The 523548-nt window shown below is 44.6% G+C and overlaps 2 protein-coding genes across 2 annotated transcripts; both read right to left on the bottom strand.

The window, feature by feature from the left end:
* Positions 1 to 93974: 93974 nt before the first annotated feature.
* On the bottom strand, positions 93975 to 119738 carry PTN (pleiotrophin). The gene is made up of 4 exons (XM_056846061.1): positions 119630 to 119738; positions 118984 to 119157; positions 112907 to 113068; positions 93975 to 94126 (listed from the first exon to the last, which is right to left on the bottom strand). The coding sequence occupies exons 1-4, from the start codon at positions 119736 to 119738 to the stop codon at positions 94074 to 94076; spliced, it is 498 nt and encodes a 165-aa protein (XP_056702039.1). The 3' UTR covers positions 93975 to 94073.
* A 98149-nt stretch (positions 119739 to 217887) lies between these two features.
* DGKI (diacylglycerol kinase iota) lies at positions 217888 to 510216 on the bottom strand. The gene is made up of 34 exons (XM_056846063.1): positions 510020 to 510216; positions 381207 to 381315; positions 378165 to 378260; positions 374806 to 374880; positions 370614 to 370670; positions 369524 to 369589; positions 364112 to 364183; positions 361270 to 361386; positions 352128 to 352202; positions 348232 to 348327; positions 347966 to 348048; positions 344058 to 344118; positions 341452 to 341565; positions 339781 to 339918; positions 335775 to 335853; positions 329339 to 329394; positions 327862 to 327924; positions 326586 to 326659; positions 324719 to 324830; positions 320857 to 321056; positions 311040 to 311102; positions 300442 to 300542; positions 292722 to 292801; positions 290641 to 290685; positions 282625 to 282694; positions 281583 to 281623; positions 278748 to 278875; positions 275412 to 275537; positions 253743 to 253768; positions 231963 to 232000; positions 228124 to 228244; positions 222684 to 222720; positions 220045 to 220144; positions 217888 to 219100 (listed from the first exon to the last, which is right to left on the bottom strand). The coding sequence occupies exons 1-34, from the start codon at positions 510214 to 510216 to the stop codon at positions 218984 to 218986; spliced, it is 3033 nt and encodes a 1010-aa protein (XP_056702041.1). The 3' UTR covers positions 217888 to 218983.
* Between the last annotated feature and the right edge of the window lie 13332 nt (positions 510217 to 523548).

The following is a 523548-nucleotide window of genomic DNA, read 5'->3' as shown; positions in this document are numbered from 1 at the left end:
TCCCCACCCCACCCGGGACTGATTTTTCAACAAAAGAAAAGAAAAAAAGCTGGAATCTCCATTCATGGAATTCCAAACATCATGTATTGTTGAGCCCTTCACCTATCAATACTCAAGAATATTTTGAACTTAGGGAAGCAAAATCAAATAAGCTTCTGAAGCCTAATCTTTGCTGGGATAGTAAACCCGTGTCTGAGCAGGACTATTTCAGACCGCAGAAGGGGGGCTCACAGAGCTGAATGCTTCCTACACCAGTTTCCCTCCACAGAGAAAACAGGCAGGAAGGGTTAGACCCTTCTCCCTGGAGCCTGTTCTAACATTCTAGCTTTTGAAGTGTGTAGATGATTTTAACTATCGGGGGCATTCAGTCTGGTGAGCCCCCACATGCACTCTGCTCTGGCACCTTAGTGAGAAAGTAGTGACAAAGTTGCACTGGAGTAAGATTCGATTCATGCTTGGCAGGCCGGAGAAAACGAAACACAGAATTCCATACATGCTGGATGCATTCAGTGATTGGAGTCTGCATTAAAATAGGATGTATTCGTTTTGCAAACACTAAGCAATGCCTCAGATTTCTTACCCAGAGGCCATGCGATGCCCAAAAGATAATACCAAATCGTTAAAAGTGCAACCCTGAGCAGAGCTGCACCCTTCTACATCCATTGGTTTCGATGGGGCTTAGAAATTTGTAACTCTGTTTAAGATTGCACTATAAATGTCATAAAAAATAGACAGGGGAATTCATGGGGAACGTTGCACTGATGTCATTTGGTATGAATCAAAACTGGGTTAATTGTATCTGGGTGACTCCTCCAATTAATGGGCTTAAATTCATGCTCATTTGGACCATTGTCTTGCATCATGAGAGGGAGGGCACCTTGGCCTTCTTCTGGGCATGGAATATGGGTCACTGGGGGTGTGGGGGGGAGGTAGTTTGGAATTTCCTGCATTGTGCAGGGGGTTGGACTAGATGACCCTGGTGGTCCCTTCCAACTCTATGGGCGAAAACGCATCGTCGCTTTATCCTCCTTTAATCCCTGTTTCAGCCAGGATTCAGCCAGGATCGAACGCATGCGTTTCGCCTAATGTGTGTTCGATTCTGGCTAAAACAGGGATTAAAGGAGGATAAAGTGACCATGTGTTTTTGCCCTATGATTCTATGATCCTATAATGTCCTTAGAATTGCTACTGATCTCCTCCAATCATTTCCTGGGGATACAAGGATATCTGGGACCATAGACTGTTAGTCTGATTAAATGCAGAGGACCTTACTTCTGGGTAAACATGCTTAGGGGTGATGCAGTATAGAGCATAATCCATAGACCATTAGACACATTCAGAACATAAACACAGCTCTGATTCAGGGCAGCCGTTGTTCTGCTGCACCATTTTAGAGTTTGACTGCATATCGGAAAAAAGGCTGCGTGCAACATCATTTCTTGATATATGTAATGATAAAAAACAAGGAAGTATTCAACATGCCATCCCCCTCACCTGCAGTCTAAATTGGCACAGTCTACCAATACTTCAAGCAAATACTCTGATCATCAGTAGCTGCTCTTACTTCCTTTGGAATTAATAGAACTTAAGCATTTAACTGCATGCTTGGAGGGGGGTGTCTTCATTGATTTAAATGAAATTGAAGTATGCTTAACTTTGTCCAGATTGCAGGCCAGGGATTTGGCTCAGACACAATCTAGAAACAACTTGAAGGCTTATGCAATTCACAAATAGTTTCGAGATTTAAATTCCGCTCTTCAAACCCTCCTAATGTTAATTGGTATTCAGCTAAACGACTAACTCCCCTTTTTTCCCCTGTTGTATTACAGCAATCCTGTTGGCTTCAGTGGTATTACACGTCAGGCCTATTTGGTTTCATGTTTATTCATTCAGGTTCTCAGTGTCTAATTAAGGGCACAATTTTTATATACACTTAGTGGGAAGGAAGTCCCATTGAACTCAGTGGAGCTTGTATCCGAGGAAACTTGACGGGCTGTAAAGCTTCCTTCCAAACCACAGTAACTTTTTCTTCCTCCTTCCTCTGGCCAAAGAAAGCAAGCTATGAGATAAACTCATGAACACATTTTCAGTCCATATCTTATTTTATGATCAAACCCTCTTTTCCTTACAATCACCTTCCCTTCCCCTCCCCACCACAGACACCCTGTGAGGTAGGTGGGGCTGAGAGAGCTCTAACAGAGCTGTGACTAGCCCAAGGTCACCCAGCAGGCTTCATGTGTAGGAGTGGGGAAACCAACCCGGTTCACCAGATTAGCGTCCGCCACTCATGTGGAGGAGTGGGGAATCAAACCCAGTTCTCCAGATCAGAGGCTCCCATCCAAACCACCACTCTTAACCACTACACCACGCTGGCTCTCACCAAGAACTCCCTCCCTCTCATGCTGCCAGAGGGAGTGCTTGGTTTTTAAAAAGTAGCTTATGTTCTGTTTAGGTTTGCCAACTCAGGGATGGAAAATTCTCGGAGATTTGGGGATGGAGCCTGAGGAGTTTGGAGAGGGAGGGATCTCCATGGGATATAAATAATGCCATACAGTCCACCCTCCAAGGCAGCCATGTCCCCCCCAGGGGAACTGATCTCCACAGCCTTTATAGCCCATCAAGCCTGGAGACCAGCTGCAATTCCTGGAAATCTCCAGCCCCCATCTGGATGCTGGCAAACCTAGCTTTTGCAGGTGTGTGTGTGTGTGTGTGTGTGAAGTGCCTTCAAGTCGCAGCCGACTTATGGCGACCCCTTTTGGGGTTTTCAGGCAAGAGACTAACAGAGGTGGTTTGCCATTGCCTTCCTCTGCACAGCAACCCTGGTCTCCCATCCAAATACTAACCAGGGCTGACCCTGCTTAGCTTCTGAGATCTGACAAGATCAGGCTACCCTGGGCCATCCAGGTCAGGGCTTTGCAAGTGGAGAAACCCAAATTATCATTGCAAAGGTGGTTTTTCCAGGGCCACAGCCAAATTGATAAGGTAGGGACTTTAGTGGATAAGCATTTGATTGAACTATCCTTTGGGGTGGGGGGCTTAGTTTGTGAGCTACAACGCAGGAGAAAGTTTTCTCGTCAGGAGGACGAAACTGTCAATAGCTTCACCTCCACAAATAGAGAGGCACATTCATTTTATCTTGTACATTCCAACTGCCTGTGTGCACAATGAATGCACACATTATATAATTGTACAGTATTGCGCAAAATATGTCTAGGGATGATGGCTCTGCTCTCTTGTTTGACTGTTAATCTGAGCTTCAGAACGATGACTTTTATTTACCCCTTTATGACAACTAAGGATTCTAGCTCATCTCACGTAGCTTTTTGATTCAGAAAGCTTTTAATTCAGTTTGGAGGGGGGGTAGGAAATGGATTAGAGCGGAACTATAGAAATAAATCCCTCCTGGCTACTTAATTATTTCATCTTCCAAGCAAAGATTAAGTTATTGAGACTCTCCAGGGGATTGCTCAATTTCTCATGGTTTCCCTCGTTGTCTCAGACCTCTGTGACATTTTGCATTCACGTCAGGTCACCTTCCCTTTTGAAGTATGCTTCCACTGGATGTCAGTGTGTTTTTTAAAGAAATGGTGCCTTTGAGCTTTCCGTTTGTTGCCTGACTCCTGCCTACTTAACAGGATAACAAACCCAGTGATTTGTTCTAACTTGCCAATGCTTCTAGCTTGGCTTTGCAATGAAAGAGAGGACTTCACCATCAAAAGCAATAACAAGCCTCATCTCCTTTTCCAGAGTCATCAAAAAGAACTTGGCTTGATGTTTGGATTTTGAATGGGCTCCACGCAGACAAGGGAAAAAAATAGATGGTTAAGCCACCAATCATCTTATCTCACTTCCTCTGCTAGAACACCCAGGACGAATAGACCCAAACTTCTCACAAACAAGAACAGAAAGGCAGGTTATTCTTAGACAATGTTCACTGCTGATGGTGGGAAGGATACTCCATTGGTGCCTAATCTCAAGGGAGGAGGAAGATTCAAGCCCAGTAGCATCTTAAAAACCAAAAAGATTCCTTGGGTATAATCTTTTGAGAGTCAAAGTGACCTTCGTCAGACACAAGTATCTGACTTGTATCTGGACTCTTAATCTTAATCTTCATTAAAAACAGTCATAAACCAGCACAGCTCTTCACAATTTACCATGTATCTGGACTCTAATCTTGCTCTTCTACTGCAGAGTAACATGGCTACCCACATAAACTATTCCAGAATCCAGAAAATATATTGTATATGGTCGTTGGCCATCACAAATAGCTAAAACATAGTAATACAGCAAATAGTAATACATACAAATAGCTAAAACATAGTAATACAGCAACATAAATAAAACAAATCAGCGATTAAAATATTATAACCGTACCAAAACATACTACTAACCATTTTAAAATTAACTGAGAACTCCTTCAGAAAACATAGATCTTATTTCCTTTGCCGCTACGGCAAACAGAGAAACCCTATATATTACATAAGCATCTGCGAAAGACAGCAGAAATTTAATTTTGTTGAGTTTGAATTCCAAATAGATCATCTTGTGGATTATTGTACAAACACACAAAATAAAGGACTCTGAACTTGTAGGTTTCTTTTAACTGAACAAACGTTTACTTATTATAGGGAGGGTAAACATGGGATACATAATAAAAGCTGTCATGTCGCTTATGGTTTAGGAATACGTCCTCTTTCATAGCCAGTCTGTCTCAACCGCTTAAAACGGCAGTTTAACTGCAGCCCCTCAGAACGCAGCAGAATGTCGCATGACCAACTGATCAAATAACCCTGACTATGTGCCGTAGCACTGTTCCCTGAGATCGTTCAAATAAATAAATACATTTAACTAACATTCCTGATCCAGACAAAACTCGTCGTCCAATTCCCAACAATTTTTTTATAAATTTTTATAACGTAACACAAAAAACAAAAACAAACAAATACAATAAAAAGAAAATCAACATAAAAAATACAAAAGAGTATATACTTATTCATACATTTGTAGTTATATAATTATGAAAACCAAAAAGATACCCCTTCGACCCACCACCCACCTTAAAAAAGAGACCCATCACCCGACTTCCGAAGAAGTGTCTTAACAGTTTTGAAAATATCTATTAATAGTAAATTATGAAAATATTAAAACTAGTTTCTATAACTCACTAATTAAAGTAGTAAAATCCATTTTTGCCCGTTTATCCCAATACATGGCGGCCTTTGCCCAAGTTTTTTTATATTCTTCCATATCTTTTCCATGTAGGAATTCAGTTAGTTTGGCCATCCTCATATACATCCATAATTTCTCTCTCCAGTCACAATAATTCCCAACAAATTTTATCCTCATCAGAATATACCATGATGAACCAAAAATAGTCTCAGTAGATCATTCTCTGAATCGGGACTATTCATCGTAACATATTATCGGTAACAATACATAAGGGTTGAATGAATACTTCTGTCCATCGTTTACATGCTGTTAAGAAAGTCCTGCTACCTGCTTTTTGGACAAAGTCATAGTATTAAGGCTATCTGGAGGCAACAGTGGCCACATAAACAACTATCGGGACATAAGGCAGCTACTGTTATCATGCATAAGCAGAGGGAAAGGAAGCCCAACTAAGTATGGGGGGGGGGGAATCAGCCTGGCCTTCTCTTTATGTTAACAGCTGCTTGAGTTGCCAAAATCAGCAGCTAAAGATTTTCCCAGCATGGAGAGAGACCCATGATCACCTGCTAATGTCTGTGGATCAAAATTGCTGTTCAAGGCACAGCTTGGGGTAGGGGGAGTGATTCTAATGTCAGCCATCCTAGGGCTAGATTTCCTATGTAATTTTCTTAGCAAAAATTTATGCATTTCCCCCTTTTGAAGATGCAGGTATATGATGCACAGAGCGCGTGCGGGCACATTTCAGTTTCAGATGTGATACAGGAAGACAATAAAGTAGAAGCATGAGCGAGTCTTTCCCCTCCTGTCCATGACGGTGAAATTTCCAAATCCATCGGCATCACTCGCTACGACTCCTATTCTCAGCACAGCATTATCGTCAAAGGTTTTGGTGGAGTTACTGAAATGGAGATTATCCACCCCACATCAGTGGGCATCCAGTATGTGATCTTCTGTTACAGTACAAGCTACCCTTAGCCTTAGGGTTTATTTCACATAGTTTGGAACACACTATGATGGCAGGTCTGCACAATTGCTCCGAAGCTCATAGAATCATAGAATTGGAAGGAACCACCAGGGTCATTTAGTCCAACCCCCTGCACAATGCAGGAAATTCACAACTACCTCCCCCACACACGCCCCAGTGACCCCTACTCCATGCCCAGAAGATGGTCAAGGTGTCCTCCCTCTCATGATCTGCCTAAGGTCATAGAATCAGCATAGCTGACAGATGGCCATCTAGCCTCTGCTTAAAAACCTCCAGGGAAGGAGCACTTACCACCTCCTGAGGAAGCCTGTTCCACTGAGGAACTGCTCTAACAGTTAGAAAAGTCTTCCTAATGTCTAGATGGAAATTATTTTGATTTAATTTCAACCCATTGGTTCTGGTCTGACCTTCTGGAGCAACAGAAAACAACTCGGCACCATCCTCTATATGACAGCCCTTCAAGTACTTGAAGATGGTTATCATATCCCCTCTCAGTCTTCTCCTCTGCAGGCTAAACATACCCAGCTCCTTCAACCTTTCCTCATAGGACTTGATTACCAGACCCCTCACCATCTTTGTTGCCTTCCTCTGGACACGTTCCAGCGTGTCCAGATCCTTTTTAAATTGTAGTGCCCAAAATTGAACACAGTACTCTAGGTGAGGTCTAACCAGAGTAAAGCGATACCATCACTTCATGTTGACCTCTTGCACGTGTATAAGTATGATACAGGATTACCAGCTAATTAATTGGGTTTCATTTGTTTTGAAAGTGAGGTATATTGCTCAAAGGTTATTATACCTTGCACACTTGTTCCCCTTCATATTGTTTGAGGTGTCCCCTATTCCCACCAGGAATGGGTGACAGGTGCAGAAGCCCATGGGATGTCATCAGGGCCCTCTGGGCAGTCTCCCTTTACACATAGGGACAGCTGTCTGGAGGGGTTGCCTTTAGTCTTACTGTTGCACAAAAGTAGCACTCTGAATTCCCCCCTGGAAGGTATACATGAGTGTTTGTGCACATGCAAAGAAGGAGCTACTTTTTTAAGGGGAGCTTTTGCAGAACATCTTGCCCAGGGTCCTCCAAAACTTGGAACTGGTCCTGGGCTGCATCCACATGGTTGCAACCTTTATATGCCGCAGCAGCGCCATGAGATGAACCTGCAGAAGGAAAGCTACTTACATCTTTAAAGGGTACCTAAGTGAGCCCCGTGTCAATTTATTTAAGCAGCATGATGATTTCACTCCCTCCAAGTTGCATTTTAACATAGGCATAGCTAGGACAGAACATTAATATGGAGAAATGTCTCTCTCCATGAGAACTGCTGTGAGCAGACAATGCGTGTAATGAACTGGCAGAATGGGGAATCTTGAAATAACTTTTAAAAGGAAAGGCAAAACATATCCCTGCTGGGTGTTCCTAAGCCATTGCATCCACCTGAAAAGAGCTACAAGGACTAGAGAAACAAGCATAATTAGCCAATTGATGAATATCTACATTAGCCAGTAAGGCTAAGGCACAGTTCCTGTATCACTCATCTGGGAAATTTCTGGGTAGCCTGTTGCCTGGTTAGCTGTTTGCATGAAGGACCACTCATATGTCTCAGGCTGAGTACAACTGTGTCAAGAATATGATGGCTTTTGTGGCATGATGAATGGGAGTGTTGCTGGTAAATGGTTATCTATTCCAAACATACTAGGGACTCTCTTTTGAACATACAGCATGACTCCACATTCACACAATTTGACTTCCCAGGAACAACCACAATACTGGAATCACATGAGCTGGGCCTAACTTTACTGAAATGTAAATGTGCTGGTCATGAGCTTGAAGAGTGTGGGCACATCAAGTTCCCATCATCAGCTATGGAAAGAAACGCTCTTGGAGATAGCACATACCGACCATTTTTCCCCATAGCTGGCAATAAGTGATTTTCAGGTGCTCACCTAGGGTTGCCAGCTCTAGGTTGGGAAATACCTGGAGATTTTGAGGGTGGAGCCTGAGGAGGGATGGATTTGGAGGGGGGGACTTCAGTGCCATAGTGGCCAATTGCCAGAGTGGCCATTTTCTACAGGGGGACAGATCTCTGTCACCTGGAGATCAGTTGTAATAGCGGGAGATCTCCAGCCACCACCTGGAGGTTTGCAACCCTATATTCACCATCTTCAAGGTTGTGAACACAAGTGCAACAGAAAGATACAGTGCAATCCTGTGCATATTTACTCAGAAGTGCCATTTTACCCGGTGAGGCTTACTCCTAGGTAAATGTTTTTAGGATTGTAGCTTCAGGGATATAGCCATATGATCACAGGCAACCTTCTTTTATGAAACCCAATATTCTTTGCAAAGAGAGGTATTTTTCCATCTGTTTGAATGTATTCACTGTTTGAATCCAGGAAGATAGTATGGGGGAAAGGCCATTTTTTTCTCCAAGTCCAGCCCAAGGGACAGACCACAGAATTATGGCAGAGCTGTTTCCTGTTTGTCCTCCTGTCATATCTTCTCAGAAGATACAAAGTCTCTGGGTGTCCATGTCAGCTTTCTTGGTGCACCCCAAAGATGGCCATCCTGTACCAAACCACATACCAATAATAGTCCAATGGTCAGGGCAGTGAACAAGGGGTACTAATAAACATACCACCAAAAATGTCTACTTTAACTGCTGGTGCCATATTGAAGAGGCCAGGGTTAAGCCAGAGGTTAATTAATCCATCTGTAAATATCTATTGGAAGTGTGTTTCAACATGACCAAACCATCCCTTGGCTATGTACAGATATAATACAATACCTGTAATATTGTTGAACCTGAGTTACAATGTAAATAAAGCTACAATGAATGTCTGGTTATTCTTCAAATTGTATGTATGGGGAAGGGTGCAATCCTTCCTGGGATTTTTTTTTTAAATCCTGTTGTTCATTTGCAAAGACCAGAATTCTTGTCTTATGAATGAGAGAGTGTATTCCTTGTAAATGTGAGTGTGGGGAGCACATATGGTAAGATCATGAGATGAATGATTATCATACTCTGCGAGGCTTCCGGTGACTGGCTGCATTCTTGATAATGCTGTACATTGGATCTCATTTAAAAAAAAAGTGAGAAGCACAAATTTTATTGGTTGACTTCATAAAGCCAAACCACAGTAATATACATATATATAGTATAGATATATATTTATATAACCTGTATAGATATACATATTATTTACACAGTACTCATACCGAGAAAACGAACCATGATGGAGAGACACACCTCTGAGAAATTGTACATCATGTTGCCATTCATCCAGGGTGGATAAAAGTCAAAGTATACAGCAGCAGCAGCAACGTTACAATATATATATATATATACCGGTATTCAAAAGGAAAAAGGGGACCCGTAACCTGTTGTGGGCCAGGGCTCCCATGTAAGAGACCTCATGTAGGAATGAATGGAATATCTTGGAGACAACTAAAAACGACATGCAATATACGTGTATGTAATTCTGCTGAGCTGTATTCCTAGTCTGAGCATTGCATTAAGAAGCAAAGTATACTTCGACTAATAAAAATGTTTTTGTATGTGGTACTTATGCTGATTTGTCTGCCATATTATGGGAAAGCAAAGAAAGTGAGCTAGTTGTCGTCCATTAAATGGTGGGGCGCCAGTAGCGCTAACTCCCAGGCCAGCTGACCTAGAGGAAGCTAATTACCTAAGTTCCCCCGAATCTATAGCCTTGAATTTTGTGAGAATATCAATTATTTTCCAGAAGAATACTCAAGAGTCTTCACTACAAGGTCACAGCTGGATTAATTCCACCATGCAGGGACAACGTTTTAGAGACAAGATATCACCTGGCACAATGTGTTGTTTTTTTCAGTATTGACAGTAAGAGTCTTGAGTTCTTTTGGCAGCTTCTTGTAGAGACAGACATGTCAAAGTCACAGAAGTGGATGAGAGACACTGCAAGTTAGGAGTCCCCGGTCTTTTGAACCTGTGGGGACCTTTTGGAACTTTGAGAACCTCTAGGGGGTTGGGACCTCCACACAATGGAGGTCCCAACCAAGTGTCATCCTATAATGGAGGCAGCTATTTCTGAATTGGTGCTCCCTGAAGATACCACATTCCACATCACAGCGGGTACCAGCAGAGTAACTAACTTTACATGCTTCAAGGAAGACAGAAAGGATGCTCAGAAGTCCTTCCAAAGCTTGGGGGGAGGGGATATAATTCCTGAACACAAATGTTTAAGTAGCACTATTAATATTTATAGCGCTTGGCTCAGTAACATGAATGTTTTAAAAAATTCCCTGGTAGGACAAATTCCCTGGTAGGACAACCAGCCAAATTTAGAAAAGAACAAGAGTCCAGTAGCACCTTAAAGACTAACAAGAATATTTTCCGGCAAGGTATGAGCTTTCGTGAGCCACAGCTCACGAAAAGGAGCGCGTGGCTCACGAAAGCTCATACCCTGCCAGAAAATATTCTTGTTAGTCTTTAAGGTGCTACTGGACTCTTGCTCTTTTCTACTGCAGACAGACTAACACGGCTACCCACAGCCAAATTTAGTCAGCAGAGGACATGGGGAATCTGGGAAGGGAGGACAGGGGAGGTAAGAAAGATGAAAGTAACAAAAGAGGAAAAGGGAAAGTGCAATTATACATACGCAGGCTTAATTTCATTGTGGGATAAAATGCATGGTGTAAACCAATGGTTTTGCAGACAAGGTATGTTTTGAGAAATCATTTGATAGATGAGAGATAGGTGGACCCACACAGAGCAGGTGACATGGCTTAGGGGTGAGCATCTGCTTTGCATGCAGAAGGTCCCAGGTTCAATCCCTGGCATCTCCAGTTAAAAGGACTAGGTGATGTGAAAAATCTTTACCCGAGATTTGGAGAGGTGCTGCCAGTCAGAGTAGACTGTAGCGCTACAAGCCTTCCTCATGACAGATGTGATATTATTCACTGGCATTGGAGTCAAATATTATTTTCTCATGCCATCTTAAGCCCGATGGATAAAGCAATAGCGAAATAGGAATATACCAGAATCCTATTTTGGGCTTGGATCTTCATAAAATATTTAAAGGGAAATTTTCCTAAAAGAAAGGGCAATTCAGCCCCATTTTTTGTTATATTATACTTCTGACCAAGTCTCGGCTTGGAATTCTTCGGCTACATACAGCCTGCATCGATTTGCAACCACTCTGCCTGCGGAACCAATTTCATCTGTGGCTCTGCTCGCCGCTAGTGCCGCCCCAGTGAACGGATCGGGAGACCTTACCTGGCGGAATTTACATTTACCACTGTATATGTTCCACTGTATATGGTTTGATTTATATGACTGAATTATAAAAGTATTGTTGATGTCTCCAGTAGCCATCGGTGCTTGCTATTTTTCTTCAACTACCTGGCAGTTGGCAACTCTTCCCCATGTCCAGATGAGAACCTACTTGGCTGCCAGAGGAAATGACCTATGCAGATTTTTGTGTGTGGACTTGGCTAAGTTTCACCGAACAGGTTAGAAAGGGAACAGACTTGGACATTACCACACACACACACACACACACACACACACACACAAAGAAGTAGCAATGTTCCTAGTACACAGTCATTTAGTTTTTCCACAATTCTTTCAACGGCCTTTTCAGTGTTTCTATATAAAAAAAAGAGAGTAAAGGTCACAATAAATTGGGGAAAGCCGGGTCTTTGTCCAGAGCGTAAAAATAAAGTCAGTAATTGGGCTTTCAAGCACGATTCAAAAGACTCTAAAGGGTATATTTATTCGGATTGGATTAACAGCCCACTCCACAAGCCGCTTGCTTCAGCATTCCACAGGTGGGTCAACAAATTAGCTCACTTGAGGTTAAAATTGGCTTAACTGGAGAAATGCAAATCCCACATTCTGAGAAATGTGTCCATACTGTAACAATTTTAGCTCCTTTGGAAAGGTCTACAGATGTGACCCTTATTTGCCTTGGCTTTCCTTTGAAAGTTAGTGCCCGATGTAATGTTGCTTGATATATTCTGCCTTTACAAGCCTTGGATTGGGAGGTTCCTTTAAGGTGCACTACATACCCTTGTAGAATGGTTCCTACTAGCCTTCAGGTGGTGGCTGGAGATCTCCTGCTATTACAACTGATCTCCAGCCGATAGAGATCAATCACCTGGATAAAATGGTTGCTTTGGCAATTGGACTCTATGGCATTGAAGTCCCTCCCCTCCCCAAACCCCGCCCTCCTCGAGCTCTGCCCCAAAAATCTCCCACTGGTGGCGAAGAGGGACCTGGGAACCCTAGCCAATAGAGATTAGTTCACCTGGAGAAAATGGCAGCTTGGGCAATTGGACTCTATGGCATTGAAGTTCCTCCCCTTCCCAAACCCCGCCCTCCTCAGGCTCCGCCCCAAAAACCTCCCGCCACTGGTGAAGAGGGACCTGGCAATCCTAGTTCCTACCATAAACTGATTCACACTAGGAAAGTTTCATACTGGTTAGAGTGATGGACCGGGGAGACCTAGGTTCAAATCCGCACTGTTCTTTGAAGCTCACTGGTGACATTGGGCCAATCTCTCACTCTCTCTCAGTTTATCCTACCTCCCAGGGTTGTTGTGAGATACAGTAGAGGAAAGGAGACTTTACACTGCCCTGAGCTCCTTGAAGGAAGGGTAGGAAACAATGCAATTGACAAATAGAAAGAACTGGAAACTGAATTTATAGCTCATAGAAAGTACAGTTCTAGATGCTGGCCTTCCAGAGATTTCTGATATGACTTATAATAATTTAGAAAACTAGAAACCTCTTTAGAGAACTGTGACATTCTCGCTGCCACAGATGCACTATATTAGCAACAGTCCTTATAAGCAGATCTACTAGTAGGGTTACCAACCTCCAGGTGGTGGCTGGAGATCTCTGCCGTTACAACTGATCTCCAGGCAACAGACATCAGTTCCCCTGGAGAAAATGGTCATTTTGGAAGGTGGACTCTATGGCATTATACCCCATTGAAGTCCCTCCCCTCCCCAAACTCTACCTTCCCCAGTCTCCACCCCCAAAATCTCCAGGTATTTCCCAACCCGGGGCTGGCAACCCTATCTACTAGCCAGCAGTGGGTTTAAGGGCTGAGTAAAGATTTGAGCCTGTGTTGGCCCAATCCCAGTCTAACATTCTAACCACTACTCACCATTCCCTCTTGAAGTGGTAAAGTGATGTGACTCCTTCTAGCATTCAGGAAAAATACAGCTTTAAAAACTCCACGGCAGACTAGCAACAGGAAAAACAACAACACAGTATCCCCTTGTCCATGACCATCTTGATATTTCACCTGAGCAAGAGGGAGAAACCTGGCAAGTTCGTTGTCGCTCCTTGCTGGTCTAACCTGACCTGGAAAAGGCATTAGTAGTGCTGCTAATGCAGCCTGACATGCCTATCACATTAGCTCCTCTCCATCAGTCCACATTAGTATTCGTGCTCACTAATATGCTCTGGAAGTCACTTTCCAATCATATTACTGCTCATGAATACTAACCTGAAATGATATGAGCCATACAAAGGAGACTTCTAATCTGATTGGATTGGCTAATATGACAGAGCCCTTAAGGGGGAATCACCGGCAGCCTGGGGTGCGATACAGAGTTCCCCCTCCCTCCACCCTTCTGCGTTCTGCCTCCAAGCAACAAAGAATAATGGATATGGAAAGATTATTTCACATTAGACTTTCCCTGCTGTTCAAGACATCAGGGCTGTAGCAGACAAACTGATCAGCTTTCATTTCCTGTATAAAGCATAGAAGCTGCAGGTACTAGCTGGAGTTCTCCTGCTATTACAACTGATCTCCAGTCGATACAGATCAGTTCACCTGGAGAAAATGGCCACTTTGGCAATTGGACCCTATGGCATTGAAGTCCCTTTGGGAAGAATGGGGTAGAAATGTAATAAATAAATACTCATCAGGGCTTATCCCCAAGACCTGCTTTTCTAGGATTTGTGGCGTGATACTAAAGAAGAGGATACCTCTGAACATGGCCAGAAAGACCTTTGTTTGGCTCAATTGATTCTTGTCCCAGCCTTATTCTTTCTTGCCGTGTTTTATTCCATTATTGCACAAATTGGGCTAACTTGCAGAAAGCTGTAGAGAGGCCAAGGGTTGTGGCTCTCTGTGGAGTCACCACGTGTCCTGCTTTGCCAGCGTGGTGTAGTGGTTAAGAGAGGTGGTTTGGAGCAGGGGTTTGGAGCGGTGGAGTCTGATCGGTGGAGTCTGATCTGGAGTTTGATTCCCCACTCCTCCACATGAGTGGGGAAGGCTAATTTGGGGAACTGGATTTGTTTCCCCTCTCCTACACATGAAGCCAGCTGGGTGACCTTGGGCTAGTCACAGCTCTCTCAGCCCCACCTACCTCACAGGGTGTCTATTGTGGGGAGGGGAAGGGAAGGTGATTGTAAGCCAGTTTAATTCTCCCTTAAGTGGTAGAGAAAGTTGGCATATAAAAACCAACTCTTCTTCTCCTTCTCCTTCTTCTTCTCCCAAAACAAAACCAGTCAAAGATAGAAAAATGGGAGAAGGCACAGAGCCATGCCTTTGAGCAAAGGCGAATAGCCGAAACCCCAAAAAGCCAAATATCTATTCGGCTATTCGGCAATTGCCTATTCAGCTTTGTTCAGTTTCCCAGCCAAAATTAAACAGTATTTGGCCAAATTAAACACCCCAAAAGCTGAAACGGCTATTTTTGGCTATATTTTCGGTTTGGGTTTACTGATATGCACAGTCCTATTTGTCACAAAGTACACAAGAGGAAAGAACCGCAAATTCCAGTTTATGGATTTGTAAGAATCATATGTTGTCTGCATTTCTTGTACGCACTATACATTTCAAGTATAACTCCTTACATTACCATTTTTGGTAATCCTATGGGGCCTCTTCAGTTATGGTCTCCACACTCTATTCACCCCTGGGTTTCAGCACTGCAGCATAACAGGCTTCACTCCCTATGAAGAGATGGTATAAAAGACCTTCCACCTAGGACCACAAAGGGAGAGCTCCTTACTATTGTGGCCCCAGGGTTTTATTTATTTTTACTTACTTTTTACTTAGCAGGCTGCAGTCTCAAGATGGGGTTACAATAATTTTAAAATACCCCATAATGATATCATAATAATACCTAAGTGTAACACAGAGTGAAACAATTTTAGATGACCAGATATTTGAGGCAACACAAAGATACAGATTGGAAGCCCTCCTTTCGTCAGCTGAGGCAAGATAGGTTTAGAATAAACATTTAGAGGTAGTTTTCTAGGTTATATTTTTATCTTTCAGCATTAGCATAGTTTTTCAGCTCAGGTGAACCCAATGGAGGGGCGTCAGATCACTATGCAAAGACACTCTAATTCTAGGACAGATGTGGCTATATCCTCCCCCAAATCTGGACTGATCACCCACTCTCATCAATCATTTTGATCTGACATAGGATTGTTGTATCATATTCTGTTACTGAATATACATGGCTCAAAATTGCCGCTGACAACATCTGATGTCAGAATATGCCAGATCTTGTTTTGGACCTGTGTTAGTATCACAAGTGACAAATATCTCCAGAACAGAGAGGTTTGAGCAACCAATTTACAAATGAAAAAGGCACCTGCATATGAATATTAATACAATTGTCCATCTTTTAGTTGACAATGAGCTGATCCAGAGGGCCATTTTATTACTTAGTCTTTGTGTTTTTACCTGACTTTCAGCCAAAACGAGGATTCCTCAGTAGCTTACACTAATAAGAATACACTCCAGCTTGAACTGAGGGTTGTGGGAACAGTGTCTTTACAATTGGCCCTATAGGGAATTTTGTCAGGTCCTCAGAGGTCAGTGGGTGTCTGTAGTACAGGGCTGTCTCGCAGACAAGGCCCAGCCTTCACTCCCATTCCCTCTGTAAGGTTGTCTCTTCTGAGACCTGCTAAGGTTGCCTGTGCCCAGTGGGGAAGATTGGGTGGGATTCTGTTGAGTTCCTTTTCAAAGCAGTGGGAGGTAGGGGGCCTTAGCCAGCAGTGGCAACTTCAAGCCCACTGTGTTTACTACTGGTTGTGCTGAGCACTGCCACCGCCTAGCTCCTTACTGCTGGGCCATATGATAAAATGACCAAGAAAAACCCCAGGGTGAGAGGAGGAGAAAGACCAGCCAGTGTGGTATAGTGGTTAAGAGCAGTGGTTTGGAGCAATGGACTCTGATCTGGAGAACCAGGTTTGTTTCCCCACTCCTCCACATGAGTGGAGGGTGCTAATCTGGTGAACCGGGTTGGTTTTTCCCACTCCTACACATGAAGCCAGCTGGGTGACCTTGGGCTAGTCACAGCTCTCTTTGAGCTCTCTCAGCCCCACCTACTTCACAGGGTGTCGGTTGTGGGGAAGGGAGGGGAAAGTGATTGTAAGCTGCTTTGATTCTGCCTTAAGTGGTAGAGAAAGTTGGCATATAAAAACCAACTCTTCTCTTCTTCTAATACTCATAATGGAGTTAAGCTTTCCACACTCTTTCTATTGTACTCTATTTATTATTATTTTATTTACTTCATTTATATGCTGACATTCATATGCTGACATTCTTCCCTATGGAAACTCACAGTTACTTACATTGTTCTCCTGTCTTCCTTTTTATCCTCACAACAATCCTGTGAGGTAGGTTAGGCTAAGATTGTGGGACTGGCTCAAGGTCACCCATCAAGCTTCCATGGCAGAGTGGGGATTCAAACCTGGGCCTTCCACATTGGCTTTCATACTGAGCGTTACATTCTGGTGGAAGTGTTTGCAGGAACAAGTTCATAATCCTTGACCACTTCTCATCCCCCAAGAAAAGATCTGTATTCAATTTGTCAAAATTGCAATTCTCTCTCTCCCGCCCCGCCCCCCAATCGTGTTCATGAAATGTGATCTAATGAAATGGGTGACCTTGGGCTAGTCACAGCTCTCTTTGAGCTCTCTCAACCCCACCTATCTCACAAGTTGTCTGTTGTGGGTAGGGGAAGGGAAGGTGTAAGCCGGTTTGATTCTGCCTTAAGTGGTAGAGAAAGTTGGCATATAAAAGCCAACTCTTCTTCTTCTACCATTCTGGCCTTCTGAATGGGCTTTACATTGATTCTCAGCTGCTGCATAACGGGAAGAGATCCAGTGATGAAACTTGGGCAAAAAAGACACAACAATGGGGAGTAGTTCCAGTGCCTGACTTCAGTCTGCCTGCTGCAAAGATCCTCCATCCTTCAGTCTGCCTGCTGCAAAGGAGGAGAGCCTCCATCCATAGGCCAGTCTAGCTGCTGCCCCTGCTTCTGCTTTCTTCTATGAAGCCAATTTTGAAGACTGGCAGAGCCAGCCATCATGGTCTCTGTCACAGGGAACAAAAAGAATCTATCCGGAAGGTTAACTACATCTGAGCACTCCCCCCAAATACGACTGCAACTTCTTTGCCTGGGGCAAAGAGAAAGTGAACGCGGGTGCCTAAAGGCAGCATCAACGCAGAGCATCCCTCCATCTGCCCCATGCTTGTCCCAGGTAATTAAACCATATGCATTCTGGAATGTCGGTAATCATCACCCTATGGGAGCTTTCTTGGTCTGGTCCGTACAGTTATCTCACATGGCTGTTGTGAGGAGAAATGAGGAAGGGAGAATCTAGCATGCTACTCTGAGCTCCTCGCAAGAAGGGTGGAAGAGAAAATACAAACGGGAGACAGGCTCTCATGACTGACCTTATTTTTGTTGTTAATGGAAAGGAAATGCAGTCCAGTGACCAGAGAGACAGACCTCCTCCCCCAACTTTTCCTACACCGTGGATAATTTATAAACCTCTGTCATCCCCCTGCCCCAGTGAAATATTTCCTAAACTAAAAGGTACCAAATTATTTAATCTTTCCTCATAAGTAATATGCTCCACCCCTTCCAATAATTCTCTATAATACTATCATTTCCACTGTGAATACAGAGGCCATTCTCAGCAGCAATGCAGGTCCACGGGGGGTATTCCCCATGGTATCTGCTCACACCCACCATCCCGTCTTGCCATCAGAGTGCTTTTTGTTATTTTTTTTAAACTAGTCGATACTTTGCTATAACGTTATGATATATTATGATATATTTACCGTCAAGTCCCAGCTGACTTATGGCGACCCCATAGGGTTTTCAAGACAAGAGACATTGGGAGGTGGTTTGCCATCGCTTGCCTCCACATCACGACTTTGGTATTCCTTGGAGGTCTCCCATCCAAATACTAGCCATGGTCAGGGCTGATAGTGGGTGACTGGCCCAAGGTCACCCAGCAAGCTTCCATGGAGCGAGTGGGATTTGAACTAGTCCGACTCCTTAACCACTACACCATGCTGGCTCTCTCTGTAGTGATATATCTACTACCTATAGTGATCTGCCCTGACCTGGATAGCCCAGGCCAGCCCAATCTCATCAGATCTCAGTGCTGGCAGAGTAATTAACACAGCAAAGGTGCACAACCTGATTAAAGAGTGTGTGTGTTAAGTGCCGTCAAGTCACTTCCGACTCATGATGACCCTATGAATGAAAGTCCTCCAAAATGTCCTATCTTGGGCAGCCTTGCTCAGATCTTGCAAACTGAGGGCTGTGGCTTCCTTTATTGAGTCAATCCATCTCTTGCTGGTTCTTCCTCTTTTCCTGCTACCCTCAACTTTTCCTAGCATGACTGTCTTTTCCAGTGACTCTTGTCTTCTCATAATGTGACCAATATACGATAGCCTCGGTTTAGTCATTTTAGCTTCTAGGGTCAGTTCAGGCTTGATTTGATCTCTAACCCACTGATTTGGGGTTTTTTTTTTTTTTTTGGCAGTCCATGGTATCTGTAACACTCTCCTCCAACACCACATTTCAAAGGAATCTACTTTCTTCCTATCAGCTTTCTTCAATGTCCAGCTTTCACACCCATACATAGTAATAGGGAATACGATGGCATGAATTAACTTAATCTTGGTGGCCAGTGACACATCTTTACACTTCAGAATCTTTTCTAGCTCCTTCATGGCTGCCCTTCCCAGTCTCAATCTTCTTCTGATTTCTTGGCTGCAGTCTCCCTTTTGGTTGATGGTAGCCAAGGAACAGAAAGTGTAGATAACGATGTAGATAACGGTTTATTCAGGAACTAACATACTTGATAGAAAGAGCAGAGAGAGTGTGTGGTGTGTCCTAACTACATGACTGCCTGAGAGAGAGAGAGAGAGAGAGAGAGAGAGAGAGAGAGAGAGAGAGAGAGAGAGAGAGAGAGAGAGAGAGAGAGAGAGAGAGAGAGAGAGAGAGAGAGAGAGAGAGAGACGAGAGAGAGAGAGAGAGAGAGACCAAGAGTGGAACTTCTGAAAGAAGGAGGATATTGCCCTGGAGACAGACAAGGAAAGACACTTAACAGGAGAGAAGGTGCTGACCTCACTATTCTATCTAACTGCCCTCTTGCTGCCCCTTGCAGGGTCTTCTTCACTTCTTCTTTGTACACCAGACATTGCCTGTTCCAACACTCAGAAGGTAAGCACGGTCAGCCCTGGTCAGCATTTGGATGAGAGACCACCATAAGTCCAGGGTCACTATGCAGAGGCAGGCAATAGCAAACCACCTCTGAACATCTCTCACCTTGAAAACCCTCCGGGGTGGCCCTAAGTCAGCTGCGATTTAACGGCAAAAAATAGGGACATACCTACCTACCTAGCCAAAAAGCCCACCAGTAGTAGGGAGGGAGGAGAGTTGGCGGGTGTGAGACAGAGAAAAAAATGGTGCCAGATGCGAGATGGGCAGTTCAGACATCTGCACCTTCCCACCCAAACTATGAGAAAACCCATTTTGACTTTGCTGTTTCCTGAAACATTGGTGCAAAGCCGATTTGGGAAATATCAGGGCACCAGGGAAAGACATGGAAGCAGCATGCTGTGAACTAAGCATGCTGTGAACTACCCTCTCCCCTCAGTTTTAGAACCAGGGTTGAGCAGATCTTCCACATGGAGTCAGTCTGAGATGCACTCACCAAAGCCACACACTAGGGCTGCTGAAAAAAAATTCGGTAAAATTCGGATGTGGTAAAATTTGGCCCGTTTTTATTCAGGAAATGCCGAAGTCTGAAATCCCCCGATTCGGATCCGTAAAATTCGGCACGCAATTTGAAGTTCGGGAAAAAAATTGGCTGTTTAAAGCCATTAAAAACACAATCGTGCCTTTCACACACAGGAAAAAATTAAAGATAATTATAGAGAAAAGCCCCCAAATGAGTCTTACTGTGGATGTCTTCTTCTCTTCTAACAGGAGCAGGGACTGGGAGTTAGGACTCAGGAGTAATCCAATACGATTCTAGCAGACTCACACACATACTCTCTGCTACGGGAGGTTTTGCCTTGGATTTGCTGCTCTCTAGATGCACATTAAGGATTGCCTGCTCCCATTCATTCCAATGGGTGGATGGGGGACCCCATAACTCGGGATTAATTGCCTTATAGTCAGACGCCCGGGCCGGGGAAATGGTACGGCCCAACTGCCGAGGCAACCAGACCCCCAGGCCAGGGTAATGGTACGGCCCAACTGCCAAGGCAACCAGACCCCCGGGCCGGGGTAATGGTACGGCCCAACGCGAATGTGTTTTTAAAGGCTGCAATGGGCAGATGGGTGGGGGGACCCCTTCCGGGCCCCATAACTCAGGACCCCCTGCCCCAATCGTCACTGAACTAGGGGGTTCTTGCAAGAAGGGTCACCTCAAGCTATGCTGAAAGTTTTGGGCCTCTACCTCCAAAATTCCCCCCCCCCTGAGCCGCGGAAAGGTGCAAATGTGTTTTTAATGCCTTTATTCCAATTGGCGATTTTGGGGGGGACCCCTTTCGGGCCCCCTATCTCGGGACCCCCTGACCCAATCTTTGCAAAACTTGGAGGTTCTTACAAGAGGGATCCCCTCAAGCGACACTGAAATTTTGGGACCCGGAGCCGCAGAAAGGCGCGAATGTGTTTTTAATGGCTTTAAACGGCCGAATGCTGCTAGTTGCTTACTAACTGACGGTTATGCTGATGATTCGGAGCCCCTGAATTTGCTGAATTTATTCAGCAATCACCCCGAACTCGCCAAATTTGGCTCGTTGTTTTCCCGCCTTTTTTGAATTCTGTTCCATCCAAACTAGAAACCACCGAATCGGGGAAAATTCGGCTGTTTTTCGGTTCGGGATGAACCAAATCAACAGCCCTACCACACACAGTAGAGAGATTTCAGTATTCCCATCACAAGGAGCCATAAAAGGCATTTCTGCTGAAGCCCTAAAGCTTGGAGAAACAGGTAGCCATGAAACAATACATAATGCAGAGCAAATTGAGGGCCCTTGGGTAATCATGTCTTCCAAAGAGTTAATAAAAGCAATATTTGCTCTTTTGTTATCCCCCCTTTTCAAGAATCCATTCAGGAGCCTCCAGGTCTTGAGGGTGACAAGAGACTGTCACACAGCTATGCAGAGGATCCATCACTTCACACAAGAAAAACAATTGGTGTCACAACAGATTAACATAAACCCCCTTTCGGTTTCCAGAGCAAGGAATGTCTTGATTACCATAAGCCTTAGCCTCATTAAAATATCAGAAGACGTAGCACACTTCTGACATTTCCAGCTCTCTCCCCACCCTTCCACATCCCCACTGCCTTCAACTTGCTCATCATCATCAGAAGACATTGCCAAGGATGTGGGAGGACGGCTAATTTTAACCAGCAGCAGTTTCTCAAGGGTGAAGAGTTTCATCCCAGGACTTCGTTTCAAGGTAAGCAGCAAAAGACCATTTCTCCCAAATGGAACCTAATCTTCAAAGGAGATGCAGTTTGATATAGAGACAAAAATCCAGAGCTGTGCTAAAGATTGAAATTTGAATATCGTGATAAGTCCATACTTGAAGGCATTAAATTGTGGAGCTCCCTGCCCCAGAATGTGGTGATGGCTGCAAACTTGGAAGGATTTAAGAGGGGAGTGGACATGCTTGTGGAGGAGAGAGCTATTCATGGCTACTAGTAAAAATAGATACTAGTCATGATGCATACCTATTCTCTCCAGGATCAGAGGAGCATCCCTATTATATTAGGTGCTTTGGAACACAAACAGGAAAATGCTGCTGCAGTTGTCTTGTTTGTGGGCTTCCTAGAGGCACCTGGTTGGCCACTGTATGAACAGACTACTGGACTTGATGGAGCTTGGCCTGATCCAGCATGGCCTTTCTTATGTTCTTATGAATCCAGGCAAGTAGGGGAAATGAAAGAAGACATTTTCAAAGGTACACACCCAAGAGTCTTTGAGAAGTTTCTTGTATTTCCAGGACAAATAGGGAACAATCAGGGTAGCCCAATCTTGCAAGCGAAGCAGGGCTACCCATAGTTAATACTTGGATGTAAGACCACCAAGTAAGTTCTCAGGTTGCAACACAGAAGGTAGGTAGACGATGGCAAACCACCTCTGAATAAGGTTGCCAACTGCCAGGTAGTAGCAGGAGATCTGCTAATTCAACTGATCTCCAACCGATAGAGATCAGATCACGTGGAGAAAATGGCCGCTTTGGCAATTGAACTCCATGGCATTGAAGTCCCTCCCCTCCCCAAACCCCGCCCTCTTCAGGCTCCGCCCCCAAAATCTCCCACTGTTTGAGAAGAGGGACCTGGCAACTCTACTTCTGAACATCTCTTGCCTTGAAAACCCTACGGGGTCGCCATAAGTCAGCTGCGACTTGAGGGTATTAAAATTAGGATTCTCCATTCACCTTTTGCCTGTTTCTTTCCACCTCTTCTATTTAGCTAGGGTTTATACCAGGGGTGGGGAACGTCAGGGCTGGGGGCCATTTAAGGCCCGTGAAATCATTTGGTCTGGCCCTTTGTGGGTCCTGGCAGATCTCTAGCTCATAAGGATCTAAGATTGGTAATCCGCACCCTATCGTGGACAGGAATAGCCTCTATTCAAGGCAGATGTGTGTTTGTTTTGCTGAGAAAACCCTTGCAGAAGGGTCGTTAGCTATGGAGCTGCGAGGACTGCCCAAGAAACTGCGTTAACCCTTTCCCACCCGGGCCATGGTCGATTAATTTTTAAGTTGATAATTTTGTATGGCCCGCGAATGATGTTATAAATATCCAAATGTCCCTTGATGGAAAAAAGGTTCCCCACCCCTGGTTTATACAGTCCTTCCATTTTAGAATTGGAGGGACCAAGGCTCAGTGTTGATGCACATGCTTTGCCAGTGTGGTGTAATGGTTAAGAGCGGTGGCTTGGAGAGGTGGACTCTGATCTGGAGAACCGGGTTTGATTCCCCACTCCTCCACAAGAGCGGCGGAGGCTAATCTGGTGAACTGGATTTGTTTCTCCACTCCTCCACACAAAGCCAGCTGGGTGACCTTGGGCTAGTCACAGCTCTTAGAGCTCTCTCAGCTCCACCTGTTGTGAGGAGGGGAAGGGAAAGTGATGGTAAGCTGATTTGATTCTACCTTAAGTGGTAGAGAAAGTCGGCATATAAAAACCAACTCCTACTCCTACTCCTTCTTCTCCTGCTGATGGTCTTCAATCCCTGGTATCTCCCACTGAAATGGCACCAAGTGTAGGAAAAGCCCCCTGAGATCTAGAGATCTGCTGCAGTCAGGCAATACTAAGCAGAGGGATCGGTCCATATAGGCTAAATTTCCAACTTTTATTTCATGCATTTTTATCCCACCCTTTCCCCAGGGATCTCAGAATGATGTGCATGGTGGTTCTTCCTTCCTTCATTTTATCCAAAAAGAATCCTATGAGGCAGATGAAGTTGACAGAGAATGACTGTCAAGATTATCCAGTATCTTCCATGGTGAGTGGGGATTTGGACCTGGGTCACCACTGTTGTAGTCTACCACTACACCATACTGCATCACTAACGTTAAACAACAACAACAACAACACAATATTCTACTACTGGGGGTGGGGAGTGGGGTGATGTCAGAGTCCATTAGTTCATACAATCATCTCCCCCCCCCCCCAACAACAGGCACCTTGTGAGGTAGGTGGCGCTGAGACAGTTCAGAGAACTGTGACTAGCCCAAGGTCACCCAGCAGGCTTCATGTGTTGGAGTGGGGGAACTAACACGGTTCACCAGATTAGAGGCTGCCGTTCTTAACCACTACACCACGCTGGCGCTCATAGATCAATTTCCCCTGGAGAAGATGGCAGCCATAGAAGGAAGGCTGTATGGCACCAGATCCCTGCTCAGATCCCTCTTCTCCCTCAAAGCCACCCTCACTAAGCACCGTCCCCAAATCTCCAGGAATTTCCCAAGTTGGAGTTGGCAACCTTATTTATGTTTATAATATTGTTTGTTCCCCTGTTCTCTAAACAGTGATTTTATGTTACATTAGGAGGTTTTATTGTGTCTGGTTCCTGTTTTAATATGTTGTGAACCACCTTAAGGACCCTTTTTGGTCAAAGGGTGGCCTAAAAAGCATGCTAAATAAATAAATAAAACTGATTTCTATATCCAGAAAACAACTCCTTGAACTACTAGAAGTTAGGTTTCCTATTTAAAAAAAAAATGACAAAGGAAAATAAGTTTTTATTCTAGATGAAGCTGGGTTCTTGTTTTTTAAGAAAAAGAAACTGAAAGCATGAACAATTAGTTGATGTCGGTGAGACATCATTTCTTTAATCAATGCTTACTGACAAGCCACATCCTGAGAAATGTTCTGCATGCTCCCCATCATCTTTATTGTGAATTATCATCTCAAAAAGGACCAAAGACATGTCCCCTTAAGAATCCTTTGAGATTTTGGTTGTCTTTAAGCAGACAATGCGAGAACAAACAGTTGTCGTCAAATGATGGGAAAATCTGTTAATGTGAAGACAGAGCTCAGAGATTCTACAAGTGAACGCTGCTGAATTAATTTAATATGGATAGAGATTTATGCATATTCAGATCGGAGCTAACTGATAGGCTTTGACTAGCTTTACTTTGGTCCTCTCCATTAAGCAGTCATTAAGCCTTTAAAAGCTTAGTTTTCTATAATGAATCCTTTATTAATTGACTGGCAGAGTGTTTTAGCAGATTTCCCACCCACCCCCCAGCTGTTTTAGCTATGAGGGTATGTTATTATAATAATAATTAGCATTTTTGCAACTGTTTGTCTTTGGATTCTTACAACAGACTTGTAAGGTTAGTCAGTCTGTAGAAAAGATTATTAAAAGGGATGGGGAGGTAATTTTTATAAAACTATGCAGGAAGGAGGAAAGTGGGTAGATAATTTTTTTTATTCCCTTTCCCAAAATACTAGAACTTGGAGGCACTCCATGAAATCAAACCCATTAAAAAAAAAAAAAAAAACCCTGGGTTTTCTGGACTTTTAAAAAATTTCCAGGTTTGATAAACCTGAACCTAAAAAATACTGGGGGAAAATGGTGCACTGTAGGGTTGTGCAAATCATGAGCATTCACGGGAAATTGAATTTTCCCACGATTCTTGGGTACCATGCGGTGAAAAAGTTAGTTTTAAAATTCTCCAAGGAGAGCATTTTTCGAGGTAGGATCACCAAATTTGCAGTGTAGTATAATGAGACTCTCTTTGCATGAACCCCAGAGGTTGGTAAAGTTTGGGACAAGGGTCCGATTTTATGAGGTCTAGAAGGGTCACCCCCTCCTCCATAGAGAAGTATGGTAAAGTGACCCCTTTTGGAGCCCATAAGATTGGACCCCCTGACACAATCTTCACCAAACTTCGGTGTTCATGCAAGGAGAGTCCCTTGAAAGTATCCTGAAAACTTAGGAACTCTACCTCAAAACCCACAGCTCATTAAAAAATTTCCACAGGGAAAAGCCAAAAAAAAAAAGCCAAATACCTATTTGGCTGATTCAGCAATCCAACTTTGGTTTTATTCCCAGGTTTTGGTATTCGGTAAAACCAAAACCCGATTATTGCTGAAATGGGTATGTTTGGGTTTATTTTCAGTTCAGGTTTATTGATATGCACAACCCTAGTGCACAGCCCTACCCATATCCACACAAAAAAACAGTAATAAAGCAAAATGTCTTCCAGAAAACACTATCTTGCAAACTCTCCTGAACAGAGGAGTGAAAGTTAGGTCAGGATCTTCCCTGCCTGCAAAGTGTTGTGACAACTGAACCCTAGAATGGTTGTTCACAAATTACACCTATGGAAGGGCACAGAGAGAAAGAGCTTCCTTACTGAGGGAAGAAGTCCTTTCAGTATATGAGTTCCAGGCCAAGAAGGGCTTTAAATGTCAATACCAACACCTTAAAGTTAGCCTAGAAACAAATCATCAACCAACACAATCATTCCAGAATAGCTATAATAAGATGGAAAAATTATTCTAGTCAAAATATGTTCCACTGTATTCAGAACTAATGGAAATTTCTGTTTTTAAGTACATCCTCACATAAACATATTGGAATAATCTAGCCTTGGGGTTACAAAAGCATGGAGCAGTGAGGCTGGATCAGCTGATTCTAAGCGAGGGTCTAAATTTCAAGCTAGATGTCATTGTCACTCTTAGCAACAGTGCCAACTTGCTTATCCATGAGTAGAGCCTGGTCCAAAAGTATCCCTAAGCTCTTTACGCCACCTGCCAAAGAGAATAATCCCATTCAGTGCTGGCAGTGTAAATTTCATCCAACCTATCAGTTTGTGCAAGCAGCATTACCTCCGCCAGGGCTGGATTCAGACTTAGCTTGCTTCATCTTAGCAATTTCACCATGGTATCCAGGTGGAGACAGCTACATTACCAGGCTTATCTAAGGAAATCAGCATATTGATGACACCAAACCTCAAAACTATGTATTGAGTGAAATGTTAAGAGATATTTAAAACACACTGGAGAGGCCAGAACCCCAAGGCATCCCATATCCTTTCCTTTTATATGATTCTCCTTTCCTGGCACCCCATATCTGAGCCCCCAAGGAACCAATTCAGTCTCTCTAGTAACAACTGAACACATGAAGCTCCCTTATACTGAATCAGACCCTCAGTCCATCAAAGTCAGTATTGTCTGCTCAGACCAGCAGCAGCTCTCCAGGGTCTCAGGCAGAGGTCTTCACATCACCTACTTGCCTAGTCCCTTTAACCGGAGATGCCGGGGATTGAACCTGGGATCTTCTGCATGCCAAGCAGATGCTCTTCCACTGAGCCACAGCCCCTGCCTCCTCTCTGTGTTTGACTGGATACAGATTTATCTCACACTCCAAAATGATTTAACAAGATAGATTGGCACACAGTGTTAAAAGCTGAATTAGCATTGTTCTTATTCATCTGTAAATTATCTACATTATGCTGCATCTGTCCCAGATTTGGTACCGAAGCCAGACTGAAATGGGTCAAAGGCAGATGTGTCATCTAGGAAAGCCTGAAATTGCTCAGCTACCACCCATTTTATTACTCCTCCCCCCGCAAAAAAAATGGCATATGGTTACCATCTCCGGGTTAAGAAATACCTGGAAATTTTGGGGGGGGGGAGCCTGAAGAGGGTGGAGTTTGGGGAGGGGAGGGGCTTCAGTGGGGTATAATGCCATAGAGTCCACCTTCCAAAGTGGCCATTTTCTCCAGGGGAACTGAGCTCTTTCACTTAGAGATCAGTTGTAATAGCAGGAGATCTCCAGCTACCACCTGGACATTGGCTACCCTATAATAAAGATGGCTTCTTTACCTATGGTTTGCCTTCCTTCAAGAGGCCAGGAAAACTGTTAGAGAATAGTTTGTGAACCAAGTCAGAGGTTTCTCTCATCAACATTTCACCAGCCAAGAGAGACAAGGATTTAATGTACAGGCAGTGAGTGGCCTTTAAAACTCCAAGAACTCTCAGAAGGATCAACTTAAATCTTCCATAACAACCTGACCAGATGGTGCTTCTGATGCCTCTAATTCCTGATCTGCATTCATACAGAAGTCCAAGTTGGATCAACTTAGAAATATGTTATTCACAAGAATTTAGCAAAAAATGTCACAGCTGGTAGCCAAATGCCATTCCTCCAAAGGAGTCAACAGGCTCCGTATTACACTGAATAATTTGCCAATGAACATTGTGCTGATGCAGTCATAACAATAGGCTTGCCGACCTCCAGGTACTAGCTGGAGATCTCCCGCTATTACAACCTGTCTCCAGCTGACAGAGATCAGTTCCCCTGGAGAAAATGGTCACTTTGGCAATTGGACTCTATGCCATTGAAGTCCCAAAACCACACCTTTCTCAGGCTCTACCAAAAAACCTCCCGCCAGTGGTAAAGAGAGACCTTGTAACCCTATGTGGTGGCAGCTGCTGTCAAAGAAACATTTTGAAAAATCTGCACAGAAGCCTTGCTGGGAAAAAAAACCTATCTACCCTGCCTCACCCACTTCTTAAAAACACTTGGTGGGCACCAGAAAAGATGTTGGTGGGTGCCATGGCACCCATAGGCACCATGTTGGGGACCCCTGAGTTAGAAGGTTTTAAAGTCATGTTAAGACTACAGGTTTGAGGAGGGAATAAATTAAAATAAATACTTATGCACCTTTTAAATAAAATTTTTGAATATTACCTTTCCCTTTGAATGGGTTGCTGCCCACTTGAATCCTTAGATAGGCCAAAAATGTAGAAAAATGGATTCTACTTTGAATTCTACTAATTATCTCTTTGAGGAAGAGCAATTTCAGAGCAAGCACAGCTACAATCTTTCAAAGATTATACACTCTATGCATTCCTCTTGCCATATTACTACTATGCATATCATATATGTTTCTTGGACTAATGCAATTTCAAGCTACAGTAAAGTTGCTGGAGGAGGAAAACATCCAAAGACAAAGACGAATGATGTTGTGACACATCCCTTAATAACTGTATTAGATCCTGGAGCTGTTGTGGCATCTTATGATATCATGTGACATACACCAGTAATTACAGCAATTCTGATCAAACTTAATGAAATAAGGCTCTGAAATGAAGAAAAAAAGCAAAATACAGTTCTCAAATGAGAAAGTCGAAGGTATAATGAAGACCACTCTTCGAGAAGTTAAGGAATGCCAGACATTTAAAAAGGAGTGTTGATATGCTCAAATGAGGCCCTACAGCTGAGATGGGCATCTAGAATGGCTGGTACCAGCAGAAAATTAGAGATATAAGCAAGTTCCTTGGATGATATTAAGGTTTCCATGCAGCAGCAAAGAAGGAAGAGAATGGTCAAGCATGAGAGATTTACCTGAGATTTGTTGCTTGCTGGACCCATACCTTCCTGTTGGGAATCTATGCACCAGCAGTCTCCAAGCTCAAATAAAGTTCCCGCCCCTTTAAATGCTGCTTTGTAATTGGGTTACTTTGTAAAGCTTACTGTGAGCGAACCCTCCCAAAACCCAATTGTAAAAAAGCATTTTAGAACAAAACAAAAAACGGAGCAATCTGAAGGGGGTGGGGGAGAAAACCAAGCCTCAGTTTTAAAAAGACTTTCTTCTGCTCAGAAAGAGCTCCCAGGAAGCAGGAAGCATTTGAATCCCCACCTCTTAACATGCTGCTTTGTGATTGGCCATGAGAGAAACCCAGCTTGCATGTCCCACGCTTTGCGTTATGCACGGGGATTTCAAGTGGGCTGAGCTCAGGAGAGAGGGAAAAATCAGATTAATAGAGGGACGGGAAGTCCCCGGGACTTGTGAGGGCTGGCAGTGAGGTCATCTCTAATGGAGGGAATTGGCAATTGGACTCTATGGCATTGAAGTCCCTCCCCTCTCCAAACCCACCCTCCTCAGTCTCCGCCCCCAAAATCTCCAGGTATTTCCCAACCCAGAGCTGGCAACCCTAGATGTGGCTTTGTATTTATGGGAGGGGTGCAGAGGTGCCTGTTCATCTGCCCATGAAGAATGTGGCCATGTTTCCCTGAAGAAGTCCTGTGAGGCTCCCCTAAAGAAAGCCTGAATGTTGCCTTAATACCAGTTCATCTGCGATAAACAGAAATCTATTTCTGCTCAATGAGAGCCGCGGTCTGACTGAACAGCCGTGAGCAGCTCTGCTGCGAACACTGTCAAGAACAAGCGAGTCACAGAATTCATCCACTCACGAGGCCGGGCTGTAGATATGCCTTCTCCTAAAGCTGATGGTTATGGGATGGGGTCCAATAAAATGGGAGGGAGATTCACATCAGCTGAATATTGAGAGACCTGAATAAATGCTGAGTATCAGTAGGAGGATGGCCCACAAAAAACTGAGTCTGTTTTGAGAAAGACACTGATCATACATGTTGGAAGGAACGGACTGTGTGCTGTCGCTTAATGCTAGCACACGCTTTGGAGCTACAGAAGAGGTAGGGTTGCCAGCTCTGGGTTGGGAAATACCTGGAGATTTTGGGGGTGGAGCCTGAGGAGGGCAGGGTTTGGAGAGGGAGGGACTTCAGTGCCATAGAGTCCAATTGCCAAAGTTGCCATTTTCTCCAGGGGAACTGATCTCTATCACCTGGAGATCAGTTGTAATAGCAGGAGATCTCCAGCCACCACTTGGAGGTTGGAGCAACCCAAAACAGCACTATAACACTATAAAGCAAATAAGTGAATTTTATAAAGTGCAAAGTGAATAAATATATACAGCATATACAAAGGGAGTACAAACAGATACAAAATTTACAATAACAATCCAATAAGTATGACTTATCAAGAGGATGCCAAGGATCCTGATTCAACAGGTAAGTTCAAGTAATCAACCAATTAAGGTATCATTTGATATTAGAATTTTTTGAATCATTCAAATTCTTTTTAGGTTGCAGTTATTGGAACAAAGCCACAGGAAAAAGATGTCAGACGTGTTGTCTAGATCGGGACCACGTTTCGCATATGGCTTCTTCGGTGACCTGTATCTGTGTATCAAAAATGCATGTATTCAACTAATAAATCAACATTTATAATAGACATTAAAACATTATTTAATCAATAATAAAAAGACTATGCAAGCATAAATATTCTTACCAATAATAGATATAAGTATAAGTGCCTTAGTAGGTGTTGTCTCATAGGGACCGCAAAGATTTGTATCCAGGTCTCCAAAAGGACAGAATAGTCAAGGAAAGATAAGGATGGTATTTAAAAGTAAAAAGGATTTGGCTCTTAAATGATCGCAGCTGTAGCAGACAGGCTCAGAAAAAACTCAGAAAAAAAGGGTTCTTAAAGTGATGCTATCCTAAAAAACAGGAATAATCTAATTCATTGTTTAGACCATTGGGAGACAATGTTCCCATAAGGAAAATAAGTTTAGTCTCCATTTGGTGCAGTGTTTTTTGGATATTTTGCGAGTCATAGGGTCGACCACGGAATTGCCATAAAACACAAAAGGAGAAATCCCTATCTCCATGTCCTTTTTCCAAAAAATGGGCAGTGAGCGGGGCTTCTAAATTTCTGGAGCGAATTCTAGAAGAATGTTCAGAGATCCTGATCCTCACGGGACGTATGGTGCTGCCAATGTATTTTAAACCACATTTACATTCCACGCAATAAACAACATTTTTTGAAGCACAATTAAAGAAATATTTTAGAAAAAAAACGGAAACCAGTGGTAGTAGATGTGAGCTCTTTAACTGTAAGGCATAAATTACACACTGAGCACGTACCACAACGATGATGTCCTATTGCTGGCGGCAAAAGTAAAGAAGTGGAAAAAGAAGGCTGGGGAGAAATGTCAGTGTGGACCAGGAAGTCACGCATGGATCGTGGGCGGCGTAATCCGCATAGAGGTGGATTTTTACAGCCAGGTAAGGTTTCTACTAGGTGCCAATGTCTTTTGATTATGTTATTGATCAGATGAGCCTTGGAGCTATGTTGTAAGGACCAAGTAATGTTAGTAGAAGATGTAGGTGGTTTTGATCTTAAAAGTTCCTGTCTGTCTTTCAGATCTGCTCTGGTTTTGGCTGACTGTAAGACGTGGGGTGGATATCCTTTGGCTGACAATGCATTGTTTAAAGAAGCAGCTGTATAGTGATAGTCTGTTGAAAGAGTTGAATTCCGCTTTATTCTTAAAAAATGACTGTAAGGAAGGTTGTTAATTAAGTGTGGTGGATGAAAAGAAGAAAAATCAAGTCCTGCATGTTTAGTTAAGGGTTTGGTATAGGGTTTTACTGCCAGAGTAGACCCAGCAGTAACAAACACTTCCAAATCCAAAAATGGAATGGAAGTCTTACTGAACGTACCAGTAAAAGTAAGGTGAGTATGAAGAGTATTAACCCATTCTAAAAACTGTTTGTAGGCAGCCACTGACTTGAAATTAAAGAACAAATCATCAACAAAACGTTTATAGATAAGAATGTCATCTGAAAAGGGATTGTTTTGGAATATGAACTTTTTTTCGAAGTAAATCATAAAAATATTGGCTATTGAAGGAGCGCAAGCTGCGCCCATACTGACTCCATTAACTTGTAAGTAAAATTGATCTTTATACCTAAAGTAATTATGCTCAAATAATATATCCAAAAGTTGCAGCAAAAATTGGGTAGGCGGTGAGGGATCATTTCTAGAGTCTAAAAGATCTTGGATAATATTGCGCGCTTCATTGAGGGGTATATTCGTATACAAAGATATGACATCTAAGGTAGCAAAAATACTATCAGATGGAATAGATTTGTTTTCCAATTGAAAAATAAAATCTCGAGAATCTAGAAGAAACGAAGAAGTAGAAGAAGCATAAGGTTTTAAATAATAATCTAAGAACTGGGCAATAGGTTCTAGAAGTGATCCTGAGCCGGAAATAATAGGACAGCCAGGGGGAGGGCGAGTAGTTTTATGCACTTTGGGTAAAGTGTAAAATACAGGTGTTCTAGGAAATTTATTCTGTAGGAATTCAGCAGTTTGTGATGTGATATAGCCAGCTGCAAGACCTTCATAGACAGTTGTTCTAATAATTAATTCTATAGCTTTAACAGGGTTAGTAGAAATGGGACGATAGAAAGCAGAATTGGAAAGCTGTCGCAAATTTTCATTGTCATAATCACAGTAATTTAAAATAACAATAGATCTGCCCTTATCTGCCTCCTTTATGACAATGGATTTATCTTTATTTAATTGATCAACAATCATTTCTTGGGCCGGAGTGAAATTTATTGAAGTGGGAATGTGTCTCTTTTCCATCAAAGACACATCCCGAAGGACTAAATGTTGAAAGGTCTGAATGAGATGATTGGGGTTAGCAGGAATAAATGTGGAAGGACATCTCATTCAGACCTTTCAACATTTAGTCCTTCAGGATGTGTCTTTGATGGAAAAGAGACACATTCCCACTTCAATAAATTTCACTCCGGCCCAAGAAATGATTGTTGATCAATTAAATAAAGATAAATCCATTGTCATAAAGGAGGCAGATAAGGGCGGATCTATTGTTATTTTAAATTACTGTGATTATGACAATGAAAATTTGCGACAGCTTTCCAATTCTGCTTTCTATCGTCCCATTTCTACTAACCCTGTTAAAGCTATAGAATTAATTATTAGAACAACTGTCTATGAAGGTCTTGCAGCTGGCTATATCACATCACAAACTGCTGAATTCCTACAGAATAAATTTCCTAGAACACCTGTATTTTACACTTTACCCAAAGTGCATAAAACTACTCGCCCTCCCCCTGGCTGTCCTATTATTTCCGGCTCAGGATCACTTCTAGAACCTATTGCCCAGTTCTTAGATTATTATTTAAAACCTTATGCTTCTTCTACTTCTTCGTTTCTTCTAGATTCTCGAGATTTTATTTTTCAATTGGAAAACAAATCTATTCCATCTGATAGTATTTTTGCTACCTTAGATGTCATATCTTTGTATACGAATATACCCCTCAATGAAGCGCGCAATATTATCCAAGATCTTTTAGACTCTAGAAATGATCCCTCACCGCCTACCCAATTTTTGCTGCAACTTTTGGATATATTATTTGAGCATAATTACTTTAGGTATAAAGATCAATTTTACTTACAAGTTAATGGAGTCAGTATGGGCGCAGCTTGCGCTCCTTCAATAGCCAATATTTTTATGATTTACTTCGAAAAAAAGTTCATATTCCAAAACAATCCCTTTTCAGATGACATTCTTATCTATAAACGTTTTGTTGATGATTTGTTCTTTAATTTCAAGTCAGTGGCTGCCTACAAACAGTTTTTAGAATGGGTTAATACTCTTCATACTCACCTTACTTTTACTGGTACGTTCAGTAAGACTTCCATTCCATTTTTGGATTTGGAAGTGTTTGTTACTGCTGGGTCTACTCTGGCAGTAAAACCCTATACCAAACCCTTAACTAAACATGCAGGACTTGATTTTTCTTCTTTTCATCCACCACACTTAATTAACAACCTTCCTTACAGTCATTTTTTAAGAATAAAGCGGAATTCAACTCTTTCAACAGACTATCACTATACAGCTGCTTCTTTAAACAATGCATTGTCAGCCAAAGGATATCCACCCCACGTCTTACAGTCAGCCAAAACCAGAGCAGATCTGAAAGACAGACAGGAACTTTTAAGATCAAAACCACCTACATCTTCTACTAACATTACTTGGTCCTTACAACATAGCTCCAAGGCTCATCTGATCAATAACATAATCAAAAGACATTGGCACCTAGTAGAAACCTTACCTGGCTGTAAAAATCCACCTCTATGCGGATTACGCCGCCCACGATCCATGCGTGACTTCCTGGTCCACACTGACATTTCTCCCCAGCCTTCTTTTTCCACTTCTTTACTTTTGCCGCCAGCAATAGGACATCATCGTTGTGGTACGTGCTCAGTGTGTAATTTATGCCTTACAGTTAAAGAGCTCACATCTACTACCACTGGTTTCCGTTTTTTTCTAAAATATTTCTTTAATTGTGCTTCAAAAAATGTTGTTTATTGCGTGGAATGTAAATGTGGTTTAAAATACATTGGCAGCACCATACGTCCCGTGAGGATCAGGATCTCTGAACATTCTTCTAGAATTCGCTCCAGAAATTTAGAAGCCCCGCTCACTGCCCATTTTTTGGAAAAAGGACATGGAGATAGGGATTTCTCCTTTTGTGTTTTATGGCAATTCCGTGGTCGACCCTATGACTCGCAAAATATCCAAAAAACACTGCACCAAATGGAGACTAAACTTATTTTCCTTATGGGAACATTGTCTCCCAATGATCTAAACAATGAATTAGATTATTCCTGTTTTTTAGGATAGCATCACTTTAAGAACCCTTTTTTTCTGAGTTTTTTCTGAGCCTGTCTGCTACAGCTGCGATCATTTAAGAGCCAAATCCTTTTTACTTTTAAATACCATCCTTATCTTTCCTTGACTATTCTGTCCTTTTGGAGACCTGGATACAAATCTTTGCGGTCCCTATGAGACAACACCTACTAAGGCACTTATACTTATATCTATTATTGGTAAGAATATTTATGCTTGCATAGTCTTTTTATTATTGATTAAATAATGTTTTAATGTCTATTATAAATGTTGATTTATTAGTTGAATACATGCATTTTTGATACACAGATACAGGTCACCGAAGAAGCCATATGCGAAACGTGGTCCCGATCTAGACAACACGTCTGACATCTTTTTCCTGTGGCTTTGTTCCAATAACTGCAACCTAAAAAGAATTTGAATGATTCAAAAAATTCTAATATCAAATGATACCTTAATTGGTTGATTACTTGAACTTACCTGTTGAATCAGGATCCTTGGCATCCTCTTGATAAGTCATACTTATTGGATTGTTATTGTAAATTTTGTATCTGTTTGTACTCCCTTTGTATATGCTGTATATATTTATTCACTTTGCACTTTATAAAATTCACTTATTTGCTTTATAGTGTTATAGTGCTGTTTTGGGTTGCTCCAATTATCCTTACAGCACTGAGCCTTCTTTTCTTGTGGTTTACCACTTGGAGGTTGGCAACCCTAAGGGGAGAGCAGTTGAGAGTTAATATTGGGGTAGATAGGCTTGACTCAATAAAGGAAGCCACAGCCTTCAATTTGCAAGATCTGAGCAAGGCTGTCAAAGATAGGACATTTTGGAGGACTTTCATTCATAGGGTCGCCATGAGTCAGAAGCGACTTGACGACACTTAACACACAGAGATAGGCTGCTCCCTGACCTTTTCTTTGTCCACTTCTACTGTTGTCCCTTTGTTTCCCAGAATGCTACTCTTAGGAGTTCCTTCCTTCTGGTCCTCTCCTCCTCCTCTCTCTCCCTTTGTCTGCCATGAGGGCTGGATGTGTGTTCTACAATCTCCCTCTAGCCTAGCTTAGCTCGAAACCTTTACTCTGCCTTTCCTATCTAGTATGGAGTTCTCTTACAATAAAGTTCTTTTCTATTTCTTTTCTATGGAACAAGCCTGAGTATGAACTTATTCCTCAAGCAGCCAAACTATAGAAATCTGCAGTGCAGAGTCTCAGCTCTGCTTTCAATGCAGTCCCTGAAAGAAATGATTGGGTGAAATTGGGGAGGCATGAACTCAGACTAGAATATTTTATCACACCTCCTACACAGCTGACCTTTGCTAGGAGATGACAGGCACAGTCTTGAAGCGTAAAAGGGCTGCATTTCCCCACACGGGGGCCTTTCTGAAGAAGAAGACGAAGAAGAAGAGTTGGTTTTTATATGCAGACTTTCTCCACCACTTAAGGCAAAATCAAACCGGCTTACAATCACCTTCCCTTCCCCTCCTCACAACAGACACCCTGTGAGGTAGGTGAGGCTGAGAGAGCTCTAGCAGAGCTGTAACTTGCCCAAGGTCACCCAGCTGGTTTCATGTGGAGGAGCGGGGAAACAAATCCAGTTCACCAGATTAGCCTCCGCCACTCATGGGGAGGAGTGGGGAATCAAACCTGGTTCTCCAGATCAGACTCCATCGCTCCAAACAAGTGCCCTTAACCACTACACCACTCTGGCTCTACCACTATCCACTTCAATATCTTCTGCAGGAGTGCTGCTGCCTTATGTGGCAGGGCTGCCGAGAGCCACCGTGGACCCCCCATGACCCTGATCCAAAACAAAGATCACTTTGAACCAAGGATCGTTTGGGAATAACACTCCCAAAAGTGGTGGTTTACAAATGAGAACAGCAAACAATCAGAAGCCATTTTTTTTAGAACGTGAATCTTCAAAGCTAAAGGAGGTCCTGGTAAATGCTTACGGATGTGCATTCATTTTCAAGCCAGTGGGGAAAAAATGCACCCAAAATGTCCCATTCAAACAATTGTTAGGGAAACAACAATGAATGGGAATGGATGAATGGCAGTGGCTTCTTTCATTTCCCTGCATTTAACTTCTAATTGTCATGTGCTTTGCTTTTAATTGCTTCTAAAAGTAAGACCATTTCTCCTATCTGCCTGCAATTTGGCAGGGAGGATCCCGTGGGAGAGGGATGCTCCGTCCAAATTGGACAGAAAACAAAGATGTTGCCGCCTGCGACCGGCTTTGCCTTTAATTGCTTCTCAAACTAGGGCACTGCCTCCTATATGAAAGTTGTCAAGCAGGATCTCTTGGATGAAGAGCAAAATCCCCAAGACAGTCATCCAGATTGTATGGTGGGGGATGTTGCAGCCAGGAATTAATTTCTCATTGAACCCAGTGGAACTGAAAACTCACCTAAAACAAATGGATTTAACAACTAATTGAATGTAAATGCGTGGAATTTTGGGCATGGAAATGAATACAAAAATGAATAGAAATTAAACTGCACATTCCTAGACCGTGGCCCTTGTGAGGGCAAAAAGGTTATATCATTTTTGTTAAATACGTAAATAGTCAAAACAGAGCTTTGTACTTTGGTTCTTGTAGGTTATCTGGGCTGTGTAACCGTGGTCTTGGAGTTTTCTTTCCTGACGTTTCGCCAGCAGCTGTGGCAGGCATCTTCAGAGTAGTAACACTGAAGGACAGTGTCTCTCAGTGTCAAGTGTGTAGGAAGAGTCAGAGATGGGTTGAGTTTGAGCTGAGTCTATTTGAGCTTGAGCTTTGTACTATTTGGGTATTCCACTACTCTTGGTGGACAATCCAGCCTTTCGTGGTGTGTAGGGCTGGATCTTGGGGGAGGCTGAGAAGGCAAGCACCCCAGGTGCCAGGAGGGGACACCTGCACAGGCGTGGAGAAGAGGAGCACCACCACCACCACGCCACAGCACAGGCGTGGCTGCCCACCCGCAGCCTGGCCGGTGCACACGCCACTGCCAAGCATGTAGCTGCCTGCCGTTCCTCATCATCCACACCATGCCTACAGCTGCTGTGTGTGAGGCCAGAGGGCGGGTGATCATGTGGCGACATCATGGCAACTGCCCTTGGGGCCACCAGCACCTGGCTCCAGTGTGTGCGCACACACGCACATATTTGGCATGCATTTGGCACACACACCCCTCCCTCCCCCCTGCCATGGGTGCTCCTTGCACCTGCTCTGTGCCTTGTGTTGTGAGTAATTCACTGATGCTCCCCTTGGGTATCCTCAAAAAGGAGGAAACTTACTTGGGGGAGGGGGAGGTATGTCCACAATCAAAGGCACGATGGGCAACCTGATACTTATGGTGCTGTCCTGCATTGCCCCAAACTGTATGAATATCTGGAAAAGTAACTCAATGAACAGGCTTAGGCTGCTCAGAAGCAGCCAAATGGATCAATGTAAGAAAAGCCCTGCTGGATCAGACCAAGGCCCATCAAGTCCAGCAGTCTGTTCACACAGTGGCCAACCAGGTGCCTCTAGGAAGCCCCCAAATAAGACGACTGCAGCAGCACCATCCTGCCTGTGTTCCACCGCACCCAAAATAATAGGCATGCTCCTCTGATCCTGGAGAGAATAGTTATGCATCATGACTGGTATCCATTTTTATTAGTAGCCATGGATAGCCCTCTCCTCCATGAACATGTCCACTCCCCTCTTAAAGCCTTCCAAGTTGGCAGCCATCACCACATTTTGGGGCAGGGAGTTCCACAATTTAACTATGCGTTGTGTGAAAAAATACTTCCTTTCATCTGTTTTGAATCTCTCACCCTCCAGCTTCAGCAGATGACCCCGAGTTTTTCTCCCTGTCCCCTCTCTCCAAACCATGCATAATTTTATAGACCTCTATCATGTCTCCCCTCAGCCGCCTTCTTTCCAAGCTAAACGGCCCTAAGTGTTTTAACCGCTTCTCATGTAAAATCAGTTCCCTGCTTACAACCAGTGACAAGAACAAGAGCCAGACCAATGAGTGTTTGAGCATCCCTATTTGAACAAAGCTACCGAGTGAACATAAACGGATAGGATAAATATGAATATATGAAGCTGTTTTATACAAAGCATTGCCTACTATGTTGGTAGTGGCTCTCAAGATGAGAAGGATCTTTCTCAATTCTGCACCTGCGCTCCTTTTTTCAAAGTAGAGATGCCAGGGACTGAACCTGGGAACTTCTGCATGCAAAGCATATTGTCTGCTGTTGAACTATACGCCCTTCCCACTTCCAAATCCATTATTTTGACTGTATCTTTCAATGATTTCTAAAGGAACTGAAATAATAATAAAAAAAATAGTAACAATGTCCCAGGGCTTTAGTTCAGGTTTGGCTTTACAAAACATATACAGCCATTCTTTTCCAAGGCTAACTCTTGAAAAACAGAGGTGAGATAAAACACTGCAGGACTCAATATCTGGCCTTTTCCAAATGTCATGCTTGTCAGAAGCTCAGAGACATGGGTGAATTATCAATGAGAAACCCTGGAAGACCGCTGGCCCTGTGTAGTAACTATTGCTACTCTAGAGGTAAGATCCCTGTTTCTGATAAAGGAATATTAATAATTATAAGCACAAGTGTCAGAGTTAATGTGATCTATCAGTAGCACATAAGGATTCATCTACAGCCAATTATTTCTGATGTGAAGTCAGAAGCTTTCTGATGAAGATGTGCCCCCAAACACCCATTTGCAAATATTATAAGTGCTCTGAATTAGAACAATTATTTCCAACATTCAGGAGAGTAGGAGGTCTTGTGATCTGCCTTAATCAGGCTATGGGAAAGGCATTACTTGCATATAAAGGCATTGTGTGTGTGTGAAGTGCCTTCAAGTTGCAGCCGACTTATGGCGACCCCTTTTGGGGTTTTCATGGCAAGAGACTAACAGAGGTGGTTTGCCAGTGCCTTCCTCTGCACAGCAACCCTGGACTTCCTTGGTGGTCTCCCATCCAAATACTAACCAGGGCTGACCCCGCTTAGCTTCTGAGATCTGAGGAGATCAGGCTAGCCTGGGCAATCTAGGTCAGGGCATAAAGGTATTACTTGGATATAAAAACGCTCTGTACGTGACCCCTCCCTGCAAGGACTGAATGCACAGAGAGTAGGGTTGCCAGCTGTGGCTTGGGAAATTCCTGGAGATTTGGGGAGGGTGCCTGGGATTTGGGAAGGGAGGGAAGTTCAGTGGAGGTGTGACATCACTCTACAATTTCTCCGACACTCTATGATATGTCACAGAGTCTGCACTACAAAGCTGTCTTTGCCTCAAGGGAAACCGATCTCTGTAGTCTGGGAATAAGTTGCAGTTCCAGGAAAACTCCAGGTTCCACCTGGAAGTTGGCGACACTAATGGAGAAGGAAAGAGGGCATGAGCGCTCTGTCCCTGTCCCTCACCTTCTCATGATCACTGGATCCTGAACACAGCACCGACACATAGAGGCAATGTCTATCACGCATACACTCCTTCCACATGATTGGCAATGTTTGGCAAGCAGCATTGTGGGTAGAGGGCTCTGATAAAGCAGGGTGGAAGGAGGGGTTAGATGTTCAGCTTCAGGTTTACCCCATGACAGGAGTGCTGGTGCCACTGGAGAAAGGCTATGCTTAGACATGTCAGCGAGAGCCAGCGTGGTGTAGTGGTTAAGGTGTCAGACTAGGACCTGGGAAACCCAGGTTCAAATCCCCACGCACACCACGGAAGCTTGCTGAGTGACCTTAGGCCAGTATTTGGACAGGAGACATTCAAGGAATAGCAGATTCGAGACACGGAGGAAGGCAATGGCAAACCACCTCTGAATGTCTCTTGCCTTGAAAACCGTAGGGGCTCGCCATAAATCAGCTGTGACTTGATGGTAAAAAACAACAACACACACAGAAAAACATATCAGCAAGTAAGTAGGGCTGCATGAAATTGGCTGGCCCAATGGTTTTTGGTGCCCAAGGCCAGTTAGCCTGCTGCATCCCCCCTCACCAACCAGCACTCCACCTTCCAACTGGTTGGCCAGATGGCTCAGGTGTGCCAGCTGCCCTTGGTGCACTCTATGGTTGCCAACCTCCATGTGGTGGCTGGAGATCTCCCGCTGTTACAGCTGGTCTCCAGGTGACAGAGATCAGTTCCCATGGACAAAATGGCACACCCTTACCTGTGAATTCAAGGATGCCTGCTTGAGAATCCCAAAATGGAAAGAAAAACTCACTCATATGTCAGTTCTTGCTTCTCTGTGGCCACTGTGAAAGTCAACATTTGAATTGCCTGTCAAATGAGGATGCTGAAATTTGGGAACTGAGCACTACTTGACATTTTTGGGACTGGGATGCGCATGCACGTTTGACCGCCGACTGTCAGCTGGTCAGTGGGCAAAAGGGCAAATTGCCAGGGGTTTGCCCGCCACCACCAGGCACCTGGCAACCCTACCCATCCATGAAGAAGGATGATGCCATGAACCACACAAATAATGTGCCCTAAAATCAAACTGAAACTGTGAGCGATGCCCATTCCATTTAGCGCCCCTTGTGCTCACAATGATGATATGTTCACAATTTCAAAACAGCAGGATTTGAAGTATATTTACATCTCTGTGGTTGGAGGCATTGCTAACTCAGACTTACTGAATTACGCAGGCCAATGGGAATTGTAATTTTTCCTAACTTTGATTCAAGTTAGGAGGTAGGGTTGCCAGGTCCCTCTTTGCAACTGGGGGGAGGTGTTTGGGATGGAGCCTGAGGAGGGCGGGGTTTGGGGAGAGGAGGGACTTCAATGCCATAGAGTCCAATTGCCAAAGCGGCCATTTTCTCCAGGTGAACTTATCTCTATTGGCTTGAGATCAGTTGTAATAGCAGGAGATCTCCAGCTAGTAACTGGAGGTTGGCAACCATATTAGGAGGTTTTTCCTACCTTCTGATTCAACATACAATTCCCTTCAAGCCCTTCTTGGGGAATATTGGGGAAAGTGGTTTATAGGAAAGATAAGCCACAATCAGGGTCTTTTTGAGCCATCTCCCATGGATGCTTTCTCCCTCTTTTGTTTCAAAGGTAGCTTTAGGAATTGGAGGTGAAGAGAGCAGACATCTGTGTGCGCACTTTGATCAAGCTGCAGTCATTCTGCCCAAAACACATGCACTGTTAAGTGTACAATGGGAATGCTCATAAAATATTTGGGTTAAGCATGGGGTGTTTGCCTATCGCTGCTGAAGAAATTCATCCTCACTTGGCTCAGATGTTGGACACTTTTTCTTTCTTTATGGCAGCCAAGAGATCAGTTTGACAATGTAGCTCAGAGTGCTTTTCACAACCTTCTGTCTGATGAGCAACCTGTTAAGCCTGGCACTTGTCATTTTTTGTTTTGCTGTCAAGTCACAGCTGACTTATGGTGACCCCCCCCCCTGGGATTTTCAAGACAAGAGACTTTCAGAGGCAGCTTGCCATTGCCTGCCTCCTCATCGTGACCCTGGGCTTCCTTGGTGGTCTCCCATCCAAATACTAACCAGGGTCGACCCTGTTTAGCTTCCGATATCTGACGAGACTGGGCAAGCCTGGGCTATTCAGGTCAGGGGGACACTTGCTATGCATGCTATTATACCCTGCAACTAAGACTATTGAACTCAGAATATCTGATTGCTACTATCTGGAAGATGTACTGTGGAAACTATAGGGGGGTTAATTTTTTTTCTAGCACAAGTGACAGTCCAGTTTTCAGCTTATCCATCTTGAGAATTCCCATTTTCATGTAAAAAGAAAATATAAAGAGTGAGCCCTTATTTTTGTGGAGGTATGCTTGAAATGGAGTGACAATATGCACAAAGATTTCAGAAATAGATTCAGGAGAGAGAGAAAAGAAACACAATTCTCCTTGCACGCACGCACCCACACATATATATACATATCTAACATCTGCTATCAGATTTTGTTGTATTTGAAGATGATGTACATTTGCGCCCTTCCTCCCCCCACATATACCCCACTTAGATCATAGGTGGTCACTGCCCCCTAACAGTAGCTGACTAGATAAGAACGGGGCTAAAAGTGACTTCAAGATGACATTAGCGGATGCTCCCTAGCATCTATCTCTCTAATGTGTACTCTGCTGAGGAAAGAAGCTGTCCCCTTTGCTGAGATGCAAAATTATTTGAAAACCATCTGGCCGTTAATCACACTTTGAGTAGGCATGGTGCTTATTCTGTAAAGTAATAAAATAAAACCTAGGCTGTTCAATCCAACAAATGGAATCAAGCTTCCACCCCCTTTCTTATACTTGGTTTATTCTTGGGGGGGGGGGTGACAGGAAGTATTTACAGCTATTATTTCCTCCACGTGAAATTTACGGCCATCAATTACTATCTGGAAACCAGTGATTTTCAATGATCGCTAAGGGGAAAACACTTTCATATTGTTTGTTATTTAATGGGCACATTAGTCCTACATTAAAGAGAATGGAATGGCCCTCGGTTGATCAGATGCAAAGGGAGACAGGCTAGGGCTGTTGAAAAAAAAATTCGGTAAAATTCGGATTCGGCAAAATTCAGCCCGTTTTGATTCAGGAAGTGCTGAAGTCTGAACTCCCCCGATTTGGATACGTGGAATTTGGCACTAAGTTCAGAGTTCGGGGAAAAAATCGACCGAATAAAGCCATTAAAAACACATTCACACCTTTCCGCAGCTCCAGGGAGGCATTTTTGGAGGTAGAGGTCCCAAAATTTCAGTGTAGCTTGAGGGGACCCTTCTTGCCAGAACCCCCTTGAGGGGACTCTTCTTGCAAGAATCGTTTTGTGATGATTGGGGCAGGGGATCCCGAGTTATGGGGCCTGGAAGGGGTCCCCCCCATGATCAGCCCATTGGAATTAATAGAAATAAATAGACCGTTTAGACTCGGAGTTTGCAAAACCATGCAAAGCAATACGTGACGCGACCTTGGAAGTTTGCAAACCATGGAAAGGGACAGAGGCGTGCTAGCTATGCATAAGGAACAGGTGGGGGTGGAATTTCCCCTTTTGCATCGGCCTCGGGTGTCGGGACCGGGCAAATGCATTGTTTAAGTCACAATTTGAACACCAGTTTTGAGCGAGCATCAAAATAGACCTAACCGATCATATGAATGAAGGAAAACCTGAAGACACACAACTGAAGCCCCCCCCCCAAACCAGGGAGAGAGAGAGACTCGAGCGTGCACACACGCTCCCAGGCAGAATGGGCGAAACCCCCCCTCTCAAACCAGTACGGCTCGGCCCCAAACGGGGAAAAAACCAAGGAGGAGGAGGCGCGGTCTGGGTGCCGAGCGGAAAGAGACTCGCTAACCACCGCACAGACTCAACTTTACACTTTAAAACTTTAAAAGCAGAACACACTCCCACAGAGGCGAGCGGGCACACACCCCTCAGCAGAATGGGTGAAAGCCCCCTTTGGCTTTCCCACACACACACAGAAACTGCCCCTCCACACACAGATTCTGCTTTCCCCCCACACACACACACACAGGAGAAAAGGTAAAGAGAAAAATCCCCAAAATCAAACTGTGTGGATGTCTTCCAGCAGGAGAACGGAGGAGAAGTAAATCTTTAGGCACACACCCCTTGGCAGAATGGGCAAAAGCCTCCTTTAGCTTCCCCCACCCACCCACAGAAACTGTTCCCCCCCGCACACACACACACAGAGACTCTGCTTTCCCCCCACACACACACACAGGAAAAAAATTATAGAGAAAAGCCCCAAATGGGTCTTACTGTGGATGTCTTCTCAGGAGTAATCCAATACGATTCCATTTATGCACGGGAGGTTTTGCCTTGGATTTGCCGCTCTCTAGATGCACAGGATCGTAGTGGTTAGATGGGGGGAACCGCATAACTCGGGACCCCCTGCCCCAATCGTCACCAAATTTGGGGGGTTCTTGCAAGAAGGGCCCCCTGAAGCTACACTGAAATTTTGGGACCTCTACCTTCAAAAATGCCCCCTGGAGCTGTGGAAAGCTGCGAATGTGCATACGCACCCCCCCCCAAGGGGATCTCTCTCTCACACACACAGACACTCTCTCTTTCTCTCCCTGGGCCGCGCAGCAGCTGGGCTCACGCACTCAACCGTGACTGATTGGCCAGAGATAACCCAGCTTGGCCACCGATTGGCCGCGGGAGAATGCTGCTTACTAACTGATGGTTATGCTGCTGATTCGGAGCCCCCAATTTGCCGAATTTATTCGGCGATCTCCCCGAACTCGCCAAATTCGGCTCGTTGTTTACCCGCCTTTTTAAAAATTTGGTTACATCCAAACTGAAAATTGCTGAATCGGGGAAAATTCGGCTGTTTTTCAGTTCGGGACAAACCGAATCAACAGCCCTAAGACAGGCTCCTGTTCCTGTAATAGTTGTGCCCAAGAAGGAATTTCAACCTCTTTTCTTGCCACTGCATGACAACCGGCACCTACTAACATCTATATAATGTAAAGCTGCAAAAGCCTTTCCCGTCACATGAAGCTGCCTTCTGCTGAATCAAACCCTTGGTCCATCAAAATCAGTATTGTCTACTCAGACTGGCAGCGGCTCTCCAGGGTCTCAGGCAGAGGTCTTTCACATCACCTACATGCCTAATCCCTTTAACTGGAGATGCCGGGGATTGAACCTGGGACCTTCTGCATGCCAAGCAGATGCTCTACCACTGAGCTACAGCCCTTCTCCTAAGTGACTTTTTTCAATATGCAAATTGTGTTGTTGTCAAATGGATCCAGCTACATCATAAGCATTTTAAGACATTCCAAACGGCTAGCATGAACACACATGGAGGGAAGTGGCTCTGATCCAAAACTACAGACATTTATCTTTCTGGCTATCCTATTTTTTATCACACCCTCTCTCCAGAGAGCTCACTGTCTTCATTGTATTTCCACAACAACCCTGTGAGGGTGATCAGAGAGTGATTGGCCTAAGCTAAATTTTCAAGGATGAGTGAGCATCTGAACCTGGGTCTTCACAGTCCAACAATACCCTAAAAGGGTTGCCAGCACTTTCTTGGCAAATGCCGGGAGATTTTGAGGGTGGTGCCTGTGGAGGGTTGAGTTTAGGGAGGTTGTGACATCACTTCTGGGTGATGCTGTAGGAATTTCCCTTAATCTCTATAGTAAAGAAGACCATACAGTCATGGAGAAATTCCTAGAGCATCACCATGAAGGCCATTTACAGCCTTTTTTTCTACCCCTCTTCAATTTTTCAGGGGGATTGGGGCTAGGGTTGCCAGTTCTGGGTTGGGAAATACCTGGAGATTTGGGGGTGGAGCCTGATGGGGCGGGGTTTGGAGAGGGGAAGGACTTCTATGCCATAGAGTCTATCCCGCGCCCAGGCTAGCCCCGGGCGCGGGACTGCCCGGCGGCGCACTTACCGGGCAGGAGGAGGCGAACCCGGATGGGGAAAAGGGGGCAGGGCCGACGGTGCCACAGCCGCGGGAGCCCCGGGAGAACTGCCGGCCTGGCCGGGAGGGCTGGGGCTGGGTGACGTGGCAATGCCGCCCGGCATTGGCAGGGTTTGCGGGGCGATGCCTCCGCTGGCCCAGGCGCTGGGGCGAAGTCCCCTGGCAGAGGAGGAGCCGGGTGGGGAAGGGCCGGAGGGGCGAAGGGACGGGAGCGGGAGCGGCAGAGCACGAGCCGCCAATCAGCTGGAGCGGGGCCGCAGCCCTCCTGAGGGGGAGGGCGGAGGGACGGAGCTGCCAGGGGCTGATTGGTGGAGCCCCTGTCAGACAGGAGGGGAGATGGGAAAGGGGCGGAACCCCGGAGGGCCTGGCTGGCTATATGACGGGGAGGGGGTGGAAGGCCAGGGAGGAAGCGGTGCCAGGCGTCTCTGGAGCCGGTGTGGCTCAGAGGAGCAGGAACGGACAGTGGGCTGAAGAGGAGGAAAGGAAATCCTCTCAGGAGGCCCATTCTGAGGCCAAAGGAAGCCGTCTCCAAGTCAAGCCGGCCAGGCCGCGGGGCTAAGAGGCGGGGCCTGAGGGGACGGATCCTCACAGAGTCCAATTGCCAAAGCGGCCATTTTCTCTAGGTGAACTGATCTCTATTGGCTGAAGATCAGATGTAATAGCGGGAGATCTCCAGTCACCACTTGGAGGTTGGCAACCCTAACTGGGGCTGAGGGCATGAGTTTACCTGCCACAGGCAGGCAAATGGCAAGCCTACACCCTAATCATTATGTCACATTGGCTGTTACTGTGCTCCCATCTCAGTTCTTAAACTGTTTTTTTCCAGTCACATGGAGAGATTCCTATACACGTGCAATTTATATAAATGCATGTTCCATTGCTGTGCCAAGGCCTTGGTCAGACACTACTTTGCCATCATAATTTTATTCCCCTCCTCATTGAATGTTCATTCCACCCACAAAGCAATCAATGTGTTGCTTAAAAAAGATACCCTAGAAGCTTTTTACAAATTCTGTCTGTGTTTCTCTGTCTGTCTCTATGTTTGTGTGTGCATTAGAGTACCTAGTAAGAACCTACAATACGTGTCTGATTAAAATAGGCTCTGGTCCATGAAACCTTGTTAGTCTTTAAGATGACAAGAGACACCTGCTTATTTTAAATCAGCTATGTGTGGATGGGTAAATGAAAAAAGCTTTTGCTTGGAGCTGAAATGTTATTAAATTTGCTGCAAGGTGGAGGGCAGGTGAGCGGGCATTCGAGAAAAAAGGCAAAATTTGCTGGCAACGGGCCTAATTCTAATAAGTCGATGAGGTGGTAAACCTATTTTCCCCCCAACTGTATCACCTGTAGGTGGTGGCTGGAGGTTTCCTGGGATTGCAACTGATCTCCAGGCAACAGAGATCAGTTCACCTGAAGAAAATGGCTGCTTTGGAAGGTGGACTCTATGACATTATAACCCACTGAAGTCCTTCCCCTCCCCAAACCTCACCCCCTTAGGCTCCACTCCCAAATCTCCAGGTATTTCCTAACCTGGCATTCCTCCACAAGGAGGAGCCATCTTCTTAGCATTGTGTGACAATGGAATGTTAGGGTTGCCAACCCCCAGGTGGAGCCTGGAGATCTCCTGCAATTACAACTGATCTCCAGACTGCACAGATCAGTTTCCCTGGAGAAATGGCTGCTTTGGAAAGTGGACTGTGTGGCATTATACTCTGCTGAGGTCCCCCCCCTTCCTTAAATTCCACCCTTTCCAGGCTCCACCCACAAAATTTCCAGGAATTTCTTAACCCGGAGTTGGCAACCCTATGGAATATTGATGCACTCCACCTCCTCTGTGAATGGGGATTTCCATGTTTCCTGTTGCGCATTCTTGCTAAATTGTTTACGGTGTGTCTCTAAATGACTGTAGAATAACCCCTTGGCCTTTATATTTCTATGGATGGAAATGTGATTTCAGCAAAGTCACTAAATACCTTCATTCGGCAAACAACGACGTGCCTTTGAGAATGTTGGGGGGAAAGTAAAAAAAAAAGGAACATTAGAAGATCAGTTTTGTGCATGGCAGCCTGCCCTATGTTTGTGATATGATGACATGTTGGAAAACTGCTGTGACAGTTTGACAGGTTACCATGGAAACTGCCAGGCTTGAATGCATGGATGCACAAGTAAACTTCCCTGGTATCTATTATTGGTTCGGAGGAAGAAGAAAGACTTGCATTCAACGATAGCTACAGATTAGTTGAGCAAAGCGATGGACTTGGAAAACAAGATAAGACCAGTCCAGAATCAAAATATTAATGCTTTCTACTATGAGCAGGGTAATCTGGTCTCCCCCTCAGCCCCAACCCCTCAATATAATGGAAGGATTCCCCCATATCTCAATGAAGTAAGAAATCCTTTTCTGGAGGAGGGACTCATCTCTATAAGCAGGAGAATCACTATAAGTAATAGAGAAATCCACACTGGTCAAGGGTAAGTGACACTCGCTCAAAGACAATCACATTAGAGATATTGTGAGGCGTATTACCAAAAGAGCTACAGGCTGGATTCACAGTATGGTCCTTTCAGGTCAGGCTTATTATGCCCAATTTCTCCGGGCAATCTCTGTGTCATTTGGCATGACCGTGCATTGCTCGAGTGACATCCATAAACAGTGACATCAGCTTAGATCAACGGAGAGCAATTTGCTCAGCGGTATGCCAAAACCAGGAAGAGATTACATAGAAGGGAGACTTTATGGGGAACTATCATTTTCTCAAGGCTCACTTCCACAAGCTAAGGCAAACTTATACTTTCCCCCCAACAGAGCAAATAGCTCCGCAGGCCATTTCAGGTCAGGCAGACAAACCTTTCCTCCACATTGTGGCCCCAATATGGATCAGGGCTACAGCTGCCAACTCTGGAGTGAGAAAGTCCTAGATCTGATCTTAGAACTAATTTCTGTAGTCTGAAGATCATTTGCCATTGCAGGACATCTCTAGGCTCCACCTAGAGGTTAATAAAACAAGCAACCTGTGCTGTAATAGGATACCTTAGGAAATAGCACGAAGGCTCGATATAAATCACGGTACAGAAACAAACATATGCTGTGTGTTGAGAAAACAATCAATATTTACTGGGCATTGACTTCATGCCTAGAAATAAACCAAATGCAAAGTCCAGAAAAACACATGCATACAATATAACAACAAAATTACAGAATGTGGAATTGCAATTCATTAACAGCACAACAATTGTTCATAGGCACGAAGCCTCAAAGTAAGTTGTGAAAGCATCCGAACAGGGACCTTTCATGGTCCGCAGAGGCATATCCGTCGGGTGCAAGGAAGGCCTTGGAGAATTCAAGGTGAAAGGAATAAACAAAGAGGACAGTCATATTGCGTTTAACAAAAGCTTCATCAGCTCCTTTGAAATGTTTTTTTCAAGCATTCAAGGGCAAACTGCATTAAATGCTACTGGTTATTGCTTTATGGCTAATTGCGTCAACGTCAACCAAAGTACACCGGATCCCCCCGCAGGCAGGAACCACACAGGTGAGGCGACGCAACACTTTAGGAACCCAAGTCAACTTCAACCAAAGTACACTGGATCCCCCCACAGGCAGGAACCACACAGGTGAGGCAAGCCAAGACTTCGATAGGAAGCAAGCAAAGTTCACCAAAGTTCCTCAATCTGTTAACTCAGTCTCAAGGTCTCCCCCACAGCCAGCAAAGGAGTTCGCTTTCCCCCCGGGGCCCCTCTTACCTGCACCCCTGCCACACATTGTTCCCCTGGGCCAAACTCAGGCTACCTGTAATGCGGGGAAGTTTAACGGCCTAGCTAGCTTTCCTGGACTAGGATCAGTCCCTGACCTGACAACTTTTTATGTACCCTCCCCCAAAGACAACTACGGGATTTTCTCCCAAACAACACAAGAGGCCCTGACCTAACCTTTAGTAACTTCTGGTTTGTTTGGTTTAAAAAAAAAAAAAAAAACTAGCTGGTGAACCTGGTCTAGAGACCGGTCTAAGCTGAACCTGTCACACTGCCCTGGAGATGGATTTCTAAACCTTTTTAAAAGGGGGAAGTGATGCCTAGGAGATTTAGCCTATCTAAATCTGAGCTCCAACAATGGATCCATCAGGAACCAGGAGGAGGAGTTTTCTTTTCCCTGCAAGGTCACTCTTCCCTCACCGTTGAATTCTAAATCTACTGGCAGCCAGGAGGCTGCCCCAACAACTATTTGACCTTTTAAGCGATTTAAAAATCAAGATCCCTTGCCCTTTTAAAGAACTAGCTGAGCCTAGTTGGTTAGAAGCTCAGGACCTAGCTAGGGTTTAAATGTGAGGGGCCAGTGTAGGCCAAACACTCCCTAACAGATCTTATTAATGCAGGACTGTCAGCAAAGTCACCTCAACTCCAGTCCTCGCCCAACAACGCAAAACCTTGATGCAAGCCCCAAATAGGGTCAAACTGTGGATGTCTTCTCTTCCAGCAGGAAGGAGCAGGCAGACTCAGGGTAATCCAATTCGGTTCCAGCAGGAACAGCAGGCAAGTTCAGGATCGCATGGACCAGCAGCAGCAAGCACCACCAAAATGGAGGAACCGCTCATGGAAGCCAGTGAGTATTTATTCTTCTGGCCAATTCAAGATTAGAGAATTCCTTCTCTGATTGGCCAGAAGAAGACCCAGCTGTGGCCACCTATTGGCCACTGCAAGCTAACTTGCCTCGAGGAGAGCTCTTGAAAGGGGAGAGGAAACTGCCGAACCAGGAAACGCTGATTCGGAGTTTCCCCAAATCAAACTGATTCGTGTTCGGAGGTTTCCTGTCTTTTTGTGGTCCGGGTGTTCCAGGAGCAAAAAACAGCCAAACCAGTCAAAATTCGGCTGTCTTTTGCTTCGGGTACACCTGAATCAACAGCCCTAGTTATAATTCTGGATATTTGTGGAATAATTCCAGATATTTGAAGTCCAATTGGTTCCTTGAGAAAACACACAGGGTTTTCTGGGAAACGAAAGAGACACATAATCCCTAGACAGCCTGGCATGGGGGGTGGGAGGGGGAGGATATGAATGTCTCCTAACTGAGGTTGCCATGACATGGCTAAACCAAGGGAGGGGGGAACTAGTATGAAAGCACAGTCTATTTGTACTTATAGAATCCTGAAGAAGTAAGCACACATAGTAGAAACCACTTTCACATTGGTCCTTTCCAACTGAAATGCAAGTCTAGCTGATTTATAAACCTCTGCTGCCTATTAATGCTCTGAGTGCCACACATGGAAGCAAGAAACTGCAGAATCAGATTATTGGTCTATCCAACTCAATACACTCTACTTTGAACACATGAACACGTGAAGCTGCCTTATACAGTATCAAACCCTTGGTCTATCAAGGTCAACATTGCCTACTCAGACTGGCAGCAGCTCTCCAGGGTCCCAGGCAGAGGTCTTTCACATCACCTACTGCAAGGCCCTTTACTTTTTTTTTTTTTTGCTTCCTACTGTAGCTTTATTTTAAAAGACATGCACAAACAGGTGTTTACAATTTAAAACAGGATTCATTACAACTCGACTCCATCAGAAGTGGCTTCACGGAACAGGCACTTAAAGAGGCCTAGAGATACGCAACGTTCCCTCTGAAGTGGACATAAAGCGGCCAGGATTTAATATTTTGTTGAGTCCTGCAGAAATTTGAGTTCATTGTTGTTCCCAGAAAAAGAATTAGTAGGGTTGCCCACTAGGTTGGTATGCAAGGCCCTTTACCTGGAGATGCTGGGGATTGAAGCTGGGACCTTCTGTGTGTTAGGGAGATGCTCTGCCACTGAGCCATGGCCCCTCAGTAGACTGGCGGAGACCCTCGGGGTCTCAGGCTGAGGCCTTTGACATCATCTTCTATCTGATCCTTTTAACTGGAGCTGCTTGGAATTGAACCTGGGACCTCCTGCATGCAAAGCAGGTCCCAGAAACATTAGAATTCTAGAAAGATATGAACAATAATAACATGAAAAGGGGAAATGTGAGTGTTGTTTTCCTCTTTACTAGAGATGCTAACCCTGAATGAGCCACACACAGTCTCAGTCATACTTCGTCCCTGCAAATTCATCCAGTAGGCCCTGAACGGGTGGGTACATTGGTAGGGGTGCCAGCTCCAGGTTGGGAAATACCTGGAGATTTTGAGGGTGGAGCCTGAGGAGGGATTTCAATGCCTACAGTCCAATTTGCCAAAGTGGCCATTTTTCTCCCAGTCAGCTGATCTCTATCGACCGGAGATCAGTTGTAATAGCAGGAGGTCTCTGGCTGGTACCTGGAGGTTGGCAACCCTATACATTGGACATCTAGTATTGTGTAGTGGTTCCAGACTTCCAGTATCAAAGTAATATTGAGGACACACTGGTGTTTAGCCATGAATTCAGTGGTAGATCTCAGGTCTTTCTCTGTTTCTCAGCTTACGTCACAGGCTTGTCGTGAGGGGGGATATGAAAGAGAGGAGAACTGCCTTGAGCTGGATCAACATGTAATAGATAAGCAGTGCAAACCTATGCAGAGTTACTGCAGTCTAGACCCAATGATTTCATCAGGCGTAGTCTGGAGTAACTCTGCAGATGCATATTTGCCTTACTTTTTCTAAGGGGGGAGGGAAGTATACACGTTCAGGAAGCTCCAGAGAAGCTGTTGATAGGTAGTAGAAACAACCTGCGGCTTAGAATCCCTTGATATTAAAATAGAAGCCAGCTGTGAGAGATCCCCTCTCTCTGAGTTTGCTTCTCCAAATCAAATGTTCAGACGTTGGTAAAGAAACAAAGGATTTATTGAAGACATCAGGAGATGAGACAGGCACAGGTAGAAAGTTGCAAGTGAGGGGCTATTCGGGTTTACAGAATATATTGACTCCAGGGCACTGGGGCACTGGGGTTCACACTTATTGTTATGGGAAGTTACAAGCTTGGCATAATACAAAACATCAGACGAGTCCCAGGAAGTCTGGTGAAGCTATCACACTTCCAAGGCCGCATCGGCCTGAGGGAGTACTGACAGGAAGAGCAGCGGGGGGGAAGATACTTGGGGCAATCAGGCCTGGCGCCTGAGACCAGAAGGTGTGAACTGCTTTTACGAGTTCACTGATGACAAAGCAGGTGATGGGAAGCAGAGACACATAGACAGAGACCCTCACATTCTGCCCCCCTTAAGGCCCCCTCCAGGGTCCTCGAGAGGGCGAGGCTTATCGGGATAAGCGAGGTGGAATTCTCGGATCAAGCGAGGGGCCGCCATGTGGGGTGCGGCCACCCACTCGTCGTGAGCGGACCCAAGGTTTTTCCAATGAACAAAGTAAAACAGTTTCCCTTTCTTCCATTTGGAATCTAAAACCTTGGATATTTCCAAATGGGTATCCCCCCCTACCACGGTAGGAATCTCATGTGCGGGAGGGGGGTGGAACTGGGGAGCTGCCACATAAGGTTTGAGGAGGCTTATATGAAAGACTGGATGGACCCCCTTGAGGGTCTTTGGGAGTTCCAGTTCCACGGTAACCTCGTTGATTACTCTAGTAATGGGGAAAGGTCCCACATAACGGTCGCTCAGTTTTTTGCAGGGACGAAGAGAGCGGAGGTTTTTAGTGGACAGATAAACTTGCTCCCCCACCTTAAGTTCCCATCCCGGAGACCGGTGTTTGTCTGCCTGTTCCTTGTACTTGCTTTTTGCCCTCTCAAGATTTTTGAGCAGCCATGGCCAGGTAGATTTGACTACCTGAATCCACTCCTGAAGATCAGGGGTGGACTGGAGATCTGGCGTGACGGGGGCGGAACCAAAAGGACCGAATTCCGTCCCGTATATTACTTGGAAGGGACTAAAGCCGGTAGAGGAATGAGGCGCATTGTTGTACGCATATTCGGCAAATGGCAGCAGGTCGACCCAGTCGTCCTGGTGGAAATTAACATAGCAACGCAAATAACATTCTACCACCGCGTTTACTCGTTCAGTTTGACCATCCGTCTGGGGGTGATAGGCGGAAGAAAGGCCCTGTTCCTCCACCCCCATTAGCTTTAGGAAGGCTCGCCAAAATTTGGCAACAAACTGGACCCCCCGGTCGGAGAGGACCTTCCTCGGGATCGAGTGTAGCCTGAGGACGTGTGTGACGAACAGTTTAGCCAAGCCCTGGGCTGAAGGAAGACCTGCACATGGAACGAAATGGACCTGTTTGGAAAAGAGGTCCGTGATTACCCAGAGAACCGTCTTTCCCCGACTTGGAGGTAGGTCGGTGATAAAATCCATGGCGATGACTTCCCAGGGACGGGAGGGGTTCTCAAGCGGTTTGAGAAGCCCTGGGGGTTTTCCCATCCGTCTTTTAGCTGTGGCGCAAGTGGGGCAGCTGCGCACATACAGCTCTACATCGGATCTCATACCGGGCCACCAGAACTGCCTCCGTACCAGGTGAAGAGTTTTTATGAAACCAAAATGACCCGCCAACCTGGCACCATGTACAAGTCCCAATACCTCTTTACGAAGGGAGGATGGGACATATAGTTTTCCCCTTGCACCCACCAGGTGTTGGTTCGTTCCAAGCCAGTGGGGAGGAGATGGTGCTCCTCCTCCTGTAAGGAGGCGTCCCGGAGCCGCTGTTGGAAGGCTTCCGGGATACCTTTGAGCGTAGGGGGGGTCTCTGGTTGTTGGGCTTGGGACCGGGTAGTGACGGCTAAGCTTGGAACCTCCCCTCGCTGCTCGGGAGTGAACAGGGAGTCGACTGGGCGATCGAAATCGTTGCGATACTGGGGAAGTCGTGACAAAGCGTCGGCTAGGGCATTTTCTTTGCCAGGGACATGCTTGAGGGTGAACCGGAATTTTGCGAAGAATTGGGCCCACCGAATTTGTTTGGCGTTGAGCTTTCTAGCTCCCTTGAGAGCCTCGAGATTCTTGTGATCGGTACACACTTCGAACGGCAGTTCGGCACCTTCTAAAAAGTGCCTCCATATGGTGAGGGCATGTTTGACTGCCGCCGCCTCCTTCTCCCAAATAGCCCAGTTGATTTCGGACTGGGAAAACTTCTTGGAGAAGTAGGCGCATGGCCTCAACCGCCCCCCTTCATCCCTCTGCAATAGGGCCCCGCCCATGGCCACATCCGAGGCATCCACTTGCACCACAAAAGGCTTGGTGCAATCCGGGTGAGCCAAAACGGGTTCGGATGAAAAAAGCAGCTTTAAACGTTCAAAAGCTTGCTGGCACTGGGGGGACCATTGCAAACGGGCTGAGGGAAGCGCGGCGCTAGCCCCCTTGTCCTTGGTACGCAACAGGGCAGTGAGGGGAAGCGCAACTTGGGCAAAGTTAGGAATGAAGTTTCGGTAAAAGTTGGCGAATCCCAAAAACTGCTGAAGCTGGCGGCGGGTAGTGGGGGGTTCCCAATCCCGCACCGCCTGGACCTTTGCGGGGTCCATTTCTAACCCTTGGTGGGAAATCACGTACCCAAGAAAAGTAATGGAAGGTTGGTGGAACTCACATTTGGACACCTTAGCATACAGTTTGTGCTCCCGCAGCCGCTGGAGCACTTCTCGCACTAGGCGCACATGTTCTTCCATGGTTTCAGAGTAGATAAGGATGTCATCGAGAAATACCACCACCCCCCGAAACAGCAAATCATGTAACACCTCATTAATTAATTGCATAAACACACTGGGAGCCCCCGAAAGTCCGAAAGGCATGACTAGGTACTCAAACATTCCAAAACAGCTGGAAAAGGCTGTTTTGGACTCGTCTCCTTCTTTAATGCGAATGCGGTGGTACGCTTCCACTAAGTCCAGTTTGGTGAAGATTCGGCCCTCCTTTAATTGTGCTAGAAGGTCGGGAATAAGAGGGAGAGGGTAAGCGTTAGACTGGGTGACGGCGTTTAGCCTACGAAAGTCAATGCACAGTCTTAAATCTCCCGTCTTTTTCTTCACAAAGAAGGCTGGGGCCGAATAAGGAGCCTTGGAAGGGCGTATGAAACCCCTCGCCAAGTTGGCATCCAGATAGTCCCGTAACACCGCCTTTTCACTAGGGCTCATGGGGTAGATCTTCCCCTTAGACAGTTTGCCTTCCCCCACAATTTCGATGGCGCAGTCCGTCTCTCTGTGGGGGGGTAGTTCGTGCGAGTATTCAGTGGGCAGTTGAGGAGGAACGGTAGCTGGGGGGGGGAACCCTACCACTGCGGCGGCCGGAGACCGGACAACCCGTTCCTTGTCATGTAACCTACAGGGGTTTTCGGGAAACGAGAGCACCCGTTCAACCCAGTCGATGGATGGGTTGTGTCCCCGTAGCCAGTTCATCCCTAACACCACAGGGGTTACAATAGGGGCGATGGTAACATACAAGCGTTCCCAATGTTCCCCCACGGACATGATCACGGCTGCAGTTCTGTGGGTCACCGGGCCCCGTTTAAAATCACTCCCGTCCATTTGGGAAAAGCGGAGGGGTCCCGGAAGCCGCTTGCGCCGGACTCCCAGTTTCTTGGCAGTGTCCTCACTAATCATGGTGCGGGCACACCCCGAGTCAACCAAAGCGGGGAATTCTAAACAGGGACCCCCTTTTGGTAGGGATAGGTGAACACGCACATATACATTGTCCTCTTGGGCGCTTACCATCGGTGGAGCTCCTTGCACAACGACAGGGGCGGTCTGCTGCGGAGCCCCTTCTACAGCAGACCGACGGCGTTTTTTGCCGGCTGTTCCCACTCCTCCTCCTCGCTGGAAGAGGGGGAAGGAGTGGTGGCGGTCGGGGACCCGTCCGAATCAAAAGTAGTACTTGTAATCCGGGACCCCGTTGGGCCAGTAGAAGTGGAGACCCCGTCCTGGGGGCGCGCATGGAGAGCGGAGGGTGCGCCGGAACGTCGGCCCGGTGGTCCGCTCCTGCGGCGGGGCTGGTCCTCGGCAGCCGCCTTCTGTGGTTCGGTCGGGGCTTGGCGTGGGGGGTTGGGACGGCCCGAACGAGAGGGGCATTGCGACGCAAAGTGTCCCTTACCTCCGCAGGTCAGGCAGACACCGGTCTCAAAACGCTTGCGGCGTTCAGCGGCCGAGGGACCCCCGCTGCCCCCCAGTCGGAAGTCTCGGCCCCGGTCGCTCCGGGGTCTCGGGTCTCGTCCGACGCGCTGTTTGGACAAGGTCAGAAGTTGTTTGCGATTCTCGATGTCGGCAGCGTGGCGAACCCAACCTTCCACGTCCGGGGGGTTCCCTTGCATAAAGGCCCAATGTTGGAGGTCTGGGTTGAGGCCCTCCCTGAAACACTGTACCAAAGTGGCCTCACTCCAGTCCAGGATTCGGCTGGCCAGTGACTGGAACTCACTTGCATACTGCGCCACCGACTTGGTCCCTTGGCGCAGTTGCATCAGGGAGGCTTTAGCCCGCTCACCCAGAGTCGGGTCCTCAAAGCGGTTTCGGAGTGCTACCATAAACTCGTCCAGGGTTCGCAGCACCGGCGAGCGGAGTTCATACTGCAACACCATCCAGGCGGCCGCCTCCCCTTGCAGTAAGGAAGCCACGTACTGCACCCGGGACTCCTCGGAAGTGAAGGTTCGGCCTTGTTCTCGCATAAAAATGTCCACTTGGACCATGAAAAAGGTCAACTGGTCCCCTGAACCGTCATACGTGACTTTCAGGTCCCGACGGGACGGGAGGCTAGGAGGCGCGGGAGGGGCTGCCGGTGCCCCGTCCGGGAGGTTGCCGGCGGGCGGTTGCACTTTCAGTGCGTCAAGGGCCGCTGCCATCTCACCCATCACACGCTGCATGGTCTCCATCTGCTCCTGCATAGCTTGGCGATCCTCCTGCCACTGCTTGCGTTCTTCCTCCATCAGGGCCTCCTTGCGTGCCGGGTCCCCTTCGAGTCCCGTGCTGGGGAAGGCTAATCGGCGATCCTTCGCCGCGGTTCGGGAGAGAGACCAACCCTTGGGGGAGTCCAGCCAATTGTTGAAAAGTCCTCGGGGACGTCCGTCCCGGCCTTGGTCGGGGATGGGATCCCTAGGTTTCTTTGGCTTGGCACCCTCCTCCTTGGGGTCCGGTTTCTCCGGCACCACCGGTTCCTTCGGTGCCTCAGGGGTAGTAGGGGTGTTTTCCTCGTCGCCTTGCATTCTGTCCCAAAAGGTACAGCAGCAGTCCGAGAGGCAAGGACTTGCAACTTAATGTGAGAGATCCCCTCTCTCTGAGTTTGCTTCTCCAAATCAAATGTTCAGACGTTGGTAAAGAAACAAAGGATTTATTGAAGACATCAGGAGATGAGACAGGCACAGGTAGAAAGTTGCAAGTGAGGGGCTATTCGGGTTTACAGAATATATTGACTCCAGGGCACTGGGGCACTGGGGTTCACACTTATTGTTATGGGAAGTTACAAGCTTGGCATAATACAAAACATCAGACGAGTCCCAGGAAGTCTGGTGAAGCTATCACACTTCCAAGGCCGCATCGGCCTGAGGGAGTACTGACAGGAAGAGCAGCGGGGGGGAAGATACTTGGGGCAATCAGGCCTGGCGCCTGAGACCAGAAGGTGTGAACTGCTTTTACGAGTTCACTGATAACAAAGCAGGTGATGGGAAGCAGAGACACATAGACAGAGACCCTCACACCAGCATAACTACCAAAGCACAGGCATGGAATTCATAACAGAGATAACTCAGCTTCAAAAATTTGATATTTTGAAACTTCAGGCATCTATACTTGCTCGAATAAAAGGCTTAACAGTATCAACAGCCACGGGAGTAATGGGAAGGCTATGGTAGTTTTCATGGAACAGTAAAGTTGACTCTTAAATAAGGAAGAGATGAGAGAGAACCATTCCCCCCGCCCCCAGCTTAAACACTCCAAGGGTGCTTGCTTTGTCATCAGTGGCAAAGTGGATTGCAGTGGATGTTATGGTTGCCAACCTCCAGGTACTAAGCACTAAGAAAAGAAAAGAAAGAAATGAATGCTCCTAGCAATGTTCTAGGACCTCTCTTTTCATTGTGGCCAAATATTTGATTATGGACAATTTTTGTGCCTGTACCATAGATTGGTTGTATTCTTATATGCCTTTGTTGGCATAAAGAAGTTATTTGTTTGTTATTTGCAGTCGTTGCTGTCTTTTGGTTTGCTAACTATTTACAGCACGCTAACTTTGGTTTACCAAACCTCCAGGTACTAGCTGGAGATCTCCTGCTATTACAACTGATCTCCAGCCAGTAGAGGTCAGTTTGCCTGTAGAAAATTGCCACTATGGCATTGAAGTCCCTCCCCAAACCCAGCCCTCCTCAGGCTCTGCCCCAAAAACCTCCCGCAGGTGGCAAAGAGGGTCCTGGCAACCCTAGTGGGTGTTTTACCTCCCTGCCACTGCCTGTCCTTCCAGAGAAGTTAACACTCATTCCAAAGAATAATTACTTGGCATGTTTACATTCTGCTCCAAGTTTTGATCATTTGTTCTGTTTCTGAAAGGGGTTATGCCAAGACAGGTTGCCAGGTTGCAGCTGATCTTTTTCCTGCTCTAACATCTGAACTCCCAGATGTATTCACTCTTGGTTTCCTAAGCAGTGGGAAAGTAAAGCAATCCAATAACGGGCAGCCCTTTCCTAAATGGGGGTGGATCCGTGGCGGCTGGGAGCGCTGGAGCTGCGCTGCCTCCTCTGAGGCTTCCTGGCCATTGTGGAGGAAAAAAAGGGAATTTAAAAATAAAGATATAGAAAAGGGGGGAATTCCCCACTGAAAACATGCTGCTGCTCTAGGGAGTGTTCCAGGGCCAAAGGGCCTGTGGAAGGCAGCTCCACCCCCAAGAATAAGAACATAAGAAAAGCCCTGCTGGATCAGTCCAAGGCCCATCAAGTCCAGCAGTCTGTTCACACAGTGGCCAACCAGGTGCCTCTAGGAAGCCCCCAAACAAGACGACTGCAGCAGCACCATCCCTCCTGGTGCTGCCATTATCTTCCAGGATTTAGTTTCCAGACTAGCTGCACTGGCGGCGGGGGCTGGCTAAGCTCGGTTGCTCCCGGACGTTGGCATGTTTGCCTCCGTGCCAGTGCGTTTGCCACTTTATCCCATGATAAAGTGGCACCTATGCCGGTGCGAGGTCACGCCGGCTCCTTTGGAGATTCACGTCCCCTTCTTGGGATTCCAGTACTGTCTCTGAAAATGCAATAGCCTCTAAAGGAGGGAAAAGACAGGGACAGCACTTTTGCCTGTCTTTTTTCTCCTGTGGGGCTAACTGTAACTGATGGGCTGTTGAAATCATATGAGAAGCACAGGAGAAAAGGGTTAAACTCCCTTACCCCCAGAGGCCTTTCCCCGAGCTTCAAAGCAGCCATGTGAGGTAGCAAATTAGTTTCTAAAAAGTTGCCAACTATCCTAATTATGATTTCTACCCACCGTGCCTGTTCTGACCCTTAATTTAGAGATTAAAGCAAAGGCACTTTGCAAGATTGATTCTCTGTTGACACCAACTAAACCTTGTAATGTTTAAACTTCAAGATCAAGTAAAAGGGACCTCTGCTCCTTTGCCACTGTGGTTGTCTGAGATGTTCAAATATAAAAAATCTCTCAAGCAGACTGTACGACACCAGCATTTTTGCGAGTCAAGATAAATTCAGGTATCATATGGGTATCACCTCCAAATGAGCTGCAGGACTCTGAAAAGACGAGGCAGAAATTTTGATTTCACATCAATTGTGCATGTCAAATTGATGATTCTATATTTTTGTATTCTTGTGTTTCCTCACTCTGAAATTTCCTGTAGAGGGTGTGTGTGTATGTGTGTTGTTTGAGCATCAATAAATCACATTATGTCTCTATTATTCACATTGCTGATTTGCAGTGTATGCATAAACATGGCATAAACTGTATATAAATCCATACAGCATGCATTCACAATACCAATAAATCTACATAACCAAGAGTGAAAAGCAGATAATCAAAACTGTTGACAGACACATAAATGAATGCTTAAAGAAATTGAAATAGGAACCATTTGCATGTCCCTATAGATCTGTTTAGGAGCCCCGTGGTGCAGAGTGGTAAGCTGCAGTAATGCTGTCCAAAGCTTTGCTCACGACCTGAGTTCTTTTTTTATATATAATTTTTTTTATTGCTTTTATAATAAAACATACATAAAAATAATAATAATGATAATGATAATAATAAAATCATAATCCAATACAACAACAACAACAACAACAACAACAACAACAACAACAAAAACCTGAGTTCTAACCCGACAGAAGTTGGTTTCAGGTAGCCGGCTCAAGGTTGACTCAGCCTTCCATCCTTCCGAGGTCGGTCAAATGAGTACCCAGCTTGCTGGGGGTAAAGGGAAGATGACTGGGGAAGGCACTGGCAAACCACCCCGCAAACAAAGTCTGCAGTGCCTAGAAAATGTCGGGATGTGACATCACCCAATGGGTAAAGAATGGCCCGGTGCTTGCACAGGGGACCTTTACCTTTATAGATCTGTTTGGGGATGAAAGGAGGTATGGTACTGTCAAGAATAGCAAGTCTGGCATATCACTGTTTGACAGTTCAGGATCTAGATTGTGTAAACATCTAGATTGTGAAGCCCTGACAGAAGTCAATCAAGAACCAGTCTGAACAGGTTCTGGCCAAGTTGATGCAATAAGGAGAAATGAGTGCACAATGACTCAGCAGTTAGCTGATTGGGACCAAATCTTTTAGGATCTTAGGAAGATGGTGGACTGTTTGAACATAACCCCTTCACACCCCACCCCCAAGGAATCAAAACCTTACAGCTTCTTGTATCCCTAGTGACACGCAAAAGATTGGCTGGGTTTCCCATTGAAATTGATGGGAAATTAAAACAAAATGGCAAAACCAAACAAACAAAAAATAACACAATTAAAATGAATGGAAAGGGAAATGAAAGAGGTTTAAAAAACAAGAATGGCTGGCAAAAGGAAATGATTTCCCCCCATGTTCATCCCCCTTCATAATTATGAATTGACAGCTGAAATTCTCATTTTTAAAGCTTATCAAAACCATTGAGAGATGCCACACATGTAGGGTTGCCAGGTCCCTCTTCGCCATCGGCGGGAGGTTTTTGGGAAGGAGCCTAAGGAGGGTGGGGTTTGAGAGGGGAGGGACTTCAATGCCTTAGAGTCCAATTGCCAAAGCAGCCATTTTCTCCAGGTGAACTGATCTCTATCGGCTGGAGATCAGTTGTAATAGCAGGCTATCTTCTGCCACCACCTGGAGGTTGACAACCCTACACACATTATGAAACACTTGGATTCAAATCCCTGGTAAAACATTTTACAAAGTATGATGTCAAAAAAGTAACGCAAAAATTTCCCTTTGCAATTCGTGAATATTAAAATTGGATAATTTTCTAGAACTTGGGTATCTACAAATGCCCTCTTTGCCTCTAATTCCTTTCAGTTCTGTCAGAAAAAAAATTCAGTCTTTCCTGCACCATGTTGAATCAACGGGTTGTTAAATTAAAGCTAAAATGCAGCCAGACTCTTTTGAAATAGCTCTCTGCATTTTCCCTCCCATTAACCTCCAAATTGGGTAATTAATATTAATAATTGCAAAAAAGAATGAATATTGATTAGGTTGTTATGCTGACGACTGCTGAGAAGCCTTGCACGAAAAATGAAACGAGTCTGCAAAGATCCTACAAGCAAAAAAAAAAAAAAAAACCAAAAAAAAATACCTCAGCAGCAAACCAGCACAATATTAGCAAAACATTAATGGAGAAACAGAATTATAAATGTGTGAAATGCCCTGGGGCAATTTAGCAATGGCTTGTCAACACATAAGCATGATGACCTAGGTTGCTTTCTCCTATGGTGCTATTTGCAAGAATTGTAGGAAGGAGGAATGTAGGAAGGATCCAATTCTAGGACAAGGGCTGCCAATGGGGTTGCCAACCTCCAGGTTCTAGCTGGAGATCTCCTGCTATTGCAACTGATCTCCAGCCGACAGAGATCAGTTCACCTGGAGAAAAGGGTCACTTTGGCCACTGGACTCTATGGCATTGCTTTTTAATTTATACGTTTTCTATAGACCTATTTTTTCCTTACCCATTCTTGATAACAGGAGCCCCGCAGCGCAGAGTGGTAAGCTGCAGTACTGCAGTCAAAAGCTCTGGTCACAACCTGAGTTCGATCCTGACGGGAGTCAGTTTCAGGTAGCCGGCTCAAGGTTGACTCAGCCTTCCATCCTTCCGAGGTCGGTAAAATAAGGACCCAGCTTGCTGGAGGTAAACAAAGTCTGCCTAGGAAATGTCGGGATGTGACGTCACCCCATGGGTCAGAAATGACCCGGTGCTTGCACAGGGGACTACCTTTAACTTTTTTTATTCTTGATAACAGTGTTCCTGACTTGTCCTTTAAGTGAGTTTTTTTTTTAAATATTAGTGAGCACACACTATCAGTTGATTCCTAGGTAGGGTTTCCAGCTCCAAGTTGGGAAATACCTGGAGATTTTGGGGTTGGAGCCTGAGGATGGAGGGGTTCGGAGAGGGGAGGGTCTTCAATGCTGTAGAGTCCAATTGCCAAAGCAGCCATTTTCTAGAGGGGAACTAATCTCTGTCACCTGGAGATCAGATGTAATAGCAGGAGATTATTGAATCATAGAGTTGGAAGGGACCACCAGGGTCATCTAGTCCAACCCCCTGCACAATGCAGGAAATTCACAACTACCTCCCACACACACACCCAGTAACCCCTACTCCATGCCTAGAAGATGGCCAAGATGCCCTCTCTCTCATGAAATGCCTAAGGTCATAGAATCAGCACTGCTGACAGATGGCCATCTAGCCTCTGCTTAAAAACCTCCAGGGTAGGAGCACTTACCACCTCTCGAGGAAGTCTGTTCCACTGAGGAACCGCTCTAACTGTTGGAAAATTCTTCCTAATGTCTAGACAGAAACTCTTTTGATTTAATTACGACCCGTTGGTTCTGGTCCGACCTTTTGGGGCAACAGAAAACAACTCGGCACCATCCTCCATATGACAGCCCTTCAAGTACTTGAAGATGGTTATCAGATCCCCTCTCAGTCTTCTCCTCCTCAGGCTAAACATACCCAGCTCCTTCAACCTTTTCTCGTAGGACTTGGTCTCCAGATCCCTCACCATCTTTGTTGCCCTCCTCTGGTCACATTCCTTCTTAAATTGTGATGTCCCCAAACTGAACACAATACTCTAAGTGATGTCTAACCAGAGCAGAGTAGAGCGATACCATCACTTCACGTGATTTGGACACTATACTTCTGTTGATGATCTCCAGCCACCACCTGGAGGTTGGCAACCCTGTTCCTAGGAGGTCTTCCATGCAGGCTCTGACATTCATTTGTCTCCTTCTATCATTGCCAATGGATGAAGACATTTTGTTTTGTTTGGTGTTCATTACCTCACTAACGGTTATTGGCCCTTCTCCCTGGTGGTTGCTGTTATGAGTGTTTGCGTATTTATATGTTTTTATTGACTTGTTTAAATATTTGACAAACACTTACATTTTAAGCGCTATTTTTTATGTCTTGATATTTTAATGTTTTGATGTTCACCGCCTTGGAGACCCTAATTGGATGGAAAGTTCTGTTCTATTTTGGTCCTGGGTGCTGTGGAGTTATTACACAAACATCAACAACAAGGTGTAATAGCTGGTATAGGGCCTCAGGCACCAAAGCTTGTTGTGGGCATGGGGGTGTTACTAGATCATCCCAAAATTGTCACTGTTGAATGGTATGCCATTTCAATCCGATATCCTGGAAAATAAGCAAATTTATAATAAGTGTATTTGATCTTGAGTTCAGAATGTCAGCAAGCATTCACCTTTTGGACTTTGGTATATGGATACTCTCGGTATACAATCTTCAAAAGTCTCATATAAATCAGGGCTGAAATGCACTGGCATAACATCTGTTGCTGGTTTTTATCTCCTAATTTACTTTTCATGGGAGCAATTTGTTCAACCTCTTGGCTTTTTGATATATGAAAAAGCCCATGCTGTTCCCTGCAGTTTAATGAGAATTATGAACTCCTATAAAAAAAAAGGTTTTATTTCTTTGCAGGTGGGCACTTAAGCAGAGGCTACTTTTAACAAAGATGGTTATCAGATGGAGTCAGCAAAGGGAACACGCTGAAATGTTAACAAGGAAGGCCATGCTCTTCCCATTCTCTGGCTATGGATCAATGCAGTGCATCTTCTTGATGGAGTTACAGATCTTCAGCACACTAACATCCTCACATCCAAGCTATGCTCTTTCACACCAGAAGAGGGAAATGTTATTTGACAGCTGAACAAAGAACCTAAAAGATGCCCTGCTGGATCAGACCTGTGGTCCACCTCGTCCAACATCTAGGGTTGCCAGCTCTGAGTAGGGAAATACCTGGAGATTTTAGGGATGGAGCTTGAGGAGGGTGGGATTTGGGGAGGGGAGGCACTTCAATGGGGTATAATGCCATAGAGTTCACCTTTCAAAGCGGTCATTTTCTTCAGGTGAACTGATCTCTGTAGCCTGGAGATCAGTTGTAATAGAGGGAGATCTCCAGCCACCACCTGGAGGTTGGTTATGAAATATCACCAGTACTGCTAAGTTAGTTGCTAAGAAGAACCAGTACTAAGCCAATATATACTCAATAAAATTCAATGAGCAACAATTTGTGTATTTCAACAATTATTCGACAATACAAACATTGTAACAGTAATGTGAATGTGCAAACAAAAGCTTTTTCAACAACATAAGCAAAGACCACACAAAACAACAACACAAAACAACAGCAGTCCACAAGGAAGGACAGAGAGGTCCACTAGCAAGGGGCCTGTGAGCCTCAAACAATGAACAGTTTCAATTGGACCACAAATTGCAAATCCGCGTATCAAACGTTTGAAATATGCAAGAATGTGGCACAAAGTGCCCAGCGAAGCTCAGAGCAGAGCCCGGGAACGCCTTCCGGATGTATAGCGTTTTCACCAATATATATTGGCTTTCAAAATATTGTCAAAGGCTTTCTTGGTCAGAGTTCCTTGGTTCGTGTAGGTTACACAGCCCAGATAACCTAGAAGAACCAATACATTGGCTTCTTCAGCCAGCATTAAATCTCTTTGGCAGTCACAGTGGAACTCGCAAAATTCATGTAGCTAAAACCTGCTGGGCACTTTGTGTTCTTGCATATTTTGTGTTCTTGCATACTTTGTGTTCTTGCATATTGCAAACGTTTGATACGTGGATTTGCAATTTGTGGTCCAATTGAGACTGTTCATTGCTTGAGGCTCACAAGCCGCTTGCTAGCGGACCTCTCCGTCCTCTCTTGTGGACTGCTGTTGTTTTGTGTTGTTGTTTTGTGTGGTCTTTGTTAAGTCTGCGTGGGGAGGACACACGAGGTCGAGACGGAGTTCCAACGCTTTATTGTAGTACAGAGCAGAACTGAGAACTGTGAAAACCGGCCCCGCTTATATTCCCCCTGGCTGTGTGCGGCCACTCCCCCCTAATCCGTGATAGGGGGGAACAACCCCCTGGTCACCAATAGCGCGACCCGGCTTAGGGCCAATAGGGTGCGTTGGCTTGGGCCAATCTCACGATCAGGACTTAGGAGCCTTCACCTGGAACTCAAGCTCCTAGGTTTCCCCCTGCTTACTATCCTTACTATGTACATACATAACACCCCTCCCCCCTAAGTCCAAACACAACTAGCACACAAAGTCCTTGAGGTGGCTTGGTCGCATTCGTACCCGCTGCGACCTACGCAGCGCTGGAACCGGTGCTGGTGATATGGGAACAGCTGCTGGTGTGACGGTCAGCTTGGGTGCACTTGCGGCGGGGCAGGCGGCGCCTGGCAGGTCCTCGGAGAAGAAGGCTGGCAGACACTCGTCATCCCGTGCAATCTCCGCAGGTGCTCCTTGCTCTTCCCGGGGCGATGCAGGAGCCTGAAGTCGTAAGCATTCAGGAAGATCGACCAGCGGAGCATGCAGGGGGACAGGATCTGCTGAGTCTGCCGGTCTGGAATGAAGAGGCCCAGGAGTGGTTTGTGGTCGGAGACGATGTCGAAGGGCCGCCCGTAAATGAAGTCATGAAACTTTTTCACACTGGCCACGACAGCGAGGGCCTCTCGGTCAATCTGGGCGTAGTTGCGCTCCGCCGCAGAGAGAGACCGAGAGTAGAAGGCAATGGGCGCCTCCCGACTGTCCAGCATCCGGTGGTTGAGGACAGCTCCGACGCCATAGGGCGAGGCGTCACAGGTCAGAACCTCTGGTAGACACTCATCGAAGTGGACGAGCAGGCTTGAAGATGACAGCAGACCCTTCACGGCATCGAACGCTTGCTGCTGCGGTTTGCCCCAGGACCACAGGACGGACTTGTCCAGCAGGTGGTGCAGAGGCTCCGCTACCAACACCTTGTTGGGCAGGAAGGAGTGGTATAAGTTGAGGAGCCCTAGGAACGACTGGAGTTCCTGCTTGCAATGGGGCGGAGGGCCGCTGTGGATGACCTTGACCTTGTCAGGAGTGGGGTCGATACTAGGGCTGTCGATTCGGTTTGTCCCAAACTGAAAAACAGCTGAATAGCTGAATTTCCCCTGATCCGGCGGTTTTTCATTCGGGATGAACCAAACTCAAAAAAGGTGGGAAACGGGGGAGCCGAATTCGCCGACTTCGGGGTGTTCAGCGAATAAATTCGGCAGATTCGGGGTTCGCCCCCCCACGCGCCTTCACGGGGCTTCCATGAAGCCAGACGGGGGGCGCTTTAAACAGATCTGCGCCTCCCAGCTGGAAGGCGCAGATCTGTTCCTCCCTTCAGGGCTTCCCTGAAGGCATGCGGGGGCCCCTTTAAACAGATCTGTGCCTTCCAGCTGGTTTACCCCAGAAGGGACGTTATTGTGTATGCATGCTGCCGATGACAAGGGGGAACCTGGCAACCCTAGTGCTAGAGCATATGCTTGGCATCCAAAAGGTCCCAGGTTCAATCCCCTGCATCTCCAGTTAAATGGATCAGGTAGTAGGTGATGTTAAAGACTCTGAAACTCTATGGGGCAGCTGAAATCAGAGTAGACAATACTGACCTTGATAGATCAATGGTCTAGCTGCATGTGTATGTATAATTAACTTCCACTTCTCCAGAATCATGGCCCTATTGCAACTCTGTCTCCACATACCTTTGGATGCACTGCAGCAATCATTCACAACTGAATTAGCTTGTCAGTGCAGGAAAATCCAGTTGTATATGATGGGTTTAGCACAAGCATGAGGATAGAACAATATCCAATGATGTGTGGATTTAGCCACATGTCTGGGGATGCCAAGAGTCACAAAGTTTGGCCCTCGGGTGTCAAGCATAGTAATATTTAGGGGATGCCATAAATAATAATAATGTTGGATGAAGCTGCTCAGATCATCAAAATTAAAACATTTTTGGGATGTAGTGTTTCATTTGCTGGTATTTGTCCCCCCACATCTGACATTTGGAAGCAACATTCGTTACACCTAGTTCCATCTGGCATTTTCTAGTAATTCTTCCCAAAATCTGTTTTGAGCACCTCACAAAATAGAAGACATGAATCAGAACAGAGAACATGTTTTACGCTTTATGCACATGATTTAGGAATTGACAGCCTTGTTTATGAATTCATAGGGGGGTAAACAGAAAACAGAAGTACAGATTTTCTTGTTTCTATTGAGCATGGAATCAATGTTCTTACTTTGTCAGCCAATGAGTTTTCGAAGCCTCCAACCAGTTCAGTGCAAGAGACAATTTTTGTACTGGGTAGGGGAACGTTTGAAACAGAAGCATTTTGATATAAAATGTTTCTTCAGAGCTTTCAAAGCAATAAACAACCTTAATGCCTATTCACTGCCCGGTGATGGAAAATGTTGTCAGATCACATGGCAACCTGGTAGGGCTTTCAGGGCAAGAGATAGAGATTTTAAAGGCCGGATTTTAAAAAGGAGCTTTGAGCAAGCATGAACACCGACCCTGCATAAATGGCTAATAAGTTAGCTGCTTTCAAGGCTGATATGTGAGCAAATGTAGAGATTACAGGATATTCATACCTCTACTCCATCCTTCCTGAAGCATCTGTCGAATCTCAGTTGTTACGACCTGTCATAGTCTAAGGGAGTCTTGCATAGCTTTGTTTGAAATAAGCCAGGCATTGTTAAATCAAAAGGGATTCTTTTGAAACTCCTCCTCATCTGCTTTTTCAGACAAAGAATTTTATATGGAAAGACTTGGGAGGAGAAAACAGAAGGTCAGTCTGGGCAACAGGGCTTCTTGTCAACAAGACTGGAAATGTGTTTTTATTAGTGTGTCTAAATTCCCATCAATAATTTGTTCCTTCTCTTTCTTGGTCCCATACATGGACGTGATTGTTTGGTGCCTTGCCAGCATCCAAGGCCTGATTTAAACATGACCACATGAAGTTTTTCTACAATATTAGAGGAGCATGTCTATTATATGAGGTGCTTTGGAACACAGGCAGGATAATGCTTCTGTAGTCATCTTGTTTGTGGGCTTCCATGAGGCACCTGGTTGGCTGCTGTGTGAACATGATGTACCTTGGTCTGATCCAGCAAGGCTCTTCTCATGCTCAGTTTTTCACTGGACATTTTTTTTTCATTTGTAAAGTTTTATCATGTCCATTTTGCATGGTGAGTTGATAGCTTGCCAGCATAGGAATCCACCTCAAGAATGCCATGGTGATTTGCCATGACATTTTGATCCAGGGCATTTGGAACATTTTTACTATGCCCCTTGGGGGAGGAGACTTTTAGTGACATCATGTATCTACTTGGGCATTGTGTTCCGATTCCAAACCATCTGGAAGAACAGAACTTGTCTAGCCTTCTGTGTGTCTATGGTTATCCATCAAAGTACTAGCTTCAGATATAACTTGTACAACTTCCGTTAGAAAGTTAGAAATTTCTCAGGGGATAGGAAACCTTTGGAGCACTGAGAACCCATGATCTGTCAGATTCAATGCGAGTTCTCCGCCAGCAGTGTTCTAGATTTCTCCCAGCCCTTTTCTGATCACCCAGCTCCGTGGTAAACCAGGGGGCTGGATTTCATCTCAAGGGCAAAAGACGTGATCAAGGGGTGACCTTCTCGATAGCTTGATAGGAGCCAACGTGGGATAGTGGTTTTGACTGGTGGTTTTGAGTGGTGGATTCTAATCTGGTGAACCGGATGTGTTTCCCCACTCCTACACACGAAGCCAGCTGGGTGACCTTGGGCTAGTCACACACTCTCCGCCTCACCTACCTCACAGGGTGTCTGTTGTGGGGAGGAGAAAGGAAGGTGATTGTAAGCCGGTTTGATTCTTCCTTAAGTGGTAGAAAAAGTCGGCATATAAAAAACAACTCTGCCTCCTCCTCCTCCCTCTCCCCTCCCTCCCCTCCTCCTCCTCTTCCTCTTCTTCTTCCTCTTCTTCTTCCTCTTCTTCTTCTTCTTCCTTCAAATTCATGCTTCTACTGCGATCCTGGCTAGTATTTGGAAGGGAGACCTCCATGGAATACCAGGGTTGTGACAAGGAGGCAGGCAATGGCAAACCACCTCTGAACATCTCTTGCCTTGAAAAGCCTACCAAAACAAACAAACCTCTGACCTCAACAGAGCTCATGTTAGGTGGTGTTAGTTAGGTGGTGTTCCATTGCAGGAGCTCTGGTGTCCCAACAGAACAGCACCTTAAGCTCCAAGCCAACGCATGCTTTTTCTTCAGAACTATTGTTGCAGCCCCCTGCTCATTTATACAGATGTAATGGATTAATCAATCAGCCAATTAAATATGGCTCATCTTTAATCACGTGATTGCATAAGTGTATTGGAGCTGAAACATTCTGACACTCAGAGAAAACGCATATTTCATTTTAATATCCTCATTTTCTCCTCAGGTCTGGCCTCTACCTTTCCTGCAAGGAGCTGGGAGTTAGCGCTTTGCTCAGGGCTGACCAACAAGCGTCATGGCCACATTTGAACCCAAGTTCCTCACAGCAAAACTCAGTTCTGCTCTCTATTTCCTCATGAAGCACCGTGTGAGCATCCAGAAGCTCAGTGTCTATATTCATCCTTCCCTGAGCGTTCCAGATCTAACAGAGGGAGACATGAATGAGCTATGGAGAGGAAGGTGTCATTGCCTGTCCCCGCACAATGCCAGTCAAAGTGGCAAAATAGGCCGACTGACACTTGCCTTAATGGAAAGAGATAGCTGAACAATACTGAGCAGGCCAACTCTGTCAAGCTGCCATGTTTCACCTGCCTGTTGCTACTGGTTTTCTGAAAGGCTGATTCAAAAGGGGTCCGGAGGGCAGTTTCGTACAGAGATAAGGGGAGCCGCTGTGTCGAAGTTCCTTGTAATCTAAGATGCTGGATTCTCCCTCTTTCACAAGTCAATCTGCTCTCTTTTCGAGCAGACAATGAGGGGCTGATGTCAGGAGGAACTGGAGGAGAAGTTCTTTCACTTGTCCTTTTGTGAAGAGAGTTACTTTGGTGGAATAAAGTTAAGTAATGTATGTCTTTTATATATTTGCTAAACTTTTCTTGATTGAGGCAGATCGGTATCACTGCCAAGTGCGTCCAGAGGTGATCGATGGTCAAAGAGTCTACAGAATGGTCTTCAGCTGAAAGATAAGTGTGGAGACCTGACAAATGAGCAATCACAGTTTCAAAGCAGTAGTACTGAAGGAATGTGGTAGAGCTAGAAGAAGAGGAAGAAGAAGAATTGGATTTTATCGCCTCATTTTCTCTACCTTTTAAGGAGTCGCAAACCAGCTTATGGTCACCTTCCCTTCTTCTCCTCACAACAGACACCTTGTGAGGTAGGTGGGGCTGAGAGAGTTCGGAGAGAACTGTGACTAGCCCATGGTCACCCAGCAGGCTTCATGTGTATGAGTGGGGAAACCAGCCCTGTTCACCAGATTAGAGTCTGCCACTCATGTGGAGGAGTGGGGAATCAAACCTGGTTCTCCAGATTAGAGCCCACTGTTCCTAACCACTATACCATGCTGGCTGGAAGTCATTGTAAGCAAAGTTCCTAAATAACATTTGCAAAATTGTGCATGGGTTGGATATAACAAATTAAAGCCTTTTATGCATGGTCGCCTCGCTCTCCCCCTGCGTTTTCCCACGTTTTGTCCGCATTTTCAAATTTGAGATAAAACAGGTCCCTGAAAATGTGGGCAAAACATGGGGAAAAGCAGGGGGAGATCGAGGTGACCTCTGATGGTCAGAAACGGCATACATAATCACAACACAGACCCAAAGTCGTCAGAGGGGTGACAGCGAGGGAAACAGCCATGCAGAAAAGATCATAGAGACATTTTGCTCCCTATTCCCCAAATACTAGAACTCCAGGGCTCCCAAAGTTGATGGGCAAACAGGTACAGGGCAGACAGGGGGAGGGCCCATGGTTCAGCGGTACAGCATCTACGTGGCACGCAGAAGGTCTCAGGTTCAATTCCTGTCATTTCCAGTTAAAAAATGGCCAGATAGTAGGTGAAGTGAAAGACCTCTACCTGAGACCTTGAAGAGACACTGCCAGTCAGAGTAGACAGTACTGGCATTGATAGACAAATGGTCTGGCCCAGTCTAAGGCAGCTTCTTGTGCATGTGTATTTAAAAGGAAGCTTTTTTTTTTTTTTTACTCACTGTTGGAATTAAATTGTGCAATTCACTACCAGAGGATACAGTAAAGGCACAGATGGCTTTAAAAGGGAATATATACTCCATTATTGACTGTGTCATGTTTTAATTACCGTGTGTGTGTTAAGTGCCATCAAGTCACTTCCAACTCATGGCGACCCTAGGAATCAATGTCCTCCAAAACAATGTCCTCCTATCTTTAACAGCCTAACTCAGGTCTTGCAAACTGAGGGCCACACCTTCCTTTATAGAGTCGATCCATCTCTTGTTGGGTCTTCCTCTTTTCCTGCTGCCTTCAACTTTTCCTAGCATGGTTGTCTTTTCCAGTGACTCTGGTCTTCTCATAAAGTGACTAAAGTAGGACAGCCTCAGTTTAGCCATTTTAGCTTCTAGGGTCAATTCAGGCTTGATTTGATCTGTAACCCACTGATTTGTGTGTGGGGTTTTTTTTTTTTTTTTTGGCAGGTGGTTACTGTTATTTAATAACTGTGGTTTTACGGTTTAACATTTCATGTGGAATAATTATGTCTGCAACCAAACACACCACTAACTGGTTTTGCCTTCTGCTTTTCAGACTTAAGTCTAATTGAGATGCTGTGAGGCTCTGGCAGATCACATGGGGCGGAGAATGGCAGTTTCTGGGAAGTCCCGAGAAGCACATCACATTGATTTAAGCAACTGTATTATCTGTCAGGCCAAAAATGATCAAAAAAGCTACAACCCCAGATCAGAGAAAACAAATCTCGGAAGCAACAGAGAGGAGGAACGATGTTGTCACAAGAAGGCTGTGACAAGTGTCAACCAGCCCAGTACTGAATTTGTGTGCTCTGTCTTTAACCACTGCTATAACCACCTCTGTTAGTCTCTTGCCATGAAAACCCCAAAAGGGGTCGCCATAAGTCAGCTGCGACTTGACGGCACTTCACACACACACACACACACACACACACACACACACGCAATATAACATGGGGGGGGCTAGGGTTGCCAACTGTCAAGTGGGGCCTGGAAATCTCCTGCTATTACTACTGATCTCCAGTCAATAGAGATCAGTTACCCTGGAGAAAATGGCTGCTTTGGAGGGTGGAGGCATTGTGTTCTGCTGAGGTCCTTCCCCTCCCCAAACCCTGCCCTCCCCAGGCTCCACCCCCCCCAAATCTCCAGGTGTTTCCCAACCCACAATTGGCAACCCTGGGGGGGGGGGGAATCTAGAGAAGGCCACAATATGCTTGGAGGGAAAAGGTGGCATAAATTAAGACCTCTTCAAGTGCCTCTTGATGCATCTCCCAAAGTAAATATTGACAGAATCAAGTTTTACAGTACCATGTTTTACAGAATCATGTTTTACAGTGGGCTTATTGTTATTACGGAGGAACAAGGCGGCCCCAGCACTTCCCAACAAGTTTGCTTCTCCCATCAGGTTCTGAACCCCCCGACATTGGTCCCACCCTTTTCTTTCGATCCCTATGCTGAAGACAGGGAGCGAAGGCAGCATGGTATAGCCCGCTCTTGTCAGATCTCGGAAGCTAAGCAAGGTCAGTACTTGGAAGGGAGACCATCAAGGAAGACTCTGCAGAGGAAGGCAATGGCAAACCACTTCTGGTTCTTGCTTGCCTTGAAATCCCCTTGCTGGGGTCACCATCAGTCAAGGGAAGGGCACCGGCTCAGTGATAGAGCCTCTGCTTGGCATGCAGAAGGTCCCAGGTTCAATCCCCGGCATCTCCAGTTGTCTCTCCATAGAGAGAAGCTTGGGGAGTTTTTTTTCCCCCTGGACTAAGGGGAGAGCCTCTGGTTTAAGAGACCTCACTCCTGGCCCTGGGATTGACATACATACATATTGCAGGAAGCCTCTCTGTGCTCAGGGAATACCGGAACTTGCTGGAAAAATTCCAGTGCCTCTTACCAGGTTTATAATTGATTCTTCCACCTCATTAGTTAATCAATTTCAAAATTAAATAGGGACTGGCTTCAACAGGCTGAAATGTAGTGGAAACGGTAGTGGAAATGTAATTGGTTTGTATGTGATGATTCAGTAAACACTGAACTCATTAATGTTCCAGGGGTTCTCTTGGTTCTCTTGTTTAGATGTTCATACCTAAGCTACTGACTTCATGTTGATTAGCAAGTAAGGAAAAAAATAGTGGCAACTTGATCTGACTCAACTCAACATGTGTGCTAGCAACAGAGGGGAAAATGCCCTTGCTGTTTTGATTGTACAATATTCTGGAATATAACATCTCTTTCTGTTGTTGCCCCCCTTGCAAATATACGGTATTCATCAGTATATCGCCTGTGAATACAGAGGTGTCATTTACCTAGCGTGGCTAATGTACCTTGTAATGCATGTAATGTCTGTAAATAATGGCTTAAATTGTTGGGAATTGAGTACCGGTATACAGTTCTTGATAGGCAGTTTAAAAGGCAAGGAGGTTGGCTTGGAGTGGGGAAGTGTGTGTCTGGCATGGAGTGACTTTTGCCCTATTATTCATACAATACAGTGAATGCACATGCATTGCTTTGTATAAATGAGCCAAAGTGTGTTCACTTTGTAATTAAAACCAGGGCCAAGTAGCTGGATGAAGAAGAAGAAGAAGAAGAAGAAGAAGAAGAAGAAGAAGAAGAAGAAGAAGAAGAAGAAGAATTGTTTTTTATCTACTTTCTCTGCTTTATCTGCTTTTCTCTACCATAAAGTGTCTCAAAGCAGCTTACAATAGCCTTCCTTCCCTTCCCCACAACAGGCACCTTGTGAGGTAGGTGGGTCTAAGAGAGTTCTGAGAGAGCTGTGACTAGCCCAAGGTCACCCAACAGGTTTCATGTGGAGGAGTGGGGAATTGAACCCAGTTCACCTGCTTAGAGTTTGCCATTCTTAATTACTACACCACACAGGCTCTCAGTACATGTGCACATTAAAAAAATCAAGGGTACACTGATTGTACCGTACATGCATTCACTGTAACTTGTGAACAAAGCTTTTGATTTTATTTATTTAATCACTTTGTGGAGGCATTTTTTTCTCCTGCTCCTCAATTCCTCAGAGGTGGGAAATACAAGGCTGGGGTGGGTAAATCCCTGTCCCCAGTGGATAAATAGGAGGCCTAAGAAAGAGCTGTTGAATGCTGTTATACTTTGAATTTGGTGATGTTTCCTCACTTAATTGTATTTTTGACATAACCCCTTGGGAGCAAAGAAATTGCTTTAATTTAGTTTCACTTCCCATTCTGGTAGTTAGCAGTTTAACTTATCAGTTATATACTGGCAAGAGCCAAGAAAGTCCTTACTTAAGAGTTAATAAAATTTTCAATATTTTTTATAGTGGGACTTGTGGAATTATTTCTTCTGCCTCCTCTCTCAGCCCCAACCCTTTTAGAGAGTCCCTTTGCGCAGACTGAGACCGTGAACCGAATCCTCTTCCTCCACCCGTCAGTATTCCCCCCATCAACTCTGGCCTGGCTTTGTTTATATCCAGCTGGGGTAGGACAATGGGATGCCCTACACAGCAGTTAAAACTCCATCTGGAATACAATAGAGAGCAGACACTGGAGCACCGGCATAATGCACTGTCAGCAAACCACACCTGCTATGAGCAAAGGTTTCCGAACAGCCATCAAGGGTGTATACTGTGCCAATTTGTAGCCATTTACACCGACATGGGGATTTCATAATGAGGTCTCTTCTTCCCGTTCTGCTGCGCGCCACCATTTAAAAGCAATCACGCACCGGCATGCAGGGAGTTCCGTACACTGCTTTGTCAGATGGCAAATAAATTATTTGTGCCTATCCATTTTCATTATTCAGCTAGTGCCTTGACAAGAGCAGTCAATGTCCTTTGAGCCACTGCCGCAAACGGCTGCGGTTGGACCGGGCACTGGATTTGAGCAGGTGGAGCCAAAGCCTGGATTGGGCATTGTAACGGAGCCTGACCGTCCTAGCTAATCCGCCTGGAATAGATGTCGCAGCCACTGTCAGCAAGATGATGGAGGGATGCTTTGCATCGTTGCGACCAGCTGTGAGCATAATTAGAAGGCTTAACTTTCCAGGCATCTTGGCATGTAGCACTAGTACTAAATTTGCTTTAGGAGGCCCTGTTCCATTATGGAAATCGCTTTACAGGAGCCTGTAATAATAGATGCTTGCCTGCCCTGTTCTGGTTAAAATTTTTACACTCATTTTCAAATGTCTGTTGCTCTTGCTTCAGCAACCTCTCTACCTCCTCTGGTCATTCAGATATTGCACTCTGTATGTGTGTGTGTGTGTGTGTGTGTGTGTGCGTGTAGGGGGTAATATGAAGATTTCTCCGGTGCACAATTTGTATTGCAATTGGAACCTTTCAGTCCAACAATGAATGGGACCTTAGAATCTTTAAGGCTAGATCAGGAATTAAACCTTATAAAACTGGGCATGGTGTGATAGGGGAGGGGCTGTGGCTCAGTTTGTAGAGCATCTGCTTGACATGCAGAAGGTCCCAGGTTCAATCCTTGGCATCTCCAGTTAAAGGGACTTGGCAAGAAGGTGATGTGAAAGACCCCTGCCTGAGACCCTGGAGAGCTGCTGCTGGCCTGAGTAGACAATACTGACTTCGATGGACCAAGTGTCTGATTCAGTATAAGGCAGCTTAATGTGTTCACATGATAGCTACCATTGTGTTGCTTTATGTCATTACTCAAGGATGCCATTTTCTTTGTGGACTGTTGTAGCTGAGAATTCTGCTTAGGGAGAGGTGGAAACTCCAGAAGCGGGTATAATGCAACATCATGATGTTGCTCTGGCGGTGTTCCCAGAAGAGATGTCATGACACTGTGTGATGCTCTAGGAAATTTCCAAATCTCTATGGTGACTCTTCAGGCCTCCTCATTTTGTGTCAACGAGCAGCAGAGAGACCTTGGGGGAGGGAGGTTGCCCATCATAGCAGGTAATCGGGCCCTCCTAGCTCAACTGGTTTTGGGGCAAACCTATTCATGTGGAGGAGTGGGGGGGAAATAAAAACAGAAATGTTTGCTTCATTACTCATAAGAGCATATGCATGTGGTGGGGGTCATTGGGGTGTGTTGTCAGTTTCTAGTGGACTCTGAGAAATGATACTTTGACCAGGTCCACTTAGTCTAGCAAAGGCCAAAGATGAGAAGAGTGTTCCATGTTAGAAGGAATGTATCTGGGTGCTTAAGCGTTATGGGCAGGCCAGAACTTTCTTTTCATTGCAAAAACTTGTATTCTGATTTAGACCCATGTTTTAAAGTGGTGATCAAGAAATCAATAAAGAATATGAAATACATAGTCATTTTTAGACATATTACATTTTTCAATTTCCATGACTTCAAGGACATTCCAGTATACCAAAAAGCAGACACATGAATAATAAGCCAACAAAAATAGATAGGGACATCCCTTCCAAAGCCAGTAAGGTCAAGCAATGATTAGCAGACAGTGGAAATTCTGTGAGCAGAAAGACTAATTGGGACGATCTTCTTTAGCGGCTAACTATTCTAGTTGGATGATATTTCTGGGAAGTAAATATTTGCTGGGTTACTCTGTCCTCTCCTGTCCCTACTTCCCAATGTCAGGAATAATTCTGTTTGTATTTGGAGATTTTCCGACATTTATGAATGAGTGTTTTTCTGCTCAGGTCAGGTCTTCATTAGTATTTGTGACTGCATCTCATGTATGCTTGGGTGACGTTGGAGTTGGAGAGCAGGAACAGATGGCCCTTGGGTCTGGCCCTGAGCAGCAATTCAGTTGTTTCCCAAATATTTTAACAATTGACTCAACCTAAGAAAATGGCAGATGGTACCATGAGAAGTTGCCCTGTTTGAAATCAACATGCCCTGTAGTTTCACCGCATCACATAGTTATCATGAGCAATGGGCCTGCCTTGTTTCTACACTGAAAGACAGTAAGTAAGAGGCTTTCCACAGAGACCCAGAGTGGTGGAGTGGTTAAGAGCGGTGGACTCAAATCTGGACAACCAGGTTTGATTCCCCACCTCTCCACATAACGCCTGCTGGGTGACTTTGGGCCAGTCATAGTTCCCGTAGAACTCTCTCTGCCCAACCTACCTCACAAGGTGCCTATCATGGGGAGAGGAATGGAAGTTGGCTGTAAGCCGCTTTAAGACTCCTTAAGGTGGAGAAAAGCGGAATATAAAAATCTTCTTCTTCTTCTTCTTCTTCTTCTTCTTCTTCTTCTTCTTCTATGATTTGGACACTCCTCCAACTCACCAGTGTGTTTCCATGAGGTTTTCTACCTATATGGGCCAATGGTATATTCCCCAGATGTGTGTTCAGTGACAAGCAGCACCCACTATCTGTTGAATTATTTATCTTGGTTAATTCAGTCAGCTTTCTTATCCAGAGCTAGGCATCCAGCTTCTTATTGACAACCTAAACTGTCTTTTGCTTTTCAAAAATAGCTAGCAAGACAGGCTACATCTCATTACTAATGCCCAAGAGCCATCCAATCTTTTTTCCCCCATTCTCTTTCTTCTAGAGTTCATGATCTCCTCCACAATAAAACAGGAGCAGCATAGTAAAATTTTATTGTTGGGCTTACACAACTGTAAAAAAAATATGTTTGTTTTCTGAGACTACCCTGCCACATTTTGCATAGTAAAGTTAGGACTTGGGTTTAGAGGAGGGTCCAAAGAAATGTCAACTTGTTCTATGAGCCACAAGGGATTTAGAGTTGTTATTGTTCAACAGCAACCTTACGCATATGACAAAATGCTTTTAAAAATGAAGACTTTTTTAAAGCTCAATTTTTGAGACAGCAGAGAGGTCAGGCATTCACAGGGCGAATACAGAAAATTTCCCAGAGTGCAAGCTCACCGTGTCAGCCTAAGCAGTTCTTTGGATCCTTTCAAGCACACCTACACACCATGAGAATATAGTTGCAATTGACATTGCAACTAATACAAATTTTCCAGTGGTTCCAAAAGAATGGCACAGTTCTTAGAACACCACAATTTAAGAAATTAGCACCACAATTTAAGTAAGCTGTAGACAAGCTGGAACGGGTCCATAGGAGGGCAACAAAGATGGTGAGGGGTCTGGAGACCAAGTCCTATGAGGAAAGGTTGAAGGAGATGGGTATATTTAGCCTGAAGAGGAGACGACTGAAAGGTGATATGATAATCATCTTCAAGTACTTGAAGGGCTGTCATATAGAGGAGGGTGCCAAGTTGTTTTCTGTTGCCTTAGAAGGTCGGACCAGAAACAATGGGTTGAAATTAAATCAAAAGAGTTTCCATCTAGACATTAGGAAGAATTTTCTAACAGTTAGAGAGGTTCCTCAGTGGAACAGACTTCCTTGGGAGGTGGTAAGCTCTCCTTCCCTGGAGGTTTTTAAGAAGAGGTTAGATGGCCATCTGTCAGCAATGCTGATTCTATGACCTTAAGCAGATGATGAGAGGGAGGGCATCTTGGCCATCTTCTGGGCATGGATTAGGAGTCACTGTGTGTGGGGGGGGGGGGAGGTAGTTGTGAATTTCCTGCATTGTCCAGGGGGTTGGACTAGATGACCCTGGTTGTCCGCTCCAACTCTATGATTCTATTGAACGCCTTTGCGTCATAAAATCTTTGTCTAGAAATGGGGATGTTCAGTACCAGCCAAATGTTGATGTTTGACAAAGGTATTTGACAGCTCTTGGTATTTGCTATGCAATAATATTTGATATCCAGTATTTTCTTAGGGGAAGTGTGAGAAAGTAATAGCTGCAGGCAAACCTATTAAATAGGGCAATGCTAAATATTTGCCAGTTTCAGTTTTCAGGGCTGTGGCTCTGTCAGAGAACAAATGCTTCACATACAGAATGTCCCAGGTTACACTTCTAGGAATCTCCAGTTAATGGGCTGCAGGTACTGGGAAAGGCCTTTCTCTGCCTGTGATCCACTGCCAATCTGAGTACAGAATACTGAATGAGCCAGAACAATGGCCTGTTTCATTATTCAGCAGCCTCCTGTGATTATATGTATTGATTTTGACGGGGTGGAAATTACTTATGGATTTGGATTGTGCCATTTGTCTTACATTCAGCACCATAACCCCCACCCCCACCCTGCCCAAGCTGCTGCTACTTTGGAGCTATTTTTCCAAGTGTGTTTCTTCTTCCTGGATCGTAACATCTATACTCCCATCCAATCATGCATCGGTTAAGGAATGGAATGTCATCATAATGCTACAAAGCCACATAAATTTGGCTATGCAGTCCTGTCACTGTGGGCAAGTGCAAAGAAGCAAGTAAGGGCAATTAAAATGAAAAAGGAAACCTTTTCCCAAAGACTCCCCCCCAAATGTGAGTGCAGGTTTTACTGCTGCTTAAAATGTTTGCCCCCCCCCCCAAGGATTATCATATCATAATTATCATCAGCTATATATCGAATAGTGAAGTCTGGCTTCCATCCGCGGATATCTAAATCCATGGATTGGGGCCATGCTAACAAACTGGGGGGGGGGGGGCAGGCTTGCAGAAAAATCTGAAATGTTAAAAAATACATTGGGGGGGTTACATTCCCCCCAATTAAAAAAAAAGAGTTGTCTGTGCATGAGCAGATAATGCAGTTACTGTGATTCTGCAGCAGCCATTGGGAGCTGCAGTGGGCCTGGCAGTGGCTATGGAGGAGCCTAGGAGTCCGGTGGCAGTGGCGGCAGATGCCAGGAGCCACTCCGGGCCCAGACATGGTGGCAGTTGATTCCAGGAGCCACTCTGCCCCTAACAGAAATGATGGCAGATGCCAGGGGCTGCTCTGGGCCTAGCCATGGTGGAAGTGGACACTGGGAACTGTTCCGAGCCTGGCCGTGGAAGATGCTGGGAGCCGCTCTGGGCCCAGCTATGGCAGATGGTGGGAGCTGCTCTAGACTTGGAGCCATAGTTTTCCCAGGTAGAGGCTGCAGGGGGGGCGCAGAGCTTATGACAGGGAACTAGGGCTGCCAATCTCCAGGTAAATAGCTGGAGATCTCCTGCTATTCCAAGTGATCTCTAGCCGATAGAGACCAGTTCACTTGGAGAAAATGGCCACTTTGGGAACTGGACTCTATGGCATTGAAGTCCCTCCCCTCCTAAAACCCTGCCCTCCTCAGGTACTGCCCCAAAAACCTCTTGCCGGTGGTGAAGAGGGACCTGGCAACCCTACAGGGGACAGATAAAGGTAGGTTGGCTGTTGGGTGGTAAAGAGGGAGAAACTATGGGGCCTTAAAGGAAGGAAAAGAGGAAAGAGTGGAGAAGAGGGAAATTCACCTTGCCAGTCCTTGTGCATTCCCACTTGTGGTACCCTAATATTGATTTCATAAAAACCCAAGAGTTAACACCTAGCCTGATGAAGAGATCTGGAAAATACCCCCCCCCCCCAATCCACACTGTCTGTGTTATTTGGATTGGTCTTAATTAAAGGTATTGCAGGGCTTTTGTTGTAACATATTAAGCAGTCACCCAACTTGAACCGCAAGCTTGATTGAGATGTAGTGATGTGAGTGGAGATTCAGAGGTGTGGAAACTCAAAGAACAGAGAAAATATTTCCAAGGTATAATCATTACTATGGGTACATGATGGGGTGGGGGGAATTAATTGCAGCTTAATTATCAAGGCAAAGTGACTATTAAAAAAAGTATTTGATTCGTCCTTAAGAGTTTAAAAATTGACGTGATTAAGATAGTTCAGCAAGTGATTGCAGGGCAGTATAAGCCTCTGAGTGTTCAACCTGGGGTATATTTCAACCCTACGCTCATCCATATTCCTGCTTTGCCGCTGGCAGCTGTAGACTCAGATGACACCGCCCGCAGTGTCAGATTTGGTTCAGAATTAGGGTTGCCAACCTCCAGGTATTAGCTGGAGATCTCCTGCTATTACAACTGATCTCCAGCCGATAGAGATCAGTTCACCTGGAGAAAACGGCCACTTTGGCAATTGGACTCTATGGCATTGAAGTCCCTCCCATCCCCAAATCCCACCCTCCTCAGGCTCTGCCTCAAAAACGTCCCGCTGGTGGTGAAGAGGGACCTGGCAAGTGGCAACCCTATTCAGAGTAGAGTTGCCAACTTTAATCTGAGAAATTCCTGGAGATATGGGGGCAGTGTCTATGGAGCAGGGAATTCTGGGAGGGGATTTCACCTAGAATTTATGGTATACCATGAAGTCTGTCCTCTGAAGCTGCCTTTTTCTCCAGGGGAACTGACCTCTGTTGTCTGGGAATAATTGCAATTCCAGGAAAACCCCAGGGCCCACCAGGAGGCTGGCAACCCTAGGAGATTGCCCACTGTTGACTTTGCACTCTATCGACTATACCACAATTGCTTTGACCACACTGGAATGGCAAGAAAGATTTTACATCAAAAGCAGTGGTTTGCAGACATATTTGATTGCCAGTATCTCAGTTTTTAAGAAGCAGCACGGGGTGAAGGGGTGAAAGATTCCCAGTTTTTGGCAGCTTCCTCTGCATTTCTCTGGGAAAGTCATGGGAAGCACTGAGTGCCTGTGACAACAGGTTTCTAAAGCAACGGGCAGGGAGCAGAGTTGAAGTGTTTTATTTAAAGTGTACATTTATTTTCCTGATTGCTGAAGACAGTCTGGGGGCTTCTCAAGATGGTATCTCACCACGGAACGGCAAAGTCAAATTCCGCATTCCCTTTGATAAGCCTGGCTGACTGGCTTGCCTGTCGTGACATGTTTATGCAAGAGAATAATTGAAAAGGCAGTTTATTGCATAGTACAGGCTGTACGTTCCTATATATATATATATATATTTAATCTATCAATCTTTTTGGCGTTTTACAGTTCTTTTTCATTTGGCAGCAAAAAAGGCAGTCCCTAATTTTATGGCTTCTAGTTCATGAGGCAAGCTGGCAAAAGACGAGGGGCGGGGGAGAATTCTAGCCGCCTGCTCTTGGTAAAAAAGTATCCCTCTCTTCCTGATTCTTGGGATGCAGAGTTCAGTCTAAAAAGCAGTATAAACCTAGCAGTCCAAAGCACACCATGTAGTGGTTAAGAGTGATGGTTTGGAGCTGTGGACTCTGATCTGGAGAATTGGGTTTGATTCCCCACTCCTCCACATGAGTGGCGGACGCTAATCTGGTGAAGCGGATTTGTTTCCCCACTCCTGCACATGAAGCCAGCTGGGTGACCTTCGGCAAGTCACAGCTCTGTTAGAGCTCTCTCAGCCCCACCTGCCTCACAGAATGTCTGTTGTGGGGAGGGGAAGGGAAGGTGATTGTAAGCCGGTTTGATTCTCCCTTAAGTGGCAGAGAAAGTCGGCATATAAAAACCAACTCTTCTTCTTCAGTCAGAGAGTACCTAGATGCTTCTAAGATGGCCACCCTTTGGTCAATAAAGGGGCTTAGCTAAAGTGTAGAAAATGGCTCAGAGACTGCAGGAAAATGGCTCAAAAATGCAGGGTTGGTTTTCATATCTGTCGAATGAATGACTGAATACATAAAAACTGTGCAATGCAACGGGATCTTTGGTTACTAGTGCTCCCTAATCTCTGTCCAGTAACAGCATACAGCTCAGGTCCCAAATCGCAGAACAGTATATTTGTCACGGACACACAACATTTTAGTCCAGAACAAAATTGGCTGGCCTTTTTATTCCCCTGTCCATATGCCAAAATACTTGCTTATTGAGGAAGCTGTAATGATAAGATTGAGAATCGCATTGGCGGTGCCCAGGCCATGCACTAACCTGTGTACTGAAAATAAGGAGCCCGTGTGTTTTCTCTGCACTACTCCAGGCCCAAAGGCTGCAATGAATCAACACCGACAGCAGGAAACCCTGCTGAAAATAGCAGGAGAGGAGCAAAATGAGCTACTAGAAAATCAGAGCTTTGGGGTCTTTCTGAGACCTCCTGAACATGCCAGCTGAGATCGGGAAATAGCATAGTTAGCCTCTGGGGGAAAAGAAGGACTTCTAGCTATGGCATAATTCCATTCCCTTTTAAGATCCCCAGTCACAAAAATGTCAGTTTTTTCTATGTTCCACAGTTCAAAAAGACACAGGTGCAAAACTCTGGCCAATCTCAATAGATATAGTAGATAAATAGATAAGTGTGTGTGTGTGTGTGTGTGTGTGTGTGTGTGTGTGTGTGTGTGTGTGTGTGTGTGTGTAAAGTGTCATCAAATCGCAGCTGACTTTATGATGACCCAGTAGCATTTTCAAGGCAAGAGATGTTCAGAAGTAGTTTGCCATTGCCTGCCTCTGAGTGGACTGAGAGAGTCCTGAGAGAACTGTGCCTGGCCCAAGGTCACCCAGCAGGCTTCATGTGGAGGAGTAGGGAATCGAACCCGGTTCGCCAGATTAGAGTCCGCTGTTCTTAACCACTACGCCACGCTGGCTCTCATAAATAGATAAAAATATAAGGATGAATGCAGAGTTCTACGTCTAGGTAACAAAAATGAGAAACATACATAGTAGATGGGAGGGATACACTTCTGGGTAGCAGTGTGTGTGAACAAAATCTTGGAGTACGGGTGGACTGTATGCTGAATATGAGCAGTCAGTGTGATGCAGCAGCAAAAAAGCGCTAATGTGCTTTTGGGTTGTATCAATAGGGGCATAACATCCAAATCACAAGATGTCATAGACCCACTGTACACCACTTTGGTCAGTCCTGACCTGGAGTATTGTGTGTAGCTCTGTAGGCCTCACTTCAAAAACAATGTGGACAGAATGGAGCGGGTGAAGAAGAGCGACAAGGATGATCAGGGGTCTGGAGACCAAGCCCTATGAGGAAAGGAGTTGGGAATGTCCAGTCTGGAGAAGAGGAGGTTGAGGGGGGACATGATTACTCTCTTTAAGTATTTGAAAGGCTGTCACTTAGAGGAGGGCAGGGAGCTGTTCCTATTGGCAGAAGAGGTTAGGATTTACAACAATAGGCTTAAATTATGTGTAGAAAGGTATTAGATTTTTTTTTTTACAGTAAGCGTAGTTCAGCAGTGGAATCAGCTGCCTAGGGAGGTGGTGAGCTTCCCTTCACTGGCAGTCTTCAAGCAGCTTTGGACGAACACTTCTCAGGGATGCTTTGGCTGATCCTCATTGAGCAGGGGGTTGGCCTAGTTGGCCTGTATGACCCCTTCCAACTCTATGATTTTATGATTCTATGAACTGGGGATATAAATAACTTTGGCCAGGCACATCTTAGGTCTGGCTCCTGCTTTACTTCCTACACAGGGATCTAGTAATGGACCAAACACCCCTCTGTTTGAACCACATTTTGACTGCAAAGTCCCAGGAACCTTTTTCCTGAGCACCTCAAAGTAGAGTACTTTGAGTGCAATCCTAAACCTCAAAGTACTCCTAAAGAGAGTTACACCAGTCTAACCCCATTCATTTCAAAGGGCTTAGACTAGAACAACTCTTTTTAGGATTGCACTGTAAATGTTTTGCACGTGTACATTCTCACATTGCTTTCCCACAGATGTCCCTGCCCTGCTTTCCCCCCCTGAGCACTTAAATTTATTCCAAATTGTAAATCTTGTATTTTAAATCACACATGATTGATCACTTGCCAGTCCAGTTCATAATCTCCCCAAAAGTTGTGAGGAGCACAGTTGTGTGTTCAACAAACTGTTTGCCTACATTCTGTTGATAATAAAACAATGGTGCATGTGTTCTCATGTTGCTTTCCCACTGTTTCCTCCCTCTACAGCCACTGCCTCCCTATCTGACATTAACTCGGCAGCATTTGAACATCTCACAGTTAGTGACTTACAGATGAGATGTGTCTCCCAGTCTCCACATGGCTGCCTAACTCCATGTTCATTCATCGGAAAGGCAGGCAAACTGTCCAGATCTGGAACAGTTTGCACGTGTGTATTCTCACATTGCATCATCACAATGGGAGGCCTTTTTTGTATTTACATCCCATCCATTAAATTCTTGGTGTTGAAACTTGGACTGTCGTATCTCTGTATTCTTGGACCATTATTCCTGCATCACTCAGTGTTGGTTAATAGAAACTGTGAGTGATTTGTGCTTTAAAACATGTCACCCACTAGGAAGGAAATGAGTTGTTGGGGTGGGGGAGAGATTGCCTAACAATAAAATATTCTGTATTACTGAAGACCAAGTAGTAACAAGTATTTGTGAACTGCTTACTCTGGGAGTTAGGGTTACCGACTCCAGATTGGGATATTTCTAGAGCTTGGGCAGTAGAGCTGGGGGGGGGGGGAAGAGTATAATGCCATACTTGAAAAGGTGCAGGGGATTTGGAAGAAGGTTTACATAATTACCTATGGACTAAAAATCAGTAAAAAAAAAAGCAGTCATGCAATAAGAGATGAACTATTCAGAATCTGGTAATCTACCCAAAGAAGAACCAGTCCTCCAGAGCTACCATTTTCTCCCGGGGAACTGATCTCTGTAGTCTGGAGATCAGTTGCAGTTCCGGGAGATCTCCAGGCTCCACCTGAGGCTGACAGTGAGGCCTTAATATCATGGCCTGAAAGGGATGCCCCCTCCTTGACATCTAGTCTGATGAAGAGTTCTGGAGAACTCAAAACTTCCCACACTATTTTGTGAATTTGGTCCTTATAAAAGGTATCAGCTGGCTTTTTTTGACGTCAAAGGGTCATTAATTTGATCCACATACATATTAATGCATTCCTAACTAGGGTTGCCAGGTCCCCCCTCTCCTCCGGTGGGAGGCTATTCTGCTGATATTGGGAATGTGTGTGCATGTGCGTGCGCCAACACACGAACATCACTTCTGGTTTAGAACCAGAAGTGGTGCCTCGCAAGGGGCCTTATACCTCTTAGTTTGAGTGGTAAAGCGGCCCTTTACCACTCAAACAAAGAGTTTGAGTGATATAAGGCCCTCGCGAGGCGGCAATTCCGGTTGTAAACTGGAAGTGACGTGCGCGCAGTATGTACGTGCACATGCACGTTTGCCCGCCAACCCTCAGGTGGTCTGCGGGCAGAGGGGTAAATTGCCGGGGGTTTGCCCACGACCAGCGGGCACCTGGCAACCCTATTCCTAACAGCCCTTGCGGATATGTTTGGCGTGCTTTTCAAGGCCCCAGGTATGTTTTCCAAGAACACTGGATAGGAGAGGCCCCCTTAGAATGGCCACTTTGGAACACTCTAACACATTTCCTGAAACCTTCTCCAAAGAATCTTGTAGCAGAGCTGAGAAACAGTCCCACTCACCTTCTTTCATGCGAGGAAGCTCTACCATACAGAGCTCTCTTTTGTTTTGAAAGGCCAGCTCCCATCAATATTTCAGGAGAAGAAACCTGGCAGGTGTATGCAAGTAAATACAGGACAACACAGTTCTGTCACCATTACATTTTAGGAGGCAGCAACCATGTGATATCACATGGAAAGAAAGTAACAGGGGGGTGTCCATCTGCATTGTGCCCTCCTTTTAGCTTCTCAGGCATATCTAGCTGATCACTGTTGGAGACAGTATGCTTGGCTAGGTGGAGTTTCACCAAAAAAACAGTCCTGATCTCCTTAGGTTCTTGAGTTGGCTTGGCATGGAGAGAAGGAAATAGTTTCAAGAACAAACGACTGACCTTTGCCATGGCAGCAAGGGACGAAACAGAGAAATTGATTCATCTGATGAGCCGCAAGGTAGCTTTGGAGCTGGCAGTAGGGATGGGCAGCTTCCAGGTGGGCCCTGGGAATCTCCCAGAATTACAGCTCACCTCCAGACTGCACAAATCAGCTCCCTTGGGGAAGATGGATGCTTTGGAGGGTGGGGTCTATGGCATTGAGCCCCACCGAGGTTCCTGTCTTCCCCAGGTTCCATCCCCAAATCTCCAGGAGTTTCCCAGCCTGGATCTTGCAATCCTACCCTCCCTTCCCCTGCTGGTGGCTAGGGGGGACCTGGCCATCCTAGCTGGAAGGGTTGTATTCAAGGTCCGCACACTTAGGCCTGGGCACGACACAGAAGAGGCCAAAGCACTCATTTCGGGCTTTGCACTCACACCACATTATGTTAGAACTGGAACACTGCCTATGCAAAGTAGTTATACAGAGGGCTTCGTTCCTACGCCAGATGGTCAATGCCTGGGCAGTTATAGTGCATGTGAAGCATATCTACTTTGCATGGCTAGCAGCTACGGTTGCCAACCTCCAGGTGGTCGCTGGGGATCTCCTGCTATTACAACTGATCTCCAAGCAACAAAAGATCAGTCCACTTGGAGAAAGTGGCTGCTTTGGAAAGTGGCCTTTATGGCATTATACCCCACTGAAGTCCCTCCCCAAACCCAATCCTCCTCTGGCTCTACCCCCAAAATCTCCAGGTATTTCCCAACTCTGAGCTGGCAACCCTCGTAGCAGCCCAGTTTAAACAAGTGTGAATACAAAGTAGTCCATGTGAATTCCTTTACCTTGACAGTGTCACATTTATATTCATACATTTCAGCCATCTGTGTAAACTAGGAATGATAATGACCTACCTCACAGGAAGGTTTCCAACTCCAGGTAGGGAAATACCTAATGATTTGGGAGTGGTGCCTGGGGAGAACGTGATTTGGGGATGGGAGGGAGCTCAGCAAGGATTTGACACCATAGAATCCACCCTCCAAAGCAGCAATTTTCTCCAGTGGAAACTGATCTCTGTAATCTGGAGATTAGCTGTAATACCAAGGTACCTCGAGGCCCCACGTGGAGGCTGGCAGCCTTAAACTGGGCTGATGCGAAGGTGCTTACAATAAGCATTTTACAGATTTAAAAGTGTTGTATAAGATGATAAACAGCAGAATATGGACATAATAATCGCAGCAGTAGCATATATACACCTGGAAAAGCTGGCCCATTGTTGAATATGTAGGTGACATTTCTGGGAACCAATCCATGAGACCCAAAAGAGATATTTTCTCCTGCCCATGGGATCACCTTTTGAAAAAATAATGCATGTAACAAATTGAGCAGCATTCTCTGGGAATACAAGGGGAAATGTCCACGGTTTGTGTCTGCTGGGACTTCATTTGTATCTGCTAGGAGTTTGCTTGTTGGAGGGGTTTTTTTTTCCAATCTGAAAATGAATCAGGAAATCATAGTGACATTTTACACCAAGCAAAATAATTGGCACTGTCATTTTAAAATGTCACTTTGAAACTTTTACAACCATTTTTTTTAAAAAAGAAGCCAGCATTTGTATATTTAATTGATATTAATCTGCAACCTATCTATCCCATACTTTTTGGCATGAAAACCATAAAATAGTTCTATGTCAGGGGTGTCAAACTCAATTGTTAAGAGGGCCGGATATGACATAAAATGTCACTTGGTCGGGCCCAGTCGGCCCTCGCCAGCCCAGAAAGGGAGTGGGGAGGGTGGCTGCCTCGGCTGCCTCGCGGGCAGATAAGAGCTCTTAAGGGGCTGGATTCGGCCCCTGGGGCCTTATGTTTGACACCCCTGTTCTAGGTGCTTTGTCACTGAGCTATGATACTACATTTGTATGCTTTTCACTTTTATTGCACAAATCAGATAAATGCATCCCAAATTCATTGGGTGGATTGAAGGAATCTATTTTGTCATATATATTTTTTGTATCAGAAATCTGAAAGTTTGAGATAGTTTAATGCTGGGATTTCAAGACACCAGTCTGCAAATCCATTTTTGTGGGTTGCACTCCACCATTGTTGTTTGCCCGATCTTGCCCAGTTCCCCACCATACCATAGCCATCGTATCACATTGGTTTTGTCCATGAAGGCCCTGTGCTCCCCAGCATAGCCCTTTTAGTGGTCAAATGGGAATCCCTCATTCCTTTATCAGTGGTGGAAAAGCTGGTTAGATCCAACATTATGCCTCCTATATTTGGAATAACAATTTTTATACTAGAACCCTAAGTACGTATACTCAGAAGTAAATCCCACTGAGATCAATGAGAGTTACTCTCTTGTAAGTGTGCTTAGGTTTGCAGCCTAATAATTAGAAAAATAGTAACATGTGAATGTTAGGACCCAAGCTCCCCAAAGGGAGCTGTTCCTATTGGCAGCAGAGGATAGGACTTAATGGAGAAACACCAATAATGGAGAAACACCAATAATGGAAAAACATCACTCCTGATAACTGCTCAGGGTCAGCTGGAACTTAAGAACTATTCAAGCCCTTACTTTCAGCTGAATTAGGATCCACCCATGACACCCCGGATATTACAGGATTTAAACCCTGTGACACTGCTGGAGTGGAGTCTGACATGCCTAATCACTATGAACCTCTAAATGGGGTGACTGACATTAAAACTACTTCTATGAATCTCCCGTCAACAGAGACTTTTAAAGGAGACCTGACTGAGGCTATTGCTCATAATCCACCCTCTAACTCAACCTTTCCCCTTATAGATAGTAAGTTAGAAGATCTTGTCTCTTTGGCTCCAATCCAGTTATCCCCCTGCAATCTTTCTAAAAATTATAGGAATGGATGTGTCCTTAGTAATCCCAGCAATAACCCTGACCAATTTATTGAATTAGACTATCAGAATCCTCTGATCTTCCACCTGTTCAAGTTAGTTTCCTGGAATAAAGCTGGGTGGAGGAATAAAGAAAAGACTTGCAATAATGGGTTTAAATTTCAGGCGGAAAGGTACCGTCTGGATATGAGGGCAATTTTTTTTTTACAGTAAGAGTTGTTCAACAGAGGAATCAGCTACCTAGGGAGGTGGTGAGCTCCCCCTCCCTGGCAGTCTTTAAGCAGAGGCTGGACAAACACTTGCCAGGGATGCTCTAAGCTGATACTGCGTTAAACAGGGGGTTGGACTAGATGGCCTGTATGGCCCCTTCCAACTCTATGATTCTAAGTCTGCTTTTGGTATAAATGTACTAGGGTGATTGACTTCCCTATGGGAAAGCCCCTCTGAGTTCTTAGGATATGCCTCCAGTAGTATAAATCCATGTCAAACCATCACTGAATGCTCTATAACAGGGATGGGGAACGTCCGGCCCAGGGGCCATATGCGGCCCCCGAGGACATTTTCAGTGGCCCTCAGGAGCTCCAAGGCCCAGCAGCGGAGGCGCAGCACTGCGCGGCCCTCCCCGAGGGTGTTCCTGGGGCCGCGGCGCCCTTTGGACCTCCTCTCATCAACTGTTGGTCGGCGAGAGGAGGGGGAGGGATGCTTCCCCCAAGGCTGCCCCCTACAGTCATGGCATGCAGGAACACCGCGGCACACTAAGCCCCTCTCGCCGCCTGTCAAGCGGTGAGGGGTGGGGAGAGGCCAGTGGCTCCCGGCGGCAGAACATGTGCGCGGGAGCCGATCGGGCTTGGAGGGCCTTTTGTGGACTCGGGGTGGGGGGGTGGGAGGGCATGAAGGCTGGGGCCCTGTTGCACGGGGCTGCGTGTGCTGCCGTGTGTGTGTGTGAGGGGGGGGGAAGGCTTTTCTCTCTTCCTCTTTTTCTGTCACTCTCGTTTCTCCCCCTCTCTCCCTCGTCTCTTTCTTTGTCTGTCTCCTTCCGTCTTTTTCTCCCCCTCCATTTCTCTGTTTTCCTTCCTTCCTCCCTTCTTTCCCTGAGGGTCGGCTGCGGGCTGCACCCAACTGGCGCCTCGTTTGCTCGGGGCCCACCGCTGGCTGCCCTCCCTCCTGGGAGGGGGGAGCAGGGATGCCCTCCAGGCCTTCTCTGCATGGCTTCCCCTGTGGTTGCCAACCTCAAGGTGGTGGCTGGAGACCTGGCAACCCTAGCCTCTCCCCCCCCCCCGCTCCGGGAGATCTACACCTGGTTATGGCCCCCGAATGATGTTATAAATGAGAAAATGGCCCTTGGCAGGAAAAAGGTTCCCCACTCCTGCTCTATAAGGAATAGCCAACCCTTGAATCTACACCAGACTTCACATTTAGAATCATAGAGTTGGAAGGGACCACCAGGGTCATCTAGTCCAACCCCCCTTTAACTTCCCGCAAGCAGCACTGATCCACGTTGCTTTCAGGATGGTCCCCCGTGTTTGATGCCATGTCCTTATGGACGATGTCAGTTTTTATATCACATCCTTGATTCTACAGTTCATGGCGATAGAATGAGAAACCTTGAATGCAAATACATTTTCAGTGAGAACACTTCCAAGATGCTAGTTCCATAATGGCAAGGGTTAACATTATCTGAATACACATAAAAATGGTTTGTGAATTAGATCCTTAAATTGTTTTATTAAAAGGTGTAAATTACAACCAAAGTTAGTTATTTCAGTGCAGGTACAATCTGGAGATAGAGACCCACTCCTGCTATTACAAAACGTTATACACTTCTCCTCCCCCAAGTGGAAAAAAAATCAAATTGTTTTCCACAAAAGTGGCTAGTCCCACAGCACTTTGACAGCCAGTTTTGACATCATAGAACCTTTATTGTGCAGGTTTTGGGAGATCCACCAGGGTCATAAAACCTGTCCTTAATGTGTGGAGTAGGGTTGCCAACTCCAGGTTGGGAAATACCTGGAGATTTTGTGGGTGGAGCCTGAGGAGGGCGGGGTTTGGAGAGGGGAGGGACTTCAATGCCATAGAGTCCAATTGCCAAAGCGGCCATTTTCTCCAGGGGCACTGATCTCTATTGGCTGGAGAGCAGTTGTAACAGCAGCAGATCTCCAGCCACCACCTGGAGGTTGGCAACCCTAGTGTGGAGCCAGGCTTTAAGATTCAACTCAGAGAAAGGGAAAGGAAAAGTTCACACTGAATCTACGCTTTTCGATGTACGCAGTCATCATCATCTACTATATGACATTACTGCCCTTCATTGCAGATTTCTATAAATGCAGTTAAGATTACACCTTTAAAATACTAGTGTAAAAAAGAAAAAAAGAAAGAGGGCATATTTGTACGTTTTATTCCTTCCTATCGTACAATTAAGCTATAAATAACATCTGCATAATTGCCTAGGTGTCAATGAAACTTGTTAACCGATTACATTCGAGGAAGTCCCTTTCCCACGCAGCATGGAGCAGCTTCCCTATTCCAGTATCTTCTCTTGTTTCTTGCCTTCTTTTTTCTTTTTCTTGGATTCTGGGGAGACAATAATAATAACGCTTTCAAAACTGCCTCTAAAAGAGAGCTCGGGAGAAAAAGTAAAACTGTGACTTCCATACATCTGGTAGACAAGGCAGGAGGGTTGCCAACTATTGGCTGGGAAATTCCTGGAGGTTTGGGGGAGGAGCCAAGGAAGGCTGGAGTCTGGGGAGGAAGCTCCAGAAGGATGTGATGCCACAGTAGGGTTGCCAACTCCGGGCTGGGAAATACCTGGAGATTTCGGGGGTGGAGCCTGAGGAGGGCAGGGTTTGGAGAGGGGAGGGACTTCAATACCGTAGAGTCCAATTGCCAAAGTGGCCATTTTCTCCAGGGGAACTGATTTATGTCACCAGGCGATCGGTTGTAATAGCTGGAGATCTCCAGCCACCACCTGGAGGTTGATAACCTGACTTACCAGCCTTCTGCAAAGGCTTCTTGCTACTGCCAGTTTGGTGTAGTGGCTAAGAGCGGTGGTTTGGAGCGGTGGACTCTGATCTGGAGAATTGGGTTTGATTCCCCACTCCTACACACATGAAGCCTGATGGATAACCTTATGCTAGTCACAGTTCTCTCCAAACTCTCTCAGCCTCACCTACCTCACAAGGTGCCTATTGTGGGGGGAGGAAGGGAAGGTGATTGTAAGCCACTTTGAAGCAAAGTTAGAGTCCAGTTGCCAAAGTGGCCATTTTCTCCGGGGGAACTGATTTCTATCAGCGGGAGATCAGTTGTAATAGTGGGAGATCTCCAGCCACCACCTGGAGGTTGGCAATAAGTGTCATAAAAAGCTAAAAACTCACAGCACCTAACTAGAGAATGAATGGACTCCTAATGAAGTCTACTCAGAATCCTACTCAAGTTTATTAAATGGTGCTTACTCCCAGGCAAGTGTGCTTAGGATTGTACTATGAAGCAAGAAAAGATGAATTCTTTCCCTCTACTCCCATGCATACACGGAAAATCACTTTAAAGGTAGGGTTGCCAGGTCCCTCTTTGCCACCGGCGGGAGATTTTGGGGGTGGAGCATGAGGAGGTCAGGGTTTGGGGAGGGGAGGGACTTCAATGTCATAGAGTCCAATGGCCAAAGCGGCCATTTTTCTCCAGGTGATCTGCTCTCTATCAGCTGGAGATCAGTTGAATTAGCAGATCTCTTGCTACTACCTGGCAGTTGGCAACCCTACTTTAAGGGCAATGGATATGTTGATAATAGCTTTCTAAAAAAATGATTGTGGCTTGAAAGCTGGCAGGGGGAGGGGCAAAAAAGAACCAAATTGCAGTTCAGGCAGAGCTTTTCCTAGCTCTACCAGCCAACCCTACTTGGCATGCAAGCTATTGTCTCAGAGGCCTGGTTTGAAAGCATGAAAATAGCAGGCAGCTCCAGATGAATCCAGGTCACGGCTCGGTGGCAAGCTGGGAAAAGATTTCATACAGACATTGATAAACACACAGAAACCCTTCCGACCCTTCTGTTTTTATTCACTCTGGAATCTTTTATTATGTTTTTCAGAGAGCAAAAGTGATTGGGAAAGACAGCAGAAAGCTTTCTCTCCACCTCCTCCTCTCCAATGACTCTGTTTCCTTTCATGCTGACAACAGCACTGCTGAGAACATTTAAAAAAATACAGATAATGGAGTCTGAGCCTGTGTGGTGTAATGGTTGGAGTGCTGGACTAGAATCTGGGAGAGCCAGGTTCGAATCCCCATTCTGCCACAGAATCTAGCTGAATGACCTTGGGCCAGTCACTAACCCACCTATTGTCGTGAGGATAACATGAAGGAGGGGATAGGGGAGAATGATACTGTAAGTGTCTTTGGGTGCCCATCGGGAAGAAAAACAGAGTAGAATTAAAAATAAAGAGATGCAACGTTGCCAGGAATACATATCGCATGATTATCTCTGTACATTGTGATCGTGGACTGGGGTCACCAGCATTTTTCCTAGCGGAGCTTCTGTTACTTTTAACAGTGTGCAGCAAGTAGAAACTCAGCACTGTGTGTGTGTTAAGTGCCGTCAAGTTGCTTCCGACTCATGGCAACCCTATGAATCAGTGTCCTCCAAAATGTCCTAACTTTGATAGCCTTGCTCAGATCTTGCAAAATGAGGGTCGTGGTTTCCTTTATAGAGCCAATCCTTCTATTGTTGGGTCTTCCTCTTTTCCTGCTGCCTTCAACTTTTCCTAGCATGGTTGTCTTTTCCAGTGACTCTTGTCTTCTGATAATGTGACCAAAGTACGACAGCCTCAGTTTAGTCATTTTAGCCTCTAGGGACAGTTCAGGCTTGATTTGATCTATAACCCACTGATTTGTTTTTTTGGGCAGTCCATGGTATCCATAACATTCTCCTCCAACATCACATTTCAAAGGAATCTACTTGCTTCCTGTCAGCTTTCTTCATTGTCCAGCTTTCACACCCATACATAGTAATAGGGAATACGATGGCATGAATTAACTTGATCTTGGTTGCCAGTGACACATCTTTACACTTCAGAATCTTTTCTAGCTCCTTCATGGCTGCCCTTCCCAGTCTCCATCTCCTTCTGATTTCTTGGCTGCAGTCTCCCTTGGTAAAACTACAGTTCCCAATATCCCTTTAAGCAAAGCCAGAAGCTTTGACTTGGGCGAGCAAATTAGATTAGCAGCCCAGAAGTATTTCTGATTGTAAATATGACTGTTATTAAGAAAGCTGTTAAATGCCCAATTCCAGGGAACAATAAGTTAAGTATGGCGAGGACTAAACATTTTAATACTATGATCGATTCACAAACCAGAAATCTCCAGTCTGACGGAACTACCATCTGGCTTCTAACAAAACGTTTACTTAGAACAACATCCCACCGATTTACATTGAACTTGTGCTCAGGTATGACTGCTTAGCACCACCGTTTAGTAATTTGGTAGCAGTGCAAGCCAGTACTGAATAGCTGCAGGCAGCCTTTCTCTAAATATTCACCTTTACTTTTTTTTGTACACAACCCCTTACTATGGAAGCAGCAGGGGGAAAGCAATTATCCGAAGAGCCGGTGCCCAAGGATTGAAGCAATTTAAAGCCACAAAAGGGAAATCAAATAGAATAATTACCTTTTAAATGGGAGTCAAACCCAAACTACATGGCTATTTATTTTTCTACCCAGCAAGGAAGGGCTGGCATGGTTTTAATTCTTATCATGGTAAATTGCATCCTAAAAAGCAATGCGAATCATAGAAAACAGAGTTGACTCAGGGTTCTGATTCTGCTGATGCAACAGTATGCACGTAAAATTGAGAGCACTCATAAAAGAACAGAGAATGAAGGCTCCGCACAGCATTTGATTCATGGGCGTATTCAGGTGGTTTTTTAAAAAGCAACACCTCCTATTCGTAAGTCAGAGCTGCATTTGATCTTCAACAAATTAAACGGTCATTGCAACTCTGATCTGGACATCATAGCCCACGCTTGAACAACGTCGTTCCAAAAGTTAAGTGAATGATAATCAGATTGTCCCACACACTGATCAAGAAAAATCAGGCGCTGAGAGAAAGGTGGCAATGGAGTGTGCCCCATTATCATTCTTAATATGGGCCAAGGTCTCTTGGAACTGATTCTTGAGTTATGTCACTTTAGGTTTTAAATAGGCCTCGCATGACTGGATTCCCCTTTCTCCTCCATGAAAAAAACAACAACTCCCGGCACATAAAAAACTCACAGTAGCCTCCATCTCTTGGTGATCTGTTCCAACTATGGTTGCCAAGTCCCCTGGCCTTTGGCAGGGAATGGGGGGGAGGGGTAGAGTTGCCAGATCCAGGCTGGGAAATTCCTGGAGATTTGGGGATGGAGTCTGGGGAGGACAGGGACCTCAGTGGGGTACAATGCCATAGAGTCCACCCTCCAAAGCATCGATTTCCTCCAGAGGAACTGATTTATGTAGTCCCACCTAGAGGCTGGCATCCCCAATTCCAATGCTTGCCTCCAGGTTTTGGGGGGCTCTAAGCAAAATGACAGCCAGTGCCTCCACTTGGTTGCATGCACACACTTCCCTAAGGTTGTCAACCTCTGAGTGGGGCATGGAGATTTCCCAGAATTACATCTCCAGACAACAAAGAACAGTTCCCCTGGAGAAAACTGCTGCTTTGGAGGGTAGACTCTATGGCATAATACCATGCTGTGTGGTCCCTCCCCTCCACAAACCCTACCCCCTAATCTCCAGAAATTTCCCAATATGGAGTTGGCAACCCTACACTTCCAAGTGGATGAAAGGGCAGACCCCAATTCCTTTGTGCCAACTGGATCTAAGAGCCACATTCCACTACTGTGTCCTCAGCTCCTCTTCCTCCGGGAATTGCCCCAAAGGCCCCTGCCCTCTCTGAGACAAGCTCCTGTTTCCTACAGGGAGGGACCCTTGAGGAAGCCGACTATGATTCTTCTGGGCTCCTTTTAGGCTGGCCACCATTGCTAGAAGGGCTCGAAGGAGCGCAAAGGAGTGCACTGTGCCATGCTCCTTTTTCCAAGCACCATCAGCACTGAGAGATGGCTACAGCTAAGCAACAGACCAACAACTATTCCTAGCCAGCAATGCCACTCACTTATTCAGTCATGCATTCCTTGCTGTCTGCTACTCCTCCCTTAAGAGAGCAGCAGTGCCAGAAAGGATGATGGCTTCCTTCAGCTTCTCTGTTGACATTCCTGCTTTTGTTGTTTGGCAGAAGGAGGAAGAGGAGCTCCTCAGCACACCATGCATCCAAAATAGTGGAGAGCCCTTTGGGGGCCCAATTCTGTTATGTTCTCCATGGCCAACTGCCCAGAGGCAAGGGGCAGGCAGCCATGTCTATAGCCTGCTGCTGTGGTGAGAGGTTGAGAGGTTGGTACCTCCTGAGGTTCCAGGTGGCCTAGCAGGTACCCTTCCATGAGCAAACAGGAGACCTGACCTGAACAAAGGATCTGTGACCCTTTTATTGTTGCTCTGCATTTCTCCATGGGAAAAAAAACCCGCTCTATTATACACATTCTGACCTGGATAGCCCAGGGTAGCCTGTCAGATCTCAGGAGCTAAGCAGGATTGGCCCTGGTCCATATTTGGATGGGACACCACCAGGGAATCAGCTGCCTAGGGAGGTGGTGAGCTCCCCATTGCTGGCAGTCTTTAAGCAGAGGCTGGACAAGCACTTGTCAGGGATGCTCTAGGCTGATCCTGCAATAAGCAGGGGGTTGGACTAGATGGCCTGTATGGCCCCTTCCAACTATATGGTTCTATGATTCTGTGAAGTCCAGGGTCACTGCGCAGAGGCAGGCAATGGGAAACCACCTCTGAACATCTCGTTTTGAAAGCCCTATGGGGTCACCGTAATTGGGCTGTGAATTGATGGTGGGTAACGCACACACTAGCCTGATCTCGTCAGATCTCAGAAGCTAAGCAGGGTCAGCCCTGGTTAGTATTTGGATGGGGGACCACCAAGGAATACCAGGGTTGCTGTGCAGAGGAAGGCACTGGCAAACCACCTCTGTTAGTCTCTTGCCATGAAAACCCCAAAAGGGATTGCCATAAGTCAGCTGCGACTTGACGGCACTTCACACACACAACGCACACACACATAAATATAGTGAACAATTTAAGCAAATGTATTTAATCTACATTGTCCTAGTGCTTTTTTTCGCAACAAGGCTGACGCAGCCCTGAGTATTTGAGAGACTGACAATAAAGTTAAATGTTTGCTCGCCACAGTCCCAGTTGCATGGATTCCTTGTGTATAAAAACAATACAAAATATTGTTGCAAACATTCATCGCAGGAAGCAGAACTGACAACACAAAAAAACTGTTTCCTAAGGTTAGCGCAGGGTTTCTTTGAAATGAATTGTTCGTGATTTACCGAAATCTCTCTATTTTATAAAAGCCCAATATGAGTTTTTCTGTCACGCTTCTTGCATCTGCCCAGATCATACCTATGTTTTTCAACTAGCCAAGCCGCTCTACTTTTATCATTCCACAGGTGAGAGAATTGCCTCTTAAAAGTTAATGTTGACATGCTGAGGATGGAGTGGAGACAATAGGGAGGAAATGAAACAGAGAAAGAAAGAAAAAAAAGCTTTAAGAGAGGGGAAAGCAAAGACAGAACAGGGGGAAAGAAAAGGGGAGGGCCAGAAAGGAGAGAGAGAGAAAGAGAAAAATTTACCCACTTGGAATTTAATGAGAACAAACATTAGCTTATGCTGTGTCTTTTACCACAATAAGCATAATCGCTTCAGGCATTTTCACAGCTGACAAGCACTGCTGAATGCCAAAATAGGCCACTGAAACAATACACATATAAAAACATTAGGCTATTTGTCTGCATTGTTGAAGACCTAGTTCACCCAAACAGCACATATAGAATTTACTTGGCTGGACGTTGTCCATGTTTGTTGTACCCTATGTATGGTGCATGATTGTTTGTTGTTTAATACAAACTTGTATTGTTTGAAACTGTTTGTTTGCTAACTAATTTACAGCTTGCTACTTTGTGTGTGCCCATAGTACCTGGAGGTTGGCAACCCTAGCCCTGCTGGGTCAGACTGGCCCATCTACTCCAGCATCTCATTCCCCCTGCCCCCGCAAGAGCCAGCAGTTGCCCTGGGGGGGCCAGAGGCCAAGGACTTCCCCAATGCTGCAGAGAAGGTGAACCAACCGTTGTTTTTTGGACTGTATCACTTCAGACTGCCATGGGTAAGTGTGTATGTGTGCCTGATTCTTATTGACATGAAAAGAAAAACGGCTCTTTTGTCCAAATACAGGCCTTCTTATTAGCAGAACCCCCAACAATTATAGCTGCCCTTAAGATAGCATCACACGGTTGCCAATCTCCAGGTGGGGCCTGGCTAGCTCAGGGAATTACAATTGATCTCCAGGTTACAGAAATCAGCTCCCCTGGAGAAAAATGGCTGCTTTGGAGGGTGAAGACCCTGCTGAGGTTCCTTCCTTCCTTCCTTTTAACCTCACCTTCCCCAGTTTCCACCCCCAAATTTCCAGGAATTTCCCAACCTAAAGCCTTTGTGCCCCCCTCTTGCTAACACCTTTTTGCAGCTGTTTGCCTGCCTAATGTGAGAAAATCCCTCACTGTTCCCCCCTGTCTAGTTACCCTGAGCTCCATCTTATTCTTTTCCTTTCTTTAATGCTAATGCGTATTCTACCTGCATGGGAATCCACATAATGAACTATATTAAAGACTGAGGGGTCACAGAGAAGAGGAAACCAGGAGTACTTCAAAATGGAGAGAAATTTGGCACCTTAAATACGTTTGATCATTCTTTGTTTATGGTGGCGATGCTAATTGGATAAATGGAAGCAATTTAACTGGTCATCTGGTTTTCAAGAAATTCACCATTACATCATTACTTATCAGAAGAAGTGAGTTGTAGCTCATGAAAGCTCATACCCTGCCAGAAATTTTGTTAGTCTTTAAGGTGCTACTGGACTCTTGCTCAAAGAGCTGAACTTGTGGGTGTTTGGGCATCTTCAGTTATGACATTTTAGTTGTGACGTAAGGAACAAAGAAACGTTTAGGTTAAAAAAAACTGGAAGGAAAAACTTATTAATTGAACAAATCTCACAAAAGGAGGGAAAATCTGTAGATCGGATATGGCCGCGTGTCCTTCTTCAACAGATCTATTGATTAATCATAATTAAAATTTGACACCCCCCCCCAAAATTAAACATGGGAATTGACTCATCAACCAACAAAATCAATTAAAAGCCTACAGTTCTAACTCTTTTAATAAAAAGTTGTTTTAAAAAAAAGCCCTCTAAAATTAAGGATTTAGTCATTCTTTATAGGAAAGGTGGAAATAATGCTTCTGAATCAAAGCTCCCTGTATACCAAATGGCATCCAGCCCTACATACCTCAGAAATAGCTGCTTCTGTCGCATGGCCGCTACAGCGTTGGAACCATTGCTAGCTGTAAATCGTGCTAATAAATAATTCAGACAGAATCATGGATTCTTCCACTATTTGACTGCCGATAAGAGCCAGTCTGTCCTGGCAACTGCTCCTCAAAGCAGTCTTTCCACAGGTGGACAAGCCAGCTGGTTATAGCAGACTAGCTACAGACGCACTCTGGAAACAGGAATCTGTTTCTAGTAGGAGCTTTGTCCAGCAAAACACCAGTGAGACCTTGGGAGGCGAAGGCAATGGCTTCTGGAAGCTACCCAGGTCAGTGCTAGAAAGTCTGGCTCTTTCTAAAGCAACTGCTCTACAACACACCCATTGTGTGTTTCAAGCCAGAGAGAGGGACAAACGGGATGGGAGCATGGTGTAGTGGTTAAGAGCGGCGGTTTGGAGCGATGGAGGTTGATCTAGAGAAACAGGTCTGATTCCCCACTCCTTCACAAGTGGTGGAGGCTAATCTGGTGAACTGGATTTGTTTCCCCGCTCCTACACACAAAGCCAGCTGGATGACCTTGGGCAAGTTACAGCTCTGTTAGAGCTCTCTCAGCTCCACCTACCTCACAGGGTGTCTGTTGTGGGGAGGGGAAGGGAAGGTGCTTGTAAGCCGGTTTCAGTCTCCCTTAAGTGGTCGGCATATAAAAACCAACTCTTCCTCTACTTCTTCTTCTTCTTCTTCTACCATGCCACTCCGATACTGTCTACAGAAAAGAATCGCATGGGTCTGGTGGCCAACATGGATACTTCTCATAACAGTGTTGCCCATCCCCTAGGATTAGTTTTCTGCTTTTTTCACCCCCTGGCATCCTTGTACTGCTGTACACTGGGAAGAGGGAGTTTCTTGAACCTTGACAGTGTGGCAGTCCTGTTTGCAGCAGCAAGCTGGATGCAGCCTGAAGAAGAAAAAGGGCCATCCATCAAGTTTAAGTAACTATGAAGCAGGGCAGATGGAAGTTGTAAGCAGCATGTTCTGCTCAGTGGAACAAGTTGTCCATCTGAGCAATTGCTTTCCTGCGGTGCCCTATTCCTTTAGATTTGCTTGGAAAACCCTAGAAGACAACTAGCATGCCCAGGCCTGGTTGTATGGATGCTTTCACATCCCCTTTCATAGAAACTGGGATGAAATCTTGGGTACCAGCTAGAAGGAGCACCGTTATGCTGGTCTTTGGTTCATTTAAAAAAAATGTCCCATTTTGATTAGGAAATGTGCACTCTGAATATCTCCCACAGGCTGTGCCAAAGGCTTGGAACATGTGAGGTGGCCCCCTGGACGCATCCAGGGACATCCCTGAGAAGCAGTATGGTGTAATGGTTAGGGTGTCAGACTGGGAGATCCTGGTTCCACTCCCCATTTTGACATGAAGCTTGCTGGCCGAACGTTGGCTAGCGACACACACTTAGCCTCACCTACCTTACAGGGCTGTGGGGATAAAATGGGGGGCAGGATAACCATGGAGGCAACAACGGGAGAAGTATATATGAAATAAATCCATAGAAGTCCCAATTGCATCCAGTTAGGACAGCAGATGGTTAAAATCACCTGCTGCCCACGTGAAGCCTTCAAGCATGCGAGATGGCCTCCTAGACAAGCTTTGGCATGCTTTCAGACCCCTCGGGGAGGCAGGCTTATATGCTTCAAATCAAGCATGCCCTCTTGCCTTTTTGTGCATCCGTTCCAGTTAGTGATTCCACTCAGGGGAACTGGCAAATTTTCAACTAGGGCTGAGAGAATGTGTGGCAAAATGTTTTTTCTGCCAATTTTGGGTGGGATATTACATTACAGAACATTGCATCATTCCTTATAAGTAAAACCTAGTTACCAGGGATAGAACCGGAGATCTTGTGCATACAAGGCAGATGCTGTGCTAAGGCATCTTCCAGACTGCAGCCCTGATCTGTATTTTCACAGTCTCCAGGGCACCTCTGTTGATAACAGGGTGGTCATTCTACACTTCCAATTTTTATGTGGAACTTCCCCATGTGTGGGCTGTACTTTTAAAGACTGTGCAGTATTTTGTGAGGGCTTTTCTTTTTGCACTTGAGTGATGGGCAATTTAATGCCCCCACAGGCTTATGCAGTTACCATCCCCAAAACCCACCAGCGAATTGTACCTTGCCTATGTGTTTGCCTGTTTGATTGGTTAGCTAATTTCCCGCATGACACTGGTCATTCTGATTGGCTGTGGTGCCCTTCCTTCTCTTTTTGAATTATGGACAGAAGGTAAAAATATCCAGCATAGCTGTGATTATGGCCGATTGCAGGGCTAAGGGAATATTGTTTTGGAAGTTTATTGTTGAGGTTCTTTAAAGCACCCTTACACTGGTCCTGTTCTAACGCCAATAAAGAATTTTGCTGTGCTTATGCTCCATTCATTATTATGTGAGCTGATTTTATTCACAGGAAGTGTGTGTGTGATTAAGGGGAAAACCAGACCCTCTTTGGGCCAGCAGAGGCTGGGGTTGCAGTCTCAGCTCACCCTCCTTGAAAGGGATCCTTAGGCTGCTGGCTGCCTTTCCACCCTTCCCTTTTCCAGCCAGAAGGATCCTCCATTCTTGGAGTGCCAGGGCTTTTCATCACCCCTCCCCATTGCTTAGGGTTGCCAACCTCCAGGTACTAAACAGAAAGATTTGGCAACCGGCTAAGGAATTATTCAGTACGCAGCCACCAACACACTTATTTCTTTACTTTTTTTCACACTTATTTCTTTTACTTTTGAGAGGAAAAACCTTCAAGTATTCAATGATATACTTATTTTACAAGATAAACCATCATATGCACTTTTTATACAATATGTTAGAAAGCTGTTGTACTATTTATACAGGGAAATATATATACACAGATATATCACTGTTCATATAATTCATCTTATTCAGTAGAACAATGTCCCTTATGAAATTCTAACTATATATAAACCAAACTTGTCAAAACGTTCCAAAAGATAATTCCGTAGTGGGTGCGTGGATCCTGCGCACCACACCGAAAATGTACTTGCTTCCGAGTCAGCTGGTTTGATTAATCCAATCAGAGCATCGCTCCTTCCAAACCTGTGTTATGCAGCACCATGCCTTCTATGATGTGATTTTCTTTACAAAATTGACTCAGGTTGATGCCTTGATGCCCCAAATCCATGGACTAAGAGTCACATTCCAGGAGCTGCAAGGTTGCGGCCGGATATATGATATTAATATTCGGAGGAAGCCTACGAAACAAGATATAGCCGGAATCTTGTCATTTTCCATTACTGGGGCATTGGCCCAGATTTTGGCTGCGTACTGAATAATTCCTTAGCCGGTTGCCAAACCTCCAGGTACTAGCTGGAGATCTCTTGCTATTACAATTGATCTCCAGTCGATAGAGATCAGTTCACCTGGAGAAAATGTCCACTTTGGCCATTGGACTCTATGGTGTCAAACTCCCTCCCCTCCCCAAACCCCACCCTCCTCAGGCTCCACCCCCAAAATCTCCCAGTATTTCCCAACCTGGAGCTGGCAACACTACCATTGTTCCACCTTTTCATCTAAGCCGATCTACCACCAGCAAATTGAGATGTCAAGAGTTTCTTGGGCAAGCATATGCAGAGATGCTCTTTGATGGCTCTTGGGCAGTTGAGCTGGGTAAATATAATTTGCTTGTTCGGGAGTCTCGATTCTCCAGGAAGAAAAAAATAAAAGAATATCAGCCTAAGAAAGCAGGGTCCTAGAAAGCAAGGTTGGAAGGAAAGGCACTTGCTTAACCCACCTCTCCGCTCCCCTTCCCAATTCAAGATATGTATGTTCTCCCTGCACCCCACCCCAGCTAATGGAGCCACTTAAAGATGCTGCTAATTTCACTTTGGGATTTAAAAGAGAGAGAGAGATGTGCATGTGCTGCACGCTGTGATTTGCATTTTCTTTACTATATTGAAATGAAGAGAAAACTGCTGGGTGGTTTAGCTGCCCACAGCATACCTGGGGGTCATGCAGATATAAAAACAGAGAAAGACCAGAAGAAATAAAGGACTGGCTCCTGAACTGGCTCCTCTTCTAGACTATTAATTACATTGCAAAGGGAGGGGGGAATGCTGGCTTGCAATTTTTTTAAAAAAGAATTGCCACTCATCCCACCCTTTTGGGGCAGGATGGGCAGTGCCCCACAAAGCGGCCCAGACTTTTCAGACATCTAAAAAACAGGCATCATGTGGAATCATGGGAGAAACTAGTTTGAGAAAGAGCAGAACGGGGTGGGGGGCAAAGAAAAATTGGGACAGCACAGGTTTGTTAACAAAGCTGTATCAAACAAGGAAAAAATGAAAAAGGAACACTGAGGCTTCTGAAAGATGCCTAAGCCACAAATATGGTAGCAAACAGTGACACCTGGTGACAGAACACAGCACTGCAAACCACAGCATTCATTTTGCTATATCAAGAGAATAAGACACTACGAAGAGTGATACCCAGTGATTAACCTTTTCATTCTAAGACAAAATGTGACATAAAATAAAGAGATGCTTATAATATACCTGCCTTCTCCCCAGTTTAGACCTTGGAATTTTACGTGAGACTGGTCAATTGACCGTAATAAATATTATATATATTCTCCCCATTATCTTCAGTCCCATAGCACCAGGCAGACAGAGCTAGCACAAAGGCAGGGAGATCCAAGACCCATCAATCACCAAAGAGGAACTTAGCAGAAAGAGGAGAGATACAGACAATCACTGAAACTATTTTTACCCATCTAAGCTTTAATACTCTACAGGTACGTTTGATCACAACTCCTTTGCAAATACCTCCAGTCCCTTAATTTCAAAGGAACTGCAGTATGACTGCTTTTATCTAAAAGGGGACTAAAATTATCTGGAACACTAGTCTAGTGATATTAAAGCTCTGTGACTGGAACCATACCTACAGAATCCAAGGAACGTCTCCTAGATTTTTAAAAGTAGTGTTAACCCTCTTCACTTAATCATACAAATGTTTTTCCCCATCTTTATTTCATCTTGTTTGACTTGTAACATCATTTCCAATGCCTGACTGCCACTCACAAATTTGGCATATGAAGAGTAGAGTTGTGCGTATCAACATACCCGAACTGAAAATAAACCCGAAATTAGCTGTTTTGGCAATATTCGGGTTTTGGGTCAACCGAATACCACAACCTGGGAATCTGACCAAAGCTGAATATTCGATTCCTGGAAAAGCTGAATAGATATTAAACTTTTTCAGGTTTCGGCTATTTGCCTTTGTTCAGTTGCACAGCTCTGTGCTTTCTCCCATTTTTCTATCTTTGACTGGTTTTAAGTCCCCATAGTTGGGCCCTTTTGAGGTAGGAGTGTAATCACAGCCACCTTGATCTGACCAAAATATCCATTACCTTTCAGTACAGTGATCTGGATCAGGATCGTCTGGAGGCAGAAGAGTCATTTAAAAGATGGTGCTCACCCAATCCCGTCCAGAGGGATATACCCTCCAAGTAAAAAGCAACAGCTTCAACAGCTGCTGACCAGGCTTTGTTCTGAAGAAGACTGCTCACCCGCATGGATGAGCAATCTCCATCGCAAGAGCTGCCTTGGTCATGACTTCGGCTGGCACCGATATCAACCCCCTCCCCTTGAAAACCTGCTCTCAAACTGAAGATCACCCCGAGTAAAGACTTTGTTTTCCTGCACCATGACCATCTCTTGAAATCAGATTTTTGGTGACCATAATAAAAAAAAAAATTGTTCACAGGATGTCATTTGCCACCAAGAGAAATGATTTCTGTGCCTTATTTTTTTGCATTTAAGCGTTTTTCCTCAGTTTGGAAGCTAATTTGCATGGACATCATGCTATGCGCCCCAGATACGAAGGGAGCCCCAAGACTTTGAGGTGCTAGCCTGCCAATCATCTCCTTCCACCAGTCTTGGCAACGCTGAACTTCTGAACCTGAAAACTGGTGGACAGCTTGGCTCGCAAATGCCTAGAGGATGGGGGTGATCCTTTTGCGGGCTCATAAAATTGGACCCCCTGCCCCAACATTCACCAAACTTCAATGTCCATCTAGGAGAGTCCCTTGCAGCTATGTTGCAAATTCGGTGAGTCTACCTCCAAAAATACCCCCACAGGAGCTTTGAAAAAAATCCCCATAGACCCGAATTTTTCTGGTAAACCCAGAAATACCCCTTTACCGCTATGGGTACTCAGCTTATTCCGGGTTTACTGAAAAAATTGGACCAAATAAACCTGAACCCAAAATTTACTGATTTTTTTTTTTTTGCACAACCCTAATGAAGAGGTTTTACACGCAGTCCAGTACGGTCATCAGTCCAGTGCAAATGGCAGCAACTCTCCAAGGCCTCAGGTCAAGGAAGATCTTTCCCAACACCAGTTGCTTGAGATCCATTGACTGGTGAGGCCGAGGACTTAATCAGGGATTTTCCCGAAAGCAAATCATATGATCCACATCCTCTTCCCAAACATACAAAACTCCTTTTTTTTGCCATCAAGTCATATCTCACATATAGCAACCTCTAGTGGGGTTTTCAAGGCAAGAGACGTTCAGAGGTGGTTTGCCATTGCCTACCTCTGTGTCACAACAACCCTGGTATTCCTTGGAGGTCTCCCATCCAAATACTTGCCAGGGTTGATCCTGCTTAGCTTCTGAGATCTGACGAGATCAGGTTAGTCTGGGCTATCCAGGTCAGGGCATAAAACAACCACTTGTTGCTTTTCTGGAATACATCCAAACAGCACCAAAACATTCATATTATCTTCTATTCTTACTCCAAAGCTCTCTTGCTTTATATAACAATGCTACCACATCTGTATCATTTCCCCCCTTTGCTGGAGGGAACACCAGCCACTGCCATTCACCTGCTGTTTCTCATATTGTCAATAATGTCATATTTAATACTGGAGAACAGATTTTGTGATCATTGTTCTCTACACGCATCTAGTTACAGATCAGAGGGATTGTTAACCTCAAGCAGTTACCACTAAAGCTTACATGATGGACATTCTCCATTGACTCCTGCTTGCTGGCATGGACATCACAGTGACACTAATTGCTCATGTCATGCTGTCTTTATTACACTCTCTGTTGATGTACTCCCGAGTTATTCCTCGCCCATTTCATTAGCGCTGACATGACTGGGGTTCACTGATCAGGAACAGTGGTTTCCAAACCGTGCCCAAGGAAACCTGGAATTACTCAGAAGCTTATCAAGGTTCCATCAACCAGGAAATCAGTTATGTTAGAGGAGCTTCCTGACACCTTCGGCATAACTGTTGACCATCTCCTGCAATGTAAAGAGTTAGGTGCACTCTTAGTTCGCGTGAGGCCATGGCAATTGCCACTGGAACTAGAAAACTCTGCAACTAAAAATAGTGAATTTCAGAACCTGGACATTCAGAATATAAACTACGTCTATTCAGAACTCTTTCCCCCAGTATAATCCTGATCCAAACCTTCCAAATTTGGGTCTAGCTAGGGTTTGTCACCACCAGGTAATCAATAACTGCTAGTTTTCTCCCCCCTCCAAACAAACTTACCCTTACAAAGCAGTGAGTTAATCAGTTAAGATTGTCATCTCCAGCTTGGGAAATTTCTGGAGATTTGAAAGCAATGGCTGGGAAGGGCAGAGTTTAGGAAGCAGAGGGAGTTCAGCTGAGATGTGATGCCATAGAGTCTGGGAGTCCTCAGTGTGGCACCTGTCAGTGCTAGGGTGGCCAATCTCCAGGTGGTGGCTGGAGATCTCACACCATTATAACTAATCTCCAGGTAACAGAGATCAGTTCACCTGGAGAAAATGGCCGCTTTGGAAGGTGGACTCTATGGCTGTATACCCCATTGAAGTCCCTCCTTTCTCCAAACCCTGCCCTCCTCAGGCTCCACCCCCACAATCTCCAGATATTTCCCAACCTGAAGCTGGCAATCCTAGTTAGTGCCATGGCTACGGTTGTCAACTTTAGGATGGAAAATTACTGGAGATTTGGGGGTGGATCCTGTGTGGGGTGGGGTTTAGAGAGGAAGAGACCTTAGTAGGGTATAATGATATAGAATCCACTCTTCAAAGCAGCCATTTTCTCTAGGGGAACTTAACTCTGTACTCTGGAAATCAGTTGCAATTCCAGATCTTTACATCCTACCTGGAGGTTGGCAACACTAGCCATGCCAACTGCTAACACATTTCCTGGTGCCCACTGAGTGTTTTTAGAAAGTAGGTATCTCTGTCTCCAGCCGACAGAGATCAGTTCACCTGGAGAAAATGGCTGCTTTGGTGATTGGACTCTATGGCACTGAAGTCCCTCCCCTCCCCAAACCCCACCCTCCTCAGGCTCTGCCCCAAAAATATCCAGATATTTCCCAACCTGGAGCCAGCAACCCTATCTAGAGGGTTTCTGCCCCTTTTATTGCCTTCTAGTATTCTTCTCACTAACCAAACCAAGGAGAGACCCTAGTATTTGAATTGATTCTGCTGCTCTTTGGGTAACAGCAGCAATTCTGAACCAGTAAACAAGCAGCCATGCAGTGCACCTTTTATGATACATGCCAGAAACCTTGTCTTAGGCTCAGTGGCACATCACACAGCCTCCGCTCCCGCTGTCAATTTCCCGGCGCACCAGCACCTGCTGCAGCTGCAGAGTTCATTAAGAGACTTGATTAATCACAGCGAAAACATATTTATCTGGGAATGACACCAGTATGCCTTTGAAGGAGTACGTGGCTCTGTGCATGACAGTTTCATCATTCCTTTCAAATAAACATGTGCATGTGCGAATGGCACATTATCTTCCTTTCTGTTCTTTTGGGGAAAGGGGAAGGCAAGGGGATTGTAAGCCAGTTTGAGTCTCCCTTAAGTGGTAGAGAAAGTTGGCATATAAAAACCAACTCTTCTTCTTCTTCTTCTTCTTCTTCTTCTTCTTCTTCTTCTTCTTCTTCTTCTTCTTCTAGAATCCTACTGGAAGTTATCATTTCATGAGCACTTATTTGATGGTTTACTCACATTTTGGATATACTGCATGTGAGGAAGAATAAAAGCCTATCAATATACGCATATCTTTTAAAAAGGTAACTTCAACAAGAAAAAAGGATAAACCAGAACTCGGGAGATAACATTACTTTTACAAATATTTATAACACCAGCCCTTTTCAGACTAGGATTTTCAGGCAGTGCCTGGCAATCAGTGGGAGGATTGGGGGCCATGATGCCAGCTGTGGTGTTACATCTCTTCCAGTAAAAATCTGGAAGTGACATAGGGTTTCCAGTGATTTCTAGGGCAAATTCACCCACCTCCTCCTTTTGCAAACACAGCTCTGCTGATGGAAAAGCGAGAAAGGGGTGAGATGACCGCTTCCTCCTCCTCACTGCAGCCACCCAAACAAAATAACTATTATTGGAGGAATGTTTTACACCTTGCATTAGACCAAGAAAAGTAGATGATGCCTCAAGGAATCGTCTGAACTGAAGACACATCATACGGCTAGCTTGTTGAATGTAAGCAGATCCATATATAGTCAAGTGCCAGGGTGAGAAACCTGAAGCACTTCACCTTAAGTTCCATGGTGGAAAAAAGGGCAGGATATAAATGCACGTAATACACTTTTAAAAAAGTTACTCAGAGATGCTCTTGTACAAGTGGAAACATGGCAACTGGTATGAGGTGGAATCTAACAGCCAACCACCCCAACATAGGCAACAATATACACAGAATCCAATTTCCTACAAAGAGTGAGACCAAACCAGATAAACAACATGATCAAACTCAATAAACAAACTGCAGCCATGTTGCAAACTTCCACAGAGAAGGGGAACTTTTGCTCAAGGGACCACTTGCATTAATCAAAGAATATATGAAGAATAACATTTTGCAATGCATATATTCAGTCTTGGTCTACACATGCTCCATATGTATGTATTTGTTATAGTACGAAATTCCCTTATCATGTATTAATAATGTCTTTATTCATCGGACCTGACTGTCAAATGTTTTTCCATAGCTATTTCTCTTTGGTTTCTGATTAAGGCTTCTGCTAAAATAGAAATAGAGTGGTGCCCTGTTGAAGTTGTAGTCTGAAGTTATTACCCTACTCTTTAATGATTCCAGCTGAGATTGTGGGCAGATTCTGAATTCAAGATGAATCTTTCAAAGTCCAATATTTCCAATCTGATTGCAGCTAAAGTTCTCTGTGGAAATCTGCAACATTATCTCCCTTGATCTCAAATCAATTACATACATACATACATACATACATACATACATACATACATACATACATACAGAGAGAGAGAGAAAGAAAGAGAGAGAGAGAGAGAGAGAGAGAGAGAGAGAGAGAGAGAGAGAGAGAGAGAGAGAGAGAGAGAGAGAGAGAGAGAGAGAGAGAGAGAGAGAGAGTTGTATTGTTTTATATTTATGTATATCTGTGCATACAAAGTGCAAGTTCACACCGTTTTTATTGTATTGGTTGTTTTCCCATGGTCCTTTCTGGGGTTTTTCTTTTCATGATATATTTTGAGTCTATACTCCCTGCCCTCCATTTTGTTACTGGCCTAGTCCATACTTGCATTAGCTGCAGTAAAGTTGCTGCATTGTGTATCTGCAGAACATACCCTGGGATACGCAAGCATATTTACCTTTGATAATTAATTAACATGTCTAAAAGTCAGTTTATTAAACCAATCCATTGACAACCCTAAGACTAAATCTTTCTCCATAGACAGGCATAGCATAGGTTTGAAGATACCAGCATTTATCTAACCATGGAGGTCCAAAGAGTTAGGGAATCTCTAGGAATAAAACTGAGGTGCTCAGTAGACTGCAGCAGCAGAAGAAACAGAAAAGCTGCACTCTTCAAAGTCCATGGACAGTTGAAAGCTAAAAAAAAAATGGTTGGAGAGGTCCCATGACACTAGTTTCCAAAGGAATATTACCTTGAGGTTTGGGTTTGGTAAGCTTCCCACAGGGCTTGGAGATGGTGACTGTTTTCTGGCAGTCCGCATTGTGTAAAGCTCGTTTTAGGTTCCCAGTTCGAGTCTTCAAGGCGGTGTTCAGGTCACACTCTCCCCATGCCTGGAACTGGTATTTACACTCCGCTGCAATGCACAAAGGAACACGTACCATTTTATCAACACATGAGCAAAATAAAAAGTAAATGGTTCCTTGAACAGACTTTCACACGTGATCTCACAAACCTGAGAAGGACACTTTGGTGATTTTGCTGTCTCTGGTAGATTATTACTAATAATTGTGCTAACATGACAGTTTAATTAAGAAGAAGAAGAGTGTGGCTAGCCCAAGGTCACCCAGCTGGCTTAATGTGTAGGAGTGGGGAAACAAATCCAGTTCACCAGGTTAGCCTCCACCACTCACATGGAGGAGTGGGGAATCAAACCTAGTTCTCCAGATCAGAGTCCACCGCTCTAAACTACCACTCTTAACCACTACACCATGTAGTGTAAAGAACTGCAAATAAATAAAGGCAGGCAAGGCAAAGCAAGGGAAGGGAAGGGAAGTAGTGACATGAAAAGTTTGACGGCAGGTTCAAATCCCCACTCGCACCATGGAAGTTTGCTGGGTGACCTTGGGCCAGTCACACACTCTTAGCCCTGATCCTGGCTAATATTCTGATGGGAGACCTCCAAGGAATTATGCAGGGTAATGACTCCTAATGTCTCTTGCCTTGAAAACCCTATGGGGTTACCATAAGTCAGCTGTGACTTGATGGCAAAAAATAATGTTTACAATACTTTGAAATATTGTGCATGGTTACAAAGACCATTTACATCTGGCCTACAAACTTGGGCAAAATTCTTATTTTTGTTGGTTTGTTTTATCCCATGTTAATGCTGAATTTTATGCCATTTTACTATTAAATTCCATTTTACAGCACGTTATACAATCGCTGCAAAGTAGGTATCAAAACAGGAACATTTATATCAAATTTCATTAATATGGTTGGGGAAAGGGAAAACTGGAATTTTATCCTGAATGTGGAGAAATCATACAAGATACATTTTCGTACTGAACCAGTCTTGTTGCAAAATTCAATAATGTCCCTTATCCTCTTTCCCCCCTAAATGTCATCATTGACAATCTGGGTTCTTTTGCAGTGACTTTAAAGGTGTTCACAGCACATCTGTTCTGCCCAAGGTCCTTTCAGAACATAATCTGAAAACATCTATTTCAATAGTTATTAAAATATGCCTCGCCTACCTTTTGCAGTATGCTACTTTTTGCAGTATGGCTCAGTAAACTTTAATAACCTCAAAACACAGCAACTTCAAAGCAGCAACAGCAATAAAAATGTCAATGTAAAGCAAACAAATCAAAGCAGAAATAGCAGAGCAACTGGAGCCAAATCCAAAAGAAACAACAGCTTTCAAATGCCAAATACTTTCCAGGACAAAAACGCCTTCACTTGTTATGTAAAAACCAAGAAAGAAGGGGGTAAAGACACAAAAGTACTGAATCTGACCCTTGGGTCTTTTATGCATGGCTGTCACCCCTTGGAGGACTTCAGGTCCTTGTTTTGGTTATGCATGCCGTTTCTGACCGTCAGAGGTCGCCTCACTTTCCTCATGCATTCCCCCACATTTTCAAATTCCAGATAAAATAGGTCTCTGAAAACGCAGGCAAAATGTGGGGAAACACAGGAGGAGACCAAGGAGACCTCTGATGGTCAGAAATGGCATGCATAATCAACACAAAGACCCAAAGTCGTTGGATGGGTGACTGCGAGGGAAACAGCATGCATACAAGACCTTGGTCCATCAAGGTCATTGTTATCTAAAACTGGCAGCAGCTGTACAGTATGAGCTCTTTCACATTACCTACTATCTGATCCTTTTTAACTGGAGATGCTGGAAATCACCTGAGACCTTCTGTATGCCAAGCAGATGCCCCACCACTGAGCCTTAACCCTTCCCCTAAGAGACAAACAAAGTTTCTGAAGAAAGAATCCCATGGGTTTGATCCCACTGCTGCAAAAGGTCAGGTCACATTTAGCCACTTACAGATGACACAAAAACTAACAACAGAGTCTCAAGCTCCAGGAAGGTCCACATGGAAGACGGTACTCTTGATGTACCCTGGCTCCTGAAACTGATGGTGGTTGCTGAGGAGATTGGTTGTGTGTGCCAATATCCTATAAGATCAGGCAGGATGAGAACATCATAATAGGAAGTGTTGCTAAAGCAAGTATTGGTGAACAGAAAGAAGGCCAAAACCCCAGTGTAGTGTAGTGGTTAGAGTGTTGGACTAGGATCTGGAAGACCTAAGTTTTAATCCCTGCTCTACCACAGGCTTGCTGGAGGATCATGGACCAGTCATTCTCTCAGTCTAACATACCTCAAAAAGAAGAGGTAAAGAGACTCATGTATGCCACCTTGATCTCCTGAGATGACGGGTGGGAGAAAATGTGCCAGGGAATGCAGCTGCATGAAAAGTGGAAGAATCTTGGCACTGCTGGAGGTGAGAAACTGGTTTTAGACACTTCCTATTGAGCTTAGATCTGAGTTTTCTGCACAAACCAGGTGGTGACATTAGAAAGAAGAATACTCAGGCTCCAGGGGATGGAGGAATCCAATCACCACACCTAAAATGAGATGGAGAAAGCTATTGGTGGTTGAGGACTCTCTACAAAAGAACAGAGGCAGCCATCTGTTCACCAGGTGTGATGTTCCTTGGAGACCAGTATACAGATGGTCAGACACTCAGCAGTGAGATTGTTGAAACATTCATTTCTTCTTCCTCCATTAATATGACACTACAAAATAGGCATCATGGAGTCCAATCTTGTACGCAGACCTTTTCTGGATCCAGACTAGATATTTCTGTAGGTGTGAGGATTTCCAACCCCATAGCGCAATTTTACCATCTCTCCCCTTCTGCAACAGCCCAAATGCCCCCAAATCCTGTTTGTTGGAGGGAAGGGAACCCCAGGAGCAGCATTTTAGAAGCATTTAGGGCTTCCAAAGGGGAGAAATGAAAAAAAATCACACTCTGTCGATGGAAATCTTTTGAGCCCACAGAAATGGTAGTCTGGATCCAACCCATACCTTGTAGGTTTTCTCTAATTTCTTTTTTAAAACAACTTATCAAGTTGTGTTGCATTTTCTCCATTTCCTGTAGCCATTCATCGCATTACTCTGTTATGTGGTCGCTTAGCTTAAGCTTGTGCTGTCATAAGTTGAACTCATTATCTTTGCCATTCTCAAAGGGACAGGAGTGAACAGCTGTTGTTTTTCTTCTTCAAGGCAGCCTTTTAGATGTTTTATTAATCCACTTATAGCAATCCTAAGCAGAGTTGCTCCAGTCTAATTCAGTGGGATTGCTTTGTAAATTGCTGTGTAAACGTGCCCGGTTCCTTCATCCTTCACTTATGTGATATATACTCTGTAGACTTGACCATCTTTGTGGTTTCTTCTGACTCTTCTTCTATTCTCAATGTCTTTCTTGAAATACAATGCGCAACCACACACATTTTGTAGATGAGGCTGCATCAGTACCCACTAGAGGGGTACCACAAGCTTAGATAAACAGATTTTGTTGAATAGAGTCTGTACTAATACCACAGAATTGCTAGCAAAACCAGGACAGATTGCAGAAGTCACAGTTTCCAGAATAAGACTGACAGTTCATAAGGTCTGAAGTTTCAGTATTTTACAGTGAAATCCATCCTAAGCAGAGTTACTCCTTCCTGAGCCAATTGACAGAAGAAGAAGAAGAAGAAGAAGAAGAAGAAGAAGAAGAAGAAGAAGAAGAAGAAGAAGAAGAAGAAGAAGAAGTAGCAGCAGTAGCAGTAGTAGTAGTAGTCCCGCAATTTAACCTTGCATTTAGCGGAGAGTAAAATTTTGCCAGACATCCTACCCTGCCCAACCAAATATCCCATATGATTTTTCTCCATGTGTGAATCTGCTGAGGACCCTAATAAAAACCCTGCGCTAGTCAACTGAATTGTAATGATTAATTCTGAGTGTGAAACTGAATTATCAACCTACCTCCCCTCTCTGCATATGCCTATGTTTTGCTAGAGAACTACTTATTGTTAATACTGTATTTTCACCAGGCTTCCCCCCTCCCATCTCTGTTCTCTGTAAAAAAGAAAAGAAAACGTATGAACGTCATAAAGTTCACCTCAGAACAAAAGGTCTAATTTAATAAGATAGTGCTGTCAAATATGCCACAAAAGCAAGCTACAGACTGCTGCTTCTAATTTCTGTTTCACTTATTTTGTCTTTTAACAATCTCATCAGATTCACCCGCTTTTCTTTGAGATTTCTTTTTGTCTTTATGACTTTGATGAGCTCATTAACCCAGTCCACCTATCTTAGCCACCTTTAAAAACGCATTTGCTCTGATCATTTTTCAACTCCTGCAGAGATTAATAGAGCTTAAACAGGCATCTGGTTTTTCCAGTCCCACTACAAATATGTCTCCAAATGTATCGTCCATCTCTTTGATAATATGGCTACATTCCAACATCATAATAAGCTAGAAACCATAGGTTGATCAAACCCTGCTTAGTTGTGACATATAAATGCACCACCCTTTGAAGTTGCCTAGCTCCACAGAATACAGAACAGGAAAGATGTCCCCTTGCCAGTAGACAGGGGAGAGAAGCATAAAATTTTAAGTACAAAATAGAATTTATTACTCATAATATTTCTGGGTCCTTGGGCAAAGACTACCAAAATGAGAAATAGTTTACAGCAACTTTAATAAAAAGAGTGACGAAAATATCTTGTACAGCCAGGGTCACTCAAGGATTCTGGGCTAGGCCAGGGATAGTCCAAGTTAGCCCAATCTCGTCAGATCTCAGAAGCTAAGCAGGGTTGGCCCTGGTTAGTACTTGGATGGGAGACCACCAAGGAAGTCCAGGGTCACTACGCAGAGGCAGGCAATGGCAAGCCACCTCTGAAAGTAGGGTTGCAAACCTCCAGGTGGTAGCTAGAGATCTCCTGCCATTACAATTGATCTCCAGGTGACAGAAATTAATTCCCTTGGGGAAAATAGCTGCTTTGGAAGGTAGACTCTATGGTATTATATCCTACTGAAGCCCCTTCCCTCCACTAAACCCACCCTCCTCAGGCTCCAATCCCCAAAAATCTCCAGATATTTTCCTACCTGGAGCTGGCAACCCTATCTGTATGTTTCTTGCTTTGAAAAACAACCCCATGGGATCTCCATAAGTCAGCTGCAACTTGACAACAAAGACAAAAGGCCATGGTACCTACACCCCCTCATTCAGCGATGCAGAAAGATGGCACTCACCTTCTAAGCCCACAGTGCGATTCTAACAGCCCATTCCTGAACTGAGGTGTACGGGGACGGCGGGGAAGAGGCGCAGCGGCGATTCCCTAAACCGATTCCCATACGCCATTAAACAAAAAAAAAAAAGCCATTTTGTGGCTTTTATTTTTGTTTGTGTAACTGGGGCCTTTTGCCCCATAGGGAACAGCGAGGCTGCGCCTGCTGAAAAGCAGATGCAGCACTGCCTTTCCCAGCGCCGGCGGAAGTGGCTGAAAGGGGGTAAGAAGCCGCCTAACCAGTGGCTCCTCCCCCCGCCCCCCCGGAACGCCCCCCCTCTGCCGGCGCAGCCTCTCTACGCCATTGCTGGCGCCATGGAGAGGCTGCACTGACAGAGGGGCGAGGGGCGGTCCCACAACGCTCACCCACTGGCGGGACTGGCCTTGCCCCCCGCATAAGTACGTGTAATGGCGCGATTACACGTACTTACGCTGGCGGCGAGTTTACGCCGCCTCCTAAAGAGTTTTGGCCCAATTCTCAGGAATGGGCTGTTAGTAGAGTTGCACTCTTCTAACCCCATTGACATTAATAGATTTAGAAGGTTGTGTTTAGGATTGCACTATCAGTGTTAAAAGGAAATATGGAAGGAGAGGCTTGTTTTGGTAAAGTACAGATAACGTTTTTGGCCAAGCCAAGGAAACGGGGCTCCATTTCATATCGTTCTGAGCGAAAAGGTTATTCTAGTCCCAATGGGCATTACCTCCAAACTGCTTCTTCCAGTTGCAGGGGATCTTACACCTCTGGGTCTTCATCGTTTGTTTGCAATCAGCTCCACTGCGAGTTCCCTCGCGGGTCCCTAGCCCACAATCCCCACTAGTAGGAACACACACACTCCACTGCCATTCCCCACAGTCAGACTTCTTCACCTTCTTCTCTGGAAAGAACCACAAGGAACAAACAGAAGGAAAGAAAGGTTAGGGCATGCTTATGAAGAGAAGTTCATCTGTGTTCAGAACACAAAGATACGTAGGGTTGGGTCCTCCGGATCCCTTTTTTTGCCAGGGGAAGGCACTTCTGTCAGCAGGACAGAACTTTCTGCCTCCCTGCTTGCCACAGTGGCCCACTGATCTCCCCAAAATGCTGTTCCTTGGAGACAGGGGATCCCCAGGGGATAGGGTTGCCAACCTCCAGGTGGTGGCTGGAGAGCTCCTGCTATTACAGCTGATCTCCAGCCAATAGAGATCAGTTCACCTGGAGAAAATGGCTGCTTTGGCAATTGGACTCTATGACATTGAAGTCCCTCCCCAAACCCCACCCTCCTCAAGCTCTGCCCCAAAAACCTCCCGCCAGTGGCGAAGAGGGACCTGGCAACCCTAATACATATAATGTAATCGATAGCGTCTTACCTGGTTTTTCTTTTTTGCCAGCCTCAGTCGTGCTCACAGCTGCTAGCAGGACAATAAATGTGAAGAGGACAACTGTAAATATTTGACATTGTTCTTGCTGTTTCTGCATTCTGTGGATTAATAAGGAAAAAAGATCAGATTAGACATTAATATACAGACAAAATTCCCAAGTTGGCACAGGAAATAGACCTATGCATGGCACTATTAATACGCAAAGGGAACAAACATGTCATCAACAAATTGAGTTTAAGAAAAATCTCCCATATGTCAAGTTTTAAGGTACTAAGTAATATCATAATAATTCTAAAGCTTCAGAAAGTAGTCTCTGAGTTTGATATTTGCACTAAAATGAGTGTTTCCAATACAGCAAACCAAATTGCCATAAAAGGTAAACCTCATGTTTCACTGTCATTTGAAATCCTTTTGTTCTTCTATCTGACTCTTCCTGCCACCACCGTTTTCTTTTTTTCCCACTTTGCCCTCACTGTCTTTGGCCTTTTGTCCTCTGGTTGGCTATGCTCATAGCACCAATCAACAATCTAAGCAACATTCCTGAAGAGTTTAAAGACCATGTGAAGTACAGATTTGCATTACTAAGTTCAAGTGAATGTAAACCAGAAGAACTATGGGTGGAAACTAGAGATATTATCAAGGAAGAATGTGCAAAGACTATCCCAGTAGCCGCCCCCCCCCCAAAAAAAAGGCTTGATGGATGACTGAGGAAATTGCCAAAGATAGATGAGAAGCAAAAGTAAAAGGTGACAGAAACAGAATCAAAACTCTAAGTGCAGTGTTCCAGCGACTCACACGTAGAGACAAAGAGAACTATTATAATAACCAGGGTAAAGAAATAGAAGAGAACAACCAAAAAGGAAGAACAAGAGATCTGTTCCACAAGATCCAAGAAATCAAAGGGAAATTTAAAGCATGGTTAGGCATGCTGAACGATCAACATGGAAATGCTGAACAGGACAAAATAAAGAAAAGGTGGGAACTATACACTGAAGAACTATACTGGTAATAAACAGCAGTTTACAAAAAGAGCAATAACCTATAAGCACAATCAACAAAAAATGATCGTAGATGATAATAAATGGTACCAAAGGCACATGTATATATATTTGAATGCACAACCTAAATTGCTTAGAAATGAGCCTTCCATAAACAATTGGTTCTTCCACATTTTATTCTGCACTAACCACATTCACACAGAAATTCAAAGAGAAAAACAGAAGCTCAAAGTAGCGGCACCAAGAGGGGGGAATCAGTGTGAGTGCCGTTGCTGAAACCCACTGGTGTTGGGAAGAGGTTGCCAGTAGGGGTGTGCACCAATTTTTTTCGGGTTTGGGTTTAATAGACCCGGAATTTTTAAAAAAAATCCCAAAAAATCCAAATATGGATGTTTTGAAAATTCCAAGTTAATAAATGCAAACTTGAAAACTACGGCACAAAGCTCACTCTGAGCCCAGCTTTCATTCCTACATCCCTGCCACAGATGAATTCCATGAGGGGTTCAACTGCGGCAGTGAAGAAGCCCTGCCATTTTTTCGGTATAAAAACCCCTGACAAATACCAAAAAGGTATTTTTCAGGGGTGGTGGTGGTTTGGTTCGGCATATCGATATGCACACTCCTAGCTGCCAGCCCTGAGGTGCCTTCAGCACTTGCCTGAAGTCTGAGTTGCACAGGCCCACTACTGACTTGCACAATTATTGCAGGTAACTCTCAGGCCAGCATCAGAATGTCCTGTGTGATTGAAAAAGTTCTCCCACAGGTTGCCACTTACTATTCCAGTTTTATGACCATGTCTTCATTTCCATAGTGAGTGACTTATTTGTGATGTTTAGACAGCAGAAGCATATTGTGAGCAGGTGATGACATATATCATGTTGGAGGATGAGCAGGGGAATGAACCCCTGCTGAGGCTACTAGGCACCATTATCATAGAATCCAAGTGGATAGAAAGGGGGAAAGGGAGGGTCTGCCACAAGGATGAGTCAGCAATAGCAGAAGTTATCTTTTTGCTGAGCAAGGAGAGAACTGCAAGGAAGCCTCCCAAGCTGTGGATGCCTGCAGCCCCTTGTCAGAAATTACAGCTGCTACTGGCAGATGGAGGCTTTTATGTCATTTTGTCATTTAGAGACAAAAATGTGTAATGAAACTTGGGGGGAAAGTGTTAGACAAGTTTACAAGAGGCATGATTTCAGCGTCGTGTTCTTAAATGGGGAGTTTGTGATGGCATCTAAGCCATATAAATTCTATCATTGGGGACCCACATCCTGATTCATCTTGGAACAGGAGGCAGAGCCAGCCACAAAATGATTGCCACCACTTAAATTCAGTAACACGGTGCAGATCCTTATGCTGTGGTGGCAACTGCTGCCAAAGCAACATTTTTTAAAAAAAATCTGCACAGCAAATCAAATGGGCAAGCAGAAGTCTTGCTGGGCAAAAGCCCTACTTGGCCCTGCCACTTCCTAAAAACATTTGGTGGACACCAGAAAAGGTGCTGGCAGGCGCTATTGCACCCACAGGCACTACACTAGGGGGCCCTCTGATAGAGGTTTACAGAACCATGCATAGGGTGCAAGAAAGTAGACTGAGAATTTCTTTTGCTATTGAACATGCATTACAGTTGATAGGTAACAGATTTAGGAGAGACAATACTTCTTTATTAATAATGAAATTATGGAATTCCTTGCCAGAGGCTATAATGAGGGACACTAGTATAGATTACACCAGTGTGGTGCAGTGGTTAAGAGTGGTGGTTTGGAGCGGTGGACTCTGATCTGGAGAACCAAGTTTGATTCCCCACTACTCCACATGAGCAGTGGAGGCTAATCTGGTCCTACACATGAAATCAGCTGGGTGGCCTTGGGCTAATCACTGTTCTCTCAGCCCCACGTACCTCACAGGGTGTCTGTTGTGGGGAGGGGAAAGGAAGGTGATTGTAAGCTGGTTTGATTCTGCCTTAAGTGGTAGAGAAAGTAGGCATATAAAAAACACCTCTTCTTCTTCTTCTTCTTCTTCCTCTTCTTCTTCTTCTTCTTCTTCGGCTAGGTCTTTAACATATACATATATATATCTGCAGCCCTGACTTGGATAGCCCAGGCTAGCCTGATCTTGTCAGTTTCTCAGACGCTAAGCAGGGATGGCCTTGGTTAGTATTTGGATGGGAGACCACCGAATCCAGGGTCGCAATGCAGAGGCAAGCAATGGCAATCCACCCCTGCTAGACTCTTGTCTTGGAAACCCGACAGCAAAAAAAAGCTGCTTGCATACATGCTAAACTAAGCTACTATGGGTCCCCATTAGGGAGAAAGGGGGGTTATAAATGCTGTAAATAAAATAATAAAGGAAGAATCAGAATCCAGACCTCCTAGTGCATGTCCTATCATGGCTCATATATCATATGATGCTTTACACATGGTTTTCACACTGTTTCTGACAAGGCACTCTGACAATGTGGGACAATACATTGGTCATCTGGCAGCCCATGTTTATTGAGAAGAAAGCAGGAGGACAGTGTCTGTAATCCATCAAGAGAAGAAGCAATTCTCACCGTGAAAGGAGTGAAATGTGTTTGAAATTGTCATTTGGCACTTTTAAGTATCTCCTGCTGGCAAACATCCTGCTGAAAATCCATGCAATTGCTATTGATGTGCACAACTGGGAAAGGAAGCCCTTCTCTGGAGAGAGTAAACTGCTAACTGGCTTGGTATTTTCAGCATTAGGGGGAAAATTAACACTTAATAACTAAGTTCTTTATTGCAATAATGTTAACTACATGACTGTGAGAAGACCCTAAACAATCTAGACAGGCTGTTCTTAATCATTCAGACTTCATCTGAAGAAAAAGAAGAATAGGTTTTTATATGCTGATTTTCTCTATCTTTTAAGGAGAATCAAACCGGCCTTCAATCTCCTTCCCTTCCTCTCCCCACAACAGACACCTTGTGAGGTAGGTGAGGCTGAGAGAGTTCGGAGAGAACTGTAGCCCAAGACCACCCAGCTGGCTTCATATGTAGGAGCGGGGAATCAAACCCAGTTCTCCAGATTTGAGTCCACCACTCCTAACCATAGGGTTGCCAGGTCCCTCTTCGCCCCCGGCGGGAGGTTTTTGGGGTGGAGCCTGAGGAGGGTGGGGTTCGGGGAGGGGTTTAAATGCTATAGAGTCCAATTGCCAAAGCAGCCATTTTTTCCAAGTGAACTGATCTCTATCGGCTGGAGATCAGTTGTAATAGCAGGAGATCTCCAAGTGATATCTGGAGGGTGGCAACCATACCTAACCACTACACCACGCTGCACTCAATTATCTGGAGTCTGTGGGGGTTACCGCACTTGTATTCCCAGCAATGTATTAAGAGTTTGAAAATGTTATCAAAAATACTGTTCGCACTTTCTATGTTGGGAACCCTAGTTTGGCAATGGAACAATGATCTTGGGGGGGGGGGAGTGTGAGGGTGGGGGTGTTGAGAGCTCTCCCTAACTGGAACAGCTCTTCAAGCAGAGGATGGATAGACATCTGCTAGGGAATCCTCTCTGATTTCTACATTGACTAGATGGCCTCTAATGCCTCTTCCAGTTGTGAGATTTGAGACTGTGGTCATAAACTGTTCACACATGCATACACACCCCACTCTTGTCCAAGGCTTACATTTGCTGCCACTATGCTTTTCAAGGTGATGCAGGAGAAGGAATTTCAGCAGGGGCCTCTCTCCTCTCCTCTGCACAACAAGCTGTTCCCATGGCTAAAACCCCTTTTATTAAAAGGTACAAAACCACTCTCCTCCTCTGCATCGGCTTAAGGAATTACCCCACACATATGAACTCCACACAGCCAGATGTTACATATTACGAAATGTGCAAAAAGCGACAGTGCAATCCTAAATGGAGTAACACCATTTCAAGTCCATTGAAGTCAATGGCCTTAGAAAGGTATAAGTCTGCTTAGAGCTCAAGAAGATGTACAATTTGCCCCAAGCTAAGTGTTGGAAATGTTTAGACATGGAAGGAACTTTTTATCACCAATGGTGGGCTTGTTGCAAAAGGCAAAAATACTGACGATTGATATACACACAGAACTTTAGAAAATGCTTCGGAAACTTTTGACCTTGATCCTAAATACATGCTGTTAGGAATGTTTCCTTCACAATTAAATTCTAAGTATAAAGAGTTTTACCAGTATGCAATCTCTGCTACCAGAATTGTGTAGGCCAAACATTGGAAGTCCAGTACAACTCCAGATATCACAGAGTGGACTGATAAACTTCTTGACTTTGCCTTGATGGCCAGATTAACACAATTGGTGAATCAGAAGTGAACAGAAGAATTCGAGTTGAAATGGCAATCTCTTTATGACTATTATGCAAACAGTAAATAAAAATTCTTTAGAACAATAGATTATATTTGTAGCAAGAATATCTAATGATGTATTAAGTATAAGGTATGTTTCGCTTATTTGAAGGAATAATAAGATGTTCCAAGGACTATTTTTTGAATGAATATTGAATGACAATTAAGAGTATGACATGTTTAATGCCATTTGAAAGAGCTTTAAGACGATCTAGGTTATAGAGCAAGATCTGAAACTTTGATAAACTTGCAACTTTCTTTTGTTAACATTATTTTTGTAAGGCTCGGAAGAGACAATTTTGTGTCAAATGATCCCCTTCCCTACCTTCTTTTTCTTTTCTCTACCCTAAAAACTTCATAATATTTTTTTAAAGTCTGCTTAGAACTGTGTTGCAAGGACTAGGCTTTTTGTAAAGGGTGGCAAAAAGAGGAAGAGATTTGGCACAGGATTGATGACTCAGGCATCATGTCTGGCTCTCCGACTGAGGAGCAGGATTTCCAGTGCAGTGCAATCCTAAGAACAGGTTCCTCCTTCTAAGCCCATTGACTTCCATGGCCTTAGAAGGGTGTAACTCCACCTAGGATTGTACTGTTGGGGGTCTGTTGATGTGATGCAGGGACACCAGGGATAGTTATGTGAATTGACAGTTCCTAGGCCAGAATAGATTTCCCCAACTGAATTTAAAAGAATTATATGCGGTAAGAAAAAAAACTCTCAAATCAGAATCAGGACTGAGGACTATTGGCAAATGCTTTTTACAGAAGGTCTGGAGCCATCGGCATTCTGTCAACCTGTGTGGTGTAAGGATCCAGTCCACTTTCCCTTGCAATATGCTACGGAGGACAAACTCAGAAATGCAAGCTGTCCAATTCAATCCTTTCTGTGCCAGTTCAATGTTGGCAAGAAACAGTGTGTGTAATGGAAAAACCTTTGAAATCAAAGTGATTTCTTGACTTGGCACAGTGGTTGGAAGGGACCATGCAGGGATCAGTAGAGGGAGCTAGAGTTTGCAGACAAACTTGTTTTAGCCAGCTACAGAGACCTCATTTGGAAGTGAAATGCCTCTTTGTGCTGGTGGTGTTCCTGAATTGCTGTGAAAGGATTATGCCAATCTATTCTGAGTACTGTTAGCTGTCTCTCTGCTCAGTTAATAGTATAGATGAGGCATTTTTAGTTGGGTCTTTTTTTTTTTTTTGCACAAGGTCTTTTGAAACATATCCAATCTCAAGATGCTGTGTGCTCTTCCATGCATTCCAATGTTAGGTTAGGACCGTTAGGTTTTTCTTGCCACTACACCAACCTGCTTTTCAAACAGAACCCCTCAAGCTCTTAACTTGCTCTGCAAATGCCAACTCCGCTCCTTCCAAGACAAGCAGATTCAGTTCCTCTAGGATATCGGCCTTCCCAACCAGCATCACCTCTGTCACATCTGGATTCGGGTTCAGCTTGTTCTGCCTTAGCCACCTGATCACAGCCTCAAAGCATTGGTGCATCTATAGGTTAGGATAATGAGCATCATGCACATATTGATGGCACCCAGCAGCAAAGAGGGACTGCTGAAGAGAAAGGATTGATCAATGCAAGCTGATGGGTAGAATTAAGAGAGCAAACAGGTTCATACCAGATATGCAGGTCCCAGATTGTGAAAGGACTTAAATCTGAATTTAAATGTCTCTGTGTGCAAAGCTGGTTTAACATACTTCATTTTGCTTATTTACAGTGCAATCCTAAGGAGTTACTACAGCCAAAGCCCATTCATTTCAATGGGCTTAGACTGGAGTAACTCTCTTTAGGATTGCACTGAAAGTCGTAGAAGTCATTACAATGTACATACATAAGGGTTATCAAGTCAAAACCTACTTATGGTGACTCCGGCACGAAGCCTACGTATGGTGACCACAGCAAGGGGCTTTCAAGGCAAGTGAGAAGCAGAGGTGATTTGTCATTGCCTTCCTCTGCAGAACCTTCCTTGGTTGTCTCCCTTCCAAGTACTGACCCTGCCCAGCTTCCAAAATCTGATGAGATCGGGCTATACCCTGCTGCCTTCCCTCCCAGTCATTACAGGGTATGACAACATTCAGTGTATATTTCCCCCCATTATGAAAGTAATTTCAGTCATTCTTCGAACTACGTGTTGTTATGGAGAATGGGAACTTCATCCAACCTAGTACTAACAGGCCTATAAATTTTATACTACGCAATCTAAAGTTTGGTGCACAGTCTGCTTCATGTTTCTCAAAGAGGCGTTTCCTCCACCAACCTTCGCGTTGCTGTAAAGGTTCTCACAAACTTCACGCATGTTGCCTTTTCTAAACAAACAAACAAACAAACAAACAAACAAACAGGGAATGAATCAGCCCCTGTGGTACATTGGTTCCACTTTCATCATTGCCAAGGAGTGGCTGAAGCTATGAAATCAGACTTCAGAGTCCAATTCAAGGCAAGGCAGTCTTACTGTGCTGATAAGCTGTGTGGAGGACTGGACTGGCGCTGAGTGGCCTAAGGCCGCTCGCCTAATCCGTGATGGGAAAATCGTTCAGTACAGCACAACAACTGTATATTTATCCTTGTCTGTCTCCTTTGAACAGAGAAGTCAAGGAGAAGTCAGTTACTGCAACCGAGGCAGAGAATTCTCAAGCACTGACCCCCCATACACACACACACACCTTGCACATGCTCTCTGTATTTCACCATTTATTGGTCCTGTTTTACATCTGGCGCAGCAAACTGTAACTTGCGTTCATCTTCCTCACCAGGGATGGAAACCGCCATCCAACCAATTCTAAAAAAGGATCAAAGATGTCCTCTGCTCCAAAAAAGAAAAAAGAAAAAATAGGGGGGGAAAGAAAATGTCCTCGGCTCCGTCATGACTCAAGAGCTATCTCAATCCTTTGTTCCCCTTGGACACTGAGAATGAATTGGTCAGATCTTTTAATTGTGATGATGTCATTTGTGACTTTGCCAGAGCAGAAGCCGGGAGAAGAAAATAAAGGGGGTTTTTTTGGCGGGGGGGACAGAACTGAATGCTTTGTTTGAAGATTTTCTCTTTTGTTTGAATACATTTATTAATTTTATAAAATTTGTTTGATGACGTTATGATTTGTTTTTCAACAAATCCTACATATTAGGTCATTCCCTCCTTCTAGCCTTATTCCCTCATACCCTTGATATGGTTCTGCAATGCTCCTTCCCCAGCCCACAGAATATGGTTTGGAGTATTCAAAATATTCCATAGGATCCAATCTAGAGAGTTAACCACTGCCATCCCTAGGAGAAGAAGAAGAGTTGGTTTTTATAAGTTGATTTTCTCTACCTTTTAAGGAGAATCAAACCGGCTTACAATCACCTTCCCTTCCCCTCCCCACAACAGACATCCTGAGGTAGGTGGGGCTGATGGAGCTCTAAGAGAGCTGTGACTAGCCCAAGGTCACCAAGCTGGCTGCATGTGGAGGAGTGGGGAAACAAATCCAGTTCACCAGATTAGCGTCTGCCGCTCATGTGGAGGGGTGGGGAATCAAACCAGGTTCTCCAGATTCGAGTCCACCGCTCCAAACCACCACTCTTAACCACTACACCACGCTGGCTCATCAGCCCCTGAAATAGGAAGGGGGAAAGGGAAAATGGTTGCAGATATTATAATGTGTGGATGGGGAGGGGAGGTCCTTTGGAGGTGATCCCCATATCACAATCTAACTACTCTGATGTTCTCTCAGGTCCGTTCCTCATCATTTCGAAGCATAGACCGGGAAACAAAACCTCAGCACTGGCATGGCTGGCTGGCTCCTACATCTTCTATCCTTACTCCCTATCGAACCGATCAGTTCTTATCCTTGAGAAAGGATGACTCACTGTGAACAGAAAGGTTTCATCTACGTAGAATAAATAATCCCAACAATGACACACTGTCTTCCTTCATCCCTGTTTGGCCTAATTAGTTTGCACAGCTAATCAAACATTCCCCGACCCCTGTTAAATTCTTCTTTTTCTCTGTGCCTGCTCTGCGATGGATGGTGCTGGTGCTAATGCAAGACCAAATGAATGATTCAGCAGAGGACTGAAGCTAAAGCTTTTTAAAAGTGTTGTGGATCAATTGCTGTTTAAATATATAATCAATGGGAAACAAGTCTGTCACAGTTAAGTAACAAAGTTGGGAAAATGTTACGGTCTAAAAAGCAAGAAAATGCCCACCATAAGCAACAACAATACAGTTAGATCCTAAAATTCAATATGCCTTTTTCCCTACCGCTAATGTCTTAAAGTATCAAACTTCGACGGGTGTGGAAGGTAGGGTGGCCAGGTCTCCCAAGACCCCTGTTCCCCACCTCTGTTTGACAGGGTGGCAGGGGCAGGGGGGGAAGAAATACCGTGGTGATTTAGCATCGTGCCATAATGTCCCTTCTGGCAGGAACCAGACGTGACATCATTGCGCAGGTGTGATGCTCTAGGATTCACTCAAAACTCTATGGTTCAACCACAGATTTTTTGGTAAATACTAGAGTGGTTGTGCCAACTTAATGACATCCCTTCCAGATTGTGCTGGAAGTGACGTCAATGAGGTAGGTAACCCCCCCCCTTCCGCAATCTCCTGCTGGGTGCCAGCTCTGGGGGCCTAGGAAGAAAAGCTGTACCAGAAAAGCAGCAAAAAAGGAAAATGTCATATGACCCCCGGCCACTTTGCTTTCATCCCAAGGTGCTATTATCCTTAGAAAAAAGGACAATTAGGGTTTATGTTACAAGCATTTGTTTGAAAGACATAGCTCAGTTATAATCCTCAGTTCAGCAAAGTGTGTCCAAAGTATGTATCATGCCAGAATACTCTGACACTGGAAATCTGCCATGATTGGTATCTGGAACACTGCCAGGAAGTGTAAGGTGATGCAAACTTGAATAAAAAATGCTCCATTCAAGTACAGGCTAAAGGGGTCTGAACTTGCTAAGACTGAGAGGGGAAAAGATCTTGGGGTTGTAGGATTTAGATCAATGCAAGTGGCAATCCAGGGTGCTGCAGTGGTGCAAAATGCAAATACTATGTTCGGGATTATTAGGAAAGGAATTGAAAATAAAATGGCTGATATGATAATGTCCCTGTGTAGAAAATATTGGGGATTATGTATCCAGACATAATTTAATCAAACCATAAATGGAAAAAAAACAATTTTCTGTAAGATTGTTATTATAATACACGTGAATGAAAATGAAAATAAAAACAATCAGTAGTATGAGTTAATATTTGGCTCCCCTGATTTTTTGGCACCAGACTATCTGGGGCAATATTCATGGTGGTTAGAGAGGGTAGAAAGGGCGATTGCTTACCTAACATATACACATTCCGCAGCGTCACACTCATGAGATCATTGGGTTTAGAAGAGGGTAACTGGGCTTAGGATTTTCCTGTTAATTTTGTCAGGCAGGGCTGATACCAGAGCCAGTGTGGCTTAATGTTTCGACTGTCGAGACTAGTAGTGATAGATCATGATAGGTAGGCGTGTTAGTCTATCTGTAGCAGTAGAAAACAGCAAGAGTCCAGGTGCCTTAAAGACTAACAAAATTCTGGTAGGGTATGAGCTTTTGTCAGTCACAGCTCACAAAAGCTCATACCCTACCAGAAATTTTGTTAGTTTTTAAGGCGCATCTGGACTTTGGCTCTTTTCTAAGACTAGTAGTGAGGAGATACAAGCTCAAACCCCTATAGGTACTCTCTCATGACTCCCGCAGACTAACCTGCCTCACAGGATTGTCGTGAAACACAACAATATAGGCTGCCGTGAGCTCCTTGAAAGAAAGGTGGGATGAAAAATTCACCAAGTAAATAATTTACAAAATGAGTTTGTTTTTGTAAGGATAACATGGGAGGAGGGAACACGTAGAACATCCTGATCTCCTTGGAGGAAGAGAGGGATAAAAATGCAATAAATATATAATAAATACCAGGGTTGGTACTTGTACTGGGGCAGATCAGCAAGGCCAGTACAAACCAGCAGTAAATCCTTACAGTGCCTGCTAGAGCTCAGGTCACTACTGCTACTGTTGGCTTGGTGCCGCCTACCAGACCAGGGAGGGAAGGAGAACAGGCCGAAAATATTCCCTCCAATCTAGGGTTGCCAGGTCCCTCTTCACCACCGGTGGGAGGTTTGGGGGGCAAATCCTGAGGAGGGCGGGGTTTGGGGAGGAGAGGGACGTCAGTGCCATAGCATCCAATTGCCAAAGTGGCCATTTTCTCCAGGGGAACTGATCTCTATCAGCTGGAGATCAGTTGTAATAGCAGGAGATATCTAGCTAGTACCTGGAGGTTGGCAACCCTACTCCCATCTCTCTGGCAAACTGGAGACATCAGGAGAAGTGCCCTGGAGTGCAGGCAGTAGGAGGACAGAGACTCACAACCTATGACTGCCCAGCCCCCACAATAAAGGGGGCGGAAGGAAAGAGGGAAGGTGGAGCTAGTAAATAATGGCAATGAATAGAGTTGTTTTTTTAAAAAAAAAACTCAAATGGAAAGATAGCATGTGTCAGATCTCATCTGATTGGGCCTGTTTTCATTTAAGGATGCTTCACATGTTCATAGCATGTGTAACTGCACTGTCTTTGGATGGGGGGGGAATGGGACTTCATTGAATGCACACAAAAGATCCAGATAAAAGCAGGAAGGATTCAGAACAGTTTTAAAGGTGTGAGCAGAGCGCACAAGGCAGTTAAAGGTGCAGAAGAGGGAAAAGAAAATGAAAGGACCAGCAGTTAATAAGAGTTCAACTGTTGGAGCTTTGAAAGCGTGAGTCAGATAATGATGAAAAAAGAGGCCGCCTTGCAGAAGTGTGCGGTAGCAAGTTTCTTCTCCAGAGGAGCATGAGGGACTGGCATTACTGAGATGCAATGCTTCATTTCACCATCGATCTCTGGTGGGGACAAGGAAATAAAATGGCAGGAAAATAAGTATGAGGTAATCAGCAGGAGCCTTTTGAGATAGCCGACTTTATAAGTGGACTGGAAATTTTAAAAAGTATAAAGTTTCAGCCAGAGAAGAAGCTTCTTATTTTTATCCTTGTGTTTGCATCTAACTCTTTCTTAAGAGCATCAGGGTATACTGGATTATCCAGTTTTAATCCCTACTTTAGGTTAGACAGAGAGATAGTGAGTGACGTAAAGTGACCCAGAATGCTTTATGGTCGTGGAGGGATTTAAAGCTCCTCTTCCATTCCATTACAGCAGCTTTTGAAAAAGAGGTCACTGGGTCAAAAGGACAGTTTGCTTCACAATATATAGGTCTGCTTGCACGCACAAATGACTTGGACTTCCATTGCCTGTGTGCAACAGAGTCAGCGTGGTGCAGTGGTTAGGAACAGTGGACTCGAATCTGGAGAACCGGGTTTGATTCCCCACTCCTCCACATGAGTGGCAGACTCTAATCTGGTGAACTGGGTTGGTTTCCCCACTCTTCCACATGAAGCCTGCTGGGTGACCTTGGGCTAGTCACAGTTCTCTCCAAACTCTCTCAGCCCCACCTACCTCACAAGGTGTCTGTGATGAGGAGAGGAAGGGAAGGAGATGGTATGCCAGTTTGAGTCTACTTAAAAGGTAGAGAAAATGAAGTATAAAAACCAACTCTTCTTCTTCCATCTTCTTCGAGTGAGCCTGAGCAGCTGGATCATGATCACGGTTCCAAAGATCACATTGCAATAATACCCTCAAGATCAGGCTATGGTAGGGCATTAGTGGCTGTAATGTGAATCATGTGGCTACTACATGAGAAGAGAGTCTCCAAATCCCAGCTGCATCCATTTGTTGGACTTACCAAGAATTGACCTACCAAGACATTTCCACTCTCTTGCCCTGTCTGGTTTTATATGTATGCATTTATCCCATGTCAGAACTCCTACTGAATTAAAAAGCTAATAATTCAGAGCATCACACACATGTATCATTTGGTTTTCAGTTAAGGGCATCTCTCCTGCATTTAAATAAATATTTGTTTAGCTTTTCAGGCCTGGTAAATGAAATCTCTGACACTAGGATAAACTTCTTCCAAAGTGCAGAAGAAACCAGCACTAACAGGATAAAATCTCTTTTGTTGCCCACATTCAAGCCCCTGTATTTTGAAAGGAGACTTTTTAACTTTAACTTTTTACTTTAAAAGTCTGTTCCAAAGTTCCATGGACGCTCCACTGCACTCATGGAGCTATCAAGAAACAATGAAAATAGTACTCATGGGTCATTTATGCATAGGAGTTTTACCTGAGGTTTGTTGCTGACTGGACCCATTTTCAAGTTGGGAATCGCTGCACCAGCAGTCTCCAAACTCAAATCAAGCCCTGCTTTGTAATTGGCTTACTTCGCAGTGCTCACTGTGAGAGAAGATTTTTGCCCCCAAACCCAACTGCCGCATAAAAAAGCATTTTAAGAATAAAAAACAAAAAAAGGAGCAATCTGAAAGAAAGGAGAGGGGGGAACCCAAGCCATGGTTTTAAAAAGCCTTTCTTTTGCTCAGAAAGAGCTCCGAGAAAGCAGGAAGCATTTGAATCCCTGCCGCTTTACACACTGCTTTGTGATTGGCTGTGACAGAGACCCAGCTTTTGTTTCCCCTGCTTTGCCTTCTGCACAGAGATTTCAGCCAGGCTGAGCTCAGGGGAGAGGGAAGAGTCAGGTTAACAAAGGAATGGGAAGACCCGGACATTGCGAGGGCTGGCAGCGAGGTCCTTTCTAATGGATGGGAAACTCATGCAGAACTCCAAGGAACAACCGAGTCAGATATGGGGTGAACGTGAGTCCAAGTACCCAGGCATAAATGACTATTGTAACCTTAAGCAGTTCTCCATAGGAGAAAAAATAATGTTTGGGTAGAACTGTCCATGGTCCTGACTGAATGGGGAAGCCCTTGAATATAGAGGAACTGTATTTGATATTCTGTTTGATGCCTGTGCAAAAGGACTTTTTTCTCCCAATTTCCATATTCCCTTTCTTCTAAATCTTTTTAAAGCAAATAAATAACTTTGTTCTTTCTCTTTTAAGTCAGAAACTTGGGGAGAAGCATGTAGAGACATTTTTTCTGGGGGCGGGGAGCAAGCTCATAATTTTGAGGCTCTAAGAGTAGATGAGATGTTCAGAAAACCCTGGACATTTTTAAAGGAATGAGGGTCTCGTGTAGATCACTCACAGGTGAAAACTAATTTGTATTTCTGTGAAGGAGAAACACTTGCAAAATGCTCAGCGCTTCAAATAAATTTCAGAGGCAAGAGGTTCCAGGACTCATGCATGTCTGGAAATTGAGCACTCTAATTTGGAAGGCTTCTCTTTTAATTGCAAAGATGTGAGGGCTGATTGGGGCTATGCAGAGCTAATTAAAGGTAGAAAAGTGCACACCGTATAATCAGTGTCATCTTAGATGTGTCCACGGGATGCTTATTTCAAAGTGTCCAATCCAAATCTCCTTGTGTCTACCTGCATTGCGCATACAGAGAGATGGAGACTTACTGTACAGGGATGAGTGGGTTTCCCCCATTTACAGTTCCATAAGTTCACTGTACGTTGAGCTCTGCTTCTCCTTTACCTTTAGAGAGCCAGCGTGGTGTAGTGGTCAAGAGCGGTGGACTCTGATCTGGAGAACCGGGTTTGATTCCCCACTCCTCCACATGAGCAGCCAAAGCCAAAGCAACCACAAGCCACAAAGGTGGGACGCCTATCTACCATGGCTTCAGCACAGCTGCAAAGCCCAATGCTCATCAGGTGGCCAATGCTGAGGGCGAGACAAAAAAAGATCGGAGTCTTGACTCGTGAGTAGGACTGGGCAGTCGAGCAAGCTCCGTTAGCATGCAATTCGAAGAAGGCCTACTTTCATTATCACTCGCCTGTTCTCCTTGTCTGCCTGTCACATGCACATGAATAATAACACAGATTGTCTAATAATGGTGAACACATGTCCAAAACTGCAAAAAAAAAAAAAATCATCATCATCATCATGAACGATTTAGATGCCAGGTGGCGCTGCGCATTTAAGAGTAGTGTCGTTTCTCATTGCTGTGCCTATTCAGTACAAAATGCTATAGGGATGGACCCCGAGGCTATACAGGGAAGCCACTGTTCCTGTCACTTGCTTTAAGGGTTTTTCTTCTGGTAGGGGAAAGACCAGGGATCTTCATTTGTTTCCTTCAGACAAATTTCCTGCACCCGCCTGGCCAGGTTGCATTCAAATCTGTTACTGTCCACCAGGAAGTGATGTAGATGGTATACCACTCTTGCAGGGCAATCCTATGTAGAACAGCACCCTTCTAAGCCCATTGATTCAGAAAGGTGTCAGTCAGTATAGGAATGATAATGATAATAATAATCTTTTATTTATATCCCGCCCTCCCCTGGCCATGCTGGGCTCAGGGCGACTACCAACACAGTTAAATACACATACCATTTACTTAAAATATAAATAAACCAATCAAACATATTTAAAAACATAATAAAACATAATAAAAACCTTAGCACACTGTAATTCTAAGAATCTAACTTTGGCAGCCAGTTTCCTATGCAGGGAGCAATGATTGTATGGTCAGCCTAGTTGTTACAGCATCGTGCCCATGTTACAAATTTCACATCTCAGGGATAGACCCGGACATATGGGGGAAGGAAGGGTTTAGAATAGGATAATCGGCCCCAAAAATGGGGGAAAGGGAAAGGAGGGAGGTGGGAGGGAAGAAGGAAAGGGGAGGGAAGAGTGGGGGAAAGGGGGGAAGGGAAGGAGAGTAAAGGAAAAGAAGGGAAAGGGGGATGGAAGGATTGCTCTTTTAACAGCTCAGGGAGTGTATGATTCTCACCCTTCATCCTGTCATCCCCACTTAGATTTTGTGCCTTCTGCTTCCCCTATGCAGCCCTCCACAGAAGTATTGGGCTGGCGTTCCTATTCTAACTTGTATATGCCTCCGGGTTCTGTGTTTAGTTTTCTGCTTTGAGTCACCTCTTCCTACACTGTTTTATCTAATATCCCCCCCCCCCCCCGGAACCCCTCTGGGAATAACAACAGTAAACAAGTTAATAATGAACATTGTTCTATTACTTTTCCTATGCTACCACATCTTAAAAAATTATATGCAAATATAACCTGTAGGAAAGCAACGCACACAAGAAGTATAAAATTGCCATTAAAAACACTGTTGCGATTGTTGTTAGTAATTTAAACCTAACTGTTAACAGCAGCAAAATGCTTAACAATTGTCATTCTCGCAAAACTCGATCCAATTATTTTGATTGCTTTCAACAGGATTATATACTTATTATAACTTTCCTCTTCCCTCCTCCACCCAATTGGGGTGAGGTTCTTACGGCTCGCACTTCTCACCCAATGGGCCGTCTCACCCAAATTTCACAGAGCTATGCAAAAGGGTCCCTGTACTGTAAGAAATTAACCTGATCAACATTTGCACAGTGGGCATGAATCAGTGTGTGTGGGTGAGCATTGCCCTCCTTTCCAGGAAGCCTCGAGTGGCAAGTGGGTGGGCTTGTTTTTCTAAAAACAACAACAGTACACTGCTTTGTGCGTTTTTCATACTGTGTCCTCAGCACGAGGCCAGATTTGTCTGTTTCAGCAGTTCGGTGTGTATGTGTGCATGTGCGCGTGCCTGCAAACGTGATGGAAAGTTGTCTTAAAGGACATGATGTGCCTTGGCTTAACATTCCTGCCGCCTGCCTCTGAGCAAAAGCGTTGACCCCTGACCGCCCTGTTCTCTTTCAGCCTCACAAGAATACTATAATGTGGCTTGATCTGCTGGCACAACTCCAAAAAATTGCACGGAACTTATAGAAATCTAAAATTCCCCATCATCTGGCACAAAGCTTCAGTCAGAAAAAGGCAAAGATCAATTCGGCGCAAAGCAAGAAGAGGGAAGCAAGAATTTCGAGCAGTGCTGCTGCTTTATGCCCTTTCCAGACCTGAGACCCACCTTGCAGCACACGGCAGCAAGTCACATCTCAGTTACATGACAAGGAGGAGACACAGCGTCTGGCCTTGCCTGTGCTAAAGGGGAATTCTCTCTGCCGCTGAGTGCCCTTGCCTCACTGCCCCGTTGTTTCTCTCAGCACACACACAAAGAGAGGCCAAAGGTGTGCTGCCTTGGTCTCTACGGAAGTGACACGACTGGCCAAGGTGCGTGTTGGCAGCAGAGCCTTTTATCGAGCAGCACAAATGGCACCTCAGGATCCAGCAGGAGTAGTTCCATGACCTGCCTGAGGGTTCCAGCCCACAGGTTGAACCCCAAACCAAACTCACCCTACTCATTACTACTGTCATAATAAATCCATTAAAAGTTTAAAAGGCAACCCTCAGTATTCTGGTGCCTCGTTGATGCTGTTTCAGTTCAATGAGGGCCGGAAGAATGGGAGAAGGAGAGTGTCAGTGGATAATGTAACTGACAGGGATGTTGTCAACCCAGCGGAGTATATTGATCTTGCCACCAAAGAAGATTGGGCTGATTGGTTTCTGTGCGCAGCTTTTCCTCCAGTCATCACACTGTCTCAATGCAACAGTCTTTTTGCATTCAGTATGTTCAGTATGTTCTTCTGTAGCTTGCTGTTTCTTGTGAATGAGTTGTGCGAGAGAATGGGTGTCTTATGGCTCCTTTTTGCTAATGCCTCTGCTGCCACTTTATTGTGCTCCCTGACTCCTTGGGGTGCCAAATGCAAACCTCTGCTTCTGCTTGGCCATGCAACTTCCACCTGCCTTTCTCAAGGCACCAAACACTCCTGTTTTGCCCTGTTGCTATCTTCCTACGGGGTGCCGAATGCTTACTTTTAGTCTAGCATTCTGCATACCTTAGCCAGTTTCAAAATGTCCCCTCCTGCATGCTCTGGCCTTCTTTTTGCTGTCTCGGGTTGGTAAACACCTCCTTGTGCAAAAGAGAACCTTCACTGACGATACCATGGGATTGCATTTTACTATCTTTCTGAAATCTGGAAAGGAGGATACCTTGGTTCAGGACAGGGGTAACAGTGCTTGACAATTTCATGCCAGTTGGCTGGGGTGGAGGGAGGTAGCAATATGCTGTGGCTTTCAGCATTTGGGACTGTTCTCTCCTCTTTAGCTGAAATTTGGCAAGCAATATCTCAAGAGTGAGTGGTAGAATCCCAGATGACTTCATCCTTATTTGGTGGGAAACAGACAAACAAAAGAGACAAAAAACTGTGTTTCTTATTGATACCAGTGGAGAGGAATAATAAATTATGTGGAGGAGCGGGGAATCAAACCCGGTTCTCCAGATTAGTCCATCGCTCTTAACCACTACACTCCGCTGGCTCTCCAGAAGTGGACTACAGAGCAGAGGAAACCCACACAGCGGGAAATCCACTTGACCCTAATCATGATTTGATGCCTTGTTTTTGTGAGTCAATTCCACAGCATTTTCCTCAGCTCTGATCTGAATCTCCACCAGGATTTTCAAAGGCACAGTTCTGAATATTCCTCTTTTTTCCTTATTATTAGTTAAACCCATGTTTGCATAATCTATCATTTGAGCCATTGTCTTTACAATTATATACCCAATGAATATTCAGTTCACAGTTTCAAACTGATGAGTTCAGCATTTCCATCATAATGTGTGTGTGTGGGGGGGCTCCTCCCACTTCTTTGAACAGAGTTCATGAAGCCATTGAATCCTCTCCAGTCACTGGGAATTCTGCATCAACTACACAGATGAATTAGATTCAGGTCAACAGATACACGATGCACAATACAAAGTCAGTGAGAAACTCCCTTTGATGGGTATGGAGTCTTTAATATCTGCAGCTGTGCGCTGGCTTAGAGCAGCTTCATATTTTGCTTAGTTTGCAGGTAATGGACTAGAAAAATGTAGCTGCAAAGTTGTGGGGGGGGGGAGGAGAGGATTTGCTTGTAAAAATGCATCATGGACCAGATGTTGATCCTGTCTCCTGCGACATATAGCATGGAATTAGCAAAGGCGTGTACTGTAAGAGCTCAAAAAGTAACAGGAAATAAAGATAAGGCCAAGGCCAATGGTGCAAAATAGGTAAAAAAAAGACCTTTTTTTATTACTCAGAATAAAAATTCCCTACATGTTTCACCCAAGGGCTTCTTCAGGGAAATCTGTAGTTATTGCAGTAGTCCTTAAGAGCATAAAGTCTATAGCCACAGAATTTATGCTCATAAGGAGCATTTTTTAGGGAATTTTTATTCTGAGTAATACAAAATCTTTTTACTTATTTTACCTCGCTTCAAAAAGGATGTGGACAGAATGGAGCGGGTGCAGAGGAGAGCGACGAGGATGATCAGGGGCCTGGAGACCAAGCCCTACGAGGAAAGGCTGAGGGAATTGGGAACATTTAGTCCAGAGAAGAGGAGGTTGAGGGGGGACATGATTGCTCTCATTAAGTATTTGAAGGGCTGTCACTCAGAGGAGGGCAGGGAGCTGTTCCTGTTGGCAGCAGAGGCTAGGACTCACACTAATGGGTTTAAATTGCAGGCAGAAAGGTACCAGCTGGATATTGGGGGGGGGGAGAAATTACAGTAAAAATTGTTCTACAGTGGAATCAGCTACCTAGGGAGTTGGTGAGCTTCCCCTCACTGGCAGTCTTTAAGCAGCAGCTGGACAAACACTTGTCAGGGATGCTCTAGGCTGAGGCTGCATTAAGCAGGGGGTTGGACTAGATGGCCTGTATGTCCCCTTCACACTCTATGATTCTATAATTCTATTATTTTGAACCATTGGCCTTGGCCTTATTTTTATTTCCTGTAAGCGCTCAAGTCACAAACTTCTTCCAGGCAAATGGGGAGAAATTCTGTTCCTCTTGCCTTTGAACAGGGCTGAAAGTTCCCCTAGCCTGTAATAGCTGTGGTTGGGGGGTAGACTCAAGGGGAGCAGGGTGGGATCTGCTTTCTCATATCTAATTCCCATACTGTTCAACTAACACTGGAAAGGTGGGGGGAAGCGTGGAAAGGGGGAGGTCACATGGGGGAAATGGCCCTGTGCCCCTCTCAATCTCCTCCCAATTTCAAAAATATTCCTTAAGCAGCACTGCATGAGACTGTAAAAGAGCAAACGCCCTGCTGTTCAAATCACAATTTAATTGCACTTTAAAAAATGCTCACGTTTGATTAAATTGCAACTGTTTTGTGCTTGCACATCTTCATATTGCTTTCTTGTGAATGTCCCTATGCCCACCACCCATCTACTGAACACACCCAACAGGAGGACTATTTATTTATTTTTAAAATGTATACGCTGCCTCTCCAGACACCTGCTTGATGCAACTCACAACTCAAACAACCAAGACATTAGCATCAAGCCAAAGCAAAAAAACAGCATCAAACCAACTAAATACTGTGAAGAATACAATTTTTCTCTTGTATGTACAACAAGAATGAGACAATAGACATTGAAAAAAAGGATGGGCCAATGAGGAAAAAGCACGTGTATCTGGCGGGATGCCCCTGTCACCTTCTCATTGACAGCAGGATTTTCTCTGTGTTATTGAGCAATGACTTCCCGCACCACCTGGGGTCCTCTGTTGCTATACTTTCTTCGTACTTCTCTCCTTCTGGTGGTGGAAAGTGCCGTCAAGTCAAAGCTGCCTTATGGCTACCCAGTAGGGTTTTTAAGGCGAGAGACGTTTGGAGGTGGTTGGCCATTGCCTGCCTCTGTGACTGGCCCAAGATCACCCAGCAGGCTGCATGTGGAGGAGTGGGGAATTGAACCCGATTCTCCAGATTAGAGTATACTGTTCTTAACCAGTACACCATGCTGGCTCTCCTTCTATCTCAAGCTTTTCCTTATCTCTCACCATTATCTGTTGATATTTTTCTTATAGCCTACTGGCTTTGTTTGTCAGGTAGCCAAGGATGGGGAAGGGAAGCTTACAGGGGCCACCTCTATTATTATTTGATTCTTGCTACTTTGATGACCAATAAAAATATTAATTTAAATGCACGAGGGCATGCTGGGCCAAGATGAGTATCCACTGGATTTGCAGAATGCTGGGCGCACTGTGAGACTGCCACGGGCACTGACTGAATTCTAAGATTCAACCTGAGAACCTTGCAAAAAGCCCTAGAAATGACATGACCCAACCACAGGCAGCAAGAGCAGTGTCCCATTAGCTGTCCTTCCCTACAGATATTTGTGAAGTATGGTGTCAGTCAATGTGCCTCTCTTCAAAAATAAAATTGTCACAGTGCCATAGAGCCCAATTGCCATAGAGTCCAATTGCCAAAGTGGCCATTTTCTCCAGGTGAACTGATCTCTGTTCCTGGAGATCAGTTGTAATAGTAGGAGATCTCCAGCTAGTACCTGGAGGATGGCAACCCTCCTCAACTCTAGTGTGGTTTGTCTGGTTATTTTCCGTTGTATGAACTCTGGAACCTCTCTTGTTCACCCAAAGGAACTGAACCCTATTCTTGGTCTGATTTGTTCATTATGTTTCCTATCACTATGGCCCATAGTCTTGGCTCTCCTGAAAACACAACGTTATTGGAAAGCTATTTAAACGAAAGGCTTGCAACCTTTCACCTCTGCCCTCTATTAATCTTTCCACAGGCACTGCAAACCCTCATAATTTATCCTGGAAATTGCCTCCCTCCTCCTGACTCAAAAAGAAGGGGGGAAACCCACAAAGAAACTCAGGGCACCAGAAGGGAACGGTAAAGAAATGAAAGAGAAAATTAATTCATCCCAAACAAACGTGTTGCTGCAAATTACTTTTGTTGTTTCTTTTTCCCCATCCACCATGTGATTGTAATAACAGAGGCACAGAACTGGCTTTTACATCTCTTTCTGGGTAAGTAATTATTTTTCAAAGAACTGGACATCTGCAAAACAGCCTCTATTGCAGCACGTAACGAGCAGGAAGCAAATGCAAAAAAAATGTGTTCTCTGCTGTGCATCAGTAATGTTGGCCATCTCAAACTTCTCCGAGTTCCCAGTCTTATGCATAAAGTGGTAGACCAGCAGTAGGCAATCTTTTTTGGCCCAAGGGGTGGAAAAAATAGTGTCTACCCACAAAGATGTTCCCGGTAATCTAGGTTGATGGTGGCTGCACTTGGCCAGATATGCTTGGAGCAAGCTAGCACTGCCAGCATAGAATCATAGAGTTGCAAGTGATCACCAGGGTAACAATGCAGGAAATTCACAACTGCCTCCCCCACACACCCCCTGTGACCCCTACTCCATGTCCAGAAGATGGCCAAGATGGCCTCCCTCTCATGAACTGCCTAAGCTCATAGAATCAGCAGTGGTGACAGATGGCCAACCTCCAGGGAAGGAGCACTTACCACCTCCTGAGGAAGCCTGTTCCACTGAGGAACTGCTCTAACTGTTAGAAAAGCAGCAGGGTGGGATACCTGAATCCACCTCGGACTCAGCTGGTAGCTGGACAGGCATGGAAGGCATAAGCCATACCTGTTACCTTCTCCCACACTGCTGGCTCCAGCAGGGCTCCCAATGCATTCATTGCTTGGATGGAGACCTGGGCACCAGACAAATTGGTCTGCTGTACCATTGACAGCATGTTTGCTAAAGGTTGCCTACCACTGTGCTAGGCCTTGGGTGGCTAAGTTGGGTGCCACATAAGGCACAGGCAGAGGACTATGAATCTTTACCTGGTGATGGCTTTTACCCATGTCTGAATCATCAGTGCTCTTTCTGCCTTCCCCCTCCAAGAGTTTCTTCCTCAGGACAGAAAGGGGCTGCCCTTCCTTGGAATTGCTGGTAAGGTTGACCCCAAGTATGTTAGACATAAGAACATAAGAAAGGCCACGCTGGATCAGACCAAGGCCCATCAAGTCCAGCAATCTGTATACATAGTGGCCAACTAGGTGTTTCTAGGAAGCCCACAAGCAAGATGACAGCAGCAGCATCCTGCCTGTGTTCCACAGCACCTAATATAATAGACATGCTCCTCTGATCCTGGAGATAATAGGTATGCATCATGACTAGTATCCATTTTTACTAGTAGCCATGGATAGCCCTATCCTCCATGAACATGTCCAGTCCCCTCTTAAAGCCTTCCAAGTTGGCGGTCATCACCACCTCCTGGGACAGGAAGTCCCTCAAGTTAACTATGTGCTGTGTGAAGAAATACTTCCTTTTGTCTAGTTTTGAACCTCTCTCACCCTCCAGCAGATGACCCCGTGTTCTAGTATTATGAGAGAAGAAGAAAAGATTCCCCCTGTCCACTCTCTCCACACTATGCATAATTTTATAGACCTCTATATCATGTCACCCCTTAAAGGTAAAGGTCCCCTGTGCAAGCACCAGGTCATTCCTGACCCATGGGGTGAAGTCACATCCCAACGTTTCCTAGGCAGACTTTGTTTATGGGGTGGTTTGCCAGTGCCTTCCCCAGTCATCTTCCCTTTACCCCCAGCAAGCTGGGTACTCATTTTACCAAGCTCGGAAGGATGGATGGCTGAGTCAACCTTGAGCCGGCTACCTGAAACCAACTTCCATCCGGATTGAACTCAGGTCGTGAGCAGAGCTCAGACTGCAGTACTGCAGCTTATCACTCTGCCCTTACTCACCTTTTTATTATCTATTCTTGCACATATCTATCTATCTATCTATCTATCTATCTATCTATCTATCTATCTATCTATCTATCTAATCTACCTATCTGTAACATTATTATTCCACCCTTCTGCCAAGAAGATCAGGGCAGCATGCATAGTTCTCTACTGTTCAGTGTATCCTCACAATAACTTTGTGAAGTAGGGTAGAGAAGTTTGTGAAATAGGCCTAAAATCATTCCGCAAGCTTAATGGAGTGGGGCTGTGGCTCAGTAGTACAGCACTTGCTTTGCATGCAGAAGTTCCCAGGTTCAATCTCTGGCATCTCCAGTTAAAAGGATAAGGTACTAGGTGACATGAAAGACCTCTACCTGAGTCCCTGGAGAGCCACTGCCAATAAGAGGCAACAATACTAATCTACATAGGTTAGTGGTCGGTCTCGATACGAGGTTGCATCATGTGTCCATGGCAGAACAGGGATTCAAAGCTGTGTCTCTCCTAAAACTCTAACCTCTACACCATCCATTCTGAAATGGATTCTCACTCTGTAAATATACACAGTTGACTTTTAAGGAATGAGCTACTACTGTCTGACATTGATCAACAAGAGATCATTCATGTATGAACATTCCATGAACATCTGAATGGGGCAGGTGACATAAAAACATAAGAAAGCCATGCTGGATCAGACTAAGGCCCATCAAATCCAGCAGTCTGTTCACACAGTGGCCAACCAGGTGCCTCTAGGAAGCCCACAAAGAAGACAACTGCAACAGCGTTGTCTTGCCTGTGTTCCAAAGCACCTAATAGGCATGCTCATATGATCCTGGAGAGAATAGGTATGCATCATGACTAATATCCATTTTTACTAGTAGCCATGAATACCCCTCTCCTCCACGTGTATCCTACTCATCCTCCATTGGGCTTAGGACAGCATAAAATCTCCCCTTTCCCGTTTTCTCCTCACAACAGCCTTGTGAAGTAGGTTAGGCTGAGAAAGAGTGATTGGCCCAATGTCATCTAGTGAGCTCTATGGCTAAGTGGGTATATGACTTCAGGGCCTGGTGACCATGGACATTTATGGATGTCCATCCAGAATATTGAAAAGCTAACTCATAACTCATAATGCCTGGTGAGCTCAGTTGGTAGAGCATGAGACTCTTAATCTCAGGGTTGTGGGTATGAGCACCATGTTGGGCAGTACTTATTTTCCCTGACTTGGATAGCCCCAGGCTAACCTGATCTCATCAGATCTCAGAAGCTAAGCAGGGTTGGCCCTGGTTAGACTTTGATTGGGCTATCATAGTCCTGAGGGAACCAGGTGTTTTCAAATGAGATATAGGCTAATGTTATCTTTGGGGGTGGGAGGGGACTTGTGCTTGTAAATGTTGGGCAACCTCCAAGGACTACCTGGGTTGTGACATGGAGGCAGTGACAAACCACCTCCAAACGTCTCTTACCTTGAAAACCCTACAGGGTTGCCATAAATTTGCTGTGACTTGATAGCGCGTGCACGCGCACACACACACACACCCCTCATAAGACTTCCAAGAAGATAATTCTGGGAATAAAATATGTTTAAAAACTTATGTGGAACTATAGGGATGGCGGGTGAGGAGACTAGCAATATAAATCACATGGCTGTTATATATATTTTAAATGTCATCCCCTTGATGTGAACATCTTCCCCTTCCAATTATCCTTCCGTGTGTCACCTTGTCTAATCCCTGATGCTTTCCCTCCCTCTTTCCTCACCTGGCTCTTGGTATAAATAGACATTATTTTTGATTAAATTGTTAATGAGTCAATCAGTATCTTCTGCCGGCTTCAGGCCAGGAGTTCTCTCCTGATGCTTAAACAACCTTTATTTATGTATATACTGAAACAGTTAGAGCTTGGCAAAGCACATGAAGAAGCTATCATAGTCCTAAGGAAACCAGGTGTTTTCAAATGAGATATAGGCTAATGTTATCTTGTGGGGGGAGGGGACTTGTGCTTGTAAATGTTTTTCCCGATACTTGCATTAAACATTCAGCAATATGAGTAGATATGAGATTCAGGAATTATGCAAGGTGAAATCTGATCTTAATAAACAAAGTTAAGGAACTGTACATTTAGCATCTTGAAATACTGGTTATGTGTAGGGTTGCCAAGCAGTGCATGAATACTGGTGGGAGGACAGTGGGAAGGGGTATGGAGGTGCAAGATTCCAGCTGTGGCATCACGTCTGACAAAAAACAGGAATTGAAATAGGTAGCTCTAGGAATCACCAGAAACTTTGTGATTTTACCACAGAGTTTCTGGCAAGTCATAGAGCTACCCTATGGAATTGCTGGTTTCTTTGCCATATGTGATGTGATAGTGCAGCTGGAGTCACACGGGGAGGGTATTTTTCTCCTGCAGTGGGCAACAGGAGCAGGGTGTGGGGGATTCCCCACCCCGACTGGGGGCTTGGCAGTCCTAGTTACTTGAAGTTCAAATACTCCCACTCCTTTAGGTGTGTTTATCTGTTCCTTAATTTAGATATGATATTTATAGCCCACATTCCTCCTAGGGACCCAAAGTGGCTTACAACGTCATCATAAGTACATAAGAAAGGCCATGCTGGATCAGACCAAGGTCCACCAAGTTCAGCAGTCTGTTCACACAGTGGCCAACCAGGCGCCTCTAGGAAGCTCACAAACATGACTGCAGCAGCATTATCCTGCCTGTGTTCCACAGTACCTAAGATAATGGGCATGCTCCTCTGATACTGGAGAGAACAAGTATGCATCATGACTAGTATTCATTTTGACTAGTAGCCATGGATAGCCCTCTCCTCCATGAACATGTCCAGTCCCCTCTTAAAGCCTTCCAAGTTGGCCTCCATCACCACATCCTGGGGCAGGAAGTTCCACAATTTAATTCCACATATCTCCTCTCTATTTTATCCTCACAACCACCACCTGGTGAGTTCTCTAACGGTTCTGAGCCTAGACAACTCAACATCTGGTGCTGATGACCATCGTAGAAGATTTTAAAAACATGCAAGCACTCCCGGATTTTATATATAAAAAATCAGTGCTTTTAATAAACTTAGTAAAGAATATTGCTACCACTGGCTACAGAGCCAGTGAGGTATAGTGGTTGGTCAGACTGGGAGACCTAATTTCAAATTACTGCCATGAAGCTCACTAGGTGGAGCTGGTCCTCTCTCTCTCTCTCTCTCTCTCTCTCTCTCTCTCTCTCTCTCTCTCTCTCTCTCTCTCTCTCTCTCTCTCTCTCTCTGTGTGTGTGTGTGTGTGTGTGTGTGTGTGTGTGTCTGTCTGTCTGTCTGTCTGTCTGTCTGTCTCTGATCTCTCTCTTTCCTGCATTGTGCAGGGGGTTGGACTTGATGGCCCTGGTGGTCCCTTCCAACTCTATGATTCTATGATTCTCTCTCTTTCTCTGAAACTAACCTACCTCACAGGGTTATTGTAAGGATAACATGGAGGAGGGGAAAACTATATATGCTGCCCTGAGCTCCTAGTGGAAGAGTGGGATAAAAAGGTGGCAGACAGATAGTTCAGGGGGGCATTTTCCCCACTCAAATTACAAACATGCATCTGATTTTTCCAGTTATTCCATTATTGACTTTGCCGGAATCATTTAGCTTTGCAGGAGCTCTTTCTGCGGGCTGGACTACCCTTTTCCAATCTCGGTTCTCTCCCTCTTCAATAGAACAGCAGTACAATGAGAGCTTCCCCCTCTCTTGCCCCCTCAGTTGCCAGCACATAATTACATGCAAAAATCCAGTACTGTACTTCAATATGAAGTAGCTGGCATGGAAAGAAAGTATTCTGCTGGCAAAGGCTCTCCATTTGGGTCATGTCAACAAATCGTCACTGGCTGGGCTGCACAGACCTCCCATTCTTTCTGGCAGCCCGTCCGGGCCAACTCCAGATCAAAATCTGTCAGCGCTTTCCTTCCCAAGCTCCCTTCCTATTATTAACAGCACAGACTCCAACAATTAGATGTCCTGAGAATGTTCCTCAATTCAATTCAAACGTTTTGAAGGGGGGAAATATTCATATTTTGAGCCCCAAATCAGAAGGCAGAAATATTGCCTGCTGATTCTTAGTGGTCAGTAGACCACCAGTAGCCTGCGGAGCTCTTTCAAACAGTCACAAGAAATCATAGCAAAAAAGAAGAACATGTGGGCAGCTTTTCCCAGAGCTAACAGCAATGAATGCCAATTTTTTAAAAAAATTAACTCTTTCGCAAAGCTCTCCTGATCCTAGAGGATACAAAGAAACCAGACCTTACTTAGAGGTGGTAACCCTAAGCTACCAAGTGGAGACAAAAAATCAGGTGCCAAAACTGCATTCTGCAAATGTGAGGACCTACCATATTTGCAGGAAAAAGACTTTCTTCTTTTTTAAACAGCAATTTGGTGGTAACAATCCTCCCAAAAATCCTTCCTGATATATGTCAATATTATAAAAAGCAAACCAGATGGCATTTGGAATTGTCTCAGCAACCTAAAATGGTGCATGAAAGCCATGGTAGTAGCTTGGAAGATGGAGGTAGAGTCCAGGAGAAGGCAGTGGTGGTGACAACAACCACAGTTAGGAGAAGGGAAGCTGTGGGGTGGGAAGAGCTGGAACTAACTGGTGGGGAGGAGAACTGGAGCCAAGACCTTTACATTACAAATGTGGAGTGTCTCTGAATATGAGTATCTTGCCAACATGGGGCGTGAACAAGCATACCTGCACATTAGGGTTGTTAGCTCTGGGTTTGGAAATACCTGGAGATTTTGAGGATGGAGCCTGAGGAGGGTGGGAAGGGAGACTTCAGTGGGGTATAATGCCATAGAGTCCACCTTCCAAAGTGGCCATTTTCTCCAGGGGAACTGATCTCTGTTGCCTGGAGATCAGTTGTAATAGCAGGAGATTTCTAGCCACCACGTGGAAGCTGGTGACCCTACTACACATATCAGTTACTTGGTACTGATGTAGACCTCCAGAAATTACAACGGATCTCCAGACCACTAGTGCCCCAGGAGAAAATGGCTACTTTGGAGGGTGGACTCTGCATTATACGCCACTGAGGCCTTTCCCCTCCCCAAACCCCACTCTCCCCAGGCTCCCAGTTCTCCAGGAATTTCCCAACCTGGAGTTGGCACTCTGATATCATCTTGCCCTAACTATTAGCATTTATATAGTACTTCCAGATTTCACCACACTTCGCATCCATTGTCCTGTTGTAAGGGAGCACAGCCCTCACCTGGATGGCCCAGGCTAGCCAGATCTCGTCAGATCTCAGAAGCTAAGCAGGGTCAGCCCAAGTTAGTATTTGGATGGGAGACCACCAAGGAATACCAGGGTTGCTGTGCAGAGGCAGGCAATGGCAAACCATCTCCGAACGTCTCTTGCCTTGAAAACCCTAAGGGGTTGCCCTAAGTCAGCTGTGGTTTGAGTGTACTTTATAAACACACACACACTCAGGAGAACACATTATTATTATATCACCACATGACAGACTGGGGCTAAGGAGCTTGGCTAAGGCCACCTAGTGAGTTTACATCACAGGGAAATTATCCTAACCCCTGTGTTGCACTAGGTCACAAGCATTTGTTATCAAGAACTCCCTTCCTAGGTATGTGCTGTTGGCCCCAACTCCATCATGGCTCAAATGGCATCTTGGCAGCCCTTCTAGGAGTTAGCAATGCCTCACATTGGTCATGGCCTTCCTTAATCAGGCTATGCATTTCTGCCTCTCCAGAGACCTGTTCTACTGTCCCTCTGCATCATTTCAGCGTACAATAATGACTTGGGATGCTTGAACATGTGGCAATTTGGCTCATGTCCTGTTTGCCATTTGCAAACAGGGAAACAAGTTTTCATAGCAAATTGTTTGTCTGTTGGTCGGCTAGTGCATGGTTGTTCAGCCGACTGCTTCACCACATTCTTTCTAAACAGGGCTGCACAGTGCAGTTGGCTTTTGGCGCCTGCACATTCTCACATGGCGCAAGAGAGTTCTACCTTCCCCCCTTGTTGTATGGCTTCTAGGCAGGCAATGGTTTAAACAGAGAGTTAAACCCATCACAAATCCTACAGATCTATTATATAAGAACGCTGTTTTTAAAAAGAGCCTATGGTTCAGCGTTCATCTAAGCCATGATAAAAGGCTGCCAATCTGTTTGGAACAGGAGTGTTTTCATGCATGTGCCATGTTGAAAAGATCCAACGCACACCCGTTTGACAGGTGTTTGAGCCACTCGGTGCCATGGTCTCTGAAAAATTTCTCACTCTCCAGCTTTATGAGTGGTGTCAGCAGCACCTGCTGGGAGCAGCTGGGCTGTCTTAGAAGGGTTTTGTCAGAGGGGTGAAACTTTTGACATGCCCAAATGGCATGAAATGGTTTTATGCCAATGCTAAGTCGGAGACTGCCGATTACTGCCCGCAAGTCTCCTAGGCCCAGAGAACACGAATGACGTTTGTTGCCAATTTGCATGCTTCGGTTTGGCATATGCTGCCCACAATACCCCAAAGAAATCTCTCAAAACTGCCATTGAAGAAGGCAGATGGAAAACGTTTTGCCTTCTTGACAAATCAGGTTAATAAGTCGCAGCGGGTTTGTGTCGCTGTGTACCATGGACCACGTTGACAGAACAATCCCAGCTCCCAAGTTCCAAATCAGAAAAAAACTAAATGTGTTTCATCATAAATTAAGTATGCTTTTGTGTGTTAGCAATCACTGTTTCTGGTCGGGAGGGGAGCCCTTCTGATGCGGTTTGCTATGCCAACACAAAGCATCACAGCCCTCTGCTGGAACATGATAGATCTTATCAACAAAAAATGTGTTGTTGTTTTTTTCAAGTTTTAGGAGCGAGAACCAAAGTCAGCATAATTTTTCTCTGCTTCTATTGTTGTGAACCATATCCTGTGATGCTGAATGTCTATATCAGGGGTGGGGAACCTATTTTCTGCCAAGGGCCATTTGGATATTTTTAACATCATTCGCGGGCCACACAAAATTATCAACTTTAAAATTAGCCTGCTATATTAGGTCAAAAATTTAGCCAAGAGGCACGACTGGAGACGGCTCCAAGTGTCTGCCATGTTTCTCCATTGCTCGGGTGGGAAAGGGTTAACACAGTTTCTTGAGCGGTCCTAGCAGCTCCATAGCTAATGACTCTTCTGCAAGGGGGAAAGAAGGTTCCTTTTCTCAGCAAAACAAACATCCGCCTTGAACAGAGACTATTGCTGTCCGTGGGAGGGGGCGGATCACCAGTCTTAGATCCTTCTGAGCTAGAGATCTGCCAGGACCCACGAAGGGCCAGACAAAATGATTTCGCGGGCCTTATACGGCCCCCGGGCCTGACGTTCCCCACCCCTGGTCTATATGGAACACAGGCAGGGTAATGTTCCAGGAGATCTCCTGGCCCCACCTACGGGCTGGCCTCCATTACTAAATGGGGATTTGAATTCAGATTCAGATTTTAAAGCTTCGGCCATGATAAGATTTTCCAGTTTCATCGCTGTCCTCTTCCTAATCCATTCCTATTAGTTTTCGTTAAAGCTCCCAGTCTACCAAATGAAACTGTAATCGCTTTAGTTTTTAGACTGATGTGCTTTTCTACGTATGCACCCCTCCTGCCTGCTCACCCACCCACTGCTGTCACCATGAGAGCAGCTAAGTTCCAACTTGGGCATTATTATTGACTCCATTTCTAAAGATATTTCTCCTGAACATCATATGGAAACCTGAACATCATATTCGCTAGTCTCTCTTAAATCAAGGTGTTTTGTGATTCTCCATGGGAGACTGCCTCTGTCTAAAAATAAATGGTGTTATGATTCGTTTTCAGTCACATATTGATTTCAGTCACATATTGATTTAATTAAGTTCCACAATCATAACAAGCAATGTGATGCAATGGGGTCATTGTAATCCCCATATTATTAAAAGGGGACACTCCCTGTTCTAATCTTCTTCCCCTTCCTTTCTCAATGGCTTGATGGTACATAGAAACTACAGTCCATTCTCTAATGATGATGAATTGTAATAACTCCTCTTTTAACAAAATACACAAGCAAGGCTTCCATTACAGTTCTCCTATCCAAATACTAGCCAGGGCCAACACTGCTTAGCTTCTGAGATCTGAGAAGATCAGGCTAGCTTGGGGCTATCCAGGTCAGGACTGTGGCCACTGCTAGAATGCTGAAACAAAAATATACTGCAACATCATTCATTCTTTAGTGACTTTTAGAGAAGACTATTTCAATGCATTCTGCGCTGGGTTCCCATGTAAGCCTGTCCAAAAAAAAAAAAAAAAACACCCTACAAATGGTTCAAAATGCTGCTGCTCATTTGTTGCCAGATTTATGCATAGGGTTGCCAGGTCAATGTTTGCTACCAGTGGGAGGTTTTGGGGACAGATCCTGAGGAGGGCGGGGTTTGTGGAGGGGAGGGACTTCAATGCCATAGAGTCCAATTGCCAAAGCAACCATTTTCTCCAGGTGAACTGATCTCTATCGACTGGAGATCAGTTGTAATAGCAGGATATCTCCAGCTAGTACCTGGTGGTTGGCAACCCTATTTATGCAGAAGGAAGCAATTATGCTAGTTCTCTGAAAACTGCTTCCGTGCCTATATATTTTCAGGCACAATTCACAGTGCTGGTTTTTACTTTGAAAAGCTCTGAATGATTTTGGACCTTAGGAAGGGTCAGCTTCCACTGTGACTTCTCCCATTCCTTGAGACCCACAGATGAGACCTATCCTGAACCCCTTGGTGGAAAGGCAGCATAAAAATGCAATAGACTGCCAAAATGCTTGCATTCCTTCTCAGAGCAGAACACAACAGAGAGAAAACATGGGATTCTGTACTCTATTTTTGCCAATTACCCACCAAATTGGAAATAGACTGGGAGATGTGTTCAACCCTCCTGCCATGCAACTCCTTTATTTCCCCCAATGCTTTGATTTTTTTTATGGTATTTCAATTTTTATTGTATTTTATAATGCTATAAACCATCTCGGGGACTTTTTTTTTTTATAACTGAGAGGTGGTCTATAAATTAATTAAATAAAAATGCATTTCAGAGCCCCTGTTTGGAGGGGGGAATGGCTACGGGGATAAAGAAAAGTGACAAGGAAAAAAATTAAGCCAGGTCTTCTGCCTGCATCAGACATATTCCACCATATCGCACACTGGCAACAGACACAGGGCTGGTAATTCCATGTTTGCCGCTGATTGCGTGGAAATTATACTATGCCAGTAATTACCCGGTGGGTCCAAGCGGCAGTGGCAGCAGCAAATCCAACTCTTTTTAAGAGGCCTGCGGGGGTTTTTTAATGCTGGGAATCTAAACAAACAATTTTTCAGTCGAAAAATTCAGCCACGGCAAATTTAAAACGCACTTCAAGAGTTCGTTTCAGCACGCGGCAATCAAGAAACCCGAAGTGGCGTGGGCAGAAGAACTCTTTACCGACACTCAGTCATCAGCCGTCCCTGTCGATTGGAGATGCCTCCCTTTCACAAGCGGCGCAAAGCTGCTTCTCTGGAGTGTGAGTTAGAAGAAGAGGCAGGGAGTGCTCCAGCAGGTAATTAGCCCCGGCTGCTAATCACATCAGCCAGAGATGATGAGCAAATTAAAACTTCAGCCAAGCAGTTAGTCTAATGCTTTCCGCCGGAGTCCCACAGAAACAGAGCTGGTTGCTGTGAGTCTCTGATCTGTGAATCAGAGCAGTGGAAGCAGATCAGTGCTATAGTCCCAGAGGAATTCAAAAGCTGGCTGCAGATCTAGCCCGACAACATCTAATCTTTGAAAATGAATGGGGGGGGCATATTCTATCTGCTTGCCACAGGCTCAAGGGTGTGAAAAGTCAGAGCAGAGATTCGAACTCCAAGCTGCAATCATCACAAAAGCGTGCTTGCCATTCAAACTCTGAATAAGCAAAAGGTATGTGTGTGTGTCTGTGTGTGCGTGTGTTGCCAACCTCCAGGTGCTAGGCCGCTCAAGGGCTAGGCCAGGGATATTCCAAGTTTGCCTGATCTCGTCATCAGATCTCAGAAGCTAAGCAAGGTCGGCCCTGGTTAGTACTTGGATGGGAGCCCACCAAGGAAGTCCAGGGTCACTATGCAGAGGCAGGCAATGGCAAGCCACCTCGGAACGTAGGGATGCCAACCTCCAGACGGTAGTTATGACATTATACCCCACTGAAGTCCCTCCCCAAACCCTGCCCTCTCCAGGCTCCACCCCCAAAATCACCAGGTATTTCCTAACCCAGAGCTGGCAACCCTAGTAAAGTGCCATCAAGTTACAGCCAACTTCTGGTGATCCCAGCAAGGGGCTTTCAAGGTAAGTAAGAGGCAGAGGTTGTTTGCCATTGCCTTCCTCTGCAGAGCCTTTCTTGGAGGTCTCCCTTCCAAGCAGTGACCCTGCTTAGTTTCCAAGATATGATGAGATCAGGCTATCCCATGCAGCCCTCCAAAGAAGAGTACAGCAGTCTTGTATGTTTTCTTTGGTATCTGCAGGATTTGTAAACACACTGTGGATTTGGCTTAAACAATAAACTGAAAAGGGAGCTGGGGCTAACCAGGGCCCCAAATGGTTTTCTTTAAATCTTTCATTTTATTTACAGCACAATCCTAAGCAAAGTCACATTCTTCTACGACCATTGAAGGCAATGGGTTTAAAAGGGTGTAACTCTGTTTAAGATTGCACTGTTATTCACCTTTATCTAAAGTTACATTATATCCTGCCTGTCAATTCACAAGAAAACTTCCAAAGTGACTGACACAAAAAGCCATTTAGAAAAAAAATCAAAATTGCATTCCTAAGAAACGATCACAACAAGATAAAAACAAGTGAACGCTAGGTGAAGAAGTTTTGCATCTATTCAGCAGCCCCTTTTACGAACTTTCCAGTATAAGTCACTTTGTCATGAATAGGTAAAGCAGCCAATCAGAGTAGCATTTAGTCATGATCCAACAGTCACGTTGAAATGATAGGAACTCCTCCCCTCCCAAATAGGTCCTAACAGGGGGTGCATCTTCCACACTCTTGGTTCTGTGCCTTGAGATGCAATTAGAATTGTGAGAACCAGTATCAGGGCAGGGAAGCTGGAACTGGTGTGGTTGAATGGAAGTACCTGAAATCCCCCCCCCCAAAAAAAATTGCCTGCAGTTTTTATTAAATCAAAGACCAGATATGTGTCCTTGAACGATTAAGAAATCAGGGCATAAGTATCTTAGATTCCCTGTACACTCTTAGATTCCCTGTACACTCCCTTTACTAGGGTGCTGTCATTGTCTCCAATGCTTCTTCTGTGCCATCTTTTGTGATTTTCGCCACTACACAGGTGGAAGCTTTTATACATACCCAGACTAGGGTGGGAGCAATTGTGAAGGCAGCAGCAAAAATGCCAACCGAGGTATGTATATATGTAAAGGGTATGTTTTATCAATGGTCCAGCAAGTACAATGTTTTCTAATCACAAGGAAAAAAACACTACTGGTGAAGACACACAAAAAGTCCACCTAGTCTGTTATCTCCAAATGAAGCAGATTAACAGCCCATTCCTGAAAAGTCGGCGTGCGCAGCAGCGCCTCTTCCTAAGCCGATTCACGCACCCTGGGAAAAAGCCCCATTGAAAACAGTGAGGCTGCGCCTGCTCAAAAGCAGGCGCAGCACTGCTGTTCCCGGCACCGGCGTATCTGGCCAAGCCAAGATAGGAAGCCCCCTAACTAGCGGTTCCTCCCCCCGCCCGGCCCCTCCTGCGCTGGCACGGCTTCTCTATGCTGTGGCCGGCGCCATGGAGAGGCCGCACCAGCAGAGGGGGGTGGCGATTACACACACTTACACTGGCGGCGAGACCACGCCACCTCCTATGGATTTTCAGCCCATTTTTCAGGAATGGGCTGTTAGACAGATTCAAGGAGGACAGATCTATTAGTGGCTACTAGTCATGGTGACTAAAGGGAACTTCATGTTCAGAGGCAGTCAACCTCTGAATGCCAGTGCCAGGGGGCAATGTCAGGGGAAGGCATCAGCTTCTATGCCCTGTTGTTGGACCTCCAGAGGAACTGCTGGCCATGGTGTAAGACAGGAGGCTGGACTAGATGGACCTCTGGTCTGATCCAGCAGGGCTCTTCTTATGTTAAGAAGTTCTATGAAGTCTCCGGCAGGGGTCTTTCCCAACATTTCTACCTAAAGATGTTTTAACTGGAGATGAAGACACCATGGACCTTGTGTATGGAAACTATGTGCCCGCCCCCCAATAACTTATGGAACATTCCCAGAATACCGTGATGATGTTTGGAAATGTGCTTCCTCCTCTCCTGATATTGTTATGCTCCTCCTATCAAAACCTAGTCGGTGTGCCATCAGTTAAGAGTGGCATGTCAGATGATCACTTCACGTGGAGCTTTCTTGATCATAACCTCTGCCTTCTTGAATCAGCTACTAGTTGATGTTTGCATCACAGATGTTCAGAAGGGCAGTCAAAAGGATTTTCGTGTTGCTGTTCTTCTCCTAATGGGGTACTCCAGAGTTTGCTGTGGTAGAGTTTTTTCCTGGGCTCTGCCCAGTTAGTTACCTTGAAGGGTTGTGAAATTTGGCACCCAAATTGTAGTTTGAATGTGTATTATGTTGTTTTGGTTTTTATCCTGAGAGCTGCCTTGGACTACTGGGGAAAGGCAGGATATCAGTGTTTTAAAATAAATACTTTCAGTAATGTTCCTTTGAAATGCCATTATTTCCTGAATGTAGTCTCAAGGATGAGAAAAAAACTTTTTATTTGCCAGTGAGACAGGGGAAGGAGGCAACGGGCGAAGAGTGATGACTTGATTTAGTTTAACCTTGTGGCAAATTGAAGTTCATTGAAGGCCTCTGAAGATCTTCAGGGTACATGTTCTGTGTCAAAGAAGTGGGAATTCTGGACCTTGCTTCCAGATCTGTGATGCAGACAGTCCTATCATTTCCTCTCCCCCAACTATTTATGGATTCCTCTCCCCATCACAGTCTGGGCTGGTAAGTAGCTTTCTGCCAAAACAAGCCCTGATGATTAAGCTAACTACTTACCAAGGCTCAAGGCTTATACCTCCCCTATTTACAGTTCCAGAAATAACTCGGGGAAATAAAAGCAGATCTAAACCTCAAATAGGCAGAGAGATATTAGAAAAGAAGGGAATTTGCAGCACTGTCTCCTGACCACGGGGTGGATAAAAATAATTAAAATAAACAAACAAATAAATAATAAAACAAACAGATACTGTAAATTTTAATTTGGATTTTAAAAAGTTTCAGTAATAAGTTTCTCTTTTTAAAATAACCTAGTTTCAAAATAAATGCAAAAATATCAGCTCTCTTAAAAGAGAATGTGTGATTCTCTTCTGGACACACAAAGCTGCTTTCTAAAGTGTCAGGCCATTGGTTTATCAAAGTCAGTATTGTCTACTCTGACTGGCAGCTGTTCAGATAAAGAGGTCTTTAACATCACTTGATTCCTGGTCCTATTACCTGCAGATGTTGTGGATTGAACCTGGGATATTTTGTATACAAAGCTGATGCTTTACAACTAAGCAGCAGCCATTCCCTAGATTCAAGAACTTACAAAAAGATGTGTTTCCATGTTGCTCATAGGTTGTTGTGAGGATAAATGAGGGAAGAAGACCAAACACATCTCCCTGAGATCCTTGAAGAAAGGGTGGTATTAAAATCAAATAAATAAATACATCTCATGAGAACACTGATGGAGTGCCAGCCTGCAGGTGGGACCTGGGGACCCCCCAGAATTACAGCTCATCCCCAGACTACAGAGATCAGTTCCCCTGGAGAAAATGGATGCTTTGGAGGGTGGTATTGTACCTAGGATTGCCAGCCTTCAGGTAATAGCTGGAGATCTCCTTCTATTACAACGGATCTCCAGCCGATAGAGATCAGTTCACCCGGAGAAAATGGCCGCTTTGGCAATTGGAATCTATGGCATTGAAGTCCCTCCCCTCCCCAAACCCCACCCTCCTCAGGCTCCACCCCCAAAACCTCCTGCTGGTGACAAAGAGGGACCTGGCAACCCTAACTGTAACCCACTGAGGTCCCTGTCCTCTCCAGGCTCCACCCACAAATATCCAGGCATTTCCAAACATGGATCTGGAAACTACTCACCCCTCACCCCTTGCCAGTGGCCAGAGGGGACATGGTAACCCTAAACACTGATCTGCCACATAACTATTCCTTGCCCCTTTTCTGAGGTGCAGTTATGGTCCTATGAAAGGAGAAAACCCTTTACAAACAGCATCAGCTGTGTAGTTAAGGCTGCCATGACTTGTCTCCACTGAACAAATGGGGAAGCAGTTCTGTAACTGCCTCACCAAACATCCAGTCCTCAACGTTTTACTGCATGGGTTGCACATCACCACAAGTAACATTTTTTGCCAGACGTGGGCATACTGGCTGCCAGGAGGGCAGGCTTCATAAGAATCTATGTCAGCATCTCCCTGGCAAATAACAATATATATTAGTTTTCTCTACAACCACATCCTTACAGTTTTCTCTACAACCACATCAGACACATCTTTCCTGTGGTTACAGCCTTTGAACCTACTGTGCCCACACATTTGGACTCAGACAAAGAATTGATCAAAATAGTCTGTACTGCAAAAAAAAAAAAAAAAAAAGGACCCTTCTCTCTCGTAAATAATTTTATTTCTACTCCCAAGGAAAAGGCATGAACTTTTGTTGCAACGATGCTGCAAGGGCTTCTGGGAACATCCTAAGAACATCCAAGAAACATTTGGAACACTAATAATACCCCTTAAAAATAATGGAAATGTGTGTGTGTAAACTGCCGTCAAGTCACAGTGACATATGACCACCCCAGCAAGGGGCTTTCAAGGCAAGTGAGAAGCAGAGGTGGATTGCCATTGCCTTCTTCTGCAAAGTCTTTCTTGGTGGTCTTCCTTCCAAGTACTGACCCTGCTTAGTTTCCAAGATCTGACAAGATCAGGCTATACCACGCCACCTTCCCTCCATTAATGGAAATAGAGTTGTGCAATATTTAGTTGTCATTTGGCAACTAGTATTACAAAGGATCTAGCTTGTTGATATCTGCAGGGTCCAAAGTTCTGTCTTTCTGGGTCGGAGGGATTTTCCATTCTTCTTTAAGAAAAGTATACATAAGAACATAAGAAAAGCCCTGCTGGATCAGACCAAGGCCCATCAAGTCCAGCAGTCTTTTCACGCAGTGGCCAACCAGGTACCTCTAGGAAGCCCACAACAAGATGATTGCAGCAGCATCCTGCCTATGTTCCACAGCACCTAATATACGCATGCTCCTCTGATACTAGAGAGAATAGGTATTCATCATTAGTAGTATTCATTTTGACTAGTAGCAATGGACAGCCCTATCCTCTATTAACATGTCCACTCCCCTCTTAAAACCTTCCAAGTTGGCAGCCATCACCATACAAGTTTCCCAACTAAGTGTTTCCCACCCCCCCAAATCAAACATGGAGGTAGAGGATACATGTAGGGAAGAATTGGTGCCTGGGGTAGCAGTACTTAATCCTTTCATTGCCCACTAATTCTCAGCTACAAATGTAGACATGGGGGCAGTTTAAACATTGGCTATGGCATTGCCTACTTCCCTCTACATCACAGGGAATAAAAGCTGAACTGATATCTTCTGATGTACTGCTGGTCCTCCTAACCACTACACAGCAGCTCCTGCATTGGATCCAGCAATCTGTCAGAGGAAGGAATTGATGGTCACAGGTAGGGTTGTCACTTACTAGGGTTGCCAGGTCCCCACTTACCTTGTGTGGGAGCTTCTTATGGGCGGGGCGGGGTGGAGGGATTCCTGCACGCTCTCAATTCCACTTCCAGTTTCCTAGCCCTGCTGTGCTCACACTCTGAGGAGAGTGAGCACAGCAGGGCTAGGAGGAAGGCTCCAGCCTCCCTTTCCACGCTGTAAGCCAGATCGGGACTGATCGGGCTTGCAGTGTGGAAAAAAAGGCTGGAGCCTTCAAAGCCCAGATGTGTACACGCTCTGATAGAATATTTAGTACCCTTTCTTCAATATACAGTGAATGCTTAAGTGTCTAAACAATATTTCATCCAAACATCTTACATGTCACATGTTAAATGCACAGCAAGAGGACCACGTATATTGCGTTATTTAAATCATCTGCAACAAGCCTAGCTCTCTGTTGGAAATACCTGCCAGGCAGATCTTTCAAAACACAGCTGCATTCAGGAATAAGAGCAGTATTCCTAAATTAATTTTTATTTCTAGGAATCGAAACAATTACTGACTTCTCTATGGATGTTGCAACAGTCCGCTATAGTAATAGTCTTGACTCTTCCCTCCCTGATATTGTCCATACTGTAATATTCACAACTTTTCTGAAACTCTGATTGCCAAGGATATGAGCGTGAAGATTGATACACAGATTTGTACCAATACATACATTTCAAATGTTAGGAGATTTCTAGCACGCATGCTGTTCAGCCAGCATGGTGCAGTGGTTAAGAACGGTGGTTTGGAGTGGTGGACTCTGATCTGGAGAACCAGGTTTGATTCCCCACTCCTTCACATGAGCAGCAGAGGCTAATCTGGTGAACCGGGTTTGATTCTCCACTCCTAAACATGAAGGCTGCTGGGTGACCTTGGGCTAGTCACAGCTGTCTTAGAGCTCTCTCAGCCCCACCTACCTCACAGGGTGTGTGTTGTGTGGGGAAGGGAAGGTGATTGTAAGCCGGTTTGATTCTTCCTTAAGCGACAGAGAAAGTTGGCATATAAAAACCAACTCTTCTTCTTCTTCAGACGTCAACCAATTTTTTTTTTTAACATAGCAGTTGTGCATTCTAGAACTTTTAACTCGCGGCCTTCATGCTCAAAAACCTGAAATTTCTTCCAAATCTTTGAACTCATACTCATTTCTCTCTAGCCTACCCCCCAACATTTTATTGGAATTATTCCCTGCGAAAGCACTCTCCATAGCTCGCTTGGGGACTTGAGCAGGAGACTTTGCAGAAACATGGCACATGGCTACACAAACTAATCACCTCTCTATTAAGTCACCAAGTGTAATCCTGACAGGGATGGCAAAGGCTTAGGCCCCCTCTCCCTGATCTCTTTCCCCTTCTCCTCCTCCCTTCCTCTTCGCTTTGATTCCATCGACAGCCAGTTTCTTGGAGAGTTACTCTTGGCTGCATGGTGCCGCCTCCTAATGGAATCCAAAGCTTTAATTCAGAAAGTGGCCACTCTTGACCTCTGACCACCCTGCCACCCACTCTGCCGCCCCCTTTCTTTCGCCGTCGCCATGGAAATGATTAGCCGAGCAAAGAAAATGGGAGCAAGTGAAGTCTAAAGCTTTTCACAAAACCCTAGAAAGAAAGATGAATGAAACTCATTCATCACAGAGAGGGGGACCCAGCGAGAAATACCGCTGGAAAAGCAAGCCCCAACAGAGAGAGAGAGAGAGAGCATGGAAGAGACAGAGAGGAGAGAATGAGGGAGAGATAAAAGGTTACCTCATGCAGGAAGTTATGTGATTTGGAAAAGAAAAGCACAGAAGATAAGATGGGACATAGTCCAGTTTCCGAAACGAGTTTCAGCAAATATAGTTCAAGTCCCTGCAAAATTACAGAACATGTGTTTGTGTGTGTGTGTGTCTTGGTTTAATTTTGTTTTCATGTGATGTTGCAAGGCTTTCGTTTTGCCGATTTCTCAGTGCTGATCCTTCCGGTTTCTTTCTTTTTTGTGCGTCGCTATTGTGCCATTTCTACCAGTCTTACAATTTTGTAATACGCTACAATTTTGTAATACGCTACATTTTCTAACCGTCAGAGCGGTTCCTCAGTGGAACAGGCTTCCTCGGGAGGTGGTAAGCTCTCCTTCCCTGGAGGTTTTTAAGAAGAGGTTAGATGGCCATCTGTCAGCAATGCTGATTCTGTGACCTTAGGCAGATGATGAGAGGGAGGGCATCTTGGCCATCTTCTGGTCACTAGGGGTGTGGGGGGAGGTAGTTGTAAATTCCCTGCATTGTGCAGGGGGTTGGACTTGATGACCCTGGTGGTCCCTTCCAACTCTATGATTCTATGATTTTATGGCATTTGACTCAGTTTTGTGTCACATTTGCAATTGGCACCCCAAAAAAAAGCCATTCTTTTACAGTAGTATTTACATTCCATTAGTGTGGTCAAAAAGAAGACAAATGAGTTTTATTGTGAGTGGGAAGAACTCCTGTAAGAAATCAGGATTTTCAAGCTGTTCATGTGTGGTGTAGTAGTTAGGAGCAGCAGACTCTACTCTGGAGAACCAGGTTTGATTCCCCACTCCTCCACATGAAGCCTGCTGGGTGACCTTGGGCCAGTCACAGCTCTCTCAGAACTCTCTCAGCCCCACCTACCTCACAAGGTGCCTGTTGTGGAAAGGGGCAGGGAAGGAGATTGTAGGCTGGTTTGATTCTCCTTAAAAGGTAGAGAAAGTCAGCATATAAAAATCAACTCTTCTTCTTCTTGCAGTTCAGTGAGCAGTATGCATATGAGCAGTATGGACATCTTGCCGCTTTGTCTTCAACCGGAGCACCCCGCAAACCAATCATAGTCCACAAGCTGCAGTAGAGGAATATGCATCTGCAAATTTTTTGAGATCCATTTTAAAACAACTCCCAACATTGGTGAGCATTTTTGAGGGCGCTGCTCACCATCTGCAAACAGTTTCCAATTTGAACACAGAAGTGATTGCACACCACTGACAGCCACTAATTCTGTTTCCTCTCCCGGTAAAGCCTGCAGTCCTTCAGAAGTACCGAGACATCTTCCAGCATGTACATATTGGAATCTGACCTTGCTACAGATGTATCTTCTATTGATGTGTAGCCACAGGGATTGAGCTGCATTCTTGGCATCTTAAGTCTCTTTTTGGTCACATTGCAGATCCACAGGTAGAATTCAGTATGGTTAGAGGGGACCTTACATAGAACAGAACAGAACAGAACAGACTCATAGAGTCTAGTCCAACCCTCTGCACAATGCAGGGAAATCACAATTACTTCCCTCCCACGCCCCCAGTGACCCCTACTCCATTTAAGTCATGATGGCTAGCTGTGTTAGTCTGTCTGTAGCAGTAGAAAAGAACAAGAGTCCAGTAGCACCTTAAAGACTAACATCTGTGGCAGTCTTTAACATTTCTGTTAGTATTTAAGGTGCTACTGGACTCTTGCTCTTTTCTACAGCTACAGTGGAGATGTTGAGGATTGAACCCGGGATCTTCTGCATGCAAAGCAGATGCTCTATCACTGAGCTATGGACCCTCCCCATGGATAGGGTTGCCAGGTCCCTCTTCACCATCGGTGGGAGATTTTGGGGGCAGAGCCTGAGGAGGTTGGGATTTGAGGAGGGGAGGGACTTCAATGCCATGGAGTCCAATGGCCAAAGTGGCCACTTTCTCCAGGTGAACTGATCTCTATCGGCTGGTGATCAGTTGTAATATCAGGAGATCTTCTGCAATTACCTGGAGGTTGGCAACCCTACCCATCCCCTACCCATGGATGGGTGGGAGGGAATGATGGTGTGAAAGGGCCTGGTAGGGGGCAGAGGAGGGGAGGGGCACCCTGGGATCTCTCTGCCCAGGGCCCCCAAACCATGGAACAGGCCCTGATAACTATAACCAATACAGGATGGATAGTGCACAACACATAGGGCAAACAGCTGAAGCTTTTGGGCACTGATAAAGGTTCTTTCTCAGATTCTAAGCTCTATGTTCCCTGGAGACACTGTTAGCTACCCAAGTGGTCACCTCCCTCCCACTGACTGTAAATATGTATTAAGCTCCAACTGGGAATAAACATTTTTCAAAGTCTTCCCTTTTCCTCTGCCCTCAATGAAGATTTTGCTCCTGGTTTGATTTCATAAGTTCTTCATTTTAAGTCCCCCTTTTAGAGTTTCCTTATAAGCCAGTTAATTGGATTGTGCAGGACTTAACAGGCAGCTCCCCCCCCCCCAATACCTGATAGACTATCTTAAGCAGCTTTTAAGGAGAAGGCTGCAAATGGACACTGAATCAGTGCTGCCTTTCATCATCATGTGATTTTTTTAAAAGAAACCCTTAAAGTTTTTTTTCTGTACTAAAACCATCAAAGTAGGAGCAACATATCAAGTTCTTTTAGTGATGCCTTTTCTAGATTGGGGGTGGGGGGACAGGGTGGGACTTGGCCATTGGTTCTTTCCTGAGGAGGGTCACATCAAAAATATGCTATGAAGCAGAGAACTGCAATTAACTTCCATGTTATAATTAGCATAATTAGCATGCAGTTAATACCAACTATGGCCATCTTATACTTGTAATGTAGCACTCACCCAAAATCCAGATGTGGATTGTACGTGTGTTTCTAGGGTTCTTTTACACTCGAAAATATTAAAGTGAAAATATATTATTGTTCGCCAACTTATTGAAAATAGGTCTGTTTTTCCAAAATGACACCTGATAAGCCTTCTGACAAAAAAAAAAATTAAGATTCTGTTAAGGATGTAGGTATTTACCTCAATGGGAGTTTATTGTCAGGAGATAGCCTCCTGATTGCATGCTCTTTTGAATGAGATACCCATCAGAGCTTAGACAAGATGCCACCCATCTGTCCTGTAACATTGGTGCACTTTTATGGGTTCTGACATGCTGTTGAAACAGTGCAAATGACCTGCTCAAGGCTGGCTTGATCCTGTCAGATTTCAGAAGCTAAGTAAGGTCAGTCCTGGTTAGTACTTGGATGGGAGACCAATAAGGAGTTCACAGAGCAAACCACCTCTGTTCGACTCTTGCTTTGAAAACCCTACGGGGTTGCCATTAGTAGGCTACAACTTGATGGCACTTAAGGCTTAAAAATTGGGCCCCAAGGTGATCTGATCTAATTTCAGTGCTATTTGCCCTTCTGGCTCCCTGGAGCACTTCTACAATAACTACATATATTCCAAAGATCTACTTTTCATCAGTTTGTTCACATGAGGGCGCACTTATGAACACACATTAATCTGTCTTATACTGAGTGAAGCCATTGGTCTTTCCAGGACAGTGTTGCCTGCACTTATTGGCAACAGCTCCCCAGGGTCTCAGGTAGAGGTCTTTGATATCACCTGATCTGTTTTAACTAGAGATGATTAGGATGGAACCTGGGACCTTCTGCATGCTAACTGATGCTCTACCAGTCATGGCCCCACTGTGTTTGGGAAATCTATTCTTCTGGCACTAAGCTTTGATACCCACCTCCCTTTATTCTAAAAATTCACAATTCAATGTTTCGATTTAGAAGGCTCTGAAACAATGAACATGTTAGTAAATGTCAAAGAGTAAATATGATATTTTTTTAAAAATACAAAGCATGATGGATTCCAAAGAATATCACAATTCAGTTGTGAAGCTTGCACATACATCCCAGCGAGCAAACAGGGGCTCCCAGTATGAATAAATAGCAAAGTAACAGAACTTATACAGACCCAAAAAAAATCTCTCCTTATAAAAAGAAATTGGATATCCAGCCGAAGTGATCCTAATGGAAAGGAGCAACTTTGGCAGGTGAGATGTAAATTGGAGATTTAAGAAAGGCCTTGGAGCAAATTTGAAGAACGAGGAGGCAAATGCAGCATGACAAGTCATAAGGATTTCTTTAAGTACATCAGAAATAAGTTGCCTTGTAGGAGAATCGGTGGGCCTACCAGACTCCTATGCTTTGAAGGGGGCAATCAGAGAGGATAAAGAGATTGTCCAGAAGCTAACTGATTTCATTGCTTTGGCCTTCTCTATCGAGCAGGAAGAGAAAACTCATGACCTTCGGGATATACAGTTAGGAAAGTGCAGGAAGCCATGGCAGAGAGTTATCAAAGAGATGGTTACAGGGAAAGAGCTGGAGATACTGCATTTCAGCAAAGCAGAAAATATGCCAAACATGTACAAGTTAAATACAAGGGGGGAAATTGCTATGAAAACAAGGGCTGTAACTTTTATCAGTCATTCAATCAGCATATCAGTTAAAGCCCCAATTATTTAATTGGTAAGAGCCAATTTTAATTCGTTAAGAGCAAACGGTAAGTGCGAGAAGGACACACTTGGTTATGGTGCCTTACCATAAGGGAATCAAAAATACCAAAGGTTTCCTTGAAGTGTTCAGTTTAAGCAGAAGGTAATTAACAATGCAATCCTAAGAAGACTTACAACTTGCCAAGTCCATTAAAGTCAGGGGGGTTAGAAAGGTATAACTCTGCTTAGGGTTTCACTGTAATCAATTCAACATTTTTCATTCGGCTGGTTGACAGCCCTGAGAACAATGATTGAGAGGGTAACTGCGCTATAGCAACAAACTAGAGAGAGAATCCAGATGGCAAACCCAAGATGCAATTTCAACAGATCTAGGCATTATAAGAAACACACGGAGTTCCCAACCCTTTCCTCTCGTTACGCAAAGGGAAGGGCCAGGGAACCACTTCCAAGGGAGGGTAGGCAGGGGGGTGCTTAATGTTCCCCCCACCCACCCATTCACCCCTCAAAACATACCCTCCATGGCATTTTTAAAAAATTCAGGCTCTGACACTGTGACCAAATCCTGATGGGGGGAAAATCTAGGGGAGCCATTTGGAGGGGGCAACAATAATCAAGCACCCCTCCCTCTCACTTGCCAATTTGGCTCCTTCATATTCAGCAAATATGGCTTGGGAAACACATGCATGCCAAAGAAACTGACAGTTCCCCTTTACTGTGGTGGAATCTGTGAAAAGAGCTGGAATTACAGCTGGTAGAGCAGGAAAGGTCAACCCTGGGGCAGGGGGGGATTTGTTCCTCGAAGGAGGCAGAGCTAGTTGGATGAGAAGTATGACATGTCCAAATCTTCTCGGCTGTATTTGAACATGTCAGTTCTTTAAGGCTTGCGAAATATTCGAAGGAACGATTTCACACTAATACCACAAAGTGAAGCGGTGTGGAGAAGAGAAAGTCCTGTCAGCATGTTTGGGAAAGGGATGGGTTAAGCAAGGCCATAGTCATCCAACTGCATGGTGGATGAACTGAGAGAGAGATGAAGTTCCAAGGATGGGGAGGAGCTTGAAGCTAAAAGAGCCAGCGGCACTTGTGATGGACAGGAGGCTGTCTTGTCCCTAAAGGTGAAACAGCCAATCAGCTGTGAGTTCTCTGACATCCTTTTAGAGAGCAGTTTGACTGGAGGGGGGCAGTGAAGACTACAGCAAGTGATCGTTTCTGGTCTGCTTCAACAAGCACAGATGAAGCTGTTCCTTAGAAGAAGTGCAGTGCAGGGTTAGATCTACCTCAGGAAGAGGACCAAGTGACCATTTTAGGCCTATTTCTGGCGATCAGCAGACCAGTACTAGTTTAGTCTGGCCCTTGGGGAGAGGGCAGACTGGTGTGGTCAAAACCCCTACTGTGAGAAGGACTATCTTGGTGTGTAGGATGCAGAAGCCTGTCAGAAACATTTTGGTCAAGGAAACGGCACTGAATGATTAAAGGCTGAGGGCAAAACTACATGTTACAGCGACCATGGGTTCAACAGAATGCAGAAACAAGATCACCGACCACCACCCCACACCATGGGCCCAATTTTTAAATGGTCAAATTCTTCTGTGAAATGGCATTGGTGGTCATGGGTCAAACCCATGGCTGCCACATAACATGCAGTTTGGCCCTCAGCAACTATAATTCAGTGGTTGGTTAAGGCTTAAAGTCATAAGTTAGAGTGAACTTATATTTCAGCCTAAAGCTGTAACTAATGTATGGGTCCTCAGCCAGACTACTCGTTGACAGAATTTGAAAGCCTGGGCCTGCTGAAGTGTTATTTTAAACTTCTGAAACACAAATAAAGCATCTTTGCTGCTCTTTTTAACTCTTGTCTCAGAGTTCTTTGTGTCTGACTAAACGTGAACTCTCCATTTTACATAGGCTACCATATATTTTACCTGAGGGAAGAGATGTGGAGAAGGTTGACTGTATTTAAACAAGCCTGATTCCCAACATCTAAGGAGTCTGTGTACCCCTTGGTTTTTGTCACAGCACATTCTTCTGAAAAGCTGGTGTTTGACAACCAAAATTGCTATGTTAACCATGCAGCCAGAGAAACAAGGAACATAAGGTAGATTCTGCTTCTCCTCATTTTGATTCTAGCTGGTTTTAGGAGGGAGTCCAGGATGTCTTGTTGAAGTTTTCTTTTCATGCCAATGTTGGATGAGTTCCCCATACAACAGATCCTGATGCACACTGAGCAAGGGGATGCGTGCATATAGTTGTGTGCAAAGATTCTGACCACCTACCCATTAAAGTGAGGACTTGTGAGGAGCTGGGGATTAATGCTAATAAAGTCCAGAATGGGGGCCTCAAATTCAAAAGACGTGACAAACCCTAGGTTAAGCCATTCCAAACCAAAGAATGGCAGCAAGCTAAAGCAAATGAGGTGTCATTTACTAAGAAAAATAACAAATGGTGAATGATTAGCAAGAAGTGCTCATTCATATCTTTGGCCTTGCATTAAGTCAGCATATGTTACAGTTTGCAGAACAGCCAAGCAGTCATCTAATTTCTGTGGACAGCTTTTTCATAGGAGAGGTAATTAGCTCCATCTCCAATCCCAATAAACCTATACTTGGGTACAACATATTAGTTCAGGGTCCCTAACCATATTGATCCTATGGGTTCTTTTGGGATTTTCAGAAACCCAGTGGGCACCACCACAAAAATGTCTACCATGAGGGAGCAGGATCATCTCTCTGCTTTGAGGAACACATGAAGGTGCCTTATACTGAATCAGGCCCTTAGTTCATCAAAGTCAGCATTGTCTACTCAAACCGGCAGCGGCTCTCCAGGGTCTCAGGCAGAGGTTCTTCACATCACCTACTTGCCTAGTTCCTTTAACTGGAGATGCTGGGGATTGAACTTGGGACCTTCTGCATGCCAAGCAGATGCTCTACCACTGAGCCTCAGCCCCTCCCCTAGACTGTTCATTTTCAATTTCTAAAAGAAAGAGGGGCTGGAAGGTTGTAATGTCCGCCAAAATAAGAAAGACTTTGTCAGTGGTCAAACTGAGGGGACATGGATGTGATGAACCTGCCTGGGAGGAGCTCAATGCTTTGATAGACAGTCCACAGGTAAGGAGGGTCCAGAAACTCCTTGGTGTCATGTTCCAATCTTGACTCTCTGGGTTTTATCCCCAGGAAGCAAACAGGCACTAGAAAACGTGTTGGCGGGTGCCATGGAAACCACAGGAACCCCTTTGTGGATTGATAATTCAGCCAAACACCCAACTGCCGTGTGCACTGAATTGCCACATGACCAAGGCCTAATTTCAATCAAATATACCGTCCCAAAAAACTGTCCATTGGAAACACAAAACTGTTAAGTTGGCCAAGAGCAGCATTTTGCCACCTGTGAGTACCGACCCAAAAGTGGGTTGCACAGTTTGTGAGAGAGGTAAATTCAGTAAGCAAATTCAGTAAATCCAGACTTGTGGGCAGAGTTGCCAACCTCTAGGTGGGGCTTAGAGATCTCCCAGAATTACAACTGATCTCCAGACTACAGAGATCAGTTCCCCTAGCAAAAATGACTGCTTTGGAAGGTGGACTCTAGGGCATTATACCTCACTGAAGTCCCTCCTTTTCCGAGCTCCACCCTTCCCAGGCTCCATCCCCAAACCCCCAGGAATTTCCAACCCTGAGTTGACAACCCTACTTATGGGTCACCATACCTAAAAGGCTGGAAACTACTAGTGTAGAGCATTAGGTGCAGAATTATTAGTAGGTGCAGAATTATTAAGGTAATAAACAATGGAGTGCCACCACTGGCAACTGACATACAAAGGGAACAGAAATAGGTCATTTTTTAAAAGTCAATGTATATTGATGACTTTTGAATTTATTCCACTGAGATTAGTTTTACTTGACAGCTGAAATTGTGGTGCTGTAAACACCCACTCCATAGACATTTGTTATTTCCATTTGCGGAAAGAGCTACCCTAAGTTACAGGAATTAATCAACCAGTGGAAACATCATGGGACCATATTACTGACTCTCAAAAGCCTCTGGTGTTCTAGGCACACACTGCCCACAGTCTTTTTCACACTAATAATCTTTATATTTTTTCTGAGCTAAAAAACCAAAAGAAATCAAAACCCTAATATTAGTGCCCAGGCAGTAGAAATTGTGTGTCCTCAATAATTTAAGAAAATTGGGTAAATGTGTGTAATGTAATTTATTCTGGTCAGTTTATTTTTAAAAGCCTTTTAGTCCCACTTATTTGCATTAAAATGCTCAGTGCAATTTATGGGTGGGGGTGGGGATTTCTGGTCAGTAGCGGGGGAGAAGAAGTTAACAAAAGAAAGAAAGGAAAAATCTAACCCTGGAACCACCACAAATCTTAGTCAACAGAACCTTTTGACAGCTAAGATTTTTCTAGATGTTACCCCATATGCTTTTAATGTATCTTCTACCTAAAAAGGCTAGACACTTGTCTTTTTAAAAAAAGTGAATGTTAATTTTTCAGGAAACTGAATTCGCTTCAGATACCACATTCTTTCTTTTCTTGCAGCCCTGAAGAATGACATCATAACACAATCCTTCCCATGTTAGAGATGACACTGGAGACCTCTAAGCTCAAGCACACCCCTTGAGAGTTACTATAGGGTCCTCATGTTGCCAACAAAGAGGCACAAGGAGTTTGAGCTGGTGCTATAGGATGAACGAGCAATGGTGGGTAGAACAATGGACAAGCACACTTCCTCATAGTGGCCCTCCAGTTGCTTACTCAAACGAACTGGGCCCTGGGCCCTACATGGACTAGAATATTTAGGAATCAATGGAATTAGGAAGTCATCAGCAAGTGCTATTGTGATGGCTTGACATATATAGCTAAACAAAATTTCTACATATTCTGGCTAGGGGGGTTTCTCTGTGAGTATGGAAACTGTCACTAGTAAAAGAAAATGAGCTTTTATTTTCAAACTGGAACATTTATAAGGAAGCAACAAGCAGGAGGTAGACTGTGCCCATTTCAAGAAGGGGTGCTCAAATACCTGGTGGTTCAGCTCACACCAGCCATGATCAGGGGGGCAGGTTGTTGTTGTTTTTGATGGACTGTTCGTTGTCCAGTTCATTGCTGTGTAGTAGATGGTTTATCCTATTCCTAACATTGTAGTATAGCACAATCAGCGTTCCACACACATATGTTCTCACAGTGACATATGGAATTCTACTCCCACTCCCCATATAGTGAGCTATGATGCTTCTCACAAAACCATCACTACTATGGCTCAGGATTTATTCCCTTTTGTCACATTAGTAAATACAGTTTGAGCTGAATTACATAATTTAGCCTTATGGGGTTCCTTCACTGTCTACTCTTCAGCTCAGCATTATAGCACTTAATTCATAAAAAATGCAGTGCTCCTCATGGAACCTCTTTATTCATGGCAGTGAATAACACCTTGTGATATTCTCTCCCCCAGATTCCCCCCCTTCCACTACCAAGCATTTATTGCATGGGCAGTGGGGATTAAGTTTCTGAGCAATGTCAAAAATGCCCACAAAACTACCCATCCGGTTTGCATGTTAGTTTCTTTCTCTTTTATCAAACATCCGGTGTTATTCAAAACTGTTGCATCAATTTCACCGATGGGACTGAATCCCTGGTGATAATGTTGGCACTCCAGAGAAACACCTGTGTCTTCCACATATCTCTCACATTCTGCGCACAGCTCCTCAGAGTGCTGGTTCAGCTAATAAATATCATGCTTAGGCTGCAGTTCATGGCAGACAATTCTACATCCCCATGGATCCCAATGTGACAATTTCTGCTGATTCCAACTTCCAGCTGCAGAGCCTTCTCATGTCATTCCTCAGGGTCCCCTATCCCCCGGGAACAGCATTTCATGGAGATCAGTGGGCTGCAGTGAGAGGGGGGAGGCAGCAAAGTTCCATTCTGCCATTGGAAAAGATAGTCTGGATTCAACCCATAAATTGCAATAACGACTGTTATCCACCAACACATCTCCTTTTGTTGCTACCTCGGCTGTTCATCCTCACTGTTGCATGTACCAATGATGTAAAAGTAGGCAGGTATCTGCTCTAGGATTCTACATGTTGTGTAAGTGGAACAGAACTCCAGATCACAAGAAAGAAGGGTTCAACCCAATTTTATTAGTTACAAGAGACAAAAGAATACAAAGAATAGATTCCAACGTGTGGTACAATAATATCCCTTCCAGGGTAAACGTGAATGCAACACAGGTGCTCTAGTACATCCCTCAAACCATACAGTTTTTGGAGGAATATGCTAGTGCTTCTCCATCACTTCCAAGTATGATGGGGATGCTCTAGCACATTCCTCCAAAAACTCTACTATTACCATAGAGTTCCATAGAGTTTTTCCAGAAACTCTACTATTTCAATAGAGTTTTGGGGGGATGTGCTAGAGCATCCCACACATACTCTGCACACGCGTGAATTGCCACCACCACCACCAAAGCTCCTACCATTGGCAAAGGAGGACCTGGCAACCCTAAGAACATAACATAAGAAAGGCCCTGCTGGATCAGACCAAGGCCCATCAAGTCCAGCAGTCTGTTCACACAGTGGCCAACCAGGTGGTGCTGGAATGCCAACAACCCCCCAATTTCCCCAGCCATTTTCCCCCCACTGCCCAACTGGGCAGCAACTGGCAATGCCAGCACGAAGAAGGAAGTCTCCTGACAAAGCTGGAAATTGGCCCCACCTGCCCCTCATGGAGACTGGCAACCCTAGTTCCCTATAACATATAGCCTCTGACATATAGCAGATACCAACTCTACATTTATATACATCCAGACTTTCACACTTCCTATTCTTCTGTTTTCACAGCCCTCTGTAACACATGCTTAGAGAAAGCTCCTTTCCTGTCCTTTTTCTCTCATAAAACATATGCAAGTTCATTAAAGACATTTCAAATTTCTCCTCAGATGTAGTACCTAGTCTTGTGGAACCAAACCATCAGGAATCCTCCAATTGTTTCAATTATGTTTACTGGACAACTGACTCTCCAGAAAGGGAAATGCCAAGTGAGGTGGAGGGAAATGCAATGAAGAAAACCCATGAACCCTGGCTGAACATTTACACTCACTGCTCTGGTAGGGAAACACAGCAGCAGGATTTTTTTGTGACCCTGTCTTGGTCCCCATTGTCGGCTCAGCTGCACCCAGGCAAGCTGTTAATGGAAGTGAGAGAGACTCTCACACAAACAAGAACACTATTGTGACCTCTGGGAACACAGCAATCCAAACAAACAGTTCAGTCAAGTGACACGGGCCGCTGGGAGACAATCAGGGCATCTCACAGGCCTTCCCCCAGTAACAGCAAGGAATCTTAGCACTAAAGACGGGGAAATGCAGCTTGGCTTATTATTTCCACCCCCTCCTCTGACAATACAGAAGCAATGGCACCAGGTTTAATTCCTAGGACAACCATTGCAAAATGCACAAAATATGAATGCATACCTTAGAGTCAGTAAACGTAGCATTCACTTGAGAGAAGATCCCTGCTTGGAGGTAGGCATGTTCATTGCCAAAAGGTAAGCAAATGTTAACACTCCAATACCCCAAATGACGTTTACATGACAGCTTCTAGGATGGTTCTTCAACCCAGCTTTGTAATAAAGCAATGTAGCCTCCTCCCCCTCTCTGAAGAAATGAAAAGGCTGTTGAAATTCACAGACGTCTGAAATACGGTTGCCAACCTCCAGTTGATTTTTTTTTTTAATAAATTTTTTTATTTTCATAATAAACACAAAAAGAACCTCCAGTTGAAGCCTGGGGATCTCCCAGAATTACAACTTATCACCAGACTACAGCGATCAGTTCCCCTGGAGACAATGAATGCTTTGGAGGGTAGACTCTATGGCATTCTACCTTCCCGAGGTCCCTGCCCTGCCCAGGCTCCACCCCCAAATCTCCAGGAGTTTCTCAACCTGGAGTTGGCAACACTATTCACCCCATCCCCTGATGGTGGCTGGGGGAGAACCTGGCAACCTTAGTATGCCAAGTGCTTTAAACCCACCCAAATTTGAAAATGCTGAAAGAACAATACAGATGAAGGTGACACCAAGCAAGCAAAGTTATAAGCGGTTGATGGATTCTTTATAGACTGCCAGCTTTTAACCTACTAAGTGATGATCAAAATAAGGATATTGAGAGATCAGTGATGGGCATATTCTGTTGTATCTGATGATAGGTCCCCTCAGAGTTTAACGGAAGATAAAAACATTCTCAGAATCAATTTGAAAAAGCTATTGACCTGCTTTCCACCTAAATCCCTATTTACTGTAGACACACGCTCCTGACCCCGAGAGATACCGTTTGCTCAATCTGGCCTGCATAAAATAGCCACTGTGTTGCTGAGATATATACAGTTTAGCTAAGATAAAATGAAAGGTTTGCATTTGTCAGCGTTTTCTAGATACCAATCGGCAAATGTCAGTTAATTATCACTTTTGCAAATATTTGCATCCACTCTCACACTCCATGAGGGCAGCTGCATACAATATCCAATGAGCTTAGGAAATTATTTGAGTTACAAAAATACACAAATGTAGTGTTGGGTGTGAAGGTTAGACAGATTTATCATGACTTTTCCCCTTCAAACTGTACTCAAGTGGGGAAAGACAATCCTTTCCTACTTTCACTTCTTGCATAAAGCAATGCCACAGATTTTGGAGTTAGGAAATGGTTTCCTCTAGTTTGGAAATCTGAGCTTCATTGTGAGGCTCACACAGACATAGGGTTACGGACCTCCAGGTGGGACCTGAAATTCTACTGATCTCCAGAGATCAGTTTCCATGGAGGAAACAGCAGCTGTGTATGGCAGGGGTCTCCAGTGTGGTGCCCACCACCTTTTTCTGGTATCCACCAAGTGTTTCTAGGAAGTGGGTGGGGCCAGGTAGGATTTTTGCCCAGCAAGGCTTCTCATTGACTACTGGAGATTCGACTGGCTACGCAGACTTTTTAAAATGTTGCTTTGGCAGCGGCTGCCACCACAGCACAAGGATCTGCACTGTGTTACTGAAGTTAAGCTGTGGCAATCATTTTGTGGCTGGCTCCGCCTCCTGCAGCCGCCATTTTGTTGCGGCTCCCACCACGCTGTGTCAGAATTCCAAATGTGCCCACCGGCTCAAAAAGGTTGGGGACCCCTGCTGTATGGCATCACATCCCCTCTGAGCTTCCTCCCCTCCCCAAACTCGGCTGCACACACTAGGATTGCCAGCCCCTGGGAGTTTTGGGAAATGGGGCTAAGCACCACGCAGTTCGAATCCTCTTGTTTTACACTTCCTAAGTGTATGTTCACGTTTACTATTGTGGAGAGGGGGAGCGTGAGCCCTTTTTCTATACCCGCCCCCCAGCAAGCAGGGAAGGCAATCTACCGATCACTGGGGCAAATCTGGGCCTCTGCCGTTGTTTCTCCCCACCCCCAGGCACCATCTCTGCCACATACAAGAAAAGCCTTTGCCTCTTTTTCCTATTTGGTGGGATCATTAGCGAGCTGTTGTCTTGGAAGAGGCTCCTGTCAGGCATACATCTGCTGCATCACTGTTTTCCCACTTTCTGGGAACATAAAACTAGGCAAGGAACTGCCAAAATAAACACCGGAGTGGAAATTTTCCAACTGTTTCTCAATTGTGAATATCTGTTTGGATTTAAGAGCAGTTACAGTATATGTGATTGGACCTTGGTTAGTAAATTGCTGCAGATTCCTAATAGGCAATGGTGTGCCAAAGAGAACCTCTTTTAGGTTAAGGCACATCTGTGCTATGGTTGGAGGGAAGGACAGGTGGATACCTGGGCTTAGTTTCATACTGGCTTTCCACCAACAGCAGCCTGAATGGCTAACTTGAGCTTGTCAGGGCTTGGAAGCTAAGTGGCGTTGGCCATGGTTAATACTTGGATGGGAAACCACCAAGGAAGACGAGGGTTGCTATGCAGAGGAAGCCAATGTTCTTTTCTTGCCTTCAAAACCCCATGAGGGTTTGCTATAAGTCAGTTGCAACTTGATGGCACTTTATTATTATTGTTTTCACCAGTCTCTGCCTTTCCATTCTGCAGGTGGTACCGGCATGGGCTGGAGAGTCTTGATGGAATAGAAACATGATTTTGAGAGCTTTTTTAAAAAAAAGGTACCTCCTTTGTACCTTTTCCTACCTTTCTAGAGTTAATGTTGTTGTTGTATGAACTGTGGATATGCATGAGAGAAAGCCTGAATGATGACCCACATCTGCCTGTTTTGGCATCTCCTGTGAAGGGAATCTATCACAACACAGAAAATTGGGCTTTATAATGTAGAAGAAACCAAAGAACTAAAAAGAAACATCTAAAAAGCAGCTACATGTCTATGCACTGATCAGCAAATAAAGCGCACAGGAGAAGCACTGCCCCATAGAAATTTAAACCGTACCAAAAAGCAAAAGAAGAGTTGGTTTTTATATGCTGACTTTCTCTACCACTTAAGGAAGTATTAAACCAGCTTACAATCACCTTCCCTTCCCCTCCCCACGACACACACCCTGTGAGGTAGGCGGGCTGAGAGAGCTCTTAAGAGAGCTGTGACTAGCCCAAGGTCACCCAGCTGGCTTCATGTGTAGGAGTGGGGAAACCAACCCAATTCACCAGATTAGCCTCCACCGCTCATGTGGAGGAGTGGGGAATCAAACCCGGTTCTCCAAATTAGAGTCCACCGCTCCAAACCACCACTCTTAACCACCACACCACACTGGCTCTCAGAAGCTGTAAGGATTTATATTCATAAAATGGAATCAAATTTCACAAGCAATGCCTATAAGTACATTATGTGCATAATGTGTACATAATGTCTATAAGTACATTATGTGCATTACTCCAGAGACTCTTTTTTTCTCACAAATAATAACCCACTGCTATTACTGTGCATACACTGTCATCACATTTGAAATTAGGGATATGCACAGAAACTGTATCTGGGTTCAGCTCATTTTGTTTGCTAAGCATTTTGTTTGGATTCTTTAATGGCGTCATGTTTATGTTTTCAAGGTCATTTTTTTCCCAATTTGGTAATCATGTCCATTGGAAAGCTTGCCCACATGTAACTTCCCCCATCTCAACTGGGAAGAAAACCTCATCTGTCATACTCTACGGAACCCCCGCCTTCCAAATTTCAGCCATATAGGAGAAAGCTTTGCCATTGCAGAGGCTACGAAAGGCACGACACACAGAGACACATCCACACAACTGGAATTGAATTCTCAGAGATTGTAGCCCTCACCCGAAGGTTCCTCCCTGTCACCACAAATAGTGGAGGAGAAACCGCCCTATTTGACTGTCTATTAAAGTTATTCCTTACAGAGCAGGCATATGAAGATGACATCTTCACAAAAGATATTTGTCAAGCATACCCAGGTAGTTACCGTAACACATGCAGTGCAATCTCATTGCCAGTAACATTTGTTACAACAACCAGGTTTTCTGCTGGATCTACTGCAAATTACTATATTTTCTTGAAAGGTAAAACCAGGTTCTGAAATGAATCCTATCTATAAAATGTATTTTACTTCTACACTGATTAGCAACAAGTAGTACGATTATGAGCTGAAGTTTTATCATATTTTCCTATAGAAAGTTATCATCCTCCTATGGGTAAGATGCACGCATGGATACACTCTTCCACCGAGGAGATCAGGGTTCTCCTCTTCCCCATTTTGTCCTCACAACTGCAAAGGGTAGGTTAAGGCTGAAGGAGAGTGAAAGGCCCAGCAAACTTTGTGACTTGATGGGGATTTGAATCCAGGTCTCCTCAGTTCCCATGACTCTAACCACCACACCACAATATAAACAGGGAAGGGATATGGCTTTGCCAGAATGGCATGTTTTAATGCCTTCTTTATAATAAGCAGCAAAGCAGATTTAGGTCAAGCATCAAGAAAGCATTTTAAGCAACAAGAATTCAGCAATGGAGCTAATCTAAATATTCAGACAAATGATGTAGCACAGCCAGTACTCTATGCCATACCACTTAAATGATGGGGAGTATCATTTATTAATGCTCCCCCACATAAAAAAAATAATCCTGCATGTTTTTTAAAAAAAAACCAAGAAAAACTAGCACATCTATAAGTAGTCTATTCCAGCTCCTTTCTTCCTAACAGCTGTTCACAAGAAGAGACTTGTTCTATACTATGGAGTATTCAGTTGTGTACTACCTCTGGCATTGTTTTGTTTGAACTAGGAGGGGCTGGTCTGTATCTGCCCTCTTGGCGAGTTTGTATTTTAGTGCCATCTAATGTTAGGTTATGTTTATAGACTGGAGAATTATCGTTGTAAATTTTTAGATTTATTATGATTGTATATTGTCTTAATGTTGTAACTCCCCTTGAGCCTGGTTTTGCTGGGGAGGGCAAGTCAGAAACTGAAGGAATGAATGAATGAATGAATGAATGAATGAATGAATGAATGAATGAATGAATGAATGTGGTACAATTCTGTGAGAATGCCATGTCCTCCCCCACCCCCGACACCAAAATACCAGCCCAGCAATGTTGAGCATATTCTTTCTTGGTTGCTTTCAGTAAAAGGCAGTTCACTTGATTTCCACTAGTCACAATGAAATGAATGGACTTAAACTGGAGTAACTCTCTTTAGGAATGCATGTAATATGTTTGTGAGCTTCCTTGAGCCAAGTGGAAAGTAGGATATAAATACTTAAACAAACAAATAATATTTTAGTTGGATGAGATTGCCAACTGTTCCAATTTTGACTCTAGGATTCCAAGGCAATGACCATTCACAGACACACAACATGAGAAGCCACTTCCAGCCCAGTTCATCTCTGACCATGTGCTCAAAACCCTTCATGAATACAGAGCATCTTTGGGTGTTACAGACACATGTCAGCAACTGCCTGCCTGATAACACATGAACACATGAAGCTGCCTTATACTGAACCAGACCCTTGGTCCATCAAAGTCAGAATTGTCTAAGACCAGCAGCAGCTCTCCAGGGTCTCAGGCAGCGGTCTTTCACATCACCTACTTGCCTGCTCCCTTTAACTGGAGATGCCGGGGATTGAACCTGGAACCTTCTGCATAACCCTCACATTGGGTTGGTGGCCTTTGTGTGTAATACCTGAATAAGGATCCTGCACAGAAAATGGCTGCAGCTGCACATTCAACCTGTTAAACTTTCCTGTGTTGTTGACTGTGATATGGTAGCGTTACCAGGGACACTTTCCTATTACGTGAGCACTGAAACAGATGAGGTAGGAGATCACTGATGCAACCTTCTTGGCATTATTTTAACTTAAAGGCAACTCCTTAAAGGGAGGTGAAGACTCTGATTCTGACTAGACAAGCAGTCCTAAAGGAGGGGGTGTTAAAATTTCCTCTGCTATAAATGCAATCTAGATTTCCCTCCAAAATGACTATTAGCTCTGCAGAGGAAACGATACACAGGCACACAAATCTTGGCTGCATTTTTATCCCGTTCGGTGAAAGCGGATTTCCTCAATGCCACGTCTCCAGTTAGGCTTGACAGTCTCCCACTCAAGGTAGGGAATCCTCTGCCCTCAGGTGCCACTGCCCTTCACTGCTCCAAATAAGAGCAGGGCAATCTTTATTTTTAAATGAAAGTCTCCCATGCACCATTACATCACTTTCCAGTGATTCCTACAGCTACCCTCCATCACTTCTGGGTTTTCCTCAGAAATGATGTAATGGTGCGCACAATGCCACAGCCCTCCCCATGCCCCCACCCCCAATCCTCCCACTAGTTGCCAGGTTTAGCCAAGCAACCCTACCTCCAGTCACAGTGAGAACACCTACCGAGACTTTTGTTGTTTTTCTAAATGTTGGGAGATCCATTTCATTTTTTTAATGCCAGCCTAAATTAATCTCAGCAGCTTTGCCTGGGACCACAACTTGTACATGAGATGGTTGATAAACTGTGGAATATGCCTTAGAAGTAAATGGTGCAGCTAAGGGACAAAACAGAAGTGACAAAGATCATAGATCTCCATCCATCTCTGAAAAGCAGACACAGTTTGGATGGTGGTCATGCAGGAAGAGGGGACTGAAACCCTGCTTGGTTTCATTGATCAAAATTAGCCCCACAATGTTTTTAGTAGAGTTTTAAGGGTGGGGGGAGTTTAAAAAAATATCTTTTCCCTTTAAAACCCTGGTAACATCACTGGTGCAGAGTGGTAAGCTGCAGTACTTCAGTCCAAGCTCTGCTCATGACCTGAGTTCGATCCCAACGGAAGTTGGTTTCAGGTAGCCAGCTCAAGGTTCACTCAGCCTTCCATCCTCCCGAGGTCGGTAAAATGAGTACCCAGCTTGCTGGGGGTAAAGGGAAGATGACTGGGGAAGGCACTGGCAAACCACCCCGTAAACAAAGTCTGCCTAGTAAACGTCGGGATGTGACGTCACCCCATGGGTCAGGAATGACCCGGTGCTTGCACAGGGGACTACCTTTACCTTTTTCACATCACTGGATGGGAACTCTGTCTCTGGTTGCACATTTGGGGCGACAGAAAGAATAGACAAAGAATACAACTGGAATTTGCTTCCTCTTATGAAACCTGAATATTAGTAAACATCGTTCTCACAGTACAGCCAGTTACCACTTGCAGTTGTTGTTCTGTAAAGAAAAAATAATCTGAGGTATTAAAACCACCCCAGAAATATATTGATTACACCAGTCCCCAAAATGTACTGGGTTACACAAGTAACCTATGAAGCCCCCCTCAAATAAACTAAACAAAACCAAAACACCAGTCCAGGGCAGCCCTTTAAAGGAAAGATACAGCTCATCTTGAGAGCCAGTGGGGTGTAGTGGTTAAGAGCGGCGGTTTGGAGCGATGGAGTCTGATCTGGAGAACCGGGTTTGATTCCCCACCCCTCCACACGAACGGTGGAGGCTAATCTGGTGAACTGGATTTGTTTCCCCACTCCTACACACGAAGCCAGCTGGGTGACCTTGGGCAAGTTACAGCTCTGATAGAGCTCTCTCAGCCCCACCTACCTCACAGGGTGTCTGTTGTGGGGAGGAGAAGGAAAGGTGATAGTAAGCCGGTTTGAGTCTCCCTTAAGTGGTAGAGAAAGTCGGCATATAAAAACTAACTCTTCTTCTTCTTCAAAATAACCTGGAGAATATTTAATTCACCACAGAGAGATGTATTGTTGGGGTAGAAAAAGACCCCAGCTATGAACAGGACTAGCAATTATTCATATTAGATGTTTTCCACCTCATGTGAAAGTGTGTTTTCAGGATATGGGATTAGGTGTTGTGAAACACAATGTGTTCTGTCACCAAACACAAGCTGTATTTTTTCTTAGTGATAGATTGTGACTTAGGGTATGAATATACCCTAGAATACAATTTATGAAATTTATTTCCAAGTACATTAGCAGTGTTGAAATGCTAACAACAGAGCAAAACTTAATGTGGCTTTAAATCTCTCCCCTTCCCACTCCATGAGGATCTGAATTGGGGGCTGCACCCAAGTGAACTTTACTTTTCACAGACTGATGGAAATCCTCATTCGTCGTCACTTCTCTTTATGCCCTAAGAATGTAATTATTCCTCGCCTCACCCAACACTCCTTTAAAAAAAAAAAGTGTTTAACTAAACAAATCCAAAATACATGAATAACCATCTGTTACCCATTTAATCACTGCTACTTTTAAAGGAAGGATTCTACGGTAGCCAAGGAAGTCTGAGAGTTAACCTTATTATCAGCGAGTGGAGTTTGACCTTAATTACTTGGGATTGCGGTCAGAACCCTCTGCGGACTCCACCACGGCTTCTGAGCTGTGCCATTCTGGATTCAAACCGCTGGCCTTGTGTCTTGCTCGAGTGCATTCTGGGCCCACAGAACAATCCAGACAGAAACTCAATACTTTCCTCTCCAGTTTTCCTGCAACCTCAAAGCTTTTTAATATTTATCCATATTGATCCACCATAATTTCAACCTGCCTGTTATTACCAAATGGCTAAGTGGGCCCCTCTGCTGTTTCATCAAATCCACACTTAGCTGAGCTCATGGTACTTGTTCCATTATCCTATTAGCCTTCAGAAATAACCCCCTGGAGGCCCCACTGCCTTCTCTTCTCTCCTTCTGTATCTTAACTAGGGCTGCCAGGTCCCCACGGCGGGCAGAGGATCCCCCACTCCTGGCTCTCTTTTCCCACCACTGCTTCTGCAGCGAGCAAGAGAAAAATAATCTCAAAAAGCCATCAGGTGATAGTATGATGTCACTTCCAGGGAAAACCCAGAAGTGATGTCAGTCTGCTCTAGGAATCGCCAGGAACTCTTATGGTTGTAGCAGAAGCCTTCCAGAGATTCCTAGAGAGATGTTACATAATTTCCTGGTTTTCCTGGAAGTAATATCACACCATTGCCCATAGGCACCACCCCATGCCCCTCCCTTCCCCTGGACTCCTGCCAGTTGCCAGGCCATGCAACTGGCACCCCTAGACTTGACCCCAGGGGAGAAACCAGACTGCAGAACCAGCTGCAGGCAAGAGAAGGAGCAGAGGACATTTCGCCCATACACTCCCAAAGATGAGGGTCTCTGAAACCAGCTTCACTGGAGTGAAGGTAGGAAGGAAGCCTTTCTACATGCCAACACCTCAGCTTTTAGCTTTGGCCAAGTGGCAAAGCATCTGCTTGGCATGCAGGAAGCCCCAAGTTCAACCCCCATCACCCCCAGTTAAAAGGATCAGGTAGTAGGTGAGGTGAAAGAGACCATGGAGAGCCTGCTGCCAGAGAGAATAAAAATGCTGAGCTTGATAAACCAGTGGTCTGACTCAGTAGAAGGCAGCTTCTTGTGTTCATACTGAACACAAGACCATCTACATTTGGTCCGATCGTACCACGTTGCCTTGTGGCTTAAAAAAATAGCATAACTTCTGTTATCATGGTTCTCTAACTTGCATCATGCAGTGCCTAGAACTATCTCATACCAGTGTGAGAGGGCCACTGTGGTGCAGTGTCAGGCTATAATGGCATCAGAAGATCACCATTCTGGTACATCCTACCCCGGTCGTCTCCCAGGGCTTGTCAGCTGAGAGCTGGCAATCTTCAATGTTTTTAAAAACAAACCTTTGCCACAAAAGTCAGTTTCAGAGGGCTTGGAAATAGTCAGGGAAAATAAAACTTCCACTCTTCCATGCACTTTCCCATAGCTAATCATAGCCACTGATCTTGCAGTCTACTGCTCCAGGAGAGCAAACCCATTGCCTAGTACCCAGGCAGCCAAGCCAATGTTTGCATGCCGTGCTGGTAGTTTTGTTGCCTGTCACCACAAGACAGCAAGACTTTCATATCACAGTTGTGCATGACTAGGTGGGACAGCGTGTGGGTAGGGCCGCACATTCAAGCACACACCTCATTGAAAGGAATGAAGTGCAGATGAATGGCTCCCAGATGCACCTGCAAATGTTACCCAGCTCCACTGAGCCCCTTTCATTAGGGTGTACAATTTGGATTCTCACCTACCGTATATACTCGCGTATAAGCCGTGTTTTTCAGCCCCAAAAAAGGGCTGAAAAAGCCGGCCTCAGCTTATCCGCGGGTCAATACGGTAGAGGGGGGAGGGAGGGAGGAGGGAGGAGGGAACTTACCGCCGCCGCCGCCGCTGGGCCCGCGTCATTTCCTGCCGCCGGGAGCGGCCTCCTGCAGCTGCACGGAGGCTGCCCCGGCCCCCGCCTGGCCGCACCGCCGCTTCCTGGGGCCTGGGGCGGCCTCCTGCGGCTGCGCAGAGGCTGCCCCGGCCCCCGCCCGGCCGCGCCGCCGCTTCCTTGGGCCGGGAGCGGCCTCCTGCGGCTGCGCAGAGGCTGCTCCGGCCCCCGCCCGGCCGCGCCGCCGCTTCCTGGGGCCTGGGGCGGCCTCCTGCGGCTGCGCAGAGGCTGTCCCGCCCCCCGCCCGGCCGCACCGCCGCTTCCTTGGGCCGGGAGCGGCCTCCTGCGGCTGCACAGAGGCTGCCCCGCCCCCCGCCCGGCCGCACCGCCGCTTCCTGGGGCCGGGAGCGGCCTGGGGCGGCCTCCTGCAACTGCAGGGAGGCTGCCCTGGCCCCTGCCGGGTGCACCACCGCCGCCACCAGGCCCGCGCCGCTTGCTCCCGGGAGTCCGGTCAGGTAAGTCTGTGGGGGGGGAGGGGTTATAAGCCGACCCTCGGCTTATACGCGGGTGCCTAATTTTTCCCCATTTTTGGGGAGAAATGAGGCACCTTGGCTTATACGCGGGTCGGCTTATACACGGCTATATACGGTACTCTGTCCACATTCTACCTCTACCCCAACAGGTCAATTAAAGATTACTTGATTAGGTAGAAGACTGGCCCATTGGTCTTCAAAACAGGGTTGTACTTCCTCTTCCCCCAAAACCTGTCCGCCTGCAAACAAGGGTGCAAAAGCAGTAACAAAAATATTCACGAAAAGTTCCCTCCCATTTTATGGGGGGGGGGGAAATCACCAAAGTGCTACAAAAAAAAATTAGGGGGCTGTAATTTTCCTTCGCATACAAACAAATGGATATATGTTGTTGAATACAAAGAAAATATGGGGAGGATTGAACTCTGGCAAAAACCAAAAAGACCCCTTTCCCATTAGTTTGACCATTATTATAAAGCCCTTTTCGGACATTCTATGGTCAGAGAATGAATATGCAGGGAGGAGGGCAGAGCATATGCTCCGCCCAGAACCCATGCAAATTTATTGGGGCACAAAAATAGAGCCTATGTTTTCATGGCCGCCTCTGCTTTTCCCAGGGTTCCTGACCTGAGAGCTCTGTGCATTTGCACTCGTATGTGCATAAGTTTTATAATGCACTGCAATAAAAATATGTAGATTGGGGATGGGGTAGAGCTAACCATTGCAATCCCACTCTCCTCTTTCTTCCCAATTGACATTTATTCTCCATCCTTGGTGGTAGAAAGTGTTGTCAAGTCGCAGCCAACTTTTGGCAACCCTGTAGGGTTTTCAAGGCAAGAGATGAACAAAGGTGATTTGATATTGCTTGACTCTATGTAGCAACCCTGGACTTCCTTGGTGGTCTCCCATCCAAGCGCTAACCAAGGCTGACCCCATTTAGCTTCCCAGATCTGACAAGATCAGGCTAGTCTGAGCCATCCAGGTCAAGGCGAATCATCCAGATCAGGGTAAATCCTAACTGTTAGGGTTGCAGCCCAAATCTCTCAGGGAGCAGGCCTGGGAACAGCTGGCACTGCCACAGCTGTCCATGTAGACCTCCAGGCCCTCACCACAGCCCTCCAGTTACCCACTTCTGCTGCACTATCCAGAGGAGGATCTGGGACGGCTGAAGCCGCTAGCCTTTGTAGGTGACAGCTATCAGACTTGCCTGACATCATAACACCTGGCCGGAGAAAACCAAAGCAAGATGAGAAAATTTAAAATAAGAAAGGGCTAGAACCGAGTCCAGTAGTACCTTAGAGACCAACCAGATTGTCAGAGTTTCTGAGCATCAGATACAAGTATCTGACAAAGCGAGCTTTGCCTTTTGAAAGCTTATGTGTGTGTAAAGTGCTGTCAAGTCGCAGCCGACTTATGGTGACCCCTTTTGGGGTTTTCATAGCAAGAGACTAACAGAGGTGGTTTGCCAGGGCCTCCCTCTGCACAGCAACCCTGGACTTCCTTGGTGGTCTCCCATCCAAATACTAGCCAGGGCTGACCCTGCTTAGCTTCTGAGATCTGACGAGATCAGGCTAGCCTGGGCCATCCAGGTCAGGGCTTTGAAAGCTTATAACCCCCCCCCCCATTTTGTTGGTCTCTAAGGTGCTGCTGGACTCGAATCTAGCTCTTCTACTCCCTCAGAAACTAAAGTAAGAAAGTGTCTGCTTCACTTAGAAACATTATGGGTCCCTTTAATTAATCGGATAATGCAGTAATGGATATAATTTGTTCTATGTTATAAAATTTGTTCTATGTTCTGTCTAGACTTTAGGAAGAATTTTCTAACAGAGCAGTTCCTCAGTGGAACAGGCTTCCTCAGGATTTGGTGAGCTCTCCTTCCCTGGAGGTTTTTAAGCAGAGACTAGATGGCCATCAGTCAGCAATGCTGATTCTATTACCTTAGGCAGCTCATGAGAGGGAGGCCATCTTGGCCATCTTCTGGGCATGGAGTAGGGGTCACTTGGGGTGTAGGGGGTGGTAGTTGTGAATTTCCTGCAGTGTGCAGGGGGTTGGACTAGATGACCCTGGTGGTCCCTTCCAACTCTATGATTCGATGGGGAGGGAGAGATGAAGAGCAGAGGAAAATAACAGTGCATTCCTAAGGAGAGTTACTCTAGTCTAAGCCCGTTGAAATGAACGGGTTTAGAGTGGAGGAACTTAGAGTGGAAGAATAGGCTTAAAGTGGAGGAACTCTCCTTAGGAATGCACTGTTAGTTTGCTAACCTCCTTCTCACAGCACTTCTTGGTGGCCACTTTCTCTCTGCTTAAATAAAGCCTTTGCCCTCAGTCCTCCTCCCTGGCTCCTGCGGCCACGCTGGGCTTTGGGATCAGCTGCCTGCTCAGCTTGTTGCTTCTCCATCCATTATTCAAGCTTCTGATATTTGATCCTCAGGAAACCAATTCATTTTAATTACTAGGAGCACCACAGAGCAAACGGGCCATTCGATCGTTTCCATTTCTCCCTGGAACCGACTTCCTCAAAGATGTCAGCCAGGTGGAATATGGAAACGTGTGAAACCAACCCCACACTCAGTTTCCTGGGATGCAGTCCACTTGCAGCCATTTGGCAAAGTGATTGTGTAATCTGCATGGAGCTCTTTGAATTTACCAGGCATTAACCTGATACTGCACAATTCCAGTAGGGTTGCCAACCTCTAGGTGGGACCTGGAGGTCTCCTGGCATTACAACTGATCTCCAAACAACAGAGATCGGTTCCCCTGGGAAAAAATGGCTGCTTTGGAGGGTGGACAGTATGGCATTATATACCCTGCTGAGGTCCCTGCCCTTGCCAAACTACATCTTAAGAGTTGGCCACCCTTACGATAGACCAGTGATGGCGAACCTTTTAGAGACCGAGTGCCCAAACTGCAACCCAAAACCCACTTATTTATCGCAAAGTGCCAATACGGCAATTTAACCTGAATACTGAGGTTTCCTCCCAGCTCGGCAAGAGGGGGCCCCGCGGGGAATCCAGGGAAGGGGGGCTTTGAAGGGCTCTGTGCTGCCTGCAGGCAGCGCAGATGGGCGGCGGGGAGTCCAGGGAAGGGGGGGCGGCTTTGAAGGGCTCCACGCAGGCAGCGCGGAGCCCTTCAAAGCCCCTGCCACCCAGCTGAGTGGCGGGGAGTCCAGGGAAGGGGGCGGCGGCGCAGGCAGCGTGGAGCCCTTCAAAGCTGGGCAGCGGAGAGTCCAGGGAAGGGGGGGCTTTGAACGGCTCCACACTCCCTTCAAAGCCCCCGCCGCTCCCGCGCGTGCCCACAGAGAGGGCTCGGCGTGCCGGACTTGGCACGCATGCCATAGGTTCGCCAACACGGTGATAGACTGTTCACACTAACAACCTGGATAATGTAGAGGTCTTGGCTTGGATTGCAGATACATGGGTAGCTGCATCCACACATCATGGTCTATTATGCTGTCATTACGCTGTTCACCTCCTAGATTGTCTTGTCCACGCAGGAAAATCCAGTAGTGAAGGATGGCCATATTGATTTCATACATTTTTATTCCGCCCATATTCCACGGAGTGCAGGACAGCAAACAGTATTCTCCCCTCCTCCTATCTTCAGATACCTGAAGAAGTGAGCTGTGGCTCACGAAAGCTCATACCCTACCAGAAAATATTTTTGTTAGTCTTTAAGGTGCTACTGGACTCTTGCCCTTTTCTTCTTCTACCCACTTCATAGTTATGCTGTCCTTTCACAGTGGGTAGCCGTGTTAGTCTGTCTGCAGTAGTAGAAAAGGGCAAGAGTCCAGTAGCACCTTAAAGACTAACAAAAATATTTTCTGGAAGGGTATGAGCTTTCGTGCGCCACAGCTCACTTCTTCAGATACCTGAAGGGTATGAGCTTTCGTGCGCCACAGCTCACTTCTTCAGATACCTGAAGGGTATGAGCTTTCGTGCGCCACAGCTCACTTCTTCAGATACCTGAAGGGTATGAGCTTCCGTGAGCCACAGCTCACTTCTTCAGATACCTGAAGGGTATGAGCTTTCGTGAGCCACAGCTCACTTCTTCAGATACCTGAAGGGTATGAGCTTCCGTGAGCCACAGCTCACTTCTTCAGATACCTGAAGGGTATGAGCTTTCGTGAGCCACAGCTCACTTCTTCAGATACCTGAAGGGTATGAGCTTTCGTGAGTCACAGCTCACTTCTTCAGATACCTGAAGGGTATGAGCTTCCGTGAGCCACAGCTCACTTCTTCAGATACCTGAAGGGTATGAGCTTTCGTGAGCCACAGCTCACTTCTTCAGATACCTGAAGGGTATGAGCTTTCGTGAGCCACAGCTCACTTCTTCAGATACCTGAAGAAGTGAGCGGTGGCTCACGAAAGCTCATACCCTGCCAGAAAATATTTTTGTTAGTCTTTAAGGTGCTACTGGACTCTTGCTCTTTTCCACTACGCTGTCCTTCGTTCTGTCTGTAGACGACCCAAATCCCCCCTGGTTGTCTCAATCTCTCCCTCCCACACTCTCCAAGGATGTCGCGCTGGGGAAAGCCGCCCAGGGCCGGTCCAACCCGCGACTCCTGAAAGTCAACCAAAAGGAGAGTCTGGGGAAGACCCCCAGTCTCCAGACTCGGGCCGCAGCGCCATTCCCTGCGCGGCTGGGAAGCAAAAGCGCCCGACACGGGCTGGTACCCATGGCGGGGAGGGGGAAGCCCCACCCTCCTAGAGTGTGTGCGGGGGGGGGAGTCTGCATTCCTCAACGGGGAGGGAGGCAGGCTGCCCTCCAATCCCTCGCCCCTCCCGAAAAGCGCCGGTCAACGGGGGGGGGAGAGGAAATGCCCCCGCCCCGGATCCACGGCCAGAGGGAAAGCGCCAAGGACCAGCCCACTCCCCCCCCTTCGCCTCCCTTCCGCCCGGACTGGATCCAACCAACGCTCCCCGGGGGGGGGGGGGATCCCGCCGCCCCAGCATGTCCCCGTCCCCTCTCGACGCTTTGGAAATCGATTAGGCTCCACTTCCATACGGCAAGGCGGCGGACGTCAGACGCGCGCTCGGAGTCGCCGCGGGGTCCTTCTCCTCTCCCCCCCACCTTCCCCATCACCACTTTCCCTTTTTTTTATAATACTTTTTTTTTATTTTCTTCATTTAACATTATGAACAATATCCAATACTAGAAGTAATAGTAATAATAAAAAGGAAAAAACAAGTAGTGTCACGAATTTAACAATAAAATGACTTCCCCCTCTCCCTCTTCCATCTAAAAATCAATTGGATAAACTTTCGCTAACGGAACTAATCCCGATATTATTTTAATGAACCTGTTCTTCTCTTATCCAACATTGTTAAATCAAAACCAAATATAAACCCATATAAACCTATGGAAACAGCGGCGGGCTGGGCAAGGTGTCAGCTGGCCCGAGGGCAAGTGGTCCCTATGGGCCCCCTTCAACATTAGACAATAAGTTAAAAATGGGAATGACCTTTCAGCAGCTTGGAAATATAACAGAAGTCCCAATGCGGTTACTGTATGCAACTACGGGTTTAATTGTACTTTTTTCCCCACTTATGTATTTCTTTTCTTCTTCTTTTTTGAAAAATGTATTTATTCCTTCTAAAAAATTAAAGGATCGCCTTATAGTTGCCTCCGGGCAACCGATCTTTGTAGACCCAGCCCGCTACCGCATGGAAACCCTGATATGTTTTGACCTAGTTCAAATTGTTTGAAGCAATTAAGACACCAGAGTTAAAGATTCGACTTTAAGCTAATGATAAATGTTGGCTTATTATAATGAATTAGACTTTAAATACAAAGAGAGAAATAAGGATATTAAATGGATAGAGGAGGGGAGAGGGGAAGTCAATGATATAGATCTTTGTAGTGATAAGATAGAAAGGGTTTACATGATACATTCTGAATGGGATGATACAATTGAATGTGAACTAGTTTGAAAAAATAATAAAAACTTTTTTTAAAAAAAGAAAAAAAGAAACCCGGAGCGCTCCGATGCGCTCTCGGGAGCGCCGGCCCGACGTTGCATCTCTCTCCAACTTTGGCCGTGGAGGGGAAAGAGGGTGCCACGCCGCACCAGCCTGGACCCAACCGGGGGGGGGGGAGAGAAAAAGAGAGAGAGAGAGAGAGAGAGAGAGAGAGAGAGAGAGAGAGAGAGAGAGAGAGAGAGAGAGAGAGAGAGAGAGAGAGAGAGAGAGAGAGAGGCCATTTATTCATCGGAGTTTTGCCTTGGATTCGCCACTCTCTAGATGCCCATTTTCCCGATCTAAATTCTCAAAACTCTGCACGGGGGCCTTATTGTTAAGTTCTGAGAATCTGGATGGGGGAAAATGTGCGCCTAGACGCAGCGGTTCCCAACCTTTTTTTGACCAGGGACCACAAGGACTTTTTTGTTCGGTGCAGGGACCCCAAGGGTCGAAATAAAAATTCCGAGAATCTGAAAATAAACTTTAATCATAACTGTTAAACATGAAGCTTAGAATAATATTTGAATATATATATTTTTATAACAGAGAACTTTTAATTGAAAAATATTAATTTATTCTGGGTTTAGAACTTTGTTTCGCGGGCCTTAATTTAGCTCTCGCGGACCCCAGGTTGGGAACGAGTGGCAAACCCAAGGCAAAACCTCCCCTGGATAAACGGCCTAGGAGAGAACCCGTCCGACTTACTTGCAGCCGCGATGCAGCCTCCCGTCCCCGTCGCAAGCGGCTCCGGCTCCCCGCGGCGCGTCGCCTTCCTCCCCGCGCCTCCCGTCTCCTCCAGGCGGCGGGGCTCCGTTCGCACGGGCGGGGCCGGGCGCGCCTCTGGCTCGCTGGGAGCGCCTTCCTCCCCCCCTCCAGCCCCTCCTGCCCTCGCCTCCCGGGGTCCCTGGGCGCTCCGGCTCCTCTTCTCTTCGGATCTTCCCCGCCGGGGGTTTTATACTCAAGCGGGGAAGCTGATCCTCGGCTCCAGCGAGGAGGAGAGAGAAGGCGGGGAGGGAGGAGAGGAGCCAGCGCGCCCCGTCCCCGCGGGTGATCTGGCTGGGCAGCTTCTTCCAAGGGGATAATTCCCAGTGGGTCGCCGGGTCAGTCTGTCTGCAGTAGTAGAAAAGGGCAAGAGTCCAGGAGCACCTTAAAGACTAACAAACATATTTTCTGGCAGGGTAGGAGCTTTGGTGAGCCACAGCTCACTTCTTCAGAGACAGCTAGAATGTGAATCCATCTGTCTTTAATTCCCAGTGGGTCGCCGGGTCAGTCTGTCTGCAGTAGTAGAAAAGGGCAAGAGTCCAGGAGCACCTTAAAGACTAACAAACATATTTTCTGGCAGGGTAGGAGCTTTGGTGAGCCACAGCTCACTTCTTCAGATACAGCTAGAAAGTGAATCCATCTGTCTTTAATTCCCAGTGGGTAGCCGGGTCAGTCTGTCTGCAGTAGTAGAAAAGGGCAAGAGTCCAGGAGCACCTTAAAGACTAACAAACATATTTTCTGGCAGGGTAGGAGCTTTGGTGAGCCACAGCTCACTTCTTCAGATACAGCTAGAAAGTGAATCCATCTGTCTTTAATTCCCAGTGGGTAGCCGGGTCAGTCTGTCTGCAGTAGTAGAAAAGGGCAAGAGTCCAGGAGCACCTTAAAGACTAACAAACATATTTTCTGGCAGGGTAGGAGCTTTGGTGAGCCACAGCTCACTTCTTCAGAGACAGCTAGAATGTGAATCCATCTGTCTTTAATTCCCAGTGGGTAGCCGGGTTAGTCTGTCTGCAGTAGTAGAAAAGGGCAAGAGTCCAGGAGCACCTTAAAGACTAACAAGAATATTTTCTGGCAGGGTAGGAGCTTTCGTGAGCCACAGCTCACTTCTTCAGATACAGCTGGAATGTGAATCCATCTGTCTTTAATTCCCAGTGGGTCGCCGTGTTAGTCTGTCTGCAGTAGTAGAAAAGGGCAAGGGTCCAGGAGCACCTTAAAGACTAACAAACATATTTTCTGGCAGGGTAGGAGCTTTCGTGAGCCACAGCTCACTTCTTCTGGAGGTGGTATCTGAAGTGAGCTGTGGCTCACAAAAGCTCATACCCTGCCAGAAAATATTTTTTGTTAGTCTTTAAGGGTGCTACTGGACTCTTGCTCTTTTCTTCGAAGGAGAAGGGCAGAGGCGCGCCCAGCGAGACTGGAAGGGGGGGGCGAAATGGGAGAAGTTGTTTCTGCCGGGGAGGACGTGCAGAGGGGTTTCAGACGGCGCTATGGAAAAGTCACAGAAGGGCTTTTAGACTTTCTGGAAACTTCACCTGGCTGCAGCCATCTCGCTGGCACGTGGGAAACTCACATTTCATAGGATCGTCGAGTTGGAAGGGACCGCCAGGGTTATCTAGTCCAACCCCCTGCAGAATGCAAGAAATTCACAACTACCTCTCCCCCCACACACACCCCAGTGACCCCTACTCCATTTCCAGAAGGTGGCCAAGATGCCCTCCCTCTCATCATCTGCTTAAGGTCATAGAATCAGCATTGCTGACAGATGGCCATCTAGCCTCTTCTGGAAAACCTCCAGGGAAGGAGAGTTTAACACCTCCCGAGGAAGCCTGTTCCACTGAGGAGCTGCTCGAACTGTTAAAAAGTTCTTCCTAATGTTTAGACGGAAATTCATTTTATTTCAACCCATTGGTTCTGGTCCGACCTTTCCGTACCATCCTCCCTCTCATCATCTGCCTAAGGTCATAGAATCAGCATTGCTGACAGATGGCCATCTAGCCTCTGCTTAAAAACCTCCAGGGAAGGAGAGCTTACCACCTCCTGAGGAAGCCTGTTCCACTGAGGAACCGCTCGAACTGTTAGAGCAACAGGATGGTTGTGAATATCTCCTCCCTGCTCTTTTGATCCGAAAACCTCTTTCCATTTCACTTTTCCCTTTATTGTACAATGAATACATGAAGCTGCCTAATACTGAATCAGACCCTTGGTCTGTCAAAGTCAGTACTGTCTACTCCGACCAGCAGCGGCTCTCCAGGGTCTCAGGCAGAGGTCTTTTACATCACCTACTTGCCTTTTCCCTTTAACAGGCAATGCCGGGGATTGAACCTGGGACCTTCTGCATGCCAAGCAGATGCTCTACCATTGAGCCACAGCCCCTCCCCTAAATTGACCATTGGCATTTTATTTTTATAGAATTTTCTGGCTTCTTACTCTGAATTTTCCTGTACAATACATTTTCTGGCATTATTTCTGCACCAGTAAATCAACTTTCTACGTATCTTGTATGTGTTAGTGATGTACTGCTACATATAAATACCATACAAAATGCCCCATAAAATGCATTTTCCTGTAAAATGCATTCTCCAGCATTATTTCCACACTAATAAACTTTCTACATATCTTTTACGTGTTAGTGATGTACTGCTACATATAAATACCATACAAAATGTCTGTGTAAACTCTACACAATGCAAACCTATCAGAAACCAGGGCAAAATAAATATCTGAAACCAAGAAATGAAATGGGGAACATTTGTTTATCCCTCCTCACATGTCAACCTTCTGCCCCCTTGATTCTGTGGCCTTCAGTCTTCCAAAAGTTACTTACTTTGGGGTTGCCCCCTTCTTGAGTTCTGCTTCTGTGCATTAAACAGCAACCTGTTAAGCAAGAGAATTTTTTTCATTACTTTAGCTCCCTACTAAGAGGGAGCAGTTCACATTTGCCAGTATGTAGATAACTGCCCTTCATGTTCCTGGCCCCCAGTATGGAGCTTGCAAGATGGGCAGGTAGGAAACACCTCCAGCTTTTCCCTGAAGGAGAAACCCTGTCCCTTAAATCCTATTTTCATCTTCATGCATCCCAGCGTAGAGAACCAGCAAGGATAAAAAGTTGCATCTTCTAGTCTTCAAATTTTTAAAGGAAGAGGAGGAGGAGGAAGAAGAGGAGGAGGAGGAGGAAGAAAACATAGCCCTTTATGGACTTCTATTCCTATTCTCACTTTTTCTTTGGCCCTGCCTTTCTTTCACATGTTTATCCTACCTAGGGCTGCCAGTTGCCTAAGGGGGGATATCATGTCCCTTTAATGAAGGCTTAATGGAATTTATTTGTTTGTTTATACATGTATATCCCACCTATTGTCTTGGTTCAAGGAATGTAATTTACCTCCATGCCCACCACCAAAGCTTCCACTGTCCATTTCCACACATTAAGCCTCTGTTAAAGAGGCAGGACAATTTTCTACAGGCCTGTTGGCAATCCTAATCCTACCCTTCGTCTAAGGAGCTTACCACAACATGCAGAGTTCTCTCCTCACTACAAACCCATGACATAGGCCAGGCTGAGAAAGAACAAATGGTCTCATGGTCACCCAGCCAATCGAGGTTTGAACCCAGGGCCCCTAAAAGTCTAGGCCAATACTCGAAGTGTTACAGCCACACTAGCCCTTTTCTTCATTAAGGTTTATAACAAGCACTTCTTTCCCTCATTTCTCGATTTTCCTTTCAGCCCTGTTTCTTTCAGCTAACTTTCTGTTCATCAGCCGCTCACCTGTCTCAAATCGCATGTGATGTTTCCCCAGAAACAGCCACATTTGTGACCAGTTCTGTATGCTGAATGGCTACTGTTGTACACTGTTTAACGGGCCCTATTTTTGCAAATCCTTTTACTTCTGAAAAGTACCGGGGACTGAAATGCACCAATAAGATTGCCATAGTTATTATCAAGTATAACAGGTAAAAGACAGGTGCTCTTTAAAATACAACTTTTTTTCTCTATAATTTTATCTTGTACATATATATCCAAGATTAGCCCTTTCCATCTTTCAAGCAGTCTATTCTCTGTCCCACCCCAAAAAAAACTCACTGTAGTGGGGACAGCTGTGCTCATCTAGCACCTTTTTCTCTTACAGCTGCATGGCAGAGAAACATGAAGCAAAGCGGGATGTTCATCTTCTTGGCTGACTTTTCCCTGTGATTCATTTCCAGCAAACCCATTTGAACTTCACTTCTTGTTAGATGTGATCTGCTCATCTGTCAAAATATGCTACGTTACTTCCAGAGCGGAGTGTTCTCGGCCTTGGGAGTTGGCTGCCTAAGTGCTTTGTATTAATCTTAAGCAATCAGGTCCGGCCCATGTTTTCAAACGGCCTTGACATGTTCACTAGGGAGAATCCTGCGCAATCCAGTGAAACTCAGGTAGAAAAATCCAGTGATGTATGAAGTTGCAGAGTTTTAAGGCAACGGTGTGTAAAATGTGGTTTGGGACTTATCACAAGAACCCAATGGACTGACTCTATTTCTTAAGTATAGTCCCTATTTCTAGGTAAAGCATTGTCCCTTTGGAGAGAGAATAAAAAGTGCCTTTTTGAACTTCTCACAACGCATTCCTGAGTTGCTGGCATTTTGGGATGACGGGGAAGAGGCGCTGCCGCGCTGCCTCCTAACCCATTCCCTGCATGCCACTGTCACTGCTCGTGTTGTTAAGGGGTCTACACTCTTAGAATGTATCACTTACTAAGAAGTGAAGTTATCTTATTCAGCGAGACCTCACAGACAGGAGTCAATGATAATTCCTACTACTGTAGGCTTTCTATTGAAGTGTGCCAGAAAATTTATAAACAATGGACTTCCTTTAAATAACATTTATTTCTATATATATATATATATATATGAATATTTACACACTTTCAAAACATGTCATAAAATACATTATGATATATGTAAGAGGTTTCAAACAATCTTTATAAGCAATTTCTATGTTTCATAATATTTCTCTCTATGAGAGTTTAAACCTTTCAACTTGTATCTCTATTTCATTTAGTATACCACAGTTACAGAATCTTGAAAAACATGGTTAGTGTATAATCATTACAGAATCCCTATCAGAACATGATTAATATAATGGGAGGGAAGATATGATTAGTAAAAACATCTTAAAATCATTCCAGGTATCATAGCAATATTTCAGGACAAAAGACATGCTTTTATCTTGCCATGTCATCTGTAAATCATCTTAACTTCATGGGAACTGAATTTATGTTCAGGATATTTATATGTTTCAATATGTGTTATCTTTACCCAATGCTGTGTGTAGAGGATAGAATTCCATAAGCTTTGTATTTAATCTATTCTATGTTTATGGACTTCTGATCATTGTTGAGATCTGGAATGCTACATACATGCTGAAAGTATGCGTGTATTTTCACAGTCAGCAATGCAGAGCTTATGTGTTATGTATAATTCATTATGTGTAAGATTAAGGCTGTATTAATGTTCTATGGAAGACTCAGTTATTCTCTGGCTTTGCCAATTTCAGAGAATATGTTTACTTGGTTAAGAGTCTCCATAAATAAGCCTAATAGGTTCTGTATATGCTTTATGTAAGCACTGCATTATATGTGCCTTGTGCATTACCACAGAAAACAGAGATCTTCCTTTCTTTTCAGGAATATCTCTGGCCTCTTACCCTGGGAAAGTTCTGAAGCCCTTCTATTATTTAGAAAAGACTTCTGAACAGATCCAGGGAATTATCTATATAGGATCTATATAGAATATACAATCCTCATGCCTGCCAGCATTTGGAAAGCCAGGACAGGATCAGACAGATCTTCTTTGAGGTTCCATTAATCCTTGCTAGGATCATTTGAGGCTCAATATACCAAATATGGTGAAGATCCAATACACTTAGACTCCCATCTCCAAGGTAGAGTGCTAGGAGTTCTAAGGTCTCCATCTTTGTCATGGAGCAGCCTGCCAGAATTTCACTTCAGATTCCAGCCTTTATGAGAACTAGAATTGCTGAACTGAATTCCCTTTTAAAAGGGATTTCTAGCTTTAGGCAAGAAGACTGTAAATCTGTTCCATAGTATGCAAGAGTTGGCAAGAGAGTGAGGCCTGACAACCAGAGTTGTCCTCCTTCAATCTTCTTAGGTTTTACATCTTCCAAGATGGAGAGATCAAGGCCAGACAGCTGAAGCTGTCCTCCAGTTACTCTCTGCCTTCTGGCAGTTTGGTTCTGGCTTTTATTCTCTCAGACCAGCGGTCATCTGAGCTGAGAGACCAGAAGCTTCTGCCCTGGGTTGCTACTCTAATACCTATATCCCTGCAATTGGCCACACATGGTGGTGTGCCATTGTCACTTGGTCTGTGAAGAAAGAATTACCATGTTCTTGGCATGGAGTCATAAAGTTCACAAGTGCAAGGTTACCATCTGTTATACTGTTTGAAGACTAGGTCTGAATCATTAGATTAGCATTATTGGTAGCATTATTCCCTCCTCACACGGCAGCTATCAGAGAGGCTAAACTCCCAGGCAGAAATGACCTTCTTGTTAGTGTCAAGAAGAGGCGAAGCACCTCGGATAAGTGATGCTGATATTCTTCCAGACACAACCATCAAGCGGGCAACATTGCATATCATAACCTTGTAGTCTTGTAGTTTATTTATCTCAGAATACTGAGAATAGTCTTAGCCAGCAATTCAATAACATCGACCTTTATTCTATTTTCTTTACTACATCAACAATTCTGTTCAGAGAAATAAGTCTCTATAAACCTTTTTGTAAACCTTTACTTTTATGCTTTACTCATGAGATTCATAGGAAACCCACAGGTACAGGCTCCCTATCACTCAGGCCAGCAACACCACCATGATAAAAAAGCCTTTTAAAAGCCTTTTCATTTTCAATGGGGCTTTGTGAGGCTGCATCTGCTAAAAAGCAGGTGCAGCAACGGCATCCTGGCCACCGGCGTCCAGGGCCGAAAGGGCATAGGAAGCTGCCTAACGGCAGCTCCGCCCTCTGCAAGGTCCTGGGAATGCCTCCCGGGATGCTGGAATGCCTCCTGGGACACCACAGTGGGCGTCTATTCCGGGAAGACGCCGGCAGAAGGTCCTCCTGGCGTCTGACTCCCGGGGTGGTGCAGCCGCAGCAGCGGCCAAAGACCAGCATCCAGCCCTCTACACCAGTGTTGGGGCCACTAATGCTAGCGGAAGTGGCCCAGATGCTGGCACAGCACCTTCCTGGCCTCCTAAGGGCTTTCGCCCTGGAGGCTCAGGAATGCACTGTCAGTGTGTTCACATGCACACATGACTCATTGCCCCTAATAACCACCCATCTCTTCATGTGCTGAGTGTGTTTGAGTTGCAAGTTTTACAATAAATACATGCAGATCCATTGTGAGATTAAACACTGGTTAGAGTGTCAGGCCCAGGTTCGAATCCCCACTGTGCCATGGAAGCTTGCTGGGTGACCTTGGGCCAGGCACACACTCTCAGCCTAAGCTACCTCACAGGGTAGTTATCAGGATAAAATGAAAGATAAAACAATGTAAACTGTTTTGAGTCCCCACTGGGGATAAAGGCAGGGTACAAATCAAGTACATATATATTTTAAGGAAGCCCTGACTTCTTCAGAAGTCAGTAAATCACAAGCAGTTTAGATGAATACAGTGGTAATAGAAGAAAAGAGCCATTGGCAATATGTAACTCACGGGTGGGTTGTGTGCTTAGACATAAAGCTGTCATACACGCACAAGAATTTCAGGTGGGTAGTGTGTTAATCAGCAGTAGTGGAACAAAATTTGAGTCCAGTAGCACATGAAAGGCCAACAAAACTTTCAGGCGTATAAGATTTGTGAACACTTGAAGCTGCTTATATTGAATCAGACCCTTGGTCCATCAAAGTCAGTATTGTCTGCTCAGACTGGCAGCAGTTCTTCAGGTTCTCAGGCAGAGAGGTCTTTTTAACTGGAGATGTCGGGGATTGAACCTGGGGCCTTCTGCATACCAAGCAGATGCTCTACCACTAAGCCACAGCTCCTCCACAAAACTCACTTTGTCAGAGGTCTCCATCCTGATTCCAGCTGGTCTTCTGGAGACCAAGTCCTATGAGGAAAGGTTGAAGAAGCTGGGTATGTTTAGCCTGAAGAGGAGAAGACTGAGTGGGGATATGATAACCATCTTCAAGTACTTGAAGGGCTGTCATATAAAGGAGGGTCCCGAGTTGTTTTCTGTTGCCCCAGGAGGTCGGACCAGAACCAACGGGTTGAAATTAAATCAAAAGAGTTTCTGTCTAGACATTAGAAAGAATTTTTTAACAGTTAGAGCGGCTCCTCAGTGGAACAGGCTTCCTTGGGAGGTGGTAAGCTCTCCTTCCCTGGAGGTTTTTAAGAAGAGGCTAAATGGCCATCTGTCAGCAATGCTGATTCTATTATCTTAAGCAGATGATGAGAGGAAGGGCATCTTGGCCATCTTCTGGGAATGGAGTAGGGGCCACTGGGGGGGGGAGGTAGTTGGGAATTTCTTGCATTGTGCAGGGGGTTGGACTTGATGACCCTGGTGGTCCCTTCCAACTCTATGATTCTATGATTCTAAGACTGTGAATTATGATTCTAAGACTTCTCCTACCTTTTGACCTGTATATAGGGTCTGATGGATCTTCATTCATTAACAGGAATGGACAGTTCTCAAATCAACATGCAGAGTTCTCAAAATGTATTCAACAGATTAAAAAGATGAAGTGGGCTGTTGAGTCGCAACCAATGCATGGTGACCCTATTCCACCTCATTTGCAGAAGTCCACCACTGAACCTTTTCACAGCATGAAGATGAACATCACCACCAACTAAGGTCTGTAGACTGCAACACTATTGAAAGCAAAGCTACAGAAGCTGGTTGGGAAAGTTGGCAACTGGTTTTAAATCTGGGCACTGAACCCTGACCATTTTTTTCCAGCACTCCTCAAAGTGTCATAAATTCAGTATAACGTGTAGACATCAGCCAGTTTTAAATTCTAGAGTTAAGATGATTTGAGCAGAGCTCAAAGAGCTTTCCTTTGCCCACCACAGCAAATTGCCAAAGAACTGAGCAAAGAGTAAATCCACCACCTGGCAGTAGTCCACACTGAGCCAGTGGCATTTTCCACCTGAGAAAACAAAAAGGCACTGTACAAACTTTGCACAAATTACTCCTATTTTAATTCTTGCTAGGTGGAAAAGTCTCCTTCCTTTGCCCAACACCAAGTCATTCCTGTTGCTTTTGTCTCACTCAGTATGTAAGTTCTGGTCATTCAAATGCCATTGATCTCTCTTAAGAGTGGGAATCAAAAAAGAATAATTTTTGCGTACTTCTGAGTTTGTTTGAGAACATGGAACTAGGATTTGGTCGCTTAAAAATAAGTAAAGGTAATACAGACATAGGGCACTTTCCCACATGCCAAATAATGCACTTTCAATCCACTTTCAATGCACTTTAACGATCATTTGCAAGTGGGTTTTGCCATACCACATAGTAAGATCCAGCTGCAAAGTGCATTGAAAGTGGATTTTTTTTATTTTAAAAAATTTAATAAAAGGAGAAAAAAATTACAACATACTCACATATCCATACATACAGTATATCAAACCTTCCAAAAGGTGCCATATGTTAACTGCCATCTATATCAGCTAAGATAATAAAGAAGTCATACTTGGAGGATCACATTATATAAAACTCCTGAATCCCTGAATCCCTTAGTTGAAATATTGAAAGAGGATTGAAAGTGCATTATTTGGCATGTGTGAAAGTGCCCTTAGACTACGTCTGTATTCCACTACAAACAACTATTGGGATTCTTTATGCACTGGAAACATCTCCTGTCTATAAAGGACTTTCCTGTCCTCCCATTTCAGTACTGTAGCACAAAACTGGCAGTATTATCATACACACATACACACCCAAAGTATTCCATACCACAGAGTTTTGCGTGTCTTTTCTTTATGCAGGGATGGCATCTCCCACACTCCTCTCTACAATTTTGCCATGATTTCCCTAGGCTGCTGTATCAGCTGCCAGGTGAATCAATGAGCATTGCACATGGATGGCATATGGCTTGTGGGAAATCAGAAGCACTGAAGCATCTAAGCCCTGGAAAAGAAAAGAAGAAGAAGAAAACAGTTCAGAAGCCAAAGTGCTCATGAAGCCAAACCTCTTTAGGAAAGAGACTTACAGGTAGCGTTTCTCCATTTAAATTTTTGATCCCTGCCCTCAGGGTTTGCTTCAAGCTCTTCAGTTTCAGATGGATTATGTATAAAGAAGAGGTGGCTATGAGTTGTTGTTTTTTTAAAGAAAAGTTTTGATAAAAATTACAGAAGTCAAAGCCCTACTTTCAAATAGACTGAGAAAACAGTCTGCGAGTGAGACTGAAAGTGGGAATGGGATCTAAGGAGACCAAGGGTTGCTGGCAATCTCCACAGGGTCTACAGGCTACAAGTTCCTGAGACAGTTTGGTGAGTGCAAAGGGTTGAGACGTTCTTTTGAGGGCTGATTCAGATCCCAGAATAGCAATTCACCCCCAGCTCCATCAGTAACCTTCTGTACACTTCCAACTAACTAGGCTTCTGCGCTGAAGTAGATTTCTAGAAGTAACGATGAGAGTGAAAAGGCTTCTATATCCCTTAAAACCACAAGGCTGTCCCACATTTTCATTTACTCTCCTTTTACAAATAATTTCCTTTATTTAATCAGAAGTATGATATTATGGAATATATCCAACTTTGGGAGTTACAGAGACAAAAACCTCCCTTGTTTTAATATACGTTTCAATGGATTTATGAAGTATATTGTCATCTTTGTTCTGGTGTGTCAAGTAAACACATGAACACATGAAGCTGCCTTGTACTGAATCAAACCCTTGGTCTATCAAAGTCAGTATTGTCTACTCAGACTGGCAGCAGCTCTCCAGGGTCTCAGGTAGAGGTCTTTCACATCACCTGCTTAGTCCCTTTAACTGGCGGTGGCGGGGATTGAACCTGGGACCTTCTGCATGCCAAGCAGATGCTCTACAAACTGAGCCATGGCCCTCCCCAAGCGTACCCTATGTAGGATCAGAGAGGGGTTTTTCGTGTTCAATCCTTCTTCATTTGAAGTGTTAAGGGAAAGGACTGCCAATTCTGGCTTAGGAAATTCCACAAGATTTGGGGACCGTGCCCGAGAAGGGTAGAATTTGGGGAATCTGCTCGAAGGCTGCCATTTCCTCCGGGGGAACACATCTTTGTAGTCAGGAGAGCAATTGCAATTCTTGGAGAAATCTGAGCCCCTCCTGGACCCTTGTTAGAGGTCACCACCTCAGAGATAAAGCTACTAAGAGGGGAGAAATAGGAGGATGAAATCTAGGGAGGAGGGATGGTCACCTTGGCAGCCTATGGACCTGGGTGAACCATGCAGTTTGTTTTGATATGATGTTTAAATTGAGTCTGCATTTTTTTAATGTGTAGCGGAGATGATGCATGAGAGATGGGGAAAGCAGTGTGAGGACAGGTAGGTGTAAAACATTTGTGATCCTATTTTGAATGTTCAAAGAACTTTGAGGCTGCCGTTTTGCAATCAAATCGCCATCAAAATGTGTGTGTGTGTTAATAAACATCACTGGTCAAAAAACAGGTTATTTTGAATCGTTCCCAGAACCCAATTTTAACTGGATTTAAAAAACCCCAATGTAAAGTGGATTGCAATGGTAAGCTGCAGCATGAGGCGATCAGAGAGATCCCTGTAATATACATAATCACTGGTATGACAGCCACTGGGAGGGAAGGCAGCATGGTTTAGCCTGAACTCATCAAATCTTGGAAGCTAAGCAGGGTCAGCCCTGATTAGTATTTGGATGGGAGACCACCAAGGAATACCAGGGTTACTATGCAGGGGAAGGCAATGGCAAACCACCTCTGTTAGTTGGTTCTTGTAGGTTATCCGGGCTGTGTAACCGTGGTCTTGGTATTTTCTTTCCTGACATTTCGCCAGCAGCTGTGGCAGGCATCTTCAGAGAAGGACAGTGTCTCTCAGTGTCAAGTGTGTAGGAAGAGTAATATATAGTCAGAAAGGGGTTGGGTTTGAGCTGAATCATTGTCCTGCAAAAAGTATCAAAGGTAATGTGCTAATCATTGTCCTGTAAGTATCAAGATAATGTGCTAATGAGGGTGTGCTATGTTAATATGGAACCATTGTTAGCCTCTGTTAGTCTTTTGCCTTGAAACCCCATAAGGGGTCACCATAAGTCGGCTGCAACTTGTTGGCACTTTATACACATGGCAGCCACTTCTTAGCTTGTAATCCCAAGACACTGGTAAATGTATGGGAATTAAGCAACCACTCAAGCCAGGGCAATTGCATGGCGCACGGTGTAGTGGTTAAGAGCGGTGGACTCGGATCTGGAGAACCGGGTTTGATTCCCTATTCTTCCACATGAGCAGCAAATTCTAATCTGGTGAACCGGGCTCAATTCCCCACTCCTCCACATGAAACCAGCTGGGTGACTTTGGGCTAGTCACAGTTCTCTGAACTCTCTCAGCCCCACTTACCTCACAAAGTGTCTGTTGTGGGGAGAGGAAGGGAAGGAGATTGTAAACCGGTTTGATTCTCCTTAAAAGGTAGAGAAAGTTGGCATATAAAAACCAACTCTTCTTCCTCTTCTTTCCTACTTGAAATACATGCTACTTGGATCATTATTATCTAGTATATATCTTGGCCTTCCGTCAAGTAGCTCAGTCGCCTACGTTTCCTTTTTCCTCATTTTAAACTCACAAACAACCCTGTGATGTATGTTGAAACTATCCCAAGGTCACCTAGCAAGCTCACAGCAGAATGGAGTTGAACCTCAGTCCCCAAGAGCCTGGTCAGACTCAGACCACTACACCACAAGAGCTCTCGTAGCGAAACAGTTCCTATGTCACCGAGAGTACCTTCAAAGAGATGTATACTCTTGAGCATAAATAAAAGCATGTGTTTTGCTCTTCTGTGAAGATTAAAATAATCAAATACGGGCTCACCTTGCCAGGACAAGTTTTATCACTCCTAGAAAAAATGAACGGTTTTTGACCCAAAAATGAAACGTACATACCATTAGCAGGTCAGCCTGTTTTGGTCTTATTTCTTTGATCCCAACAGACTAGCACTATCGGCGTCTCTCATCAACAGCCTTAAGCTTTCGCGGACATGAGGCTGGGGGCCAGGTGGGGGAGAGAGTAACATAATTCCAGGAAATCACAAAGAAAGAGAGAGAGAATATGGGAGCACTTTAAAGATTCCCCCTCCCACCTTCTGTTCCACTGTAGTTTTTGAGCTATTGAGCTGCCAACCATCAGTAGTGAGTGCCTATAGCTGCCACCTCATCTGCCATGATCCGATTTCCATTAGTGGTACTGAATTATTTAGCTGGAGTATTGAACACGGGTCTTCGGCTGCTTCTCAGGCTACCTTTTATATCACGCCTGGCCATGTCAGGATATCTTCCTAGAAATTCAGTCACCCTGCAATTTGAGAAGTGTGTGTGCTGAAAGGGGAAATTATGGAAGTTTCAATGGATATATTCCTAGAAATTTAGTCACCCTGCAATTTGAGAAGTGTGTGTGCTGAAAGGGGGAATTATGGAAGTTTCAATGGATATCTTCCTAGAAATTTAGTCACCCTGCAATTTGAGAAGTGTGTGTGTTGAAATGGAAATTATGGAAGTTTCAATGGAACAGCATACACAGTCACATACATTTGCATATCCTAAGACAGGGGTAAAGTGCAGATGACTGGGGAAGGCAATGGCAAACCACTCCATAACATAGTAAACGTCGAGATGTGACACCACCCCATGGGTCAGGAATGACCTGGTGCTTGCACAGCAGACTACCTTTACCTTTACTTTTTAAGACAACAAAAATTGCAAAGTTGGAACCCCCATCCTGTTTTTCACTAGAACAATATTATGCACCAGAGAGACATGTGAGTAGGAAGGAGAGCCTAGAAGGGTCACCAGTCAATTATGAGGATTTTTGTCCTGATGTCTGGTACCCAGACCTCCCTTAACAGAATGAAATCTATCATATTTCCATCAGGAATGGTGTGAATTTTGTGTTAAACATATTAAACGATTGAACTTGTAATGTTCAATGTGTTGCTCAGACATGAGGCAATCATAAGGTTTGTTTAGGGTTGCCAGGTTGAGACTGGCAATCAGGGGAAGAGTAGAGGGAGACCTGGTAGGGTGGTGGTGTCTTGAGTGTGTTAATGTTACTTTTGGAGAAAACAAGGAAGAAGAAGAAGATTTGGTTTTTATATGCCGAGTTTCTCTACCACTTCAGGAAGAATCAAACCGGCTGACAATCACCTTCTTTTCCCCTCCCCACAACAGACACCCTGTGAGGTAGGTGGGGCTGAGAGAGTGTGACTAGCCCAGCTGGCTTCATGTGTAGGAGTGGGGAAACAAATCCAGTTTACCAGATTAGCCTCTGCCGCTCATGTAGAGGAGTGGGGAATCAAACCTGTTCTCTAGTTCAGAGTCCACTGCTCCAAACCATCGCTCTTAACCACTATATCTTGCTGACACAATATATTTTTCTGTTGAATTGTAGTTCATTTTAGAACTCCTGCTAAGGCTGACTTGGTATATGAATTTATCTGGCTTGTAAAACTTGGCTGCTTGATGAATCAAGCACCATTTCCCCCCCAGAGGACTTCTCAAGATCAGATGCTCTGTTTGAGCATACATGTTCAGTGTACAATTTAAGAGGCACCAGCTACCAGCTACTCTCGTAACCAGTCCATTTCACCAAGAACCATTTCACCATTTAGTTTGCTAAGTACCTTCTCTCTTGCTAATTCTTGAGATTGTTTCTTGCAAACTTTTCATGTTCCCTAATCCCCCTGTAATGCCAGAGTGGTGTAGTGGTTAAGATCGGTGGACTCTAATCTGGAGAAACGGGTTTGATTCCCCACTCCTCCACGTGAAGCCTGTTGGGTGACCTTGGGCTCAGAACTCTCTCAGCCCATGCAGAGGCAGGTAATGGTAAGCCACCCCCAAGCGTCCCTTGCCTTGCAAACCCTATGGGGTTGCCATAAGTCAGCTGTGACCTGATGGCAAAATCACACACACACTCAATCCAGATGTAAAAACCTCTTTTACGTGTGTGTGAGAGAGTGATTGGGGGAGTTGAATTTCCAAGCAGAAGCCTGCCAGACTATTACTACCCCCCTCCGTTATTCAGAAAACTTCTACAAATGTTGTCCAACAAACTCTCTCAGCCCCACCTACCTCACAGGGTGTGTGTTGTGGAGAGGTGAAGGGAAGGTGATTGTAAGCCGGTTTGATTTTCCTTAAGTGGTAGAGAAAGTTGGCATATAAAAACCAACTCTTCTTCATCATCTTCTTCATCTTCTTCAACAGCAGAAAGCTGGTTAGATCCCGTTCATACCAAATGACCCTGGGAATGAAGGGGGCATCCATACCTCTTTTCTTGCCCCATGTAACAAGTCTGTTCTTTGCTGCTGCGGGGAGACTCAGCAATGGCTGAACACATCAGTGTCCTCAAGAGCTCATCAGGGAGCCTAGAGGGCCTGTCACAACCTCTCCAGGAGTCGCCGATGAGCAGTCTGAGTCACCCAGCGCTTGGTCCCCGGGTTTGCGTCAAGTGATCTTTAACCCTACGATGAAATAAAACCTATCTGCATTAATTTTTCGGTACGGTGTTGTTTTCTATCTTCACCGTAAGCTGTCTGACCCTGATTGCCCCCAATTCTGAATTGCACCGCTGTCCCTCTCCCTCCCCACCATCCGCTCCCAGCCCATTTCTCACCAGCCCGGGCCACAGCGATACAACTTCTCAAGATGAAGGATCCATTAAGATGGCATCAATTATATATAAATTGCACTATTGTCAAACAGGAGCTGGCAGCAACGAGGACAAAAGATTTGTGGTTAGGGACTGCTGCTTGCTGCCTTCAAGCAAGTGCAATATTGAATAAAAGCTCCTGCTATTAATTCCATCTGATCATTTACTCTTTTCCCCCACTCAATGGCTCATTCTGTGCTTGCATATTATGGTTAGAAAATATGAGCTCTGTTGGTTTTGTGTAAAGGGGACTCAGCAACTCTCTGCTTCCCTTTTACACTGGCAGGGACAAATGAAAGGAATAAATGGCAAATAGGGTTTTTGCCAACATCTTGCAAACTCTTGAGCTCTGGAACAGGGTAGAGATGAATGGGGATGTGTTTTAGGGTTGCCAGGTCTCCCCTGGCCACTGGCAGGGGAAGGGGGGGGGAAGGTTGCCAGAACTAGGTTGGGAAACTCCTGGAGATTTGGGGAAGGAGTCTGGGAAGGACCTTTCTGGATGAAGCATGAGGAGGGTGGGGTTTGGGGAGGGGAGGGGTGGAGCCCAAGAAGGGTGGGGTTTGGGAAGGGGAGGGACTTCAATGCCATAGAGTCCAATTGCCAAAGCGGCCATTTTCCCCAGGTGAACTCATCTCTATCGGCTGGAGATCAGTTGTAATAGCAGGAAATTTCCAGCTAGTACCCTGCTGTTCCTTGGTGGTCTCCCATCCAAGAAGTAACCAGGGTTGACCCTGCTTAGCTTTCAAGCTCTGAAAAATTCCTGCTAATATATATATATATATATATAGCTGCAGCTGACATATGGCAACTCTTTATGAGATTTTCAAGGCAAGAGACATTCAGAGGTAGTTTGCCATTGCTCGCCTCTGCATAACTACGCTGGACTTCCTTGGTAGTCTCCCATCCAAATACTAACCAGGGCCAACCCTGCTTAGCTTCTGAGATCAGAGATCAGGCTAGCCTGGGGCTATCCAGGTCAGGGCTTATGCTACTATGGGCTGGGCTTATTCAGGCTGCTACTCACTAACGTAGTTGCTTTTAAATTATTTATTTAAGTATTTGTTTAATTAATATATACCACTCCTTTCTCCCCAATAGGGACACAAAGGGGCTTACATTATTCTCCTCTCCTCCATTTTATCCTCACAGAAACCCATACAAGGATGCAATAACCAAAATTGTGTCTGAATAATTCAAAGCAGCCAACTGTTTCCTTGTTTTCAGGTGCTGTCATTCTAATTAAAATCTTCTCTTTGCCAGCGCAGTGACCAAACTGACTTTGGTGTAAAAAGGAATAGGAAGGGGAAACACAGGGCAGAACAATACTTTTGTCACTCGGTTACAAAAATACTTCCTGTTTTCTCTTTGTCCCACCTTCGATGTGAACACAAGTTCTTAGTCGAAGCATCTCTTTGCCACTCTCTCACTGCTCTTCAAGGGGTCTGCCAGCTGGCAGGCTCTTGATGCCCAGCTTGGGGGCACCGTGCAGGGTGTCAGATGGCTTGAATGAGTCCTTTGTGATACCATTACAACTCTTGAACAGATGTGGAGTTGGGTGATACAGTACCTGCCAGGACTCTGGATGCCTATGAAATGTTAACTGAAGACAGAATTTGACGTTTATATTTTAACGATGTAATAGCGTGTCTAAAATAAATTCTCTTAATTCCCCTTTCCCCAATTCCTCCCTGAAAGTCAACAATCTGTTTCTCTCTTTTTAGGAATTTGAAGATTGTTTTGAATTAATTCCATTTTGATCAAAAAGAGAAATTTGGAGAGAAGAGGGGCAGGAAGGGAGGTTCTGCAGAATTTCAGGATTTCACTCTGTAGATGCTCAGAGGCAGGCAATGTCTTCCGAAACCTTCCTCGCCTCCTGCTGGAGTGCCACCCTGTGTGCATGGTCAAATAACCACCAGAGCCTCAAAAGGGTGCACTGATTTCTCTTCAAAGAGAAATGAAAGGAAAATCCCTCTTTTAAAAGGGAAAAGAAGAAAAAAGAGGAATTAATAGGTATAGCTTAAAAAAACTGAATTATGGAAAAAGGAATTATCCATCTCATAAACACTAATGTGTGACCTTTGCCTTGGGACTAGATAGTGTGTATTAAAAATACAATAGGCCAGGATTCAATTTCTAATAGTGTAGGTGATATTGGCCCTGACTTGACTAGCTCAGGGTAGCCTGATCTCGTCAGATCTCAGAAGCTAAGCAGGGTGAGCTCTGGTTACTACTTGGATGGGAGACCACCAAGGAAGTCAAGGGTTGATATGCAGAGGCAGACAATGGATAACTACTACTGTACGCCTCTTGCCCTGAAGACCCTACAGGGTCACCATAAGTCAGCTGCGACTTGACGGCACTTTACACACGCACACACAATTCAGAAGTGGTTTATGAGGCGAGAACCACCTTTCCTCTCTGTCCAAATTCTACAGTGTCTCAGAAAGGTCATCACTGCTTAATACACTCCACCACCAGTAAAAACCACACCAAAGTGAGTTCCCATCTGAGAACTGGTGTGGTGCAGGGATTCGGATGTTATACTAGGAGAAGGATACCCTCACTGAGCTATGAAGCTCACTAGGAGATCTTGGGCCATTCTTTCTCTCTCACCCACCCACACAGACTAACCTACTTCATACAGATTTTGTGAGGACAAAAAGAACAGGGGAAGTATGTACTCCACCCTAACCTCCTTGGAAGAAGGTAGGGGTAATAAACCTAAGAGAACCTAATAGGATAATAGATCATTCATCTGGTTCTTGGAGAAACAAAGTAGATTCAACATTTCTCTCTCTCTCCCTCTCTCTCCCTCTCTCTCTGCCCCCCCTCTTTCTCCCTCTCTCTCTCACATACACTCCAAAATTGCCCTCCCTGCTAGCAGCCCCATTTACAAAACTTATTCTGAATGACTGGCTGATGGTAGAAACTGACAGCATGGAAGCTCCCCAACAGAGGATGCATTAGACTTAAGGTCTGCAGGCAATTTACACTGCCACTGAGCCATGCTCCCCCAAATTGAGATGACGGCCTCATCCAGTGCTAGATTTGGCGGATTTCTCTCAAATAATCCCACTTGCCATTCTTCCTGCTACACAGCAGTGGCTCCAAAACTCATGAACCCCAGTCCATATGTGGTATGCTGCTTTGCCATCCAGAAGACCTTCCCCATTTATGGAAGGATACAGATCTGTATCCTAAAGCCTACTCATTCCTTCTATGTGCATTTCTGCTTCCTCCATTGGATTAAATGGGGAAGAAAAAGCCCTTATGAGCAGCAAATCCAATGTAGATATTGGAGCAAAGACTAATCTTTGTATGGGACCCTCTGCTGAATCCTTAGTATGCAACATAATTGCAATTTCAGCGCATACCACAAAATGAAATGCATGGCAATCTGGATTTGAAGCTAACTATGAGGGAAAGGCTTATAATTAATAGGACAGACGAACAATGCCTCTCTGCACTTTATTCGCCATCATGAGTAATAAAACCATGGGCCAAGCACATAAATCTGACCTCCATTATCGATCGGAGAAAATTTCCACCGAGTTAGTTGTCGTGACAGCCTAATACAATGTTATTGGTTCCCATATAAAATTGTCCCCTCGGTAACAAAATGATGATATTGACATTGATGTGTGCCTGCATTAGAAATTGCACCCATAATGTAATAGCTGTAATGACACCCAAGGAAGTAAATTAATTTCATCAAAAAATATTTTGTAATGGTGCTGAATTGTAAGTTTTGTATGGGACAGTAAAGGAAAGCAAATATGCCAGTTTGGGGTTTGCTAGGAAATTGGCTTCTATTTTTTCGGGGGGTGGGGAAATCTCAGGTTTGTCATTTAAATAGTAGATGCTGAATTTCAATATCCATACTGAACAGGATGATACTATATGAGTGGGTCTGTGGTGTACATAGAATAGCACAGTGCAGTCAGTGCAAGGGAAGTACTCAGTTGATTATTATGTTCTACAAGTGGGGTACAGGCAAGGACTCATGGGGGAGAGCCAGCATGGTGTATTGGTTAAGTGTGGTGGTTAGGTGCAGCGGATTCTAATCTGGTGAACCAGGATGGTTTCCATACTCCTACACATGAAGCCATCTGGGTGACCTTTGGCTAGCCATAGTTCTCTTAGAGCTCTCTCAGCCCCACCTACCTCACAGGGGTGAGGGTGGGGAAGGGGAGTGTTGTGGGGTAGGGGAAAGGAAGGTGATTGTAAGCCAGTTTGATTCTTCCATAAGTGGTAGAGAACGTCAGTATATAAAAACCAACTCTTCTTCATCATCATCTTCTTCTTCATGTCCCCATTCTCTCTCTGCCTCTTGCTTTCCCTCTTTGTCTCCCTTGGCAGTGCCCCACCACGTTCCATCTCTCCCGCCCACCAAGGAAAGTCCCTTTTTCTTTTCTGCCTCCTGGAAGCCTCTACTCCTTCATCCTTCGTGCACTCACCTTTTTCTGTTTGCTGTTTCCAGCTTCCCTTTTTTACCTTTTTTCTTCTTCCCTCCAGATTTACTTTCCCTGCCCCCTTTTAACATTTCTTAGTCTTCCTCCCTCACCCCCACACACCACATGTTGACACTAACTGAGCCTTGGAATCCTCAGCAATGTTAGATGTGAGTTTCATACCTGTGGCTCAATGGGGCCATGGATCAGTGGTAGAGCATCTGCTTGGAATGCAGAAGGTCCCAGGTTCAATCTGCCAGTCTGAGAAGACAATACTGGCCTTGAGGGACCAATGATCTGATTCAGTATAACGAAGCTTCATGTGTTCACAAAATGTCTACCAAGATCTTATAACATAGTCTTACAAGATTTTTTTTTTACAGAAGCAGACATTGCTTTTAAAAGCCCTGATGTGTTTTTTTTTCCCATTTCATGTTTTTCTAAAAAAAAAAACCCATTTCTGTCCCTGGCCTCAATGTATGGCATTACTTTTTTTTGATCCACACTGTATGGCCTGGTTCAGAATGGCATTTAATGATCTGGAAAAATATCCCTGGTGTTTTTCCACAAGCCATATTTTCAGTAAGTGGGTTGTGACCCTCTTTTTGTGAGAGGTTCCAAAGGCTAGCCAGGACTAATTCCTTTTATAGCTAACCACTTTTGAGCCTCAACCACATGGAAAGAGATGAACTACTCACAGATTAGGCATGCTTTCAAATCTGGGATCTTTGTTTCATCATGAAAATCCTTGTCTCAAGTTTGTTTCTTCCTTACGTGAATCAAACCTGCGATTCTACCTCCTCATTCTACTGCATGTGTGAACCAGGCCTACATCAATATAAAATGTTTGTTACCTTTGCATCGCTTTCCCCATTCAGATCATGAAGCCTTCCTTCACTGTCAACAAGAACATTCTTTATAATTTCCTCTTCAGAAAATAATACCCCCAGTATTATTATACCCCAGTTCATTTTCAAATGGTGTCAGGCCACAGAAATTGATTGCAGTGTTGTTGTATTCAGAAGTAAAATTTGAGTTCATTGTTCTGTTGTTTATATCCTATTTATTGTCTTTTGAGACCAATAGCCTTCAAAAATTCACACTGACAATGGCATCAAAAAATGGATGAATTTGCGGTGATGGCCAGACTGACCCGTTTGATAGAAGAGAAGACCACTGAAGACTTCCAAAAAAAAAAAAAAAAGGGAATGCTATTTCGAATATGTTAAATAGAAAAGATAGATTGTTAGAGATAAAGATTAGTTTATAAAACGTACTATATAGGATAGAAGGAACTTATTTAAAAAAAACATTGACTATAAGAATAATGTATAGGATATTTGAAATGAAGAGACCAACTCCCCGAAGGAGTACAAACTGTGTGAATGTGTGTATATGTAATTTGTGTGTTTTCTTTCTGAAAATGTTAATAAAATATATTTTTTTAAAAAAGTGAATAAAAAGAGTAATGCTAAAAAAAAAAAAAAATCACACTGACCTTGGTTTCCAGGCGCTGAGCTGACACCTTTTGAAATGTATAACCTGAACATTATAATCATGCACCTATTGAATTATTAAGGTCCACTTTGAACAAAGAGCACTTTGGTCTTAAGGGGTTTTCCTTTTCATTCTGGAAATATTACCTATGACCTATTTTTTTAATTCAAAAAGCTTATTTGAAATTCCTCTGTTCAATATATACATACATACATATAGGGGCTGCGAGAGCCAGCGTGGTGTAGTGGTTAAGAGCAGCAGACTCTAATCTGGAGAACTAGGTTTGATTCCCAACTGTTCTACATGAAGCCTGCTAGGTGTCCTTGGACTAGTCACAGTTCTCTCAGAACTCTCTCAGCCTCACCTACCTCACAAGGTGTCTGTTGTGGGGAGGGGAAGGGAAGGTGATTGTAAGCTGCTCTGAGACTCCTTGAAGGTAGAGAAAAGCGGGGTATAAAAGCCAACTCCCCATCTTCTTTATTGTTTCCTCCATACACTGGATTCCTCCCGTTTTCTTATTAGCGAGGAACTTGACTGCATGCCTCCGGTTTTAAAACATGTGACATAAGATTTTGAGCACTGGACGTATACGATTTCCCCAATTGTATTAATTGGTGGGAAGAGCCCGTTAAACAAGGCTCCTGCTGTTCACTCTGTGACCAGTGCAGCACCAAGAATTTTTTTGTAAGCACTCACCTGCCCGAGGTCAGTAAAATGAGTACCCAGCTTGCTGGGGGTAAAGGGAAGACGACTGGGGAAGGCACTGGCAAACCACCCCATAAACAAAGTCTGCCTAGTAAACGTCGGGATGTGACGTCACCCCATGGTGCTTGCACAGGGGACCTTTACCTTTACTTTTTTTGTTAGCAATATATCTCTATATTTCTATTAGAAACCACAGGAGCGTTCATTGCCCTTCCCACATGCTTGTAGCAATTGGTACCTTTTTCTTTTTCTGCCCTGTTTTTTGTTTTTTTGCCATGGCCATTTGCTTTCCTGCACTTTCATCAGGCAGAGGAGTGCCCATTGCCCTTTCCAGCCACTCCGGTCACTCTTTGCCATTTTATGCTTGGCTTTCTTTAAAAAAACAAACAAAACTTTTGACACTATATGGCTGATCTCTGCTGCCCTTTTCTCTCCCTCCCCCCTTTTCTTAATAACAAAAGCATAATAAAATCCATATATTTTTTTTAAAATGGTAAAAGGCCAGAGAGTGAGGGGGATACCCCCAATGTTGAAGTGGTTACATAAAAATAGCGTGAAAAACATGGATGGAAATTACGTGCACAGAAAATACATAAATTTCTTCTCAGGCCTCATGACCAGTACTCAGTAGAGGATAGAATGGGCAGCTAAAAAATTAATTTCTACCATTAAGCACTGCAAGGACAATCAAATAATTCAAATATCTTAAACATAGACCGCCCCCACCCCACCCTGCATTTGGCTGCGGTGGCGTGAAAGAGAGCCAGTCTTTTTGCATCTTCTGGCCTGACGTGGGAAGAGGGCAGGCCAGGAAAAGAGCTTAATAGCGCCGGGGTGGTACTGGTCATGAGGCCTGAGAAGTTTATGTATATTCTGTGCACATATCTTAAACATAAGAGTGCTTGGTTTCAGGCTAAACATATGCTCCTTCAACCTTTCCTCTTAAAACAGGTCTGCGGAAAACTATGGTGTAGTGCTTATGAGCAATGGACTCTAATCTGGAGAAATGGGTTGGTTTCCCCACTCCTCCACATGAAGCCAGCTGGGTGACCGTGGACTATTCACAGTTCTCTTCGAGATCTCTCAGCCTCACCTACCTAACAAGGTGTCTATTGTGGGGAGAGGAAGGGAAGGAGATTGATTTTAAGCCGGTTTGATTCTCCTTAAAAGATAGCGAAAATGAGCATATAAAAACTATATTCTTCTTCTTCCTCATCAAACAGAACAGCAATTTTGCTGGTATTCTCTCATTACTTAAAAACATACAGGGTTAGTGGTTTTCAAATCACAGTCATCTTCAACACTGAAATAATTTAAAAGTTCATTTTTTTTCCCAAAAAGAGAATCAAATTTATTGTGATGCATTGAGAACATGAAATATTATTTTCCCTCTTTGAGTTTAGAGTGGGACAACCATTTCAGGAGTTACAACCTAGACTTAGCCACATTTCATGTCATCCAGTTCCTGACCAGGCTAGATTTTTGGATGGCTACCTGCCAAAGCTGGCCACTCCAAGGAGCACGTTCCTCTTATGTGTGTTCTCCAACAAACATACCAGCTTCTGTTAAAAACAAACAAAACCAAGCAAACCAAAGCAGCAATATTGCTAAAAGCAATGATCATTTTTAATATATTGAATTAGAGTGGATTTCCAGCCCCACATGAGAACACAGAACACTGCTCAGGACCAGTACTGGATGGCTCCAGATGTTGAGTCTTTTCCACAATTCACAATTGTTTCTGCAGTTGCAAAGGGCCAGTTCTCATTAGACTTGTTGGGACTGGGGTATACTTACCCAAGCACAAAATACATGTCATGAATGAAAGGGTAGGGTTGCCAGGTCCCTCTTCGCCACTGGCAGGAGATTTTGGGGGTGGAGCCTGAGGAGGGCGGGTTTGGGGAGGGGAGAGACTTCAATGCCATAGAGTCCAATTGCCAGAGCAGACATTTTCTCCAAGTGAACTGATCTGTCGGCTGGAGATCAGTTGTAATAGCAGGAGATCTCCCACTACCACCTGGAGGTCGACAACCCTAAGGGCAGTAAGCAGACCATTTTTTAAATATTGTTGTTCAAGCTCATGGTGAGAGCTGATTGGCCTGCTCTGGAGAAGCATGTGTTAAGTCCCAGCTCTGAGTTGGGAAATACCAGGAGATTTTTTGGGTGGAGTCTGAGGAGGGCGGGGTTTGGGAAGGGAAGGGACTTCAATGCCACAGAGTCTAATTTGCCAAAGCAGCCGTTTTCTCCAGGTGAACTGATCTCTATCGGCTGGAGATCAGTTGTAACAGCAGGAGATCTCCAGCTAATACCTAGAGGTTGGCAACCCTAGAAAAGGGCTAAGTGGGTGGGTTGGTTATTTTGGGGCCACGTTTGAACAACGTGCCAGAGAAGAGTCTGATCTTTTGCTCTCAGTCAGCAAAGACAGTTCTGCATGTGCCCTTTATTTTATGGCAAAGGCATACATGCCAAAGCACACAAAAGTCATGCACACAAACACACACACAATGAAATCAGAATCAGCCCTGAGTGATGGTAACCAGGGCCTACTTAAGAATAGAGATAGCTCCTTTTACTAGCCAAGTCTGCTGTTGGAAACCAATAAGCAAATCATGTAAGCATTCCACCAAAGGCCAGGGTGGCCACTGTGCCATCTGAGTCTTAGCAAGGTTGATTGGCTTGTCAAATAGTGCACTTGCTATGAGCGAACATCACTGAAACAACATCAGCACAAACACACAGAGCATCCTGCCACATGGCTAGCGGGTAAGTGAACTGACATTAAGCTGTCCGAAGCCATTTAATGTTTTGACTTTGGCTGGGAAGATGTCACATGGCTGCCTCGCTGAAAATAGCAGCTCTGTGACTCATTTTCTCTCCCCGGTAGCATCTAGCAAGCATTGTGTGATGTGATGTCCTCAGATTGGGAGTTTCCTTTCCCCTGCAGATAACTGTGCAAAAATAAAGGCTTGATGCACGCAAGGTAGAAGCAAAACTGAAATGACAATATTCAAAGTGGACCAGCAATCTTGATGAATTCACTAGCATGCCTATTGACAACTCAACGATGGGACATCACGTGACACATTGGAGCTTTCTATTTGTCGACGGGGAGAGACGATGCAGATCTGTGATGGCGCTGCTGCCATTTGGCACTAGCCCTGCAGCTCCCGATAATTCTGCCAGACGGTGGAAATTGCAAAACTTGCTTCAACTGTGGCATCTGCGGTCACTATCACACACTTGAGCATTCAGACAAACAAAGTCTACTTATTCCTTCCACTCCGGGCCATTGCATGCCTCATGAAAACTCTACAAAGAAGGCACCTTCCTATACATGGGAATTCATGTGTGTAACACACATCTTGTGTGTGTAACATGTAAATTCATGTGTGTAACACACCATGTATTGACAATAGCACGCACACTCTGGTTGTTTCCTTCTCCACCTGATCCGATGCCGAGTTACACACATCCAGGCTCCTGCTTAGGTATGCAAATGATTGCAGTCTGAATATAGTTGCTGTCTCTACACATGAAGCTGCCTTATACTGAATCAGACCCTTGGTCCATCAAAGTCAGTATTGTCTACTCAGACTGGCAGTGGCTCTCCAGGGTCTCAGGCAGAGGTGTAGCACATCACCAACTTGCCTAGCCCCGTTAACTGGAGATGTCAGGGGATTGAACCTGAGACCTTCTACATGCCAAGCAGATGCTCTACCACTGAGCCACGGCCCCTCCCACACTGGAAAGCCTGGCAAATCATGGAATCTGGTTCAGAACCATGGAAAGAGAAACCTGCCTGTGAAACCCCCATACAATGATCTATACATGGGTTGCATAGAGCTATTGTCTGTGCAGCATTGGTGTACATTGTTAAAAGAACCATCAACGATTAGGGATCAAATTGCTGTCACTGTACATGGAATATTTTGTTCCAATGTGTAAAGCTTTCTTATGCTTGATAAACTGAGAAAGGTCCCTCTATAATATTATCTCTTTCTTGCAATCCCACTCAAAAGATGACTCCCACCAAAGAGTAGGGATACGTAGTTGTGTCAACGTAGAGTCAGGGTTAACTAACCAATAATGTAATCCTAAACAGAGTTACCCCTTTGTAAGTCCGTTGGCTTCAACCTCTTTCAGTATACTGCAGGAGTAATTCCCAGAGCTGTCTGCCGTCTGTGATGGAAGTCAGGATGGCATTGGCACCTTTAAGTATCTCCTTGTAGAGAGGATCAGAAAACTCCATGTAGCACAACTAATCTGGGGTTTATCACAAGGTTTTATGGATAATAGGCATTTGCCTGAATGTGTCAACCCAGAAAATGCCCCAGTGTGTCACTGGGAGAATGTGTGATACTGGGGTACAAGACCTTCATGGAGTGCAAGACATTTTGTCCAACAAATACTGCATGGATACATAGTAAGTTGTCATCTTCACCTTCGCCTTGTAGATAACTGCAACTATGTTGGAGCATTAATAACATGACACCATACATTGTTGTAGGGTTTCTGGGACTTGGTATTTTGATTAGGGTTGGCCAGAGAACATGAGATGTACATTTCCTTTTCAGAGTCAAATATGGAAACCCTCAATACGACATGCTTTGTGTACAAATATGGATGACCAGGTTTATTGTTGTCATTATTATTATTATTATTGTGGTGATCTCCTGGTGACAGGAAAGATAAAATAAGGACACTATACCAGGGCTCACCACAAGTAAGCAAATGAAAGTTTTCGTTTCAGAGGAAGCAGTGGGCAAACAGCAACTGTATATCCCTTGTCCCATAATTATTAGGATAACCTCCATTTCTCTGCAAACAACAGTTTTCTTCTAACCATTAGTTGACATTGTCCCATGAAAAGAAATTTAATTTAAAAAATGATTTTAACATAGTATTTGTTTGTAGCAAACCTGGACCTGAAAGATACTTTCAGTTTCTTCAAGAGGCCATTAAAGTACAGGGGAAGAGCTAAGGGCTACGTTTGCTAACCAAATACACAACTCTGTGGATAATTCTTATTCTGATCTCCATCACCCTAAATTTTTTATTCTGATTGGCAGCAAAATATGGCTAATTTCAGACAAGATGCAGGGCTAAACATAGCCAGCCTGTCATGATCAACAGAGGTAATGAAAAATCCATATTAGACTAGCCACCACATTGAATACGAGGAGCAGAAATTCTCAGGTGAATTCCACACATCCAGAGGTTGTGACCGGATTTTGCCAAAAGCAAAATTTCAAAGTGAATTATGGAAGTTTGTCCTCAGACAAAACATTTGAGGAACTTTCCTGGAAGCCAAAGGAATTTGACCAGCTCACTTTCCTCACGGAGGTTTTGTACATCCCAACATCTGACCAGTTTTCTCTTTGGTCCACCATCACATAGTAACTTTACCCCTTTCAGATTCATAATAAATCTCTTCCCCTTCTTCATGATTTATTCTGCCACAGTCCTGGTGCATATGAGAGTCAGACAGAAGAGGAAATATGTTCAAAGCAAGTGGCAGCTCTCTGGCAATGCAACCTCTAAGGGAATATAAAGGGGAAACTCGTTATTTAAAAAGTACAGTTTTGCCATGGGCACCCATAGCTCTCTTCAAAGCATTGCCTATCCCCTGCTGAGCAGCCATGAAGATTTAGTGCAGAGATAAACAAACATCACTTGACTGATGGGCAACTGTGAAAAGTGAGGGAGAAGGAATGTCGGGCAAACATAAGGGAGCACAAGAGTTCCGTGGCCAAGAGAAGGAAGAAGGGGATGTTTGGCTGGGCTTTATGAATGTTCGGGTTGTTTTGTTTCTTCCCCTGCACCTTCTAGGTTTTGTCTTCAAACCAATTATGCAGAGGAACAAGGGAGACATTCATGCTACTTGCTGAGAGCAATACGAGTAAATTTCCTAGATCCGTGGATTCCACAGACCTTTGAGTCTCCTCCTTTATCCCTACAGGCTAATGTCTGGAATCACGAGAGTTTCGTGGCAAGTCCCAGTAGCCCTTAGAAACTGGTGGCATCTCTTCAGGTATTTTTTCGCGAGAGACGCGCCGTCGATTCCATGGGTTTCTTCCTCGCGTGGTACCTGAGCGGTTCAGGTGCAGCCGCATTTTCCTAAGGTTTCTCTCCCCCACCAAACTGTAGAAATCACACTGCCGTCTCGAGGTCCTCGTGGGGAACTCCTGGGAAATTCTGTCGATTTTCCAGGTACGATGCTAGATCTGGATCCCCAGCCTGCTGGGCCCTGTCTCGCGGTGTCTTACCCTACAGAGATAAGACAAAGAGAGAAACTCTTTGGACTGTATTTCTGAAATGTCTATTTTGCAGGCTTGTCTTGTATATCAGAAGGATTTTTGGTTACCCTGTGTCTCTGTGCAGTTTGTGGAAGAGAATCGCTGCACCCTTTTACGTGACTCGGGAAACCGAACTTTGGTTCCAACCCAATATTATTTAAGGAAGGTACAAGTAGGAATCTGTTTCTAAACTAAAAACAGCTATTCTTATTAAGGTTGTGTGTTTGAAGCTGCCCTGACCTGGATGGCTCAGGCTAGCCTGATCATGTCAGATCTCAGAAGCTAAGCAGAGTCAGCCCTGGTTTGTATTTGGATGGGGGACCACCAAGGAAAACCAGGGTTGCTATGCAGAGGAAGGCAATGGCAAACTACCTCTGGTAGTCTCTTGCCTTGAAAACCCATAAGGGGTCACCATAAGTCGGCTGCGACTTGACACCATTTTACAAACACACATACAGAACAAGTATGGGGGCGTGCAGAAGGGTGCTGAGCAACACTCAAACAATGTAAATATTCCACAAAGCATGTATTTTTCTGGTCATTTACTTGGTCGCATTAAACTCATTACTTTTCAAGCAAATACTAATGTTAGAAAATGTTCAATATGCCCCTGTTGAAAACTCCCTTGTTTCTGTAATTCAGGCCGCCACGCATATCTGCACAGCAGTGGTTGGCCCAGTTTGCAAAAGTTACACAAGTCTTATTTAATTCAAGACTTCCTCGCATCTTAAGCATCCTACAAATGTCTCCTCAGATCAAGTGGGGATGACATCCAGATGAACATAGATTGCACAGGGTTGGTGGGGGGCGGGAATTCAAGCACTTCCAAGATTCCCTTTGCCATAACATTGGCCGAGATGAATGCGTACTGAATTCACTCCTGTATCGTTTGATGGGTTTGTTTGATGTGGTTACCTTGGAATCCGTGTTCCTCAACGATGCACCGGCCTCCACCAAGAGCTGGCAGATACCACGATGGCGCTGGCAGGCTGCCTTGTGCAGTGCCGTCTCCCCCCTGTGCGCACAACAGAGAAAACTATCAACAAGAACAGTCTCATGCCAATGAATTACTTATGCCAGGGCACGACCATTTTAGGACTGCTAACACAGATGCATTTTCCTTATTTTGCCCTTGGATTTCCCAGTAGGTCAACATCTGGTACCAGCGATTTGAAAGGTTCCTTTTAAAAAAACTTATTATTAGCACGCTTAGAGCCACACACAGCATATTAAGTTCTCGTCCAGACTCAAGTTCTGTTTTAAACCAGCTACGAGATTATTATTTTTTGCTCCCCATCTGAATGAATCTCATTGCTGGGTATTCAGTTGTGAGTCTCCCCTTCTCCCGCCTCCCATGTTACTTCCTGTTCAATCTGGACAATAAGATGCTTTGGCTTCTGCAAGCCAGCTAAGTTTTGTTTTGTTTTTAAGTTTGCGTTATGAAATTAACATTGACCACATGCAGTTCTCTGGATTCTGGGCCTGAGTGACTCCTAGTCAGGACAGTCCTTTTAAGTCATCCTTGAAGACGTGCATTCTGTCAAAATCTCCGCATTATGGTTGCAAATAAATGAATTTCAAGCTTGACCCTTCTGTTGGATCTTTGATTCTAGTCCAAGGGAAAGGATTCAGCAGGACTGCTGCAATGCAAGTTGGCATTCTCAGCAAGATCTCCAACAAACAGATTCCCCTCCCCCACTCCCATGACTAGTGCTACAGCCTTTAGAGGGACAGAGGAGGGAAGAAACTGTGCTTCTCCTGAATGAAAGTTGAAAGATGCTGGCGTAGGCTCAGGGCAACCCAAGAATTGCATTAACTCCAATCTATTGGCTAATTCTGCATTGTATGGAGTGGTTAGAGTTCCAGCACTCTTTCCTCATTCCCTCCCCTCATCACTCTAACCCATTCCAAGTCCCACACTATATTGGGAAGTGCCTGGCAAAACAGTCTTTTATAATTGGTATATTTGCTGGGAGGGTTTATTCCTTTCTTTTTTCTGCTAAGTCCAAGAAGCAATCTAAAAGGAACCAGCAGCTACCCATTAATCAGCCTAACTACTATTGGTTGAGCAGGAAAGATGGTAACAGAACAGGATTCTTGGCTTCTCGAGCAGGCTTGATGTGCTTGAAATGGGGCTGAATATATTAGCCAGCTGTGTGCTGATTTATTTATCGCATTACATCTTTCCTTCCTTTCATTAAGGAACTCAAAGCAGCCTACAAGGCTTTCCGAACTGGTCTACCATTGAGATGCTGATCAGATCCAGACTGGCGTAGTTTCAGCAAGGAGGCTGCACCATGTATCTTCCAACCCATTTCCTGGGTATTCTGTGTGTTGGAATTCTTTAATATATGAGCAGATGAACACACATGAACACATGAAGCTGCCTTATACGGAATCAGACCCTTGGTCCATCAAAGTCAGTATTGTCTACTCAGACCGGCAGCAGCTCTCCAGGGTCTCAGGCAGAGGTCTTTCACATCACCTACTTGCGTAGTTCCTTTAACTGGTGATGCCCGGGATTGAACCTGGGACCTTCTGCATGCCAAGCAGATGCTCTGAGCCACAGCCCTTCCCCTATCAGGAAGTTCATTTCAGCTGACTGATATGAACAGGTTCTGGATAGAGTATTCAAAATCTGACTTGGGAATAGATGGAGTCCATTACTGAAAGTTTGGCAACCATGACACCTGCCTGTACATAATGGCCAAGACCAAAAATAGTTTCCCAAGACTGGCAGGATTTCAAATATACAAATTCATAATTCACAATAGCAGACTCAGATAAACTATTCAATGTAGAATTAATTAGCTTAATTAAAAACACTCTCGGCACCTTGTTCTAGTCACCTTGGGGGAAATAAGGGTGGACCTGGACTGGGGAGGAAAGTTCTGGAGAATTGCAGTGGGGGGAAGATTACTAATACAAACAAGACATTGTGGTATAGTGGTTAGAGCAGGGGTGTCAAACTCAATTGTTACAAGGGCCAAATATGACATAAATGTCACTTGGTCGGGCTGGGCCATGCCTCACTAGCCCAGATTGGGACTGGGGGGAATGGCTGACTTGGTTGACTTGCGGGATGGATAAGAGCTCTCAAGTGGCTGCATCTGGGCCTTGGGCCTTATGTTTGATACCCCTGGGTTAATCAGATGAATGCTTGTGGGGGGAAAGCCATGATTCTAATCCTTACCTGCAATAACTACTACGGATTAAAATCAACATTTCTTCCATAAGCATTCTTCAAAAGGATGGGAAACATAGTCCCTTCTGTGCTTGCTCTTTCTACAGTTTAACAGCCAGGACTGTGAATGCAAGCGGGTGACGCTAGAGAAAACTAATCTGCATTCAGTTGGCATCACTATCTGGGTTTGATTTGCTGTTTAGAAAAGAAAGGAGGTTTGGTTCTCTTTTGAAGTTCAACAGAACCCATTGAGAGGCTGCCATTTTTTTTTTCATTTGTTTGATGCTGAATTGAATACTGATGCACATAACCGGAAGCAAGCTAGAAGAAAACCAATAAAAGAAATGGAAGCCAATGGGCTGGGACTTACGTTTCACTATCTGCCATATCCAGTAACTCTGAAGGACCTGTCAAAGGAAGCAAGATAGGTTACACAGTGTTCCTCCTGCTCAGCAACCCGTGGTGGAATCAAGGGTGGCAACGTGGTGGAGACTGGAAGTCCCATATATGGTGAGTCAGCACTAGGTGCAAAATTCTGGGTAAGAATACATGCACTGATTGCTCCCCTACATTTGGTGAAAACTTCGGTTGAGGGCATGAGTGTGCCTTCCCACTCCACTTACCTGATGTGCCTCTGACACTATGAGGTATTCAGGAGATGACACAACATTTATATAGGGCCTACGCATATGTAATTTGATATGTGTAGACCGATTTCATGTAGCTAATATCACAGATTTTTAAAAAACCAAGAAATTGACCACGTAATCTGAGCCGATACATGCTGGACTGTACATGCATAGGATCTATTCGAGCATTATGCCATCACGTGAATGCATGGATATATGAAAGGTAGGGTAAAATGTACTAGGTGAGCAAGCAGGTGAGAGCCAGCGTGATATAGTGGTTAAGAGCGGTGGTTTGGAGCAGTGTACTCTGATCTGGAGAACCAGGTTTGATTCCCCACTCCTCCACATGAGCGGCAGAGGATCATCTGGTGAACTGGATTTGCTTTCCCAGTCCTACACACGAAGCCAGCTGGGTGACCTTGGGCCAGTCATAGTTCTCTCCGAACTCTCTCAGCCCTACCTACCTCACAGGGTGTCTGTTGTGGGGAGGGGAAAGGAAGGCGATTGTAAGCTGGTTTGAGTCTTCCTTAAGTGGTAGAGAAAGTAAGCATATAAAAACCAACTCTTCTTCTTCTTGTCTGAGCCCCCCTCCCCACACTTCACAGAAGGGAGCTGTTGATGGATCTATTGTCTGATCCAGCACTGCACAGAGTGTGGGAGCAGGGGCTAAAGGGTCAGAATAGGACTCCGCCACCCCAAGTATCCACGTACCCCACTCAGCCATGAAAATCACTGGTTGACCAAGCCAGCTAACCTCTCTCAGCCTAAAGTGTCTCACAGGGCTGTTGTGAGGAGAAAATGGAGGAGGGGAAAACAACATACAGCCACCTTCAGCTCTTTGAAAGAAGGGCAGAATAAAAACGTGACAGACGAGCCGAGAGTTAAGGTACAGATAATGAGAAATATATATTGAATGGATGAATAGAAGGATGGAAATACATACAGACAGATAGAAGTATGTGATGGATGAATGGAGAGAGAGAGAGAGACATACATACATACACACATACACACACATACATACATACACACACACATACATACATACATATGAAGAGAGAGATTATACTGATATGCTTGCAAGACTCCCCCCCACCCCGAGTTGCCACTAAATTTTGCACAGGTGAAAACTGTGGTTACTTTGGAGGGCCTAATCTTTGGAAATTCCAAAAGAAGTTAGAAGAATTTTATAGTGCAATCCTAAACATGGATTCTGAGCCCATTTACTGCATCGCATTTAGAAAGGCGTAAACTAGATTCCACTGTTAATGTTTTAACAGTTCCCAAGGGAAGATCTGAATTGAACTAAAATGTACCGTACGTGAGGGCCTTTTCATGCAGAATATATGTAGGGATTTGGGCAATCAAAAATTAATCACCATGCTCAGTAAAATTTCTTACAGAGGTGACTCTCCTGTTTTGAGTTTCCTTCACAATTTCCTTTTTTTTTAAAGGGTGTAGATACACGGTTTTGCTCTCCTCTTTTTTAAGGAACATGAGATGGTTTCCTGCGAATTCAAGGAATGGCATTCCGTGCAGTACCATGACCTTTGATGTTTCCTTGGGGGGGTGCAAAGAGACAGCCTTGATTTGAAGCCATGCCCTTTCTTACTCAGAAACATGCTTCTCCGGCATCATCTCATGCTCCCACTCCCTTCCAATTCCCCACCCTCCTCTTTTATCTCAGTCTCCCTGGCGCTGCCAGCCGACCATTCCAAATCCCCCTCTGGCACAGGACAAAAAGCCACCCAGATGTGGGAAAGGATGGCATTGGGCAACCTCATGGCACTGCTATCCTGCCACAGCGGGGAGCTGGCTGTTTCGCCCAGGGACGAGAAGAAAAAGAAAGAAAGGGGGAACCGAGAAAGAGAGCGCAACATAACCCAATAGAAATCCGGGAGGGAAATGCATGAGTGAGATTTCTATCAAGGAAAACAGTGGGGAAGAAAAAATAAATAAACAAGAGAGAGAGAGAAATGTGCAAGAAGGTGGAGATATAAATAAAAGGCTGAGGGAAATAAATGGAGAATGGTGGGGGGATTCTAGGTTGAAAAGAGCCAAAAATACAAAAAACATTGGGCAGGATCCCCTGTGGGAACCTTAATGTCTCTCCTTTATGTCTCCAACAACCAGTTTGTCTCAAATTATTAACTCTTTCCCCTCTCCATTGCATGTAGCCATATCAAACATCCTATCTGGTGGTTCTACAAGGTAGCCAAGTTGCTTAAGTCTACAAGACATTGAGAGGGAGGGAGGGAGAGAGGGAGGGAGGGAGTTTGAAGTCAGACTGCGGATTTTGCACAAAGCTTGCAAGGAGATACAGGAGAAATGAAAAGGATCACATTTCCAAACAATACTGCACCTTCTCATTTAGGAGTGCTTTTGGGCATACATATATTTTTCTGAGGCTACCTTGGTTCTGAAAAAAGACTTACAAAGAAAATATCCTTATAACAAGGGGTGGAAACGTTACTTATTAAAGCACATAATTACTGCAATATATCGAAAGGTTACTTTGGAGAATGTTGGCAGCATCCAAATGCAATAAACGGATTAATCTTTAAGCCTATTATTTATTTATTTAATTCATTTGCACACACGCGCACACACACCACCTTTCTTCCATTTGGCAACCCGAAGTGGCTTATCTCATTTTACTCTCTTCCATTCTATCCTCACAAGAACCCTGTGAGGTAGGTTAGGCTGAAAGAGTATGACTGGCTTCCATGGCACAAGAGAGCTTCCATGGCACAAGTGGGGATTTGAACCCTGGTCACCCAGATACTAGTCTGACACTCTTAACCACTATACCACGCTCTTGGTAGTCAGATTATAACAGCACATTCCTGAGAGGAATGCGTGCGCCGGCTTAGCCTCCTAAAGAGGTTTCGGCACCGCCCGGCGCCAAAAACCCTTGCAACCCTAAAAGGTGGCATATCTCAGCCCCCCCAAAAAAGGGAGTGTTCCCGAGTCGAAACGGCTTAGGAGGCCACCTAACGGTGCCCCCGTCCCCCAGCCAGCGCCGGAACACACGGGAATGCCTCCCGAGATGCCATTACGCCCCGGGAATGCCTCCCGAGATGCCATAATGCCTCCCAGGATGCCATTGCAGCTGTTGCTGGCAGCTGGACGCTGGCAGCAGGCTCTGGTGGCGTCCGGGCTTCACAAAGCAGCAGCTGGAGACTGGCATCCAGGCCTGTACGCTGGCGCTGGAGCCACCAACGCCAGCGTGCGCCTCCCGGATGCCGGCGCTGTGGGCCCTTGCGCCGCCATGGGCCGTCGCTGGCCTCCAAAGGGGGAGCTCAGGAATGGGCTGCTCAGGAATGGGCTGTTAATCAATTAATGTTCCTGTAATAAATTGAAAGCCCTGGCTCTTTCATAAGATCTACCAAAAACACATCAACTAAGTCACAATGACTAGCAACATTGCTGAGGTTCATACCAGAGATCTCATAATGGCAAACGCAAGGGATCGCCCTGTTCCCAAGTTTGACTGCAGCTAAGCACACAACTCTAGTGACATTCAGGCTCAGTTCTTAATGCTCATTCCAACTCCAGTACTCATTCCTAGAATGTTCCCTTGTTAGGTGTCTACTGCTGAGGAGGGCTTGTGACAGTGACGGAGTCCTCATCTGTAGGACCAGGCCTGGTTTTACCCTGAAGCACATCTCTTGTTCAACCAGCACCCTGTAGGGCTGTCACTGTCATCCAGCTTCCTAGCTTGTGGGCCACCAGACCACCTCCTCAGCAGTTGCCTCTGCTATGCAGGTGCCACCACCTCCTCACAATGAAGGTGGACAAGGCCTGTGCTCACAAAGAAGGTGGTCCAGGCGCAGGAAGCAGTTGCTGGAAAGGCAGGAGTGGCTGCTCCTGCACTCCTCCCTGGATCGCCCTCTTTGTAAGGAGGAGGCGGCAGCCATGAGGAGGGGGGTTCTGGTGCAGAGGCAGAAGCCACTACGACCACCTCGCTTTGTTCTGAGAAGGAGCTGGCCACTGTGCTCCTGAGCTCATGCCTGAACTGTCCTCTTTATGAGGAGGCAGTGGAGGTGGCTGGCTCTTTTTCTGCAAGAGGGAGGCAGCCCAGGCATAAAGGCAGCCGCTGCTGCCTCCTCTTCACAAAGAGATGGATGGTGAGCTTAAGAATCTTCTCCTCCAGTTAATTTCATTCCTAAGAAAAACTCTGTGTGTGTGTGTGTGTGTTAAGTGCCATCAATTCGCTTCCGACTCATGGCGACCCTATGAATCAATGTCCTCCAAAACGTCCAATCTTTAACAGCCTTGCTCAGATCTTGCCAATTGAGGGCAGTGGCTTGCTTTATAGCATCAATCCATCTCTTGTTGGGTCTTTTCCTGTTGCCTTCAACTTTTCCTAAGTACTTTTTTTAAAACAGCTACATGAAACTCATATGTCAATATGGACCCATGTCCCCATGTACAAAACAATAAATGCTTGGATCCCACTGAGCATGTGTTTTATCAGAAAAAAAGCAAAGGAATCTGACTGCTTTGTCTTGCCACTCTTGCTGCAGCCCCAAATCCCCTGAAATGCTACTCATGGGGGACAGGAACAGCATGAGTGGGGACTTGGCACCCCCCCCCCAATTCTGTCAACAGCAATCCTCCAAGGGAACCAACATGTTCCTTCATCCATGAACTCCCCAGAATAATCAAACTTCGCTTCACCATGATGTCCACATGCAGACACCTCAGTGAATCAGAGGTTGCTTATTTCACATAAACCAGGATTCCAGACTGGGATCAAATTGAGGTTGTGGGGAGAGGCTGTGGCTCAGTGGTAGAGCATCTGCTTGGCATTCAGAAGGTTCCAGGTTCAATCCCTGGTGTCTCCAGTTAAAGGTGATGTGAAAGACCTCTACCTGAGACCCTAGAGAGCCGCTGCCGGTCTGAGTAGATAATACTGGCTTTGACGGACCAAGGGTCTGATTCAGTGTAAGGCAGCATCATGTGTGAGGTTTGGAAGACAGTCTTGTAAACAAGCTCCAATTCACCAAAGCATCTGCATCTGGCTTTCCCAGTGAACTGGAGCTTCAGAGCGACAAGCTCTTTGACAACCCAATTGGGATTTATTTCCCCCCCCCCTACTGTCCCATCTAACCCGACTAGTTGATCAGAGACAATAATGGCGTCTGAATCTGTAAAGGTTTCTGCCCACTCACTCACCATGCTCCAGGATGTATTTCACAATCTCTCCATGACCAGTCTTGGCTGCGTGGTGAAGCAAGGAACAATGGTCAGGGCCTTGGATTAACAGATTAGCTCCCTTTTGACAGCATTCTATAAACTGGAACATAAATGCAGAGAGAAAAGACAGAACACTGTGAATTCATTGCTTCCTTTCCCACAAGTGGCTAAGAAAAGAAATGATACAGGCAGATAAATACCAAAGACTTTTTCCTAATTCATTATATGAATTATATGAATATAATGAAAGATCCTGGGAGCACAGGATTAAACACTGGAACCTTGGTTTTGGGGTCAAGGGAATAAACACTGGTGTTGGCAGAGTCACTGACACAGTAAAGGTGCACAATGTGATTAAAGTGTAGATGAAGCTTTATTCAGGAACTAACATACTTGATAATGAAGAGGAGGAGAGCGAGATATAGTGTCATATTACATGACTAGCTGAGAGAAATAGCGCATTCCTGAATTTTAAGGGTGAAAGCACTTAGGAGGACAGGAAGGAGCTGTGCCGGCATTCGGGGCCCCCGCGCCGGCACCCGGGCTACTTATGATGGTGTTAGTGGCCCCAGTGCCGGCGTGGAGGCCGGGATGCCAGGCGCTGCTGCAGCAACACTGCCCCAGTACGCCAGCGGGGCCTTCCCACTGGTGTAAAGGCCCACGCCAGCTTTCCAGGGGGCATTCAGAGGGGAGGAGCTGCTGTTAGGCAGCCTCCTGTCCCCATTCACCCTGGGTATGCCAGCGGTGAGAAGATGGGGCAAAAAAACCCATTTAAAATGTTAAAAGCCTTTAAAAGGCTTTTTTTGTTGTTGTTGGCACCAGGGAAATGGGTTAGGAGGCGCTGCAGTAGTGTCTGCCGTCCCCAAACTCTGAAATCTCTGGAATGCACTTAGAGAGCAAGAGACTTCTGAGAAGGAGGATGTTGCCCTAAGAATAGCAGTCTGGAGACAGACAAGGAAAGACATTTAACAAGAGAGAAGGTGCTGACCTCACTATCCTATCTAACTGTCCTCTTGCTGCCCCCATAAGGTCTTCTTCTTTGTGCAGCAGGCAACCGGGATCCAACTGGAACCCAAAAAGGACTGAGGACCAATTTGCACAACTCAGTTGGTATCTTGAGAACATGGGCTAAGGAAACCTGCTGGCAATGCAACGGTGGTATTCTTGCTTCCCTACAGCTTAAACACACTTGTATACATGTTAGAGCAGATCTACCAAAAGTAGACCATGGCACAAATATTAGGAATTAGGGTATGAATCTGCACAGCTGAATGTTGTCTACATGAACATCTCAGATGGCTCACTTGCCAGGATGAAAAGCTGTAGCCTAACCTAGGGTTGCCAACTTCCAGGTACTAGCTGAAGATCTCCTGCTATTACACCGGATCTCCAGCCAATAGAGATCAGCTCACCTGGAGAAAATGGCCGCTTTGGCAATTGGACTCTATGGCATTGAAGTCCCTCCCCTCCCCCAAACCCTGCCCTCCTCAGGCTCTGCCCCAAAAACCTCCCACTGGTGGCAAAGAGGGACCCGCCAACCATAGCCTAACCTCCTCCTTCATGTAGTCATTTTGTGGGCAGCATCTTACTCAGTGGAACATACAAATATGTGCTCCCCGTCTCCACTATCACTAGCATTCTGAAACACCCAAGACCTGTCCCGGAAGTATTATTTTTCTGTACAGGTTCATTGACTTATAGATTATAGCAAAAGGACTCCAGAAAATTGGGTGTTTTAGCATGTTCAGTTCTGACTGTATAGCCCAGATTGTATAGTTCTTTAAAAAAAATAATGTGATGATCGTGCTTTATGTTAGCTAGCTGATATTGCGCCCTGATCCATAATGCGGAAAATTGGTGTCTTACTGGAGGAAAGGTATCATAGCTTTAGTAAACAGAATAGATAACTGCTCAGAAACCCAGGGCGGCGTGGGACATTTTTAAAGAATGATCATTGCAAGGATCCACTTTCATTCTTGACTACTGTTACCTTGGGGCCAAGTGTCTTGGAGGTGGATGTCAAATGCAAACAGCTGGAGTAATAGAGCTGTCACCATTATAAATGGCCAAAAAAAGGCCTTAGCTAGATAACACTGCAGCCATTTATCAAAAAAAGCACAGGTATGTGTTCACAAATCACCAGGCCGGTCACCCCAGTCCTGCTAGAGGTCATTAGCACATGGAGACAGATTTAAGTGCATAGATCTAAAGCTGGAAGTGGAATCAGACTTGAATCCCCCGTTCTGATGGCCATTATGATGTACTTAAGGGATGGGCTGGTAAATGAACATTGTGATGGCATTGGAACATAGGCTAAATTAAACTAGCGAGGGAAATGGGGAACTTGCCATAGGGGCCCCAATTTAACCTGCAGCCCTGGGTTATTGCCTGCAACAGTGTTCTACCAAGGACTGGGTTGGATCCTAGGGATCTGTTCTGTTAATGGTGGTGCTTTCTTCCGGTGCAAGATACCTTCCCCTGATGCAAGAGGTTCTTCCACTAGAAAGTCTTTTGCATTAGGGAAAGGTTTCGTGTATGGGAGGAAGGCACTGCCATAAGTGGAGCAGATGCATGGGGCCCAACCCCAAATATTCTCCATAATGCCACCTAACTTTCCTTGAGGAACTCTTAACATAATATGTGACCCAGGCTGACTGTGGAGGAATCAACAGCTGACTGTTACCCAGAAGCAATTCCTGTGTATGCGGCTGTTAAATGCATTGCTACAATTGTGGAAATTGCTAGCAGGAAGCCAGGGGCAGCACAGGTGATAAGACACATTCTTTACAAAAATAATCTCTGTGGACAGCTGGGGTACGCAGAGGATATTTTGAATGCCTGAACATGCCTTACTTTACAACTATCCAAAACTGAAAATTACTGATGAGAAGAGCTCTGGGTAGAATAAAAAACGGCTATAACTATTAACAACAAATATATCCAAATCAGTCAACCAATTATGCCACTGATTCCATGCCCAGAAACATGTAACCTTTCATTGTGGCTTTTTACTGCTGAAAAACCAGAGATGCAGTTGCGGACATCAGCTTCATTTTTTAAAAAAAATGAAAAATGCCCTCCCATTTCCCCACTGACAACTAAGAGACTGATACAGGAGGACCTGGAGTTCCCAGACCTGCTTAATATCTGAACTGCATTCCCAGCAAAACTGACATTGCAATGAAACAGAAAGGGAAGCAGAAAGTAATGTACTATTAGATTGGTCATAAATCATATCATGAAATGATAGGCCATGGAAGCTTTTACTGAACACCTCTGTACTGACTGATTTGAAGTTGTAGTATTGCTAACACTACTGTCTTGGGGTAGCTGTGATTGCTTCACATTTAGCCATGAGTAAATTCTTCAGCTATATCTTGGTCTACCTCGAGCATGACAGGAGAGAATACTGTAACAGGACTTGCAGACATAGTGTGGTACAAGTAGGGTTGCCAGGCCCCTCTTCACCACCGGTGGGAGGTTTTGGGGGCGGAGCCTGAAGAGGGCGGGGTTTGGGGAGGGGAGGGACTTCAATGCCATAGAGTCCGATTGCCAAAGCGGCCATTTTCTCCAGGGGAACTGATCTCTATTGGCTCTCTTCTATTGGAACTCTTCACTAATTTCAATGTCACTGGACTGCGGCACTCCTTATTTTGCCGTGTGCTTTTGTGTTCTGCAGGTGATGCTAGGTGGATTATGGCGATCTTCTTTATCTCAGCATAAGTAACCTTTTGGGTCTGAAGAAAAATAACAAAGTGCCCTTACACAAAACTACACAGTGATAATAAATAGAAGACGTGAGACTTTCTTCTACTTACTTTTAGAAAATCACCAGCTGTTACTGACTGTAAAAGTGCTGCAAAGGACAAAAAAAGGGAAATTACTATTAATGGTGTTGATTTGCACCAATGCGCTCATGCTATTTGACTGTGTTAAAATAAAACCCAAATCAGGTTCTTCTGCAAGGGGTTGGTGTTTCACATATATGATTTTTCAACCCTAATGTTAGCCTGACAAGATCCAGGCATTTCCAGCTTTGACAGCATTTTTGCATCTGAGGCTTAAAACGGGTTGTGCTTAAAGCTATTGATAAATCAAATATAAAACAAACATTGACTAGAAGAGACATCCAGGTTTCTCGCACAATCTATTTTGCATTTGAAAGTTTCACGCAGATCACAGATTTTGTGAAAGAAGCTAAAAGCTGCTTTTTTCTTTGCTTCATTTTTGAAAACTATTTCAGACACCCCCATTGGGTTTTTCAAACAGGAACACACATGCACACACAAAGAACAAGTGAAACAATAGTGTGTTTTTTTCTTGGATGAATTCGTGGTTGGCCATGGGAAAAATCTGAACCTCTAAGCATGCCAAGACGGATGCCATCCATGGGTTATGAATTGTGAGGTCTTGCTGGTAGGAGGGGAAATCTGGCAGAAACATCCAATCAGGATATATAAAAGGGAAAGAAAAAACTTCAGTCATCCTCAGTATTACTGACTGTGTAGGATCTAAGGAGCTAGAAAAGATTTTGAAGTGTAAGAATGTGTCACTGGCCACCAAGACTAGATTAATTCATGCCATCGTATTCCCTATTACTATGTATGGGTGTGAAAGCTGGACAGTGAAGAAAGCGGATAGGAAGAAAATAGATTCCTTTGAAATGTGGTGTTGGAGGAGAGTGTTACGGATACCGTGGACTGCCAAAAAAACAAATCAGTGGGTTATACGGTAGATCAAATCAAGGCTGAACTGACCCTAGAAGCTAAAATGACTAAACTGAGGCTATCGTATTTTGGTCACGTCATGAGACGACAAGAGTCATTGGAAAAGACAGTCATGCTAGGAAAAGTTGAAGGCAGCAGGAAAAGAGGAAGACCCAACAAGAGATGGATTGACTCAATCAAGGAAGCCACAGCCTTCAGTTTGCAAGATCTGAGCAAGGCTGTCAAAGATAGGACATTTTGGAGGACTTTCATTCATAGGGTCGCCATGAGTCGGAAGTGACTTGACGGCACTTAACACACACACACACACACACACAATGGAGAGGACACGTGTACTGACATTTGTTGATTTTGCCCATTTTCAGGATGGCAAAAGAGACAGCACTGAATTCTCTTATAGCGCTCCTATGAATAAATATCATAAAGTATCCATAATACTTGCGCCAGTCTTTCATAGAAGTAATTCATGACCGATGGAGCAAACGCTGAAATAAATGTTAAACTAGCATTTTCAAATGTGATCATACCTTTCAGGCAGTTCAGTGCTGTAGGTGGTGAGATTCCCTCTGCACCCTGCCTCATATCACCCAGACCCAAGACAAACATCAATATTAACAGCCTAAGAATCTATGTGTATCATCCTTCCATTTCATACCTCATATGTATATCTCATCCTTTGTCCAAGACTTTGGGGATGCATATACGGTCCCCCATTTTATTCTCCCAACAACCTCATGAGACAAGTTACATGGAGAAATAGTGATGAGCCCGAAGTTATATCCCTTCATAGAATCATAAAGTTGGAAGGGACCACCAAGGTCATCTAGTCCAACCCCCTGCACAATGCAGGAAATTAACAACTACCTCCCACCCACATCCCCATGACCCCAACCCCCCCACCACCACCATGCAGGATCCCACAATCAAAGCACTCCCGACAGATGGCCATCTAGCCTCTGCTTAAAGACCTCCAAAGACAGGGCTTTCAGATCTGCCCTGCCAGCCTTCTCCGGACCCTGGTTTTCCCGACACTTTTGAAAAGCCCCAACGTTTTGAAAAGTCACTTCCTTTCCTTTCACCTCTATAAAGAGGGATACTGAATTTATAGCCACACACCTGTGGTACCTGGTCCAGTTCCCTGGGCCCCAAGGGTGATCAGGACCTCTGGAATGTTTTCCCTTTTCTTATCCTCTTTTGGAGCTCTGATGTGGCCAACCATTACCCTCTATACCAGCGCCTACATGCTTTATTGCTCAGTCATTTCATTGCTGCTTTTTGAGATCTTTCAAGATTACCACTACTACCACCACCACCACCCCCAGTTGCTGGCCTACCAAGTAACCGAGTACCAAGTAATAGAGATAGAAATGGGAAGGAAACACAAGCAGAAATGGGAAGGAAAAAGCGAGGAGAAACAATATGTTGATAACCATAGGGTAGAACTACACATTACTCTCAAATGTACATAACTAAAGCCCAACACCATTTTTATTAAAGCAGCTTCAAGAGGGATTGATTTGAAGTGGGGGATGGTGTGCTTAATGCTTCCCTCATCTATAAGTTTCTCATGGCAGTGTCTCTTCCCATCAGCCTTTTTCCCCCTTGCCCGAATTTCAGACATGTTTGTGTGTGCACTGTTAAGTTGCTTCCCACTTGTGGCAACCCTATGAATTAATGTTCTGCAAAAGTCCTTTTGTTGAGGGACTTGCTCAGATCTTACAAACTGAGGGCCGTGGCTTCCTTGATTGAGTCAATCCATTTCATGTTAGGTCTTCCTCAGGGGTGTACATATCAATTTACTGGTTTTTTTTTTTTTTAAAAACCAAAATATATTTTCAGTATTTTTAGAGTTGTTTTTTTTACCAATATGAAATTTGGTGGCAATAAAGGGAGCCGAAAAAAGTGGATCCTGAATAACGCTGATTTTTTTTTTTACATTATTCGCCATTTCCCCCCTCCCTTCCCCATCTTCCCCCCTCGTCTTCCCCTCTTGCTTTCCTGCTTCTGACACCAATCCAGCCTGCACCACTTCTGGATTGCTTTCAGATCTGCCCTGCCAGCCTTCTCCGGACCCTGGTTTTCCCGATTTTTTGAAAAGCCAAAAAATATCCCCCCAAATTGCTGCACAGCCCTAGTCTTCCTCTTGTCCTGCTGCCTTCAACTTCTCCTAGCATTATTGTATTCCAGTCACTCTTGTCTTTTCATAATGTATGTTTGGTCATGGTAGCTTCTAGGGAGAGTTCAGTCTTGAATTCCAGACACATTTGCACTCCAGTAAATATATGTTAAACCATGTGGGGAGGGGGAGCAGAGGATACACAATGGGCAAAGGAAGGCTAAAACATCCTCTTTCCTTCTCACCTCCCGTCTGTGCTCCAAACCTTTCCCTCCCAAAGATGCTTTTTTTTGTCTTTGTTTTTTCACATATTGGCATGTAACGCAATAACTCCACCCTCAGAGATGGTTGCCTCAACTGCCCAGAAGCCGACCAGCACCGTACAGACTAACAACTTTTATTTCAGTGTAAGTTTTCACGCATCAGAGCTCGCTTCTTCTGATGCTTGAAGTGTACAGCCATTGGGCCTGGTTTTATACCCAGCGGAATAAAAGAATAGGTGCCAGCAGCGCTGCGCAGAATTTTCTTTGAGCTGTGTGGGAGCTGGAAGGCTCCATGGAGTGAATTTCGCCCTCAAGGACCTCATTACCACTCAAGGAATAAAACCACAAATGTGTTAAGATTATTACAGGAAGAACTACAAGACAAAGGAATGGAAGCAAGCAGAGAAACTAACTCGTGTTTCTCACTCATCGCGCAGAAGTATATGAGATATGGATCTTTTCCTCGCAAGGGGCTTTTGTGGAAAAAGCTCCAGGACATTTTCTCATTTCGAGCTTGCATAGCACAGAAAATGTAAAATCCAAAGTATAACCAACAGAGTCATCAGTCTTCAGATACCTGCAGTGGCACTCTTAAGGCAAGTTTTGTGTCAATATATTTACCAGTTCTGAGAAACACCCAGCAATTATTTTAATCGAGACACATGCTGGGGTTTCTTTTTTTAAGGATAAAGAAAAGAACGTGCCCATGACCAAAATAGAGGAGAGAACATGTTTTTCTCAGAGAGTCAGGCTCATTCTGTACCGTCATCAGCTTCAGCCCAACAACTTTTCCAAATCGGTTAGCACAAACTGGATTTGACCTCTCCTTCAAAAGCTGTTTCTGGTTTGCAGTGCACGCAACCTTATATTTCCCTCTTCTCTTTCTCAAAATGCTGACAAGATTCACTTCATATTCAACAGAGACGGCTAAAACAGAGGAGAGGCTACACAGCCCAACCTCTATTGAGATCAAGCAGTAAATATCTTTATCCATGTTTATGATTTTGAACATTATGTTTACTGCGTATACTTATGATTTTATAAAAAATCTACACCTGAAATCCACAAAAAACGTACAATGGATATAATGCCAGATATGGGCTTGAGATCCAATTTCCTCAAACGAAGTTCATGAAACGACATAGGAATATCACACATTTCATCTCACCTGCCCAAGGGCTTATTTGGAGGGGGTGGTAAAGGTAAAGGTCCCCTGTACAAGCACCGGGTCATTCCTGACCCATGGGGTGACGTCACATCTTGACGTTTCCAAGGCAGACTTTGTTTGCGGGGTGGTTTGCCAGTGCCTTCCCCAGTCACCTTCCCTTTACCCCCAGCAAGCTGGGTACTCATTTCACCGACCTCGGAAGGATGGAAGGCTGAGTCAACCTTGAGCCGGCTACCTGAAACCAACTTCCATCGGGATTGAACTCAGGTCGTGAGCAGAGCTTTTGACTGCAGTACTGCAGCTTAACACTCTGTGCCACGGGGCTCCTGGAGGGGGTGGACAGATAGGGAAATGAACTGCATGATGCCACCATATGGAACTAAAGGGTATGGATCCTGCAGACTATCCTTTAATGGTCAACTCTTTTGACCTAAGGTCTCAAGTCAGAAAGATAACACAGACTATGTTTACCAACCTCCAGATGGGGAGAGGCTGTGGCTCAGAGGTAGAGCATGTGCTTGGCATACAGAAGGTCCCAGGTTCAATCTCTGGCATTTCCAGTGAAAGGGATTAGGTAGGTAGGTGATGTAAAAGACCCCTGCCTGAAACCCTGGAGAGCCGCTGCTGGTCTGAGTAGACAATACTGACTTTGATGGACCAAGGGTCTGATTCAGTATAAGGAAGCTTCATGTGTTCACGTGTCACCTGGAGCTCTCCGGGAATTAAAACTGATCTCCAGACTACAGAGATAATTTCCCTGAGAGAAAATGGCTACTTTGCAGGGTGGACTCTATGGCATTATACCTTGCTGAGGGTCTCCCCTCCCCATACCCCACCATTGCCAGGCTCCACCCCCAAATCTCCAGTAATTTCCCAACCTGGAGGTTGGGTTCTAGCGCAGACCCATTCTGGCAGCAGTGGTGCTTTCCACTGTGGTGCAAATGGAAATTATCCCTAATGCAAGAGGCTCTTCCACCAGTGGAAGAACCTCTTGCATCAGAGGAAGCCTACTTGCACTGGCAGGATTGCCAGTTGCCACCACAGGCTCTCAGACAAAGATTACCTACAGGCTCCCCCAGATTACCAAAACCCAACCCAAACACTGTGTGAAAACAAGCCTCAGGAACCCCCAGAGTGACCAGGGCCCTGGGATTTTGTCCCCATATTTGCAGCCTCCCCGGCAGTCTTGTGATCTGCAGGGAAGCACCCCCACTAGTGAAACATTGTATTAGAGTAACAAAGCGACTCAGCATGCATGTAGGCTATACCTCCATCTTCTGTAGATTCAGACTGTGTCTATATGTGACGTCTTCTTTTTGTCTATACTAGAAGCAGCTCTCTGACTCCTCCTTTTCTTTCTGGCCATTTATGCTTGGTAATTAGCAGCACATTCCAGGCAGATAGATAGATAGATAGATAGATAGATAGATAGATAGATAGATAGATAGATAGATAGATAGATAGATAGATAGATAGATAGATAGATAGATAGATAGATAGATAGATAGATAGATAGATAGATAGATAGATAGACAGACAGACAGACAGACAGACAGACAGACAGACAGACAGACAGAGTTTTTCCTGCTGAACCATCATTCAGGAAATGGCTGCAAAGCCGGGGCATACTTGCTTTGCATTTCTTAAGAGCCCCTTTAACACGACCTTTTGTGTTTGCTCCACCCCCACCTTGAAGAATCCCCTCAAGGAAGCATGCAAAATTACAGCCGCACATTAGATATGCAAACGGCAGTTGCAAATGGAAAGAAAGAAGGAGCAGGCGAGTGTGTGTGTGTGTGGGTGGAATTTCTCCTTTTGCATTGGGACCGTGAATAGGCATTTTAAAGGTCACATTTAAAAAAGAGCTTTGAGCGAGCATCAAAATTGACCCTGCAAAAATGGCCTCTGTGTCTTTGTTCTCTCTCTTCCTAGTACTTGCAAGTGCCTCTGCAACTGTATCCTCTGCAAGCAAGCCAGGATCACACCAAAGATCTCATCCTTCCCTACAAGAGCAGCTGTAATAGTTGGACGCTTGTAATAGGGAATAGTCTTCGTTCGAATGCCCTGAACTGGATGGCCAAGGCAAGCCTGATCCCATCAGATCTCAAAAGCTAGGGAGTGTCAGCACTGGATAGTATTTGGATGGGAGATCTCCAAGGAAGTCCAGGGTGGCTCTGCAGAGGCAGGCAATGGCAAACCACCTCTGAATGTCTCTTGCCTTTAACCCCCCTATGGGCTGGCTATAAGTCAGCTGCAACTTGACAGCACTTTACACACTCACACTTGATTAGGATGAAGAAGAAGAAGAAGAGTTGGTTTTTATATGCCAACTTTCTCTACCACTTAAGGGAGACTCAAACTGGCTTACAATCACCTTCCCTTTCCCTCCCCAGAGCAGACTCCCTGTGAGGTGGGTGGGACTGAGAGAGTGTGACTTGCCCAAGGTCACCCAGCTGGCTTCGTGTGGAGGAGTGGGGAAACATATCCATTTCACCAGATTAACCTCAGCCGCTCATGTGGAGGAGTGGGGAATCAAACCCGGTTCTCCAGATCAGACTCCACCGCTCCAAACCATTGCTCTTAACCACTGCACCACTCTGGATCCCAGGATAGGCTTCTGCTTCTTCTTCAACTTCTGAAATAATGTGAATGTGAACAAGTTTCAATAAAAGTACGTTCTTTTTTCAATAGCAATTTACTGGCTTGAAGAGAATGTTTTACCACGTGATTCTCCGCTTTCCTAACTGTGCAGCTTTGCTACATTAACCAATTACAAATATCTCCAGTACTTTAAGAGGTTCCCCAGGCTGCTGCAACCTGCCTGAACCATTTTCTAATGTGTTCTTGTAGCCAGGGCCTTCATTTGTCCACACTACACTTTGATCTCGTTGGTTGTGGTGAGCCATGTGATTTTGTTTACTGGTGTCTGCAAAGTCATTGCCTTGGATGTCGGGACATCATCGACAATAGCACACGGGTTGCCCATCCAACCGGATGAAACAGCAGGGTCAGCAAAAGAAGGACAGGCCAAAGAAGAAAACCAAGAGAACAGCATCAAAACCGCACAAACGTTTGCAACAGAGCTAAAAACGGCTGAAGCAGAAAGGTGCCTTTTGACCCTCATGGAAACAAACACAGAATGAGACAAGTCGTTTGGCTTGGCTCAGCTCTCAGGGAAAAAAAAAAGAAAAGAAAACCCTCGCTGGCACTATCAATGTACAATTATGGGTGAAAGAAGGCTTTTAAAAATGTATTTATTCAGAGGGAGACAAGTGTTGCTGCCGCACAATACAGAACATGAATTATGCACACTTTTTATCATGCCATAAAGTATCTTCGGGCCTTGAGGATGTCGCAAAGCATTATTCCGTTCAAACACACATGGAAACCGAGTCATTATTGCCTTGACTTTTCTTAAGATGAGCATCCGTGGGGAGAAATAGAAATGCTTTATCGCCCTTTGATTGGGTAAGTGGATTTGCTCGTTGATGAAAGGGGGAGGAAAGCTGCAAGACTGACAGAAGTGCAGACTTCTACCCATATAGCTAACTGGCAAAGAACCCAACTGGCAACGCCGTACATTTCCGTAGGCTGGCTAGAACATCAATAGCCTTCCTTTCTCCTGTTGGTAGGAGCCAGAGGATGAAAGTGGCAGGTTGCTTTCTATGCATCTTTAAACCTTTGTGCTCTTGCCTGGGGCTGCCGGCAGACAAATAAATAAATAAATTTTAAAAGCCTGTCAGTTAGGTAAACCTTGCACAATCGGAGCTGTTAAGGAACCGAATCTCTCTTTCATAAATGTTGGGACCCCGGCAACAGATGTCAGACAGAAATAATAAATTCCGTTCACCGTGGATTACAACAAGCCAGTGCCCCAGAGTTATTTGGGGGGGTGGCGGGGAGACCCTTTACACTGCATAGCTCGGAAGAACTGCTTTCACAGTTACTTGTCTGTTGCATAAAAGGCTGGTTATTCCATTGTCCCTTCCCTTCTTCATTTCTCACTGTTATCTGATCCCCCAGTGAAAGCCGCTCATAACTGCAAGTAATGTAATTTCATGCAGGGTAGCAGCCTACCTTGCATCTATTATTTATTTGCTTCATTTATACCCTGTCTTTCTCCACAGCCAAAGCAGTTTACATCATTCTTCTCTCGTCCAGTTTAACCTCCCAACAACCCTCAGGTAAGTTCGGCTGTAAATGTGTAACTGGCCCGAGGTCACCCAGTGAGCTTCCGTGGCTCTCCTGGATCCTAATCCAAAACTCTTAAACCTACATCACACTGGCTTCTGTGGGGTGGCTGTTGTTGAGCAGTAGCAAGCCATCAGGCCTGGGTGAGATGGGGGGAGTAGCAAGTTGTCTGGTGGTTGCTGCCAGGCCTTGCCCTACTGAGTTGTCCTCCCAAGGCCAAAATAGCCCTGGAAAGGTCCCTCCCCCTCCCTCTGCCTTTTACTGACATCAATCAAAGGTGTTGTGGTTGCCAGGTTGGCGATCAACAAATTGAAATCATTAAAGATTTTCTATTCCTTGGCTCCACCATCAACCAAAAGGGAGACTGCAACCAAGAAATCAAAATGAGACTGAGACTGGGAAGGGCATCCATGAAGGAGTTAGAGGAGATCCTTAAGCGGAAGGATGTGTCGCTGGCAACCAAGAGCAAGATAATAAATACTATTAGGGTTGCCAGGTCCCCCCTGGCCACAAGCAGGGGATGGGGAGTAGGGTTGCCAGATTCAGGTTGGGAAACTCCTGGAGATTTGGGGATGGAGCCTGGGGAGGTCAGGGACCTCAGTGGGGTATAATGCCATACAGTCCACTCTCCAACTGATCTCTGTAGTCTGGAGCTGAGCTGCAATTCCAGGGAATCTCCAGGTCCCACCTGGAGGCTGGCATTCCTATATATTATAGTATTCCCCATTAGGGGTGTATACCACATTTTTTTGGTAATTTTCAGGTTCAGGTTTAACAGACCCAGAAATGTTCAAAAAATTCAGAAAAAGCTAAACACTTATTTTAGCTTTCCCCAGAAAATCAAAAATTTTCTGGTTAATAAACCCGAACCTGAAAAATACGTGGCGCAGAACTGAAGGCTGCGCTAGCCAAAGCTCCCTTCATCAGATACCCCAAAAATCTTATTGGTCTCAAAGGTGCTAATGGACTTGAATCTAGCTCTCCCATTAGTAGAGATTGTTGGGGTCCAACCCCAAAACAGAACAAATAAAATACATGCTTTGCAACCTCTAGTTAACAGCCATGGTTTGAAGGCAATGCAGTAAATAAAATTCCTGTTGTGAGAAACAGTAATGTCTTTAGCCATCCTGACAGCTTCCATCCTCATGAATAAGGTTTTACACTTTATTCCTGTAGGCTTTTTTAATGACCGTAGATAGAACGAAAGGAAAGCTGATGTTTTGACCTGTGTGAACATTAGCAACAGAGAGCAGGTCATCCAAGCTCATTTCAATTACGGTTCTGCTTTTACTATCTTTCCACCATGTTTTCTTGCTGCTTTTAGTTGAAGTGATTTGATTACATTTTTTTACTGATTTTTGATACTGTAATTGTGCTGCTTTTATTATGACAGCTATTATCTGTTGTTGTAAGCTGCCTTTAATGTAAAAAGGCAGTATGTAAATGAACATCTAAGGAGAGAGCTTTGACTATTGAAAGCTTCTACCCGGGAAATTGTGTTGTTCTTTAAAGTGCTACAAGACTTCAATCTTGCCTTAAATACATAAAACTACTAGATCTCTAGGAGCTTTAGAGTGCCATAAGAGTGGAAGAAAGACCGGCTTCAAATCATCTATGAAGCACACTGAATGCCTTTCAGCCTACCCTAAGTAGGGTTGCCAACCTCCAGGGACTAGCTGGAGATCTCCTGCTTTTACAACTGATCATCAGCAGATAGAGATCAGCTCACCTGGAGAAAATGGTGGCTTTGGCAATTGGACTCTATGGCATTGAAGTCCCTCCCCTCCCCAAACCCCACCCTCCTCAGGCTCTGCCCCAAAAACCTCTCGGGGAGGGTGGGGTTTGGGGAGGAGAGGGACTTCAATGCCATAGAGTCCAATTGCCAAAGAGGCCTTTTTCTCCAGGGGAACTGATCTCTATCGGCTGGAGATCAGTTGTAACAGCAGGAAATCTCCAGCTAGTACCTGGAGGTTGGCAACCCTAGCTGAGAGAGTTTGCGAGAACTGTGACTGAGCTGGGACTTGCCCAAGGTCACCCAGCAGGCTTCATGTGGAGGAGTGGGGAATTGAACGGAGGAGAAACACAAAAATCTCCCTGCCCAGTTTACTCCAGTAGTGTAAAGGGGAAAGAGAGGGACTAATTTCCCATTATGTTGCTTAGGCATATGTCAAAAAAGGGTGCACAAACCCATGGCTCATAAAGGTACAGTGATCAGGATCAGCTTCAGTTCCTTCTCAGAGTGTATCCACAGGGGCAAATTTATACAAAAAGACCCTCTGTACGAGGGAGGTGGTGTCAGTTTCACTGTTGGAACTGCCAGAGGGCTGGCCCGCTGACTCCTCCAATATATTCTATAAGAGAGCAATTTCCAAAGAAATGCTCAGCCCAGAACAAGTTTATGTCACTTTTGGAAATGACTGAAAAGGAAGAAAACATTTGTGATCGTGCCAAAAAAAAAGCAGGTAGGGGAGATAAATGGAGGAGGAGGGAGAGATTTGGCTGGCTGTCTCATGCACTTCATTAAAACAGCATTACATTGGCAGGGGGAGAAGAGTAATTGAATAAAGGCCCATTTAAAAGCAAAAGCAGAATGAGAAGCAAAGCAAACCAAGCCTGGATAGACAAATGCCTTCACTTCTAATGACCATAGCCACTTAACTATTCAGAAAGCATCCCGCTGGATACTGAGGCTCCTCCCTTCCCCTTTGTCTGAAGGGCTTTTTGACCTCTGCAGTTCTACTGTGCACGCTCAATGAAGGTGCCTTTTATGGGACTGCTCACTGTAGCAGCTAGACATGCCAATGGAAACAAGAGAGGCCCTGAATGGCCATACCACAACTTGGAACCTAGTTGGCGTGTCTACTGGCTGACAGGTGACAAGGCAGGTGACTTTTAGATATCTTCATGTAGAGACATTTTGACAGCATCTAATCTGACAACATTGCTCACTGCCAGGTGAGGAGAATTCAACAACACTTAATTCAGGTGACAAATGTTCTGTGTTCATACCGATGCCGTCCAATCAATGAGGCATTTTTTTTTTCTCATTTACTCCACAAACCTGACACTCATTTGTCTCTAATATTTATACAAATGCCTTAACAATCTGTTGTGGACTGTTAATCTCCTTGTCAAGGTCAAGTGTGCTGTCCTCTTAATTTATGGAAATAGATTCCTACAGAGTCTGATTCTCAAGAATATCAGGGGGTGCACACATGGACCAGAACCAGTCTTCAAGATCAAAATAAGCTCATCCCCTTGGAGATGTCTCTCCAGTGTTTGGATTCTGACCAAGAGGTGAGCTGAAGAACAAGGCGGTGAAGCCATCACTGAGCAATTTCTTGGCAAGACGAGTGTGAGAATATTCTGACATGGTCTCAGGAAAACGTTGAGGTCACAGCCCATGTCAGATGAACCTGGTCTTGTTAGATCTATATTTTTCAGACCATTGAGGTTCAGGGAACCCTTTCTAGTTAATTAAGAACATAAGAACATAAAAAAGGCCCTGCTGGATCAGACCAAGGCCCATCAAGTCCTGCAGTCTGTTCACACAGTGGCCAACCAGGTGCTTCTAGGAAGCCACAAACAAATTCATACACTGCCTTCTGACTCACAGAGTCACCCAAAACCATTTCAGGAAATCCAGTATACACACACTCACTCACACACACACACACACACACACATGCTCAAATTACCATGATATAAAGTGAAATGAGTGAACATCAGAGGAATCACCTCATTTTAAAACCACTTCGTTTAAAGCCCTTCCTTTCCAGAATTTTTTTTAAACCACTTTTGACCACCACTGGAAGGCCCTATAACAGTACAAGAAGAGTTGGTTTTAATATGCCAATTTTCTTTACCTTTAAGGGGAATCAACCCAGTTTACAATCTCCTTCCCTTTCTCTCCCCATGACCTTGTGAGGTAGGTGAGGCTGAGAGAGCTCTAAGAGAATGGTGACTAGCCCAAGGTCACCCAGGTGGCTTCATGTGGAGGAGTGTGGAATCAAACCCAGTTCTCCAGATTAGAGTCCACAGCTCCAAACCACTACACCATGCTGACTCTCACCACACTGGTATTAATCTCACCTCCTTGGGGACAGGAATTCCACAGCCTAGGGCCCATTCATGAGTCCAGCTAGACCTCCAATATTGTCTTTGCCCAATGGAAGGCCTTACCCATTGAGCTTGAGTGGATTGACATGAGTGCAGCCCTACCAATACATTTACTGAACTCCATACTAACAGGTTTCAAAAAGGCTCAAAGTAGTTCCCAGTAATTACTTTTTTAAAACAATCCCACCCTCTGGTAACTTCATCCGTTTCATCAGCACCTCAGGTGTTCACCCACCCTTGAATGTCTTAATGTTAGCTCACAATGTGAAGTATAAGAGACTCCTATGGATATTTCAGATTTGGTTCAGTATTAACAGCAAATCAAACAGATGCATGCCAATACATCCTGCTCCAAGCAAAATAACCTCGGAGCCCTTCTAATCCTCCACTGGGCTGAGGAAATAAGAAAGAAGATGAAAGATCAGGCCCGCATCCCAAGCAATCTCCCCCGCAAGGGTAGCTGGTCTTGAATGTTCTTTCCAAAGAGAATATATGAGCTGTTTCTTCTCTAAGTGGTTAATTAATCAAAATAAATACTTGTAGTCAGGACTTTCTCCTGCTGTGCTCTCTGCTTTCTTTGGAGAACACATTTGGAGACATATTCATTTCTTGCTATGTGAACAGATTCCACATCACCCAGAGGCCTACAGGCTTTCATTAGGAGATGCATGAAAGCAGTGATTGCTTTTTAAACCAATGATTGTTACAAGGAGGTTGTAGGGATACCAAGAAAAGAACCCAATATTTGCCTACTACTACAACAGGATGATACTATGAACCAAGTTGAAGTGGTTTGTTTTTGTGAAGTACATTTCTAGTACATTTTTATCCTCCCCCCTACTTTCTCCAAGGATCTCAAGGCAGTGTGAGTAGTTCTCCTTGTCAAAGAGCTCCCCAACCTGTCTCCACCAGTTGGAGGCTGCTTTGGTTTGGTCAAAAGTTTTCCAAAAGACAAAACCTTGAACTCCAGGCTTTCGCCCCAAGCCCAAGGAGTAGCTGCCACCAGCCCTTTCAAAAGGTTGAGCTCCAGGGGGAAGATAAGGGCAATCCTCTCCCAACTCACTCCAAAATTGAGTGTAACGCTTACCCTGCAAGGTAGAGACCTGCCAGGGAAAGATTACACTCCCAAAATGTCTTAGGTTTTTGGTAGGTGGTTTTTACACTCACACAAAGGCACTTAGAATTTAGGCTTGGAATCCCAAAATCACAGACACAAGCCATTTAAAGGCTAACAATTTATTTATAAAATTCAAGCTGGTTTACAGGAAAGAAAAAGTCATGAAGTGTTAAGCAAGAAAACAATAAACTATTTAGCATAACTAGCTAATACATTCAAAAGCCTTTTTGGTTCAAAAGGATTGGCAAAGGTTTCTTGCATCAGGTTTATAGTTACCAACTTCCAAAGATGCTTCCAGCATTCAAGAGTTTCAAAAGGTTGTCCAAAGGTTTCTCCAAGCAGGTCAGCTTGACCAGAGTTTCCCCCTCAAGGGCCAAAATCAAATGGGTTGTGATGCAGCCAGCACAGCTCTCCTGCTGTACCCCAAAGCGTGCATAGTTTTCTCAAGGGTTGGTTTGTCCTTATATTCGTTTTCTCAGTGGCATGAGCTCATAGAAGCCAATTGAGAAAACGCAAGCACTTAGCTGTTAATTAATCGCTTGGTCAGAATTGCTGACTCATTCAGAGATGTGTTCAGGTGAGGAAGCCTGCAGAACTACCTGCACCTGGACATTGTCATGATGGCTGACCATTTAATTACCATGGCAATGCACGGCCTTGCATTCCAAAAAGGGGAAAGGTTAACTAGCACCAGCTGGGGCTTACTCCCTCCACAGAAGCAGTTTTCTGTGGAAAACTTATTTTTCTGGTCTAAAATCCCAATAACACAAATTTCATAGGCCTCCCAGGCCTGAACCAAAAAATCATGCAATCCAAGAAATTGAGAGACCTCAACTTCTTGACACTCCTCTTCTCCACTATCACTATGACAACCTTGTGGTTGACAGAACTGACTAGTCCAAGGTTACTGAATGGGAATTTGAACTCAGGTCTGCCTCATTCTCATCCAATGCTCTTAACAACTACACAAAACTGGGGGACAGTAGTAAAAGGACACTACAATTCACCAAGCCAAATTCTTCCAATACTTCATATTTATTTGATTATTTTTAAATCCCACCCATCCTCCAAGGAGTTTAAGTAAGGTAAAGGTAAAGGTCCCCTGTGCAAACATTACAAAATGTTTTATAGATGGTATGTTACACCAGTATTGTTAAGTAAAATGAAAAAAAAAAAGATTCGGCTTTATGTTGGAAATGTGGATCCGAAAGAGGAACTTTTATGCATGCCTGGTGGATCTGTAAGAAAATTAATTTTTTTTTGAGAATGGGGATAAATGAAACTAATAATTTGATCAATATTAAGATAAAAAGAGATCCTGTTTTTTGTTTATTGGGAATACCTGGTGATAATATGAATAGAGTGATAAGAGTTATATGCCAATATAGTTTTGCAGCTGCAAGGATTATAATAGCTAAATCCTGGAAGCAAGTAAATAAACCTGTAATTAAAGACTGGAGAGAGAAACTATGGATGTATATGCGGATGGCCAAATTAACTGATTCACTACATGGGAAGGCTGACAATATGGGGAGAATGTACTGCGATCTTATGTCGTTGCAGAAGGGACATTGCAGCAGAACAAGTTGTGTTTGATGCCATATTAATACGCTTTCCAAATCCAATCCTGCCATTCAAGCGCTCAGCAAAGCACTCCACAGCACAGCTTCCTTTTTCCAATTTGTGTAAGTCAAGCACATAGCATCATATAGGACTTACTTCTGTAGTCAGAACCGATAGCTATGACTTGCATTCAGGCTGCGGCTTGTCAAAGCCACTGACAACGAGACAGGAGATAAACCTATTGCTTAGACTACCATTCCCACGGGATCCTTGCTGACAAAGAACAAGTGTCAAATTCTCTATTTAGGCAGGGGCTCCCCTATGGGATGTCTGATACTATGAACTGTTGAATGAAGAGTCGCACACCCAGAGGGAATCAGTGTCAGAACAGGAAAGGCAATTGGTTCCTGTACCTCGTTGGAGCCACCTTCATAAAACTCTATAATTTTGGGAGGGAATGAATCAGGGTCAGGAGCATCACTATGACGGTTGAATGGCAATTCACTGCCATTCCTCCTTAAAGACAAACACTGCTCCCCAATGCTGATGTTGTTAATTCTCTAATCCCACAAGTTCAATCAATCAAGTTTTATTTTGATACAATATCAGCTCTGAATAAAAATCAAAGTTAGGTTAAAGTAATAAAATAAAATAATAAAAGTTGATGATTCTGCGAGGGATGATTTGAAGAAGAGAAGGAAAGATCTTCTATGGGGAAAGATTTTCAGTTAGCCATTTATGAATCCCACTAGACCGGAGGCAGAATTTGGCTACTTGAATGGTTAACTCCCGAGAGGAGTCTGCTAAGAGAAGGGAAACTTTAGCTTCTTCCAATCTCCCAGGAAAGGATGACAATATGGGGAGAACGTACTGCGATCTTATGTCGTTGCAGAAGGGACATTGCAGCAGAACAAGTTGTGTTTGATACCATATTAATACGCCACACATCTTTGTTCTAGGCCAGGATTTTACTTTCTCCACTCCTGATGATTGAAGATCGGCTCCCCAAACTAGTCCAGAGTTCCAGTTGTCTGACAGGCCATTATATGATTTTTTAATTATTTAAAACATTTATACCATGCGTTTCCTAGAGCTGAAGGCAGTTTCCACCAACATACTTTAAAAATACATTAAATGGCAGTTTCCTAGAATTCAAAACGATACAGGGTTAGCCATTACCAAACAGGCTCTGTCTCTGATGAGGCAATCGCTCTGCAGAGTTATTCTAGTCTAAGCCCACTGATTTATGACCAGCAGAAGATCTTATGCTGGAGAAACCCTGCACAGGATTGCAGTGCAAGTTTTTTTTTTTTAAGGCCTTTTTAAATAGGACTTACAGACCCTCCTAAAGGCCAGCAAAGATGGGACCTGGGCGCATGTTCTCTGGAAAGTTGTTCTATATCTGTGGGGCAATGCAAGCAAAAAGCCCCACTTTTCAGGCAAAAGACCACAAAGAAGGAAAACAAAATGCTGGGCTAGATGAACCTCTTATCACAAGGGCAGTTCTCAGAACATTAACTCTGAGCATGATGACTCCCGTTGCTCTATAAAGGCACCAGAATACAGAAATCTCTGGGTTTGCTCTTGCATATAATAATTCTCCTCTGCAGGAATACATTTCTCAACCAGCTATTTCACCGTCATTAAACAGAAGCTTTTAATGTCCTTGGTATGATAGGAGAAGAGTGCTTGTGGCTTTGAATCTCCATTTCAAAGTAAGCTCGTAAATGCTTTTATAGTACTGGAATGGTTAGAGATATTGATCAAGCTGTAGAGCTGGTCCCTGGTCACAGAGGCACAGGTGGTAAATGGAACTTGAGAGGGGTTTGTGCAAAGGAAGAAAAGAGCAACAGCAGACAGGAAGGGGAGATGGTAGATGCAGATATTGGAGATGAAAGTCAGGAGGATCCATAAGGAAGTTGTTCATATGCTGCCTGACACTCAATTAATAGATAAATGATGGAGTAATAAGATATTTAAGGGAAACGGTAAGCTCATCTAATCAATCACTGCCCACTGACAAGGAGCATAATACTAGTACCCAGGACACCCTATTAAAATGTAATGTTTCCTCTGAAGTATGGGAATCAGAGGTAGCAATGTCAAGTTTTCACAAGGATCAAATGCAATAAACATATCACTCAACTGTGGTAGGACAGGAGGGAACATCACGGGCTTTCTCGATATTGTGAGATGACATTTCAAAGGCTTGAAGGTGAATTTTGTTTTCACAGCCACTGAGGCTGAGTCTACCAGGTGCTTCTTTGGTGCGAGTCCCACAGAAATGAGCACATAGCTGTCCATACAGTGTCACTTTCCATTTGCCTTCATAATACTGAGCCTTGGGTGTAATACCACAAACAGGTGGGCCACAGCTCAGGATCTTTATGCATCTAAGGTCCCTCGGTTCAGTCCCTTGAAGTTTCCTTTGCTCCAGCTTAAAAGGGAAAGCGGGGAGAGATGGCAGCATGGTATAGCCTGATCTTGTCACATCTCAGAAGGTAAGCAGGGTCAGCTCTGGTTAGTATTTGGATGGGAGACCACTAAGGAAGACCATGGTCATTATGCAGAAAAAGGCATGGGCAAACCACCTCTGTTAGTCTGTAGCTCTGAACACCCCATAAGGGTTCACCATGAGTTGGCTGTGATTTGACGGCACTTTACACACCCCTAAAAGGGAAAGCATCCAAAGTCCTACAAGCTCCAGACAAAAAAAGCCATGTGGAAGCACAGGGAGCATGCTGTATTCCACTTGGGTGGAAATCCCCATGTGGAAACAGCCTTGGTTAAAGGATCCAAAGTAGTGGAAATGAGAAAGTCTTCTGGCTATAATCCTAGAGCAGTGGTTCCTAAAGGGGGCAGTGGGATTACCTGGGGGCACTAAGAAGCAAGAGGGCAGCAGGGGGCGCTAGAGGTGGGCCCCTTGAACTGCATTGTTCACTAATTTACAATAGATCAAACTATGGCTCCATGCTGGCAAATTTGGTGGAAACTATCAGAATTTTTTCCCAGAATTTGAAGAGCTGGTACCACTGGATCAAGTTCATCAGTTTTGTTGAATAAATTTCAACTAAAAAGTTTTAATTTGATTTTGAATAAATGTGCAATTAATTGTTACTGTTTTGAAATTTTATTGTTATTATCTTCTTTAGTGAGTCATGCAAACCCCTATTTTGAATAATGCTTTTTATAGGATAGGGTAGGGGGGCGCTGGGGTTGAGTATGTGGAACCAAGGGGGCGGTGGCCCGAAAAGTTTGGGAACCACTGTCCTAGAGCATGGCTATCTGAGCAGAATAGATTGTAGTGACCTACACCAATATACCTTTTTATATCTATGATGCTGTATTCCCAAGGCTCAAACGGAGATGATTTGGCCTCCCATTTTATATGAAAGTAAATATCACCCAGGTGATATGAAGGTAAATGGCCCAGGCTAGCCTGATCTCGTCAGATCTCAGAAGCTAAGCAGGGTCAGCCCTGGTTAGTGTTTGGATGGGAGACCACCAAGGAATACCAGGGTTGCTGGGCAAACCAGGGAATACCAGGGAAGGCACTGGCAAACCACCTCTGTTAGTCTCTTGCCATGAAAACCCCAAAAAAGGGGTCGCCATAAGTCGGCTGTGACTTGACGGCACTTTACACACACACACAAATATCACCTAATTTCCTCAGTTAATGCACTCATGGTGGTCTCTGTAGACACAGAAATCCCTCTTTTCCTCATGCAGTTACCCCCACCCCCTGGGAATCCTTGGGTGGGGCAAGGTATAAACATATATGCATCCCACCACACACTTCTGAGTCTACTGACTTTCTTGAATATAAGAAGCCGCCTTTATCAGCCAGACGATAGTGACTCTATCACCCGCAGTACTACTGTAGGGTCTCAGGCAGAGAGAGGGCTTTCCCAAACATCGGCTAGCTGTAGCTGGAGGTGCTGAAGATTGAACATGGAACCTTCCACATGCAAAGTGTGTGTACTATTACTGAGCCGCAGCCTCTTTCCACCATCACATAGCATTTAGTTCACCCTTTCCTTTCCCAGTGTAAGCAAGTTAAGGCACAGTACTGGTGTGGTATAGAGGCTAAGACTGTCAACTGAGAAGCGTCTGATTCAACTCTTGCTTGGCTAAAAACAACTACAATTTACTTCATAAAAGTTATGCTCCCAAACTCGGAATAAATCTCACTATGAGTGCTGATTTATTTACACAGACACACTATTAATGGGAGCAATTAAAATTCAATACACTCCTTTTAATGATTTCATAAAGCTGGAACAACAATATATAGATGGTAGTCCGTGAGAACTGCCCCTTTGCAATTTTAATTATTTCCATTAATCGTGTGTGTCACATTATTGTTGATTCATATCATATCTTTGCCATGGATTCATAAAGCAATCTCAGGCACAAGCCCCTTGCTACAGGGACATATGGAAGCAATCCTCCTCCCCAAATTCATAACTTTCATTAAAAAAAAAAACCATAAGTATCTAGTCATTTTTGTTGTGGAGATATAAAGGATAATGGACAGTTTTGTCCAGATTGCCTGGGAAGGAATGTGAGTCAGGGTGCTCTGGAGCAAAGCCAGTTAATCTCTTCTGGATCAAATTCATTCTTATCTGCTCTGTCCCTTGACCTTTTCTCTCCAGGCCATTTGATCCTTTCTTTTTTTGTTTCTCTCTTCTTTAACATCCACAGTGAGGAGAAGAGCAAGGAGGAGGAAAAAAATTATGAAGTGCGATTTATGCTACTTTTGGAATATACCATATCATAAGTTCCCACCCCATGACATCACTGGATCCCATCCATGATATCATCAGGCCCAGCCTAATGAGTCTCAGGATTTGGAATGGTCAACCTACCATCCCATCCACCTTCATTTTACTTATACCTCCTCCTAGGGTTGCTGACCTCCAGGTACTAGCTGGAGTTCTTGCCATTACAACTGATCTCTAGTCGATAGAGATCAGTTCACCTGGAGAAAATGTCTGCTTTGGAAATTGGACTCTATGGCATTGAAGTCCTTCCCCTCCCCAAACCCCGCCCTCCTCAGGCTCTGCCCCAAAAACCTCTCACCGGTGATGAAGAGGGACCTGGCAGCCCTACCTCCTCCCCATAACATTTCTGACTTTGGACTTAGGCAGGCCACTGGTTTTCTAGCCTCTTCTCCTCTACCACCTCTAGTCTACAATTTGTGGATCACAAGGGTGGATTGGGATAGGGAAAATGGTCTTGGGAAAGCGCCCACCTCCCAGCCCACCCTGGCCCCACCCCCTCCAAAGGAGAGAGGGAGGGAGAGGCAGCCTTTCCAACCAGCAAGTGAACTCTTTCCAAGACCTGAGCAGGCCTCAGGTGTGCTAGGTGCTGCCTTCCCCAGGCCACAAGGGCCTTGGGCATGCCTGGTGCCATCTTCCTTGGGATGCGTAAGCCTCGGGCATGCTGACTCCCCCCAGCCATAGGGACCTCAGGAGTGCTGGAAGTCAGCTCCCCCAGGGTGCATGCTAAGGTTGCCAACATCTAGGTGGCACCTGGAGATCTTCCACTATTGATATCCTGACAATCAAGATCAGTTACCCTGGAGAAAATGCCTGCTAAGGAGAGTGGACTCCATGGCATTATACCCAGCTAAGGTCCCTCCTGAGGCTCCTCCCCCAAAATATCCAGGTATTTCCCAACCTAGAGCTGGCAACCCAAATGCATGGCCCTTGAGTGGGCTGGGCACCAACTCCCCTTGGCCAGATGGGCCTCCAGCAATCCAGTGACAGCCTCCCCTGGGTCATGTGGGCCTTTAAGAGCAGGTGTCACCTCCTTCGGGCTGTGCAGGCCATGTGCCACCTACCACATGCAGGCTCTTTTCACCAGGTGAGAGACCATCAGCCCACCAGGAGGAGTCCCAGCGGCTATTATGGCCAATTTGCCCCCGTGGAACATAATTCTTCTGTAGCTTACAGGGAGTTACACAAGTGACAAGAATATGCATGAAACACTTCAAACATTTTTAAAAGCTCTATGCATTCTAAATATTATGATTCAGAACTCCTCCCACTATGTAAGGGTTCTGGATAATGGAGAACACCAATGATATCCCATCCATTTTGCAGATCAAAACTCAATCTTATTATTGGGTGCAGTTGTAAAAGGACTACGTTATAGGCTGGGCTGAATAGGACAAATATCTACTTGAAATCACACAGGAATAAGGCATGATTGCATCAGGAGCTGATTCTTTCCCACATTCAAAAAGAAAATTCTTCAAACGTAGGTTTACAAGTTGCCCTAGACTTCCATTTTTGTTTCAACATCAAAAACAATAAACTTGGATTCTTACCTTGATCTTCTGAAGAAACTGGAGACCTGGAAATAAATAACATGGGTCAATTAATCTTTTTGTAAGATGAAAAGCAACACAGTTCAATGAAGCTGCAGGGATTTCTGCAAGTACGTTGAATACAGGAGAATTCAAATTAAGCCAAACATTCCCACAAATTATATCACAGGCTATAACTGGTGCTGAGCTTCCATTCTAGCTTCTTCTTCATCTCTTAAATCTTTGTGATAGATCGATTCTTCTGGAACAACCATTGTGTCTCTAGAACACTGGGGGAAATGACTAATTCCCAAACATCACAACGGTTTCTGTACAATAACTGAAATCAGTATCAGGCACTGAAAAAATGGTGAAAGAAACAACCAACAGCTGCAGTTGTGAAGGTTACCCATGGGCTGCGATGATAAACAAACAAACAAAAAGTGGTTGGGGTACAAACTGAAGTACAACAGAGATACCTTCAGTAGGTGACAAAAAAAGTATTCTTAAAATAACCAAGATGGGAGAAATAAGAGTTAATTTCTCAGCTCACTTTCTTGCCATACAAATCAATATAGGTTCCACAACTCTTAATTGCCCCCACTCAACTTTTGGTCAACGCAGGTCTCTCAAAAACTAAAATATCTCTATAGCATGGTTATGATTACAGAAGAAAATAAATAGACCTGGCTTGTCTCATTGAAACCTAATTCACTGAGGCAAATGAACATTTTTGGCTTAGTTCATTTCATCTGGGTATTCAGTGCTTCATCAGGCTTGAACTGAATGATGGTGTTGTGTTTGTGAGTATAATCCCTTTCCTTTATGAAATATTTGGGGTTGCCATCCTCCAAGTGGTGGCTGGAGATCTCCTAGGATTACAACTGATCTCCAGGTGACAGAGACCAGTTCACCTGGAGAAAATGGCTGCTTTGGAAGGTGGACTCTATGGCATTATACCCCACTGAAGTCCCTCCCCTCCCCAAACCCCCCTCTCTTTAGGTTCCACCCCCAAAATCTCCAGGTATTTCCCATCCCAGAGCTGGCAACCCTAGAAATCTTGGCAATCAAGATGGCCATTCTTCCTTAATGCAGACCACTTGCATTAACAGTGTTGCCTCATAACCTTTGACTGATCTGACATTATAAATGCAAAGTATAATAGCCCCAATGACAATACTGTCCCAATTACATCCCAAAAATGCCATAAAATTCTCATATTTTAAAAGCAAAGATATGATATTCTTTTCTAAAGCAATATGCCAAACAGTATTCTTGCCAAATCAGGTCAATATTAGCTTCTAGGATTGGATTTCCTTTTTCCCCTTTTGTGCATCATCAGTTGAAAGATGTAGAGAGACCAACACAGAGTGCCTAACTAACAGGCATTATTGAAAGGTATTGTAGTGTCACTTCTCCATCCCTTTATGTAGTCTTCCCCCAGTTTCTCTCTCATGCTGTACCTCAAGCTGACTTCTGCTACCGCAGAATCTAGTCTGCTGCCTCCTCATCTTTGGAGGCAACTAGGCATTAGGTTGCTGCTGCCCAGACCTCTTCCTCCTTCCATATACTCTCTGGGCTTTCCCCCATGTTATTTCCTTGCAAGTGTGCCGCAGGTGTTTTGCTCCTTCTAGTGGTTGCTTGGATATTTCATCGCCACATCTCCAGCTTATTTACGAACACAATTACAGTGATGAAATATCAAAGCGACCACTAGAGGGAGAAAAATATGTGTGGGAAAAACCAGTATGGAAATCTAACACAATACCAGTTTTCACAGAATGGAGCAGTAAACTCCGACTTTGCATTAATGGCTAGACTAACTCATTTGCTAAAAATGAACTCAGTGGATGAATTCATGACAAAATGGGAAACTTTATATGATTATTACTCACATGCCATGAATACTTATTAAAAATAAGGAGGGTAAAGAATTATTTTAGAAACTAGTTAGCGAGGGATAATAACAATGGTTATATGTTAAGGCGACAGATGTGACTTGACGATAGTTTTGACTGTGCAATGTTTGGATGTAGAAACAGATTTGATCCTTTTCCCTTTATTCCCCTTCTTATTTTCTGTATCCTTTTATAAAAACAATAAAATGTTTTTTTTTTTTTAAAAAAAACCACCCAGTAGAGGCACACAAGCAACGGAAATAAGATGTGCGGAAAAGCCCTCAGTCTCAGCACAATCCAAAAAAGTCAATTTCTATCTTACCTCAAGCTCTAATTTGGAATAAGAAAACATATGAATTACTTTGCCATATCAGGCCAAAGCTACATTTGCAGGCAAATGTTGATCTTCCCCAGCATTTCTTTTCTCCACAAGCTTTCCCATATCCAAGCCCAACACACACTCTACCCCATCCATCACACAGCCACTTATGGCTACTAGCTGCTGATCGACCTGTCTTCCCTGAATTTGTCTAATCTTTTCTTTCAAGACATCTAAGTTGCCATTACAACAATCGTCTAAAAATGACCGCCATTAGGTTCATTGAGTGTTGAATGAAGATAAAATACACAGGAGTGCTCAAAAGACCTGCATGGCTCCCAGTCTGAAATTCGGCAACTCGAAAAACACACATCTGCCTCATCTATGGGTCTTTCCCCACCCCCAGTCAATGCAGCAACATTAGTGTCTAACTTTTACATAATACAGGAGAACTTACAGAATCACTGGGGCAAGTGAGAGATACCCTGTAAGCACAAGAACTCAGAAACGGAGAGCCATGCTGAGACACTACTTCAGCTAATCACTTCCTCTGTCACTCATAAGCCATGTTTTGGAAAAGAGTTTACCAACTCTCGCCAGTTCAGTTTCTTTTGCTTTGCCCCCTGAGAGAATCAGAGGAAAGGGGAAGCATGTTATGAGTTATTAACCCTGCTTGCTTATAAGAACAATGTATCTATGGGCGTCCTACTGTTTAGCATCCCTTGTAGCTGTACAATGGCAGAAGAGATGGCAAACCACTGGCCCTTGCAATTACTGAAATTAAAAAAAGAAACGGCATGCAATTATGCACTCTGCAGTCCCGAACAAGCATTTCCTTTAGCACCTTTTAATATGTCTCTATAGCATTACTATCACAGCAAGACAGGTAGAGATAATCAGCTCTGCATCTGAAAAGATGAAGAGAAGGGGGGGGGGAGAATGCCATGATAAGTAACACCAAGAAAATAATGAAGTGTACATTCTTGCTCATACAATGTGCCCCTGTCAGAGCCTAGTGTAGAGATGCTATGAATTTTGCTGTGAACATGTTTGATTATCAGATTTGCCATGCTCAAAAACAGCAATCAGATGTTCGCCAGTCACTCAATCTGTTTGGTTCATGCCACACAGCCATGAATGCCTGACAAAGTGGTTTGCATCGGGTTTCCCCATAACTAGACATGTGCAAAGATGCTGCTGATTCAATCTGACCGTCAGCCATTAGCATCACTACGGACTACTTAGACAAACACCGAAGGGTAAGATTTGATTGAAACACAGCATTTATTGAAGACTGATTTATATGTCTTGTGAATAATCTAATTGTCTATTTAAACAACTGCCTGCTGAACGAAGCAGTTAAGCAGCAAGGGAGGGGGTAGAAGAACTCAATCAGGCTGTGCAAGAATGTACATGCAAGAAAAGCCAATTGAGCTGTACTATATGATTAGTCAAGGATACAGCAAAACAACCTGCTGAACACCCACAAGCAGATCCCCGAACTGTCGAACTGAACACTGAAAAATCAGGTATCTTTTCGAAGGCTTTCACGGTCAGAGTTGATTGGTTCTTGTAGGTTATCCGGGCTGTGTAACCGTGGTCTTGGTATTTTCTTTCCTGACGTTTCGCCAGCAGCTGTGGAAGGCATCTTCAGAGGAGTAACACTGAGAGACACTGTCCTTCAGTGTTACTCCTCTGAAGATGTCTGCCACAGCTGCTGGCGAAACGTCAGGAAAGAAAATACCAAGACCACAGTTACACAGCCCGGATAACCTACAAGAACCAATCAGGTATCTGTTTGCAACCGGCGAACGTGATGCAAACCAAACTGGAGGCTGTTCAAGCTTCTCTACTCTAGTTGACTCTAAACCTGGTGAACCTGGTCCTGTTCAGGGTCCCAATGGTAAGGAGCTTGAACAGGAACTTGGAACTTGATGTGCAGCAAACAGAAAATGCCACTCTAGATTGGCAAGAGAAAAACAGAAAGTCACGCTCCTAGTACTTGCACTAGGCCTGGCCAATACAGAGGTTTCATACTGATTACCCATCAAAGAAGTCCATTTTCCTTTCTGTATACACAAAGGGCTCTGAGACCTAAGCATACAAACAACCCCCCATAGTTCAGCCAGTGTGGTGGCGGTTAAGAGCGGTGGACTCTAATCTGGAGAACCGGGTTCGATTCCCCACTCCTCCACATGAGCGGTGGACTCTAATCTTGTGAACTGGGTTGGTTTCCCCACCTCTACACATGAAGCCAGCTGGGTGACCTTGGGCCAGTCACGGTTCTCTCTGAACTCCCTCAGCCCCACCTGCCTCACAAGATGCCTGTTGCAGGAAGAAAAAGGGAAGGAGATTGTAAGCTGGTTTGATTCTCCTTAAGTGGTAGACAAAATGAGCATATAAAAACAACTCTTCTTCTTCTTCTTCTTTAGGCTAGGCTCCACCTCAGACACTGAATGAGCATCTGACAGAATTCACAACAACTAGGTTAGAACTTAAGGCTCTGTTTTCCTAAAGGTCCTCAACTGAAGGTCATTTCTGACCAAGGTAGTTTTAGTATTAGAATAACATCTCCTCCCAGTCAGACATTTCCAGATGTTTTCAAGAACATCTTCTCAGTCTGCTGGAGGCTTGAGGGCCGAGAGAGAAGGCAGTGCAGGAATGTATTTGCACAGAAGGGATTAGCAATGCAGAACATGGTGGATGAGATGTGAAGACTCATGGAAATTCAACCAGCCTCCTCCAGGCACATTCTAATTCCAGAAATTCCAGCAACTAGGTACATTATTCATAAAGACAAAAGCCTCTAGAGAAATGTCAAGCTGATGTAAAGCAGCTATTTTTACCAATAACTATGTAACTAAAACCCTCTGCTATCCAAACTGTTTTAAAATGAGCCTTTGTGAATTATTGTAAATCCATGGGGTAATATTGCTCTCCTCTTCTTTGTTACACAAGTCGGTATAATCACTAATGTACTCTGAAAGGATTTCTGCTAGTTAACCCGCCAAGGAAAAGAGGAAGACTTGCATTGCCATCCTAAGCAGTTATACCCTTCTAAGCCTACTGACTTCAGTAGAATTGGAAGGGTTCAAATCTGCTCAGGATGGCACTGTAATTTTTTGAGGGTGGGGGGAACCCCTCTGTGCAACTTCATCTTAGTGCCAAATGAGACCTCACAGCATCCATGTGTCAGTCCCATTGACATCGCCATTTTAGAGGTGTACTTGGGGCATATAAAATGCAACAATCGGGAAAATGGTATGAAGGGAAATGCTTATGCCTCTCCCTGCACACCACAGTCCCAGGCCTGCATGAAACAGGCCTGCATGCACGAGGTAAGCACATAATTCCAGAACATCTGTCTGTAAACACGTGAACTGGCTCTTAGCCATAGCACCACGGGATGTTCCCCACAACAGCTGGAAAAGTGGAAGAATCATAGTACTAAAATGAAGGCCAAGATCAAAGAAAATTTGATTAAACTCTCATATTTTGCAGGGCAATACCATTTTTATTATTTATTTATTACAGCATTTATATCCCCCCTTTCCTTGTGGTTCAAGGCAGCTTACGATATTAGTTTAAAAAATTAATTGAAAAACACTTTCTGTTAAAAAAATATATACCAAAACCCAAATCTCTCTCCCCCACACACACACACAAAGGTTGCCTGCCATTCAAACCCCCTCAAAAGCCCTGGCAAACAGGCATGCCTTGCAGTGCCTCCTTAAAATCTCCAAGAAGGGCCCCCCTCACCTCTTCCAAGAGCCCATTCCACAGAGCTGGAGCTACAACCGAAAAGGACCGGGCTCCAGTCAATGCCAGATGGGCATTGGTTGTGAGAAATTTATTTGCATGTGGCCACAGGCCTTCACAAAACATCATCCACAAAGTAATACAATATTTAAAAAAAGACATGTACAAGAAAATAAAATCTAGTCGGGTTAACATGGATACGAAGCACCAAAAACAACATCATTTGTGGGATTCTGCTCTAGAGCTAACTATCTTAGCTCTTATTTTCCTTGCTGCCAGAGCAAACAATGATGTTCTAAGAGAAATATACTCATTGGAGTCAGACAGCAAGAATATGATTTTCTCCTTTTCTGAGTGGAGGACCAGATGGGCATTGGTGGGATAGCCAATAGACAGTGGGATAGCCAATGGACGGCAGTCTGATGACCTTAGTTAGAGTTCAGGGACATATGGAAGGAGACGATCCTTCAAATAGGTGGATCTTAGGTTGTAAAGGTCATAACCAGCACCTTGAACTTGGAGACAGACTGGCAACCAAGGTAGCTGTTTCAAAATGGGCAACGTATGTCCCCAGCAGCTAGCCCCTGACAACAGCCAGGCTGCTGCATTCTGGACTGGCTGTAGCTTCCAGGTGATCTTCAAGGGCAGCTCCATGTAGAGCACATTGCAGCAATCCATCCATGAGGTTAGAGAAGCATGGATCAGTATGGCCAGATTGGTGGCTGAGTAGGTAACAAAAGAGTCGGCAAATCAGAGGCAGCTGGTAGAAGGCACTCCTGGCCACCGTGCCAACCTGTTTTTCAAACAATAAGACAGGATCCACGAACACCCCCACCCAAGCTCTTGTATTGCTATGGAAAAGCCAATGTCACTCCATCAAGGGCAAGTGGGTTCAGCCCCTTTAGAGTATCAATCCTTCTGACCAGCATTACCTCTGTTTTGTCTGGATTCAGCTCCAGCTGGATTCAGCTCTATATATATATGAGAAAGAGAATAGTTGAGAGACCAGAATTTTGTAGAACTCCACAGTCAGACAGAAAAGAGTGAAACCACTGAAAGGCTACACCCTTAATATAGACTCCATATTCAAGCCAATGTATAAGAATAACGTGGTCAACTGTGCCAAAGGATACTAAGGGGTCCAACAGTATCAACAGGGAAGACTGTCCCCGTCCAACTTTAAATGAAGATCGTCTACCAGTGCAGCTAAAGCAACCAAACCCACATCTGAAACCAGACTGAAATGTGTCAAGGGCACATGTGTCATCCAGGAAACCCTGGAGCTGCTCTGCCACCACACACACTAACACCTTCTCTAGAAATAGTAAATTGGAGACTGGCCTGTAATTGGCAACCTCATCCCTAGCCAATGAAGGTTTGAGGTCTAATAACTGCCTCCTTCAAAGGCCTAGAGAGATCCCTCTCAACCAGAGAGGAATTGATAACGTTTCACTAATGGTTCTAATAACTTTTCCCAGCAAGATTTTAAAAGCCAGGATGGGCATGGGTTCAGAGTACAAGTGGTGGTCCTTACACTCCAAAGGACCCTGTAAGCATCCTTTTATTTGCCATCAAGTCACATCTGACTTATGGTGACCCTGTAGGGTTTTCAAGGCAAGAGACTTTCAGAGGTGGTTTGCCACTGCCTGCCTCTTCGTCACAACCCTGATATTCTTTGGAGGTCTCCCATCCAAATACTAGCCAGGGTCAGGGCTGAGAGTATGTGACAGGCCCAAGATCACCCAGCAAGCTTCCATGGCACGAGTTGAGATTCGAACCTGGGTTTCCCAGCTCCTAGTCTGACACCTTAACCACTACACAATGCTGTCTCTCATCAGCATCCATAGGCAGGATTAATCTGAAACTATCCACAACAAAAGGACTAGCAGGCACTTCTGACACCTCCGGTACCGGAACTGCATTTAGCTTGGCCTCCAAGTCAGAATGGATGGGAGAGATTCTGTCAGCAAAGAATGTTGCAAAAAAACATCACAGTTGGGGGCCAAATTATTATCATCAGCAGGGTCAGACTTAGGTTTTATCACATCATGAATTACTTTAAACAATTGAGCTGGATGAGATTCTGCTGACACAGCAGTGGCAGGGAAGAAAGTCTTCTTTGCTGCCATCACTGCCTCCTCATAGGCCTGTAAATGGGGCTCTACAACATGCGGTGTCTGATTCATCCCATGTATTCCACCAATGTTGCTCTAGTTGTCTTCCAGTCCATTTCATGTTGCCTAAAGGTAAAGGTAGTCCCCTGTGCAAGCACCGGGTCATTACTGACCCATGGGGTGATGTCCCATCACAACATTTACTAGGCAGACTATGTTTCTGGAGTAGTTTGCCATTGCCTTCCCCAGTTGTCTACACTTTACCCCCAGCAAGCTGGATACTTGTTTTACTGACCTCAGAAGGATGGAAAGCTGAATCAACCATGAGCTGTCTACCTGAAACCAACTTCTGTTGGGATCGAACTCAGGCTGTGAGCAGAGCTTTGACCGCAGTACTGCAGCTCACCATTCTGCACCACGGGGCTCATGTTGACTAGCTTCCTGGTAAACCAAGGAGCTTGTGGGGCCTCACAGAGAATGGGAAAGGACACCAAGGAGCAGCTCCATTTACGGCCCCAGCCAGCCCTTCATTCCATGTAGCTACAAGGGCCTACACGGAGTCACAGGGGAGGCTCTCAAAATCCCCCAGAGCCACCTGAAAACCAACAGGATCCATTAATCTCCGAGGGTGAACCATCCAAATAAGTTCATTGTAGGGAAGAGTCAGCAAGCTCACCCATGCCTTCAGGAGATAGTGATCTGACCACAACAAGGGCTGAAACTCCAACCCCCTATTCAGATCACTGGCAAGGGGCTCAGTGCAGAGATGAAGGTCCAGAGTGACGTCCTTTTTCTTGTGCTGGGCCCATTACAATTTGAAACAGACCCATCGTTGTCATGGTGGCCATGAAGTTCTGAGCTTGACCCGACAAGGCATCCTCAGCATGTGTGTTGAAATCCCCAAGAACAATCACCTTGGGGGGTCCTCAACACCAACACCACCTCTGACAGCACAGCCAGAGACCCTGCTGGTAAACTAGGCGGGCGGTTCACCAGCAGGATTCCTAATCTGTTTGTTGTGCCCAACACAAGGTACATACAATCAAGGCCAGCCTCTGTCTGCAGTGGGTACCTGATGATTTAATACAAGTGACAAACCTTTTTAAAGATGATTTTTTTAAAAAAAATACAGTGCATATCTAGTATTCCACAAGGGTAAAGCGCACCCTTGGGAGTAAGACATGATGGGTACAGAAATGGGTAGAGGAATGCAATGCACCTACAGACTTTTTAAAAATGACCTGGGCCATTCCTCACATTGGTTCAGTATTTTATTTTATCCACTTTCTGAATATTGTCCAGGGGTTATGTCTCCACTGGGGGGGAAAACAAAACTGAGAAGTCACATCATGGTAACTTGACTTAAATGATACTGTTCATACAGCCAATTCAGCTCTGAACTGTGTCACACTAAGATTAAAACTAAAAGAAAGGAAATACATATATTTATTTAGTTATCTATTATGTGTGTGTGTTAAGTGCTGTCAAGTCACTTACGACTTATGGCAACCCTATGAATTAAAGTCCTCCAAAATGTCCAATCTTTGACAGCCTTGCTCAGATCTTGCAAACTGAGGGCTGTGGCTTCCTTTATTGACTCAGTCCATCTCTTGTTTGGTCTTCCTCTTTTCCTGCTGCCCTCAACTTTTCCTAGCATGACTGTCTTTTCCAGAGACTCTTGTTATCTCAAAATACAATAGCCTCAGTTTAGTCATTTTAGCTTCTAGGGTCTTCCAGTCCACTTCATGTTGCCTAAAGGTAAAGGTAGTCCCCTGTGCAAGCACCGGGTCATTACTGACCCATGGGGTGATGTCACATCACGACATTTAATAGGCAGACTATGTTTCCGGAGTAGTTTGCCAATAATTTATCTATTATATTTATATGGATAAACAATACAGAATTAAGAAATTTTAATCTTAATTGACTGGGGAAACAACTTGGCAACACAGTTTTATTGTGGCAAAAAATGTTTCTGTTTCAAAATGCTATAGCACTGAATAGCTTATGCCCCAATAAATCAGCTGGACTTCAAGGTGTCACAAGACTCCTTTCTGTCTGTGCCATAATAGACTAGCCTCCTCCGAGTTGTTCCAGGGTTTCAAAAGCTTGACCATATCTTCCCTTCAGTTGAGCCTGTAAAATAGTAGCAATACTATCCAGCAAACAACAGCACCTCCCAAAAAAGATGGCACTCCGCAAACCATATATAAAATCCCATTCTGTAAAGAAAGTCCAGCTATATATTTGCTTGCCAGTTTCCAAATGCCATCCTGAGATTGCTGGTACAATCTGGATGCAGCAATTCGGGCTGTGCAATTTTAGCTCTTTATTAAATGCTTTGATTTGGTCTTTCCTGGCATTTCCCTAACTCCCCTCTGCTTCAGACTCAATCTGTACACATAACTACTGTAACAGACTGGTTTGCTGTAGAGTGCAACGTCGAAAACCTCAGAAGTATACTGTAGAATTGAAATGGCCCATTAAAAAGAAAGGGCAGTGGTTCCGGTGCATTTCTCCCTCTGCTTCTTGGGCCATTCCTCACATTGGTTCAGTATTTCCTTTTGTTTTATTTTAGCTCAAGCTATCTTCTTAGGTTTAGTTTTTCTACCCAAATTTTGCTCCAAGTTAGAGAGGTTACACAAGGTGCCAGCCTTGAAGTTCTGGCGCCACCTAGAGGGGTTCTTATGAAACTCAGCAAAAAGAAATGGGTGAAAAAGATGCAAGACTGAAATGGAACAGAATTAAGTGCAAGCAAGCAAACCACACAGTGATTTGGGTTCTGCTCCAGGAGAAATGCAAATATATTTACATTAGCCGCAGCCTCAATATCTTTTGGAAGAACCATAAAACTGATTAAATTACCACTCACTTTATTCATAAATCAGAGTCTAACGCAGGGGTATCAAACTCAATTGTTATGAGGGCCAGACATGGCATAAATGTCACTCGGTTGGGCTGGGCCATGCCTTGCCAGCCCAGATTGAGGGCAGGGGTGGCTGCCTCGGCTGGCTCGCATGCCGGATAAGATCTCTCAAGGGGCTGATCCCGCCTGCGGGCCTTATTTTTGACACCCCTGGTCTAATGGTAAAAGTTTCCCTGAACTTTACCACTTCAGGCTTACGGGCTTTTTGTTTCTCATGGGAAAAATGTTCACAGTGTCAGTAATAGCACATATACCTGTAAGCGATATTTGTTGTTGATCTGAGTGAGGACACACATGTTGCCGTTACATCAGGGCCGGATTTAGGTTTGATGAAGCCCTAAGCTGTTGAAGGTAATGGGGCCCTTTATATGTCCAGCTGTCTTTTGTCAACAACAACAACCAGTCCAGAATGTAGGCACCCTATATATAGAAATGAGCAAACCAGTGATATTTTATGGAGCAGGCTAGCAGGCAGGGCCCATTACTTACATCATAGGAGCCTACACAACACAAAACACTGTTGCTGTAGGTAGGTTTTATTTTATTTGTTTTTATCTTATTTTTGGAAATGTACATCATTTTTTTTTCCTTTAACTTTTTTGGGGGGGGCAAGAGAGTGGGGCACTAAGCTATAGCTTGTTTAGCTTATACATAAATCCGGCACTGCGTTACATGCACGACAAGTGTTGTACTTATTCTATCTAGAAAATCTCTTTTTTTTGTGAGAATACACATCAGGTAGGATTAGAACAGAGGTTTTAGAATGTGGGGGGACGAGAAAGGTGAACCAGGCTTCAAAGAGGAAGAAGGCCAACAGGATGGCAGAAAAAGGTACAGGCATGCACAGAGCCCGGACAAGAAATCTGGATAGTTGAAGATTATTCTGCCTACCTCTTAATTTACCAACACAGAGGGCAAGATCCAGACCTGGGGTGAGAGTATGCATGTATCACTCATTTTATTTGCCTTTGCTTGGATGTTGTTAGTCAATTATTGCTCAACTGTATGCTTTTTCTTTTTGGGACCAATGATAAGTAAGGTTGTTTTCTTTTTTCTGAAATTGGTCTCTGTACCAACTCAGTTCAAATGTAACCAATGTACAAAGAAAATGTAGAGAGATGCCTACCTGCGTTTGCACAATTAGTTAAAGTAAGAATTCCAAGGTTTCTTCCCCACATGGTTTTAGTAGAAGGATTATGATCACTTTGGTCTAGATTACCAGTCACCAGACAAATATACCCAACCTGTTGGTGGAAGTTAAAAGGAGTATTATATGTGTTGGGGCTGAGGTGAAATTAGGGTTACCAGCCCAGAACTGCCCACCAGCAGGAGGTTTAGGGAGTGGGGACATCCAAATAGGCATAACTCTAACATCAGTTTGGCTATGAACCTGGAAGTGATGCCACAGGGGCTGCTTAGCTATATTTGTTCCAGGACTGTTATAGCATGTCAATCTGCTTGTGCCTCTGAGAAGGAGGAGGAGGAGGAGGAGGAGGAGGAGAAGGAGAAGGAGAAGGAGAAGGAGAAGGAGAAGGAGAAGGAGAAGAAGGAGGAGGAGGAGGAGTTGGTTCTTATATGACCACTTTCTCTACCACTTAAGGAAGAATCAAACTAGCTTACAATCACCTTCCCTTCCCCACAATAGAAACCCTGTGAGGTAGGTGAGGCTGACAGAGCTCTAAGAGAACCATGACTAGCCCAAGGTCACCCAGCTGGCATCAATGTGTAGGAGTGGGAAACCAACCTGATTCATCAGATTAGCACCCGCCGCTCATGTGGAGGAGTGGGGAATCAAACCCGATTTTCCAGATTAGAGTCCACCACTCCAAACCTCTGCTCTTAACCACTACACCATGCTGGCTCTCGGGAGGGGAGGGACCTCAGCAGGCTGTAATGTAGGGTTGCCAACCTCCAGGTACTAGCTGGAGATCTCCTGCTATTACAACTGATCTCCAGTCAATAGAGGTCAGTTCACCTGGAGAAAATGACCGCTCTGGCAACTGGACTCTATGGCATTGAAGACCCTCCTCTCCCCAAACCCCACCCTCTTCAGGATCCACCCCAACAATCTCCTGCCAGTAACGAAGAGGGACCTGGCAACCCTACTGTAATGCCATAGAGTCCACTTTCCAAAGCAGCCATTTTCTCTGTGGGAACTGAAATCAGTTGTAATAGTGGGAGATATCCAAGTGCCACATGTAGGTTGGCAAACTTATGGCTGGAGGAGCAGGAGTGGGGCATGCACACTCCTGAAGACACAGGGATATAGTAGCTGAGGGAGAGGAGCTCATACTCTAGATGATGCTGGATAACTGGTGTTGGATAATAAAGCTTTTGCTGTACTATGTACTATGATACTAGCAATGGTGGAACAGCCTCTGAGTGGATGTCTCTGTTCAACAGTACTACATTTAAAAATTTGTACTGAAAAGGCCTCACCATAAAAATCTCAAATACTGAGTGATTCAGTTTGGATACTGAGAAACGGGAGCCCAGAGGAAAGAAGCCAACCCAAAATCCAGTATAAAAAAATGACAGAGAGAAAGAGAAAGGCCGCAATTTTCCCATTGTTAAACCAGGCCCTGAGACATCAAAAACAAATCCTAAAAACTAAAGGGAGACAGGTGGCAAAGTGAAGATAACAAATTTCCTCCAGCTGATACTATCTCAACTCTCAAAGAGTATGTTGGAGAAGCCGCTCAAGATTGGTAGACATACTTTCTTTACTGATGAGAACACTGCGCAGGGGCAAAATAGTTACTGAGCATTTTGCTTAGGAATTGAGATTCACAAAGAGACCTTACAGCCCTTACACTGTGCAACCTATATTGTTCAGGTGATTAGTTGAGTACTAAAGGAACTGAGTCTTGAGTCTTTTCTAGTATCAGTGTACACACACACACACCGCTCTAAATCTGAAAGGATCCAGCTATGGACCATTAACAACCCCTTGTTTAACAATTTCCACTACAAAGAATGAAATTCAGGCAACTCACTAGCAGCACATTCTTACCTACATTCTTCTGCCTTGAATCTAGAAGTTGCCTCTTGCCCTGTTTGCTATTCGAATGGAAGACCATAAGAACATAAGAAAGGCCATTCTGGATCAGACCAAGGTCCATCAAGTCCAGCAGTCTGTTCACACAGTGGCCAACCAGGTGCCTCTAGGAAGCCACTAACAAGACGATTGCAGCCACAAACAAGACGACCATCACACAAACCACAACGTTCAGTGTCTTATTACTTCTTTCTCTCCTTTCATGTGGCACAACTCTGTTCTTTGTCAGCCCTTACAGCTCAGAGGAAATGATGAGATAAATGAAAAGGAAAGAGGAGGGTGACAGACTGATTCTGAGCAAACGTAATCTAAATAAAACAGTTCCCTTGGTTAGAGAGGAGGGGAGAAAACGGATACCACTGTGTGCAGAAGGGAGATGAATACCACCATATCTACCATGCCAACAGTGGGTTTGTCTCTAAAATGCTAGAATTCTTGCAGAAGGTATTTGACTTTCAAAACTTTTCTTTACTCGCTGGCAATATGTGGAGAGCATCTAAACTGGAGCAAAACATTCCTTTGCCAAGGCAAGTGGTGAACATAGCCAATCGAAATTCCATTCTGCTCCTCAGAATAAATCCCAAAGAGAAGTTGGAGGCTGGGTTGTACAGATCTCATGTTAGAAACGATGGGGAGGGATGAATACAAACCAGAGACAAGGGAGGAAGGTGGGGCTAGGTAACAGCTGTCTTGTTTGGGAGATGCCAATTTGTAATCTCTAGGCATGTGGGTGCATTTTGTGTGTCCCTGCCAGAGCAATTTGTCAGCAGGGTGAATTTTCTCAACTGTGTGTCAGGTGCAGAGATGCTACGAAAACCTAATTAAGAGCCTTAGGGAATCAGAATTATAAAAGAAATATTCATTCAGCAGGAAGGAGGGGGAGGATCCAGCATTTAATAGCATACTGTATTTCATTACACGTGGATAAGGCCAGAAATGTTCCTTATTAGAAGCATCTGCTTTTATTTAGCCCTTTGCAATCCTGTCCCTAAACAACTGGGGAAGGCCTAATTCAGGGACAACTACATTTGCATAGGACTTGTTTATGCAAACAGAACTGTGCTTCATCTCATGTTTCATTTTGCTTTTTACAGCAGAATGAAAAGGGACAAAGCTGCAGAAGCCCATTTCAAGCCAGGGCAAAGCCATTAAGCATACTCTTCTCACAGAAAGGCCTTTTCTAGTTGCATTAGTGGGAAATGTGCACATCACCTGTAATCTGCTCCCAAGTAGAAATTTGTACTCAGGTCTCCCTGGTGGTCCAACACTCTAACCATGACACCACACTAGCTCTGGATGCCATTTCCCCTGCACTGCGGATGGTTGGTCCAAGAAAACAAGAGAACCCGTGGAGCCAGTCTTGTGCTTCCACCCGCTATAAAGTTATGGTTGCCAGGTGCCCGCTGGTGGCAGGCAAACCCCCGGTAAAGTGCCCCTCCGCCCGCTGACCAGCTGAGGGTCAGCGAGCCATCGTGCACCAGCGGGAACCTCCCCTCACCCTCCCCAGGGCAAGCGGGTCGTTCGCTGCATTCACGCACGCCAGGGGGAACCCTCCCCTTGCCCTCCCCGGGGTGAGTGGGACGCCGGTTTGCAGCCACGTGCGCCAGTGGGAACCCCCCCTCGCCCTCCCCGGGGCGAGCGGGACGCCCACTGCAACCGTGCGCAGCAGGCGGAACTTCCAGTTTCCCGGGGATAGGGTTGCCAACCTCCAGGTACCAGCTGGAGATCTCCTGCTATTACAACTGACCTCCAGCCCACAGTTTTGAAGTTTTAATTGGGATTTTACTGTTTTTAATTAAGAATTTATGGTTAATTTTATTATTGATTGTTATTGATGTATTTAAATGTTGTTACCCACTCTGAGCCTGGCCTTGGCCGGGGAGGGAGGGCTACAAATGTAATGCCTGTAATCATTATTATTATTTGAATGTATGCTTTTATGTTCAGTCTGCATATTTGCACTTATAGAAATGCTAAGCCCAGAATATAAGGGCTGGTTTAGAACACTATGTATTCATATGCACATACATGGAGGCTTTGGGAAGGTGGCACCCGGGAGCCATGGGCCAGTAAATCAGACTGTCTGTGCTTGGTACAGCCTTCCACTAACACACAGCTCAAAGTTACCTTCTGCTTAAGGAATGTGTTTTGTACTTCCAAGCTCACAAGACCTAGCATCTGCTTAGAGACAGCTTCGACCAATCTCTATACACTATTATACAATGAAAGTAAAGTAAGCACCCAATGTGTAGTTAGTCCACGTAATTGGAACATCCCTAACCAGAAGTTATAATTGGGGTGGCAATCCTTTGTTTAGGGTGGGCGAGCTGTCCTGCGCCTTAGGGCAGCCCTCACCCGGTATGTATTATTAAGCTTAATTAACAAACTGCCTTGAAATATCAGCCTCTTCCTGTGTTATGGCCATTGGGACTTAATACTATAACGCAGGCTCTTCACAAATCACAATAAATAAATACATACATAAATAAAGGTGTGCTGTACTTTTCCTCAGTGCTGGATGTAAGCTACCCACGCTGCTCTTAGTGTGAAGGCTGGAACTTGCCAGAACTTGGACCTGGAAACCTACCATCCGTAAAGTGAGAGCCAACTCCCTGGAGTTCCCTGACCGATTCTCCCAGTGTGACTTCTGACCTTAAAATGCAGCTGTATGGGATTCCAGCATTTCCCCATATTTTTAATCCTCTGATATATTTTTATATGGAAGTGGCTAACAAATCACTGAAATAAAAGAATGCAAATAGTGAGTTACAAAACAAGGGACGGATGTGCCTGAGGTTCGTTCATGTTAAGCCAGAGAGCTGCTTAAGATTGCTGGAATTGGCAATGTCTAGTGTGCAAAGGGATGAGAAGAAGACCCTGCAGGGGCAGGCAAGTGGGCAGCTAGACAGGATAGTAAGGTTAGGGATCTTTTCATCCTTTTATGTGCCACCTCTTTTCGGTCCTCAGACCTGATACTCTTAGGGCAATTTCCTCCTTGGAAACACTTCTCTCTCTGCGCTCAGCTAGTTAGGTAGCTATAGGCCAGTGATGGCGAACCTTTTAGAGACCGAGTGCCCAAACTGCAACCCAAAACCCACTTATTTATCGCCGAGTGCCAATGCGGCAATTTAACCTGAATACTGAGGTTTTAGTTTAGAACAGGGGTGGGGAACCTTTTTTCTGCCAAGGGCCATTTGCATATTTATAACATCGTTCAGGGGCCATACCGGGCGTAGATCTCCTGGTGTGTGTGTGTGGGGGGAAGCTAGGGTTGCCAGGTCCTCTTCACCACTGGCGGGAGGTTTTGGGGGTGAAGCTTGAGGAGGGCGGGGTTTGGGGAGGAAGACTGCACAGCCATAGAGCCCAATGGCCAAAGTGGCCATTTTCTCCAGGGGAACTGATCTCTATTGGCTGGAGATCAGTTGTAATAGCAGGAGATCTCCAGCCACCACCTGGAGGTTGGCAACCTTAGGGGAGGCTATGCAGAGAAGGCTTGGAGGGTGCCTCTGCTCCCCCAGGTCTTCCCCCTCCTCCCAGGTGGGAGGGCAGCCAGCGGTGGGCCCAGGCAACCAAGGTGCCAGGGGGGTGCCAGCTTGCAGCCTGCGGTCGATCTGCAGGGAAGGAAAGAAGGAAGGAAGGAAAGAAAGAAGTTAAGAAGGAAGTAAGGACAGAAAGAAGGAAGGAAGGAAGGACAGAAAGAAGGAAAGGAGGAAGGAAGGGAAGAAAGAAGGACAGAAAGAAGGAAGGAAGGAAGGACAGAAAGAAGTAAGGAAAGAAGGAAGGAAGGAAAGAATGAAGGACAGAAAGAAGGAAGAAAGGAAGCATGGAAAGAAGGAAAGAAGGAGAGAGAGAGAGAGAGAGAGAGAGAGAGAGAGAGAGAGAGAGAGAGAGAGAGAGAGAGAGAGAGAGAAAGAAAGAAAGAAAGAAAGAAAGAAAGAAAGAAAGAAAGAAAGAAAGAAAGAAAGAAAGAAAGAAAGAAAGAAAGAAAGAAAGAAAGAAAGAAAAGGAGAGAGAAAAAGAGGGGGGAAAGAGACAGAAAAAGAGGAGAGAAAGAATAGGAGAGTGACAGAAAAAGGAAGAAAAGAGAGAAAAGCCTTCACACACACACACACAGCCGGCTCCCTGCAACCGGGCTTCAGCCTTCCCACCTCTCCCCGCCCCCCAAGTCCACAAAAGTCCTCCACCTGATCGGCTCCCACGCTGCACGTTCCTGCATGCTGCGGCTTCAGAGAGGGCCGTGCTGCGCTGCGTTTCTCTGGCAGCTGTAGCTGAGCCCAGGCTGGGCCAGGAGCCTTCTTACTCCTCCTCCCAGAGGCTCCGGGGGCTGCTTGGGCGCAAGTCCCGCCGGCCGCCACCGCAGCACGCCCCCCCCCACTGCACGGACCGCTCCCGCTCCCCGGCGCCGCTTCGCAGGCCGCTTGGCTGGGCTGCGTGCTGGGCAGAACAGGGGCGGCGGCGGCAGCTCCTCTTGGCCGAGCGGGGGAGGCGCCGCAGGTGGCGGCCCGGCCTTCGGGGGCCTTTTTCAGCGGGCGGGCTGGCAGGCGGGCCCTGAGGGCGACCGCTCCCGGCTCGCCCGCTGTCCCCGCCCCCGTTCTGAAGCGCCTCCCAGTCTGACCTCGGGCGTGAGGAGCCAATCCAGAGTAGCTACGGACCGCCCGTGGCGCGGGGCCAGGCAAAGCTGTGCCTCGACCCCTCGCCTCCAGCCGGGGAAGGGAAGGGAAAGGAAGGCTGCTTCCCCGGGGGCTGAGTGGAGGTGGCCGGGCGCGTGCCGGCCGAGAGGGCTACGCGTGCCAGAGGCTGTCTCGGTCTCTATGCTTTACTATTTATTATGTAGTTCCTTTAATAAACATAATCAGAAAATTGAACTCTGCTGCATGACTCCCAGTCTGCCAACATTTGGTTATGGGCCCAGACCCCCATACACACACTCAGCCAAAGGGATCTGTGAATAAAGTCCACCATAAACACGACATGTCAGTTGCCAAATGCATTTCAAACCATTCTGTAAACCCCTTTTCTTCGGAGACAGAGCCACATATGGCCTCTGGCTAGAATTTTAGATTTGTCACTCTGACATGCCGGATGGCCCCCAGCTAGATGATTCAGCTCCAATGATGAGCTCAGCTCACATGATCTAAGAAAGGTCAAGGCAGCCCAGTGAGCACGTCAAAGACAAGTTCCCGAAGACCACCAAGAGTTCTGTGAGAAATGGCGCTATCAACTCAGCTGCGGTAATGTGCCCTTTGAGCTCTATAGCTAGGATTGCCAACCTCCAGGTACTAGCTGGAGATCTCCTGCTATTACAACTGCTCTCCAGCCGAAAGAAATCTGTTCCCCTGGAGAAAATGGCCGCTTTGGCAATTGGACTCTATGGCATTGAAGTCCCTCCCCTCCCTAAACCCCATCCACTTCAAGATCAGCCTCAAAAACCTCCCGCCGGTTGCAAAGAGGGACCTGGCAACCCTAATGCATTTTACCAGGGCCTCGAGCTCAAAGGGGGCCTCCAATTTGTTAACTGTTTTGGCATTTGATACGCTTTGCAATTTCTCACTCTTTTTGCATGCTGTATTTAGCTTTCATGTGTCATCATTTTTTATTTTGTTATGGCTGTGGTAACACCCACAGTGGTAAATATATATATATTTTTATTCTGCCCTTCCAAGGAATTCAGGGTAGCACCCATGGTTACCTCATCCCTCATTTTATCCTTGCAACCTCCCTGTCAGGTAGGGTGGGCTGAGAGAGTGATTCACCCAGGGTTATCCAGTGAGGTTCATAGCTGAGTGGGGATTTGAGCTTGGGTGTCCTTGGTCCTAGTGTGACATACTAACCACTATATCACACAGGCTCATGATATTAAAATATGACAATAAACTTAATAAATGGCATGTATGAATCACAATAATAGCAAAAAAGATCATAATAAGCTAAGTGCTTGACAATTTACCATCCTTTAATGGTACCCAAAATCTGCCTCCCAACAAGAGTTGCTTCACACTGCCTAATATTAGGGTCATCCTGGATGTTACAATGCTTTTGTTCTTTCCTAAAGGACAGAACCAAGAGCTGAACCAAGATGAAGTTGAAAACGAGATAACTGAAAGATCATCAAAATGGAGTTGTGAAATTATGGAGAAACCCTACAGATTGCACTAAAGCAGAAAGACCAATTTATACAAATACAAAACTTCAACTTTCATAGATTCTCTCTCTCTATTTTTAATTTATATTTTCCTATTTGCTGGGGGGTGGGGGGAATCCTTCTTAAAGTATCTCAGAGCAATACAGCAGAAAACCAAGTCATGCACCCACCTAGAACCACCTAAAGTTACAACAGGGAAGCATCAGTGCTCAGTGGATCCCATCATACTAGTAACATAACACATTATTTGAACGCATTCTAAGACAATTCATATGATCTCTCTGCCCCACATTTTCTGATGGGGAAGGATCATACAAACATTTCATATCGGAAGCTACATCACAGGCTATATCTTGGAGGCATGGTGGAAATGCACTTTCCTCTTCACCACACACACACACACACACAAAACAGCCCCTTGGGATGCAAGCATGAATTGGGCCAGTGATTTACTAGCTTTACTCGTGTTTCATGTAACTTTATCACTGTGAATTAAATATTGCATTCATTTGGGGAACTGTTTCCACTGCAACATTTACATTAATACAATACATTACATGTATCTTCTCCCATGTGTTCCTGCCCGGAAATTCAGATCACAGGAAGAGGCCCTCTTGATTGTCCCACCAGTCAAAGAAGCTCATCTGCTGGGCACATGAGAGAGGGCCTTTTCGGTGGCAGCCCCACAATTATGGAACAACCTGCCCAGGGAGGTGTGCCTAGTCACCTCACTTTTGATCTTTAGGAGGCAGCTGAAGACTGTTTTATTTAAGACTGCATGTGATTGAAAGCAGTCCTAAACTGTGATTTTAAATTTTGGTTTTATGTACTTTTATGCATATTTTTATTTATACCGTAAGCTGCTTTCAGCTCTGTAAGGAAAAAAAGAGGCAGCGAACAAATGTTTTAAATAAAAATAAATAAATAAATAAATAAATAAATGTTGTTTTTAAAAGGTTTGGCAGACCCAATGGTGTCATGAAGGGCATTCAAAGAAGAGAGCTACACCCTATAAAAAAGTATGAGATGCTGCAATGAAAAGAGCCAAGAGTGCAGGTCAACAGGTAAAAGGTAAAGGTCCCCTGTGCAAGCACCAGGTCATTCCTTACCCATGGGGTGACGTCACATCCTGATGTTTCCTAGGCAGATTTTGTTTACGGGGTGGTTTGCCATTGCCTTCCCCAGTCATCTTCCCTTTACCCCCAGCAAGCTGGGTACTCATTTTACCAACCTCGTAAGGATGGAAGGCTGAGTCAACCTTGAGCCAGCTAACTGAAACCAACTTCCATCAGGATCGAACTCAGGTCATGAGCAGAGCTTTTGACTGCAGTACTGCAGCTTACCACTCTGTACCACAGGGCTCCTAGGTCAACAGGAGATTGTATCAAAATGCATTGTAAAAAAAGCAGGTAAAAATTGCCTTTGGTGATGGTAGCAACGCAGCACCAAGCAGATAAATGCAGAGTGCTCTTACTGCAGCATGTGCGTCTGGCTGGCCTCCTTTTGTTTTTCAGGTACCTCGTAGTGTGGGGACATCTTCCCTAGACCGCTGTCACTCAGCATGCGCTTTCGGACGGCAGGGTTCCACCGATCTGATATTCTGTGGGGGGAATCCAGAAGAAAAATACTGTTATGCCCATATCAGCATCTTTTGAACTTTTATGTTCTGTGTATTATTCACAGCTCTTCTTTTCGATTTTATCTACCAAATTCATATCCCGCCTTTCTGCCCTTACAAAGGCCACCAAGGTGGCTAACAAATTAAAATGTAAATAAAAAATCACATTTTAAAACCAACCCCCTCCTCATGCACAAAAACCCACATATCATTAAAGCAAGTAAAATCAGAGGTAACATTCAATAAATGACATAAAAGAGCAATTAAAACATTGGTCAGAAAGGAGGGATCACTGAGGAAATGCAAAATGAAACAAAAAAAAGTCTTCACATTCTGGCGGAAGACAGCAACAGAAAGGGGCAGAAGAATCTCTCTGGGGAGAGTTCCAGAGTTTTGGTGTCATGACCAAGAAAGCCCTCTCCTGGGCTGACACCCACCTAATCTCAGAAGGTGGGGCACCCGAAGCAAGGCCTCCAAAGATGACCATAATGCTCAGGTGGGTTCATAAAGTAGGCAGTCCTTCAGGCTTTGAAGGTCTTGTACTCTCACATGCACCTTGATCATTATTTTCCTACACTGATCTTACAAACTTGTATGCCAAGCGCTCAGTGGGGGCAAGGGATTCCCTACCCACAGGTCCTACCATTGCATGGAACAGCAGTGGGAGAATTTTTTTAAAAATGCAGCCTCATGGTACTTATCTGAAGTTCTTCCCGAAAGTGACAAACACTAGCTCTAGGAGCCACTGGAAACTTGTGACATGTCACAAGTTATGAAAGAAAAAGAAAAGTATTTCTATTTCTGAAATAATATAAATATAATGGCCTTATAGCACCCTTGATCCCTGAGCTTCATAAAGTACACCCATTCTTAAGCGCTTAAGCCATGCACACAACTATAATTCATAGATTCATAGAGTTGGAAGGGACCACCAGGGTTGTCAAGTCCAACCCCCTGCACAATACAGGAAATTCACAACTACCTCCCCACAACAACCCCAGTGACCCCTACTCCATGACCCCTACTCCATGCCCTCTCATCATCTGCTTAAAATCATAGAATCAGCATTGCTGTCAGATGGCCATCTAACCTCTTCTTAAAAACCTCCAGGGAAGGAGAGCTTACCAGCTCCCAAGGAAGCCTGTTCCACTGAGGAGCCGCTCTGTTAGGAAATTCTTCCTAATGTCTAGACGGAAACTCTTTTGATTTAATTTCAACCCGTTGGTTCTGGTATGACCTTCTGGGGCAACAGAAAACAACTCGGCACCCTCCTGTATAAGACAGCCCCTCAAGTACTTGAATTGTCTGAGTGCTTTGGAAAAAAATATGCCTATCAGAATAATTCCACACTACTTTAACCTTGCAGTGTAGGAGCACCCTTGCTTAGTTTGAATCCAAAGATGGAAAAAATCCACGTACTCAGTAGCCAAAGTGAGGCTCGTGACTTGTATTTGGGTTGCTGTGAAAAGCAGGGAGCCATTTCTCCAAGCAGGACATGCTCACCTGTCCAATCCTCCCCCCAATTTGGTACCTAAATTTTGCAAACAAACAAAAAAGTAATGTTCGTCTGGTCTAAATATATGACTAACTAAAAACCCTGTAAGACTTGGAAGCAGCATACCTGAAGGACCACCTGCTTCCACATGAGCTTATCCAACCACTCTGGTATGTTCAGAGGCCCTACTTTGGATGTCCCAGGCATCTGAAGCTAGACAGGGTAGGGTTGCCAACTTTGTCATGCTTCATATAAGAACCATGTCCCTTTAAGAACTTGCTGTCTCTTTAAGAACTTGCTGTTGTGTCACACTGGCTGAGACTTAAGCTGCCTTGCTGTGGAGTTTATTCATTACACCTTGTATCCTGTGAGGGAACGTCATATTGTAAACTTGTCTGAGCAACTATATGAATTGGATATCCTATTATTGGCATCATTAATGTGAAAAGACATAGGTGGTTGCTATTTGTATCCTGCAAAAGGATTAAGAATTGTATGAAGAAAGATTGAAGCTATATCAGCTTATATTGAAAAATAACCAACATAGATTATTGTAAGTAAAAAACCATTTTATTTATTTGTTAACATTGATAAGAATTGTAGATTATTGATGTTATGATGTATCACTTTTCACATATTGTTCAGAAACGGGACTGAGGAAGAATTCAAAGAATTGAAACGATCGTATCCCAGTTTACTTTTCTGCTCATTGAAGACTTCAACCTCGGAGTGAATTGTAACTGTACTTGTATATTGCCATTATTTGGCATTTCAATTGGCTGAATGCAACTTGTTATTGTGAATACAGATTTGTTATAATGTGCTATCAGTAGCATTTTTCAGCTATTATCTGTACTTTCTTTCTAACCTCGGGTATAGGTACAGAGGTGTTTATTTGGATTGCTTAACTTCCAGGTACTAGCTGGAAATCTCCTGCTATTACAACTGATCTCCAGCCGATAGAGATCAGCTCACCTGGAGAAAATGGTCGCTTTGGCAATTGGACTCTATGGCATTGAAGTCCCTCCCCTCCCCAAACCCCGCCCTCCTCAGGCTCCACCCCAAAAACCTCCCACCGGTGGTGAATAGGGACCTGGCAACTCTAAGACAGGGGCAACCCAAGAAAGGGTCTTCTCAATCGTGGCACAAAAACTTTGGTACTCCCTCTCCAGGGAAACGGGTTCATCTCCCTCTGTTGTGGTCTTCCACCAGCAAGTGAAGACTTTTTTGTTTTGTTTGGCATTCCTTCACTTAGTAGCCTACCCCCCTATTTATGCATTTTATGAGTTTATATTTTATCTAACAATTTTAAATAATTTAAATGCTTTGTAATGTTCAAAATGTTTTAATGTTTGCTACGTTGGGGACCCTGAGTTGAGTGGAACAGCAGCATATAAATGTTTAAAATAAATAAATAATAAACCAACTAGCAATACGATACAAGCGACCACTATCTGAGTAGCTCAGCAATATCATTAAAATGGCAGGTATCCCAATCTGAGGCAAGAAGGGCAGCTGTATATCATGGAGTGATCAAGAGCAGGATTTTAAACCAGAGTAATCACTTTTTCATGCCCTCTCCACAACTGGAAATACAGGAAGCTGCCATCTTGTGACGCTCCCAGTGCATGCCGGGTGGGGGGGGGGATTGAGAGATTTAAAATCCCAGATGTTATCAAAGGTTAAAGGATACTTACCCAGAGGCCTGCTCTACTACCAGATCAGGCATTCCTGGAGGTGTCCCGGCAGACTGCGTTGCTACCAGCTCTGGGTCCAGGATAAAAATCTCGTCCTGCGAAATTTCTGTCACGAAATGTAAATGTTCCTACAAGCAATAGCAGTAAAGTGAACAATCATTCAATCGTTTTTTTTCCATAATGCAACTGAATTCAAATTCAAAATGTGAAGGCAGCGTGAGCCACTTCCGGGCTCCATGTGTGACTTGGAGGTGGCCCGGCCAAGGCCAGAATGCCACCCTGCACCAGACACCGCCTCCAGGCTCCATGTAGGACTCAGAAGTGGCCACCACTGTCCTGGACTCGAAGTAAGCAAGGGAAGGGAGAGGGGGATATGGGCGAGGGGTAAAATTCAGATTCAGGTCTAATGTGCCCACATTTTTTCAGAAATCCTGGATATTCCCAATATGGGGGTTCAGGAATACCTGTGATCACTGAAAAATTTCAGGTCCATTAGATCTAAATCTGAATTTCACTTTCTTCTTTTTTCCTTCAAACTAAAGTCAATGCATTTACCTGGGCTGAATATAGACCTTGCATTCATGGCCCATTACCAATGCTGATTTCTCCACACCCATCTCTCCCCTGGACATCACAGACTTTTCTGCATATCACACCTAATCCCATCAAGCCTGCTATTCACATTTACATACTGTTCCTCTACTTAAAGACCGATGGATTCACATTCTAGCTGTATCAGAAGAAGTGAGCTGTGGCTCACGAAAGCTCATACCCTACCAGAAAATATTTTTGTTAGTCTTTAAGGTGCTACTGGACTCTTGCCCTTTTTGACTTCTTTTTTCCTTGTTTTTGTGCACCCTACTGCGAATCTATCACTATGACTTTGGAAGGAAGTTCTTCTGAATTCAGTGGAACTAGCTTCCAAGGAAATAAGCAGAGGGTTGAACTAAGTTCTGTAAAACAGAATCAGACAAATTAGACAAAGCTGTGGGCTGCTATTATATTTCAAAGCACCTCCCACTGCCCGCAAGGCCCCACGCTGCTGCTATATGGCAACTCACCTTGAGTCAGCCATTTTGCAGAATGGGTCAAGGGATGCTTTTTTGTGGAAACCAAGAGTCATATATGGCCATACAAAGTTTTTTTAATGCCCCCAAAGGTGATAAACATACATTTAGTTAGTGACTTGTGGCTTCAATGACATAGAATGTCATTCAATATACTAGCCCTAAGAGAATTGCTTGCATTTTTACAAAATTATCAGTGAACATCCACTCAACATGGCTGAAGTCCTACATTTCTCACAAACACTGCCAGCATGATGTGCTTTGTGAATATTTTGTGCAGGTCTAGAACATTATCATAATTTCCCAGAGTTATATTATCTCACATACAGAGGATTAGGATTTTAAAAGGGTTATAAACAGGAAGAGGAGATAAACTCTATGATTTTTTTTAAATGCAGCTGTTCCTAGTGCTGAAAGATAAGTAATAAGGGAAAAGGAAGTTGAACTATTAGACAACATACTGGTCTTAGCCTGAAGGGCACACCAGATCCTCCTTGCTATAAATGTTCTTTGACTTTGGTTGGTTGCCCTGTGGCAATGTAAAGAAGAACTTTTAAAATTTAAATCATTCTCTTCTATAAGTAAAAATAAATAAAAATCAAACTTATGATGGGGATAGTACTTGGGAGCAGTATGGTTTTTGTATTTGAAGATCCATTATTTAACCAATGGCTGCCAAGCCTCCTCAAAGTTCCTATGAAGACAGGACAGTTTATTGGTTCTTGTAGGTTATCCGGGTTGTGTAACCGTGGTCTTGGAATTGGAAGGAAAGAAAATTCCAAGACCACGGTTACACAACCCGGATAACCTACAAGAACCAATGAACTCTGACCGTGAAAGCCTTCGACAATATACAGGACAGTTTATCCCATTGGTCCCATCTTGTCCAATGCTGTCTACCATGACTGTAAGTAACTTTTCAGACCTCAAGCAAGGAAAGGTATTTCCCACTACCTGCTTTTTTTAACTGGAGGAGCACATGATGGAACCTGGGACTTTCTGCATGCAATTCATATTCCCTGTGTGTGTGTGTGTGTGTGTGTGTGTGTGTGTGTGTGTGTGTGTGTGTGTTAAGTGGCGTCAAGTCGCTTCCGACTCATGGCAACCCTATGAATCAATGTCCTCCAAAATGTCCTATCTTTGACAGCCTTGCTCAGATCTTGCAAACTGAAGGCTGTGGCTTCCTTTATTGAGTCAATCCATCTCTTGTTGGGTCTTCCTCTTTTCCTGCTGCCCTCAACTTTTCCTAGCATGACTGTCTTTTCCAGTGACTCTTGTCGTCTCATGACGTGACCAAATTACGATAGCCTCAGTTTTGTCATTTTAGCTTCTAGGGTCAGTTCAGGCTCGATTCGATCTATAACCCACTGATTTGTTTTTTTGGCAGTCCACGGAATCCATAACACTCTCATATTCCCTACCACTGAGCTATTGGCCCTACATTTGCCTTGAGGACCCCAATTGGGCAGATAAAATGTTTTAAATCAATAAATAAATTCTAACTCTTTACACATGTATAGATGGTGAATTGAGTCATATATACCACATCCTACAATTTCAATGCAGCCTTTCATGAGACATCTGCAGAAAATCTGAATGATATAGGGGGCAGCAGGATCCACAAAGGGTAGCCTGAAGGTAATCAGATAGCAGGAAGCGCCAATTTGGCAGATGCCTGAGCATCTTCAGCATAATGGTTAATCCAACCTTGCACAACTAACATAATCTTTTTAAAGGACTGCAACACACACAAGAAATTGAGATGTACCTGAGATCTGTCGATGCGGTAAAAGCGATCAGCAGAAGTTGCTAAAAGTATAGACAATGGAAATATATTAAGGTTCGACTAAAAAAAAGTTGCAAATGCCTCTATATTTTTCACTTATTAATTTAGCAGCAGACCTAGAAGTAAAATTATTTTTAAGCATATTTTTTTTCCTTTCTCTCTCCCTAGAGCTGGTAAAAGATACAGACAGATAAAGCCTATTGAGAACCTGAGGCAGTTGCTATTTCTGGGAAGTCGTAGCCCAATTTTGTCTATTATGTAAATATGAAAAGGAGTTTGCTGAATATTGGCACCATGTTGTATAAAATTTCATTAAGACTTGGAATGTAATCATCAGCTCGTTTACTAGCAATCAAGTATGGAATGTTCCTGTCTCACATTAACAGCTTTTGAAGATGCAAGATGCGCCCCCCCTTGCCCCTTGCCTTTTCTTAAAACACTATTAAGGGTCATCTCATAAGGCAGGCCCTGCATGCAGCCAGCCTAGAAACAATGCAAATGCATTTACTGTACACATCACCAACAATTTATTGTCCTGACAAGAGCTCATAAAGGAAGAAACATTTGTGTGTGGGTGTATGTTTCTTCCTTTATGAATATCCATCTCAGTTATGCTTAAAACACTTCTCTAGATGCATAGTTCAGTCTTTCTCCTGCAAAGACAATGGAAGCCTCCTTTTAAAAAGAGGGATCGTTTCGGATTTCTCAGCCTTGTGATTTTGATTTTGCTTCTTTCTTGCACAGATCAGACCCACAATACTTTTTAAAAGAACCATATTCTGTTCTGTTGCACAGAATTCTCCCCATTAAATGTATACATTTTTCAACTTTATTTGGACATTAATAAACTGGCATTTTGCATATAACTGACATTCCTTATACATATAAATATTTCCAAATTATGAATGTAGTCCTTGTACGTATATACAGTACAAAGAGATCTATAGTATCACCAGTGCAAAGAGGCAAATCAAAACCGCTGGCAAAATATAAGTGAAACAAAATAGGGAATATTCACACTTACCATCTAGGAAGCACCATCTAGGGGAAAGTCTTTGTACAGATAGGACTCGTGGGAAAGACGTTTCCTGATCCTGGATAGGATAGAACAATGGTACTCACTCTGAGGATCATGGAGTGACACATTCACAATTCCCATCTACCAAAAAAAGCCACATGACTATTGTGTGCCCTGCAAACACTCCAACCACACCCAAATGATAATGTGTTACGCTTTCAATTACCAGAATACCTCTGAGCTTCTAGAGTTATCTTTCCCTAATACTGGGAGGTTTTTGTTTTACAAAAAACAAGCTAGTGTTCAACAGTGGCGTGTTCCATTCCACCAGCGTATTCAGCTGCATATGATGACCCAGCCTCAAACATAAAACCCTTACATCTGGACAACCGTGACATAATCATCATGGGCAAGTTGTGTTGTGTTAAAAACAGTTTTATCTTGGGCCCATAGTAATGATGAAATTATTCCAGTTTCTAAAGAAATTGTCCACTTTTCTGGAACCTGGGGCAGGAGCCATGGGGGAAAGTACTCCGAAGACAGAAACCTAAGATACTCTTGAAAATAATCTGCAAGATTTTGTTGGCGCTGTTCTATTCTGCAAAGCCTAAATCGCTTTCAGACATAATGCATTCAGGGCCACAATGTTAGGTTTCTAAAGCATACTGAAGTCAACGAAAGTCTGTGAACTGGACTCTTATGTTAGATCCTTGGCAAGAGTTTTTGTCTTTTTTTCCCTCCAGGTTTCAGATGCAGACAAGTGATTGTGCTTATCTTTAGTGTCTGTTGATTTTCTTTTGCTCTGGCAATTTGCATTCCTCATAAAAAGTATACAGAAAAGATATCTCTTAATTATCATTTCTATTTTGCCACCACAGATGGACTTAGGCTCCAACCTCACATTATTTGAGATCTCCTGTTGAATGTTAACAACCAACCACAGAGGGGGTTGATTTGATTTAGGCCCATAGCACCTGGACAAGGGAATTCACCATTTCCCACATGCCATTGCCCCAATAGGAATTATCACACCCCAAAACTACTACTCACCCCAGTACCTACTATGTCCCTGGTTTTTCCATCTCAGCTAACAGCAACTCAGATGGACACTGCCATCACAGGAAATATCACAGGAGAAAAGGTAGAAAACCCGATTCTTCAGCACCATGATCCCACCTCAAATTGCCTACAGAATCATAGAATCATACAGTTGGAAGGAACCACCAGGGTCATCTAGTCCAACCCCCTGCACAATGCAGGAAATTCACAACTACCCCCCACACACAACCCAGTGACCCCTACTCCATGCCAGGAAGATGGCCAAGATGCTCTCCCACTCATCAGCTGCTTAAGGTCATAGAATCAGCATGGCTGACAGATGGTCATCTAACCTCTTCTTAAAAACCTTCAGGGAAGGAGAGCTTACCACCTCCTGAGGAAGCCTGTTCCACTGAGGAACCACTCTAATGGTTAGAAAATTCTTCCTAATGTCTAGACGGAAACTCTTTTGATTTAATTTCAACCCGTTGGTTCTGGTCCAACATTCTGGGGCAACAGAAAACAACTCGGCACCATCCTCTATATGACAGCACTTCAAGTACTTAAAGATGGTTATCATATCTCCTCTCAGTCCTCTCCTCTTCAAGCTAAACATCCCCAGCTCCTAACCTTTCCTCATATGACTTGGTCTCCAGACCCCACACCATCTTTGTTGCCCTCCAATGGACACGTTCCAGCTTGTCTACATCCTTCTTAAATTACGGTGCCCAAAACTGAACACAGTACTTTAGGTGAGGTCTAACCAGAGCAGAGTAAAGCAATACCATAACTTCATATGATCTGGACACTATGCTTCTGCTCGACTCTCCACAGATGCTTTTGAACGTTAAGTCAGGACAGATCTCTCATAGAATGTTTAGCTGCAGCTTTGTTTCCTGTTTGAGTTTTAATGTACTTTATGTACCTTTCCATCTCTTCCAGCAACTAGGACAATATCTAGCTTTTTGTTAACATTGCCTCGTTACAAACCTAAATCCTTAATCGCTATCAGGAACGAGCTTTGGTCCCGACAGGGCAAGCAAGTTCACATCTCCATCACTCCACGGCTGCAACACCCATGGTGATGATGGCTTGCATGTGTGAATCAGCCACTGGAGGTCAGATACCAGAGAAGGAGCTTTCATATAACATTTTTTTAAAAGGTAAAGGTAGTCCCCTGTGCAAACACTGGGTCATTCCTGACCCATGGGGTGACGTCACATCCTGACATTTCCTAGGCAGACTTTGTTCACGGGGTGGTTTGCCAGTGCCTTCTCCAGTCGTCTTCCCTTTACCCCCAGCAAGCTGGGTACTCATTTTACCAACCTTAGAAGGATGGAAGGCTGAGTCAACCTTGAGCCGGCTACCTGAAATTGACTCCCATCGGGATCGAACTCAGGTCGCAAGCAGAGTTTTTGACTGCAGTACTGCAGCTTACCACTCTGTGGCACAGGGCTTGTATAACATACATCAACTCAAAAACAATATTTTTTTAGTGCTGGCATCCCACACATGCAGCTGTGAATGAGTGAGATGACGCATGCTGGAAAGCAGCCAGCCTTATACATTCATTTGGTGAAGCTGCTGTCTTTCCAGGTAGTTTCAAGGAAATGAATTGGGGATGGAGAATCAATGTTTTCCTCATAATCTACAACGTTCTTGCCAAGCTCAGGCATATAAGGGACACTTGTGAATGGTTAGCATCTTTAAAAAAAATAGAGGTTTTAACCTAGTTACAGCAAACATAATCTTAAATCACTTTTACAAGTTACTCCTTTCTCACTTCAAAACCTATCATGTTCTATCTAAAAAGAGATCCTCCATCAGGACTTTTAAGCATAATAAGGGAGATTGGAAATATCAGATGATTTGGGGAGGAGGCGTCAAGTCACAGCCGACTTGGGGCAACCCCATAGGGTTTTCAAGGCAAGAGACATTCAGAGGTGGTTTGCCATTGCCTGCCTTTGCATCTCATCGGCATCGGGACTGACTTTGTGGTCTCCCATCCAAACACTAACCAGGTCTGACCCTGCTTAGCTTCTGAAGATCTGACAAGATTGGGCTAGCCTGGGCTATCCAGGTCAGATGATTAGGTGAATAGGGCTAAGCAAAGCCAAGAGGGGAAGAGCTTGGACAACTACCATTTGGTAGTTGGACAACTATCATACTTTTTCCTCATTCCTCATTCCAATAACAAGTTCTTATTCTTTAAATGGTAGCTATCACATCGTAAATGAAAAAACTTGCAAGAACATCTCAATCAGAAAAACCAGTGTCCATGGCTTCATCCTGACTACAACCCTGTGCTTCCGAGATCTACAACCCTGTGCATTTGCATGCATGAAGCCATTCTCAGAATGGATTAGAGTTACTGACAAATTGCCTCTGGCTGCACAATGAAATCAATGAGCAAGCGAGACAGTCAAACATTTGTCCAATATATATTCACTGGTCTTTGATTTGCACCAAAGACTATACTACACATTTCCTTCCCATAGACTGAAAATCTATCTAGATATGCTAGAGAACAATAGATGACTGCTTAGCTAGATTACGCTCGCCACACTGCCCAGGGCCAATTATTAGGTGTAAGTTGCCTCTGGGCATTGCTGAACGTCTGACGGCCAGCGCTCTCACCTCATGTCATCCTCAAGCCCCTCCTTCCTCCTTGACTTGCTTTGAGCTTTGGGAACCAGCTCCACCAAAGGTGTCCCAGGCATATGTCCTGTTTCCCTGCTTGCAGTGAAGGCTCTGTGTATCTGGGGGAAGGGTCCTACCAGTCATGGAGGCTGTTGCTACAGCACTGACAATGGAGGGGGGTTGTTGTTGCTGCATATTAGATTAGCCAACAACCTCCATTCCCCAGGAGAGCCAAATAACCAAAACCGGTACCGTAATTCAATGGCAGAATGAAACAACCCACATACAGTTTATTATGGGTGCAGACACAGCTTTCGAAGAGTTGGTTTTTATACCCCGCTTTTCTCTACGTTTAAGGAGTCATGGGGCGAAAACGCATGGTCACTTTATCCTCCTTTAATCCCTGTTATGCCCTGACCTGGATGGCCCAGGCTAGCCTGATCGCGTCAGATCTCAGGCTAAGCAGGGTCGGCCCTGGTTACTATTTGGATGGGAGACCACCAAGGAATACCAGGGTTGCTGTCCAGAGGAAGGCACTGGCAAACCACCTCTGTTAGTCTCTTGCCATGAAAACCCCAAAAAGGGGTCGCCAAAAGTCGGCTGCGACTTGAAGGCACTTTACACACACACAATCCCTGTTAAAGCCAGGATCGAAAGCACATTAGGTGAAATGCATGCATTTGATCCTGGCTGAATCCTGGCTGAAACAGGGATTAAAGGAGGATAAAGCGACCATGCATTTTCGCCCATGGCTTATAATCGCCTTCCCTTCCTCTCCCCACAACAGACACCTTGTGAGGTGGGTGGGGCTGAGAGAATTCTGAGAGAACTGTGACTAGACCAAGATCACCCAGCAGGCTTCATGTGGAGGAGTGGGGAATCAAACCCAGTTCACCAGATTAGAGTCCACCGCTGTTAACTACTACACCATGCTGGCTCTCATGTTATGTTATAAAAGAACAACAGAATGAGAAATCGATAAGACACTTGTTGACTTTGCTTACAGCAAAGTTGCATCAAACAGAACGGGGCAAGGACGGGTTAACTTTGGCAAGCATACTTTCCAAGTTGGAATATAGTTCTTCTCTCTCACTAACTTTTCTTGAGGGCAGCCTGACGCTGCAGCTGAACTAGAGGGAGGTGGAGCTATCATTCACCATGAGGATGGATATCTATGCATTAAACATACCAGATCAGCAAACGTCAGGGAAAAGGAGACAAACACAATTGGTCACTGGCAACAAATTTCTCATTTGCAATTGGGCTGCAGGGGTGGTTTTCTGCTGACTCTCTAACATTCCAAACTCCAGAGGAAGCCCAAGAGGGAAATGTATTTTGTTTATAACTCCTAAAAGTGCCCCAGACACCTTATTAGCGAGAAATCAAGAGAGTTCTATTAACTAAATGGCTTGAGTGTTGCTGTCATCCTGCTCTTTCTCCCTTTCCATAATTTATACTGGGTAGATAACAAGATAATGGCGTTTATGGAAGAGCCCCCAAATTAACCTTAGCGAGTCACTCTGCTGTAGTGACTTCTGGAGAATATATAAGTCCAAGAAAACCAATAAACTGCAGAAGAGGAGAACAATCAAAACAAACCATCATCAATTATTGATGATAAGTGAAAGACTTCAAGCTGCCTGCCTTAGAGAAGCAGTTAGGAATTTCATTTACAGACGCAGCCAACAAACCACGAGTCAGCTGAAGGTACAACAAAAGGAGCGAGAGAGGAAGAGAAAAAGAAAATACGGTATCTATTTTAGGTTATGCTTCCCAACCATGTGTCAAAGCATAAGTGTCAAAGCAAGAGACACAGCCTGAGACATTTGCTATACAATACTGGTTGCAACCAAGAACCTCAAGGAACTAATTGTGATGAAGACCTAGACCTCAAAAACAACAGATTTATTATTTGATTTATTAAAATATTTATTGATGCCCACTCCCTACATAATAGGCCCAAGGCAGATGGCAAAAGTATGCTCAAATGCATTCATAATAAATATGAATCGACATCCTTATCAATATAACAGCAATACATAGCCACATCTAGTACAAGCAGCAGGAAAGTCAGTAAAATGCCCTCTGGAGTGGTACTGCTGGATCCCGTGATCTGCATAGGGTGGGCAAATTGCTCCTCGCCACCAGTGGGAGCTTTGTGGGGTTGTGGCTGGCGGCCGTGATTGGGGCGAGCGTGACCCACGTGACGTGGACACTCTAGCAATCGCCTCCGAAATTCAATGCAGGTCATGCACATCCCGATCGTGCCTCCCCTCCACTGAACCTTTTCTGCCTGCCGACCAGCTGAGGGGCGATGGGCAGCCCGCTGGATTGGCAGGCTTTCCCCCTCCCCAACCAGGCAGTTGGAAAGCCTAGATCTGCACCGCTGATGGAAGAGGCATCAAGGGAGATTTTTCTGGGAGGAAGGGGAAGGGGAAAATCTGCATTTGTTATCACCTTCAGAGGACAGATTGCTGGATCCAATCTACTATGCTATATGCAGATAAGGAAGGACAGTTCTTACTCTTAATAGTAGCCAGGCCCAAAGAGCTGGCAGTGACTACTGAAAATGCTCTAGAGAGGGCCACTATAGATTGTATCTCTCTGTGGAAGGAACAGAGAGAAACAGTGGCTGGGGCGGGAGCAGCTGGTGCACAGGATCACACACAGAGAGGCAGCCTATGTTGAGTTTCCTGTCTGTACCATTTCAGACTGCAGGTGGTGAGCTGCATGCCTGAATGCACCCCACAGAGGAAAAATCTCTACGCAGTGAAAACTAGCATATCGTGGAGAGAGGATGAGATTAGAACTCTTCTACTTGCTGCTAAATTTTCTGAATAGAGAGACTTTTTATATAAAGGAGCATTCAACCATGTAAATTCCCACCTATAGCCTGCAATGGTACTCTACAATCAGGTTTACCACAATGCTATTTGTGAGAAACAGGACAGAGTATCATTTAAAACAATGGGACTTGATTTACAGTGCAATCCTATGGAGTTACTCTAGTCTACGCCCACTGCAATGAATGGGCTTCTACTGGAGTAACTCTCCATAGGATTGTCCTGTTGGTCAGGTATAGCGTGAAGCCTTGTATTCAACAGAGATCAATAAAATTTGACCTACACTGGATCAGGACCCGCATTTTTATAGCTTACTTGATGAAGTGACATTTCATGGAGAGATGCAACTTTTAATGAGGGTTCTTGCAATAATTGGAAATTGTGGAAGTGAGTGTCCCATATACTATTCTAACACATTTCTATGGAACAAGAATATTGGGCATGGTGATACATTTCTATGGAGATGCTCAACATACTCCCCATGAAAACTATTCCCTGTTCTAAAACTATTTTACGGAACAAGAATATTGGGCAAGGTGATACATTTCTATGGAGATGCTCAACATACTCCCCTTGAAAAATTTTAAACAGAAAGGTATCAGTCTTGAAAGAAAGGCAAGGACTCCCATCAGCGTTCCATTTCTAATTAGAATCTCAATTTCCAGTTTTCTGTAGAGTACGTGTGTGGCAGCGGAAAATTATATGGAAGGTTCAGGTCAGTAATAACAGGAGAATACCTCTTAAGGAAAAACAGGAGAAAATATGCAGCTCCATGTACCACAATTATAATGATTAAGTGCCTGCTGGAGAGCTAATGTTTAAAACTAGTCATCCAAACTGGAAATGCAGACTGGAGCATCTGCAAGAGATCTGTACATTAAACTGGAAATACTACATGAAATGCAATCCTAGAAGCCCTTGACCCTCTTCCAATAAACTGCCTCATTGTAGTCTCATAGCCCTGAATGAAATCAAAGACCCAGATCTGGCTCCCATCTGCATATTATCAACTTCTCATCTGCACAGACCTGCCCTGTATTAAATTTCTGCCATGCGAAGGTGTAATGCCCAATTGTGACAAAGGATGAAACTGATGAAAATGGCTTACAGCCCATTCCTCAAACAACGGCGTGCAGCGGCACCTCTCCCCAAGCCGATTCGTGCACGCTGGGGGAACGAAAAAAGCCGTTTCAATGGCCGATTTGGCCATTGGACTTTATGCCATTAAGTCCCTCCCCTCCCCAAACCCCACCCTCCTCAGGCTCCACCCCAAAAACCTCTTGCCAGTGGCAAAGAGGGATCTGGCAACCCTAACATGTGTACATGTAAAGGTTCTGATCAGATTTTTATTGAATACGCAGAGGTTGGGAGCAAGAGAAGTGGGCACAATCCCAGTTTTATCTTCAGTCATTGAGAAATGTAGTCCAAAAAAGTAACAAAATACTTTTGCTTAAAGACTGCCCAGAATTCTTCTTGTAAAAAAGGGGAGGGAGATCCTTACCTGGTAGTGAACTCGCTGTGTAGATGAAGTTACTGATTGCAAATCCTAATGGGAGAAATCCAAAACAAAACAGTGGTAAAGCCAAGGCCAGTTTCAGCCTGCATCCTAAGCAAAAAAGTAATATAACATTATTACTCGTATACATCACAAAATAGTGATCCCAAAGTGATCCCAACAATGTTGTGACAAATCCCAGGCAAAGTTTCTGTTAATACCAAAGATTGACTCTGTTGCACAGACATTGCTGGCAATTTAATGTAAATGTGGCCTAATATTTTACAACTGCTCCTTCTGATACTGTTGTCTGAACACAGAGAACAACAATGTAATAGTGGAACCTAGTTTAGGGCTCAAACAGATGAGATCACACATCTTGGTCTGCTCATAAAGTTAGGGTTGCCAGACCCACACTTTGGTGCCCCGCCCCCTGGCACTGTTCAACCAGCCAGCGAGGGAACTTGCCAGCATGTCACCAACGACTACAGGGACACTCTGGTATTTGGACAAACCTCTATGGTAAAAATGGTGACATGATGACATCACTTCTGGTGCACTTCTCCCACCCCGCTAGCTGTCAGGAGGTACCTGGCAACCCTACACAAAGTGCAAATTGCAGGCTTGCATGGCCTCATGTTGATGGTGGGAAAAGTGGCATATAAGTATTATAATAAACAATTTAAAAATGCTGCAAGGAAGGGAGAGGGAGTTTAACCCCTCAACCTCCATTCAGTTTTGCTATTTGAAAGTGGCCTTCTTGCTTTCTTACTAGCATTTTAAAGGAAAATGTTTACATTTTAAAAGAACACATCTTTTCTTCTATGAACATGTCAAGAAGAAGAAGAGGAAGAGAAAGAGGAGTTGGTTTTTATATGCCGACGTTCTCTGCCTTTTTAAAGGAGAATCAAACTGGCTTTCAATCACTTTCCCTTCCCCTCCCCACAACAGACACCCTGTGAGGTAGGTGAGGCTGAGAGAGCTCTAAGAGAGTTGTGACTAGCCCAAGGTCACCCAGCTGGCTTCACATGTAGGAGTGGGAAAACAAATCCAGTTCACCAGATTAGCCTCCGCCACTCATGTGGAAGAGTGGGGAATCAAACCCAGTTCTCCAGATCAGAGTCTGCCACTCTAAACCAGCGCTCTTAACCACTACACCACCGCTGGTATAGGTCTGTGTCAGGGACAAGGAACGTGACACCAATTCCTGTTTATGCAAATTCACTCACCTTGACTATGCTGCCTGAACAAATCTTGAGACTCAAGACTACCTGGTGGTCATATCTTTTATCCAGGAACTAATTCCCCCTAATCCCAGATGTATGGGAAGCTGGAGATGGCTGTTATTATTTGTCTGAGAGTGAAATGCTCTCTACACAAGCTCAGAGGCACTCTCACCTTAGTCACTTATTCTCTTATTTCAGAACTGAGCCTTGAAATGGGGGGAAAATGCTTTTCTGGATCCAAAGTAAGTATGAGGTAGGAAGTTTGGTACTTCTTTTCCTTCTCTTAGAGGCTAGTTTATAACGGTGACACTTAGTAGCCCCTATGCAGCTAGCCAGTCTTCAGGCCACCGTAACCACACTGGTTTGGTATGTTTGCTTCTGTCCTCTGCTAGTGCTACACTGTGTTTCCCATTATGTACATGGGTAAGGCTGCAGGTAAATGATGTGTACAGGATCCTGCCTTGGAGCAGTGGGTAAGAAGATAACTTCATCAGTGCCAGCCCATTCAAAAAATGTCAGCTTTATGAAGGGTAGGGTAATCTGTGTCTGTGGTCAATGACTTCTTACTACTAGCTCTGGAAATGCTCAGCTGATTCTCACCCAAGAAGGTATCAGCTGAAAACCAGTAGACTGCAGGCCATGCTTCTGTGGTTTCATTTACCAAATTTTGGTCACACACCTTGCAATTCAATCCCTTAAATGTCTCTTAGCGTTCAAAGCATCAAGAGAACTAATCTGAGACAAAGTAATGCCACAAACTGCCATCAACTTATCAAGGACAAATGATCCTTGGGTTTATCCCGGGGTTGTTGGGAAGAAAAGCTAATTTGCTAATAATCTACTTTACTTGTAGTAACTTACCTCTTGCAGACGATCCACATACATACGACAAGTCTCCAAGTCACAGTCTCCTCGTACAACGATAATTCCCAGAGGAATGGCTAGAGGAGGAAAAACAAATATTCATGTTAACAATAAGACCATTTAAATTATATATCATTCCAGATCCTTGTAGGACTTAACAGAGCAATCCTCAAGGGGGAAGGGGAATTCCCTTGGGAGCCAGTGTGACTCCTGCGCCAGCGTTAGTGCCACTTGTACTTAGGGTTGCCAACTCCAGGTTGGGTAATACCTGGAGATTTTGGGGGTGGAGCCTGAGGAGGGTGGAGTTTGGGGAGGGGAGGGACTTCAATGCCAGAGAGTCCAATCGCCAAACCCCAACCTCCTCAGGCTCTGCCCAAAAAACCTCCTGCCGGTGGCAAAGAGGGATCTGGCAACCCTACCCAGAAGTGACACCAGTCCTCTGTAGGACTATACATAGCACTCCTGTCCACATCTCCCAGATGCTTCTGGCTGTGGCAGACGGTGGCCTGGCAAACCTACTCAGCCATGATGTTCACTGGGTGACCTTGGGCCTGTCACTCTCCTTCAGTCTAATCTACCTCAGTCTAATCCTACTAGTTTTTCTGCTGGCCCAGGAGAGAAGATGGATGATGTTGCTTTATTAATCTATCTCAGTACAGCCTGTCCTGCATGGCTTTCTGTCTACAAAGGTCCCATGATAGTTGGCATAAGCTATTCAGGGCTCAAAAGTGGCTCCTTCTCTCCCCCTGTACCAATAGAAAAGCTAATAGCACCCAACACATAGTTATTGTGAGGGGGGAAATGGAGTGAGGGAATGTACACTGACTGCCTGGAGTCCCTTGGATGAAGGATAAGATAAACATGCCATAGACACACAGAAAGATAAATAGAAAAGTGATACCCCACTTCAAATTCCACTTTTCTTATGTGCCTAACAGAACTTTGAGGAGATTGTCATTTTTGCTGCTACATTATGTTTTCTACATTATAAGAAAAGCTGTTACAGGCTAAAACCAATGAAATTGTGATTTGCTACTTGGTGAGAATAAAATTTGCACACTCTTGATCATGATTTTGCTGGGCCCAAAACAAAACGAAAACACTTCCAACCTTCAAGAACCTTGATAAATATCTTTTAAGAGCCTTCTATTTCTAGTTTTGTTGCTTCCTCATTAGCTGCTGCTTAGAGGCTGGTTTCTATCTTTTTACAACAATAACCAGTACATCACAACAGATAAAATATGTGCCTCTAAAAGACCCAACCTGCTAAGTGAATGTATGGCTAGCTTATAAATTCTTGTGCTATTCTCTTGTGTCTTTTCTATGCCATTCTTTAGGGAAAACTATTTTCATGGGAAACCCAACTGATCCGCTGAAACAGTAAATGATAAATTGCTTAGCTGATTAGCTAATAAATGATTAGCTAATAACTCCTTTGAAAAGCAGTTGTTTGGGATTTTAGGGATAACTACATGCTTACGATAAGGGCTCATGCAACCACATAGTAGCCAGATATTTGTATGCATAAAAGCTGCAGATACTACAAACTATCAGCTTCCTGAAGGCTTGCAAGAGACCCACAGTAAATTTGCCAGCAGCTACGCTATGGTAAACGAACATTTGTTAGCCATCCCAAGAGTTCCAAGTGTTAGGAGATTCTTTTGTTATGCTGAACGATGACAAGAGAAAGGGGGAGAAGGATGGACAGAAGGGTGAGAGAGGATGGAGAAGACTCTCTGTGGTTCTTCATGGGACATCCCCTTGTAATATGCAATCAACCTAGAATTTCCTTTCCCTAGATTTAACAGCCACTGGCTATCCATCAACCACTTCACTCCTTAAAAAGGGGAAATGAAATTTAACTTTTCCTTGACATTATAAAGAGAAAAGTTGCCACATCTCTCACGCAACTGACTGATCTATTAGACAGAATTGCTTATTTTACATAACCAATTCTACTTCCAAGATACAAGTTTTCAAAGACTGCAGATTTTTTTGTCTAAAGACTGCTGTGAGGACGTATGGCACAGCAAATGGGAATGGATTGTATACTTATTATTGTATACTTTACTTCAAATGTTTATAATGTTGAAATGTTGTAATGTTTGTTTCAATGTGCCTTGGGGACCCTATTTGTGTAGAAAAGATGCACACAGATAATTTAAACAATAATAATTGTTTTAAAAACCTAGCTGAATGGGTTTGAAAGTAATTTATAATCTAACATTTTCAAGGTTTTGCTTATACCATTCTTCCCCCCAAAAATGTATATTTTGGTGCAATGCTTTCACATGTGATAAAAAGTCAAAACCAATCCCCTGTGGAAAAACATTATATCAGAAGACAGTTTACATTCAAAATATGAACTTTATGAATCTATCTTTTGGAAATGATTTGGTTACACTGAGGCCTGCCTCAGTGGAAAAAATTGGGATTAGATTACCTTTCAAGTGCTATCCACAATCATATTGGATGATTTTAAGTGTATACCTGTATTGCTTGCAAGAATCGTGAGACGTTATCTCATCAGAATACAAGATTTGCCAAGGAAGGAAGGAAGGAAGGAAGGAAGGAAGGAAGGAAGGAAGGAAGGAAGGAAGGAAGGAAGGAAGGAAGGAAGGAAGGAAGGAAGGAAGGAGAGGAGAGGAGAGGAGAGGAGAGGAGAGGAGAGGAGAGGAGAGGAGAGGAGAGGAGAGGAGAGGAGAGGAGAGGAGAGGAGAGGAAGGAAGGATCAGGTGAACTTCGCTGTTGCCCTCAAAGGACAAAACAGAACCATTTAATTGCTCAGAAGGATTTCCAAACTGTGATGTCTACTGCCACTAGTGTCAAGACTAATCTTCTCTGAGCAGCATTAAGATGAGCTGTTACATACAGGAGGGAAAAATTCAATTTTAGATGAGGCCACCGATAGAATCAAATTGGTATTGCAAGCAAACAAGGAGAAGAAACTTCATTTACTCTGAATGAGGGTGATCCAGGTTATTACATTGGTGTCAGAGCATTTCATGCTCCATCATGAAAACATGTCTCAGGCAAAGATCTTAATAGCTTTCCTGAAGTGCTCTCAAAGGGAGAATAAAACGGTTCATTCTTTCCACTGTCTGATTGTTGTCATTTATTGTTTATTGAGGTGGGGAGATCGAAAGGGGAACATTAAGGAGTTGCTCACATTTAGAGACTGATGCAAAGCCTGTTGTGCTCAACTAAGATCCATGCTAATTCACATTGTGTTTAGATCTAGTCTGCCTTGAAATGGGAGAGTTAGATTTAAGACTAGAATTGCCAGCTCTGGGTTGGGAAACACCTGGAGATTTTGGGGGTGGAGTCTGAGAAGGGTGGGGTTTGGAGAGGGGAGGGACTTCAATGCCACAGAGTCCAATTGCCAAAGCGACCATTTTCTCCAGAGGATCTGATCTCTATTACCTGGAGATCAGTTGTAAAAGTGGGAGATCTCCAGCCACCACCTGGAGGCTGGCAATCCTATTTACGACCCATTCACATGACAAGAAGCTGCTGGAGAGCAGCTAGGCAAATCCAATGTGCACTGCATGAATGGCCAAACTGCAGCACAAATATCATCCAATATACCACCCCCACCCCCAATTTCTTATCAGTGGTTCTATAATTGCCTCAGGCTATTAGGAGGCACACATCTTTTAAGTAAACCTTCAGACATAACACACACACACACAAACACACACACACATATATATACACACTTTCTCCCCACAAATCCCAGCTGTCGTCTTCCTAAGGAATGCTCTGCGAACCTGTGATGAAGCCTTTAATTTTCTGGATGAAAATATGTGGCAAGGGATGACAAAAGACGTGTTAGAACTCGTATCCTTACCAAGGCCATCACAATACAACTCTGGGGAAGAGTGCCGGGGAGCAGTGAAAAGGTGTGCTCAGGTGGCGGGGAGAAGACTGACGAAACAGAATAACCATATTTCTACAGGAAGATAAGCAAACCAATTAGAAGATCTGCCACCCAGTAATTACTAGGGAATCCCGTATTATAAAGAGGAAGCCAGCGCTTTGTTACATAACAAACAGCCAGCCTTGTAATTGAATATGAATAATGAGCCAGTTGCAGGAACAAGACTCTATTAAACTGTTATCGCAAGCAGCCACATTCTGCATTGATTAATGACTCAGTATGTGTCACTAAGGAAAGGGACTTCATTTTTAGGTGTTGTCATCCACCGCGATGCCAGAACAGCTGACCTCTTCCTTTGACTTCAACACCATGAATGTGACAATTAATTATCATGGTACTGCCTCTGGTAATGATATATTGTTTTTCTCCCTGGGCTTAGAAGGATTTTAGGCTTATAGGATCTCATCCAATGTGAAATTAATAGGAGTCTTCTCAGTGGTGATAATCAGGCATGGAGCTGGGAGAAGGAGGGCCCGAGGCAGGGGGGGAGAGGGAGGGAAGGGTGTGCCACGCATGCGTGTACATCAGGGGTGGGGAAAGTCACGCCGGGGGCCATTTAAGGCCCGCTAAATTATTTGGTCTGGCCCTTTGTGGGTCCGGGCAGATCTCTAGCTCAGAAGGATCTAAGACTGGTGATCTGCCCCCACCCGCAAACAGGAATAGCCTCTATTCAAGGCAGATGTGAGTTTGTTTTGCCGAGAAAAGGAACTTTTCCCCCCTTGCAGAAGAGTCGTTAGCCATGGAGCTGCTAGGACCACCCAAGAAACTGTGTTAACCCTTTCCCACTCAGGCCATGGAGAAATGTATTCCCTCTGTACTACAAGAGGGCTGGGGGCGGAAGTGGTGACAATGGTGGGGTTAAAGGGAGCAGGGCCAGAATACGCACCGGGGGTGGGGTTCTTAGCCAGTGTGTCCTCATTTTATCCCTGCAGGCAGAGGTAGCAGGAGAATCCAGCCCCTACCATGTGGAGCAGGAACAACTCCAGCATGCGGCTGGATGGCTACGCCCGGCTGGTGCAACAGACCATCCTGTGCCACCAGGTGGACAAGTGCGCCACCGGTTGGATGCCTGGCTGCTTGCCTGTGCAGGGGGGGGGGTTCATCTGGGGCAGCTGCCTGCTTGGGGCTTGGTTGGCTAATTTTTAAGTTGATAATTTTGTATGGCCCGCAAATGATGTTATAAATATCCAAATGGCCCTTGGAGGAAAAAAGGTTCCCCAGCCCTGGTGTACATGCTGGAGCCAGGTGCTGGTAGCCCCAGGGTGGAGAGAAATGAGCCAGGCAGGGCGTGCAGCGGCTGCCCCACAGAAAGAAAGAGAGGGAGAGCAGCGGCTGGTACGAGCTGAGGGCAGGTGGGTGGGTGGTGTGCGCACCAGCCAGGCCGTGGGCAGGCAGCTGCGCCCATGCTCCAGTGCAGCAGTGCTCCTTCTCCTCATGCCCGTACTGGCCATGCCTGTGCTGGCGCCCTCCCTCTCCTTGCACCTGGGGCAAGTGCCTCCACCAGATCCCCCCCAAGATCTGGTCCTGGTGATAATGGTGTCTGCCTTGGGCCTTGAAAGTGTGGTCTGAAGGCACCTGACACAACAGCCTTACTGAAATGAAGCTCTTCTGTGTCTGATTAAGGTTGGATGAGAGATAAGAACTGCATATATACCCTCTGGAGTTCCATAATGGAAGAAAGACGGGTCGTAAATGTAATAAATAATAAAAACGTACTTCATGCACATATTATTTGCTGGAGGTAGGACATATTTCTTATCCTGTCCACCTACAGACACCAGCCAGGGAAGGACATGATGGGCAGTATCCTACCTTAGGCTGGACCTCCATTGGAGGAAGCTGGAGGAAGGCTCCTTAGGCCAGAGGCTTCTAACTCTGTTTGGCAGAGTGCTAGGTCATTATCTGCATTCAGAAGCCATAAACAAGCCTTACGTGAGAATAATATTATTTCACATGGGCTTCCTCTGCCCCTTATGAGCGGCACCAAAACTGCAAACCGGGGAGTCTTCAATAAACCACAATTTGTTGTGAGAGCTCTACCTGGTACTTTAACAAGCCGTTATTTGACTTACAAACCCAAGATTCCCAATTAAGTTTTAACCCTTGATTAGAGCCTTGGTTTGTAAGCCAGAAGCAATCCATTTGTTAATTTTCCAGACATCACTAATAGCTGCTAAAATTGGTCAGATCTGGCAACAAATCGTGATTTATCAGAAATTTGCAATTTGGCTGCTTCATATGAAGGGCAGGAGTGAAGATGCAAGCCTCGGGACTTCATTGTTGCTGCACACAATGGCTTGCTTATGGCATCTGAATGCAGATAACTGGACTAATATCCCTTGGGCACCGCCAGCCTCCTGCACGAGGAACACAGAGTCCCGCTGATTCTGAAAACACAAGCTGAGCTATTGGCTAACATGGCTATTATGCACCACTAGGCAACATGGCCTTTTGATGCTTTGTTTGTTGACATGTTAACAAAACCATGTCAGAGCAATCATGTCAGAACTGCTGGATTCACTGATGACAAACAATAAACTTTGAAAAAGAAGGAAAAAAGGATATGCGGGGATCCATTTGCTTATTTTTAATGTTAGATGCAGATTTAATGCTTGTGGAAATATCAAGACTGGGTTCATCATTATGCTAGCTAGGCTTTGGAGAAAAGCTTCAGCCAAACCAGAGCTTCTCCAGGATGCAATCGTGGTGTATCCCCATTCAGCACTCAGGTCATTGAAGCACATTACAGTTTGAAATTCCCTGCAGCTCATGCAACGGTCTGTTTCGCTTCTGCTTGATATCACCCCTTCAACGCAAAGAAATCTCTACTACCAACGTAATGCCGCTGTTTGCTCTACATTTCACCTGTTTTCTGGCTCAGTGTTGAATAGGAAGAAAACCAATTAACTGCATGCATAAAGGACCCATTGATTCAGGCTATCCCTGAATGATTCTGGACATTTCCTTATATTTCTATACATTGATGTTTGTACTTCCACTAAAAAGGCATCAAGGCTAGCATTACCAGCAGCAGTTCTGGTGGACAGCAAAGAAAGCCGGAGTCACACATTTTAAACTGCTTCTGGCTCCAAAAGCAGAACATGCCTCTTTCCACATGGTGGCAGGTAGCATCTTATGCTGAGATGTGGCTTCAGTGCCTTGGTAGGCTTACCAATTTCCCACTGGGAGAAGGGTATCCCCTGCCTCCCGGCTCCCATTTCCCACAGCTGCTACAATGGTCTGTGGGAGGGGAAAAAATTAAATTGCCATTGGACAATGGCATGATATCAGTCAATCAATCAATAAGTTTAATACGGTCCAAGACCAGCAAATGTGACATCAGTCCATTCTAGGAATCACTGGAAACTCCATAGCTTTACCATAGAGTTTCCAGCAATGCCTAGAGAGATATGATGTCACTTCTGGGCTTTCCAAGAACTGATGTCATGTCAGCGCTCAGCAACACACACACACCCAATTCCCGCACACACACTCTTTCAGGTTGCCATATCCTGGCTGGCAACTCTATTGTATGAACTCAGGGGGAGGGGTTGCTACAAATAAAAACTCACTTCCTGCTCCTCCCCACCAAATCTCCCAACCCGAGCAACAGGGAATTAATTTACTTGCCTCCATGGAAGAATAAAACCAGGCCTTGCTGGCAACTAAAAATAGTGGTTAGTTATCAAGCTCAGCTAAAACCTGTGGATTTCTGGAGATATACATTGTATGAATATACATTAAAAGCAGTTATACCAAATATCCATTTTAACTTACAAGCTTCCCGGAGCTTTTCCTTGTCATAATGCAGGCCCTCGTAATCTTGTAAACTAATTCTGTTCACTCTGATCCGCAGGCGTTCTGGAACAGAGTGGGGACTGCAAGGAAAGATAAGAGATCTATCAGGAAAGAATGCAGGGTCAAAGAAGAGGAACCCAAAGGAGAGATTTTGTCACCCAGAATTAGCAGGAATGAGAGACAGGATGGCGCGAAGCCTGAGCAAAATCGAACCAAAGTCCCAACGGCTCTGAACTGCCACTCTCAAAAGACAAGCTTTATGCAAACCAATGGCTCGCCTTTCGATTCCACTGAATTGGATGACCTTGAATATCAGATGGGTCAAAACACCCATTTCTCTATTATAAAGTCTGGAATCTTTTGCTTCCATTATGAACTATGATTATGACGACCCACCAATTGGATTATTATGATCTGTCTCTGGTGCCCAAAAATCCAAGATGCCCTGAGCCCCACTTTAACTTATTTCTGTGTTACTAACTTATTCCTTCTTTGGTTAAAACAAAACCTCATTCAACTCCCTGATTGTCTGGTCCACACATTAAAGTCTAGTTGTGAATGACTGCTGTAAACACAACAGCACAGTATCAACAGATCAGCAGATGCAGTCTTAGAATTCAATTCATCATTCAATGATCAGTTTAATGATGAAGAGTCAGTTACCAAGAAAAAGGAACCCAGAAGACAATATCTAACTTGGGCATATCTACACATAAAATGGTTTAACAGTAATTACCTCTCCCAGTGTACTTTGAGAACTACAGTTCTATGAGGAAACCATGGGAAGGCAACAAAATTTTGTACACATAAACATATGCTAGGACAAGCCAGTGCAGGGGGCTCCACCCCCTGCTCACAGCCAAACAAATGTGTACAAGAGGTAGCGTTGCCAGCCTCCAGGTGGTGGCTGGAGATCTCCCACAATTACAAATGATCTGTCATGCCCCCACCCCTGTGGCTGAGTCCGAGGCCTCGGATGCAGAGCTGGAACAGTTGGCCATCCCTCCTGGGAATGCAGCTGAAGAGCCTTCTGAGCCAGATGCTGGATTAAAGGGGCCATCAGAGGCTTCTACGTCTAACCAGGCTAAGGAATTCCAGCCCCCCTTGGAGGCCAAATTGACAGAGTCAGCCAAAGGCTCAGAAGAAGAATCCTCCCCCATGGTTCACTGAAGACAGAAACTCTGAGCTCTACAGAGTGAAAGAAGACGGTCCGCACGGCTGCAGGGAGGGAGAAGCATTCCAGCTGTAGAGTATGACAGTGAGTGATGACAGGACCAACCTCTCTCTGATAGCTGGCCAGATTTAAGGAGCAGCGAAAATCAGCCTCGGCATGGAAGCAACTTACTGAATTCCGGTTTCAGCCCAGCTCCCAAGTGGAGCCAACCTGCTTGTCCATAAGCCATTCTGCTTCCTCCCACTCACCCTCTGTATGTGTTGGCTTCCCCCTGACTATGTCATGTCTTAGCATCCTCACCAAATTACACTTCTCAGGATTCCTTGAGGAAGTCATACAGCCAAACCATCTTTATATAAAACCAATACAATGATGTCTACAGGCATGCACACACACAAAAAAAAAGCACACCGTTTTTGACTCTGAGAGATAAGTTCAGTTTCGGATCTGGTTTCTCTCCGACTCAGTTTTTCAAATGTTTTTATATTACATGTTTGTTCCACTCTTTTTCCAAGTAGCTCAGGGAATACATGATTTTCCCCACCCCGTCCCACTTGATTGGTTAGGCTGAGAGAAAGTGACTGGCTCAAGATCATAAAGGAAGTGTCATGGTTGAGTTTCATCCCAGGTCTCCAGTGCTCAGTTCAACTCTAAACAATATACCATACAGACCTGTCAATGACAAATATACCTCCTCTACAGCACCGTGACTTCCTTGCAGGTTTGGCCCTTCTCTCTTTGTTTCTGATAGACTGACCACTTTTTTGGGGAAACAGTGCTCTAGGAAGAGAGGAGAGGGCACTTCATGATGTTGAAAATTCCTGGCCAATTCGTGTTCTGCACAGGTCTTTTTGGCTTCAAGCTATTCTCCTCCTACACAGATCAGTTCTCAGAAGATAACTGTACATTTGAAAGGAGTCAGTGAATAGGCTTTCCAGAGTGAAATGGCTCCTGATTGTATGTATATAGACTACACACAAACACACACACATAAGATTGCCAGGTCCCTCTTTGCCACCGGCGGGAGGTTTTTGATGTGGAGCCTGAGGATGGTGGGATTTGGGGAAAGGAGGGACTTCAATGCCTTAGGGTCCAATTGCCAAAGCAGCCATTTTCTCCCGGTGACCTGATCTCAATTGGCTGGAGACCAGTTGTAATAGTGGGAGATCTCCAGCTACTACCTGGAGGTTGGCAACCCTACACACACATATACTGTCTCAATATGGGAAATGTATACATCCCACAACTCAGGCTTAATACAGTGTTCAAGTGCCTTCTCTTATAGAATCCAAAATGGCTCAAAAGGAGGTTGAAGAAACAACTCTAAACTGCATTCTACAGCCAAGCTCAGCAAAAGAGCACAGCAGTTTCAAAAAGTGAACTTTCTCCATTGTAATGCTATTATGCTTTAGCTTTACAAAAAAAAAAATCTCTGCTGACCCAACAAGCCATATTGTCATTGACCTTCTTGCAATAAAATCTACTGAGAAGGCAATTAGCACAAATTTAAGGGAGTTTCTTTTATACTTTTGCTGCCTGCTGTAAACAGGTATGACATCGCTGGACCGCTTTTATTTTTAAAAAATAGAGAGCTTGCAAATGAACCTGCATTTAAAGCAGCACCTTAAGGAAGGCAGAAGTGACAAGGAGTAATGAACTCTGCAATTACAGGTTAAGTCTGTAGGGGGGAAAGAATAATTCTTCAGTTCAATGCCAAGTTTTTCCTTAGCAAGAATACAAAACATTTCCGAAACAGAGAAAAAATGTATAAATAGGTAGTTATCTCAGGGGGAATAATTACAGGTTTTGCAATATGCTAGATGTACAATAATATTTAATAATGAAATAGCAGCTGTGTTGTCCAGGTGCCCTCAATTGCTCCAATCTGTCTGCATTCAAGGTAAGCTGTCATGATTTATCTGAGAGGAAGCCTCACTCGAACATCCACCTCAACTTCAGAGGACAGCTGTCTACCTTAACTGGCATTTAGACAGCTCATCTAACCAAATATATCTACTTGATTTTTTTTTGTAGGTGGAGACTAAGAACACAAGCAGGTGGAAGAGAAGACGGCAAATGAATTAAAGCAATTTGATTTGGCCTTTTGTTCACACACAATTTCCTTTGGTCTTTCAAAAAGTGGTGGAGTGAGAAATGGAGATCATCATGATGATATTCTATTATTGCCTTTGACATTTCCAAATAAAATAAGGGTATAAAATTAAGTACTGGCAAGGCTATACACACACATACTTGTGAGAATCTATTGCTGTTGCTTTAGGTATTTGTTAGTGTGACTTCCATGTGGTCTGTTTTGTATTCTTGTGCTGATTTTGCATCCTCCTTGGGAATTTTGATGGAAAAGTGGTAAGTTGGTATTATATAAAAAATACCATCTTGGACAAAGAGCAGATAACAAAGTTCTAGTTTAACTGGGCAATCCAAAACAGAGTTATATCCTTCTAAACCCCACTGGCTACTTTAGATTGAACTGTAAGAATATGAGCCTTTAACTGACTAGACTGTACTTGCAGTCAAGAAATATAGGCCAGCACCCTCAAGAGTGAGAAACTAAAAGACTGACAGTTGTGAAATCAAAGAGGCACACAACAAGAAGCAACAGCATCCCCCAGTGTTGCCCAAATATTATCAACCTTCCTTTCCAAAGCTCCTTGTTGCTGCTACCTGAGCATGCGGGGATGAAGCCAACAGAAACGAATGTCAGATTATCTGACAGGTATGAATGCTGCCTAGTCCAGTTCAAGAATCAGCTGTTACTGTTCCCCAAGAAAAGGGCCAAATGGATCTCACAGATCTTCCCAACCACAAGCTTACTAACAACTTGCATCTAGGGGAAAGATGATGATGAAGAAGATGAAGAAGAGTTGGTTTTTATATGTTGACTTTCTCTACCACTTAAGGGAGAATCAAACCAGCTTACAATCACCTTCCCTTCCCCTCCCCACAACAGACACCCTGTGAAGTAGGTGGGGCTGAGAGAGCTGTGACTAGCCCAAGGTCACCCAGCTGGCTTCATGTGTAGGAGTGGGGAAACAAATCCAGTTCACCAGATTAGCTTCCACCACTCATGTGGAGAAGTAGGGAATCAAACCCGGTTCTCCAGATCAGAGTCCAACGCTTCAAACCACTGCTCTTAATCACTACACCACACTGGCTCTCAAGATGACTGAAATAATATTGAACAAACCACCCTGACAGCGTGTAGCATCCAAAGATTTACTCGAAGCATATGAATCTGCCCTAAACTGGCCTTGGCTCCTTCCAACTCAGTCATGTCTGCTCTAACAGGCAGGCAGTCAAGGGTCTGAGGCACAGAAAGCCTTCCCCATCAACTGCAACCTGCAATTCCTAAACAGAGATGCCAGGGATTGAATCTGGGACCGCCTTCATGCAATGGATGTGCTCTATCACTGGGCCCCAGGCCTCTCCACAGAACTCTGTGTGTGTGTGTAAAGTGCCATCAAGTCGCAGCCGACTTATGGCGACCCCTTTTTGGGGTTTTCATGGCAAGAGACTAACAGAGGTGGTTTGCCAGTGCCTTCCTCTGCACAGCAACCCTGGTATTCCTTGGTGGTCTCCCATCCAAATACTAACCAGGGCCGACCCTGCTTAGCTTCTGAGATCTGACGAGATCAGGCTAGCCTGGGCCATCCAGGTCAGGGCCCACAGAACTCTAGGAATCATTTTATTACTGTGATGGAAATTCCTGGGCTCATTTGCACTTTATTGGTAACAAAAGATTGTAAAACACTGGTGCCCGGTTACTTCTTGAAAGATTACTTAATTAAAAAAAAGATTTTGCAGTTAGTAGTCATAGATTATTTCTGTTGGCCACTGTAACATCATTTTGGGTCCATTTAATTACCTGCAAATATTTTGGCTTGGATTGTACTCATTTGAAAAAAAATATTTTCTTGCTTTAGAAGAAAAAGAGTTGGTTATTATACCCCTCTACCGAAAGGAGACTCAAAGCGGCTTACAAACGCCTTCCCTTCCCCCACACACACCACAGGCACCTTGTGAGATAGGTGGGGCTGAAAGAGTTCTGAGAGAACTGTGACTGGCCCAAGATCACCCAGCAGGCTTCATGTGGAGGAGTGGGGAATCGAACCTGATTCACCAGATTAGAGTCCCCTGCTCTTAACCACTATACCACGCTGGCTCTTTATATGTTCAAATAAATAAAGATTTGCATAACACACACACACATATGTCTATAAAGTAATATTCTATACAGTCCTTGGGTATTTCATGGGCAATATCACTGGGTTAGTGTTTGCTTTAGACGTATTTCATTTTTTTCCCCTGGCACTGTGACATCTGCTATGCAATTGGTCATCAGGTCCAAATTGTGAATCTTCCAATACGAAAGCGGGCTTTGATGACAAGCTAGAGTACAAGCGCAGAACAAAAAAACTTTCCCTCGGACCACGGAGTGTCCAAGTGCCACCCCCATTTAGCCTCCCTCACGGTGCCAGCTGAATCACGTACCATCAGCTATGTAATTGTACGAGTGTTTCTGTGCCCTTTCTTTCCCACATGGGAAAGCTACAACAGTGATTTGTGTGCGGCAGTACTAATCATCCGGAATACGGCTGGAGTTCCAGATTGTACGCCAAGAACCACGGCAAACAGTTGAATTTTCAAAACGGCAGAATGATGGGTTTTCAGCTGCTGCGGCTCTTTCCATCAGTGCCTTTCGAGCAGCGTGAGCCCCAGAGGTATGTGCTCAAGCAGTCAGCATCAGAAACTGCTGGACAGAATGAAACTTGATGGGCACGAGAAATGCTGAGAACTCTAAAAAGGGCCTCCCCACCAAGCACATTTATCAGCTGACTCCCCAAGCTCACCCTCCACACTAGTTGAGATACTACTAACTGTTGTCCAAATAGTTCCACTCTCTTCCCCGAGTTTCGTCAATAGCTTTAACCTTTCAAGACCAAAATCAACGTCTCTGGAAGTTCCATACACAACACTCCAAAGTATATTTTCGTTTTAAATAACAGGACAATGGGGAAAGATGAGGAGGGCTAACCTCCTCTCTCCCCCCCCCCATGAGTTTTCCTGACCAGAAAGGGCTCCATGGAGCTCCAATTTGCCCCACTGGGACAAACATACAGGCATTCTTTATGCTGTCTGTATGTTTTCCCTGGGGAACAAGGAGAGCTCTGTAGGGAAAAACTGGGGGTTGATAGAATTATACCCTCCCTGCCTCTAGGCTGTGGTCCTACGCAAAATCCTACAAATTATGATTAATAGTAATCATAAAAAGAAAGCTGTGTTTGATAGGTCCTCATCCTTCTAAAATCAGATCTTTGTAGCCTTTCTCTGTCTTCTTCCATTGCTTTACACCCAATTAATTGTTACTGTTTTTAAATTTTATTGTTATTATCTTCTTTAGTGAGTCATGCAAACCCTTAGTTTGAATAATGCTTTTTATAGGGTAGGGTAGGGGGCACTGGGGTTGAGTTTGTGGAACCAAGGGGCGGTGGCCTGAAAAGTTTGGGAACCACTGCTCTAATTCCCTGCCAAACAAGGAGACAAGAGAATCCAGGATAGAGGCTGAACCGGGAGCACCCATCTGACATTCAAGCAACTTTTCTACCACAGCACCAGGTTGAGTCAGAGGGAAGACAACTTTTCATTACCCACCCTTACTCTCATTCCAATTATTTGCAAGTCCTGTGAACCTCGACTTATCCTTCCTGTGTCTGAATGAAAACAGAAGAATTCAGTTCCATATCTCTGACATTTAAAAAATAAATAGCAGCCTCCATTCTACCATCCAAATAATAACACAGTAATATGATTCAGTGAGAGACCTGTCTCCTTTTAAAAAAAAAAAAAAATCCCCCAAAATTAAACGTTCAAAAATACAAAACTCCCCTGGGGCATGTTTGCACTGACAGATTAATGAATTACCTATCTCCTGAAAAAGAAATAAACATGCAGAACTAATTAAATGCGCCTGACTTTTAGAACAATGGGGAGAAGTAAAACAGCAACCACAAAAGAAAAATAACCTTGCTACTGAGATTTCAGCGTGAGAAATTAAGCAGTGATACATTAAAAACGAGGCTTGATTTGATGACATTTTAGACATTCAACACGTAAAGAGATGCCATCACGGGAAGCCAGAGCCATATTTTCCTCTCTATATCAAACCAGTTCCCAAACCAAATTCTTGAGTGACCATGGGAGCAATCCTAGAGTCCACTCAGAAGTTCCATTTTATTCAGAGGGGCTTACTCCCAGAGAAGTGTTCTTAGTTGTGCTTCTCTACAAACAGAACCCAGGGTGTGGCTACGTGATGAAGGAGTAAGATTATGTAAATTGGAGCAGCTTTGATTCGCTTTGGCTGAGGTTGCCAGGGGCACTATTCACTCCTACTGGTGCCCCAAATATATCCCATTACTTTTTCTGACAGAATGGAATGGTTACCCATGACTCATGCGAGGAAAAATAAATTGCTTTCCTTGGGGGCACTGCTGGAGTGAGAACAAAGCTTTCCCTCCACCCTAACAGTGGGCAACCCATTGTTTACTGACAGAGACCCCACAATTAGAGATGGGTAGTTAACTAGAGGCCATCTCCCTCATGAGTCCTTTATCCCCCATGACACCTGCCTGTCCTTATCACTGGCCTTTTGCTAATTTCTGATAACCAAATTGTTCCAAACTGGCTTACAATCACCTTCCCTTCCCCTCCCCACAACAGACAATCTGTGAGGCAGGTGGGGTTGATAGAGCTCTAAAAGAGCTGTGACTAGCCCAAGGTCACCCAGCTGGCTTCATGTGTAGGAGTGGGGAAACAAACCCAGTTCACCAGATTAGCATCCGCCACTCGTGTGGAGGACTGGGGAATCAAACCCGGTTCTCCAGATCAGACTCCACCACTCCACACCACCGCTCTAAACCACTACACCATGCTGGCTCTCTAGGATGTTTAGACGTGGATCCCAAAAAGCACAGCAAGTTTATATGTGCATCCCATTTCAAAAAAATTGAGAACAGCTCTGTGGAATAGCTGTGCTTGCCTAAAGCATGGCCTGCTCTGTCTTAGCACTTAAAAGTGTGGAATGGCTTTCAAAGGGAACCCTCCTAAGAATTAATGTTGTAGCTATGGTTACCATCTCTGGGTTGGCAAATTCCCAGGAATGAAGCCTGGGAAGGGGAGGGTTTCGGGAGGGGAGTGACCTCAACAGGTATAATACCACAGAGTCCATCCTCCAAAGAAGCAATTTTCTCCAGGGATCTGATCTCTGTAGTGTGAAGATCAGTTGTAATTCTGATAGATCTCCAGGTCCCACCAGCAAGTTGGCAACCCTAGTTGTAACTTGTACCATGAAGGGCCAAACTAGAGGCAACATAATTTATGTATAACAGTCTGCTGAAAATTACAAGTGGGGTACCGACAAGGACTAGCCACACATTACTCAGCAGACAGTTACTCAGTTACTCAAACCCTAGCCATAAATTACGTAGAATGTAAACAGAAAAAATCCTGTATCTGATCACTGATTTATAAGAAAATAATGAAAATCCTGAGCTAGCATGGAAAGTCTGATGACTACAGAAAGGAACTTTATGTGGAGGTGGCAATGATGAATAAGGTAATTTTTATGACAGTCAATTGTTAATAAATATCAGCATGCAAACATTCTCTCTCTAGGGTATATAAAATGCATAAATTTAATGCCAGGCCGACCCCAAATCTTCAATATAATATTGGGAAAAGTTACACCTGTTAAGCATATAGAACTCTGCCAACAACTTGCAGCTTTTGCTATTCCTCACTGCCAAGATTATTTCTGTAAAATTACTTTGGCCTAGTATATGTGAAGGTTATCTGCTGGGCTTTATATTGCATAGAAACTCTTCTTCTGCCAGATTTCATTCCAACAAGATTTTGGAAACAACACACATTGCCAAGCCAGAGAAGAACATTTGAATCTCAAAGCAACTAACATCCCATATCCAATTTCCTTCGTGCCCCTTGGGTTTGTGCTTTAATTTATCAGACGTGCTAATTGTCAGTCATAATGCAGCTGCCTGATTAATCTATTCTTTTCAGATCTGAAGATACAGAATATCTTTGACTAACAAATTAGCTAAGGTCTCTTTGCAAAGATTGCCACATATTCCATGCCTTGACCTGACATCTAAAATTAACTGGAATATTGAAAATATTAGAGAAAACAGGTGGAGGTCAAGTTCTGAGAATCAAGTCCAGGAAGAGCCTTACTATGAATCAGCATGAAGCTCTCACTTATGGTATGCTAGCCAATTTCAAGGGAATAGACGGGTACTAGTTTCCTGCTTCTAATACCCATACATTTCCTCCCAAAAGACTGAGTTTTAGTTCACAGTCAGATAGCATCATTCTGGCATTTAGATTCATGCACAAAATATTTCAAGGTCACAGTTGATCTGTCCTGGTTGGTAGTATTAAATGGCTCGAGTTTAGGCTACCTGACAATGAGCCATTAACGTTCTGAAAAAAAGCTTTCCATCACTGTGATAGCAACTGTTTTGATTGAGAATAAAGAATTATCAGGCAGAGGGGCAACATGGGATAGAAGCTGTGTGTGTATAAAGCGCCGTCAAGTCACAGCTGACTTATGTCAACCCAGTGGGGTTTTCAAGGCAAGAGACTAACAGAGGTGGTTTGCCATTGCCTGCCTTTGGTATTCCTTGGTGGTTTCCCATCCAAGTACTAGCCAGGACTGACCCTGCTCAGCTTCTGAGATCTGACGAGATCAGGCTAGCCTGGGCCATCCAGGTCAGGGGGGACAGAAGTTACCACATGATGATTATAATCACATGGAAGAAGCGGCTTACACTCACATGAGTGAAGACACTAGAAGCCATGCCACAGAGGCTTGTTATTTTACTGCCCAAGCAGTTAAAGTGTGCTCTGTCAGGTAGCAAGTTGTGTTCTGAAAAACTAGTAACATCCAAATTGCAGCAGGCTGTCCACAGCCAAGGTAGTGTAGTTGTCTGAGTGTCATGCTAGGACTAGAAACACTTGGGTTCAAATCCCCAGTCAACCACATAGCTCAGGGGGCGACTTTGGACCAATCCCTGTCACAGCCTAAACTACATTATAGAGCGGTTGTCACACTGAGCAAGTCGGAGAAAGATTGGGATTAAAATGCGCTGGATAAATTCTACCAGGCTGAATATTTTTAATTTAAAAACCCCCAATAACTTTAATGCCCCATGACCTCTGCCCATTAAAAATCAAGAAATTGGTTATTCCATTGCCAGGCATGCTAGATCTCAGGATGAAGGATGGCTGAAGAATTAGCACATGCAGGGTAAGAGGGTGGGGAACTAAGGCAAACGGAGGGCATGAAAAAGAAGTGACCAATGTTACTCACATGGTGAAGGAATCGGGGGGAGCTGAGACTCTCCTCAGGTCAGCCGAATGCACTTTAGGGGTACTATAGGCACCAGGAAATGAGCAGCCAGGAGAGGGTCAGCACAACAGCGTAGACAGACAAGGAAAAAGTCCAGACAGAGAGAGAGAGAGGAGGGGGAAAGACATACAACAACATTTAAACAGAAACAAAAAGAAGGCATCACACAAATGCTAAATGGAGATGGAGCCTACGCTCCAGGGCTGAATGCTCATCAACGGAAAAAACTAATGAAAGAGATCAGCATGCACAGCGAAGGAAAATGGTCTCTCGTTCAGTGACATGGTGGTGGAACTCTGATAATAAAGCAGGAAGAGGCCAGTGGCAAAACTGGTATATTAGATGGGCTTCGGAAGTTGCCTGGAAGTTGACCCTAGGGGCAGAACCTGGAAAGTGAGGACTCCACAGAGAAAGAAAGGCTGTAAGTCTTCAAATTAGAACTACAAGCAACTAGCTCCACATTAACAAAGCAGTCTACCACTGCACACTTCCTCTGTCTCCCTTGCAAGCCCATTCAAGCATCTTCCCTGCTTTCTCTACCTGTTTCTTCCACACCTAGCCAGCACGGTGTAATGGCTAATGGTGGGCTGGAGCGATGGACTCTAATTTGGAGGACCAGGTTTGATTCCCCACTGCTCCACATGAGCGGCGTATGCTAATCTGGTGAACAGGGGTTGGTTTCCCCACTCTTCCACATGAAGCCAGCTGGGTGATCTTGGGCTCATCACAGCTCTCTTAGAGCTCTCTCAGCCCCACCTATCTCACAGGGTGTCTGTTGTGGGGAGGGGAAAGGAAAGGAGATTGTAAGCCGGTTTGTTTCTCTTCCTTAAGTAAGAGAAAGTCGGCATATAAAAACCAACTCCTCCTCCTCTTCCTCTTCTTCTTGTCAACTATGTGGATATTTACAGCTAAGCACATAAGGCTACTGGCTGACCATGAATAGTTTCCTGCAAATGGAATGTCCACCAAGGAACAACCTCAAAAATGCACAACCCAGATAGAGTTTAAAAGGATGATGCTCCCATCTTAAAGAAAGCAGCCAATGCTAATTTTAACCATAGCTGCAAAAGGCTGGCCCTGCCAGATGCCCCACCAATACGCAGCTGTGTCCAAAAAGGGTACAGGCCACAGGGAAGCCTCTGAGATCCTTTGGGTCCACTGGGTGCGAGGAGGAGGAGAGCTACAATCACCTTCCCTTTCCCCCACCAGCAGACAGCTTGTGAGGTAGGTGAGGCTGAGAGAGTTCAGAAAGAACTGTGACTAGCCCAAGGTCACCCAGCAGGCTTCATGTGGAGGAGTGAGGAATCAAACTTGATTCACCAGATTAGTGTCTGCCACTCTTAACTACTACACCATGCTGGCTCTAGAATCTTTAGAAAGGCTCAAGTCATTTTTAAAAATCTTTTCAGAACCATTTTGGGGTCCCAGCATTTCATACCTGGCCTCTGAAATGCACTTGACAAGAACACCCCTTGCCATTTCACTGATTGTTCCCTGCTAACCCCAAATTCAGGACCATTACTACTTGCAGTGCCATTGTAATACCCTGCAACGCCAGTATAACACAAAGGATACCCTACAGATGCAGCAACTTAATCCTTTTATGCAAAAAATACTCTTAGAAGTGGACTGGTAATCTCAAAGCAAGAATCACAAAGCATATTAAACGTATGTAAATTATATGAAAAACCAGTAAAAAAAAATTTTTTTAAAGAATCACAAAGCAGCCTTGAAGAAGTATAACGTAGCTTCTAGAAACACTAGAGATCCTTAACATCTTGGAAAGTTATTTTATGTTTTGTTTGGTTTTACATTTGACCTCTCTGTTATGATGCCTTCCTGAGGTGCCCTTTTGGGCTCCCTAGAGCTCCCCATCATCATTTCCCCAAATAAGGTATTTTGAGTCCAAAGTTGAGCCCAGAAAGTGATTTGAAAGTACTTGATGGAAGTTCAGTCTGAAAGCAAGTACGTCTGCCCCAGCTAGTAGCTGGATGGGAGATCTTGGGGTTCTCCAGATGGAATTCCTTGGACAAGCATAACCAGGCTTTTTAATATTACTATTTCATATATTTTATGTTTTTATATTTCAGTTTTAAAACTTCAACTTATTATACAGAAGATCTTTCAATATGAATCGAAAGCAAATTCACATCCGCACAAGGTGGGTTCCAATGTTCCCCACAGCCTACAATACGGAGAATGTTGGTCTTGTGTTCAGAATTGGATCCAGTAGAAAACCGGAGGCTGATTTTATAGTGCTTTTTCTCCTCAAAGTGACATTCAGATTACATATCAGAGCTGGTTCTCCAAGTTGCCAGCGCTGCAGTATTGTCACTACCAAGCCAATTTTCGCCTCTTTCATATATCATCAGTTTTTCTATTAGGGATTCTGGAACTAGCGTTTAGCTGGCGACTCCGTTAATGACGCATGAGGCACGCTGAGCTGTAGTTCGTTTTTCTAAAGCAAAATTGACTCCCCCAGATTCACTTTCAGTAAAACTTTGCCATCACATCTAACAGGCATGACTCAGAAGACAAATGGACGAAAGATAAGAGCCATAAACAAACACAGCATCTCTTGGACCATATCTTGATCTTCTATGCCCCTCCCCCTTATCTGGATATAAACCCTATTGGTAATCCACCCTGGTGCCACTTAACCATCCCCAAGAGCTGTTATCTTCCTTGTTGGTCCTGCATCATTTTTATGTATATACTAGTAAACAGAGTTTGCCTTTTGCAAGAATAGATAGGATACTGGCAAGAAAAGATATACAAATCTCCACATCCTCAACCTAAAGATTTAATAACGTGAAGAGGTTAGGACCTTAGCACAAGTAGTTTCACCGCTCTTCAGCACATGGCCACGTGCTTGGTTGGATCCAGACTAAATTGCCAATTTCCGCCAATCCCCCTCCCACACACACGCCTCCTACTGCAGACCCCCTTCATGTCATTCATCTGAGTCGGCGAGCTGCAGTGAGACGAGAGAGGCAAGAAACATCCATTCTGCCATTGAACTACTTAGGTTTGATCAACCCCATTGTACACAAACCTGATAGCTGTGCATGTGCCAGGATTCCATCTAGGGCCTGCCCAACATAGTAGGTTGCATAGATCAGTAACATTTCAGAGGTTCTAGGCTACTCAGGGAATACCTCGCATGTCTAGACCCTTGAGACACCAGTGGGATCCGAGATGCAGTCACAATTACTGTCAGCAACTGGACCTCTCCCGCTAAAGGGTGCCATGAAGGCAGGGGGACAAAAGCTGGCAAAGAGCAAGAAACTGCTCCACACAAAATGGAAGCGTCTCAGAGAAGTTTGGGAGCCATTTTGTGTGCATACCATAGGCAGGAAGGTGGTTGGCAGCTATGCTGTTTCCCATGGTCCAAGGTATGACTGGCTGGACAATGTGGTCAGCTAATCTCCATTGCCTCATCCTAAAATGATTTAATTAGAACTCCAAGCCAACTATTAACTACCTCAACTGCACCCATGCTGGACAATCAATCAGTATTCATGAGACTAGCCCGGGCATTCTTTTGCATCCTGACAACTCCTGTCTTCTTCTTTCGGACCCCGGAAAGCAATCAATTCTTTGTCTCTGGCAGGTTTCCACTGCCAGCTACCTCATACTGCCTCTGGACTCATTTTGGGGTATAAATACTAGTTCTTTGGCCATTCATGGTGTTTGTGTGTCCTGGATCTGAGCTTTTGTGTGGGTTCATATCTTTTTCGCTCCTGGAAATACTGGCCATTTCCTTACTGAGCCACTGCTTTCCCTGGATCACTTCTCTTCTGGAATGGTAAATATTGCCTATCCCTAAAGCTATCCATCCAATTTTCCACCCTTCTTTTCTTCGCTCTTGGGTGAATTGTGAGTGTTTGCCCATTGGTTCAAAGATGTATTCTTTATGATTTGATTCTTTAATAAAAACTGCTTTAATCGAACAACTGCCCGTTCATTTAAGAGTTTTCCCCGGGATTAATCCTGGTATACATAGATTACAGATCCCACTTACCCACCTCTCACTAAGCCTTGTCTCCTCAGCTAATTCCCCCAATTAAAAGTGGAGACTGCCTAATTTGGGTAACATTACTGTTCCTGTCTTTGCCCATTTGCAAGCCCTTTTCCTTTGCAGCAAATTCATTTATTTTATTGTATTGCATTTCTACCCCACTCTCATGGAGGAAGTAGTTATATTTTTTATGAAAGGTTATAAAAATATGAAATTATTATCCTATCTTTCCTCCAAAGTGGGTGTCCTACCTGTCCCCGCTTGCTTTTCACAGCCTTTTGGAGCATGTTAGACTAAGGAACAATAGCCACCTGCAGTACTTAGAATATCCATGTGCCAAATTTCTGCTTTCTCTGGGTTTGATCCCATCAAAAAAATTTGCATACCAAAGAAGGGCAATCCCCCCTCCCACTGCGGCAGCCTTCAACCTCCCTCATCACGTTGCCCCGGGAATCCCTTGGGGTCCCCTATCCCCCAGTAGCAGCATTTCATGGGGCATTTTGGGCTGCTTCAGAATGGATGGAATTTATATGGGATTGAATCCTATGTCTTTTGGAACTGCCTTCATAAATTATATCCCCCCCCCAATCCATATGTAAGTCAGTGAGGTCAAGAGTTGTCACACAGAAGCCCCTGCAAAGAGCAAACGCAGCTCCCTGCAAGTGGGTGCTGCCCATTTTTTGCAAAGGGATGCTTTGTTCAGGATCTTCTTTGAAGTCCCCAATTCTGGAACAACAAAGCTTCTCTATCACCTGGAAGACTCTTGCAACAGGTTTAATATATATAAAAACAGCAGAAAGTTTGCAGGTTCACTGTACACACACACATACAAACAAACACTCTCTCTCTCACACACACACATATATATGTAATGTGGACATGGTTTGCCAATTTTAACATATCCTGCAAATATTATTCCACATTTTTAAAAGTTCGAATATATTTGCTTTAGCCATGTTTGAATGCCTTTTGCATTAATATCCTATCAAGATTTTGGCAGATGGACTTAAGAGGAATGTTTGCAGAAGTAAAACATTTTAAGCAAATATTGGAGATGACAGAAAATTATTTTCAAATTCATATGAGTTATGGACACTGACTATCGTGACTTTCATCTCACATCCTGTGCCACAGAGATACACCACAGTCTGGTCCATTAATCATTTAAGCAGCAATGCTTGGATTTAGTTATGGACTGAATTGACTCATATCAAAACATTTGGTTTTTTACTGATTTGGGATTAGTCCCTTGATGCAGTCAGCACATAAGAAGCAAGTACCCATATTAAAAGGTATCTCCACAGCCCTCTAGCCAATATTATTGGCTAGCGTGGTGTAGTAGTTAAGAGGGTTGGTTTGGAGTGGTGGACTCTAATCTGGAGAACTGGGTTGGTTTCCCCACTCCTACACATGAAGCCAGCTGGGTGACCTTGGGCTAGTCACAGCTCTCTTGGAGCTCTCTCGGCCCCACCTACCTCACGGGGTGTCTGTTGTGGGGAAGGGAAGGAAGGTGATAGTAAGCTGGTTTGATTCTTCTTTAAGAGAAAGTCAGCCTAAAAAAACTAACTCCTACTCCTCCTTTTTCTTCAACTGGACAAGCCAAATGCCCCTCTACAATCGGGACACTTGTTTATTCAGGATAGATTAAACTATTTGCCCCACTTAAGGAGGACCACATCCGGATGCCAGTCTCCTATTTGAATATTGTATAATACACAAACTTCACTAGGAAATCCAAAGGCAAGGTATTATCTGTACATTGGTTGCAAGCATGGTCCAACCACTGGGAGGACTGTCAGCTAGCCTAGAGAAGGAGTTCCTGAAGACTAAGCTTAGAACAAAGCTCCTTCTCTGCTTTGCAAAAGAAGCTCATGGCAACAGTTGGCCAGACCTGAAGGGCAAATGGAACCACATACTGGCTAAGGAAAGCCTGGGTGTTTACCAGTCCTCCTGACCCTGTACCTGCTATCACAGCCATGGAAAACACTTTCATTTGAATGAGGGCGGCCAATAATAAACCCTACTTTGAAATGGCCCCACCCACTTTCCGAGAAATTCAGAGGAAGTAGTGGTGGGCACTACATTGGGAGACCCTGAAGCAGATATTAAGAGTGAAGACCGGAGTGCGTAGAAGAAGGGTGAGCAGATATATCTATACAGATATAAAGGAGGCAGGCAATCATGGGAGAACTCACTGAGATGACCAGAATCCTCTCCTGTTTCAGCACAGCATGGTGAATATTGAAGAGATTGGTAAGATACTCTAAACCTAGGTTTCCAACTGAAGCCTTATTTTCCTCTCATCCTCCCTCCTAGTTGTTTGGTGATTTCATAGAAGAGGTTTGAGAAGAGGCAAGGGAGATAGTTTTGGAAACCTGCAGCAAGGGGGTATTCCAACAGTGCATTCCTAAGGACAGTTACTCCAGTCTAAACCCACTGAAATGAATGGGCTTAGACTGGAGTAACTCTCCTTAGGAATTCACTGCACGAATAGCAATAGTCTTTCTTTCTCCAGGACACACACAGACACATTCTGCAGGAAGTTATCTGCATGGGCTATGTAGTGGCCTTTAGTTTTTGGACATAAAATATATATTAAAAAACTATTGAATAGATGAACAGTGACTGCAGCTATGTCGTGGTACAGGCGAGGAGCGAGGGCTGTAAGCGTAGTCTGGGGAACAGTCCAAGGTCATTCACAGTGAAGGCAGAGTCCGAGATATCAATACAGGCAAGGGAAGTCCAAAGCGTTAGTCAGAGCCAGTCCAAGAAGTCAGGATACCAGGAATCCAATGGATAGCAGGGAAACAAGGCAGGTACTCAAGGAGGTTGGTGACAAGTTGCTTGCACAACAGCCAAGCCTAACTGATGGCTTAAATCCCTTCCCCTGCTGCTGTAGCAGCCAGCTGATGCTGATGAGGCTGAGTTCACAGGTGGTGCTTCAGCCCTGCTCTTCCTCATCACTGCTACTGGGGAGGTTCCTCTGTAAAGCCTTCAGCCTAGCACTTTGCCATCTCTGCTGCATTGCCAGACGGACCTGTTTTCTCCTCTGCTCCAGTGGCCCTGGCGAGGCCTCTGGAGACTTCATGTTGCAAGGTGTCAGGTCCAACTGGAGTCCTTGAGCTGGCTGGCTGCAGACATGGTGAGTCATCCCCTGACCTTCGCTGATCCTCCACTCCGGCAGGCTGTAGGCCCTGTGGTTGTTCCTGTGGGACTTCTGCCTGAGGATGTCCCTCTTCGTCAGAGGAGGTCTCTGCAGGCTGACTCATGACAAGCTACGACTGAACCAGTAATTATATGTTCATATTTCAGTGAGCCAAACTATGCAATATTGTCCTCTTAAGACAGGTTCATATTTCTCAGCCCATAATTCAAATCAGGCCCCAGCCACGTAGAGACAGGAAAAAATGTAACTAGATTACAATATTGTTACAAATCTCAGCAACTGTGATTTAGGGGCAGAATGGGGTTGATGTGAAGAAACTGTTAAACATGAGCTCTTGGCCTCTAGAATTCTGCCTTTGATGACAAGAATCTTTATGCTGGGTTTGTTAAGGAAATGATTTCTTTTACTGGATTTGGCAGACATGAAGAGCAAGTCTTATCTTGTATAGCGGATTATGATTTGAAGTAAATTGTAGACGCGCCTATAGGTTTAGGCTGGTTAGACAAGCTCAGTTCTAACTGGTCATTGGAAAAATTATAAGGAATGATGAGTAATAAAGGTAAAGGTAGTCCCCTGTGCAAGCACCGGGTCATTCCTGACCCATGGGGTGACGTCACATTCCGACGTTTACTAGGCAGACTGTGTTTATGGGGAGGTTTGTCAGTGCCTTCCCCAGTCATCTTTCCTTTACCCCTAGCCAGCTGGGTACTTATTTTACCGACCTCGGAAGGATGGAAGGCTGAGTCAACCTTTAGCCATCTACCTGAAACCAACTTCCATCAGGATTGAACTCAAATGATGATTTGCAGTAAATTGTAGAAGGGGCTATAGGTTTAGGCTGGTTATACAAGCTTAGTTCTAACTGGTCATTGGAAACATTATAAGGAATGATGAGCAATACTGAACCCTATTATCTGAGGCTGGTCGAGATGATACATAGTTCCATGTGAGGTAAAGAGTGGGGGGGAAGAATGTCTCATCTCCAGGATAACAGTCCCACCTCCAACATCAGTAGGTGTGGGAACATAACATGCAACAGAATCCAATGCACATATGCTCCATATGTACTGTTGAAATTCTAGATTAAATGGGAGGATTTTAACTGTGTGCATGGCCCAGGCTAGCCTGATCTCATCGGATCTCAGAAGCTAAGCAGAGTCAGCCCTGGTTAGTATTTGTATGGGAGACCACCAAGGAATACCAGGGTTGCTGTGCAGAGGAAGGCACTGGCAAACCACCTCTGTTAGTCTCTTGCCATGAAAACCCCAAAAGGGGTTGCCATACGTCGGCTGTGACTTGAAGGCACATTACACACACACAGAGTCTATACATGTCAAATGTGGCCCCATCTGAATATTATACCACAATGCTGAAGTCAGAGGTGGAATCAGCACTCCAGGTGAGCACTGGTAAGGTGCACCCTCTTGTGCTGAATCACTTGTTCATGTATTCACTTGTGGATGTATTCACACACAAGCATTCCCACCCCTTGTAATAGTGCAAAAAACAATCTTGCCTCACCCAAGTCACTCTTTTAATCTTTGCCCCCCTCATCTACAATACACAGAAAATAATATTGAGCTACCTTAGATGGTTGCTGCAAGGATCATTGAGATAATGGATGTGAATTCCTTTGAAGACTCTCATGAGCTATATAAACACTGTGCTAACATTTCTAATAGTCAGACTGATAGTAATCTGAATGAAGGATAAATGTCGTTTGCAAAATGAATGCCAATGGAGACCAGAAAGACAAAGCTCCAAGGACGATGGGAGAGGAAATATTGCCAAACATCCAGGGAATATTCACACACCCAGTGGATAAAGAATTGGTTAGGGGTATTTCAGCTCTAGCTCCGTATGTTCTGCCATCTATTTGCATTAGAGTTGGATCAATCATAGGCTGACTGTGCTAGAGAGTGGTGGTCCTACATCAGTATGATTATCTGGCAAAGCCTTTGTGTGGACAGTATGTTAGTCTGCATTCAAATTCATCCCTCCTCCAGATAAGAACACGTTAGATGCTTCATAAACAAATAAGGTTGCCAGCCCCTGCCCCCAGCCTGTGGCAAGGCAAGGGATAGGGCTGCCAGATCCAGGTTGAGAAACTCCTGGAGATTTGGGGGTGGAGCCTGGGGAGGACAGGGACCTCAGGGGGGTACCATGCCATAGAGCCCATCCTGAAAAGGATCTATTGTCTCCAGGGAACTGATCTCTGTAGTCTGGAGATGAGCTGTAATTTTGGGGGATCCCCAGGTCCAATCTGGAGTCTGGCATCATTATAAACAAATGGCACTGGTTCTTAGCTGTTCCTAAAATGTAAACAATTGGCAGACTACACACTGTTAGGAAAAGAACAACAAATGTTTCATGGACTAGTGGCTGGGCTCCTGCAAACTGCCTTTGCTTGCTTAGCACAAAGACTAGTGTGGGCTAGGAGGAGACAGTATGGTATATGGGCTAGAGAAGTATGGAATGACTTTATACTGTTCAGGGTCTCCCTCCCCTCATCTTTGCTGTGCTCAGATCCTATGACCGCCTCACCCGCACAACACATCCCCTGTCTCTAGAAAAGCATGCAGCTAACTCACTCATTGAGCAAAGGCATAGACGTCCTCCTCTTGCTCTTCTGGACCATATTGGCCTGATTCCTCAAAGAGATGCGGATGAGTGAGGGAGCCAGCCGGCAAGGCTCTCCATCCACTTGCATGGGGATGGACTTGTATGTCAATAGTGTCACCTCCCGGCACTGATGCAACCTTTCTCCGTGGCCTCCCACCTGAAGAGCAGCCTTAGGAGAGACACAAACAAGGAGAAAAGGAGAGGAAAATATGATATACGGTTGGGCATGGTTCATTTTGCACTGTGTGATTTCATAGTTGCCTTGAACCATGTGGCCCAGGCTAGCCTAATCTCATCAGATCTCAGAAGCTAAGCAAGGTCAGCCCTGGTTAGTACTTGGAAGGGAGACCGCCAAGGAAGTCCAGGGTCACTATGCAGAGGCAGACATTGGCAAACCACCTCTGTTCTTTTCTTGCCTTGAAAACCCTAGGGGAATCCCTATAAGTCATTGGCGACTTGAAGGAACTTCACCACCAATTTTGCTGTTAAAGCAGGAAGACATGAAAGGCAATAATTACATTTTTATGTCTCAACACCGACCAACTTTTCAAAGCAGATGAATGTGAGACCAACACATTTTTATCCATTCTATTTATTCTATTTTTGCTGAGCTCCGGTAGCACCTAAAGAGGAAACTTATTATTATTTTAAATGGCACCAGAAAAATTGGGGGGGGAGGAATATAGCCTAGTGAAGATTAATAGTCAAAGTGCCAGTTCTCAGTTATTTAGATGGGATGTTATGGCAAATACTGGACACTAAGGAAATTCACTAGACACAGACGGAACTCGGTAGCATGGGAAAATATGTAAGGAAGCTATGGAATTTTCCTCTTCTTAATTTTCAAGGCACTTGACAGTGCTTTTGATATTGAATGTCCTATCCAAAGGAAAAGATGCCCCATCTCTGGAGTTTTCCAGCTCACTATTTATATTAATTTACTTTATAGAATCATAGAGTTGGAAGGGACCACCAGGGTCATCTAGTCCAACCCCCTGCACAATGCAGGAAATTCACAACTACCTCCCCCAACACCCCCAGTGACCCCTACTCCATGCCCAGAAGAAGGCCAACATGCCCTCCCTCTCATGATCTGCTTAAGGTCATAGAATCAGCATTGCTGACAGATGGCCACCTAACCTCTTCTTAAAAAACTCCAGGGAAGGAGTGCTTACCACCTCCCAAGGAAGTCTGTTCCACTGAGGAACCGCTCTAACGGTTAGAAAAATCTTCCTAGTGTCTAGACGGAAACTCTTTTGATTTAATTTCAACCCGTTGGTTCTGATCTGACCTTCTGGGGCAACAGAAAACAACTCGGCACCATCCTCCATATGACAGCCCTTCAAGTACTTGAAGATGGTTATCATATCCCCTCTCAGTCTTCTCCTCTCCAGGCTAAACATACCCAGTTCCTTCAACCTTTCCTCATAGGACTTGGTCTCCAGACCCCTCACCATCTTTGTTGCCCTCCTCTGGACATTCCAGCTTGTCTACATCTTTCTTAAATTGCGGTGCCCAGAACTGAACACAGTACTCTAGGTGAGGTCTAACCAGAGCAGAATAAAGTGATGCCATCACTTCATGTCATCTGGACACTATACTTCTGTTGATACAGCCCAAGATCGCATTTGCCTTTTTAGCTACCGCATCATACTGCTGACTCATGTTCAGTGTTTGGTCTACTAAGACCCCAAGATCCTTTTCGCACACACTACTGCTGAGACAAGTCTCCCCATCCTATAATTATTTTTTATTTGCTACCTGCTTCTTCAGGAATCTAGAAGGCAGGTACAGGAAACTAGGCAGTGTGATATAGTAGTTAGAGTATCAGATTAGGATCTGGGAGATCCAAATTCAGATCCCTACTCTGCCATGAATGTCTGGATCACCTTAGGCCAGTCACACACTCTTAGTCTAAGCTACCTCACAGGGTTTTTTGTGAGGATCAAATGGAGAAGAGGAAAATGGTATAAGCTCCCTTGGGTCCCCATTGGGGAGAAAGGCAGGGTATTTATTTATTTAAAACATTTATTAGCCACATTTGTACCTTGTGGAACTCAAGGCGGATTAAATATAAATAAAACAACAATTATAAAAATGCATAAAGACCCCAATTTAAAATCTCCCATTAGGACTGCCAATAAATAAAAACTAAATTAGTCAAATACAGTCCTAAATAAAATTGTTTTCAACTGCCTTCTGAAGATCGAAAGTGAGGGAGCCAGGCGCGCTCCCTGGGGAGGTTTGTTCCATAATTTTGGGGCTGCCACCAAAAAGGCCCTCTCTTGTGTGCCCACCAGATGAGCTACAATTGGTGGCACAATCAGGAGGGCCTCTCCCTGTGATCTTAATTCCCAGGCAGGAACATACAGCAGAAGATGGTCCTTCAGATATCCTGGTCCCAAGCCATGTAGGGCTTTATAGGACAAAACCAGCACCTTGAACTGTGCTGAGGAGCGGATCGGTAGTCAGTGTAATTGCTGTAATATTGGGGTCAGCATTTTGCACTAGCTGCAGCTTCTGAACTCTCTTCAAGGGTAGCCCTAAGGAGAGTGTATTGCAGTAGTCTAGTCTAGATGTAACTAAGGCTTAGATCACTGTGGCTATATCTGACTGACCCAGGAACGGACACAGCTGATGCACCAGCCGAAGCTGGGCAAAAGCATTTCAAGACACCATAGCTACCTGATTTTCTAAGGTGACTGCTGTGTCAAGCAGCATTCCCAAGCTGCAAACCTGGCTTTTCAAGGGGAGTATATACCCCTCCAACAAGACAGGAGAGATCTCAAGTCCCTAGTCTGCCTTTCTACTAACCCCAGAGAGGGGTATAAATGAAGCAAATAAATAAATAAATTCAGCCAAGGGCCCAGTCTAATGCAATAGTCTTTAGCTGGAACTAAAAGAACAATAAACTCAGTACCAGGTGAAATTCTGGAAAGGCAGCATTCCACAAAGAGGGCGCCACCTACCTGAGTACCCCCTTCTCTGGTTGCCACCTTCTTCAGCTCTATAGGTGCACACAGAGAACGGGATGAGAAGCAAATTAGCAGGCGAGATTGTATGGGAATAAGGGGGTCCTTCAGGTACCTTGCTTTGGGGCTGTTTAGAGTTTTATGGGTGAGAATGAGGAAAGAAGGTAAGAACTAATACTTCAAACTATAACTGGAAGGAAATCAGCAGCTATTAAGAAATTTACAGTACAGGAGGATATGATCCCTATTACCCACCCTTGACAATAGTCCACCCACCATGTTTTGTAAGTATCAACCGGAGCTCCCAAACGGTCTTCAAGGGCAGCCCCATCTTGTGATAGGAAAACTAACACAGCCAGGTCACATGGTACTTAGATGCCATTAATATTCTACTGAATTATACAAGTTCATAAATTAGCATTTTCAAGATTCACTGTCGGACCTATTGGAGGGATTAAAAGCAATTAGTGGTGGATACAATGCCTATGGTACAATAGCTCTGGGAAGGGTAGCTATCCTCGGGGTGCTGCCGTTCCTTGGAGCTTCCTTCTTCTTCCCTCATCAAAACAAAATTCCGAAAGTAAAGAGAATGGGGAATGAAAGAGAAGAAATGTAGAATGAGCACAGAAAAAAACTGAGAAATTAAAAGCTCCTTGTGAGGTGTGGAAAGAGATGGAAGCCACTGCCTCCACAAAATGGCACCTTGACAAATCCAATAAGCAAAGTTAATATCGCATACTCAACTGCTGTTGGCAGTCGCTATTGTGTGTGTGTCTATCTGTCTGGAAATTAGATCTGACTAGGAGGCAGAAAGATTGACAGAGTTTGGTGGCAGGAAGCAATATGCAAACACACTCACCAAGGATGCCATGGTGAATCCAATGACCTCAATGTAACCATCATCATGCCGCTGAGGTTCAAATTCTCTGTGGTCTCCTGGATTCCCCCAGGGCATCGTGCCAGCACAATACCTATAAGAGAAGGTTGAAGACAATGGACTTGAATGATCATTGAGCATATGGCCCCATTTGGTCTTTAGCAGTAAACATCAAGTATCACTCTACAAATGTTTTCAGATAGTTCTGAAACTACCTTCTCCCTTCCTGGGAAAATAGCTACTAGGGTTGTGCAAAAAAAAATTTTTAATCAGTAAACTTCAGGTTCGGGTTTATTGGGCCTGATTTTTTTTTGGTAAACATGAAATAAGCTAAATACCCTTACTGGTAAATATTGGTATTCGGCTTATTTTTGGGTTTCCCGAAAACTTCAGGTCCATTATAGTTGATGGGGATTTTTTTCAAAGCTCCTGGGGGGGGGGGCATTTTGCAGTGTGGCTGCAAGGGACTCTCCTTCAATGGTCACCAGAGTTTGATTAAATTTGGGCAGGAAGTCCAATTTTATGGGCATGCAAAAGGGTTGCCCCCATCCTGCAGGCATTTGCGAGCAGAGCTGTCCATCGGTTTTCAGGTTGCGCCTAGAGTACTGATCACTAGGGTGGCCAGGTCCCTCTTCACCACCGACGGGAGGTTTTTGGGGTGCAGCATGAAGAGGGCAGGGTTTGGGGAGGGGAGGAACTTCAATGCCATAGAGTCCAATTGCCAAAGCAGCCATTTTCTCCAAGTGAACTGATCTCTATCAGCTGGAGATCAGTTGTAATAGCAGGAGATCTCCTGCTAGTACCTGGAGGTTGGCAACCCTATTAAGAAGAGAAATGCAAGATTTTCTTTAATTCCTTCCAATTAGGGTTACCAATCTCCAGGTGGTAGCTGGAGAGCTTCCACTATTATAACTGACCTCCAGCTGTCGGAGGTCAGTTCCCCTGAAGAAAATGGCTGCTTTGGAAGGTGGACTCTATGGCATTATATTCCATTGAAGTCCCTCCCCTCCCCAAACTGCACCCCCCTCAGGCTCCACTCCCAAAATCTCCAGGTATTTCCCAACCTGGCGCTGGCAACCCTACTTCCAGTACACTATCTCAGCTCAGCTTAAAGACTGTGCAAATGCACCTCACCATTCCCAGTCAAGTAAAGAAGGCTGTGACCTCTCCATCAAATTGATGGCTAGTATTCCACTACTAAAGCAACAGGACAGTCAAATTACTTTTCCAAAATAAAACAGAAGCCTGGTGGAACCAAGACACATTTATAACCAAAAGTTTCACAAGCAGGGATGAGGTGCAGTCATAGCAGAAAGGGACCTATTATAAATCCTGCTTGTAAACTATTCAAGTGTGAGTCCCTGTGAAAGGGAAGGGAATGGATGTGGTTGTTGCTTATGATGAATGGTGAGAGAGGTTCTAGCCTCCCCTGGATGCTAGATACATAACAATCCAATCAAAACTGTAATAATCTTTCTGCAAAGATTATGCATTCCATATGCATCTGAAAAAGTGAGGTCTGCTGGAATAAATGCTGTCAGTATTTAAGATGCTACTGGACTTCTGTTTTATTTTGCTGCCCTTGACTTACATGGCATAGAATGACCTCTCCAAAATCTATTTCTTTTACAAGCATTGACCAACCCAAAGAGGTTAATGCATACTGGGAACCTATATAGGCCTCTTCCCTTCCTTTCCTCGGCCCACCTGTCCCAAAATAAGAACAAGCAGAAGTGGAACTAGGTGTACCATTTTGTCTTTTATTGGCAGAGTATGGTGGTGATAATTCTTGGGTATTTACTTTCTATCTCTAGGTTTGAGAACTCTTCGAGTAGAACAAAGTCCTTACCTGGGTATGTTTAAAAACACTATACACTGGAACTTCAGCTCCTGAATCTTTGGGGTCAAGTCTGTGCCATCACACTGCCAACAACAAAGACAACCACAGAAACATAAGACAAATAATAAAATAAACCAGAGGAGTCAATTATTTCAAAGAGGCCTTGGACAGAATCAGAAATGACAAACAAGAAGTGATATAAAGGTCATGTCTCACAAAATGCCCAGAGGAAACATACAGAAATGACCTGATGTTGCCCCATGTGGCGGAAGTAGCAAATTAAAGCTTGTTGTGTCCATTGGAGAACATCAGGCGAAGAGTTTAAGTTCCACCACTCACTGTGTATTTAATAGACTTGTCCAGACATTTTCCCCATTGTTTGCAAGCTTCTCTGGGAGCCCCTGGCCAGCATAGGCACTGCCCAATCCTCAGGGCCCTGGCCGGTGGGTTATCATGCACAGTCACATGCCTCTGCCTTCTTGGCTTGCCTCCATCTCTTCTTAGGTCCGTCCAGGAATAGCTTGTTGGATTCTCCTTCAGCCATCTCAACCCAGTTAAGCTCTTGCCCTCTTTTGCATCCTCCTCACCATGCCCTATTATGCTTTACCTCTCATCTGGTCCCTACCTAGGGTTGCCAACCTCCAGATGGTGGCTGGAGATCTCCTGCTATTACAACTGATCTCAGGGTGACAGAGATCACTTCCCCTGGAGAAAGTGGCTGCATTGGCAATTGGACCCCATGGCAAGTCTCTCTCCTCTCCAAACCCTCCCCTCCTCAGGCTCCACCCCCAAAATCTCCTAATATTTCCCAACCTGGAGCTGGCAACTTTAATCCCTACCAACCCCTTAATGTGATATTTTAAAGGGAAAGCCTGCCCACACCAACCACATAGAGCCAACTCTCCTCCTCCACTCTGCCTAGGTGTCTGGAAGGAGGATTCAGGGTCCCCACTGGCTCTGGGCCCAGACTCCCTACCTGAAGGGATGCCACAACCTGGATCCCCACCCCAAGTGGCCAAACATGAGGTCACCCAAAAGCAACAGCATCAAACCCAATATTTGTTTCTCTCGTCTTCTCCCACCAAGAACAAGTATTCAGGAAAAGTGCCATGAAATGGCCTGAATGTGGCATTGCACTAAGCAAACAGGTAGGCAGTCATGGTTGTGATATAAAGTGATTACATCCACATGGAGAATATTAATAAAAGGAAAGCCTTTTGTGTGTATTAAGGCCATTTTCCATTACTGCAGAATGTGCAAACATAGTCCCATTTCCTATACTTACCACAACTTTCACATGTTTGGATAAATCTCTAGAGCTTCTTTGAAGGAAGTCTGAAAATGCTGCCTAAATTATACAGAGGGTGAAAAAAGAAATGATATATAATACTACCATCATCTGAATTTTCTCTCTTCTCCATAAATTGTTTCAATCAGAATTCACAGCCTGTGTTCCTCTCATTTTAATAAGATTAAACCACCCTCTATTGTCTTTGCATTAGTCCAAATGTTTTCTGTTACAATTAACAGGAAAAAAAAATGTGTGAAGTCTCTACTGCTAGTTTTAAGTCAGCAAAAGGATCCTAGTTGTCAAAGAACCCTTAAATTTAAAACAATGAAGATAAGCATTTGGGAGACAAGTCCAAAATACTCCATAAGGATGATCAGTAAGCTGCCATCTGGGGAAAGCAGACAAATGGCTTCTGGTGCAATTGGTTTGTTTTGGGAATTTGGCTTGACTAGTCAGCAGATTGGTTCCATAAAGGAGATCTTTGGGCTCAAGACACATGTGGTTCAATCCATAATGATAGGTTCAATCCAATCTTTAACAGTAGCAAAAAGTAGAATGTTGTAGACAGCATTGCAGTGTTATGACGGGAGAAACTATCCTGGCAAAATTTGTCCCTTCCATGCAAGCATAAACACCTGCTCCTTATTTTATAGGACAAACTTCGCTCAAAGACAATGACATAAATATACAGAAACAGAGGTTCTATTCTATGAACAAATCCCAGAAAAGAAAATATTGGTTGCACCCTAAAGCACATATGATAAAGTCATGGCTGAAATGACAAATCAGGCAAATACATATGTGTCACTGAGCAACTTTGGGTGGATGAGATGTCAAGATTCTTCAGCTGATGGGGATGTTTTTGGACTCATCAGTGGGTCACGGAGATGTGCATGGTACTGTGTGCTTTTTGGCACAGGAGAGGCCATGGCTTTGTGGTAGAGCCCCTGCTTGACATGCAAAAGGTCCCAGGTTCAATCCCCAGCTTCTCCACTTAAATGGATCTGGTAGTAGGTGAAGGGAAAGAGCTTCACCTGGGACCCCAGAGAGCTGCTGCCAGTTGGAGTAGACAATACTTATCTTGATAGACCAAGATGTTGACTCAGTATAAGGCAGCTTCTTGGGTTCATGTGTATGAAGGGCCAAATGAGACATGCACTGGATGTTCCATGTCCAGAACTCCAGATGTGGAGGGACAATTAATTAAAACAACAACAACAACAACAACTGGGAGTCCCTGCACAGGCTTTTTTTCCCTATCACATCTACTCAAATCAAACTACTTCAGCCATTTAGGTCTACTACCCCCTCCACACCCGGGGCTTAGCCTTACATACCAGCAGGACTACTGAATAAGAAACAATACATTTCTAGCAGTGATGGGCAAAGGAACAGCATGGCAATCTTCAGGAGTTAAAGCAGTAAAGAAAGTGAGCAAAAATCAAATCCAAGAAAACCTCTTGGAACTCACCCCAGCATAAAACATTTTATTACGAAAGCGGCTATTGAACTTCTCCGGATTGGCTTCTGCAATAAAGAAGCAAAAAATAAATAAGACAGAGCACACAAAGTCAATTTTCTAAGTCAATTAAACAGTACATTGCTCTTGCTGGTTTGGTTGCTGCCTTTTCCTCCTGGCAGGCAAAGAGCCATTGCTGGCTACTGACATGAGAGGAGGAACGAAATAGCAGAATCTTTCTTTTCTGCGCTATGCAGATGAGGATGCCAACAAGAACTGATGAACAGACCTAAATATGCCACCAGTTTCTCATCAAATGAGTTCAGCTGCCACGGCTCACTTTTTCACATAGAGGAAGAGTTGGTTTTTATATGCCTACTTTCTCTACCACTTAAGGGAGACTCAAACCAGCTTACAATCACCTTCCCTTCCCCTCCCCACAACAGACACCCTGTGAGGTAGGTGGGGCTGAGAGAGTGTGATTAGCCCAAGGTCACCCAGCTGGCATCGTGTGTAGGAGTGGGGAAACAAATCCAGTTCACAAGATTAGCCTCCGCCACTCATGTGGAGGAGTGGGGAATCAAACCCGGTTCTCCAGATCAGACTCCGCTGCTCCAAACCACCGCTCTTAACCACTATACCGTACTGGCTCTCCAGCGTAGACCCTGTTTGCTTGGTTGTAACCTGAATTGGCCTTGCCTCGGAACCAACAGGTGTTCATTAATTTGGATGAACACCAAATCATTGTGAAGCATCTTTCCATGCTCCATCTTGTGATAAGAATACTAACAAAGCCAGATCACACGGTACTTAGATACCATGCGGAATTAGAACAATAACTTTTTAATTGCATGTCCCTACTGTGAGGTGCCAAGTTATGCAAGACATTATTGATAATCAAGCCAGCCAAAGAACTGTTTCTGGAAATGTGTCTCCAGCCTTTGGAACGTCCCACCCTATTATTATTAGGAGCAAGCAGGGAAATGGTTTGGGCAGGCAGAGAATCATACAGGGACCTGGGAGTCCGCTGGAGCCAAGTCAATGGAGTTAAATCAGTGGGTTCAGGCTGGAGTTACTCTGCATAAGACTGCAGGCTGGAGTTACTCTGCATAAGATTGCACTAATCCGGAAGGAATAGGTTCTCTATAAAGACACCACCCTTAAAATATCTTATGTCTCAGGGAAGTGGCGTGACCCATCATTTTGTTTCAATTGCACGGCACTGGAATCTGGCCTTTCACTTTAAAGACTGACACCCAGTTGTCCAGGTATCCTCACGTGAACTTTACAAAATGAAAGCTGATATTCTCAGCATGCTAAAACCCAGATGTACACATCTAACTTTCTGTCAATTATGTTCTTATCCCCCCCTTCCTCCAAGGAGCTCAGGATAGCATACACAGTCCTTCCTTCTTCCATTTTATCCTCATAACAACCCTGTAAAGTAGGTTAGGCTGAGAGAGAGAGTAGGGTTGCCAGGTCCCTCTTTGCTACCAGTGGGAGGTTTTTGGGGTGGAACCTGAGGAGGGCAGGGTTTGGGGAGGGGAGGGATTTCTATGCCATAGAGTCCAATTGCCAAAACAGCCATTTTCTCCAGGTGAACTGATCTCTATCGGCAGGAGATCAGTTGTAATAGCAGGAGATCTCCAGCTAGTACCTGGAGGTTGGCAACCCTAAAAGAGAGTGACTGGACTCTGACCACCCAGGGCAGGGTTGCCAGTTTCCAGGTGAGCCCTCGAGTCCTCCCAGGATTACAAATGATCTTCCAACTACAGAGATCAGTTCCCCTGCAGGAAATGGCAGCTTCAGAGGGCAAACTCTATGGGATACCATGGATTCTAGAGGAAATCCCTTTTCCATATTACCCCTCCTCAGACACCATCCCCAAATCTCCAGGAATTTCCCATGCCAAAATTGGCAGCCCTACCAGCGAGCTTCATAGCAAAGCGGCCATGTGATGTGCATCTCCGAACAACATAAGCAACCCAAACCTTACCGCTTTGGATCTCAGAAAAATAACTTATCACTGAACTCCCCAGACGCCATTCACAACGATGACACCAAAGCAAACTTTCAGAGTTGTCTTTGTTTCTGTGACACATTTTCTCTTCCCTTCAAAACTGGAGCCGGAGGCAGATGGTGATGAAAACCATTCTGCCCAAATTACCCACTTGCAGACACCCAGCTTGCTTTTGCCAAAGCATTTCCCTTTTTCTCTAATGTGTCTGATCCAACTGGCACCTCTCAAATAATGCCCATTCATTCTTTATAGAGCACCATGACTTCATTATTAAGTAATGCTCCTCCTAAGTGAGCAAGCAACCCAGGACAGCATCCATACTGCATAGTCACAGGGACATTTGGAATGCACGCTGGCCCATGTTTGGGAAGAAATGAATGTGCTGCTGTCATCACTTCATTCGTTTGCCCTTCTGCGGCCCTTCATTATTATTCTTACAGCTTGCAGCCATCTTAAACATGATAAAATATGCATTAGCTCTTTCCATCAGGCATTCAGATCTTTATTTAGCCTGGCGCTATGATGCTTACAACAAAACACAACGCCGACAATTCTTTTCACATGGTTTTATGAGAGTATAAAAAGGAGGACAAGTAAGGTTCTTGTTCAAAATTCATGGTGGTAAAGCAGCCAGATGCCAGATAAGGCAAGTTAAGCCACAGCTGGGGTAGCATCAGGGTTGTGTCCAAGCATACAACAAAGATGGTGAGGGGTCTGGAGACCAAGTCCTATCAGGAAAGGTTGAAGGAGCTGGGTATGTTTAGCCTGGAGAGGAGAAGACTGAGAGGGGATATGATAACCATCTTCAAGTACTTGAAGGGCTGTCATATGGAGGAGGGTGCCGAGTTGTTTTCTGTTGCCCCAGAAAGTCGGACCAGAACCAATGGGTTGAAATTAAATCAAAAGAGTTTCCGTCTAGACATTAGGAAGAATTTTCTAACAGTTAGAGCGGTTCCTCAGTGGAACAGGCTTCCTCAGGAGGTGGTAAGCTCTCCTTCCCTGGAGTTTTTTAAGAAGAGGCTAGATGACCATCTATCAGCAATGCTGATTCTATGACCTTAGGCAGATCATGAGAGAGATGGCATCTTGGCCATCTTCTGGGCATGGGGTGTGGGTCACTGGGGGTGTGGGGGGGTGAAGGTAGTTGTGAATTTCCTGCATTTTGCAGGGGTTGGACTTGATGACCCTGGTGGTCCCTTCCAACTCTATGATTCTATGAATCATACCTTGTAATAATTGCCAGGCTATAAAATCCTCCTGCGAAATGCCAGATCCATCACAGGAAAAACAGCAGCCATCCAGGATTTAATCCTGGATAAGAAGGCTGACCAGGCATGTATCACTGGTCATTTATGCATGGCTGTTTCACTCGCAGTCACCCCTCTGATGACTTTGGGTCTTTGTTTTGACTATGCATGCTGTTTCCGACCATCAGAGGTCACCTTGCTCTCCCCCTGCTTTTCCCCACATTTTGCTCACGTATTCAGAGACCTGTTTTATGTCGGATTTGAAAATGCAGGCAAAACATGGGGAAATGCAGGGGGAGAGCGAGGCGACCTCTGATGGTCGGAAACAGCATGCATAATCAAAACCAAGACCCGAAGTCGTCGCAGGGGTGATGGCAGGTGAAACAGCCATATATAAAAGACCACTGAGTCACGGCTAACAGAGGGGGGAGGGGTTAACTTCTCTCAACTGTGCCCTCCAGGTTACCCATTGATACATCAGCATAGGTCTTGCAGGTGGGGAGGCAGTGTTGCTGTAGTCTAAAAGGATTCTATCCCCCTAGCACCATGCCCTATCAAGGGCACTTCAGGTTGTGAAGTTGTGTATCTAATGTTGGCTCGGGAGACAGGATTGGGATTCTGTTAGTGTGCCACCCACCCCGCTGCCTAACAATCTCCCTACCTTAACTCCCAGGGGTGGTGTTGAGGACTCCTAGGCTGGTTGTCCTGAGGGTCTTCAGCATCCATGCTGACTGCCTTGTCAGGAGCAGTTGGTTCAGGATTTCATGGCCTCCAAAACAACCATGGGCCTGTCTCAGGTAATAATTGGTCCTACACATTGTGAGGTCACACTCTTGGTTTGGTATCTTGTTCTGGGCAGGAAACTCCTATCTAGGGTGAGTATTACAAGGCTTTGTAGTGACTAGAAGGTTTATCTACTTGGTAGCCTTTCCAAAAGGTCTAGGTGTCTGCACGTGGCAATGTAAACCCAAACAAAAGTTCATAAAATACTTATTTAGAATTATACAAAACATATAATAAGCATTCAAAACCTGAGAAAATGGGAAGTAGGAACTGGTTTTAACAAACCACTTTGTGGTTTGAATCTAGGCAGTCCCAGTATGTAAGTTATTAGGGTTCTAAGGAGTTTCTAAGCAGCCAAGTGATCCTGCCATGGTCCCAGTGGTAAAAAAACTCAAGAGTTCCTCTATAGATTTTATAGTTGGGAAAGAAAGGGAGGGAGGGAGGGGGGAAGGAAGGAAGACAAAAAGAAAACTCTTTTCCATAGTTCATTCAAAAATGGGGAAAGTTCTACTTGGTCCCAATAGGTGACCATTTAGCCTATCTTCATAGAATCATAGAGTTGGAAGGGACCACCAGGGTCATCTGGTCCAACCCCCTGCACAATGCAGGAAATTCACAACTACCTCCCACACACACACACACACACCAGTGACCCCTACATGCCCAGAAGATGGCACAAAAACCAAACCCCTCCAGGATCCCTGGCCAATCTGTCCTGGAAAAAAATTGCTTCCTGACCCTTAAGTGGCGATCAGCACTACCCCTGCAAGAAAGATCCCAGAGAGCCAAACACTGATGCAAACCTTCCTGCCCTCCCTCTCGTGATCTGCCTAAGGTCATGAAATAAGCATTGTTGACATATGGCCATCTAGCCTCTGCCTAAAAACCTCCAGGGAAGGAGAGCCGACCACCTCCCGAGGAAGCCTGTTCCACTGAGGAACTACTTTAACTGTTAGAAAATTATTCCTAATGTTTAGCCAGAAACTCTTTTGATTTAATTTCAACCTGTTGGTTCTGGTCCAAGCTTCTGGAGCAACAGAAAATAACTCAGCACCATCCTCTATATGACAGCCCTTCAAATACTTGAAGACGGTTATCATATCACCTCTCAGTCTTCTCCTCTCCAGGCTAAATATACCCAGCTCCTTCAACCTTTCCTCATAGGACTTGGTCTCCAGACCGCTCACCATCTTTGTTGCCCTCCTCTGGACATGTTCCAGCTTGTCTACATCCTTCTCAAACTGTTGTGCCCCAAACTGAACACTATACTCTAGGTGCAGTCGAACCAGAGCAGAGTAAAACAATACCATCACTTCGCATGATCTGGACACCATACTTCTGTTGATACAGCCCAAGATAGCATTTGCCTTTTTAGCTACGGCATCACACTGCTGACTCATGTTCAGTGTTTGGTCTACTAAGATCCTTTTAGCACACACTACTGCTAAGACAAGTCTCCCCCATCCTATAATTATGCATTTGATTAATCTTGTGATACTGGGAGCCAAAAGAGGTGGCTGCACCAGCTTAATTTTCAAGCTAGGGCCTCCCTCCCATACTCTTTCCTGCAGAAGGCAGAGCTGCACCATGGCCCAGCTCCTTTTGTCTGGGCTATTTGCCAAGCTGCCCCCACCTACCCAATTTGCTTTGAAGGGTAATAGAAGAAGTTTCTGGCAGGGGTCCAGTACAAAAATTTAGCAGATGGTTTATTTCCCCCATAATTTCATCTCCATGTTCACTTGATAAACATCTGCCTTTCAAGTAGCTTTTGTGTGCAGGAGTCTTTCCCAAATACCCTTTTGAGGGACATTCTAGGAAAATGCAGTTAACGCTCTTCTCGGATAACATTCACATTAATAAATAATCCAGAAGCAGGGGCATGCATTCCTTTCTAAAAAGAAATCCATACATCTCCTTTCGAGCTTTAGCACTTCTCTTAGGTTCTTAGGAAACTGAAACACGGGCCATCCCATCCACATATCATAACATAAAGAAACAAACCCACCCAGAGAAACCATCCCTTCCTGGCATTTTGCTACTCTCTCCCCTACCATTACCTCTCCTCAGGCTCCTTTCCTGCTACATTTAATCATGCTGTTTCCTCATTTTTTTCTCCCTATTTCTCATCCATCCTTTCTCCCCAAACTCTTAGAAGTATTCTGCTTACTTCTGCCTCCGTTTTCTCTTTTCCCCGGGCCTCTTTTGGCCCCTCACAATCTGGCTTCAACCTTCTGTAATCTGCCAAGACCGCCTCACCAAAATCACCAATGACCTGACCACTGCCATATGACAGATGGGAACCATCTTGGGAGCAGATTTGCACAACCCCACCTTAAGTTTACCAAGCCATTTACCTGTTCCTGTGCTCAGAAAGGATATAAAACATTTGTGCTCTCACCTCGAGATTCATGGAATTCTAGAGTGACGTGGGCATCAAATCCAAGGCTGAAGTAATTATTGAAAACACTGAGGGGAAGCTAGAATGACAAGAGCAGAGGAAAAATTAAGCATGACATGAGAAACAATGGAGGGAGACTTTACAACAAGAGGAGTAGAGACAGGCAGAAGAAGGCATCAACAGGTCAGGAATAGAAATCAAAGTTTAGGAGCCTACTGTAATGCCCACCCTTCAGCTTTACAAGAGGGCAGATATTACAAACCTGCTGAACAGAGAATATGTCCATGTAGTTCAGATGTGATCGAATCAATTGGTCATGTTCCCTTACACTGCATGTTTTATTGTGACATCCGAGGAGAGCTGATCCAACCTCTATTAATAAAGCTACCTGGTCGCTCAGAGGAATTTTATGTTAGGTATCTCCTCTCCGATAAAGATCCAAAAATCACTAAACTTGTTGCAAAATTTGGTTTGATGGCAACCATAGATGACATGCTGTGGTGACAGCAACAGACGAAGGATGAATACTAATACTGATTTCAGACTGACCTCAGATTTTAGAATGCCAATTTAATGTTATTTAATGTAATTTAACTATATATTGTCTTCTGACTTTATTTATCATATTTGTTTTTATCACTGTTATGCTGGTCTATGACCATAACAAAGAAAAGATGAAGTTGGACCAATCAATAGATGCTCTGTATCTGAATAAGGTGGGAGGAGACAATGGAGAATTTATAGAAGGAATTTGCACTATGTAGGATATGTTTCTCAAAAGAGTCGGGATTCTTGAGTGGATCCATCTCTTGCTTTGAAAGAAGCACATAAAAACAAGCAGGCCTCCAGGAGTCTGCTGATTTTATTACTTCCGCTCACTCTGTAGATTCTTTAGTTTCTGCCTTCGGCTCATCTCTCTCAACTGATCTGCCCAGTTCTCCCAACAATTCAGTATCACAGCCCACACGGAACTACTGTAAAATGTAAAAACCTTTACATTCTAAACGGCTGCCCCCGCAATATTAAGCAGGCACTTAGAAGTCGCAGATAGAGAATTGCTGGCAAAAGACGGGGGGGGGGGGGGATCTTGCTGGGGGAGGGGGAATGAAAGCAAAAATTAAGGGGAAGTCTGTTTGAAGTGCTGTAAACCTAAGAGGCTGGATTCCAACAGTGCCATCCTACGCAGAGTACTCTTCTAAGTCAACTGATGTTAATGGCCTTAAAAGGGTGTAACTCTGCACAAGATGGTACTGTAAGTACCACCAGCAGAATGAAGCTAATGGAATAGAACTTCTCCATCTTCCCCTTCCCACTGCAGCCAATCTTCAGTAACCATGTGGGATGCAAAGTGAGGGTCTGTATTAGAAGAAGGCCATTAGCAGAAATTGCCTTCCCTCCTCAACCAATAGTTGTTATACTGCCTTAATCTCTGTTACAGAACTGAAATAGCCTCTTAAGATCCCATCCACCATAATTTTGTGATTTCCTATAAAGCTGCTCTCCTTAATAGGTCAAAGTAATCATTTTTGCCAATTAATGAGAGCCAGCGTGGTGTGATGATTAAGAGCCGCAGACTCTAATCTGGAGAACCGGGATCAACTCGCCACTCCTCCACATGAAGCCTACTGGGTGACCTTGGGCCAGTCAGTTCTCTCAAGACTTTGGGCACTTTGACACAGCCCAAATAATGCACTTTCAATCCACTTTCAGTGCACCTTAATGATCGTTTGTAAGTGGATTTTGCCAGTTCTCACAGTAAAATCCACCTTCAAAGTGGATTGAAAGTGCATTATTTGGGCTGTGTGAAAGTGCCCTCTCTTAGCCCATGCAGAGGCAGGCAACAGAAAACCACCTCCGAATGCCTCTTGCCTTGAAAACTCTTTGGGGTTGCCACAAGTCAGCTGTGACTTGATGGCACACACACACACACACTAACACTTTGGATCTCAGTATGGCATTCAGGACAAAAAAAAAATCAAGCTATGTTCTTCTTCCATAACACCTCACTATCACATTGATGTTTCCAGAAGCAGCAAGAATAAGAATCATCTGATGATGATCCATGAGGCAGAACTGAACTCTACTTCCCACCCTTCCAGTAGATAAATAGGAAAGCCAGAATTTAGTGACACAGGGAATTCTGTCAATGGACTTCCCAACACATTTTCTTTCAATAATAAGCATTCAGGGGCCTGGTTTGGATTGAAACCATGGTGGATTTGCTGATCTCTACCACCACCACCATCTGCCATCATGAGCTGTTTTTCTCACCTGAAAGGGCCTTGAGCAGTTGCTATTTGCACTGTTTGAGCAAGCATAAAGTCAAAGAATCATATAGTTGGAAGGGGCCATACAGGCCATCTAGTCCAGCCCCCTGCTTAATGAAGGATCAGCCTAGAGTATCCCTGAGAAGCATTTGTCCAGCCTCTGCTTAAAGACTGCCAGTGAGGGGGAGCTCACCATCTCCATAGGTAGCCGATTCCACTGTTGAGCAACTCGTACTGTGTACATTTCCCCCCAGTACCTTTCTGCCCGCAATTTATACCCATCATTGTGAGTCCTGTCCTCTGTTGCCAACAGGAACAGCCCTTCAAATACTTAAAGAGAGCAATTATGTCCCCCCTCAACCTCCTCTTCTCCAGAATGAACATTCCCAAGTCCCTCAGTCTCAATACCTATATCATATTTCCCAGTGGAGTAATCAGTAGCTCTTTTGGGGCCATTTCAGGTCAGAAAAATGGCACAGTTAAAAGGCTTAAACTTGCCTTCTCAGCAAGCTACGGCCTTCATGTAACTCAAGACTCTGCACACCTGCTATGTAAAGAAAAGAAAATCTGGGAGCTCTCTTCACAGAACTTCAAATTCCATGTCTGGCTTGACCCTAAGAAATTCAAAATACAGTGATGATTCAGGAGCTCCATTGGGAGTTCACAGCCGTCTTTACTCTTCTTGCAGAAAGTGGACTATAAATGCCATAAATAAATGCAGCTATTTTTATCATCCCATAGCAGAAATTAATTTCCAGTTAATTTCACATCATTCTGTCTCCTAGCCTGAGAAAGTTTTCCCCCCCTATCAAAATCAAACGCTAAATGCAGGAGGTCTGTAATATTGGGGGGGGGGGGACCTACTATAAAGAGAAAAGGAAAGTCAAACACTACATTATTCTATTTGTGGACATCAGAAAGAGCCATGAATAGACAGGATGCTGCTGCGTATTTTCTGGGAAGCTCATGCTGATACTAATGGGACTTACGCACATACACAAAAAGCTAGAAATTTCATCAGAACCATAGAAAACAGAACAGACTTGATTAACGCAATGCCAGACTGATCATTTACCATGCTGCAGTTTCCATGACTTGCCACGTTCCATAAAAGTTATTCCAGTATCTCACCATTTTCAATCATGGTTATGAACATCATCATTACAGGGAACTTTTTCTTCTCTAAGTTGTTTAATTCTTGTCAGTTTCCTCCAGTTCTCATTATTATTATTTTTAAAGCCTGTTCAGAGCTTTTGATTTTTACTTCTTCTAGATAGCCTTGCAATACTAATGGATAGATTTTGTTTCATGTTGATATGGGGAACTGAAATTCTTGCATTCCCAGAAACAGTAAATAGCAAATGTTTTAAGCAAGTAAATACAATTAATCAATTAATTATAATACAAAGCTAAGTGACCAGTTGCATAGCAGAAGCTGGTAAAAAAATAAATGGGCAAAGGCATTTTCTAGTAGGAAATGTTCCTCTATTTTGAATGAGTCACTGATTTTTTTTTCCCTTTGGGAAGGTCTGTGGCTCAGTGGTAGCTCCTATAGAACACCCATTTTTCATGGAGAAGTCCAAGATTCAATCTCCAGTTAAAATGATCTCACACAGCAGGTATTGGGAAAACTTTTTCTGCCTGAGATCCTGGACAGCTGTTGCCAGTCTGAGTAAATTGATCCAAATGAGCCAATATTCTGGCTCAGCATTACACAGTTTCATACATTGGTCACTGACCTTCCGTGCTCCATCCTCTAGTTCATCTTGGGGTAGATCAGGGTTTCTCTCCACCTGTAGGTTCCACCGGTCAAGTTGGACAATGGTCCCATCTTCTACATGGCAAAGAATTTTTGAGACAGGCTCATCGGTATATCCCTAAAAGTAGGACAGGTTTATAGAGACAGGTATAAACATCTGACATTTCTTTTACAAGATGATGCATTGCAGAGAGCCTGGAGAGAGTATCAATGCAATTCAGAGATCGATTGCAGTCCCCATTGTTCCAATGAGATTTCTAGATATGTACAGAGGGTTTGCAAGAAACTCAGACAAATGCATTCATAAATGTATACTGAATGTTCCTAAATACACATTTATCCATACAATAGAGATGATAGTTCTTAGGGTCTAGTTCTTAGGGTCAAACTAAATGTGAAATAAATAATGAAAAGAACCCCTGAGAGGCTGCAACAGGGAGTCATTGCTCTTTGTCTACTTCCAGTTTGAACGTATGTCAGAAAAGTGGCATATAAATGTTTTAAATAAATAAATACTAATTGAGCTAAAGCGACTTTCTTACTCTAAGCAACAAGAAGGGAGGGGAAATTTTAGCAAATAAATGGCAAGAGGGGAAAGGCTTAATTGCTTTTTCTTCTGTTGTTCTTTCACTCCTGTACACATCCTTCCAAGGATGCTTTTCAAGATAGGAAAAGGGAGATGTATATCAGTGGATGTGCTGATTCTATGAGCCATTCTCTGAGCTGGACCTAGGGTTGCCAGATCTGGGTTGGGAAATACCTGGAGATTTTGGGAGTGGAGCCTGAGGAGGGCAGGGTTTGGAGAGGAGAGGGACTTCAATGCCATAGAGTCCAATGGCCAAAGCAGCCATTTTCTCAAGGGGAACTGATTTCTATCACCTGGAGATCAGTTGTAATAGCAGGAGGTTGGCACCACCTGGAGGTTGGCAACCCTAGCTGGACCACATCAGGCAACAGATGGTGGCTCATGCGACCACATGTTTCTCTATACCAAAGTTTCTCAACTTGGTGCCCATGGGTGTCATGCTGTGCACTGACATTGTTTGTGATGCCCAACTATTTTTAGAAAGTGGGCAGGATACAGGTAGGGCTTCTGCCCACAGGGATGCTGACTGGCTGTACAGATGTTTTCTTTAAGTTGCTTTGGCAAAAACTGCCCCCACAGCCCAAAGACCTTATCTTCAATCATATAGCAAAGCCGTGTGTATGCAAGACAATACTTTTTAAACAATATATGCATTTTAAAAGGCATCCTGACGAAGAGAGATTCTGCTTGAAATGTTGAAAAGTTACTATTAGAGTTATGTAGGACACAGCTTCTTGACAATTTATGGTTGACTCCGCCTCTTGCAGTAGCCATTTTGGGCAGCCGTTTTGGCTCTGCCTCTCTCAGTAGCCCACCACCCTATGTCAGAATTCCAAATGTGTCCACAGGACCAAAAATGTTGGGGACCTCTGCTCCATACAAAATTTTGTCTACACAGAAAACTAGCTGTTAGGGAGCAAGTTTCTAGTCCAGCCTTCCCTGACATGTTTGTCTTCTAGCATGGCATATAGGGAAAAGCACTGAGTCTCGGGAATCCTCACCCTCAGTCTGAACAGTGAGTGACACCTAGCAGGGCTCACAAGTCACTCTGCAATTTCTGCTTACCCCTCCCCAGTTGAGAGTGCGGGCCAGGTCATTCCCAGTGCCAAGAGGAAGCACACCAACAGGAGGCTGGGGATTCAGTTGCAACTCATCCAGGATAGAAAGGATCCAGCCCACCTAAACAGCAAAGATAGGGAAAGAATCATATAGTCCTCATAGACAGAAGAGGCTGCTTAACGCTGTAACTCTATGCAGAGTCACTCCAGTCTAAACCAATTGAAATCAATGGACTTAGATGGGAACAACTCTGCACCGAATGACACTGTAAAGATCCTGCCCATGTTCTAGGTTGCACATTTTTATTCCAGCTGATGCATGACTTGTAGAAAGGTCTGGTGATGTGTGGACCATGTTCTCTGAAGCTGCAGAACCTGACAGCACAAAGGCCCAAGCACTGGAAGAAACTGCCACCATTCGTGGAAAGGGTCCATAGAATCTAACTCACTGATTGCATGAAACTCAAAAAAATATGGCAGTGGAAATAATCACAAAAGCTAAAAGCTAAACAGATTGCATGAATATATGTGTTTTACTCTTCTTTGTTTTTTTCTTGACTAAAAACATAAGGGAGAGTGAACACACAACTAAACCCTGGACAAAACATTCTATTATAGAAGAAGGAGAAGGAGGAGAAGGAGAAGGAGAGGAAGAGGGAGTTGGTTTTTAAATGCCAATGTTGTCTACCTTTTAAGGAGAATCAAACTGGCTTACAATCTCCTTCCCTTCCTCTCCCTACAACAGACACCCTTTGAGGAAGGTGAGGCTGAGAGAGCTCTAAGACAGCTGTGACTAGCCCAAGGTCACCCAGCAGGCTTCATGTGTAGGAGTGGGGAATCAAACCTGGTTCTCCAGATTAGAGTCCACTGCTCTTAACCACTAAAATGGCTCATCATACTTCTCCAAACTTATCGTTATCCAGTACTACTTAGTTAGGCTGAGATGGCATTACTGAATTACTGGTAAGGCAATATAGCCTACGATGGAGAAGATCTAGAGAAGATAGCACTTCTCTTATCCCCAGAATAAAATAAAAAGTTAACATCAAGCAGGAAAATCTCCATTTGTGTGTTTCCTTTCAGTACCTCAAAGTTGTATCTAGTCTCATTGAATATGCACCTAATTCATCTGAGCAAGATTTTCATTTCAAGTTTTAATGGCTTTTGAAACAACGAGACATTAATTTGTTTCATACATAACCTCCAGAAAGACAACAGTCATGTGTTGCTCATATTAATGAGAATGTGCTGCCCCCATTAGCTCAACATGTGAAACTTAACAAGAAAGAAGGAGGAAACAAGGCACCAGAACCCCAGATACTTTTCTATTTAGGAAATCTAATCCTGCAGAAAAATCTATGAGAAGAATATGAAAGTTTAAAAAAAGACGGCATCTAAAAGGCTGGTTTGCAAATCCATGTGTATCTATAACTCCAGTATTGTACATTTTATTATACACTATGACCCACTTGAAATATGCATGGCTAATATTTGATGATTGTATTGAGTTGAATGCTTGGTGTTCAATGACTATCATAGTTCTAACTCTACAGACAGGCTATTGTATTGTTTTGACTTTATACTTCAAGCAACATCTTACACTTAATGCCAAAGTGAATGAAATAACTGCCAAGTATTTTCTTTACTGAAAAGATAATTAAGTTCTCTTTAGGTAAAGAGGCATAATTGTCCATTTGTTGTTCTTTGTGTTTTCTGTGGAAAGGTACCATTTCATAGCCTTTAATAGCACAGAGTGGTAAACTGCAGTACTGCAGTGAAAAGCTCTGCTCACGACCTGAGTTTGATCCCGATGGGAGTCAATTTCAGGTAGCCGGCTCAAGGTTGACCCATCCTTCCATCCTTCCGAGGTCGGTGAAATGAGTACCCAGCTTGCTGGGGGTAAAGGGAAGATGACTGGGGAAGGCACTGGTAAACCACCCCGTAAACAAAGTCTGCCTAGGAAACGTCAGGATGTGACGTCACCCCATGGGTCAGGAATGACCCGGTGCTTGCACAGGGGACCTTTACCTTTTAATATCTATAGCACAATGCAGACTACACTAGGATTTTACATCATGTCCTGAAGCTTCTTCCTTTTCCTATTTTTATTTGCAACTTCCAGCCTGGTGAAGAGTTTTGTAGAACCCAAGAAAGTGTACACTGTTATGTATCATTTGGTTAGTCCTTATGAAATGTATTAGATGGATTGTGTTCTGGGTTTTTGGATTTTTGGACCATCAGCAAAATGCATTTGTTTTCAATGGAGTGAGTTCACACATTTACTTATTGGTCATAATCTGGCCAGAAATCAAGTGCAGAGAAATCAAGCAAGATACATGCATGATGAACTGGTCTTTAATGACTTCCAATAGACTGAGTAAACCAAGTCCATTTGAAAAGCAATGTAGAGCCCCAAAGCTCTATCTGTGATATTGTGTCTTTGAGGTCTCACTGACACATGCACACATCAAGTAATGCTGCAGTCATCACAGGATGAACATGTGTGTGTGGATTTATTTCTAAGATACATACAGAGAACACCGCTCCGTTGAACACAATTACACGACTTAAGCAATTCTACTGGAAGATTACATACATGCATAAAGGACTTACTGTTCCATCCCCTCCACAGGCCAGGATTCGCAAATTTGGCATTTTTCGATACAATTCAAGCCTATCAAAATTGAGTATTAAAAAGTTTATGTGATAATACAGGTAAGATTGTTTTAAAGAAACAATAACTGACAGATTTCTCATAAAGTGTATGAAATGGCCAATCTCATCTTGACACCATGAAAGGTAAACCGTGGTGGGTCCTTGTAGTAGACAACTCTAGGTAGCTTTGTAGGTCACTTATCAGAGGCAAAAGATGGAGAGAATTTGCTATTTCATTGTGGTGGTACTAGGTTTTGCTTCTGATAAAAATTCACAAGGTAAAGAACAGCTATAAGAATTAACAGACACAGACAAGTTTTGCATTCTTGGGATTATTCTTTTCTCCAGACAATGGTTCATCAGAAGTTTGTTTTACCACACACCTGATCATTCATGAGTAGTTGAGCCTCTACATTAAAGCCAAGTCTATAAAAATTCCCAGATCCTTAGTTAGGGAACACACAGATAAAAACACAGCTGTGACATCAAAACCCAAAAAGAAAGGTAACATGTGAGATCTCCTCCATACAAACAACTTTTGAGAGCGCAGGAGTGAAACTGTAGACAAAAGGTTATACCAGATCATGACTAAAATGTGCTAAGGCTTCCAAATAGAATTGCTTTGAGGGTACAATTCAGCCCACAAGCCAACAGTTGACCACCCTAGCTCCAAAGAGGCAAGGAAGGGTGTGCCAAGCTGGCAAGGAACCACACATGAGGGAAGGTCAAGAGTCCAGATGACCCCTGAGGCCTGATGGTTGTGGTGGATAGATTAGTTAGGTATGAGACCAGGATAGGGTTGCCAGGTCCCTCTTTGCCACCGGCAGGAGGTTTTTGGGACGGAGCCTGAGGAGGGCGGGGTTTGGGGAGGGGAGGGACTTCAATGCCATAGAGCCCAATTGCCAAAGCAGCCATTTTCTCCAGGTGAACTGATTTCTCTTGACTGGAGATCAGTTGTAATAGCAGGAGATATCCAGCTACTGCCTGGAGGTTGGTAACCCTAGCCCAGGATTAAGTACAGAAAGATACAGGTATAAGACTCTAGATGGCTTAACCCATGCAATAAAGGAGCCAAGATGGGACTGAAGGAAAGGGATGAAGGAAGCTGCATCAGGGGTCACAGTTCAAAGGGCCCAGCATGACAGCTGGTGGACCTAATACACTAAATTCCATTGTCTGGTATGGATGAAGAAAGGACACCATTTTTCTCAGGATATCAAAATTAAAGTATGAAAGCTTTATACCTCTGAAGATAAACAGAGACAGTCCAAAAAAACAACAACAACCATTGTTGTATACAATAAATAATTCCAGATGGATAGCCATGTTAGCCTGTAACAGCAACAGAAAGCAGAAGTCCAGTGGCACCATAAAACTAACAAAATTTATTCCATCATCAGCTTTCACGAGTCTTAGCTTACTCCATCACATGCATGAAGGATGTACACTTTATGCATCTGAGGAAGTGAGCTCTGACTCATAGAAGGTGATGCTGGGATAAATTCTGTTGGTCTTCAAGATGCCACCGGACTTTTGCTTTATATTGTACATAAAGTGGTTTTAGAATCAGAGTCGGAAGGGGCCATACAGGCCATCTAGTCCAACCCCCTGCTTAATGCAGGATCAGCCTAGAGCATCCCTGACAAGTGTTTGTCCAGCCTCTGCTTAAAGACTGCCAGTGAGGGGGAGCTCACCACTTCCCTCCTTCCTTTAAACCATGTACGCACTGTTGACTGGTGGGAGCAAGTTAGAAAGAAGGACATTCCTCCGTCTCAAAACTTAGAGTAGTTATTAGACATGGCTGGTGGAACATTTATCTCAGAAATAACAAATTACAGATTCAGACTGAGCTATTCTGCCCCAAAAAAATCCTTTGTGGCCTTATGAAACCCGGCATGGTGTCTATCAGCAATCATCTTGCCTTATTATGTCAGTGCTATTTGTCACATTCTTTCATGCATACTAAAATTAAAAACAACGAAATAGTCCACAATGGTATCTGATAACATGTATAAAAAGAGATCTAGTTACTATCCAAGAGCACCCTCTAGCGGAGTTGGAAAAATGCTTTGAATTTACCAAGATGCAAAAAGTTCTACAACAGAACCACAACATTGGGTAGTTTCCTCTCTTCAAAACGCTTTGATTCATAATTCATTGGCACTGAATTTATTCCGCATGTTCAAAGATAAAGCATCTGTGTTGTTTTTTTCTCATGGCATTAGTTGCTAGCGTGGCTCGTGGTAAACATGTTCTCATTCGGCAGTTAAAATGGAGAGGCTCAGCGCTCTCTTCTTTTCTTAAAGCAAAGTTCAGTTGAAATCTGATTTTCCAGGCCCAGTCACAGAATGGGGATTTAGAGATTAATGTCAAAGCAGACTAACTCCACGTTTAGGGGGCAAAATGACCTATGGTGGTCCCCTAGTAGTTGTTTTACGAGGTGTGATTCATATATATACAGTGGCCAGCTCCAGTTTGAGAAACTCCTGGAGATTCGGCAGCTGAGTATTGGGAGGGCAGAGTTTGGAGAGAGAACCAGAGGGATGTTATGTCATAAAGCCTGCCCTCTGAAACTGCCATTTCCTTCTTCATTAGTGGTAACTTAGCAACAAATCCCATCTTTGTCAGTTTGTCAGTGTGGTGTACTGGCTAAGAGCAGTAGACTCTAATCTGGAGAACTGGGTTTGATTCCCCACTCTTCCACATGAGCAGCGGACTCTAATCTGGTGAACTGGGTTGGTTTCCTCACTCCTATACATGAAGCCTGCTGGATGACCTTGGGCTAGTCACACTTTCTGAACTCTCGCAGCCCCACCTATCTCACAGGGTGTCTATTGTGAGGAGGGGAAGGGAAGGTAATTGTAAGCCAGTTTGATTCTTCCTTAAGTGGTCGAGAAAGTCAGCATATAAAAACCAACTCTTCTTCGTCGTCATGGCTGAGGATCAGGTAAGGTTGCCAACCTCCAGGTACGGCTTAGTGATCTCCAGGATTTACAACTGATCTCCAGGCCCTGAAGCCATGGGTGGAAGAGCAGGCTGTCAACAGGGCTACTGAATCAGACCCTTGGTCCATTAAAGTCAGCATTGTCTACTCAGACCGGCAGCAGCTCTCCAGGATCTCAGGCAGAGGTCTTTCACATTATTTACTTGCCTAGTCCCTCTAACTGGAGATGCCGGGGATTGAACCTGGGACCTTCTGCATGCCAAGCAGATGCTCTACCACTGAGCCACAGCCCCTCCCCAATTATGTATGTATATTCTTGTCTATGTTGCACTAAAAGAGCACTTCCTGATGGAAACCAAAAGCATACTTCCTATTGAATGTATAGTGAATCCAGTAAAAGCCATACACATTTCTAGACACTAATACTGCTGTTTCTAAAATTATTTCAGTGTTTAATGGCTCCCAGATGGGACCCTGTATTGCATTTCCGGCAAAACCTGGCAGCAACCACAGACTTATTTTTAAAATTAAATTTTCTGATACAAATTTACAACCTAAAACCGTGAAAGAAGTAATCAGTACAGATAAAATCCTTCATATAAATCTAACACAGTAATAAAATAACATGAGTCCAATCATGTCAAATGAAACAAACTTTTGCTTCAATTATCGGTCGATGGCCATGTTTTCCCGGTTTAAAAATCCCTTTAGTCTCTATAGAATACAAAACACATTATCTAGCAGTGGATTATGAGGCACAACAGAAGTCATAGAGAAGACCAAAGTCAAGAACACCTTATGAATCAAGTAAATACTGTGATAAAAGACGGCTTCAAATATTATGTTTTCTCCATATTTAAGAATGGAGAAAATTCAAATATTATGTTTTCTCCATATTTAAGCTATATATCTCTGAACTTACGCATCTCTTGGTCCTTCCTGAGAGAGATCAAAGACCTGGCGTGGATTCAAGTACCACATGAACATCTGGAGAACCTTAGTACCCTGTAAAAGAGAGGGAAATGTAAATTAGATCTTACATACGTCTTTGCTGTGGAATGAAGACAGAAGTCACAGAGAATGAGCTTTATTGCTTGCTGCTCTACAACCACAGCATATTTCCAGTTGAAACTTCCCCTTAGTACAGGTTACCCTGACTGAAGGTAGCCTTCTGTGTCCCATGCTCACCTGGTTTCCTCCACTTTTGGGATTCACGAATACAAGTAAGGGCTTCATGAGTGGGGAAGAGATGGGTTTTAGCACAAATGGCCGGCCTTTGTTTTCCTAAAGGGAAAAAATCATAGAAGAGACTTCAATTTCAAACAGCTCTACAAAACCAGCAACCAAAAATACCCCAACCGTTCTTGTTATAAGATGTTCAAGGGATCCTGTGATAATTGCTCCAAAAGCTTTGTTTGCCCAAAGATTTTTTAAAAAACTGTGCAGAAAAATTCAGCAGCTCATTCTAATGTTGATGAAAACATCAAAACATTAAGTAATAGGTCTCCCACAAAACATATAGTTTAACCTTGTGCTTCTGCCTGTATGTGTGTTGGGGGGGGCATAAAGCTGCCAAGCCCCCAATGGGGGCAGGGGATCCCAAGCTCCCATTGCCCACCACCACTCCAAGTGGCAGCAGGGGGAAAAAATGGCGGGTAGCTCCAGAAATTGCCAAGACCTGTATTGTTTTACCATAGAGTTTCCTGTGATTCCTAGAGGTACCTGCTGTCACTTCTCAGTTTTCTCTGGAAGTGACATCATCACGCCAGCAACGCTAGCCCCCACCATGTCCACACTCCAACCCTCTTGCTGGTTGCAAGGCACCCTGTGTGGCACAGGGATGATGGAGAGCTGAGAAAGGGGTTTGTGGCATTGTGTGAGGGAGATAAGCTGTTGTGTGTGAAAGAATTTGTAGATACAGTTAAGCTATTTTTTATTGTCTCAGAAAACGTTGTCAATATTTATATATTTCCCTATCCAGACCTTTTTTTTAAAAAAAAGACAATTTCCCACAAGAAACTACACATGCATTACATCTTATACAAAACATGTCAAATATGATCAAAAAGTTATTTATACGCAGGCTATAATTGTATCAGCTCCATTGTAAACCAAAGGATAACATGACTCTTACTTCAAGGGCAGAAGGAGTCACAATGCATCCAGTTCTCCTTACCTAATTACTAATTAAGGACACATCTTTCTAAGTGCCTACGAGTGAGGTACAAACAATTGCCAAGGTAAATGCAGGAATATCACTGAATAAGTGCAACTGGATCAGTAGGGTTGCCAACTGCCAGGTAGTAGCAGGAGATCTCCTGCTAATTCAACTGATCTCCAGCCAATAGAGATCAGATCACCTGGAGAAAAATGGCTGCTTTGGCAATTGAACTCTATGGCATTGAAGTCCCTCCCCTCCCCAAACCCCGCCCTCATCAGGCTCCGCCCCCCAAAAAGAGGGATCTGCCAACCCTAAGGATCAGGGTAGATGGGTGAACAAGGGCGAGATTGGGTGAGCAAGGACATGGGGGGGGGGGGTTGGCTGTTGGCAATAGTGTGATAACACTCCCAGGGAAAACCCAGAAATGAGCTCATGTCTCTCTAGGAATCACCAGAATTCCTAGAGAGGGCTGACATCACTTCAGGTTTTTCCTGGAAATGCTGTCACACCATCAGCCTGATGTCCATTTAAAAGAAAAATTATCCTGCCACTGCTCAGAGTCCCCAGCAAGAAAAAGGGGCTGGGAACAAGGAATCCCCCAACCCCATAGAGGATCCTATGTTGTAGGGTTGGATTTTCCCAGTGCTTAAAATGGCTTCTACAGCCACTTCAGGTGACTGAAAATAGAGCCGAATTTGTGTGTGTACCTAGCTTTGCAAACAGTTCAAAATGCATAGGGTTGCTAGGTCCCTCTTCGCTACCAGCGGGAGGTTTTTGGGGTGGAGTCTAGGGTTGCCAACCTCCAGGTACTCAGTATAGGAATAGCTATGAGCAATGCCAACAATATTCTGGCTATGTATTCACAGTACGTGGTAATATACCCACCAATAACATATATTCCCAATAAGCATATGTATTTATTTCTTTTCCATGTAAAATTTCCCCAAAGCACAAGTTCACAACAATTCCTATGTAAGGTAAGTATGGAGTAAAGTCAATTGAAATGTCTTTAAAGATGTACTTCTTTTCTTTGCAGCAGTTGATTAATTGCAGGAGAAGACGATCGTTTCAAGGCACACAGCCCAATTCTTCCTCAGTTCTTCAAAATTATATTGCGTGCAATTATTCATCATCATCCATAGTCTCAGGTTTCAACAGAATACCCCATTTATGAATAAAATATACTATACTTCCCCAGCAGAGGTAAGTAGAAGGATACCATCCATTACAGGTAAGGCTCCTAGTGGCATTATCATAATGGGGTATTCGGTTGGGGTATTCGGTTGAAACCTGAGACTATGGATGATGATGAATAATTGCACGCAATATAATTTTGAAGAACTGAGGAAGAATTGGGCTGTGTGCCTTGAAACGATCGTCTTCTCCTGCAATTAATCAACTGCTGCAAAGAAAAGAAGTACATCTTTAAAGACATTTCAATTGACTTTACTCCATACTTACCTTACATAGGAATTGTTGTGAACTTGTGCTTTGGGGAAATTTTACATGGAAAAGAAATAAATACATATGCTTGTTGGGAATATATGTTATTGGTGGGTATATTACCACGTACTGTGAATACATAGCCAGAATATTGTTGGCATTGCTCATAGCTATTCCTATACTGAATTTCTCATCTTATGATAAGTGTATAGAGGTGTCTGATTTGGTTTTCAACCTCCAGGTACTAGCTGGAGATCTCCTGCTATTACAACTGATCTCCAGTTGATAGAGATCCGTTCCCCTGGAGAAAATGGCCACTTTGGCCATTGGACTCCATGGCACTGAAGTCCCTCCCCTCCCCAAACCCTGCCCTCCTCAGGCTCCGCCCAAAAAACCTCCCACTGGTGGCGAACAGGGACCTGGCAACCCTAGTGGAGCATGACGAGGGCAGGGTTTGGGGAAGGAGTCCAATGCCATAGAGTCCAATTGCCACAGAGGTAATTTTCACCAGGTGAAATGATCTTTATCAGCTCGAGATCAGTTGTAATAGCAGGAGATCTCCAGTTAGTACCTGGAAGTTGGCAACCCTAAAAGGCCGCAAACCCATTAGAATGATATAATCTACGCACTTCAGACCCCTTCTTTCATAAACTCGTGAGATTGGATGTATGTGATGTGACCGTGGGAGAATTACGTGTGAAATTGTGCTTGGGCCTGGTACATGCGGCAGGGTCAAACCTCTGCTCTTCCCATAAGGAGGATAGATTATAGTCTGTGTAGTGCTGTAGATTAAGCAAACAATTTTGTTTATGTGGTTTATTTACTATATTTCTACAGCACATTCCCACACTGCTCAGAGCCATTGACAATAAACCAAGTTATATCTCCCCCTCTTTCCCCATTAGTCCCATTTGCTGAGTGTTGGCATTTGATCTTATTAAACCAGTGAAGGACAGCAAATGGGGACTGTCAGTGACATCTTTCTCAACTTCCAAAAGACATCAAGATGAGGGAGGATTTGGTGAACTGTTTGCAAAGCTAGGTACACACACACACAAAAATTCAGCTCTATTTTCAGTCACCTGTCAAGACTTTTTTGCTTCCCTACTTCCCCTCCACTGGGAACCCTAAAGCTAATCAAATGACCCCATTCTTTCCCTACTTCTTTGACTTGTCAACAAAAACAAGACCTGAACCATTTGTCACCTTCCATCTTACTCTGCACCATAAAGAGGTTAAATAAAAACAACAACACTTCTTAGGGAATCTTGGGAAATTATATGGAGGATCCTCAGCACTCTTTCCCACCAGCAATCCCAAGAGTTTTTTTTTGTGAGCTATCATCACAATGAAAAAGTGGAGGAAATGTCTAACTATAATACACATAGGCCTACAGGAAAGCCCTAACTACTTGTGTTTCTTGACTTCATGAATCTCTTGAGATCAACATTTCAAAGCTCATGCATTAAAAAAAGCTTACCTCATTGCCTCTCTTGCTCGCTTTCCTTTTAAAAGATGTCCTTTTCTTCCGCCTGGTTGAATTTTTCAGTGAATTCTGTGTTGTTTTTTAAAGAGGGAAGGAAGAAGAATGAAAAAAAGGGTAAGAAAAGAACAGCCTCCAAAGAGAAGTCATCCCTAGAGGCAACACTTCTCTGACAGTACCTTTGGAGAATGATACATCAGCCGGCACACATGCGCAGAGTTGAAAAGACATGCGTCTCATGCTTTACACTTTCACACCACCAGCTATGGAGAAAGCCACACACTGAGACCAGACTGGTACTTTCAGAACTGGAGACTTTCCAACGCTGTGCAGGAGAAGGAAACCAGATGCTCCCATAGACTCACATAACAGCACATTTTGTACCTGCCAACCCTCCCAAATCCGGTAGGAGACACCCGTTATCCTTCCGGGGCTCCAGTCTCCTGCCCAATCAGGTTCGTCTCCTGATGTGGAGACCACCTATATAAAAAGGTTAAGGAGAACAAGATAAAGCAAGCTATGCCTTCTGGGGCTTTTTTTTTTAAGTCCAAGATGTAGAGATGCTAATGGCATGACCTCAAAACCATGCATGTTATTATATAGATTTTCTAGGCTGTTTTACACACTACATTTTTCAAGTGGACACCTAAAAATGTAACATGTGGATGTGATTAAGGTGTTTGCAGACACTGAGTCAAATACACACACTCATTAGAGAGCCAGAACTGGATGCAGCTCAAGATGGCCCTGGATGAGACATCGGAAGTCTATTATCAGATGAGCCATCTCTTTAAATTGCCACTGCTACAAGTACATACACAAACTCTAGTGGGACCACAGTGCTGGATCATGGGGGATTATCTCCTTCTGCATGCCATGTTCCCAGTGTAAACCTCCCCATATCAAAGCTGTAGCTTGGGGGGGGGGATTTACCTAGGGGGGAAAGGAACTGAGCATCCTGCCCCCTAGTGGTGTCATCCTAATCCTTAAACAGAAATGTAAAGGATTAGACCCTGTGACCATCTTCTGTTAAGTCTTCCTTCAACAGGGAAAGACTTCATCCAACGACGAATGACTTTTTCTGATGGAAAAAGGCTTCCTCTGGTGGATGAACATCTTTCTTGAGTGAAACCAGACTTGGTGGAAGGGAGTGGTAGGATTGGATCCAGCTAGGTTTTCCACTGAATTTCACCCAATTCCCCTCTCTTCTAAGCCCCCACCCTGCTTGGCTTTTGTATGTGCAGGTTCCATGATCCATTGCAAAGACTTTTTGGGGGTCTCTTTCCATTTTCATCAGCTGAATAGCTGGTTGGATCCAACCCATGGATCCAAATAGATGGATCTGTGGTTGGGTTGTCCATCTGTAGTTGGGTTGTCAAGCCCAACTGCTAGTTTGGCTCCCCACTGTCAACCCATGTTTTCTTGCTGTGCAGCATGCAAACTGGACTTTAAAAGCTGGCTATGTGGATGTGTGTGTATTTTTTAAAAAAACCAAAAAAACCAAGAAGCAACGAGATTTTAAACAAACTGAACCTTCAAAAGCAGAGTTTGGTATGCTGTGAATCAAGTTTTATTTCCTCACTAAATGCCAGCATCACTTAGAATGCATTTTCTGCCGACAGAACACATCATATTTATTAAGCAACTTAGTAGCAGCAGGCCAAACTAGGAAGGATGGATAAGAGGGAGTCATAGGGTTGTTGGTTCCCCCAGGCAAATTGTGAAGTTTGCTCCCCCAGCCAGTCACATTCAATAGAGAGAAAAATGAGAATGGACCTTTATGCGTTTGGCATTCAAATGAACAATGTAAAAATAAACATAGAAATGCATTTCTGTCTGACTTGGTGCCCATAAAAGTTTGGTGCCCTAAGCGACCGCCTAGCTTACCTGCATGGTCAGGCAAGACCCAGATGTCAATGGACACAAGCTACGAGTGCCCCAACAAGCTATTGCAAGCATTATCTTAAAGTCAGACTTAACACTGTTGTTGCAGCATAGCAGAAATGTAATTGTGCCACAGGTAGTAGATGGCCCTCATGGTAGAAATACTCAGAAATACTTTACAACTCTACTTCAGCATGAGGCAATGGCGCAAGTAACACGTACTGAAAATGTTCATTTTAAAAATTCGAATGTCCCAAATGGGTGTTACTGTAGTCACAAAACTCTTTTTATTTGTTTTGGTGTAAAACGTTTTGTAATAAAAAAAAATATAAAACTAAGGGTCTGATTAGATGCTACTCTCTAAATCCTGGAATCCGAGCCCACGCCCTGATTGCCTCACCTCTTCTCTATCAAAAGTATTCTCCTGGGTTTGTAGGCCCAACAAGTGTTCTAAATATCTCGGAAAGTAATAGTTTGTAAGATATCCGAGATAAGAAAGATTAAGACATTTCGGGGGAAAGCTGTGCTTTTCTGGGTCAGACAGACCTTGCCAGCAGCATTGAAGCTTTCAAAGTCAGGCTGACAACGCCACTTCAGATTTCAATTTTCTCACGGGATCTTTCCTCAAAGCTGTAACATGTGGAGACTTGACCCGGTAGGGCATGCGAAGTCATCATCCATTCAGTGAATTACCTGGTCCCTGTCGCAAACTGTAGTGAATCTTTTTCACCCTGTATGTCTTGTCATTAAATATCCAGTTTTGGATTCCCTCTTGTTACCAGTGAGGAGACCGAAGGACAGGAGAGACTAACATATAAGTGCAGTTTCTTTTTTTTTAGACCGACTAAGCTAAAAATATTAAGATAGCTGACAAAAATTCACACCAATCAGGCCAATGCTAGATCACCTGCCAATAGGGTTGCCCGATCCCTCTCCACCACCGGCAGGAGGTTTTTGGGGCAGAGCCTGAGGAGGGCGGGGTTTTGGGAGGGGAGGGACTTCAATGCCATAGAGTCCAATTGCTAGGACAGCCATTTTCTCCAGGTGAATTGATCTCTATCGGCTGGAGATCAGTTGTAATAGCAGATATCCAGCTAGTACCTAGAAGCTGGCAACCCTACCAGCCAAGACATGGAAGAAGGGCTGTTATTGGCCAAAGACATTCAATCCATCCAATCCCACCAGGAAATGGGAGATTGCAGATGTTACAAGGAAGCTATGGGGCAATCTCCCATTTTGTGGTTGGAGAGACAATGGGGTAGATCCAACCATCCTCCAGGTAGCTTTCCTCCAGCCTAAGGAGCCTTCCTCCAACTTCAGTGGCTCTTCCTCCACTTACTACTGGAGGAAGGCTCCAAAGCTGAGCCAAAAGGAAAGGTGGAGCATAAATATTTTAAGTATTTAATAAACAAACAAACTTTGCTCACTGGAGTGGTAGGATGGGGTAAGATCCACCCTGCTTAGGTGTTGCCAGCTCTAGGTTGGGAAATACTTGGAGATTTTAAGGGTGGAGCCTGGGGAGGATGGGGTTTGGGGAGGAGAGAGTCCTCAGTAGGGTATAATGCCATAGACTCCACTCTCCAAAGCAGCCATTTTCTCCAGGGGAACTGATCTTGGATCGCAGCACTGCAGTTTACCACTCTGCGCCACGGGGATCCTCATAGCAGATATACAAGAGTCAAATTCATAATTTTCCACCTGAAAAAAAGGAAACCCCACCACCGCTTGAAGAGGCTCAGTTCCCCAACTCCTCTGCTCAATGCTGACCCCCCCACCATCCTAAGTATTTCATCTGCTGAAATTTGTTCCAGGCAGAGAAACACCGGGAGGGCAGGGAATGGAGGCTGTTTTGAAAAACACTCCATTATCAAACTCCATTTCCTGACGTTGGCCGGCCTCACGCTGGTTTGCCTCGAGGAAAGTTGGGGCCATTTCAGCGGCGTGCCTACCTGCGAATGAGCCTGCCAGCCTGCCATTACGGCTACTGAAAAGGATTTAATGGAGTGAATGCGGCGGTGGGCTGCAAGCCACATTAGAAAGATCAGAGGGCTCGACAAGGACCCTGAGGCTTTGTGCTCACAACCTCTCATTTTTTTTAACAATGATCGGTAAGCGGAACCTGCAATTTGGCCAGAAATGCAGGTGTTCCCAAGAACAGCATGTAATCTGAGACACAGAAGGAGAAGATGAAGATTAGCTTTCCCAGCATGCAAAATATTTTGCACCCGGCTCTGCAATTAAAGTCCAGACTCAACTCCTTCAGGCCTGCTGCCTTTCTTTCACTGCCACTACAGGAAAAGGGTTGGCCTTGCTCACTTCTGCATTCCCAACATTTAAAACACACACAAAAACCCTGACGATGAAGCAGGGAAAGGAAACTGAGCAGCAGAGTGGAGAGTAGGGTTGCCAACCTCCAGGTACTAGCTGGAGATCTCCTGCTATTACAACTGATCTCCAGCTGATAGAGATCAGTTCACCTGGAGAAAATGGCCATTTTGGCAATTGGTAGGGTTGCCAGGTCCCTCTTTGCCACCGGTGGGAGATTTTGGGGATGGAGCCTGAGGAGGATGGAGTTTGGGGAGGGGAGGGACTTCAATGCCATAGAGTCCAATTGCCAAAGCAGCCATTTTCTCCAGGAGAACTGATTTCTATCGGTTGGAGATCAGCTGTAATAGCAGGAGATCTCCAGCTAGTATCTGGAGGTTGGTAACCCTAGCAGTTAGACTCTATGGCATTGAAGTCCCTCCCCTCCCCAAACCCCACCCTCCTCAGGCTCCATCCCAAAAACCTCCTGCCAGTGGCAAAGAGGGACCTGGCAAACTATCTGGGACTTAATATGTGCTCAGTGCCCCCAGAATGTGTCCAAGGCTGAGATTAGGGAAGTGTACGATAGTTCTAGAGGCTCCCAGAATGCCTTTCTCTTGAATAACCCTAACACAGCCCCTCAAACATGCATGCAGGATTAAGATGTAGGGCTTCCAGCAGAGATGACATGGCTTGGACCTAGGGCTGCCAGCTCTGGGCTGGAAAATACCAGGAGATTTTTGGAGTGGGACCTGAGAAAGGTGGAATTCGGGAGGGGAGAGACTTCAATGGGGTATAATGTCATAGAGTCCACCTTCCAAAGTGGCCATTTTCTCCAAGTTAACTGATCTCTGTTGCCTGGAGATCAGTTGTAACAATGGGAGATCTCCAGCCACCACTTGGAGGTTGGCCACCCTACTTGGATATCACAGTGTCTCTTTTCAGAAATGCACAGCATCCATGGATAGACAAGAGGTGCCCAACAGGTGGTAAAAGTGGAAGGCTCTTCACTGCATGGTGCAAATCAGGCCACTGGATATGGAATAACAGGATACAGCCCAACTCTCACCTGAACCAGCAATTGGAATGGGAAGGTCTTGCCTCTCCAGGGTTCATTTAAGACAGGGACAAAAGCTAATTCACGGGCCAATCTCATAATAACAGGATATATGATGCCAACCATTTGCTCCTTTGGTCTTCACCAAAAAAAGACCAGGATAAAGAAGTGACTTCTGAGTCCAAACCCATTCTCTCCCTATTTAGACAAGACAGGGAAAGGGGTGAGAAGAAACACTAGCAGTGGACACATTCTACCAGTGGTTGGGGATCACAGCCAGTATTCAGTTGCCTTCATTCAGAACTCAAGACAAGCAGCACAAGGATGTAGCTTCTGATAATGACCTCTTTAAGAAAACAATGTGCCAATTAAAGAAGAAGAAGAGTTGGTTTTTATATGCCGACTTTCTCTACCACTTAAGGAAGAATCAAACTGGCTTACAATCACCTTCCCTTCTCCTCCCCACACAGACACCCTGTGAGGTACAGTAGGTGGGGCCGAGAGAGCTCTAAGAGAGCTGTGACTAGCTCAAGGTCACCCAGCTGGCTTCATGTGTAGGAGTGGGGAAACCAACAATTTTCACCAGATTAGAATCCACTGCTCATGTGGATGAGTGGGATTTCAAACCTGGTTCTCCAGATTAGAGTCCACCGCTCCAAACCACTACTCTTAACCACTATACCACGCTGGCTCTTATGAACCATGAATGTGGTAGGCAAGTCCCACTGGGCTGGAGGGACTGTGAGGAGGATGGAGAGAATTCAAGGTCTCACTACACAGTATGGGGAAGCATGACTGCTAACCAACCACACCCTCTCCACCACTTTCTCCAGTGATGATTGGTGAACAAGAAACATGACGCCATCGTGTTCCGCGTTCTCCTTTCCCCTCCTGCAGCAGGCAGTGCAGGGCAAGGAAATGTCAGACATGATGACATCACTTTACTAGCAAAAGTGATGGTGAAAATCTTATGCTTTGGAGGAGTCAGAAAATGGAACTATAATGCGCGACCAACAATGCAAAGACTTTAATTCTATGCAGTGTCGTCTCCACAGCCATCAATGACAGAGCCTGCTAGAGCTAAGTTTGTAAAGGTCAAGGGATGGTTGGTTCACTTGTTTATTACTTATCTGTTTAGGAAATGTATATGCCACCTTTGCAGAGCCCTGCTCTTATGGGGAGGGGCTGTGGCTCAGTGGTAGAGCATCTGCTTGGCATGCAGAAGGTCTCAGGTTCAATCCCCGGCATCTCCAGTTAAAAAGACTTGGCAGGTAGGTGATGTGAAAGACAGTCTGAGTAGACAATACTGACTCTGATGGACCAAGGGTCTGATTCAGTATAAGGCAGCTTCAGGTGTTCCAAAGGTGCAATTTTAGGCAGGGCTGCAGCCTTCTAACAGGGGAATCCTATGCAGAGTCACTCCAGTCTAAGCCCATTGAGATGAATGGGCTTCGACTGGAGTAACTCTCCTTAGGATTGCACTGTAAGTCCACTCTAGTGAATGAATTTTGACAGGTGCAACTCTGCATGAGATTGTATCTACCAAATCTACCAAAGTTCTAGGGCAACTGCTTATAACTTGAATGATCATTTAAATTGACTACTCTGAATAACAAACTCTCCTCATTCAAAAAAATCAAAGGACTATGGACTGAACAAGAAAGATGAAACATGGCCAACGGTCCCACCCCCACCCACCCTCCTTTTTCAGATTTAAAGATCATGAAAATATTTCTTTGAATAAATATGAATGAATATATGCAAAAGAGATCCGTACTCCAAAGTACCTAAAGAGACTGTCAGGGTGGCTTTCCTAAATGTTCATCTGAAACTTACCAGTGGTCAGATCCCCCTCGCTTCCCAGAGAGTGCTCAGCACTTAAAGAGTACATGCTTTAAGAAGTACCATTCCAAATGTGCTTTGCTCCTCCAACCACAGACAACATATTGGAAATAGTCAGTAATGTCAACATCTCACCTTTATCTTAGATGCTTAAAAGGGAGGCAGGGACTTCTCAACATGCGAAACTGACTATCAATGTATATACATGGCTGTCATACATTCTGCCAGAGGCAGAAGTGTGGTCAAATTCTACTTACCACTTGGCACCATAAAGATACAGACAACCGGCTTACTAAGTGACCACGCTGCCACTGTAGTAAATGACCACTTGAGAATCATTATCTACACATCTACCCTTTGGCTACTGAGTATGCAAAAATGTCATTGCTGAGTGCCCCTAAACTACATTCCAAGAAATAATTATATCAAATCTGGCATACAGGAAGACCACATATTCATTCTATTATTTTCTGAGTTTCTACTTGAGAAGCCGCTGCAAATACCCGACCTCCCAAAATTCATGGACTGATAAACAGATGACCACACAAGTAGGTTTCATAGGGTTCAGGTCAAGAACTAAGGACCTCTTGGATCATGAGACCTCTGTGATCATGACTGGTAGAAGACTCTCAAAGATGGAATCACCGTCCAAGCATGCCTCCGGACTGGCCAAGCCCAGTTTAAATGAAAGTTTCTTGTATGAACCCAAAAGGCACAGGAAAAATGGGGCTGCCGGCTCTTAAAACAAAAAGGCTCCTAATTCTGTGAGGGGAAAAAAGCATCATGTAAGGATGCAAGAAAAAAAGCCCCACAACTTGCTGAAATCTCTAGGCTACAAAAAGAAACTGGAACATTCATTGAGTCTGCATTTTAAAAGAATTGTTACAAAATTTAGTAACTTTAAAACAGATATAAAAATCAACACGAGAACATTGTAAAGAGAAAAAGAAGAAATGGTGGCTATTGAAAGGATTTAAAATATTTTTGTGCCCACCTTTCTCCTGATCCACTCAAGCTTTTCAAATTTTACAGGTTGCTTAATGGACTCTTTAATCTATTCCTGAGCAAATATTGTGGAAATAGGATTCATCTTCATATCAATTATTGGCATCCCTGCCTATCCTCGGGTTGCCAGAACACAACTCTGAGGCTTCCTGTCTACATCTTCAAAAATTGCAAGACAGTTGGAAAGGATGCAATTGTTCCATCGCCTACTCCTCTACTGGTCCCTTTGCCCACCCTCCTGCCTTACCTCCTTGGGGGCAAAATGAGGTTCCCTTTTTGTTCCAGTAAGTAGAGGCTCAGTAGAAAAGACCTTTCTCTACTGCTCAGAATATTCAACATATACACAGGATCTCAAGGTTGTAATCTGGCAACTTTAAACACTTCTCTCAATTACTATTCACCTTTCAGAATTCCATGGTTGCTTTTGAACAACACTTGAAGTCCAACCTTCAGGCTCTCCAAAATCCCAACAGTACCATAAAATAATAAATTGTGGAACTCCCTGCCCCAGGATGTGGGGATGGCTGCCAACTTGGAAAGCTTTAAGAGGGGACTCGATATGTTCATGGAGGAGAGGAGTATTCATGGCTACTAGTAAAAATGGATACTAGTCATGATGCATACCTATTCTCTCTAGCATCAGAGGAGCATGCCTATTATATTAGGTGCTGTGGAACACAGGCGGGACAGTGCTGCTGCAGTTATCTTGTTTTGTGGGCTTCCTAGAGGCACCTGGTTGGCCACTGTGTGAACAGACTGCTGGACTTGATAGACCTTGGTCTGATCCAGCAGGGCCTTTCTTATATTCTTAATACTTACAAAGGATAAACATGAAATGCACCATTCATTTCAGCTTAAAATATCTTTATCTCGCAATCTTAACTAAATGTTCCCAAGGCAGCTACAACAATTTTTAGTGCAGTTGGGGGTGGGGTTGTGAAAAAAGAGGGAAGTGAAGCATACCTTCCTGAAGGATTCTCAGGAATTTAAGCCAAGCTTTCTCTGAGCCGACCAACAGTGTCAAAACAGACATTGGCATGCAGTTACCTGAGGTTTCTTCACCTTAATGATCCAAGTAGGAGGTACGATTACAGCCGCATGAGCCCCTAGAGAACATGGCTCCTCAATGTGCTGCAGCATGAAGCAGGTGACCTTATTGTGAAACTTGAGGAAAGAAAAAATAGAGGCATTAGTGAGGGAGCACAGAAGGAACATGTACAGATGTGAGGGGAAAATCCCCAAACCATGCAACATGAACACATAAATCTGCCTTATACTCAGACCATTGGTTTATCAAAGTCTGTATTGTCTACTGGCAGCAGCTCTCCAGGGTCTCAGGAAGGGAACTTTCAAAACAGGTAGAGGTCTTTTAGACGTCTTTCACTAGGGGACAGTAAAAAATATATACCTTGGCCCCGCTTTCCCTTCCTGTGCGTGTGTGTAAAGTGCAATCAAGTCTCAGCCAACTTATGGTGACCCCTTAATGGGGTTTTCAAGGCAAGAGACTAACAGAGGTGGTTTGCCTGAACCTTCCTCTGCACAGCAACCCTGATATTCCCTGGCGGCCTGCCATCCAAATTCTAACCAAGGCAGACCCTGCTTAGCTTCTGAAATCTGATGAGATCAGAATACCATTTTGCCTTCCTCCGTCTTTCCTTTCCTATACCTATGCAAACACAGCAACTGAGAAACATCATCTGTTTCTTTCTCTCAGTCTTGCCCTGAAATATTATGAGTTGTTAGTTTGCTGTATTACAAACCTAATTTCTCACCCTTGTTTTGCAGTGACCAATTATCATAAGCAAATACATTGATGCTACACATTTCAGCAGGGGCCTGGAGGAGACAACTGAAGTCAATGGAGGCCACTGTTTTAATGAGCTCCCAACAGCTCTAGACAGACACATCTCCAGAGATGCTTGGACCACCAGTTGCCTATGTCTCTCTGTATTAAAAGCAGGACTTGAGATAAAGCTGGTTCCTTACCATTTTATTTGTATGTCTTTTAACTCCACTTCTCTTACAGAGAATCAGTATGGTAGCTTAGAATAAATATATCATGCCAAAAATGCAAATAAGGAGCATCTGCTGTGAATGAATGCTTTTAAAGCCTTATTCTTCTCCTGGCAGATCAATATATATTCTCCTTGCTGATACTCTGCTGCCAGTTTTTGCATGCTATTTTGGAAACTATTCTGTTTTTTTTAATCAACCTTAAAATGGAGATTTCAAACCAAAAGGGGGGAAAAAACCGTTTTGTTAGAATTAAAGGTTCATGAAAAGGAAGGTGATATTTCTCTTGCCTGAGTATGCTTGGCAAAAAGTGACTGACTCCTAAGTAAAAGAGTTCACAACCCCCTCTCCTCCTCACACAAAAAGAACTGAAATCCTGGATTACGTCCTCTCTTAAATCTCAGACAGATGAGGCAAAGGACACACCTCTTGTTTCTTCCACAAAATGAGAATTGCAGGCTCCCTTGGCCTCAATCAGTCATATAAGGAAAGGAACAAGGATTTAAACCCTTCAGCCACCACCTGGTTTTGCTCCCTGCTTTGTTATAATTTATTTTAGCATTTAACTTAGCATATTAAAGCAAGCAATGCTTGTCGAAGGCTTTCACGGTCAGAGTTCATTGGTTCTTGTAGGTTATCCGGGCTGTGTAACCGTGGTCTTTGAATTTTCTTTCCTGACGTTTCACCAGCAACTGTGGCAGGCATCTTCAGAGTAGTAACACTGAAGGACAGTGTCTCTCAGTGTCAAGTGTGTAGGAAGAGTAATATATAGTCAGAAAGGGGTTGGGTTTGAGCTGAGTACTGTCCTGCAAAAGTAATGTGCTAATCATTGTCCTGTAAGTATCAAGATAATGTGCTAATGAGGGTGTGGTATGTTAATATGGAACCATTGTATCCTGAAGTGATCTGTTAATGTGTGTAATCCAAAGCTAATCTGCATGGTTATTGTTGAATGTTGTCTTTGTTAGTCCGGAGGTTTTCAGAACAACTATTTTGTCAGATTGCACAGAGAAGCCATTGAAATTCATAAACATCAGCACAGCTTTAACAGAAAAGAGGAGAGTTTAGGAATGAATAAGGCTTGGCTTCCTGTTCTGAAAACCTCCAGACTAACAAAGACAACATTCAACAATAGCCATGCAGATTAGCTTTGGATTACACACATTAACAGATCACTTCAGGATACAATGGTTCCATATTAACATACCACACCCTCATTAGCACATTATCTTGATACTTACAGGACAATGATTAGCACATTATTTTTGCAGGACAGTACTCAGCTCAAACCCAACCCCTTTCTAAATATATATTACTCTTCCTACACACTTGACACTGAGAGAGACTGTCCTTCAGTGTTAATCCTCTGAAGATGCCTGCCACAGTTGCTGGCGAAACGTCAGGAAAGAAAATTCAAAGACCACGGTTACACAGCCCGGATAACCTACAAGAACCAACAAGCATTGCTTGTTTGTAAAAAGCTTGATGGTACGTCTTTTCTCCTTTAAAATGCTAATAGAACGCCAGGGGGCAGTTTCAAATACAGAAACTGAATGGAGATTTGAAGGATTACCACCACCACCACCACCCCATACCTTCCCTGTATTGCTCTGAGGCAAATTGAGGCTGCGCCAACTTCCACTTCACATTTTATGGATGGAGTAAGATGTATCATCTTCATTTTATCAGTTGACCCCCTCCCTCAGCCAGTTTCTCAGCATTTAAGAGAACAAGATCGTTGGGGAGAGGAGCAGACAAGGTAGATAGTTCACACAGGATACAGGATATTACCTTGTGGAACTAAAGGCAAACAACCCAAGCCATGGATAAAATAATCACGAGCATTTGCCAACTCCCTCTGGTAAAAGTCACTTACCGCTTGCTTGCACCACGAACAGCTGATGGCCACAATCTCTTTACTGTGAAAGGAGAATTTCTGCTGAAACCCCTGTGATGACAAGAAGAGTTGGGAGAGAAGAGGTTAATCTGAGTTTTGGCTAATCTGCCCATTAACAACCACAAAAGCAAAAAAAATAAAAAATCTCCCTTCCATGTCTATTGCATCCCTCCAATGTGAAATAGACTAGTTCATGTCAACTACATCTTATGGGATTGACTGCATATTTTTTGCAGCAGGTTAGACAATGAGGAAATCTGACAGGATGAAAGTAGATGCCTTTGAAGTGTGGTGTTGGAAGAGTGTGTTAAGAATACTGTGGACCGCCCAAAGCAAACAAACAAATAATTGGGTTCTAGATCAAATCATGCCTGAACTCTCCCTAGAAGCTAGAATGACTAAACTGAGGCTACCGTACTTATGAGAAGACAAGAGTCACTGGAAAAGACAATAATGCTAGGAAAAATTGAAGGCAGCAGGAAAAGAGGAAGACCCAATATGAGATGAATTGACTCGATCAAGGAAGCCGTGGCCCTCAGCTTGCAAGACCTGAGCAAGGCTGTTAACGACAGGGCACTTTGGATTCGTAGGGTTGCCATGAGTCAGAAGAGACTTGGCATTTAACATACACGCACTGGTTACTGTGGCCACTGCCTCTGAACTGCACATCAATTGGGTGCATTTTGCAGGGCCAGATCTTGGGGGGATCTTGCCCCAGGCACAATTTGTAATGTCTTAATTTTTTCTGTAAACTGCCTTCAGCCTAAAGGAAAGGTGTGGCATAAATGTTTCAATCAATCAATCCACCACACTTCTGTTATACAGGCTGTTAGGATGAGTCAATACACTCAGCATTAGAAACCTGAGATCCTCTGCACATGTGCGTATGTCTATGTGTGAGCAGCAAGTGATAGAGAAAATGTGCAGCCTAGTGCAGGGATGAACAAAATCTGTAAATAGGAACCATTAGCGCATATGATGATACGTCATTGTTAGTTTAAAGCACGGTAGGTTTGCCAAGTCCTCCCTGGCCACTGGTATGGATGAAGGAGTAGGATTACCAGATCCAGGCTGGGAAACTCCTGGAGATTTAGGAGGCTGAAGTTGGTTCCTTATTCCCAGTTTGTTCCCTATTCCCAGTTCCTTATTCATATTTCCTAGTTCCTGAATGATTTTGAGGACAATTCACAAGCTCTGCACCCCAAAATATGGATTGGACCACCACATATCATACACCCCCACATTCAGGGGACTGTGCTCTTCGAGATGGTGCATGCTGGGTCCTGGTCCAAAGTCTGGTTCTTGTGCCAGTGGCTCCCAAGTGGGGTGACCCAGGACAGATGCACATACAGATACTGCACCCCAAAATAGTCCTCAGCCTTTCCTCAGCCTTTCTTCATAGGTCTCCTCTATCTTCCTCCCACATTTGCCCATGTGGCTACTATGTAGTCCAAACATGAGCATGGTTGATGTGTTCCAGGAATCAGCAGCAGCAACTCACCTTGGCCTGCTGGCTACATGTGTTTTTTTTTTTGTTTGTTTGTTTGTTTGTTTATGGGAAGGAAGTCAAGTATTGCCCCTTCCCTGGAAACGTGCAGCCACTGTCAGCAAGACTCACTGGCCTTTGGTGTGACATACAAAATCTTTTTCGACAATTCCATTTGCAAGACAAACAAACCCACAGAATGGTAAATACATCTCGAACACATAAGGCAAGTTTGGAAAGCTCCCACCCTTCTAATGTTTTGTAGAATGTGTCAAACAAAATGGTTCAGGAGGGCATTTTCATAAAGGAAATAGGGGTGCAGTCAAACACGATTCTGCAAGGAAGTCGCTCTCTCATTTAGGTAATAAGATGTTTAATCGACTGTGACGTTTTAGGCACCTTTTCCCCATCTCCCTTTAGCCTGCATCATTTACTGGATGGATTATACTGCCTGGACTTCAGCATTCTCTAACTGCAAATCCAGTTTATTGGATCATTGTTCTCTAATTGTTCAATCCAGTTTCTATTTCATTGTTCTTTCATTTGTGTAATCTGGTTTTATTGTGTGGTTCATTGTAGGCATTATAGTGTCTTTTGCATTGCCTTGAGTCTCAGTAAGAAAGGTGGCTGAGAAATTAAGTAAGTACATACATACATACATACATACATACATACATACATACATACATACATACATACATACAGCAGCCTTCTTCTGGTAAGATTCACACGCTTATCCAGTAATATTCACTATGTTTTCCAAAATCTCAGCCAGGCCATTTAAATTTGCCTGAAGTGAAAGTAATAATTATTCAAACTAGGATTTTTATGTATGCAAAGCATATACTCTGTCATCATCCTACGGACTCTGCCAGTCCTCCCCAATTTGTAATTAGCAAATTCCTGTAGGGGACATTTTTAAAGGAGCTGGGTTTGGGGTGGCGGCAGCGGGGGAGGGGATTCAGCGAAGGGCCAAATTTCACGAACTGCATAAATGATATAATTGGTACATCTTTAAAGATAAGAGGGCTTTTAAAAAAGAAGAAGAACAGGAGAAATGGTAAAATTATCTAGCTTCGTAAGTAAAGTAATAATTCAAAACAGGCAGAGAGGATTGGATGACGCAAGAGGGAAAGATGCCGCTTGGAGATAATTGGACTCTTATTCTCTTCTCTCCTCGCAAATTGATTTTTCAATTTGCTAAATCCGAGAACTAGGACAACAATGAATATTAAAGGTGAACTGAATGCTTAAGCCATTCTCGCAGAGTCCCCGATTAATAACATTTGTGTGACGATAGTGCGGCTCAATTGCTATCAAGGGTGGAAGTTTCAGTACAGCTTCCGGATCTGAATCTGGAGAGCACTCACGTAATCTTGTCTCATTGTGAGGAACGGGAGGGCAAGCAGCACACTCGCATCCCACAACGCCAGCGTCGGAGTCTATCCCACCACTTAATGTAGAACAGGGCACATGGAGGCAGGGGGAATAGGTCTGGCTCCATGGTTAAGGGCTCAGATATATCTATGGCAGGGCTGAGACTTGGCGGTCTCTAGTGCCTCTAGTGCCTCAGCCTCACCTGTCGTTTGTTGGGGAGCTGATGCCTGTTTGGATGCTGAGACTACTTAAGCAAACCTTCTTGGAATCCAAGGCATAGTTCTGAATTAGGAGATCAAGAAGTTTCTGAAACAGAATTTAAACCGAAGAGGTTGAGCTAGAAGATGCTAAACTTAGGTAAAGGTAAAGGTCCCCTGTGCAAGCACAGGGCCATTCTTGACCCATGGGGTGATGTCACATCCCGACGTTTATGAGGCAGACTTTGTTTAAGGGGTGGTTTGCCAGTGCCTTCCCCAGTCATCTTCCCATTACCCCCAGCGAGCAAATATATACATTTTAATATGGTGCACAGTAAAGTTAAAAACATAAGGCCTGTAACATAGGCAAATCTTTCCCAGTCAATAAATACATACAAACTCATACACTTTTGATGTAAAACCTTGCGATGACCAAAGTAGGACCCAATAAGGACCAAATCTTTCCCAGTCAATAAATACATACAAACTCATACACTTTTGATGTAAAACCTTGCGATGACCAAATAAGGACCCAATAAGGACCTAAAAAAGGCCTTCCTCAGTGGTCAGACATAGAATTGTAATCTAGTACACATCCCAATAATATCATAGTATCATACTGTACAGTGGAAAAATATATCAAAGCACTTCTAGTATAATGCAAGATTTTACATCAAAAGTATATGAGTTTGTATGTATTTATTGACTTTGAAAGGTTTACCTATGCTATAGGCCTTATGTTTTTAACTTTACTGTGCACCTTATTAAAATTTATATATTTGTAATTTTAGCATCTTCTAGCTCAACCTCTTCGGTTTGGATTCAGCAATTTGGTTGAGTTTCATTTGGTCCCCCCCTTTTTTGTGTGTGTGAAACTGAGCCTTCTGTGTAGGTCATCAATGTTTTCTCTTTCTCTAGTTCTCCATCCCAACTCGTTCTACAGAACCTTACCTGACTTGACTTGCTCCTGTGTCTGTATGGACCCCTCTAGAGGGGAGGGGCATTTGAATCCACCAGCCACTCACAACATGGAAACTCAGAAATGTACTTTATGCCCTGGATCCCACTTCTTTATGCACTGGATCCTACTGAACATTTCAGCTGACAGAGGGGGTTGGGCGGTTTTTGAGGATCCCCCCCTTCTCATGCTGATCCTGGGGATCCAAGGTCCTCCAACAGCAGTATTTTGGGGGACGTTTTGGAACGCAGTTGGAGGATGAAGTGAGGAAGTGGTGCTGCACTTATGGAAATCCTTCTGTCATTGGAAATAGTTGGCAAGATCCAAGCTTGTGTTTGACATGGGATTTACAGGCCTGGGCTCATGGTTACTTTCATCTGAGCAACATTAGCCTCCCTGTCCTGTCCTGTTCTATCACTTCTCTTCCTTTTCACACAGCACCTTCTCCCACCTTCATCTGTCTCTGCCTCCCCCACCATCCCTCTTCGCATCATCTCTTCTGTCCCTGCCTCCAATCTCCCTCTATTGAAACGTCCCTTCCAGCCTTGCTCTCTCTCATCCCCAATGCTCCCTACTCTCTTCCCATCCTCCCTTCCAGATCCCCCCCCATCTTCCTGTCATAGCTCAGCTGAGGCCATGTGGTCCTGAGTGGCTACCTCATAGTCAGTCTTGTGCAAGTACATGCCTTGCAGCTGGCACAGTTGGTGACGGCAGTGGCATGCCTGCTGCTGAAGACCATCAGGCTTCCCACCCAGCCATCCCAGCAGGTTCTTGCCTTGCCAGGTTGTTTAGGGGCCACCACGCCCCTTCTCCATCTCCCCCTTCAGCTCCCCAGAAAGCCCATGTAGGGCTGGGATAAAACCCCTCAAAGGGAGAGCTGCTACAGTTAGCTTGCCTCAACTGGAGATCTAGGATTGTGTCCAACAAACTGGAGTTCCAGGGGCATCATCCCATTCAAAACTGCTGCATGTGTTCCAGGAGTCCAGTTTATGTGAAACTAGCTCTAACCCTTGGCTCTGGATGTAAAGCCCCCGGACACCCAGTGCCAGCGGCCCCAAAGACCACCACTGGAATCTTGAGTTCTAGTTTCTGCCCATCCTGTTCTGGCAGAATCTGGCTAGAGCATCTTAGCACACTGGAGCTTTGCTTTAAGCTGCCACCACTTTTAATAATACACAGTTTCACAGCAAAAGGACAAAATGTTCAAGTGTCCATCGTAGAATAGTAGTTTAGTAGATAGCAGGAGGGAAAGCAGCTAACCGAAGAGGAGCTACAAGTAGCGTCTGTTGGTCATGACTGTTTCTCAGGATGACAAGATAATCTACTGGAGAGCTGAACGGGTAAATGCTTCACCATGCAGGCATCTGCCTTACCTTTCCACACTGTTTACACTTCCCCTCCTGCCGCCGCCTGTGCACCCAGTGATGTCGAACAAAATTCTGTAGAGGGAGGGGGCAGCACAAGGAAGGAATTCAATTAACCGAATGACGCAGACCCGTGTTTAACGCAGAATTTGCATCCCAACTCCCACAGCTTGTGGAAGAATCCCACTAAAAGCACTGAAAGGCCATCCAAAGGAAAGAACACAAAACGGCAACAGTTTTGAAGCTAGCCAGTCAGTCTTCATTACGGCCCAGAAGCAGGAAAAACACTATTATAAAATTGACTTGTATAAAATTATCTTGTTTCTAACAAAGGGAGCTTTGAATCTCCAAAAGCTTGAAAATCTTGTTCGTCTCTAAGGTGCTATTGAACTCCAATCTAGCAGTTCTACTGCAGACCAACACGGCTACCCCCTGAAATTATTATAAAATTTAATCACCTACGTAAAATCTCAGCATACATCATTCATCTTAATGTATCTAACAGCTTAAGGGGTAGAAGCTGAGTAAATCATACACAGGACATTAACTTGGCCCATATTTTCATTGTAGAGAACAGAAACTCAGGCACAGATACAGTAGTTCTTTGGTCCACCCCCCCACACACCCCAGTTTTGAAGCACATTCAAGACATAAGAGTTTCATAAATGGAAAATAAAATATGGTTGGAGATTTGGGGTGGGGGGCAATTCTAGTGTTGCTGCTGAACTTGGAATATCCCTCAGTTCCATTTCTTAGCATTTATCTGTATCAGATCACTGGGGCTGACAAACATTGATAGTTCAGGTCATACCCAATACCCATCAGCGCAGGTCTTTACAGCCAGATATTCCTTGCCTCTGCTCCACTCTGCGATAAAGACATGGCTTGCAGAAGGCTTATATTCCTTGACTGAGGGAGGCGAGGGTCTCCAACTGAGATGGGTTTCTGTTGACTCAGGATCTATATAAAAGTTCAGCCACAGAACCTTCTCACAAAAGCTTATGCCCTGGAAAATTCTGTTGGTCTTTAGGATGCTACTGGACTCGAATTTTGTTCTACTACTACGGACTAACATGGCGACCCACCTTATACCACTTACCTCTCTTGGAGATCTAGAACTGCCTTCTCGGAAAGTTGGCTTACACCGGAAGTTAATCTGCCACATGGGAAGCAAACAAACAAGAGTAAAAACAGAGGTCACGCAGCAATAACTGCAGAACTGTCAGCAAAATGAAATAGGTCACCCCTTCTAATTCCACAGAAGCACTTGTCTAACACTGCAGTTTATGCATACCACAGAAACTTTCAAACTTTGCTATCATCATGTACCATACTAAAAATAGTGCTTTAGAAAGTTAGAATTAGATACGGAAGTGTATGTGGAAGCCACAGGTGATTTACTAGTTGGTATGTCACCATAATTTGTTTGTTGTGCCTATTAATAACTATATGCTCTGAGTAGCTTCAGGTGTGCATCTACATTGTCAGGCATGCATGGTGCCAGGAACATAAATGCCTATGCAAAACACATACTTCTGGTGAATTTCATTAACATAATGTAGGTACTGCTTTGTTTTTCTAGGACAGACTAACCTGGTTCCCTATCTGGTGGTGGAAAGTCCCCGTCAAGTCGTAGCCGACTTATGGCAACCCTCCCTAGGGTTTTCAAGGTAAGAGACTAACAGAGGTGGTTTGCCACTGCCTTCCTCTGTGTAGTGACCCTGGTCTTCCTTGGTGGTCTCCCATCCAAGTATTAACCATGACCAACCAAGCTTAGCTTCTGAGATCTGGCAAGATTAGGCTAACTTGGGCCATCCAGGTAAATGAGGCTAGCAATCTACCTATGTGTAATTACCATCATACATTTCATGTTAACTGTCTGACATTAAGAAGCCTAGAATCTCATTTTCTTCTGTTTTTAAATGGCAGTCTGAACTGGGAGAATAAGTATTCTAGACCCCTATATAGCCTAGAGCCGTGTTGGTGAACCTATGGCACGTGTGCCGCAAGCGGCACGCCGAGCCCTCTCTGTGGGCACGCGAGGAGCCCTCGCGTTTGCCTAGGGCTGTGCTGTGTTGCCGTGGTGCAGTGCTCCTTCTCCCCAAGCCCATGCTCCCCAAGCCTGTGCTGGCGCCCTCCCTCTTCTTGCACCGGGGCAAGCCCCTCCCACTCTCTCAGCTGAGCTGCAGCCACAGCTCAGCTGTTTGTCGGGTGCCCCGCCCATCTTCAGTTTGGACGGGGAGGCTGTGGCCGAGCACCTTGCCACACACCCCTCCTCTCAGCTTGGACGGGGAGCTCAGCTGTTTGTCGGGGGCCCCGCCCATCTTCAGTTTGGGGGCCCCGCCCGTCTTCAGTTTCTTCCATTCTGCTTTCCTAGGTAGGTATTACCACATTGATTGCTCTGCCTTTTTTCTTTTTATCACTGCTTACTCTGTCAGCTACTCATCATCCCTTACCATCCAACTGACTCTCTTCACCCAATTCCAACTGCCTTTTCAAACATCAACGTTGTTGTTTTTTTCCCCTTACAGAATGTTAAGCCCTGTGCTGACTCACCTATATATCTAATTCTGAACTTGGTCCCAGGGTGCAGCTGTTTTAAAAAGGCCCTTTACAGAGACAACAAGGTACTAACTTCTCAGCTGAACCCTCCCCTCCACACCAGGTACAATTATCTCCTAGCAAGGAAAGAAGACAGAAAAAGATTTGTCTACCAGGAACAATAGCCACCCAGTTGGGGAGGACATTTTTAATTGGGAAAATAAAGAAAGTTAATATCCTCCCAGCCCAGTGTGGTCTGTCCCTATGGCTGCATTTTAGGGTGAAAAAACCATGTGAAGATCTAGTAATGGATCTTCAACCTAATGTGTGGTTTGGCCTTTAGTCCTCTTGGTTTCAGTCTGAGAGCTAAATAGAAGAAAATACTTTTCTCCCCTTGAAATCTATGGAATTCAGAAGTACTTGAGGAGCTGGGGGTGGGGGACATGGTTCAACAGTAGAACACCTGCTTTGCAGTGAGTAGACAGTACTGACCTTGATAGACAAAGGTCCATGAAGCTTCAGGTGTCCTATGTGGCTGGTACTACAGTGGCTTTGTTCTCAGAGGTGGGCCATATCTTTGACCCTCCTGTCATGCCAGGATGTATCTCTGTCTGTCTACTAGCTTCCCCCAAGCCTCATTTCTAGAAGAAATTTCCAACTCTATGATTCTATGAACATAGAGGTCTTCCTTGCCCTTAGCCAGCCCAGCTTTAAGCCTGTTATTTATGCAAATTCCCCCAAGAAGGGAATATCAATCAAAATATGTGAATGTATGAGTTGTTTTTTCTAAACTAAAACCTCAGTATTCAGGTTAAATTGCAGTATTGGCACTTGGCGATAAATAAGTGGGTTGTGGGTTGCAGTTTGGGCACTTGGTCTCTAAAAGGTTCTCCATCACTGGCCTAGAGGATTCATCTCATCCTTCCCCATTCAATGCCTTTAATCTGCCTCAATGGCTACTGTTAAGCGTTTGACCCTTCTGTAGATCTTGCCAAGATTGGAAAGCTATCTAAATTGTAATCACATTGTTTAAAATTCATTCTAGGCCCTGGGCATAATGCCACACAATGGATTAGCTGATGCCAGAAGATAAAGTTTAGGGCGGATTTAAATGGTGGATTGACCTTGTGCTTTCCTTTATAAACTAAGTAGCCTGGCTCTATCTGGAGTCTTTTCTTTCTGTATGCATGGGCCACTACATGCCATCAGTAGGTGGAAAACATCATTATTGTTGCGGGGGTGGGGAGGAAATCACCAGCTTACTTGTGCCATTATAACCCAGTGCTCTGCAAAAATGTTATGTGGCTTCCCACACATGCACACACATACAACAATCTTAAAAGGAACAAATTAATTTTGGTGACCACTGTGATATTTAAAACTATCCAGAGGAATGACAAAAGTTTTGCCATGGAAGAAATACTGAATTACTGAAGAGTTAATTGCAGTTGTGCAAAATGAGGGGGTTATATTATTATAAATAATAATATATTTTATAAATATAATGGTTTTATATTATTGTGGCTTTATATTATTGTGGCTTTTACCACTTTATTATAAGACACATGCACTTCTCATGCAAAAGTGCAAACAACTAGATTAATGCAAACAAACAAACAGAGACAAGCACCTTTCTTCTTCTTTTAGGGCTATGACCCAAATAAAGGTATCTTATTTACCTAATCATATGAGTTTAACCCACTTTACTGGTAAGGTTGCCAGCTCCGGGTTGGGAAATAACTGGAGATTTTGGGGGTGGAGCCTGAGGAGGGCGGGGTTTGGGGAGGGGAGGGACTTCAATGCCATAGAGTCCAATTTCCAAAGCTGCCATTTTCTCCAGCTGAACTGATCTCTATTGGCTGGATATCAGTTGTAATAGCAGGAGACCTCCAGCTAGTACCTGGAGGTTGGCAACCCTATTTACTGGGCCCAAAAAGCAGTTGAAGAGGAGGGAGTAGATATGGATAGGGCTGGAGTGCTGGGGATAAGAGTACCACTTTCCCCCCCTTCTGTAACATTTCCCTGATCAAAATGCTCCCCACAACTCTTTTAATCCCCAAGAAGAAGAATACAAGTGTCCATCTTTTTTTTCCAACTTATTGGGGCAGCCATTGCCAAAAGGGAAACAGTGTGGGGTGGGCCCCATAATAACTGTGCAGAATGAAAAAACACGTCTAGAGTTCCAAGTCATAGGTCTCCAGGGTCCTTAAGCACAAGACGGGTTTCCTACATGCTTTTCGTATTCACTCCTTAGATTTCTTACTCAGAGGAAGGGAGAGAAAACACAGCATGATCAACCACCCCACTCCATAGATAACCTTGAACTTTCTCAACATTTCCCTCAGGAATGTTTTGAGCAATATAAAGAATTTCACATTATTTCACCAACACCCAAAAAGATAGCAAAAGTGTGTTCCAGCACCACAAAGGCCAACAAATGTATCACCGCAGACAAAATCCTACATTGTGAAATGCAAATACTCTGCTCTTGCCTGTGACAAAGATCATGCCATAATAAATGCACTTTCTTAAAGCCTTTGTTACCTTTTCTGCAATAGAATTTGAGAATTAATCCCTACAAAGAGAGATTGCACCGCTTCTGGAGGGTCACCCATGATGGAAATAGGAGGCATTGGCCTTAGAGGTTTAATAAAAAGATTTGTATAGGTCTAATACAACAACTATACAAAAATACAATTATTTAAGTTTGTCCTTTAGCACAAATGTTCCAGCAGGTGGAGCCATCTTACCTTTTCTAATTGTTCCATGCAGGCATTGTGGACTACAATCTTACACGCAGCACATTTTCGCCGAACGGCTGACTTCTGCAACATGAAAAACAGCCAGACTATATATATATATATATATATACTTCTCAGAGCTGACAAAGACAATTTCGTAAGGTCTTAGGGAGAAATACTAAGATCTACTCAGAAGTCCCATATTATTCAATAGACTTTACTCCCAAAAAGTGCCATGAGGATTGCTGTCATAGGGTTTTTTTTTTCTCTTAAGGAAAAGTTGCCTCTTCACTTCTAATCCTATATACATTTCCCCCCCTGTATCTCAATGGCAAAATTCAGCTGAACCACTGTTTCCAGTAGGGATGTATAAGTATACCCCGTTTGTTTCTTTTTGTTTGCACCGCAAGCTTTGTGTGTTTGTTTTCACCCATTTTCATTGCCAGTATTCCTAACTTGTTTCTTTGTCTTCCTGCAAAACATTAAATACCATTCGCACACTAATGACTGAAAACAAGCAACAAATGTTGCATTGTTAACCAAACAAAAACCAGCACAAGGAAACAGAGAATGGCAGGAAAATCCTTGGGTTTGAGTTCCCCAAGCGAGAACCAAGATCATAATGGGGATGGGCAAGATGAAATGTTGGGGTTGTGGAATTCAAGTTGCAACCCTTGGTAACCAGGGCAGTGGCTTTGGAGTTGTCATTTTTCGACATTTTTTTTCTAGAGGGAACAGCCAATAAATTAAAAATAGAGTCAAAGTAAGCTTTCATACAGAATTTCAAGACTCAAATTCATCCTTGTTTAAAATTAGAACCTTTTGAAATTTCATTCTTAAAACTGGATTTAGAAGCAGAGCAATTGTTTTGGCTGATGGATTAAGGTGATAATTTTAGGTAACAGCTTGAGGGTTGCAATGAGTTGGAGTCAGCGAAACCTGGAACAGAATGAGTTCCTGGAACAGATCTGTCCCTCTTCACCTCCTGCAAACTTGCTCCCGAGGATTGGAGGACTCTTGGCCACAGAGAGGGAGGCAGAACAGGGGCAACAGTCCAAGGGTAATCAGCAGAAATCAGCCCTTCCCTCTTGCACAAGTTCTTCCAATAACAGAGCAAGAAGGGGGAATGTGGCTCAGTGGTAGAGCATTGACTGGGCATGCAGAAGGTCCCAGGTACAAGCACTGGCAGCTCTGGTTAAAAGGATCAGGTTGATCTGGAAGACTTTAACTTGAGACCCTCGAGATCCACTGTCAGTCAGAGTAGAGACAGGGTTGCCAGGTCCCTCTTAGCCACCGGCGAGAGGTTTTGGGGGCAAAGCCTGAGGAGGGTGAGGTTTGAGGAGGGGAGGGACTTCAATTCCATAGGATCCAATTGCCAAAGTGGCCATTTTCTCCAGGTGAACTAATCTCTATTGGCTGGAGATCTCCAGCTAGTACCTGGAGGTTGGCAACCCTACATAGAGACAATACTGACCTTGACGGGGCCAATGGTCTGATTCAGTGTAAGGCATCTTCACAAGTGTTCATGTGTGAATGGGGGTGGTGGTTTCTGCTGATTCTCCCTTCTTGCTCTAGCCACCTAGGAGATAATGCACACTGTTCTCAAGCCCTAGCCCTAATCTGGAGGAGGAGCAGGGGGCTGCAGAAGGAAGGAGGATCCATCCCATGACCCCATCCTGTTCCTTGCCTATAAGATCAACACCAATACTTTGCACCTTTTTTTTCTCCAAAATCTATGAATAGGAATCATCCTTAATTGAGGGCTTTTTTGCATTCTCATTTTTCTTTCTTTCCAAGTTCCTGTTTCGTCAGTGTTTTTTAAAAGTTCTGCATGTGTTTTGCTCCCTCTACTGGTCGATTCGATATAGCAGAAGATTAAAGCTAGCTTATTTCCCTGCTGATTTAAGCAGCAGTTTTTTGCTCTTGATAAAATCAGGTGTGATATCTAGGGTTGCCAGCGACAGGTTAGGAAATACCTGGAGATTTTGGGGGTGGAACCTAAGGAGGGCAGGATTTGGGAAGGAGAGGGACTTCAATGCCATAGAGTCCAATTGCCAAAGCGGCCATTTTCTCCAGGTCAACTGATCTTGATCGGCTGGAGATCAGTTGTAATAGCAGGAGATCTCCAGCTAGTACCTGGAGGTTAGCAACCCTAGTGATATCGAATAGACCACTAGAGGAGCAAAATACATGCGGAACTTTTTTAAAACACCAATGAAACAGGAACTTGAAGATGAAAAAAAAGAGAATGTGGGAAAGCCCTTTTGTATCCCGAAGGGAACGGCTGAACCTGTCTGTACAACTATGTTTTTGAAATGATGTATCCTGAATTGGAACCTTATTACTTATATTCTACATAGTATGGAATATTTTTTATAAAAGGGCAAGAGTCCAGTAGCACCTTAAAGACTAACAAAAATATTTTCTGGTAGGGTATGAGCTTTCATGAGCCACAGCTCACTTCTTCAGATACAGCTAGAAGTGAGCTGTGGCTCACGAAAGCTCATACCCTACCAGAAAATATTTTTGTTAGTCTTTAAGGTGCTACTGGACTCTTGCCCTTTTCTACTACTGCAGACAGACTAACACGGCTACCCACTGTGGAATATTTTTGTAATTGATATGACTTCAGCTAAACGGGGCTGAAGAAGAATAGAAACAATCATCTCCCTTGTTACTTTGTTATGAAGATTTCCCTTGCAACTTGGTTATGAAGATTTCCTCCCAATCACACGTCCTTGAACTTGTGATACTAGTACCCCTGGTGGACTATTCATGGAGTATTGTATATAGTTTCTTGTCTTTGTTATTGTTTGTCATTTAATGCACCCAATACACCTTGTTATACACCAGCTGTGTTTAATTGGTTATACTAGCCTCTCCTGTACTCAGTACCTGGAGGTTGGCAACCCTAGTGATATCGAATGGACCACTAGAGGGAGCAAAATACATGCGGAACTTTTTAAAAACACCAATGAAACAGGAACTTGAAGGTGGAAAAAAAGAAAATGTGGGAAAGCCCTTGGACTGTCACAAAGACGCGACTTGCTGAACTTTTGATTTATGCAAGCAAATATGACTCAAATTCATTTCATCTCTATTACAAACCAAAAAACCTGATTCCCCCACCTCTGGTACAGCCATCCATCATTCCTTAGGCAAGATCAGAAACTGAAATTTTGCAAACCTATTGCACTTGCAAGTAGCTGTGCAGTGGCAGTACCAAAGACATCAGTCACAAAAGGAAATAGTCACAAGTGGAAGGGGGAAAGAAGGGGAGAAGTGCTAATTCCAAGCATCCAGGATAGATATGGCTACCCATACGTTTTCCCAAATAGATAAGGATATTAGGAAAATGCAACACTCACCGAGAATTTAACTTGACAACTCTCCTCCCCCAAGTAACACAGATCCCCAGAAACGTTGGTCTCCAGCCAGAGGTGCTCGCCATTCACTGCATTTTCCTGAGAAAGAGCAACAGTGGCCATTTCAATAAATTGGCTGATGGGGATCAGACTTCTCGTCATTTTTCTTCCTAAATTCAACCAAGCTTTAAGCCTGTATAGCAGCTAAGCCCAAGCTCACCAGAGCTGCAAGGCTAAACTGGGTCAGCCACAGTTAGTTCTTGGATGGGAGACCACTAAGGAATTCCAGGGTTGCAGAAAAAGAAGGCAATGGCAAATGCCCCGTGTTCATCTCTGGCCTGAAAACCCCACAAAAGATCATCATGAGTCGGCTGCAACTTGATGGCATGCAGTTATTATTCTGTAACAGGCATTTGCACGTGTTCATCCTTCTTGTCTCTTTCTCCTTTACTTTATTTGTTTTTTTCTGAAGTTGATTTTGGATTGTCATTTCTTTTGAGGGCAGGGATCTATCATTTTTACCAATATACTTCTGTAAGATACCCAGGTACACTGATGCTGCTGTGTGTGTAAAGTGCCATCAGGTGGCAGCCAACTGATGTAGGCTTTTCAACGCAAGAGGCGTTCAGAAGGGGTTTGCCATTTCCAGCCTCTGTGTAGCAACCCTGGACTTCCTTGGTCTCCCATCCAAGTACTAACTAACTGACCCTGCTTAGCTTCTGAGATCTGATGAGATCGGGCTTACCTGTCCCATCTAGGCACACATGTATAAATTAATCAGTCAGCTAGAAAACCTGGAAGAAAACATAAAGCATAGGTTTAGTGCCTCTTCATGCGTTCCACTGGCTCCATCAAGGCTCCACTGACAGAAACAAAGGTCCCAGTTCTCTCTACTAATGAGTCTTTAAACATTTATATGTGGGTTAAAAATGGCAGAAAGACAGGTCTCTATCAATTTGTAAAGCTCATACAGAAGCTTGGGACCCAAAATGGGGAGTATCTCATGGTTGTTTTCTTTTCTATCGCATTTTAATCCCACTCTTTGGTAACTAATTATATGAAAATAACACTGGGGAACATGTTTATGCAAACCATCCCATCTTAGCGGACCCAAAAAATGGAACAAAAAACATGACATACCATAACTTTATAAAATTATGAATGCGAAGTCTAATTGCTTAGGTCAGCTTTGTTTGCCAAGTGCCTCATATGGTGTTCATGCAACATACATTATGGGAGCTGCTTATGAACAAAAGTAGTTAAAACTTCAGTTTTTGCATCTTGTGGCAGGTGGCACATCCAGCCACCCTTTCTGTGTGCATCTTTGTAAAGGGGCTTCTTTATTCGTTGAGGGGAAAGGTGTGCCAGCATTGCATCACCCAAGCCCTTTCCAGGAACACCTGGGATTTCTTGGAATACTCGTGGACATCCCAACGTAACGCGGAACCAAAACCAGTTCCAGAAGACTTTCTCTACCACTTAAGGGAGAATCAAACCGGCTTACAATCACCTTCCCTTCCCCTCCCTGTGAGGTAGGTGGGGCTGAGAGAGTGTGACTAGCCCAAGGTTACCCAGCTGGCTTCGTGTGTAGGAGTGGGGAAACAAATCCAGTTCACCAGATTAGCCTCAGCTGCTCATGTTGAGGAGTGGGGAATCAAACCCGGTTCTCCAGATCAGAGTCCACTGCTCCAAACCACCGCTCTTAACCACTACACCACACTGGCTCTCTTCCATCCCACTGTAAGGTTGGCTTAACCAGAAAAAGAAAAGAAGTGATGCACTAAGCAAAAGGATAAGAAGCAGAAATCCAGAACTGTAACATGATGGAAACTGCGTTGACCATTCCTGACACTTTGGCTCCTGTGCTGAAAAAGCCACAAAACAAGATAGCTCCTTTCCAGCCAGATGGTGTCTGACAGCAGGATGCTTACCGATCGCCTACACAGTCAACATTTTTATCATTCAAAATATCCCAGACAGTTCATTCGAAATATCCCTGACAGTTTAAACGTGCTGAAGCATAAAACAGTGTTCCTCTAGTCATGGAAGTTGTTCAAGAAAGAAATGAATCAGACGCAAGTAGAAGATCACAGCTCTATTGCTGTTGAGGGAACTTAACATTGAACAAAGCAAGATTATGTCATTTCTTCCTTTGAAAGGTTATTTACACAAAAACAATCTGAAGACCATAACCAACATATTCCAACATATCTAAGATAGGAAATGGTTAAAATAAGGGGTGTATGGTAAGAAATTTAAAACCTTCTTACTTCTACACTTTTTGAGAAGCCAGGTTTTCGGTTGCCCTTATGAATTACACAGCCTTTCTCATGAGGAAAAACTAAAAGCATGCACGGCCAGTAGCCCATGATGTTAATACTTCTGAGTCCATTACAGCATCCTCAGCTACTCTGAATGGCCTCAAAAGTGCTCTTTTTAATCAGCCTATTGTACCTCACTCCCCTATTTCCTGTCACAGGATCACCACGACCCAGGAAGCAGACGCGAAATGGGATAAAATACCGGAACCCCATTGTTGGTGGCCTCTATGGACATTTCTATTGTGTTGTGTTATGTACCACAAATATTGAAAAGCCACTTTATTGTGAAAAAATTGTAAATTGTGATACTTGTTAACAACTGTACAGCGGCAAGGTGCTCCCTTGCTAGCTGGCTACACATTGTATTTTAAAAGTGTCAAGGACCTGGATAAAGGTTGCACTATTCTGAAATAAGCTTAACAGCTTTTTTAATGCCTTAAGTGCTCAATTGTTTGATTTCACAACCTCCAGGTGGTGGCTGGGGATCTCCCACTATTACCACTGATTTCCAGGGGACAGAGATCAGTTCACCTGGAGAAAATGGTCACTTTGGAAGGTGGACTCTATGGCATTACACCCTATTGAAGTCCCTCCTCTCCCCAAAGCCCACCCTCCTTAGGCTCCACCCCCAAAATCTCCAGGTATTTCCCAACCCAGAGCTGGCAACCCTACACATTAGGGATATCGCAGTACTGAATACCCAGGGTTATAGAGAAATACCTACACTCCATTCCAGTGCCATTCTTGGCTCCTTCGTTGGCCCATTAGAGATGGCAATGTTGAGGTTTTGAACAGGAGCCAAATGTTGAAGACCAGACCTGGAGATTGCTTTCCTGAAAGAGAAGAAAAATATAAAATGGCTGAAAATCTTTATCCTTCTATTAATTAATCCAAATATTAACAAAGACTGAGGAGAGTAGATAACCTGAGGGGAGGCAGTTATGCCTCTTAAATCACATTCATTGGATCTGCAATGCACTTCGTTCAGATTTCAATACCGTGCACGTTCACCTAAGAGTAAACCTTACTGCAGTTAATGGAAATTATTTCTAAGCAAACATGCACCTGGATCAAGCTGTGTAGGGCAGGGTTGTCGAACTCATTTGTGAGGAGGGCCGAATATAACATAAATGTCTAGGTTGGGCCGACAATGCATAACAAATAAATAAATAATTACCATAAAATGTAATGTCAGGTACTGGAGATACAAACTTTATAGAAGACACAGGCAAAATCAATTAATGATGTTGGGTGTTGTTGTTTTTTACTTAAAACACAAGCAAGTTTACAACAACTTTTTTACAGCATTTTCTTTTATTTAACAGTCTTATTGTTATTGTTTTAAGTATGTTTGTATTTTAAGTAAAAAATTAAGTAAAAAATAATATCATTAATTGGCTTTGCCTGTTCTCTGGAGAACAGCCCTCCGGGGGCTGGATCCAAACCACTGGCCGCATGTTTGATACCCCTGGTGTAGGGTATTCAGTATATTACATAGCCATGATTCTGTAAGGGAGGCTATCGGAAATTATGATCTCTACATCTTGTCCTATGGATTATCATTGGCTAATTTAGCATGTTATCCTAGGACATATCTACACAACAAAATGGTTTCACAGTGGTTCCTTTTCTCTAGGGAACTCTAGGAATGGTGGCTCTGAGTGGTAGAAACAGGCATCTTTAACAAAAGGATTCTCAGCACCTTCCCCAAACTACAAGGATTCTTAGGTGAGAGCCATATTTAAACTGGTGTAAAACTGATCACCTTTTGTCGTGAAAATATGTTCTCATTGTTTTCTTCCATCAGGAAGGATCTGTCTCCATTTATTTATATTTATACCATGCTTTTCTCCTCCAGTGGGGACTCAAAGTAGTATACCACAGCGTTCTTCCCTCCTCTGTTTTCTCTCCACAATCTCCACAGTCTGGAGTAGGTTAGGCTGAGGAAAATGTGACTGGCTAAGGTCACACAGCAAGCTTCCATAGCAGAGTGGGAATTTGAATGTGGGTATCTCAGATCCTAGTCCGCTACCCACTACACCATGCCGCCACCCCCTTCCCACAACACACACACACACACCTGCTCGTTCTACAGGGCTGAACAGAAAACGTGTCACTATGCTTCCTGACTGGAGTTCGCATGTTCCTCTCTCCACCTTTACTGCTGATCCTTAGTCTTGCCCTGGCGTAACTCATGAGATGTAGACATTTCAATAGGTGAGGCTCTATACTTTTAACAGCTACTTTTATTGGCCCTGTTTCTATGTCTTTAAAATTTGCATGCCACCCAGATATTTATGAGTGAACCCTTTCTTGCTATGATTCTCTGTTATGGGGATCTGCGGTGGAAAAAAACTTTGCCAACTAAATTTCTTTTCCTGGCTACTGTTAGAAACACCAGAGCAAGGGCAGTTAGTTGGCAACCGTAACTACAGCACATAACTACCGGCAAAGCTTTTCACTTATTGATTTCTGCTTTGTGCGGCTGATAAAGTCACACAGCTTCTCCATCTATAAAAGAAAAGAAAACCTGGTTGGGTGTAACCCAAGAGCCTTAGTTGGTTGGCTCAAAAGACTGTAGAGAGAAACGAACAGACACCCATTTGGATCTGTGGCCCAAGAGCAACTGGCACCTATTTTTCCCTGGCAAGAGGGCAGTTCAAAAGTTGTTGTTTTTTCTAGTCGGTGTGAAAAGCCAACGTTGTGTCACAGTATTTGGACTGTACTGAAAAGGTGAAAAGCAATGTTTGTGTACAACAGCTTCCAGAAGGCCTCTAAGCCAAAGGCCATGTAATGTGGCCTCATACTTGAAAGCCCATGTTTGTGCAGTCCTAGGAGGGTTATCAAGGACCAAATATGCCTTCGTAAGTGCCTGAGCCAGCATGGTGTAGTGGTTAAGAGGGGTGGTTTGGAGCAGTGGACTCTGATCTGGAGACCCGGGTTTGATTCTCCACTCCTCCACATGAGCGGCGGAGGCTAATCTGGTGAACTGGATTTGTTTCCCCACTCCTACACACGAAGCCAGCTGGGTGACCTTGGGCTAGTCACAGCTCTCTCAGCCCCACCTACCTCACAGGGTGTCTGTTGTGGGGAGGGGAAGGGAAGGTGATTGTAAGCCAGTTTGAGTCTCCCTTAAGTGGAAGAGGAAGTCTGCATATAAAAACCAACTCTTCTTTTTCTTATTTCTTTAGTTTTCACTAATAATGCATTTTTGGCTGTATTTTGTAAAAAAAAAAAAAAAAAGTCAGCTGAAGAGTGCAAGCTAATGAGTTGGAGTCTACGGGTTCCATTCCCATTCACCAGTTGTGCAGCAAAGTTGTTCAACTGACATTTTAATTGAAATTATAAAACGACAAAGATGTAAGAAGCATCTTATAAGGACCCTTCCTTAAGGATGGATGTCCCTTGCCTGTAATGCCTCCAAGGGAGGGGCCACAAAGGACCTGTGTAGTGGACAGAGTGTTGTTGAACTTGGTCAGAAGAAACTTGGGTCCATATCTCTGCTCTGCCAGGAATTCAGGGCCAAAGTTGACAAGACAGGGACATCCTTGTCTATTTCTTCATCTGTCCTCCTGCTCATGTGAAGGCAAGCAGGAGCTGGGAGGTACAACACCTACAGAAAATGGAGCACCCAGATGAGAGGAGCTAAACCCTGCCTTCACCTAGCTATTCTTTACTGCTTTAAGCATTTTTTTTCCAGCCAAGCTCACTTTGATATCACAGCTTGACTTGGAGGAAAAACACTTCAAGGACCATGCTAAGGACAGAATCATAGAGTTGGAAGGGACCTCCGGGCTCATCTAGTCCAGCCCCCTGCACAATGCAGGAAATTCACAACTGCCCCCCACACCCCCAGCAACCCCTATTCCATACCCAAAAGATGGCCAAAAAAAAAAAAAAACATCCTCCAGGATCCCTGGCCAATCTGACCTGGAGGAAAATTGCTTCTTGACCCCAAAGTTTAGGAAGGTGAGGTAAACTTGGGGGGGGCGAGGTATAAAGGAAATCTCCATCCCATTTTCCCACATGAATGGCAATTGAATGTGCCTGTCCTGTCTAGTTTGGCTCTCAAAGAGGATCCTTGGGCATGTCGCTGTCTCTCACCTTTACACACTTCACAGCTGCAGTGAGGGTAAGTAGGTGACCAATATCACTCTAAGCTCCTTGGAGCTAGAAGGCTGGGAGAGAAATGTGACAAATATCTGTGGCAGTGCATTTACTCTGTTTGCATAAAGCAGGGGTATCAAACATAAGGCCCAAGGGCCGGATCCGGCCCATTGAGAGCTCTTATCCAGCCCGCGAGCTGGCTGAGGAAGCCACCCACTCCAGTCCCAATCTGGGCTGGCGAGGCATGGCCTGGCCCGACCAAGTGACATTTATGTCATATCCGGCCCTCGTAACAAATGAGTTCGACACCCCTGGCATAGAGTATCCTGTTCAATTCATGGCATCTCTAGCAAAAAGATCCAAAGTAGCAGAACCTGGAGAAGTCTCTTACAGAGTAAACTCAGCAGTGGACAAATGGACCAAGGATCCCACACCATAAAAGACAGATCCCGCCCTAGCTTTTCTTGAAAGCTCCCATGAAAAGCACAACCTCCTTGTGTTTCTTGCTAATTGTGAAAGGTATCTGTTATGCTAATGACTGAAATTTGGTAGTTTTGGTCATAAACTAGTAATTCTTTGCATTTTAGAAGACCCTGAGGCACAGGTAAGAACATTCTAACATTTACCAGTAAACCACATTCACACAAGAAACACTCAAATATCATTTTCTGATCCTTCTTCTTCTTCTTTTTTAACCAGTCATTTACCATACCAGGGCTATGACACAAACATGTTTGACATTTCCCTCTATATCTCCTAAAACGTTAATATCAGAAATGTTTGTGCCACATAACATTTAGAGCCTTAGCATGGTAAATGTCCTTTACTGGCAGATGATGGAAATGAGAATGACATTTGGAAATTTCAGCTGGCAGTGTAGTTTATTGGCAAATGTCAGAACTTTCTGACATTTCCCTTTGGGCCTCTTAAAAATCTTAAGAATCACCAGTATATGTCAACAGTCACCAAGTTTTGACTCCTATAACAACACACACACGCATATATAAAGCAGACCTTTAACTTTTATGTTCAGCAATAGGTTTTGACTCCGCTGGCATCCTATCTCATCCTGAACATGAGCTTGTTGCAGAAATGCTTCTGCTGGAGCAAGAGGAATCGATGTGACTTCCTGCAAATGCCATAAATACTGTTGGATAAAGCATCACCCAGAGGCACTTCCAACATAGCTAGAAGGAGTGCCAAACAATCCCCATGCCAGTAACTTCAGCCTCAGCTTCTAATAGCTCATGTGGAAGCTCAGCATGCTCTTATTGTAATCCCATGGCTGCTGCTTGGCCCTACATCCATTTAGATATCCTGTTCCATGTAGGTATGAGAAACATCCAAAGTGGAAGCTGTCTTATAGCCATTGTCCTATCTAAGTCTGTACTGTTTGTGCTAAGTGGTGGCTGCTCTCTAGGGTCTCAGAAGCCTTTCCCATCACCAGCTGATGGAGATCTTCTAACTAGAAATGGCAAGAACTAAATCTGGAACCTTCTGCCTGCAGTATATGTAGGGTTAACAATAAGCAATATAATCCCAAACATTCAAACACACAATGATTTCATCGTGAATGTATAATAGAAGGCATGTCAACATGAACTAACGTCCAAGAGCTAGTACTGGAAAATACAAAGTGAGATCAAATAGTCCAAATTCTGCTTGGAGCAGGGAAATGGGTATATCACAGTCCCAACAAAACAATAATATAATGAATATTGTTGCATGATATGTAGACTGATGAAGTCATTCGTCCAAACAGCAGATATCCGGTTCTCCATCTCTTCTATCAACATTACTGTTTATTCATTATATAGAGTCCAGTTGCCAAAGCGGCCATTTTCTCCAGGTGAACTGATCTCTGTCGGCTGGAGATCAGTTGTAATGACAGGAGATTTCCAGGTAGTACCTGGAGGTTGGCAACTCTAAGTATTTGTGCTTTACTTTTGAACTATCACCCCTCCCCAAACCATGTGTCTGTGCAAGAGAGACAGGGAAAGAGAGAAAAAATGTTGTATATCAGTATCAATCTCTACTTGTAAATGCAGCTGGGGTACTTCTAAGCTGTTTCCACAGTTGAATTAATAATTATGGCTTGATAGAACTATCCTAATCACTTGTTTAAATGTTTCCGTAGGCCTAACTATATTAAACAAATATTTCATTGTCTGGTAACAATGCTGCCGTGCTGTTAATAGTGAATATTGTTGAATATTCATTTTGGCTGCAAGCAACTGAAAATCAATTTAAAAATTAAGAAACCTTCTCAGACTGCACTCCCCAAAGGAGGGCAGTCAGAGACAATTCAGATCTGAAGTTGTTGCAATATGCAGAAATACCTGTCCATGTGAAGGGTGTACAGCATGAAGCAAAACATGAAGGCAAAGCAAAACAAACAAACAAAACATGCAGCAGCTTCTGTGAGCAAGGATATCCTACTTGCATAGGGGTGAGTTCTATGAATCAGCTCCTAGGGAGGTTTTAGGGATGCCAGCCTCCAGGTGGGATATGGAGATCCCCTGGAATTACAGCTCATCTCCAGATTACAGAGATCAGTTCCCCTGGAGAAAATGGATGCTTTGGAGGTGGACTCTGTGGCATTGTACCCCACTGAGGTCCCTGTCCTCCCCAGGCTCCATCCCCAAATCTCCAGGAGTTGCCCAACATGGATCTGGCAATCCTGCCCCGCATCACCCACCGGTGGCCAGGGGGGACTTAGCAACCTTTGGAGGTTGAAAGGAATATCTGAAGCTGATCCCTTGGGGTAGATATGCACTCCTCTAGCCCCTAATTGTTTACAACATCTAATGCCAATCATATGAATAAAACAAGTGGTACTTGTTTCAGCAAGAGGAGCAAACTGCTTGCCAACTGCAACCCAACATATGAACCGGTGTCTGTTTTCAAGGTGTTCTGTTGTAACCAATTATGCACTACCTATTTGCAGCTCACATAAACCATATGCTCAAGTCAGACCAAGCCAAAGACCAGCAGATCCAATAATAAGAACCAACACATAAGTTTAGGAATAAGTTCCCCACTTTCCTGTGCCCTTGACTGTTAGGGTGAATTCACACATGCCTCAAATTTCCCATGAATGCTTTCCTCGAAAAGGGGAAATACAGGTGAATGAACATCAGATGTAACCATGGGTAATTTATTTTTCAAATTACAGTTTATTAATCAATAATGTGCCATCAGCTTGCAACTGACTCATGGGTGACCCCCTTCCATGGGGTATTCCAGGCATGAGAGTAGAAGTGATTTGCCATTGCCTTCCTCCACATAGGAACACCAGGCTGCTAGTTATTACATTTATGTCATTATTGTGTTGTTCAGGCTGCTACTTTATTACACTTACGTAAACGAGATGACATGTTGATGCATCCCAGTTGACTGGTAATATTGGAAGGAAGGAATCCCACACACTTGCCATGATTAGGATGGATTTAGTACCACCCGTACAAGCATCAGTGGTCAGAACTGGGAGGAAATGCAGGCAAATCCACACCTACACGTTCCATATAATTCCATTTTTGTAACATTACTGGAGCAATATGGAAGCCAGTTCAGAAGATGCAATTCACTACTCTGGCAATAGTACAATGCAGATGCTACTCAAATCTTCTGGGCAGGGAAACGTTCACTGCTGCATGATCCGTAGGGTGCATAGCACCACATAGAAGAAGAGTTGGTTTTTATATGCCTACTTTCTCTACCACTTAAGGGAGAATCAAACTGGCTTACAATCACCTTCTCTTCCCCTCCCCACAAAAAACACCCTGTGAGGTAGGTGGGGCTGAGAGAGCTCTAACAGAGCTGTAACTTGCCCAAGGTCACCCAGCTGGCTTCGTGTGCAGGAGTGGGGAAACAAATCCAGTTCACCAGATTAGCCTACGCCCCTCATGTGGAGGAGTGGGGAATCAAACCTGGTTCTCCAGATCAGAGTCCACCACTCCAAACCACTGCTCTTAACCACTACACCACGCTGGCTCTCACAAAGGCACACTGACTGTAACTGATTGGTGTAAGTGTTCAAGAAAATTAATTAGATTGGCTTTCAAAGATTCCAAAGCTAATTATATGTGTTCCTACTTACGAAATCTGTGATGCTGGCAGCAGTCACAAGGGACTGAATATCAGGAAGAAAATAATGAATAATAAATGGGTACAAACATGGTAAACTTTACAAGCAGTATCTTCCACAAAAATCATAATCAAGTTTTAAAAAAACTGAGCCGGCTGTGTTATTTGCTACAACTCATTCAAAACAATGAAATCCTGGAATAGATTTCATTGGCATCAAATTGTCCACCAAGGTCTAATAATAAGCTATCAGTGAACCATCATCCAACTTATAAAGTAAATATGTCTGATGAATGGCCACAGATGGTCCAATGTCAGACAGCAGATCCAATTTCAGGTCAGGATTAGAAGAAGGTAAACCTCTTGTAACAAAACCTTATGCTTGGCCCCAGCCACCTGAAAGGTGATCCAGTGATGGAGAACTTTCCAAGAGGGTGTTCGGCTACACATTTAAAAAGACGATATTTCCTAGATCTGCCAGGCAAAGATTTATGGTTTTGAATTTGATAAGTCAACAATGCTCAGCTACGGTGAGGACTCTTTATAAACCAGTTTCAGCGGCTAGACCTCTAGGTGATACGTGGGTTGCCAACAACAGAAAGATCTCTCAGTGCAAAAGCTGTGATATAAAAGAATATGTATTTATTTTTTTATGCTTCAGTGTACTTTTCTGTTTAAAACTCTTTGATTGCTTATACTCAGGTTAGAAAGCAGCTCATGGGTTTGCCATAAGAGCAGCTATTTAGAAAAGCCCTTGGGCAAAACACACATGCACACCCACACGCACACGCAACAGAAGTAGTTTTCATGTTGGGAGATCTTATGTTCAACTAAGTCAGTGGATAGGGAAGCCAACCTCCAGGTGGTGGCTGGAGATCTCCCACTATTACAACTGATCTCCAGGCAACAGAGATCAGTTCGCCTAGAGAAAATGGCCCCTTTGGAAGGTAGACTCTATGGTATTATGCCCATTGAAGTCCCTCCCCTTCCAAAACTCTGCCCTCCTCAGGCCCCACCCCAAAAATCTCCAGGGATTTCCCAACCTGGTGCTGGCAACCCTATCAATGGAGCAGCCATGCATGCATCGGTCATGATATTAGGTGCCATGGAACACAGGCAGGATGCTGCTGCAGTCGTCTTGTTTGGGGGCTTCCTAGAGGCACCTGGTTGGCCACTGTGTGAACAGACTGCTGGATTTGATGGACCTTGGTCTGATCCAGCAGGGCTTTTCTTATGTTCTTATGATGGAAGTTTAGCTTATGCTGAGCAGGCAGCTCCTCAAATCTCACCTGATGCCTTCATCACAAATTGCTATATGCTACAAAAACCAACTCAGCAAACAATTTCTGTATGCGCTTTGTACGACTCATGCCAGATGCTTTCGGCCATAAAGTATATGCACTGGCCATTTGGGAGTTCTGATCCAAAGCTGTTAATGTTCCCAATCCAATCAACTTTAGAATTCCTACCCTCTTTATATGAGAGGCCTCCCTTCCAGGTTTTGAGATCATCTCCTGGAGAGACGTTGTCCTCTGACTTATGCCTGAAGACCTATGCCATTTTTCTGGGCTTGGGAAACAGCTGAGCTTTTCCTATTGCGTCTCAGTTTTATGGAGTGCTCTTGGCAAGGGATGCTCGGAGCCTAAACCCTATTCAATACAACGGCATTTTAGAAGCCTTGTGAAAGCATTCCTCTTCATAAAAGCAATCAGTACCCCTTTCTGCCTTACAATTCAGGCTGTTGACCTGTTTATAAAGGATTTTAAAATCTATTTTCATATGGTCGTTCGCATTCTACATGAGCCGTTGCCTCAGGAAATGTGTGCAATATACAGAGGCGGCTATGGCAGTCAGACACAGTCACTGAAGTCTAAAATGTGAAACTGCTAAAGCTTTAGGGGATGGGAAATGACAAGAGGGTGAATGCTGGTAAGACTGATAGAATACTCAGAAGGGAAGGAAGGGGAAAGGAAGAAGGAAAAGCTATCCAAAAGGAAAAAAATAAGGACAGTCAGGTGAAACCACTTAGGATGGCTATTAAAAATCACTACTATGCAGGCATGCTAAGAACTTTAATTTGAACACATTTGCCAAGTGAGCATACCTTCTTCTTAGGGTTGCCAGGTCCCTCTTCACCACCAGTGTGAGGTTTTTAGGGTGGAGTCTGAGAAAGGCAGGGCTTGGGGAAGGGAGGGACTTCAATGCCATAGAGTCCAATTGCCAAAGCGGCCATTTTCTCCTGGGGAACTGATCTCTATTGGCTGGAGACCAGTTGTAATAGCGGGAGATCTCCAGCTAGTACCTGGAGGTTGGCAACCCTACTTCTTCTGCAGCTGTGCCTTACCCACAAGCCAAGCCTTGCTTTTCCTCATCTTGCCCTGATTGCTCACAGCCTTACTCAAGCACTAAGCCAGGCAGCATAGTGTCTACACAGTAAGTAAGGTAAAGCGAGGCATTGAGTCACAACCGGCTAATGGCAATCCCATTAAGCTCTAGCTCATGGGGTTTTCCAGGCATTTGAGTCATTTGAGTAACTAACAAAACCAAGAGGTTCGGCTTACATCATTTTCACTGATCATTTGCTTTTAGGGTTGAAGAGTAACATGGATTACATTGAATGACTTCTCCTTCCAATGGTTCTCCCATTACAGCCATGAATAGCAAGGCAACCACAATGCAAAAGCAATCATCTGACAAATAAGACCAAATAGAAAATGGCTGCAGAATAATATGCAGGATTAGGATTGCCAGGTCCCTCTTCGCAACCGGCGGGAGATTTTTGGGGCGGAGCCTGAGGAGGGTGGGGTTTGGGGAGGGGAGGGACTTCAATGCCATAGAGTCCAATTGCCAAAGCAGCCATTTCTCCAGGTGAACTGATCTATATCGGCTGGAGATCAGTTGTAATAGCAGGAGATCTCCAGCTACTAACTACCAGGAGGTTGGCAACCCTATGCAGGATGCTATTCTGATATTTATATGGACTAAAGGAAATAGCCTGTAGCTCTCTCGTATGTAGTGACCCATTACATAAGGTGGGAAATGCTAATACCGTGTCTGCCATCTGCATTGAAGGAAACCATTATTATTTTTAAAAAAAGAAAAGGCATAGCTGGTCCATGCTTGAGACTAAAACTGAACAGCAGGATACCTTTAGCAATTGTGCTTTTCTCCCCCTCTCTTGCAAAATCAAGCACAGGTTATTATTAGATCAAAGTATACAGTTAATTTGAGAGGCTAAACGGGTAACCTAACCATTGTGTTGTTGTTGTTTTCCCCCTTACCCCTTTCCAACACTCTGACTTGTAGAAATCTTCAAACTCCTTGGAGTGCAGAGCTATGTCTGAACCTCCAAGAATTATAAAAGGGCAATTAGTCAACAGCACTGAACTCATTAAAATATCCCCCAGGACATTAATAATACCTATTTGGGAAAAAGAAAGACGGCACGCTGCTTAAATATTGTATATATTCAGTAGATTAATACCTTTTTTGCTCATCATTTGTTGTTCATTTATGATCTAGCCGGGCTTATTTGCCAGCTTTATTGCCCCCAAACATTTTTCTTTTGGGTTAATGCTCACAAATGAGACATCCTAAGAGAATCTAGCAATTTTTAAATGCTAGCTTCCAGGATGGAATGCTAGCTCAGTTTCAGTCAGTGAATGGATTCCCATAATCGCCAATGAATTTGATCTGTTTTTGTTTTCCAGGTCTACCCAAAGCCCCCTATCTAAAAAAGATCCCCACTAGGGTTGCCAACCTCCAGGTACTAGCTGGAGATCTCCTGCTAATACAACTGATCTCCAGCCGACGCTTTACCAAAGCTGTCCATATTTAATTGCAAGCTTATAAGCTTCTTTTCCCATAAGGGTTATTGGCACACGGATACATTTGAAGCTTGAAAAAAGAATATGAAATGGGGACTTTACCGGAAGCCCATTTTTACCTTTGGGATATTGTAACTGTGAATATTGATTGGTTTTTGTCTTTTGCTCCTTGAGCACGTATTTATTCTTATCATTGAGGTTGTTCTTTTGAATAGACCTAATTGCATTCCAGTTTGAGTCTGTGCTTTTATTGTTAGCTGTACAAGTGCATTATTTTGATTCCTAACCTCCAGGTACTAGCTGGAGATCTCCTGCTAATACAACTGATCTCCAGCCGATAGAGATCAGTTCACCTGGAGAAAATGGCCACTTTGGCAATTGGACTCTATGGCATTGAAGTCCCTCCCCTCCCCAAACCCTGCCCTCCTCAGATTCCACCCCTAAAACCTCCTGCCGGTTGTCAAGAGGGACCTGGCAACCTTAATACCCACACCCTTTGAGTGGCCAGAGGTAGTCCCGGTTTGTGGAACAGCATGAAGGTTTCTCTAGTTTTAGGCTGTTGTCGCAAATAAGGCCTAAAATTGAGCATCAGCCCCAAAACAGATAGCATATCCCCAAACTGATGCAGTGGGCTTTTATTCACAAAAGCTTGTACCACGATAAATCAGTTTGTCTTTAAGATACTACAATACTCTTTTTTTTGTTTTGATGTAATTCAAAACAATCTGTCCATGGCTACACATGCAAGAGTTTGCGGCTCAACAATGAGTAGTGAAGTATAATCAAATGAAATGTGCAATTTCGGTTCGTCGATCGACCTCGTCAGTTTTGAGAAATAAACACCCATTTCGGCATATGTTGTCTCCCTTTAGGATCAGGTTGACTGATTTAACTGTGAAAGTGGATAAGATGGATTTGGTTTTTTGCAGAAAGCATCTCAGTTATTCCCATTATTTTTCAATCTTCTAAACGAAAAATAAAAAAAAAACAGAGAGTACTTTTATTTAAAACAGTTTTGTTTTTTTTTGGCACCGTTTGTCTGACTACTTTTTTTCCCCATTTCATTTCTTTTCCTTCTGTGTTTCTTTCTTAAGGATAAAGCGAGTGAGGCATGCAATCGTTTCGGCATCTGGGACAAAGTAAAAAGAATTAGGGGGGGGGAAATGCAAACCCTTTAATTAAAGATGTTTCACTACCTACATTTTAGACAACAACACTCTCAATACCGCCTCGCTTTGCTCTTAAAAAAAAAGTACACCATAGCCCAAGACCATCAGGTTAATTTCTCCACAGACACCATTAACATAGCTGCATTGAAATTATGTTCCACTGTCTCTGTCAAAAATTAATATAAATGAAAGCTTCCCTGAATTTTTTTTTTTACCTTAGTCATACTGCTTCATCTATTTTCACATTAAAAACTTCTAACCTTAACCTTTCTCTAATGGAGCATTGTATCCTCTGTTCCATCTCCTTCAGCTCAACTGTTGTCAGTTTTCCTCAACCTACCTCCCTTAGTTCTTGTAGGTTATCCGGGCTGTGTAACCGTGGTCTTGGAATTTTCTTTCCTGACGTTTCGCCAGCAACTGTGGCAGGCATCTTCAGAGTAGTAACACTGAGAGACACTGTCCTTCAGTGTTACTACTACTCTGAAGATGCCTGCCACAGTTGCTGGCGAAACGTCAGGAAAGAAAATTCCAAGACCACGGTTACACAGCCCGGATAACCTACAAGAACCAATGAACTCTGACCGTGAAAGCCTTCGACACTACCTCCCTTAATTTTTCTTTTGATTAAAGTGTAAGTTTTGGGACAGAAACTTTAGCCCATGGGTGATGATCCAACCAGTTTTTCTACTACTGAAAAAAGAAATGAAGGATTTCTCCCTCCTCCAAAACACTAGAATTCAGAGGCATCCAATGAATGCCTCCAAGGGGAAGGCCTCCAAGTGGCACCTGGAGATCTCTTGCTATTACAATTGATGTCCAGGTGACCAAGATTAGTTCCCCTGGAGAAAATGGCGGCTTTAGAGGGTGGGTTCGATGGCATTATGCCCTGCTTAGGTTTCTTCCCTTACCCAAACCCTGCCCTCCCCAGGCTGTACCCCCCAAAAATCTCCAGATATTTCCCAGAGCAGAGCTGGTAACCCTAAATGAAGCTGATGGACAGTACATACAGGGTAGATAAAAGGAAATACTTCTTTACACAGTAGGTGAGTAAAACATGGAATTCACTGTCAGAGGATGTAGTGATGGCCACAGACCTGGACAGCTTTAAAAGGGGGTTAGACAGATTCATGGAGGATGAGTAGGGTTGCCATCCTCCTGGTACTAGCTGGAGATTTCCTGCTATTACAACTGATCTCCAGCCAATAGAGATCAGTTCACCTGGAGAAAATTGAAGCTTTGGCAATTGGACTCTATGGCATTGAAGTCCCTCCCCTCCACACACCCTGCCCTCCTCAGGCTCTACCCCAAAAATCTCCAGGTATTTCCCAGCTCAGAGCTGGCAACCCTAAGGATAGGTCTATTAGTGTCTACTAGGAACCTCCACATTCAGAGGCAGTAAACCTCTGAATATCAACACCAGGAGATAACATCAGGAAAAGGCCTTGAACTCTATGCCCTGGTGTTGGACCTCCAGAGGAACTGGCTGGCTCTGTGTTAGACAGGATGCTGGACTAGATGGACTGCTGGTGAGATCCAGCAGGATTCTTCTTATGTTCTTATGCCTTAAAAAAGCTATTCTCACTGAGCCTCAGCTGTCACCCAAATCTGATACATTGGGATAATTATACTGGCTCACTTTTCAGGGATTTTCAGGGGTTGTAGGGATTTTTATCATAAGTCTATGGAGCACTTTAAAAATGCTAAAGAAATGCTATTATTATTAGCACTAATCTGTCTACAAACTCTGCCAATACTTGATACATATTATCATCATCACAAAACCCCACTGATGAAGTGATTTTCTTCTTTATTATTTCCCCTGTGTTATGAATTATGATTAACAGTTAGGTTCCTCCAAGGTAGGATATATTTAAATGAAGTTGTTGTATTTTAAGTCTACAGGTGTCACTGCATGGTTCATTCATTTGATCCAAATAGTCCACCCTCCAAAATGGTCATTTTCTTCAAGAAAATTTCTCCAGGGAACTGATCAATGTAGCCCAGAGATCAGTTGTAATCTCAGGAGATCTCCAGGCCTCACCAGGAGGTTGGCAATCCTGGGAAACAGGGTGATTGACTACCAAAGGACATCTAGAGAGTCCATGGCAAAGATCAGCTGCCAACTTCCTCATTCATAGCTCAGTCATAGCTACTAAACTACACCAGCACCATACTGCAATATAATAACATTTAATTCATAGACACTTAATTCATTTTTTCCTTGTGATATATAAAGGTGGTTATTATTATCTTTATAGAATTCCAGACTAGGACCTGGGAGATCTGGATTCAAACCATTACTCAGCCACAAGTCACTGGGTGATAGGATTGCCAGGTGCCTCTTCGTCACGGGTGGGAGATATTTGGAGTGGAGCCTGAGGAGGATGGGGCTTGGAGAGGGGAGGGAGTTCAATGCCATAGAGCCCAATGGCCAAAGTGGCCGTTTTCTCCAGGTGATCTCTAGAGGCTGGAGATCAGTTGTAATAACAGGAGATCTCCACCTTACTAGGTGACCTTGTGCTAATCAGACTCTCTCAGCCATACCTAGCTCACAGGGCGGTTGTGAAGGCAAAATAGCAGGAGAACCCTGTAGCTTCCCTGAGCTCCTTGCAAGAAGGATAGATATCACTCATGTGTAGGGTCACCAGCTCCTGGTTTGGAAATACCTGGAGATTTTGGAGGTGGAAGGTGGGGTCTGAGGAGGGAAGGAACTTCAATGGGGTATAACGCCATAGACTCCATCTTTCAAAGCGGCCCTTTTCTCCAGGTGAACTGTCCTCTGTTGTCTGGAGATCGTTTGTAATAGTGGGAGATCTCCAGCCACCACCCAGAGGTTCACAACCCTACTCTTACACCCTGCTCTTCTTTCAAGCTGCCCTGTGTAATGTGCATAAGGTTACCACGTTTTTTTCTTCACAACACTCTTGCATGGTAGGTTACAGTAACAGGTAATGAGTGGGTCAAAGTTTGCCAGCTTTACGGTTGAACAGGAATTTGCACTCCTGCATTCCAAGTCCAACACTTTGTCCAGTACATCATACCACTCCTCCTTAGCTCATATCTTTTTTTACCTCTAAATGTAATTTCTGTCCATAAGTGGGTATTTTTCCACCCAGCAAAGGTAGCCTATCATTATACACCAGCATTGCAAAAGTGCTTTCAAAAGGAGGATAGATGTCATGTGTATTGCTCTGCTTATTGTTTTGTGTGAATGATACAAATCTGTATACATGTGTGTCAGAAACAATTAAATTCTTTGAGGTTTTCGCCGGCAAAAGTTCCCCTATCTAATACCTATCCATATTATTGAAATATTATATTCTTGTCAGGGCACATTGCCATGACAACCGCAACCTCTTTTACAGTGACGCAGTAGCATTAGGGGCTGTGAGCCCTGAAGAGACGTTAATAAGAATTACTACAAATGTTTTTATCCCCCCAAATGGTATTACTGTATAGGCTGTGAGGCAATGCCTTATGCACACACAGGCCAATAGACTCTCTAGTAGGGTTGCCAACTGCCAGGTAGTATCTATGAAAAAGTAGGTGTACTGATCTATACTTGTGCCACCCTAAGGAGAAAAACTCAGTTATATCACTTAAAGTGATATTAGTGGCTGTGTACTGAGTTTTTCTCCTTAGGGTTGCACAACTGCCAGGTAGTAGCAGGAGATCTCCTGCTAATTCAACTGATCTCCAGCCGATAGAGAGATCAGATCACCTGGAGAAAAATGGCCACTTTGGCCATTGAACTCTATGGCATTGAAGTCCCTCCCCTCCCCAAACCCCACCCTCCTCAGGCTCCGCCCCCAAAATCTCCCGCCGGTCGAGAAGAGGGACCTGGCAACCCTACTCTCTAGCCCAAGCCAGAACCAGATTTACAGATAAAATTAGGGCTTCACAATAAGAGGGGCCTCTGGCTGTCCATTCTTGAGCCTTTGGTGAATGGGGATGGCGCGGCCGAGGTGCTGCTGCAGCACCTACAAAGCCGTTCCCCGGCCGCTGAAAGGCTTTGTATTTTTTAAATGGGGCATTTTGCCCCATTGAAAACAGCAAGGCTGTACCAGCAAAAAGGTGGCGTGGGCCAAAAGGGGACAGGGTGCTGCCTCCTGGCAGCTCCGCCTCCTGGCACGCCCCAGGAATGCCTCCCAGGACGCCGGCATAGGGCTTTGCACCGGTGGGATGCCGGCGGAAGGCCCAGCCAGAGTTCCTGAGCGGAGCTGCTGTGGCAGCGCTGGGAGAATGGCGTCGGGGTCCTCCCACCGGCATCCATGTCCCTCTGGATGCCGTAAGTCCCTCCCCAAACCCCTCCCTCCTTAGGCTCCACCCCAAAAATCTCCTGCCGGTGTCGAAGAAGGACCTGGCAACCCTATGGGGCTGAGAGAGTTCAAAGAGAACTGTACCTGGCCCAAGGTCACCCAGCAGGCTTCATGTGGAGGAGTGGGGAAACAAACCCGGTTCACCAGATTAGAGTCCACCACTCCTAACCACTACACCACCCTGGCCAGAACTGTGTCATTCATTTCAATATTTTGCGTACAATTTCATGGCAATTCTTCCATAGTCAAAAGGGATAGTTCCCAATTCCAAGCAGTGATACGAAAGGGGTTGCATTTGCGCATGAATAGTACACATAAACGGCGTCCTTGCCATTTTCAGTCCCTCAAATTTCACCCAGCCAAGGAGTCAACCCACTTTTAAAATTCAGCATACAAGTAAACAAGAAGTTCAGAGAAGGGACTGGAATTTTGGAAGCTATCAAGAATCCTGAGCATAAGACAGCGCCTGTGGGATATAAGTGCATACACACACACATACACATACATACAGAGCTGACAGTTTTCGCATTTCTGTTGCTTTGTATACTATAAAACGTATTGTTGGAGATAAAATAAAAGGTGTTATTAGATGATTTATCATTCGTACTTCGCACATGCAAAATGATTGTTCCTAAAGAAAGAACCTTCATAAAAGAGCAAGAAAGATAAGTGGAACAGCGAACCGGATTGTCACTGCACAGGGATCCCATGAATACAACTGGAGATTGCTGCTCTGAACAAAAACCTCTTCTCTTTCTGCATCCAAAGAATTATCTTGGTTTCCTTAACATCTTCATTGTCAGAACCTACAGTTCCTTCTCCCTGATTATACCCTTTCAAGGATTTTAATAAATCTCTCTCGGAGGGGTTGCATCTAACTTGAGGGAGCTGGGCCTCATTTCTGTTGCCTTCAAAGAGACTTAAATAAGATTAGGTTTATGTAGATCTGGGCTAGGGTTGCCAAGTCCCTCTTCACCACCAGCGGGAGGTTTTTGGGGCAGAGCCTGAGGAGAGCAGGTAGGGTTGCCAGGTCCCTCTTCTCAACCAGTGGGAGATTTTGGGGGCGGAGACTGAAGAGGGCGGGGTTTGGGGAGGGGAGGGACTTCAATGCCATAGAGTCCAATTGCCGAAGGGGCCATTTTCTCCAGGTGAACTGATCTCTATCGGCTGGAGATCAGTTGTAGTAGTGGGAGATCTCCAGCTAGTACCTGGAGGTTGGCAACCCTACTCAACTCTGACAGTCAGTGTGGTTTGTTTCCCCCACTAACCACCATACAAGTGAAGGAAATTGCTCAGTGCTCTTTGGTCAGTAGCCCTACTACAATCTCACAAACAGAAAACTTCAAGAGGCTGCAGTTTTTCCTCTACATCGTCATATACCACGTCACCCAGTTTAAGAAATCTTACCCAACGAGTCCACTGATTACTGCTGCTTACATAGGGTTGCCAACCGCCAGGTACTAGCTGGAGATCTCCTGGTCTTACAACCAATCTCCAGCCGACAGAGATCAGTTCACCTGGAGAAAACGGCCGCTTTGGCCATTGGACTCTATGGCATTGAAGTCCCTCCCCTCCCCAAACCCTGGCCTCCTCAGGCTCCACTCCAAAAACCTCCCGCCGGTGGCAAAGACGGACCTGGCAAGCCTATGCATACATGTTCATATTAATTTAATTATATGTTGTTCACAGTACAGGCCAGCATAGAAGAAGCTTGTCTTTCTTCATGAAAGAAAAGGAGGGAATCCTCTTCTTAGAATCATAGAGCTGGAAGGGACCACCAGGGTCATCTAGTCCAACCCCCTGCCCAATGCAGGAATTTCACAACTACCTCCCCCACACACACCCAGTGACCCCTACTCCATGCCCAGAAGATGGCCTCCCTCTCATGAAGGGTGTGAGCTACCCATATATTTGTATTCAAAATAATACTTTAATCTAATGGATTAATCAACTAAAACCATAAGATATTTATTGGGGAATAAATCCTATGGAACTCAATAAGTCTGATTTCTGAGTTAACAGACATACAATGAATATCAGGCCATAGGCATTGCCTCTTACTGCTGAGCACGTTTTTTTTTTAAACAAAACAAAAAACGATTTTCCCCCATTGTTTGTTTGCCGTTTTAAGATTAGTGTAACAAAGTACCAAATGGTACAAGTTAAATAAAGGACATCTAAGCTTCTAAAGCTGTTTTAATGGAGTTTCCATGGAAATAAGGACTTAACTTCTTAACAGAAATGACTTTAATGATTAGGTGCTTGGAGTTGCACAAAAAAAGAGACAGAAAGGGGGGAAAGGACATAAATTACAAGTTATTTGATGATATATCATTTAGGACAAGCCCTATGTACTTCGAGAATAAATAAAATACACATGATGCGGCCGTGAACTTTAGCGGACAGATCCTGCTGAGTCAAAACAGAGGAGAATTGCAGACTTATTTTTATCTACAGAAAACTAAGTTTGCTAACTCTAGAATTTTTTTTAGAAAAGAAATGCCGCTATCACCAAAGGAAGGAGAAGAGGAGAAAAGAAGAAAGGGCACATTTAGCTAAAAATTTACAGTGTCACTTACTTCCCACTTCCCTGGCAATGATTTTTCTTTGTTCCCTTGCAATACCTGGACAGGGGCAATACAGAGCTTTGTTTTCTTGTATATGATTGCAATGGAGACATGATATCTTTGTAATATTTGCTTTACATCAATATCCAAGCACTCATCCCTTTGTGGAAATTTAGGCATAAGGTTGCCAACTCCGGGTTGAGAAATACCTGGAGATGTTAGGGGTGGAGCCTTAGGAGGGCGGGGTTTGGAGAGAGGAGGGGCTTCAGTGCCATAGAGTCCATTTGCCAAAGCAGCCACTTTTCTCCAGGGGAACTGTTACTGTCGCCTAGAGATCAGTTGTAATAGCAGGAGATCTCCAGCCACCACCTGGAGGTTAACAAATAATAGGAGTGTACTAAATAGAAAGATTTGGCAACCGGCTAAGGAATTATTCAGTACGCAGCCACCAATACACTTAATTCTTTACTTCTAAGAGAAAACCTGCACGTGTCCAAATATGTACTACTTTACAAGATAAACCATCGTATGTACTTTTTATACAATATGTTAGAAAGCTGTTATATTCTTTATACAGGGAAATACATATGCACAAATATATCACTGTACTTATAATCTCAGTGGAACAATGTCCCGTATAAAATTATAACTATATATAAATCAAACTTGTCAAGACGTCCCGACGTCCCGTTGTGGGTGCTTGGATCCTGCGCACCACACAAAAAATGCACTTGCTTCCGAATCAGCTGGTTTGATTAATCCAATCAGAGCATCACTCCTTCTAAGCCTGTGTTATGCAGCTCGTGCCTTCAATGATGTATATTTCTTTGTAAGATTGATTCCGGCTATATCTTGTTTTGTAGGCTTCCTCAGAATATTAATTTCATTTATCCGGCTGCAATCTTGCAGCTCCTGGAATGTGACTCTTAGTCCAATGGAATCTTGTCATTTTCCAATTTTGGGACGTTGGCCCTGATTTTGGGCATCAAGGCATTAGCCTGAATCAATCTTACAAAGAAATATACATCATTGAAGGCACGAGTTGCATAACACAGGCTTGGAAGGAGCGATGTTCTGATTGGATTAATCAAACCAGCTGATTTGGAAGCAAGTGCATTTTTTGTGTGGTGCGCAGGATCCACGCACCCACAATGGGACATCGGGACCACCTGGAGGTTGGCAACCCTATTTAGGCAGGACTATCAGTTGAGTAATTTATTAAGAACATAAGAAAAGTCATGCTGGATCAGACCAAGGTCCATCAAGTCCAGCAATCTGTTCACACAGTGGCCAGCCAGGTGCCTCTAGGAAGCCCCCAAACAAGACGACTGTAGCAGCACCATCCTGCCTGTGTTCCACAGCACTTAATATATTCGGCATGTTCCTCTGATCCTGGAGAGAATAGGGATGCATCATGACTAGTATCCATTTTAACTAGTATTATTTAATTACTTCTTTATACCCCACCACCACCACCTTTCTCCCCAGTGGGGACTAAAAGCAGCAGCTTACATTTATCTCCTTTCCTCCATTTTATCCTCACAACCACCAAGTGAGCAGGTCTAGGCCAAGAGTGTGTGTCTGGCGCATGGTCACCCAGCCCAGCAAACGTCTGTAGCGAGGAGGGATTTGAAGCTGGGTCTCCCTGTTCCTAGTCCAACACTAACCACGATACTACATTGACTAATTGAGCCTAATCATATAATCGTGGTTGTCTGGGTGAAAATATTTAACAGTTAACAATACAACCCCCTCCCCAAATCTGTTTTAACTTGTGCTCTGCCTAGGGTTGCCAACCTCCAGGTAGTGGCTGGAGATCTCCTGGGATTACAACTGATCTCCAGGCAGCAGAGATCAGTTCACATGGCTGAAGAAAATGGCCGCTTTGGAAGGTGTACTCTATGGCATTATACCCCATTGGAGTCCCTCCCCTTCCCCAACTCTGCCCTCCTTGGCTCCACCCCCAAAATCTCCAGGTATTTCCCAGCCCAGAGCTGGCAACCCTAGCTCCGCCTTTAACTTTCAAATGTGTATCTTCAAGGCATCACACCTGACCGAAGGTTCCTCAGCAAGAGTTTTGTCCTAAAATTGAATTATTTAACCCAAACTCTAAATTTTAGCTCCCAGGTCAGGGCTTGTTGTTTGCACTTACAGCCATGATAAAGCAAGAAAAGATGTATGTTTAAACACCATCCTCCACCCAGGAAGAGAAACCACTGAATTCTAAAGAAGCTTTTACTATCAGCTTATAAGGATGGCTGCCTGCCAGCCCATCAGTGGATCTAGTGAGACAATGTTAAAGGAAATGGAAGCTCAAAGTCTCATGGTGAGCACCTTTCAAACAGAGTAATAATCGCTGAGTGCATGAACTTTGCTACTGGAGGGAAATCCACCAAAGCACAGGACCTATTTTCTCAGGAAGAGTACTAGGGCTGCCAGGTCCCTCTTCACCATTGGCAGGAGGTTTTTGGGGCGGAGCCTGAGGAGGGTGGGGTTTGGGGAGGGGAAGAGCTTCAGTGCCATAGAGTCCAATTGCCAAAGCAGCCATTTTCTCCAGGTGAACTGATCTCTATTGGCGGGAGATCAGTTGTAATAGCAGGAGATCTCCAGATAGTACCTGGAGATTGACAACCCTAAAGAGTACAGGGTCCTGGCCCTCCCTCAACAATGGAGCTTCTTTGACACATCTGGGACCATATTTTATTGGGCAAAGCAACGGTGCCCACATAACTTTGTTAATGTATATACCATTTTCATATATTTTTTTTAAATCAGTGGTTTGGATCCTGTAAACCAGTACAGATCTTTTCTGCCCTTAGTCCAGCAAAGATTATGCTGAGGAAACCGTGGGAGTTATGTAGAAGAAATACCATGGGGCATGGGGGGAGCTGCATTGTGGAAGAGAAGTGGCAAGATTGCCTCAGGCTCCCACTTGTGATGGAGGCTCTGATGGCAGAAAAGAGAGATTCCTTTTCCTCATAGCAACCCCTCTGCCCCATGATGCTTAGTCCACATCCAACATCACATGTCAAAGGTGGCTGTGGAGGTACAGGAAAGGATGCTTATCCATGAGCTCCTTCTGTTCAGGATCCATAGGAAATAAACTAATATTTTTAGAATGATGAGTTGAATTAGAATAAATGTAGATGAAGAAGAGTTGGTTTTTATACCCTGCTTTTCTCTACCTTTAAGGAGTTTCAAAGCGGCTTACAATCGCCTTCCCTTCCTCTCCTCACAACAAATACCTTGTGAGGTTAAGTGGGGCTGAGAGAGTTCTGGGAGAACTGTGACTAACCCAAGGCCACCCAGCAGGCTTCATGCGTAGAAGTGGGGAAACAAACCCAGTTCACCAGATTAGAGTCCACCACTCATGTGGAGGGGCGGGGAAATCAATCCCAGTTCTCCAGATTAGATTCTGCCACTCTTAACCACTACACCACCACGATGTCCATGTTTATGACATCTATGTGAGTAAATATACACAACTGGTTGTGGGGAAATGAAATATAGATGTTGTAATTAACACTACAATAGTCCTTTGATAGAAACTCCTTTTGTTGCCAGACCTCATGGAACCAGTTCTTATTTCACTTAACTTTCTGTGCTACCAGCCTCTTCATTTGCTTAATTGAAATGCTCTAATGTCTATTTTCCTCTGCCAAATGAAAACATTAAAGTGATAATTTCAGCCATCAAAAGAAACAGCCTGCGTTTCGCTGTGATGTGAGGACAACCAAGTATGGGATGTATGCAGTGCTAGCTATACATTACACCCTATGGCCAGCAATTAAGCTTTGTACTTCAATTTTTAAACGTTTGCAGTGATGCTCAAAAACTTTAACCCTGTGCATGTCAGTACCTCCACACCACTGACTAGTCATAGGCTGGAAGCTATAACCTAGGGAGGAGCAGAGCTCACTGGAAGAGCATCCACTTTGCATGCGAGAAGGTCCCAGGTTCCATCCCCAGCATTGCCAGTTAATAGGATCTGGTAGCAAGTGAATGGAAAGCCCTCTCTGCCTGAGATCGCGGAGAGCTTCTGCCACTGTGAATAGACTACACTGACCTGGATAGGCCAATGGTTTGACAATATAAAGGCAGCTTCATGTGTATGTATAAAATCAAAGGAGATCGGGAGATACTTTAGTTGCTGATACTTAAAGGGTATGATCCAGCAACAGTTAAGCCACACTGGTTTCAATGGGAGAGCTTCACAAGTGCTTAACTTGGGATCGATCATGTTCAATGTGCTTAAACATGATTACATCTAGCTTCTAAATCTTGTAACCCTCTCTGAATCTCTGGGGATAGAGGAGGTTTAAAAAGTCAAATAAATCTCAGAACAGAAAGAGTTTTACATCATATGCAAAAATTATGGCTGTATGGTACTCAACAGCTTGGGGAATTAAGAAAGAATTCAAAAATTAGGAAAGCTCTGTTGCTGTGAGGGGCAAAAAACAACATAACAGATTGCAAAGCAGATAGTAATGAGATCCCAAGCCAATTGGGTATTACATAGCCAGAATAACAGCATCACAACACTATGAAATCATCACACAGACAATGTGATTTGGCTACAGGGTTGCAAACTCAGGCTTGGTAAATTCCTGGAGATTTGAGGGCAGTTAAAGCTGGAGATCTCCTGCTATTACAACTGACCTCCAGCCAATAGAGATCAGTTCACCTGGAGAAAATGGCCGCTTTGACCATTGGACTCTATGGCATTGAAGCTCCACCCCAAAAACCTCCCACCGATGGCAAAGAGGGACCTGACAACCCTATGTTCAAACAAATTTGATATGTGTGTGTGTATACATACACAGAGAGACAGACAGACAAACATAGAGCTGCAGTTTTTGTATCCTTTCCCATCTGAGCACATACGGTATACCTTAACTCTGAGAAGTAAGAAAAAAAAGAAGGCTCATTATTTGGGTTTAGAGATAGTCTCCGTACAATCATCATATTAATGATTATCAGCAGATTTGGATAATGAGATAACAAGATTGAATTTTTCAATAGTGTATTATCACCATGGCCTGGCCTGAAGGGCCCAGGCTAGCCTGATCTTGTCAGATCTCAGAAACTCAGCAGGGTTGGCCCTGGTTAGTACTTAGATGGGAGACCACCAAGGAGTGCCAGGGCTGCTATGCAGAGGCAGGCAATGACAAAGCACCTCTGAACACCTCTTGCCTTGAAAACCCTACTTGGGTTGGCATAAGTCAGCTGTGACTTTTTGGCATTTTACACACACACACATTATCACCATACCTGCAGTATATAATTAACTGCAGAAAATCAGTCACATTTCAATCTAGAAACATAGCACTAAAAATATCTTCCACCGTATATACAGGAACGGTCATCACCCAGTGCTGTAGATGATTTACATACAAATCATCATGCTAGGTCTTAGAAAGCATTTTGAATGAGCAAAGCTTTGCCTTCAAAAGCATTTCACTCATTGCAAAGGAGAAAATATTTCATAGGAGATTGTTTCCTTACTGTTCCTCACTGGTCTCCTCCACCCAAGTCACTACCTGCCAAACAGCTCTCGAGACAACCAACAGTAACATGTGGGAGAGTGATGGTCATCAGAAAAAAAAATGGAAGGGGAACCTGGGTTTTTGACAAGAACAGTTGGTTTTTATATGCCGACTTTTTCTACCACTTAAGGGAGACTTAAACCGGTTTACAATCACCTTCCCCTCCCTTCCCCACAACAGACACCATGTGAGGTAGGTGGGGCTGAGAGAGCTCTAACAGAGCTGTAACTTGCCCAAGGTCACCCAGCTGGCTTCGTGTGTAGGAGTGGGGAAATAAATCCAGCTCACCAGATTAGCCTCCACCGCTCATGTGGAGGAGCAGGGAATCAAACCGGTTCTCCAGATCAGACTCTACTGCTCCAAACCACTGCTCTTAACCACCACACCACGCTGGCTGGGAGCTGTTTTTTAGACTTTCACATTTCTTCTTAGAATGCATCCATAGTCTGGAGCATTGGAAAATTTCATTAATCACCAAACTGGCATCTGTTTATTGCTTGTCTCTCTCATTTAAATGTATGGAGATGCCGTACACCAACTCAGACCAAACCGGACTGCACTATCTACTCTGAACAGTAGTGCTTCTCTAGAACCTCAAGAAGAGAAAGCTCTTCCCAACACCTGTGAATCTAGGATCCTTTTAAATGGCAGTCCCAGAGCTTGAATTTGGAACTCATGCATGCATAGCAGGTGTTCAGCCACTAAGCCACAGTCCCTTCCCAAACTTTAATTCGAATAAGAGTTATGAGCTTTGTTTCTTGTGGAAGCACTTGTTTGACATTAGCTTGGTAGAGACAAGCTCTGCTCACAACCTGAGTTCAATCCCGACGGGAGTCTAGGTAGCTGGCTCAAGATTGGATCAGCCTTTTTTAATCCTTCCAAAGTTGGTAAAATGAGTGCCCAGCTTGCTGAGGGTAATGTGGAGACAACTAGGGAAGGCAATGGCAAACCACCCAGTAAACATAGTCTGCCTAGTAAATGTCATGCTGTGACCCCATGGATCAGTAATGACCTGATGCTTGCACAGGATCAGTAATGACCTGATGCTTTTGCCAAGAAGTCAAAAGCTATGCTACAATTTATTTTCCGATAATGAGTACATTTATATTCACTTATAGTAGAATAGGTAGGATCCTGCATTCTCTACGTAATCCCATTTTCAAGGGACAAATATTCCACGTCTGAAGACATCACACCTGAGTTTCAGTATGGTGTAGTAGTTAAGAGCAGTAGACTCTAATCTGGAGAACCAGGTTTGATTCCCCACTCCTCCACATGAAGTCTGCTGGGTGACCTTGGGATAGTCACAGTTTTCCTCGAACTCTCTCAGCCCCACCTACCTCACAAGGTGTTTGTTGTGGGGAAGGGAAGGTGATTGTAAGCCACTTTGAGACTCCTTAAAGATTGAGAAAAGCAAGGTATAAAAACCAACTCATCTTCTCCTTCTCCTCCTCAGACTTCATTCCGGGGGGGGGGGGGGAATCTCAGCCTACATTTTCCCACAGGGACAGAACATACATCTCAGATAAAATGTCACTCCAAAACTAATATTATGCATAGTGAGGATGTGTGGAGTCAGAGTCATATTCTATATTTTGATCTTCCTTTCAGAGTAGTACTTATCTGTTTAGTATGAAAGCTATCTGGAAAAGATCTCTTTTAAAGATAATTGCAGTCTTCACACAAAGCACTTCAAGCTACCTTTATACTGATCTGGAACACTGGTCCATCCCACCCATTACCATATACTTTGACCAATAATAGTTCTCCAAGGTCTCCAATAGAGCTCTTTCCCAATCCTGGTATCTGAAAAATGTCAGGGAATAAATATGGAACCATCTATATGTAAAACATGCCATCTGTATTGATCTATGGGCCTTCCCAAACATTTGGCTATACTTACAGAAAAGGTTGCCAACCCTGGGTTTGGAAATACTTGGAGATTTGAGGGTGGAGCCTGTGAGACTGGAGTTTAGGGAGGGGAAGGACGTTGGTAGAAACACAGAACATAGAGTTGGAAGGTATCTCCAAGGTCATCTAGTCCAATCCCCTCTACAACACAGGAAATTTACAACTACCTCCCCCTCCCACCCCGAGTGACCCCTGGCTTATGATCAGAGGAAGGCAAAAAAAAAACCCAACAACCAGGATCCCTGGCCAATCTGGCCTGGAGGAAAATTCCTTCCTGACCCCAAAGTGGCAATCAGCAGTACCCTGGGCATGTCAGAAAGGGACACAAGAGCCAAGCACTGACTCATCCCTTCCTGCCCTCCTCCTCATGAACTGCCTTCATCCACAGAATCGGCATTACTGTCAGAAGGTTATCTAGCCTCTGCTTAAAAACCTCCAAAGAAGAAGGTAGGGTATAGTGCCATACAGTCCACCTTCCAAAGCAGCCATTTTCTCCAGGAGAAGTGGAATAAATGTTATAAATAACTAAAGAGATAAGAAATCAACATAGTCTGCAGATCCGTTAATATTCACCAGGGCCCACCCTACTTACCAGCTTCTGAGATCTGACGAGATCAGGCTAGCCTGGGGCTATCCAGGTCAGGGCCCATCAGCTGTACTGATGGCCATATCTTTTGTGAATATTTCAAAATAAATGTACCTCCCTAGTTTAACAGTAAAGCAGGCAGCTCAAAAGCTTCTCCCTGAGTTACTCTTTCTGTGGGTTTAAATTATCCTGCCCCAAAGCCAACACACATTTAAATATTTTAGGGTAATGACTAAACCATGCTTAATCCCTCAAAATAGGAGATAGATAGAAATGGCAAATCTTATACCTCCATTAAACTTTCCAAATGGCAAATTTCTCATTTAGCAATTTGATATTAATTGACCAATTTTAAATATGACATGAATGTTAAGTAATGCTTGAAATAGTTTTAGTCTCTATAAATGTGAAGGAAAGTTTGGGGGAATAGCTGCATTTACTAAAGAATGCATTGTAAAGAATGCATTGTAAAGAAATGTAAATGCATTGTAAAGAATGTAAATGCATTGTAAAGAAAAGCCATGAATGCAAGGTCTTTATTCAGCCCAGGCAAATGCATTGTAAAGACAATGCATTTACCTGGGTTGAATAAAGACCTTGCATTCATGGCTCATTACCAATGCTGATTTCTCCAAACCCATCTCTCCCCTGGACATCACAGACTCTTCTGCAGACCACACCTAATCCCATCACGCCTGCTATTCACATTTACATACTGTTAACATTTACATACTAATGCTTGTCTGAATTCACTCTCCTCTACTTAAAGACAGATGGATTCACATTCTAGCTGTATCTGAAGAAGTGAGCTGTGGCTCACGAAAGCTCATACCCTGCCAGAAAATATTCTTGTTAGTCTTTAAGGTGCTACTGGACTCTTGCTCTTTTCTACTAATGTCTATCCTGTAAAACAAGTACATTCACAACATCTGGCAAACACACATGAACAAATGAAGCTGCCTACCATTGAATCAGATCACTGATCTATCAGAAGGAGGAGAAGGAGTTGGTTTTTATACCTCGCTTTTCTCTACTGTAAGGAGTCTCAAAGCAGCTTCCAATCACCTTCCTTTCCTCTCCCCATAACAGACACATTGTGAGGTAGGTGGGGCTGTAGGGTTGCCAACTTCCAAGTACTAGCTGGTAATCTCCTGTTATTACAACTGATCTCCAGCCAATAGAGATCATTGGTTCTTGTAGGTTATCCGGGCTGTGTAACCGTGGTCTTGGAATTTTCTTTCCTGACGTTTCGCCAGCAACTGTGGCAGGCATCTTCAGAGTAGTAACACTGAAGGACAGTGTCTCTCAGTGTCAAGTGTGTAGGAAAATATGGTCAGAAAGGGGTTGGGTTTGAGCTGAGTCATTGTCCTGCAAAAGTAATGTGCTAATCATTGCCTGTGTCAAGATAATGTGCTAATGACGGTGTGGTATGTTAATATGGAACCATTGTATCCTGAAGTGATCTGTTAATGTGTGAAGTCCAAAGCTAATCTGCATGGCTATTGTTGACTATAGTCTTTGTTAGTCTGGAGGTTTTTAGGACAGGAAGCCAAGCCTTATTCATTCTTAAACTCTCTTCTTTTCTGTTAAAGTTGTGCTGATGTTTATGAATTTCAATGGCTTCTCTGTGCAATCTGACAAAATAGTTGGTAGAATTGTCCAGTCTTTCAGTGTCTTCGAATAAGACCCTGTGTCCTGTTTGTGTCAGTCCATGTTCAGCCACTGCTGATTTCTCAGGTTGGCCAAGTCTGCAGTATCTTTCATGTTCTTTTATCCTTGTTTGTATGCTGCGTTTTGTGGTCCCGATGTAAACTTCTCCACAGCTGCAAGGTATATGATATACTCCTGCAGAGGTGAGGGGGTCTCTTTTGTCTTTTGCTGATCGTAGCATTTGTCATTAGGACATTATCTTGATACTTACAGGACAATGATTAGCACATTATTTTTGCAGGACAATGACTCAGCTCAAACCCAACCCCTTTCTGACTATATCTTCCTACACACTTGACACTGAGAGACACTGTCCTTCAGTGTTACTACTCTGAAGATGCCTGCCACAGTTGCTGGTGAAACGTCAGGAAAGAAAATTCCAAGACCACGGTTACACAGCCCAGATAACCTACAAGAACCAATGAACTCTGACCGTGAAAGCCTTCGACAATATTTCAATAGAGATCAGTTCCCATGGAGAAAATGGCCACTTTGGCAGTTGGACTCTGTGGCATTGAAGTCCCTCCCCTCCCCAAACCACACCCTCTTCCGGCTCCGCCCAAAAAACATCCTGACGGTGGTGAAGAGGGACCTGACAATTCTATGTGGCTGAGAGTTCAAAGAAAACATTAACTGGCCTGAGGTCACCCAAGAGACTTCCTGTGGAGGAGTGGGGAAACCAACCCAGTTCACCAGATTAGAATCTGCCATTCTTAATCACTACACCCCTGTGGCTCTCAAAAGCATCTGCTTGGTATGCAGAAGGTCGCAGTTTCAATCCCTGGCCTCTCCAGTTAAAAGGATCAGGTGATATGTAAGACCTCTTTCTGAGACTTAGGAAAGCTGTTGCCAGACTACGTAGACAATGCTGACTTTGATGGACCAATGGCCTGATTCAGTAGAAGGCAGCTTCATGTGTTCATGTGTGTAGTTCATGTGTGCCTGGAGGTCAATTGTAGTGGGAGATCTCCTGCCACCACCTGGAGGTTGGCAACCCTAGGGTGGTAACAGCTGTAGGATTTGGTACCTTGAAATCCTTGCCCAAGGACAGCCTGGCATCAGGCATCTGTGACTGGAATGGGATCACAAGAGTTACCCAGATATGCCCTAACTTCTCTGTCATTGCTTCTCCAATAGCACAATAGTTACGCAGAGATGCCATCAGAACTCCCTTTATTGTTCTCTGAATTATTTAAGACTACGCTTTTGTCTGAAGGATCTCATTCCTCACACCGTATAAATAGTTGATAAGCAATTAATAGATGGTCTTAATAAAAGTTGAACCAATTGTAATACATGGCTCAGAGCCCTGCAGACAAACTGCTATCGTAGATTATTGCCACGGGTAAGTACTTTCTTTGCATGTGTTTGGAACTGCAAGGAGTGACATATTATTTTAGTTTTAAGCTGAAATAGACAATATTCATTATTGATTCAAAAGGGATCTTAGTCCAGTGGTAAAGTACACGCATTGATTGCTAACTGGCCCAGGATAAAAGCTGCCCTCTCCACTTAAAACGATCTCAGGCAGCAGAGCTGCAAGATGTGCCTTTGCTTGAAATCATGGAGAGTCACTCACAGGCAGAGCAGACAAGAGAAAGGCTCGAAGGACTGACGATCTGGCCCAGTGGAAGGCAACGTCATCATTCTCCCATACCACTGGCATGGAGGGTACCTGCAGCATAGCTTCTTCTTACCCACAACGGTAACGTTGGAAGTTCCTAACCATAGCAGAGGAGCTCAACCTTTAGCTCCACCCACACCAGCACTGTACCATTTCCAGAAGCAACAATACCAGCATGGTGTGGTGGTTAGAAGTGGTGGACTCTTACCTGGAGAACCGGGTTTGATTCCCCACTCCTCCACATGAGCGGTAGACACTAATCTGGTAAACTGGGTTGGTTTCCCCACTCCTACACATGAAGCTAGCTGGGTGACCTTGGGCTAGTCACAGTTCTCTTAGAGCTCTCTCAGCCCCACCTACCTCACAGGGTGTCTGTTGTGGGGAAGGGAAGGTGATTGTAAGCAGGTTTGATTCTTCCTTGAGTGGTAGAGAAACCCGGCATATAAAAGCCAACTCTTCTTCTTCTTCATGAGCAGCAGCTGCAGCACCTCCTCTACAGACCATCAGTGCCTTCTCTGGCAAGGATCAGGGGTTGGTCTTAGTGATCCAGGGGCCCTTGGCAAAAATCCAGAATAAAGGGGCAGAATCACCACTGTCCTACCCCCTACCCCTTGCCACCAAGAGTGAGGTGGGCAGGAGTCACTAATGCCTTTGGATGCTGCCTGCATGAGCCTTGGATGGGAAGGGGTGGCAGCTCCAGGTTGGAAAATGCCAGGAGAGTTTGGGGGTGGAGCCTGATGAAGGCGGGGTTTGGGGAGGGACTTCAATGTCATACAGCCCAATTGCCAAAGGGGCCATTTTCTCCAGGTGAACTGATTGCTATCGGCTGGAAATCAGTTGTAATAGCAGGAGATCTCCAGCAACCCTATGGATGGGGTGGGCGCAAGTGGTTATTTCTGGTGCGCCAGCTGCCTGAATCGCCAACGGGGTGGACGTAGGGTTGCCAACCACCAGGTACTAGCTGGAGATCTCCTGCTATTACAACTGATCTCCACCCAATAGTGATCTGTTCACCTGGAGAAAATGGCCATTCTGGCAATTGGACTCCATGGCATTGAAGTCTTTCCCCTCCTCAAACTCCGCCCACCCAACCTCCCACCAATGGCAAAGAGGGACCTGGCAACCTTAAGTGGATGCAAGCAGCCGCTGCCACAAAGCATAGAGTCTGGGGCCCATTGAGCCCCCTGCTGTCCATTGGTTAATACAGCTCCAGGACCACCAGTTATTGTTTTATGCCAAAAATGTTACCCTCTTTTTTCTCTACCCTTTATACTTTGAAAAATTGTATATATAAAAAAATGTTATCTCTTCATATGCTGCTTTTCTTCCCAAAGAGACATGAAGCCATGCACAGAACATGCTGAAAGACAATGAAACAACAAAAATAGAAAAAAAGAAGCAGATCCTGGACTGTTACTGTTTGACAAGGGTGCTAACATGGGCCCCAGGCCATCAGCCCTGGGCGAAGATTTGGCTCCTGCCCTTTGGCACTTGTCCAAGGGCTTGCCCCAGGCTTTAAGAAACTCCAAGAAGGTAATTTTCACCCAAGCAGAACTTTGTTGCTATTTGTTTGCTGCCAACAAGATCTTCTTCACTACACCGCCATCATATGTAAAGTGGGCCACAATGGGTTAGGTGTCTGTCTAAACCTATGAAGCATGAATAAGACAAAAGGCTGACTCCAGAATTAATCTTCCAGTCATGCTAGGCACCTCTGTCAGTCAATTAGAATGTTTAGGCCTCCTTTCCACCACCCCTACACTGCAGCCCACCGATCAAATTGGGGGTCTGCAGCAGGAAAAGGAATTTGGTGACATAACCATACCCCTTCAGATAGCAGAAAATTTAGACTGAGTCCAACCCAAATTTTAAGGTATGTTTTAATATAGATGTTTTAATATAGATTTTAATTAATGTTTTTTCTATTGTGTTGTGAGCCGCCCTGAGCCCGGCTTGCCAGGAATGAGGGCGGGATATAAATGTAAATAATAAATAAGCAAACCCAAGTGCATGTTTGCAAATGCATATATTAGATCTGTACATTTCTCAGGGAGCTGTGAATGGATGAGCTCTCTTGTTCAGTTGGTGGAAAACCTGTGTTTACATCCATGAACTATAGTCTTAAAATATAAAACTGGCAACAGCAGAGCTAGTATACCTGAGAGGCAGCAGAAGTATGGCTGTAGCTGAACTGGAAGATCAATGGATCTTAAAGCATGAGGAGACCACAACCTTCCTCTCTCCTTCACCAGATCCTCTACTAGGCTAGAAACAAGAGGAGAACCATCGCTTCTTGGCCTTTTGGCTGCAAGCATTCTCTAATAATAAAGAGGAGAACCAATCTGCATTTTGCATTTATTATTTATGTACCACTTTGCTCCCTGTGGTGCAGAGTGGTGACGAGTGGAGCCCTGTAGTGCAGAGTGGTAAGCTGCAGTACTGCAGTCCAAGCTGTGCTCAAGACCTGAGTTCGATCCCGACGGAAGTCAGTTTCAGGTAGCCAGCTCAAGGTTGACTCAGCCTTCCATCCTTCCGAGGTTGGTAAAATGAGTACCCATCTTGCTGGGGGTAAAGGGAAGATGACTGGGGAAGGCACTGGCAAACCACCCCGTAAACAAAGTCTGCCTAGGAAACATCTGGATGTGACATCACCCCATGGGTAAGGAATGACCCGGTGCTTGCACAGGGGACCTTTACCTTTTACCTTGCTCCCAGCTGGGACTCAAAGCAGCTTAGAACATTGTTCACCCCTCCTCCATTTTCTCACAGAATCACTGTGAGGTAGGTTAGGTTGAGAGTTTGTGACAGGCCCTGTGTCAACCAGCAAACTTCTGTGGTAGAAGTGGAGATTCAAACCCAGGTCTCCAGGGGCCTAGTCTTCCACTCCTTCCACTCTTTCCATTATGTACCCATAATACACCTTACTTCCTTCCCAACCACTGCAATGTACTGTGTCATCCTAAGCAGGTCTATTCAGGATCCTACTTAGGTCTATTAAATGGTGATTACGCCCAAGAGTAACTGCACTGATGGGCTCCTAAACAAATACTAAATATCTCCTATTGTCTGCAAAAGAAAAAATATACCTGTGCAGAGGCAAAAAAAAACAAAAAAAAAACTGCTGTCTTCCACATCTGAATCATCTCAACTTTCTTCCTTTTTTTGTACACTTTTTTTTTTTTTTTAGTCTGCACTGGTTTTGAAGTTCAGCTTGAAAACGTGAGGGCAATGTCTAGTGAAATCTCAAAAGGCAGACAGGGACTGAAGTGATTCCCAAAGGACAGAGAGAGATGGAGCTACAGAGACCTGCAGAGTTCCTTGATCTTTCCCAAGGCAAAAAAAAACCTTCATGGTGCAGAGACTGAGTCAAGAAAATGTACATGGAAAACCTTTGCAAAAGCCACCCCAAATCCCCAACATATTAATCAATACCCCCATCCTTCAAGTGCTCTTGCCATTCAATGAACTCCCCAGGAACAAATCTTTCCAAAGCTAAATAAATCTCTGTAAGAACCTCACTCACAAAATCAGGGATAGTTCTTACAAGCAGAAGCTTTGCTGTGAAGATTTTACTGTGCTATGGCTACTGCTGCAACCTAATTAAAGAAATCTTAACTGGATATCATAAGAGTTATAATTAAATGTACTTGTGCATGAATACACATATGTTCTGCTGCAAAAAAACACCCCACTATTGGTCCTTTATTAAAAAGGTAAAGGTCCCCTGTGCAAGCACCGGGTCATTCCTGACCCATGGGGTAACGTCACATCCCAACGTTTACTAGGCAGGCTTTGTTTTATAGGGTGGTTTGCCAGTGCCTTCCCAATTCATCTTCCCTTTACCCCCAGCAAGCTGGGTACTCATTATACCAACCTCGGAAGAATGGAAGGCTGAGTCAACCTTGAGCCGGCTACCTGAAACCGACTTCCATCGGGATCTAACTCAGGTCGTGAGCAGAGCTTGGACTGCAGTACTGCAGCTTAACACTCTGCACCACGGGGCTCCAGGTCCTTTATTAGGCGATACATATCACCACAGCCACAATCTTAGAAGAGGGGCTCTCTGCTATGTCAGAGAGAAGGAAGAATGCCTCTTCCCTAAGATGACACATTCCACCCAAGTTTTTGTAAGCACTTACACTTAAAATAATTAACAATGTAAAAAACTCTGCTGTCCAGCTAATTGTGGTGCACATATTAAATAGATGGCTGTTAATAGATAAGAACATAAGAAAAGCCATGCTGGATCAAACCAAGGCCCATCAAGCCCACAAACAAGATGACTGCAGCAGCATTGTCCTGCCAGTGTTCCACAGCACCTAAGATAATAGGCATGCTCCTCTGATCCTGGAGATTCGACCAATAGATCCAACGACTAAACATTTTAAAACATTTTTAGCCTAGTGACGCCCCCAGTTATGATCTGAACTCTGATTAGGAAAGGATGTCATGGCATTCTTAACCATGGCCAGTCCAATGGGTCTATGCTTGAAGAAAACAAGGCCTGAGAGATTCTGGGGCCCAAGAGATCAGAAATACCTAGGGTTGCCAGCTTCCAGGTGATGGCTGGAGATCCCCTGCTATTACAACTGATCTCCAGGCAGAGATCAGTTCACCTAGAGAAAATGGCTGCTTTGGAAGGTGGACTCCATGGCATTATACCCCATAGAAGTCTCTCCCCTCTCCAAACCCTGCCCTCCTCAGGCTCCACCCCCAAAATCTCCATGTATCTCCCAACCCAGAGCTGGCAACCCTAGAAATACCATATGGGGATGGCCAAATGGTAGACTCCAGTTGTAGAAGATTTTCCATCTGATAGGAACCCAAGAATGACTAATCTAGTACACCCAAGCATTCATTCTGTCTCAGCCATGAAGCCACCTCAATAATTTCCCAGTATCCCACCTGTTGTCCATAGCATGAGGTACTAACAGGGTAAGCAAGTGTATTCAGAGTGGTAAATTAATTGTATACCCTTCTTAAGAGTCATCTCATGAAAAAGACGAAAAAGAGTTGGTTTTTATACGCCGCTTTTCTCTATCATAAAGAAGTCTCAAAACAGTTTACAATCACCTTCCCTTCCCCCTCCCCACAACAGGCACCTTGTGAGGTATTAAAGGCTGAAGAGTTCTGAGAGAACTGTGACTAGGCCAAAGTCACCCAGCAGGCTTCATGTGGAGGAGTGGGGAATCAAACTCAGTTCTCCAGATTAGAGTCCACCACTTAACCACTACACCTTGCTGGAAGGAGAAAGAGCGAAGGATTCCAGAATATTCTCATTCAACCTAGGCTCTTAACCTAACTATATTCGCTGGCTGTTTTCATTTTTTTTAATTGCCATCTTTGGGAGTTGCCCAAGTCACTTATATTCCTTGGGTGGATTTTGCATACTGAAGGAGGAAAGGAGCTATTTTCCTTCTTACGCAAACAGCTTGCAGATATTAAGAAGTCACTAAGGGTCAGTGCAGAGCTGAATATTTTTTTTTTTAAGCAGCTGACCTGAAGCGCCTCTTTAATGAAGCCATCTGGGATGCAGAGAGTGTGCTGAGGCACGCATACAGAGGTCAAGTGGTGCCGTTTTGAAGGAAAGCAAATGTTTTCTGACCAAATTTAGGGGCTACAAGGGAACCAGCATGGTGCGTTCACCTCAACCTGGGAATATGTATGTTCAAATTACTGTTTGCCATTAAATTCACCATGGAAACCTTGAGCCATTGAGGAGGAGGAGGAGGAGGAGGAGGAGGAGGAGAAGGAGAAGGAGGAGAAGAAGAAGAAGAAGAAGAAGAAGAAGAAGAAGAGGAGGAGGAGGAGGAGGAGGAGGAGTTGGTTTTTATATGCTAACTTTCTCTACCTTTTACGGAGAATCAAACCGGTTTACAATCTCCTTCCCTTCCTCTCCCCACATTAGATACCTTGTGAGGTAGGTAGGACTGAGAGAGTTCAGAGGGTTGGACTTGATGACCCTGGTGATCCCTTCCAGCTCTATGATTCTATGTTTCAGAGAGAACTGTGACTAGCCCAAGGTCACCCAGCTGGCTTCATGTGTAGGAGTGGGGAATCGCAGTACACCAGATATGAGTTTGCCGCTCATGTGGAGGAGTGGGGAATCAAACCCGGTTCTCCAGATTAGAATCCACCGCTCTTAACCATTACACCACGCTGGCTCTCATACTTGCCTCATAGGGTTGTTGTGGGAGAAAAATGGGGGAAGGCAGGACCACATATGCTACTCTTAACTCTTTGGAGGAAGGATGAAAAATGTACTAAATAAATAAAAAAAACATTTTTAATGTATAAACAAAAGGCATGCATTAGAGGAGGAGGAGAAGAGTTGGTTTTTATATGCCTACTTTCTCTATCACTTAAGGGAGAATCAAACTGGCTTACAATCACCACAACAGACACCCTGTGAGGTAGGTGGGGCTGAGAGAGCTCTAAGAGAACTGTGACTAGCCCAAGGTCACCAAGCTGGCTTCATGTGGAGGAGTGAGGAAACAAATCCAGTTCACCAGATTAGCCTCCGCCGCTCATGTGGAGGAGTGGGGAATCAAACCCGGTACTCCAGATCAGAGTCCACTGCTCCAAACCACCACTCTTAACCACTACACCACGCTGGCTCTCAACACCACGCTAGTTCCAAACATCTTTTTTAACAAAAGAAAGAAAAGCAGTTTGGGTAGAAGTTTTGGTGAGAAGGTGATATGAGATGAATACTAATCACGCATCCCTGTTTTTTTTTAAATTCAGGTCAACATGCACTTTAAATTTGAATGGGAAGAGCCAAAAGGAAGGGAGAAAAGGGTGAGAACAACTTTCTACTGTGGCTCTACTCAAAATTCCCCTTAAAAATCCTTTCCTTTCTTTTTGTTGTGTGCATTTTGAGCCTACCATATATCTAGTGTCTTAAATAGGAACAAAATGTGTATGTGTATCTTGATCTTGAGGAAAGCACTGCAAGAGACACCAAGCGTGGCCAGTAGATTTATGCTTTGCCTTTGGGGAGAGGAAAATGCACAAAGATCTGCACACATCCTAACGTAAAACAACCTCAGAGCCTCTGGGGTGTACCCCTTACCAGAGCCCATTCAGTCATGAAGCCAGGATTCAGTGTACATACCTGGTTGCCAACAGGCCTGGAGATAGATATCCTTTCTCTTTAACAGAAGTTTAATGTGAAGTAATTGAACCTTTCATGGCATGGAGGTAGATAATATCACCAGAAATATAACTTTGCATATTACCTAGTTCCCCATCCTGATGGCAGGCCGCCACCAAGTGATGGTGTGTTGGCCCTGTTGTCTGCCTGCCTGCCAGCCATGGACGTCTGACCCATCCTCCCCATCAGCTGGGTCAGCCTAAGGTAGGGTTGCCAGATCCCTCTTCGCCACCGGCGGGAGGTTTTTGGGGAGGAGCCTGAGGAGGGCGGGGTTTGGGGAGGGGAGGGACTTCAATGCCATAGAGTCCAATTGCCAAAGCGGCCATTTTCTCCAGGTGAACTGATCTCTATCGGCTGGAGATCAGTTGTAATAGCAGGAGATCTCCAGCTAGTACCTGGTGGTTGGCAACCCTAGCCTGAGGGTTCTGCCCATTCCATTGGCTGCTGGTGTAGGCAGGACCAGCCAAGGTGTCACTGAGGTCAGGAGATCTCCAGGTGTTGATGGTGCCTCCAGGGCTGACTAGGTAGATAGCAGCAGCAGGAAAACCAAGTCCAGTGCATCTGGAGACAGATACTGTGCATGACAAGTCTGTGAGAAATCTCTTCCTTAAGATATTATCGCATTGACCTCGTCCTCTTGAGTGGATACCAACATCACTGCTGTAATCCCAACCAGAAGCAGCCAGAGAAATCCCTGTCTAGGATTTCCGAGGCATTGTTTGAGGACAGTCATCATGTTAGTACTTTTCCAGTCATCAAGAGCAGCTGCTGTTTGTCAGGATATATCACTTCGCCTCATCAGTACCTCAGCTATTTCACGCTTTATTTTCTCTGGCAGCCTCACATGAAGATCATCCAGCCCTATTGACTTACTGTCATGGAGTGTCTCAGGTTACCTCATAAGATATATCAAAGTCTTATAAAATCTTTTATTAGGGAAACTGAAGGAAGTAAACAACAGGGAGCAGTGATGGCCAACTTCTCTGGCCTGGAAGGCTAGACCATCCAAGGTTAAATTGTGGAGTAGCCAGCATATCTCTGCCCCCTAGCCAGTGTGGTGTAGTGGTTAAGAGCAGTGGACTCTAATCTGGAGAACCGGGTTCGATTCCCCACTCCTCCACATGAGCGGTGGACTCAAATCTGGTGAACCAGGTTAGTTTTCCCATTCCTACACATGAAGCCAGCAGGGTGACCTTGGGCAAGTCACAGTTCTCTCAGAACTCTCTCAGCCCCACCTACCTCACAAGGTGCCTGTTGTGGGGAGGGGAAGGAAAGGCAATCGTAAGCTAGTTTGATTCTCCTTTAAAAAGGCAGAGAAAGTTGGCATATAAAAACCAATTCTTCTTTTTCTATGAAACCAACAAAGGGGGCCAGAGTATACAAACATGGGCAGATATCTGTCTTGCAGAAAATGGGAGCAAGAAACCTACTGGTTTGGAAATGGGGCAAGGATAGTACAAAGTCATGGCAGGGGTCAAATTCAGCCATTGTTGGCAAAGTATAGCCTTTGGTAAGCATGCAGTACCTTGATCTTAAAAATCAACAGCTTGCAAGACTGCATGAACTTCCCCTAAGGGCTCATACCGCAAACTGAACTTGTTCGTTCAGGATGTAAGTTCAAAGTTATCTTCATTTTCTTACTCTACTAAAAAAAAGTCATTGAACTCAAAAGCTTATTCATATCCAGCAAGAGACTCTCTTCTATCTAGGGTTGCCAACCTCCAGGTGGCAGCTGGAGCTCTCCTGCTATTACAACTGATCTCCAGGCGACAGAGATCAGTCTACCTGGAGAAAATGGCCACTTTGGAAGTTGGACTCTATGGCATTATACACCATTGAACTCCCCCCTCTCCAAACCCTGCCCTCCACAGGCTCCATCCCCAAAATTTCTAGGTATTTCTCAACTTGAAACCGGAAACCCTACTTGTACCCTAAGATATTTCCTTGCAATGCAATTGCCTAAACAGAACAACTTACATGAATAAGAAGGACGTCTGTAGGGTTGCCAGGTCCCTCTTCACCACCGGCAGGAGGTTTTGGGGCCTGAGGAGGTTTTTGGGAGCCTGAGGAGGGTGGGGTTTGGGGAGGGGAGGGACTTCAATGCCATAGAGTCCAATTACCAAAATGGGCATTTTCTCTAGGTGAACTGATCTCTATCGGCTGGAGATCAGTTATAATAGGAGGAGATCGTCAGCTACTACCTGGAGGTTGGCAACCCTAGACATCTGTCCCAGCTTTAACAGAACTGTTTTACAAATAAGCAATCTTGAAGCAACCCCAGGAATATATCACAGCAATCTCTAAATCCACATCACAGAAATTGAAGTGGAGGAGATTGTTTTTTACCCTAAATTAGAAATCTGAATGTTCCTGAAATCCACATTTCCAAGAGGGCTATGACTGCAGCAGTACAATGCTAAGCAGAGTTTTCCCCTTCTAAGTTCATTAATGTCAATGAACGTAGAAGGCTATAACTCTGCTTAGGACTGCACTGCCAATGTCAAAAGGAAAATGTAAACGGAATGGATTAGCCAGCCTCTGAAAATTAAGTTCTCAGGTTAAATGGTCATAAATCTAATTCCTCCAAATCAATATTCACTTTTGCAAATGCATGCTAAAAAATATAAATTATGGTTTGAAATAAATAGGCCAATTGCTATACTTCATCTTGGGTGTCTCTATGGCACAGCATATAACGCGTATAAATACTATAAATAAATAAACAGGCAAACCAACAAGCAAGAGAGAGAGTGCGCATGTGGGGTGGTCAACATTCCTGCAAATTGCATCACACACTTAGGTAACTATTTCTGCACAATGTGCATAACTTCAAACTACCATTCCACATAACACAACACACGGCATCACAATGAACTACCAGAGGTGGCAAAGCAGGCGGTCTAAGCAGGGGTGGTCTTAGTGATTTTGGGGTCCTGGGCAAAAAGTCCAAGATGAGGCCCCAGAATCATCCACTACCACCACACACCCTGCTGGGTCCAAGCAAAGGGTAGCCCCTGCCCCATGTGTAGGGTTGCCAACCTCCAGGTGGTGGCTCAGGGTTGCCAACCTCCAGGTATTAGCTGGAGATCTCCTGCTATTACAACTCTATGGCATTGAAGTCCCTCCCCAGACCCCACCCTCAGGCTCTGCCCCAAAATTATCCTGCCGGTGGCAAAGAGGGACCTGGCAACCCTATGGTGGCTGGAGATCATCCTCTGGAGAAAATGGGTGCTTTGGAGGGTGGACTCCATGGCATTGGAGTCCCTCCCCTCTCCAAGCCCTCCCTTCTTCAGGCTCCACCCCCAAATCTCCAGGTATTTCCCAACCTGGAGTTGGCAACTCTACCCATGTGAGGTGGGAGGGACACACTGCTGGAGCTGGAAGCAAGCTGCCCAAGCCGCACATGGTGCAGCTGCAAGTGGCAGTAGAAGCCTGCTTTCCTTCTTCTTTCTCCCCCTGCTTCAGAGGGGTGGGTCCGTGGGCTGTCAGGGTTCCCCCAAGCACAGGGCCCAGGGCAGCTGCTCCTGTTGCCTATTGTCTACAACCACCATTGGTCTGAAGGCATACTGGTAATGCAGCCAAACAGCAGAGTCATTGCTTGAGCACTGAGTAACTCCAACAGAAGAACCAAGGCAGACTCAGCAACTGGGCAGTGCTGGGGTGGGACTAGGGTTGCCAACCTCCATGTGGTGGCTAAAGATCTCTCACTATTACAACTGATCTCCAGCCGATAGAGAGCGGTTCCCCTGGAGAAAATGGCCACTTTGGCAATTGGACTCTATGGAATTGAAGACCCTCCCCAAACCCCGCCCTCCTCAAAAATCCAAACCCCAAAAATCTCCCGCCAATGGCAAAGAGGGACCTGGCTACCCTATTTAGGCCTTATACTCCATTTACCAGGCTGTGGAGCCAATGACTTCAGAGGATGGGTCTGCTGGTACAGTGTGATTTGCCTTGTGAGTGTAATCAACACATAGCCCATTCATTCCTTTCTTTATCTCCCTCATACGCCCAGGCAGAACAATAACCAGGCTAGCCTGGCTGGAGGGTATGCCGATGGAGCCATCCCCCCCAATCAATAGCTGCAAGGAACTTTCTCTGGCTCCTCTCAAATTCCTGATTGGCAATCTTCCCAACTTTCTTCCCAGAATCCCACTCATTTGATGTCCCAAACCCACTAATCCCATTTGAAGGAAGAGTTCTATACCGTGCAAGTGAATCCAATTGCATGGCTTTTCTTTCAGTGTTGAGACGGTGTTGAGACTGCTGCATTAAATGTTGATGAAATGTATACAAATATCTTGAGGTTATACTTACCTATTTTTTGCCATCTGGAAAAAAAATGGCATTGATACAGGATGCAGTGAGAAGGAAAGGGGACCAAATATCTTCTCACAGAATCCTATGCAGAGTTATTCCAGTCTAAACCCATTGAAATGAATGGGCTTAGACTGAAATAACTCTTCTTAAGATTGCACTCGCGGAGTGTTACCAAGGGTCTTCGGTGGGGTTGGATTATGCCTCAAGGGATGGATCATGGCCCTGTCCCCAAACCTCCATGCATTTATCCACTGTTTTCCACAAAGTCTACGCATGAACAAGAAAACCTACTGACAGCATGGAGGCAGCCATTGTGCATACATACACCTTGTACATATACAGGTTTTGTGCACAAGACCTGATGAAAATATAGTCATCAGAAGCAGGGTCAACCACACCACCCATCTCCATGCAGTGATTATCCCCACATTTTAGTTATCTGTATAGCACCTAACCATGCATTCCCGAGGTTCAGGTGAGCCGCCTCCTAAAGCTGTTTGCCGAAAAACCAAAAAAAGCCTTTTTGTGGCTTTTTTGTTGTTGTTGTTGTTTTGTTAAACTGGGCCTTTTGCCCCGTAGAGAAGCTTTTTAGCAGGTGCAGCAACACTGTTCTCAGTGCCGGCGTAATGGGGCAAATGGGGAGAGGAAGCTGCCTACCAGCGGCTCCTTCCCCAAACCGCCCCAGGAATGCCCCCCCCACGCCGGCGCTGCAAGTCTCCGCAGTGGCCTGCGCCATGGGGACACTTCGCCAGCGGAGGGGCGAGGCATAGCTCCGCGGCGCTTGGGCGCCAACAGAACTGCCCTTGCCGCCAGCGTAAGTGCGTCTTGTTCCATGATTAGACACACTTACGCTGGCGGTGAGGTCACGCTGCCTCCTAAAGGGATTCGCACCCCCCCCCCAGGAATGCGCAGTAAGTCATTTTCATACAAGAGGAGGACAGAAGAAACGTGAAGCTGAACTAACTTTTTAAAATGGCATTTTGTTCTTGTACAACAAACCAGTGCCGCCCTAAGTGTTTCTAAAATATAATCCTAGCACTTATCTTCTGTAAGTGATACATCTGTCAAACAACAACAACAACAAAAGAGAAGAGGCTACAAGATGCTTTTGAGTGCATTTCTTGCAGTCCTCCTTAGAAGTACAAAATTGAATGCTTTCGTATCTTTCACCGTCTCATTAGCTATAAAATGCACTTCTGAGTTTTAGGCTTGGGCAGCATAAAAGAACAGTCTAATTTGAAGGAGTTGGGAAAACTCTCCGGAAATGCAGACATTAATCCAAATGATAACGGCCAATTTAAACCCAGAAGATGGATCTGCATTTTTTTGGGACCAATGACCAAAACTGCTCTCAAACAGATGGGTGTAGAATTCTCTTGATAATTAGTTTTTCGCAATAACTGATTCTGTGCCATTTGCTTATTTCCTCTTTGTATCTTGGCCAAAACCCTAGTGAACTGCAGAGGGTAACACCCCACACAACTTCAAAGAGCAGGGCATAAAAGCACAAGAAAACATTTGAACATAAGGTAAGGTTTAATTTGATTGCTCCACCTAATTGAGATTTTTTTGCCAGGCAGAGTGTTAATTCTAAAACTGTGGAGAACAATGGGGAAAAGAAGCTCAAATTAAAAAATAAATAAATATAATCATAGAGTTGGAAGGGACCTCCAGGGTCATCTAGTCCAAACGTCTGCAGAATGCAGGAAATATGGTAATGGCTTAGTGATTGGTAGGGTTGCCAGGTCCCTTTTCACCACCGGCGGGAGATTTTTGGGGCAGAGCCTGAGGAGGGCAGGCTTTAGGGAAGGGAGGGACTTCAATGCCATAGAGTCCAATTGCCAAAGCGGCCATTTTTTCCAGGTGAACTGATCTCTATCAGCCGGAGATCAGTTGTAATAGCAGGAGATCTCCAGCTAGTACCTGGAGGTTGGCAACCCTAGTGATTGGAGTATTTGACTTCATTTATGAATGAGGTAGATTATGATAGCCCTTGCAGGGTCAGTGAAAATGGAAGAAGTCTGCATAGGTGCAACACTAGGTGAAGCATTGGGAGGGGGACAGTCTGACACACGCTGACAGCCAAGCCATACAGGGATTGTGTTGATCTGTCCCAATCACCACTAGCCTAAATAGACTGGATTAGTGTGGGTGACACAATCTTAATCAGGAACTGGAGCATCCGCCAGCAATGGTGCCTCTGCTGATAAACAGGAATTTTCTGCCACCTTAATGGCTAACAAGTTTTTATGCTACCATAACCACTCATGCCCTGACCTGGATAGCCCAAGCTAGCCTGACCTCGTCAGATCTCAGAACCTAAGCAGGGCTGGCCCTTGTTAGTATTTGGATGGGTGACCTCCAAGGAATACCAGGGTCATGATGGGGAGGCAGGCAATGGCAAACCACTTCTCAACATCTTTTGCCTTGAAAACCTTACAGGGTCACCATAAGTCAGCTGTGACGTGACGGCACAAAACAAAAAAAGCATTCATGGACTAGTGCCCTTTTGGTTTCTTTCCTCTCTTTCTTTTGGGTTGTGTGTATGTGTGTTTGTGAGTGTGCTGCAACAGAGTAATACAGGTGACGTATGCATTCATCCCGTTATCTTTTTAATCTTCCTCTTTCTTCTCCCTCTGTTGTCTCACACAAACAGCCTAATATCAGATAAACTCTTCCAGGCAGGGATCTGTCATTTGGTTATGGAAGAAGTCTTTGGGATGGTAAGCTAGAGTCTCTTCCAAGAGCCCATTGCCTCAGAGGAAGGCTTGTTCCATGGGAGAAATGCACTTCCGTGAGTGGAACACATCTGTGGGATCCAACTCTGTGATTGTCTCATGTAAGAAGAACATAAGCTGGATCACAGCAGTGTTCCTTCTAGTCCTGTATCCCGATCATCATTAGTATCAATAATAATGCCATCGGCAGACTATTTTCTCTATAGCAGGGTTTCATATTTCCCTAGGCACACTGGTGTGTACAGCAAGCTTCAGAGGGGTCAAGGCTCCCTCTTCCCACATCCCAAAGACAACTCCAGAAAAGAGTTACAGTTGAGAGCCAGGGTGGTGTAGTGGTTAAGAGCGGTGGACTCTAATCTGGAGAAGCGGGCTGGATTCCTTGCTCCTCCACATGAAGCCCCCTGGGTGAACTTGGGCCTAGTCACAGTCCTCTTCAAACACCTCACAAGGTGTCTGTTGTGGGGAGAGGAAGGGAAAGTGATTGCAAGCGGTTCAAGACTCCTTAAAGATGGAGAAAATTGGGGTATCAAAACCAACTCTTTTTCTTCTTGCTGCAGCCTTCTTTATTTCCCCAACAGATACACATGACACACCTGCACTTCCCAGGAAATGGTTAGTTTAATCCTTCCTGGTTTCACCCTTCTAGCTCTCTGCCTCTGTTATCACTCTCCCACCCACCATGTGCCACACCACTTCTTTTCAAGGTCTGCCCTAACAACCGGGCCTGCCCAGGTGGTCTGCGGCCCCTACCTGTCAGTTCCCTCTAATCTTCTCCTCACAAATAGGGTTGCCAGATACGGGTTGGGAAATACCTGGAGATTTTTGGGATAGAGCCTGAGGAGGGCAGGGTTTGGGGAGAGGAGGGACTTCAATGCCATAGACTCCAACTGCCAAAGTGGCCATTTTTCTCCAGACAAACTGGTCTCTAACGGCTGGAGGTAAGTTGTAATAGCAGATCTCCAGCTACTACCTGGAGGTTGGCAACCCTACTCACAACGCCAGTGGCATGCCCTCTCCTTTGGTCAATGATGCAGAGGCCACCATCCAGCCATGCCCGATGCAATGGGTACTAGGAAGGGTTGCCAACCTCCAGGTACTAGTTGGAGATTTCCTGCTATTACAACTGATCTCCAGCTGATAGAGATCAATTCACTTGGAAAAAATGGCCGCTTTGGCAATTGGACTCTACGGCATTGAAGTCCTGCCCCTCCCCAAAGCCTGCCTTCCTCAGGCTCTGCCCCAAAAACCTCCCGCCAGTGGCAAAGTGGGACCTGGCAACCCTAGTACCAGGACACAATCTCTCCGCAGGTAACCCCTCCCATCCACATTCTCCAGGGCATTGATGTCATTGGGCAAAGCTGCCGTTTGAATGCCTGCCTCATTAGTATTGTGTGTACAAAAGTACAGCCCACAGACAAAACGCAGAATGCAGCATGCATAGTTCACCTACATAAAGGCTTCTCATTGTTAATGAAATGTTTCGAAGACTCCAGCCACTACTAGTCAGAGCCAATGGTAACAATGTTAAAGCTATCCGCTTTGAGCCCAGCTTGCTGGGAATGAGGGTAGGTTATAAATACAAGGAATGAATAAATAAATACACCCAGTTATAAAGAGGAACCGCCCGGTTGGGTAGAAGTCAAAAGCAGCCAAAATGCTGGGCCCTGTGTTGTTCAACATCTTTATAAATTATTTGGATGAAGGAATAGAGGGGATGCTTATTAAATTTGCAGATGATACTAAATTGGGAGAGGTAGCAAATACGGTAGAAGACAGAGCCAAGATGCAGGATGATCTTGATAGGCTGGAGAAGTGGGCTAGAACTAATAAAATGCACTTCAGCAAAGACAAATGTAAAGTTCTGCATTTAGGTAGGAAAAATCAAATGCATAATTATAGGATGGGGGAGACTTGTCTGAGCAGTACTGTGTGAGAAAAGGATCTTGGGGTCTTAGTAGACCAAACACTGAACATGGGTCAGCAGTGTGATGCGGTAGCTAAAAAGGCAAATGCAGTCTTGGGCTGCATCAACAGAAGTATAGTATCCAGATCACGCGAAGTGATGGTATCGCTTTACTCCGCTCTGGTTAGACCTCAACTAGAGTACTGTGTTCAGTTTTGGGCACCACAATTTAAAAAAGATATAGACAAACTGAAACGTGTCCAGAGGAGGGCAACAAAGATGGTGAGGGGTCTGGAGACCAAGTCCTATGAGGAAAGGTTGAAGGAGCTGGGTATGTTTAGCCTGAAGAGGAGAAGACTGAGAGGGGATATGATAACCATGTTCAAGTACTTGAGGGGCTGTCATACTGAGGATGGTGCCGAGTTGTTTTCTGTTGCCCAAGAAGGTCGGACCAGAACCAACGGGTTTCCGTCTAGACATTAGGAAGAATTTTCTAACAGTTAGAGCGGTTCCTCAGTGGAAGAGGCTTCCTCGGGAGGTGGTAAGTGCTCCTTCCCTGGAGGTTTTTAAGAAGAGGTTAGATGGCCATCTGTCAGCAAAGCTGATTCTGTGACCTTAGGCAGATGATGAGAGGGAGGGCCTCTCAAGCTCACGGCGCACCTCTGTGCTCCGCATCCCAGGAGATGTTGCAGGGGCGTTCTGGGGGTGGAGCCACCTTTGGGCGGCTTCCTAACCCCCCTTCAGGCCAGGAACACCCTCTTTGCCCTTACCTGGAGTCATGCCATCTTTTTAGGTGGCGTATCCCCGTGGAACCCTATGGGCAGGTAAGGGCAGCATTTTGCTTCAGTGGGGCGGGGGCTGAATCCTCCTTTGGAGGCAGCATAGCGGCGCCACCTCCAGCCACCAGCTCAGCCCTCCCTCTCAGGAATGGGCTGCAAGTCGCCGAATGTTGTCCCACCCTACCAAAACGCCAGCATGGTATAGTCATTAAGAACAGTGGTTTGGAGCAGTGGACTCTGATCTGGAGAACTGGGTTCGATTCCCCACTCCTCCACAAGAATGGCGGAGGCTAATCTGGTGAACTGGATTTGTTTCCCCACTCCTACACACGAAGCCAGCTGGATGACCTTGGGCAAGTCACACTATCAAGAGATTTCCCCTCAGCCCTGGAGACGGTTGACATCCCAGACGAGATGAATAACTTCCTACTCATGTAGGCTTATTTACTTACTATTTACTTCATTTATAGCCACCCTTTTAACTGACTCTCAAGGCAGATTACTAAATAAAGAAAACAATTCAATTCAACACCACAAGACAACAGTAACAATACAATGGAATTAAGATTCCAGAAATTAGGAAACAATGCAAACAGAAAACTGTCTAAAGTATGGCATACCATAAACAATGCAAAGAGTGGATTACAATGATGAGATGTAAAGTGTTTTATTAGTTTCGGAATGTTTTAAGTTTTTTTTTTTGTTGTTCTGAAATGTTATGTGGATTTACTGTTTGAAATGATGTATGAGTTTTTTTTTATTTTTGTGGGGTTTTTTAATGTAATAAGAAGTTTTTATTTTTAAAAAATATAAAAAAGCAAAAAGTGGATTACAAAGGTACAAAACAGCATGACAAAAGCCTTAGAATATACCTTCTTTACCTAATGTTAATTCCTATTATACTAATCCTTGTAATGCCTTTACTTAAATGTGTTATTGGCCACAGTTCGAATTTAGCTCCAGTGCCCTATATAAACCCTGGCCAGGAAGACCCATGCTGGCCTCATTTCATCAGATCTTGAAAGCTAAGCAGGATTGTCCTGATTCATATTTGGATGGGAAACCACCAGGGAAGTCTAGGGTTGCTATGCAGAGGCAGGCAATGGCAAACCACCTCTGCCCATCTCTCACCTTGAAAACCCTGTGGGATCACCATAAGTTGGCTGCCACTTGATGGCTCGTTCCAGAAGCCCTATATTAGTGTGAGAACAGATGCAAAAAAAGGGGGGCATCTAAAATTATCAAAGCATTGGAGCTTTGAGTAGTCACCCAACGGGGTTGATTGGCAGGAGGCCTGAACTTCAACAGCAGAGGGATGCTAGCCTTCAGGTGGGGCCTGGGGATCCCCTGGAATTGCAGCTCACCTCCAGACTACAGAGATGAGTTCCTCTGGAGAAAATGGATCCTTTGGAGGGTGGACTCTGTGGCACTGAGCCCCACTGAAGTCCCTGTCGTCCCCAGGCTCAATCCCCAAATCTACAGGAGTTGCACAACCTGGATCAGGCAACCCAACTCCCCATCGCCCGATGGTAACCAAGGGGGACCTGGCCATCCTAGAGCTATAGAACAAGTGCCCTATTTTCACTGACCGCTAAGGTTTGGAGCTATGAGAGCAGGAAACTGTTCTGGTAACCCCAACATTGTGGCGCATAGGGCATTTTTGCCTTCTCCCTTTACGGTATAGCAGCATTTGGTCAGGTGGAACTGGGGGTTGGGGAGTGCATGCCTCATCTCTTCCTAGGCTTGCCAACCACCAAGTACTAGCTGGATATCTCCAGCTATTACAACTGATCTCCAGCCGATAGAGATCAGTTCACCTGGAGAAAAATGACCGCTTTGGCAATTTGACTCTATGACATTGAAGTCCCTCCCCTCCCCAAACCCCGCCCTCCTCAGGCTCCACCCCAAAATCTCCAGGTATTTCCCAACTCAGAGCTGGCAACCCTATCCTCTCCCCAAATCCTCCCTTCCCCAGGCGCCACCCTCAAACCTCCAGGATTTTCCTGACCTGGAATTGACAACCCTAGTGCTGGTGTGTGTGTTTTAGTAGCTTGGAATATATATCAATAAATTTTCTGTTAATGTATAAAATTGGCTCCCCCTTCCCTGTCCCAGCTAAAGGACGGGCTGGTTATGATTTCCTTTAAACGGAAAGACATGCTGGGCCATCTGACTGAGCCTTCCCAGATCCTTGAGTCTTGCAATGGCGTTCTTTTCCTAGATCTTCCAGGCACTGCGGTGCTCGAGCTGCTCTTCAGCAGCTGGCGAGCTACCAGGATCTCTCAAGCTACCTGCTGGAGACCCTTGAGAAAGATGGGACCTATATTCATTCCATTGGGCAGTACAGTGGCATGTTAAAAAGTAATGTGAAAAGCAGCCTGTAAGTGACAAATAAACCAGTTTCTTTATAAAAGGAAGATGTGGATACTCATTTTCTTTTGTCAAAGGCCAAAAAGCCTGTCATGGAAAATCAAGGCAGCCCCAACATTTTCACAGGGCTATCTTCAAAATATTGTTTAGAATTCTAGATGGAGTTTACCTCTTGTACCAACAAGTCTTCTGACTCATCAATTCTTATCAATTTCTTATTAATATTAAAACCCCATTTTAAAACATCTATTACAATTGATAAAAGCAGGGCAGCATAGCTGGCCATATCTGGCCTGAAGTGGAGATGGAGAACTAGACAAATCAACTCTAAGAGGGATGGAAAGCTTGGTCCTCCTCTGGATTATGCGCAAGATTCAAAGGTCTCCCTTATACATGCAGAAGAATGAGGGAGCAGAATGGACAGCCCCACTGCAGACTGTAGGTGGAAGGTCATGCTCCTATATGTTATAGATGTCCTGCAAACAGGAAACACCAGGAGATTTTCCTGAACACCTGAAAAGGGCCTCAGTTAGCTTTACCTAAGCACAAAATAGAAGAAGAAGAAGAAGAAGACGATGACGACGACTTTCTCTACCACTTAAGGAAGAATCAAACCAGTTTACAATCTCCTTCCCTTCCCTTCCCTTCCCCACAACAGACACCCTGTGAGGCAGGTGGGGCTGAGAGAGTTCTAAGAGAGCTGTGACTCACCCAAGGTCACTCAGCTGGCTTCATGCGTAGGAGTGTGAAAACCAACCCGGTTCACCAGATTAGCCTCCGCCGCTCACGTGGAGGAGTGGGGAATCAAACCCGGTTCTCCAAATCTGAGTCCACCGCTTCAAACCACCACTCTTAACCGCTACACCACGCCGGCTCTCCGGAAAATGCATCAAGTATCCAATAATTTATTTATTTATTTGCCATTATCAGTTATTAGTTTTTCTGTATGTGGCTGTTTTGTTTTTGTCTGATTGCTGCCTGTTTCTGTTACTTCTGCTGCCAAACAGCGGTGTTCATTTCAGTTGCTTTGTTTGATGTTAACTATTGATGTTAAAATTGCTATTTTGGGTGTTAACTATTGATGTTACAATTACTTGGAATGTTTATTGATTGCTTTTGTTCCGAGACACTGGCCAGAGAAATTTATGAGATGGTAGACGTGTAATTCTAATAATAAACAAAAATAGAATGCCAGGAAGAATCTCTATAGGTAGCAACAGAAAAGTTCCCCAAGTATGCCAGGTCTCATTCTTTACTTGCTCCAATCCACCCACTTATTTCATTCCACATAGGAGTGCTTATTAATGAAACTCTCCTTTGCCTACAAAGGCTCTGCTATTTATTTTAGTGAATGGACAGTATCACCTACAAGTGCCCCCTTGTTCATTCTAAAACTGATTCTCCCTTTGAAAAGGAAGGAAACATACAGGAGCTCCATAAGCGCATCAGAGAAAATATGAGGATCTGGAAAAGAACAACTTTCAACGGACAAGTCTTTCCCTGACAGGTCTTCTGTGCACCAGATTCCCAAAATTATCTGACTGTTACCTTGGGGGAGTTACTTGCAAGTAAGACTGCCAAGTGCCCCTTAAAGGGGATTTTTTTTAACTTTAAAGGATCCCCCATTATTCCAAAACACACTGTTCCCATAAAACGTAACAGATATTCTTTATTGCTACATTGCGTCAAAAATTTAAAGTGTCCCTTATTCCAGACATGCAATGTTTCTTTTAGTTTTAGAACTGTCTTGGCAAAGCTACAAATCGCTAACCTGAGAGAGAGAGATAAGGACCCGTAAAACACAAATACCCCAAAACACTTACCAGCTGTCCAAAGAGCTGGATAATGCAAGCGTGCTGTCTCTCTTCTTCTTTCCATTTTTGTGAAAAATATTCAAGCATTCCATCTTCAAATCTTGAACGCCAGGGCCTAAAAAAACACCCCAGCGTCTACAAAAGCCAGCTCTATGACCCAAGAGAAGTTGGGGATTCCTCTCTTAAAGCATACTGCCCACTTCACCCCAAGACGAATCTCTCCAATTGAATTTGAAAGTACGATGCGAACAAGAGCAAATTCCACAGGGCCCCAGACTTTCCTGTGGGAGCATCCAGGGCTAGCTTTTGGGAAAGAAGGAGCATGCAAGGTGATCAGGGGTGAGGGGAAAGTCTTTTTAAATGATGCATGTCCAACCGGTCAGTGTTGCATCCATATGTATGTCACAGCCCTTCACTCGGAAAGTAGATTACCAGTGGCAGATGGCTGTGATGGAACCTGAGCCACTGTCAAGAGGAAAGCTTAGCCGGTGGATATCTCTCATTCCATCCCCACCTCATCCAAGACAACAACAGCAAAATAGGATGTCCAAGTGATAAATACTTGTCTGAATCAGTTCCGATTGGCCTGGTGACAATCTATCTCTTTCGCACTCTCTCTCTTCTTAATATCTTTAATTTACTTATTTTAAAAGGCGCACCCTACGTTACTCCATTCAGTACCAAACCATTTACTGCATTCAGCTAAAGCCAGCATGGTGTAGTGGTTAAGAGCGGTGGTTTGGAGCAGTGGACTCTAATCTGGAGAACTGGGTTTGATTCCTCATTCGTCCACCTGAGCAGAGGACGCTAATCTGGTGAACTGGGTTACTTTCCCCACTCCTACACATGATGCCAGCTGGGTGACCTTGGGCTAGTCACAGCTCTCTTAGAGCTCTCTCAGCCTCACCTGCTTCACAGGGTGTCTGTTGTGGGGAGGGGGAGGGAAGGAGATTGTAAACCGGTTTGATTCTTCCTTAAGTGGTAGAGAAAATCAGCATATAAAAACCAACTCCTTCTTCTAAAGTGTACATTGTAAACAAACCCAGTAAGCAAAACACACCAATTTCTGGGGACCCTGTGCAGAAATTGTTCTCTTTTTGTCCAAAATCAATCTGTCTTCCTTCAATATTGGTTGGAAGCCAGATGTGTGGTGTCGTGGTTAGAGTGCTGGACAAAGGTTTGGGAGACCCAGATTCAAATCCCCACTTTGTGGTGGAAGCTTGCCAAGGACCTTCAGGCAGACAGACACACTCTCAGCCTAATCTGCATCACAGGGCTTTAGCAAAGATAGAAAGGGAGGAGAGGAGAAAGATGTAAACTGCTTCAGGTCCTCCTCATTGGGGATACAAGATGGGGGTTCCATGAAGCAAATAAATAAATTATAAATTCCTGAAATAATAAATAAAATTGTTCACTGGTTGTTTTTTTACTTCATTTATACCCCACTTTTCCACTCAATAGGGACCCAAAGTGGCTTACAATTTATAATGTAAGGACAAAAGTTTGCTTGTTCACCATTAGCCCCTAATGCTGTGGAATTAGCTACCTGGCCATCTCCTCCAGTGTTCTTCCATGCAAACATGCACTGTAAAACATGACCAGGGGCCAAAGAGGATTACCAGCTCCTGATCAGGAAACTCCTAGAGTTTGGGAGGAGGAGCAGGACCTCAGCAGGGTATAATGCCTAAGAGTCCACCTTCCAAAGCTGCCACTTTCTCCAGGGGAACTGATTTCTCCAGTCTGGAGATCAGCTGTGAATCTGGGAGATCTCCAGGCCTCACCTGGAGGTTTGCATACCCAGGGCCAACAGTGGGAAATGGCTCTGCTGAAAAAGCGCTGAACATCTCCTGCAGTTAACATGTGGAGCAAAGCTCCTCCCAGTGATTTTAATGGGAATTGTGGGGAGGGCTTGCTGTGAGATGGAGGAACTCAGCCCTGTAGCTTTCAGATTAATCATCTTGAGAAGACCACAGAGAAATACTACAAGCACAGTTTTGCACAACCAGAGATACACACCTGAGAGTCAGTGTAGTTTTAATGTTATAACTTTTAACCTAGGGTTGCCAGGTCCCTCTTCTCCACTGGCGGGAGATTTTGGGGGTGGAGCCTGAAGAGGGTGGGGTTTGGGGAGGGGAGGAACTTCAATGCCATAGAGTTCAATTGTCAAAGCGGCCATTTTTCTCCAGGTGATCTGATCTCTATTGGCTGGAGATCAGTTGAATTAGTAGGAGATCTGCTACTACCTGGCAGTTGGCAACCCTACTTTAACCTCTCCAGCCTCAGAATCTACTGAGCTGCAAGCATGTCATATGATAATCAGAGTCATGCAACAGGAACAAGAGATACTGAAATATGACTTCACTTAGGTCAAGGCCAGGATGGTCAGCAGAAGACCAAGAGACTTGGGGACAGGGTCAGAATAGGGTTTAGGGAGGGTAGGGAGGTGGGCACATGGTGTGGGAGGCAGCACTGCCAGAGCAATATGGTCACTTCTGGGAAGTACCCAGAAACAATAGCGGTAGCTCTACAAATCGCTAGAAAATCTATGGTAAAACCAGCAATTCCTAGAGCTACCACATCTGGGTATTTCCTGGAAGTGATGTCATCATGTGGGCAATGCCAGTGAGTTTTATTAATTTTACATGTTTTAACTTATCTTAATTTTAAATTCCCTGCCCCTACTGTTTCTCCAAGCATCAGCAAGGTGTGAGCACTTGAGGCAGGGGATCACCTCCCTTACTGGGGGCTTGGCAGGCCCGTAGGGATGCCAGCTCCGAGTTAGGAAATCGCTAGAGATTTGGGGTGCAGCCTGGGAAGGGCAGGGTTTGGGGAGGGATCTCAACAAGGTATGATGCCTAGAGACCACCCTCCAAAGCAGCCATTTTATCCAAGGAAATTATTTCTGTACTTTGGAGATCAGTTGTATTTCTGGGAGATTTCCAGGATCCACAGAGAGGTTGGCAACTCTAGGTCAGAGCCATGGAGGAATCCTCTGTAGTGAATGACCTTGTTTCACCATTCTGTTGCTCCTATGAGCATGCCTACAAAGACAGACAGAAGGCATGGCACCCTTGCTCTCTGCTCATGCACATTAGTAACATGGACTTTCCAAAAAGCAGCAAAAATGTTGCTCAAGATGGGCTCATAATCCACCAGATGAATCTCTGTGACCCACCTGAAGACCCTGTGACCCATGGGCTGAACAGCCAGTGTGGGGTAGTGGTTAAGAGCGGCAGACTCTAATCTGGAGAACCAGGTTCGCTTCCCCACTCCTCCACATGAAGCCTGCTGGGTGACCTTGGGCCAGTCACAGTTTTCTCAGAACTCTTTCAGCCCCACCCCACCTCACAAAGTGTTTGTGTTGGGGAGGGGAAGGGAAGGCGATTGTAAGCTGCTTTGAGACTCCTTAAAGGTAGAGAAAAGCGGGATATAAAAACCAACTCTTCTTCTTCACTGTTCAGGCACAGGACCTGGGCAAGCCCAAGTACAACTATCTGTTGAAGCAGATGACTGAGTGACCTCCAGCGAGTCACTATCTATTTGCCTAACCTACTTAAGGGGATGTTATGAGAATAAAAGAGGCAGGGCCTTGAACATTGACCTACATTCTTGGAAAGAAGGGTGACATAAGAACACAATCCAACAGTCAATGAGGGCTGACCCTATCCAATTAGGGCACACGAGATCTTCTGTAAACCCACACAGGAAGCTAAGATGCAAATCTCTGGATTGTGCATGGCTTGCAAGAGATCTGTAGATAAACCTTCCAAATCCCACATTGTTTCATAGCACCCCTAAATTTAGGAGCCCCATGGTGCAGAGTGGTAAGCTGCAGGACTGCAGTCAAAAGCTCTGCTCATGACCTGAGTTCGATCTGAACGGAAGTTGGTTTCAGGTAGCCGGCTCAAGGTTGATTCAGCCTTCCATCCTTCCGAGGTCGGTAAAAATGAGTACCCAGCTTGCTGGGGGTAAGGGGAAGATGACGGGAAGGCACTGGCAAACCACCCCGTAAACAAAGTCTGCCTAGGAAACATCGGGATGTGATGTCACCCCATGGGTCAGGAATGACCCAGTGCTTGCACAGGGGACTTTTACCCCTAAACTTACTGTACCCCAAAGGGGCAGTATGGATAGCTTGTGTGGTGGAGCTGACCCTGAAACAGAACCCTAAAGCAAATGCCTGCAAGCCCATACATGATATTACCCACAACTGCAACAGCAAAACCTGCCACCGGAGAGAGAGTACATAAGAACATAAGAAAAGCCACGCTGGATCAGACCAAGGCCCATCAAATCCAGCAGTCTGTTCACACAGTGGCCAACCAGGTGCCTCTAGGAAGCCCCCAAATAAGATGACTGCAGCAGCACGACATCCTGCCTGTGTTCCGCAGCACCATATATAATGGGCATGCTCCTCTGGTACTGGAGAGAATAGGTATGCATCATGACTAGTATTCGTTTTGACTAGTAGCTATGGATAACCCTCTCCTCCATGAATATGTCCACTCCCCTCTTAACCCCTCACCCATCCTGGGTCAGGGAGTTCCACAATTTAACTATGCATTGTGTGAAGAAATACTTCCTTTTATCTGTTTTGAATCTCTCACCCTCCAGCTTCAGCAGATGACCCCGCGTTCCAGCATTACGAGAGAGAGAGAAAACCCTCTCCATACCATGCATAATTTTATAGACCTCTATCACGTCTCCCCTTAACCGCCTTCTTTCCAAGCTAAACAGCCCTAAGCTTTTTAACCACTCCTCATAGGGGCAGTTACTCTAGCCCCCAGATCATTTTGGTGGCTCTTTTCTGCACCTTCTCAAACTTCATGGTGTACTTCATGCTGGGGAGGGAACGGCTTTTTGCTGTGATTGTAGAAGCCTTCCCAAAGTCAAGGCCGGCGTTAAACAAGCAGGAGAAGCCAGAGCTGAAAGGTGATCTCGCCACCACCACCACCAATTGCTTTTCATAATCAAGATAAATGGTCGAGATTTGAGGCCATAGGGAGGAAATTAAAAACTGGGAGAAAGTCACAGCGACATTGTGCTGGAATTGTTTAAATCAGTAATCATGATTGGCAATCAATAGCAATGGCTGTCACGGCAGAGAGAGAGTCTCTTTGCCCATCTTCGAAAGCCGCATCCCCCCACCCATCCCCTCGCCTCCCCTTGCTCTCTCCTCTGAGCACCTGCTTCCCCGAGCTTGGCTCATATTGTCATTAGCTTCATGGATAATTGATAGCTCAGCCCGTCCAGCCTGATGCTAAGAAAAGAATGACAAGGAGGGCAGACGCGCGCTTACTATAAATAGACACAAAACACAACTGGTGTGTGACAGCTTTCCCTTGGGTCCTAATGCGTGCTTCTTCCCAACAGCCATTGTGGACGGGAAGGGAGAGAGAGCCAGGCTCATGTGAGCCACCACTGGCTCGTTCCGAGGCTAAGAGTTTACCTTCTTTATTTATACGGATCTAAAAATACTCCCCACTATTAAACTTTAATGATAGTTTGCCAGGTACGTTTCTTTTTAAAAGGCTTTACATTTTTAAAGAGCAGCATTTAAATTCAAAGCGCTCATGGGGTTCTTTGGCTTCATGCCTCTGTAAGGTTCGGGGGGGGGGCGGCTTCAGGAGAAGTCTGTCAAGGAGCAAGGGTCTGAGATTTTAGGCTGGTCCAATTCCAACAAGTGCTTTGTTTAGCTAAGTGATATGGATCATTGGTAGAACATTTGCATGCTGACGGTCTTGCTTTGCCAACTTATCAAGATTTGAGAGTGGTCCACACTCTCAAAGACCTGGGGGAAACAACTGGAAAAATCGGGGGGGGGGTATTCCCATTCCCCCCCACACAGACTTTTTTGCAGTTAGAAATCTGGAAGATCCCTGGCCAGAGGGATGCTTTTGAAAGAATCTGTAATGAGCAAAATGCTTAAGACGAGGTTTTATTCACTCAAAATGTGTAACGTGGAGCTTGTTACGTAAGACAATCTAACAGCATTAGAGAACGATAATCTCCGTATATCCTGTAGACATATGCAACATATTTTAAGGAATCTTTTTTTGTTTAAAACATGAGGTACATGAGTTAGTTCCATGCTGCATATATAGGAATAAGAAACTATTGAAGTGCAGGATGTTTTTTGCAATATATTCTCGCATACTTGTCACTTGAAGATAACACTTCATGCATTTGATGAAGTGGTTTCTGAACATAAGAAGGGCCACGCTGGATCAGACCAAGGTCCATCAAGTCCAGCAGCCTGTTCCCACAGTGGCCAACCAGGTGCTTCTAGGAAGCCCACAAACAAGACGACTGCAGCAGAATTGTCCTGCCTGTGTTCCAAAGCACCTAATGTAATAGGCTTGCTCCTCCGATGCTAGAGAGAATAGGATTCTGACTCATAAAAGCTTATTTCTCAAGAAATGTGTCTGTCTTTCAGGTGCCACAAGGCTCCGTTACTTTAGATGCAAGAGACGATGGCTGCTCCTATGAACTTTTTTTAAAAGGAGTTTCCCCCCTACTATTTCTTTGCTGGTGTTTTCCAAACCTGTGACATACCACTTATAGCTCTAGAAACTTCTACTCAGCAGGAAAACGCAGCCATGAGCTTTTCATTTGCCTTCTGCATGCGGAGGGTTGCCAAGTGCCAGGTGGTGGTGGGCAAACCCCCGCCAATCCACCTGGCTGCCCGCCAAACAGCTGAGGGTCGGTGGGCAACGTGTCCACACGCACCTGCCCACTTCCGTTTTATACCCGGAAGTGCCGCATCACAAGAAGCCTTTTACCACTCAAACTGCGATGTGGCACTTCCGGGTGTAAACACATCACAAGGGGAGTTTGAGTGGTAAAAGTCCCCTTGCGATGCGGCACTTCCGGGTGTAAACCGGGAGTGATGCAATCGCGTTGGCGGGGCCACACACATGATCTTTGCCTCGCCTCCGCCCCAAAAACCTCCCTCTGGAGGAGAGGGGGAACCTGGAAACCCTAATGCTTCAGTCTGATCAATAAATTACTTTTATGATGTGGAGGCCAAGACACTACATAGATGTGGGAGAGATAAGGTGCTCTGCACAAGCTCCGAAGTACTACACATTCAAAGGCTAAGCCACAGTGAATCCCAGGTCAAATTAAATTGTCAGTATCCTTGGGAATTCCATCCCAGGTATTCCGCTGAACAGCCTCAGCTTTTGAGTTAACGATGGAAGAAGCTTAATTCCAGATATCCACCTCCAATACCTTACAAAATTCTTTAGCACAAGGCAACCAGTAAAGCAAAATCAGGAGGAGGGGTGGGGGGAAGGATCCCCATCTGTAAACTCACAGTTATCAGTGCCAGAGGGCAGATAGAAAGAGAAAAAAGAGCACTTAAAACAAGATTTTTGGCTTTTTTTGCAACCTGGAAATGAAACAAATGCTTGGCGGAATGAAAGCTTTAAATATTTAATAGCTCAACAACAACAACAAAATGATTTTTCCCCGAAAATGAGAATGTCAGTTCTAAATAGACTGGGAAACATCAGGTTGTTATTGAACAAAAATGTAGATTTATTTGTAGATGGCCACACTAATAAATAAAATCCATTAGAGATTAGAAGACATGGGTTCCTTTTACTGGATCATGGCTGGGGGGCGGGAGGGAAAGAGATGGCAAAAAGCCTGAGCTCCATTCTCTCTGTTCCTTGTCTAATGAAAGGTAGTTTAAGGCCAGATTCAAAAGAGGAGGAGAAGGTGGGTAGCAGATGGTGAAGATTCCCAGAATCAAATTGCCCTTTTGAGTTTTCACGAGACAGCTAATAAGGCCCTGTGCTCGCACCATTCACCCAAAGATTTCGCAGGTGTCATAGGCTAGAAATACCAGGCATGATTCACAGGGTTAAAAACAAACACAAAAGAAGAAAAGAAAGCTAGAATCTCAATTGTAAAAAACATGCTTATAAGATACAGCTGACTCACGATTCCTAAATACAATGGCACTATCTATTATAACAGCAAATAGCATAAACTTTGCACCATATATAATGGAAACATACAAATAAGCACACATAGGGTTGCCAACCTCCAGGTACTATGCAACCTCCAGGTACTAGCTGGAGATCTCCTGCTGTTACAACTGATCTCCAACCGATAGTGATCAGTTCATCTGGAGAAAATAGCCACTTTGGCAACTGGACTCAATGACATTGAAGTCCCTCCCCAAACCCTGCCCTCTTCAGGCTCTTCCCCAAAAACCTCCCACCAGTGGCGAAGAGGGACCTGGCAACCCTAAGCGCACACGATGGCTCAGTTTGGACGTAATGCAAAACCATGGTTGATTTAAACTATGGTTAGTCTGTGGAAGCAGCCCTAATAGCCTCCAAGAGGCTGATAGTTAACCAGGGTCGGCCACGACCAGCACCTGGATGGAAGACCACCAAAGAAGACCAGGGTTGCTATACAGAGGCAGGCAATTACAAACCATCTGCACATCTCTTGGCTTGTGAAACCAGGATTTGGCTTCTAGATGATCACTCAGATCCTGGTTTGCCTCTACAGATGCTGGTTTTATCACCTTTGCTCTGGCCAAACAATTGGGGAGTGAGTGAGTGACACCGGGACACAAGCCAGGAAGTCCAAATTCATACAATGCATGTCAGCCTGTGTGTGCATGGGTGTGTCATCTAGTCACAGCCCACTTATGGCAACCCCATAGGATTTTCAAGGCACGAGACGTTCAGAAGTGGTTTGCCATTGCCTGTCTGCCTCTGTGTGGGCTGAGAGAGTTCTGGGAGAACTGTGACTGGGCCAAGGTCACCCAGCAAGCTTCATGTGGAGGAGTGGTTAAGCCTGCTGGTGACCTTGGGCCAGTCAGTTCTCTCAGAACTCTCTCAGCCCACACTGTTAAGGCTAACTCTCAGCCACCATTAAGACTAACATTAGGTATGGAACCAACTTTAAACCATGGTTTCACATCCTGCTTTGATGGAGTGGTCCATGCAATTTTTGCATCATTTAATGGGTCATGTTAATACTTACGCTTTGCTTCAGTTCTGTTTTATATTTTTGATTGGCTCTACAGCCCTAATCCTATTGTATTATTTATTGAATGCCCCATCCTGTTGATTGTATAGACTCATTCTGTGTAATCTGCCTTGAGTCCAAACAAGAAAGGTGGTCTATAAATAACATAAATAAAATAAAAATAAAACTTTTCAAACAATTTCACTAACCACCATTAATTTAATTAAACTATGGTTTCACTGTGTTCTGAAATGAATATCCAGTTTTCCACGGACAATAGGATTTTCCTATTTCATATAAAACATTTGTCAGGGATCACTTTAAAATATCATCTTAAAATGAGCATGAAATTGAATCAAACCACATTAAATACTTGATATATTTGAGAGGTCTCTAGTGGAATTAATTTTTCAAATATCACTATTGTCACCTTAAAGACTGCAATTTTAATGTTTTCTGAATTTGCATTATGGCATAAAAGTGCCATTCTGATTCAATGCCTTCTTTCAAAGTGTGATGGTTAATCTATTCCTGGTGAAGGATTTGTGTGAAAGAGGAATTTACCATGATCTTATATCTATACTCATATCTATGTTTATGTCTGTATAATTTGTATGTTGCCAGTTTCTATAGTACCAGAGGTGATAAAAAAAAAAAAACCTCAAAACTGGAGGCAGATTTGGTTCTTCTGTCACTTAAAAAAATTAAGTTGAATTATATACTGGTGATCAAGCTAATTGAGTAAGCAATCCAATCGATAGTTATTTCATGGGTTTCAATGGGAAACACAGGTTGGGGTACATATTCCTCCCCCTGCCACCATTCAGGGACTGTGAGGGTCAAAAGGTGTCTGACCACTTACAAGTGTCAGAAATGATTCTATATGAATGTGGAGCATGTTATTTCCTGACTTTTGTTTTGATTTGTGGGTTAATCTAATCATCCCCAAAAATGTTCATAGCAGCATCTGTGCATGCATAGACCCCCCACACACACACAAAAGCCACCATCTGCCAACCTTTTGGGCTCCCATAGCAATAAAAAACGGCACCTCAACATCAGCAGCCATCAGCAGAAGGAGGCCAGAAGAGGGAAGCAGTGGATAAAAAGACCCTGCAGGAGGGGAGAGCGCTGGGGATAGGATAGGAGAGCGCAGGATAGGAAAGCGCTGGGGATAGGACAGGGGAAGGAGAAAAAAACACTGGGAGCAGTGCCACCCCAAGAATGCTCTATATGCATTTCCAACATGCCCAAAAGCAATGGCGGACATGTGCTACAGCTGTCACTTCCTCCCATACTGTGTTCTAACTGCCTGCCCGGGCTGGTGTCAGGTTACCACGTCTCTCTCAGCCTCGAGGCTTACAAGCCAAAGGAACACCCAAAAGCAATGTCAAACAGTCCAAACTCAGAGGGAGCCAGAAAAGGTTGCAGAGTCAGTAGCCGGTCCGAGGTCCGGTCACAAGGAATTAATGAGGCAAAGTGTCAGCCAGTTCAACGTCTATCGAACTTGTTGGTCCATGCCCCACAGCTCCTTTCCGGAAGTTTTATAGCCACGTGCTAGGGCGTGCCACCTGATTCTCGAGATTAGTCCTGCAGGCACTACTCCTCGCTCTTGGTTTCCATCCACAGGTGGTGCTGGGCAGCCAAGCGTGCACCACGCCTGCATGCCTGCAGTTCTGATCTCAGTTGTCTTCCAAGGGTTCCAGTGATCCTGGACAGATATGGCACAGGGCCTGAGTTACTGCCTCGGGGTCAGGGGGTGAAGGTGCCTCTGAGTCGACTTTCGGCTGTACCTTCAGGAATTCTTGCACTTGATCTTCCTGCTGTTCATCTGTTGTCAGCTGTAGGCTGGCTGCGCAAGGTCTCTCCTCCTCTGTGGAGTCCTCACTGTCGCTAGGGTTGCCAACCTCCAGGTACAAGGTGGAGAGCTCCTGCTATTACAACTGATCTCCAGCCAACAGAGATCAGTTCGCCTGGAATAATTGGCCGCTTTGGCAATTGGACTCTATGGCACTGAAGTCCCTCCCCTCCACAAACTCTGCCCTCCTCAGGCTCTGCCCCAAAAACCTCCTGCCAGTGGCAAAGAGGGACCTGGCAACCCTAACAGTTGATGAGCCTAGGCTGAACCATGACATACTGTCGCTGGCTGTGCCAGTACCCTCACCAAACCGTGCCATCCCAAACAGCCACATGAGCCCGAGGGCAGCCAACCAGTCCTGCCTTTAAATGCCACACAAATAACTATGCTATCCTAATTAGTGAAATATTGTTCTCTGACCAGCCACGGGATTTGTTTCAGTTGCACACAAGTTCATGTGATTATACTGACTGGTTTGATGCAAGCGATACCCATACACACAATCTAATTAAAGAAATCGGCTTGCTCCTTCAACCAGCCCGGAGCCGAGGCTGGAGAACCTGCCACTCAACACACCATGTGGAGGCTGACCCCACAAAAATCCGGTTATTTTCTGCACTGTGCTGATCTCAACAAAAACTATACTTAACCTCCTTCATCCTTTCTCTCTCTCTCGGAGCAAAATGACTAAGTACTTAGGCTTTTATAATTTTATTTTTAAAGACCGGTTTGGAAAATGAAGTGCCTCGTTTCGCTGCAAAGCGAGGAATGAGGTTCTGGAAGAACGATGCTTGGAAATTGAATTTCTGTGGATGAGGGCACAGGGGGGAGCTGGCAGCCATCCTGGTGGAGGTGTACTGGAGGGTAGTGCTGAGACAAATGTGCAGGAGTTGCATTATTTGTATGATAGTCACAGCAGAAAATCTCAGTCAAGGATCATGGCTTTGCTAAAGAAAGTGCACTCAAGGAACAAAAGACATAGACTCATACTTAGAAGACATGAGTATAGCTACCTCACTGGAATCCATCCTAGCTGTATGACCAGAATCTTATCCTCCTGGAGGTTGGCTCGAATGGGAGGATTAGAAGCAGGTAAAAACTGTAGATAAACTGCTGCATATATTGGGGGGGTATAAAAAAAGTTTAGAGAAGAAAAAATTGTGGTTTGTGAATGAGAAATACAAAACCAGTGAGTACATCAACCGGTAAGTGCTTATGTTCACAGATCAAATATTTGTACAGTGTCGATACAGGTAATATTACAGTATATAGGTGTATCTTTAGGGGGATTTTTCCTACTCTGTTGTAATACCATTTCCCCCACAATTATTGTCAAAGATATTTATAGTGCTGTCATTTCTGAACCATATACTAATAATTGCCATTATCGTCATCATTATCATTTCATTCTTCGTATTTTTGCAGTTTCACTACAGGTGGCCTTTGCTCAGGTATTGCATACAGGTATGCTGTTACAGGGCAAGTATGTGTCCATGATATAGAGGCATTGCAACTGGCCTGAAGAATAGTGTAAGAAGCACATGCTGGAGCTAAGCAAGTCTAGCCCTGTAAACTTGCTGAATGGAAAACAGGATTACCAACAAGGGAGGACTCATAGACACACGAAGCTGCCTTATACTGAATCAAACCATTGGCCCAGTCTGCTCAGAGTGACAGCAGCTCTCCAGGCCTTAAGCAGAGGTGTTTCACATCACTGATCCTTTTAACTGGAGATACCAAAGATTGAACCTGGGACCTTCTGCCTGCCAATGAGATGTTCTACCACTGAGCCATGGCCCCTTCTCAGTCCTGGAGTTCTCCAGGATTTCAACACATCTCCAGTCCTCATAGATCAGTTCCCCTGGAAGAAATGGCGACTTCAGAGGGTAGACTCCAGGGCATCTCATCCCCGTAGAGTTCCCTGCCTTTCCCAAACTCCTCCCTCCCCATGCATTGCCCCCCAAATCACCAGGAAATATGCTTTTTAAAAGATGAACTTCCATGTTCAGAGAAAACTAAAGACCGGGTACATATAGAACATTTATAGACAAGTATAAATAATAATATATAATAATTCCCAAGAATAACATGCATAGCTCCAGGTTAGGAAATACCTGGAGATTTTTTGGGGTGGAGTCTGAGGAGGGGGGTGTTTGGGGAGGGGGTGGAATTCAATAATGCCATGGAGTCCACCTTCCTAAGTGACCATTTTCTCCAGGTGAACTGATCTCTGTTGCCGGGAGATCTGTTGTAATAGCAAGAGATCTCCAGCTACTACCTGGAGGCTGGCAGCCCTAATACATGCAGCTTGCCATTGTCTCTAGCACAATTGCTAACTCGCCCTTGAGCAGCCGTAGCCACTGGGAGAGAAGCAGCAGCTCCGGACCTTCAAAAGTCACTGCTAAGCCAGCTCCTGGGTAGAATCTAGTACCCCTTCTGGGTCCTTCAGGTTGAATCCTATCGTCCCTGACTTACTCAAGTTGCCAGCTCTGGCTTGGAAAATTCTGAGAGGTTTGGGGGCAGAACTCTGGGAGGGACATTTGGAGAGGGGAAGCAGCTCAGTGGGGATGTGATTCTTTAGAGTCTACCCCCTCCCACTCAAAAAAACTGCCATTTTCTTCGGGGAATAAGAACATAAGAACATAAGAAAGGCCCTGCTGGATCAGACCAAGGCCCATCAAGTCCAGCAGTCTGTTCACACAGTGGCCACCCAGGTGCCTCTAGGAAGCCACAAACAAGATGACTGCAGCAGCACCATCCTGCCTTGCTGTAGAATTGATTGCTGTAGTCTGGAGATCATTTGTACTTTGGGGGGGGGGGACTCCCCCACCTGAAGGATGGCCACCCTGCGACTCACAGACTGAGGCCCATTTTTTGTTCTTCACAGCAAAGAACCCTAGAAACGTAAGGGGAGGAAGAATCACAGCTCAGTAGTGGGGTACATGTTTTTCATGCAAAAGGTCCCCGGCTCACTCCCTGGCATCTCCAGTTAAAGAATCTTAAGTCGCAGGGGCTAGGAAAGATGTTCTTCTACCGGAGACCCTGGAGAACTGATGCCCACCAGAACAGACAGCATGGAACTATACAGACCAAAGGTTTGACTCCGTGTCGGGCAGCCTCCTACATTCAAATGGCCCAAATGGGAACTCAGATTTAGGATGAAGATTGGACCTTATATAGAGCAGGGGTCCCCAACCTTTTTGAGCCTGTGGGCACATTTAGAATTCTGACATGGCTTGGGGGGCACAGCCACAAAACGGCTGCCGAAAGCGGCAGAGCCATCCACAAAACGATTGCCACAGCTTAGTTTCAGTAATACGGTGTAGATCCTTGTGCCGTGATGGCAGTCGCTGACAAAGCAACTTTTAAAACAAAATCTGCACAGCCCATCAAATCTCCAACAGTCAAATCTCCAACAGCTGGGCAAAAGCCCTACCTGACACTACCCATTTCCTTAAAAAAAGGTATTGTGGGGGGCATGGTACCCATGGGCACCATGTTGGGGACCCCTGATATCGAGTTTTAGGGCCAAAAAAAAGATGTGACAGGGAATCTCTCCACCCATCAGTAAACTGTACCCATGCAGCTCTAATTCAGATTGGGGCCGTGCAGGGAGGGGAGAGGTGGATTTTAACCCTTCCGCCCCCACCTAGTTTTGCGAAATCAAAACCAGGCCTTCTCACCCTGCTAGCATTTTAGCATGCCTTTAACACCCTTTTCTCTTTAAAAGGCTAACAGCAGCATGGGGAGCCTGGTTTCGATTAGCCAAACTGAGCTGGAGGTGCAAGGTTACATCCCCTCTTCCCCTTTCCTGCATGGCCCCAATTCGAACTGCCGCTGCACACGGGGCCATTCCCCTTTTACAGAGGAAGATCCATGGTTTTCGTGGCATCTGTTTTGGCCCTCATTGCAGAGAGGCACACAGCAACTGACCCTCTCCTGGGCACTGAATGACCGGGAGGGCCATCTCAGCAGACAGGCTGTGCGGCCTCGTCTCCTTCAGTAAAGAGCCAGCAGGAGCTGATGCCAGGAGAAGGTCAGTTCTGTTTCCTTTAATGTCAGGGCTTGTGTGAAACTAGCTCACTCCTCATTGGCCCCTCCCCAAATCCCTACTGCTTCAGAGGCTGAGCCAGTTGCCATAGGAACCCTAATCTTTATCTGCTTTGCTTGTTAAATGATCCGGTATCAATGCCATCCTTTCGGCATCTTCCACTCCCCTTTTCCCCTCCTCTTCCTCCCCCGCAACTGAAGAGAGGGGCGTCTTTTCTCTCCTCCTCCTCCTCCCCATCTGAGTAGATCAGAGCTGTGAAGACTTAAACCTCTCCGAAGCCAGCAGTGCGCAACGAAGTGTGTTCGATTTGTGCTCCGCAAGGGTTTTGCCGATGTGGAAAGGGGCGAGGGTTCAGGTGGGAACAGAAAGGTTGGGCTGTTTGGAAACCAAACAGCACTGCAGTAGAAGACGTGCAAGGTTTTTTCTGAGGATGCAGTGTCCGTTTTCACACACACACGAAGCTGCCTTATACTAAATCAGACCCTTGGTCCATCAAAGTCAGCATTGTCTACTCTGACTGGCAGCGGCTCTCCAGGGTCTCAGGCAGGGGTCTTTCACATCACCTACTTGCCTAGTCCCTTTAACTGGAGATGCCAGGGATTGAACCTGGGACCTTCTGCCTGCCAAAAAGATGGTCTACCACTGAGCCACAGCCCCTTTCCAGGTAGAAGCAGGCAGTCACTTGTGATAATTAGATCTCTGAGCATCGGATTCAGAGCTTGCACTATCCCAAATCATTAAATGCAAAATTAGGGATTACATTGGGAAGAGAAGAGGAAAGTAACGAAGCATGTTTCAGAATAAAACGTCTAAAAAGAGTAAGCCCACAGAAATAAATATCAAGACCTAACAGAAGTGTCACAAAGATGTTTGAGATGATGGTTTTTAGGCAGTATTGGAGACTTACAAAGTCTAAGCTGCCTTTGACCCCTCTGGAGTCCCTACATTAGTGTTTGGTTGGTAGGCTTACACTTGGGGTCAAACTGTACCTGACAAGCAGCAACAATGTTAAGATGTCCCCTAGCAGCATTAATTTGTCACAAGCTGGTGCAGCAGCACAACAATGCCCTCAACTAATTTGGTTTTTCTACACCCATCGTCTGGGTGCAAATAAAATGCTATCTCCTCCAGTAATGCTGCTTTGTGCAAACACTACTGCAATAGCTTACCGAGGCACATAGCAAACCCCCCATATGTGATACAATCAAAGAACCACGTAACAAAACCATATTATTGTTGTATCATACAACCCAGGTTACACCTTCTTCAGGCTACTGAAATGGGTTTCTAGAGCTGGGGTCTTGACCTGGTCAAAGGGCGAAGGTACTGCAGACATCTCCTAGTATTCGTGCCAGGCCAGGCCAATCCAGGGGATCCACACTGCCTTCCAATTGTAATGTTTCACATCCCTGTTCCTTGCTATGCAGCAAAAGGACTCTAAGACCAATGCACGTGTATTCCCCGGTAATTTACTAGGGTGAATGTCCACTCTCTGGCCACGAGATTCTCAGTTTAAGATGCAGAGTGTGAGGGGCATGCTGGCGGGGCACAAGCAAGAGGTTTATTTATTTTATTTTTATTCTTATATCACGCTCTCCCTGGCAGAGCCAGGCTCAGAGGTTGTTTTAAAAAGCCAAAAGCAAATCATTCACATAAACTAAAGTTCCCAGGAAATACTTGCCAGTCATTGCAGAGTGACATGCATGAAACCAAGATTAAGTTAATTCATGCCATATTCCCTATTACTATATATGGATGTGAAAGCTGGACATCGAAGAAAGCTGATAGGAAGAAAGTAGATTCCTTTGAAATGTGGTGTTGGAGGAGAGTGTTACGGATACCCTGGACCGCCAAAAAAAAACAAATCAGTGGGTGTTAGATCAAATCAAGCCTGAACTGACCCTGGAAGCTAAAATGACTAAACTGAAGCTATCGTATTTTGGTCACATTATGAGAAGACAAGAGTCACTGGAGAAGACAGTCATGCTAGGAAAAGTTGAAGGCAGCAGGAAAAGAGGAAGACCCAACAAGAGTTGGATTGACTCAATAAAGGAAGCCACTGCCTTCGATTTGCAAGATCGAGCAAGGCTGTCAAAGACATGACATTTTGGAGGACTTTCATTCATAGGGTCGCCATGAGTCAGAAGCGACTTGACGGCACTTAACACACACACACATGCTTGAAACCAGTGCACTTTTGGGAGGAAAAAGAAGGGCCAGTAATTATATAAAAGGTTGTGCCAGTTTCCACCAATTGCCCCCTCTTCACAAGGCTGTTCCTCAGGGTCTGGTCTCTCTTTCTCTGACTGAGTGGGGTGGGCTGGCACAGGAGGATCAGGGCTTGGGAGAGCCCCAAACAAAGCTTCCAGTACTCTACCAAAGAGTGCCATCACAAAAAAAGCCCCGCTGAAACTGCTGACAAAACTCCAGGCAGTCTCTTGGACGTCATTCTAAGCCTGTGCACCTGCAAACAGGTAAGGAAGCAGATCAGGCAGAGAGGGATGGGGACCAAGACAAGGAGGTCCTTCCTGCGTTGTTTCCACATGGTGACAATTCTCCGTGTAGCTCTCACTGGTGCTGCAAAGGCACAACCGAGCGCAACAGGAATGAGTCATCCACATGGCAGTTTTCTGTGCACTTTGACTTAGCTCCCCCATAGTCCACACCCGTACACACACACACACACACACACCACACCACCAGAAGGCTTTATTTTTATACAATGGGTAATTTCTATCACAATAGAACAATAACCTATTTTTGATAACGCTGGAAAAACAGTGCAGAGGAGGGACGGTGGCCCCTGGGGGCCGGAGCAGGGAACATGGTGCTAGTGTGGGCAGAAATGCAAAACTGCACATGTTCCAATCCATTTGGCATACAAACATGCTTTGAATGTGATCTTTCCAAAAAGTTCTTAGCAAAACGGTTTTGGGAAAGCAGGGGGAAACTTGGAAAGTAGACCATTAGGGGAAGGTATCAGCCCTGTTCATACCCTCTACAGATCACCCATCCACACATTGACTGATGGCATGTGGAGGGAGAGCAGGTACAAGCACATGGCCCAATCCCCACCCCGTGTGATTGCTAGAGTTGCTAGATACCAGGAAATGATAGGCAATTGCCCGCCACTGCCTGCCGCCCCTCAGCTGACAGGCGAGTGGAAGCAGGCCAGCTGGAGGAGGAGGAGGAGTTGGTTTTTATATGCCGACTTTCTCTGCCACTGAAAGGAGAATCAAACCGGCTTACAATCGCCTTCCCTTCCCCTCCCCACAACAGACACCCTGTGAGGCAGGTGGGGATGAGAGAGCTCTAACAGAGCTGTGACTAGCCCAAGGGCACCCAGCTGGTTTCATATGTAGGAGTGGGGAAACAAATCCAGTTCACCAGATAAGCCTCTGCCGCTCCTGTGGAGGAGTGGGGAATCAAACCCGGTTCTCCAGATCAGATTCCACCACTCCAAACCACCGCTCTTAACCACTGCACCACACTGGGTTCCACAGAGGTTTTGGAAGAATGTGCTAGAGAGTCCCTATCACTTCTGGGTTTATTGCACCAATCATCTCCCCAGCCCCACCACAACGAAGCTCCCACCAGTAGTGAGGGGGCACCTGGCAAACCTAGCAATTGCCAAATATACCCACAGACACCTCCTCTGTGCATTCGCTACACAAACCACTTGACAATTGCTCAGGAGTGGGACCAATGCACTCATGCCCGCTTGCCTTCCCCACATGTTCAGTCATTGTGCGGGCAGGTTGTCTGTACCAAGCTAGTAATTACAGTGAATGCACATATAGTCAGTGCACAGCGCACGCTGTCTCCATGCTCCTGACTTCCCCCCCTTACTTGTTCTATTACGAACAATCCTTATGTTGTCATTTTATGGTATCTTTTTTACACTGTGGGCCACCTGGGGCAGAGCCTGGCAACGCTAGTACATCTAGATAATTTCTTGCAGTCTACTACCCAGTGCAATAAAAAAACCGTGCCGTCTGCTCGCTGCTTCATCGCCAGGATTCCCAGACCTTGAACCAGAAGCATATTTGTTTATTCATAAAATGTATGTGGTGCCGCTGCAGAGAAAATGTTCAAAGGAGTTAACAGCATCGAACGAATAAAACAATGCAAATTAAAACCTGAGCAACATGAGCTTGATCGGGGGGGGGGGGGGAACTGTCCTGATCTGACAAAGTGAGCTCTGACTCATGAAAGCTTATGCTGGAATAAATGTTGTTAGTCTCTACGGTGCCATTGGATGTCTCTTTGGTCTCAGTCCAGCAGCCACAAAATCCAGCAGCCCATCAGTATTGAAAATAACAGGAGAGCATCTATGGTTCTGCCTTATAACCCAATTCAGTATTGTCTAAATGTTCTCTCAAGGTTTTCAGGCAGCATATGTTACCTGAGGTCCTTTATAACTGCACATGCCAGGGACTAAGGTTGCCAACCTCCAGGTGGTGGCTGGCGATCTCCTGCTATTACAATTGATTTCCAGGTGACAGAGATCACTTCCCCTGGAGAAAATGGCTGCTTTGGCCATTGAACTCTATGGCATTATAGTCCCTCCCCTCTCAAAACCCACCCTCCTCAGGATCCACCCCTCCACCAAATCTCCAGGTATTTCCCAACCTGGAGCTGGCAACCATACCAGGGACTGAACATAGAACCTTCTGACTATAAAGCATGAGCTCTACCACTGAGTCACAGCTTCTTCCTCACATGGCCAAAGAGTAGGATCTAGTAGCAAGTTCCCTAAGAAGAAAAGAAGAAGAAGAGCTGCTTTTTATATGCCGACTTTCTCTACCACTTAAGAGAGAATGAAACCGGCTTACAATCACCTTCCCTTCCTCTCCCCGTAACAGACAACCCGTGAGGTGGGTGAGGCTGAGAGAGCGTGACTTGCCCAAGGTCACCCAGCTGGCTTCATGTGTAGGAGTGGGAAAGAAACCCAGTTCACCAGATTAGCCTCCACCACTCCAAACCACCACTCTTAACAACTACACCACGCTGGCTCTCCATGTATATCCATGGCTCAGTGTAGTCTTCAGGCATAGAAAGAATAGGTGTAAACAACACTTCCCCTACAATTGGCAGGCAGAGTCAAGTCTTCTGGTACTTGGTTCTCTGTTTTTTCATGGCAATAGACCAATACCTCCTGCCTACTACACCTCCAGCTCCAGGAGATAATCTCAGAGACCTCATGCAGAAAGCACACCTCCTAAGCCTGGATTCGGATACTGCCATTACTGGACCCAGCCTGGCCCTGACACTCCTAATTTGCCTCCATTTTGCACTTCAGTCCCGTTTCTCCACACATGAAAGCTTATGTCTCATTGGTAGTGGAAAGCGCCGTCAAGTCCCAGCTGATTTATGGTGACCCCGGTAGGGTTTTCAAGGTAAGAGACGTTCAGAGGTGGTTTGCCGTTGCCTCCTCTGCATGGGCTCAGAGAGTTCTGAGAGAACTGTGACCGGCCCAAGGTCACCCAGCAGGCTTCACGTGGAGGAGTGGGGAATCGAACCCGGTTCTCCAGATTAGAGTCTGCCGCTCTTAACCACTACACCATGCTGGCTCAATACGTCTCATTAGAGAGGTACAAACTTTCTATGTTCACGCTGTCCCTCTTGCCCTCCATTGTCCCATCTGTCACTTTCACCACTTCTGTCATAAAATGTGATCTCTCTCCCTGCTCTTAGCAGATATTTCCCTCCATTCAGTCATTCAAAAAGTCCTTAAATCTTTTCCATTTTTACGAGCAACTGATTGTTTTATCCCTCAAACAGGCTTGATGTAATGTCTATTCCACTCTACAGCATGGCAAATAAATACATACATAAATCAGGAAATCTTTTTGTACAAACTTCTGGTGACTAGAGCCGTCTCTACCCCCACATCTATGCTCGGGAGCTTGTAGCTGAAGATGTTCAAAAAGAACGTGTGCTGATTTCACCTCAGCACCACGTCAAAAAACACTCTTCAGAGAGGAAGTTTGGGAAGGGCAAATGATGACATCTCTCATTTCCACTGAAGCATTCTGACGGGTTTCCCTCCTCTCCTGATAGTTGGGCCATAGTCTACAACCACTGTATGGCATGGAGATGCAGTGATGGGGAAAGCATCACCTGTTACATGCTGCATGTCACACGCTAACAGACTGGAACTGGCAGCAGTTCATTAATGTCCCTTTTTCCCATCACTTACCATGAGACCCAAAACCCAAAGAATCAATGTATGGCCTAAAAGCATATGAAACAGAAACCCTGCTGAAGCTAAGCAGGTGCAGGTCTAATCAATGCCTGGGGGGGATGCTTCCAGTGTGGTGTAGTGGTTACGAGCAGTGGTTTGGAGTGGTGGACTCTGATCTGGAGAACCGGGTTTGATTCCCCACTCCTCCATATGAACAGCGGACGCTTATCTGGTGAACTGGATTAGTTTCCCCACTCCTACACGTGAAGCCAGCTGGGTGACCTCGGGCAAGTCACAGCTCTCTTAGAGCTCTCTCAGCCCCACCTACCTCACTGTCTGTTGTGGGGAGGGGAAGGGAAGGTGATTGTAAGCCGGTTTGATTCTTTCTTAAGTGGTAGAGAAAGTCGGCATACAAAGCCAACTCTTCTTCTTCCTGGGAACCTTATGGCAGGTACTAGGGATGCCAGCCTCCAGGAAGGACCTGGGATCTCTCAGAATTATAGTTCAACTCCAGACTACAGAGATCAGTTCCCCTGGTGAAAATGGATGCTTTGGAGGTGGGGCATTGTACCTCATTGAGATCGCTGTCCTCCCCAGGCTCTACCCCCAAATCTCCAGGTGTTTCCCAACCTGGGGGGCAACCCTAACCCCTCTCTCCCTGCCAGTGGCCAGGAAGGACCTGGCAACCCTAGCACGTACACTGAGTTTCATGATCAAAAAATCACGTGGAGGAACTGTTGGCTCATTGGCTACCATTGACAGACCAATGATCTGACTCCATAACCCTGCTCAGAAGTTACAGCGGTCTGTGCCTAACCCAGGATGTCTTTTACAGCCTGGTCCTATCTATATTTAATCAAAAGTAACTCCCAATCATTTCAGTGGGACTTGTCTCATAATAAGACAGACCGCAGGCCTGAGAGTTCTTTCATCAGCCAAGTTTCTGTATCTTGGCATCTTGGCCATCTTCTGGTCACTGGGGGTGGGGGTGGGGAGGTAGTTGTGAATGTCCTGCATTGTGCAGGGGGTTGGAATAGATGACCCTGGTGGTCCCTTCCAACTCAATGATTCTATGATTCTATGTAGGTGACTGATTTTTTTCCCCTTTTACCCAAGGAGCATTTCCCTTTCGCACATATCCATTCTGAATCTTATCCGTCGTGAAGGCAAAAATTAGTTCTAATTATCTCACACACTTACCTGCTAAATTACACGGTAGTTTTGTGAAGTCTCGCCGAACTAGCCCTGGCTGTTTTTAGCACGTTATGTGGTTATTAGCTGCCGAGAGTAAGCCAGGGCTGATTTTTTTATTATGCAAATGAGCCCCAAGAGAGCAGCTCCTGCGTTCCACCTCCTTGTTATGCCATCAGCCTCTCAGTGAGTCAGACTGGTTACATCTCCACTTTTCTGGTTTGTTACCTCCAACACAATTGTATTACATCTTAACACATTAGAATGGCATCACCTATATGTTTGTGCCGGCATGCCTTCTCCCTCCCGCTCTTTTCCTTCCATGGCAACCTGACCTGATACTTCCCACTCTTATTTTGCCAGATTCCAAGGTTTGGAAGTGTGGCTGAGACTGAGCTTTGGATTCATTCCACACCACGCTGCTCCATCTACACCACCTCCCTTTCCTACACACAATAGCTGCCCCCCATGGTGGAATCCCACACTGCTCTGGCGTGTGTGCGAATCATGTGTGCATGTGGGTAGGGCTGACCCGATGAGTCATTCTTATTAAATAGGAGGATGAGAGCCAGCATGGTGTAGTGGTTAAGAGTGGTGATTTGGAGTGGTGGACTCTAATCTGGAGAACCAGGTTTGATTCCTCACTCCTCCACATGAAGCCAGCTGGGTGACCTTGGGCTAGCCACCGTTCTCTTCGAGCTCTCTCAGCCCCACCTACTTCACAGGGTGTCTGTTGTGGGGAGGGGAAGGGAGGGTGATTGCAAGCTGGTTTGATTCTTCCTTAAATGGTAGAGAAAGTTGGCATATAAAAATGAACTCTTCTTCAATCTGGTGGCAAAGACCTGTACGATCAATTCCACCCAAGTGGCTGTGCGATTCACATGTGCATCTCTGCTGCATGGGATTGGACAGTGCAGAAGTGGCTGTCCCATATTGCAGGTGGTATATGTTGAAGTTAACATGTCTGACCCTTCACGTTAGGGGATGGGGACACATATGCACACACGCTGGGCCAGCGAATGAACAGCCTTGCCAGACAACTTAGACGACTTCATGGCCCCTGCCAAACCTGTGACATTTACAGCACCATTTAGTTCCAGCTGATTCCTGGCTCGCGCCACCCACTGCTTGCGCAGCTGCAGGTCTATCTTTAGCAATCCTGATTGGATCCACTTGAATTAGGGTGCGCAAGGAAAGGATGAAACCAGAGAACTCAGCTCCGCTGTCTGGATCCCAGCATGGCCTCTGCTCTTCCGAGAAGAAAGATCAGTTCATCAGCTGCACTGCAGCCAGGCAGCCCTTTTAAAAATCTTCTCCTTGTCTGAATGAACCCTCGTAAATTGTTCTGCTTCTTAGAGGGGCAAGTAAGCTGGGTTGGCACTGACCTTTCTCTGCTGGAAAGACACAACATTACTGAAGCAAAAATGTGCAGACCCGACTTTGCCCCTTGTATACTTATCACCTGAGGCTTAAAGCATTGAGAGGTATTCACACAAAGCTGCCAGATAATTTGCTGCTGTATGAAGTGATGTAGTCCAAGCCAATGGCTGCCATGTAATTTGACTTTGGAGAAATTTCTCAGCAGTTGCTCTTCAGCCCAGCCCTGCTTCAGAATAAAAGGTCACTTGGCACTATTTGAAGACCCTTGCGCTCTTTGTTTCCCATATCCCGTATCACCTGTGGCACAGCCAGCCCTAAAGCTATCAAGAGCTGCTGTACTCCCTCATCCTGAGCTACAGGAGGCCACCAGGTTGTATGGCACATGAACCTGAGTAACTAATAAAAAGCTTCCTTCTCTGCTAGAATCTTCTGTCATTCATTTTCTAGCTTGGTCCTGACTAGAAATGATTATGGTGCCCTTGGTTTCCTGTGTTTTTCTGCCTAGCTGTGCGGATCCCAAAGAAGCTAGCTGGTTGTCCCTTGCTAATTGTTTCCTTGCAGAAACACTTGCCAAGCGAGAAAGGACACTTGAACCATACATTTCCAGCCTAGAGGACAGAACAAACCAGTCCCAACTGCAGGACCATCTGCATTGGGTTGCTGGTATGGAAGCACTCCAAGATTCAAAGCCTGTCCCGTTTCAAATGCCAGGGGAAAAGAAAGAGGTTGGATTTTGCAACTTAGGACGCTTTCACGCCTGCTGAATAATGCACTTTCAATCTACTTTCAATGCGCTTTAACGATAGTTTGCAAGTGGATCTTGCAGTTTCACACAGTAAAATCCAGCTGCAAAGTGCATTGGAAGCAGATTGAAAATACATTATTTAGCATGTATGAAAGCACCCTTGGTGTTTCTAAACATATTCAAATTATTTGGGCATGCTTAGTAAGAAATCTCAAAGGTATTTCCCAAAATGTGCCTTTATTCACTGGGGGCAAAAATCACAGACAGAGGCAAACAAATTATTAAAGAGGGAGAAGAGGAAGAAACGGAGGTTGGTTTTCATCCAGCTTTTTCAAAGCTCTCCTAAACTATTGTAAATGAATGAGGTAGATTCAGGACATTTAATTGTAAAGGCAAATAGAAAAAAAATAAACATGAGAGTAGTTTAAATACTGTGTACTCATGCTAAATATTGTCTACTCTGACTGGACACCCTGACCTGGCTGGCCCAGGCTAGCCCAATCTTATCTCAGAAGCTAAGCATGATAGGTTCTGATTAGTACTTGGATGTGAGACCCCCAAGGAAGTCCAGGGTCACAGTGCAGAAGGGGGCAATGACAAACCACTTCTGTTTGTCTCTGGTCTTGAAACCCCTACAGGGTTGCCATAGATCAGTTGCAACTTGACAGCAATTTACACAAACACACTGACTGGACAGTGGTTCCCCATAGTCTCAGGCCAAAAGGGGCAATTCCCAATAACTCCTCCCCGAGTTCCTGTAATTGGAGTTGTCAGGGATCAGATCCAAAACTTCTGAATGCAAGGACCACTGAGCCATTCCCTTCCCCTGTGTCAAATCCAACTGGTCTAGATACCTTGGCAACATTCACAGGCTTCAGCTTGTATCTTGCCTTGCTCGATGGGAGACAGAACCTTAATTTTAAGAGTACATCCACGGTGGTCAAGTCTGGTAATGATTTGTTCTAATACTTTGGTCTTAAACTGATGGGCCATATCATCAAGAACCTGAGATGGGCACCACTAGCCGGTTTACAACCATCTTTTGGAAAGAGAGCAAGAGAAAGGAAAGGTGACAGAACAGGGACGATGAAGATGAAGAGGAGAGCAGTAGATCAGCTTGCTAGTATGGGTTAAAAATGAAATAGACTACAAAATTATTTTGTTGTAGTCTGAGATTAAAGGAGGATTTGGGGTCTAATAATCTAATCTAACAAATGCCATCAGTAGTTCATTCAGTCCAAATCTAATAACATTTCCTGTCTTGCTTTGTGTCCACTTGCAGTTAAAAAAAATAGCTCCTCACCAAGCAGTTATTTCTGTAATTAGGGAAGCCAACTTTTAAATGGGTCCCTCCACCTGTCCCTTTAATATTGATTTGATCTGCAAGCAATTACCAGGTGATGTTATTTAACTTCATACCATGAAAAGCGGCAACTGCCCATTACTGCATATTAAAATTCTATTGAAGGGTCAGGACATTTTGTTTTCTTGTCCAGTTGGCAAACTTACCACTACACCAAAACTTTTTTTTTAAAGGATGATTTTTTTTTTTCTGGGAGGGAAGGAGGAGGTGTCAGCAGGCTGACCCCAGGCACCAGATTTCAGAAGCTATACTTGGAAGGGAGACCACCAAAAATGACTCTACAAAGAAAGGCAATGGCAAACCACCTCTGTTCTCACTTGCCTTGAAACCCCTTGCTTGGGTTTTGACAGCACTTTATAAGCACACGCACACAGTGTTTTGTCCCCTTTCAATGGGTTGAGCTGTTTGTATGAGAAACATCCTGCTTGCAGAGGGGTTTCCATGCCATATTCTGTCTCCTTTAGAATTAAAACATCAGACTCCTAACACCTTTTCTTGTAACTGATATCTTTAAATTTCAAAACACTCATTCATATGCCTTGTGGGAGGAAAAGAATGAAACAAAGTACTCAAACAAAAATGGGGCATGAGGAAGCCTAGATAAACATGGAAAATAATGCAATGTCTTTAAAAAGAGCAGGAAAACTAAATTCAAAATACTTGGCTTTCAGGGTGAGCACTTTGACTAGTAACGAGGTAATGGCCCGATACATGGTGCTAATTGGGGGTCCCAATAGGGACAGTCTTTTAAAGATAACTGTTAGAAAATAATAATAATAATAATAATAATAATAATAATAATAATAATAATAATAATAATAATAATAATAATAGTTGGTTTTTATATGCTGACTTTCTCTACCACTTAAGGGAGACTCAAACCAGCTTACAAGCACCTTCCCTTCCCCTTCCCACAACAGACACCTTGTGAGGTAGGTGGGGCTGAGAGCGCTCTAAGAGAGCTGTAACTTGCCCAAGGTCACCCAGCTGGCTTTGTGTGTAGGAGTGGGGAAATAAATCCAGTTCACTAGATTAGCCTCCGCCGCTCATGTGGAGGAGCGGGGAATCAAACCCGGTTCTCCAGATCAGAGTCCACTGCTCCAAACCACTGCTCTTAACCACTACACCACGCTAGTGGGCATATTCGAGTTAAAACAAGTAATGTTGCAATACTTGTAAAACCAATAAATAGGTGGAGAGTCTATTAAAAGTTTCACATTAGCTAATATTTTTTTAAAAAAAATCCAAACCAAGGTGGCATTAAGCTAAATAGCATCATTTGATAATATCAGGTCAAACTGATATTAAAGGGGCAGCTAGAAGGAGTGGTTTAAAAGCTGGCAAACCTAGGTCATGGCCAAGTTTGCAGATGATCCTAAATTAGTTAGGATGGTGAAAAGCAAAGGAGATTATGAAGGAGGATCTTTCCAAATAGGGACAACAGTGTGGCAAATGGAGTTCAGTGTAGATAAGTGTAAGGTGATGGACGTTGGAACAAAAAAAAAACATAACTTTAAATATATACATTCAAGAAGGAATTATACCCATCCACACACAGACCTTCCTTTCCTTTCCTCTTCTTAGCACTGTGATCCCTATGTTCATACAAACTGAGAAGCCATGCAACTTTGTCCTGGATAGTTCTTCCCATAAAAAGAATGCCATACGTTAAGCACACCATCACCATTCTCTCTCCCCACATCACAATATATAGACTGTGATTATGAATTCTCCTCTACCATCAACTATTAAGGAAGCATGGCTTCAGCAGAACAGAGGGGGGGAAATCTAGTGAACACTTCAGTCAAGCAACAGCTACCCCTCCCCAAAAAATTAATTTCATAGGCTTATTTTCTACAAGGCTGTATTTCAGAACACTAAGGACATAACCATGAAATAAGATGGATTTTGTTGTTGTTGCTAACTTGAATAGGATTCCAAGCATTCATCATGGTACATATGTCACTTAGAAAGAAGGGTTTTAAAAATGAAGCAAACATAGGTTAAAATTGCCCATGGGGTTACATAAATCACAAAAGTATATACCAGGAGCACAACTTGCAAAGAAAGGGAAGCCAATGGGTGACATGAATTCACTCTTGCACCAACAGAGAGAAAGAGAGAAAAACAATTTTTTTCCAATCTATTTAAAGAGCCCTGCTGTTTTTGCCATTGTTCTGAATATTATTTCATTGACCAACTAGGGAAAATACACCACTGAAAGAAGCCATCGTAATATTGGTAGGGCTGTCCAAATGCTTCCATGTGCTCAGGGCATGTGTAATGGGAATACTTTCATTTCTCCTGCAAGTCTCACTTGGGGCGCTGTCCCATGTTGTTCCAGCGCGTGACAGTAACACAGACAACGGAGCGAAAGAGGAAACACCTCAGTGAAGAGGTAAATACTTACAGTTGCAGGGGTGAGTAGACAATTCTTGGTGCTGTTTTGCTATGACAGCATCTCAGTAGCATGCCAGAGAAGATGCTGGAAGTTCCATGTATGAATCTCCCAGATTTTTTTTTTCTTTTAAACAGCTTGTGCACAGGCTCCCGATTTAGATTAGCACTGCAGCACACTGGAAGGGGTTTAAGCTTCCTCCTGTACCATTTTCCTGACTTATCATGACCCCTTTGGTGCTGCTGTTTGTTGCACTGGGGCAAACACTGAGATCCTGTGCCAGAACCTCTATATTTGCCCAACCTGAAAAAAGATCTTTGCCCCCCAGAACTAACAAACCAAACAGGAAATTCCCCTCACACACACACTCCATACACCCATAAAAACCTGCCTACCACACGCACGTCAAGATCTGCCAGGACAAATCTAGATAGGGTTGCCAACCTCCAGGTAATAAAGAAATGATACGTATGCTGAATAACAATAATTGTAGGTCTTTGAAGGTTTGGCATTAAATTATATTGACACTAAATTGGCCAAATATTTGATGGTGAAATTTCCTAGGGTTCCCATCTTTTATCCGTTACCTAAGATACATAAAACTTTGGTGAATCCACCTGGACGTCCCATGATCTCTGCAATAGGGAGTCTCATGGAACCTATATCCCGGTTCGTGGACTTTTTTCTTCAACCCTTTACCAAACGTACCAGTTCATACATCAAGGACACTCGGGATTTTATAGGGAAAATAGAAGATTTGCATATTGCCACCGATTCTGTGTTTGCCACATTTGATGTGTCATCATTGTACACAAACATACCTTTGTCAGACGTTAGATTTGTTATTGAAAAATTACTTGATACCAGGCAAGACAGTTCTATTCCCACTCATTTCCTTTTATCCTTAATTGACATTATTTTTGAGAATAATTTTTTAGGTATTCGGATTCTTTTTTTCTGCAGACACAGGGTGTTGCCATGGGCGCCGCTTGCGCCCCATCGGTGGCCAATATCTATATGATATCTTTTGAGAATGATTCCCTTACTTCTGATCCTATGTTTAAAGACCATGTGCCTGTTTATTTTCATTACATTGATGATTTGTTTTTCATTCTTAAGTCTTCCTCATCATACAAGCCATTTTTGCAATGGCTTAATTCTTTGAATTCAAATTTAAAGTTCACAGGGCAAATGGATACAACTTCTATTCCTTTTCTTGATGTGGAGGTCTTTAGGACCCATGGGAACCAGGTGGCAGTAAAACCCTATCGGAAACCGACTGGGAGCAGGACTCCATTTCACATCTAACCATCCATTGCACCTTCGGCACAATTTACCCTACAGTCAGTTGTTGAGACTGAAACACAACGCAACCTTCCAAAAAGACTTTTTTACGGCGACTCATATCTATAATAAGAATTTCTTGAATAGAGGATATGATCAGACCATTTTTTCTGATGCCTTAAACAGGGTGGCTCAAAAGGATCGGGGAACTTTACTACACCCCGAGAAGGATGAAATTAAGAAATCTCCCAGGGTACAGGCATCACTAGAATATAATCATCTTTCGTATGAAGTACAAAAGATTGTTCGCAGACATTGGCACATCTTAGAAAATATATCAGGATGACCTACACCACCTATTTTTGGACTGAGAAGAACCAAATCCTTCCACAATCTTCTTGTGAAGACTGATAGATTATCTGATTGACCAGAACGGGCTCTGCCATCCGGGCATTTCAAGTGTGGCGCATGCGCCTTTTGCCCGCAGAGCCTGCCAATCAAAGAAGTTAGCGCTTCTGGCTCTAATTTCAAATATACATTAAAACAATTTACTAATTGTGCGTCCAAATATGTGGTGTACGCAATTGTCTGCCCATGTTTTTTGATGTACATTGGCTCAACGAGCCGCCAATTAAAATTACGTATTGGTGAGCATAAAGCAAGGATACGCTCTAGGACCCTGGAGGCGCCTCTCACTAGCCATTTCCTGGAGAAGGGGCATTCTGATTCAGATTTGCTAATTTTCGCGCTTTGGCAGTATAAACTGCGTAGATATCAGATGGAGGACATTTCTAAGATTTTGCATAGGCACGAAACAAGACTTATATACATGTTTAAAACAGTGGCCCCTATGGGCTTGAATAATGAATTCGACCTGACAAGTTTCCTTTGAAAGGTTCCCTTAAGCATTAGATTTCTTTTTGACATGGCTAATTAGCTACAGCTGAGAAGGCATACTTCATGCCGACTCAGAGTTGTAGTTACCAGCCCTCAGAGAGAAAGAACCTTATGGTCAGCTGGTCTTCGGTATGTATGGTATATTTATATGGGATGGTTTGATATACTGGTGTTATGTTCTAGATATTTGGTGTACATATTTATTTTTTAGAGGTCTATGCACCCATGTGAATCAACTAAGGAAGCACATATCTGCGAAACGTACACAAATCCGGAGGTGGCATTTTGATTGAAAAGAAATTTTTGAGTGAAAGGGAATATACCCATGAATGAATTATATCTAACGAAATGAATAGACTGGACTCTTTGGACTCTGAACTTGGAACTTTGGAACGTTTGATTGAAAATAAATTTTTGAGTGAAAGGGAATATACCCATGAATGAATTATATCTAACGGAATGAATAGACTGGACTCATTGGAATTTGGACTCTGAACTTGGAACTTTGGAATGTTACATTTACTTGGATTTGGACTTGAACTGGACTTGAACTGTGCTATTAATTTGGACATTTAGGAATTGGACCTGGTGAAGTAACCAATTTGTGTTATACCGCTATACTAGCATTGTGATTTAGTGAATTAACTACCTTTGTTTATTAAATTTTCTTAGCACAGCATATATGTGTATAGAGATACATACTTTATTTTTTACATTCCCTAGTGGGAACTAGGGAGCCCCGTGGCGCAGAGTGGTAAAGCTGCAGTACTGCAGTCGAAGCTCTGCTCACGACCTGAGTTCGATCCCAACGGAAGTTGGTTTCCGGTAGCCGGCTCAAGGTTGACTCAGCCTTCCATCCTTCCGAGGTCGGTAAAATGAGTACCCAGCTCGCTGGGGGTAAAGGGAAGATGACTGGGGAAGGCACTGGCAAACCACCCCGCAAAACAAAGTCTGCCTAGAAAACGTCGGGATGTGACGTCGCCCCATGGGTCAGGAATGACCCGGTGCTTGCACAGGGGACCTTTACCTTTACTGGGAACTAGCCCCCAAGTGGGGACGCTTGGATTCGTTATTATTATTACTGTGAGCTGGTGCTGCTATTAAAACCTCCAGGTAATAGCTGGAGATCTCTTGCTGTTACAACTGATCTCCAGCCGATAGAGATCAGTTCACCTGGAGAAAATGGCAGCTTTGGCAATTAGACACTATGGCATTGAAGTCCCTCCCCTAACCCCACTCTCCTCAGGCTCCACCCCAAAAATATACCACTGGTGGAAAAGAGGAACCTGGCAACCCTAGTTCTGGGTATCATAAACTATGAATGTTTGACTGTCCTCAACAAAGAGCAGGACATATTTAGTGGTGGCTTGATGATATGCCAATAAAGGTATTGAAATTTGAAAAAATTTGGTGGCCCCAGTTCTTTGGACACCCCTTCCAATGGAGGTCTGGTGGGCATGGTTTCTCCTAACTGTTCATTAGAGGGCAATGAAAGTTGACCATTTTCATGAAATTTTCAGTGTTTTTATTAAATCCATTACTTTTGTTGTTGTTTTGCTTAATCTGTTTTAATCGATTCGCTGTTAACTGCTGTTTTGTTTAGACTTTTGCCTGTTGATTTTTAGGCCTGGATTTGTTTTAATCATTAATTATTTTAGTTTCCTTTTTAATGTTAAATCACTTCAGGAGTTGTTATGGTTGAAAATCAGCTTTAAAATATAAGCAAACTGTAAACATGGTTTGCAGGTATTCTGTTTACATGGGCTGATCTGCTGCATCTTAAATCCCATCAGCTTGTCCCAGCATTTACAGACTGTTCAGTCCCCTAACATTTGCAAATGCATACCATGTTCTGTATAGCATCCATGATTGCATTTCAAGGAATAAAGGCCATTTATGCAGGGTCAATTTTGATGCTTGCTCAAAGCTCTTTTTAAAAATGCGACCTTTAAAATGCTTATTCACGGTCCCGATGCAAAAGGAGAAATTCCACACACACACCCCCCAATCGCCTGCTTCTTTGTTACTTCCATTAGCAACCTCTGTTTGCATAGCTACCGTGCGGCTGTCATTTTGCATGGTTCCTTCAGGGGATTCTTTGGTGTGAACGCAGAGCAAACACAAAAGGTTGCGTTAAAGGGGCTCTTAAGAAATGCGAAGCAGGCATGCACCGGCTTCGCAGTCACTTCCTGAATGACGGTTCAGCGTGCAAAACTCAAAAAAATATGCGGGGCACTTCAGCCTGGAATGTGCTACTAATTACCAAGCATAAATGGCCAAAGATTTTTCTGTACTTCAAAACATATATTAAAAAGAAGAGGATTCAAGTTGAGAAGATGAATTCATCTTGCTAATACTAAACAACATCCTCCCTGGGTGTTTTGCAATGTTTGGGTATGTAAGAGTTAAATACACCTCAATTAAATGAAAAACATATGTGGACCCTGATCCAGAGGCATTTTGTCATGCCTAAATATCCTTTTAAAATCAATAGGACTTAAAATAAGCCATGACTAAGTTATCCCATTGACCAAAAAGACTTAGATATGACTAATTTTCCTCTGGATAAGTGCCACAAACTCTACACAAAAACACAGCATATTTTAAATATGAAAAAAAAATTAATTCTCCCACCTCCTTCTGTTCCAAGGATGCTTGCCTTTCCATCGATCCCACATACCAGGAGGTCCACCGGTTCCTGAAGCCAGGGACCCATTTCCTTTCTCCCCATTCTGTGTTGTTTTTCCACCACCCCAGTTATCTGCATCAGCCATGAAGTTCCCAGAATGTCAAAGCTATATTCTTTGGAACAGCACAAGACCTCCCTGCTTGACAGCTTAGCCTAGTGTAGAGGAAAGGGTGAGCAAAAAGAAGACTCATATGGAAAGGTTTTTTTTTAAAAAAAAGAAAACTTTACTTCCTTTCACAGTGTTTAAATATAGGCCCAATATGAGTAGTGATCACTCTTTGCTTGGACAGAAGGTTCCTAAACGTGCCTTGGGATTGTTCTTCCCCTTATTGGCATGAAGCATTGCTTGCTGACCAGTTTTATGGAGAGACATATAGATTGGTTCACATTTCTAGATCTCTCCTTCTAGTGACAAGGTTGGCTTGAACCAGAAGAAAATCAAGAAGCCACATTTCAGACACCACAGAGACCCAGTGTGGTGTAGTGGTTAAGAGGGTCAGACTAGTATCTGGAAGACCCAGGTTCAAATCCCCACTTGTACCATGGAAGTTTGTTGGGTGTCGTTGGGCCAGTCACACACTCTTAACCTAACCTACCTCACAAGGTTGTTGTGAGGATAAAATGGAGGAAAGGAGAATCATGTAAGCTGCTTTGGGTCCCCAATGGGGAGAAAGGCAGGGTATAAATGAATTAAACAATATTTGGGCCAGGATTGGGGCGTGTGCAACCTGCGTGACATGCCAACCTCACTTCCGGGTTTACCCAGAAGCGACATGGACACTCTAGCAACCGCCTCTGAAACTCTATAGAGTTTTGGAGGCAATTACTAGAGCATCTATGTTGTGTGACTGCCAATCCCGGCCCCGCTGGCGCTCTTCCACCTTCTGACCAGCTGAGGGTCAGCAGGCAGCCCAGTGGATTGGCAGGCTTTTGCCCCCCACTCCCCACCAGGCAGTTGGCAAGCCTATCCATGGCAGTAGGTTGACTGCTGTGTGAAATGGAACACTGGACTAGATGGACAACTGATCTAACCCAGCCAAGGCTGCCTGGCCTCTCACTGTAGTGTGATGCTGCCGGCCAGCAGCTGTCATTGTCCACTGCTACTCCAAGGGGCAGCTGGAGAATTTAAAAAAAAAAAAAAAACTGCTGTTGTGAATGCCACAACATCATTTCTGGGGGAAACCCAGAAGTGATGTCAGGTAGCACTAGGAATTGCCAGAAACTCTATTATTTTACCATAGAATTTCCAGTGAATCCTAGAGCTACCCAACATCACTTCCAGATTTTCCCTGGAAGTGACATCATGATGCACACAGCACCCCACCAATCTAGGGTGGACCAGCCTGGTAACCCTAGATTCATCAGATTCAACCCTGGATTCTTATGTTCTCGTTCTAGTGTGATGTATTTTTATGATGTTAGACGAGGAGCTGAGAGATCAGAGTTTAAATCCCCTTACAACATGAAGCTCAATGGGTGACTTCGGGTCTGTCCCCATCTTTCAATCTAACCCACCACAGGGTTGTTATTGGAAATATGGAGATGAGAACTATACAGGTCACCATGAACTATTTGGAAGAAGGGTAGGATAAAATATACTAGAGAGAAAGGTAAAACAGCCAACAAGTTTAATTTAACTCCTATCTCCTTAGACACGGTTCACAGGTAGAAATAAATACATAACTTGACCAGACATTTCTGCTGGAGTCGTGCTTAGCATTCAAAAATTGAATGTCATGAAATCTCTGAAGTCGGCCATCCGGTTGCTACCTTTCCTACCCTATCCACTCTTTGCAACTGTCACAAATACTCTATATCAACCCAATCTCCCAGGCATGCATCTTTAGAGCCTATACTTGATCCAGGTGGGAATACCAAGCCAATGAACAGTTAACAAGTAGTGTTATGAAGAGGGTAATGCTCTGTGAGTGCAGAATAGGGCTCCGCTATTACAATTGATCTCCAAGGAACAGAGATCAGTTCACCTGGAGAAAATTGATGCTTTGGAAAGCAGACTCTATGGCATTATACCCCATTGAAATCCTTCCCTTCTCCAAACCCTGCTTTCCTTAGACTCTACCCCCAAAATGTCCAAGTATTTTCCAACCCAGAGCTTAGTACAGAAGGAGGCGGAGACCCTCAGCTTTTTAGATATGCTGGACATTGTAAATCAAGGACAGAAGCTTCATTTACATATATACAACCTGGACTTAGGGAAACCCTGACTCCAACAAGTCCAGCAGTGAAACAAGTTCTTCTTCCCAGAGACCAAGAGGAGGCAGAGGGCCTCTCTCTTTAGGGTTGCCAGGTCCCTCATCGCCACTGGCGGGAGGTTTTTTTGGGCCCAGAGTTGCCAACCTCCAGGCACTAGCTGGAGATCTCCTGCTATTACAACTGATCTCCAGCCAACAGAGATCAGTTCACCAGGAGAAAATGGCAGCTTTGGCAATTGGACTCTATGGCATTGAAGTCCCTCCCCTCCCCAAACCCTGCCCTTCTCAGGCTCCACCCCAAAAATCTCCCACTGGTGGCGAAGAGGGACCTGGTAACCCTCAGAGGGCTAGAAGTAGATAGTAATTCTTTAGGGGAAAACTATAGAATAAACCCTTATTAACATATAAATTATCATAAAAGAAAACTACTCCCGCATCCTGTCCTTTGAAATCTGTACAATAGTAGACTGGGTGGGGCAGGGATGTGGAGGGGGAGCTCTCAATGATTTCATGACATCACTTCCAGAGAAACCCAGAAGTGATATCACACTGACAGATTATTATTTTTCTTTCGTTTGCCAGTCACTGGAGTGCTGCTGAGTGCATGACAACCCTAAGTCTTCTCTCCCAGTGCATTTTTGCCGCTTCTACAGAGTACTGTCCCATATATAATATTGGTTTTATGGGGGTGGGGGAAGAACTGGAAGATTAAAAGATCTGTATATATCAAAGATTGGTCCACTGCATCTATCCAATTAACAGATCTCAAGCTAGGGTTGCCAACGTCCAAGCGGGATATTCAAAACAAACCTCGTGCTAAAGTAGGAAGTTAAATAAATAACAACAAGCACTGATGGCACACGACTTATATAATGAGAAAATCCCATACAATAAATCACAATTTACAAGATGTTCTGTAATGCCCGAGATACTATGAAGTGTATACAAAGCATGATGTCACGCTGAATGGCTTTGTATACACTTTATAATATCTTGGGCATTACAGAACATCTTGTAAATTGTGATTTATTGTATGGGATTTTCTCATTATATAAATTGTGCGCTATCAGTGCTTGTTGTTATTTATTTAACGTCCAGGTGGGGGCTGGAGTTTTCCTGGAATTACAACTGCTCCCCAGACTCTCTCCCCACCTCAAATGCTCCCCTCTCCAGCTCCATTGCCGAATCTCCAGGAATTTTCCAATGAGAAGGTGGCTTTCCTATCTCAAGCTGCTGTACTGGGGAAAAATTATCACCTGAAAGAACAAACAGCCAAAGCAGGAGAGGTGGTAAAGGGCTGCAGAGAGCAAGGCCTCCATCGATCATATCTTCTTTGATCTCACAGAAATGTCCCCGAAGGCAGGGGGAAGAATAGGTTATTAACAGGGCGTAATGGAGCGAATGGAGAAGTATGATAAAGATCTCACTAGTCAACTGCTTTAAAACATTTCCCTTTCTGTGTTCAAAGAATGCCATTTTTTCCTTCGGTGCTCAAAATGTTTTCATTACCAAGCTGCTATCAGAATGTGAAATCCTTGTTGTGACAAACTTCTTATCTCCTACAAATTAAATAAGAGGCATCATGGCCAAGTAGAAGATCAGAATACATAAAAAAGAATCTTACAAATTAAAAAAAAAGCTATAAGTCAGGGACAAGAAGGGTAAGTTAGATCCATTCTTCCTCTCCGTGAGAAGTCTCAGCTAGAACTCTTCTCCCTAACATCAAATGGTGCGCATGTTTGGAGGAACCAGGCCTAATCCATATCATAATATAGATTCAAAAACAATTAGGGCACTTTCACACATACTGAATAATGCACTTTCAGTCTATTCAATCCAATTTAACAATCACTTGCAAGTGTTTGCCGTTTCAAACAGTAAAATCCAGCTGCAAAGTGTTGTAACAGTCAAGATCTAAATTTAGTCATTATGGGGTTAATATATTTGTTTAGTAACATCATAGACCTGACCTCCAAGTGTAATCTGGCTTTTAGCCAATCCTATGTATTATTTGGTGTGTTTGAGAAACTGATTTGCCAATTTGAATTACGTCATCGTTTGAGTTGGTTAACAAGCTCAATTGGTTTCCTGTAGAGATTTTAGTAAAATGGCTAATTTGTAACTCAGCCATATAGCCACTTGCCTGCCGTGCCTAATTGGTTGTTGGTATGTAACCTAATGTTTTAGTAAGCCAACTATGTAGAGCTTAGGAGTTTATTATTTTATCAAGGATTTCCCATTTTACCTTTTCCCTATAGACTAAAGTTTGTTACTTTGATTAATAACTACCGTCTCAGCGTTATTATTTTCAACACAAAGTGCATTGAAAGTGGATTCAAAGTGCATTATTCAGCATGAGTGAAAACGCCCTTAGAATCACAGAATCAAAAAAGTACCTCCATGCTGTTCTCCCACAAGTGTTATCCTTTCACAGCATCCCATTTACAGATGAGGAATTTGTCACGGTCTCTGACATAATTATGGTATTTTGTGTACATGTGCAGAATTAATTCCATGTAGAGCTTGAACACAACATACAGACTGAACCACAAACTGCAGAGGTTTGTGTAATGAAGAGCCTGGCAACAGCTTGCAAAATACAAATGTCCTTAGAACAGGCTGACTGAATTCTCTCAAGGTCTGAATTCTTTCAAGAGCTAACTAACTTACCCTGGTCTTGTCCTTGAAGGGAGAAGAACAGAGTCATTCTTCACTATCTGCCAGAAAGGTGTATCTGAAATTACCCTTCCTGATTCAGCTGTCAGCTGCTCATATCTCAAGAGCAGAAAAGTCCTGCTATCCTCAAACCTTGAGAAGGTCTACTCAAAGACCTCAAGGCTATAAGTGCAGTAAACTTCTTGCTTTCTATAACCTTGCTGAAGGCTATGTTTCCTACTGACCAGATGGTTACATGTTACAATGTGAGCAATAATTGTGTTTTATGATTTATATACTTATATATTGTATTGTAGATTTCTAAATAGTCTCATTTAATGCGTATTGTACTAAAGATGAGAATGGTATGAAAACTGAGTATATGGAGTGATCATGGAGCTCAGAAATGATTATTTATATTTTAAGCAAAATAGACTGAAAAAAAAGGAAGCCCATATTTGGTCATGGGGAGAAGCTAGTAACCTGAACAGCTGCAACTAAGACATTATTGCACTGCTCATGTTATCTGAAAGTGGGGAGGAAGATATCCCTCCTGAGGGTAAAATCAACACTCTTAAAATGAGTCTGAAACAGTATAAATACAGCCACAGTAAGCCCAGAGAATCAGAACCTTCCAAAGGCTCTCAAGAAAAGGCTGACTGGTATGTATGGCTTAAATACATTACTCTAGACTTTATGAATTAGGTACTTTGAACTGAATCAGAATAATTTGACTGTTATATTTTAGAAGTTGGATTTTGAAACTGAATAGTATGTAAGACTTGCTTGCTTTTACTTCATACACTGTGAATACATACATTGTACTTTGACAAGTTTTTATAGAAGTGTTAAAGACTTGATAATCTGCATTTACACATATTTTACTAGAAGTATATCAATAAAAAGACTTGCTTTTTAAAAATAGGTAAAGTTGTTGAGTCCTGCTTACTCGATGACCGGCTGAATAAGATAACTTCTCAGTAAGTGATACATTCTAAGAGCCTGTCATCTGAACAGCACGACCCACTTCAAATTCAACCATATATCCTCCTTGTTGACAATCCCAGGGAACTTCCCCAGTCAGAGGACAACTTTATAGAACCATTTAATAGTGTGGGCACTTCTGAAGAAAGGAGCACATCATATCTTTGGGAACCCAACATGAAGTCCACCTATACTTCTCCACTTGAGTTGGCAAGGTTTTATTGCTGTTTTGCTCTTTCACATTCAGTGATTCTGTAAACTTCCCCTATTTTTCTCCCTTAACACTCAAGGTAGAGGCAGACTTCATGAGTTGTCCATAGGATTGCCAACCTCCAGGTGGTGGCTGGAGATCTCCCACTATTACAGCTAATCTCCAGCCGATAGAGATCAGTTCCCCTGGAGAAAATGGCTGCCTTTGGCAATTGGACTCTATGGCATTGATGTCCCTCCCCTCCCCAAACCCCGCCCTCCTCAGTCTCTGCCCCAAAAACCTCCCGCTGGTGGCGAAGAGGGGCCTGGCAACCCTAGTTGCCAACCACCACATGGGGCCTGGAGAGCTCCCTCACAAGGTGTCTGTTGTGGAGAAAGGAAGGGAAGGAGATTGTAAGCCGGTTCCATTCTCCTTAAAAGGTAGAGGAAATCAGTAAAAACCAACTTTTCTTCCTGGAATTACAACTGATCTCCTGATGACAAAGATCAGTTCCCCTAGAGAAAATGGCTTCTTTGGAGGGTGGAATCTGGGGTATTATACCACATTGAGGACCCTCTCCTCCCCAAACCCCACCATCCTTAGGCTCCACCCCTGAATTTCCAGGAATTTCTCAACTTACAGTTGGCAGCTTCACCCTACCCCTGCATAGCTGTGCCTTAACACACTCTCCTCTCCAGGACCCACACCAATCAGCTTCTCCCTGGCAGGCTGCCTCCACAGAAACCCTTCTGGAGAACCACATGGTTCTGGAAGCTCACAAAGAGAGCCTAAAGATAGGGTTGCCAGCTCTGGGTTGGGAAATAAGGAGGGTGGGGTTTGGGGAGGGGAGGGAGGGACTTCAATGAGGTATAATGCCATAGAGTCCACCTTCCAAAGTGGCCATTTTCTCCAAGGGAACTGATCTCTATCACCTGGAGATCAGTTGTAATGGTGGGAGATGTTCAGCCACCACCTGGAGGTTGGCAACCCTACCTAAAGAGCACAGCCACCCTCCGGTTCATGATCTTGTAATTGAAGGCATACTATTTCTGACCATGGCAAGTCCATTTAGCTGCCGTGACTAATAGCCATTGACACATCTAATGTCAAGGAATTTGCCTAATCTATTTTTGAAAGCCAATACCACATCTTACAGTAGTAAAGCCCATCAGTTATCTGCTTTTTTGTAGCGGGTGAAGGAGTATTTTCTTTTGTGAGTCATAGCCCTACTATCAATCAGTTTCACTGGATAGCCTCATGCTCCGGCATTCTAAGAGGCATGAATTCCATTCTCTCCACACCGATCATAATCGTATAAATGATATACTATCATAATTGTTATTGTGTCATGGGCCTGCCTGCCGACACCTCCTCGGATGAGGGGGAGATGGAGGAAGCCGGTCCCAGCCCTCAGATGCTGCAGGAAGACCCACCAGACAAGAAGATTTTGTCAGGTGTGGAGGGAGAGTCTTGGACCAAGGCAGGCATGCCCCACCCTCAGTCCCTCAGCCTGGGACCTGAAGCAAAAGCAGATGCCCCACAGCCACCGGTCTCACCCCCAGGATCACCTGAGCCCTTGGAATGCCAGAGGAGGTGGGCCTGGAGGGAGATGCAGGAACGGCACTGTAGCGCACAGTTGGCAGCCCAGCACTGGTTAACCTCTGCCTTTGAACACATGAAGAAGAAGAGTTGGTTTTTATATGCCGACTTTCTCTACCACTTAAGGCAGAATCAAACTAGCTTACAATCACCTTCCCTTCCCCTCCCCACAACAGACAACCTGTGAGGTAGGTGAGGCTAAGAGAGCATGACTTGCCCAAGGTCACCCAGCTGGCTTTGTGTGTAGGAGTGGCAAAACGAATCCAGTTCACTAGATCAGCCTCTGCCGCTCATGTGGAGGAGTGGGGAATCAAACCCGGTTCTCCAGATCAGACTCCACCGCTCCAAACCACTGCTCTTACACACTACACATGAAGCTGCCTTATACTGAATCAGACCCTTGGTCCATCAAAGTCAGTACTGTCTACTCAGACTAGCAGTGGCTCTCCAGGGTCTCAAGCAGAGGTCTTTCACATCACCTAGTCCCTTTAACTGGAGATGCTGGGGATTGAACCTGGGACCTTCTGCATGCCAAGCAGATGCTCTACAAACTGAGCCACAGCCCCATCCCCTGAGAGTTTGAGTAACCACAGGATCAGGACTGCCAGCCACAGGGGCTGTGCAGCCATTCATGAGTTGCACCTGTCCCTAGATGACTCAGCAGGTTGATGAGCAGCTGCCCCTGCCCCTGAATGACTCAGCAGGGTTTTCCTGATAAAAGCAGCCAGGAAAGAATGAGCCAGTTTGGAAGCAGCTCATCCCAAACACTTGTGTGCCTGCCATTGTTCCTTGTCTTGGTCTGTTTGACCCTCTGGACCGTGACCTGCTTGTGCACTTTGGATTTGCCCTACTGGTCTTGACACATGGATTTCTGAATACCTGTACTTCGATCCCCAGACTGTGTTTTGACTATGCTTGCTGTCACTTGCCTCAGGTGCCTGCCTGAACCTAGACATAACGTTGCAAGAAAAAACTTTCCAACATTTTAATCCATTTTTTATTTCATTTTAGTAGCCAGTGCCATCTAGCTGTTCGAGATTTGGACAAGGGTCTAGGAGACTTGGGTCTTTTATGCATGGGCACTTTGACTTACTTTCTCTGCCAGTCCGACTCAGGTTTTTGGGGGGTTATGCATGAGTTTTTCATCCCTTAGAGATGACCTTGCACCCAGCCCGCGGAATGTCCGGGTCTTCCAGATCCTGTTGTAATGTGATTCGTCCTCATTTCCTTGCATAAGCCAAAGTGTGGGAGAAGGGAGCTGCGGTGGGGGGGAACCACACGTTTTTCTCACAGTAACCACTACGGCCAATTACAAAGCAGTGTTTTCAAGGGGCGGAGACTCAGACACCTCTGGATTTTTGCTGCTGATTCTACAGTACTCCGGAAACCCCAGGACTTTCTCCAGGGCAAACAACAACATGCATAGCATTTTTAGGATTCGGAAAAGTGTGGGTCAAGAAAGCCTCAAACCCCAGGTAAAACTCCCATGCATAAAAGACCCTGGATTCATATCCCCATTCTTCCGTGATGCTCACTGTGTAACTTTGAGCCAGCCACTGTCTCTCTTCCTAACCTGCCTCACAGGGCTGTTGCAATGCTAAAATGGAGAAGAGGAACACCATACACATGTGAGGACATAATTGAAGAGAGGAGAATGATGTAAGCAGCTTTGGGTCCCCACTGAGGAGGTGGGGTATAAGTTAAGTATATGGGGGTTACCACACTTTTATTCCCAGCGATGTATTAAGAGTTTGAAAATGTTATAAAAAACATCGCTTAAAAAGGGTTTTTGGATACCACAGCTTATAGATGGTTGGAAGACGTCTTCACAGCTAAAGGGGCCAAACAAAGTGCGAACAGTATTTTTTATAACGTTTTCAAACTCTTACTACATCGGTGGGAATACACAGAAAGTGCGAACAGTATTTTTTATAACATTTTCAAACTCTTAATACATCGCTGGGAATACAAGTGCGGTAACAGCCTATAACTGAAATTTGCTCCTTGGAGAAAGGGCACGATAACCAAGTTGATTTATATATTCTTTAATGTTTTGTGTCCCACTCCTGGCTCTTTGAGGTCACGAAGCCATATTAAATTTACAGTAATACAACTGATAAGTCCTGAGGAGGATCTAATAAAGATAAGACGTAATTAGAACTATGAGGATATAGGCAGGTAGTGTAAGATCCTGCTTTGAGATTTGTCTCTTTTTAAAGGAAGTGTTTTCACCTTGGGAGGGAAGGTGGCATGGTATATCCAGATCTCGGAAGCTAAGCAGGGGCAGTACTTCAAAGGGAGACCCCCAAGGAAGGCTCTGCAGAGGCAGGCAATGGCAAACCACCTCTGCTTCTCACTTGCCTTGAAAACTCTATTGGGTTGCCGTAAGTCCGCTGTGACTTGCCAGCACTTTGCACACACATCCAAGCAGGGTCAGTACTTGGAAGGGAGACCCACCAAGGAAGGCTCTGCAGAGGAAGGCAACGGCAAACCACCTCTGTTTCTCACTTGCTTTGAAAGCCCCTTTCTGAAGGTTGGCTGCGACTTGGTGGCACTTTGCACACACATTTTCACCTTAGGGTTGATCATTCTTGTTTTATTTTTCTATTTTCTCATTAGAATTAAATTAAACGTTAACAGAAATATGCACCTATGATCAATCACTGAAAACCACTGGAGGAACATTGATATCATACAGTATGTACGCTCCATGTGCACACCCAGTAAGAAAGGCAAGACTCCGCCATTCCAGGGTACTAAGCCACCACTCTCTAAATGTTCATCTGTCTCTTGCTAACTATGAAGGAAAGCTTCGAAGGCCACAGTTAGGTGGCCGTTATTTCCTTCCTCGTCTTAAAGCTGAGCCATCAACCATTTTTATGGCTGCGTCTCTCCCAAGTTCATCGAGACCTCTGTAGCTGAAGCTGACCTTAATCTGTTTCTTTCACCTTGGATAAGTGCTGCGTCTGTTCCTGCGGCCATTGCCCTCCACCGGTCACAGGAAGCGTTCCAGAAGCAACCTGTGATGGGGAACCCTGTCCCAGATCTCCGTTGTAACGCTTCCCTGCCCACATGGCCACCTCAAAAGCTGGTCAAAAAAACATAAACTCTCCAGAAATCTTTCCGTTCAGCTTCCCCTCCCCTCCCGCAACAGCTCTGGAGAACCAAAAGCTGACTCACCCTCTTATGCAGGATAGTCTATGACTCATTTTCCTTAACACTTTGGTTTCTGTGGCTCATGTTGCCCAGTAGACGCCTCACTCCAATTTCTGATGCGGAGAGAAGGGGGGGGGAAGCAGGCACAGGACAAAAGCAGAGTACCGTACGCTTTCAAAAACCCACTTGGTTCCAGGCCATTGAGAAAGAATATTTCACAATAAATCTGAAGGTGGGGAAAGGATACTGTTACCAGAACAGTTGGAGCCTGAAGGAAAACCAGGCAAGATATTAAAATGTTCTACCGAAACTCAGGAGTATTACATTTTCAGATTCTAGTGAAAAAAGGACTCCAGTGATTAATGCCTGAGAAGAGAGCTCGGAGGCTACTGCCTATCTAAAATTATTCCTTTAGCTACAGAAACCGTCTTCCTTAGAATCATAAAATCGTAGAGTTGGAAGGGACCACCAGGGCCATCAAGTCCAACCCCCTGCACAATGCAGGAAATTCACAACTACCTCCCCCCTCCACACCCCTTGTGACCAGAAGATGGTCAAGATGCCCTCCCTCTCATCATCTGCCTAAGGTCACAGAATCAGCATTGCTGACAGATGGCCATCTAACCTCTTCTTAAAAACCTCCAGGGAAGGAGAGCTCACCACCTCCCGAGGAAGCCTGTTCCACTGAGGAGCCGCTCTAACTGTTAGAAAATTCTTCCTAATGTCTAGACGGAAACTCTTTTGATTTAATTTCAACCCATTGGTTCTGGTCCAACCTTCTGGGGCAACAGAAAACAACTCGGCACCCTCCTCTATATGACAGCCCTTCAAGTACTTGAACATGGTTATCATGTCCTCTTCAGTCTCAGATACAGGGAGGCAGGAGGTAAGGTTGCCAGCCTCCAGGCAGGGCCTGGACATCATTCCTGGTTTCTGCTGCCACTCTGGCTGCTGGTGGGATGAAAATTTAAAAGTGCCATCAGGTGACAGCATGGTGTCACTTCCAGGAAAACCCCAGAAGTGGCATCAATCCCCTTAAGAAACCACCAGAAACTCCATGGTAAAACCAGAGAGTTTCCAGTAGTTCCTAGAGCAGACAGAGGACACTTCCAGGTTTCCACCAGGATGTTATCCCATTGCCCAACTATTCCTCACATGTCCCCACCCTCCCAGACTTTTGCTAGTTGCCGCCAGACCATAATATACAGAGATCAGATTACACTGGAAAGGTTGCCAGGTCCCCATGGTCACTGGTGGGGGTGGGTAGGGTTGCCTCCAGGTACTAGCTGGAGATCTCCTGCTATTACAACTGATCTCCAGCCAATAAAGATCAGTTCACCTGGAGAAAATGGCTGATTTGGCAATTGGACTCTATGGCAATTGGACTCCCCTCCCCAAACCCCGCCCTTTTCAAGCTCCACCCCAAAAACCTCCCTCCGATAGCGAATAGGGACCTGGCAACCCTAGAGATGGGGTTGCCTAATCCAGGCTGGCAAACTTCTGGAGATTTGGAGATGGAGCCTGAGAGGGACAGGGGCCTCAGTGGGGTACAATGTCATAAAGTCCCCCCTCCAAGGCATCCATTTTCTCCAGGGGAACTGATCTCTGGAGATGAGCTGTAATTCCAGGGGATCCCCAGGTCCCAACTGGAGCCTGGCATCCCTAGACTACAGAGATCAACTTCCCTGGAGAAAAATGGATGCTGTGTAGTGTTTCCCACCATAGCAAGAGACCTGGAAGTCCTCGCTTTGCCATTATGGATGTAATATTCCCTTTTACTTGTAGGTCAGGATTAGGGCACTCAGGCTCCTGCTCTTCAGTTCGCACAGCAGAGACAGGAATGCTCAAAACAACATCCATTTATTAACAAGGATATACAGTGGTTTCAGAACAAGGGAGCTAGTGCAGTCTGTACCTCTAGCCAACAAACAGAACTAAGTAAGCAGGGACCCTACCCCAAGAGTCTAAGCCAACAGGTGAAATACAGTGTCTTGAATTGCAATGCAGAAATTAGAGGACACTGTGCATTCCAGAAATCAGATTCAGGGACCAACTGCTGTAAACATGCTGTAAGAGCTTTAAGTAGCCTTTGCAATTCCCAAGACCCTTTTGAAAGCCAACAGGGAAAGACAGGAACAAGAAAGGCCATTTGCTCATTATGATTTCACAGAGGAGGGAATGTGTGCAACTCATATTGGCAACAGCTATCACCGCTTGACTTGAAACCAAGACAGCTGGCAGGAGCATTTCCCATGCAAGAGGTGTGTGCGGGGAGGGGGTGCCAAGAGTGACCCAAATCAGCCATTAAGGAAAGCAACACACCATTCACGAATATCTGATTGCTAACTGTAAGAACCCTGCGCCTGATTCAATTATTTTTTGGGTTTTGTGAGGTCATGAGATAAGATGTCCTGATTTTATCAGAAAGCCATTCCCTGTTTACAAACAGCAGGTCGATGAATTGGGATCGGCTACAAGCATAAAAAGAAACAATTAAAAAGGACATGCACAAGTGATTCAATTTCACCATTCCCACAAGGGTGAACTCTATCTGCAAATGGGATAATTATTTCATTTACATTGTTTTATATTTTAACTTTCTAATTAGCCACCTTGAAGACCAACAGGGATGGGAAGGCAGCCTGTGAGCATTTGAAAAAATAAAGTACCTAGCATTTCCACCCTATACAGAAAGCCGCCAACCTATTTCATAACCAAGAAAGGATTTAAGACAGAGTATGTGTTTGTTTTTTTAATGAGAGAGATTTTCAAGTATCCTTGTCTGAGAGAATAATTCCTTCCTGCAAGATACTTGTCCAAATCATACTAAGTACACTTTTATTATTCTACTCAGTATGTTGGGGGATTTGAACAATGCTCAAGCTTTTTATGAAATCATTTCATCTTATTATGTTTAAATTTCTTTAACCCACTCAGTGCGATCCTAAGCAGAGTTACACCCTTCAAAGCACATGGATTTAGAAGGGTGTATCTCTGTTTAGGATTGCACTGTAGGTAGGCAAATTATTACAAGGGCACGGGAGTGCCGCAAATTTTGCCATGAACACGTTCGACAAGCAGACATACTGTCGATCGCCCAGCCTCTTTGGTTCATGCAGAACAGCCACAAACACCCATAGAACAGGCTTGCATTGGGTTGTTGTTGTTTTTTGCAAAACTGTGCACGCATAAAGATACTGCTGATTCAAATCGATCAGGAGCCATTGAAGTCACTAAGGACTACTCAGATGGACACCAAGGGGTAATATTTTATTAAAACACAACATTTCTTGGTGACTGATTGTTTAAATGGAAAATTAGATCCATCATAAGTCATATCAATCGTCTGCTGCGCAAACAGGGCTGCCAGGTCCCTCTTCACAACCGGCGGGAGGTTTTTGGGGTGGAGCCTGGGGGCAGGGTTTGGGGAGGGGAGGGACTTCAATGCCATAGAGTCCAATTGCCAAAGCAGCCTTTTTCTCCGGGTGAACTGATCTCTATCGGCAGGAGATCTCCAGCTAGTACCTGGAGGTTGGCAACCCAGAAGAGAACCCTCTCAGTTGTGGCACCAAAACTCTGGAACTCTCTCCACAGAGGGACTCATCTGTATTTTTGTATTTTCGTTTTGGTTTTAATTGCATTTTTCTTTGTTCTTAATTGCTTTTATTATGTGTTTTTTAATTGCTTTTATTATGCGCGTTTTTAACTTGTTAGCCACTTTCGTGACCCTGATGAGGGCAGAAAGGTGGGGTATAAATTTTGTCTACATTACAAAATAAGTTATGCTACAGATTGTGTAGTGGGATAGAAGGAATTAAACTTAGGGCTGTGGTGTGTGGCAACAGCCTCAAGTTTATTATAATGCAACAATTGTACCCCAAGCTGAAGAGGAGTGAGTGATAGAAGAATGGGTCTCTGGTGATATTAATAAGAACGGGAAGTGCAGATTCATCCATGAAAAGCGGGGGGGGGGGAGGAAATCCATGCCAAACTGGAGATCCGTGAGTCACACACACACAACCACCTCTTCTGCTTCTCAATGTGGCTTCAGCAAAGGAGCTACATGATGGCTAATGGAAAACTTAAGCCAACATGCTCTCTTGCGCTCTCGCTGTCTTTGAAACAATAGTGTTTCTGTACTTCCTATGGTCCTGTTCTTTTTTTGGAAACCCTGTTTTGTATGAAATCAGGAACCGTATTTTTGCAAAAGAAAGAAAGGTCATCTGCTCCCGCTGCTTATTTCCTCGCTTGAGCTCTCCCGTAAGTCTCTCTTCATGATACCAATATTGTTCCCACAGCAACCAATTGTGATGTCATAAATAGGATTATAATTCTGAGGTGGAGGCCTAAGTAGAATTAGCATCTGTTTATTGTATTTCCCCCCCTTAAATCCTGAGCAGCTGTCATGCCTGATCAACTTCTAGCCCATCAAGAATAATCTCTGGCCATAAGCAATGGCCAATATGCCTACGGAAGGCAATCTGTAAAGGAAGGGATACAAAGGCAGCAAATCTGTGCTGCAAAACTGCATCTTTTTTAGCTCCTGCAAGCAAAAAATAACACCCCCAAGCACATGTGGCTGTTTGAACTCCTTGCACAACAAGGGCTTCTTCAATTGACAATATAACACCCTGCTATAGCTTTTGCCTCATAGTGTAGAGAAACCACAGAAATAATACGCACATAAAAGTGTGACCGGCAACTAATGATTAACTCACACCAGAATATGTCACTACGTAGTCTACTGGCTTCTCGGTGAGTGCCCAAGTCCACAATCGATCAGTTAGTTGGCTGGTCCTCTGTGTCGGCAGCCCATACCACTGCCCAATTGATGTTGGGAGGTTTTGTAGTGGTGTTCTCTGAGCTGAACTCATTGGAAAATAGCTCCAAGGACTCCTTCACTATGATTTCCAAGTTCACTGCTGCAAGCCCATACTGTACCCAAGCACTCCAAATGACTGCATGAATTAGACCCAGATGTGAGCAGCAGGACTTTGTGGATCATTTTGGATAAAAAGAAGGAAAAGAGTTGGTTTTTATATACCAACTTTCTCTACCATTTAAGGAAGAATCAAATTGCCTTACAATCACCTTCCCTTCCCCCTACCCACAACAGACACCTTGTGAGGTAGGTGGGACAGAGAGCTGTGAATAGCCCAAGGTTGCCCAGCTGGCCTTATGTGTAGGAGTGGGGAAACCAACCCGGTTCACCAGATTAGTGCCCACCACTAATGTGGAGGAGTGGGGAATCAAACCCGGTTCTCCAGATTAGAGTCCACTGCTCCAAACCACCACTCTTAACCACTACACCACACTGGCTCAGGAGAGAACAGAAGAGAGTTTATTATATGTCAATGAACAGTCTATTATATATCAATAACAAAAGGTGATTGTTCATCACAAACCTTTTAAGAGGTTTTACTGCAACCAAAATATCATCCAGAATACTCAAAGCTTCCTCTGAATGTAAAGGAAAGCAGAACATCAGTGCATGAGCACATTATAGCTATCAATTGCATTTGTTTCAATAAAGTGTTTGCACTTCCACAAAGCCATAGTGAATCCATAGTGAGCACTATTGGGGCCAGTGGTTAGATAGCTGGACTACGATCTGAGAAGTCCAGGTTTGGATCCGCACTCTACCATGGAAGCTCACTAGGTAACCTTGGGTCAGTCACACACACTCAGCCTAACCTTCCTCACGGGGTTTTTGTAAGGATACACATGATGCTGCCTTCTACTGAACCAGACCCTTGGTCCATCAAAGTCAGTACTGTCTACTCAGACCGGCAGTGGCTCTCCAGGGTCTCAGGCAGAGGTCTTTCACATCACCTACTTGCCTAGTCCCTTTAACTGGAGATGCCGGGGATTGAACATAGAGAAGATCAGAACACAGTTGTAAACCAAGCTGGGTCCCCTTTGGGGAGAAAAGTGGGGTATAAATAACTTAAACAACATCTGAAAACCTATAATTTTGTTTTCATAGTTGGACAAATAAGGATAGGCGTCTAATGAGAACAGCTGTAAGAATAACCATGTATTGTTTGTGAAGCGTATATGAATACTACTACTAATAAACTATTTTAACTTAATTACCCTGCCATCTTCAAATAGTTTTTCAATTAAGTTCTCACTCAGCTTTCTGTATGTGACCCAATGGAATACATCGTAATAAGCATCCTCAATTGCCCTCTTTCTGCAGATACGAGTGCTTTGCTCCATGGGAACTTCCTGGTGCTGCTGTTCTAGAAAAGGAATGTTTTGAAAAGCCTGATGCAAAACTTACAAAGTCTTATGCAGAGAAGAAGAAGAAGAATTGGTTTTTATATGCTGACTTTCTCTACCACTTAAGGGAGACTCAAAGCGGCTTACAATCACCTTCCCTTCCCCTCCCCACAACAGACACCCTGTGAGGTGGGTGGGGCTGAGAGAGTGTGACTCGCCCAAGGTCACCCAGCTGGCTTCATGGGTAGGAGTGGAGAAACAAATCCAGTTCACCAGATTAGCCTCTGCCGCTCATGTGGAGGAGTGGGGAATCAAACCCTGTTCTCCAGATCAGACTCCACCGCTCCAAACCACCGCTCTTAACCACTACGCCATGCTGGCTCACTGAAGTAGAAGTTAAAACCTGAAAATGGCTCTCAGGGTTTAATAAAGAGATGACATAAGGAAGTTGTCAGGGAAAAAACAATCCCTTTGCCTGTTTTTGATTTGGGACAGAGGTGTAATCTGGACTCCAGTGTTTTAGATTTTGTGGAAGGATATTGAATGCCTTCTGTTTGAATTTGTAATCTGACTGTCAGTGACTTCGCAATTTATCCTCTTTTTGTTCCAGGGAACATTTCCCCGGTAATGCACTTTCATCCGTTTTTAAATAGTTTACAGTATTACATAAAAGAGTGTAACATTTCACGGGCATAAAATCCCACCTCCACTCTCATGCATGCTGCCAGTACGCCAAGAGGCATGCCAACTAGAGCTCTTGAGGGGTGTGTGTGTGTTTTTCCAGATATTTCTAGTTGTTTTGTCTCCATCAAAGCTCAAAACTTGGCTCCATAGGACAAGCGAAGAGGACGTTCTTTACATATACTGAGACATGGGGGTGGGGGGTCAGATTCCTATCTTTCAGCAGGGGGACTGTGGTCTGGTTGGTCAGGTCCCCCCTGGTCACTGGTGGGGGATGGGGGGTAGGGTGCTCAGATCCAGGTTGAGAGACTCCTGGAGATTTGGGGGTGGAGCCTGGGGAGGACAGGGACCTCAGTGGGCTACAGTCCCATTGAGTCCACCCTCCAAAGTATCAATTTTCTCCGTAGGAACTGATGTCTGTAGTCTAGATACGAGGTGTAATTCCAGGGGCTCCCCAGTAGGGTTGCCAGGTCCCTCTTCTCCACCGGTGGGAGGTTTTTGGGGTGGAGCCTGGGGAGGGAGGGGAGGGACTTCAATGCCATAGAGGCCAATTGCCAAAATGGTCATTCTCTCCAAGTGAATTGATCTCTATTGGCTGGTGATCGGTTGTAATAGCAGGAGATCTCCAGCTAGTACCTGGAGGTTGGCAACCCTACTCCCCAGGTCCCACCCAGAGGCTGGCATCCCTACCTGTAACAGGCTGAGGTGGGCTGCCTCTGCAATGTGCACATGGCCCATTGATAACACTTCACATTATCATCATTATTGACTTCCCCAGGCTAGGGCTGTCAGCTCTGGGTTAGGAAATACCTGGAGATTTGGGGGTGGAGCATGAGGAAGACAGGGTTTGGGGAGGGGGGAAACTTTAATGGGGTTTCAAGGAATAGAGTCTACCTTCCAAAGCAGCCATTTTCTCCAGGTGAACTGATCTTTGTCACCTGGAGATCAGTTGTAATCCCAGGAAATCTCCAGCTACCACCTGGAGGTTGGCAACCCTGCCCCAGGCCCATGAGGAACAGTCCATGCACCACGTTCCCCTTGTACCCCAGTCGGGGGGTGGGTGGTAGTGTTTCCAGCTCTACCTTGGGAAACTCCTGGAGATTTGGCGGTGGAGCCTGGGAAGGACAGGGACCTCCGTGGAGTACAATGCCATAAGAGTCTACCCTCCAACGCAGCCATTTTCTCCAAGGGAACTGATCTCTGTCATCTGGAGATGAGCTATAATTCCAGCGGATTCCTAGGTCCCACCTGAAGACTGGCATCCCTACCAATTCCTCCAATAGAGAGGACAAGGGAGGTTATGGGGCAGAAGATCGCTCTTGAAGGGAAGCAAGAACTCAACTAGCACCTGGAGAGAAGCTAATCCACCTTGGAAGAGAAAAAAGTAACTTCCACCTAATTTGGTGCCCCTTAGGGTTGCCAACCTCCAGGTAGTAACTGGAGATCTCCTGCTATTACATCTCCAGCCGACAGAGCTCAGTTCATCTGGAGAAAAGGGCCACTTTGGCAATTGGACTCTATGGCATTGAAGTCCCTCCCCTCCCCCAAACCCTCCCCTCCCCAGTCTCCGCCCCCCAAATCTCCAGATATTTCCCAACCCAGAGATGGCAGCCCTATGCCCCCTAGAGGCTGGTGTTTAAGGTGACTGTCTACTTCACCTCTATGGGTGGGCTGGCCCTGCCTCTGCTTGCACCTCTGGAGCCGTGTGGGTGGGCTCCCCTGTGGCCACCAAGGCGGCAGCAGTCCACTGAGAACTTTCTTGGCAAGTTAAGGCTCCAGCCCACCCCTGTCCTCCCTACTTCTAGTAAGACTGAGCCCAGCTTGCAAAGACCCCAAAATAGGGCTGCCAACCTCCAGGGGGTGGCTGGAGATCTCCTGCTATTATAACTGATCTCCAGCCGATATAGATCAGTTCCTTTGGAGAAAGTGGCTGCTTTGGCAATTGGACTCTATGGCATTGAAGTCTTTCCCCAAACCCCGCCCTCCTCAGGCTCCCCCCAAAAACCTCCCGCCAGTGACAAAGAGGGACCTGGCAACCCTACTTCAAAAGCTTTCAGGTTAGTGGAGAAAACTGGCCCATTCCAAGAACCCCTTTCTAAAAGTACAACTGGGGATGTTTTCACATTTCTCATCACTGATGTTTTGGGTTTGTTTGTTTTCTAAATTCCCACTTCATTTTTGTTTCTCTTCTCCGTGAATTGAAGCCCCAGTTCATTCTTCTCACTCCCTTTTCTGTTTCCTGCCACTGAATTTTCCCTAGAAAATGTGGGAATTTTTCAATACCACTTGTCAATAGATCAGTACACAGGATATATCAAACATCTTACGCTGCAATACATAAAGTGCATCAAAAATCTGTAGCATATTACTACGTAATACAAATAAATGTACAAAGCAACATCAAAAGTGAGCTGAAAATACTGCCACAAACAGTAACAAAGCTGAGGCAAATTTCTAAACATGCCCCACAGCCCCAAGTAAAGGTGCTTATTTAGCCCATTTATACCCCACCTTTCCAGCTGTATGCTCAAGGTACATACTTGTTCAATGCCTTGTCCATCAAATAACTATCTGTAGTAAGGAGGGGAAACCCACACCATCTTCCAAAGCAGCCATTTTTACCAGGTGAACTGGTCTCGGTTGTCTGGGGATCAGTTGCAATAGCAGGAGATCTCCAGCCACCACCTGGAAGCTGGCAACCCTACCGGGAGCAGTCTGTATCAAGTGGCCCCTGAGGCTCAGGCCAAGTTGCTAGAGCTTGGTTATATTTGCTCCTGTTCAGCAATGGCCCCCTCAGGCAGTGGCTCACCAGGAATTTCCCGTAAGTTAAATGGCCAGGCTGCCCATGGCTCCAGGACTTTGTGCGGTCAAGCTGATAGGAGAAAATACAGCAGAGTTCTGTCATTCCGAGACCAAATCATTGACATGCAAATTAAACAGTAAGAGAAACTAAAATACAACCCTACTTATCACCCAGTGTAATGTAATGAGAAAACTGACCCTTCTTTCCACTATGCACAGTGGAAAGAAGGGTCAGCTTTCTCATCTTTAATATCTAAAGAGAAAGTTACCTGTTAAGGGTTATTCTGCATAATATCAGCCCAGTTCATCCTACTGATCCTATCCAAGTGGCACTACAGTCAACAAACGCTGAATATAACTGCTTCTAAAGACCTTGGGTACATTTGTTGATCAGAGAGTTAAGTATGAAATACTGAACCATCTCTTTTAAAATTTCCCACCTGTTCCTTTATAAGAATGTGGTTTAGACTGGCCAGTTCTTCCAACTTCTTCAGCTGGTGAAAAGTTTTGAGCCAAACTCTAACAAGCCAATGGGATGGTAATTCTCGGGATCAGATATCTTACCTTTTTAAAATATCAGAACTGTGATACTCATTTCCAATCCTTTGGAATGCACCCATAGTTTACATAAAGGGGGACGTTTTCTGGGAATAGTGCCCACCAAAGGACATTAAGATAAATCACAGTGGGTAGCCGTGTTAGTCTGTTTGCAGTAGTCAAAAAGGGCAAGAGTCCAGTAGCACCTTAAAGACTAACAAAAATAAGCTCATACCCTACCAGAAAATATTTTTGTTAGTCTTTAAGGTGCTACTGGACTCTTGCCCTTTTTGAGTACCAAAGGACATTATTCAATTAGAGGATGTGGTCCTGTTCTCACTCCATAGGTAAAACACCTGTTTAAATAGACTTCCCATCTTTCTTTATGCTGCAAGATTCTAGAATTAGTTTTCTGTGCTTGTCAACAGTAGCAACTCTTAAATCCACCACCATCCGTCCTAAAATGTGTGTTTGTTCTTTATATAAAAGGCTTCTAGGATAGCTTCAAAATAAAATCCACATAGGATTACAAATTTAAACAGTCCAATAAAAACAATGATTAAAAACACAATAAAACAATCAATATCTCCAGCTAAATTCAATAAACTGACACCGCGCAGGAGAAGCCAAAAAAAAAATTGACTGAAAACCTCCTCTCCTTAGTAGGGATGCCTGAAGCATTCTCTCCGTAGGAGATTGTGATTCTCAGGCAGATTAATACAGGATCAAATAATCTTTTATGTGATTAAAGGAACTTCTTTCTTCTTGCTTTGAAATTATTTTGCCTTTTTGAGGTTGTTTCACTAATGATCTTGCTGTTATAATATTGGGCCGTACCAGCTCCAGATTTTGGAAGGCCGAAGATCTCTTTGCTCTATAATACAGGTTGGGCTGAAATGGTGGTTACCCAGAGAGCTCCACGGCAAAGTAGGGATTCGAAGCCAGTTCTCAGTGATCCTAGTAAAATATTCCAGCCACTACACCACAATGACATATGACAGGAAACACCAACACGGGGAAATTTGGCCCGAGTTTCTGCGTGACGTTTCTACTTCTAGGCTGTGACGTAACAGAATAATCTGACTCTCTCTGTCCACATGAGGCTCCGCCAGTCAACACACACAATTTTGGACGTCCTATTTTGCCATTCACAAAAACAGCATGCAGTTCTTTGTCCTGGATAAGTAATTTCAGATTAATGAAAACAAGGGTCAATAAGGAAGCACTGTGGGAGAAGAAGGAAAGCACCAAGTAACTGATCTTTAGCAAGCCAAATTGAAGCCGAAAGCAGAAAAATAGACCGTGTCCTTTGACCGTTGCTTATTGTGGCAGACAGAACGCTTCTTACTGTTCTCCTTCTGTGGCCATTTTAACAAGCGATATTTGAAACGGTGGGTGTTTTCCCCCACTCATCTCCAACATCTTAAATTCAAATGTAAAAGCTACATACATGTATATTTTATTTCAGATGGGCTCTCTTCTGCTTTCTCTCCTGCATTAACAGTGTCCCCAAGTGACACATTCCAGACTAAAGGATATTTTTAGTGACACATGAAAACAACTCCTTTCTTAAATTCATCTCTTGTTCTCTTGTTGTTGAATGTAAACACCTTGGGGCAGAAATGCACTGTTACAAATGTGATTGTTTGGAAACCAGTTTTTTTCCCTTTGGAAACCAGTTTTTTTTTCTTAATGATTCTATGAAGAGCGAATCATCTAATCAGCAATGTTTTATGAAAGCAGAAGATCATCTCAGAATTCGGGACACTAGCTGGTCCCTCCATCCTTACCAGTCTGACCACACCTCCTGGGTATGGCACAGAGGGCACTTTCACACATGCCAAATAATCCACTTTCAATGCAGAAGAAGAAGAGTTGGTTTTTTTATATGCTGACTTTCTCCACCACTTAAGAGAGAATCAAACTGGCTTACAATCACCTTCCTTTCCCTTCCCCACAACAGACACCCTGTGAGGTAGGTGGGGCTGAGCATGGGGCAGGAGTCACTGGGGGTGCGGGGGGATGGTAGCTGTGAATTTCCTACATTGTGCAGGGGGTTGGACTAGATGACCCTGGAGATATCTTCCAACTCTATGTTTTTATGATTTTGTTAAACAATACAATGATGGTGCTGGAGGAGGAGACTGAAAAGCATCTTAAGTAGTATCCTGCAAGGATTTCAAATGAAATACCTTTATTAGGCTGATAGCTCTTAACTTTATATTTTAGTTTCCGTCTGTCCCTCGCTGCAATCCTAGTGTTTCTCTAGGCTCCAGAGATAAATGAGAAACTATGTTTGGATCAGCTAGAGGAATCTACATCCAGCCCCAGCGGCAGTACTGATGGTGAGCTGGCAGACTCGTGTGACATGCTGGTGAGGAGGAGGCGCATTAGACCTGTCAAATCCCAGGAAGAAACACGGAGGAAGTTCAGACTGCTCTTCAACTCTGAAATTTAAATTGCAACAGCACTGGCTACGGAGGGTATAAGATTGACTTCCAAATGGGCTGCATGGTAGACTTCCAAATGTTACCTCTGCCTTACTCAGACTTGCAGCGTTGGTGGTACCTTTTCAACCTGCTCACAGCTGGACCTACGTTCCCAGAAAGCATTAACCCTCGCGCAACTGAGGGCTACGTCTGAATGATGCAAACATGTGGATGGGGCTGATTGCATGGATGCTACAAAACTATGACAATTGGCCTGGCTCATGTGGTTGCATCCATCAAATGCAGCCTCTGGCAACAAGTGAGCATGTTAGAGAAATCCTGTTAGTGTACTTACAAAGGAAGTTATCCCATTCCAGATTCCCCCACCACACCCTGACGAACACATTTTTCTCCAGACATTAGAGAAATTTATGCTTGGTAATTAGCAGCAGGTTCCAAGCTGAAGTGCCCTGCGTATTTTTTCTTCTTCACACTGAACCATCATTCCAGATGTCATTGTGAAGCCAGACCATACCTGCTTTGCATTTCTTAAGAGCCCCTTTAATGCAACCGTTTGTATTTGGTCCGCCCTTGCGTCGAAGCATTCACTGAAGGAAACATGCAGAATCACAGCCACGGCTTAGCTATGCAAACAACTATTGCTAACGGCTATGCAAATGAAGGAACAAAGGAGCAGGCAAGTGGGGGTGGAATTTGTTTGACTTTCTCCTCTTGCATCGGGACCGTGAATAGTCATTTTAAAGGTCAGATTTTTAAAAGTCAGCATTGAGCCAGGAGCAGAATCGACCCTGCATAAACAGCCTAGGGTTTTTTTTAGGAAGCCTTTGCAGATTTTCTGCATCTTCCCCCTTCTAAAGCAACAGGTTCAGGGATTGAAAGGAGAGGAAAAGAAAATGACATGCCTACCCATCAAACATTACATGTCATGGGGTTAAGAATTCCCAACTCATTTGCTCAATTTATTTAAATGGAAACACACTAGTCTAAGTAGCAGCCACCTTAGGCTCACTTAGACTTTTCCCAAAAGAGCTACTGAACCCCACTGGGAAACAAATGTCAGGAGCAGTAAATGCATGTTAAGACAGATAGTTTTATGACAGCAAATTGTAAAGGCAGAAGCTGGTATACTTCACTATCTACTCGCCAAATCGTATTTCTAGATTGCAGCTGCTGCCTCTCCTGTGCAAAGTAATGTTGGAAGGACACAATTTTGAGACAGGGCTGCCAACCTCCAGGTAGTTAAAGGGAAAAACAGCACCAGCTCCAATTAACAATAATCAAACTGAATTTTATAATGATTACTCAAAAATAATTCAGTATTGGTGTACTATTCTGTACATTTGTCAATGATATAATCAAAACAGTCACCACCAAGGTGTCACAGGTTACCCCACCAATGAAAAATAAAAGTATTATAAACATCAAAATGAAATAGAGTCCAAAATGTACAATTCAAGTTCAAATCAAAGTCCAATACTGAGTCCTCTATCAGTTCCCCTGGAGAAAATGACGGCTTTGGAAGGTGGACTCTATGGCATTATATCCCATTGAAGACACTCCCCAAACCCCACCCTCCTCAGGCTCCATCCCCATAATCTTCAGGTATTTCCCAACCCAGACCTGGCAACCCTAAATATGAGCCAGATTTGGTATATGGCAGTGGGAGGATACTGCTCGCACCTTTACCACCTATCACATTTTTCCTGTAGACCCCCTCCCAGCAGGTTCTGCTCCTTTTACATTCATATTTGCAAAAGAAACTGCAACCATGGATCTGTTTTCAATTCCATTTCCCCCAGTTTCTTCATCTATTTGGTTTGTTTTAATTGTGCAGTCACTTTGCCAATATTTTCAACTGCTTGCTTCAGTTGAAGGTCCCAGATGTTTTCTCACACACATTTTTCTCTCTCGCAGCCATACTGCAACTTGGGCTTTGTAGTCATTTGCTCACAGGAATGAAGGCTATCCGGCATTGAATAGTTACAAGAACATAGATGGTCTACTGGGGGGGGGGGATTAAATACGAATTGGCGTCAAGCATTGCAAGAATATAAGTATGACTTTCAAGTGAATTCATCTGAAGCATGGCAGATTTCAGAAGAACTGCCAGAATTACTGGATCAAAATGTGGAAGTGAATCACTATTCAACCCAAGTTTTGGTGGCAAGTCTAATACTTTTTTTCCTTTTCATTATTTTCTCTCTCTAAAACAGATAATTAAGCAATTTTTATGCCATATCTGTGATGCCTGGCAGAAAGGTTCTTGCTCTATTTAGAATTAGTCCTTGAAAACAAACCTATTACCTTGTTTTATTATTACTCACTTATCAGTGTGACTCTGTCACTGAAAAGCCAAATGCTGTCACCATCTTCTGTGTTACTGCTTGTTCAAAGGCAGGAGTGATTCTCAGGAATGATCTCATTGCCTGCCATTTATTTCCCCTTTTATTTATGTTTTGTACACAATGAAAACTGTTTGTGTGCTTGCATGTAGCAAATTCTGTTCAGTGTTTACAGTTTTGACTTGAAAAAGCTGCTGGAGCTGTTTCATAATAGGCCCAACATTTCCATCAAAGCAAATATGATTCTCAGCGCCTGACAAATTGCTTTTTCAGTGCCTTCTGAAACCAAACCCAAGTTACACCGGGAAAAACAAGGGATGGGACAGGGATAGATATACAGAATCATTGTTCTGGACCTGACTGCAGGAGCAAACTTATTTGGGCTCCAATTTCAAAGTGAGCAGATGTGGAGCACTGCAATTTTGTGGATGCTCACAACATCCACTCTTATAAGCAACAAGGCTCAAACAGCAAACCACGACATCTAGAGACAGAACACGGCATTGCTAGTCTAAAACAAGAGACAAACTGCAACACAGTGACACCTAGTGACAGATTACAGCATTGGTTCTCCGAAGATTAAGGGTGGCATTTCAAATTATCAGACACATGGGTCTGCCACTGAAAATAATAGTGCTGTGTCAAGTTCTCTCTCTTAATATCCTGTAACATGTTGAACATTGTACCTTATATATACACATGTACAAGATGAGCAGGAGTGAGCACACTATGCACATTTGCCTCTTGTGGATACAGGGCCTATTCTCGTAAATTCTATGCACATGGAATGTGTCTGTGTAATTGGGAACACTGTTTTCAAATAATCCCAATACATCCTAGACATTGGGTGCTGTGTCCATGTGAGATAGATGCTCAGAGCCAGCGCACTTGGCCACAGGCAGGACCTGAGCCAGCATGCTCACTCCCATCTTCCCTCTACACATGTTGATCTGTACACACTTCTGTCATATACACAGGGTGATAGTGACATAAGAACATAAGAAAAGCCCTGCTGGATCAGACCAAAGCCAATCAAGTCCAGCAGTCTGTTCACACAGTGGCCAACCAGGTGCCTCTAGGAAGCCCCCAAACAAGACAACTGCAGCAGCATTGTCCTGCCTGGGTTCCACAGCACCTAATATAATAGGCATGCTCCTCTGGAGAGAATAGGTATGCATCATGACTAGTATCCATTTTGACTACTAGCCATGGATAGCCCTCTCCTGCATGAACATGTCCACTCCCCTCTTAAAGCCTTCCAAGTTGGCAGCCATCACCACATCCTGGGGCAGGGAGTATAACTATGACACCCAGTGGGGAAGGGCCATAGTGAAGTGGTAGAGCATCAGCTTGGCATGCAGAAGGTCCCAGGTTCAATCCCCGGCATCTCCAGTTAAAGGGACTAGGCAAGAAGGTGATGTGAAAGACCTCAGCCTGAGACCCTGGAGAGCCGCTGCCAGTCTGAGTAGACAATACTGAGTTTGATGAACCAAGGGTCTGATTCAGTATAAGGCAGCTTCATGTGTTCAGCATGAGGTGCATTACCCCACTGGGAGACACAGATGTTCATAATTGGATGACCTTATGCAACAGGGTATGTTTTAAAGATAACAATTGTCCCTATGAGTCAACATGTTTCTTAGCTTTAAAGATTCACACACATGAAAGGGTACAAACATGAAAGGCTGAGCAAGCAGACATCCCAGAAACAGAAAAGGAAGGGCCAGAGAGTCAAACACCACCCACAGCTTGTGATCCCTCCCCACAAGTTAAAAGGCAAGGGGTTTTAGAGATGAATTTCTGCCATGTAACTCTCTTTCCCCATCTCTTTCTGCCTGGCCCCTCCCCTCCCCCAAGCCTGCATTATTTGAACTCACGACAAAATCAGAAATCAAGACAAAGGACTAGGCACAGAAAAACTCAGCAAATTGAGAAAAGGCTATGGGGGTTAAAAGGCCCCATCCCACCGGTGGATGGGATTTCCGTAACCCTATCAAAACAAACTGAAGATCTGCTTGTTGGCGGTTCTTCTTTCTTCCTAATAAAAGAAGGCAGCTAATTAGTGGATGAGACCTTCTTCTGGAGAGTGGTCTCCTCTTGTAGCTTGGCTAGATTTGATTAAGGGAATGAAAATGGGCTGCTTGGAGACTAATTTTTCCCTGCGCAATTGAATTGTCTCAGCCCAAGGAGTCAGAGGTACTACACAGTATACATAAAAATCTTAAAGTACCAACTGCCCCCCGGCCCCAAGACTGAGCGCCTGACAGCTGAGACATAAATCAGCATGTCAATGATTTTTATTTGCAATGTGTAACCCTCCTTATCATTAGCACCAGTAGTCAAACATGGGGAAGGGAGTGTATCAGTCAGCAACTGCGTGGCAACAGGTGGGAGTCACAACTGAGTGGGGCGTCCCTCCCGTTACCAGAGGACGTTGCTTGGCAGCAAAGGATTTCACCTGGCAGGAGCTGGCTCCATCATGAGGCCAAGTGATGTCAGGGGTGGCAACCAACAGGAGGCTTGGGAAGTGGGGACATGTGACTTGCCTCTCACTCCAATGGTGTGACATCACTTCCAGCACAAACCTGGAAGTGCCATTGCAGTGAAGGCAATTTTCCCAGCAAACCCCCCACCCCACCCTGCAACCCTACCAAGCAGTGGTAGGGGTCAGAGGCTGCCAGGTGGGAAATCTCCCACAATAGTGAGAGACCTGGCAGCCCACCTCCAGCCTCTGCTTCCTTCTTTCCACCTCTGCCTCACTCCCAGCACCTCTACCTGTGCCCTGCAGCAACCACCCTCTCTCATAATACCAGAACGTCGGGTAGGGTTGCCAATCTCCAGGCACTAGCTGGAGATCTCCTGCTATTACAACTGATCTCCAGCTGACAGAGATCAGTTCAACTGGAGAAAATGGCCACTTTGGCAACTGGACTCTAGGGCATTGAAGTCCCTCCCCAAACCCTGCCTTCCTCAGGCGCCACCCTAAAAACCTCCCACTGGTGGTGAAGAGGGACTCTGCAACCCTAACACAGGGTCATCTGCTGAAGCTGGAGGTTGAGAGATTCAAAACAGACAAAAGGAAGTATTTATTAACACAATGCATAGTTAAATTGTGGAACTCCCTGCCCCAAGATGTGGTGATGGTTGCCAATTTGGAAGTCCCCTCTCAGAAACTATTCTGCCTTCCCCTCCCCACAACAGACACCTTGTGAGGTAGGTGGGACTGAGAGAGTTCTGAGAGAACTGTGACTGTCCCAAGGTCACCCAGCAGGCTTCACGGGGAGGAGTGGGGAAACCAACTCAGTTCAGATTAGAGTCCACCGCTCTTAACCACTGCACTATGCTGGCTCTCCATATTATAAGTAGGGTTGCCAACCTCCAGGTAGTAGCCGGAGATCTCCCACTATTACAACTGATCTCCAGGCAACACAGATCACCTAGAGAAAATGGCCACTTTGGAAGGGGGACTCTATGGCATTGTACCCCATTGAAGTCCTGCCCCTCCCCAAACGCCACCATCCTCAGGCTCCACCACCCAAATCTCCAGGTATTTCCAACCCAGAGATGACAATCCCACTTATAAGCAACATCGTGTCCCCATTTGGGGAGAAGAGAGGGGTAGAAATATCCAAATAAATAAATATTCCTAGGTAACAAGAACAACACAAGGAGATGAGCAAGATAAAGCACCTTTTTGGAACTTAAAATAATGGGCAGAATCCAATGATTGCCACCCCAAGTCTACTGACAAAAGCTAGTTCTCCACCACCTATTCGAATGGTGAGCATCTCACAAGGGAAAAAAAGACAGTGCCCAGGATGTGTGGCTTATATAAAACAAAAGCACAAAACCAATAAAGGAGGCACATATGAGGCTCTAAATGCACAGAGGCAGCGGGAGAAGCGGTCAGAAGACAAAATTGCATTTTCTGTAATAGAATGATCGGTTGGATGGAGTACATCAAATTCTTTTTTTGGGCTCAGTCCAGGTCTTAATGGGCTCAGCACCATGCTCAGCACAAACAAACTCCCGATTGCAAGTTGGTTTAGCAAATTAGGCCCAAAAAATTGAAAACCGCGTGGAGGATAAATTCTCCCTTGTTCCATGGCTCCAAAGGGTCTGGATATTTCCTAGGAAAGATGAGAGCACCTCTTTCCAGACAATTCCTGTCATTCTAATGTGGATAAGATGGAGTGCACCTGCCCCAACCTGCAGCAAGTCATAGCCAGAAACAGCTGGTGTGATGCAATCTGAAATGTTAGACATGCAAAGATACTTGGCTTGCATGGGGAGGGGCTGTGGCTCCATAGCAGAGCATGCACTTATCTTTCAGAAATAGGGTTGCCAACCTCCAGGTGGTAGCTGGAGATCACACATGAAGCTGCCTTCTACTGAATCAGACCCTTGGTCCAACAAAGTCAGTACTGTCTACTCAGAATGGCAAAGGCTCTCCAGGGTCTCAGGCAGGTGTCTTTCACATCACCTCCTTGCCTAGTCCCTTTAACTGGAGATGCCGGGGATTGAACCTGGGACCTTCTGCATGCCAAGCAAAGACTCTACCACTGAGCCACAGCCCTTCCCCACTGGGATTACAATCCTCACCTGGGATTACAACTGATCTCCAGGTGACAGAGATCAGTTCCCCTGGAGAAAACGACTGCTTTGGAAGGTGGACTCTATGGCATTAGACCTCATTGAAGCCCCTCTCCTCCCCAAATCCAACCCTCTTCAGGCTCCACCCTCCAAAATCTCCAACCTGGAGCTAAATCTCCAACCTGGAGCTGGCAACCCTATGCAGAAAGTCCCAAGTTCAGCTGCTGGGTGCCTCCAGTTAAAGGATCACTAGGGAGGCCAGGTCTTCCACTTCAGCGGGAGACCTCCAGCCCCCTGCTGGCTCTTCCTGCCACCCCTAATCAGGGCAACTGGAGCAATCAGGGGGTGATCAGTGTATTGCCAACACCATTATACCACTGCCAGTACAACCTGCATGGGACATAGGCGGTGGCTGGAGACCTCCTGCTCTTACAACTTATCTCCAGGCAGTAGAAATCAGTTCCCCTGGAGAAAATGGCTGCTTTGGCAATTGGACTCTATGCCATGGAAGTCCCTCCCCTCAAATCCCCAGGTATTTCCCAACCTGGAGCTGGCAACCCTAACATGACATCATCACGTCAGGTAATCTTTTAGCATTTCCTCAAAACTCTATGGTTAAACCATAGAGTTTGGGGTGAATGCTGGAGCATCGCCCCTATGCAATATCACTTCTGTGTCTTGCCAAAAGTGGCATCGCTACTTTGCCAGTGATGTCACAATGTTGCTGGCAAGCCCTACCCCCAATAAGGTGAGTCTCCCTCCAATTACCAGCCTCAAGCTTGTAACCTTAAGGATCACAAGTGCAGGGGAAAGTTTTGTCTCCTTGAGACTAGAGAACCAGTGAAAACTGACAATACTCAGAATGAATTAACCTGTTCAACAGATAAAGCAGCTTCATATGCATGTTATTTACTTCACATGGTTTTGCTTTTCTTGGCTCAGAATTTGGATTTTTTTTTAGCCCAGCTACACAAATCCCTGGGTATACCCAAGAAGGGAAACCTATAATGACTATCAGTAGTACAAATATCCCCCCTCCCACCCCCATCTTCATTGTTTCAGCAGGCACAAATGCCACTTTCTCTATACCCTTCTTTTGCTCATAGGCTGAAAAAGCAAGATGGTACTGATCGGGGGGGGGAGGTAGGGTTGCCAGGTGCCCGGTGGTGGCGGGCAAACCCCCTGCAATTTGCCCCTTTGCCCGCCGACCAGCTGACGGTCGGCGGGCAAACGTGCACGCGCGTACACGCTGCTGCAGGTCACTTCTGGTTTCCAACGGGAATTCCCGTCTTGCGAGGGGCCTTATGCCACTGGAAGTGACGTGCGTGCTGGTCAACGTGTCCACGCATTGCTGCGCGATCCCAAGCTGTGCCTTAAAAGTCTCCCGCCAGAGGAGAGGTAGAACCTGGCAACCCTGGGGGGGGGGTATCAAAATTATTTAATTGGGGGGGCCTGCATGTCTCCCGAGGGGGACTTAAAGCAAGGGGAAGCCGGCGAATTACAAAAATGAGGAAAATAAACAAGGGCCTCCAGTTGCTGACCCTTAGTTTAGGATACTGTATCTCCACTTGAAGATTTTGCATGAGGATACACAGGAGACAAGGAAAAGAAAGGCAGGGGAAAACACTGCTGCTCAAGGAAAACAAAGCTGAACTAGATGATTCAGAATGGTGACTGGTTTCTTGGCCTGGAGCTTCAATCGAAAATGAAGTCACACTCAGGAGACCTTGAACCTTTTCAACCATTATCGACAGCAAGAAAGAACAATTGTGGGTACATAAATATGTGTGGCCAGAGCTCAAAGGAAAGATGAACAACAGAAATAATTGTCATTTAGCAAAGAAAAGAGCTAAACAATCACAGATGGCAATGTCTTCTCCTTCTGACCCATAAATGTGCCCATCCGCCAAACACAAATAAATAGGCAGATACCCACATAGAAAGAGTCATATCTGACAGGCAAAGTCCACCAACACGGCATCTGTGCAAAACCATCCAATCCAACTATTTTGAGTTGTGTGGGGGTTTTAAATTGTTAAGACCATGGCTTGAAAAATCTGCTTTCCACACTTTTTCAATTTTGTAAGATCCACCCTGATGAAGCTTTTGTGCCAGTTTGGTTGGTTCTAATAAGTGGTAGAAGTAGGAACCTGCAAGGACTTGCAGGAAGCATCTCATGTCCCCTTCCCCCACTATTTCCTCTTTCCCTTTCCTAAAAACCCCACAGCCTCTCCTTTTCTCCTGCTTCCTTCTTTCCTTCTAGGGCTGCTAACCTCCAGGTGCAGCCAAAGGGGCCACAACAAAATCCTCCTCAGTGCAACAGCCATAGAAATGAACTCATTCCTCACCTCACCCTTTGTGTCATGAGGAGACCAAGGGCCTCCCAAGTAGACACAGAGTTGGGGCCTGCAATTCTTCTAGAATTACAGCTGATATCCCGACTACAGTAATCAGTTCCTCTGGAGAAAAGGGCAGCTTCATAAGAACATAAGAAAGGCCATGCTGGATCAGACCAAGGTCCATCAAGTCCAGCAGTCTGTTCACACAGTGGCCAACCAGGTGGCCCTAGGAAGCCCCCAAACAAGACAACCGCAGCAGCATTATCCTGCCTGTGTTCCACAGCACCTAATATAGTAGGCATGCTCCTCTGATCCTGGAGAGAATACATATACATCATGACTGGTATCCATTTTTTGCTAGTAGCCATGAATAGCCCTCTCCTTCATGAATATGTCCACTCCCCTCTGAAAGCCTTCCAACTTGGCAGCCATCACCACATCCTGGGGCAGGGAGTTCTACAATTTAACTATGTGTAAGATAATTTAACTATTCATAAGGCAAATACTATTGTATACCATAGATCCTAGGAGAAATCCCTCCTCAAGTCCCCCCTCCACTAGCACTACACTGAATTTTTAGGAATTTCCCTAGCCAGAGTTGGCAACCCTACACTACAACCAAGCAATGATGGCCAAGAGAGAGAAACAAGATTCTCCCTTTCTCAGTTTGGCATGTACTTTTTAATATCTGGGAAAGCCTTGGCCCAACCATCATGAATCATAGCTGTGCAGTGTTGACAGTAAGAAAATGGCAGCCAGTTAGTGAATTGGAAGCAGCGTGGTGGGTAATGGTGCATATAGGCAATAGATCCCAAGCTGTACCTGTCAGATAGCCAATCAAGGCTCAAAACTGTCCAGAGTCCCTTTCTGGGCTTCACGCCAAGCCATGCTGTCATTCTTTTCAACATTGCCCAGTTGATTGCGGACTTCTTAACAACCACATCTCCTCTCCTTACCCAACATGGCACTCATTAACTTAGGTTGAATTTAAACTCATCTCTCATAAAGCATGAGGAAGACCCCAGCCTTCCCTGTGTTCCCACTTGAGACATTCAACTTTAAGAAGAAGCGTTTGTTTTTATATGCCGATTTTCTCTATCTTTTAATGAGAATCAAACCAGCTTACAATCGCCTTCCCTTCCTTTCCCCACAACAGACTCCTGGTGAGGTAGGTGAGGCTGAGAGAGCTCGAAGAGAACTGTGACTAGCCCAAGGTCACCCAGCACTCCAGGCTTCATGTGGAGGAGTGGGGAAACCAACCTGGTTCACCAGATTAGAGTCCGCCACTCATGTGGAAGAGTGGGGAATCAATCCCAGTTCCCCAGATTAGAGTCCACCGTTCTTAACCACTGCACCACATCACTTCCAAGAAAACCATAGAATTTTCAGTGATTCCTATAGAGGTCTGACTGATGTGATTTCTGGGTTTTCTCTAGAAGTGACAGCTGTCATTAATTGGCAAAAACTCTTTGGTTTTACCATTGAGTTTTCACCAGTTTCTAGAGAGGTATGACATCACATAGGAACCCTGGATTTTCTTGGTGGTCTCCCATCCAAATACTAACCAGGGTCAACCCTGCTTATACTTCTGAGATCTGATGAGATTGAGCCAACTTGGGCCATCCAGGTCAGGGTATATAGAGGGGTTGCAGGAACATACCTTCTGGTCTTATCCCTAACACAGATTGATAGGCTCTTCTGTTTGCATATATACAAACTCTGTCATACTTCTCATTTTTACTGAGGACAGATCACGCCTACAGAGCTAGGTTGCCAACCTCCAGGTACTAGACGGAGATCTCCTGCTATTACAACTGATCCCCAGCCGATAGAGATCAGTTCGCCTGAAGAAAGTGGCCGCTTTAGCAATTGGACTCAATGGCATTGAAGTCCCTCCCCTCCCCAAACCCTGCCATTCTCAGGTTCTGCCCCAAAAATCTCCCGCCGGTGGCAAAGAGGGACCTGGCAACCCTACTTCAGAGCACACCCAACTAAAGTTTGCAAGCTCTGGGCAGAAAGTAGATCAGAACATGGAATTTGTGGTAGGGCCAGACAACGTGATACCAGTTGCCTTGCCTTCCACCCTCACATGTCGAGCTTGCCTGGATATTGTCATCCACACAGAGTTAAGCTTTAAGCAAGTTGTGGAGCAAGAGAAATTAGTACTTCCCACTAAGGGCTTTCTTATGTTTTATCTTAGCCTTTTCCAAAAAATTCTATCCAGCTTTATTTAAAAAAAAAAAAAAAACTTCCTATAATATTCAGTTTCTGACTGTCCAAAACTCTATCATAAATTCTTAAATTATTTAACATCACTTTGGTTTGGAACAGGACAGGGGTCTTCCGAACAAGAATAAGCAATGCAAATAGAATTGGAGAATAAATTATGCAAAATAAGAAATTTTATGCCATTTTTCCCCAGGTGTACAGGTTGTAGAATTTAGCTTTCTAGAGAGGAAAATTTGTTCGATTGCTGGAGAGTATCAGAGAGAGAGAGAGAGAGAGAGAGAGAGAGAGAGAGAGAGAGAGAGAGAGAGAGAGAGAGAGAGAGAGAGAGAGAGAGAGAGAGAGAGAGAGAGAGAGAGAGAGAGAGAAGAATGTACTCAGCCCTTGTTGCTTCTAAACTGTGATTATGGCAGTGGAAGAAAAAGAGCAGAGAAATGCAAACACACCATTTGATGCAAAGCTCTTTCAGTTACTTTGCAAACATCCATTTAGCCTGGGCTCAGTACAATGTTAGATTGCCGGCAACACAATACATTTAATTGATTTGAGTCTCCCAGGCACAACACACCTTTTGCTTCAATGGAAAGAGGCGACGAAGCACTTCCTAAATCAAATACTTGGATTGTGTTTCCCTTTACACTGAGACTATCTGCCTCTTTACTGACTTTGTACTAACTCTCTGGGGAACTAATTACTCCGATTATGTGCCATGCTACATTGACTGAAAAAGCCCGATTGTTTGCATCCAAACTATACTATTTAGGAGAAGATATGCCCCTTGGAACTAATAAGGTATATTAGAAGAGCTGCTGTGTAACTATTTCAAATGGTTATTCTATACAATGCACCAAGAAACACATAGAAATTAAATAAAGGAAAGGCTGAAGACACCCTATACAGCAATCCAGTGATTCAGCCCCCATTGCATAAACATGGATTGCCCATTGTTGTGTATGAAACAGCCTAGAGACCCACATGCATGCAGAGCTCCGCCGTAGTCAGCAGTGGGAGCCCCATGTGCAAGAAGGGCTCTAGATGGCATACCCATGTGGTAGAGGAGATGCGCCATGTTAAAAAAAATAAGAGGCTGAAGCTGCCTTATACTGAATCAGACCCTTGGTCCATCAAAGTCAGTATTGTCTACTCAGACTGGCAGTGGCTCTCCAGGGTCTCAGGCAGAGGTCTTTCACATCACCTACTTGCCTAGTCCCTTTAACGGGAGATGCCAGGGATTGAACCTGGGACCTTCTGCATGCAAAGCAGATGTCTACCACTGAGCCATGGCCAAAGGCCTGCCCACACAAAGCAGCAGCACACCTCCAGCAACCACTTCCTTCCTGAAAGTCTCCACTTCCAATACTAATCAAACTCCAGTTTCTTTTGCAATAGGCTACCGGCCCCTGCTAGAGTGGGGAGGGGTCATAAAATCATAGAGTTGGAAGGGACCACCAGGGTCATCAAGTCCAACCCCCTACTCTCTACATGGGAGAAAGTAAAACACTATGGTGGTGGAAAGTGCTGTCAAGTTACAGATGATTTATGGTAATCCCTTTCAGGGTTTTCATGACAAGAGATGTTCAGAGATGGTTTGCCATTGCCTGCCTCCGCATGGGCTGAGAGAGTTCTGAGAGAACCGTGACTGGCCCAAGGTCACATTAAATGTACCAAATCTGGCACCTGGTTGGCCACTGTGTGAACAGACTACTGGACTTGATGGGCCTTGGTCTGATCCAGCAGGGCCTTTCTTATGTTCTTATTTACAAAGCAGGCTTCATGTGGAGGAGGGGGGAATCAAATCCAGTTCTCCAGATTAGAATCCCCACTCTTAACCACGCTGACTCTCCACTGTACTAAATACTAATGCCACAGTTTGAGCCATTTGTTCATTCTATCTCATACACATCAGTTGGAGACACAGTACCCATTGCTGCATAGACTAGCCCCAATTTCCCATTCTTTGGTCATGCCATTGTGTGACAAACAGAAAGGGCTCTGGAATTTTCTAGGGATGGGGGATGCATTACATGTACCAAATCTGGCTCGTATTTAGAGTTGCCAGTTCCGGGTTGGGAAGTACCTGGAAATTTTAGAGGTGGAGCAGAGGAGGAGGAGGGGGGGGAGGGGCAGGACTTCTATGGGGTATAATGCCATAGAATCTACCTTCCAAAGCAGCCATTTTCTCCAGGTGAACTGATCTGTTACCTGGAGATCAGTTGTAATAGCGGGAGATCGCCAGCCACAACCTGGAGGTTAGCAACCCTACTCGTTTTAACCCTAACAATAAGCAAGAAGCACAAAGGTCTCCTTCTGTATGAACAGAAGACCAAACATGCTGGATTAGATCAACAGTCCATCTAGGCCAACATCCTGTTTCCAGGTAGTCAGATGCCACAGGAAGGCCTAAAAGTAGGGCCTGCTGGCAAAAGCCCTCATCTACTAATTGCTTCTAGCATTCTTCCTCTGAATTTCAGTTATGATTAGGGTTGCCAGGTCCCTCTTCACCACCGGTGGGAGGTTTTTGGGGCAGAGCCTGAGGAGGGCAGGGTTTGGGGAGGGACTTCAATGCCATAGTCCAGTGGCCAAAGTGGCCATTTTCTCTGGGTGAACTGATCTCTTATCAGCTGGAGATCAGTTGAAATAGCAGGAGATCTTGCTTGTACCTGGAGGTTGGCAACCCTAGTTATGATGGCTAATAGACTTGTCCTGAATACATTTGTACCACCTCCTTATAAACTCCCTTCTTTCTTCTCCAATTGTGATGGCCGTTCCCTTCTTGCCTTCCCCTGTCTCCACAATGGCTGCTCACTTTCCAGTCATCGCCAAGACGATTGAGCTCATTTTTGCAAAAGGTTGAGCTATTTCCAGAGAAAGACTTTTCTTAATATGTACCCATAAATACAGATGAATCGTATTGCATTAGATGTCAACAGAGAACGCCTACAGAGAGGGCCACCCCGAAGCCAACCTTTAGAAAGCTATCAAGATGTCTCCAGTTCCTGCCATTGTGCTCTTATGTAAGAGAACCTTTCCTGGCAATCTAAATAGAGCTTCCTGCACACTCTAGACTCATTTGCATGGGCAAATCAATCACAGCGTCATTCTTTGAGAAGTAGCAATTGTAAAGTTTAAAAAATTGGTATTTGTGGGAGGAATTTCACTTAACCAGCAGTGCTTGGGAAATAAAAGCATTCAGATTTAGGTATCGACTGCGACTTTTTGCTATTAATGTAAGAAAGGGGAAATTCCTTGTGGGATAAATGAGGTTTGAAAAGGACTCAGATGTAGAAATCAAGAGGTGTGGGATTTTTTCCCCCCTCTTCCCTTTTCATGCTGGCAATTCAAACAGAATTAATGATATCCCTCAGGAAGTTGTTATTTAAAGGTTATTGAAAATGCCTTCTGTTTAAAGATATGGAATTTGCTGCATGCCCACACACGAGGGAAGACAAACAACTTCTGCCATTCTTCCCTGTCACAAATATATATAAATCAAGCTCTTGTATGTGCATAAATATATCAAATCTGTGTGTATTATGTCACTTCAATGCAGAGAATTTTATTGGGACACGAGCTCTGATGTGTGCCTATAACATATGGATGTATGACGCTGCCAGATTATTGGTCCACCTACCAAAGAACTACCTATTCCCATTGTAGCAAACTGAGATCCTTTTAACCAGAGATGCCAGGGGGTTAAAGCAGAGATTTGCCACATGCAAAGCTGGGAGCTATGACTCTTCCCTGTGAAGCTCAAGTGCTTTCCCACTAGAGTTGCCAACCTCCAGGTACTAGCTGGAGATCTCCTGCTATTACAACTGATCTCCAGCCAATAGAGATCAGTTCACCTGGAGAAAATGGCCACTTTGGCAATCGGATTCTATGGAATTGAAGTCCCTCCCAGCCCCAAACCCTGCCCTCCCCAGGCTCCACCCCCAAAATCTCCAGGTATTTTCCAGCACAGAGTTGGCAATCCTATTTCCCACTCTTTTCAAAAGAGGGTCCTGATCGGAACAGACACTGTTTTTCTTGCAGAGACTGGGTTCCTAACTCTCTGGTGGCCTAGGTGATCAACTGTGGGCCCCCAATGACTCTCTAGAACCTCCCGATTATGTGTACACTCAGACATAGGGAAAGGCCTCTTTCATTAGCATCCCCCTGTCAACAGCTGAAGGCTATAAAGGGCAAAACGCCTCTGTTTTTGTCTTTGGAGAGTGGGGAAGGAGTCCTTTGCTTCTGGCTCAGCTTATGTAGGAGTAAGTCAATGGCAGGGCTGATGTTGCCAGCCCTTCAGCTCTTCCTCAGTTTAAAATATGCCCCCTCTTAAAACTATTAGTTGTTGGCCAAGGCTCTGTTGAAATTAATGTACCAGTCCTGGCATGGAGAAGATCCATGTGGCCACCTGAGCTCAGACAGAGCCTTGGATTAGGGCGACTAAAGCTGTATCTGTTGGAGGAGCCCATGCATAGAAGAGGTCCATGTATCTCACACAGAGAGACAGATATGCGTATACACACTCACAGACAACTGCACACAGCACTGAATCTAGGCAGGTCCACAGGACACCCTTTCACTTTAGTGAAAGAATCGAAGCTTTTCATTTTCCCCCCTCTGCCATTTATTGCCCTAGTTAAATAAAAACAAACTCCGGTTAGGTATAAAGCTGATCATATTCCCCCCTGGTTGAGGATATTTCATGATGTCGTTGGTGGGGCAGTTAGTTTTCCAGTGCCCTATGTGGATCTCCTAAACTACCTGCAGATTTCTCTGTCACAAGCTGCCTGCTAATGAAAAACCAGGTATTGCCTTTCACGTTTGAAAGGATAGGAGAAAGGAGGCAGGCAGGCCAGGAAATAGGGTTGCCAGCAGCCAGGTGGGGCCTGGAGATCTCCCAGAATTACAACATCTCCAGATGACAGGAATCACTTCCCCTGGAGAAATGGGTGGATAACATAGCATTATACCCCACTAAGGTCCCTAAACCTTTCCCTCCCCACACTCCACCCCCCACCCCCGATCTCCAGTAATTTCTGAAATCATGGTTGGAAACCCTATCAGGAAAGGCAACAAATATTCCCGGGGTGGCCAGTGAATGAATTGTGTTGAGTCATTTAGGGACAAGCTGCACATCCTGCTGGATCAGACCAAGGCCCATCAAGTCCAGCAGTCTGTTCACACAGTGGCCAACCAGGTGCCTCTAGGAAGCCACAAACAAGACGACTGCAGCAGCACCATCCTGCCTGTGTTCCACAGCACCTAATATAATAGGCATGCTCCTCTGATACTAGAGAGAACAGGTATGCAGCATGACTAGTATCCATTCTAAATAATAGCCATGAATGCCCCTCTCCTCCATGAATATGTCCACTCCCCTCTTAAAGCCCTCCAAGCTGGCAGCCATCACCACATCCTGGGGCAGGGAGTTCCACAATTTAACTATGTGTTGTGTGAAAAAATACTTCCTTTTATCTGTTCTGAATCTCTCACCCTCCAGCTTCAGCAGATGACCCCGCGTTCTAGTATTATGGGAGAGGGAGAAAAACGTCTCCCTGTCCACTCTCTCCAAACCATGCATAATTTTATAGACCTCTATCATTCATGCACATTTTAAAAGCCATTCACTGCAGCTGCTGTGTGGCTGCTGGAAACCCAAGTTGGGTTTGAGGACCCCAGACCCAACTCTTAAAAAACCCAAACAAGTCATTTGGCCCTTAGTCAAGTCAGCCAAAAATGAATCGCTCAAGATTTTGTGCTTCTTTTGCTCGACTGTCATCTCTTGTTTACAAAGCCAAAAGGGACCACTTATGCATATGCTGAGTCAAGCCATTCACTGACTCTACCTCTCAGAAAGCGACTTCTCTCTCACCAAGCCTTTTAAAACAGGCCCTTTGAAAACCATCTCCAGTCACAACTGACTGAGGTAGAACTTCCCATTTCTTGGTTATCCAGAAAGAGAAGCTAAGACAAAGCTAACTGAAGAAACATCCTCTCTGGGCTCAAGATCTTCCTGAGATAACAAAACCATGGGAACAACATTTCTAATGCAAACTTCTTTCCCCACAACCATGGTAAAGACCCACTTACAGCTAAACCTGGAGCCTGGCTGAGTTCAGAGAGGATGTGTGGAAGGAGATGAGGCTTATGAGATGCATAAGACATCCAATGAAAAGTAGCAGTTCATTCAATCTAAGAGTGAAGTCAGGCACTTGGTGTTGTATGTGCAAGCCCATCTACCTCAATGCTGGGATCACACAATCGGGAGCATTAAGATTGCTTTAGAGGTTGCTGGACTTTGGTCTTCCACCCTTCAAAGGACATGGGTGTGTGTATGTGTAAAGTGCCATAAAGTCGCATCAGACCTATGGCAACCCAGTAGGGTTTTCAAGGCAAGAGACTAACAGAGCTGGTTTGCCATTGCCTTCCTCTGCATAATGACCCTGGTATTCCTTGGCGGTCTCCCATCCATGTACTAACCAGGGCCAACAAAGGACACAGATACACTGAGCTAAATCCTTTGTTTCTTCCATACACTCAGCTCTGCTATATATTTCATATAGCTGCCATGCTACTGCAAACTGTTACTTCCCCTGAAATGAAAGAGCAGTAAGAAGCCCCATGTTATACAGGGGCTCTTTACCTTGCTTTCAAATTCACTTTGTCCCAACATTTTTTTTACTAAAAGAACAGTGATTGCTCAAATAACCGGTTGTGTCCATACCAAAGCTTATACTCTCATACAGCACTGCAGCACTACCACATATGCACATCTGTATCATAGACATTAAAATACCAAAGTTAGTCTACTTGCTGGCTTGAGAAACTTAAAGCAACACACTGTGTGGTGCCATTCATTTACCAGGGAGATGAATTCTGCTGGTCTCTGTACATCAAGCAAAAGACAGAAGCAGCCAATCTAATTATCTATTACAGTTTGGCAGATGCTAACACATACAGAATGGCTCACTCGTTGGGGTGCTTAAAGGGGGGGAAGAAATTTATTCTTTGGAAGACTTTTGGAAGCCTTAAACAGAAGTACCAACGCTACCAAAATTATTCTTTGGTGCTTTTCTAAGGAAACATTTCACATCACTACCAGCAGCCCCCGATAAAACCTTAGGTGGGCACAATCTTCTGACTTTTTAAAAAAATTAAACATCAAAGCAATGCTGATGCTATGAACTTAGGCAGTTCATGAGAGGGAGGGCATCTTCTGGGCATGGAGTAGGGGTCACTGGGGGTATGTGGAGGAGGTAATTGTGAAATTCCTGCATTGTGCAGGGGGGTTGGACTAGATGACCCTGGTGGTACCTTCCAAATCTATGATTCTATGAAAAGTTTAGGATCACTCCACTTCCCTGACAATCGGACATCCCTTCTGATGCACACAGAAACCCTTCTAGGTAAATGCTTAAAGTCTGTGTGAACAAATAAACCTTTTCACCCCCGTACCATCTTTGCTAAAGCACTGCCTGTTTGGAAAGGGATTGTAAACAAGATCAGGATTTCTTTTTTAGCGCAAGCCAGATTGCTTCGACGGGGGGGGGGGGGGGGGAGAGAAGCAGCAGACAATTATGGTGCTGCCCTCACCCTAATCCCTGGCATGGCAACATCATTCTGGCAGAGTAACTCCCACTGCCTGCTGTCACGGCACTACCTACACATACATTCTGGCATAACAAATTGGCATTACTGTACGATGTTAACTCTTTAACCACTAACACATATAAATGCATACATTTCCCACGCGCAATATATGCGACCCTATAAGGAATCTCTGCTTCATCACATATCAAACTATGGTGTCAATACAGAACACGCTGTCAAATATGATGCCTGTGTAAAGGAATGGGAAGTCCTTTAGACCAATTTTTAAAATCCACTAGTGACATTTTTTTCATGGCTCTGAGTAATAATACAATGTTTTGGGCAGTAACTGCGTATGCAGATGACACACATGGAATTGTTGGCACACTGATAAATAAGCTACGATTATTTCTCAAGGCAAGTGTGCATAATGCAAACGTACTTGTGGGAGAAAAGGGGGATGTGTTCCAGCTTTTGTGAAACCACACCACCCCTCCAAAACAATCACTTCCACAGTCTTCACAGCATTTGGTCCTCTCCTGGAAGGGACAACAGCTGGGGTTCCTAACGCACACTCCGACCTGCCACATCAAATAATACTCTCTCTATAACCTCATATCCTAACTCCCAGTTAGCTGATCTGTGGCAGGGACCACCTCCTGGTCCCATTCTCGTGATCAGGCATGTAGATCAGAACTCCGCGTTATCCCTGAAGCGGAGAAAGAGGAGGAGAGACGCTTGCCACCAGCCTGCTTGAAAGTGCGGAAGGGCCGTGAGAAGGTGTGCGAAGGGACTCAAGGGATCGCAAGCACGCACTTAATTCACCGGTATACAAACTCGTTCCCAGACAGATTGGGAGGGAAACTTGGGGAAATGGTGTCACCCGGACAGGCAGACTGGGACTTTGACGCCGATCCTTCCAGAGCACTTCCAACGATGGACCTGTCCTCGGGTCCGAGAATACATACACACAAGCACACACACGCATCCTTTCCCTTGGATTCATGGCTCATGACCAATGCGGATTTCTCCGCACCCATCTCTCCCCTGGACATCCCAGACTCTTCTGCATACCACACCTCATCCCATCACGCCTGCTACTCACATTGACACACCGTTAACATTGACATACGAGTGCGTGTCTGAATTCACTCTCCTCTATTTAAAGACAGATGGATTCACATTCCAGCTGCATCTGAAGAAGTGAGCTGTGGCTCACGAAAGCTCCTACCCTGCCAGAAAATATGTTTGTTAGTCGCTTAAGGTGCTCCTGGGCTCTTGCCCTTTCCTACTACTGCAGACAGACTAACACGGCGACCCACGGGGAATTATCCTTTCCCGTGGGAGTCCAAGCGCGCCAGAAGGGCCGCCTTCCCCTGTGCCCTCCTCACCCACCTGTAGGACACCTGTTTCCTGAAGGTTAAACTCTTCAGCTTCTCTTCCAGAGACTCTTCCTTCTGCCCGGGCTCCTGCGGGTCGGCTGCTCCCGCGGCTGGACCCCGGGGGTCCCCGCCGCCTTCGGCTCCCCGGCAAGCCTGGCTGCCGCCTCCCGCAGCGCCCTTCTCTTCCCCGGCTGCCGGAGGCGGGTTCATCGCGGTGCTGGACGGACAGCGACCCGGCGGGCGGGCGAGGGGGGCGAGGGGGGCGGGCTGCCCCCCTGGCTGCCGGCGCGGGGTCCCCTCAGCTCCCCACTCGCCCGGGCGGCAAGCAAATGGCAGCACCTTCCCGCAGCATCCATCGGCGGCCGCACTGGCGGCAGCGGGGCATTGTGGGAAACTCCCTGCCTCCCGCCTCCGCGCTGGCCAATCAGCGCCTCCTCCCCTCCGGCAGCCGCTCCTGCCACGCCCTCTTGAAGAGCCCAGCGGTAGCAGCTGCACCTTGGGACCTGGGCAGAGAGACACTATATAGGCCATTTATTCATGGAAGGTTTTGCCTTGGATTTGCCACTCTTTAGATGCACTTTTTCCCCATCCATATTCTCAGAACTCAACAATAAGCCGCCATGCAGTTTTGAGAATTCAGATGGGGGAAATGTGCATCTATAGAGTGACAAATCCAATGCAAAACCTTCCTGGGCAGAGAGACACTATATAGGCCATTTATTCATGCAAGGTTTTGCATTGGATTTGCCACTCTTAAGATGCACTTTTTCCCCATCCATATTCTCAGAACTCAACAATAAGCCGCCATGCAGAGTTTTGAGAACTCAGATGGGGGAAATGTGCATCTATAGAGAGACAAATCCAATGCAAAACCTTCCTGGGCAGAGAGACACTATATAGGCCATTTATTCATGGAAGGTTTTGCCTTGGATTTGCCACTCTTTAGATGCACTTTCCCCCCATCCATATTCTCAGAACTCAACAATAAGCCGCCATGCAGAGTTTTGAGAACTCAGATGGGGGAAATGTGCATCTATAGAGAGACAAATCCAATGCAAAACCTTCCTGGGCAGAGAGATACTATATAGGCCATTTATTCATGCAAGGTTTTGCCTTGGATTTGCCACTCTTTAGATGCACTTTCCCCCCCATCCATATTCTCAGAACTCAACAATAAGCCGCCATGCAGTTTTGAGAATTCAGATGGGGGAAATGTGCATCTAGAGAGTGACAAATCCAATGCAAAACCTTCCTGGGCAGAGAGACACTATATAGGCCATTTATTCATGCAAGGTTTTGCATTGGATTTGCCACTCTTAAGATGCACTTTTTCCCCATCCATATTCTCAGAACTCAACAATAAGCCGCCATGCAGAGTTTTGAGAACTCAGATGGGGGAAATGTGCATCTATAGAGAGACAAATCCAATGCAAAACCTTCCTGGGCAGAGAGACACTATATAGGCCATTTATTCATGGAAGGTTTTGCCTTGGATTTGCCACTCTTTAGATGCACTTTTTCCCCATCCATATTCTCAGAACTCAACAATAAGCCGCCATGCAGAGTTTTGAGAACTCAGATGGGGGAAATGTGCATCTATAGAGAGACAAATCCAATGCAAAACCTTCCTGGGCAGAGAGACACTATATAGGCCATTTATTCATGGAAGGTTTTGCCTTGGATTTGCCACTCTTTAGATGCACTTTTTCCCCATCCATATTCTCAGAACTCAACAATAAGCCGCCATGCAGAGTTTTGAGAACTCAGATGGGGGAAATGTGCATCTAGAGAGTGACAAATCCAATGCAAAACCTTCCTGGGCAGAGAGACACTATATAGGCCATTTATTCATGGAAGGTTTTGCATTGGATTTGTCACTCTATAGATGCACATTTCCCCCATCTGAATTCTCAAAACTCTGCATGGCGGCTTATTGTTCAGTTTTGAGAATATGGATGGGGGGAAAGTGCATCTAAAGAGTGGCAAATCCAAGGCAAAACCTTCCATGAATATGTGTTGGGGATAACTCACCGTGGGTAGCCGTGTTAGTCGGTCTGCAGTAGTAGAAAAGAGCAAGAGTCCAGTAGCACCTTAAAGACTAGCAAAAATATTTTCTGGCAGGGTGTGAGCTTTCGTGAGGCACAGCTCACTTCTTCAGATACTGCTAGAATGTGAATCCATCTGTTTTAAAGACTCTTTTCTATGTGTTGGGGGGGTGTTTGGGGGGGGGACGAGGACGCAGGTGTTTTCTATAGCAGCCCCAAGCTTGGGGCTGGGGGTGATGGTGAAGGAAAGGGGCACAGTGTTTAAAACCCTTCAGTATTGTACAGCTAGGTCCTGTACTACATTGTGTAGGAGCCGCGAGCAAACTAGAAATGACAGTGGGCCAGCCTTGGAAGAATAGATTCAGAATTCGCTCTGGGACGGAGGGCGGGGTGAAGATTGTGGACCTCTGTCACATCGGAGGCATTTGACTCTCTTAGCTGCCCTCCAGCATCAACAGCGCCCGGGGAAGGTGTGTATTCACTGCCTCGAACAACTTCCCTGTAGAAATGACTACTTGGCTGGCTTAGCTTGTGAATTTAAAGCAAGACCGCGGGGGGGGGGGGGGGGAGAGAGAGTTGCCTCCCAATCTGCAAATGCATGTCTCCCCTTCCCCCATGCGTCACACTCCAACTGAAAGCAATCGTACCCTACAAAGTTACTGGGGTGACCAGTAAATGGTATATAGGGATCTAAAAGAGGATGCGCAGAGGTCTAACCATGTTGAATAGCTTCCCAAGTAGCCCCTCCTGACATTATTTTATCTGGCGGCTGCTTCCCCATTCAAAATCATGCTTTCAAATATCACACAGGGTGGCTTCTGCAGCGCTGTTTGTGGAACTGATGAAACTAAAGAGATGGTTAACAAATGTTTTGGAGTTCACACATCACCTCCGCAAGCAACAAATGTGTTAACTAATGTAATATAAATGCCTTGTTAAAACATTTGTCCCCTGTCCTTTCATCTAAACAGAACTCAAGAAGAACCTGGCTTAACAGGACAATTAGTTCTTCTAGACAACCATCCTGTTTACCATGGTGGCCAGCCAAATGCCCTGGAAGACACATGATCAGGGGCACCAGTGCCAAAGCCTCCCACTACTGCTGCCTTTGAACATGGAGGTTCTATTGATCTATCATGGCTAATATTAACTGATGCCCCTATTCTGAATTAATCTGTTTGAGCCTTTTTAAAGCCATCCAAAAAGTTGGCATCTGTCACCACTGAGGGCCGCAAGTTAATTATGTGCCCTATGAAGTAGAGTTCTGCTTTGCCTGTCCTGCATCGACTACCCTTGGATGGCTACACAATAGTTTACAACAAATTTTAAAGCAATCAGTGAATCAAATGGCCAAACACAAGACCAGGTTGCAAATAAAAAACCAACTTCTAATAAACTAAATAAATAAACTAATAAACTAAACCATCTGCAATATTTCAAACTCCCTGAAGATTTATTTATATTCAGTGTTTGTCCCCAGTGGGGGACATGATTCTCTTCTCTATTTTATCTTCCCAACAACCCTGTGAGCTGGGTCAGGCTGAGAGTGTATCACTTAGCAAGGGCACCTAGTAAGCTACCATGGCAGAATGAGGATTCGACCCTGGGTCTTCCAGATCCTAGTTGGACACTCTAACCACTATATCACCCAGGACAGATTTAAACATGCCCCCCAAACTATGAAAGGGCTCTTGGCCTGTGGCTCCTGCCCTGGAATGAGCTGAACCCACATGGCTACTTTCTGTTTGTATAATTTTTCCCCCTATTGTATTTTCACTATATTTATTAACACTATAAGCTGTTTGGGGTCTCATGGGGGAGAAAATTGGTAAATATCCTAAATACTTGTCCATTTTACTGCAACTGTGGAATCAAATTTTAACACCAGGACTATGACTGCCGTATACATGTGAGAAAAAGATGTGGCATTTTGCATGAGCTTTGCATCCTAGGTAAGAAATGTTGTCACCAACAGCAGCAGCCTGTGAAAAGTGTTCCTCCACCACAACATTTAGTTCCACTTCTCTTGTGTCCTGACATCATCACATTGAGAGTTCCCGCACACACTCACAAACACCAGCCAAAGAGGTGGAGGATTTCCTTTTTATAAAACTAGAACATTAAATCTAGCAGGCAATCTATGCCACTTGCAAGTCTTGTTCTCATTTCCTCCTAGTCATAAAATTATCTTCTTGAGAGGTAGGTCAAGAGCAAGGGGGATGCTCTAAATCCTCTCAGACAGCATTTTATTTACACATTAATCTCTATGAAGTTACGCATATACATATACAATGCCAACAGCCTGGTTTTAGAAGGGAACATCCAGCTCTTGAAAATAACCTTCATATATATATATATATATATATATATATATATATATATATATATATATATATATATATATATATATATATATTTCAATAATTACTTACATATCATTTGACAATACATCTTATTTACCAATAAGGAAAATTTGTTTTAAAAAATTACTAGTTGTATGTCTTCAATTTTATATATAATTAATTATAATTGACTTCCCCACCGTCTTCCTCCCTCTCTAAAATATCTAAAATCTCCTTTGCATTCTTACATTCTAATTCGTTATATATCTTGAAAATAACCTTCAACCACAAAGATGTCAAATCCTTTGTGAGATCTGGTTGGAACTTGAAGAGCATCTCCCGGGCGAGGGCTGTTACAAACCAGCCATCTCATTCTGATGGACCTAAATGACAATTCTCTTTCTGAGGGACACATCAGATCCATTCCTACCACTAGAGAGCCAATGTGGTGTAGTGTATAAAATGTTGGACTAGGATCTGGGAGACCCCAGTTCGAATCCCCACTCTGACATGGAAGCTCGCTGGGTGACCTTGGGCCATTCACACACTCTCAGCATAACCTACTGTGACAAGTCTTTTCTACCAAGTGAGAGGACCCACACAGCCTCCTATGATATTTAGGGATCAAGGTTTGTTTTAAACTACAAACCTTCCACTCAGTTACCGGGGGTTCTAAAGGCAGTAAGTACGTAGGGTTTGGGTTTGCTGCCATGACGTAAGCTTTGTGGTGCGCAGGGAGATCATGGAGATCACAGAGGCAGGATGAGTATATAACCAACAAAGAAGATTTATTTGTTTATTCCATCCCCTTACTCAAAGCTGGAGCAGCATTCCTATAGGCTCAGCTGAGTGGCTGTTTTTCCCTTCAGGGCAGGACAGCTTCCTGTCTGCCACTCCTACCTTGCAAGATTGTTGTGAGGATAAACTGGAGGAGAGGCAAATGATGAACGCAGCTTTGGGCCCCCATTGGGGAGAAAGGTACAAATGAAACAAACAAACTGGTCGACGCTTTAGAAATGAGAAAACCAAAACCTATGTAAAATGTATATATATATTTTAATTATGAGAAGATTAACATTTAAACACTCCTGTTTTCATTCTGGTCCACAGAAATTCCAAATGGTGATAAAGCTAGAGCCAATAATGGCAATTGGCTGTCTTTTGTGACACCTCAAGATTTACTATCCAAGGCAGACCTCTTCACTCTGCTTAATCGTAGGCTTTATTTCCTGCCTTTCCCCACACACCAACGAAGGGGGCTTGGGTGGTTTGCAATGACATATTTCAACAAGCAATAAGTTGGCCTTAGTGTTTTTTTAATGTTAAAAAAATCAAAACTTGATAATTCAATATAAGCATCTCCAAGGGGGCAGCCATATTAGTCTGCTGTAGTAAAATTATACAGGAGTCAGGTAATTATTTATGGATGTCCTTTATACCCTATGTTTCTTCCTAGTAGAGACCTTAGGTGGCTTATGTGGTTCTCTCCTCCATTTTATTCTCACGAAAATCCTGTAAGGTAGATTCGACTGAGTGTGACTTGCCAAAGGTCAAGCTTCCTTGGCTGAGTAAGGATCTGAACTTAGTTCTCCCAGATCCTCATCTGACACTCTGACCTCTACACCCCCAGGACAGATTTAAACATGCCCCCCCAAAGGGGGATGAGGCCGGTATGAATCCCTAGACAAAGAACTCTACAACCTCACCTGGGAGGAATATAAAGGGAGACTTCCAAATATTACTTCTTAATTTCTACATGGCAACAGCTACAGAAGTTCATTGCCACCCTGTGGAAAAGGTTGAGCTGAGAGAGTGTGACTAGTCCAAGATCACCCAAGTTTCCATGGCAGAGTGGGGATTCGAACCTGGGCCTCCTGGATCCTAGGCTGAAATGCTAACAACTACACTATGAATGTTTGCCTCCTGTGACAATCCAGATGATTAATGTCTTGAGCATGTTGTAAAGCAGTGATCCTTAATCAAAATGTGTAATTCCAGGACTTTCCCCAATCATTCCTATATCTTGGTGTAATCCCCCACCTGCCCAGCAAAAATCGGATAAGCTCCAGTTGATGCATTAAAAACTATTGTTTGGCATCACTGACACAAAATTGAAAAAGAAAGGTTCCGGAGGCCATGGTTATGATATATTTAAACATTTTTAAAAAGTTTCTGAGACAAAGACTTCCAATAGATCTGTGCCTAAAACATTCCTAGCAGAAGGGAAATGGAGGCATTGCATTAATTACAATACCAACATATTATAGGGTGTTTAAAAAAAAAAAAAAGTTTTAGCAATCTTGAAGATCTCTACTAAATCATCATTTTTCGAGTACTATCTCTTAATAGGCTGGCTGAGAAAGTAGGGCTCTTTAAAAAGAAACACCACCATACTTTTTGACTAGTATCATACCCCAAATCACAGTTTCACGAAGTAAAACAAAAATCATGGCTTACTTTCAAGATCAAGCAAAATATTATCACTTTTCAACAGAAGACCATTTTAATTTTGTTGGGATGCTGCAAATTCTGTGAAACCTCCAAGAGACAATCCTTTTCAAAGCTGAGCAGTAAAAAAAGCTTTTAATTTGAAAAATCTGGAACACATCCTGAGCTCTGACCAGATGTATCCTCAATAACCTCAATTTTGGCCCAATATTTTAGCATTTCTTCTAATATACAGTTTAAGAGGTTTCATTCTGCATTTTTTTTTTAACCAGAGCAATGCACTTAGTGAAACCGTTTCCTAACACCTGGTTCCGAAGGTCTCATTCACATCACAAATTCTGAAGTGGTACATCCACCATATTTCATAGGAACACCCCCCCACATGGTGACATCTGGAACTGGAGACTGGTGAAAAGCTGATCCCAGAAACAAGCCGGTTCTTTGTGCACATCCATTATAGTACAGATAAGACTTGGGCTGCTAAAGCTAGACACAAGCACTCCTGCAAGTTTTCCAGTAAGGAGGAGACTAGATTCCTGCTAATGGTACCTCACTTCAAAATTCAGGCCCTGGATTAAAAAAAATTGTCCCTTACAATGGGTTCGGCAGGCTTTTTTTCAACACTTCATTCACCTGGAGAACTTACTACAACAAGATGAAGTGGTGGGCTCTGCTTTGACAGACTAAACAAATGTATGGAGAACAGGCCTACTAACAACTAAGAGCCAGGTTAGCATAAGGAGACCTCCGTGTGTAGCAAACCCTGGGTTATTAAGGGAGGAAGGAAGGGGAGGAAAAAGGCAATGGACCCTTCCAGTCCTATTTGTTAGATTCCCAGAGGTGTCTTTCTTGTACTATTGGAATATGGGACTAAATAGGCCTTGGTCTGACCCAGCAAGGCCTTACCTAGCTTCTTTATTACACACACACACATCTCAGACTATTTCATTTTGCTATCCCATTATACAGTCTTGCTCAAACTGACCTCACTCATTCTTATTAAATTGCCCCATTATATACATCGAGACACATACATAATTTTGCCAACCTTCTCTCTCACATACATACCTCTCGTTCATGCTGCTATTTAGATGCCCCATTCAATACACTCACGCATCTGTTAAATGCAAACCTCCTCATCTCTCTCACCATTATTTAACTGTCTTCATTACACACAAACACTCTTGGTTTGCTCACACTGTGCAGCACATTATACATACATGGTCAGCCATGCTGTTTTTCTCATATTCATCCCCCCCCCCACCCCAGTCTCCATGCACTATGAGCAAAGGCCCTACCCGTCCAGAAGCTTATAGTCTATGAGATGTTGTTTTAAGTATAAAAGCTTCACCCATTGATAGATACTGAGCTGCTATTCAAGCAATCCTGGCTGATTGTTCTATGTTTTCCTTCCCCATTAGACAAAAAAGAACCCAATCGTTTGGGATTATACATGCATATTTAAAAACTGAAGTTAAAATATATATCAATATGCTGTGAGGAAAATATACTACTGGGGAACCAAAAGCTGGGATCCCCATCTGGACCCTTCCAGATGAGCCACAGAAACTGAATCAAGACCCAAAGTTGCAGTGCCCAAATGCACTGGTTCTTAATCTCATCTGGTTATTCTAGGACACACTTCTGTTGCAAATGATGCATCAGTGAAGTGGCCTAGATACCTCCTTGCATGCACACACTACATAATGAAGCAAAGTAACCACTTCAGCTCAGACTGGCAACTGCTTCCCTGGAAGTTTTCTGGAAAGGACCACCTGAGACTCAACATAGGTTCTCAGAGTCTTGGCACCCTCCAGTTTTTCCCCACAGGTATGCTCTTATGAGTTCAATTCTAAACTATGAGCCTTACTTCCATGCAGGGTTGCCAACTGCCAGGTAGTAGCAGGAGATCTCCTGATAATACAGCTGATCTCCAGCTGATACAGATCAGATCACCTGGAGAAAAATGGCCTCTTTGGCAATTGAACTCTATGGCATTGAAGCCCCTCCCCAAACCCTGCCCTCCTCAGGCTCCGCCCCCAAAATCTCCCGCCGATGGCGAAGAGGGACCTGGCAACGCTACTTCCATGTTAAAGAGTAGGTGTCCGGGCCCTGGGCCCAGACAGGGTCAAGAGCAATCCCAAGTAAAAGCAAGGTTACCTGCAGCGTTTAGTCTCAAGTAGTAGACATAGTCCAAGAGAATAGTCAGTGTCCAGGCTCATAGGCACGCAGAACCAGGCATGGTTATTGTTGGCACAGGGTGGAAGCGCAAACTGTTCCCACGCTGGTCTGGATGCAAGTGCCTGCTTAAATAGGCCTAGGGTGAACCAGCTGTTGCTTGTTCCTCTGACTCAGCATTCCCTGCTGGCTGCTGCTCATTAGCCTCATTATTGTCAGCAGGGAGTGCCCTTCTCTGGGCCTGTAGTCTAGCACTCCTTCTACACTCGTGTAGGAATGCTCTGAACCTTTGGCGCCTCTGCTGCAGTGGCTTTGGGCATCCTGGTAACCCTGCCTGTGGCTGGCCCTCTGACACAGGTGAGTCCCCTGCTCTAGGCGGTTGTAGGCACGGAGGGAACTATGGCAAAACTGACATCTTTTATACATAATAGGTCAATCTCAGAATTTTGAGAAAAAAATGATTTTTTTCCCAATTGTACAGCTAGAAATTTGGAACAGAAGAATTGAATTAATTTGAGACAGAATGAGAAAGATTTAGGTGATATATGTTTAATAAACAAGTAATAAATATATTAGATATGGGGAAATATGTGGAGAACAAAGAGTAATGTAATTCGTAGAAGTTGATAATCGAGTTGTAATTTTGAATGGCAAGCTTCATATATATTGTTATATTGTGCTTATGCTGCAATGTTTTATGTGTTTGTTAAAAATAAATTTTTACACATAAAAAAGAGATGGCAATATCTTTAAGGGAACAACATTTGGATTTTAAAAAACGGTTAAAAAGCAGTGCCGGCACTATATATGTAAGCATTTACCTTTGTAAGGCTGTGTGCAGTTCTGGATCATACATGGTTCTTAGACTCTGAACCCCTGCACAAACAGCATTTTGCATGCTGTAGACTGATGTTATGACCATGGGTGTAGGGCCTTCTACCGGTTAAGAACCTGAGACACAGAATACAATTCACATGGCGTATGCACAGGCCTGCGACACCCCGGTGCTTCATTCGACTGGGGCTTTAAACTGATCTCAGAGGAATGGGCATGAACATAAGCACACTGGTCTAACAAGATCGCTAGTGTCTGCCCTGATCAGCAGTGGTTCCCCAGTGGAAGTTTTTCACAGCACCTACTATCTGTTCCTTTCAGCTGGAGATGGTGGGGATTGAACCTGGGACCTCCTGCACGCAAAGCAGATACTCTGCCACACAGCTGTGGCCCCACTCCTGCTTAGCGACATGTCAGTGAGACTACAACCCTACTGTCCTTTTAAAACAAATCCCAGTTATTTCAGTCCACTGTATTCTATAATGCATAAGGCAGCAACAGATACCGCTTCTTTTGACCTCTCTTTCAGTTTACAGCCAGGCCACACAATCAGCTTTTTCCATTCAGAAAGTAAGAAACATGTTCTGTTTTAAAGCAAGGAATGGTTATCAAAAAGCAGAAGACTTGGTTCTTAATAGATGTCAAGATTCAGTAGTGGAATAACAAAAGGGTGTGTGTTTTTTCTTTAGGAAAATATTTATTTGCAAGGAACAGATAAAGCATTACATACTTTATTCAGCTACATACAAAAAAAAAACACTTAGTATGCTGTTTGGTTTTAGACTTGTCTGCTTAACAATACAAGAAAACAGGTTCTCTATACAAAAAAAACCCTCCCCTGCCCCCAGTGTACAGTATGAACAATCATGTGAAGACAGACCTAGACGAGCAATGCATATAGAAAAACAACATACACATACAAATTATTTTTAAAAGGGTCACCTTTAACAGAAAGCTCAACCAATGCTGCAAAGCAAAGAGACTGAAGGCAAAAGGGATATTAATAATGCCAGAGATTTTTTCTGGTTTCTGCTTAGCTAGATAATTGCCACATTTCATTCAGGACAATTCCATTTAAATGAAAACCACAAAAACACATTGGTGTATTCACAGCGAAGGAGGACTAAATGAAATGTATGGGCAAAAGGGTGGCAACTTAGATAGCCGGGCATATTATTTCCGGCTCCTGTACTACTCCATAAAGCAGACGCAATCCTGCACTCGTCTTAGCATATACTTAACCCCTGCAAGCTTTGGTCAGATTAAGTGCATTTTAAAAAGCCCGCCTTTGTTTTAGAAGAAAGGATTTAACCTAGCTGGACTACATTGTCCCTAAACACATGGAGGTATGAAGAAGGATTTCTGAGTCTCTGCTATGAAGACAAATGTCCCAAGATGCAGTGGGATAGTGTACTGCACACTGAAGAGCATTACTTTGCTTGCAGTGTGTACATCAACATTGATAGAAAGGAACCAGGGTACAGAAAGCAGCAGGCCAGGGGACTGATAATTAAGAGGCAAAATTATAAGGAGAGGGAGGGGGGAAATTGTGGAAAGTATTTACATAGTAAGCTCATTAGGAATGTCACTGTCATATTTTGTACAGCATGAAAAATTATTAAGATCGGCTGCACACTAGAAGTTTCCAACCATTTGTTTGCGAAAATAAGCCTGACAAATACCAATGAAATTACAAATGGTTTGCCCACTGATCTGGTTCATGCATGCATGTAGAATCATAGAGTTGGAAGGGACCACCAGGGTCATCTAGTCCAGCCCCCTGCACATTGCAGTAAATTCACAACTACCTCCCCCACACACCCCCAGTGACCCCTACTCCATGCCCAGATGGCCAAGATGCCCTCTCTATCATAGAATCAGCATTGTTGACAGATGGCCATCTAGCCTCCACTTAAAAACCTTCAGGGAAGGAGAGCTTACCACCTCCCGAGGAAGCCTGTTCCACTGAAGAACTGCTCTGTTAGAAAATTCTTCCTAATGTCTAGATGGAAACTCTTTTAATTTCATCCCATTAGTTCTGGTCCGACCTTCTGGGGCCACAGAAAACAATTTGGCACCATCCTCTATATGACAGCCCTTCAAATACTTGAAGACGGTTATCATATCACCTCTCAGTCTTCTCTTCTTCAGACTAAACATACCCAGCTCCTTATCGCTGAATATCTCTTCACTTTATATCCAGTCCAATGTGTGAACTGATTCCACCAAAATGATATTGGGCGGCATGATAGCTCACTTCAGGATTTCAGCAAGAAAGGTCAGAATTTGCAAGCATGCCAATGGAAAGAGGGCAAGGACTGGGCAATTGACTGCCACTGTCAACAGCCCAATATCTATGGATTGCCTTCCCTGATGCTAGCGCTGAGGGCAAAGGGGCATTTGGAGAAGAGGGGTAACCCCCCAGTGGAAAAAAACCAAGCAGAAAAACCTTGCCCTTCCTCTGAGCTGACAGCTCCTCTCCTGGGAGATCATGACAGAAACCTGGCAAACATTCTGGTTAACCAATCCGCTCTCTTCCATATATTTTGGGGAGAGAGAAAAGGAGTGCCAGGTTTGGATCTGGAAGAGTTCAAAACTCAGGACAAATGGCTCCAGTAAAAAGTGACACCGCTCAGTGGTACTGTATACAGAAGGTTCCATGTTTAACCCCTGACATCTTCAGTAAAAGGATCTTGCGTAACAGTTGTTGGGGAAGATCCTCTTCTGACTGAGAGCCTGGAGAAATACATTAATAAGCCAATATGCATTTTAAAAACTACCCTGCTTTCTTTTTAGTCACTAGAGCAGTGGCCTACTGTTTCACCTTCAAAAACATTTTTGAAAAAAAAAGATGGCCACTTTCCAATTAGCAATTTAAAGATGAGCTATTTTTGTCCTAGAGTGGGGGAAAGGATGCTAAATATACAATGCTTTTGAGGTGTGCGTGCTGCACAATGGACGTTTAGCATTGGCAAGCCCAAGTTCATCATGAAAATCCTTGCTGTTGGGGCAATTACTACTACTCATTCGTTTCATTGACAGTCAAACTGTGCCCAGACAGTATCCACTCCTTAAAATTGAAGGTTTGAACACACACCAAAGAAGCCCACATGCTGAATTATTTCAAAAAGAGAAAAATTGAACATTGGCAATTTGACATAAAACCCAGCTTTATAATCAAGAATTGGATAATGTTGCTAAGCACAGCTGATGGAAAAAGGGAGCAAATCTTCAGCTTGGTTTAAAATGGAAACCACTGATTACATCAGAGGAAATCTGGTTCAGAATCAGACATATTAAAATACATTAATTTATACGATACAAATAGCAAATGAACAGGGGAAATAAGAGTGGAGTTCCAGCATATATACAGCAAAAAACAAAACCACCATATATGTACTAGTAACATGGATTAAAGGAGCCCTGTGGCGCAGAGTGGTAAACTGCAGTCAAAGCTCTGCTCACAACCTGAGTTCGATCCTGATGGAAGTCAGTTTCAGGTAGCAGGCTCAAGGTTGACTCATCCTTCCATCCTTCTGAGGATGGTAAAATGAGTAGCCAGCTTTCTGGGTGTAGATGACTGGGGAAAGCAATGGCAAACCACCCCGTAAACATAATCTGCCCAGTAATTGTTGTGTCATGGCATCACCCCATGGGTCAGTAATGACCCAGTGCTTGCACAGGGGACTCCCTTA

Source organism: Euleptes europaea, chromosome 3, assembly GCF_029931775.1.
Source record: "Euleptes europaea isolate rEulEur1 chromosome 3, rEulEur1.hap1, whole genome shotgun sequence".
Taxonomy (NCBI): Eukaryota; Metazoa; Chordata; class Lepidosauria; order Squamata; family Sphaerodactylidae; genus Euleptes; species Euleptes europaea.
Note: the sequence above shows the minus strand (reverse complement) of the source record. Positions and strands in the feature narration are given on the sequence as shown.

What these genes read in the sequence shown, in the direction of transcription:
- PTN (XM_056846061.1), bottom strand. Translation starts at nt 119,738, where the DNA reads ATGCAGAAACAGCAAGAACAATGTCAAATATTTACAGTTGTCCTCTTC. An exon ending in TGGCAAAAAAGAAAAACCAG is followed by an intron (nt 119,158 to 119,629) that starts GTAAGACGCTAT and finishes GGTTCTTTCCAG; the next exon opens with AGAAGAAGGTGAAGAAGTCT. An exon ending in TACCAAACCCAAACCTCAAG is followed by an intron (nt 94,127 to 112,906) that starts GTAATATTCCTT and finishes TTGTCTCCCCAG; the next exon opens with AATCCAAGAAAAAGAAAAAA.
- DGKI (XM_056846063.1), bottom strand. Translation starts at nt 510,216, where the DNA reads ATGAACCCGCCTCCGGCAGCCGGGGAAGAGAAGGGCGCTGCGGGAGGC. An exon ending in GTTGTCAAGTTAAATTCTCG is followed by an intron (nt 374,881 to 378,164) that starts GTGAGTGTTGCA and finishes TTCATGTTGCAG; the next exon opens with AAGTCAGCCGTTCGGCGAAA. An exon ending in TAGATGGTGCTTCCTAGATG is followed by an intron (nt 281,624 to 282,624) that starts GTAAGTGTGAAT and finishes CTATACTTTTAG; the next exon opens with CAACTTCTGCTGATCGCTTT.